Consider the following 576,716-nt stretch of genomic DNA (forward strand, 5'->3'; position numbering starts at 1 on the left):
TTTTATAATTTGAATTTATTTTTGTTTTTTAATATTAATTTTACTATTTTTTCAAAATTTTTTTCGTTAATTTTTTTTTTTATTTTTTTTTCCAGTTTTGCTAATGTTTTTTTCTGTGAGATAATTTTTTTAACCTTTTTTTTTTTAATATTTATTTTACTAGTTTTTTTAATTTATTTTTTGGTTAATTTTCTATTTTTTTTAAACTAGTTTGTTTTTAAAATTTTATTCCTAGTTTTTGCTAATGTTTTTTTTTTTTTAATTTCTCAATTTTTATCGACTTAATTTTATATATATATATATATATATATATATATATGTAATTTTGTTTTTTTTTTCCAAAGTGTTTTATGGTTTATAAGATAAATTTTTTGTAACACTTTTTTATTTTTTATTTTTGTCTTTTTTTATATATAATTTTATATTTGTTTTTTAGAGACAATTATTTCATTTGGATTGAAAATTTAATTAACGATGTATAAATATGTAAAATATGGAAAATGCAAAATATTGACCTTCTTTTTTAAATATGCAAATCAATAAAAACCTCACTACTAATAAAAATAAAAATAAAAACAAGAAAATATGAAGAAGCAGACCACTTTCAAAATTATTAAATTTACAAAATAATTATTTACATTACATACATTAGAAAAGTTAAAGTGAAAAAATAGGACTTTTAAAAAAAGGGTCTGATGCAGAATAACCACTTTTTAAAATCAGCATGAAAATCACTATCATTCTAAAACACAATGTACATAAAAAAAATTAAAAAAAAATAAAGTGCCAAAAACTATGCTCTAAAAAAAACATGTGTGTTCTGCATCACCCCTTTTCGAAATCGGGTCACTTTTTTGCTATCTCTACAAAACATGTGTATTCTGCATCACCCCTTTTCAAAATCGGGTCACTTTTTTGTTATCTCTACAAAATGGGTAACAGTATCAGTTCCCGTTTCAAGGTTTACATTGTTTGTATCAAAAACTCAACAAACACATCTATTCATCATCAACGTTTGCATATAAATATAGGATGTCTCTTCCTCATTTGGACACACACTTCTCATCCATCTCTCTCTCTCTCTTTTCTGCACAGAAAAGAGTCTCTCGCTCTCTCCTACGCAGATAGGTCTCTCTCTCACACGTGGGAAGGAAGGACGCAGTTTTCTAAGGGTTTACAAACTGCAGATTGGAACTTTGACTAGCGTTGACTAGCATTCTCTCTCTTGACTACACAATAGGTGACGCTGACTCTCCTTGGATATCCGCAATTTTTGGCACAAGAATAGAGGTGATCTGACCTCCAGTTTGGAAGATATTGATTGCCCTAGTTTAGGGTTGATGCCAATGATACTGATGATGCTGATGTCGATGATGTTGATGTCGCTGATGTCGATGATAATGATGTTGCTGACGCCGATGATGTTGATGCCACTGATACTGATGTCGCTGCCGTTATGTCGATGATGCTGTTTCTAATGTCATTGATCTAGGGTTTGCTGCTGCTAATATAAATCAGATTTTTGTACTATTTCTCTTTGTTGAATTATTGAAAATAAAAAAAGATTTGATCAAAGGGTTTCCCATACTGGGGTTTGTCCCTGGCTAGCCGCCACATCTTGTGTCTCTTGTCTTGGTTTGTTTTCTGTTGATCGTTTAATGTTCTATCTACACTTTATTTATATGTATGTGCTTACTAATCTATAGATAATAATAAAAAAGATAAGTAAACTGCTCTAAGCATAGAACATACCATAATTTAACAACTAGGGAAGCAATTTAATTACAATTTTTTATGCATATTTTTCCCTCTTTGGTAGTGGAAAGGAATGTAATTTATTTGCTTCATTTTCCCTGTGTGTGCTTAATAGAGTTATTATGGTGCATAAACATTAATTATATAAAGAATTACATGTCGATGTTCAACCATGTGTAATGATTTGCATTATATATGTAGTTAAAGTGTTTTTGAAAAAATACGCTCAAAGAAACATAATAGGTTAGAGTATACCCTGAAATTGCGATGTTTGTCTATTACAACCTTTGATTGTGGATTACATAGTTTGAAAATTCATTGATGGTCAGGCCATTTGTTCGGATGAGATTGACCTCCTCTCTGATTTGGTGGTGGATATTAAGGCCGGTTATAGAGAACTTTCTCCTTCACTTTTTTTTCAAAAGAAAACAAACACTAGATAATTCTATTATAGAAGAAATACTAGTACATATATCAAAATTTTCCAGAAGTTGCAGCATTGTGCAATATAGTTCAGATACTATAATGCTAAAGTAAGCACGAGAAGCAAAAGAAATGCAACTACATTCTTCATTTAATTATATGAAAAGAATGGGTAAAAAACATCCAACACAAAAACATTTTCTAGACCAACCATTGCAAGATGAGCATTGCGACATGCGTAGAACAAACTTAATACCGTAACAATATGTTCAACTTTGACCACACGACCTTCCACTTCCAATCATAGAGTACCTAGTACCAACGCCCATGACAAGGAAAAAATATCAATATTAAACTCTATATATATATATAATTAATGTAATTGTGTTTGTACCTAGTATCAATTCCCATGGCAGAGGCAGAAGAGATCAATATTAAACAAAATATATATATGTATATATAGAATGTAATGTACCAATGCTCATGGCAGAGGCAGAAAAGATCAATACTATAATTTGTTTTAACAATTTTACCTTGATAGATAACCTTACCGCATAATGTACATTGTCCATGATTGGACTTCTCTTTTTATATATATATATACTTGTCAAAAATCGAATATTTTATCGAATCCTATTTATTTGACTCTGGCATTTTTTACTCAAGTTATTCCTAGGTCGAATTGTACACAAGGTTTTAACGGTAGGAATATTGTACAAGAAAATTTGTGATGCATACCATGCTCACAAGCTCCTAGTAACTGTTGAATGTCTGAGTTGAATGGATAAAACTCCCTCAACTATATCCGTCCACCACGTCATACATTATCGCCATTTTCCCTCAGTGACTTCCGTCCACCATGTCATACAATATCACCATGTTCGACTGATACTAATCTGTTAAGGACGTTGCTTAACTGATTCTATTTGTATTACCAGGGCATCCTAACATCTGATGGATCGTTTTAAACCATACAAAGAAATGACCCTACACATGTATAAAGCAACATATTACTTAATTAATCAACCCAAAGGATGTTCAATCTAATGACGAATGAAAAAGGTGATACGATGTCTGAACATCTACAGTGTGTTCTGCACAAGGAAAACATCACAGCAATGTTGCCCGTGACAAACACAAGAGTTCCATTTTTCCCATTATGGAATTTTCATTACACAAAATTGTTCAGAAAATTGTACGCATCAGTCGACCAATCACACTAAATGTTCTTTCAGCAATCTTTCCAAGCTGAATGTTTGTAAGCTACTACTCTCTGCTTCTAAACAAGAAAATGGTAGTGTTCAAAGTAAGGGGTGTGGCAAAGACTTAAAAGAGTAAATATAATGGTATGCAGTGTTACAGACTTCTCACAGTAAATATTACCGTGTTCACTTTAAACGGTCCTGTAGAGCTTTCGCCACCTTTGGTCTTTATAAAGTAAGAATCTTGATCACAGTCTTCTGTTCATGACCTACACCATACAATTAAAAAGAAATATATTATAGCATGATACTGAACATTTACCCAACTAAATACCCGTGTAAAATAATAATCATCAACACGTCCAGCAACTAGAATTACATCCAATTTATGGTATAGTTTGTTCTAGGCATTCCAAAAAAATGTAGAAATAATGCATCTTCAATGGCTTAAATGGTTGACTTTACCTCTGTTACAAGAGGCATGACATGCTCTTCCCACTCACTGGCCCATTTTGCAGCTGATCCAGTTGCAAGAGCCCCTCTTCTTAGCGAACTCAGTAAATCACATGAGCTTGGAAACCCCTTAAATAATTCCTGCACAATGTCGAAAAAACCATATCTATTTTATGTGAGACACTATCTTGTCGAAATGGAAAGAATATCCCATTTTTCACCTGATAGAAAAAATCAACATAATTCTTATAACAAATCCATATGAAAAAGCCTATAACAAAAAGAATTGGCTAATAAAGAGGATTGGGTGCAAATTTCAGAATTAAATTCTTAAATTTTAAATGATGCCAAACCTGTAGTGTCTAGACCACCGTCCTACTAACCCTGCCATACATTTTGCCAACACAGATTCTTATCCATAGCACCTCAGTCCAAAGGTAAAAGGCCTCTTGATATGGCATGGGAATATTGTGTCCGGGTGGTTCCAGATGATGACTGTTGACCACAGTTTGTCAACAGTCCGAGAGAGAAGTGTACAAGTGGAGAAATTTTTTCAAAGATTAAATTCATCAGTTTGTAAACCCAATTTTTGAAAAGTCTATTGTAAATGATGTTAGTATGCCCATTTAATTATGTAACGACGCTTAGGTAATCCTACAAATTTTTGCAAAGTATTTCATCCTACGAATTTCTTTTACCTCTCCGAATTATGTGTTTGTAAATTCACATAATCGGCAGAGTTTTTCTTCCAGCTATAACCCCAAAGCTAGGGTGGGATTCTTTGGCAATGTCTTAGGTGAGTCCTAGTGTTGATCAAGTCTATTGTAAAAGTGTGTTTATGAATAATTTTAATGCATGATCCCTCATAATTAGAACACCATGGCTAAATTATTTTATTGTAAGCACACTTGGTTTCATGTTAGATCATATTGTGTCGCAGAATTGGATAATGCCTTGAGGGTTTGGTCTCAATGTGTATTTCCCCTTCTAAGGGTTGAATTAAATTGTAATATCTTGAAGTAAGAAATATTTTAGGTCCTTCGCAATGAGACACCATGTCTAAAATATTTGAGGGTGAAAAAATAATTAAATCCCTTTTAGAATCAATCAATTAATTTTTCTGGCGAAATTAATTAAAAACCCTTTGCCAACATACCAGAAACTATAGGTGGTTTATCACCCGGTTTCCCCAAGTGGGCGGGTTCTCTATACTTTCCTGATGTTATGTAATGTTCTATTTTCTATCGAGTAATAGAATGGGTTCTACCTTAGCTTACAAAAAAATAAAAAAACCCTATGCCAACAACTTAACTAATTTTGAGTCAAAATATAATTATAGAGAAATTAATTTCTCTCCAAGTGGAAAATAATAAAAAAATTCGTGAGGCAAAAAAGAATCAATTTTTGGAGGTCCACCACCAAGGGAAAAATGAATTTTTTTATTATTTTAAGAAAATTTGAGCCCTTGGACCTTAGTGGTTAAGTCAAACTCAATTTTTTGAGGAAATTAATCCAAAATATTAATTTTTAGATTAATGAAAAATGGTTTTTAAGATAAATTCGAATTTTTCCTCAAAAAATAAAACTAGAGCGTAGAGATTAAAAGAAGATCAAGTTATTTTCGACGGACAAGATTAACTTGACGAGGATCAAACCAACTAGTTGTTATTTTCCACTTGGAAGGGTTTTCTCTATATAAGGAAGCTATCTAGCTTCTATTTCCCATCTTTGGGTGGAACAATTTTCAATTGATGTACTGAATTTCTACTCTGCTGGAATTATTTTTCTCATAATAGAAAGACTTTGGGGTTTTAGTTCGTGGTGTTCTTCTATCTACTGATACGTGGTATGTACTAATTTATTTGTTTATACTCTATATTATACGAAATATTGCAATTGTTATTTCATTTGTCAGTGATAAGAAGAAACTGTTATTGAAACGCTTTTGTCTCCCAAGATGCTTCTTTTGGTAAGTCCTTCCACTTGATTAGGTGTTCTTTGATTACTCGTGATCGCAGCTTCTTTTCCCTGATGGAGATGATACCTTCTGGCTCTAGAATAACCCTTCCTTTGTCATTTAAAGTCGAAAGTGTTGTTTGCGCTGATTGATATTCACCAAGTGCACTTTTAAGGCAGGATACATGGAAAATGTCATGAACGTGACTTTTGTCGGGAAGGCTTAAACTGTATGCTACTTGGCTGATCTTTTTGTTGATCTGGTAGGGTCCATAAAACCTTGGTGCCAATTTTTTTCCCCTTTGTTTTAAGGAAAATTGCTTGTAAGGTTGGAGTTTAACAAATACCCAATCTCCAACTTCAAATTCCCTCTTGGTTCTATTTCGGTCAACTTGCTGCTTCATACGATTCCTTGCATTATTTAGATTTTCTTTTAGAGTTTGGACGACTTTTTGGGTTTCTTCTAACTGGTTTTTAACAGCTGCAAGCTTCATCTCGATGATAGAAAATTCCTTCCATTTCAGAGGTTCGTAACTGTACAAAGCTTGAAATGGAGTCATTTTTGCTGACGTGTGGTAAGTGGAATTATACCACCATTCAGCGAGTTGTAACCACTGAACCCACTTATTTTCTTTGTCAGTGGCACAACATAAGTAGGCTTCTAAACATTTATTGACAATCTTTGTTTGGCCATCCGTTTGAGGATGGTAAGCTGAACTCATGTTGAGGTAGGATCCTATATGCTTGAAGAATTCCTTCCAAAACTTACCCTTAATTGGCATCTCTATCACTCACAATGACCTTGCGAAATCCATGTAATTTGTAAACTTTTTTGCAAAATATCTCAGCGATTTTTTTTGCTCAGTGCGATTTCCTCATTGCAATAAAGTGAGCATACTTGGTGAGTCTGTCGACTACTACAAGAATTTTATCCTTACCATCAGACATAGGTAAACCTTCAATAAATTCCATTGATATTTCCTCCCATTTCTGATTCAGGATGTTTAAGGGATGATGTCGACAGAGTGTCCTAATATTTTCATTTTTATTCCTCTAGCATTTATCGCATTCTGCTACATATTTTTTAATATCATTACTCATTCCCTTCCAAAAGAATGATTGGCGTGCATTATAGTAGGTTTTAAAGAATCCTACATGTCCGGTTGACAATGAATCATGCAACTCTTTGAGAACCTTGGTTTTAAATTTGGAATTTGCATTCAGATAAATTCTTCCTTTGTACCATAGAATATCGTTTTTCCATTCAAATTTTGAATTCTGAACAAGATGATTGATTATAGCACTTGTTTTTGGATCTTTTGCATATTCACTTCGAATCTCATTAAGCCATTCAGGAACAACCACTGAAACTGCAAGTAACGATGGTTCTTCGTCTTTCCTTGACAAAGCATTAGCTACTACGTTATCTTTCCCTTTCTTGTGTAATATATCCATGTCAAAGGTAGCGATTTTTTCTATACATTTTTGTTGTTCTGTAGATAGTGTTTTCCACTGGAAGAGATGCTGAAGACTATTATGATCTGTTCGTATTAAGAACTTACTTCCCAAGAGATATTGTCTCCATTTGGCTAATGCATACATAATAGCAAGCATTTCCTTGTTGTATATAGACTTGAGACATTCTTGCTTATTGAGCTTCCTGCTTTCAAACGTGATTTAGTGACCATTTTGCATTAGTACTGCTCTTATGCCAAAACCTGAAGCATCACATTCAATTGCAAATGGTTTTGAGAAGTCTGTAGTTGCCAATACATGGGCATTATACATAACTTCTTTCAAGTCTTCAAAACATTTTCTACTTCATCATTCCATCAAAATGAGTTCTTCTTTAAAAGGTTCAATAGGGGTGTGATTATATGGGTATAGTTTTCAATAAATCTTCGACAATGCCCAGTCAATCCTAAAAATCCTCTTAGCTTGGAGATATTAACTGGACCATTCCCTTATAGCCTTGATCTTATTAGGATCTACTTCTTTCCTTGGATGTTATGTGTCCGAGATATTCTACTTCTTCCTTCTCAAAAGTGCATTTGGACTTCTTGGCATAGAACTGATGTTTTTCTAATACAGTAAGAACTTGTTCCAAATGTTGTAGGTGCTCCTTCCATGTTTTACTATAAATTAGAATGTCATCAAAGAATACTAACACAAACTTCCTTAGATATGGATGGAATAGCTCGTTCATAGTAGCTTGGAATGTTTTCAGTGCATTGGTTAAACCAAAAGGCATTACTTTAAACTTGTAATGACCCACATGTGTTCAGAACGCAACTTTTGCTACATCTTCCAAACCTTATTCTGATTTGGTAATACCCTGACCTTAAGTCCAATTTTGAGAAATATTTAGCCACACGTAGTTCACCCAACATTTCATCAAAACCATTACATTGTTCTTCTTGATATGTCCTTTTAATTTTAATGCTTGGGGCTGTGATATACTTGTCATAGCCGATAATGATGTGGAATGCTCTCATCATTTGGTTCTGGAGAAAACTGTGGGGAATCTTCGATTTCTTCTATGTCCGATTCATCATTGTCTGAATCATTAGTTGCTTCACATTTATACAAGTTTTGGGTCTCTTTTCCTTTATCACATCTGTGTTTCGGGTCCCATTTTTCTCCACAACGTCTGCAGTTACCTTCTTTCATTCTTTGCATTTCCAAATTAGTTTTGTCCCCTTCACGAAGATGTGGTGGAACATATTTTTTGTTATCCATGTTCGTAGCTTGAGAAAATCTTCGTCTCGAATATACTCCTTCAACCTTCGGCCACTACATTTTTTTGTGTTTCTTCTCAGCAGCTTTTGCCTTATGTCTGGCTACTTCTATAGAAGTGATGTCATGAAGCTCAAGCTCAGCCTAGAGATGGGATTTAAGTCCCGTGGTGTACAATTGAATGAGACGAGTTTATAATAATCCACATACTCGCATAGCTAAAGTTTCCCATTGTCGAGTGTATTCATCCACATCTCCTTTTTGTTGCAACCCAGTGAGTGTTGAGAAGAACTCTTCTTCCTTGACACCTTGGAACCTTTTAAAGAACACATTTTTGAATTTCCTTCAACTGATAGCAAGCGTCGTCCTTTTTTCACCACATATACCAATTATATGCTTCGCCTTCCATTTGCATGGAAGCATCCCTGATCTTTTCGTCATCATTGTCAATACTGTAAATCTCAAAACATTTTTCTGTTTTATTGGACCAAGCAATGCTACATTTTTCGTTACCGTCAAATTTAGATAGCTCAAGTTTTCCGCTTTGTTGATATGTAGTTATCGACGGAGCGAAGAAGGGGTATTTGATTTGATGGATTGCAGAGCTACCTATTTTGAAAATACGTGTTACTATTTTCTTGATTACGCGTGGAAGATGTCTTTGGAGACTCGAGCTTCTCATGTGAGTCTGACGAGTTTGATGAATATGGAGAATTGAAATGTTGAGTAGCTTCATTATTTTGGGGTATTTGATCGGGTGTAATCTTCATCCTGTCACAAATACAGGTCAACATCACCATTGCTTGATCCACCGTAACTGAAATATTTCTCTGATCATTTTTAAACTCATTCTTGTTTTGCTCAAGTTGACTCTCTATTCTCTTTGTTGTGTCCTGGAGCCATAGTTTTTAAAACCGGCCTAGCTAACAAGTTACCAGTCTAACCGGCCGATCAACAGGGCCACCAGTTGGAACTAGCTGAAAAACCTGGTTAAGGAGGCTATTTGGCGAGAATTTGGCCCTAACTGGTCCTAACCGGTCGGTTTAGGATGGAACCGGCCGGTTTGCCCTAACTATCCTAACCGGTCGGTTTAGGACGGAACTAGCCAGTTTGCGGTTCCATCCTAAATGGGTCGGTTACCTGCCATGCCCGCTTAGGACCCACAGAGCGGCTTTTCCAAGGTAGTTTAGGGGTTTTGGACGGGAAGTAAGGGTACTTTCCCTCCAAAAACACCCTCTCCAAGCCTTTGAGAGGCCCCTCTCCCTCTCATTTGTCTCACACATCTCATTTGGAGTGTTTGTGAGTTTGATTGGGAGCTTGGAGAGTGTTGAGATTTTGCTGGAGTAGTCATCTTGGAGTTGGAGTTTGAGCTATTTTGAAGATAGTTTGTAGCTGTCAGTGGAGTCGACATCTTCAAGAGGAGGCTAAGGAAGCTAGTTTGCATTTCCAGGTAAGGATTTCACTTGAAAAATCCTGATTTCACTGTTGTCCATGAATTAAATATTTTTATGTGTTATAAATTTATAAACTTCTCACTTCTATCATCTATGCTATCAAATCTTTAATTCTATGCTATCAAATTTTGTAGCCTACATGTGCATTTGTTTTCCTAAATTTAGCTTTGGTTTTCCATGTTGCTTAGCTACAATTTTTTTTTTTAAATGGCATATTTCTTTGCAAATTGTAATTATTTCAAACAAACATGGCTTCAAAAGGAAAGGACAATGCATGGGCTCATTGTGATGTAATTGATGGAAAAATGATATGCAAATTATGCCATAAATCTATTGGAGGTGGGGGAATTCTTAGATTGAAACAACACTTGGCTGGGATAAAAGGCCAAGTAACACCATGTCGTGCACCAAATGCAGTGTTAGGTCCTATTAGGGTAGAATACATTTCCAAGTTTGAAAAATTTCATGAGGATAAGGCTAGGGAGAAGGTCATCCAAGATGACATTACAAGAGGGAATTATTAGAAGCCATGAAAGAGAGTGGGTATGATGATTACGAGATTCAAGACTCAACTTCTATCCCTTCCACCAATGACCACTTTCACTATGTTCATCCTTCTTGTGGCCAACCATCAAAAGGAACAAAGAGAACAAACATCCAAATTTTTTTCTCATCCTCTGCCAACGTTGCCTCTTCTAATCCCAATTCCTCCCAGCCAAGTCATCAACCCACTTGGATCAACATTGGAAAAAACAATGCAAAGAAACTTCTCATCAATACATTGCTAGCTATGTAACTGGATTTGTCCAAACCCCCTGTCGAATCCGAATGTTGTGAATCGGATACGATTCAACAAGAATTCGAATCCCAAAATAGGACTTGACGTGTTCGAATCCCGATTCCGGGATTCGAATCCCAAGAATATGACTTTTGCGGGTTAAAAACAATGAATTTGTAATATAGGTCCATATGTAATATAGGTCACCTTAATATACACAAAAGGTAAAATATATAGGAACAAAAACAGAATGCTGAATCACATGATGATGAAGGCTATTAGTGAAGAAATGGGATGCTTTAGGTCTCATTTCAAAAGCTTAATATGCTATTGTCAACATGATCAAGGTATATGTGCCCAATACATGGATGTTTCACACCAGACTAACCTAGATCTGACCATAAGAAATTCAGTCAATTTACTAGCCAAATATTTGTTGGACCAAACATGCTAGCATTGGCATTATGTAACCATTTTAGTGGTTGTGTCATATAATGTTAGTGTTATCATATGTGACCAATAAGGAACACTAGTTAGTGACAAGTTCCACGTTGTTAAACTGCCATAACTTCCTAAAGTTGCCATAAATATGTAATATGAGATGGCATATGTGAGAATGTGGTGTGCCTGTGACTTTATTGCCCAATTCACAAACAATTCATTAACATGGGATAAACACCAAGTTTTCCCTCACTGGAAAGAATTTCAATGCCAGAAGCACAATCAGCAAGTTTAAGTATGCAAAATGAGTGCCAAAATTAGGTTTAATAAGGAAATAATTGCGCCACAGCAGAGTTTTTCCAATAAATTGTAAATAACTTGCCACTAAAAATAGTTTCCGACTCCTTGGACCCTATCCAATCACTTTTTGTTTGCTTCTCGTTGTGTTTTGGCTGCTTTGAAGTTTGTACTAAATGAAAATGTTTGTCCATCAATCTTTATGCATAAAATTTGATTTGACTACATTGTAATCTCCATTGCAGAGGCCATTGGTTACTAATATTCTGTTTCTAGAGTTTTACCACTCAATGAATTTGTATCATTAATTAGAATTTGTGTAAGAAATATCTAATTTTTAATATATATATAACGAATCCTACGTGTCCAGTTTCGAGGGGTCAACGTGTCAAAATCCGACACTCGAATCCCCGAATCCTACAAATCCCAAATCCTTGTGTCAGGTGACTTAGATTGCTAGATGGTGGTATGATTCAGATATCCCATTTAATGTTGCTCGCTCACCTTATTACCAAGCCATGTGGGACTCTATTATAGCTGCAAGAAAGGACTTCAAAGGCCCTAGTATGCATGACTTGAGGGGAGCTCTTTTGCAAAAAGAGATATCTTCTATTGATGAGTATTTGGTTGAGTTTAAAGATTCATGGCTCAAAACAGGTTGTTTCATCATGTCAGATGGATGGACTGATGGAAAGAACCACACTATCATTAATTTCCTTGTTTCTTGCCCTCAAGAAACCATGTTTTTTAGATCAGTTGATGCATCTGATAAGGTGAAGGATGCAACCCTCCTATCTGAGCTTTTGGATGACATTATTCAAGAAGTTGGGGAGCAGAATGTTGTGCAGGTCATCACCGATAATGCCTTAAACTATGTTCTTGCTGGTAAGATGCTAGAATCCAAATATAAGACCATATTTTGGACTCCGTGTGTTGCACATTGCATAGACCTCATGCTTGAGGACATAGGCAAAGTGGAGTGGGTAAAAAAAATTGTAGAGCATGCCAAGTCTATTACAAAATACATTTACAACCACTCATGGGTATTGAGCCTAATGAGGAAAAACATTGGGGGCAATGAGCTTGTTAGGCCTGCAATTACGAGATTTGCAACTCACTTCCTCACGTTGTAATGTCTGAATGGTCAACATAAAAGCATGCAGAAAATGTTTTCTTCTGAAGAATGGTCTGAATCTCGGTGAACTTGTAGACAATATGGAAAAGACACAAAAAAGAAAGTGTTTGACAATTACTTTTGGAAAAGGTTTGTAGAGCTTGTGAAAATTACCGAGCCCCTTGTTAAGGTGCTAAGGATGGTGGATGGGGAAAAATTGACCATGGGCTACTTTTATGATGATATGGATCAGGCAAAGGAGAAGATACGAGCAGCTTACAAGGACAGGTTAGCTAAATATAGCCGTATACGGGAGATCATTCATAACAGATGGAACAATCAACTCCATCGTCCTGTACATGCAGTTGGGTATTTTTTGAACACAAAGTATCATTATAAAGATTGGCTAGGAGATCTGCATGATGGGGAGGTTAGAGCTGGATTGATTGATTGCTTGGAGCACATGGTCCCTACCCATGCAAACCAGTTGGAAATACATAGACAACTTATTGTTTTCACTATGGCAGGTGGTACCTTTGGCAAAACCTTGGCAAAAATGGCAAGAGATGTCGATCAACCAGGTAAGCAATTCCAATTTCCAATTTGTTTTTCTTTTCAAGTTAAAATTGTTTACGTTCTTTACTATTCAAATTATAAACTAAGTTACTAATTAATGTCTTTTTCTTTGTAGTACATTGGTGGGAGTCATTTGGTGACCATTGTCCTCAATTGCAAAGGTTTTCAATTAGAGTTCTTAGCCAAACTTGCATTGCTTCAGGTTGTGAGCGCAATTGGTTTGATTTTGAGCGCATACACACGAAAAATAGACTCTGTTTGGAACAAAAACAGTTAAATGATCTTGTTTTCGTGCAATACAACCTTCAACTGAGGAGGAACCAAATGATGAACAAAACACCTGATCTAGATCTCGTTGTGTTAGACGATATTGATCCAACATCAAAATGGGTGGAGGTGACTGAAGATCCTGTGTTTGAGGCTGATTTTGATATCGACATGTCTTTAGCGGGGGATGAAGCAGATTTTGTGGCGGCATCAGAACCAGGATCAGTAGCGGCATCAAGGAAAGGTAAAGAACCAATGGAAGGCACTAGTCGTATAGGTCGACAAACTTGTGCCTCCATTAGGTCCACTTTATTGTTATTAGTGGCATTGCTACTGAGGTTGCAGATCAGGCTGAGGCATCCTCAGACTCTGAACTAGATGATGTCTATGTAGCTCCCGATTATGATCCCGTGGCTAGTAGTGGTGATGAACTTGATGATTGATCATGTGTACGCTCTAGACTTGTAGTAGGCCAATGGCCTCACAGCTTGCAGTATTGTTTTTGGACTTTATAGGCCATTTAGAGCATCATTGCTTATGTATTTTGCTATTTTGTCGATGATATGTATTGCACTCGGTGCCATTTTGATATATTCACGTTTACATGGTATATAAATGAGCAAACTTTGCATATTTTGTCTCTATTGGCTTGGAATCATGGTTTTAAATATTAAAAATAGTTTTGTTTCATTAAAAATTAATTATTTAATGTATTTTTCTAAAACTGGTTCATTTAGACCAAACCAGTGCCAATTAGACTGCTTCCGATTGGTAAACCGGTTCATTAGGTGGACTGGTCTGGTCACCGGTTCCAGTTTTAAAAACATTCCCTGGAGTGCTTTGATTTTTTTGCCATGTTCGATCACCTTAGCCTCAAGATCTATCAATTTTTTATTGAAATTGACCATCGACATTGATGAAGACACCAATTGGGTCTGAGGTGGAGTATATTTATCCAAATTAATTCATTTTCTTAACTTTATCCTAATTTTTTTTAAATTCATTGAGTTATATATAGTTATAAACTATATAATAATTAATTGAATTATGTATAGTTATAAACTATATAATAATTAATTAAAGTTTAATTAACTGAACTTTATAACTATAGTTATCCTTCTTATATATAATCGTACGAACCTATCGTTCGTGGGAGAGGGGCGTTGGAAGTCGAAGGTGGAGGGCACGATGGCGGAAGTCAGAGTGGAGAGGGACGATGGAAGTCAGGGCAGAGGTTGACGTCGGGAGTTAAGGCAGACAGGGACAGTTCCGAAGAGATGGGTGACAGAACAACGTCGAGGTGGAGGGTCGATGGACGGAACAATGTCGGGGTGGAGGGTCGAGTGTCAGCGAGGGGTTAGGGAACAAGGTATAAGGAATAGCGATGGTGAGGGTGTGAGGGTGACGGGGGAAAGGGGGACAGGAAGACGGGACGGAGCACAGTGAATTGACGTGGACAGGGTGTGGAAGCGTTGTACAAATAGCGGCAGCAACGCGATCGTGGCTCTGATACCAAATGAAGCAAATAGACTCAGCATTAGACAACAATTATATATATTTTATTAATAAACTTCAATGATGATTTACAATGTGGGAGACCCTGGCTTAAATACAGCCCTGGGTGCCTCATGCTGAATGGGCCTTATATATCAACTTTTACATAACAGATCTAACAGTTATTTCAAGATTGATTAGAGATTTATAGGTACTCTAGCCCTTGGGCTCCAAGTTCATAGCCTATGGAGAAGGGTTGACCTTGTTTGAGCCCTACGCTTTCATTATGACAAATTACTTTGCAGGAGGGTTTTGTCCATTTATATTTTTCGAAATTATTCATCCATAATATTATTCAAAAAATTCTCTAAATTTTTATTTTATCTTGGGCTACAAAGAATTAAATTGCTAATGAGAGCTAATAATTCTTATTTTGTAAATATTGTACATTTGTAAATAAATTTAACCCTTGTTTTAATTTTGTAGCACTTGGGGTTTTGGGATTTTTTATTTTTTGTATATATTGGGGTTTTGGGAATTCTTTCTATTCATTTGTGCAGGTGATTCTTCAAGCCCTCAAAGAGATCAAATTATTTTGTGGAGGAACTAGCCCTAAGGCTAGGGTTTGAAGGGTTTCTTCTTCCAAGCAAGACGTTTAGCCTTTTTGAGCAAATTCATTGGGGTTTTGAGGTAGATCTAGGCCTAGGAAGGCAAGATCTACCCTCTAGCTACCCTCCAAACTCAACGTTCATCCAAGAGAGGAAAACATTGCGCCTACAACATAATATTTGGCATTTTTGCAGTGTTCCACGGGGACGCGTCCCCCAGGGTTGGGTGCGCGCACCCCTTGCACCCCACACACCTGGGATGGGGGGACGTCTGGGGAAACGTTTCCCCACATCCCCCTTTTTGGGAGACATGGGGAGACGTAAGGGGGGACGTTTCCCCAGTGTGGGGGATGCGACTCCCCAAAAGGGGGGCGCCCCCTCAAAATGGGCTATGCGTCCCCCCTTAAATTTGCTTGTAAACAATGATTAATGATAGGGGAAACCTAGTATTTGATCATATTGCCTACTAATGCTATGCAATTCATGGTAATGTTAAATTCTTAAAGTAAAAGTGACATTCTCCTTTATCTTTCATTTTCATCCTTTTACTTAAATTTTTAACATTACCATGAAATGACTCAGGATGTTTGAGAGTGGTTCCGACCTTGTTGGATTTCATATGGAGAAAGTAGAATTTTAGATCTCACTCAAAATCCAGCAAACTTAACAATTTTTCAGGGATTCAGGATTCGATGGATTGCAATGTTTCCATTGCATTTTATCATGTACAAGGGTATGGAATTAGTATTTAATCAAGAGCACCAAGCCCTCTGTGTACTTTAGAGTGACTTTTAGACTCATCACTCCACTGTTTTTGAGTTTAGTTATATCAATTTACTATTCCAGTCTTTAGATTTCAGTATCTATTATAGTCTATTTTTCTTAGTACTAATTAGATTCTAGAATGATCAATGATCAATTTTAATTTTAAATCAATTTACAATCTAGAGTGGTGAATGATGAATTTAATTTTTAAATCAATGTAGATTCTAGAATGGTGAATAATGAATGACGAATATGTATTAGAGTATTTCATTATTGAATCTCATGGTGTACGGATGAATCATGTATGTATTAGTAAGGATGATGAGTATGGATCAATATATTTCATTACTTAATTCAATTGTGTATGTATCATTGTATTTATGCTTTCATTATTGAATATGAATTTGAAATATATATATATATTAAAAAAAATTATATACCTCGACGTCCCCACACAATACTCCCACATGTCCCCCTTGTGCGTCTCCCCGCACCCGCGTCTCCCCGTCCTGGAGTCTTGGTGGAACATTGCATTTTTGTGGTGATTTTTGGCATTTGTGGCTAATTTGTGGGTGTTTGCAAGGGTCTGAGTTCCTTCTAAGGCCTCTAAGGCCTAGCAGTGGGCCTAACTAGGCCATTTTCCCCTAGTTGTGGCCTCTTTCTCCTCTGCGTCAGCCTTATCTCCCTTGTTTGAGTGAGATGCAACCCTTTTTAGGGCCTCCATCCCTATTTGCAGCCCTCAAACCCTCACGAAAACCTCTAGGAGGCTCATATTTGGGTGTCGCATCACTCTAGGAAGCCTTTCCCCCTCTGCCGCAAGCCTTTAGGGCTTTGATGTCAACCCTAGAGGGCTCTTTCCCTCTGTTGCAGGCCTTTAAGCCTCTTTCCCTTGATTCGTAGGCCATTTTTGGCCTTCTTTCCTTGTGTCGTAGGCCTTGAAGGCCTTCTCTACCCTGGTCGTGACCTTATCTAAGCCTTCTAGCCCTCGTTGTTGCCCTTCTTCTAACCCTAGCCTATCCCTTTAGCCCTCATCTCTGTCATCTCTTGGTTTGCATTAGTGTTTTGGCACTAACATTCTGGTTTGTATAAATTATGGTGTATATTTGCAACTACTCATTAAATTTTAATCAAAATCACAAGACAAACCTACTTAATTGCTCTGCGGAATTCAATTCACAATTTAGAACATCAATCATAAACATGAAATGAGAAATAACACACATGCACACAATATTTTTTTCAGAGAAAGAAATCTGCTAAAAACCCCTTTGCTTGCTTGCATTAATCTGATGAATAGAGATGTATTACAATTGCTTTGCTCAACTGAGCACAACCTACAAGTGAATAACCTATCTCCCTATTCACTGAGAAACCATGACCCAAACTTAGTCAATTTTTGCCTCTGCTTGAGCCCCTATTTCCTTGCATAATTCCTTGAGAAATTAGGCCCCTATTCTTTAGGAATTTCTCCAAAATGGATTGCACAATTCCCAAGGTTGATTATCTAACTGCATGCAACACTTGTACACTCGAGACTAGTCTACATCTGATGTTACACTTGTTGATTTAGGGTAGCATCGAATCTGCTCTAGGCCTCAAATTTTGCAGGGAGGCTTGGGCACATGCATTCCAAAGAACCCAAAAACCGTTTTGGGAAATTCCACCTAGAGACGATTTCATTAAAATAATTAATATTTTTAATGAGGTTCCTAAGTCTAAACTTAGGAAAATTAAAATATTAATGGGCATTAATCTAATTATGGGTGAAACTTCTAGAAAAAGATGGAGATCAAGTCAAAACGCTCTGAGCCTTTGATTAGGAGTTAATCTAGGTCATTGGTTGTCCAACAGGAAGATATAAGAAGGGGCTTGAGGATCATTTGGAATACACACCGAGAGATCAAGAGATCGAATTTCTGAAGTGAGAAATTCTCAAGGGGAAATTTTGATCAAAGAGATCCTTTGCAGTAGAGCGGCAGGGACAGTGATTTGGAAGAAGATTTCCAGATCCGGAGAGGTGCACAAATTCGTGAGTGCAGGAATGCGCGAGTACAGGGGCGCGCGAGTGTAGGAACGCGCAGGTGTAGGCAACACGAGTGCCAGGGTTGCTTAGGGAATATCTCTGTTAGATTTTCTTGTTGTTTGGATTGCTAGTTGGGCATCCATAAATGTACTCAGATTTCATTGTTGCATAATAAAATAAAACCCTCACTGCTGCACCGGTTTTCCCGAGTTGGGTTTTTCCAAGGACGATTGTCCAAAAATAATTGTCATTGTGGTTGTATTTGTGCTAGTGTATTTCCTTACATTTACTTTCTGCAATGTTTTAATTGTGAAGGCTGCAGTAGAATATATTTCAATATTTATCGTAAGAATACTGTAGATAACTTATTTTTGAGGTAATAAGTAGAAGAAATAATATTAATCACTGCAGTAGGATTTCTATTTAGAAATTTTCACATGGTATCGGAGCTACGGGGAAGCAAAAGAGAGATGTTGAAGGACCCAACGTTGAAAGAAGGGAATTCGAAATTCCTGTAGGGGAAGAAATTCAAATCTCCCAGAGGATTACGCAACAAAAGATTCAGTGAGGAGGGTTGTCTCAGGTGGGACACAGTTTTTCCTGCAGGAGTTGCTGGGACAGGTTAGCGTCAGAAATTGGCACAATATTGATACTCAAAATGTCTCAGATTTATCTAACAAAGTAGATGAAGACTTCGCATGCCTAACAAATTCAGCATTAGCGGATGTTTGGTACATTGATAGCAAGGCTTCAGCTCATATGACTGGAGTACGAGAACATTTCTCGAGCTATCAAGAAGAACAATTGGACTTCCAAATAACTATGGGAAATAGAACGAAATGTATTCCAGTAGGGAGAGGCACCATAGCTTTTCAGACGGAAGTAGGAACCAACATCGAAGCCACCAATGTACTGCATGTGCCAGGATTAGGAATGCACTAATTTCAGTGTCCCAGTTACAAGACAAGGGATATGGGTATACGTCAAGCATCCATGTTGGAAGAAGAAAAGGCAAATTGGGGTTCGAAGCAACAAGTTGTATAGGTTGTAGCTCGAATCACCAAGGGCACTGATAGGCAACAACTGTAATGGTGAGCAAGAGCGAAATTAACTATGGCATAGGCAAATGGGGCACTTATCCCATGGAGTGCTGAGGATGCTCAGAGAGACTGTTATAGGGGTACCAGTCCTTAGTAGTGAACATGATGACTTGTGCAGAGGATTTGTGCTAAGAAAGTATGCAGAGGATTTGTGCTAAGAAAGTATGCTAAAGCAATTTTTTCTAGAAGTAACAATAGAGCAGAGTGTGTATTAGGATTAATACACTCAGATATCTGCGGTCCTATGTCCACAAGGGCTCTTAGTTGTGTTGAATACTCATCACTTTTATCGATGATCACTCTAGAAAAACCTGGATCTATTTCTTAAAGATCAAGGATGAGGTCTTTGATCGTTTCCGAGAGTTTGAGACTCTTGTTGAAAATATGACAGGGAAAAAGATAAAGGTATTGCATTCAAATAATGGTGGAGAATATACAGACAAAGACTTCACAGATTTTTTGCGCAAAGGAGTTAATCAAAAGAGAGTGGACATCTCCATATAATTCGGAGCAGAATGGAGTAGTAGAACGGAAGAACAAAACTATTGTTGGGGCAACCAAAGCTATGTTGTATGATCAGGATCTACCTAGGTATCTATGAGTAGAAGCTTGCAACACAACAGTATATATCCAAAATAGAACATCTCATAGAGCAGTGGGGAAGAGAATGCCCAAAAGAGTTTTCACAAGTAAAAAGCCAGAAGTCATTCATCTCAGGATATTCAGAAGCATGGCTTATTGTCACATTTCAGACGAGAAGCGTAGTAAACTAGATCAGACAGTAGAAAAAGGGTATCTCATAGGATATAGCGAGTCCTCAAAGGCATACAGAATCTACATTCCTGGCAGTAGGAAGACTATAGTAAGACGAGATGCAAAGTTCATGGAAGATAGAGCTTTCAAGAAATCTCATGAGATGCTTGCAGAAGATCAATTAGGAGATGTTTCGTTAGTCCAAGAGCAACAGGGGCAGCAAGAAGGACATGCACGAGGACCTACACCTGGATCGAGTATAGTGACCAGCACCAGTATCTCCTCAGAAGGAGGAAATACAAATGATTCTCAACAAACAGAACGACAAGATTTGGAGGAAGAGTTGGTTGAGCCTCCCACCACTAGTGATAGAACTAGCAGAGAAGTATGACAGACACTAAGGGATGCAGAGGAGTTTGTTGGAGCTCCTAGAACCGAGAAGAGGCAGCATAGACAACCAGACAGATACCAAGCATTGGTAGCTTAGGTTGAAGAACCCTCTAACTTTCAGGAAGTTGTTCAACACCAAGCATGGGTGGATGCCATGGTGGAAGAATACAACTCCGTCACGATGAATGATGTCAAGGAAGCAGTACCTAGACCAAAAGACAGATCAGTTGTAGGATCACAATGGATCTACAAGATCAAGTATGCTGCAAAGTGCAGCATAGAGAAGTACAAGTCAAGGTTCGTAGCAAAGGGGTATGCTCAAAAAGAAGGAATAGACTATGAAAATACCTTCGCCCCAGTTGCTCAATACACCTCTATCAGATCTGTTATATCCCTAGCAGCTCAAATGTGATGGGAGATTCACCAGATGGATGTCAAGACAACATTCTTGAACGGAGTGATAGAAGAGGAGGTGTATATAGAACAACCCGAAGGCTTCAAAACTCATGAGAAGAAAACTCATGTTTGCAGGTTAAAGAAAGCCCTGTACGGGCTCAAGTAGGCACCCAAAGCATGCTATATGTAGATGACCTGTTCCTAACCAGGTCATCCAAGCTCATCAAGGATTTGGGATTGATGCATTATTTTCTAGGGTTGGAAGTTTGGCAGAAGAATGGGGAGATCTTCCTTGGACAAGGAAGATATGCTATAGAAATTCTAAAGAGATTTAGAATGCAGGATTTCCGACCAATGGTTACTCCCATAATCACCAACTGGAAGAAAATAGATGCATCAGAAGACAAAGAAGTAGATCCCACCTCATACAAGTAGCTCATTGGGACGCTTATGTATCTAGTCAACACTAGGCCATACATTTGTTTTGCCGTCAACACTCTTAGTCAATTCATGGTGGAACCCAAAAGGGTGCATTGGGCAGCAACAAGACACATTCTTAGGTATGTACGTGGAATAGTCGAATATGGTTGAAGTACTCCAAAGGGGAGGACGTCAGTTTGGATGGGTTCACTAATGCAGATTGGGCAAGTAATTCAGTAGGCCGAAAAAGTACCTCAGGGTACTGCTTCAGTGTTGGATAACGAATGATATCTTGGTGAAGCAAGAAGCAGAAATCAGTAGCACTGAGTTCAGCAGAAGCTGAATATATGGCGGCCAACATAGCTACGTGCGAAGCCATATGGCTCTGAAAATTTATTGTGAGCTTATTCAGAAAAAGGATGGAAGCGAATAAGGTTTACTGCAATAATCAGAGTTGTATCAAACTCTCTAAGAATCCAGTTTTTCATGATCGGTCGAAACATATAGATATCCCTTGTCACTTTATTAGAGACTAGGTTTAGCGTGGGGCAGTACAACTACAGTATGTCCCCATAGGAGAGCAAGCGGTTGCTATACTCACAAAGGCTCTCGGAAGAGCTAAGTTCACTCAGTTCAGAGAGCAGATGGGTATGGTTGAAAATTCGTTTCAGTAGCAGTAGCAATTTGCAGTGCAGGGATAGTTGGCAGTGCCAATGGTAGCACAGATGCAAACATTCAGAGGGAGTTGTAGTACAGATGTAACATTGGCAGTGGCAATGTCAAAGGCAGTAGTACAGTTGCAACAGCAATGCAATAGTTGGTGCACAGCATGTCAGACATCAACAGCGCAGAGCATGATGCTTCAGAGTCAAGAGCAGTGTGCAACAGCAATATATTGCTAGAGCACATTCCTCACTAACAGGGAGTGTTGATTTGGGGTAGCAAAGGATGTGCTCTAGGCCTCAAATTTTGCAGGGAGGCTTGGGCCCATGCATTCCAAAGAACATAGAAACCGTTTTGGGAAATTCCACCCAGAGACAATCTGATTAAAATAATTAATATTTTTAATGAGGTTCTTAAGTCTAAACTTAGGAAAATTAAAATATTAATGGGCATTAATCTAATTGTGGGTGAAACTTCTAGAAAAAGACAGAGATCAAGTCAAAACGATCTGAGCCTTTGATTAGGAGTTAATCTAAGTCGTTGGTTGTCCAACAGGAAGATATAAGGAGCTTGAGGGTAATTTAGAATACACACCGAGAGATCAATAGATCGAATTTCTGAAGTGAAAAGTTCTCAGGAGGAAATTTTGATTGAAGAGATCCTTTGTAGTAGAGGGGCAAGGAAAGTGATCTGGAGAGGTAGTAGAAAGAGGTTGAGCTTTTCCCAATGCAGGAACTTGCGAGTGCAGAAACGCGCGAGTACAGGAACGCGTGGGTGCAAGAAATCGCAAATGCAGGAGCGCGCGGGTGCAGGAGCGTGCGACTACAGAAGTGCGCGAGTGCAAGAACGCACGAGTGCATGAACGCGCGAGTGCAGGAACGCGCAAGTGTAGAACGCGCAAATGCAAGAATGCGAGTGTAGGAACCATGAGTGTTAGGGTTGTGTTGAGTCTTGACCACTACTGGTCAACTACCCATGCAGTACACCCCCCTTTTCTTTGCAAAAAGGGGCAGCACCTGATCAGCGTTTCCGTGCCATCCTGCAGTCATCAGCAGCTTGATCATTTTGATTGTAAACCCAGTCTGCATGTATGAATTGTAAATAATCTTAGCAGACATGAGTCATGTATGTGTATTGCCTAGGTGGACCTAACTTTCTAGTGGTAATCTACGTCCCGGAAGGTTTTTCGTCTCACCGATCCATGGATCGGCAGAGTTTTCCTTCAAACCTGACCCCAAAGCCGGGATGGATTTTGTCATTAGAACTTTAGGAGAATCCTAGTGTGTTGATCTGCTAGATTATAGTTGTGTCGCAGAACTGGGTGTTTTGTGAGGGTCTGTATTAAGTGGGTTTGTCCCCTTGAGATGTAAATTGTAAAAAGTCATCATGAAATGTGTCTTGAGGGTTGAAAATGTTTTAAATCCCCTCGTGAGTCCTAAGTCCTAGGTCCTAGGTGATGTTTCCAAAGGCTTAGTTCGATGATCCATTTAAAAAATGAAATAAAATAATAAAATAAATAAAAAATTAAAATTTTAAAATTTTAAAAATAAAATAAAATAATAATATTTTAAGTGAATAAATCGACGGATGAGATCAAGAGATGTCTTGATCCTCATCAACGGTCGAGATCATTTCTACATGGATCATTCGAACTAGCCGTTGGGATCATTTCCTTTATATAGGGTCTTAGGTGGTCATTTCAGATAATTGGATCTGTGAGTCAGATACTGAAGAAGCTCTCTTGTAAATCTGTTTCTGGTTAATAAAAGAAGACTTTGGGGTCCATATCTTGCTGGTGTTACTCCCTTAAAATGCTGTGAGATTGTTTCATTTTCTGCATATGTTATTTTCAGCCGTTAATAATAGCTTTTTGTAGAGCATTGTGAGCACAGGTATCTTGTTCACTTGCTGGGGTTTGGGTGCTGTTAGGGTTTCTGAAGTAATGGCAGGTATCTCCATTACTTCCTGAGATCTAGCAGCATTTTTGCCCTCTTTATTGACAGTTGTTTTGAGCTGTGCAGAAAACATCATTGAAGGAAATTTTGTGGGCGTTCGGGGAAGTTCTCGGCTGAACCAACCAACTCCCGCACAGTGTTGCAGGAATCGCCCCCCCCCCGCCGGATCCAAACCCAGAATCGCGGATCGGAGCGAAGCGTCCCGGAATCCACACTGGAAGCGCGATTCCGTTTTTGAGGTGGCGCGATTCCGGGTTAAAAAAACGATTCCTGCCATTTGAGGTTGCGGCCCCCCGGAATCGCGCAACCTGGACGCAACCTGCACGCAACCTGCACGCAACCTGCACGCAACCTGGACGCAACCTGCACGCAACCTGCACGCAACCTGGACGCAACCTGGACGCAACCTGCACGCAACCTGGACGCAACCTGGACGCAACCTGGACGCAACCCACCAATATGACATCATTCTCATATAGGATTCCTAATACCATATAACTTGAGCATTGTAGCCTGAATATACGGTCTTACTGCTCTGAATACAATGTCAACTCAATGAATATACATTGAAAAAGGGCGGATTGCGTGGCTCAACCGGAAGCGCAGTCATCTACTGAACTGATGGATGCACTTCTATATATTCATATACTGCTGTAATTAGAACATAGCAATACCATACTCAAGCTATTTGAGCAGTGATATCCATACATAATGCTAAGTGCATATAAGAATGAAGAAGTCTCTGCTTATAGGTTTATACCCATCATTGCCAATATTGGGAAGCCATACCAATATTGATCTATACGAGAAACGATAACATATATATGACTGAAGCAAGTGACATGTCCATATTGAATTGATGTCATGAACAAATGTCATAATGCAAAGAATCATACTGAAGCATATGCCAATGATCATATGACACTATTGGTAAATCATACCAGGAGCAAGAGCATAGCCATATAACGAACGTCCAATTATTCCAGAGGTGCAGTATCAAATTATCAATACACTGTGAGAGTAGATCTGAGAGACTTCCTTGTAAAGTCTGCAATTCTTGCTAATGTAGTTTGTTGCCCTTACCTTGCTTCAAATCACTGTGATCTTATGTCCAACTATGCTTCCACCTATGCTGATCTACTAGGTATTCAATGTACTGCTGGTGGGGCTTAAGCCTTAAGGTTCCTCCTCAAGCCTCCTACAATTCACGGTTTTGCTACAGCAAGGTCTAGGTCTTCATATACGCGGGTTAATACTTTTTATAGTTTTATGTTTTATAATATGCTTAAAAATTTGATGTATGTTTGTAATAGCTAGAATATAGATGATTGTTGTACATACTAGTAACTACAATGGAATCATGGATGCCATATCTATCTTGATTTATGCAAAAATATGCATGTTTTCATGTCTTCTACAATTAATTTGGTATTTGGGATGTTTGTTTTGAGTATAAATGCAAAAAAATATATAAAAATATATATATATAGCAGACGCTTCCGCGGACGCTTCGCTCTCTAGATTTTTGGAAAATGACGCTTCCGCGCTTCCGCTTCGCGCTTCCGCTTCGCTCCCGCTTCGTGCAACATTGCTCCCGCAAGCATTTTCTGCTGAGCCCAGTCGGATTTGATCCTGGGTTTATCATTCGGTTTATTTTTCTAGTTTGCATGAGAGATTTTCTGAAGTTCTTCACAGTGAAAGCCTAAAATTTCTGTTTCTTTGAAATATTTTCGTGCTTATTGCTGAATCTGGCTGTTAAGGGGCCAAGTTTGTACATTAGTTAGTTGTTCTAGGGTTTCAAAATTTTCTGATCTAGGGTTTCAAATTTTTTTTTATATACAGATTTTTCATTAGGGTTTTGTTTTTCTTTTGCGTTTGCAGGTATAGGATCTTGTCTCTTTGTAATTGCAGGACTGCCGTCAAGGTTGATACGCTGACACACTGTGCACAAGCAGCAGATTTCAACACGAACACCAGTTTTCAGCGTGGACGACAAGGGAAAGTCCATCGATTCACAGTCTTGTACGCTGCTCCACGTTTCCAAGCTGCTCCATACACCGCAAACGCACAGCACGGGCCAGGTTAAAGCATTGTTAGTGGAATTTTTGTTTGGACCACCGACTCAGCGTTTTTGGGTCTTACAAATAAAAGAAAATCGTGACCCCTTCTCGCCGCCGTCATTCCTCCATCAAAATTCTGTGAATCCGCATATAATCATCTTAAGTTTCTCAAGTGTTGGCGAGGGAAGACGTCAGGAGTATCCACGCGTTTTGTCAATCACCGCTGGAGAAAGCAGCAGCAATAACCGTCAGCCTCACCGGTTTCACGCGATCAGGACGTTTCATGGCTTAATCCACAGTTACGCAGGTTTTACTTGTGAATCCGTCATCAATCATTCGCACAACAGCAATCCGTCGATTTCTGAACTGTATCCGAAGCAGGGTCATGAAAGTTCGCAGGTAAACGCTTCTCATTTGCAGTTCCAGGTAAGGTAAGCCAGTTTGAAATAACTTGCACACGCTTCGTTTTAGCTTCTACGCGGTTATGGTAAGTTTGAATCATCGAAATTTTTATCTTACTGCGTTCATACGTCCCTAACTTAAAATGCAATATGCGTGCGAATCAAATAAACAAAAAAAGGAAAGGCTTTTGATTCCGGTTACGATTATCGTTCTAGAAAATCAAAGTATATCATTAGACACGCATTTGATTTCCTTACTGACTTTCTCGTGGCTCAGTTTGTTGTATTTTTTTTGACATGAATTCTATATAGACTTCAATAAAATATGTATGAGCAGGCTTCGAAAATTGCAGGGTAAGCTGAAAGGGCCCGTCGACCGTATTATCATTTCTTTTGCCTGCGTTAAAATTTTCTGAGCCGGGTCACGATTTTTTTTGCAAATCTGTGGAAGGGATCTTCAATGGCCAGGTTCTGCGGTAAATTTTTTTTCCTTAGGTTTTGCGTTCACCTTTTTTTTATATATATATGATATGCGATTTTGACTTTAGGATTATAGTTAGATTTCATATAATTAAAAAATCATAAAAAATGTTTGTATTTTAGTTCTTTTATGTGTTAGTTTTTTTTAATATTTAGATTTTAGATTAGAAATTAGATTTTTACTATATAAAATTTAAAAAAAATAAAAAATAAAAAAGGATTTTAGGTTTTGTTTTATATTTTTTATATAGTTTAGTTTTATTTTAAATTTTTAGATTTTTAATTCTCATTTTTTATAATATTAAAAAAAAATATATATTTGAAAAAATATAAAAATTTTGTGGAAAATTATTTTTGCCAGTTTCAGTGGTTTTCATGCTGAATTTTCAAGTCGAGATACGAAATTGATATTTGGTTAATGATTTGCGATTCTCGTGGTGTTTTAAGGCATTTATCTCTTCAAAATTTTCAGCTGTCGGATATCGTTTTGGTCATGTGATTTAGCTGATACCTTTCGATGACAGATGATTGCTGTTCACGATTTACGTTTCTATATCATCCAACAAGTAATCATCTTAACTATAATCTCTTAAGGCACTGGTCTGCTAAATTAATCAAATCCATCGAGTGCTTTTTATATCGTATCTCGTGTCTCCCAACCAACTGGTCGACAGTTGGCCTCATCATCTCTCAGGGACTACCCCCCTTAGCCGCGGGAGATAGGCTTAAACGGAGGGATTGGGGATCAGAGTGACAGCCCCCGGTCTGAGCGTTGTCGTGTCAATCCGCGCGACAACAGGTTGCTTAGGGAATATCTCTGCCAGATTTTCTTATTGTTTGGATTGCCAATTGGGCATCCATAGATGTACTCAGATTTCACTGCTGCATAATAAAATAAAACCCTCACTGCTGCATAATAAAATAAAACTCTCAATGTTTTACCGGTTTTCCCAAGTTGGGTTTTTCCGGGGACGATTGTCCAAAAATAACTATCATTGTGGTTGTATTTGTGCCAATGTATTTCCTTACATTTACTTTCTGCAATGTGTTAATTGTGAAGGCTGCAGTAGAATATATTTTGATATTTGCCGTAAGAATACTATAGATAACTTATTTCTGAGGTAATAAGTAGAAGAAATAGTATTAATCACTGCAGTAGGATTTCTATTTAGAAATTTTCACAACACTGTCTTGGAATCTCCACCACAGCTAGGGAACTCGAATACTCTGCATGCACTAGATATTTTGGGTTGATTGATCAATTAACTGGATGATCACTGAGCTTGACTTTAGCCTGTTAAAATTGGCAACCAGGGCCAAACTCCATGTGTGTCACCTTATTTATGGCAGCTGATATTTTTCCTAGATTTCTCTTGTCGAGAGGTGTAGGATTGATCTAAAGATCATCCGATTCCGGCAAGTATTTATGGGGATATGAATTTATTTGTATTTACTTGACAAATTGTCAAGGTCGGCCAGCAACTAAATGTGTCGCACACATGCCCAACGAATCATATAAGTACAAGTGAGGTTGATTCATTATCAACTCACCTCATCTCAACTCATCTTCTCTCTCCTCATCTTATTGGGCAAGCAAGAAGGACGAATTAGGGCAGCTTCTCTCACACGTGCAAGAAGGACGAATTAGGGCAGTGTTGACTGAAATAGGGCAACATTTAGGGCAGTGTTGACTTTTTGGGCAACGTTGACATTTCAAGAGTTGTGTTGACCAAATTTTTGGTTGTTTTATGGAGTGTTGACCAAGGGAAGACCTGCGTTGACTTTGTAGGGGCCGTGTTGACTAGCGTTGCCTTGAACGATGACTAGCGTTGACTAGTTAGGACTGACCGCAGATTGCTGAACTTTTGGCTGTTGTTTTCACTGATTATTGTGGATTGTTTTGGGCTACTGAAGATAGTTGTTGAAGACCGAGTTCTTCAAATTGACTAGAAGTCAATCCAGGGTTGTTTTGACGAAGTTTGACTTTGCTGATATAGGGTTTGCTGCTACTGTTATACAATTACAGAATTTTGAATTGTATTATTTCTCTCTGTTGAACTATTGAAGATTAAAGAAGAATTGATCAAAGGGTTTCCCCGCATTGGGGTTCGTCCCTAGCTAGGTGCCACATCTTGTGTCTCTTGTCTTGGCTTGTTTTCTGTCGATCATCTAATGTTCTATTTGCACTTTACTTTATGTTTATGTGATTGCTAAACAGTGGCTAATAAAAAGATTTGAAGTAAACTTCTCTAAGCATAGAACATACCCTAATTTAACATCGTATCAGAGCTTAGGTGAAGACAAAGCCCAAGCAAGAGCAAGAGCTAAAGCAATCACTGAAGGTTGTTGAAGCAATCTTAAAGAAGTCATGGGGTCCTCAGCACACTTCCCTACTGAAGACAAACTCTGTGAGAAGTTTGACTATCATGGATGGAAGATGTCTCTTGATCTGACATTAGAAGAGCAGGATGTGTTGGACCATGTGAGAGGTAGAATTGTTGAGCCTCCATCAAATGCATCCACTGCTGCAAAGAACAAGTGGACCAGGGGAGAAGTCAAAGCAAAGAAGATCATTCGGGACTCTATCGACAAGCACTTGGTGGCCTCCGTTTTCGAGCTAACCACCTCCAAGGAAATCTACAATAGACTGGTGAGTTTATTCAAAGTTAATAATGCAAATCAAGTTGTATTCCTTAGAAATACGCTGAAGGAAATTAAGAAGGGCAAAAATGAGAGTATGCAAGCATATTTCTTAAAGATCACCGAGATCAAGAATGATTTCCTATCTATTGGGGAAGTAGTTCCTGATAGGGAAATGACTATCACAACTCTCGGAGGGCTGCCATCTAAATGGTATATATTCAAGACTATTCTTCTCAACAATAATGTAATTCCTGGATTTGAGGAATTGATGGCAAGATGCATTCAAGAAGAAACAAGGATGGAAGAGCAAGAAATGCTCGCACTTAAAGGCAATCCCTCTGCCTTTTCTTCTCATGCTAAAAGAAGAAACAATTCCGAGGCTAAATCCTAAGGAAAAGCCATACCAAAAGGTGGAAGAAAAGGGTGATGTTACAATTGCAAAAAAATGGGCCACTATGCGAGGGAATGCCCTGAACAAAGGGACTCACACCATGACGATGACCAAAATCACTCTCAAGGCAATCAAAGGAATGGCAAGTCCAATGATAGAGGTAAAAGGAATGCTGGAAATCAAGGAAGAGGTCAACCCTTCAAGAAGGCAAGAAACTCCAAGTATGAATCTAATGTTGTTAACAATAAGCAAGATGAATATTATCTACCAGCAGCCCTCTCTACTACTGCTCCCCCAGACTCGCTGGGAAATTGGCTTATTGATAGTGGTGCCTCAAGGCACTTCACTGGTAATAAAGAAGCTCTCTCTAATCTAATAGAGAAGAAGACCAACCTGGAAATTGTTCTTCGGGGCAACTCAAAATATCTCGTGAAAGGCGTAGGGAATGTCACTCTTCAATTCAATCAGGGAAATACAATTCATTTACAAGAAGTCCTATATGTACCTGATCTCAAAAAGAACCTGGTGTCCATTTCGGCAATGGAAGACAAAGGCTACAATGTGGCCTTCATCAATGGCAAGGTACGTGTATGGAAAAAGAACTGTAAAGATGCTTTCACTCTGTTGATTTGGGGTAGCATCGGATGAGCTCTAGACACGAAATTTGGTGGAGAGGTTGGGGCACATGAGATCTCCAATACCCAGAAAGGGTTTGGGCAGATTCTAAATAGATCAGGGGATATTAAAATAATTAATATTTTTAAAGGAGTAACTAAGTTTAAACTTAGGGAAAATAAAATATTAATGTGTATTAATATGAATCTGTGTTAGAATGGTCCAAAAAGACATGGATCAAGCCAGATCTAATCTTAGCCGTTGATTAGGGACTTAATTCCGGTCGTTGAGATGTCAACAAAAAAAGTATAAGAGGAGGCTTGAAGGGCACTTGGAGAACACACTGAGGGAGACCAGTCAGTTCAATTTCTGGAGCGGGGTTTGCTGAGAAATTGAACCAGTGGTCTAGAGCGCAGTCAGGAGGTAGCAAGTACGAAACAGAGAGACGGGAGATCAGCGCAGAAGAGGCAGACGTAGAGCCAAAGGAAGCCACGCAGAGGCAACAGAAATCGCGCAAAGCCAAAAGGGCCTGCGTCATCCACGTAGAGGCTGCAAGAGTGACACAGAAGCCCAGAGAGGCTGCGCTGAGCCTCAGTAGGCTAACGCACAGGGTTTCAAGTTGTAGCAGAGGTTAGTAGGGCCTACGCTGGGTTTAGGAAAGTGTTGGAAGTTTGTTTATCTGTGGGTAAGCCAGTTTGGCACCCTCTTGTACAAGAAAATTGCTGAATAATAAAATCCTCCCTCGCTGCACCAGTTTTTCCGGGGACATTAGTCCAAAATCACTGTGTCAATGTGTGCATATTTTTGTTTCTGTATTATGATGTGATATCTGCAGCAGTATTTATTTTAATGTTTGTTGAAGTAATTTCATGAATAACTTATGATGAAATAAGTAGGAAAAGTAAATCAGATGTTGCAGTGACAGAATTTTCACATGGTATCAGAGAAAGTAATCAAAGACAGAAAGGGAAAATCATTTATGGGTCGAGACCACGATGCATAGGCATCCACCTCAGGGGACTCACGCAGATTTTCAAAAGATTGCACAAGAGAGAGAGATTTCGATTTCTCTATGTTGGCTTCCAGGTTGGAAGAAGACGTGGCGTGCATGACTAGTGTTGCATCATCAAAGTATGGTATATAGACAGTGGAGCCTCGTGGCATATGACGGGAATCAGGGAGTGTTTCTCAGAATATCGAGAAGAGAAGATGAACTTTGAGATCACCATGGGGAACAAGGCAAAGTGTACTCCAGTAGGAAAGGATACCATAGTTTTTCAGACAAAATCGGGAGAGTGGTTTCGTGCCACAAATGTGTTGCATGTGCTAGGATTGGGGATGAACTTAATTTCTGTGTCACAACTACAAGGCAAGGGCTATGATGTCTACTTCATCAAGGAAAAGGTATATGTTAAACACCCGAGCTGGAAAAAGAAAGTGGAGATCGAGATCAAAAGTAATCGGTTGTACAAATTACAACTAGAATCTCCAATGGCACTAATAAGCAGTCATGGGGACAAAGACTTGAACGAACTATGGCACATAAGGATGGGTCACTTGCACCATGGAGCTCTGAGAATTCTCAAGAGCACTATAATAGGAGTCCCAGATCTGAGTACAGAACGAGATGATGTATGTAGGGGATGCACTCTAGGAAAGTATGCCAAGGCAACATTTCCTAGGAGCAACCACTGGGCCAAGAGTATACTAGGATTGATACACTTAGATATCTATGGACCTATGTCCGTCAAAGCTTTCAGCGGTGCCGATTATTTCCTTACTTTCATTGATGACCACTTGAGGAAAACTTAGAACTCTTTTTTGACAACCAAGGATGAGGTTTTCAGTCGATTCAAGGAGTTCAAGGCTCTAGTGGAGAATTTGACATGTAAGAAAATAAAAGTCTTGCGCTCAGATAATGGTGGAGAATATGTCGATAAGGACTTCACTAATTTTTGTGCTAAGGAGGGCATCAGAAGAGAGTGGACAGCTCCCTACAATCCGGAGCAGAATGGGCTGGCAAAAAGGAAAAACATGACTATTGTAGAAGCAGCTAGGGCCATGTTGTATGATCAGGATATGCCAAAATTCCTATGTGCAGAAGCATGCAACACAGCTGTCTACGTTCAGAACGGGACTCCTCATCGGGCATTGGGCAAGATTACTCCAGAGAAAGTCTTCACTGGGAAGACACCTAAAGTCAGTCATTTCAAGATATTTGGGAGTTTGGCATATTGTCGCATACCCAAAGAAAAGAGGAAGAAGCTGGATCAGAATGCAGAAAAGGGGTATCTGACAGAATATAGCAAGAACACTAAGGCATATAGAATCTATCTTCCAGTGAGAAAGAAGGTAGTAGTGCGACGAGATGTAAAGTTCATGGAGGACAAAGTATTTAGAAGATCTCGCGAAATGCCTTCCAAGGAGCAGTCGAAAGAGGATCCGTTGGAACGGAAGTAAAGAATCCTTCCTCAGATTAGGAAGATTTTCAAGATGAGGAGGAGGAGCAAACAAAAGCACTTCTTCAGATTCTGTGTGATGCAAAAAACTTCATTGGAGAGCTAAGGAACAGTAAAAGGGAGCGAAAACAGCCAGACAAGTATCAGGCGTTATTAGCTCAGGATGGAGAGCTTGCCAACTTCAAGGAGGCAGCTCAGCATCAAGTCTGGCTAGATGCGATGGTGGACGAGTATAACTCCATAATGGTAAACGATGTCTAGGAGGTGGTGTCAAGGCCTCAAGACAGATCTGTGGCAGGTTCAAGATGGATCTACAAGATCAAATATGCTGCAGACGGCAGTATTGAAATATACAAGGCCAGGTTTGTGGCTAAGGGGTATGCTCAAAAGGAAGGGATTGACTATGAGGAAACCTTCGCCCCAGTAGCAAGGTATACATCTATCAGGACCGTGATGGGATGGGAGATCCATCAAATGGATGTCAAGACGACATTTCTGAATGGGGTAATAGAAGAAGAAGTACATTGAACAACCAAAGGGCTTTGAAAATCATGAGAAAAAGTCTCATGTATGCGGGCTGAAGAAAGCCTTGTATCGGCTGAAGCAGGCACCAAGAGTGTGCTATGGTCGAATAGATGGCTACTTGCAAAAGATAGGGTTTGTGAAGAGTGACGCAGATCCGAATCTCTATTATCTGGTCATAGAGAGCGAGCCACTTATCTTAGTATTATATGTGGATGATCTCTTCCTGACAAGATCATCCAAACTCATTGAAGATTGCAAGAAGAATCTAGCCACAGAGTTTGATATGAAGGATCTGGGACGAATGCACTATTTTCTAGGGTTGGAAGTTTGGCAGCAGAAAGGAGAAATCTTCCTTGGGCAAGGAAGGTATGCTACAAAAATTCTGAAAAGGTTCAGGATGGGAGACTGTAGACCTATAGCTATGCCAATGATCACCAATTGGAAGAAGATTGATGCATCAGAAGACAAGGATGTCAATCCCACCCTATACAGACAGCTCATAGGGTCCCTGATGTATCTAGTCAATACCAGGCAAGATATTTGCTATGTTGTCAACACCCTCAGTTAGTTCATGGTGGAACCAAAGAGGGCTCACTGGGCAACAACCAAGCACATTCTTAGGTATTTACAGGGAACAGTTGATTATGGGCTCTTGTACAACAAGGGGAAGGATATCAAGTTGAGTGGATTTACTGATGCAGATTGGGCAGGAAGTTCAGTGGATCTGAAAAAGTACCTCTAGGCATTGTTTCAACATTGGATCAGGAATAACCTCCTGGGGCAGTAGGAAACAGAAGTTCGTGACTCTGCGCTCGTTTGAGGCAAAATATATGGCAGCGAGCACAACTTCGTGTGAGGCCATATGGCTTAGAAAACTGTTGGTAAACCTATTCAGAAGAAATATGGAGGCGACTAGGATCATGTGTGATAATCAGAGTTGCATCAAACTCTCTGAGAATCTAGTATTTCATGATAGGGCAAAGCATATTGATATCCGATGTCACTTTGTTAGAGATTGTGTCCAACGTGGAGCTGTACAGTTGAGCTACACTCCTATAGGGGAACAAGTGGCAGATATCCTCACCAAGTCCCTTGGAAAGTCAAAATTTGACTACTTCAGGGAAAAGATGGGGATGGTAAAGAACCCCTTCCAGAAGTAGTGTGTTAGCAACACGAATGAAGAGGGAGTTGCAGTGCAGATGCAATTTTTGGGAGAATGGACCAACAACAGCACAAATGCAGAGGGAGTTGCAGTGCAAATGCAGTGTTGGGAGAAAGGACCAACAGCAGCACAGATGCAGAGGGAGTTGTCGTACAGATGTAACAGTGGCAGTGGCAGAACCATGCGTAGCAGTACAAGATGCAACAGTGCAGAGGATGTTGGGTAGGGAGGCCTAGCATCAACACAGGTACCGATGCCGAATGATCAGAGTAATACTCAGTGAGGAGTATTGCTAGAGAACAGTCCTCGCTAAGAGGGAGTGTTGATTTGGAGTAGCACCGAATGTGCTCTAGCCACAAAATTTGGTGGAGAGGTTAGGGCACATGAGATCTCCAATACCCAGAAAGAGTTTGGACAGATTCTAAACAGATCAGGAGATATTAAAATTAATTAATATTTTTAATGGAGTCCCTAAGTCTAAACTTAGGGAAAATAAAATATTAATGTGTATTAATATGAATCTGTGTTAGAATGGTCCAAAAAGACATGGATCAAGCCAAATCTAATCTTAGCCGTTGATTAGGGACTTAATCTCGGCCGTTGAGATGTCAACAGAAAAAGTATAAAAGGAGGCTTGAGAGGCACTTGGAGAACACACTGAGGGAGACCAGTCAGTTCAATTTTTGGAGTGGGGTTTGCTAAGAAATTGAACCAGTGGTCTAGAGAGCAGTCAAGAGGCAGCAAGTACGGAATAGAGAGACAGGAGATCAGTGCAAAATAGGCAGACGCAGAGCCAGAGGAAGCCATGCAGAGGCAGCAGAGACTACGCAAAGCCAGAAGGGCCTGCGTCATCCACGCAAAGGTTGCAGGAGTAATGCAGAAGCCCAGCAAGGCTACGCAAAGCCTCAGTAGGCTGACGCAAAGGGTTTCAGGCTGTAGCAAAGGTTAGTAGGCCCTATGTTGGGTTTAGGAAAGTGTTGGAAGTTTGTCTATCTATGGGTAAGCCAGTTTGGCACCCTATTGCACAAGAAAATTGTTGAATAATAAAATCCTCCCTTGCTGCACCGGTTTTCCCACATTGGGTTTTTCCGAGGACATTAGTCCAAAATAATTGTGTCAATGTGTGCATATTTTTGTTTCTGTATTACGATGTGATATCTGCAGTAGTATTTATTTTAATGTTTGTTGAAGTAATTTCATGAATAACTTATGATGAAATAAGTAGGAAAAGTAAATCAGTTGCTGTAGTGATAGAATTTTCACACACTCTTGGGTTTCGAGTTGATTCATTATATCAGGTCAGAGGAAGTCCTATGGGTGTCATGTCTTGTGACACATCTCTTCAGTCCAAACTATGGCATCGGAGGTTTGCTCACCTTCATTATAAAGCTCTACCCGATGTGAGAAAAATGGTGATTGGGATGCCCGAGTTCAAATTAGAGCAAGAAGGTGTATGTCCGAGATGTGTCGAAGGAAAGCTCAAAAAGGGACCATTCCCCTCAAGCCAAAGAATGGTCCCTCTTTGGATCACCTCATTTATGGCTTCTGATATTTTTCCTAGATTCCTCTCATTGAGAGGTGTAGGATTGATCTAAAGATCATCCGATTCCGATAAGTATTTATGGAGATATGAATTTATTTTGATTATGGACAAATTGTCAAGGTCGGCCAGCAAACTTATGTAGGCTTAGAAGCCCAACAGTCATGTTTATTCAACCTCAACGTTTGCATATAAATACAAGGAGCATTCTCTTCATTTGGACAATTCAATTCACTCATCTTCTCTCTCTCTCTCCTATGCATAAAAGGAGCCTCTCTCTCACATGTGTGGTTGAAAGGAAGACGTCTTAGGGCAAGTAAGACGCAGAAAGAACGCTAGGGCAACAGGTCATCTCTTTGACCAGCGTTGACCTTCCAGAAGTGCGGATTGGGTGTGGTTGCCTCTCCTAGGTAGGCCGCAATTTTTGGCATGAAAATCAAGGTGATCTGACCTCTGGTTTGACTGGTGTTGATTGCCCTAGTTTAGGGCTGCACGTTGACTTCAAAAATCTACAAATTGACTGAATTTTTGGGGTTTTTCAAGGGATGTTGCTTCAGGTTGTTCAAGGACAAGTTGACTGGAAATTGACCAAGTATTTTAGAGGTCAATTTCAGCTAGTTTGACCAAGTTTGACTTTGCTGATCTAGGGTTTGCTGCTGCTGATATAAAATTACAAAATTCAGATTTTGTACTATTTCTATCTGTTGAACTATTGAAGATAAAAGAAGATATGATCAAAGGGTTTCCCCGCATTGGGGTTTGTCCCTGGATAGCCGCCACATCTTGTGTCTCTTGTTTTGGCTTGTTTTCTATTGGTCATTTAATGTGTTATCTGCACTTTACTTAATGTATATGTGATTGCTAATCTGTGGCTAATAAGAAGAAAAATAAGTAAACTGCTTTAAGCATGGAACATACCATAATTTAACACCTCGATATCCTGGATAAGCAGGAAGCAAAAGTCGATGGCTTTGAGCACCGCCGAGGCAGAGTACATTGCTGCTAGTATGGCCTCTTGTGAGGCAGTCTGGTTGCGGAAGCTCTTCAGTGAGCTATTTGGATTTACATTGGATACTACCGTGATCCTGTGCGACAACTAGAATGGGATTCGTTTATCAGAGAATCCCAAATTCCATGATCGCTCCAAGCATATCGATGTCAGGTACCACTATATCCGAGATTTGGTGCAACAGGGAGCAATAAGGCTCCAACATATCGGTACAGATGAACAGGTCACCGACATTTTGACGAAACCCCTATGAAAGGTCAAATTCTTGACTTTCCGAGAACAACTTGGTGTCATTGAGAGACCCTCTTATGAGGGTCGTGTATGATGCATACATTGAGCTCTAGGAGCTCCAGGGGGGCGCAGGGTACTTCTTGGAGCGACATGCGACCACAGGGTGATTCACCCTCCCCTGGTGGTGCACTAAGTACAGCGTGAAAGGTTCAACCTTCCCCTATGACACCCCGTGGCGACTATGGGACAGGATGATTAGTTCTCACGTGGGCAAGGATGATTAGTTCTCCTGTGGCGACTGTGAAACAGGATGATTCGTTCTGCTGTGGAAATGATGATTAGTTCTTCTGTCGAGGCATCCTACCCAATGTTGCACGAAGCGGGGACGTTTTTTGGAAGCAGGAACGCGGAAGCGTCATTTTCCAAAAATCTAGGAAGTGAAGCGTCTGCTATATATATATATATATATATATATTTGCATTTATACTCAAAACAAACATCCCAAATACCAAATTAGTTGTAGAAGACAATAAAACATGCATATTTTTGCATAAATCAAGATAGATATAACATCCATTGTACATTAATGATTAATTATTTGAGCATCAACCATCTAGAATCTAGATTCTTCTCTTCTTGTCTAGCCTTTGCCTCTACCTCGATTGTTTAGGGATATTAGTCAACATTGCCCAATTTTGATCCAACTACCTAATTCAAAACTTAAAATATGGTAAAAAAAGCTTAACATGCTTGATCGATGATTTTGACTTGATTGAAAGGTAATTTTTTGCTAAGGGCGTGCTGCGTGACAAAGGAGTTCAACAATTAACACCACCAACACTAGGGTACATATAGGGCTTGGTGCTCTTGATTAAATGCTAGTCGCATACCTTCACACTTTATATAATCTAATGAAATGCCACAATCCCATTGATCCTGAATTCCTGAAAACTGTTAAGTCTACTGAATTTTGAATATGATATGAAATTCTATTTTCTCCATATGAAGTCCAATGAGGCTGAAACCACTATCAAACATCCTGAGTCATTTCATGGTAATGTTAAAAATTTAAGTAAAAGGATGAAAATGAAAAATAAAGGAGAATGTCACTTTTACTTTAAGAATTTAACATTACCATGAGGGAGCATCTGCTATATTTATATTTTTTTTGCCTTCATTCGTCACCCTAACCCAAGGTGGACCCACCCCCAACAAGCAAACTCACCTAAAATTAAAAAAAAAAAATTGAAAAAAAAAACAATTTTCTAAACGCTTTTCCGGAAGCATACAGAAGCGTACGCTTCCTCCTTCGAAGCGCCACGCTTCCGACGCCTGAAGCGCCGTACAAAGTGCGCTTCGGTGCTTTCGTATTCCGAATTTCCAGGAAGCAGCAAAAAATTCGGAAGCGCGCTTCCGACCAAGCTTCCTAGGCACTTCCGTACGGGACACGCTTCAGGGCTTGGAACCGGGGGGGGCGCTTCGTGCAACATTGATCCTACCCATGCAGTCTGGGACTCATGGGAAGTACCTCTCATTTGATCAATGAGTAGGGAAATGGGGTTAGGGACCATTAGTAGTACTATCGATCGACGCATCGTTGTATCTACCATACCCCTTATGCTAGGATGACCTCCATTGATCTGGGATCAATGAGAGTGGTATGACACAGTCTGAGACTGACTTCGGGTCAGTGGAGGATGGTATGATACATCCTCGATCATTTCTTCTTCTTCATAGTTCAGCAGAGCAGAGAAGAGCAAAGCAGAGCAGAGCCAATCAATGCAAGGTAATGCATTTGATGGCAGGGATAGGACCGACGGTCAAACAGATTAGCAGATGGAGTTCTCCCTAGTTGAGAGGGAGTGTTAAAATTGACAATTAGGGCCAAACTCCATATGGGTCACTTTATTTATGGCAGCTGATATTTTTCCTAGATTCCTCTTGTCGAGAGGTGTCAGATTGATCTAAAGATAATCCGATTCCAACAAGTATTTATGGAGATATGAATTTATTTGTATTTACTTGACCAATTGTCAAGGTCGGTCAGCAGCTAAATGTGTGGCACACATGCCCAGTAAATCATATAAGTACAAGTGAGGTTGATTCATTATCAACTCATCTCATCTCTACTCATCTTCTCTCTCCTCATCTTATTGGGCAAGAAAGAAGGACGAATTAGGGCAGCTTCTCTCACACATGCAAGAAGAAGGACGAATTAGGGCAGCATTTAGGGCAGCATTGACGTTTTGGGCAACGTTGACATTTCTAGGGCTGCGTTGACCAAATGTTGGGCTGTTTTATGGAGTGTTGACCAAGGGAAGACCTGCGCTGACTTTTTAGGGGCTGCATTGACCAGCGTTGACCTTAAAGTTGACCAGCGTTGACTGGTTAGGGCTGACCGCAGATTGCTGAACTTTTGACTGCTATTTTGACTGTTGTTTTGGGCTGCTGAAGATAGCTGTTGAAGGCCGAGTTTTTCAAATTGACTAGAAGTCAATCCGGGGCTGTTTTGACCAAGTTTGACTTTGTTGATTTAGGGTTTGTTGCTACTGTTATAAAATTACAGAATTCTGAATTGTATTATTTCTCTTCGCTGAACTATTGAAGATTAAAGAAGAATTGATCAAAGGGTTTCCCCACATTGGGGTTTGTCCCTGGCTAGCTGCCACATCTTGTGTCTCTTGTCTTGGCTTGTTTTCTATCGATCGTTTAATGTTCTATTTGCACTTTACTTTATGTTTATGTGATTGCTAATCAGTGGCTAATAAAAAGATTTGAAGTAAACTGCTCCAAGCATAGAACATACCATAATTTAACATAGTCGCACTACACAACTGACCTTCCACTAGTTCTTCTAACAGTTAGAACTAATTTAACTAAAAACAACTTGAAATAACTGACCTTGATTGCTACAAATTAGCAATCACACATGCTTAACTGAACTCTAACACCTCCAACTCGAATTTACTCAGTGTACTAGTGATACAAGCCATGTCACACAAGTTAACTGCATCCAAGTTGACTGCTGATGTAGAAATTCAAATATTCTCAATTTAATCAAGGCAAAATCAAATTGAGAATTGCTGCATTTTTCAACATTGTTTTGCACTGGTTTTGGAGCTAACATTGTGGTTGCAGGTGAGCAAGTTCTTTGAAGGAGTCTCATTGTCTTAACAAGGTCATAAGGCCTAGTGGTTTGACCTCAGATCCCTCCTCTCATCATTGTTTCATGTATAATTCTTAAGCACATTGTGACAGTGGTATGTTCAAGGCCTAAATACACCTAAAAGCATTCCTAAACTCATTAATAATTCACGTAAGGCAATAAATATTGATCTTGTGGTTGTATTGGTTGCATATAAGTGAAATTTTGACTGTAGTTGAAGTTCAAAGTCTGATATATCACCTACAACCATCAAAAGTCACCCACAACAGTGACATAAATACATAACAGTGGCTTAATAAGTAGTTTACAGTCATCTCTCCTCATTGGCATATCATTTGCATTTATTGGGCTTTCATTACTTGGCATCTCCTGTCATTTCTTTTGGAGGACTCTTATGTTAGTTTGATGTCTGATATATCCTTCATAAGGTCTGATCATAAGCTTCATAGTGGTGTAAAAGGAGTTGACAAGCATCTCATCCCATTAGTGAATCTTTTGTATGGTTGGGTTTGCATATTTAGGACTGTTGTAACTATCTTCTTGGCTGACATCTATTGCATCTCGTTGCGTTTTGCATCCTCATCTAAATAACAAATATAAGTGCTCTCATTTCTCCTAATAAGAAGACAAGAAGATAATTGCTCTAAAAGCTAACTGATATTCTTGGTTGAATTGGCAATTATGGGATGAGATAAGCTTGTTGACCTCTTTAATTGTTATTGTTCTCTTATCATCAAGCTAGAAGCATATCATTAGTCTCTAAGTTGCCAAGTGTTCCAGTTGTAAGTACTTATACATATTGAAAAGCATTAATACATTGCTAGCATCTATTGTGACATTAGTTTCTAAAGGGATTTTTCACTTGTCATTGTTATCATTGCCAGAGGAATTGGTTATATTGCTTTTCAAAGTACTAGCATTGTGTTTTGCAAGTGAGCACCATTGCCTACCATATTGCGATAAGAGTAATTTTGGTATTCAAGTAATTGCTAATTATTATCATTATCTAATTGGCACTCTAATATTGTTAAGAAGAACATTGGATTTGTGCACTTTACATTTCATGAGCAATTGTCCATTGTGATATTGGCAATCTTGAATTACTTTTCTCTTCTTGTCATTGGATAATTGAATTTGTTCATTGAGCACTTCTTTGGTGAAGATTGTCTTTGCAAATTATTAAGTACTTTCCTTCATTGTTCTAAATTGAATATCATTATAATTTTTCTCTAAGTACTTAAACACTTAACAATCTCATCTAAAGTTAATCACTCATATTGTGCATTCTAGAACTAGCCTTGCATTAATTAACTTACCTCCAAGCATAAGCTTGGTTGAAAGACTCTAGGACCACCTTTTTTACCCGGTTTGCGAAATCTAGACCCTCTCTTGTGGTTAACATGGTGACCTTGCAATCGTCAGAGCCACAGTCTCTACAGCACCAGAGGCATCGGGTGGTTAGAATTCCAGGGGAGGTATCATTAATATAGTCTTCGCTATCCTTCCCTAGGCTTCTCTCCACAACCTACACTAGAGATTAGTTTCAAAACAATTGAGAGACAAGACTCACATAGGTAGGCATTTAACATAGATCTAGGTATTGCATCTCATATAGGATAGTGTGCATCCTAAGCAACAATTGTTCATCCAGTGACTTGGTAGAAAATTTATATCGAGCAAGTATCTTGACTCCATAAGGCATTGGTCTCTAAATATTTAATCTAATTGTGCTAATAATTAAACTTACTAAATCATCATTTATCAAGATGCTATGCCATTCAGTTGTGTCTCCCAGACTAGTCGATTCTCGACAAGTCTCTCATCCACACATTTCATAGGGACTACCCCTCATAGCTTGTTGTTGGGAGATGGCTAGAATGGAGAGGGTAGGGATAAGAGTGACAGCCCCTACCCTGAGTAGTCGTTGCATTCACCTGTACAATTTGGGCAACAACAATGACCATCAAGTAAAGTGAAAATATTGTCCCACTACTATGAACAATGTTCCATCAAGTTTATGGGATGAGGATATGCACAAAGGGGATGTATATAAGCAACCCCAAAATTGAGGGAAATTTCAGGGAAACGGAGGGACATCACAATCATAAAAATTATACAATTATTAAAAATTTAATATCTAAAATAAAAAATGAAATCCCAACAATATATCAGTAACTAAAATAGTAAATCTTAATAGTTATGAAATGTATATCTAAATATGATCATTTTGTATTAGATTTACTACGCATCAGAATTATCATTTGACATTATGCAATGTTCCATCTAAATTCATCATTTAGTAATGGACATTAATATTATGCAAGGTACATCTAAATTAAATTCATCATTTGACAATTGAAATTACACAATGCACATCAAAAAATAAATTCATCATATGACAGCGGCTCCAAGTCACAAAATGTAAAATGATAAATCGCAGCTCCAATCTGGTGGCCCCAAGTCACAAAATGAAAATTGCAGCTCCAATCTGGTGGCTCCAAGTTACAAAATGAAAATCGCAACTACAAATGTCTCATGCCACCAGTCAATGGTAAATCCAAATAGCAGCAAATTGCATATGGAAAATGTCAAGCAGTGACAACAGGAAAATGTTGGGTGGCAAGGTAAAATGTCAAGCAGCGGCAAAAGGAAAATAACAGGCGGAAAGGTAAAATCATAGGTTTTTTTTTTTTTTTTTTTTTTTTTTTTTTTTTTTTTTTGTGATTAACAAAAAATTGGGTCTCTCTTGTGCCCTCCTATCCCCCCCACAAAAGAGACGTGTTTTGTCACCAAGAAAATATCCCCCCACAGTGTCGCCAATAAAGGGGATGTGGGGAAACATATCCCTAAGAGTGTCCCCGTCCCAAGAGCATAAGGGAACAAGGAAGCACATCCCCCACCCTGGTGGACGCATCTCCATGGAACACTAACTATGAATAGGGGCATAAATAGGCTAAAACGCCACCTAGCTAGAGTTGTGTGCAAAAATGTGATGGTTTTGTTATAGAAGTCACTTCTGAAATGCAAGTTGCTTTGCAAGTTGTCAAAAACCAAAATACTAAGAGAATTGGGACAAAGTTTGAAGTTGGAGGGATGGGTAGATCTCAGATGGCACCTCCAGTTAGTTTCTCATCAAATGCTGGAGCAAGCCCTAGAATCTCCTCTCCTTTCTTCCTTCCTCACACAGCCTCGGGGTCTCAACCAATCTTAGTTATAATGGGAAAAAAAGGAGGATGATGCAGATATGGCAATCAGGAGTTTTGGTACCATGACAACTCTCATTTAACCTTGCACGGTCTCCTTTTTATTAGTCCATGGTGGATGCAATTGAAAATGCTAGCTCGGAAAAGAAAGCCCCCTCTTATGGTACACTGAGGGGAAAGATATGGATAAGTTTTAGTGTGTGCAAGAATAGTTGGAAGAAATTAAAAGCTTATGGAAGAGTCAAGTTGCACAATTTTGTTAGATGAGTGGGCAGATCAGAGGAATAGAATAATCATTGATTTTCTTGTGTCTTGCCCTAAAGGAACCATATTCCTAAAGAAAGAACCATATATTCATTGTTCGTAATGGAAGAAGTTGGGGTTAAAACTGTTGTCCAAGTAATCACGAACAACGCTACAAATTATGTGGCAGCTAGAAATTGCAATGTGCAAAATACCCTAATATTTTTTAGATCCCATTGGATGCCCATTGCATAGATCTAATTTTGGAGGACATAGGGAAGTTGGAGTGTGTGCAAGATGTTGTACATGAGTGCAAACGAATAACCAAGTACATTTATAACCATGTTTGGGCGTTGAACCTTATATGAGAGTTCACAGAGCACAAACTCAATTGCCCCATTGTCACACGTTTTGACACAAAATTTCTCTCCCTCCAAAGCCCTTTGAATGAGTATTGTTACCCACCAAAATGGGTAACCCTACAGGGGAACTTTTTCTCCTATCATGGACAACCAGCGAGCTAATAGCCCTACACATTACTCAGTGATGATGATATGCCACATTCCTCTGCCATTTGCACAGATCATTTAAATCTCCCCATCTGATATTCCTCTTGAATGAGGGTGGCTACCACTCGGCAAGACTTTAATCATTTCGCAATCAAGTTCTTTTACTTAATGTTTTGGCCCTTAGGCATTCTAGCATGGATAACGGGGTGATCTAGATGATTGACCAATCTGACTATAAACTTGTACTCTCACCTTACTAGCAGTGTTAGTCTTTATCCCTAGCTGAATGGGACCTCCTCTAAGGCCTTAGGGTTATGGGAGGGGCACTACTTGGAATACTTGGATTGAAGTAGCATGTCCATTACCATTCCATACATAAGACCTTCCATCATTCCCTTGATACCACATCCATCCTTTAGGTTAACTTTCATTGGTTCATTGGGATTTGGAACTCACTCATCTACATCCTTGAGTAGGGCCAAAAAACTTGGACTTGGAGATTGATGTAGTTACAAGAATGAAAAAGCATAAAATGGCCACAACAAAAGAAAAGGAAAAGTTAAAATGCAAATGAAAGTTGGGACAAAATTAGCACATGGGAAAAAAACTAGCATGAGCACTACCGCCCTCATTAGCTATTACTTGATTCCTAAGCATGTGGTGTTCCATATCATCATAAGGAACCCTTGCATGTCCCAACCCTGGTGAACAAGAAAATTTCTCATCTTAAGGGGTAAAATAAATGTTATATCACAAAGAGCAAGCTTTGATCCTTAATCTATATACCATATAAAAGCATTATCAAAAATAAGTAAAAGGCACATCCATCCTTCAAGCTAACTTTCATTGGTTCATTGGGATTTGGAACCCACTCATCCACATCCTTGAGTAGGGCCAAAAAACTTTTCCCTCGATATTGATACAATTACAAGAATGAAAAAGCATAAAATGGCCACAACAAAAGAAAAGAAAAAGTTAAAATGCAAATGAAAGCTGGGACAAAATTAGCGCATGGGCAAAAGCCTAGCATGAGCACTACCCCCCTCATTAGCTATCACTCGATTCCTAAGCATGTGGTGCTCCATATCATCATAAGAACCCTTGCATGTCCCAACCCTGGTGAACAAGAAACTGTCTCATCTCAAGGGGTAAAATAAATGTTATATCATAAAGAGCAAGCTTTGATCCTTAATCTATACACCATATAAAAGCATTATCAAAAATAAGTAAAACATGCACCAAAGGGGTAGAAAAAGTAGGTCGAGGAAAGGGGTAACTGATGCCTCCACAATTGCTCCTTCCATTACATCTATACACTTGGTATGTGGACCTCCATTAGTTGGTCCCTTGACCAAGGAACTTAGCCATGAAGTCATTCCCCTCCTTTGCCACCTATTCTCACTAACACCTATGGGCTAAAGGGTTAACCTTGGAGATGCTACCTCCCCTTACGGGTTGGAAGCACCTAAAAGGGTTGACTACCTAGCCACCCCTACAAAGGTAGGGAACACTTTTATGGGACTTAGTCTACTTAGATATTTGAAGGTGATCCCAGTTTGAAGTATTATTATGCCCTTAATAGTTAAGTATGGTCCACTTCAAATGCATCTATGGTTATAGTGTCTAATGAATGGTTGATTTCACTCAAGTTTAAGATGGTTTTGCCAGGTGGTTTTCCACAAAGCATTTGAGGCCTTGAGGGCATACTACTTCACTCTTACTCCACATGATGCCCAAGCCATACTACACTTTCGACGAGCATGATGACCTTGCAAATGCAGTGTTTCCCTTGTATAGTAGAGTGTTGGGCACTTTGATAATCTTGGCAGTGGATGAACACCCTAGAGAACCCTCAGATACTAGAACGTTGATCTCATCTTGCTTGGTATTGAGTATTTTTGATGATGTACTAATGGACCCAACATACCCCCAAGTTAGGCTTGACACTACTTGATGGGCATGCCTTGATCCAAAGCCCAGATTAGCATGATTATCCCTCAAATGATTGGGGAGGGCTTGTTGTACTTGATGGAGCCCCGATGCTAGAGAGAAGTACACCACATTGTCTAGATGGCACCCATCGAGATGACACAAGGCACCCTAAGTTGGCTTTCAAACACATGGTGATGTCTTGGAGGTTGATTTCAAGACCCTTCCTCAAATTGAGGTTGATTATGATGCTAAGAGACTCATCTAACCCTTCCATTACACTTTTGGAGTATTTTGAACCCTAAAAGAGCATGAAGTCATGATTATAGAGGGCTTATGGCTCACACATGTGAGCAAACATTGGCACATTTTATGTTGTTAAGCTATTGAGTTAGATTGTAACCCATTTACATTGTGTCTACTAAAAATTGAACTTGTTTAGGGACTTTTAGTTGAATTAATAGAAGTGATAGACCTCCTATAAAAGGAGGATCACTCCATTTACTTTTTCATCATCACTCTTGTGGATTTCTGCCTTTTCAGAAGAGCTTGACTTAGCCTCTTGTATTTCACTACTTGTAGAGATGTGATCTTGTGTGGAGTTTTTCTATTGAAGACTAGTTTGTGTATTCGAGACATCCTTTTCAGATTGAAAGAAGGCATTTTCTTGGAAAATTTGTGAGTATTTATTGCATATCTTTTATGGTTTTACATGTAATGGAATATTGCTAGGGTTTTCTATTGTTCCATGTCTAGATGAATTTTTTTATTGAAAAGTCTTACTGAATTATTGCATGTTTAACCTATTTTCCTTGAAATCCCTATAAGACCTCCTAGAGAGCTTTCCTTCTAGTTAATTTCTCCCCTCATAAAAGGATAGTTATGGTTTGGAAGTGTAAACTAGGGTTTATTCCCTGTTACACCATGCATGAATTTGATATCTCTATAGTTTAAATCTCTAAGACTCCACCACCCAAGTAGGGAAAGGTATTAGGATCTTAATGATGATCAAAATTCAACTAGGGCTTGAGCCAATGCAACATTGGAGCTGATTTGACTTGTTTTCACCTTGATTGACCTCAAAAACTCAAAATATAGCATATTTCATGGTGAAAAGTGACTCATTAGGACTGGCATATCGAACCTAGGCAATATAGTGCCTTAATAAACCCTATTTCTATGCAAGTCTTCAACTAAGGGCTTTTTGAAGGTTTATCATCTCCTATTGTTGATCATACCTTTGATAAGCATTTTCTTTGTGCTTGCATGCCTAGATATACTCTTGTTGAACTATATTTTGAAACCCAAAGCCTCAAGTAATCTTTCAAGGCTTAGTTTATGGTACTTTACTCTTTGACATAAAGAATTGTTCCCTAATACAACTACGAAGTACCTAGCTTAGTCATTCACGTACATCACCTTGAATAAATTGACTTATAACATCTTTCAGGTGATATATACTGGGAAGCCTCCCGTGTGGTGAAATGAGTAGGAGGTGGAGTGCTAAGGTGACAATGGAAACCACCTCATGGTTGTATCTTAATCTAGCTCTTTCATTGTGAGGCATCTAACAAGGCTAGATAGATTTTGAGGCAACATCTTTGGCATTGTGGCTAGGGAGGATTTGAGTCGACTTCCTCGTTATCTGAAGAATAGGCTTCATTAAAATTTTGGTGAGAATACCAAAAATGAATGACAACATAAATTCTCACTTAGTGTACCCAATATTATGGGGGAAGAAAACTCTAAATTGATCCTTAAATTTCAAAGAAGGACAAGTGATTCCCTTGGGATTCCTATTTTGGACAAGTTAAACCTGGAGGGAAAAATTAGACATTTGATCCATTACATTTTCTCTCCCTTCAACTTGGAAGGAATCCTAGGATACCCTCACCCCTTGTCCAAAAACCATAAATGGTTACCACTATTTCATGGAAATAACTTTGAGGATCCAAAGAAACCATTAACGGATTTTGAAATAGCATGCAGAGAAACAGAAGATGATGTGATTATGACCCTTTTTAATTTATCCTTTAGATATTATGCTATGGAACGGTGCCTATCCCTGCCTAATAGATCTATAGATTCATGGAGTGACCTCATCAAGGCTTTCTCATTTAGATGGATTGAAGAAAGGGATATCATGGATCTATATGAATCCAATCAAATGTTTCATAACCTAGTTGCTATGTTACCTATGAAATTAAAGCCCCTGATAAGTTGGTTCTCTCAACATAACTCCAAGCGTTTGTGGGGAAAATGTTGATTTTTGGTAGCATCGGATGTGCTCTAGCCATGAAAATTGGTGGAGAGGCTAAGGCAGATAAGATCTCCAAGACCCAGAAATGGTTTGGAAAAATTCCACCCGTTTGGAGAGATATTAAAATAATTAATATTTTGAATGGGGTTCCTAAGTCTAAACTTAGGAAAGTTAAAATATTAATGGGTATTAATATAAAACTGGGTGAGAATGTTCTTAGGGCCCCTCATATTGGCCCCTTACTCATTAAGCAATCTATGATTGTCCCAACCCTTGGTGAGCTATGCACTGCCCCACCTTAAGGGGGAATTCATTACTATATCTTACAGATCATGTTCTCATCCCCTAGAGCCCCAAGCAGTTACAAAGGAAAATCTATAAAAGGCAAAAGGCAAATGAAAAAGGGTGGAAAAATAATGGTCGGGGTAACTGATGTACCACAATTGCTCCCTCTTATATTCATATACCCGAGTATGGGCTTCCCTTATTTTAGCTACCCTTGTACTGTGGCATGTGATTTGGAGCCTTCCCCTAATGCCCCACTCCATTCCATCATTATTTCACATACCACTTTCCATTTGATGTATGTACCATGGATATGTCACCCCTTGAGAGGCTGAAATCATCTAATAGGGTCCTCGGTTAACCTTCTTGAAATTGGAGACACTTGTACGTTCTGAAGCCCATTATGGAAGGGCATGCCACTATGAAGTGTCCACCTAGTTTCATGATTTGTAAGCTCATTTACTCAATTTCACTAATGGTTGGTTGTACTGGAAGGTGAGGGGACGCATTGGATCTTATACAAGATTGCAGGTGAGTCTTTGTCTGGGGTTTGGTCTCCCTATACAGGGTCCAAGCCCTCCAAAGGATCATATTAGCATTTACAGGGTGAGCGTTGAGAGCCATGGGTCTCCACCATAGCAGAGAGCAAACTTCCACTTCATGGAATCCTTCAGTTCCACTTATTTCTTGCTCGTGTTCCACTTATTGGATGATGATGATCCACCTAGACCACCTTGCCTAGTCGGCTCCACTCTTGCACCATACACTTGGCAGCTGATCCAAGGCCCAGATTGCTGAGAAATCCATTAGGGTAGCAACTTAGGGTTTTCTTGAATTGATTTCTCTTATTATGACATTATCTTGTGATATTTACTTATTAGTTCTTTCAAATTATCTTGTTCTTATCATCAAGACTAATGCCAATCAATGAAGATCACAAATAAACGAGAACATAGGATGTAGGCACTTAGCTAGGGCAAAACCCGTAACAAGGGGAAAACCCAATGTAACTCTTCACTAGTAGACTTAAATCAAATTGAGACAACCGAGACCTTTTTTCCCATGACAGACCTTCCTCCATCGACCAAATCGAGCATGCAAGAAGACTAAATTCAATATGAATTCAACTTCAATATCCAAATAAAATGGAGTCTCCTTTCTGCCACTTCTAAAATCTTCGACCTGCGTTCTTATCTTTGCAACTTTGCACTTCTTACTTTAGTTTGTATTTCTCATTTAGGTAGAAACAAGACGATATAATGATCTTCTACTTCTTCGTTGTCCTTTATTCCTTGTATAGTGAGGTAGATCTCTTCTTCTAGATGTTTTCGCACTGCATCTTCCCTTGTAATTACAGATTGAATTCATCCTTAGATTGATACCATATAAGATCAAGCTTTTTGCTTATATATAGTCTTCTGGGTCGAATCATCTTCAATAGGACCAACTTGCTCAATGTTTGAGACTAACTTGAAATTCCTTGAAGCTGACTTGGTGGAGGAGTAATTACATAGTATAATTTTTCTTCTTTTAACATAATAAGCCCAAGAAGGGTCTAAAACAAAATGACAATGATAATGACTTAAAACACAAACCTAGAAGCCTACAATGGAGGCTTTGACCTATGGACCAATGACCCAAGCATGAAACCCATGCTTTAATAAGCCAATTTTTCCTTTACAATAAAAATTCCTTTTTCTTTCTTTTAACAAATACAATTATGAAGACTGACACTAGTTACATTTTTCAACACTCCCTCTTAATTAGAGAGGTATTCATAATTACATATATACAAAGGTACATTGAATATCTCAAAATGATATGCTCTACGAAGAGTCACAACACACGTAATGCTACAGATTAGATACTTGACCAAGGTATCTAATTGGTTGGGACTAAGGTGTGTTCCAAGCTTTAGCCACTATAGGTACCGTTAGAGGAAAATTCAGCCCAAAAGTGGCCTCTTAAGGAAAAATCAAGAAATTAATAAAAGAATGCCATGTAGACAATTTTTTAATATTATTTTGCTTTTATCTATGTTCCACAATATTTATTAGCACGAGCTTTAATAAAAGAAAATAATATACTTTTCTAATTTTTTACTTTTATCAAAATCCCTCAATACATGGCACTTTTATTAAAATAATTGTCTATATATATTTTATATTTAAATTTAATTGTTTATATTTATATTTTATATTTAACTGTTTATATATATTTTATATTTAACTATTTTCTTTGGTGTTTTTTTGATGACATTGTTTACTAAGGCCATAATTTTGCCCGAAATATATTTTTTGGCCAAAATCCGGTAATCTATCTTGTCTGGAATACATTTTTTAACTATTTAACTATTTTATATTTAACTAAAACTATATTTTATTTTCAACTTTTTCACTATTTTCTATCTTATATTTTATATTTAACTATTTAACAATTTTATATTTAATTATAACTATATTTTATTTTTAAACTATTTTATATTTTATATGTAACTATCTTTTAAGTACTTAACTATAACTGTCTATCTAGATTCTCTCTCTCTCTCTCTCTCTCTCTCTCTCTCTCTATATATATATATATATATAACTATTTTTTTGGTGGTTTTTTGAAGCATGGTTATTAATGTCACGTGGGCCCGCATTTTTAATTTATATTTTTCATTAGTATCAATATTTACATTGCATTAATAACTTTTTCGATATTCTAATTCATATGGGTAAGGTAGGTAAATAACATTATTAAAATATTTCACAAATAACCAAATTAATAACAAAATATTTCACTGATACCCAAATTAATAATATAATATTTCATGGATACCCAAATTAAACAATTTAAAATTATTTAGGACATGTACCTCTTTTTAAATTTAAAGGATTTTGACTGGCTTACACATTATGACATGGAAATTACATGAAAAATTCATGGCACTTTTAGGCTGAAATTTCCTCTAGTGCATCAAGTTCTAGCTCTAACACCAACCCAAGGATCTAGGTATCATATCCAAGGTTGGAGCTCCACAAGACCAACGATACTGAGGCATAAAAACTGATAGCTTAAAGGTTTGAATGTAAAAATACACAAGAGGTATTTAATAATAATAATTTATTATATATAAAATTGTACAAGTGATATGAACGTTACTATGAGGCCTGCTTGTATACCTAAGCAGGTGACCTTTCATGATTAGGCATGTCTTTTAGACATGCCTTTTCAGTTAACTAATGACTTCTTAACATAATCACTACTTGATTACTTAGTATTTATATTATTTATATTTATTTATTTTGTTATGAATTATATTCATAACATAGCCCTTTCCTTCGGAAGCTTTGTCCTCAAAGCTTTAATACTGTCGATTTTCTTCGCTTAGTGTCTGTCGTCTCAATGTATATAATCTGGGCATTGTTTCATCATGTAGCTCATCAATAATATTCCCTTGGAATTTTTATTTATTTACTTATTTTAATAAAAAAATTAATAATGAAAAAAAATTTACTAAATTTTTCTTTAATACTGATTTTTTTTAATATAATTTAATTAATTAAATTATTTTTTATATGATTAAATTTTATATATTAATTAATTAAATGATATAAATTAAATTATTAAATTAATTAATTTATATGAATTAATTAATAGATTTTACTTCAGTTATATTTAATTATACACTGTTATCCCAATCGATTATGATTATTTGCTTAATGGGATGGCTTAACCGTATACGCCCAAACCGAAATGACACCAACCGTTGACCTTCTGACTGGAGCACGTCGTTTGACACCTGTCTTTAATGATGTTGTGTGTTTTGTAGGAAACTATGATTGATAAATCGTGACTTATTTCCTTTGTAGGTCGCATCAATGAGCATTTTAGAATTCATATGCACTATATAGAAAATTGTGTCACCTTTTCCCTTCATCTTACATAGCCTTTCTCCACATGTTTTGTTATCGATTACTTCTCCAACATATTCTATCAAGAATTCTCCAGCCATAATATCTTCGTTGGCATTCACTCCCTAGCCACATTTCTCAATCTTTGGCAGTTTCAGGCTTTTAGGTTTTCGAAGCCGAAATGGCTTATTTATGTTGGATTTCCAACAATGACAGCTTGAGGAACAGATGACATTTGTCATTCTGCAATGACAATTTTCATAACAAACTCCTTCCAAACCAGAGGAAGATGGCCTACAAGAGCGCTCTGCAGCATCATCTTCTACACGCTTTTCCTTGGTCAAATAAACATTGCGCTTGATACAAGTATATTGTGGCACCTTCCTCTTCTCCAAGGAATCTGGATGTTGACAATCAGGTGGGGCCTCACGTACAGACAACTTTTCTTTGCCTTTTGTGCTCTCGGTCTCCTCGAATTTTTTTTTTCCATTATCAATTTTCACAGTTTCCCTTCCGTCCCAGTCACTAACTTCCTCCAATGAGGAATCTGGAATTCCTTGCTTTTCTTCTAACATAATGTTCCTGCAAGACACATTTTCATCATGCTTCTCCACATTACACTTACCAATTTCAGCCCCCATCAAATCTGATATTTGCTCTAGTTGTCCAATATTCTTTTGGTTAACTGTTTCAATATCAACATGACCCCCAATCTTACTATTTTTTGTACTCTGCAATGGATCTGGCATGTCTTGGATTTTGTCTGGCATATCAACCTCCATCGAAGTGTCTACAACATTTTTTTTAACAACTCCTAAGCTTGGGGTGTCATCTTTTCATCACTATCGTCTTCCTCTGCATAACCTTTGTTTCAACATGTTGTAATTTCTGCACATGATTTTTCTAATCGCTGAAATGCTTCTTGAATTTTACTAAATTGTTCAATGCATTCAAGATGTGAACGTAATGGCACATTGTTCTGTGAACAACGTTCAAGGACTCGCATCATTATATTGTGCGCCATGGCTCTGATACCACTGAAGCATAAAAACTAATAGCTTGAAGGTTTGAATGTAAAAATGAACCACACTTGTTGGTTCGAAACGTGTCGGCCAAAAAATTCTCTCATGTGATTTCTACCGAAAGACTTTGTTTAATTCATTATGGATCGCAGAAGCTTGAATTTAAAAAAAAATACACAAGATATTTAATAATAATAATTTATTATATATAAAATTGTACAGGTGATATGAATGTTACAATGAGGCCTGCTTTTATACCTAAGCAGGTGACCTTTCATGATTAGGCATGTCTTTTAGACATGCATTTTCAGTTAACTAATGAATTCTTAACATAATCACTACTTGATCACTTAGTATTTATATTATTTATATTTATTTATTTTGTCATGAATTATATTCATAACATAGCCTTTTCCTTTAGAAGCTTTATCCTCAAAGCTTTAATACTGTCGATTTTCTTCATTTAGTGTCTGTCGTCTTGATGTATATAATCTAGGCATTGTTTCATCATGTAGCTCATCAATAATATTCCCTTGGAATTTTTATTTATTTATTTATTTTTAATAAAAAAAAATTAATAATATAATTTTTTTAAATACTGAATTTTTTTAATATAACTTAGTTAATTAAATTATTTTTTATATGATTAAATTTTATATATCAATTAATTAAATGATATAAATTAGATTATTAAATTAATTAATTTATATGAATTAATTAATAGATTTTACTTAAGTTATATTTAATTATACGTTGCTATCCCAATCGATTATGATTATTTGCTTAATGGGATGGCTTAACCGTATACGCCCAAACCGAAATGACGCCAACCGTTGAGCTTCTGATTGGAGCACGTCGTTTGACACCTATCTTTAACGATGTTGTGTCTTTGGTAGGCAACTATGATTAATAAATCGTGACTTATTTCCTTTATAGGTCGCATCAATGAGCATTTTAGAATTCATCTGCACTAAATATAAATTTGTGTCACCTTTTCCCTTCATCTTACATAGCCTTTCTCCACATGTTTTGATATCGGTTACTTCTCCAACATATTCTATCAAGAATTCTCCGAACATAATATCTTCGCCGGCATTCACTCTCGAGCCACATTTCTCAGTCTTTGGCAATGTCAAGCTTTTAGATTTTCGGAGCCGAAATGGCTTATTTACACTGGATTTCCAACAATGACAGCTTGAGGAACAGATGACATTTGTCATTCTGCAATGACAATTTTCATAACAAACTCCTTCCAAACCAAAGGAAGATGGCCTACAAGAGCACTCTGCAGCATCATCTTCTACACGCTTTTCCTTGTTCGAATAAACATTGCGCTTGATACAAGTATATTGTGGCACCTTCCTCTTCTCCAAGGAATCTGGATGTTGACAATCAAGTGGGGCCTCACGTACAGACAACTTTTCTTTGCCTTTTGTGCTCTTGGTCTCCTCAAATTATTTTTTCCATTATCAATTTTCACAGTTTCCCTTCCGTCCCAATCACTCACTTCCTCCAATAAGGAATCTGGAATTCCTTGCTTTTCTTCTAACATAATGTTCTTGCAAGACACATTTTCATCATGCTTATCCACCTTACACTTACCAATTTCAGCCCTCATCAAATCTGATATTTGCTCTAGTTGTCCAATATTCTTTTGGTTAACTGTTTCAGTATCAACATGACCCCCAATCTGACTATTTTTTGTACTCTGCAATGGATCTGGCATGTCTTGGATTTTGTCTAGCATATCAACCTCCATCGAAGTGTCTGCAACATTTTCTTTAACAACTTCTCCTAAGCTTGGGGTGTCATCTTTATCATCACTATCGTCTTCCTCTGCATAACTTTTATTTCAACATGCTGTAACTTCTGCACATGATTTTTCTAATCGCTGAAATGCTTCTTGAATTTTACTAAATTGTTCAACACATTCAGGACATGAACGCAATGGCACATTGTGCTGTGAACAACGTTCAAGGACTTGCATCATTATATTGTGCACCATGGCTCTGATACCACTGAAGCATAAAAACCGATAGCCTGAATGTAAAAATGAACCACACTTGTTGGTTCGAAACGCGTCGGCCAAAAAATTTTCTCATGTGATTTCTACCGAAAGACTTTGTTTAATTCATTATCGATCACACAAGCTTGAATACAAAAAATACACAAAAGGTATTTAATAATAATAATTTATTATATATAAAATTGTACAGGTGATATGAATGTTACAATGAGGCCCTACTTTTATACCTAAGCAGGTGACCTTTCATGATTAGGCATGTCTTTTAGACATGCCTTTTCAGTTAACTAATGACTTCTTAACATAATCACTACTTGATTACTTAGTATTTATATTATTTATATTTATTTATTTTGTTATGAATTATATTCATAACAGATACCCTCCCTACTTCAGGATCTAGACATCATCACAGGCTCGCCAGATGTCCTCCCAGGCATCTTGTCGCCCCAAGATGCTTCATCTTTCCTTATCAACTAAATCAAATATATCCATCTATCCAAGCATGCCTCAAAATGTTAAACCTTCTTATGGAGAGATCCTGCACAATCACACTCCCAATTAATAATAGACTTTCAGTATCGATATATATATATATATATATATAGCACAAACCTTTGGGGCCCTCAACCATTTTGATGTTGCTTCGGTCATCACAATGTCCAAACTCACCTTTACAGAAGCTTCCTTATTCAGCTTAACAACAGCACCAAACTCATCCTCAGCACTTTATCCAAGTCTTGTTCATTGATCACGAATATCCTTCTATAGTGCTTTAGCTATTCTCAGATCTTAATTATTCTTATGATCTTTATATCAAATTATCAACTGGAGGAGATTAACTTTTTCAACCAAGCTCCCTCTCAAATATACATGTTTCCTTTATCCAAGTTTCTTCTTAACTAGGGAATAAGTTCATCAACAATTTTATTCTTCTAGCCACACAAATATTTTTCTTTTGCATCATCATTTCATCGGAGAACTTCAATTTACCAAAGCTTCATTCCCCTAGGAACAACATTATTTCTATGGCAACAAGATCATCTTTTAATGTCATCATTATTCTTACAACTCTCTCTTTCCATCATGCTTATTATTATTATAAAGTCATCTTTAATTATAGGTGAACGTCTTCAACATCTTAAAGATCATGTATCTGCAACTCTTCAACAACAAGTATAACCAAGTACAAATATATAGGAGCATGAAGTTAACTTTATCAAAATACGGTTAGCATGTCATTGTATTCAAAGCAATCAAGCTTTAAATATCTAAAACCTAATACTAGTTAGGTTTACAATCAACAAGAGTTACATCTTTTCATAATCTAGACTTCAACAATTTTGCGAGGGTTTTTGTCACAAACCCTAGATACCATCATCGAGACTTAAAGCCTTAGATATTAGTAATCCATTCATAGCATTATGTTCTAGAATTATATGTCAAATACTACTAGCGTTTTGTTACAAACCCTAGATTTCATCGAACTAAAACATGAATAATAATCAAGTTATCATTCTATCATCAAATATCTAGGGTTTCATTATTATTTCCTTATACTAATCTCTTACTAAAATTTTATTGTAAACCCTAGATTTAAACATCAAACTCCAACCATTTTGGCCAAATAGGGTTTCAATTATGCGGAAACTAATCCACCTAGGGTTTCATTCCCAGGATTTTATATTGAGTATAGTAAGGTTTTGTCATAAACCCTAATTCTAGGGTTTCATCAAGTAACCAAGATATCAACAACAAACCCTATTGGTGGAGAGGCTAAGGCACATTAGTTCTAAAGAACCCAAAAACTGTTTGGTGAAATTCCACCCAAATTGTATTTTATTAAAATAATTAATATTTTTAATGGAGTTCCTAAGTCTAAACTTAGAAAAATTAAAATATTAATGGGTATTAATCAAAATATGGGTCAGAATGATCTAGAAGGCGAATCAAGTCATGTTTTAATCTTGGCCATTGATTATAGACTTAATCTCGGTCATTGAAGACTAACAGGAAAAGTATAAAATGGAGGCTTGGGGTTCATTGGAAAAACACACGGAGAGAACGAATTGATCTAGAGTTCGATTTTTGGGGCTAAGAAGCTAAGAAATTCGAACTAAGTGATCATTCAACAGCAGAGGGGCAATGAGAATCCGGGAGAAGGACTTTTCAAAGAATACTAATAGAGAGGTGGAGAGAGCTTGCAGAGAGGCAATGCAGTAGCCGAGAGAGCTGACGTTGGGCCAGTCTGGGCCCACGCAGCCTGACGCAAAGCCAAAAGGGCCAACGCATAGGGGAAAGTTGCCTGTCACGCAGAACCCAGAACTGTCGGGAACTGTCGTGATAGCTTACGCAGAAGGTAGAAGAGGTGATGCAAGGCTGACACAGAGCCTAAAAGGTTGATGCAAGGCTAGTGCAGAAGTAGTCGGGGTTAGCCAATCTTGTTGCCGGATCAGCCAGAATTCTGCTAGGTGAAGTGAGGTAAAACTCACTAAGATTTTCCACCAATATTTTCTCTATAAAGGATTGCTAGATGATTATCCTAAATTTGTATTCAGATATTTCTCCTGCATAATAATAAACCCTCAGAATTGTTGCACCGATTTTCCTGCATTGGATTTTTCTGGGGACTATTGTGTCCAAAAATAAGTGTCCTATGTATCTTGTTCTTTGCTCTGTTTTCTGTTTCATGAGATCAAATATTTAATTAGTGTAGGCTATATAAGTAATTTTCTTCAATATTCAGAAGACTAACTTGATGAATGTAATTTAAAAACTCAAGGACGTGAAGTAGATTCAGATTTGCTGCAGTAGGGGTTCCTTCAAGTGTAGGAATCTTGACATGGTATCGGAGCGTTGATTTTGGAACAGGACGAGCAGATCCAGTGCTGAGTAGTGAGGCCGAAAATTGCACTTTGCAGCAATTCAAATCCCCTTGAAGGGATTGCGCAGTCCTAGCAGGGAAGCAGATCCAAGGAAATCTCTCTGAGTGAGACGACACAGAGGTACGATTTCCCGTTCGAGAGTTTGGAGAGACAAAGAGAGTGACGCAAAGCCTCAGTGCAATGCTTGAAGGGCACAGTTTCTGCCGGGGCAGAAATCCGCTAGAAAAGAACAAAAACACATAGAAGGGGAATGTTATCCTCAAAGAACTTTCCACTAGAAAGTTCGAATTTCTCACTTGCTAAGTAGTTAAGCAGTGCTAAGCAGTGACTAGAGGAGTCAGTTCGACAGTTGGGTGAAATGGCAATGCATGGGCTCAAAGATCAAGATAGGTTGGACAAAGCCTCCAACTATGCCATAAGGAAGACCAAAATCTTAGCTGTTCTGGAGGAATATGATCTCGAGGCCTACGTCAAAAGTGTTGTAGTTGTTCCTGCTGTCAACGATTAAAAGAAGTACAAGGCCGAGCAGGGGAAGGCAAAGAGGATCATTCTCGATGGAGTTGGAGATCATTTGGTCCCACACTTACAGGGCAAGGATATAGCCCAAGAGGTGTGGGAAGCCTTGTCATCATTGTATGAAGGCTCTTCCGAACAGCGGAAGATGTATTTAGAGCAGAAGTTGCAGCACACCTTGATGTAGAAAGGAGAAGGGGTGAACCTCTATCTTCAACGTCTTTAGGACACCAGAGACCAACTTGCTGCAGTGGGGTCCATTCCTCAGCCAACCGCGATGGTGAGGGTAGCCCTGAATGGAGTCTTGGATGAATGGCAGTTTTCGTCCAAAGGATACTGGGGAGGGAAAAACTACCTACATGGGAGGAGATGTGGGCGGCTCTTCAATAGGAGGAGTTAAGGAGAGACCTAGTGAAGGTCAACCTCAATGGCAACAGTGAGAGTGGCACAAAGACGAAGGAGGAGGATGAAAACGCAGCTCTAGCATTGAAGGGGCAGCAAAAGCCGAAGCAAAAGAAGGACATTTCGAAGGTGAAATGTTCAAATGTGGTGAGATGGGTCACTTTGCATCTCAGTGTCCTTTGAAGCAAAAGGATAAGGACGAGAAGCATGATCCAAAGGTTGCAACCGCGCAGATAGATGGGGAAGAGTATGCCATGAGTGCCCACACATCTCCAGGAGGGAGACAGGGCGATATGGAGCTGTAGTCAAGAGGACTACAAGTGGGCAGGATACTTGAGGAGTCCACCTCTTGGATCAATTCCTTACTATGAGAGCCCAAGGTTCAGCAGTAGCGAGATGGACTTAGTGTCAAATGATGCAGTGGAGTGTTTGGAGGACAAATATAGTGGCTTGGGACTAGAGACTGATCAGCGCAAAACAAGATTGGCAGCAGTGCAGAAGTCAGCAACAGTACAAAAGATTTAGAGGGTCAGCAGTAGTCAGACTCCAACATTCATTGTATTATGTTGGACACAATTAAGTTCAGCTAATTTTGGATGTTTTTCAGTTGCTTCTCTCAGCAACTGAGTTGCAGTAAGGATGCAGTGTTAGCAGTGGCAATGCTAGCAGCATCAGAGATGCAACGTTTGAGAGGGAGTTGTAGTACAGATGCAATAGTGGTAGTGGCAGTGTCATGGGTAGCAATACAGTAGCAGTAGTAGCACAGTGTTGGTGGCAACAACAATGTAGAAAGGAGGTGCTTCAGAAACAGAGCAGCATGCAGGTGGACATTGTTGATAGAGCACTTTCCTCGTTAAGAGGTAGTGTTAGTTTTTGGTAGCATCGGAAGTGCTCTAGCCTTGAAAATTGGTGGAGGGGCTAAGGCGCATGAGTTCTAAAGAACACAGAAACCGTTTGGTGAAATTCCACCCGGATTGTAGTTTATTAAAATAATTAATACTTTTAATGGAGTTCCTAAGTCTAAACTTAAAAAAAAAATATATATATATATATATATATATATATATATATATATATATATATATATATTAATGGGTATTAATCAAAATATGGATCAGAATGATCTAGAAGGCGGATTAAGCCATGTTTTAATCTTAGCCATTGATTGGAGACTTAATCTCGGTCATTGAAGACTCGACAGGAAAAGTATAAAATGGAGGCTTGGCGTTCATTTGGAAAAACACGCAGAGAGAACGAATTGATCTAGAGTTCGATTTCTGGGGCTAGGAAGCTGAGAAATTTGAACTAAGTGATCATTCAGCAGCAGAGGGGCAGTGAGAATTCGAGAGGACTTTATGGAGAATACTAACAGAGAGGCAACGCAGTAGCTGAGATAGTTGAGGCTGGGCCAGTCTGGGCCCACATAGCCTTGACGCAGAGCCAGAAGGGCCAGCGCGGAGGGGAAAGTCGTCTATCACGCAGAAGCTGAAATTGTCAGGAACTGCCAGAACAGCCGAGATAGCTGATGCAGAAGGCAGAAGAGGTGACGCAGGGCTAACGCAGAGCCTGAAAGGTTGATGCAGGGCCTATGCAAGGCCAATGCAGGAGTAGCTGGGGTTAACCAATCTTGTTGCTGGATCAGCCAGAATTTTGTAGGGTGAAGTGTTAGGATATTCCGACACATAGGAAATAGTTAAGTATAACTTGGTCTAGTATAGAGTTAGGTAAAGTGTGTTTCTTTACTATGTACATTTTGTAACTTACAATCCGACAGTCACGATATGTAGTGATCTGACGGTTCATTCTCTCCTCGGTATTATCGACACTTGATCCGTGGCTTAACACCCGATTGGTCCATGATCTCTATTTAAAGAGCATGGAGGGTCATTTGTAGGTTAACCATCTATGAAAGAAGCTTATGTAAATTTTCATTCTTTTATTAATAAATTCCCTGAAGAGGTCGCGTTGGCTCAGGCCGTGGACTGTTTCCCTCTTTGAGGGTTTTAACCACGTCAAAAGCACTGGTGTATTGATCTGTGATCTATTGTGAGCGGTGTCCTTTGGTGTTCTGTCTGAGGAACTTACCTTGTAAATTCCTACATGGTATCAGAGCTATTTGAGGGCCGCGTCCATTGGTGATCCAAATCTGAAGCCGGTAGAACTGCATCCGACTACTATTTCCCAGATCTTTCTACTGTTCCTGACTGCTTTCGGGCCGAGAGGACTGCTCTGTTGTGTTGGGAGCATCTGTTCCAGTGAGGAAACCCTTTCGTTTCACGCGAAAAGGTTTCTGGTAGCCCTAGCTGCATCATTTTTAAGATCTGGAGGTATACAGTATTTATTTGCAGTTTACAGTTATTTTCTCTCTATTTTTTCCGGTTTCGGTTTATTTAGCATTTTTTATTACCGGATCTATACCTTTCATTTCTGCATATGCTCTTTGCCCCGCGACTCTGTGCGATCTGGGCAAATCAGAAACAGAAAGGAAGGATTTTTCTCATGCATATGCTCTTTTCTGCTGCGACTTAGACTCGGAAAATCAGAAACATTGAGGAAAATATTTAGTTTCCGGCTAAAGCTAACTTCGAACCACAAGGTTCGTTTTTGAAAATATTTAGTTTCCGGCTAAAGCTAACTTCGAGCCGCAAGGTTCGTTTTTTTTGTATGTCTGTGTTGGGTTTTGTGTTTTTTGTTTTGTAGGGAAAAAGAGCTTTCTCAAAGCAAGCACGCAACCCAAAGCTTCAACCCCCCCTCTCTCTCTCTCAAACTTTTTGTATAGCTCACTTGGTTCAAAGCTAATTTATGAGAGTAGAGGTCTTGAGTTCAAGTCTCCTTTTTGTTGAAAGGGGGCGTTTTTTTTCATTTCCGCACATTCCCGCACTTCGTCGGCGACTTCATCAAATTTTCCTCAAAAAGCCATAACTTCTTCATTCGGACGCTGTTTTCAAAACCGTTTTTTTTTAAACAACCTAATTTTTCGAGATCTTTCCATTGGAACACTTAGTTTCAGCATCTATAGCTTCAGTTTCTATTAAAATGGAAAGTCCATGCCAAGTTATTCTTGACAGCACCAACTAATTCCAATGGTGGTCCTACATTGTGTATTTACTTAGAAGTAAAGGTCTCTACAGAATAGCCACAGGCCAAGAAACCAAACCGAAAGATGAAGATAAGGCAGCTAAATGGGAAAATAGGCAAGATCAAGCACGTGGGTTGATAGGGATGTCTATTTCTCCAGATCTTAGATTCCATATTGCAGAACTTGATGCTCCTGATGAAGCAATGAAACAGATTACTAAAGTCTTTGGAATTAAAAATGAACTTAGAGCCCATCAACTTGAAAATGAGTTGCTTACATTGGACCCCAATAATTTTTCTTGCATTGAAGATTTTTTGTCCAAGTTCAAGACCCTTAGACTTCTCTTGGAAGGTGTTAAGGTTAAGAAAGAAGATAGTAACCTCATATATTCCATTCTTACTAAGTTGGGACCAGCCTACTCTGTGTTTGTTTCCACCTTCCATTCTACAAGAGAAGCCTTCATTTCTCAAGGACAAGACTACAAGTCCCCTTCCTTTGATTCTTTTTGTGATTTTTTAATAAGATAACAAGAAAAACGCTTACACCTTGGTCTTCTTAATCTTGGAAGCTCTTCTAAGAAAGCGTTAGCCGCCCAGCAGCAACCAAATCCAAAGAATCCTAAGAAGTTGTATCCTAAAAAGAATGGTCCTAAACCAAACAAGGGTCCTAAGCAATTTCAGCCTCAAAATGAAAAATCACTTCAACAAAATGATAAGAAAAATAAAAACAAAGGGAAGAAGACTCATAGACATTGCAACTTTTGTAATCGAGATGGACACTTAGAATCCAAATGCTTTAAGAAGATGGAAGCCTTGGAAGCAGCAATGAAGAAGCATAACATCCATTTGGAGCACTCTTCAACTTCAACTTCATCTTCAGGAATGGCACTTTCTGCATGTGGTTGTCAAGCATCTCGGTCTAGCTATGCACTAAATGTATCTTCTTCTTCTCATTCTCATGAGTGGCTCATTGATTCTGGAGCTTCTTATCACATGGCCAAAAACAAAGCCATGTTTTCTTCTTTTAATGATTGTAACACCAAAAATATATATGTTGGCGATGATAGATCTCTTAGTGTTGTAGAGACTGGAACTGTTCATACAGACAATGGTCAGTTTAATGATGTATTATGTGTTCCAACCTTATCCTGCAACCTTCTATCTGTATATCAGATAACCCATTCGAGTGAAGGTAAAATCGTTGAATTTTCACCTCACGATGTTGTAATTAAGGACCTAAGAGATCCTAGACAGATTTTAGCTACTGGCATTGCTGATGATTCTACAAGGTTGTATAAGTTTCACAACTTTGGGTCATCAAATCTTCCCTCAGTATTTGTTGCTCGTAATGATGAAGTGAGCAAACTTTGGCATGAGCGATTTGGTCACTTAAACAATCGCTCTCTTCAGAATCTATATAAAGAAAATATGGTGACAGGTCTTCCAATGGTATCTTGCAGAGATGGTGTTTGTTCCGGATGTGTACTCGAAAAACATCATCGGGATAGTTTTGAAAAACGTGCCTCTTGGCACGCCTCAGCCCCTTTACAGCTTGTGCATAGTGATTTATGTGGTCCACTTCCAGTTGTTTCCTTCTCTGGCTACAAGTATTTCTTGACTTTCATTGATGATTTCTCCAGACGCACTTGGGTATACTTCTTAAAACACAAGAGTGAAGTATTTAACATGTTCTTGGCCTTTAAGGCCTTTGTTGAAAAACAATCTGGACATCAAATTCTTAAGCTAAGATCTGATAATGGTGAAGAATATGTTAAAAACAACTTCATCAACTTTTGCACTGAGCATGGAATTCAAATGCAACATACTGTTCCATATACTCCACAACAAAATGGTGTAGCTGAAAGGAAGAATCGCACCTTAAAGGAAATGGCTAATTGTATGCTTCAATCTAAAGGACTTAGTCTTAATTATTGGGCAGAAGCAATTAACTGTGCAAATTACATAATAAATCGCACTCCTACTAAGGTTTTAAAGAATATCACTCCAGAAGAAGCATGGAGCTCAATTAAACCAGATGTAAGTCACTTTCGTGTTTTTGGAAGTGAAGCATGGGCCCATATTCCAGATGAGAAACATAAAGCTTCAGAACCTAAGAGTGAAAAATGTATTTTTGTTGGATATTCTGAAGATGTCAAAGGATATACACTTATTCCACTTAAGTCCAAGAATGTTATCATTAGAAGAGATGTAAAGTTTGCTGAAAATATATCGGCCTACGAGCCTAGTTCGGCGGATGTGCCACCTCTTCCTATCTCTTCTACTTTTGAAAATATTTCTTCTTCAGATGATGAAAGCGAGGATGACAATCCTCCCCCACCTTCTCAGGATCCTCCTTCAGCTCCTCAGCTTCCAAAATGGGTCCGTGCTACTCGGGATGCAGCAGGTGATCTTGCCGGTGATCCTACAGATTAGCGACGTACACGTTCTCAGTTTGATAGAGCCTCTTCTTTACTGGCTCAAGCTTCAGTGAATTATGATCCTGACACCTTTGCAGAAGCTTCAGGCCATCCAGATTGGGAAGCAGCTATGAATGAAGAATATCATTCATTATTGGCAAATGATACATGGGATCTTGTTCCTCTACCAAAGGGACGAAAACTTGTTAGATGCAAATGGGTTTACAGAACCAAGTATGGACCAGATGGGAAAGTTGATAAACATAAAGCTCGTCTTGTTGCTAAGGGTTTTTCACAAATTGAAGGCATTGACTACACTGAAACCTTCTCCCCTGTTGCCAAAATGAACTCTATCCGCCTTGTTCTTTCCCTTGCTGCCTCTTTCAAATGGGAAGTCCATCAGATGGATGTTAAATCTGCCTTCTTACATGGGGACTTGCATGAAGAAATCTATATGGAACAGCCTATTAGCTTTATACAAACAGATTCTAGCCTTGTATGTCGGCTTAAGAAATCCCTTTATGGTCTCAAGCAAGCTCCTCAAGCTTGGTATGCCAAAATGGATAACTTTCTTTTAGAAAATGGCTTTTCTAGGTGTCATTCTGACAATACTGTCTACACCAAGAAAGTGGGAAAGTCCCTTATCATTCTTGTTCTTTATGTTGATGATCTTATCCTGACTGGTAGTGATCCCAACCTTATAAACCATGTGAAGTCTAGCCTTAAAAGGAAGTTTGAAATGATAGACTTAGGACACTTACATTATTTTCTTGGTCTTCAAGTCTTGCAATCCAAGGAAGGTATTTCCCTTTCCCAGTCCAAGTATGCCTATGATATTCTACGCCATTTTCACATGGAAGACTGTAAGCCAGGCCCTTCTCCCTTTCAGTCTGGAGTCAAACTTTCAATCACTTGTACTTCTCCTGAAGTTGATGCTACCTTATACCGTCAACTTGTAGGAAAACTTTTGTATCTAACCCATACTCGTCCTGACCTTTCCGTTGACGTTGGGCTTGTTGCTCGATTTATGCAAAACCCACGTGAAAGTCATTGGAAAGCAGCTAAAAGAATACTTCGTTATGTTCGAGGTACAGTTCAGTTTGGGATTCATTACAGTGCCGAAGCATCTCCTCTATTGGTTGGTTTCACTGATTCTGATTGGGCTGGTGACCCTGATGATCGAAAGTCTACTGCAGGTTATGTGTTCACTCTTGGTTCAGGACCTATTACATGGGCTTGCAAGAAACAAGGTGCCATTTCTCTTTCTTCCGCAGAAGCAAAGTATCATGGTGCCGTAGAAGTTAGTAAGGAAGCCTTGTGGCTTCGTCAGATCCTGTCAGAGTTTGGCTTTCAGCAGCAGCATCCGACTACACTTTGGTGTGATAATCAAAGTGCCATTCAACTATGCAAAGATCCAGTCCAACATCAGCGCAACAAACACATTGAACTGCACATGCACTTCATCAGAAAGCTCATCCACGACCATGTTCTTGAAGTGCAATATTGTTCAACAAATGATCAAGTTGTAGACATCTTTACAAAGGCTCTCACAGAGGCAAAGTTCACTAAACTTCGATTTATGGTTGGAGTTCAGGAAGTTGTCACTAAGGGGGGATAGGCTCTAGTGCCTCCTTCCTTCTCCTATTGTGTCATATTTGTAAATCCTTCAATCCTATCCCAAGTTGTTCTTAAGGGGGGATGTTAGAATATTCCGACACATAGGAAATAGTTAAGTATAACTTGGTCTAGTATAGAGTTAGGTAAAGTGTGTTTCTTTACTATGTACATTTTGTAACTTACAATCCGACGGTCACGATATGTAGTGATCCGACGGTTCATTCTCTCCTCGGTATTATCGACACTTGATCCGTGGCTTAACACCCGATTGGTCCATGATCTCTATTTAAAGAGCATGGAGGGTCATTTGTAGGTTAACCGTCTATGAGAGAAGCTTATGTAAATTTCCATTCTTTTATTAATAAATTGCGTGAAGAGGCCGCGTTGGCTCAGGCCATGGACTGTTTCCCTCTTTGAGGGTTTTAACCACGTCAAAAGTACTGGTGTATTGATCTGTGATCTGTTTGTGAGCGGTGTCCTTTGGTGTTCTGTCTGAGGAACTTACCCTGTAAATTCCTACATGAAGTGAGGTAAAACTCACTCAGATTCTCCGCCAGTATTTTCTCTGTAAAGGATTGCTAGTGTATTCAGATATTTCTCCTGCATAATAATAAACCTCAGAACTGCTACACCGGTTTTCCCGCATTGGGTTTTTTCGAGAACTATTGTGTCCAAAAATAAGTGTGTCCTATGTATCTTGTTCTTTGCTCTATTTTTCGTTTCATGAGATCAAATATTTAATTAGTGTAGGCTACAGATGTAATTTGCTTCATTATTTAGAAGAATAACTTGATGAATGTAATTTAAAAAATCAAGTAGGTGAAGTAGATTCATATTTGTTGCAGTAGGGGTTCCTTCAAGTGTAGGAATTTTCACATTCTAAACCCTAAGAAGACTAGGTTTTGAAAATTAACATACCCTAAGCACCAAAAGGCTAGGGTTTTGTACTAAATCCTAAAGATTAGGTTTTACTAAAGTAAACAAAAATCTAAAGATTAATCACCTTAAACAATATTCTCAATGATTCAAAACCCTAGACATAAGAAAGTTAGTAATATAAAGCAAATTTCAAAAAGATTGCACCTTTTAGTGAGGAAGACCTACTACAATTCTTGTACTGTTTATACATACCTTGAGTTGCTTCTTTTAAAAACCTTAAATGGCTCCCTCTTAATTATGACATCTTCATGGTCCATTTTTATGTGAGTCAACTTGTGCCCAGGAACCCAACTCAATTTAATAAGTCACCATTCTTAATATATACCTACAATATTTATTGACCATCACATCCAAAATATACGAGTACATTAGTGTAATGATTATCTAGGGTTTTCATTACCTTTTGGAGAATGGATTCCAAGGGATCTTAATGACAAACCCTTATTAGGTCTAATGAGCAATTTGTCAAGAAAACTAATCATTCAATTCTAGTTTTGCAAGGAATTGTCATAAACCTTGTATTGCTTACAAGCCCTAGGCATAGGGTTTCTAAACAAACAAATGAGCCTTTCATATATATATATATACACACTATCTAGGTTTTACAATTCTGGATATTCACAACCTTTAACACAATAAGAGCTTGCCAACCTAAGCAACTAAACATTAAATAAGCATACCATACATACCTCAAGATTACATACCTTTGACTTTGATGTTTCAATGAGCTTGTTTCTTTTCTGAAGACATAATGTTAGATGGCTAAAACATAAAAGTGATAGCAAAACTTACTTAAGTTTGATGAGATCTACAAAGCTTCCTTCAACGAGTTGGTGCAAGATGCTAGATGCTTCTTCTGTTATTGCTTGTGGATTAATTCTTCTCTTTGCTTGAAGATGAACTGTGTACAGAAAACTTCTTCCTGTATCATACTATTACATATTGGTCTCTTTAAACTAGGGCCTTCAATAGCTCTCTTTTAATGGATGCGGACTACAGTTTACTTCCAGGTGACACAATTTGTGAGATGAAGAGGTTGCCACAAGACTTGTCAAAACTGATATATGCCTCATTGTTAGGTCTTGACCTTGTACTAATCTCTTGTTACTACATACTATGGTAATAACTTAGAAGATACTTGGAGACACAATGTTGGACACCTAATCCTAAGTGGGTTAGTGTGGAAGTCGAATGGACAAAAGGAGTCCAAGAGACCTTGGGATCTGAAACCCAAGAGTCATATGTTGTACTATAAATGTATATCTCATGGTAATAAAAAATGTACTGAATGTTTTATCTTTCATATCTTTTGTGCTGTCCATGTGTGTTTAACATGGTATCAGAGCCGCTTGTTTTTCTGTGGCCTGTTATGTGCATGTCAGTCCTGCACCTCTGCCCATAATTCTGTGTCTGAGCTGCTCATACCTGAGCGCTGCCTCTGTCATGCGTTTCATTCTCTGCCCTGACACTGCGCCCTCTGCCCTGCTGAATGTGCAATACACCTGAGCGTTGATGAATGCATAGAAGCGTTGTTACTGGTGCGTTTTTTACTGCCTCTCTACGCATGAATACTGGTGCCTGACATGGTGACAGTGAATGGTATTAAACGCTGCCCTCTCTCACGCTGCTGACCTGATTCGAAACGCTCCTCTCTGCCATATGGTATTTTTAGTATGCTACCCCTATGCATATGCTGCTCTATCCTGTCAGATAACAGTTCACGCCTTTGAAACAGTCTCTAAACTCCCAGATTTGACATACATTGACAGAAGCGCGGTACCCCTGCAATAATATCTTCGTGAATCTTCCTGCCTGAGAGGCTACCACATGCATTAATAACAGAAATAAATACCAACTTGCCTAGCTGTATGCCTGCGCGTTGCATTTGATAATACAGCCTCAGCGCTTTATCGCAGAAGCCATTCTTTACATAATCTCTGATCGTGTATACCCATGACAAAGCATTGTGCTGTTGGTGTGTGTCGATTCGTTTGTATTGGCTGTAGTTGCCATATCCGTTAGCGCCTGCCGTAGAGTCTGTGTTTTCCTTCAGTTTATTCCTAACTGCTGCTGCAACAGCTGTTGGAGTGAAAGTCCGAGAAATCCCTTTGAATACAGAACGCACCTATGCTGGGAATGGCCTTTTAGAACTCCAGAAAGCATCTAGTTCCAGATTCATTCGTCCAGCAGAAGCTGCCTTGCAGATATCATACATCAGTCTAAGGTCAAAATCATACAAGAAGAGCTTCATTTCGGGCTTGAAAGGCTATGGTGCATTGAAGTTAGCGTTGATTTTGATGGTTGAGTGCATTCCATCGCATACATTCTCCACAAGGACATTGGCAGTGTTTATAGCCTTGGAATTGACATAAGGATCCAAGGTCGGGGGATTGTCATTAGGGATCAAAGGGCTACAAGGACAATTTACCTTAAATTCGTTGCTCTCAATGCTGGTTTTGCAGAATCCGGCATCACTTTTCTCTCGAATTCATCCAAGACCACAAGGATGTCTTTTCGAAGCCTCTGCTCATATTGATCGGTAAATTTCACCTGCTTCCCTCTTGTAGGAACAAGAGATTCATGTGGTAAATAATAAAGTAATGAAAATAACTAAAAAGAACTGTGTTGAAAATCAAAAGGCTGTTACAATCATTCCTCGAGATTTGAATCGAAATAGTCCTCTTCCCATGGTTGCCATATAATTGTTGAAGTTGGCTCTCGTTGGCTCGTTTAAGGGGTTGCACCACCAACGCCCATTGATTCTGGACCCAATACCCTGAAACTTGTTTCAAACTCATGAATTGAATGAAATCTTTTGGTAGCTAACCATGATTCGGATTATGTCTCCTGGTTTTCTTCTTTTATGGCTTCACTGGAATAGTATGGATATAACCATGATTCTGAATGCATGTTTGGGAGTTGGAAGGCGGCATAATGCGATGTAGATTTTCTACACGGTGATGGTTCACTCGAACAGTTTGAGTCTAAGGTGTCGGTGATTCATTGAAGTTGGAAGTTTATTACAAAATTATCATTGGCATTTGATTTTTGGGCATTTAAACATTCTCGCCCTCATCACAACAGCCTGACTGTGGTCCGTTGTTCTTTTTCTTCGCATTGGTATTGAAGTATGAAATTTCTGCGCAAATTTATTAAGAAATAGCTTTTGTCAAGCTACCAATAAACCAGATCTTCAGGCAGGAGAATGAGTATATACTGTTGGCATCTGTGTTTCTGTATGACATATTGTTTTTATGTAAGAAAATGTAACTTGTGAGGTAGAGGACTTGATACGATTCTGTGTAAATTCTTGAGGATTGTAAATGAGCGAGCCAGTTGTGTAGATTCTGCAAAGTGTGGGAGGGAAGGTCAGTGAAAACTTTTGTTGTAACGCAAATATTTGTGATAGATGGATCCATAGACCCACTGTATTGGAAGTTGGGATTATGATGATGGCGTCTTTCTTTGGGAACCGTAGAAGAAAATATTCTTTGATGTAAATAATGGTTTATTTATGGTTAACTGCATTTGCGCTGTTTTGAAGTGATATATATATACGGTGATATCTCGTTCCCTTTCATTACCAGCTCTCCGAACTGTAGGGAACAGAGTTGAGGCATATTTTTGGAGTGCATGAGATAGAACAAATCTGCCAGGCGTTTTAGTAGATTATTGTTCTCATTATTACTTCCGCCATTACCATAATATTGGAGTAACTTATTTCTGAAAGGAACGCAGAACTAAAGAACCTGAACAACACTTTTGAGGTAGTATGGTTATACAATGATATGTGAAACGTTTTAAATACTGAATGTGCGTTGTTTTGCGCGCTGTCCAGTGATATTTGAAACTATCATATGATCCTGCCATTAGTTTTTGCTTCTCGACTTTTGCACATTTGCCAAGCACTTGGGTGTGTATAAACTACATATCATTGTCAGCGTTGGTAGAGGAGGAAAAGTGATATTTACCCATGCCTTCCACAAGGATTCTGGAGAGACTACTTTACTTATAAATGAATAATATGCAGTGCGGCACACAGACTGGTTTTTGAGGACCCACAGAGTTTTTTGGATGCGTGGATCTATAATATCCTTGGAGGAGTATGCCAATTGTATTGTTTGATGCAAGGAGTGTTGTTGATTGTTTGCATTAAACAGAGATTTGATATGACAGTATTGACACATTATTCTTTGTAAATGCCTATGATAAAGCATCTATTGAGTTGGTATTGCTGACATTGTTGATCTATAGACATGTATTGATGAAGTGAAGTATGATTTCACATTCTAGGGTTTCAGAGAGCTTGATTGTAATATTTTATACTGCACACTGATCATTTGTTGACATTTATAAAGGATATTGTTGTGTACTGTGAGTAGATATTATTTTTCTGCATTAAGACAGATGGCCAGAATCAGTGAAGTATTAGAATTCATGAAAACTCTTATACAATCTACTGTTGATGACACATTACAAATCAGCAAAGGATCTCTCTCAGAAATTCAGACATGCTTATATAATGCACAGGAAAATATTGAGTTTTTGCAGCTTGAAACAAAGCTACAGCAAGAAGAATTACAGCAGTGGAGTCATCATTCTAAACCTGTTTCTGTTCAGAAGATTGAAACAGACTCCCATAAACAGCAAGACAATAATATTACAGTTCAATCAGATCCAGAATCCTATAAAGCAGCAGTTGTACATGCAGATGCAGAAACTCAGTCTGCATTTCCCAAGCCCATCATCAGACCTTGGGAACAGCTTGTCCACAACAAGCACAGAACTGGTCTTGGATATGACAAGGACTTGTCCTTTCATATTCCAGACTATGCCAAGCCCATTCAGTTTCAGAGTGCTGGATTCATTTATGACAGTTCACCTGCTCCTCATGACAGTTCAGCTTCAGCTGTTCCAGATTCTGCCCCTCTTCCACAGCAACAACAACAACAAAAACAACAGATAGTGAAATGCCAACACTGTGACCGAGTTGGCCATCTGAAAGATCACTGTTTTGATCTTCATCCATGTAAGCACTGTCATAAAACCAGCCATTCTTCACACAGATGCTTCAAAAACAAACATCCTGCAAGAACAAAGATTCATCTTGGATGGATCGCTTCTTGGCAATGGGCATCAACAGCCAAGAAGATATTCCAAACACATGTCAGAACTTGTTCCAGAGTATTGAACAGTCTTGCAGTTGAGTTTTCTCCATCTTCTCACCTTGTATCTGACAGGGGGGGAAATGATGGTCATCTACAAGCTTCAAAGTCACATCAAGCGAGCCTGAGCCACAACCTGCCACACCAGTTTCAGAGTTGCAGCCAGAGACAAAGATGCCCGTGAACAGATTGAGAACACTTCCTCTAGCAGAAGACACCAGCTTCTTGCCAGTTTTGGAAGAGTTCCAAGAATTGCATTAAGCATTCCAGAGTTGTTGGTCATCCTTAAACCATCACAGATTGAGAACACTTCCTCTAGCAGAAGACACCAGCATCTTGCCAGTTTTGGAAGAGTTCCAGGAATTGCATTAAGCATTCCAGAGTTGTTGGTCATCCTTAAACCATCACAGGTTGAGACTTCCCTTTTCAGGTTGAAGTTTTACCTTTTATGCGGGGTGAGACCTCCCTTTTATGGTTGAAGGTTTCCCTCTTTAAAACAATAGGATCACTTCCTCTAGCAGAAAACTTCAGTTTCTTGCCAGTTTTGGAAGAGTTCCGGGAACTGCACTAAGCGTTCCAGTGTTGGTGGTCATCCTTAAACCACTGCCCTTTATACCAACATTTCATAGAGCACATTCAGCCTAGTGCTGCCATGCATTTTTGCACATTTTGTATTACAGCTCTTTTCTTGGACTCATACATAACCCTTCGAATTAAGGGGGGGAATGTTGGACACCTAATCCTAAGTGGGTTAGTGTGGAAGTCGAATGGACAAAAGGAGTCCAAGAGACCTTGGGATCTGAAACCCAAGAGTCATATGTTGTACTATAAATGTATATCTCATGGTAATAAAAAATGTACTAAATGTTTTATCTTTCATATCTTTTGTGTTGTCCATGTGTGTTTAACACTCTTGAAGATGATCTCAGTCTTTAAGAATGCCCTTTGTTGGCTTTAAGGATTGTCTTTTAGTCTTCAAATTATATGATTCGGTCATCTAGATTTTACACAGAACCTAAGATAACTCACAGAACTCGAGCGGTGAAGAAATTAACTATTCTTTATTATTATTATATTTATATTTTATTCATAACACTTAATTTCACTCTCAGAACTTCGCCTATTCTCTTAAAGGGTTTTGGTCTTTGACTAGGCCTGTAGCCTAGCTCCTCGAATTCATCAAGAAGATGCTTTTGTTTTCTTTAACTTCTTCAATTCATTAACCCAGGTCTGCGGCCTTACTTACAGAGGTATATACTTATATTCCTACCTAGAAATTTTGATACTTCTTCCAGATACCTCATATTTTAGGACTATGGAACGAACAAAGTTCGTATACGCAACAAACTACTTCAGAAGATCTGAAATATATAAACATCCATGATAAGACAATAATATATTATAGAAGAATATTTGAATACAAGTGAGATAATCGATTTACAAATGAGGTTCTGCTTTATATACCTAGGCAGGTACCCTTTCATGAATGGTCATGTCCTTAGGGACATGCCTCTTGATTAACTAATTACTTTTTAATTAAATATTCCTTATTTTATTATTATTATTTATATTTTATTCATAACATTTCCTTCCTCTTCAAAATATTTGTCCTCAAAGCTTATTGTTGACAAGGCATATCATCTGTTTCTTTTTCTTTAAATCTTTTCGCATCTTTTGGAACTCTTCGAATTCTTGGAGTTGTCATCTTCGTTGATACAAGATGATAGGATCTTTTAATAGATAAACAAAATTGTCTCACTGAGAAGGGATTTGACCATCCTAAATCAATCTTGTGTGGAATCTTGTGGTTGCTGAAAGCTTGAGATAAATTTTTAGCACAAAATTGAATTATGGTGACATCAATGTTCTTGGGAACATAAGTCATTTGTTTATGGTTGAATAAACACTATTATAATTTGGATGGTGATAAGGAGCTCTTGTGATGTTATCTCTCAATTTGTTGGTGGTAATTTCGTGGTTTTATTGAAGGAGTCTGATTTCTTTCAGGTACAAAATTCGCTTGATTAATTGTGAAATCTTCACTTGAAATTTCCATTGCTTGACCTGCAACTTCTGAGTACATCTTCGCTTCAAGTGGTTTATCATTTTCTTGAATTGTGATATTGACTGGATCAGTGTTTGTTCCCTTATCTTCAACTTGGATTGATACCACTAGGAATTTCGACACTTCTTCTAGAGTAAGTTGTTCTAACTTGTCTTTTAGTGACTTTTTGTCACTTTAAGCTTCTTTATTTGCTTAAGAAACTTTTGATAATGATTCCTTAGACATGAAATTTATTCGTTTTTTGAATTGTTGACCTTAGACTTAATATCCTTCTCTTCATCTTTTAAACTTTTGATTTGTTCCAATAAATTTTTATTAAGATTCTTTAAACGTAAATTTTCCTCTTCTTGTTCAAATAGGTGCTTCATGAGTTCCTTCTTTGTGACTTCAGTCTTCTTGACTTGTGCAATTAATTTTTCAACGTGGTCCTTGAGACGCGAAATTTCTTCATCATTTTCCATTACTTCTTTGTAATGCATATCCACAAGAGCTTCATATTCCTGTTGTAACGATTTCTTGTTTTGCTGAAGTTCGGTTATTTTGTCTTTCTATTGATCTTCCAATTGCACTTTCTCGGTACACTGGATTACATCATTTTGCAGGAGTGATGATGAACGTTCCACTTGCAATTTGGAATCCATTTTCTTTGTTTCCTTATTAAAATCTGCATGTTGTCGCTTAAATATTTCCATTAGTTGTTCTATATCTCTTGCGATTGATTGTTTTTGTGCATCGCTTAGGGATTCGACTAAGGTAAAAGTTTTGTAACATTTTCTGCAAACCACATTTTGATTTTGGAATGATTCTTGACAATTAGAATATCTCTCTGAACAAAACAAACATTTTGAAAAAAAATCATTGTTCTTTGTGGAAATCATCTTTTTACTTATCTTTTTTTTTTTTGCCCCCTTCAGTGATTGACTTTATTTTTTGTCAAATGATACTTTTGACTATGAAGCTTATGTATCCCCTTTTTTCTTTAATTGGAACTTCCTTTTTTCCAACTTCTATGATTTTTATGACTTTTAAGATTATAAAGTATACCTTTTTTTAACTTTAGAAAAAAATTTAGTTCACAAGCAAACACTCCTTTTTCTTTCTATTTAATTTCCTTTTTATTATATTATATCTTTTTTTTTACTAGTATTTTTCCTTTTTTCTAATATAATAATATCTCCTTTTTTTATAAATAAAAGTAATGTTTCCTTTCTTTTGTAACTCTGGCACTTAGGAAACTTTTAATAAAGGTGAACTTTGCAAAGTATCCCTTTTATATATATAACTTTTATTTTCTCCGATAGAAAATTTTATGGTGAGTTTTTTTTTCTTTTTAAAGATTTTTAGGTTAGATGACAAAATGGGTATAATAATTGCACCAACCTGACCCTTTGAAAGGTTGTATCTCTCAAGCGTTGACCTTCAATATGTGGAACGAATAACGATGGTGAGTTATTTTTCCTGTACAGCAGTCGAATCATAGAATGATGGTTGGCATTGTATGACTATAATTACAATGAATCGTTCCACTGCTGGAAACAACATGGGGCAATTTAGCAGGTGACAAAGTACAGTGATGGTGGACAGGGGCGTAGAATATGCAGACAACAATGGGTGCAACGCAGCACACAGAGCGATTGTAACGGTGACGGAAGAACGACTACTATGGAAGGCAGAGTAGGATTTCCTGTGTTCTATATAGAGTGCAGCGGTGGTAGCAGTACAACTGGCTAGGGGCAACGTTGATGGCTGTAGTGCCCAAAACGACAGTGGTAGAATAGATTTTGAAATTGGGTGGCCATAAAACAAGTTGTTGAAGCAGATTATGAAAGGGAAGAAAGCGACTAGAAACACATGGATGGTGGCAGCAAGGGAGCAATCAGCATCTTCAACGCAACATGTTGTTGCTCCATTGGTTGTTGTTTGTGGTGTGGACGAGGAGCAAAGGCAGGTGAAGAAGGGTGCAATGCAGAACCAAAAAGCGCGTTGTCGTTGTTGGTGGCTACCTGTCGAGTGCAATCGAATGACGGCAGTGAACACTGGTCGAGAGTCGGGTTGCAATTTGATTGCAAGTAGCAGCAGATCCAACGGTCGACCAAGTAAGTTGTTTTTTTTTTATCTTTTTTATTCTTATTTTATTTTTTTAAATAATTTTTTTAATATATAGATTTCTTTTTTTCCAAAATTTTATTCCTTTCTTTATTTTATATATATTACTTTTATTTTTTCCATTTTCCCTTTTTACTTCCTTTTTTCTTTTAATTTTTTTTTATTCTTGTAATTTTAATGGCCAACGGCCTAGCGAAACAGAGAAACTCCAAATTTTGAGCGAAACGCTTCAATTATATGGCAACAAGGTTGACAGAATGTTTATGGCCAAAGGCCTAGATCAAAGAACACGACTCTGGGCAGCGACTGAACGGCCAGAGGATCAAACTGCTCTAAAACCAAATGGAACGAACAAAGTTCGTATACGCAGCAAACTACTTCAGAAGATCTGAAATATATAAACATCCATGATAGGACAATAATATATTATAGAAGAATATTTGAATACAAGTGAGATGATTGAGTTACAAATGAGGGTTTGCTTTATATACCTAGGCAGGTACCCTTTCATGAATGGTCATGTCCTTAGGGACATGCCTCTTGATTAACTAATTACTATTTAATTAATTATGCCCTATTATTATTATATTTATATTTTATGTTGATTTATGGTAGCATCGGATGTGATCTAGCCATGAAAATTGGTGGAGAGGCTAAGGCACATAAGATCTCCAAGACTGAAAAATCATTTGGGGAAATTCCATCCAGATGGAGAGATATTAAAATAATTAATATTTTTAATGGGGTTCCTAAGTCTAAACTTAGGAAAATTAAAATCTTTATGTGTATTAATACAAAATGGGTGAGAAAGTTCTAAATGACGAGGATCAAGCCAAATCTAATCTTAGCCATTGATTAGGGACTTAATCTCGGTCGTTGAATCGTCAACAGGAAAAGTATAAGAGGAGGCTAGAGGGTCAATTGGAGATACACCAAGTTGATCAAGAATTCAATTTTCTGGGGCAAGGTTTGCTGAGAAATCGAGTTAGTGATTTGTTGCAGCGAGGGGCAATTTGGCAGAAGGCCGAGAATACATATCAGAGAGGCAGATTAAGTGTCGGAGTAACAGCGCAGAGCCTTGGAAGGTTGACGCAGAGGTAGCCAGGACTGACGCAAAGGTTGAGTGGGCCAGTGTAGAAGACGCAGAGGGTCAAGAGGCTGAAGCAGAAGGCCAAGAGGCTAACGCAGAGGTAGTAGAGGCTACGCAGAGGCTAGCAGAGCTGACGTTGGGTTGAAGAGGCAACGCTGAGGGATTTTCGTGGGGCAGACTGGAAGCTGAGAGGCAGACACAGAGCAGAAAAGGGTGACGCAATCCCTAGAGGGGGACACAGTTCCAGAGAGAAGCTTGGATCATCTTTCATTGTCTAGCTAAGGAACTGTGGAAGTTGTTGTGGGATCAATCATCCGGTTGATGATCAGCTGGAATATCTATCTCGGAGGAGAGGTACTTCTACCAAGGAAATTCTTTGAAGGGTGAGATATTTTTGGCACCCTAGTTGTATTCAGAAACTGCATAATAATAAAAACCCTCATATCTGCTACACCAATTTTCCCGCATTGGGTTTTTCCGAGGATGTTTGTCCAAAAATACCAGTGTCCCTTTCGTGATTGTCTCAGTTATTTCAGTTGTTGATCTGTATATGTGCTAAGGTTGCATTTGTGTTTATTTCGGTATTTATATTTATAAATAACTTGTTAATGGAAATAACAAGTAGGAGATAATAAACCAGATAATGCAGTAGGGATTTCTAATGTGTCAGACTTAGAAATCTCAACATTTTATTCATAACAGACTAATTGCAAGTAATGCCTCTTTCTGTAAGAAAATTAGAAAGGCAGAAAGATTTTCTTATTCTTGATAATTACTTGTGATGTTCTTGATTTGTTATTACGTTTCTTTATATCTTCTTTATTTTAGTTCATCAAGCAATTCTTTTTTTAACCACATGGTGAATCGGTAACTGCCAGTCCTAATCTATGGGAGACCCAAGATCAATCCTTGTAGCTGCCACTATAACACCAAGAGTACATCCAACTACCTGCAAGTCGATATACTAAGATCCTATGGTTTTAGCAAAGCGAGACTCTTGTGCCACCAAGGCGGGGGTGGGGAATCTGCTTCTCGAGCATCCACCACAGCAGGCCAGTGTACTCAATGAGATTTGAACTACGGTCTCCTAGGCTTCGCCCAAGTAGACTTACCATCAAACCACACATCACTATACTTTAGTTCATCAAGCAATTACCAAAGCAATAGTACATAAAACAATGGACACCAAATGTAGGCTCACAGCTAGGGCAAAACCCCCCTCTAGGGGAAAACCCAGTCAGTGTCTCTTCCTTCAATAGTTATATGAAGATATTCCAAGACTCTTGAACTTGACACAAACTTTCCTCCACACCAAGTCAGCCTTCTTCCTTACTTGCAAATGATCCTTCTTGACCTAGCAACATCCACAACAACAGCAACACTTTCTTTGACCCAGCAACTTCGATCTTCACTGAAAGACTTTGATATTCATTCAAAACCTTCGATCTTGGCCCAATACAACTTCTTGAGGAGGCAGCGTCAAACGAAAACTAGCTATGGCATCAACACGGTGGCTCCCTACAACATCATACGACAACTGGCTACAACATCAACAAGATGTTGAAATTTGGTACCGGAGGATAGGTGGTTCCCTTAGGCTTTGATCTTTGGCCTAGGGAAAAGTGTCCAAAAGAATTTAATTTTTCTCCTAAAGTGACTTTATAATTTTATAAAGTTAAATCTAATTTAAAAGTGACTTTAAGTGATAAAGTTACTAAGTCTAATTTTAAAGTGACTTTTATAAAGTCAATTAAAAATTAAAAAGGAAAAGTGACTTTGGAAATAAATGACTAAGTGGGTCTTTATTAAAGTGAGGTGAATTAAAAAATAAAAAGTGAGATTTAAATGAGCATTTAATCTCAACCTTACATCTCAATCTATTTCAGCCATTGGATTTAAGGATCACCCATTGGATCACCCAAAAGTCACTTGGGGTTAGATTAAAGGAGGAAAAGGTCATTCATTCTTTCATGAGCAGATTGGGAGAAGGAGAGCAAGAGAGATTTCTGAGCAGGGAGGAGAAGCAGACAGAAGCTTGGCACGCATTCCAAGGCAGTCGTTGAGCGGATTTGTACAGCTGACTCAGCACACAGTGAAAGGCAGATTTTGGCACGATTTTCGAGGAGTGGTTTGCACAAATATCGAGGAGCAATTTGCTAGTTTTTCTGCATGCAAAACGAGGGCCATACAGAGTAGCATTTAATGTCGAAAGTGGACACGAAAATCGAGGAGGTCGTACAGCATTTATTGCTGTCCTGTTTGCTGTAATTTCCAGTTTGCTGTGAGGCATCGGAAAAGAGATAAGTTGTAAATTTGCTTGCTGATTTTTTGCTAAATATTTCTCACTGTAAAAAGGCAGTTTTCAGAAATCATGAAGAACTCTCAAACTGGTTTTCCCCAAAAGTTGTAGGGGGATTTTCCAAGGTCACATTGACCAAAAATCTCAGTGTTTAAATGTGTTTTAATGGCTTTTTATTACTGCTAATTTTTATTTCTGCAATTTTCAGCATTCTGTAAAATTTCCAAAATGTGTTTTCAGCAAATTTATTTTTTCCAGCTTGTTAAATGTATGGTTATGGGAAAGGGCATTTAACTATACGGGAGAAATAAGGAGAAACTGAAAATCGGGGTGGGAAATGATAAATTTCTACATGGTATCGGAGCTTGAGTGCTGAAGGACAGTTTGGGACAGCAAAAGGAAAAATTACAGCTGCTGATTTTTCACTCAGAAAATTCCAGCAAGCTGATTTTTTTCATAAATAACAGTTTTATCTTTACTACAGCAGTGTTATTTTTCAGTTTTAGGACAGCAGGATGTCATCGGGCAGCATGAAGAGCAGTTCACTAAGGAGTCCACTGATGGACAGTTCACACAGTACCTCAGCTTCTACAAGTTCAAGTGCAGGCAGGAGGACAACAGACAGACAGTCAGGAGTTCAGGCTCCTGATGATGAGGAGGAGGAGTTTCATTCTCTGCTGGGAGAAGTGCGCTCAGGGAAGAGGAAGCCCAAGTGGCTTCAGGACACCTTGAGAGATGCCACATCTGTTGCTGAGCCGAAGAGGCCGGTCAGAGAGAGTAGACCACCTGAGAGGTTTTGTAGCTATATGGCGATGGTTACCAGCATCCTTGACTCTGAGCCTTCTAGTTATGAGGAGGCAGCTAGCCAGCAGGTCTGGAGAGAGGCCATGCAGGAGGAGTATTCTTCTATCATGAAGAATGATGTTTGGGAGGTGGTGCTGAGGCCTGACGGCAAATCCGTGGTTACTTCCAGATGGCTTTGCAAGGTAAAGCATGCTGCAGATGGCAGCATTGAGAAATTCAAAGCAAGGTTTGTGGCTAGAGGGTTCTCCCAGGTAGAGGGAGTTGATTATGAGGAGACCTTCGCTCCCGTGGCTCGATATACTTCGATCCGCTCCATTATATCGATAACAGCAGAGATGGGTTGGAAGATCCACCAGATGGATGTGAAGACTGCATTTCTCAATGGCTTCATACAGGAGGAGATGTACATTGAGCAACCACAGGGCTTTGAGGTGCATGGGAAGGAGTCCCATGTGTGCAGACTGAAGAAGGCCCTTTATGGCCTGAAGCAAGCTCCCAGAGCTTGGTACTCCAGGATAGATACATATTTGCAGGGGATGGGTTTCACAAAGAGTGAGGCAGATCTGAACCTTTACTTTATTGTGATTGGTGAGGAGCCTCTCATTCTGGTGTTGTATGTGGATGACTTGGTCATTACAGGTGCAGAGAGACTCATAGAGCACTGCAAGAGAGATCTTGCGACGGAGTTTGAGATGAAGGACATCGGCTTGATGCATTACTTTTTGGTCTTGGAGGTGTGGCAGGAGGAGGGGCATTTCTTCCTGGGGCAGGGGAAGTATATTGTGGACATCCTTAGCAGATTCCACATGGAGGATTGTAGACCCATGTCGACACCGATAATCACCAACTGGAAGAAGCTTCATGCTTCGGATTCCGAGTTGGTGGATCCCACATTGTACAGGCAACTGATTGGTTCCTTGATGTATTTGGTCAACACTAGACCAGATATCTGTTTTGCAGTCAACACGATGAGTCAGTTTATGTGTGAGCCTAGGAAGGTTCACTAGGTGGCTGCAAAACACATTTTGCGGTACTTGCAGGGGACAGTGGATTATGGTCTGGACTACAGGCAGGGAGATGGAGTGAGATTGGCAGGATACACTGATTCTGATTGGGCAGGTTGTGCTTCTGATAGGAAGAGCACTTCAGGGTGTTTTTTGAGTTGGGTTCAGTAGTAGTGTCATGGTTCAGCCGGAAGAAGCAGTCAGTAGCACTGAGTTCAGCAGAAGCATAGTATATGGCAGCCAGTCTAGCTAGTTGTGAGGCTATCTGGCTTCGCAAGATGTTGTTTGGCTTATTTGGTCAGCCGTTGAGACCTTCAGTGATTTACTGTGATAATCAGAGTTGCATTAAACTCACGGAGAATCCAGTATTTCATGACAGGTCAAAGCATATCGGGATCAGATATCGTTTCATCAGAGACTATGTTCAAAAGGGAGCTGTGAAGCTTGAATATATTTCCACTGATGAGCAGGTTGCAAATATTCTTAACAAAGCCTTACCATGGGGCAAGCATGTCTACCTCAGAGACAAGATGGGTGTGGTGAGGAACACCTTCCTCGGTAAGAGGGAGTGTTGAAATTTGGTACCGGAGGACAGGTGGTTCCCTTAGGCTTTGATCTTTGGCCTAGGGAAAAGTGTCCAAAAGAATTTAATTTTTCTCCTAAAGTGACTTTATAATTTTATAAAGTTAAATCTAATTTAAAAGTGACTTTAAGTGATAAAGTTACTAAGTCTAATTTTAAAGTGACTTTTATAAAGTCAATTAAAAATTAGAAAGGAAAAGTGACTTTGGAAATAAATGACTAAGTGGGTCTTTATTAAAGTGAGGTGAATTAAAAAATAAAAAGTGAGATTTAAATGAGCATTTAATCTCAGCCTTAGATCTCAATCTATTTCAGCCATTGGATTTAGGGATCACCCAAAAGTCACTTGGATCACCCAAAAGTCACTTGGGGTTAGATTAAAGGAGGAAAAGGTCATTCATTCTTTCATGAGCAGATTGGGAGAAGGAGAGCAAGAGAGAAAGAGAGATTTTTGAGCAGGGAGGAGAAGGAGACAGCAGCTTGGCACCCATTCCAAGGCAGCAGTTGAGCAGATTTGTACAGCTGATTCAGCACACAGTGAAAGGCAGATTTTGGCACGATTTTCGAGGAGTGGTTGCACAAAAATCGAGAAGTTTGTTGGTTTTTCTGCACGCAAAACTAGGGTCGTACAGCAGCATTTAATGCTGAAAGTGGGCACGAAAATCGAGGAGGTCGTACAACATTTATTGTTGTCCTGTTTGTTGTAATTTCCAGTTTGCTGTGAAGCATGGGAAAAGAGATAAGTTGTAAATTTGCTTGCTGATTTTTTGCAGAATATTTCTCACTGTAAAAAGGCAATTTTCAAAAATAAAGAAGAGCTCTCAAACTGGTTTTCCCCAAGAGTTGTAGGGGGTTTTTCCAAGGTCACATTGACCAAAAATATCAGTGTTTAAATGTGTTTTAATGGATGTTTATTACTGCTAATTTTTATTTCTGCAATTTCCAGCATTCTGTAAAATTTCCAGAATTTGTATTTTCAGCATATTTATTTTTTCCATCTTGTTAAATGTATGGTTATGGGAAAGGGCATTTAACTATATGGGAGAAATAAGGAGAAACTGAAAACCGGGGTGGGAAATGATAAATTTCTACACAAGAGAACTTCGATCTTCCAAACTAGGGAACGTGAGAGAGAGATAGTTGCACCAAAGGTTCGATTTTCCCTTTCTCCTTCTAGACCAAACTCGCACTTCCTTCTCTTCCTTCTTCTATTTTGCACTTCTTCTGGCTTCAAGAGAGATTGAACTTGCTTGTGAGAGAGAGTGCTTCAAATGGAATTCGAATGGCTTCATTTATAGCCCTTTAGTGAGGTCGAATAGCCCTCTTGGAGGCCGACTTGATCATCTTAATGTCGACTTGGTGTGGAGACAACCTAATTCATATTTGACTCAATATTTAACCTTTTACATGATTCAAAAGCCTAAGAAGGGTCTCTTTAAAAGTACAATGACTCTATTGACTCAGAATAAATCCTAGAAGTCCTCAATGGGGACTTTGACCTAAAACATGGTGACCCAAGCATGAAACCCATGCTTTAATAAGTCACAATAATAATAGTAATAATTATTTTCTTTATTATTTTGATAAGTACATTACAAGATGACTCAAATACATTTAATGAAGACTGAACCTATTTACATTTTCCAACACTCCCTCTTAACTAGGAAGGTATTCATCATATACAAGTACAAGGAAGATCTCAACTATATGAACCATGAAGAACATTAGTCACCGCAATGCCATGGACTAGATTCCTGACCCGGGCAATTTATCCATTGGTCTCTCAACAATTTAGGCACCGCAATGCCACGGACTAGATTCATGACCAACGCAATCTATCCAAGTGGGAATAAGGTGGACTCAAGATTTTAGCCTCTCTAGGAACCATCAGGCTTATTTACTAACCACCAACCCAAAGATCCAGGTGTGTATCCAAAAACAAAGCTCTGTAATCAACACCACCTTTCCAACTTTGGGACCTAGACATCAACACAAAGTGTCGGCCAGATATTCTCCCAAGCAAAGCTTCACTCACAAAGCCTCTCCTTGATCCAGCAGATCAAGGACAACAAATCTCTCCCAATCAAACTGATCGATAACCAGCATGTTATCAAAACCTTCAAGAGATTTAAAGACAACCCTAATCACATATTCAAAAATAAACACAAACCTTTGGGGTTTTCCTAATGTTGCTTCACAACCCGATGGCCTATCAACCGAACCTTTGACAAAAGAGTCCTCAATCATACACTTTCCTTTCCTACTTCTCATGCAACAACATATCCTCTGAAAGTCATTACTCAAAACCAAGCTATGCCCTCCCTCTCAACCAGGGAGCATCTCTTTATCCAAACTCCCTCTTAATCTTAGAGAGATCAACTTCTTCTTTTCGTCATCGAAGAATCTTTCGTGGCTTCCAACCATTTCATCAAAGTTATCATCATCGCCATCATGTTTATCACATCAACGAACATCTTCACCATATTGAAGATTGTCTACATGCACAACTTAGATAGCAAGTACAACCAAATCTATAGAAGCATGAAGTTAGCCATATTAGAATTACGGAAGCATTTCAACCTTACATATATCAAATACCCAAACCTAAACAAGAGACATATACTCTTCAACATCTTGCTAGGGACTTTGTCATAAACCCTAGACTACTTCATAACAATTTTCATACCATCTAGGGTTTCAATGTTTCTTTCAAAGGTGTGACATACCCTACTACAACATATAGCAAACCCTAGAAACAATTCAAACAAATATAGATCTACAAGGCAACTAGGGATTCATACAAATCCTAGATTTCATACAAAAGAAACAATCAAAGCCAATCATAGCTTAGTCATTAACATGACCAACTTCCACTAAGGTTAGTTGCAAACCCTAGATTTTCAATCAAATATTAATCCCAACTAAAACTTAGATTTCAGCAATCTCACATAAATCTCAAATTCTCACATTGTCATCATATATCAGAGATTTTTACTTCTATTAAGTTTTAACTCCAAAACCCTAGAATCTCACAAATACTATCATCCTAGAAAGACAAACTTTGACTAGGGCTTAGTTCCAAACCCTAGAATCTCACAAATACTATCATCCTAGAAAGACAAACTTCGACTTTCATGCCCACCAACAAATAGGTCAACTCATATATCTAGGACTTCATCATCATACATAGGCATTTCATATCATGTGTTAGTCAAACCCAACTTCACAAAGATCAATAAGAGTTAGACATACAACAAACTTGATTAGACTAGGGTTTGATCAAACAAACACACACATACCAAGGAAATCATTTCTAAGGCATTATAAGGGTCTTGCTTACACATTCCACCAAACCCTAATGAGTTAGGGTTTCAACATAGGAACATAGCAAACCAAAGAAGAACAATATTCCAAAGGTTCAAGATTTTAGATTTTATCATTCAACCCTACCAAAATCCCAAACATGACATCATCAATAAAAACTTTCAAATAACATTTCTCAATAACCCTAAGTAGTTTAGGGTTTCACACATTACCATCACCATACCCGTAGGTTAGGGTTTTCCAAAGAACCTTTCTGGGGTTCTATAAAAGCAGTTAAGAATATGAGGGGGGTTGATTTATCAAATGATGAATCACCCAAAACAAGAATCAATGTGATTCAATATAGCTAGACACAACAATATTAGTAATAGATTGTCAAATGAATAAACATTTATTATAAAGAAATCAATGTTTTAAAGCGTACCTTTGCTCTTGGACAAACCTTGTCTTGGGAAGTCCTCTTCCATACTCCTTAAGAATACAGCAAATGTTTTCCTTATCAAGACAATAGGGGGAGAATGGTGATTAGTATTTAATATAATCAAAACTAAATGAGTACATGGAACCAAAAACTGAAAGGGAATGAGATACTTATCTTTGGGAGTTGTTGGGGCTCCCTCCAGAGCCTGAGGGATACCTACAAACTTATAAAACAAAAGAAAAAGTATTTTCCAAAAACATGTTAAAACCTAGAAATTCTAAAAATGAAAAATAGTATATCTAAAACTAAAAGCAAAGGACTTAGTAGTGTAAGTCCCTTATGTCAAATTCTTCAGGTTTGGCTTTCTTTAGGTCTTCTTCTTCAGCAATATGGGCTTCATCTCTTTCTCTCTTCTTGTTTCTTGGATTGTCGAGACAGTCACTCGTCTAGTGACCCTTCTTATGACATTGGTAGCATTCTACCTTGGACATGTCTACTTTCTTCCTTGGTCCTTTTGAATCCTTTCCCTTGTGTTGAGTAGTGTAGGCATTAGATACTTCTTCACAATTGGCAACTAAAGAGATCCTCAATTCTTCTTGACTGCAAGCAGTCCATAGTTCTTCAAAAGTAGGATCTTCCTTCCAACTATTAAGTCCTACAACAAATGCACCCCAAGTAGGTGGCAATCCTAATAGGGCAGTGATCATGAGTTCTTTGTCTAGAACAATTTCATCAATGGCCAAAAGATCATCTCTGATTCTTGCTATTTTCACAAAGGAGGAGGCCATTGTATCTTCTTTAGCCATCTTTGTGGTCCTTAGTTCATTCTTCAAGCTTGCCACTTGACCAATGTTCTTAATAGTGAATAACTTTGACAAGGCTTCATACATTTCCTAAGCATGATTGATGTTGGCTATAAATGGGACAAGATCATCCTTTATTCCTTCTACCATTAGAGTTATGGCCACCAATTCTAATTCTTTGAATTTTATTTTGTCAGCATCACTAGAGTCATTTGTAGGCTTCTTTACTTTTCCCTTGACCAAGTCTAGTGCCTTGTTCTTTTCAAGGATGAGGTCAATCCTCTTCTTCCAAGACCTATAGTTTGAGGCTCCTTCAAGTTTGTTCTCTCCCTTGATTGTGTTAGACATCTTCCTTGAATATAGTGGAATTCTTCCCTGAAATAATGTTTTTGAATGATTCCTTGATCAAGTGCTTGAGACTGCCTTTTCTTCTTTCTTCACCAAAGCTCTGATACCATGTTAGAAAATCAGAAAGCCAGAAAGATTTTCTTATTCTTGATAATTACTTGTGATGTTCTTGATTTGTTATTATGTTTCTTTATATCTTCTTTCTTTTAGTTCATCAAGCAATTACCAAAGCAATAGTACATAAAACAATGGACACCAGATGTAGGCTCACAGCCAGGGCAAAACCCCTCTCTAGGGGAAAACCCAGTCAGTAATTCTTCCTTCAATAGTTTTCCGAAGATATTCCAGGACTCTTCACCTTGACACAAACTTTCCTTCACACCAAGTTAGCCTTCTTCCTTGCAGAAGATCCTTCTTGACCTAGCAGCAGCCACGGTTGCGGCAACACTTTCTACGACCCAACAACTTTGACCATGCCTTAGAGACTTCGATCTTCACTTAAAGACTTCAATCTTCATTTAGAACCTTCGATCTTGGCCCAATACAGCTTCTTGAGGTGGCAACATCACACGACAACTGACTATCAACATGGCAACTGGCTACGACATCAACAAGAGAACTTTGATCTTCCAAACTAGGGCACGAAAGAGAGAGATAGTTGCACCAAAGGATAGATTTTCCCTTTCTCCTTCTTCTAGACCAAACTCGCACTTCCTTCTCCTCCTTATTCTATTTTGCACTTCTTCCGGCTTCAAGGAGATCGAACTTGCTTGAGAGAGAGAGTGCTTCAAATGGAATTTGAATGGTTTCATTTATAGGCCTTTGGTGAGGTTGAATAGCCCTCCTTGAGGCCGACTTAATCATCTTAAGGTCGACTTGGTGTGAAGACAACATAATTCATATTTGACTCAATATTTAACCTTTTTACATGATTCAAAAGCCCAAGAAGGGTCTCTTTAAAAGTATAATGACTCTATTGACTCAGAATAAATCCTAGAAGTCCTCAATGGGGACTTTGACCTAAAACATGGTGACCCATGCTTTAATGTGTCACAATAATAATAATAAAAATTATTTTCTTTATTCTTTTGACAAGAACATTACAAGATGACTCAAATACATTTATTGAAGACTGAACCTAGTTACATTTTCCAACACTATCTTCATGTGATCTTCATGTTGCCATCATACTTCTGACCTTAGCTCTGATACCATGTTGAGAAATCCATTAGGGCAACAACTTAGGGTTTTCTTGAATTGATTTCCTTATTACGACATTATCTTGTGATATTTACTTATTAGTTCTTCTTTCAAATTATCTTGTTCTTATCATTAAGACTAATGCCAATCAATGAAGATCACAAACAAAAGAGAACACAGGATGTAGGCACTCAACCAAGGAAAAACCCCTAACAAGGGGAAATCCCAGTCAAACACTTCACTAGTAGACTTAAATCAAATTGAGACAAACGAAACCTTTTTTGCCAAGACAAACTTTCCTCCATCCACGAAATCGGGCATTCAAGAAGTCTAAAGTCAATATGAATTCAACTTCAATATCCAAACCAAATGGAGTCTCCTTTCTGCCACCTCTGAAATCTTCAGCCTGCATAGTTATCTTTGCAACTTCGCACTTCTTACTTTAGTTCGTATTGCTCATTTAGGTAGAAACAAGATGAGATAATGATCTTCTACTTCTTCGTTGTCCTTTATTCCTATAATGAAGTAGATCTCTTCTTCTAGATGTTTTCGCACTACATCTTCCCTTGTAATTATAGATCGAGTTCATCTTTAGATTGATACCATAAAAGGTTGAGCTTTCTGCTTATATATAGTCTTCTAGGTCGAATCATCTTCAATAGGGCCCAGTTGCTAGATGTTTGAGACCAACTTGAAATTCCTTGAAGCCGACTTGGTGGAGTAATTACATAGTATAATTTCTCTTTCTTTTAACATAATAAGCCCAAGAAGGGTCTACAACAAAATGACAATGATAATGACTTAAGACACAAACCTAGAAGCCTACAATGGAAGCTTTGACCTATGGACCAATGACCCAAGCATGAAACCCATGCTTTAATAAGCCAATTTTTCTTTTACAATAAAAATTCCTTTTTCTTTCTTTTGACAAATACAATTATGAAGACCAACACTAGTTACATTCTTCAACATAAATGAGGATGTGTCTCGCCATGAGAGACAACGAGAGGGATTGCATCATTTTTCCAGCCCTTACAGATGGGATACAGGCTTGTTTGATCCATTTGGAGACCCACAAGGATGTTTTGTGCCCCCATAGCCGCTTGGGGGCACCACAGGTCATTTGCTTGGATATCAAGGGGCCAACCCCTTTATCACTATGTTTGGAGCTCATTCATTCAACTTGGCACACATTGCACTCCACTGGGTCATTCAATGGCCCTTCGATCAATTGTATCTATTAGTTTTCCCTCTTGGGGCATTTATTTTTGTATTATGGAGTTATCTTGGTGGGCTTGTCACCAAAGAATGTTATTTTGGCACATAATTTTATTAGTTGGGGCATTATTAGGCCTTATTAGGCAAATTGAACCCCTTAGGGAGGATATATATTGATGTGATGATCATTTCATTTGATCATCACTTGGATTTGGGTTGGTATCTATTCTTGAGAATTTTGCATTAGCTACTGAGGATGAATTGGAGATTCTTTGATGCATTTTGATGTTTGGATTGATGATATTCTATTTTGGAGCTTCTCTCTTGCAAATACAATGGATGGGTATACTTTTTGTGCCATGTAAGTTTCTTTTTCAAGCGAAATTTTAAATTTATGTTTAATGTATGGAATATTGCATCATGATGTTGCTTCTGCTCTAAATTTGTGTGAAAATCACGAATCACCTAGTAGTCTTGAACTATTGCATATGGTATTCATTGGGCATGAAAAGTGGATGTTCCTAGGGTCAACCATTGAAGGTTCAACCTCGAAACTCCATTAATTTGTCAAATTGAAGTATAAATCCTTGTTGTAGTTGGGTAGCTGCTTCATTAGGGCATGCAAAGTTGCAATTAGGCTCCTTGATAAAGAAAAAACCCTAAATCAATCTAATCCTTGACTCCATTTCTCCCAATAGGCTAGGAATTGCTTTAGTCCTCGGCGATCACAAAAACCAAGATCTTTTTCACCTCCTTTTCTCCTTTTTCTAAGCCCTAACCCTCGAGTCTCCTAGGGCATCACACAAAATTAATTGTAGCCATCAAAAATTAATGAAAATTGGTCTAGAAATGAGCTGTTGTGTCCTTGAGAGATCCTCCAATTTTGAAGCCATTCTGACAATTGAATCTCAAGTTTTTCCAAGCCCTAGCTCAAAGACCATTTCTCGCTAGGTTTCTGTTAAATTATGGTATGTTCTATGCTTAAGAGCAGTTTACTTCTTTTACTTTTATTAGCCACTGATTAGCAATCACAACATAAAGTAAAATGCAGATAGAACATTAAATGATCGATAGAAAACAAGCCAAGACAAGAGACACAAGATGTGGTGGCTAGCCAGGGACAAACCCCATTGCAAGAAAACCCTTTGATCAAATCTTCTTTTATCTTCAATAGTTCAGCAGAGAGAAATACTATAATGCAGAATTCTGAAATTTTATAACAGCAGCAGCAAAACCCTAACCAGCAAAGTCAAAGTTGGTCAAACAAGTCAGATTTGACCTTCAATTAGCTTGGTCAATATCCTAGTCAACTCGGCCTCCAACAACAAGAAGAGTCAACCCAAAACAATCTGAAATTACAGTCAAATTTCAGTTAACACTGGACAGATCTGCGGTCAATCTTTTGATAGTCAACGCTGGTCAAACCTAAGGTCAGATCACCTCGGTTTGCATGCCAAAATTTGCACCCTGCCAAGGAGAAGCAGCCACACCTAATCCGCAATCAAAGAGGAGTCCACGTTGGTCAACGCTGGTCAAAGTAACTTCCTGCAACCTTGGTCAAATTTGGTTAACGCATCCCTAATCAGAAATATGCATCTTCCTTCTTCAGCCACACGTGGGAGAGAGAGAAGTTCATCTAATGCGTAGGAGAGAGAGAAGATGAGTGATGAGATGAGTTGCAAATGACTCAACCTCTCTTCTATTTATATGAAACAATGGGCATGTGTGCCACACACTTAGTTGCTGGCCGACCTTGACAATTTGTCAAGTAATTAGAAATAAATTCATATCTCCATAAATACTTGTCGGAATCGGATGATCTTTAGATCAATCCTACACCTCTCGATGAGAGGAATCTAGGAAAAAAATCAGCAGCCATAAATAAGGTGACCCACATGGAATTTGGCCCTAGTTGCCAATTTTAACACTCCCTCTCAACTAAGGAGAAGTCCATCTGCAATCCGTCTAATCGTCGCTACTATCCCAACCATCAAATGCACTACCATGCACAGTTTGGCCCTGCTCTTCTCTGCTCTGCTCGAACAATGAAGAAGAAGAAATGATCAAGGATGTATCATACCATCCTCCACTGACCGGAAGTCAGTCTCAGAGTGTGTCATAACACTCTCACTCATCCCAGATCGGTATCATTGATCCTAGATCAATGGAGGTCATCCTAGCATAGGGAATACAGTAGATACAACGATGCGTCCATCGATAGTACTACTATGGTCCCTAACCTCATTTCCCTGCTCATTGATTAGATGAGAGGTAATTCCCATGAGTCCTAGATTGCATGGATAGGATGCCTCGACAGGAGAACTAATCATCCTGTCCACAGGAGAACGAATCATCCTGTCCAATAGATGCCACGGAGAACTGATCATCCTAGCCCATAGGAGAACTAATCATCCTATTCCATAGTCGCCACAGAGAATTAATCATCCTGGCCCACAGGAGAACTAATCATCGGATAGAAGGGTGCTCTCTCGAATTTGGTAGAGACAGAAACAACCATGGGATTATACTTGGAGTCGATGCCACCTATCCCAGAAAGGGTGTAGGGAATGTTACCCCTCAATTGAATGAGGGTAGCTCTATTCATTTACAAGAATCTCTTTTATGTACCTAATCGCAAGAAGAACTTGGTGTCCATCTCGGAAATGGAAGTCAAAGGTTTCAAGGTGGCATTCATCGATGGAAAGGTACGTGTTAAAAAATAGAATTTTCAAAGATGCTTTTTCTCATGGGTTCAGGGTTGGCAATTTGTATCAAGTTGTAGGATGGTCCATTGGGGATCATGTCAATTGACATATCGCATCTATAACGCTGGAGGTCTACCGATGGGGCTCTACATGATGTGAGTCAGATGGTGATGGGGATGCCTAAATTCAAGAAGAGCATGAAGGTACATGTATGAGAAGTACCGAAGGAAAGTCTTATAAGGGGACCATTCCCCTCATGTAGCAGGTCCACAAGTTTGAAACAACCTGAGGAGTTTGAGATTCATGATCGGGAATCTCATGTATATAGATGGAAGAAAGCCCTTTATGGCTTGAAGCAAAACACCCCGGGCATAGTATGAGAGTATTGATAGTTGTCTGATGAAGCTGAGATTCACTAGGAGTGAAATCGATCCAAACCATTACCCGAAGGTTGCGGATGATAGACCTCTCATACTGGCACCTTATGAGGATGACCTATTTATGACAGGTGCAGACCCTCTCATTTGCAGAAGTAAGAGGGAGTTGGATTTCGGATGTGGAATGATAAACTGCAAGCTTGTGACTATCTCGAGGATCTTAACTTTCAGAAGTTATATGGTAGTGATGTCGGACCAGATTTGGGAAATGCCTCTGAGTTTCATAAACTCATTCCCGTTGATGTTCTTGGTGAACTTCCGTCCGGACATATGTTTTGTAGTTAGCATGGTGAGCTCATATTTGGTTGAGCCTCACTCGATTGGTGCCAAGAATATTCTGAGATATCTTCAGGGCATAATCTCTCATGGATTGAGATACACTACCGGAAATATGAAATTGCATGATTATTCGAATGTTGACTTGGCAGGCAGTGTGGAGGATCACTAGAGCACTTCTTAGTGCTGGTTCTCTTTGGATTTTGCTTCGATATCATGGATGAGAAGGAAGCAGAAGTCGGTTGCTATAAGAACCGTCGAGACCGAATACATAGCTATGAGTATGATCTCGTGTGAAGTTGCATGGTTGCAAAAGCTCTTAAGTGAGCTATTTGTACACATGATGAATACCACTGTGATTCTCTATGACAACCAAAGGTGGGATTCGATTATTGAGGAATCCCGTATTCGACGATTGCTCCAGCAAATAGACATCAGATACTGCCTTATCTGGGATATCGTAAGTCGATGAGCGAGGAGGCTCCATCGCATTGAGACTAATGTACAGGTCGCAAACATTTTGTCAAAACCCCGAGAAAAGGTCAAATTTGTGACTTTCCCGAACGACTTGGAGTCGTTGAGAGACCTTCTTATAAGGGTCCTGCACGTTGCATGCATTGAGCTCCGGGAGCTCTGGGGTGCTTAGGGTACTTACTGGAGCAACATACGACCACAGGGTGACTCACTCTCCCCTGGTGGTGCGCTATGTACAAGATAACAGGTTCAACCTTCCCCTGTGATACCCCGTGGTGACTGTGGAATAGGATGATTAGTTCTCCTGTGGGCCGAGATGATTAGTTCTCCCGTGGCAACTGTGGAACAAGATGATTAGTTCTCCTGTGGACCGGGATGATTAGTTCTCCCGTGGCAACTGTGCAACAGGATGATTAGTTCTCCTGTGAGTCGGGATGATTAGTTCTCCCGTGGCGACTGTGGGACAGGATGATTTGTTCTCCTGTGGACAGGATGATTAGTTCTCCTGTCGAGGCATCCTACCCATGCAGTCTGGGACTCATGGGAAGTACCTCTCATCTGATTAATGAGCAGGGAAATGGGTTTAGGGACCATAGTAGTACTATCGATGGACGCATCGATGTGTCTACTGTACTCCTTATGCTAGGATGACCTCCATTGATATGGGATCAATGGAACTGATATGGGATCAGTATGAGTGGTTTGAGACACTCTCTTGTGATATTGATCTGGGATCAATAGAACTGACTTCGGGCCAGTAAGAATGATGTGACACACTCTCTTCAAATGAAACTGACTTCACATCAGTAGAGAATGGTATGAGACATTCTCGATCAATTCTTCTTCTTCATGGTTCAACATAGCAGAGCAGAGCAATGCAGGGCACTGATGGCAGAGATAGTACAGTCGTACATATGGATCAGCAGATGGAGTTCTCCCTAGTTGAGAGGGAGTGTTAAAATTGGCAACTAGGGCCAAACTCCATGTGGGTCATCTTATTAATGGAATCTGATATTTTGCTTGGATCCCTCTCATCGAGAGGTGTAGGATTGATCTAAAGATCATCCGATTCCGATAAGTATTCATGGATATATGAATTTATTTGTGTTATGGGACAATTCGTCAAGTTCGGCCAACAACCAAATAAATCCCACTTGTGCTCAACGTTTTAGTATAAATAGAGGTGGCCTTCAAGTCATTTCAACACACTTGGGATCTCTTCCTCTCTACTTGTCTTTAGGTTTTACTAGGAAGAGAGATCCTAAGGGATAATGCTACCCTAATCCAAAGGGCAGAAGCCAGAACTCTCGGGAACTGCGGGAACTGCCCGAAATAGGCGGAACTACCGAAACTGTCAGCAACTGCCCGGAAAAACCAGAATTTCCGGAACTGTCGGGAATAGCCGGAACTGCCGGGAATTGCCGGAACAGTCGGGAAAGTTGACGCAGAGGGCAGAAGCTGGAACTGTCGGGGACAACCAGAATTGCCGAAACTACCAGAACAGCCAGAGCATCTGTCTCCGAAGGAGAGCAACATGCAAAGGACAACTAACTAACATTGGGACAGTTGTATGGTACTTAGCAGCAAATACACCAAGCATGCAATGTTACAGCTAGCATGTAAGGGATAGCTAGCATGCAACAGCCAGCATGCTAAGGACAACAAGCATGCAAGATGTAGCCAACACATAGGTCAGTATGGCAACATGGTGCAGCAATGGCACATACTGCAATACAGTGATGGGTATAGTCATGATTAATGAAGCGTGATGAGATGCAGCATAGTGATGATGGGTGCAGCATGGTGCAGCGCGGTGAGGTGCAGCATGATGATGAAATGCAGCACAACGATAGGTGAAGGAGTCACCTTGGAGAATCAGTTGAAGCAGCGTGTCTTCAATTGATCTCATGTATCATCCTCTTAGAGATGATCTATGCTCTTATCTAGATAATTCAAAGTGTTGACTTCTGTTGTAAACATACTATCTCTCTCTCTGCTGAATTATTGAAGAACATATAAGAAGAATTGATCAAGGGTTTCCCCACATTGGGGTTTGTCCCTGGCTAGCACCACATCTTGTGTCCTCTTGTCTTGGCTTGTCTTCTACGATTTATGTTTATGTTCTATCTGCAGTTTACTTTAATGCTGATGTGATTTCTAATCTGGAAAAGATATTGAGCTAATTGTGAAAATTGAAATAAATTGCTCTAAGCATAGAACATACCTAAAATTAACAGAAAGACATCGGGAGGGTTTTGGACTATTTAGCTTTGATGATGCTATTAGTGGAAGGACCACTTTGATGCCACGTAAGTTATTAGAATTTAGAACTTCAGATTTTTAAATTCGCTTATGTCTTATTTGAAAGCTTAATTATGTTTCTCTATTTTCTATTTTCCAGTTTAATGAAATGTAATGCTTTCTTTCTTATTTGTTGTAGATGTTTGGTGGAAAAACTATGGTGCAAGGGCACCAAAGTTATAGAAATTTTCCATCACAATCCTCAGTAAAACATGTAGTGGTTTGGGATGTAATCGCAATTGGAAGGTATTTGAAAAAATACACTCAAAGAAACACAACAAGTTAGAACTTCAAACTTGAATAGAGGACTTACATTTATTGTAATTTATGACCCTCTAATATACTATGACCCTCAAGACTCATTATCTTTTTTGTGACCCTCTTACGGGCTGAAGTTCTCATCCCTCAATGACTTGGTGTATGTCCATTACAATCTTCGACTATGGATGAGGCAAATTGACAGAACATCGGATGTGGATGCCATTTCCTTAGATAATATTGATGTATTGTCTAAGTGGAGAGTGGAGTCCAAGCAGCCTATCATTGAGGAGGCACCTAGATGGTTAGAGGACGGACAAGCAGAACAGCAGGTGGAGGAGGAGGAGGAGGATATACCCACCAGTCACTATTCGACACTTGTTGCAGTGCCAGGGCTTTCTTTTGTGAGGGGAAGGTCTGGCAAACAGCCCATCATCTTTTCCCATAAAAGGAGAGGGCATTAGCTAGCTGCTAGTTTTTCTTTTGTTATCATTGTACATCCAACTCATTATGATGAGATACATTTATATGTCATGTCATTTTGTATTGGTTCTCTATTTTTGAGTCCTTGATTGGACAACTATCAGATTTTAGGATTCAGTATCGACTATGATGGATCATTTTTTATTTGGCATCCACTATATATATATATATATATATATATCAATGTTTTCTCCATGTTTATGTGGCAATGTGTTTATTTGATGTTGTTGTTGCTTTCTATGTTTAATACTTTCTTAAAAATGAATATATTATGTATTTTTTTATGTTTTCCATTTTTTCCGAATATTTTGCTGATTTTTCTGAAACAATGTTTTCTGGATCCTCGCTGATATTTTGCCAATTCCGATTTTTTCAGCACTGGTCCAGACTCTATCCAGCCACCTGAGCCTTTCTTGTCAAACTGCCCAGCAGAAAGCAGATAGAGGAAAGACAACTCATGCATGTAAGATAACTAGCATAAAGAAAAGGAAAGCAAGGCAGAATGAAAAGCAGGAAGAGATAGGAGGATACATCTTGCCTTACTACAAATCCCCAGATATGCATAAAATATCCACCAGATTTACTGTACTAGTTAAATGTTTTCATGCCCATTCGGTATTTTAATTTTCATGGTGACATCAAGAAAAAAATTAAATTGGAAAAAAGAACATATATATCTCTGCATTCACCCGATAAACTGGCCTTGCATGCAATAAAAGCTACTAAAGAACATGCCAGTATTTGTGCAGATTAACTCTAGAAGCAACTATTTCTGTCTCAATAAGTTTACAAATCCTCTAAAACAAGTGAGACAAACAAGCATCCTGTCAGGCATTCTTGAAGCTCAAAATCTGTCTTACCAATAGCTGATCAGCCAGCTCTGAAGAGGAAGCGAATAAAAGCCCATTTTCATCAACGTTGATGAGCTCCTTTATGCTTACCATGCATTGCAAAAATGAAACTAAAAATAAAAAACTTTTCAATATACATTAAATAAAAGCAGTGTTCTTAAATATGAAACTGAATTATCTGAATTATCATCTAATGTGATAACATCAGAATGTTGAATGAATAATAATTTATAAAAGATCTGCAAAAGAGAGAACCTACCATGAATATGAAACAGCACACACTGGTAACCCACATCCAAACATATCTACAACCTATGCCACATCAAACATCACTGTTACAAGTAAAACCATAAAATACTTCCTTGAAAATTTTCCTCACAAGGATATGCATATGGAACTTACACTGCAAGAACTATTTTTCAAGTTTCAGCAATTCAAAATGAAAAAAAATTAAACATTCTTAACATGAATGGTGAAACCTTCATAGGGAGATCTAATCCAGATGAAGATGTATGCAGACAAACACCTAGATCAGCTGATCCTGGAAATCACCATAATTAATCAAGATAAACATAGATTTCAAATTAACTATGAAATTTCAATAATAAAACTTCGAGTAACCAATATTTAAGATATCTTTTACCAAGCAATAAAGGATAATCAGCAGCAGATAACCACATTGTACGAAATGCTACACGTTTGAGATGCAACTTCCTTATTTTCTCCTCATATTTTTCTCTTTCTGGACCCTTTCCTTTCAGTGCACAACACTTCATTTGTCAATGATATACCTCATCTAACTCTATGCACTCTGATATAAGCTAATAAACCCAGTAAAGTAATAGGAATTATTCCAATACATTTCAATCCATGCTAAATTTGTACATCGTGCAAAATATTTTTAATGACTTCACAGGAGTGCATTCGAACCTGTAATAATAAAAAGCAATCTTGGAAATGAAAACTGCTTCCCCTTGGTAAAATCCTTCCAAAGACTTTCCTCTGATATAGAATCAAATTCATTTAAAATTGCAGCTACACGCCTATCATACATAATTGCTGCCTCCAAAAGAATGCTGAAATCTTCATCCGGAGTCCTACAAAATGGTTGTACAATTCACCAGTCAAATTGAGAGAAGCATGTTCAGACTCCATGCAGAATTAAGCAAACTTATATAGAACCATGCTTCAACATGGCCCAAGAAAGGTCAGGCCATTTTGAACCAAAATGAAATCTAACAGAATTCTTTCTGGGTGTCATTTTCTATCACGATATTGTCTGTTGACTATTTCTTCTAAAAAAAGGTACCCTACCATACTGGTTCTTGAAGTGTTTATGACTATAGATAAAATATACACAATAATTGTTAATTTTTGGTATGTTCTATGGAATGTTACTTGGGAGCGGGAGCAGAAGCGGGGAGCAGGAGCGGAAGCGGGAGCGGGAGCGACCATTTTCAGAAGCTCCCGGTTTGGGAGCGAATCCCGGAGCGATTTTTTAAAAATATATATATATTTTATATTTTTTAATTTTTGATACATATATGTCAACAAAAACATGTAGAATGATGAAATAGACATAAAAAACATAAAAAAACATAAATTGATCATTGAACCATATCACATCAATCATCTAGAAATTATAATCGTCATCAACCTTAGTAAAATTAAAATACATATTACAACTGCAACATATTGAGTCTTATAAATCATGATTCATCAAATTCAATATTAAAGTTTCAACTTCAAGCTTTCAGAATTGAAAATTCAATAACATTTATCATCATTGATCACCAAAGTAACAAGTTGTACTTGTAAGCCAAGTTTAACCATTACAAGAAGTAATATCGAAGATATTTCTAAGTCCTAACTTCTAACTGTTAACATGATATGAAATGTTAAAAATTTATAAAATGAAACATGAATAATGAGATGAAATGAAACAACTTTAGTCTTTCACAAAGCATCATATTCATAATTCACAATCATTACCAATGAGTTATAATTGCCAAGGCCCAACTTCAAACTTCAAATTTTCATTGTCACAGTGATATAATGTTTACAAAAAATATCATAATGTCATAATGATATGAAAGAGTCAAGAGTCAAGAGTCAAGGACTCAAAACTCAACACTGAACAGTTATGAAAACTAAAGTGACAAGTCTAATAGAAACTAAAAAAGACAAGTAAACTGTAAATCTACAAGTGGCCCTTGCCACGAGAGTCTCCAGGAGTATAAGTAGGTCGTGGTGGTCTTCTAGGAGTCTCCCGCCCAGACCGACGACCAGAACTAGAGCCTCCACGCGAGGGTGTCGATGGAGGTGGCGACAGCAATGGAACAAGACTCGGGCCCCGAGAACTGCTACTGGATGGTGGAGGTGGAGGTGGCATGGCTGCTGCAGCTGCTTCAACTTCATCCCGTACAAGCTCCTCTTCTAGTTCTTCCATATGTACAATGCCATCCTCCAAATTGTCGTCCTCAGGGTGATTGTCCCAAATTTTATATGTGGGATCTTCATTAGCCCGATCACAGTAATGGCTCAACAACCTCAAGTTGTAGTGCACATAAACCAAGCTTTCTGCTCGGTTTTCGTTGAGCCTGTTTCTTTTCACATTATGTATATAACTGTAAGTGCTCCAACACCTCTCTGCAGAAGAAGAATTTACAACCTGTGAAAGAACTTTTATTGCCAATTTTCGCAAAAGTCCGTGGCCGCCATATGTTTCCCACCATGTGAGAGAATCAAATTTATCTTTGTCATCCATTGCATGAAAGTTACCATACAAACCACTGCCAGTGAAGTATCTGCCTATTTCAAGGCGCACAGCTGCACATTCCTCCCTGTCAGGCACCAACTTTTCTAATGCTTCCAGATATCCTCTAGTTACCTCTCGATCTAAATGGGGTTTGGTCCTAACACCACCCCCTGCTGCAGGTTTGCCCAACCAAGAATCTGAGTAGTATTTTGGCGTAAGGATATACGCCAAGCAATGTAGTGGAAGGTTAAGCCTATTCCACCGTTCACACACACAATCGTGAATCAGTTTGTACAGGTCGGGATCTTTGTTATGAACAATGTCTTTTATTTCCCCCAACATGGTATCCATTTGCTCATACACCTCGCCAATCACTGGTTTGTCTGTATCTGCAAACCGAATCATGTTATAAATTGGCTTGGTGAAATCCAATACCTGTCTCACAGTTGTCCAAAACTGCCCATCAAGAGCGGCCTCCTCCACCGTTTCAAAACCTACAATGTCAGCTACATTTGTAGCCCTTTCCTTTAACACCTGCCAATGTGGACTTGATACCATGCTAGCTAATGCCTCTCTTACCTTCAAAAGGCGCCTGAAGGTGAGGTAATAGCTACCAAATCTAGTCCTCGCAATCTTCAGCAACTCCAATCTCGAGTGACTGCGGAAAAGGCCATGGGTATTGCTATGATTTGTAATAAATTTTATCATTTTTTTTCCTTTCTTGTACAAATCACCAATCCATTGGTATTGTTCATTTTTGTTTTTGACAATATCATGCAACAGAAGGTTCAATGTGTGAACCAAACATCCAGACCAAAATATGTTCGGGTATTTATCCTCAATAATTGCTCCCGCTGCCTTACAATTAGGAGCATTATCAGTGATGACTTGGATGACATTGTATGGGCCAATACGCTCAATTGTTTCAAGCAATGCTTCTGCAATGTTGATAGCGGTCTTGAACTTGTCTGAGTAATCATGTGCAGCTAGAAAGATGGGACCACTAACAGACACGGCAAGAACACTTATCAATGGCTTGCCTTTTACATTTGTCCATCCATCAGATACAATGGACACCCCATTGTCAGTCCAAGAACTTGTCATTTTATTCAAAGAATGTGATATTTTTGCTTTTTCATGATCAAGGCCAACAGTTCTTGCCTTGTCATACCCAGGGCTCTTGTATCCTTTAGGGGCATCATTTATGGCAGAAACCATTTCGTGCCAATAAGGTGAGCGTAGAACATTGAATGGTATCCCACATGCATAGAGGAACCTGTAAACTTTTGAATCCACATCATTCCTACACCCCTCATCAAGGAAATCTGATATGGTTCTACGGCGTAAAGATGATGACCCTGTGCCTCCATGTCCATATCCACTGCCTTGGGAGGATGCTGAAGGAGTTCTTTGTGAGCTTGGTTCAAAGAAACCCCTTGATCTTTTTGCTCTGTATTGGGCGTCCTCCTCTTCCTTTATGTATTTGGCTCTATCTGCTATTGACACCTTGTCACAAGTTTTGATTCCTATTTGTTTCTCTCCATCCCATGGCCTTTTCCCGCAGAGGTGTCTTCTAGCACGGGTGTATGAGCCTGTGTAGTCAGTGTTGCAATGGGGGCAATGAAATTTAGTGGTTCCACCCCCTCTCCCTGTTTCAGCCCTGTGAACATATTTCCACAATGGAGTTTGGTCTTGTTTAGTTTTTTGACCCTCATGTTCACCCTCCTCCACATCCTCCTCACTGGGGTTTTCACCCATTTGACTTCCTCCGGCTTCTTCATCCACCTCTTCAGTTTCAGGCCCCCTCCGTTTCCTACTCTCCACCACCATAATAACCAGAAAGGGGACCAGGAAGAGGAAAATGCCAATAAAATTCCTCAGGTCCATCGTGTTTGATGTTTGTAGGGTTTGAGTCTTGAATCTGCAAATTAATTTAGTTTATTGGGATTAATTCATTTAATTTATTAATTTAATTTAAATTAATGATCTTTAAACTCAAACAGGTAAATGAAACTAACCAAATTAACTACCTAACCAGCTAAACTAACTAAATGATTAAGTTACTTACCTCTGCAAGCTTCCTCCTCGCTCCTTGGCACTTGCTCCTCGCTCCTCAGCTCTGGCTCCTTGCTCCTCAGCTCTTGCTCCTTGCTCCTTTGCTCTTCCTCAGCTCTCAAGCTCAAGCTCAATCTCATTGAAATGATTTTTTTTTGGCCCATTGGGCTTATAAACCAAAAAAAATTAGTTAAATTTTTTTGTTTTTTCGGGTCCGGCGGAATTTTTTTCCGCCGAACCGCTCCCGGTTCTTTAAAATTCGCTCCCGGAGCGTTTTTTAATGCCCGGGAGCGATCAGGGAGCGATCGCTCCCGGGCATTAAAAAGCGCTCCGGGAGCGCGGGAGCGATCGCTCCCTGAAGCGCTCCCTCACAGACCAGGGAGCACAAATTTTTTTACGGGAGCGCGCTCCCGAAAATCGCTCCCGTCCGGGAGCGATTTGGGGAGCGCGCTCCCGACCCGCTCCCGAGCCGCTCCGGCCCGGAGCGCGCTTCGGGAGCGGGTTCGAGGGGGGGGGCGCTCCCCCGCAACACTGGTTCTATGCTTAAGAGAAATTTACTTCAATTTCTTTATTATCCCAATATCAATATCCAGTTTAGCAATCACATCAGCATGATAGTAAAATGCGGATAGAGAACATAAACATAAACAGTAGAAGACAAGCCAAGACAAGAGGACACAAGATGTGGCACCAGCGAGGGACAAACACCAATGTGGGGACACCCTTGATCAATTCTTCTTATATTCTTCAATAGTTCAGCAGAGAGAGTACAAATTTACAAATCTGATAATTTATGACAGCAGCAGAAAAGCCCTAACTAGAAAAGTCAACGCTGGTCAAACAGGGCAGAATTCTTCCTCTGAACAGCTCGGTCAAACCTAGTCAACTTCGGCCTTCAATAGCAAACCCAAACAGTCCAAAACAGTCCGAAAAATTCAATCAAAGTCTGGTCAACTTAAGTCAAACAGTAAACTGCAGCGAGCAACTAGGGCAGTCAAGGCTGGTCAAACTAGAGGCCAGATCACCTCGGTTTCAGTGCCCAGATCTGCGGCCAGCTAGGAGAAGCTGCCTCACCCAATCCGCAGTCAAAACAAGTCAACGTAAGTGGTCAATGCAGCCAAACAGTGTCCCTGCAGCTCGGTCAACGCTGGTCAACGCAGTCAACTCCTTCCTTCACACGTGTGAGAGATGGCTGCCCTAGTCTGCATACCCAATCAAGTGAGGAGAGAGAGATGAGTGAAGATGAGGTAATGAAATAATGACTTGAGGTCTCCTCCTTTTATATGCAATGTTGAGGATGAACTGGGGATAAAAATGCTTGTTTTGATTACTGGCCGACCTTGACAATTTGACAATAATACAAATAAATTCATATCTTCATTTTTACATGTCGGAATCAGATGATCTTTAGATCAACCTAACCCTCTTGGAGAGAGGAATCCAAGAAAAATATCAGCTGTCATAAATAAGATGACCCATGTGGAGTTTGGCCCTAGTTTCCAATTTTAACACTCCCTCTCAACTAGGGAGAACTCCATCTGCTAATCCATCTACCAGTCGGTATTATCTCTAACATCAATGCACTGCTCTGCTCTGTTGAACTATGAAGAAGAAGAAGTGATCGAGAATGTATCATACCATTCTCTACTGGCCCGAAGTCAATTCCAAAAGAGAGTGTCATACCACTCTTACTGACCGGAAGTCAGTTCCAATTGACCCCAGATCAATATTGGTCATCCTAGCATAGGGAGTACGGCAGTACACGATGCATCCATCGGTAGTACTATGGTCCCTATCCTCATTTCCCTACACATTGGCCAAATGAGAGGTACTTCCCATGAGTCCTAAACTACATGGGTAGGATGTCTCAATAGGAGACGGATGAACCACTCATCCTGCCTACATGTCGCAACGGGGGTATCACAGGGGAAGGCTCAACCACTCACCTTGTACACAGCAAACCACTAGGGGAAGGTTGAACCACTCACCCTATGGTTTCTCATCGCTCCAAGTAGTACCCCAAGCCCCCCGGAGCTCCCAAAGCTCAATGTCCATATCATACAGGACCCTCATAAGAGGGTCTCTCCACAACTCCAAGTCATTCTCAGAAGGTTAAGAACTTGACCTTCCCCAGGGGTTTTGTCAAAATATCAGTGACCTGCTCATTAGTCCCAATGTGATGGAGCCTTATTGCTCCTCGTTGTACCATATCTCAGATAAAGTGGTACCTGATATCTATGTGCTTGGAGCAATCATGAAATACGGGATTCTCTAATAATCGGATCCCACTCTGGTTGTCGTAGAGGATCATGGTGGTATCCAACACATGTCCAAACAACTCACTAAAGAGCTTCCTCAACCAGACAGCTTCACAGCAGGCCATACTCACAACTATGTATTCGGCCTTAGCGGTGCTCAAGGCAACCGACTTTTGCTTCCTTCTCATCCAGGATATCGAAGCAGAACCCAAAGAGAAACAACACCCAGAAGTGCTCTTGCGATCCACCACACTGTCAACCCAATCAACATCCGAATAAGCATGCAACCTCACATCTCCGGTAGTGTATCTCGGTCCATGAGTGATTGTGCCCCGAACATATCTCAGAAGATTCTTGGCACCAATCCAATGTATATGATGAGGCTCAACCAAATATTGGCTCAACGTATTAACTGCAAAACATATATCCGAACAGAAGTTCACCAAGAACATCAGTGCTCCTATGAGTTGACGATACTCAGAAGCATTTCCCAATTCAAGTTCGGCAGCACTACCACATAACTTCTTGAAGTTAAGTTCCATCGGGGTAGTCACAGGCTTGCAGTCTACCATCCCAAATCTTTCCAATATCTTCACAACATATTTTCCTTGAGATAGGAAAATTTCTCCTAGCTTTTGCCAGACCTCCAACCCTAGGAAGTAGTGCATCAATCCTAGGTCCTTCATCTCAAATTTAGAAGCCAACTCCCTCTTACATTTGTGAATGAGAGGGTCTGCACCTGTCAGAAAGAGGTCATCCACATAAAGTACCAGTATGAGAGGTTTATCATCTTCAACCTTAAAGTAAAGGTTCGGATCGGCTTCACTTCTAGTGAATCTCAGCTTCATCACATAGCTATCAATCCTCTCATACCAAGCCCGGGTGCTTGCTTCAAACCATATAGAGCCTTCTTCAACGTGCATACATGAGATTCCTGGTCATGAACCTCAAACCCCTCGAGTTGTTCCACATAGACTTCCTATTTAATCGAACCATGTGAAAAAGCGGTCTTGACATCCATCTGATCTAGGTTCCATCCTTGCGAGGCAGCAAGGGCTATGATCGAGCGGATGGTGGTGTATCAGGCAACAGGTGCAAATATCTCATCGTAATCTACACCTTCCTTTTGAGAGAAACCTCGAGCAACAAAGGGAGCCTTGAACTTTTTTGCGCTTCAATCAGCTCCATGCTTGATTTTGTAGAGCCACTTAGAGGTGACAAACAATTTGTCCAGGGGTCTAGAAACCACATCCTAGACATCATTCTTCATAATAGACTTGTATTCTTCATTCATAGCATCCTTCCACGCTTGTTGTTTCACGGCTTCTTCAAATGATGAAGGCTCATTTTGAATGATAGTGCTCATAACAGTAAAGTATTCTTGATACCTGTTCGGCTTCTTGCTTTCACGGAAAGTCCCCCTTGGTGCAATATGTCTCTCGGCATCTTCAAGAGTCTCCCTAAGCCATGAGGGTCTCCTCTTGGAGGAGGAGGGCTCTTGGGGAGGAGGATCAATAGGATCCATAGGTTCATCAACATCAGGCATCGTTTCGTCCTCTTTTTCATCCTGTTTTCCAGTGTCAGCTTCTTTGTCCTTCCTTGGAATAGGAAGGTTGTTGATCTTGTTGAGGGCCATATCTTCATCAAAGGTGGCATCATGACTTATCTCAACTTCCCTTTGACCAACTACATATATTCTATAGCCCTTAGAACTTTCACTATAGCCCATAAAGATTCCTTTCTTCCCTGATGCACCCAATTTGCTTCTCTTCTCTTTTGGCACATGAAAATATACAGGACTTCCAAAAATTCTAAAATGAGAGACATCGGGTTTCTTACCAGTGAACATTTCTTCGGGAGTCTTCGAGTCCAATGCTTGATGAGGGCATCGGTTTTGAACATACACGATAGTATTTGCAGGTTCGGCCCATAGAAACTTCGGAAGCCCTTGATCATGAAGCATGGCACGAACAGCTTCTACAATAGTACGATTCTTCCTTTCAACCACACCATTCTGCTCGAGAGTGTATGGTGTTGTGGTCTCCCTCTTAATGCCAACTTCTCTGCAATAATCATGGAATTCATTTGATTCATACTCAGTACCATTATCAGTCCTCAATATCTTGATTCTCTTCTCAGATTGGTTTTTGATCATGGATTTGAAGTGTCGAAACCAGGTGAACACTTCATCCTTCTTTTTCAAGAAGTAGATCCAAGTCTTGCGAGAATAGGCATCCATAAAGGTGAGATAATATAAGTATCCTCCCAAAGAGTTTATGGGCATCATACCAGATATGTTGGAGTGGATCAACTGCAATATATCGATGGTCTTGCTATTATTGGAGGGGAATGGTCCCCTTGTAAATTTTCCTTCGGCACATCCCGGACATACACCTTCATGCTCTACTTTGAACTTGGGCATACCTGTCACCATCTGTCTCACATTGGGTAGAGCCTTATAATGAAGATGGGCAAACCTCCGGTGCCATAGTTCAAATTGTAGAGATGTGTCGCAAGAGATGGCTCCCAATGGACTTCCTCCAACTTGATACAAAGTGTCAATCCTGAACCCAAGAGTAAAAGCATCTTTAAAATTCCTTTTCCAAACACGTAACTTCCATCGATGAATGCCACCTTGTATCCTTTGTCTTCCATTGCCGAAATGGAGACCAGGTTCTTCTTGAGATCAGGTACATATAGACTTCTTGTAAATGAATCGTGTTACCTTGATTCAATTGAAGGGTAACATTTTCTACTCCCTTCACGGGATAGGTGGCATCATCTCCAAGAATAATCTCCAAGTTTGTCTCCTTCTCTATCAGATTAGAGAGAGCTTCCTTGTATCTAATGAAGTGCCTTGAGGCACCACTATCAATTAGCCAATTCCCCAAAGTGTCTAGAGGAGAGGTAGTGGAGAGGATCGATATAAGATAGTACTCCTTTTGCTTATTGTTAACAACATTTGATTCTTCATACCTAGAGTTCCTTGCTCTCTTAGAGGGTTGACCATTTCCTTGATGTCCCACATTCCTTTTTCCTTTGCCATTGAACCTGCCATTCCTTTGATTGTTGTTGTTGAAGTTACTCAGGGAATGATTGTGATCATTGTCATGTGATGTGTCCCTTCTATTTGGACACTCCCTTGCATAGCGGCCAAACTTATTGCAAACAAAGCATCTGCCTTTCCTTCCACCCTTAGATCCATGCTTTCCTTGAAATGACTTTTAGACCCTGCATTATTTCTCCTTTTGGAATGAAAGGAGAAAGCAATGGGGTTGCTTCTATTAGAAGGCATCTCTTACTCCACCATTCTTGTTTCTTCTTGAATGCATCTCGTCATCAATTCTTCAAACCCTAGAATTCAATCATTATTGAGAATAGTGGTTCTAAATATATACCACTCAAGTGGGAGTCCTCCAACAGTAGTGATAGTAAGTTCCCTGTCAGGAGTGACCTCTCCAATCGAAAGTAGATCATTCTTGATCTTAGTGATCCTTAAGAAGTAGGATTTAATATCCTTATCCTTGCCCTTCTTAATATCCTTCAACTTATTTTTGAGAAATAAAATTTGATTTGCATCACTAACCTTGAACATGCTGACCAACCTGTCGTAGATCTCCTCAATAGTGTTCAAATCGGAGATGTAGGCCACTAGACGCTTGTCAATGGAATCTCTAATAATCTTCTTCCTTTTGACTTCAACCTTATTGTACTTGGACTTTGCAGCAGTCGGTGCATTTGAAGAAGGCTCAGGGATTTTCCCCTTCACATAATCCAACACTTCTTATTCTTCCAATGTCAGATCAAGAGACATCTTCCATCCATGATAGTCATACTTTTCACGGAGCTTGTCTCCAGCTGGGAAGTGGGATGAGGAACCCATTGAGCCTTTTGTCCTTGACCAACTGTCTCCGGTGATTGCTCTTTCACTCTTGCTTGGGCTTTGTCTTCACCTCAACTCCGATACCATGTTAATATTTGGTATGTTCTATGCTTAAGAGCAATTTACTTCAATTTCTTTATTAGCGCAATATCAATATCCAGTTTAGCAATCACATTAGCATGATAGTAAAATGCAGATAGAACATAAACATAAACAGTAGAAGGCAAGCCAAGACAAAAGGACACAAGATGTGGCACTAGCCAGGGACAAACCCCAATGTGTGGAAAAACTTGATCAATTCTTCTTATATTCTTCAATAGTTCAGCAGAGAGAGATAGTACAAATTTACAAATCTGATAATTTATAATAGCAGTAGAAAATCCCTAACCAGAAAAGTCAACGCTAGTCAAACATGGCAGAATTCTTCCTCTTAACAGCTCGGTCAAACCCAGTCAACTTCGGCCTTCAACAGCAAACCCAAACAGTCCGAAAAATTCAGTCAAAGTCTGGTCAACTTAAGTCAAACTGCAGCCATCAACTAGGGCAGTCAACGCTGGTCAAACTAGAGGTCAGATCACCTCGGTTTCAGTGCCCAGATCTGCGGCCAGCCAAGGAGAAGCTGCCTCACCCAATCTGCAGTCAAAATAGGTCAACGCAAGTGGTCAACACAGCCAAACAGTGTCCCTGCAGCTCAGTCAATGCTGGTCAACGCAGTCAACTCCTTCCTTCGCACGTGTGAGAGATGGATGCCCTAGTCTGCGTACCCAATCAAGTGAGGGGAGAGAGATGAGTGAAGATGAGATGATGAAATAATGACTTGAGGTCTCCTCCTTTTATATGCAACGTTGAGGATGAACTGGGGGTAAAAATCTCTATTTTGCTTGCTGGCCGACCTTGACAGTTTGACAATAATACAAATAAATTCATATCTTCACTTTATATGTCAGAATCGGATGATCTTTAGATCAATCCTACACCTCTCGGAGAGAGGAATCCAAGAAAAATATCAGCTGTCATAAATAAGATGACCCATGTGGAGTTTGGCCCTAGTTGCCAATTTTAACAATAACAAAATAATATTTGCAATTTCTTGATATGGTTTAATCTGATAACTATCAGTTCAATACTTATTATCAAGAGATATGAATGAATTCAAATTTTTGATGAATAAGATAGGCAGGTGCAGAAACTTCACACTATATGATTGAGTAATTAGTACTTACAAAGAGATCAAATAAAGAATTGCTGATTACTGAAGATCGTTAGATGCATTTACCAGCTAGTACTGCTCACAATAAGTGCTGGTCTGTTTTCATTCAATGAGATGCTCTCATCATCCTTGTGACCTTGATTGTCTCTTGCAACCACACGATTAGTAAATAGGGTGTACTCCACCCTCTCTGGAGTTGTTATCATCCCTTGTTTATTCCATGCATCACAAGTGATATCACAATCTGCTGCTCTGGAACATGAAGCACCAGCACCATCAGTCCTGGTGGCTAGACTTGTTGCATCTTCTGTTACTGAAACAATCTGCATTCCTTGATCTATGTCACCATCACTGCAACAATCATGGATGCCAAGTGGATTTGCAATATCCTTGTTCAATCTGCAAAATAACTGCAGAAAGCCAAGAACTAACAAGATTTTCAAAATGCAAATACTAGTCAAATATTAAATCTGAGTCTTTCACAAAGTGAATTTTACCTCATGCTTCTCCTTTAGTTGTGTAGGATGGAAAAATTCTGGAGATCGGTCATATACAACAGTTGCTCTGTAGATAAAGCATACAGAGACAAAAAATTCTCCATCAGGCTGGAGTACTTAAATTTCTGCCCTCTGGTCTGCAATTCTCAGAAACTTACTGAATCTCAACGACTGTAAACAAAAATTATATCCAAATGATAAAGTACTCATATGGAACAGTACTTCACTTTATGCCCCAGTTCTGAGCTAGTTCGTGCTGCATGGCTTTTGTAACACACAAGCATCCATCAGCCATTTTTCCATAACGCTTCTCACACCTGTGGCCATTGCAAAATTCAACATTTTATCAGTATAAAAAACTGATATGAACAGATTTACATTATATAAAAATTAGCTAACGGTACCAAAGTTCACAATTAAAAATAGATCAAAATAATACCAGTAGTATATTTTCACAAGTGGATGTAATTTCCCAAGAGTCAAGCCCAGAAGAGTATAACCAAAGTTGTGCCAATCAATGAGGAAAGCGGACTTTCTTATCCAGCATGCCCATCTTACAGCAATCAAAGTTGGGACGGAAGGAGGATTCTGCATAGAGAATGTGTCACAATACTGACCAGTAATGATAACAGACAAGATAGTAAGATCAGTTCATGAAGAAATGCATTGCATTTCCCCAAGCTGCCAGGCTCAACAAAACAAACAAGCTAGTTAGACCCAGACTTGAGTAAGATATTCCACCACTGCAAATCAACAACTTTGAAGCAGTTCCAAATTTAGAGGCATGCCAATTTGTATTCCTATTATGATAAAACTCCATAAAAAATGCATCACGATACTGACCAATAATAAACAGACAAAATAGTAAGACCAGTTCATGAAGTAATGCCTCACATTTCCTCAAGCTGCCAAACTCAACAAAACAAACAAGCTAGTTAGACCTACACTCAAACAAGATATTCCATAACTTTAAATCAACACCTTTGAAGAAGTTCCAAAGAGGAATGCCCATTTGTATTCCTACTAGGATAAAGTGTTGAGAAACCAACAGGCTAGCAAATTAGGGTTGAGTTCTCTTACTTGATAATTGCTTGCAAATATTTGTTGGCTTCATATTTCTTCTAATTTCTATTATATTCTCTTCATCAAGCAGTTACCAAAACATAAAACATGACGATCATAAAAGGCAATGAACACAAAGATGTAAGCTCCAAGCCAGGGCAAAACCCACAAGGGAGAAAACCCAACCAACTTCTCTTCTTATAGAATCAGATCAAAGTGGGAAATCCAAGACCCAAAACCCAAGATCAAGACTCCACACAAGCCCCAAGTCAGCCTTCCTGCAATCCTTCTTCAACCAAGTCAAATCCAAGAAAGTCAACGCTGGTCAACGCCTTCAAAATCTGTTCGAACTCTGAATTTTTCGGCCCTGCAGTAACCCTCAAATTTTCAGCCCTGCAACAGATCAGAAATCTCGCACATGTGGCAGAAATCAGGGCAGAACTCATAAAATTCTTTCTCCTTTGACCTTCACTCTCTCTACTTTGACTTTCGCTCTTCTTCCTTAGACTTTTGCTGTTTTTTTCTCCTTTCTCTTGCACAGAAATCAAGTCGGTGCTACAATGAGGTTGAACTGTTCTCTATATATTCACATCCAGGAGGTTGAATTGGTGCCTTTCTGGGCCAACTTGTCCAGGGAGGACCAACTTCGTCTTGTGGGTGACAAATTGAATCTTTTGACTCAAATAAAAGTCCAAAAGAGACTTGACTCAAGTACAATGGATTGACTCATGATAAATTGACTCAATACACCCTAGAAGCATGAAGAACATGCTTTAACTAGAAAAATAATAATAATAAATAAATTATTTTTTCTTTTGATTTTACATGAAATATATAATGACTCAAGTACAATGATAATTATGAAGACAGAACCTAGTTACATTTCCAACAAAAAGAAGGGTTTTCAAAAGTATAAAGGGTTACCAAAACAAAGGATGTTATCATTTCCATCTGTGAGAACAAACTCACCCTTATGTTTCATCCCATTTGTGTGGAGAGTTGACTTCCAAAACACCAATCCCTCACAAATCACGTCAACAAATGCCATACGAAGGCTAACTGACCTGTTACAAGTATTAGTCTTAACTTGAAGATTATAACCTTACCCAGGCTCTTATATCAATTTCCATGCACTGCCATGCTGTCAAACTCAACAAAAGAAAAATGATAACTAGACCCACTGCTGATAAAAACATTTTATAACATGAAGTTTGATCTACCTCTCTCGATATTCTCGAATGATTACCCCTTAACTAGGTCTACCCCTTCAATCATATTTGTAAATAAAGCTTTTTAATTTCCCCACAGAAAATGAAGGGTTTCAACTTTCAACAAAAATACAAATGAATTTCCCATGGGCCATATCAGAATAACATTGGATAGATAAGATAATTTTACTAACATCCAACAAATGACCACAAAAGTAGGTCAGTAGCACTTAAAAAACATCTAGTGAAAATACAATGTGGCAGTGCAAAAACACTCCAAGATCAACACTAAAAGTAGAAAAGACAAAGAACTAAAAGTCTAGCTAAAACCCCAGCCAAAAAGAAAATATAAAGGTGGAAACAAAAGAAACTACCAATGCTAAAGCAAAGGAGAGGATTTTGTGGCCTGCTAGAGCTAGAGATGAAGCTTGCAGCTGAGGATGTGTGGGGAGCACAATATAGGCACCTCATTGAAGTCATCAACAACTGTGGAGGAGTCAATTCTCTAGTGGATGATATCCTCCAGGGAGTGATTGGGATTGAGAGGACCTAGTTGTATGACCATAAGAATGATGGAGCCCAAAGTGACTGAAGCGAACAAAGTTCGTTCTTCAAGTTAAATACTCCAAAAGACTTGGAATATAAAGATCTCCATTGAGATACAAGAATATATATTAAAATGTATGAATAAGATGATATTATACAAATGAGAGTGCCCATGGGGCTTTGAATTGACGGTGAATAGGTGCACTGTTAAGTTACTCCTTGTGATAGGTCACTGGTTCAAATCCCCTGTGGGTGCTTACCTACCCAAAAAAAAAAAAAATTATACAAATGAGAGTGAGGGGGCTGCTTATATACTAGGCAATGTCTCTTCATGGAAGGCCATGTCCCTTTTAGACATGCCTCTTCAGTACTAAATAGTAAAATACTAATTAACTAATCATTATTACAATTATCCTCATTTTATATTTATATTATTTATAAATATTTTATTCGTAACATTGCCTTCCTCCTCAAAGCTTGTTGATGCAAAAGGCTTGATCTTTTTTTTTGGTTTCGAATGCTTTCTCGTCTCGGCACTGCCATCTTCGTTGATACAAGTTGATATGATCTTCTAAGTGACAAACAAAATTGTCGCACTAAGATGGGATCAGACCATCCTAGATTAATCTTCTGTGGAATATTCTGATCACTAGAAATTTGTAACGAACTGTCATCATAGGACTGGATTGAGGTTACATCAATATTCTTTGGAACATCAATTTGTTGTTTATGTTCCGAATGGTACAAATACGTAGCTTGATTGAGTTGTCTACTCTCGTGATTCGGATGTTGATAGGGAATTCTTCTGGTTTGACTTTCCCTTATTAGGTGTGTGGCAATTTTTTTATTTTCTTCTAGTGAGGATGTAGTTGAGTTGGTTACAGAATCTTCAATTTGATTTTTCATCATTTGAACGACAACATTTGAATATGTTTTTCCTTCAATTGGTTTGCTCTCTTTTTGAGTTGTGATATTGACTGGATCTGTATTCATTCCCTTATCTTCAATTTCGACAATTACTTCTGAAGATTTTGATAGACCTTTCATATTGACTTCTCCTATTTTGTTTTTCAACGTCTCTTGTCATTTTTAAGTTTCTTAATTTGCGTCAATAATTTCTCATTGTGGTCCTTGAGGCAAGTAACCTCTTTTTTGTTAGTGGTGATTTTATCAACTTCTCTTTGCATATTTCGTATCAACTTTTTACTTCCTTGAAGAATTACTTTTGAGATATCTTGTATGTCTTCTAACGTCACTGAATTTGGCTTCAAGGTAACGTGTTCTAGCGTTATTTTTTTACTTTTGTAAGAAAATGTCAAAAACTTCTTTTTCAAATTTAGGATGAAGGACCCTAGAGTTTCCATCCACGGTGAGTCCAAAACAATGTCATTATCGTCAAAAATAAGGTTTTCAAAGTGAATTGCGAGATAAAAGTATAATCCCTAATACTTAGTTGTATATTACTTATATAGTATTGTTTGTTACTTGTGTCAACGAAATTTGTTTCAATTATATTCGATTCAGGAATCACTAATTGGTTAGCACATTTAGGACTAACATAATTACTATCTTCAGTAGGACTAATAGAGATTATAATATCTCTTCCTGCGAGTGATCCTTTGACTTTAAATAGTGTACTAACACATTTACTAAATTTTTTAGGAAATCTTCTGTTGCTGGTGCCAATTTTTTTTTTTGAAGTACTACTTTTAATCTTTATAATTATCTCCTTTTCTTTTCTCTTTCTTCGAATTATATTTTTTTTATAATACTCTTTTCAAATCTATCTCCTTTACTTGCAAATTCTACTTTCTCCCTTTAAACTATATATATATATATATATATATATATATATATATATATATATATATATATATATATATATATATATATATATATATATATATATATATATATTCCACTTATAAAAATATATATTCCACTTATAAAAAAATGTAGATCCCCCTTTTAAATGCTTTTAATTTTTAATTTATGTGTTATAACCTTTTGGAATTTAACATATCTTATGAAATATTATCACAAATTAGGCTATTGTTCCTCTCAAATTGGGTAGATTAGCTCAAGGGTCACAATAATCTCCAGCAGTCATTGCTTTTTTCACTTATATTCAAAATTAATTATCGTTAGCAATTAACAAAGTGATTATGATTGGGGTGCTCGTACAGACGTGTCACTTTGGATTGGTATGGAAGGATAGATTTTGTGTGGTATTTTTTTTGCAAAATAATTTAACTGTTGAATGGATTTGTTGAGTATAACGATAGTGTGGTTGAGTGCAATGATGAACTGCAAGGTAGAAATAATTGACGATGATTCATGCAGTGTCTAGTCCGATTACCAGTATCAGGTGTAGCGGCAAAGGGATTGCGGTTGAAGATGCACAATGTCGAGCGGTACTGTCTCTTGCGGCATGATAATGAAGGTATTGTGTGTGGTAGGTGTTGTCGCACAGATTGTCACGACAACGCTCAGACCGAGGGCTATCACGTGATCCCCGATCTCTCCGTTTAAGCCGGTCTCCCGCGGCTAAGGGGGGTAGACCCTATAGGAAAATGGATGACCAACTGTGAATCAGTTGGGTTGGGAGACACGAAAAACAACCAACACTAAAGTGATTTTATTAATTTAATAGACCAGTGCCTTATAATTCTAGGTCCTATGTAAATTTAAATTCTTCTAAGGCAAAATTCCTTGGTCCTTAAAAAATTAAACTATAAGAGGTCCAGAGACTAAGGTAAATTAATCATTTTGCTAAATTTTAAGCCCTTGGTCCCTGGGGTTAAGTCAAAGTCAAAATTTTTGAGGAAATTAATTCAAAAATTTAATTTAAATTAATTAAAATACATTTAATTGAAAATTTCAAATTTCCTCAATAATTTAAAATTTCGATGGATGAGATTAAAAGAAATGTTGATCCTCATCAACAGTCGAGATTGCTTTGACGTGGATCACTCGAACTAGCCGTTGGAGGATTTATCTTTAAATATGAGGTCATTTTGTCAATCAGGATGATCTGATTTCTGGATCGTGTACTAAGCTCTCAAGCTCTCTTGTATACTTTTTTGAATTAATGCAAAAGTTTTTGGGGTTTCAACATGCTATAGTGTTCCTCTTCATGAATTTATGGTAACATTGTTTTAACTTCTTCTTAATATTATGTGAAAACTATCAATCAATAGCTCTCTTAGAATAATCTAAAAACAGGTACCTTGTTCAGTTTGTTGGATCTAGGGTAACATTTTTAATTTTGATTGAAGTAGCAGGTATCTCTATTTCTTCATAATTTTATTGTCGTTCTATTATCTACTTGATTTGATGGTTGATCTAGTGTTTGCAGAAGATCTCTCAGGTTCTCATTGAGCATTTGGGATAGTCTTCAGTTGAACCAGCCAACTCTCAACACATATTTTCTGAAGAGCCTACTTCATATAAGTCTCAGGATTTATCTAACGATAATCTTTTTTTCTGCAGGGTGTTTTTGGGCTAGTACCTCTCTAAAATTTCAAAATCTTTAAAATATTTTGTGAAATTTTTGATAGATCTGGCTATTAAGAGCCTCAGATTATCAGATCTGAGAACAGAGTTGGACTCATACTCCTCAAATCTGATAGATCTGTATATTATTTGTGTAGATCTGTAAATTATTTATATAGATCTATTATTTACTTGTATAGATCTGAAATTTTGTAACATAATTTTGAATTTTAACACTTGGGTTTTTGGGATTTTCACTATTTTTGTACATATTGGGTATTGGGTTTTTCTCTTTTCACTTGTGCAGAAATAGATCTGAGAAATCAGCCAAAAAAATCTTTAGATCTGAGCTAAATCTAGACCCCGGAGGGCAAGATCTAGGCTCAAAAATTGTTTGTAGGAATAGATCTGAGAAATCAGCCAAGTAAATCTTCAGATTTAAGCTAGATCTAGACCTTGGACTCTGGAGGGCAAGATCTGGGCTTAAAGATTGTTTGCGGGAATAGATCTGAAAAATCAGCCAAGTAAATCTTCAGATCTGAGATTTTTCAAGCAGATCTGGAAGTTTTGAGACAAATCTAGGCCCTGGAGAGCAAAATCTTATCCCAAATCTTTTTACAAGGCCAGCCATTAAAGATTTTGCAATAAATCTAAAGATCTGAAGCAAAATAATTTTTTTCAGAACAAGGGTTTCAAGTTTTGGGGCTCCTAAGCCCAGATCTGCCTTCTCCTAGCCCAAATGCTAGTTCTATTGGGCCTAGTGCTAGCTCTCATTGGCCCTAAATTCCCTTGCTCCATTCCTGATTTGAATATTTAATTTTTTGAAGCTAATCATTGATGGGTTTTTGTAGAAAATTTTGGTAAAAAATTGTGTTTCAAGTATTGAAATTTTTTTGGCAACTTGGGCAAGTGATTTTCAAAGCCTAGGGTCTAAGGGTTTGATCTCTAAACCATCTATTTCCTCACTGTTTGCTACAGCAATTGTATACATTTCTAATAATAGTGAAAAACACATATAAGTGGTTTGAAATTAACTAAAAAATTGTTAAATACATTAATAAGTCATTTAAGTTTGATGTGTATCAAGAATTTGGCCTAGATTTACATTTTGGGTCACTGTTATCTCTAAATAATTCTATTTCTGAAGTCTGAAATATAACAGTGGAAAAATTTCATATGGGTTAGGCTAAAATTAGTTCCTAAGTTGTCTAATACATTAAAGAATTAATTTCTTGAGTTGGGCGTTCATCATTAGGCTTATTTCATGTTTTAATTGTTGGTTGTAGTAAGTATATCAGATCTGATATAATTCTAGAAATCACATCATAACAGGCCGAAAATTTTTGATAATTCATGTGGGCAAGTTTGGAAAAATTTCAGTAAATTTTTGGCATAAAGATATTATTGATAGCTTACTGTTTTCATTGTCATATTGTTGTTGGCATAAAGTGTTTCTTACTGCTGTCTTAAAACTTAATTTTTGAAAATTAAGTACTTTGTCATGGAATTGTGATACAATGCATATCCTTTGTTTCATGAACTAAGTATTTTTTGAGCATCTGTTGATATTAATTACAAAGAAGTTTCTATTCTCTTTGATCTATAATTGTATCAGAAAGATTTGAAATAAGCTTGTGTTCTAATTGTAATATCTTCAGGTGTTTAATTTTGAGTCTTCATTTAATAAAGCGAACATTTCATTTGGGTATTGGAAGTTTCTGCGACATAAGCATATTTTCATCCCTGCATCTAACTTCATCTCATCTTCTCATCATCTGGTGCATTTTCATATAAGTTAGTTTTGCATAAATAAAATTTACTTCCAAGCATAAGCTTGGTCGATAGAGAGATAGGTATCCATCCATCTTTGCTTGAATAGCCTGCTTTTAATAGTACTTAAAACGGTGACCTTGCAGTCGTACACCGGGTATGTTAGATTTTCAGGAGAGGTATCGTTAATCACACTTTAGTCTGCTTCACCTTATCTTCTTTCTGCCAATTACTACGAAATCAGGCTCAATATAGAAAGGATCGAAGGGTTAAAACTTAGATAGACATTTAACTAAAATTAACCAAGATTCTTGCATCTCACATTAGTTTTAGGGTCTGCATTTCATATAAGATAGTCATACATCTAAGCAGCAGTTGCTATTCAATTACTTGGTTTTCATTTCCCTAGCAAGATTGTTGACTCCATAAGGCAAGAGTATCAATCGTTTAAAATCTAATCAAATCCTATAAGTCTTGCTAAATCTTAATCAAGTTCTTGATCGCTTCACCGTGTCTTCCAAACTGGTTGGTTCCCAACTAGTTCTTCTTCATTCCATTTTTCCATAGGGTCTACCCCCCTTAGCTTACTGTAGAGAGACAGCTTAAACGAAAAGATTGGGGATCAAGGTGACCGCCCCCGATCTGAGCCGTTGTCGCGGTGCCTAGACATTTTGTGTGACAATAGTGCCCATTGGGGTCTTCAATATATGACAATAACCCTTTTGACTTCTAGACCTCAGACAAACCTTAGAAGCACTCAATGGGTGCTTGACCTATATAATAAAAGAACTTGAGCATGAAACCCATGCTCCAATAATAGTAATAATAATTTCTTTCCATTTTATAATTTACAAAAGATACATTTCATACATATGAAGACCGAACCTAGTTACACATTTTTCAACACTCCCTCTTAACTAGGAACGTATTCATAAGAGGTACATGGTCATTCTCAATCTGAAGAGATCTCATAAAAAGAGTCGGATTGGTAACCCATCTATCTAACATAATGTTAAACAACATTGTTACATAGCAAGGCCTTGACTAACAGCTCTATCTCTCCACGAGATCAGAGCACAATGATGGTGAGACCAATGATTTATAGACACCACCATCATTGTCTCTCAAGGTACATACTCCACCCAGTTGTTCATCAAGTATGACCTTCTTTGAAATATTCTTTTCTTGGATACCCAATCCTCAAAGAATATCGGTCCACGAGTACTCATGTCTTAGATACCCTACCACATCGTCAAAGAGTATCGAATGCCAAATGGTTACCCAATCCTCCATTCTTTCTTCCCAAGTGAAGACAAGAATGCAGTGTCTATCTCTCCCTCTCAATTAGGGAGGATACATCAACCAAGCCAAGCTTGTCTCTCAAATACACAAGCTCCTTGTTCGGAAGAGATTTTGTCAATATATCAGCTACCTACTCATTAGTGGAGATATACTATAGTTGCAGCACACCATTTTGTACTAACTCTCGAATATAGTGATACTTTTTGTTTATATGCTCTGTCTTTCCATGAAATATTGGGTCTTCAAACAAACGTATACTACTTGTGTTATCACAAAGTATCACTGTAGGATTCATTGGTCCTTCAAATAGGTCGGATAGCAGCTTCCTCAACCAGACCGCTTCTCTGCTTACTTCACACACTACAACATATTCAACCTCAACACTACTCAATGCAATTGTGTCTTGTTTTCGGCTCATCCATGAGATCATGGAAGATCCTAAACTAAAACATCGTCCAGTAGTGGTTCTTCCATCTTGTTCACTACCTCCCCAATCAGAATTTGTATATCCTATCAAGTGGACATTATTTCTTCTGTCATACTTCAAGCAGTAATGAGTGGTTCCTCATAGATATCTTAGAATATGCTTTGCTGCTATCCAATGATCATGACTTGGCTCCACTTCAAATTGAATGAGAATATTTACTGTAAAACATATGTCTGGTCGAGTATTCACAAAGCACATCAGTGAGCCAATTAGTTGTCTATACTTGAAAGGATCCACAAGGCTTGATTCGGAACTCTTTAGTCTCTTCAAATTTGTGATCATAGAAGTAGTAATAGGTTTGCAGTCCATCATGTCAAACCTCTTCAACATCTTGATCACATACTTTCCTTGACCCAAATAAACTTCATTAGGTCCTTGGCAGACTTCTAGTCCCAAATAGTACTGCATCAGCCCTAGATCCTTCATGTCAAAATCTGCTACTAGTTGTTTCTAACATTCTTCAATTCGACCTTCTACACCTGTCAAGAGAAGATCATCTACATACAGAAGAATGATTACAGGTTCTCCATCTACAACCTTGATATAAAGGTTCAAATCAACAAAACTTTTCGTGAAGCCCATTCTTTGCAAGTATGCATCCATTCTAGCATACCATGCCCTTGGTGCTTGCTTGAGGCCATAAAATGCTTTCTTCAATCTGCAAGCATATGCCTTCCTGTCTTTAACTTCAAATCCCAAGGGTTGCTCTATATAGACATCTTCATCTATTGTGCCTGTTGTCACACAGATTGTCACGACAACGCTCAGACCGGGGGCTGTCACCTTGATCCCCAATCTCTCCGTTTAAGCCGTCTCCCGCGGCTAAGGGGGGTAGACCCTATGGGATAAAGGATGACCAACTGTGGACCAGTTGGGTTGGGAGACACAGCAAGGCAAATTAGCACTTGATTGATTTTAGAAGTTAATGTACCAGTGCCTTATGGAGTTAATGATTAAATAATTGTTTATCAAATGCTGCAAAAATATGAACTTTGTAATTCCACCATTAACAATCATTTATCATTAAATAACCCAAGCAAAATGCAAGATATTCAACAAAAGTACAACGCCTTAATAATGATCCAGCAATTAAAATTTCAAAAGATAAATGCTTTAAATAACCACGCAAATTTTAAATGCTAACCAGTTATCACTTTCATATAGCTAATCTTCAAATGAACATTTAAGCATGTTTAACCACATAAAAATGATAAATATTAATCCCACATCAAAAAATCTATTAGCCTTAGCGAAATACAACAAAATTTGGAGACATGACAAAATATGCTAGGACTAAATGCGACACAAAAATATTTCAAAAAGAAACAACTTTTTATGATATATATATATATATATATATATATTATAAAATTTTAAGATTAACACCAAACAAAGTCTAAATAAATAAAACTTGAATCTAAAATATCTAAACTATAAAAAGCCTAAGGATTACCCTTTTTTATGCTTTTTGGGATTTTTTATTTTTATTTTTTATATTTTTAAATACCGTTTTTTAAAATCAAAAATTTCAAACAACTAACTAAATCGAAAATCTAAAATCTAAATAAAACTAAAATCTAATCTAAACTAAAAGAAAAATTTTTATGCCTTTTATGATTTTTATTTTTATTTTTATATGATTTTCAAATAAAACCAAAACTGAACTAAGCACACCAAAAAAAAAAAAAAAATGAAAAACTGGAATCACAAAACTAAACTAAACTAAAGATAATTAAACCTAAACTAAAATTAATCAAAATCTAAAACTAAAGCAAAAATTTAATAAATCTAAAACTAGAACTAAAATTCAAAATCTAAATATTAAACTAATCTAAATCTAAGATTTAATTCTAAAACTAAATAAAAGAAAACTAAAAAAAAAACTTTTTTTATGCCCTTTTTTTCATTTTTTATTATGATATAAAGTTATAAACTTAAAATCAACATAGAACAACACTAAAATTAAAATTTAATCTAAACTATACCTAAAGCTAAAACCTAACCATATTACATAAATACAAATGAAGAAAATAAACAACGAATTTTGCTTTTTTGAGATTTTTTTTTTTAACTTTTAATTTTTCATGATTTATTAAAATAAGACAACAGAAAAACTAAAATATAACTAATACTAAACTAAAGCCTAAGTAAATAAAATTTAAATCTAAAATCTAAAACCCGAAAAAAACTAAGTTAAATGAAACTAAAGCTTAATTCCAAAAAATAACTATGTAACAAAAGAAAAATTTACACTCTAATCCTAACGTAAAAAAAAAGAAAAATCGTTTTTTTTTTTTTTTGCAATTGCAGATTTGAGGCGGGGTGCTCAATGCAGGCAGAGAGGGACGAGCACGCAGCGAGGAAGGAGCTGAGAGAGAGTTGAAGGGAGCCGACATAAAGGAAGCGAGGTTTCAACGTGTTTTGCAGATGGACGGATTAGGATTCGTTTGAAGGGAGTTGCGGGAAGATGAGGCTGAATACGCAGGGATTTGCAGGGTTCAGCAAAGGCATGAAACGTGGATAGCAGCAGATGAAATGAAAACGTTGCAGAAAGAATATTGAAGGAGCTATGGATCAGGTGATTAACTGAAATGGTACGCAGGGGCAGGATGAGTATGGAGAGAAATGTTAGATGATCCAAAAATACAATTTTATCATAGGTTATAAAATTAGAATAAAATAATTATTAATTTAAGATATTAAATTATTATTCTAGAATGTTTAATTATTTAATGGAGATTTTTAGAATTAGCATATTGTTGTAACTAGATATGACTCTCCAAATGTGTCGTATCTTAGGCTCTATTTTAGGAGATTTGTTAGCTATTTGGTTTTTATAGCATTTATTGTAAATGGACACTTGTTATTTAATAAGTGATCCATAATTAGAGGTAGTTAGGACATGGAGCTTATAAATAGCTCATTGCAAGAGTGTTTGTGTTGTTCGGGTGTAAACTCTTGCAAAATCATATAATGTAATTGTTTTTTCTGATTAATAAAATTATGTGTCTGAGGACACTTCTGCCATTATTGTGGTATCAGAGCTCCAGTAATGCTGCAGTGGATGTGAAGAGGAGATTCCAGCCCTACAAGTTTGTGCAAAACTCCATTGAATTTCTCAGCAAATAATTGGTATGAAATTTGTCAAAATTTTGTTCAAAAGAGAAGAAATTTTATTGATTTTAGATTTTTCAAATCTGAAAATCAATTTTTTTTTAGGCTATTGAAAACCAATTATTATAATTTCATTACATCTGAATAATCATTGAAAAACATATGTACATCTGATAATCGTTTCTACAACTACAATAGCTCTACCTCTTCCAACTTGGTGTGTCGGCAACATTTCCAGCTTTATGTAACAAGCCGGCTGCATCTTTCAAATAACTTTCATACTCTATCGAGTATGGCACAATCAAAAGATTGTGGGCATTGAAAGACTTGACATTGCAGAGCTGATTTACTGTTGATAACTCCATATGTGATGGCATACTAAAGAATGAGTCTTTTGGCCTTCGAATTACAGTGAAATAACCAACAGCGGAATCCTGCTGGTCCTTGGGTAAAGTGCTCTTCCATAAATCGAATTCTTGTCTGTCCATATCTGGAGGATAGAAGTTTGCACCCTGTGGCTTGGAGAGCCGGTGGTTTCTCTGACCCACACAATTTCCAATTGCAGGGCAATGATGATCAAATCGATCAACATACGCTTTACACTTTCTACAATATCTTGCTCGTACGAATAACCTGTTATCAGAGGTTGTCTCATCATTGCCAATTGTACCAGAAAAATGGTCCACAATGCCCAATTGATCAGTTTTAGTTTCTGAGAAGATAGTCTGATCGATGCTCTCTGCAAAAGTATTCTCATAACCAGGATCACTTAACAGCATCCTCCACAAACCAACTCCTGACTTGATTCCGCATTCATTATTCTGGTGTGTTTAAACAAAGACCATCGCGCTGCTGACTTGATTCCGCATTCATTATTCTGGTGTGTTTAAACAAAGACCATCGCGCTGCTGACTTGATTCCGCATTCATTATTCTGGTATCCGCATGATTGTGTTCATACCCGTTGCAATGTGTTCGTGGTTGCCTTTTGTGTCAACGTTTCAGACACGCCTTATGTTCAATCAAGCTTTTAGTCGTCGGTTAGAAATATCTCTTATTCTTGCAGGGAACAAGCCAAACTCAGAACTATGATTTCTCTGGTGTTTGTACTAGCTTTTGCACAGGCTCTACATTATCTGCTTTGTAGCATGTATTAGTTGTGAATATTTTTTAAATTTGGAGAGATAAGGTATATATTTTTTATGTAATGTTTTTTTTGGAGTAATAAGGATTTTGTAATATTTGTGGAGGAATAAGGTCATTTGTAATTTTTGGAGTAATAAGGAGATATTTTTTGTAATTTGTTTTTGGAGAGATAAGTATTGTAACTCAAAGTAATTTTACTTTGAGGGGGGGTAACTTTTTTTTTACCAGATTGTGCAAAAGCACCATTGTAAAAGTCAAATTTTGAAAGTTGCCTTGTAAAAATTTGAGAAATTGACTAGAGCCAAGTGCAAAGCTCAATCAATTTTCTCTTGTTTTTACGACTATTCGAGGGTCAAGGCCAAGCCCCGATAGATCGTGTTTTTTGCATGGTGTTTTGTGATAACTATTTTGTCATTTCTGTTCTGATTCTTGGTGCGACGCTTCAATGCTACAATGTCTAAGTTGATTAATTTGTTTTTTGATTCCGACAAACTTGAAGGCACCAAATCTTATAAAACATGGCATCGTCTCATCGAAAGCACACTCATTTACAATGAATTATGGCAGGGAATATGTGATGGAGATGTTAAGCCAAATAAACCCACAGATGCAGCTGCACTAGCAAAATGGGAAATCAAGAATGCTAAAGCCTTAGCTCTTATTAAATCTTTTGTGAATGATGAAATGTATGTCCATGTAGAAAATGCTACAGATGCATGGTCTGCTTTGAAAACTTTTAAAGACCTCTTTGATACTCAGCCTGAATCAAAGAAATTCGATCTACAATTAAAATTGTTGCAACAAAAATTAACTGAAGGCGGTGATGTTCTTGAATATATCTCAAGACTTAAGAATATTAGGCAAGAAATTATTAATGTTGGTTTTCCCGCAATTGATGATAGCTTTAAGGTCACAATTGTAATTGTTGGACTTCCTTCTTCCTACACGGATTTTTTGGAGACTCTACAAGTAACTGGGAAATTAGAGAAACTAAAGTTTGATGAACTCTGTGAAATGTTGACTCAACATGATAAAACTTTTGGGAAGAAGAAGAAAGTTGGTGAAGATGTTTTTCTCACAAAGGCCAGCAGTAGTAAATCATCAACAAACAGTTCTCGAGGCAGAGGTAGAGGGAATCAGAATCAAGCAACACATAATCGAGGTCGAAGCCAAAGTAGAGGAAACAATTTTAACAGAGGAGGAAGAAATAATTTTCAAGGTAGAGGAAACAACCAAGGAAGAGGCAATTTTCAAGGACAAGGATATAATAATCAAGGTAGAGGACAATCTCAAAATAGAAGTCAAAGCAGAGGCAGAGGACAATCTTCAGGAAGAGGAAGAGACTTAAGTCAAATTGTGTGTCGAAGATGTAACAAAGTTGGCCATTATGCTGAAGATTGTCGAACTTCACTTAATAAAATTCCCAAGTTTCAGCAGCATTCAGCGCAATTTGCCAATGATCAAGATGAAGATAACTCAGAATATGTTTTTACTTCCTCACCAGCATCACAACTTTCATCCCATCTTAGAAGTGACTATGAAGATGCATGGATCTTGGATTCTGGGGCAACTCAGCACATGACTTGTCGACGTGATTTTTTCTGGAATTTTCAAGATTGCCAACTTAATTCCATTTTTCTTGCTGATGATACAAAACATACTACTTATGGAAAAGGAGTAGTAAAAGGTTTTCTCCCTGGCATTGGAGAAAAAATGATTTCCAATGTATGGTATGTACCCAGTTTTAAGAAAAATTTGCTATCTTTAGTCACGATTCGACAAGCAGGACATCAGGTGATTATGGAAGATGGTTTAGTCAAGATTAATTCAGTCAAACAGAACTTGAAAACAGTCATGACAGGTTATGAAGATGGAAAACTGTTACAGATGAAAGGGACAGTTATTCCAAGGCATTCTGATTTTGCAGGGGCAGTGACTACAAGTATTTCACCTATAAGACTATGGCATGTAAGATATGGACATTTGAATTTTGAGAGTCTTTCTCAATTACAGAAACAAGGAATGGTTAAAGGACTTCCCACATTCAAAAGGGAAAATGCAAAATGTGAAGCTTGCATTTATGGCAAACAAAGTCTAGAAAGTTTTCCAACAAGTTCATGGCGTGAAAACAGGCGGCTACAACTAGTTCACAGTGGTGTTTGTGGACCACTACAAACTTCCTTTGGTGGATGCAAATATTTCTTACTATTCATTGATGATTTCAGCAGAATGACTTGGGTTTACTTTTTGAAGAACAAGTTAGAAGCATTTGATAAATTTAAAATTTTTCGCCAACTTGTTGAAAATGAAGTCAAAGAAAAGATAGGTACTCTCAGGACAGATAATGGGGGAGAATTCACTTCAAATGAATTCAAAACTTATTGCAGTGAAAATGGCATAAGACGACATCTTACTAATGTTTACACTCCACAGCAAAATGGAGTAGTCGAAAGAATGAATCGCACTTTGTTAGGAATGGCGAGATCCATGTTAACTTTCAAGAGGTTAAGTCCAACATATTGGGCGGAAGCAATACATACAGCTGTCTACTTAAGAAACAGATCTCCAACTACTTCTTTAGACGGAATCACACCTTATGAAGCTTGGTTTGGTTTCAAACCTCGAGTTAAACATCTTATAGTTTTTGGGTCAGTGTGTTATGCCTTAGTTTCGAAAGAAAAACGAACTAAGCTTGACTCAAGAAGTTTAAAATGCATAATGATTGGCTATTCTGATGAGAAGAAAGGGTATCGTCTTTTGACCAATGGAAAATTCATTGTGAGCAGGGATGTCATTTTTTATGAAACTGAGAGTAAGAGTGCTGAAGAAATTGAAAATCTTCTTCACAAGTTAGAAACTAAAGGAAGTAAAAGAAATGGAAAAATGCAAAGTCAACCAACTTCACCAAATTGGTATGAACTTGATTTTCCTTCCTCTGAAGATGAGTCATCCAGTCCATCTACATCAACAACATCATCTGGGTCTTCTAGCAGTTCATCCACATCTCCAAGCAGCAGCAGTTCTTCTGACAGTGATTCTCCACATTCTTCACCTGAACGACGAACATCAGTTTATATTAATCCTCTTTACAATGATGGAGACTTTACAGAAGCACAAACAAGTGAGCACCAACTTCCGAAATGGGCAGTTCAACTTTTGAAAGATGTAAAGCCTGATGAACAGAATAAAACAGGCACCAGAAGGGCACATAGAAGTGAAGGCAATTTTGCCTTGATAGCAAATGATTTTACTGAACCTTCCACATACAAAGAAGCAGTAAAACATAAAGAATGGCAACAGGGTATGGTTGAAGAATATCAAGCAGTAATTGATAACAACACTTGGAAACTTGTTGATTGTCCAGCAAATGTTAAACCCATAGGATGCAAATGGGTTTACAAAATTAAGTATAATCAAAAGGGAGAACTTGAAAAGTATAAAGCACGACTTGTCGCAAAAGGTTTTGCGCAGCAGGAAGGCATTGATTATGAGGAAACTTTTGCTCCTACAGCTAAATGGAACACCATCCGATTAACACTTGCATTGGCCGCTCAAAAAGGATGGAAAGTTCATCAAATGGATGTGAAAAGTGCTTTTCTCAACGGAGATTTACAGGAGGAAGTGTATATGACCCAACCGCCAGGTTTTGAAATTGAAGGACAAGAACATAAAGTCTGCAAATTGATTAAGGCTTTATATGGATTAAAACAAGCTCCCCGAGCTTGGTATGCAAAGATGGATGACTACCTTAAGAAAGTTGGTTTTCAACGAAGTGAATCTGATGATACTTTGTATGTGCGACAACAGGGAAAATATCTGGTAATTCTTGTTATGTATGTAGATGATTTGATCATTACTGGCAACCATGATGATCATATTGCACAAGTGAAAAAGGAGTTACATGCAAGTTTTAAGATGACAGATTTGGGATTACTTCACTACTATCTTGGAGTTGAAGTCTTCCAACGTCCACATCATATTTTCATTTCTCAGAGTAAGTATGCAGCAGAGGTTCTTCAGCGATTTGGCATGCAGGATTGCAAGCCCGTTCTTACCCCCATGGAGCAAAACTTGAAACTTTCAAAATTTGAAGGGGGGGAAAAGGTGGACAGTACAACTTACAGACAGTTGATTGGCAGCTTGATTTATTTGACAAATACTCGTCCTGATCTATCTTATGCAGTCAGTATTCTTTCACGTTTTATGCAGGAACCACGAGACAGCCACTGGAATGCAGCCAAAAGAGTTCTTCGATATATCCAAGGAACAAAAGACTTTGGTCTTTTTTACACAAAGACTAAAAATTTTGTACTCGGTGGATATTCTGATGCCGACTTTGCTGGGAGTATTGATGATCGAGCATCAACATCAGGTTATTTAATGAACATGGCGTCAGCAGCAGTATCTTGGAGTTGTAAGAAACAAGCTACAGTGGCCACTTCTTCAGCAGAAGCAGAGTACATTTCAGCATGGGAAGCAGCATGTGAAATTGTTTGGTTGCGCCGAATTTTGCAGGACTTGGGCATTTCTCAGGAAGAAGCTACATCATTATTCATTGACAGCCAGTTAGCCATCAAACTTGCCAAGAACCCAGTTTTTCATTCAAATACAAAGCATGTGGACACCAAGTATCATCATATCAGATCTCTCATTGCCAAAGATGTCCTCAAGCCAGTTTATTGTCCTTCCGAAGATCAGATCTCTGACATTTTCACGAAAACACTTGGCAGAATAAAATTTACAAAGTTCAGGGATGAACTTGGTATCTGTTGTAATGTATCTTTGGATCATAGGGGTGTTAGCGCTTGAAATTTCACCTCAGGCTGAGAAAGGTAAACCTCAAGGCAACATCAAACCACTTCGCCTCGTAGCTAGCCCTACGGGGTGGGAGAGGGCTCTCTCCGGTCTATCTCGGTGAGATCTTCAATGGATGAGATGACCAATAGGGTAACACTAATTTTAGGCTAGTAAATTGATCAAAAGGGTTGATTTGGGGTTTTTAGGGTTTTTGGTGGCAAATTGAGGGGATGGCAATTTTGGGTGCGGGGATTGGACACAGTTTCTGCAGGGGGTTCTTTGGGGCGAGGTAGGAGATAGTATTGATGCCTTTGATTGAGGTGGATGGTCAAGAATGACAGGTGAGGAGCTAAGGAGAGCAAACAATAACTTTGAATTCTCTTTAAACAGTAGAAAACATTGAAATTAAACAAACTTAAAAGCAGAGCATGACAGTCATGAATTCTTACTTTAACACTTCGTTTGCTTAATGTGCAGAAGGAAAAGAAAGGAAATGATTCACATAACACACTTACAAGTACATAGAGAAACACACCATCAATACATGTAACCACAAGAATCCCAAAAAGGACTGCAAAACCCTGGTCTTCCTTAGCCAAAAATTGCAGAGATACAGTGAATAATACAATGATAGTTTCTCCCTCAAGAGTCCAACCATGAAAATGAGCAAGAAAGTACATAATATAGATCATCTAACCTCTTTCCCTGCCTCCATGGGTCGAGCTCACTATCCTAGGAGTTGTTTCAACCACTTCTAAACTAAGCACTACAAACTAGGCAGTCAAAACAACTTGCCTCTATAAGCTAGGAAACCAATTCATTCATTTAATTTTCACCTTTTTCATGAATGAATCTTCTAGAAGAGGTACATAAGTGTAAAAGTGTCATAAAAGTACATTAATTACATCAAAGAGGATAATAATCCACCCCAAAAAGTCAAACAGGGTCAAACTGCGTTTTTCTGAGTTGTACTGAAATTTGGAGAAATTTGCCTGACGGGTCGCGCGCCTCTGCCTGACGGATCGCGCGCCTTTGGGACCACTTTTGGGGCACTTCCAGGTGTCCAAACTGAGCAAAAGTAGGCTTGTTTGAAAGGTCTGTGAGTCTACTTTCCAACCCAACTGGAATTTCTGAATTTGGTGGTCATTTGCCCCTCCAAAATTGCAATCTCCCAAGACTGCTTTCTGTGTCTCAAAAATGTGGCAGAAAGTCATTTTTTGCTTGTTTTTTGACTTTCTGAAGGCCCAAAACTTCATAAAATCTCTTGTCCATGGATGAGCATATGTAACTTCTCATGACAAATCTGGAAATGCTGAGTTTTTGCAAAATGGAGTTGCCAGGATGAAGGGTCGCGCGGGGGGGTGAGACCCGTTAATGGAGAAAACCTGTAATTGCCTGAAAAAACCAAAATTTACCCAAAATGCTCAAAATTTCTTGGGATTTGTGTTGTGGCTAGGCTATTTAGTGCCTTGGTCCTTCAGTGAAGCCTCGGCCAAGATATGGAGGGGATCGGGCCTCTTTCTCCTTTTTTGTGCCTTGGCCAACCGCCTTTGGAACATCTTCATCTTTGCCTTGCACACGTGCATTCTCGCCCAATAATGGTTCTTCATGTTTCTCAACAATTTTTTATCTTGGTTGGCCTTAACCAACAACCTCTCCAAGTGAGCATTGAGCCGGATAAGCATGGACTCTCGCTCAGCGGGCAACAGATCACCGGGTCTTCTTCTATTCAAGATGCGATCTCCACGAATCCTCCACAACTCATCAAGAGCTTGCTCATCCTCCAACTGCTTGTTGCGCTGCTCTAGGTATGAGATTGTCCATTGTGCCCCCTCTAATCTCCTCTGCAATGCATCATTTTCAGCTCTAAGGTGCTGAATGATCTCCTTTGACTCTCGGCTAGGAGAACTGACATCAAGATCAATAAGCTCTATATCCGGAACACCTGATGGTCCCTCATCAATCCTGGGCCGCTTACCCCTCCCTGGTACCTGTGCTGCTGAAGAAAGCGAGGCCCCTTCCACCTGATGTGGAGATAACACTCGCTGAGCCGATGAAGAAGGCGAGACCCCTTCCACATGCTGTGGAGAAAGTACTCGCCGAGCTGCTACAAATAAGGCCCTCTGGCCTCTCTGATAAGTAACCAAAGGTGAGGAGCTGACATGTCTAGTGACGGGGATGTCATGCTGCTGTGATGGTCCTCCCTCCTCGTGAATAACCTCAGGATGTGGCGGTGGTGGTGCTGTGAAAAGCTCACGAGAGATGAACTCCTCCCATGAGATGCCCTGCTGAGCCAACTGATGTAATACCACACGCTGAATCAAACCATAATGGTAAAGGCTCCTATACTGCTGTGTCGGGCTCTTCCTCTGCATCATGGACACCATCCTCTCAATGTTCTGATAGAAGAAAACAGGGATGTTCATCATCCGTACCCGTGTGAAGTGCATCAAGAGGCGAATATGGTACGAATATACCTGTGAAAATCTGCCCTCACAGGTAAAATAGAGCATGATGAGCCTCATCATGGGAGCATACTCACTCCTGATAAATCTGAAGGGAAACACTCCTGTCAAGTGTCTCATGAGTGCTGGTCTAACGAAAGGCTCAAAATGAACACTATCCAACACCTTGCGCTTATTCCATACCTCTCCGACATTAGGTATCCCTGTGGCCTGTGCAATCATCTCGGGTGTCAATGTAAAGTCCACCCCGGCAAGGTTGACATGTCCGTCATGCAAGTGTAAAACAAATAGGCGAGCCAACTCTCTGTGGTGCTAAATCTGAGAGATCCTCTCGCAAAACTCATAGCAAGACATGTACTGGAAACATGAGACTGCCATAGGACAAGCTTGTAAATCTGTCAAAGAGGTGGGCTCCTCTCGCCTATGATGACCACCCTTTCCACCCTTATGAGGCCTCCTCTGTATCTCAATCTCTGAAGCTGATGCCTGGTCATCACTCTGCTCATAGGTTTCGGTTTCTGACATTGTTTAAGGAGCAAAGTGGCCAAAATGTACTACTGTTTCTACCTTGTAAAATGCTGATTTATATGCTGTTTCAAGGGGACAAGGAGCACGAGGGGAATGTTAGGGGAGGGACACTTTTAAAGGGAAAATGGGAATAAATATATAAAACAGGGATTTAAGGGAAAAAACATTGCAAAAATCATTGCATATGCATCATTATATACATTGTTTACATGGGTATAATGAGAGGTAGGGTTAGGGCTTGATTTTTTATTTTTTAGGGAAGAGGGGTAGGGTTTAGGTTTTCTTTACAAATTTAAAAGGGAAATTTATATAGAAAGACAAGGAAAATAACATGGGAAATGGGAAAATGATTTACAAGGGAAAAACCTTAAAACAACATAAAACCCTAGGCATATTTTACAATTTTAAACCACAACCATATAGAGCTTTTTCTCTTGCACAATAAGATCTCTAAAACATGTAATCATGATGTCTTTAACCATAACAAGTAGCAATTTATAAGTTGGAGGGCCTACCTTAGGCAATTTAGCAATTTTGTTGGCTCCTTGGATGAATTTGCAGGTGATTTGGTAAGGAGGGCGCTGACGGGTCGCGCGCCTCACCCAACGGGTCGCGCGCCACTGACGGGTCACGCCCGTTAAAGAAATGCACTGTCGGAGGGCTGCTGACGGGTCGCGCGCCTGGTCTGACGGGTCGCGCGCCTGTCCAGCTCTCAATTTCGCTCAAACCCTCGCCCAATCTCTCTTGCAAGTGAGTTAGATGCACAATGAGGGTAAATGGAGGGAGATTGGGCTTTTATAACTTTGATTTGAAATAATTTCATGCCCAAACCCACTTTATAATGTTTTTCATTGACACTTTATAAAATTGACCATTTTGGTTTCCTTTGTCCTGAAATTGACTCATTTAATGCTTTGGCTCGATACTTTTTGCAGGGATATCATCTGAGGGATCTTGGCAAGGGAGCCAGGGTTACATGCTGTCCTTGGAAGCTTTTTGAAATTTCATCACTTTTTACAAAAATTTGAAAAATGACCTTGGCTTTAAAAACATGGTTTTTAAATCCAAGGTGAAAATTAACTGTACAAGATAGAAATTTGCGAAGAAACACCTTTAAAATCATCCCTCTGGCTTGCTGAGCACTTATTGACCTTCAGAGAAAGGACCTTGTAAACAAACTTGACCAAAACTCTAGTCCTAGGAATTTGACCTCAAGCCAAGACAAGACAAGCTTGAAAGTGACTAAGAACTGAAATGACTTGATCCAGCAATGTCAAGAGGGGGACAAAGACACCAGCTCCTCCATCAGGGTTATGGCATGCCTAATGGAATGCAAAAATTGACACTGATGAGACACCTACTTATGCAAATGCAAAGAGCTTTGATCGCTGATGGAGGGCTACAAGACCGACTCTAACATTGGCTCCAATGGGGATGGCAGCTGCCGCTTTTTGGAGGTTCCAAGAACCTTAGACCTCTGGGAGAGCAGGCCAGAGGTTTATCATCATTGGGCAATGGAGTCAATATTTACACATGTGACCCAAAGTTGGACAACTTTATTGACTTTGACAATTGACTGAAATTTGAACTAACTTTGACACAAACCAACTCACTTTATGCAGAAAAAAGACTGACTAAAACAACCTGAAAAACTCACACCAACTAATCACCATCTTCAGAAATATAGCCTTCACCGCGGGCCCCAGACTAAAGATGGAAGATCAGTTCACACTTGCTGCAGAATGAAAGTAAAATGGTAATTACAATGAGAGTGATTAGAGCAGAAGATGCTCAAGCATGATACCTTTTAAGCAGCCGGCCATTTACCGACCCACCGAGACAATCATCACCGTTCATTTCTTTGAGAAGAAAAGCATTTGGACCACGGTATGCTGCAATTTTGTAGGGACCTTTCCACAAGTTGTCGAACTTTCCATGTTTCCCTTTGTCTTCATTTCGGGCATCCCATCTCAAAACAACATCATCTATCTTAAAATCATCTGGTTTGGCCTTTTTGTCATAGATTTTCTTTATGCGCTCCTGCAACTTAAGGGAATTTTGATGAACCTCCTCTCGTGTCTGCTGTAAATGAATCATTTGACTAATCCGCCATTGCATAGGATTCTCCTCGCCACCAGCTTCTTGAAGCAACTTTGCTACCGGAATACTAAGAGAAGTAGGAAACACTGCATCTGTCCCGTAAACCAGTTCAAAGGGTGACATACCAATTGACTTCTTTTGACTTACCCGATCAGCCCATAATGCATTTACTAACTTTTTGTGCCAGCTCTTCTTATTGATTTCCAGCAATTTCTTTATGATGTTCACTAGGGATTTGTTCGAAGATTCAGCCAGCCCATTTCCTTGCGGATGGTAGGCAGTCGAATGCCCCAAGCTGATGTTATATTTGTAGCAAAAATCAACCATTTTCTTCGACTTAAAGGCTACTGCATTATCTGTAATCAACTTATGTGGACAGCCGAAACGTGACAATATGTTATTCTCAAGAAAAGAAATAATTACCGAGTTCGTGGCCTGCCGAGTGGGAATGGCTTCAATCCACTTCGTGAAGTAATCTGTGGTGGTTAAGATCCATCGATGCTACCCGGAAGATGCTGGGTGGATTTCACCAATAAAATCCAAGTCCCATTGCTGAAATGGTGCGCTGATCTCAATGGGCTTGAGAGGCAACGGCTGTAATTTATGCTTTCCTTGAAAAATTTGACATTCATGACAACTCTTAACTGCTTTATATACATCAGAAAATAAAGAAGGCCAATAGAAACCAGCTCTTAAGATCTTATTGGCCGTGGTCTTCCAAAACAAGTGACCCCCACAGTCACCTTTATGAAAATCCTCTACTGTTGTCTTAGCTTCTTCTTCGACTAAACAATTTAGCAATATGCCACCGGGGTCTTTCCAATAAAGTGCAGATTTAATGATGCAAAATTTTGCTGCCTTTAACTTCAATGTTCTAGCTTTGTTTCTAGGCATCCCGGGGGGTGAAGACACATTTTGAAGCACATATACAATATCAGCATACCAAGGAGAAGAAACAAAGATATCTGATACCTGTAGAGCTGAATTTTCTTCGTCTTCATCGGATAAGGCAGCAATCAAATTGATGTCTAAGACATGAAGATTTGTTTCAGCCATCAACTTAGCAAGTCCCTGACCTTTAATCAACTTGGTAGGCTTAATTTCCACATCATACTCTAATAGTGCAGCAATCCACTTACCCCTTCTTCCTTCCGGTTCCGTTTGTACTAAAACATCCTTAACAGCTGCATTGGGAACATATGCCAAAATATGAGAATTCAGTATGTATACCCGGAAATCTTTCAAAGCTTTTATCAGCGCCAATGCTTGCTTCTCAATGATATTATAATTCAGCGCTCCGTCCCTTATGATGCGGCTGAAAAAAGCTATGGGCCTCTCGACTCCATCTCTCTTTTGCATCAACACGGCTGCCAACGTATGCTCAGAAGCAAATGAAAACAAAATAAAATCTTGTGTATAATCTGGACTGATCAAAGTTGGGGCTGAAGATAAAATTAACTTTACCAAGTTGAAAGACTTTACCGCCTCTTCGGTCCATTTGAGCTCGCTGTCCTTTTTTAGCATGTTGGTTATCTCTCTAAGATGTTCAGCAAGATTGGGAATAAAGCGACGCAGAAAATTCAATTTGCCATTGAAAGACTGAATCTCCTTCTTGCTTCGGGGCTGCTCTAATTGCTGAATTGCTTCCACCCGTGCAGGATCGATACGAATGCCATCTTTAGAAATAATATGGCCCAGCAGCTTGCCTTTTCTCATAGCAAAAAGGCTCTTCTTCGGATTCAACGAGATACCATACTTTCTGCATTTTTGAAATACCTTAGTCAAATGAAACAAATGCTCTTCATCAGATTTATAAAACACAGTCAAATCATCAAGATAAACAACCAAAAAGACATCTTTCTCATTAGCAAAGGCCATGTCCATTGCCCGCTGAAATGTGGCGCCAGCGTTCTTCAATCCAAACGGCATCTTGGCATAATGAAATGTACCCCATGGAGTAGTAAATGCTATCTTGTCACGGTCATCTTCATGTACCAAAATCTGATTATACCCGGAATAACCATCAAGCAATGACATCCTTGATGCCCCCACTACCCGCTGCAATATATGATCCATTTTGGGTAGCGGATAATTGTCCTTTAGTGACACCTTGTTCAGATTTCTGAAGTCTATACACAAGCGAATCTCATCAGTCTTCTTTCTCACAGGCACCAAGTTGGAAATCCAATCAGAAAATCAGATTGGCACTATGATTCCAGACTTATATAACCTGTTGACTTCCTTCTCGATCAATGGCAGCAATTTAAGATTAATTCTTCTCAACTTTTGTCGGAAAGGCTTTTGATTTGGCTTTATGGGAATGTATGCTGAATGATACTTGTGTCGTACGTTTTCAAATCTGAATAGTCCCATGCAAAAACATTAGAAAACGAAGACAACAACCTGATATATTCTTTTTTTACCTTAGGCGACAATGCTTTTGATAGCTTCACCATCTTTGGATTCTCAGCTGTCCCGAGATTCACTTCTTCGACACCTTCTTCTGTTGGCCTCAAAGTTGGCTTGCGGGCCACATCATCTTGATCGAACAATTCTTCCAAAGGAATTAATCCTTTAGGAATGTAATTGTCCTTGAGCTGCAACACATCCATCTGATTTACTCCTTCAGCTTCCGTGTCTATTGAGATGTCTTCGAATTTACCCTCAATTTGCAAAAAATCTTTGATTTCTTCGTCATCTTGGAAAACTTGCCAACACCTTTGATTATCTGGAACTGTAGGACGATGCTTCACATATATCTCAAACTTATTGCTAGAATTCATGGGTATTTTCAGATTACTTGCTGCCTTAGCCAATGCATCCGCAACACCATTTTAAACCCGGGGTACACATGTCAAAGTATGTTCTGAAAACAGTTTTAAGATATCTAGGACAGCATTCCGATATGCTCGCATACGAGGATGTTTGGCCTGAAATTCACCTTTCACTTGCTTGATAACCAACTCGGAGTCGCCATATACCGCTATCTTCTTTGCCTTCAACTTCCGAAGGATTTTCAGACCAGCAATAAGAGCCTCGTATTCCGCCTCATTATTTGAACAATCAAATGCCAATTTATATGAACATACCCTTACCTTACTTGGAACTTGGTTTTGGACTGAAAATGGGCTTCGAATCCACACACCTATACCAGCACCATCGCTGCCCACCGCACCATCAAAATCCATGGTCCAAAGACCATCCTCATCGTCTTCTAAGTGCTGAAAATGTGATGTCGATGCATTCTCTGTTTGCTGCCCATTTATTTCAGCTGTTGGCTTTATGACAGCAGACCTTTCTTCACTTTCCTTTCTCAAAACTTCTCTAAAATTCTCTGTAATATCTGGTATATCTTCTGCTTGAACTAACTGACTATCTATCTCATTGAAATTATCCGCAAACAAAACAAAAGATTCTAAATCTGTTTGTACATAATTTACAGGATGATTGACGGGCTTTTCCTTACTAGTGATCATGTATTTCATCTTTTGTTCCCGATATAACTTCCTCATCTGACCAAAGACCGGAATTGTAGCATAGGAAAAATCAAGCTGAAGTGTACCTTTGAGCTTGGCTCCCCATGACCTCGAAAGCAACATGCCAAATCGCGGAGGAATATCCGTCACCACCACGTCCATCAAAACATTCTTTGCTGGGATTTGGTCTACACTCACCACCAAGTCCTTGATCAAACCAATACATTTCACCCGGCTGGAATCAAACAAATACAAATCATGATACTTCCTTGTGATGTCAAGTCCCAGCTTCTACATAATTGCTTTGGGCATCAAATTATGTGAAGCTCCCGAATCAAACATGGCATTGGGTAACACATACATGTAATCGCAAACTGATATAGAACGGAGGAACATCACTCTCGGGAGACTCACCATTTAAAGCAGGCCCAAAGATCAGCTCAGGCTTATCATCTTCTACATTCACCGTGTCTAGCATTGGATCGAAATTCAGCATCTTGGAGATTTGCCTCGGTAAGTGCTGTTCTTCATGATTTCCGTCAAGGGAATAGACACCTTCAACTTTGCAATCTCATTCTCCAAACTGAAAACTGAAATCTTCTCACCTTCTTTGGCCGGATTGTCTCTTTTTTCACCTCTATCTCTTGGTGCATTTGATGGCTGGTCTATTTTGCCTGCTGATAATGATTGGCCTGCTGGAGGATCGCTTATTTCTTTCCCTTTTTCTGTGGGACAGCAGAACCATTCTTTGCCGAAGCTTCTGTTCTCTTCTGGATGGGATTTATGGGAATCACTCGGTTTCTCAATTGCCTTTGCTGACCTTGCTGCGATGATAAAGCATGCAAATACCCTCTTTGATACTCTTCGGATTCTTCTTGAAGTGCTGCATCGTTTGACAAAATATAATGTTCATCTTGGGGAATGATGGAATTACTCACCAACTCTTCCTCTTCTGTAATATAAGTGGGCAGATCATCAGGAGTGAAGAAGTGATTTTCCTCTCCAACATTATCACCTTCATCCTCTGATTCTTGGCTAACAAAATTCTGCTGAAAAGGAGGTTTCATTTGCTGCTGAACTGCTGCCTCTTGTGCCTTTGTTTCATGCTGCTTGATTCTATATTGTTGCTGCTGTGCACCTCGGAAATTAGGATTACGGATCTGCGGTTCTGGCTTGTCAAGACGAACATTTTCAAATGCCCTCTTAAGCTGCTCAACCTCACGAAGAAGCTGATTTGAGGTAGATGCTTCCTCTTTGATTGTGACTCGCTTTTCGGCCTTCATTCTTGCCCTTTTATCATTTAAGTTTGCCTCAACACTGACAGCAATTTTCTGCATATCCTCCAAGGTAGGAGGATCTCTGTCTCTCAATGAGTAGGCCATCTCCAGATCAAAGCCATCCGGGAACTTAAGAAGTGCTGATTTTCTTGACGGCTTCAAATCATCGGGAATAGCATTATAAACTGTATTGAATCTGATTATGTAATCTTGAACGGACTCACCCGGATTACGCTTGAGGTTGTTGTATTCGGCATTAATCTGAAGCGGATCCTTTCTGATTTCCCACCGATCTAAAAACTGATTCTGAAGTGCTTCCAAGGTGGCAATGCTTCCGGCTGTCAACCCTCTGAACCACTTTCTAACCTCCCCTCCAAATGTTTGTACGAACAACCGCATAGTAACATCTTCTTCATCTATCTCATATAGATCGAAGAAAGTTGTCATTTTGTAAATATGTTGCTGAGCAGAAATACTTTGTGGAGTACCATCAAACATGGGGATTTTACTTCGATAGTCCGCTGGCATATCATGAAGATTTTGGGGAAGAGCAAGTGGGGCAAACCTGGCAGCCATTGCTTTAGGAGGGGGAGTAGGATGAGTATGAGGAGGAGCTGTGATAGCAGGGATTATAATAAGAGGAGCTGTAGTTTGTGGAGTTGGGGGAGTCGGAGGGGTAGGAGAAGTAGGAGGGGTATGGGGTGTAGAAGGAGAACCGACTGTGGATTCGGGATAGGTGATTATAGGCGAAACTGAAACATAAGGAGGATAAGATTCTTCGTGAGCCGTGATAGTGGATCCAATATGATCAGAGATATTCTCAACAAAATCAGCAAGGGTAGTAGCTTGAATATGTGTCTGGAGATGTCTCAAGATGAAATTTTCGACCAACTTGTTGTGTCTCTCAAATTCAATGACAGCTGCAAAATCAGGGTCAAGGACTAGAGAATCGAGCACACTTTCAGACTTGGCTTTAAACAGGGACAACTCAAAGCTTTCGTCAAAATCTAGATCTTCAAAATACTTAATAATAGCTGGAGATGAATGGGATTTGAAAATGGGTCTAGGATCAGTAGCCAGCTTGTTTTTCTCAAAAAGACTAGGAAAGAAAAACCATTCAGCCTGTGAAAACTCTCAACCTATCATCCACGGCTCAGAGTTAACAATTATACTGGGATAAAGTGCCAATGAAGCGCTATGTTCACAAGCTCACGGAGATTGACTGAAGCAGCGTTTATCTACTAACGCTGATGTAAAACAAGAGCGTTTTCGAAGGCTACCTGGCGTATCTTCAGGCTCCGTCTAAGACTTATGAAATAACACGTCAATGAGCAAACGATTAGTTTGTTCTCCCCAGTATGGTCGCCAGTATGTTAGCGCTTGAAATTTCACCTCAGGCTGAGAAAGGTAAACCTCAAGGCAACATCAAACCACTTCGCCTCGTAGCTAGCCCTACGGGGTGGGAGAGGGCTCTCTCCGGTCTATCTCGGTGAGATCTTCAATGGATGAGATGACCAATAGGGTAACACTGATTTTAGGCTAGTAAACTGATCAAAAGGGTTGATTTGGGGTTTTTAGGGTTTTTGGTGGCAAATTGAGGGGATGGCAATTTTGGGTGCGGGGATTGGACACAGTTTCTGCAGGGGGTTCTTTGGGGCGAGGTAGGAGACAGTATTGATGCCTTTGATTGAGGTGGATGGTCAGGAATGACAGGTGAGGAGCTAAGGAGAGCAAACAATAACTTTGAATTCTCCTTAAACAGTAGAAAACATTGAAATTAAACAAACTTAAAAGCAGAGCATGACAGTCATGAATTCTTACTTTAACACTTCGTTTGCTTAATGTGCAGAAGGAAAAGAAAGGAAATGATTCACATAACACACTTACAATTACATAGAGAAACACACCATCAATACATGTAACCACAAGAATCCCAAAAAGGACTGCAAAACCCTGGTCTTCCTTAGCCAAAAAATTGCAGAGATACAGTGAATAATACAATGATAGTTTCTCCCTCAAGAGTCCAACCATGAAAATGAGCAAGAAAGTACATAATATAGATCATCTAACCTCTTTCCCTGCCTCCATGGGTCGAGCTCACTATCCTAGGAGTTGTTTCAACCACTTCTAAACTAAGCACTACAAACTAGGCAGTCAAAACAACTTGCCTCTATAAGCTAGGAAACCAATTCATTTATTTAATTTTCACCTTTTTCATGAATGAATCTTCTAGAAGAGGTACATAAGTGTAAAAGTCTCATAAAAGTACATTAATTACATCAAACAGGATAATAATCCACCCCAAAAAGTCAAACAGGGTCAAACTGCGTTTTTCTGAGCTGTACACTGAAATTTGGAGAAATTTGCCTGACGGGTCGCACGCCTCTGCCTGACGGGTCGCGCGCCTTTGGGACCACTTTTGGGGCACTTCCAGGTGTCCAAATTGAGCAAGAGTAGGCTTGTTTGAAAGGTCTGTGAGTCTACTTTCCAACCCAACTGGAATTTCTGAATTTGGTGGTCATTTGCCCCTCCAAAATTGCAATCTCCCAATACTGCTTTCTGTGTCTCAAAAATGTGGCAGAAAGTCATTTTTTGCTTGTTTTTTGACTTTCTGGAGGCCCAAAACTTCATAAAATCTCTTGTCCATGGATGAGCATATGTAACTTCTCATGACAAATCTGGAAATGCTGAGTTTTTGCAAAATGGAGTTGCCAGGATGAAGGGTCGCGCGGGGGGTGAGACCCGTTAATGGAGAAAACCTGTAATTGCCTGAAAAAACCAAAATTTACCCAAAATGCTCAAAATTTCTTGGGATTTGTGCTGTGGCTAGGCTATTTAGTGCCTTGGTCCTTCAGTGAAGCCTCGGCCAAGATATGGAGGGGATCGGGCCTCTTTCTCCTTTTTTGTGCCTTGGCCAACCGCCTTTGGAACATCTTCATCTTTGCCTTGCACACGTGCATTCTCGCCCAATAATGGTTCTTCATGTTTCTCAACAATTTTTTATCTTGGTTGGCCTTAGCCAACAGCCTCTACAAGTGAGCATTGCGCCGCATAAGCATGGACTCTCGCTCAACGGGCAATAGATCACTGGGTCTTCTTCTATTCAAGATGCGATCTCCACGAATCCTCCACAACTCATCAAGAGCTTGCTCATCCTCCAACTGCTTGTTGCGCAGCTCTAGGTATGAGATTGTCCATTGTGCCCCCTCTTATCTCCTCTGCAATGCATCATTTTCAGCTCTAAGGTGCTGAATGATCTTCTTTGACTCTCGGCTAGGAGAACTGACATCAAGATCAATAAGCTCTATATCCAGAACACCTGATGGTCCCTCATCAATCCTGGGCTGCTTGCCCCTCCCTGGTACCTGTGCTGCTGAAGAAAGCGAGGCCCCTTCCACCTGATGTGGAGATAACACTCGCTGAGTCGATGAAGAATGCGAGACCCCTTCCACATGCTGTGGAGAAAGTACTCGCCGAGCTGCTGCAAATAAGGCCCTCTGGCCTCTCCGATAAGTAACCAAAGGTGAGGAGCTGACATGTCTAGTGACAGGGATGTCATGCTGCTGTGATGGTCCTCCCTCCTCGTGAATAACCTCAAGATGTGGCGGTGTTGGCGCTGTGAAAAGCTCACGAGAGATGAACTCCTCCAATGAGATGCCCTGCTGAGCCAACTGATGTAATACCACAAGCTGAATCAAACCATAATGGTAAAGGCTCCTATACTGCTGTGCCGGGCTCTTCCTCTGCATCATGGACACCATCCTCTCAATGTTCTGATAGAAGAAAACAGGGATGTTCATCATCCGTACCCGTGTGAAGTGCATCAAGAGGCGAATATGGTACGAATATACCTGTGAAAATCTTCCCTCACTGGTAAAATAGAGCATGATGAGCCTCATCATGGGAGCATACTCACTCCTGAGAAATCTGAAGGGAAACACTCCTGTCAAGTGTCTCATGAGTGTTGGTCTAACGAAAGGCTCAAAATGAACACTGTCCAACACCTTGCGCTTATTCCATACCTCTCCGACATTAGGTATCCCTGTGGCCTGTGCAATCATCTCGGGTGTCAATGTAAAGTCCACCCCGGCAAGGTTGACATGTCCGTCATGCAAGTGTAAAACAAATAGGCGAGCCAACTCTCTGTGGTGCTGAATCCGAGAGATCCTCTCGCAAAACTCATAGCAAGACATGTACTAGAAACATGAGACTGTCATAGGACAAGCTTGTAAATCTGTCAAAGAGGTGGGCTCCTCTCGCCTATGATGACCACCCTTTCCACCCTTATGAGGCTAGACAAGAGAAGAGGAATCTAGATTATAGATGGTTGATGCTAGAATAATTAACCATTGATGTACAATGGATGCCATATCTATCTTGATTTATATAAAAATATGCATGTTTTCATGTCTTCTACAACTAATTTGGTATTTTGGATTTTTTTAATATAAATGCAAAAAAATAAAAATATATATATATATAGTAGACGCTTCCGCGACGCTTCACTTCCTAGATTTTTGAAAATGGCGCTTCCGCATCCCCACTTCCAAAAAAACGTCCCTGTTTCGTCCCCAATTCGTGCAACATTGCCCTGCATACATCATCTCGTTCCGTACTCAGATCTGGAATTCCTGTTACGGTGCTCCTGAGAATTCTCGGAGCTCCATGGTGCAAGTGACCCATCCTTCTGTGCCATAGTTCGTTCAAGTCTTTGTCCCCATGACTGCCTATTAGTGCCATTGGAGATTCTAGTTGCAATCTATACAACCGATTACTTTTGATCCTGATCTGCACTTTCTTTTTCCAGCTCGGGTGTTTGACGTATACATTTTCCTTTATGAAGTAGACGTCAAAGCCCTTGCCTTGTAGTTGTGACACGGAAAGTAAGTTCATCCCCAATCCTGGTACATGCACCACATTTGTGGCACGGAACTGCTCCCAATTCTGTCTGAAAAACTATGGTACCCTTTCCTACTGGAGTACACTTTGCCTTGTTCCCCATGGTGATGTGAAAGTTCACCTTCTCTTCTCAATATTCTTAGAAACACTCCCTGATTCCCGTCATATGCCACTAGGCTCCACTATCTATATACCGTACTTTTGATGACGTAGCACTACTCATGCACTCCACTTCTTCTTCCAACCTGGAAGCGAACATAGAGAAATCAAAATCTCTCTCTCTTGTGCAATCTTCTGAACCCTGCGTGAGTCCCCTGAGGTGAATGCCTCTACATCGTGGTCTCGACCCATAATAGATTTTCCCTTTCTGTCTCTGATTACTTGCTCTGATACCATGTGAAAATTCTATCACTACAACAACTGATTTACTTTTCCTACTTATTTCATCATAAGTTATTCATGAAATTACTTCAATAAACAGTAAAATAAATACTATTGTAGATATCACACCGTAATACAGAGACAAACATATGCACACATTGACACAATTATTTTCGACTTATGTCCCCGGAAAAACACAATGTGGGAAAATTGGTGCACCAAGGGATGATTTTATTATTTAGCAACTTTCTAATACAATAGGGTGCCAAATTGGCTTACCCACAAATAGACAAATTTCCTACTGACCTTTGCGTCAGCCTGAAACCCTCTGCGTCAGCCTACTGAGGCTTTGCGCAACCTCTCTCGCCTTTGGCATCACTCCTGCAGCCTGTGTGTTGATGACGCAAGCCCTTCTAGCTCTGCGCAGCCTATGCTGCCTCCGCGTGGCTTCCTCTAGCTCTGTGTCTGCCTCTTCTACCTCTGTGTGCGCTGATCTCCCACCTCTTTGTTCTATACTTGCTTCCTCCTGACTACTCTCCAGACCACTGGTTCAATTTCTTAGTAAACCCTGCTCCAAAAATTGAACTGACTGGTCTCCCTTAGCGTGTTCTCCAAGTGACCCTCAAGCCTCCTCTTATACTTTCCTTGTTGACAAATCACGGGCCGAGATTAAGTCCCTAATCAACGGCTAAGATTAGATCTGGCTTGATCCATGTCTTTTGGACCATTCTAACACAGTTTCATATTAATACACATTTAATATTTTATTTTCCCTAAGTTTAGACATAGGGTCTCCATTAAAAATATTAATTATTTTAATATCTCCTGAACTGTTTAGAATCTGCGCAAATCCTTTCTGGGTATTGGAGATCTCATGTGCCCCAACCTCTCCACCAAATTTCGTCGCTAGAGCACATTCGATGCTACCCCAAATCAACAGGTACCACCGGCCCTGGAAAGTGCTCTGATACCACTTGTTATGCTCTTGACCTGCAAGAAATTCCAGAATACCAAATATGTGAAGAAATACAACCCAGAACACAAAACAAAATGAGAAAAACAACAAGTATTTTATTATTAAGGGATGAAAGCAATGTTCACTTGCCTCTTCAAGGGGGTAACCTCCAACAAAGCAAAGCTTGATTACAAAATAAGACTCGATATGTCTCAATGGGGAGTCTCTATCCTTTATATAGGATTCATACATACAATACCACGGGTCATTACCATGGTTCTCTCAATACCATCTATCTAATACCATGGCCCATTTGCAACTAACTGTGGTTCCTTTCTTAACTGCGGGTCACCCACTTACAATTATTAATACGGGCTTTATTGACTCTTTGACTAACTATAACTATGACTTGACCCTATTACATAAATAAAGGGGTTAGGGTTGGACCCTAACAGTAAATTACTGAAGGTCTCAATGCCTGACCAAATAGACCAAACAACATATTGCGAAGCCATATGGCCTCACAACTAGCCAAACTAGTAGCCATATACTCTGCGTCAACTGAGCTCAATGCAACTAACTGTTGTTTCCTGCTGATCCATGACACAACTGCCCAACCCAACCAAAAACAACACCCGGAAGTACTCTTCCTATCTGAAGCACAAGCTACCCAATCTGAATCTGTGTACCCTGCAGTCTCACTCCATCACCTTGTCTATAATCCAGACCAAAATCCACAGTCCCCTGCAAGTAACGAAGAATGTGTTTTGCAGCCACCCAGTGCACTCTCCTGGGCTCACACATGAACTGAATCATAGTGTTAACTGCAAAACATATATCTGGTCGAGTGTTGACCAAATACATCAATTTACCAATCAGTTGTCTGTATAGAGTAGGATCCACCAACTCAGAATCAGAAGCGTGAAGCTTCTTCCAGTTAGTGATCATAGGTGTAGACATGGGTTTGCAGTCCTCCATGTGAAATCTGCTAAGAATATCCACAATGTACTTCCCTTGTCCTAGGAAGAAATGCCCCTCCTCCTGCCACACCTCCAATCCCAGAAAATAATGCATCAAGCCGATATCCTTCATCTCAAACTCTGAAGAAAGATCTCTCTTGCAGCCCTCAATGAGTCTCTCTGCACCAGTGATGATCAAGTCATCAACATACAACACCAAAATGAGAGGCTCCTCACCCACTACAATGAAGTATAGGTTCGGATCAGCCTCACTCTTTGTGAAACCCAACTGCTACAAGTATGTATTAGTCCTCGAGTACCAAGCTCTAGGAGCTTGCTTCAGGCCATAGAGTGTCTTTTTCAATCTACATACATGGGACTCCTTCCCATGTGTTATCACAAAATCACTATTGAGGGCTGCAACCAAGCAAGATTTCATGTAACTCTTTCAACCAGACTTTAGATCAAAGATTAGCCTCTTTGATCAGAGAGGGCTCTCTCACAAATTCTTGATAAAAATCCTTCACTATAACAGATGGCTAACTCTTTACTCATTCATGAAAACAAAAGCTGGTTGGATACATATCAAACTGGTCCTCATTGGGCTATGGAGTCTCATACACTAAGTAAACAAGAAAAACATAGTCATTTCATGGAAGTCAAGGCTCTTTGCATTAAATGTTCAAACATACTCCATAAAAACCACAGCTTGCCAAACACACAGGAAGTCCGAGCATAAGATATGAATTCTGAGTGATTGTGCTATAACAAGGCTGCAAAAGAACATATAATATAAAACACCACCATTATATTTGAACACAATAATCCATCGAGAATCTTGAGAAGAAATCAACACTGTTTTACTATTACTGTAACAAGTCTTACAATGGCCCAAATAACTCTGTTTTTGTATAAAATGTCCAACCCTCATTACATCCTAATCTGATCCCTTTATAGGAATCTATTCCTTCCTCTCTAGAATGAGCTCGAAGGCCCTATTAACTACTCCTACATGCTATTAACTAATTCATTAATTACAAAGTGTTGAACATTAATTACACAAAATCCTAATCAAACTAAAACACTAATTCCTTTCTCCTCGTATGCTTGATTCTTCTTGGATACTTGACAGCTGTCCTCCTTCAGTTAGGCTGAGATGGCTGAGCTACAGATGCAAGGAACGCTGACTTTGGATGCTTGAAAGCGCTGATGGCTCATTAATTGACCAAAAGGTGTGCTCTATTTTAACGGTCTCTGCCTCCCAACATTCTCCGAAAGTGTAGCAGCATGTTCCCAAATCTTTTAATAACCCCAAGTATGGAATGCTGACATGTTTCTGATGTGCTGTAGGTGGTATTGATAGACAGGTGTTTCTCTTCCTCGACTTCTGCTCACAGTATCACAATAGCTGTTGTGCGTTTAAAATCACCATCTACAGCAGTTTCGTAACGCGCTACGAAACTGCTGTGTGATTTTTAAAAAACACAGTCTACCTCTCATTCAAACCAAACTTATCATTGTTTGCGTTGAAGCAGGTACATTTCCAGTGTGATTCTCACTAATGCAAGTAACAACAATGAGCCTGATATCTTTGTTTTGGTGCCTTAGAAGCTCTGGCTTTACCAACGCACTCAGGAATGGAATCACTGCATCCTGCATTATCTCAGAAAGTTACTGTTCCACCATAGATAACTGGTCCTCCACTTTCTGACTACTCCTCATTCCAACAAATGAACAACAATTTGCAAGTAATCCTGTTTAGCTGCCAGGCTTCAATGTCAATAGCTTTTCCTAAAAAACTCAAACAGCATGCCCGGATTCCTCTGCTTTCTGGAGATACTTTGGCTGGAACATAGTTTACTAGTTTAGCATTTAGTCCCAGCTCTCTTTCCTCAGTCTTCCAACTCGATCTGAAACACCTACAAGCAAATCATCAAAGTTTTCCAAAGAGGATGAGGATGAAACATTTGTAAATTCATTGTTTGCTATGTCTAGCTCCTGAAAGAGGAACAATAGAAAATCTTTCTAGGAATATAGTTTTTCTTGGGCAAACTTATATTCTGCTTCTTGAGATTTTGTTTTTTTTTTAGGCCATGAAGAGCTTGGTTAATTTTATTCTCAAATTTCAGAGCCGTGATATGAACCGGTGAATTAAGTAGACCCGAGGATCCATTTGTTTCTTCTGGAAGCAACCTCGATCTTCTCTGTAATATATCATGAACAAATGAACTTTCTTTCTGAGAAGTCACATCAGGTAGAGTATTTGCTGCTTGGAAGAAATCATAAGGTTGGGTACGAGTTGCAAATGAATCGCCAAATGGAGATTCACTTGTTTTGTTGTCTTGATCTCTAGGGTTTGCAAGAGATACAGGGTCAATATTTAGAGGCTCCACCTGATAGTTAACCTTTTGAATAGTATTGTCTTCATCAACTGTTATTGAATTTTGATGTGACTCTGCAATATCTGCCAGATTCATTCCAATGTGAAGCTTCTTTAGAGATAACTCTATATTATTCTGCAGGCTTCTCCCCACAATCTGCCTTGTACCCTGTATGATACGTAAAGCCAGACACAAATTCTTCTCTCGGCCTTTTCTTCTTTAATTGATCTGCCATATTTCGCAAGGGGTGGAAGCGTTTAATTGAGGATGAAGCTCTCTCTATCATGCCGCCTCCTAAAGCAACTTAAATAATACGAACACCTTTCCGGCAACCATAAGCAAATTTTGACCATGTGTCTCTGTCTTTCATCGGTGGCAGAGCTAATGAACGAACAGCTAATATCTTCGTTTGCCACATCTCTATCCCGGTGTCATTAATCATGGCGACCCTGTGGCAATCAAATTCTTATAAAAAACCACTTGACACTTGGCTTTAAATCACTGCATTCCATAAGAGAAACTTCTAATGCTGATATTGTCAAACAATTTATGCGCATTCTCCATGCTAGTTCATGGACATGGCAATATATAGCATCCATACGCGCCGCTTTTTACATCTCTCCATCTAACAACTGTACTTCTTAAAACATCTAAAACTTGTGGAGATACAACAACTCCCGGAGTTTTTAGTCTACCACGGACTGTCGTCACAGGTAGTTGCTGGCATTGGGATGCAGATTTGAAAATGAAACTCACCACAACAGCAAAGGGTTTGTCATTTGTATCTATCAGCAACTCCAGAACTTGAAACGGAATGTGTTCCTGGATACCATTCCCAATTTGTAGCTTACTTAACGCGGCATGAACAGGTAACCACAGCTCAAGCTCTGTATCTGGTTTTTGAAGTCGATCCAATAATGCTTAAGCAGCCAATGAATGTTCTGAAATGACTATCAACTTCGTCACCAAAGCAATAATATCTGGTTGCAAATGTTTTGGAGCCTTATCTAAAACAAGAGCAATTTTCTAAGTTGATTGTGGCCTCTGTCTCGGTTCTGGACCACCGTGGGGAACTACACCATCGAGTGCCTTGAGAGAATTGACAATCAACCCTAATAGCTCTTCAGATTGCTCTGGCCATTTTGTCTCTTGCTTTTGATTAGAATTGTTCACTCTCGAAGACTCTTGTGCAGTTGATTCTAGAGGTGATGAAACAGGCCAAACTGCAACCTTTCCCGCAGATACTGTTGCCAGTAAGTCAGTGCTTTGCACTGCTTGCTCCATCCATCCCAACATCAAGGCGTTGATCTACAGGATTATTTAGAGATTCCAGTGTTCCATTTTTCCCTCTTAACTCAACAACAGTTCTGTTAGTTGCAGTTCCATTATTATCCAAAATGCTTCTTGACCTTTCAGAAGCATCATTGCATTTTTTCCTTTCTGATGGCTGACAGCATTTCACCATTATATCTAATAGTAAATGGACAATTGCTTGTTGTAATACTTTAACACCTGTTTTGCAAAATCCATAGATCAGAGCATTGTATGCAACAACACCAGAGTTATATCCTTTAGTCAGCATTAGACCTTTAAGCACATCAACCTCATCCACAGCAGTTGTAGCCAGTGTACAATAGGCATGCTAGGATTTGGGCCTCCACTGAAAACTCGAGCAAATCCTCAATTTCGTAGCACGCTACGAAACCACTTAAACAGGTAGCGCTGCGAAACTGCTAAAAACGAATTCAGGCGCTGCGAAAACACCCAGTCTTTAAGCTAGGCTAAAAAAATTTTGGCAACAGCATTTTCAGTGATAACAGTGGCTCCACTTGGGATAGTGTGCCCTTGTGGTGCACTAAGAACCTGCAGCTCCAGTGCCTTATAGAATTTATTTGACAAACAGAAACTTGCTTGACCAGCATGACTGTAGGAGAAAGAAAGCTACATCTACTGAAAAAGAAAAATGCTCAGTTAACCTTGAGCTTATTTGCATTTACCTACCTACCTACCCTAACAATTCAAACTTCAAATGCTCAGTTAACCTTGAGCTTATTTGCATTTACCTACCTACCTACCCTAACAATTCAAACTTCCCTGAGCTCAATCAATATGAAACTTCCAATGCAGCCAATCATTTGTCTCATCTGATATTTGATTTCTTTGACTTTCCCGGAGTTCAGAGCCAATGTGATAGTGTGATGACCGCTGCCACTGAAATTGTCTCTGACTATATCCGATTTCAGAGCCAATGTGATAGTGTAATGATCGCTGCCACTGAAATTGTCTCTGATCTTCATAGGAAAACTGAAACATTGGAGAGTAAAACTCTTCCATGTAATCAGCTATAGGATCCCAGAACACATGATCAGCTTGTCCTTCCTTGAAACTTTCCAGCTGTGCAAACTGATCTTCAACCACAGTGTTCAGTTCCTCAATCGTGAAAGAGAAAGGAACCAGCATAGTCTCCTTGCGTTCAGCGATAAAAAATTTCTGAGAATAATAATCATGATCAGGAAAACGGTATGCCTGAATTTGTCCTTCTAAACCTTCAATTTCTTTCTCAATATCTTTGGCGAATTCATCAAAAAATTTCATCTTATCCTCTGACTTGCAGTCAAAGGATTTCAGATATGAGGATAAGGACAAAGAAAAAGATTCATTTGTTTCTTCTTTACTATGATCATTATTCCATTGTTTAAAACCTTCAACTGAGGGAGAGTCTGCCACCACCTCTGTCCTATCTGTCCATTCCTCCAAAAACATGAGCCAAAGGTCTTGAAATGACTTAATGGATTCGGCAGGCAAGCATTCAACCCACTGTTTGCATTTCCCTTGAAGTGAATCATAAAATAACATAATGCAAACATCTTCATGTTTAACTCTAAGAAGCTCAGCAAAATGACAAAAATCTGTTACATGCTTCAAGGTTAAACTCAAATCTTCTCCATTGAATTTGGGACCATTCCTTAGAAAATATGCATCCTTGGGAAAATGATTTGGGAAGCCATGAATTCCTGAGAAATCTATGCATGCATACCTTGAACTAAGAGTGGCAGCTTCTGGATCCTTCATAACTCCAGTGGAATCACCATGAATGTATGAACCTTGAATTCTTCAACAATGGAGTCGCCAAGGTAGTTTTGCAGCCTTGAAAATCATTTTGAACTCCTGCTACCTTCAGAAATCCAATCTTCAAATTTCGGGAGAGAGTAAGCTTCAGGCTCCCGGCAGACGCACCAAAATGTTATCACAAAATCACTACTGAGGGCTGCAACCAAGCAAGATTTCATGTAACTCTTTCAACCAGACTTTAGATCAAAGATTAGCCTCTTTGATCAGAGAGGGCTCTCTCACAAATTCTTAATAAAAATCCTTCACTATAACAGATGGCTAACTCTTTACTCATTCATGAAAACAAAAGCTGGTTGGATACATATCAAACTGGTCCTCATTGGGCTATGGAGTCTCATACACTAAGTAAACAAGAAAAACATAGTCATTTCATGGAAGTCAAGGCTCTTTGCATTAAATGTTCAAACATACTCCATAAAAACCACAGCTTGCCAAACACACAGGAAGTCAGAGCATAAGATATGAATTCTGAGTGATTGTGCTATAACAAGGCTGCAAAAGAACATATAATATAAAACACCACCATTATATTTGAACACAATAATCCATCGAGAATCTTGAGAAGAAATCAACACTGTTTTACTATTACTGTAACAAGTCTTACAATGGCCCAAATAACTCTGTTTTTGTATAAAATGTCCAACCCTTATTACATCCTAATCTGATCCCTTTATAGGAATCTATTCCTCCCTCTCTAGAATGGGCTCGAAGGCCCTATTAACTACTCCTACATGCTATTAACTAATTCATTAATTACAAAGTGTTGAACATTAATTACACAAAATCCTAATCAAACTAAAACACTAATTCCTTTCTCCTCGTATGCTTGATTCTTCTTGGATACTTGACAGCTGTCCTCCTTCAGTTAGGCTGAGATGGCTGAGCTACAGATGCAAGGAACGCTGACTTCGGATGCTTGAAAGCGCTGATGGCTCATTAATTGACCAAAAGATGTGCTCTATTTTAACGGTCTCTGCCTCCCAACATTCTCCGAAAGTGTAGCAGCATGTTCCCAAGTCTTTTAATAACCCCAGGTATGGAATGCTGACATGTTTCTGATGTGCTGTAGGTGGTATTGATAGACAGGTGTTTCTCTTCCTCAACTTCTGCTCACAGTATCACAATAGCTGCTGTGCGTTTAAAATCACCATCTACAGCAGTTTCGTAGCGCGCTACGAAACTGCTGTGTGATTTTTAAAAAACACAGTCTACCTCTCATTCAAACCAAACTTATCATTGTTTGCGTTGAAGCAGGTACATTTCCAGTGTGATTCTCACTAATGCAAGTAACAACAATGAGCCTGATATCTTTGTTTTGGTGCCTTAGAAGCTCTGGCTTTACCAACGCACTCAGGAATGGAATCACTGCATCCTGCATTATCTCAGAAAGTTACTGTTCCACCATAGATAACTGGTCCTCCACTTTCTGACTACTCCTCATTCCAACAAATGAACAACAATTTGCAAGTAATCCTGTTTAGCTGCCAGGCTTCAATGTCAATAGCTTTTCCTAAAAAACTCAAACAGCATGCCCAGATTCCTCTGCTTTCTGGAGATACTTTGGCTGGAACATAGTTTACTAGTTTAGCATTTAGTCCCAGCTCTCTTTCCTCAGTCTTCCAACTCGATCTGAGACACCTACAAGCAAATCATCAAAGTTTTCCAAAGAGGATGAGGATGAAACATTTGTAAATTCATTGTTTGCTATGTCTAGCTCCTGAAAGAGGAACAATAGAAAATCTTTCTAGGAATATAGTTTTTCTTGGGCAAACTTATATTCTGCTTCTTGAGATTTTGTTTTTTTTTTTAGGCCATGAAGAGCTTGGTTAATTTTATTCTCAAATTTCAGAGCCGTGATATGAACCGGTGAATTAAGTAGACCCGAGGATCCATTTGTTTCTTCTGGAAGCAACCTCGATCTTCTCTGTAATATATCATGAACAAATGAACTTTCTTTCTGAGAAGTCACATCAGGTAGAGTATTTGCTGCTTGGAAGAAATCATAAGGTTGGGTACGAGTTGCAAATGAATCGCCAAATGGAGATTCACTTGTTTTGTTGTCTTGATCTCTAGGGTTTGCAAGAGATACAGGGTCAATATTTAGAGGCTCCACCTGATAGTTAACCTTTTGAATAGTATTGTCTTCATCAACTATTATTGAATTTTGACGTGACTCTGCAATATCTGCCAGATTCATTCCAATGCGAAGCTTCTTTAGAGATAACTCTATATTATTCTGCAGGCTTCTCCCCACAATCTGCCTTGTACCCTGTATGATACGTAAAGCCAGACACAAATTCTTCTCTCGGCCTTTTCTTCTTTAATTGATCTGCCATATTTCGCAAGGGGTGGAAGCGTTTAATTGAGGATGAAGCTCTCTCTATCATGCCGCCTCCTAAAGCAACTTAAATAATACGAACACCTTTCCGGCAACCATAAGCAAATTTTGACCATGTGTCTCTGTCTTTCATCGGTGGCAGAGCTAATGAACGAACAGCTAATATCTTCGTTTGCCACATCTCTATCCCGGTGTCATTAATCATGGCGACCCTATGGCAATCAAATTCTTATAAAAAACCACTTGACACTTGGCTTTAAATCACTGCATTCCATAAGAGAAACTTCTAATGCTGATATTGTCAAACAATTTATGCGCATTCTCCATGCTAGTTCATGGACATGGCAATATATAGCATCCATACGCGCCGCTTTTTACATCTCTCCATCTAACAACTGTACTTCTTAAAACATCTAAAACTTGTGGAGATACAACAACTCTCGGAGTTTTTAGTCTACCACGGACTGTCGTCACAGGTAGTTGCTGGCATTGGGATGCAGATTTGAAAATGAAACTCACCACAACAGCAAAGGGTTTGTCATTTGTATCTATCAGCAACTCCAGAACTTGAAACGGAATGTGTTCCTGGATACCATTCCCAATTTGTAGCTTACTTAACGCGGCATGAACAGGTAACCACAGCTCAAGCTCTGTATCTGGTTTTTGAAGTCGATCCAATAATGCTTAAGCAGCCAATGAATGTTCTGAAATGACTATCAACTTCGTCACCAAAGCAATAATATCTGGTTGCAAATGTTTTGGAGCCTTATCTAAAACAAGAGCAATTTTCTGAGTTGATTGTGGCCTCTGTCTCGGTTCTGGACCACCGTGGGGAACTACACCATCGAGTGCCTTGAGAGAATTGACAATCAACCCTAATAGCTCTTCAGATTGCTCTGGCCATTTTGTCTCTTGCTTTTGATTAGAATTGTTCACTCTCGAAGACTCTTGTGCAGTTGATTCTAGAGGTGATGAAACAGGCCAAACTGCAACCTTTCCCGCAGATACTGTTGCCAGTAAGTCAGTGCTTTGCACTGCTTGCTCCATCCATCCCAACATCAAGGCGTTGATCTACAGGATTATTTAGAGATTCCAGTGTTCCATTTTTCCCTCTTAACTCAACAACAGTTCTGTTAGTTGCAGTTCCATTATTATCCAAAATGCTTCTTGACCTTTCAGAAGCATCATTGCATTTTTTCCTTTCTGATGGCTGACAACATTTCACCATTATATCTAATAGTAAATGGACAATTGCTTGTTGTAATACTTTAACACCTGTTTTGCAAAATCCATAGATCAAAGCATTGTATGCAACAACACCAGAGTTATATCCTTTAGTCAGCATTAGACCTTTAAGCACATCAACCTCATCCACAGCAGTTGTAGCCTGTGTACAATAGGCATGCTAGGATTTGGGCCTCCACTGAAAACTCGAGCAAATCCTCAATTTCGTAGCACGCTACGAAACCACTTAAACAGGTAGCGCTGCGAAACTGCTAAAAACGAATTCAGGCGCTGCGAAAACACCCAGTCTTTAAGCTAGGCTAAAAATTTTTTGGCAACAGCATTTTCAGTGATAACACCATGCACCTCAAAGCCTTGCGGCTACGCAATATAAACCTCCTCCTAAATGAAGCCATTGAGAAATGCGGTCTTTACATCCATCTAGTGGATCTTCTGACCCATCTTTGTTGCAATCTATATAATGGAGCGAATAGATCTATACCAAGCTACCGAAGCGAAGGTCTCCTAATAGTCAACTCCCTCTACCTGTGAGAACTCTCTTGCCACAAATCGAGCCTTGAACTTCTCGATGTTTCCATCTGCAGCATGCTTTATCTTGTAGAGCCATCTAGAAGTAACAACTGATTTACCTTCAGGCCTCGGCACTACCTCCCAAACATCGTTCTTCATAATAGAAGAATACTCCTCCATCATGGCCTCTCTCCAGACCTGCTGGTTGGATGCCTCCTCATAACTAGAAGGCTCGGAGTCAACAATGCTTGTTACCAATGCCATGTAACTACAGAATCGCTCAGGTGGTTTACTCTTTTTAACTTGTCTCTTTGGCCTAGCAACTGATGTGGCCTCGCACAAGGTATCTTGAAGCTACTTGGGCTTCCTCTTCCCTAAGCATACTTCTCCCACTAGAGTGAAATAATCCTCATCATCATCAGAAGCCTGAACTCTAAAAGGCCTGCCCACTGACCTCATACCCGAATCTGTGCCTGTAGATGTTGAAGTACCATGTGAACTGTCCATTAGTGGACTATCCTATGCACTGCTCTGCGCACTGCCCTGCACGCTGCTCGAAGAACCACCCACCTAACTCTGAGAGCCACTGCTCACTGATGGACCTGACACTGTAATCGATGTACCTCCTGATCCCTGACCACTGGATCCCTGTGACTGACTCAATTGCTCCTAAGGGTTTGGTTACTCTGAATACTCTAACTCTCGTGACCTCTTGAAAGCTCTCTCCTCCTCGAACTTCACATCCCGCTTGATAACCACTTTCCTCTGCGCAAGAATATAAATTCGATAAGCTTTCGAGGTCTCGCTATAACCCACAACGATGCCCTTGTCTGCAGTGGGCTCTAGCTTGGTCCTATTCTCCTTGGGGACATAGGAATATGTAAGGCACCCAAAGATACGAAAGTGCCCAACATCAGGCTTCTTCCCAGAAAAAGCCTCCTCCGGAGTCACATTCTCCAAGGCACAATGTGGACAATTGTTTTGCAAGTACACAGCAGTGTTGTAGGCCTCTGCCCACAAAAATAAAGGTAACCCCTAATCATGAAGCATGGCTTTGGCAGCCCCCACAATGGATTTGTTTTTCCTCTCCGCAACCCCATTCGGTTGGGGGTTGTAAGGAACTGTGAACTCCCTCCTAATGCCTGCCTCAATACAAAAATCAACAAACTCACCAAGGGTATACTCCCCTCCATTGTCCGACTTGAGAACCTTGATCTTCCTACCTGTCTGGGTCTCCACAAGAGCTTTGAACTCTTGAAACCACTTGAAGACCTCACTTTTGGTCTTCAAGAAATAAATCCAGGTCTTCCTGGAGTGGTCATCAATGAATAAAACATAGTACTCATAGCCACTCAAGGATACATGAGACATCCGACCACTCACATCGGTATGAATCAAGTCAAGGATCCCGGTCACTCTGTTGTCACTGCTAGAAAAAGGGGATCTGGCAAACTTCCCCATAACACATCCTCTGCATACATCAAGCCAATCAGAACTGAAATCTAGCACATCGGTGGTGATCTCCCGCAGTGTACTCAAGTCCCCATGATACACGTGCCCCATCCTGCGGTGCCAAAACTCACACAACTCTGAACTACTAGCTCTGTTGTTGGTCCTATCTCAGGTGCTGCTGCTCAATACCATCAGGCGTTGGAATGAGAACTTGTACACCTTGGCATGGCACACACCAATCACTCTAGCTGAAGAAGCTGGAGTTCCCCAAGGATATATAAGCACCTGCCCTCTGTTAAACAACACATCATACCCTCTATCCTCAAGTGTTGAGATGGATATCGGGTTCTTCATTCCAGGCACATATAGAACATCTAACACTTTCAAGGGAGGTTTGGGTCCCCTATCAAATGTCAATGTCCCCACACCGACTGCTCTAACCATGCTATCATCACCAAGTACTACCTCCATATTAGTATCATCCTCTGAAAGCTCTGAGAAGTACTCTCTGACTCCTGTCATGTGGTAGGAAGCGCCACTACCAACATACCAAATGCTAGAAGATGCTCAACTAGTAGCGGGGAGTGAACACTCCCACTGAACCTGTATGGCAGGTGATCCTGCACTAGTGGCCTCACAAGCTATGAACCCAAACTCCTGATCAAATCTCTGAGAAGCTCTCTATCTTTGCAGAAACTACCATGGGTTTGTCTCTCCCTTTCTTGTTCTTCTTCTCCGGACACACAATGGCATAGTGTCCCAACTTTTGACAATTCCGAAATTTGACTTTGGAATAGTCCTTCTCCTTGTTCTGTTGTTTGCCTTTACCTTTGCCTTTGCCTCCACTCGTGGAAGCTTGCTTCTTTGCTCTGCCCTTCTTGCATCTTGCTAACAATGTCACATGATTATCCTCCTCCACCTGTTTGGTTGCCCCAAGATGGTTCTTTCTGATCTCATTCTGAATGCAATCATCCCACAACCTCTGCCAATCAAGAAGGTTTTCTCGTGCAATAATGTCATCCACAAAATTCTCTCAAGCCTTGGGAAGACCATTCAAAGCAATTCTCACCAACTCAGTGGGTGCAATGATCTCACCTACGGCTGCCAACTCATCTCTCACTGAAGTGATCTTTGTGAGGTATGTTGTAGCACTGTCAATCTTAGCCATTTTAATGGCCTTCAGTTTCTCCTTTAGGACCATTTTCTGTTTTCATTTGAGCTCTGGTAAAGACTGGTCAAGTTTGTCCACATCTCATGTGCATAAGTCTTTCCTCTCACATGAGGAATGACATGATCTTTGATTCCTTCCAGAATCAATATTTTTGCCTTAGCATTCTTTTTTTCAAACTCCGACAACTGTACAGAGTCAGCAGGTACTACTACTGGGTTCTGTGTGGTATTTACCATAATGACCTAGACTTTTGCTTCCTCAAAGATGCTCTGGATTCTCTCCTTCCATACATTGTAGTTGTTTTTCCCATCCAACCTGTCTTCAACTCTCAAACCCAAAAACATGTTTCACTGTCCTACCAAACTGAAATTTTCAAATATGTGGTAAAGGTTTCTGTTTTATCTGTAATTTTCACTCTGCTGTCCCATACTGCACTTTTCAGCCAACCAAAATCTAATACCATGAAAAAATTTCAACCCCCATTCCAGTTATCAGTTTTCCTTATCACTCCATCTATTTAGTTTTAAATCCAAACATGATAAAAATTCTAAAATCTGGAAATGACAATATATTTCTGAAAACACAAATTTAGAGATTTCACATCTGCTGAAATTGCACAAATAAAACACAACAAAATTATGACAACCACACACTGAAAATAACACAGTGATTTTTTGTCAATGTGACCATGAAAAAACCCCCTACAACTCTTGGAGAAACCCAGTTTGAGAAGTCTCTTTATTTCTGAAAATGCTTTTACATAGAAACTGAAATACATAGTAAAAATTCCAGCAACCACAAATTACAACTTATCTCGATTTTTGTGCTTGAATTCCACCTCGAAAATCATGCCAATTAGCAAATAGCCAAAACAGAAATTTTCCAGCAATAAAACAGCATTAAATGTTGTACAGCATGCCTCGAACAATGTGAACAAAACTTGTATAGTTTGTACAGACCGTACAAATTTCAGCAATACAGCTGCCTCGAAAATCATGCCCAAATCTGCCTCGAAATTCGTGCCCTTGCTGTTGTCCCTCTTCCTTGATTTTTGTGCTTTTCTCCTGTTGTAAGGTTTTGCCTTGGGATGTGTGCCAATAATGATGCAGCCCAGATTTGTTGAAATGTCTTCTTGTTGCTCTCCTCCGCTTCCTCACTGCTCAGAAATTTTCTCCTTGCTCTCTCTTCTCTTTCTCTCAAATGCTCGTGAAATAATGAATTGATCTTTTTCTCTTCTCTTCGCCTTTTACTCTCTAAATGACCTTTTGGGTTACTCTAAGATCTAATGGCTAAGATTCATTTAGATCTAGAGATGAGAATAAATGTGCATTTAATTCTCACTTTCTATTTTTTTTAACTCACCTACTTAAATAAAGACCCACTTAGCTTTTTATTTCCATAGTCACTTTTTCACTTTCTAATTTTTCATTGACTTTAATAACGTCACCTTTAAATTAGAATGTAATTTTACCACTTATAATGTCACTTTTAAATTAGAATGTAACTTTACCACTTACAAAGTCACTTTTAAATTAAATTGACTTTACCACTTATAAAGTCACTTTAGGAGAAAAGTACAAATAAATTTGAACACTTTTCCCTAGACCAAAGATCAAAGCCTTAAGGAACCACTTGTCCTCTGGTACCCAAATTTTAACATTGGTTTTATGTATGCAAATCTTTGATTCATGTGTTGATGATTATATATTTCATTGCATATTGCTCATCATATTTGCTCATAATCTTAAAATTAATCCAATTCACTCTAACATCTACTAGAAACCTCACATCTTTTTTAACTTAGTTTTCCATTTAGGGACCACCCCCCTTAGTTGACCTAGGAGAGAAATTAAACGGAGAGAGTTGGGAATAGGTGACAGCGCCATCTCTTAAATTTGCCACCAACCACACCTTGTGGGGTTAAGGGATTTTTTCACTAACTTAGGTGTGTGTGACAGGTGACAAAGCATCAACAAGGACCATGCAGTTTTCACCAAAACAGAGTTAGAACAAGCAGAAACTTCAAGACAACAAGAAGATTCTTTGACTATGCTGCCAAAGATTAAATAAAGTAGCCAACAAGTTTTCCAAATTGCATAAAGTAAAAGGGTAAGTGCAAGTGTATACCCATAGGAACACGTGCCTTGTTGGAAAAAGTAACTATGTTCAATCTTCATTAATGTGCTTGAATCATCATGTAAAGTAAAAGGGTAAGTGCAAGTGTATACCCATAGGAACACGTGCCTTGTTGGAAAAAGTAACTATGTTCAATCTTCATTAATGTGCTTGAATCATCATGTAATGTACTTGTCAAAAGAATAAAGAAAATAATTTTTATTATTATTATTGTGACTTATTAAAACATGGGTTTCATGCTTGGGTCACCTTATTTTAGGTCCAAGTCCCCATTGAGGACTTCTAGGATTAATTCTGAGTCAATAGAGTCATTGTACTTTTAAAGAGACCCTTCTTGGGCTTTTGAATCATGTAAAAAGGTTAATGTCGACCTAGAAGAAGATCAAGTCGGCCTAAGGACCCTATTCAACCCCACATGGAGCCTATAAAAGCAAGCTCATCGAATTCATTTGGAGTATCATTCTCACACACAAGTTTGAATTCTATTGCAGTTGGGAAGAAGTGCGAAATTCTCTTGTAGTTGGGAAGATGTGAGAAATTATCTTGTAGCTAGGAAGAAGTGCAAAGTTCTCTTGTAGTTGGGAAAAGGTGCGAAGTTTGTTGCCGGGAAGAAGTGAATGTGAGTTTGGGGAAAACTGAGAGAAGGAAAATCGAAATTTTGGTGTTTCTCTTTCTCTATTTCAAGCTCTTGATTGGGATATCTAAGTCTTCCAAGTTTGTCTATTGTGGAAACTTCTAGTTGCCAGAAGTTATTGCCTAGTCGAAGTTACTGGAAAGAAGTCGAAATTCTGGAGGCTGACTTGATGTGGAGAGAAGGACTGGTCTCGGTCTAGGGTGAAAGTCTCAAAGAATACTATAGAAAAGAAGAATTATCTTGACTGGGTTTTCCCCTCGAGGGGGGTTTTGCCCTGGTGGGTGACTACATCTGGTGTTTATTGTTTTGTGTGATGTTGCTTTGGTAATTGGCTAATGAACTAAAAGAAAGAAGATATAAAGAATCGTAATAATAAGAAACATCACAAGTAATTATCAATAATAAGAAAATCTTTCTGCCTTTCTGATTTTCTAACATGGTTTCAGAGTTTTGGTGAAGAAGGAAGTAAAAGCCAGTCTCAAGCACTTGATCAAGGAACCATTCAAAGGGACTATCTCAGGGAAGGAGTCTACTATATTCAAGGAAAATGTCTAACACAATCAAGAGAGAGAACAAACTTGAAGGGGCCTCTAACTTTAGGTCATGGAAGAAGAGGATTGACCTAATCCTTGAAAAGAACAAGGTACTGGACTTGGTAAGAGGAAAAATAAAGAAGCCTACAGAGGATTCCAATGATGCTGACAAAGTGAAATACAGGGAATTAGAATAAGTGGCCATGACTCTGATGGTAGAAGGAATAAAGGACAACCTTGTCCCATCCATAGCTAACATCGATCATGCTTAGGAAATGTATGAATTCTTGTCAAAGCTATTTACTATTAAAACATTGGTCAAGTAGCTACTTTGAAGAATGAGTTTAGGACCATGAAGATGACTAAAGAAGACATTGTTGCAACCTTCTTTGCGAAGATAGCTAGACTCGAGGATGATCTCTTGGCCATTGATGAAATTGTTCCAAACAAAGAACTCGTGATAATTGCTCTATTAGGATTGCCACCATCTTGGGGTTCATTTGCTACAGGTCTCAACAGTTGGAAGGTAGCTCCCACCTTTGAAGAATTATGAAGCACCTGCAGTCAAGAAGAACTAAGGATCTCAATGGTTACCAATCCTGAAGGAGTATCAAATGTTTACGTTGCTCAACATAAAGGAAAGAGATCGAAAGGACCAAGGAAGAAAGTTGATATGTCCAAGATAGGGTGCTCTCAATGTCATAAGAAGAGTCACTGCAAGAGTGACTATCCCGACAATCCAAAGAATAAGAAGAGAGGAAGGGATCAAGCCAACTTTGTTGAAGAAGGAGACTCAAAGAAAGTCAAGCCGAAAGAATTCGACATTAGGGACTTACACTACTAAGTCCTTTGCTTGTAGCTTCATATATCTTGTTTTATATGTGAATTTATAGATTTTTGACATATTTTGGAAAAATCCATTTTTGTATTGTTTTTATAAGTTTGTAGGTACCCCTCAAGTTTTGGAGGGAGCTCCGAACAACTCCCAAAGATAAGTATCTCATTTCCTTTCAGTTTTGATTTCATGTATTCATTTAGTTTTGATTATATTAATACTAATCACCATTCTCCCTATGTTGTCTTGATTAGGAAAAACATATGCAAGGAGTATGAAAGAGGATCTCTCAAGACAAGGTTGGTCAAGGAACAAAGCTATGCTTTAAATATATTGATTGAAAGGATTATTCATTTGATAATCTAGTACTAACATTGTTATGTCTAGCTATATTGAATCATAGTGATTCTTGCTTTGGGTGATTCATCACTTGATAAATCTACCCACCCCCACTCATATTCTTAACTGATTTTGTAGAACCCTAGACAGGTTCTGGAAAACCCTAACCGAAGGGCATGCTAATGTGAATGTCTAAAACCCTAAGTTGCTTAGGGATATTGTGAAATGCTATTTGAAGTTCTTATTAATGATGTCATGTTTGGGATTTTGGTATGATCAGGAAAACCTAACTTGTTAGGGTTGAATGATAAGGTCTAAAATCCTGAACCTTTGAAGTTTTGGTAGTGTTGGTTTGCTATGTTTCTACAATGAAACCCTAGCCCATTAGGGTTTGGTGGAATGTATGAGCAATAACCTTATATTATCTTAGAAATTTTTTCCTTGATATGGGTATGTTTGTCTGATCAAATCCTAGTGTAATCAAGATTGTTGTGTGTCCAACTCTTATTGATATTTGTGAAGTTGGGTTTGACTAACACATGATATGAAATGTATTTGCATGATGTTGAAATCTAGGCATATATAGATATGTCCTTTTGATTGAAACCCTAGCTTGGTCTAGGTCAGATGTATTAATGTTGATGGACATATGGTATGCTTATGAATAATTATGAATTCCTAGATATGTGGGTTTACCTAGCTATTTATTGTCATAAGTCGTAGGATTTAATGGAAATCCTTGTCTGAGATTCTAGAATGATGATAACTAGAAATCTAGGGTTTGCAGCTAAATCCTAGTAGTAGTTAAATTGTCTTGTATGTGTGATATAACAATCTAAGATCTATTTATTTAATGATTGTTGAGATTGTGAAAATGGAATTCTAGGTTTTAGGAGTTGAACCTTAGTCGAAGTAAAATCTCTAATATATGATGACAATATGATAATTTGATATTTGTGTAAGATTGTTGAAAATTTGAGTTTTGGCTAGATTTGATGGTTGATCGGAAATGTAGGGTTTGCAACTAACCCTAGTGAACACTGGTCATGTTAATGACTAAGTTGTGATCGGCTTTGATTGATTTTGTTGTATGAAATCTAGGATTTGTATGAATCCCTAGTGAGAAGTCTAACTTATGAATCTTGAAAGGGTGTTGGATGTTTTCTATTTGTCTGAATTGTTTCTAGGGTTTGGCATATGTTGTAGTAAGGTACGTCATACCTTTGGAAGAAACATTGAAACCCTAGATGAAATGAAAGTTGTTATGAAGTAGTCTAGGGTTTATGACAAAGTCCCTAGCAAGATGTTCAAGATGTTGAAGAGTATATGTCTCTTGTTCGTAATTGAGTTTGGGTCTTTGATATATATAAAGTTGAAATGCTTCTATGGTTCTGATATGGATAACTTCATGCTTTTATAGATTTGGTTGTACTTGCTATCTAAGTTGTGCAGGTACACAATCTTCAACTTGGTGACGATGCTCGATATGACAAACATGATGAGGATGATAATAACTCTGATGAAATGGTTGGAAGCCACGAAAGATTCTCCGATGACGAAAAGAAGAAGTTGATCTCTCAGAGGAAGCCTGCATAGAAGAGATCTCCCTAAGATTAACAGGGAGTCTGAATGAAGAGGTGCTTCCTAGTTATGAGGGAGGGTATAGTTTGTGTTTTATTGAAGAATGAATTTCAAAGGATATGTTGTTGCATGAGAAGTAGGAAAGGACAACATATGATTGAGGAATCTTCTGTCAAAGATTCGGTTGATAGTCCTACTGAGTTAAGGAGCAACATCTAACGCAACCCCAGAGGTTTGTATTTGTTTATGTACATGTGAAAGTATATAATTGATTGGGGTTGTGTTTGTACAGGTGAATCTCTCGAAGGTGTTGATAGCATGTTGGTTACGAATCAATTTGATTGGGAGAGATTGGTCATTCTTGATATGCTAGATCAAGGGGTTTTGAGGCTTTGTGAGTGAAGCATTGCCTGGTAGGACATTTGGTCGGCACTTTGTGTTGATGTCTAGATCCCGAAGTTGGAAAGGTGGCGTTGGTCATTGAGCTCTGACACGCACCTGGATTTCTGGGTTGATGGTTAACAAGTAAGCTTGATGGTACCTAGAGGGGTTGAAAGCTTGAGTCCATCTTATTCTCACTTCGATAGATTGCCTTGGTTAGGAGTCTAGTCCATGGCATTGCAGTGCCTAAATTGTTAAGAGACCACTTGGATAAATTTCCCTAGTCAGGAATCTAGTCCATGGCATTGTGGTACCTAAAGTTCTTCATGGTTCATATAATTTGAGATGTTCCATTGTATTTGTTCACTATGAATACCTCCCTAGTTAAAAGGGAGTGTTGGAAAAAGTAACTATGTTCGGTCTTCATTAATGTACTTGAGTCATCATGTAATGTGCTTGTCAAAAGAATAAAGAAAATAATTTTTATTATTATTATTGTGACTTATTAAAGCATGGGTTTCATGCTTGGGTCACTTTGTTTTAGGTCAAAGTCCCCATTGAGGACTTTTAGGATTTATTCTGAGTCAATGGAGTCATTGTACTTTTAAAGAGACTCTTCTTGGGCTTTGAATCATGTAAAAAGGTTAAGTATTTTGTCAAATATGAATTACGTAACCTCCACACCACATCGGCCTAGAAGAAGATCAGCTCAACCGAAGGACCTTATTCGACCCCACATGGAGCCTATAAAAGCAAGCTCATCAAATTCATTTGGAGCATCATTCTCACACACAAGTTCGAATGTTCGAATTCTATTGTAGCTGGCAAGAAGTGCGAAATTCTCTTGTCGCTCGGAAGAAGTGTGAAATTCTCTTGTAGCTAGGAACAAGTGCGAAGTTCTCTTGCAGCTGGGAAAGTCTGTTGCTGAAAAGCTGAAGTGAACGTGAGTTTGGGGAAGTCTAAGGAGAGAAGGAAAATCGAAATTTTGGTGTTTTTCTTTCTCTATTTTGTGCTCTTGATTGGGAGATCGACGTCTTCCAAGTTTGTATGCTACCGGAAGTTGCTGCCTAGTCGGAGTTGCTGGAAAGAGGTTGAAATTCTGGGAGGCTGACTTGGTGTGGAGGGAAAGACTGGTCTTGGTCTAGGGTGAAGAGTCTCAAAGAATAATATTGATAGGAAGAATTATCTTGACTGGGTTTTCCCCTCGAGGGGATTTTTCCCTAGCATGTGCCTACATCTGGTGTCTATTGTTTTATGTACTGTTGTTTTGGTAATTGCTTGATGAACTAAAAGAAAGAAGATATAAAGAATCGTAATAATAAGAAACATCACAAATAATTATCAAGAATAAGAAAATGTTTCTGCCTCTCTGATTTTCTAAAAGACCCAACAAAATCCTAGCTCACCAGCCTAGTAGCAATATTTACAATTACACAAGGGGTCACATTGGGTGTGTTACATTAATGGGGCATCAAAAGTGAGATGTTTCTCCATTTCTGGTGCTGTAAGGTGGCATGGATAGCAAACCTGAATTGGCCATGGGAGGTGATGGTGATTTGGCTATAGGAGGTGATGGTCTGTCTCAACCCAGAGTGTATAAAGGTTAGACGATAAGGTTATCTTCATCTTGAGAAAGGGCTCTTCATGGAAGACAATCTTCATGCCAAGACCTTCCAAAGGCACAATCCATGTGACCTAGATGTCACTAAAATATATATAAATGTGATGTATTTTTCGAAAGAAAAAAGTTGTTCTGCTTTTACTTTTTGAGTCATTTTTTTATAAAATATGTGGAACTCTAAGTTGCAGGAAACGTGGGCAGAGGGTCTGTTTCCGTACGGAAATGAAACAAAAACGGGGAAACCCGTACAGTATGGCCCGGAAACTCGTTTCCGGCCGTACTAGCCCGTTTCTCGAGGAGGAAACGTGGCCAGTACGGCCGGAAACGAGTTTCCGGGCCGTACGACGGAGTTTCCCCACGCAGTTTGACATTTTCTTAATTTTGTTTTGTTTTGTTTCCTATTATTTAATTGGGTGACTAAAGTGGCTTCTAGTTGCTTCTAGATGCCTCTCTCAAGTTATAAAAGTGACCTTCGCCTCATTCTCTCATCACACAATTGAGCAAGTTGTTTCTCTTGGAGACTGACGATTTTAGCAAAGGAGAAAAGAGGAAGAGAGCAGTGGTTTTAGCTAGGGTGTTTTCAACAGTGAGCAAAGGAGATTTCAGCAGCAAGAGCAAGAGATTTCAACAGCAAGAGAAAGAGATTTTAGCAGCAGATTTGGAGTGTAGAGTTTCCGGCTACGCCATTCTTGGTTTTTTGGCTCAACTACAGCCATATTTCTTGTCTTTTCTGGCATTTTGGGGTAGCTTCAGCTACAGAAAATTAATTTGGGTAAGAAAAAATCATTTTCTTAGTTTTTCCTACTATTTCATCAATTTTTTGAGGGTTTATGCTCCCAAAAAATATGAAAAATGTTTTTTATTTACAGATTTGTTTTTTTAATTTATTTTTGTAGCAATGGCTTCCAACCAAAGTGCAGCTGCAAGTTCAAGCCCTAGGGCCAACCCAAGGGCTGAATATTATCCTCTTTGGAGGCATGTTCAGAGGCTTCAAAAATGTGGAGATGGTGGCTCATGGGAATGGCGATGTATTCTTTGCAATAACTCATACAAGGGCTCCTACCCAAGAGTGAAGGCACATCTTTTGCATAGAGGAGGACAAAGGGTTGTGGGTTCGACAAAAACAGCAAATCCATTAGCAAGGAGGGCATATCAAAGAGAGCAAGATGAGGCGGATGTTATTAAGAGAAGGCATGATGAGCTTACTCAAGCTACTCCTCAAGCTCCATCTAACATTGAGCCAAGGATTGTAGTTGAAGCAAGAAAGAGGAGAGTCGGTGCCACTCAACAACATGAACAACCAGCACCCAAAAGTACCAAAGGGGCATCCCCTTCAGTTTAGGATAGCAGAATTGCTAAATTGGTGAATGTGCAAGCGAGAGAAGAAATTGATTCCAGAGTGGCTAGGTGCATTTATGCATGTGGTATCCCATTCAATGTTGTTCGCTCTCCTTACTGGCAAGATATGATAAGGGCAATTAACAAAGCTCCTCAAGCGTACAAGGGGCCCAACTATGAGAAAGTCGGAACTCAGCTTCTCAAAAATGAGAAGGAGCTTGTGGAGGATATTGTATCACCAAGTCGTTCTTTCTGGAGTAGCTCTGGGGTTACCATAGTCTTAGATGGATGGACAGATACAAGGCGCAGACCATTGATAACCACTTCCCCCAAAGGAGCAATGTTTATCAAGGCGGAAGACTGCTCAAGAGAGGTAAAAGATGCATAGTTCATTGTTGATGTTATTATAAAAGCTATTGAACAAATAGGGCCTAACATGGTGGTGCAAGTTATCACGGATAATGCACCAGTTTGCAAAGCTGCAGGTTTAATTATTGAGGGGAGGTATGACCATATCTTTTGGACACCATGCATTGTCCATAATCTGAATTTGGTCTTAGAGGAGATCGACAACAAAGTTTCCTGAATAAAGGAAATCACAGGGGAAGCAAGGGAGATTGTCAAATTCATCACAAACCACCACCAATCTCAGGCCATATTTCGAGAGTACTCCAAATTGGAGTTGTTAAAAGTTGTTGAGAAAAGATATGCCTCAAACTTCCTGATGTTGCGCCGCCTTGTTGAGGTTAAGCATGCATTAGTTTCTATGGTGGTGAGTCAACTTTGGATTTAGTGGAGACAAGCAGATTCAGAGCGAGGATATATGGTGCGTAGATTGTGCCTTGATGAGGATTGGTAGAGCAAGGTAGATTTCTTGCTAAAGTTCACAACCCCTACATTTGAGCTTCTTCGGAGTGCTGACACTAACCAACCTTTCTTAGAAGAGGTATATGATGGCATGGATTCCATGGCTGAGAAAACTATGGAAATCATTTCGCAAAAGTCTCCACAACTTTTGTTTGTTGATGATCATTTGTCGGTTTAGTCAAGAAAATCATTGTTGATAGGTGGAACAATTTCAACACTCCATTGCACACTTTAGCACATGCCTTGAACCCCAAATTTTATGATGAGGAGCTTATTGCTCAAAGCAACGGGAAAAGGAAGACACCCCATAAGGATAGAGAGGTGGCTAATGGGGTGAAAAAAGCCCTTATGAGAATGTTTCCTTCTCATCTACACAAGGAGGTAAAGGAAGAATTTGTCAGTTTTGCTGCAGGAATAGATGATTATGCAGATATATCAGCTTTGGAGGAGAGAAGCACCGTGAATCCAGTTAGGTGATGGATTTGTCATGGAGCAAATGGTGTACATTTGCAAAAACGTGCCATTCGTATTCTTTCACAAGTGGCAAGCTCTTCATTAGCAGAAAGGAATTGGAGCACTTATGGTTTTCTTCATTCAATGAAGCACAATAGGTTGGGCTCACAGAAAGCAGAGGATCTTGTTTATGTGCACTCCAACCTTTGCCTTGCATCTCATAGGGGTCCAAAATACAATAGTGGTCCTTGTAAAGAATGGGATGTGGATGCAGAAAGTCTTGATTTGGATCTCTCTCTTGCTGCTCTGAATATTGAGGTCCAGACTGGAAGTGGAATTGGCCCATCATCTTCTTCAGCACCACCATCTACTGTTGAGCATTGTTCTGCTTCTATTGTTTATGAGGATTATGATGATGAGGATTAGTCTTTTGTCTCTACAGTTCTTGCAGCCTTATAGTCTTTATTGTACTTGCAGCCTCATATATTAATATATGATAAAGGCTGATTTTGAGATTTGGATATATAATAATGATTTCTTTTGGATATTCCAATATTTTTATTTTCATAATGTAATCATTCATGAGTAAATGTGACGTAAATTTAATCATAATGTTTAAATGTGATAAATTATAATGTATCATGTATGCTTTATGATTGCACATATATATCCATTTTTAAGATATATATATATTAGCATTTTCCCGTTTCAAAATTTGGGGAGGTCGCGTTTCGTACCCGTGCCCGTTTCAGAAACTCATACCTGTTTCCCCGTTTCGTGCAACTTAGGTGAAACTCAATTGGTCATGTTCTGCTTTTACTTTTTGAGTCATTTTTGTATAAAATATGTGGAACTCAATTGGTCATGTTCTGCTTTTACTTTGAGTCATTTTTGTATAAAATATATTGAACTCAATTGGTCACACAGTTATAGCAAAAATTTGTAGCATGTTCTAACAACATCATATGGCATAATTTATGGCTGGAAGAAATGCCCAGTTGTTGATCTTTCATGTAAAAATTGACACTTTCAGGCATAAAGCATATCACATTGTTTAGCAAGAAAAAAAATAATTTTAAGAAAAAAATAATTTCAATTAAAGATAAACAAGGAACGGAGGAAGAACTGTAGCTTTTCCATTTGTTCTTGTAAGTGTAAAGGTAAATTGGGTTAAGAGGAAAACAGACAAGGACAAAAGAAGGTTGAAATAAATATTTTCATTATATGCTTGTTAGTCCCAACCAAAATAAATTCACTAAGGAAAAATCAATACCAGAAGATCATATTCTTACCTGTACGAGGAAAAAATCTGGTGATGGTATCTTAATGCAAATGAACCAAAGTAGAATGGCAAATTGAATTATTGTCTTAAAAGGAAGTGCTAAAAGATAGAGAAATCGTGGCAGGCCAGGTGGAATAGGTTGTCGCTGCAAGAAAAGCTAAAAATCAGACTCAATTTCTCTGGCTTATCATCAAATAAAGCTTAATGAAATATCAGCTTGAATAAAGAAAACAGCCAAATTGCACTAGATTACCATCAAATGAAGATGAATAGATGGATGTTCCAAAACAGCAGCATGAGGTTCCGTTCCTGTCAAAACCACAGCATATTAGATGAAAAGGAAAATGAAAATTCAAAAGCAACATTAAAAAAAAAATTATATGTGCTACATTTTGTGGTATTGTTCATTTAAACAATAGCTTCCTTAATTGCATGCCCAGTCATGCCCGCAAGATGGAAAATGACCCTAATACCTATTAAAGTTCCCCCCTTAATTGGTGTCCACATATATTGTATACACAACTCAGCATACCATCTTGGACCACTATTGTGACAAATTGCAACAAAGGTTTGATGATGTTCATAGCTTGTCTCCTCGAATCCATTTGATCAAAGACTTGCAAAGGAATTAGAAAAAACAAAGAATAAAAATTGAGACAAGAATGTCGAATGATGACACAATGACAAGTACATCATGATAAAATCAATGATTCAGTGACCATGCATTTAAATTTGAATGAAATATTGAACATTGAACAATGTTACAATTCCAAATAAAACAACTGTCAAATCTGAATTCACTCAAATGAGTCATGATGACGTGTCAGAAAAAAACAAGCAACACGTCATATTGATATAACTAGTAAATAGTAAATGGAAAATGCCCAAGTAAATAGTACATAGTTCAAAACAACAAAATACCCAAAGAACAGATTGAAGCATATCATAAACTTGGATCTCCTGCCTCAAGGCTATCTATAGCATAAATTGAAGCATATTATAAACTTGGATCTCCTGCCTCAATGCTATCTATAGCATAAATGAATGAGCCTCACTAGATGCATCTTCATCATCGTCGTCATTAGGTCGATTCACAATGTCATCTAAGGGTGGTATGCAAACAAAACCTGTATGTGGGGTAAAGTACCCTCATCCTCATCAATCTGGGAATCATCCTATATACCCATACGCCACCATGTTACAGGTTGTTGTAAATACTTAGAAGCCTTCCTTGAATACAGGTGATGGTTGTTATGCACATAAACAAGTTTTGTCACTCTCTTATAGGTCACCTTGCTCCTCTTAAACTCTAAGCGGACTCGTTCCGATAACAATTCAGGCACTTACGACCCAAGATAGCAATCGCTCAACAGGCCAATGAAGCTTTGGGATTTTGTCCACATACATTATCCACCATCTAATGGGTTTCTTCTACGCATAAAACTTCCTGTCTTTGTTCATAGCAATGGAGAAAATGGGGCTACAAAATGTAGAAAATTAATAAATTGTTCTTGTAGCAAAATTACTTCACCATTGATATACTGTTAGTTATGTCATCCTTGAAGCCCTGCTTTACATCCTCATCATTTATGAGTGAATTTGGGTTTGGTTTCTCCATATCCCACTTAGGATTAAGTGCATATGCAGACATGTAAGGCATTCAATTTGTTCCCTCCAAAGAGGCACTCTCTAAAAAATAATGTGCTCTATCTTGTCCACCAGGTTATCTATACACTCCAATAGTGTCCTAAGTCTAGGGAAATCTGAAATTGCACACCCGATAAACTCCACAGTTGGAGATGTGAAAGAGAACATATTTGCATTCATCCCACCAGTAATCATTAAGAACCAATTGTTCTATTTCCGTCCCTTGCATTGACCTGGGTTTTTGAAATACAACTGACTAAGTAACAATAGCAGTGGATTTTAAGGCCACATGGATCACAATCACATAAAGAGGAATCAAATATGTGGCACACCTTGTGTGTGCAAGTTTCAAGAAAATATTTGTTTGTGTGCATTCTCTAAATTGCTAAAGACGCATGGTGGTTGCAAATAAAATTTGTTCCTCTCTTTCATCCAAAATGATCCATATAATCCAAGGTATTTTCCCTATGTATTTCAATATATTATTAAGAGCATGCAGACAAGGAATATAAAGATACATTTATAATGGCTTTGAACCATCAAACTTGCTACTCTACAAAAAAATGTTCTATCCGCAATGACATATACAACATTTAAAATACGAATCTCTTCAATTATGTCTTTCAACATCTCAATTGTAATGTTGCATCCATCATTTTTCCACTACAATCATTTGACCTTATAAAATATGTTGGAAATAGTACCAAGGAGAGGTGTTACTAGGCATTTATCCCTTTTACCCTAGTAGACACATTAATAACTTTTGTCTTGGCAATATTTATGAATTAAATTAATGTCATGGGTGGAAAAGGTACTTAAAAGTGTTGTACCATGTATTTTTTCTAATATTAAAATCACTTGTACTTTTTAAAGTGATTTTATGTGTAAAGTACAGTGTATTTTTCTAATCTTAAAGTGAGTTGAAAAATCACTTTATGAGAAAAATAGAAGGTAAACAACTTGAAAAAGGTACTAAGAGACTTTTAAGTAATGGGGCCTGTTGATTTTTGGTAGCATCGAATGGGATTTTTTGGCACATGAAATCTCCAAGACCCAGAAATCGTTTGAAGAAATTCCACCCCGATGAAAAGATATTAAAATAATTAATATTTTGAATGGGTCCCTAAGTCTAAACTTAGGAAAATAAAAACATTAATGTGTATTAATATAAAATGGGTGAGAAAGTTCTATGTAACGAGGATCAAGCCAATTCTAATCTTAGCCGTTGATTAGGAATTTAATCTCGGTCGTTGAATCGTCAACAAGAAAAGTATAAGAGGAGGCTTGAGGGTCGGTTGGAGACACACCAAGAGAGATCAAGAATTCGATTTTCTAGGGCGAGGTTTGCTAAGGAAATCGAGTTACTGATCAGTTGCAGCGAGGGGCAGTTCAGCAAGGGATTTTCATCCAAGGCTGAAGAATACATAGCAGAGAGGCAGTGAAGTGACGGAAGAGACAGCGTAGGCCCAAGAAGGGTTGACGTAGAGGCCGAAGGAGGCAGCGCAGAGGATGCAAAGGGTCGTAGAGGCTAATGCAGAAGTCGTAGAGGTTGATGTAGAGGACTCCAGACGCAATTCCAGAGCAGTGCTTGGAGCAGCTTTTGTTTTCCAGCATAAGAAACAATCAGAGTCACTATGGGGTTAATCATCCAATTGTTGATTTGCCAAAAAATCTATCTCCGGATAGAGGTACTACTGCCAAGGACATTCTCTGTTGGGTGAGCCAATTCTGGCACCCTAGTTGTATTCAAGAATCTGCTTAATAATAAAACCCTCATATCTGCTGAACCGGTTTTCCCGCATTGGGTTTTTCTAGGGACGATTGTCCAAAAATAACGGTGTCCCTTGTGTTATTGTTTTTGTTTACTTCAGTGAATGCATTTGTGTTTACTTCAATGTTTATGCAATTAAATAACTTGTTAATGTAAAGAACAAGTAGGAGATAGTAAACCAGAAATTGAAGTAGGGGTTTCTGATGTGTTAGATTCAAAAATTTTCACAGGGCCAATGTGTGATGTGGATCAATTGAGAGAGTTAATCGCAACCACACATCTTGAAATTTGGAAATTAAATCTCATCCATTGGATCCTAGGTTTAGGGATTCAATATTTTCTAAGAAGACAAAAGGGAAAAAGGGAGGCTCATTCTTCACTTCACACTTTGAGAGAAAGAGATGAGGAGAAGAGGAGAGGAAAACTTCATGGAGGAGGAGAGATTTTGCAGCTAGAGGAGAGCTCCAATTCCAAGGAGAAGGACACAGCTACAACAGCACAAAAATCGAGGAAGGCAGCCATAGGAGGGCACGAAATTTGAGGCAGAGGGACGAATTTCTAAGGCATGTTGCATGATTTTTTAGGAGATAGCAGCATGAATTTCGAGGGTTTCTAGCCACAAAATTCGAGGAGATTCAGCTGCTGATTGGCCCAAAATTTGAGGCTTGAATTTTGGGGCAACTGTTAGGGACAACGCAGAAATCAAGGCACTATCTAGCACAAATTTTGAGGCACAACAGTCACCTTCAGGCACAATTTTCGAGGCATCTTCAGCACAGAAATTGAGGCTGAGTTTTGCACAGAAATTTAGGTAGATTTGGCACTGATTTTGAGGCAGAAATTTCTGGGCATAAAAATTGTGGAAATATGAAAAAATTCAATGGGCACAAATTTCCATATTTGCATTTAATGCTTCAGTTGTTAAGGGAGATCAGCACTGTGATTATTTTATGTACTTAGACTAATTTTCTCAAGCAATAAAAACCACTTTGAAGACCGGTTTTCCCCAAGAGGCTGTGGGGTTTTTTCCGGGGTCACCTTAACCAAAAATAAGTGTCTCACATGTGTTAATGCTTTGCAAAAAATGTGTTAATTTTCAGCTGATAGGAAAGTGAAAAATAGAAGTATTCTTTGAATATTTGCAATAATGCATACTGAAATTTATATCAGCATGACAAAACATGTGGGTTGGGCCTAAACAACACATGCAAACTTGTAAATTGGGTTAAGAGTGCAGATCATGGTTTTTCTACATGGTATCGAAATGAATTTGAGGCTTAAATCTTCATTTCAGTCAGTTGATAAAGAGGGCAAAAAGCTACTAAAGTCTTCAAACAGTGAACCATACTTTTGAAACTTTGCCAGAAACCCAAAAACTTCAGCAGTTCAGAGGGAGTAAGATTCTAGCTTCTAGGTTTTCTTAATTTTGTTGGTTGTGGGGTCATGGCTACTGGGTTGAGAGTCGAGAACAGATTGATGGGGGCTGAAAAATTTGGCCCATGGAAGAAGAGGATTATGCTTTTACTAGAGGAGGTGGAAGTGTGGGATGTTGTTGAAGCAGTTGTGCAAGCACCTACTGATCCAGCTCAGTGGGTGGAGTTCAACAAGAAGAATGTTAAGGCAAAGAGGATCCTTCTAGATGTCATCAAGGACCATGTATACCCTCATGTTTCAGGGATGAGATATGCATATCAGATGTGAGAGTCCCTGGTCTCTTTGCACCAGAATTCTAATGAGAACAAAAAGATGGTGTTGAGACAAAAACTACGCAACACTAAGATGACCAAGACCGACAGTGTGACATATTTCCTCACCAAAGTCTCACAGGTGAAGGATGAGTTAGCTACCGTTGGGGAGGTGGTTCTAGAGGAGCAAATGGTTTGGATTGCCTCAAATGGGTTCACCGAGAAGTGGGATGGCTTTACCCATGGCTTGGTGGCCAAAGAGCACTTTCCTGGTTGGAGGAGGATGTGGGATGATTTCATCCAGGAGGAGATCAGGAGGAGTGCGAGAGGTGGCAGCAAGAGTGGTGGGGGAGGTGAAGAGGAGAATGTTGCTCTTGTTGCAAAGAGAAAAAAGGGAAAGAAGATCAAGAAGGGGTCTTCTAGTGGAGCAAAGCAGGAGAATGGGAAGCAGAATGCTATGGAGAAGGACATGAGCAAAGTGAAATGATTTGCTTGTGGGAAGATGGGTCACTATGTTGTTCAGTGTCCCAACAAGAAGGGTAAGAAGAAACAGGGAGTTGCAGCTTCAGCAGATGTGGATGATTTTGCGGCTATGTTTGATTCAGAGTGTGCTTTGGTGGTGAGTTTAGCCACTCATGTCACTTCTTCCCGTGCATGGTTCATAGACAGTGGAGCATCCTGCCATATGACCAGAATTAGAGAGCACTTCACGAGCCTTTTGGAGGATGACATTGATTTGGAGGTTCTTCTTGGCGACAACTCCAAAGTCAAGGCGGAAGGTATGGGGACAATTTCATTTCAGAGGAAGTCATCACCTCCTCTGAAAGTGACAGATGTTCTTTATGTTCTAAGGTTGAAGAAGAGTTTGATATCAGTCTCTAGCTTGGAGGACAGGGGGTATGAAGTATTGTTCCGAAAGGGACAAGTGTTGATATATCCCAGAGGATCCAGTATCTAGTTTGCTCGTGCAATTGGAGCTTGCAATGGGAGACTATATAGACTCATATTTCAGCCTCTTAGAGTTATGGTAGCACAAACCAGTAGTAGTGATTTACATGAGTTTTGGCATAGGAGGATGGCCCACTTCCACCATGGAGCATTCAGGATGTTGAGGGAGATGGTTACAAGGTTACCTGACTTCAGCACAGAGCATCATGATATGTGCAGGGGGTGTGCTTTGGGAAAGTACACCAAGTCACATTTCCAGAGCAGTGACAGCAGAGCTGCAGGTATCCTTGATTTGATTCATTCTGACGTATGTGGTCCTATGTCCCATGTGTCATTGAGTGGATACGAGTATTATGTGACATTCATTGATGACCACTCCTGGAGGACCTCGATTTACTTCTTGGAGACCAAGGATGAGGTCTTTCAGCGATTTCATGAGTTTAAGACTCTTGTGGAGAACTAGGCAAGGAGGCAAATCAGGATGTTGAGATCAAACAATGGGGGTGGGTACACTTTTGCGGAGATGAGGAATTTTTGTGGGAGTGTTGGCATCAAGAGGGAGCTCATTGTGCCTTATAACCCTCAGCAGAATAGGGTGGCAGAGAGGAAGAACAAGACCATTGTGGATGCAGTTAGAGCCATGTTGCACGATCAGAGTTTACCTTTCATCTTGTGGGTCAAGGCGTGTAACATTATTGTTTATTTGCATAACAGGAGCCCACATAGAGTCTTCGGGAGCAAGACTCCTAAGGAGATATATACCAGGAAAGAAGTCGGAAGTTGGGCGCACCAGGATATTTGTGTGCCTTACATAGTCACACATCCCTGAGGAGAAGAGGATGAAGTTGGAACCCACTGCAGAGAGGGGTATTCTAGAGGGCTACAGTGAGACCAGCAAAGCCTACTGCATATATCTTCCTATACAGAGGAAGATTGTCCTAAGGAGGAATGTGATATTTGAGGAGGAGAGGGCCTTGAGGAGGTCTCAGAAGGTTGATCACGTAGAGCAGCAAGCTCCTCAGCAAGGGGCCACACCACAAGTTTTAGGGGCATTAGGTGGTACATTAGGATCAAGAGGTTCACCTTCTTCGGGGGTGACAGGTTCACAGGGCACAGTTTCGCCTAGTACAGGCTCACCTGGTGCAGGTTCATCAGGCACAGTATCTCAAAGTTCAGGATCTCCTTAGTTATCTCAGAGCCTTCCTCGCTAGGAGGAGAGCCACCAGTTGAGGATTTTCCCATACCACCACAAGAGACTACTGCAGGGAAGAGGAAGCCAAGATGGCTTCGGGAGACCCTGAAGGAGGCTCAGAAGGCAATGGGGAGACCCAAGTGTTCAGTGAGGGAGAGTAGACCGCTAGAGAGGTTGGGTGGCTTTGTGGCAGATGTTATGGAGATAGAGCTAGCTAGTTTTAAGGAGGCCGCTAGATAGAAAATCTGAAGGGATGCCATGGTGGATGAGTATGCCTCTATCATGAAGAATGATGTCTGAGAAGTAGTGCCACGTTCTGATGGGAAGCCAATTGTGACTTCCAGGTGGCTCTACAAGGTCATGCATGTTCCAAATGGCAGCGTTGAGAAGTTCAAAGCTTGGTTTGTGGCACAGGGGTTCTCACAAGTAAAGGTAGTTGACTATGAGGAGACTTTTGCACTGGTTGCTCGTTATACTTCCATTAGAGCAATGATATATATAACAGTTGAGATGGGCTAGAGGATTCACCCGATGGATGTGAAGACTGCCTTTCAAGTTGGTGTTATATAGGAGGAAGTGTACATTGAGCAGCTTAAGGGATTTGAGTTGCATGGGAGGGAGTCTCATGTATGTAGGCTGAAGAAAGCCTTATATGGACTGAAGCAGGCACCAAGGGCATGGTACGAGAGGATAGATACCTACTTGCAGCATATGGGTTTCCAGAAGAGTGATGCAGATTCGAACCTATACTTTATCCTAGTAGGTGACGATCCACTCATTTTGATACTGTATGTGGATGACTTGTTTATTATAGGGGAGGACAGTCTCATCCAACACTGCAAGAGAGATCTTGCTTCTGAGTTTGATATGACTAATATGGAGTTGACGCATTACTTTTGGGGGTTGGAGATCTGGCAGGAGGATGGGCACATCTTTGTGGGCCAAGGCAGGTATGCAAGTGATATCTTGAGGAGATTTTGTATGGATGGTTGCAGTTCTATGGCTAATCCTATAATCACCAACAGGAATAAGCTTCATGATGTTGATTTTGAGTTGGTGGATTCCACCACTGTTTTAAAACTCCGACTCTGACTCTGACTCGGCCGAGGGTCGACTCCAACTTTGACTCGGTATCGACTCGGCCGGTTTGATTTCAATGACTTGGTCGTTGTAAAAAATACATTAAATATTTATTTTTTTTACAAAAAAAAAACACAATTTTAAAATTTTTCATTCATGTTTCCAAACACGAAGCTTTAGAATATAGATAGAAGACAACATATGATCAAAGTAGGCTCATGAATATATCCATTATATCAAAATAGCACCCAATGCACTGTCCAATACATACATGATGATGATATAGATATCAAAACAAAAACACATAACCAAGGAGGCTAGAAATGGCCTCTACAACAAAAGTAAATTGTGACCAGTACTACTGCCTGTTGATCTAAAGATGATCTGAGGTTGTCATTGATGTCAACCTAAGCAGCACCAAGGATGGCCCTGAATTTCCATGGCACATTGGGCATCATCATTCTTGGTTTCTTGTCTCATAACCATTATAAAAGAATGTTGAATGAATTAATTCACATGGAGCAAACAGCTCAATGATAATACAAAGATATTTACAAGAATAGAAACATCAGGTTTCTATGTAGAATATAGAACAAACAGTTTCATCTAAGAAACTGCTAAAAGAATAAAAATAGAAACATCTAAGAGACTGAGCATTACTAAATAGAGATATATTCTAATACCCTCCCTTAATGCTCAATCTATTTACAACACCAATAGACCCGCGAAATTTTACAAATTTATCAGGACCAAGAGGCTTGGTGAAAATATCGGCGGGCTGCTCTGTTGTGGGAACATAGTGCAACTGAACTGAGCCGTCTTCAACCAGCTGTCGAATGTAGTGGCAGTGAGTTTCCACATGCTTTGTTCGTTCATGAAAGACTGGATTCTTGGCAAGTTTGAGCACTCCCTGATTATCACAAAACAAAGAAGTAGGCTCTGTCTGAAAAACATGCATATCTGCAAGCATACGACGAAGCCAAACTGCCTCACAAGCTACCTTAACTGCTCCCCGATACTCTGCTTCTGTTGAGGAGAGAGCCACTACCTGTTGCTTCTTACTAGTCCAAGTAACAGCTCCAGATCCTAGACTAAACACATACCCAGCTGTAGATTTACGGTCATCAACCGAACCGGCCCAGTCAGAGTCAGTGTAGCCACTGAGAATAGGATTGGAGCTGCGAGTATATAAGAGGCCATAATCAGAAGTACCACGCACATATCGTAGCACCCGCTTTGCTGCTATCCAATGATCAGCTTTAGGAGCTGACATAAAGCGAGAAATGTAGCTTACTGCAAAACTGATGTCAGGTCTGGTAGCAGTAAGATAGATGAGACTGCCCACTAATTGCCTGAATAAAGTTTCATCCACAAGAGGAGAGGATGACTGTGCTGAAAATTTGAGCCCTGGTTCCATAGGAGTCGTGGCCGGTTTGCAATCCTGCATTCTGAACCTTTCCACAAGATTTTTGGCATACTTGGACTGAGAAAGAAAGATCTGATTTTCAGTCTGCCACACTTCAACCCCCAGACAATAATGAAGAAGTCCCAAGTCTGTCATCTCAAAAGTTCTGCATAGATCTTGTTTGATCCCATGGATCAAATGTGCAGAGCTGCCAGTAATGATAAGATCATCCACATAGACAACTACAAACAAGATATCATCACCAGTATGCTTGATATACAGGTTTGCATCAGATGGACTCCACTGAAAACCCTGATCTGTCAGATACTGATCAATTTTCATGTACCAAGCCCGAGGAGCTTGTTTCAATCCATAGATTGCTTTAACTAACCGACACACTTTCTGTTCTTGACCAGCAACCTTGAATCCTGGAGGCTGCGTCATGTAGACTTCTTCTTGGAGATCACCATTTAGGAAAGCACTTTTTACATCCATCTGATGAACTTTCCAATTGAACTGAGCTGCTAGGGCAAGAACAAGCCGTATGGTACTCATCTTGGCTGTAGGAGCAAAAGTCTCCTCATAGTCGATGCCTTCCTTCTGTGAAAATCCTCGAGCCACAAGCCGAGCTTTATACTTGTCTAAGGTTCCATCAGCTTTGTATTTGACTTTATACACCCATTTGCAGCCTATGGGTTTTTTGTCTGCAGGAAGATCAGAAAGTGTCCATGTGTGATTCTTCTGAAGACTCTGAAATTCTGCTTCCATAGCCTGTTCCCACTCAGATGTACCCTTAGCCTCTGAATATGTTTGAGGCTCAAAAGTACTGTGAAGGTTAGCCATAAGAGCAAAATTGACTGTAGACTGTTGTCTGTTCTTATGCCTAGAAGTTCTACCTTCAAGGAGCTCATCATCCCGGAGATCACCTATGGTTTTAGCCCACCATTTAGGCCGAAGAGAAGAAGAACCAATATCAGGATTAGAGGAACCAATATCAGGAGGAAGAGAAGCAGGCTCAAGAGCAATAGGAACAGCAAGAGGGGGATTAGCTTCTGGAGGAAGCTCAGATAGAGTAGTATCAAATCCTGATGCTACATCATCCCTCCCATCAGATGGACTGACTGGAAGAAGAACACTGTGAGGCGGATCCTCAGAGCGCTGCTCAGAAGAAGAAGACTGAAAAAATCCTCTGTCTTCATCAAATACTACATCTCGACTGAAGCTAAGTCGACCAGTGGCTATATCTATCAGCCTATAAGCCTTGTGATGATCACTGTAACCTGTCATCATGAGTTTCTGACTTTTGGAATCCAACTTAGATCGCTTAGCAGATGGAATCCAAACATATGCAACTGAGCCAAAAACTTTGAGATGACTGATCTTAGGCTTACGACCAGACCACACTTCTTCAGGAGTCTTCCCTTTAACAGCCTGAGTAGGGGATCTGTTAAGAAGGTAAACAGCAGTAAATACTGCTTCAGCCCAGAATTTGTTTGGAACACTCTGGTGTTGTAACATGGAACGAGCCATTTCAACAACCGTGCGGTTGCGACGCTCGACAACACTGTTCTGCTGGGGAGTGTAAGGTGTGGTTAATTGACGTTTGATGCCATGAATATCACAGAAGTTGGCAAAAGCTGAGGAACAAAATTCCCCCCCATTGTCGGTCCTAAGGGTCATGATATTACAACCAGATTCGTTTTCAACTAAAGTTTTAAACTTCTGAAAGGTACTAAGAGCATCAGATTTATTTTTTTAAAAATACACCCACATCTTTCGACTGAAGTCATCTACAATAAGTAAAAAGTATTTGCAAGCAGTGATAGAAGCTGTATTCATAGGACCACAAATATCAGCATGAAGTAACTGAAGTACCTGGGATGCGCGCCAAGATTCTCCATTTTGGAATGAAGACCGATGTTGCTTTCCTGCTTGACAGGCGCTGCATACCCCCAACTGCTGAGTCTGAATATCAGGTAATCCTGACACAAGTCCCTCCCGAGAGAGCTGAGAGAGATATTGCATATTGAGATGCCCATATCGCTGATGCCATAGAGTACTGATGGGAGAGACACGTGCTGCTAGAGCCACTTCTGGAAAGTCACCGGTGTCAAGAAGCCTGTATAGACCATGGTCCTCTAGGCCAGTAGCAACTGTTAGACTGGTCTCCCTGTCAATGATGGAACACTTGTGTGCACTGAACACAACATCAAGCTGAGGAGAATTCCTCATAATCTGACTGACAGAGAGCAGATTAATCTCCATACCATGAACATAGTATACATTGAGAAATATGAGCGTTCGTCCACCAGACTGAATTTGAACTGTACCCCTGCCAGCAACATTGTACTTTTCTCCTCCACCAAATACCACTGAATCACTGAAAGGTGAGAAGTCAATAAACCAGTCACGCCTGTGAGAGAAGTGGCGTGATGCACCAGAATCAATGTACCATGCAGAGGAAGGAACATGTTCTGAAGACCTTTTAGCCATAAAAGCGTAAAAGGCAGAATCTGTCTGCTCGGAATGTTCTGCAACATTTGCTGTCTGATGTGGCCCTCCCTGTTTCTTTTGTTCAGAAGCAATCCTCTGCCGGCAATCTTTCTTCATGTGACCGAACCTGTGACAGTAATTACACTGTACACTTTTCTTCCTGGCAGGATCAAAAGACTGAGATGAGCCTTTCTGCTGAAAAGACTGAGAAGACTGATATTTTGCAGCAAATGCATTTTCCGAGGATACTGATGAAGTACCACTACCAAACTGTTGTTTCCACCTATCTTGCTGCAGAAGTTTGGTACATAAATCTGGAAACTTCAGATCAACATTTGTGGTGGTAATGTTGAGAGTTTCGATGAAGTGTTCATACGATTTCGGTAGACTTTTCAGAGTAATGACTACCATATCTTCTTCCTCCATAGTCCGACCAATAGCTTCGAGCTGATCTCGAATGTCTTTAATTTTGTTGAGATGTTCCTGTAAAGACATATGGTCATCCATCATGATGGAGAACAACTGATTTTTGAGAAAAAATGCTCTGCTTTTGTCAGATGTCTCATGCAGTTCTTTCAACTGTTGCCAGATTTCGGCAGCGGTCTTGCCAGAAGGAATCTGTGGTAACTGATCATCAGCGACAGAGAGCTTGAGAAGCATAACAGCCTCTCGATTTCGATCATCAAATTTATCTTGATCGGTCCCAGCTGTACCGGGATGAAGCTCTTTGCCCAAAATGAGCTGATCAAGACGCCTGTATTCAAAAATGGTCAACATTCTTTGTTTCCAAATGTTATAGTTGCTGCCATTAAAGCGTTGATTTCCTTCTAACATCAGATTGGTGAGCGTGGCCATTTTCTTAAAGAAAATGCAGAAGACTGATACACAAAAAAACTGTAGCTGCCTGTTTATATTCTCCCTGTCTAAAAAAAACAATACAGCTGTAGCTGCACCCTTCTTTAGGCAAATACCACAAGACAGAACTTTAATGGATGTAACAGGTTCAAGTGTGAGATTCCAGTTCTGAGATTTGTCCTGAGGTAAGCACAAGTCTGACTGCTGCAATGTCCAGGCTATAAACAGATAGTTTTTCTTCAAATCTGAGTTGAAAATGGAGGCTGTCAGGATCACTATGGAAAAAATTTCGCTGACTGGAAAACAACTGCCGGCAGACAAGATTGTTTTTTAAATTAAATACATGGATTGAAACGGACCCACGTTCTCTTCACAGCTTCACGTCTTTCAGTTCTACGATATATCAGCAATGATTTTTAGGTTCTCACGGTTCACAAAACAACAAAACATATGGACCCACGTCTTCACGTCTCAGACCCACGTCTTCACGGTTTAATGTTTCACGGCTCTTAATCAAAATATGAACCCACGTCTGACAGACTCTGAGATTACGCAGCAGAGAGCATGTACTTAATACAAGAGCTATGGCAAAGGAGTTGTATTTCAACAAGGATGGCTCAGCGACAAAAAAAATTGCAGACGGGTGTGAAATATGTTCCCACGTCTTATGGCTTCTCGTCCACAGTGCCGCGGAATAAAAACTCGACAAGCGATTTGCTCTAAATCGAAGATCGAACAGCATATATATATGAAGTTTTATTCATCCACGCATTTTTTAAAATAGTTTGACCATGAAAACGGATGGGTTTTGAGCATACCAAGGTGAGAATTTAAGCACGCAGAGATAATAGCAGACGCTGTATCTACAGGTGTATAACCCGCAGATGTATCCACGACTGTGAAGAAGATAACCGGTTTTGAAGCACGCAGAGATAATATCAAACGCTGGATCCACAGATGTATAACCCGCAGGTGTATCCACAGGTTTCACGACTTTGAAGAAGATAACCGGATTCGTCAGCAAAAAACAAAATCCCGCTCCCACGAAGAGAATAACCGGATATGTGTGCGATTGTGACAGAAAAACGCTTTGAAGAAGATAACCAGATTCACCGTGAGAACTAGGGTTGAATACTGAGATTTCACGGGCCACAAAAAATAAACAAGACTTCAAAAACAGATAACCTGTTCAACCGATAAATCGACTGCTGCCCCCAGATTTCAAAATGCCGGATTTAATTTCAAGAAAATTTCACGATCCCGAGTACCTCCACAAAGTTAATTCCTCATAATAAAGATAATGCAGGAGAAGAATCCCTTTCTGTATCGAGATTGACGACTGTAAGCTTTTATCACAATGAGCAAAGCCGAAGCTAAGACTCAGTGAACGCTGCCTGGCTTACAGAGGGCTCGACCTTAGAAAGAAATGAAGAGGATAGCTGATCAAGAAATCTACAGACCTTGAGAGCAGTTTCGAAATGAACTCCTGAATTTTTCAGACTATGAAAAATTATTTCGAAAAAAATCCCTGTGCTCCGATACCATAAAAGAATGTTGAATGAATTAATTCACATGGAGCAAACAGCTCATTGATAATACAAAGATATTTACAAGAATAGAAACATCAGGTTTCTATGTAGAATATAGAACAAACAGTTTCATCTAAGAAACTGCTAAAAGAATAAAAATAGAAACATCTAAGAGACTGAGCATTACTAAATAGAGATATATTCTAATACATTATAGGAATACTCTACTCAAAAATATCTTTCTATCGATATATAGCTCTCCTCGTAATTCCTCACGGTTTGTGAGTTATTCAAGATTGAAGTTAGTAACCCCAATTAGTGGGCTAAAACCCCATGGGGTTGTGGCATGGCATTTATCATTGATTTTGGTCATTGAATAGACAATAATTAATAATTTTTTAAGCTGCTAAAATCCTTCCAACATTCTCTATAGAAGCCCCTCTCAACTCTATAAAAAGAAATCTCATATATCCTCCAAAAGTAGTGATCGTGGAATTTTCGCTATAACTTCATTTCTGCGAAGTCTTAGATGCTGAAATTAAAACCCATTTGAGCCGAAATCCTAATGAACGTCGTGAACAAATTTCAGATCTTGGTTCACTATATTTTCGAAGATATGATCTGTGTAAGTTAGGGTTTTTGCAGGCTCCCGAATTTCATCTCAAAGAGGTGACCTTGGGAAAATAGTCATAACTCTCTCTCTCTGAGAAGAAGATTGGAATTCTGTAAGAAGTGGCAAATAGTGCACAGATTATAGTTTTTTGTGTATCAATTTCAGAGCCAAAGGAGGAAACAATGACACGTGGCACGTCGTACAAGTTCGCTCTACTGAACTAGTCCATAATTAGGTCATTGTGAGAGATTGGGCATAACTTTGCCTTGAAGAATCCAAATCGGGTCAGACCTATGGCATTGGAAAGAAGACTCAGGGGACTACTACAAGACCGAAGATCACATATTGGGGATCTGAAATCACAGAGATACATCATATTCAATATCATGCTCCTAGAAGGCAAGATAAAAAAAAAAAAAAAAAACTAGATCAAGTGATGTCAAGGGGTGCAAAGGACCAAACTTTCTAGGGCAGCAAAGAGCAAGGTGCAGCAAAATGATGCAGCAGAGGTAAGCTCCAGGTAATTATCTTCTGTATATGCATGTTCATCTCTTAATTGCATTAGGTTCTTTGTATTCTAATTTGTTGTTTTTGTTTAGCACTGACATATGCTCTGCAGGATGAGGTAAGTTTTGCTATTATCATGTCATGGGTATTTCCTTGAAGACTTTTGCAGGTATTATATATTCATCAAGAGAAAACTCAATGCACAATCTAATGTTCTAAAGAATGAGAAAGGGTAGCATGACAAGAGCAGCAATCAAAGTGCAGAACAGCAGCAAGAAGTTCACCACACGAAGTCTTCAAGTGGGTAGCACTGCATACAGTCATTGTAAAAGTATCATTGTACAGAGTCATTGTACAAAGTCATAGTAAAAGCATCATTGTAAAAGTTATACAAGTGTTTATCTGCCAAGAGTTGAAGAGGCAGTGTCGGGAGGTCTAGGATCATCATTAGGAGGTTGTGGCATAGTTGGAGTTATGGTCTAGTGTGTCTTCTTCTTCTACATCATTCTATATCATTCTAAAGTGGATCATTTTCCCTGGTACGAGAGTCCATTCTTCTTTTATTCTTCTATAGGGTGGTAGGCTGGTGGTAGGCTGGTGCATGAAGTCACCAACAAGTTCAAGCCAGTGAAAACTTCAGGGTGGCAGGGCGTTGCTAGAGTGACTTGTAGCTCATTGGGTGTTAGGGCGTCCGTTCAATTGACTACTGAAGAATCTTGGGCGTTGGAGTGTCCATCCAGTGTGTGCTGGAGAAGAATGCTTTTCTAGATTCTAGGAAGTTGGAGCTTTCTTTTCAATTGGAGTTGAAGATTAAAGAATTATTAGAAAAGCATTCAGGTGGTTTTTCTCACGGAGGGGGCTTCCATCTTAAAAACTGTGTGCATTTGTATTCCTTTAGTTTACGGTTATCATTGTACAAACACTGATAATAATTGAAGATTAACTAATGCTCTGAAAGATTAATAATAATACTAATTGAAAGGAATACAGATTAACTAATGCTTTGAGAGATATTAAAATAATTAATATTTTTAATGGAGTTCCTAAGTCTAAACTTAAGAAAATTAAAATATTAATGGGTATTAATATAAAACTGGGTGAGAATGTTATAAATGACATGGATCAAGCCAAATCTAATCTTAGCCATTGATTAGGGACTTAATCTCGGCCGTTGAAGACTCAACAGAAAAAGTATAAGAGGAGGCTTGAGGGTCAATTGGAGATACACCAAGATTGATCAATCAATTCGATTTTCTGGAGCGGGGTTTGCTGAGAAAATTTGAACAAGTGATCGGTTGCAGCGAGGGGCAGTGAGTACATAGCAGAGAGGCAGAGATAGTGCACGCAGTGACTGAAGAGGCTGACGTAGAGGCAGCCAGAGCTATGCAGAGGCAGCAGGAGCCACGCAGAGGCAACTAGAGACTGCATAGAGGCTGAGGGGCCTGCGTGGGTGACACAGAAGACCATAGAGCTGATGCAGAGAGGTAGAAGGCTGACGCAGAGGGTTCAGGAGTGACATTGTGGCTAGCAAAGCTGACGCAGAGCGGAGAGGAAGCGCCAAAAGGGGTTTCGTGGGGCAGATTTTCTGAATATCTGCTTCCGAATAGAGAGGTATTACTGTCGGATTATTTTCTCTGTCAGGTGAGCCGGTTTGGCACCTAGTTGTACTCAGATAGACTACATAATAAATAACCCTCAATATTGTTGCACCAATTCTCCCAAGTTGGGTTTTTCCGGGGACGATTTGTTCAAAAATAACGGTGTCACTTGTGTGTTTGCTATTCCTTTCAGCTATTGATCTGTAAATGGTTGAGATTGTATTATGTTTATTTCTATATTTATATGTTTAAATAACTTGTTCATAATTAACAAGTAGGATAAATAAACCAGAGAATACAGATAAAATTTCTAACGAGTAATACTTAGAAATCTCAACGTGGTATCAGAGGGTTGCAGATCACAGGAGAGCTGAAGGCACCAACTGAAGTAGAGCATTTGCAGCAGAAACAACTGTCCTGAGTGACAGAAGTTGCTCCTTGAAAAAGTGGTAGAGAAGGGTTGATGCAAAGGGACTGCGTCATCAATTTGGGCCAAAGAGAGGCGAGCACAGAGGCTGAGGAGGGCAGAAAAAGGCTCACGAAGAGCCACTCAAAGACTAGGAGAGTTGACACAATTGGCTAGGAAAGCATTTCAACCAGTGTCGGGATTGCACAGAGCCTAGAAGCTTAGTCCTTCAGTTGCTAGGGCATAGGAAGTTGTGGGCAAATTGCAAGGAGTGAAGCTGGTGGGGTGTTGTTGCTGCCGAGATGGAACAGTGCCTAACGGGGCAAAACCAAGGTAGAGGGAGTCGCTACCAAGGCAGATTTCTAGCCAAGGAATCGAAATCAGTGTTGCAAGTGCATAAGAGATCGGAGAGGTGTGACTCGACGATTGGCAGGCGATTTCCAGGAGAGAAATTGAGACTCAGAGGGAGTCTAGCTAAGAATTTCCAGACAGAAAGTAGAGATTCAGAGGGAGACGAAGAGAGAACTTCCAAAGGGAAGTAGAGACTCGAAGGAGTCGAAAGGAAGAGTAGAGAGAAGGCCATGAATGAACTGAGGGATTAGGACAGGTTGGACAGGACGTCCAACTTTGTGGCCTAGAAGGCTAGGATCCTATCCATACTAGATAGACATTACATCAAGGCCTTCGCCTTGAGAACAGTGACTATCCCAATTGACCCTACTAACAATGAAAAGTACGAGGAAGCAATGGCCAAGGCAAAATGCATCATCCTTGATGGGTTCAAGGATCATGTGGTCCAACACATTGCCGAGAAGGCGATGGCAAAGGAAATGTGGGATGCCTTGAAGACGTTGTACTAGCATACTTCCGTGTAGAAGAAGATGTTATTAGAGAATCAGCCGCGGTCATACCAGATTCAGAAGGGGGAGCAGATAGATCACTTCCTCAACAGATTCAAGGAGATTCGTGACCGACTTCCATAGGGACCACACTAGATCAGGAGTTGATGGTGAGAACTACTCTAAATGCAATCTCCAAGGAGTGGGAGACATTCGTCTAGAGTATTCTGGGCAGGGCGAATCTTCTAGATTGGGAAGAATTGTGGGCAGCTCTTCGCCAAGAAGAGATCAGATGGTTGTCCAAGACAGGAAGTAGCAACAAAGGAGTCTGGATCAAGAAGGAAGAGGAAGAGGATGCAACTCTAGCATCTGCGGGGAAGCAAGAGAAGAGGAAGAAAAAGGACCTCTCCAAGATAAAGTGCTTCAACTGTGGGGAACTGGGGCATTATGCGAACCAATGTCTAAGGAAGAAGAATAAGGGAGAGGCGTCTGACTCCAAAGCAGCACCAACGAAGGCAGAAAAGGAGGTGGAGGAGGATGATGATTGTGCCACGAGTGCTCATGCACCTCTAGAGAACAGGTGGTGAGACATCGAGCTGAAGTCAGGAAGACTACAGAAGATGGGTGGCAGGATCCTTGAGGTACCCAAACTCTTGGAACATATTCAGCTACAAGAGCCCCAAATGACAGTAGCAGGATGACAGACGTTGGTAGAAGCAAGATGCGATGAAGCAACAAGGCAGTGCTAGAGTGTAGAGGTCTATAGCAGTGTAGTGGGGGTTGCAGCAGTGCGAGAGGCACAGAGGTGTTTGCAGCAGTGAGAGAGGCACCGAGGAGGTTGCAGTAGTGCGAGAGGCATAGAGGTGTTTGCAGCAGCGCAGAGGCAGCAAAGGGAGCACAGGGTAGCAGCAGAGGTAGCTTGAACATCATGGGGCTTCCAGACTGACAAGGATGTCAAGATTTGGGTAGATCAGTTACTTACTTCTCAGTAACTGAGTTGCAGTGCAACAGTTAGCAATGGTAGTGTTATGGCCAGCATGATGCAGCATGTTGAGAGGGAGCTGCAGTACAGATGTAGCAGTGGCAGTGGCAGAGCCATGGCCAGCAGTACAGGAGGCAGTAGTGCAGCGGGATGTTGGGCAACAGACCAAGCATCAGCATAGGTACCGGTGCGGAAGGATCAGTATGATGTTTAATGGTGGAACATTACTAGAGCACATTCCTCGCTAAGAGGGAGTGTTGATTTGTGGTAGCATCGGATGTGCTCTGGCCATGAAAATTGGTGGAGAGGCTAAAGCACATGACATCTCCAAGACCTAGAAATGGTTTAGGGAAATTCCACAAGGTTAGAGAGATATTAAAATAAATAATATTTTTAATGGAGTTCCTAAGTCCTGATCCGAATTGGATCCATGAAAACTATCAAAGTGCCATGACTGTATCAAATCAGGACAGATTTCGAATTTATGAACAAAGAGCTATCAGGAAGACCTCTGGACAGTGGCAGTTTGTAGCCAGCAAGGAACGACGAGGACCTCAGTCAAAGCACATTGACCGAGGCTCATGGAGACTGCGCAAGAGGCAAAATTGGCAGTTAGGAAGCCCAGATCGGGAAACAAAGGCCATTTCTAATCGCGATTCGCTGGGCAAAACCCCTCGAGAAGGAAAAGCCCCAAGCGCTCAGTCGCATGGGAAGCCGAGAAAACAGTAGGGAAAGCACTAAGGCGAAAGGCGGGTCCCACGCTCCAAAACCGACAGTATATCGGAGGCATATTGGGCGGTAAGCGGATTTGGGCAGAGAACAAGCGATTCCATTCATCGCATGACGCGTGTCCGACGGATGAGAGAGAAAATTGCCTCTCATCGCGGGCTAACGGTCGAGCAAGTCCACCGCCCGAAAAGAGCGAACACTGTAGAATCTGGGGGCTCCAGATCTGATAGCAGAGATTGCGCCTGATGGGAAACCGGATTTGACGGGGGAATTAAGCCGCAGCATATAAAAGTCTGAAGTTCGATTTGACCGCTGAGATGGCGGATGAGTCATTCCACAGTGTAGCTGAAATACCGAACCATTGAGGAAGAGCTGGTGCAGTTCGTGAGAGGACAAGTGGCCACCTCCCTGTGAGACATTGGCAATGACGCAGAGGCAGGGAACTCCAAGCGAACAGCAGCAGGCGACCCAAAGGGGCGGAAGTCGAAGCAAACAGTCAAGGACAAATTGGCTTTAAGCCATGAACAAATAGAGAACAGTATGAAGAAAACAAGGAAGAACTAGAGAATAAAAACAGTGACAGAAAAGGCGAAAGAGACAGTGAAGCAAGAAGCAGAAAACAGAGAGCCAAGCTGACCTAATGCAGCATCGAGCAAAAAGAACCAGGCTTGAGAGGTTCAATCCATCGCGTTGAGGATATCTGTCGGGAATTGAGCACCATTGGACGGTCGAGACTTGGTAAGGAAAGAGTCTGTGCACTCTAGTGGCTTGGGGAATGCAAGAACCACCCTACTAAGCATCCTCTATTTCAGGAGACTCAAGTGAGCTCCTCATTGTAAATCTCTGCTTTAAAGACACAATAAAAGAAGACCACCACTGAGAGCTAGACCGGAGACGTAGCCCTGGAGAATAGGGTGAACTCCTTATTAATGCGTTGTGTTCTTGTATTTGCTTACTGTGTTTCCCTTACTGTTTTCCATTTTCCAGTGTTTGTGTATTTTGCAATCTGATCAATCCGTTGCCTAAAATAACATAGACACACACAAGCACATGAGTCTGTAATACCTTCATTCATTAATTGTTTAACTGAGATCACTCACGAGTAATTTTCACATCAAGTCTAAACTTAGGAAAATTAAAATATTAATGGGTATTAATATAAAACTAGGTGAGAATGTTCTAAATGACATGGATCAAACCAAATCTAATCTTAGTTGTTGATTAGGGACTTAATCTCAGTCGTTGAAGACTCAACAGAAAAAGTATAAGAGGAGGCTTGAGGGTCAGTTGGAGATACACCAATATTGATCAGTTAGTTCGATTTTCTGGAGCAGGGTTTGCTGAGAAAATTCGAACAAGTGATCTGTTGCAGCAAGGTGCAGTGAGTACATAGCAGAGAGGCAAAGATAGTGCCAGAGGATCAGCACAGTGATTGAAGAGGCTAACGCAAAGGCAGCTAGGGCCACGCAGAGGCAGCTAGAGACTGCGCAGAGGCTGAGGGGCCTGCATGGGTGATGCAGAAGACCAGAGAGCTGACGAGAGAGGTAGAAGGTTGATGCAGAGGGTTCAGGAGTGACGTTGTGGCTAGCAAAGCTGACGCAGAGCGGAGAGGAAGCGTTGGAAGGGGTTTCGTGGGGCAGATTTTCTAAATATCTGCTTCCGAATAGAGAGGCATTACTATCCAATTATTTTCTCTATCGGGTGAGCCGGTTTGGCACCCAGTTGTACTCAGATAGACTGCATAATAAAATAACCCTCAATATTGCTGCATTGGTTTTCCCAAGTTGGGTTTTTCCGAGGACGAGTTGTCCAAAAAAAACTGTGTCACTTGTGTGTTTGCTATTTCTTTCAGCTATTGACCTGTAGATGGTTGGACTGTATTGTGTTTATTTCGATATTTAAATAACTTGTCCGTAACTAACAAGTAGGAGAAATAAACCAGAGAATACAGATAAAATTTCTAATGGGTAATACTTGGAAATTTCAACAGCAAAGAATATTATTATCAGTGGACTTATTGAATCTGCTTTTCATAAGGTGTTGGGTTGTAAAACCGCCAAAAATGTATGGGACAAGCTTGAGAATATATATGCAGATGACTCAAACGTCAAAGAAGCAAAGCTTCAAATCTACAGAGCAAAATTTGGGCAACTCAGAATGAAAGAAGATGACAACATTGATGCATACTTCCAACACGTTGATGAAATAACCAACACTCTAGAAGGATTGGGAGAGCCTGTTGATGAGAAGACTATTATACGAAAGATTCTTAGAACGTTACCAGGAAGATTCAACCCAAAGGTATCAGTCTTAGAATACATTGCAAATATGGCCAAACTCAACAAAGAGGAATTACATGGAGTTCTCATAGCATATGAAATGAGACTTGATGAAGAAGAGGGTACTTCACATCTAGAAACTGCGTTCGCTGCATCTAAGAAAACCAATAAGGACAAACAACCTTCAAAGGCAAAGACTTGCACCTGCAAGTGTGAAGAAAAGGAAGATGATGAAGAAGGTTTTTCAAATGGAGAATATGCTTACTTTACGAGAAAACTAAAAATTGGCAAGAAGAAAGGATTCAAAAGGAACTTTCTCTCTAAAGAAGATAGCTCATCATCCGATGAAGACAGTGACAGTGAAGAAGAAGCCAATGAGAGAGTATTGTTTATGGCCAAGCACAATAAACAAGAGGTATCAAACAACAAAGAAGAAGGGTTGACCATAGAAGAATTTTCTAAGGAGGCAATCAAGCTTATAAAAGAGCTCAAGGCTGAGAAGATTCGTTCCAATACTCTTGAAGAACAAGTTCAAGGTCTCAAAATTGAAGTTGAAGAACACAAATGTATTGAAGAGTCACTTCAAAAGAAGTTGGAAGAAAGCAATCGAGAAAGGGAAGCATTAGAAGCCGAAGTAGTCTTGCAGCGTAAGGAAGTGACGAAGGGAAACACTCTCCAAAACTATCCCAACAACTCAAGGGCATTGGAAGAACTCATCAACAATCAATGATCTTACAACAATAGAACTAGCCTCAGTTACAAAGATGAAGAAGCAAAAATGAAGGCAATTAAAGATGGTAAAGCTCTAGTTGATGAAGGTACAAGCTCCACATCTTCGCAGGATGATTCTAAGAAGGAAGTTGATCAAAGTGAAAAGCCAAAGAAGAATGTTGCAACTCTAGAGAACAAGACCAAAGCAATCAAGAACAAAGGACCACAACGAACTATAACACCGCCTCCAAAGAAGAATGAAAAATTTTCCAGATATGTTCGTTTATTTAATGATTATTGTTTTTCATGCGCTAACTATGGACATATGGCCAAGGATTGTAAAGTTATTGACAGGTACAACTATCAAGGACCATCGCATCCAAATGAACCATTCAGGTACGCACATTTATTTAATGGTTATTTCTTTTTATGTGCTAACTATGGACATATGGCTAGGGATTGTGAAGTTTTTGACAAGTACAATCATTATTTGCAAAACCCTAGAAGCAAGTTTGCAGGATCACGAGACAAGTTCCACAATGATTTTGTCAGAAGAGAATACGTGCTAAATGGGCCAAACATTGAATGTTTCAAATGCCATAGCTATGGCCATAGCGCTCGCGGTTGCAGATATCAGATGGAATCACCTATGGACAACATTGAATGCTTCAAGTGTCATAAATATGGGCACATGGCTCGAGATTGCAGGAGACACAGAAAGACCTGTTGTCGCGCAGATTGACACGACAACCCTCAGACCGGGGGCTGTCACTCTGATCCCTGATCCCTCCGTTTAAGCCTGTCTCCCGCGGCTAAGGGGGGTAGACCCTATGATATGAAGAAGACCAACTGTCGACCAGCTGGTTGGGGGACACGATATGATAAGCACTAGATGGATTTAGAAGTTAAAAAGACCAGTGCCTTGTGGAGTAAATATTTAATAGTCAAAATTGTCAGATGCTGCAACAATATAAACCATGCAGAGCAAGCATTTATCATGAAAGCTAGAACGACGCAAGATATCAATTGAAACAACGACGCTCTTAAAATGGGCAAAGCTCAATAACGGTATCCAGTAATTAAGAAAATTTTGATCAAAGCTTTAAACAACCACGCAAATGCAACAAATATTCATGATAAACATTTATTCCACATGATAATTTCCCGAAAAATAACTGGATCTGACAAAGAAAATTTCCACAATATTTTTATACCTTTTCAAAAAAAAAAAAATATTATTATTATTTTTTTTTTTTTTTAATTTTTTTAATCTTTATTTATTTTATAATTTTATTATTTTTATTTATTTTCTCAAATGGATCATCGAACTAAGCCTTCGGAAACATCACCTAGGACCTAGGACTTAGGACTCATGAGGGGATTTAAAACATTTTTCAACCCTCAAGACACATTACATCATGACTTTTACAATTTACATCTTAAGGGGACAAACCCACTTAATACAGACCCTCACAAAACACCCAGTTTCTGCGACACAACTATAATCTAGTAGATTAACACACTAGGATTCTCCTAAAATTCTAATGACAAAATCCATCCCGGCTTTGGGGTCAGGTTGAAGGAAAACTCTGCCGATCATGGATCGGTGAGACGAAAAACCTTCCGGGACATAGATTACCACTAGAAAGTTAGGTCCACCTAGGCAATTTACATACACGACTCATATCTGCTAAGATTATTTACAACTCATACATGCAGACTGGGTTTACAATCAAAATGATTAAGCTGTTGATGACTGCAGGATGGCACGGACATGTCGATCAGGTGCTACCCCTTTCTGCCAAGAAAAGGGGGTGTACTGCATGGGTAGTTGACCGATACTGGTCAACATCTGGCTCTACTTGGGGACACATTGCTGCTCTGTAGGAATGTGAGAATCCAGAATCTGCATCCATACAACACAAAAATCAGTAGCGTCCATCCAAAAATCATCATATACATTAAGCACAGGAAAGATAAAAGCTCTTCATTTATTAACTATCTAAAGCAGAAATAAAAATGCGGAAAAAACAAGGATTAGGGTTAGAAATACGATATAAAGGATGCCCCATGGCATCAGATGTGTTCAATATAGTGGATACTGAGCATTTGCCTGCTTTCAGACAAATCTGTCGGCTGCTTGTCGGATGTGCCATGTCCAATTTTGCATATGGTAGGACTTTTTCCTATCCGAAAATCAAGCTGCTCGTGACCGTCTGATGCATCAAATCTTCGTCTCATTCTCTTTCTCTTACGCTTTTTCTTTGTGGCAGGCTGTATTACTGATGACATGGAACTTTCTGTTTCAAAACTATCAGATGAAGTATGTAAGATATGCGTGATATGTCTTTCTTTATCCTGCATCTGATCTTTATCATTTTTAAGTATATCTGGATCACCTTCAATTAACCGTCTTTCAATCGAACCAATGACCTCCTCATAATAAGATGGAACTTGTTGCAACAAATGAGAAGGCCCCTGATCTGTTGATGTCCCCTGGTTTCTCTCATCCTCTGACCATTGTTGAAACTTTTGAACCTGTATTTTAATAGCATCCATCTGACTAGAGTGTTCAACCTTTATAGCACTGATTTGCCTGGCATGGTCTTCTTCCATATCTTTTATTACTTTATCGTTCTTTTCCTTTATATTCATCAAGCAATGCTGCATGGAGTTTATTTCTTCTCTATGATTTGCTTGCATGGTGGCCAACTGATTATTATGATCGAACGTCATGATATTCATTTCCTCATCCATAGTTAATAACTTGTTTTGCTTCGCTATCATGATCAACTTTCATGGTCACCATATTTTCCTCTAATCCTGACATTTTGCTTTGCATGATTCTAATTTATGTTTCACATTTAGTTTTTATGTCCTCAATTTCTCTAGCATGCTGATTTTGCACAATCTCCATCTCCTTATTACGTTTTTCCAGGTGGGTGCATAAAGTTTTGACATCATTGACATAATTAGCTTGATTGCTTTCCATATTTTTTACCAGCATCATTAGGTCTCGTATAATTTGCTTTTGTTCTTCTCTTTCATTATCATTTGTCCCTGCTTTTTCACTATCATGGTCTTGATCTGCAATAGTACTGGTGGATGACACATTCTGATTTTGAAATCTTTCTTCAACAGCTGGTCCTTTTATAAGATTACTTTCTTTCTTTTGCACAATTTTAGGGGCAGAAGGCAAGCTGTTTGGATAACCATATCTATCTTTAAAAGCATTGATAATGTCTTCTAAAGAAGTGAAAGAATCCTTAGGAAAATTGTTAAACCAATTCAAAGCATCATCTTCTAAAGAAAGGACAAATAGGCGCATCTTGATATCTTCATGATTAAACTGAGGGGATCTACAATATATGATCATTATGCGAGTAAACAAGCCTAGATGCCTTCTAACAGCGATTGAATCACCACCCGAGAAAATAGGTAATTTAGAAATGGCCTCCTCCGGAAAATCATGGAGACGCTCAGTAAAACGACATGGTTTAAATGAATAATCCATGATGAATAATAAGGGATTAAAAGGATGATAGAACGAGACCTCTGCTCAAGAAAATCAATAGATGAAAACAGTGGAGTCGCCACTTGAACAATGAATCTGATTCTAAGATCCAAAAAGGAATCACAAGCAGATATGAGGAAGGCTTCTTGTCTGGGAAAAATGAGAAAATGGAGTCGCCACCCAAACAAGAAACACACCGAAGAGATGCTGATGATATGACGAAAAATAAGGCAATGAAAGATCCAAATGATAACCCCAAAGGTCGAATCTGCCAGCTCAAATGAGAGATGAGAAAGATGAGAAGATGAATGATAAAAAGTCGTTGAAACACCGAGAATAAAGTGTCCCCGGCAACGGCGCCAAAAAATATTGGCGTTGCCGGGCCAGATGAAAAGATAAAAAATTAGAAGGATGATTGTCGTTGAAACGCCGAGAAAACAAATTCCCTGGCAACTGTGCCAAAAAACAACAGGACCTACAGGAAGGAGAGGCCATCCTACAGGAAACTCTGCTAAACCTACAAGAAACTCAGAAATTGGAAAAAGAAGGGATCATGCAACAAGAAAGAAAGAAGGAAGATCCAGAACTGAGGGAACTTAGTCCTCAACCCAACCTTGACTCCTAGTACAGGTTCATTGAAGGGGGTAGGGTCATTCCACAGAAATTTGCCATTCCCTTATTCTTTGAGCTTGAGAAAGAAAGGGTAAGAACACATAGGTGGATGAAAATCGCCAAATCTAAAAGAATGGAAGATATAGGCCACATGGAGGAGAAAGTAAAGGAGATGGGCAGAGAACTAAGCAGCCTGACGGACAGAGAAGCAATGATGAAAGTTCAGTTGGAAGCAGAGAATGCATGGCTAAGGGGACAGTTACAAGAAAGTGAAAGTCAATTGGCATCCATGGCCAGTGTTGATCTAAAGATAATTTGAGGTTGTCATTGATGTCAACCCAAGCAGCACCAAGCATGACACCGAACTTCCATGGCACATTGGGCATCATCATTCATGGTTTCTCGTCTCATAACCATTATAGGAATACTCTACTCAAAAATATCTTTCTATCATTATATAGATCTCCTTGGAATTCCTCATGGTTTGTAAGTTATTCAAGATTAAAATTAGTAACCCCATGGGGTTGTGGCATGGCATTTATCATTGATTTTGGTCATTGAATAGTCAATAATTAATAATTTTTTAAGCTCCTAAAATCCCTCCAACATTCTCTATAGAAGCCCCTCTCAACTCTATAAAAAGAAATCTCATATATCCTCCAAAAGTAGTGATCGTGGCATTTTCGCTATAACTTTATTTCTGCGAAGTCTTAGATGTTGAAATTAAAATCCATTTGAGCCAAAATCCTGATGAACGTCATGACCGAATTTCAGATCTTGGTTCGCTATATTTTCAAACATATGATCTGTGGAAGTTAAGGTTTTTGCAGGCTCCCAAATTTCATCTCAAAGAGGCGACCTTGGGAAAATCGTCATGACTCTCTTTCTGAGAAGCGGATTGGAATTCTATAAGAAGTGGCGGATAGTGCACAGGCTGTAGTTTTTTGTGTATCAATTTCAGAGCCGAAGGAGGAAACAATGACACGTGGCACGCCATACAAGTTCGCTCTACTAAACTAGTCCATAATTAGGTCATTGTGAGAGATTGGGCATAACTTTGCCTTGAAGAATCCAAATCGGGTCAGACCTGTGGCATTGGAAAGAAGACTCAGAGGGCTACTACAAGACCAAAGATCACATATTGGAGATCTGAAATCACAGAGATACATCATATTCAATATCATGCTCCTAAAAGGCAAGAAAAAAAAACTAGATCAAGCATTGTCAAGGGGTGCAAAGGACCAGACTTTCTAAGGCAGCAAAGAGCAAGGTGTAGCAATATGATGCAGCAGAGGTAAGCTCCAGGTAAGTATCTTCTGTATATGCATGTTCATCTCTTAATTGCATTAGGTTCTTTGTATTCTAATTTGTTGTTTTTGTTTAGCACTGACATATGCTCAACAGAATGAGGTAAGTTTTGCTATTATCATGTCATGGGTATTTCCTTCAAGACTTTTTGCAGATATTATATATTCATCAAGAGAAGACTCAATGCACAATCTAATGTTCTGAAGAATGAGAAAGGGCAGCATGACAAGAGCAGCAATCAAGGTGGAGAACAGCAGCAAGTTCACCACATGAAGCCTTCAAGTGGGCAGCACAGCATACAGTCATTGTAAAAGTATCATTATACAGAGTCATTGTAAAAGCATCATTGTAAAAGTTGTACAAGTGTTTATCTGCCAAGAGTTGAAGAGGCAGTGTCGGGAGGTCTAGGATCATCATTAGGTGGTTGTGTTGGGGTTATGGTCTAGTGTGTCTTCTTCTTCTACATCATTCTATATCATTGTAAAGTGGATCATTTTCCCTGGTACAGGAGTCCATTCTGCTTTTATTCTTCTATAGGGTGGTAGGTTGGTGCTAGGTTGGTGCATGAAGTCACCAACAGGTTCAAGTTGGTGAAAACTTCAGGGTGGCAGGCGGTGCTAGGGTGAGTTGTAGCTCATTAGGTGTTGGGGCATCCGTTCAGTTGACCACTGGAGAATCTCGGGTGTTGGAGCGTCCATCCAGTGGGAGCTGGAGAAGAATGATTTTCTAGATTCTAGGAAGTTGGAGCTTTCTTTTCAATTAGAGTTGAAGATTAAAGAATTATTAGAAAAGCGTTCAAGTGGTTTTTGTCTCGGAGGGGGTTTCCACCTTAAAGACTGTGTGCATTTGTGTTCCTTTTGTTTACTACTATCATTGTACAAACACTAATAATAATTGAAGATTAACTAATCCTCTTAAAGATTAATAATAATACTAATTGAAAGGAATACTGATTAATCGCCCCCCTCAGTATTTCAACCTACTACTAGCTACTGCTAGAGAAGCCAACATCATCTGGCTCAACCTCTGAATCAGAGTCAGACAGGGAAGCCCATGGCTCCTTTTCATCATCATCTCCAACTGCAACTGTAGAAGTGGTAGCACTATCAGGTTGTGCAGTTATTGGTTGCTGAGATAGACGAGATATGTGCTTCCGTCGTGGCTGAGCATAGGAAGCGCCTGCAACTGGAGGACTTGGGGCTGGCCCTGAGGCTGGTACAAGTGGATCTACATTCAACTGAACATTATGTTCAAGTGATGTCTCCGTCTGTAAATCAAAATCACGATCCTCATCAGAATCAAACTCTGCTGGATGACTCTCCACTACCCAATCTGATGTTGGATGAATATTTTTAAACACAATGGGATCTAAATCAGGTCTTTTGTTTAGCAATTGGTTGTGTCTAAGCTGGAGACTGTATTAGACATAGACTAGATCATTTAACCGTTTTTTATCCAAACGGTTTCTCTTCTTCATGTGAATCCTCTCAAACACAAACCAATTGCATTCACACCCAGTAGCACTGCAAGTTTGACTCAAAATACGAATTGCAAACTTCTGCAATTGAGGAAAATGGCTACCAAAAGCCTCCCACCATTGTGCTGCAAAAAACATAGGAGTGTAATGAGTTAGCTCAACAAAATTACAAATTATATCCAACTTTAAAATTATAAACGATTTAACAAAATAAGTATTAAGAATTTAAAAATTGAAAATTTTGTTTACCTGGCTCATCTGCTTCCCTTGCAATCTTCGCTAGGTTCTTCCCAAAAGTTCTTGTGGCTTTGTTGAAGGTTGTGACCTGTCGGTGTATCTCCAGCTGATCACACTCCAATGGGATCATGTGATCAATGCAGTCAATCAATTCATCTCTAACCTCCCCACACAAAGTTTCTGCTGCCAGAGCTTTATAATGATATTGTGGGTTCAAAAAATACCCAGCTGCATGTATAGGGTGATGGAGTTGATTGTTCCATCTTTCATCAATGATTGCGCAAATGGGCCGATATGCCCTCTTTATTTGCTCATTTGCTTGATCCATAGCCTCATAAATGAAGCCCATAGCCAATCTTTCCCCATCCACCAACAGCAACACCTTAACCAATGGCTCAGCAACCTTCACAATCTCTATTGCCTTTCTCCAAAATATTTCTTCATTAACTTTCTTTTTCAATTCTTTGCCTTCCTATTTGTGAGACCACTAGCTTTGATTCCATTCATCACTGGAAAATATCTTTTGCAAGTTTCTATGTTGTGAAAGCATAGATTGAAATGTCAAAAAATGAGTAGCAAATCTAGTGATGGCAGGCCTAATAATATCCTTGCCCCCTGTGTGTCTCCTCATAAGGCTCAAAATCCATGAATGATTGTAGATAAATTTTGTTATGCTTTTGGCATGATCTACAGTGTTTTTGACCCAATCTAATTTGCCAATATCCTCAAGCATGAGGTCTATGCAATGTGCAGCACATGGGGTCCAAAATATGGTTTTGTATTTTTCCTCTAACAATTTACCAGCAAGAACATAGTTAGAGGCATTACATGTGATGATTTGAACCACATTAGCCACCCCCACCTCCTCAACAACCTCATCCAATAGTTGAAACAACAATTGTCCATCTTTCACCCTATCATATGCATCAACTGATTTTATAAACATGGTTCCCTCTGGGTAGAAGATAAGAAAGTTTATGATGGTACGGTCCCTTTGATCAGTCCATCCATCTGACATGATGGTAAGTCCTGTTCTTGCCCATGAGTCCTTGAAATCTTTCAAATACTCATTAATGGAGGCAATTTCTTTCTGCAAAAGATACCCCCTTATCTCATGCATAGTAGGGCCTTTGAAGCCTTTTTCAGTAGCATGTATGGCATCAAACATAGGCTCATAATATGGTGAACGGGAAGCATTGAAGGGGATATCAGCATCATACCACCATCTACATATGTAATCACAAGTAGTCTCCCTCAATTCTTTCTTCCAATGGTCATCTAAAGTAGCTTGCAAAGTTCTACTAGCTTCATGACTATGTGCATCTGATGGAGAGGAGGGTGTGACAGTGAAATAACTTTTGATATTCATATCACCCTTCTTTTTCATTTTACCCTTACCCTTTTCTTGAATAGGCTCCAAAGAGGGAGAAATATATCGGAAGGGGTTGGATGCATCAGTACAAGGGATACAAGAAGAACCCTCAAAATCAAAATGGGCGTTGTTAGCCATCATTTTTTGTATACTCCTCTTCATCCCAATTTCAGCCTCTAATTCTTTTTGCCTAGCCTTTTCTTCTTTAAACTTCTCAAAGTTATTTAACAAATCCTTCATAATTTCCCCAATTTATGGTGATTCACATGGAGTAATTTGGCCTCTAATCCCTGCCAAGTGTTGTTTCAGCCTATTAATGCCCTCGGGACCATCCTTAATTTTTTTATGACAAAATTTGCAATGCATTTGACTATCAACCATTTCAACATATGCCCAAGCAGCATCTTTCACTCTAGGTGCCATTTTTTCACTTGGAAATCAACGGAAAAAATCTGAAAAATGAAAACAAAAAACATAGCATTGCTTCAATGTTCATTTCTTTCACAAAAATCACTCTTTTCAATTTCCAGATTTGCACAAAAAAAAATAAACAAAAAAAGACTTTTAGAAGTGAAAAAAAATACCTCTAGGCACAAATTGTCTCCTCAAAGTTGCTTCAACAAACCAACTCCTCAATGTTGCTCCAATGGCTACCCAAGACGCTCCTCACTATTGCTACAATGCTTGCCCAAGACTCCTCAGTGCTGCTCCAAAAACAAACTCCACAACTCCTCACAAACTCTCACTCAAATGCAATGAGATGGTTGTGAGGAAATGAGAGGCGTTGGGTGGGTTTTATAGGGTTTAGGAGAGGGAAATGGACCCCAAAGAACCCAAAGGTACATTAGAGTGGGCTTTAGGGTCCCAAAAAACCAATTTTAAGAAAAAAGTGTCACTGAAATCCGTTGACTGGCTGCTCTTACCAAGCCGGCCGAGTTGGCTCGGACTCGGCCAAGCCGGCCAGGTTGTTACCGAGTCGGCCGAGTCAGTATCCAACTCGACCGGCTCGGTAACAACCCGGTCGGCCGGTCCGATTCACTGCTCATTTTGACCTGGCCACCCTTTGACCCGGATTGACTCGATCGTTTCAGAGTCGATTCGGCCGGGTCTTAAAACAGTGGATCCCACTTTGTATCGTCAGTTGATCGGTTCATTGATGTATCTGGTCAACACTAGACCGAATATATGTTTTGTAGTCAACACATTGAGTCAGTTTATGATGGAGCCCAGGAGAGTACACTGGGTGGCTACAAAACATGTGTTGAGGTACTTACAGGGCACAATTGACTATGGTTTGGACTATGTCAAATGTGTTGGAGTCAAACTGATTGGTTGCACAGATTCAGATTGGGTTGGCAATGTCAATGACCAGAAGAGTACTTCTAGATGTTGTTTCTCTGAGAATCCAGTGTTTCATGATAAGTCAAAAGCATATAGAGTTCAGATACCACTTCATCAAAGACTGCGTACAGCGAGGAGCAATGAAGCTTGAGTATATATCCACTGATAAGCAGGTAGCAGACATTATCACCAAGTCTTTGCCAAGAGGCAAGCATGTTTTCTTCAGAGACAAAATGGGAGTGGTGAGCAACACCTTCCTCGGTAAGAGGGAGTGTTGGAAATAGTATCAAGGAGAGATGTTACTAGGCATTTATCCCTTTTAGCCTAGTACACACATTAATAACTTTTGCCTTTGTGACATTTATGAGTTAAATTAATGTCATGGGTGGAAAAGGTACTTAAAAGTGTTGTACCATGTACTTTTTTTAATATTAAAGTCACTTGTACTTTATAAAGTGACTTTATGTGTAAAGTACATAGTGCACTTTTCTAATATTAAAGTGAGTTGATAAATCATTATATGAGAAAAAAAAAAGTACACAAATTGAAAAAGATACTAAGAGAATTTTAAGTAATGGGGTCAATGTGTGAAGGGGGTCAATTAAGAGAGTTAATCTCAACCACACATCTTGAGATTTGGAGATTCAATTTCATCCATTGGATGTTAGGTTTAGGGATTCAATCTTTTCTAAGACAAAAGAGAAAAAGGGAGGTTATTTCTTCACTTCAAACTTTGAGAGAAAGAGATGAGGAGAAGAGGAGAGAAACTTCATGGAAGAGAGAGTTTGCAACTAGAAGAGGGCTCAAATTCCATGGAGGCAGCTACAGCAACACAAAAATCGAGGAAGGTAACCATAGGAGGCAGGAAATTCGAGGCAGAGAGGCATGAATTTTGCAGGCAAGCTGCACGATTTTTGAGGAGATAGCAGCATGAATTTCGAGGTTTTTTGGGCATGAAATTCGAGGAGATTCAGCTGCTTATTGGCCCAAAATTTGAGGCTCGAATTTCAGGGCAGCACAAAAATTGAGGCACTATCTGGCACAAATTTCGAGGCACCGCATTCACCTTAAGGCAAAGTTTTCAAGGCATTTGTTGACACCTAATCCTCATGATTGGGTGAATATAATGTAAATAGATAAATAAATAATATGAACAGTCATCGGGAGATGAAGTGAACAGTCTCCCCCTCATGTATATAATGAAGACCTACCTAAAGGAATAAACACGAATCAATTTTTTATTGAGGAGTTACTGCCTGGTCTAACATGGTATCAGAGCCAGCTCCCAAAATAGTTGTAACTCCCATCTGCCTACTGCTCTCTGTCCTCTGCCTACTACTCTCTGTCCACTGCCTACTGCTCTCTGTCCCCTCCATAGTAGCTGTTGTGTGTTGTACGCTGGTCCGTTGGCTAAACGTTGCTCATTACAAACGTTGGCCTGACATGCATTGAACTATCTTGATGAACTATCCGGCTCTCCATATCTAAAACCATTATGAACGCTGCTTGTTGATGCTACTTGTTGACCACTACGTGTCAACTTCCCATAGCAAGTACACCCTTTTTCTTCGCAAAAGGGATAGCGCTTGATTGACGTGTCTGTGCCATTCAACAGTCATCGTCGACTTGATCATATTATGTTGTAAACCCAGTCTGCATGTGTGAATTGTATATAATCTTAGCAGAGCTGGGTCATGTATGTAAAATTGCCTAGGTGGAACTAATTTTCTAGTGATAATCTACGTTCCAGAAGGTTTTTTGTCTCACCAATCCATGATCGACAGAGTTTTCCTTTAGCCTAACCCCAAAGCCGAAATGAATTTTGTCATTAGAATCTTAGGGGAATCCTAGTGCGTTGATCTGCTAGATTATATCTGTGTCACAAGACTGGGTGGTCTATGAGGGTCTATGTCAAATGGATTTTCGCCCCTTGAGATGTAAAATTGTAAAAGTCATGATGTAAAGTGTCTTGAGGGTTAGGGAATGTTTTAATCCCCTCATAAGTCATAAGTCCTAAGTCCTAGGTCCTAGGTGATTTTTCCAAAGGCTAAGTTCGAAGATCCATTTAAAAAAAATTAAAAAAATAAAAAAAAAATAAAATAAAAATTTTAAAAATAATAATAAGTCAAATTTTTTAGTAAATAAATACAGAATTTCAATTTTTTATATTAAAATGCATTTAAGAATTCAACGGATGAGATTAAAAGATATCTTGATCCTCATCAACAGTCGAGATCATTTTGACATGGATCACTCGAACTAGCCGTTGGGAATTTTTCCTTTAAATAGGGTGCTAAGGGTCATTTGAGATCATTCGATCTATGAGTCTTGTGCTGAAGAAAGCTCACTTGTAAGCTTTTTCTGGTGCAAATAAAGAAAGACTTTGGGGTTGAAATCTTGCTGGTGTTACTCTCCTGAAGTGCTGTGAGCTATTTTATTTTCTGCATAATTTTATTTTCAGCCATTAGCAATAGCTTGATGTAGAGTATTGTTGAACACACATATTGTGTTCACTTACTAGGGTTTGAATGGTAAATAAAATTTCTGAAATAATGGCAGGTATCTCCATTGCATCTGGAATATAATACTTTTTTTCCTCTTTATTGATGGTTGAAGTGAGTTGTGCAGGAATCTCTTATTGAGAAAATCAATGGGCGTTTGGGGAAGTTCTCGGCTGAACCAGCCAACTCCCGCAAAGCATTTTCTTGTAGAACCCAACCAGTTTCGATTCTGGGTCTGAAATTTAAAGATTATTTATTTATTGCATGATTTCTGAAGCATCTCATGGTAAATCTGATATTTTGAAAACATTATGGAGGGTTACTGACAAATCTGGTTGTTGCAGAGTCACAAAGCTATAAATTTTGTAGCTGGTTTTTAGGGTTTTATTTTTTGCATATACTCTGGGTGTTTTTCCTTTCCATTTATAGGTTGCAGGGTTTTCTAAAGACTTCCGAGGGTTTGATCAGCTCCCTGCTATTACTCAGGGTTTTGTCATGTTACAGGTTTAATTGTGTTACAGGGACATTTTGGAATTTTTTTGAGGCAAAGCTGCGTTCCAACCTCTCCATATATTGCTACTCTTTTAGCTTCTGCAATCAAATCGCTGCAATCCCTACGTTTCTACCACGCTTCTCCTTCAAACTTCGTTGATTTTCCTAGTTCTCTTCAAGCAGCACTACCTGTGCGTTTTCTCCCTCATCCATTTCCTGGCATCGAAATTGCCCATCTTCTGGCCTTCCTACGCTGCCCTCCTCCTCGCATTTCTTTTCTGCCACCAATCTACCTTACTCCATGCTGCTATTGAAATCCACAGCGACTGCAACACACTGTCGCGGCTCGATTCATCTCCACGCTCGTCCAAACCTGTAGCTGCAAACAAAATATATATATATATATATATATATATATATAAAGCCTGCAATCAAAACGTGCCCACTGCGAACTCCTGCAGCTTCATCACCCTGCCCGCGCGCGATTCCGCTATCATCTTTCCAGTAAACCTGCACACGCACAGCGTTAACCCCGTGAACCCATTCGGATCTCCTCTACGCCTGATCCACGACTCCACCACCCGCATTTTTTTTCCGCCGTCAAGCAAAACTGCGTTGGGTATTCTCCTTCCTGCGGCAAAACAAAAAAAATTTGAAATATTTTCTGAATACGGGCTTGGTTTCTGCGTTTTGGTTTTATTACATGCGTAGACAGGTTAATTTTTTTATGCGTTTAGTCTTATATCCATTACTGCTTGGATGTCCAGGTGACGACTCCACTTCATATATTATCTACAAGAGTGTATACTAGAAGACATCCAAGCAGTCTGTGCAATCCTACTCCTGATCCTGAAAGGGCCCTCAGGGTACGATTACACAAACTCTTTTCTCGTACACTTCTTGTTAACCTCGAACAAGAAGCCCTCTCTGATATCCATTTGCTTTTTACTAGTCAAGTTAGGCATGACATCATGGATATGTATGCCCCTTGCGATTTTTCTAACATTCCAGGGTATCCCAATAATCTTCCATCACTTGGGATAGATAAGTTGCCTAGCTTTCAGGGAGATAATGCAATTAGTGCTAATTCGCATCTAAGAGATTTTAGTATATGGAAGGTCCCCTGATTTCGATCATGAGGATGTTAGAATGACTCTTTTTATTTTAACCTTGGGGAGAGATGCTCATGAGTGGTTTACTGAAAAGCCTCGAAATTCATTTGATTCCTTACAATCGATCATTGATGCCTTTAAGGAAAAGTATGGAGATAAGAGAGAAGGAAGACACCTCGTAAAAGCTATTAGCATAATAAAAAAGAGAGAGAATGAAACTGTTGAAGAATTTAACAAAAGGTTTAATGGTATTGTTAGAGAATTACCGCAAGACTATAAACCTACAGACAAATCTCTTCGAGATTTTTACATTGATGCCATTAGTCCTGAGCCATCCTATGAATTAATGCGTCCTAGACTTAATGATTATAGGGATTGCCAAGCCTTAGCTATAGAGCTTGAAAAGGACAAGGCAGCATCTGGGAAGTCTGAGATCCCAGGTTTCGATAGGGCTACTACGAAACTAAAAGAACCTAAAGGAAAAGTAGTTCAAGAGCCTGAAAGCGAACTTGTTCTCAAATTGCTCCAAAAGACTGAAACCATGGAAATTAATCATAATAAGGAGATAGCAACTTTGCAGAATAGGTTGATCCAAATGGAAAGGGCACAAATGCAAAATTTCCAAACTCGAAATATTAATAACAGAAATAACAATTGGAAAAAGAAGGGTCAATCTAGTGAGCAGAGACCTCCTAATCCGCTTACTAATTTGGTTGATAATGCTCCTCCTTACTATTGGGTTTGTGATGCTCTTCATGAAGAGGCCACTTGTCCCATCGTTAGAAGAATTTTAGATAATGGAATGTTTGGGGCAGGTGATCAAATAAATGTAGTAGGTAGCAAGTTTCCTTTGTCTATGGATGATTGGATAGAGGTCAAGGAGAATAGTCGTGACGTTATGAATCCTTCATCAGCTTTTAGCATAAATAACCTTGAAAATGAAGATGACATTTTGGCTAGGTTATATGGTGAAAAACCCTCTCTAGAGCAAATCATGGAAATTGCTAGAGATAAATGTTTGACCTATCATAGAAGGGATAAAGATCAGAGCGGGAATCAAATTCTCCCTCGAACTTTCAACCCTGGTTTAAACTCTGGATTAGATGTCGATTTGGGAAGTTGGTTTAACAATGCGAAAATCTGGGTTCCTGTCTCCGAGATCGCTAAAATCCCTTCCCAAAGAGATAAGTTACTAAAAGCTATCCAAGGTCCTCAAGTAAATACTTCTCAACAGAAGACTCGGGAAATTGACTATCACAATGCTCCCATATATTTGCAAAGCTTAGATGCGGATAACAAAGATCACCAGCGTTTCTTTATCACCTTGCTAGTTAATGGATATAAATTGAATAATTGCATGTTGGATTCTGGTGCATCAGCTTGTGTAATGACTAAAAGGGTCATGGAACAGCGTAACTTAAGAGTTTCCAGACCCTACTATAACATATGTGCCATGGATTCTAAGAAAATTGAAGTGCACGGTTTGATCAAAGATTTTCAAATTCATCTATTAGTTTACCCAAACATCATGATTGTTATGGATATTGTTGTTATTGATGTGCCTGATGCCTGGGGTATGCTTTTATCCAAAAAGTGGGCCTCTAATCTAGGAGGAAGTATTCAAATGATTTGGTCATATGCTATGATTCCTTCTCCTAGGGGTGATGGTTTTGTAAGACTTAATAGAGAGCTCGAAAGAAAATTCCATGTTGAAGATCCTAAGAGACCTCACAACGAGATAATTAAAGAGCAATCTGACATTGGGAACTATGCCATCATGTCTAATTTCATAATTCCTCCCGATGATAAGATTAAGGATCTCAATGATAGAGTTTGGTACATGTACTTTGATGGTGCATCGTCTAGGCATGGTAAAGTTGTGGGAATGGTGCTTAAGTCTCCCCTTGATCACATTTTCAAGTTTGCCTATCGATTAGAATTTGAACCAACCAACAATGTCGTTGAATATGAGGCCTTATTGTTGGGTCTTGAATTGGCAAAGTCTTTGAAACTTAAGTTGCTTAGCATTAAGGGAGATTTTGATTTAATTATCATGCAGCTTAAAAATAAATTCACATGTAAAAATCAAAGACTAAGGAATTATCGAAATGTTGTATGGGATACTATGGAACATTTTGATGCCCTTGACCTCGAAGCTATCCCAAGAGAGCAAAATAGTTTGGCAGATGAACTTGTCGTAGCTGCTACTACTTTCCAGTTATCTGATGAGCTAATTAAGGATAAGATCAAAATGGAAGTAATATTTGGACCATCTGTTCTAGATAACTCAGAGCATTGGCATGTCTTTAATGATGAAAAACACGTCATTCGTTTTCTTAATAGTCTGGATGAGTTTGAAGATTTCCAGATAGATTCTGAGGAGGATGGATCTTTAAATCATGAGCATATCATAAATCCTCCTCCTAGGAATGTGGTTGCCTTGGAGCAACACTTTGATCGTCACGATGCCACGAAGTTGAGAGAAGAAAATAAAATGGACCTAGGCGAGTATCTCGAGATAAACATTGGTACTTCTGAAAACCCAAAGATTGTTAAAATTGGTAAAGGTACTAGTGTGGAGGAAATAAAAAAGTTAATTAACTTACTTCGCGAATATCGAGATGTCTTAGCTTTTTCTTATGATTAATTAAAGGGCTATAGGGAAGATGTCATGGAACATACTATCCCCTTAAAAGATGAAAATGCTAAACCCTTTCGCCAGAAACTTAGGCAAATTAATCCTAAGTTAGCCCCTTTTGTTCAGAAAGAGCTTGCGAAAATGCTTGCACCTGGAATTATCGCTCAAACAAGGCATTCAACGTGGTGTTCAAATCTTGTGATTGTGAGGAAAAAGAACGGTACGATAAGGCTCTGTGTCGATTTTCGAAATCTTAATCTAGCATGCAAGAAAGATAATTACCCTTTACCAAACATGGAGACTTTATTGCAAAGAGTAACCGGTTCTGGAATGATGTGATTGCTAGATGGCTTTTCTGGGTACAATTAGGTGTGGGTTAAAAAGGAAGATTGTCATAAAACCACATTCACGACACCATGGGGTACTTTTGAATACATTAGAATGCCGTTTGGATTAACCAATGCTGGAGCTACATTTCAGAGGGCTTTGGATTATGCCTTCAAGGGGTTGATCGGGAAATTTATTGAGATTTACCAAGATGATCTTACTGTATTTTCTAAAGATGGTATCAGTCATATAAACCATCTTAGGCAAGTTTTCGAGAGATGTAGAGAATACGGGATTTCTTTGAATCCAGTTAAGTTTGTTTTTGGAGTGACCGAAGAGAAATTACTTGGCCATATCATTTCTAAGGATGGAATCAAGATTGATCCTGAAAGAATTGAAGCAATCCAAAAGATTCCTCTTCCTCATAATCTTAAATCCCTTCAGTCTTTCCTTGGAAAGACAATCCAAATTACGCAGAAATAGCTAAGCCTATTCAAAATCTTCTAAAGAAAGATGCAAAATTTGTTTGGCAAGAAGACAACAAAAAGGCTTTTCAAGAAATCAAATGCGCTATTGCAAGAGCTCCTGTCTTAGTTAGTCTCGATTATTCCAAGGATTTCATGATTTTTTCTTTCGCTTCTGAAGATACCATTGTTGGTGTCTTGTTACAAAAGAATAAAGATGGTCACGAGCAGTCTATTGCTTTCATGAGTAGAGCGCTTCAAAATTCTGAATTGAAGTACAATACCATGGAAAAGCAAGCTTATGCCCTGGTCAAGTCTCTTAAGCACTTCAAAACTTATGTGGGTTATTCTAAAATCACTGCTTTTGTCCCACATTCTGCTGTTAAAGATATATTAACTCAAACTGATTACTTACGGACTCGCGCTAGGTGGGTTACTAGAATACAAGAATATGATTTAGAGATCAGACCCACCAAGCTAGTCAAAGGCCAAGGTTTGGCTCAAATGTTGACTAAAAGTAACGAAAAGACTCTTGGTTTGTTTTGTCTTGGTGATCTATCTTCATCGAAGTTGCAAAGACTAGGAGAACATGAGTGGTACAAGGACATAGTTTATTACTTGATGAATCTTGCGTGTCCTAACCATTTAGCTACTCATAAGAGAAGGGCTCTTAGACTAAAAGCCACTAAGTATTGCCTTATGAAGGATGGCCTTGGGTGGAGAAATCCCGAGGGCATAGTACTTAGGTGTGTTGATGAAATTGAGTCCAAGAAATTAATCTTTGAGTTTCATTCAGGATTTTGTGGTGGGCACTATGCTGCTAGAACTACTGCCCACAAAATTCTGAGAGCTGTTATTATTGGCCTTCAATGTTTTCTGATGTGCATAAGTTTATTAGAACTTGTCAAGCCTGTCAATTATTCACTGGGAAACAGAGGCTTGCTGCCCTGCCCCTACAACCTGTCATTGTAGAGGCACCTTTTCAGCATTGGTGTCTGGACTTCATAGGGAAATTCCATGAAAATTCTAGCAATGGCTACTCATGGATTTTGACTGCTACGGATTATTTCACTAAATGGGTTGAAGCCATTCCTGCTAAGAATGCCATTGAAAAGGTTGTTATGGATTTCATTGAAAATAATATCATTACTAGATTTAGTGTCCCTGCTAAGATCACTACTGACAATGCCAAAGCTTTTAGTTCCTCAGAGTTTTCATCTTTTTGTTTCAAGTATTGCATTGTCTTATCTCATTCGTCAAATTACTATTCTCAGGGTAATGGTCTGGCTGAATCAAGTAACAAGAATCTCATAACCATTATCAAGAAGATAGTAGGAGATAATAAGAGATCATGGGATAGCAAAATCAAGTATGCTTTATGGGCACATAGAATCACTAAGAAGAAAGCTACTGGTAAATCTCCCTTTGAATTAGTTTATGGCTTGGATGTATCCTTACCTGTGCACCTGAAATTGCCAGCTTATTAGCTCCTTCAGAATTTTCTACTAATAAAGATATTGTTCAGAATAGAATAGATTAGATTGTGGAGTTAGATGAAGCTCGTAGGACAGCTTTTGATGCTATATGTAAAAATCAATCTAACATTAAGAAAAGCTTTGATAAATTCTCTCGATCTAGATCTTTGCAGATGGGAGATATGGTACTTCTTTGGGATCGCAAGAATGAAAAACCAGGAAAACATAAGAAGTTCGACAGTTTGTGGCTGGGACCGTACATCATTTGAGATATAGCTAGACCAAACTCATACCACTTGAGCAGATTGGATAGCAAACCACTTGATCTACCTGCGAATGGCCAAATTCTCAAGTTGTTCTTCAAAGATGATATCTGATGCCATAGGGCATCCTTTGTATTGTATTTCTAACCCTACTCCTTGTTATTTCAGCGTTTTATTTCTGTTTTGGGATTAGATTTACATTCCTTGTTAATAAATGAAGAGCATATATCTTTCATGTGCTTAAATGTTATATGGTGATTTTTGGATGGACGCTACTTATTTCTGTTGTGTGTTACATGGATGCAGATTCTGGATTCTCACATTCCTATAGTGCAGCAATGTGTCCCCAAGTAGAGCCAAATGTTGACCACTACGTGTCAACTTCCCATAGCAAGTACACCCCTTTTCTTCGCAAAAGGGATAGCGCTTGATTGACGTGTCTGTGCCATTCGACAGTCATCGTTGACTTGATCATATTATATTGTAAACCCAATCTACATGTGTGAATTGTAAATAATCTTAGCAGAGCTGAGTCATGTATGTAAAATTGCCTAGGTGGACCTAATTTTCTAGTGATAATCTACGTTCCAGAAGGTTTTTTGTCTCACCGATCCATGATCGGTAGAGTTTTCCTTCAGCCTAACTCCAAAGTCGGAATGAATTTTGTCATTAGAATCTTAGGGGAATCCTAGTGCGTTGATCTGCTAGATTATATCTGTGTCGCAAGACTAGGTGGTCTATGAGGGTCTATGTCAAATGGATTTTCCCCCCTTGAGATTTAAAATTGTAAAATTCATGGTGTAAAGTGTCTTGAGGGCTAGGGAATGTTTTAATCCCCTCATAAGTCATAAGTCCTAAATCCTAGGTCCTAGGTGATTTTTCCAAAGGCTAAGTTCGAGGATCCATTTAAAAAAAATAAAATAAAATAAAATAAAAATAATAAAATAATAATAAGTCAAATTTTTTAGTAAATAAATGCAAAATTTCAATTTTTTATATTAAAACGCATTTAAAAATTCGATGGATGAGATTTAAAGATATCTTGATCCTCATCGACGGTCGAGATCATTTTGACATGGATCACTCGAACTAGCCGTTGGGAATTTTTCCTTTAAATAGGGTGTTAGGAGTCATTTGAGATCATTCGATCTGTGAGTCTTGTGCTGAAGAAAGCTCTCTTGTAAACTTTTTCTGATGAAAATAAAGAAAGACTTTGGGGTTGAAATCTTGTTGGTGTTACTCTCCTGAAGTGTTGTGAGTTGTTTTATTTTCTGCATAATTTCATTTTCATCCATTAGTAATAGCTTAATGTAGAGTATTTTTGAACACAGGTATCTTGTTCACTTACTAGGGTTTGAATGGTAATAAAATTTCTTAAATAATGGCGGGTATCTCCATTGCATCTGGAATTTAATACTTCTTTTTTTTCCTCTTTATTGATGGTTGAAGTGAGTTGTGCAGGAAACTCTTATTGAGAAAATCAGTGGGCGTTTGGGGAAGTTCTCAACTGAACCAGCCAACTCCCACAAAGCATTTTCTTGTAGAGCCTAGCCAGTTTCGATTCTGGGTCTAACATTTAAAGATTATTTATTTATTGCATGAGAGATTTCTGAAGCATCTCATAGTAAATCTGATATTTTGAAAACATTATGGAGGGTTACTGACAAATCTGGCTGTTGCAGAGTCACAAAGCTGTAAATTTTGTAGCTGGTTTTTAGGGTTTTATTTTTTGCATATACTCTGGGTGTTTTTCCTTTCCATTTACAAGTTGCGGGGTTTTCTGAAGACTTCCAAGGGTTTGATTAGCTCCCTGCTATTGCTCAGGGTTTTGTCATGTTACAGGTTTAATTGTGTTACAAGGACATTTTGGAATTTTTTGGGGCAAAGTTGCGTTCCAGCCTCTCCATATATTGCTACTCTTTCAGCTTCTGCAATCAAATCGCTGCAATCCCTATGTTTCTACCACGCTTCTCCTTCAAACTTCGTTGATTTTCCCATTTCTCTTCAAGCAGCACTACCCCTGCGTTTTCTCCCTCATCCATTTCCTGGCATCTAAATTGCCCATCTTCTGGCCGTCCTAAGCTGCCCTCCTCCTCGAATTTCTTTTCTACCACCCATCTACCTTACTCCTTGCTGCTATTGAAATCCACAGCGGCTGTAACACACTGTCGCGGCTCCATTCATCTCCACGCTCGTCCAAACCTGCAACTGTAAACAAAATATATATATATATATAAAGCCTGCAATCAAAACATGCCCACTGCGAACTCCTGCGGCTTCATCCCCCTGCCTGCGCGCGATTCCCCTATCATCTTTCCAGCAAACCTGCACACGCACAGCGTTAACCCCGTGAACCCATTCGGATCTCCTCTACGCTTGATCCACGACTCCACCACCCACATTTTTTTTCCACCGTCAAGCAAAAATGCGTCGGGTATTCTCCTTCCTGCGGCAAAACAAAAAAAAAATTGAAATATTTTCTGAATACGGGCTTGGTTTCTGTGTTTTGGTTTTATTACATGCGTAGACAGGTTAATTTTTTTATGCGTTTAGTCTTATATCCAATAAGTCTTATTTAGTATTGTTTTATTTTGAAGTTTTCCATTTCCATTTTAGCTTAGTTTTCATCCGCATGTTTTATGTAGTTTAGTTTAAATCCTAAATTTTTGTTTTAGATTATTGACTTAAATAAAAAATCCCATAAATATATATATATATATAAAGATTAAAAAAAAGTCCCTTTTAAGTTTTTTTTTTAAGTTTTAGATTTTTACTTTAGTTTTAGACTTAGATTTAGGATTTGAGTTATTAGTTTTTCATTTAACCCTTAAAAAAAAAGAAGAGTAATCTTTAGACTTTTTTTTATTATTTTGTCCTATAGTTTAGAATTTTCTTTAGATTTAAGTGTCATTTATTTAGATTTTATTTGGCTTAGTCTTGCTTTATTTAAAAAATACAAAAAGTTTGGAAATATCTTGCCAGATTCAGTCTTGACTCAAGGCTTTGTCAGGTTTGTGATAAATCTTTTCTGCTGAGGCTAAAATTTTGATGTGGGATTAATATTTATCATTTCTTTATGTGGTTAAACATGCTTAAATGTTCATTTGAAGATTAGCTATATGGATGTGATCTCTGGTTAGCATTTGAAGTTACGTGGTTATTTAAATCATTTAATCTTTCGAAATTTTAATTGTTGGAATATTGTTAAGCCATTGAGCATTTATTGATTATCTCACATTTGGTAAAAGTTAATCTTTGTTTGATTTATTTGATGGTAAACGATTGTTAATGAGTTCATATTTCTGCAGCATTTGATAAATAATTGTTTAATCATTTATTGCATAAGAGACTGGTCTATTAACTTAATAAAATCAATTAAGTGCTTGTTCCCCTCGTGTCTCCCAACCCAACTGGTCCACAATTGGTCATCCATTATCCCATAGGGTCTACCCCCTTAGCCGCAGGAGACAGGCTTAAACGGAGAGATCGGGGATCAGGGTGACAACCCCCAGTCTGGGGGTTGTCGTGACAATCTGTGCGACAACACTGCTCCATATCTAAAACCTTTTTGGCTCCTCCAGAGAAACCCTAGTCTCGTGGATTCTCGATCGAAATCTGCACGGCCTGTATACAGTCTTAGCACATTCACTGAGCTGCCATAGGTTTCTTGGAACTCTTTGTTCTGCGGCTCTTGCGAGTTTCACAGGTTTTTGTTTGATTGTATTTTGAGAGTTTTTCTTTGCTTCGAGGGTTTTGTTTTCCCGTTTTTGTCCCCTTATTCTTTCAAGACATCTCAGAATGATGCACAGCCCTCCGCGCTGCTGCTTGGATATCCACACACGCTATTTCGAACCAGAACCTTAATCTGGTGTAAACGTCGGTGTTTGTGATCTGCTACGTTGAATTTTTGGGTGGCGATTCTTCACACTGATAAGATTGTCTTTTCGCCCATCGATTAAGAGCAGAGTTGTGCAGGAACTGTCTAAGTTTTCAGATTGTTCCGGATAGATAAATAGCACTGTGGGTTATGAATTTGTGCTTGAACTTCCAGCCACATGTGCCACCCTTGGTCCACGCATCAATGTCAGCGCCACGCTCATCACCACGCTGAATGTCCACCAGCACAGCAGAGGAGTGGCTCCACGAAAATTCGGGCCCAACGCTGATGCATCCAGCTACTTTATAGATAGTGTTTTTTCTCAAACTATCGACTCTCCCTATATTTTTTTGCAATATGTTTTAATACATATTAGAAAAGCTGTTAGTGTATGCTGATATTGTGCAAAAGTCGAAGATTACAAGATTGGTGTCAGATATGCGAAACCCATGTGCATTTGATTTGATGTAATATTAGGTTCATAAGCTACGGCGCAGTTAATGTGACGACATCAGGACTAGAATGGCTTCCACGCACTAGCATCATCTACCCCTCAAATATTTGGGAATCGGGTTATATAAATTTAAGTGTAATTATCTATTTTTTGGTACACTGACTGTGAAAGAGATTTGAAATCTTTTGAGAATGCCTAGCTGATCTATGTTTTATATTTTCATTAAAGACAGAGACAATACATGGAGAGAATGCCCTTTTGAAATGTACTTTAAAAAAAAAATTACCACCAAAAGTACAATTTTACTGTATATTGGCAGAAGTATTTTTCTATCAGCAGAAGTAATTTTTTTTACAGAATGCATTCAATCATATCCATGGTGGGAATAGTTCTCACTGGCAAGGAGAACAATCCTGAATGGTGCCGGATGATAAAACGCACCCTCATTTTCAATGAGTTGTGGAAAGGAGTGTGTGTCGGAGACAGAGACAATGAACCAATACAGCCTACCTCAGACAAAGAACTCGTCATTTGGGAAACAAGAACAGCAAAGCTTATGCATTAATCGCAGCAACTGTAAATGAAGAGGTGAGTCGCCATATTTCATCATTTTCAACTGCCTTTGAAACCATTCAAAAGCTGAAAGAACTCTATGACTCACATTCTGCACTTGAAGTTGTTCAACTTATGATTAAACTCTTCACTCTTGAACTGCAAAATAATGATCCTCATGCTCTTGCATCTGAAGTAAAGTCTATAATGCATGATATCAAATCCATTAAGGTTGAATTGGATATTCCTCTTATCGCTTTTCTCAAGGCACTTTATCCTACTTACTCCAATTATCTTGAGTCATTGCAAGCAAATGGAAATCTCAAAGATATCACCTTTGACTCTCTTGTGAAAAAGTTTGCTGAAAGAGAGAAAGCTTTTGGAAAGAAGACATCCCCTGAATCTTCTGAAGAGGCTGTGTGCCTTGCTCATAAAGAAAAGCATCCTACTCAAGATTCTTCAAGAGGAAGAGGTGGTCGAAGAGGAAGAGGAAGATATTTCAGAGGCAGGGGGCGCAGACATTCTCAAGGAGAAAAGGCAGATTTTCACTGCATTTGCTGCAAAAGAAATGGATCACATGATTCCTCTACATGCAAGCTACCATGGGACAAAATTGAGCAGAAAAAAAACCAACAGAAAGGTAAAACTGATGATACAGACAAAGGTAAAGCACCTGAATCCGCTCACTATGTTGTAGCACAATATAACATTGGAGTAAATGAAAATTTATTTAATGCTTCACTTGCTTTTTGGAAAAATGATTGATTGCTTGATTCAGGAGCAACTTGCCACATGACTCATAGAAAAGATTTTTTTGAAGATTTCATTGACAATGTTGATGGAGCAGTATACTTTGCAGACCAATCAAAAATCAAGCCATCAGGGCTTGGCACAATCAGGCTTAAACTACCTGGTCTTCCAGAGTTTCTTCTACATTATGTTCTATATCTCCCACAGCTCAAGAGAAACTTGTTGTCCTTGGTCCACATCCGCCAGCAAGGTCACTCCATTCATATGTTTGATGGCAAGCTTGAGGTAAGAAAAGCATCTGACCACTCACTTGTCATGAGCAGAACAGAAGAAGAAAGGCTTCTCAAGCTACAAGGAACCTCTGCTCGTGCACAACATTTCTCATACAACTCTCACCATGAAGAAGGTACACTTCCATCAAGTTTATTATGGCATTCTAGATTTGGACATTTGAACTATGACGGCCTCCGCTTGTTGAAGAAAAATGGTGTCGTTGGTTTGCCTACAATTCCTAGGAAATTTAAGCAATGTGATGCTTGTATTCTAGGAAAGCATAGCAAACAGGCTTTTCATGATTCGCATTCAAGAGCACATAGAAAACTGGAACTCATTCATTCAGATTTATGTGGTCCAATGCTTGTTCCTTTTGCAAATGGAAATAAATATATGATGACATTTATTGATGACTACACCATGTTGAAATTTGGTACCGGAGGACAGATGGTTCCCTTAGGCTTTGATCTTTGGCCTAGGGAAAAGTGTCCAAAAGAATTTAATTTTTCTCCTAAAGTAACTTTATAATTTTTATAAAGTTAAATCTAATTTAAAAGTGACTTTAAGTGATAAAGTTACTAAGTCTAATTTTAAAGTGACTTTTATAAAGTCAATGAAAAATTAGAAAGGAAAAGTACTTTGGAAATAAATGACTAAGTGGGTCTTTATTAAAGTGGGGTGAATTAAAAAATAGAAAGTGAGATTTAAATGAGCATTTAATCTCAGCCATTGATCTAAATCTATTTCAGTGATTGGATTTAGGGATCACCCAAAAGTCACTTAGGGTTGGGTTAAGGGAGGAAAAGGAGGAAAAGATCATTCATTCTTTCATGAGCAGATTGAGAGAGAGAGAGCAAGAGAGCAAAGGAGATTTTTGGACAAGGAGGAGAAGGAGGCAGCAGCTTGGCACACATACCAAGGCAGCATTTAAGCAAATCCTTACAGCTGAATGTGCAAGCAGTAAAAGGCAGATTTTTGCGGAGCAAACAGTAAAAGGCAGATTTGTTTTTGCACAGAAATCGAGGCAGCTGATTTTCTGCACAAAAATCGAGGTCCGTACAGTCTATCCATACCGTCTGTACAGCTTGTCCGTACAGTCCGTACAGTCTATCCATACCGTCTGTACAGCTTGTCCGTACAGTCCGTACAGCCGTCTGTACTGTTCGTACAGTGGCCGTACAGCATTGTGTTGCTGTTTGGAAATTTCTGGTGGGCTGTGAGGCTCAGAAATCGAGATAAGTTGTAAATTTGCTTGCTGATTTTTGCTGAAAATTTCACACTGTAAAAAGGCATTTTCAGAAATGAAGAAGAGCTCTCGAACTGGTTTTCCCCAAGAGTTGTAGGGGGTTTTTCCAGGGTCAAGTTGACCAAAAATCTCAGTGTTTAAATGTGTTTTAAAGGCTGTTTATTACTGCTGATTTTTATTTCTGCAATTTCCAGCATTCTGTAAAATTTCCAGAATTTGTGTTTTCAGCAATATTTATTTTTTCAGCTTGTTAAATGTATGGTTATGGGAAAGGGCATTTAACTACATGGGAGAAATAAGGTGAAACTGAAAACCGGGGTGGGAAAACAGAAATTTCTACATGGTATCGGAGCTTGAGTGCTGAAGGGCAGTTTGGGACAGCAAAAGGAAAAATTACAGCTGCTGATTTTTCACTCAGAATTCCAGCAAGCTGATTTTTCATAAACAGCGGTTTTATCTTTACCACAGCAGTGCTATTTTTCAGTTTTAGGACAGCAAGATGTCATTGGGATTGAGGGTAGAGGATACGCTGGATGGGCATACAAATAACAGCGTTTGGAAGGAGAGAATGCAGAGTATCTTTGAGGAGGCAGAAGTCTGGGATATCATGGTGCATACCACACAGAACCCTGTTGTTGTGCCTACTGATGCTACTCAGTTGACCGCTTATAATAAAAAGAACAACAAGGGTAAGAGGCTGATTCTAGACGAAATCAAAGACCATTGCATTCCTCGTGTGAGAGGAAAGAGCAATGCCCATGAGATGTGGACAGCATTGTCCAATCTCTACCAGAGTACCAATGAGAACCGAAAAATGGTCCTGAAAGAGAAGCTAAAGAACATTGAGATGGGTAATGATAGTGCAGCTGGATATCTCACAAAGATTACTAATGTGAAAGATGAGTTGGCAACGATTAGAGAGGCCATTCCACCCACTGAGTTGGTGCGGATTGCAGTGAATGGCCTCCCCCGTTCATGGTTGAACTTTGCTGATGGGGTTTGTGCACGTGAGACCCTTCCCACATGGGAGAGGTTTTGGGATGATTGCATTCAGACAGAGATCAGGAAAGGACAGCTTGGGGCAACCAAGCCAGTTGAGCAGGATGAGGACGTAGCACTGGTGGCAAGAGGCAAGAAAGGCAAAGGGAAGAAGCAGGCTTCTACAAGCGGTGGTGGGGGCAAAGGCAAAGGTAAAGGTAAACAGGGGAACACACAGAAGGACTATTCCAAGGTGAAGTGTTGGAATTGTCAGAAGATGGGACACTATGCAGTTGTGTGTCCGGAGAAGAAGAAGAAGAAGGGGAAGAACCAGGACGTGGCAGCTTCAGCAGAGATTGAGGACTTTGCAGGTCGTTTTGACCGGGAGTTTGCGTTCACTACATGTGAGTCCTCTAGTGCAGGATCACCTGCCACACAGGTTCAGAGGGAGCATGCTTTTCCCTCGATTAGCGGAGCATCTTCAGGTATCTGGTATGTGGACAGTGGGGCTTCACGTCATATGACAGGAGTCCGTGAGTACTTCTCAGAGCTTTCAGAGAGTGGCACTGATATAGAGGTAGTACTCGGTGATGACAGAGTTGTTAGAGCAGTCGGGGTGGGGACACTGACATTTCAGAGGGAGTCCAAACCTCTCTTGAAAGTGTCAGATGTTCTTTATGTGCCAGGGATGAGGAAGAACCTCATATCCGTCTCAGCTTTGGAGGACAGAGGATATGAGGTATTGTTCAGGCGAGGACAGGTGTTGATGTATCCCAGAGGCGCTCCAGCTGATTCAGCTAGAGTGATAGGTGTACGCCATGCAAAGGTGTACAAGTTTGCATTCCAGCCCCTGTTGGCATTGAGCAGTAGTACCGACATCAGAGCTAGCAGTTATGAGCTGTGTGAGATTTGGCACCGCAGGATGGGACACATGTATCATGGAGCCTTGAGGACATTGCGGGAGATCACTACAGGTGTGCCAGATTTCAGTACTGATCACTTTGATACTTGCAGAGGTTGTGCGATGGGCAAGTTTGCCAAATCCTCTTTTCCCAGCAGTGATAGCAGAGCGACTGGGATACTTGATTTGATTCATTCCGATGTGAGCGGTCGGATGTCTCATGTTTCCTTGAGTGGATATGAGTACTATGTTTTATTCATTGATGATCACTCCAGGAGGACCTGGATTTATTTCTTGAAGACCAAGAGTGAGGTCTTCAAGCGGTTTCAGGAGTTTAGAGCTCTTGTGGAGACACAGACAGGTCGGAAGATCAAGTCCCTGAGGTCGGACAATGGAGGAGAGTACACCCTTGGAGAGTTTGTTGACTATTGTGCGGAGGCAGGCATTAGGAGGGAGTTCACTATTCCTTACAACCCCCAGTAGAACGGGGTTGCGGAGAGGAAGAACAGATCCATCATAGGGGCTGCCAAAGCCATGTTACATGATCAGGGGTTGCCATTGTTCTTGTGGGCAGAGGCCTGCAACACAGCTGTTTACTTGCAGAACAGGAGTCCGCATCGTGCCTTGGGGCACATGACTCCGGAGGAGGCTTTCTCTGGGAAGAAGCCTGATATTGGTCATCTTCATATCTTTGGATGCATTACATACTCCTATATACCCAAGGAGAAGAGGACCAAACTAGAGCCCACCGCAGAAAAGGGTATCTTTTTGGGCTACAGTGAGACCTCATAGGCCTTTCGGATTTACATTCCTGCACAGAGGAGAGTTGTTGTCAGACGGGATGTGAAGTTCGAGGAGGACAAGGCCTTTAGGAGGTCACGGGAGTTAGAGTATCTGGATCAGCCAGACCCTCAGCAGCAGTTGAGTCAGTCGCAGGGATCCAGTGGGCAGGGATCAGGAGGATCAGGAGGTACATCTATGAGGATGTCAGGTCCATCAGTGAGCAGTGGCTCGCCGAGCCAGAGGGGTGGTGCTCCGGGCAGCATGCAGAGCAGTTCACTAGGGAGTCCACTGATGGACAGTTCACACGGTACCTCAGCTTCTACAGGTTCAGGTGCAGGCAGGAGGACAGTAGACAGACAGTCAGGAGTTCAGGCTACTGATGGTGATGAGGAGGAGGAGTTTCATTCTCCTATGGGAGAAGCATGCTTAGGGAAGAGGAAGCCCAAGTGGCTTCAGGACACCTTGAGAGATGCCACATATGTTGCTGAGCCGAAGAGGCCGGTCAGAGAGAGTAGACCACCTGAGAGGTTTTGTAGTTATATGGCGATGGTTACCAGCATCCTTGACTTTGAGCCTTCTAGCTATGAGGAGGCAACTAGCCAGCAGGTCTGGAGAGAGGCCATGCAGGAGGAGTATTCTTCTATCATGAAGAATGATGTTTGGGAGGTGGTGCCGAGGCCTGAGGGCAAATCCGTGGTTACTTCCAGATAGCTTTACAAGGTAAAGCATGCTGCAGATGGCAGCATTGAGAAATTCAAAGCAAGGTTTGTGGCTAGAGGGTTCTCCCAGGTAGAGGGAGTTGATTATGAGTAGACCTTCGCTCCCATGGCTCGATATACTTCGATATGCTCCATTATATCGATAGCAGCAGAGATGGGTTGGAAGATCCACCAGATGGATGTGAAGACCGCATTTCTCAATGGCTTCATACAGGAGGAGGTGTACATTGAGCAGCCACAGGGCTTTGAGGTGCATGGGAAGGAGTCCCATGTGTGCAGACTGAAGAAGGCCCTTTATGGCCTGAAGCAAGCTCCCAGAGCTTGGTACTCCAGGATAGATACATATTTGCAGGGGATGGGTTTCACAAAGAGTGAGGCAGATCCGAACCTTCACTTTATTGTGATTGGTGAGGAGCCTCTCATTCTGGTGTTGTATGTGGATGACTTGGTCATTACAGGTGCAGAGAGACTCATATAGCACTGCAAGAGAGATCTTGCGGTGGAGTTTGAGATGAAGGACATCGGCTTGATGCATTACTTTTTGGGTTTGGAGGTCTGGCAGGAGGAGGGGCATTTCTTCCTGGGGCAGGGGAAATATATTGTGGACATCCTTAGCAGATTCCACATGGAGGATTGTAGACCCATGTCGACACCGATGATCACCAACTGGAAGAAGCTTCATGCTTCGGATTCCGAGTTGGTGGATCCCACATTGTACAGGCAGCTGATTGGTTCCTTGATGTATTTGGTCAACACTAGACCAGATATCTGTTTTGCAGTCAACACGATGAGTCAGTTTATGTGTGAGCCTAGGAAGGTTCACTGGGTGGCTGCAAAACACACTTTGTGGTACTTGCAGGGGACAGTGGATTATGGTCTGGACTACAGGCAGGGAGATGGAGTGAGATTGGCAGGATACACTGATTCTGATTGGGCAGGTTGTGCTTCTGATAGGAAGAGCACTTCAGGGTGTTGTTTTGGGTTGGATTCAGCAGTAGTGTCATGGTTCAGCCAAAAGCAGCAGTCAGTAGCACTGAGTTCAGCGGAAGCAGAGTATATGACAGCCAGTCTAGCTAGTTGCGAGACCATCTGGCTTCGCAAGATGTTGTTTGGCTTATTTGGTCAGCCGTTGAGACCTTCAGTGATTTACTGTGATAATCAGAGTTGCATTAAACTCACGGAGAATCCAGTATTTCATGACAGGTCAAAGCATATCGGGATCAGATATCATTTCATCAGAGACTATGTTCAGAAGGGAGCTGTGAAGCTTGAGTATATTTCCACTGATGAGCAGGTTGCAGATATTCTTACCAAAGCCTTACCACGGGGCAACATGTCTACTTCAGAGACAAGATGGGTGTGGTGAGGAACACCTTCCTCTGTAAGAGGGAGTGTTGAAATTTGGTACCGGAGGACAGGTGGTTCCCTTAGGCTTTGATCTTTGGCCTAGGGAAAAGTGTCCAAAAGAATTTAATTTTTCTCCTAAAGTAACTTTATAATTTTTATAAAGTTAAATCTAATTTAAAAGTGACTTTAAGTGATAAAATTACTAAGTCTAATTTTAAAGTGACTTTTATAAAGTCAATAAAAAATTAGAAAGGAAAAGTGACTTTGGAAATAAATGACTAAGTGGGTCTTTATTAAAGTGGGGTGAATTAAAAAATAGAAAGTGAGATTTAAATGAGCATTTAATCTCAGCATTGATCTAAATCTATTTCAGCCATTGGATTTAGGGATCACCCAAAAGTCACTTAGGGTTGGGTTAAGGGAGGAAAAGGAGGAAAAGATCATTCATTCTTTCATGAGCAGATTGAGAGAGAGAGAGCAAGAGAGCAAGGGAGATTTCTGGACAAGGAGGAGAAGGAGGCAGCAGCTTGGCACACATACCAAGGCAACATTTAAGCAATTCCTTACAGCTGAATGTGCAAGCAGTAAAAGGCAGATTTTTGATGAGCAAACAATAAAAGGCAGATTTGTTTTTGCACAGAAATCGAGGCAATTGATTTTCTACACAAAAATCGAGGTCCGTACAGTCTGTCTGTACCGTCCGTACAGTCTGTCCGTACAGCCGTCCGTACCGTCCGTACAGCGGTCCGTACAGTGGTCGTACAGCATTGTGTTGCTGTTTGGAAATTTCTGGTGGGCTGTGAGGCTCAGAAATCGAGATAAGTTGTAAATTTGCTTGCTGATTTTTGCTGAAAATTTCACACTGTAAAAAGGCATTTTCAAAAATGAAGAAGAGCTCTCGAACTGGTTTTCCCCAAGAGTTGTAGGGGGTTTTTCCAGGATCAAGTTGACCAAAAATCTCATTGTTTAAATGTGTTTTAAAGGCTATTTATTACTGCTGATTTTTATTTCTACAATTTCCAGCATTCTGTAAAATTTCCAGAATTTGTGTTTTCAGCAATATTTATTTTTTCAGCTTGTTAAATGTATGGTTATGGGAAAGGGCATTTAACTACATGGAAAAAATAAGGTGAAACTGAAAACCGGGGTGGAAAAACAGAAATTTCTACACACCAGAATGTGTTGGGTTTATTTATTGAAGAACAAATCTGATGCTTTTCAAACATTCAAGAATTTTCATAAATGGATTGAAAATGATGTACAATCTCATATTGGGTCTATTCACACTGATAATGGAAAAGAGTACACATCAAATGAATTTGAAAACTATCTTCGCCAACATGGGATCAAACATCAAACAATTGTGCCTTATAATCCCCAACATAATGGTGTAGCTAAAAGAATGAATAGGACAATTTTAAATATGGTACGATCGATGCTCTTCTTCAAAAATGTAAAGATAATATTTTGGGCTGATGCAGTTCTATGTGCTGCATATATAAAGAATAGATGTCCATCTAATGCTATTAGAAACAAGACTCCTTATGAAATGTGGTATGGACATGTTCCTTCGGTAAAGCATCTCAGGGTCTTTGGTTCCACCTGTTATGCCTTGATACCAAAGGTACATGGAAACAAACTTGGTGCTAGAAGTCGTAAGTGTATCCTCTTGGGATATTCAAACACCTCCAAAGCATACCGTCTCTATGATGAAGTCAATAAAAAGTTTGTTGTATCTAGAGATGTAATTTTTCTTGAATCATCCAAAACTGACAATGTTGTTGAGCGGCAACTTGATCGCTTGGATAGATTCGCAAAAGCAAAGTCATTTCAAGAATTTGATAATCAGATTCCACATCTTGAAGGGGGGATTCCTATACTAGATCAACATGTGGAGTCTTCTTCTGAAGAACACTCTCCCTTGCATGAAACTCTAACAACAGATGATGCTTTAAGTGATGTGATTGATATAATTGGGAGACTCAATCTTGATTCAGTCCCAACTCAATCAACGGAGCAGCCTGGACCATCTAAGAAAGGTCCCCCAAAGTGGCTGACAAAGACACTTGAAAGTGTTCATCCTGATGAGGTTGGAAAGACAAGAACTAGAAATTCAAACCGGCAAAATGGAGGTGAGGTGGATGACTCTAATTCACCTATTGATATGGATGTTTCTTATGATTGTGAATTGAACTTGTCTACAGATTTTGAACCAACTTACTTCAAAGAAGTTGTTTTTCATGATGAATGGAAAGAAGTGATGCAAAAGGAGTATGATGCCCTCATAAAGAACGGCACTTGGAAGCTGTTGATCCTCCATTAGGAACCAAACCAATTGGCTGCAAGTGGGTCTACAAGAACAAGTATAAAGCTGATGGCTCACTTGACAAGCACAAAGCTAGACTTGTGGCAAAAGGTTTTGCACAGAAGGAAGGAGTCGATTATGAGGAGACTTTTGCCCCGATAGCAAAATGGGCTACCATCCGGACACTCTTTGCACTAGCAGCTCAAAAAGGTTGGAAAGTCCTTCAAATGGATGTAAAAATTGCTTTCTTAATTAGAGATCTAAAAGAGAATGTTTTTATGTCTCAGCCTGAAGGATTTTCTGTGAAAAGACATAAACATAAAGTATGCAAACTTGTGAAATCCTTGTATGGCCTCAAACAAGCACCGCGAGCCTGGTATGAAAAACTGACTGAGCATCTTCTGAAACTCAATTTCAAACATTATGATCTTGATGATGCAACTTTATTTGTCAAGAAAGTTGGCAAAACAGTTGTATATCTTGTGGTATATGTAGATGATCTTTTGATGACAGGGAACAATGAAAGCTACATTGCATCCATAAAGAAGGAATTGGGGAAAAGTTTTGAAATGACTAATTTGGGCTATGTTCATTACTATCTTGGCATTGAAGTAACCCAACATCCGAAGTCCATATTTCTTTCTCAAAAGAAATACATTGGAGATCTGTTGAACAGGTTTGGCATGACAAAATGCAATCCTCTTACTACTCCAATGGAACAAAACTTAAAACTCACATCTATTGAAGGAAAAGAATTTGAGGATGCAACAAAGTATAGACAGCTTGTAGGAAGTCTCAACTACCTAACTACTACTAGACCAGACATTTCGTTTGCTGTTGGAATCCTCTCCATATTTATGCAAAAGTCTTGTGAGGGACACTGGTCTGCTGCAAAAAGAGTTCTAAGATACTTGAAGGGAACTCAAGACTTTGGAATCAAGTATACACAAGTGGACGACTTCAGCGTGATTGGATACTCTGATTCAGACTTCGATGGAGACAAAGAAACTAGGGTATCTACTTCAGGATATGCTATGTGTCTTGGATCAGGGGCTGTCTCCTAGAGATCACGCAAACAATCAGTTCCAGCAAATTCCACAACAGAAGCAGAATATGTGGCAGCAGCTGAAGCAACAAAAGAAATTGTGTGGCTCAGGAATATTCTTGAAGATTTGCAGGTAAAACAAGTACAATCAACTCCACTCATGATTGACAATACCTCTGTTATAAAGTTGGCCAAGAACCCAAAGTTCCATGATCAAACGAAGCACATCAATACCAAATATCATCTGATTCGACATCATTTTGAGGCCAAAACAATCCATCTCCGTCATTGTTCCACTAATGAGCAAATTGCAGACATCTTCACAAAAGTGCTTGGAAGATAAAAGCTTGAATGATTCAGAATGATGCTTGGACTCACCAACATCCCTTCAGATTAAGGGGGGGAATGTTGACACCTAATCCTCATGATTCGGTGAATATAATGTAAATAGATAAATAAATAATATGAACAGTGATCGGGAGATGAAGTGAACAGTCTCTCCCTCATGTATATAATGAAGACCTACCTGAAGGAATAAACACGAATCAATTTTTGTTTGAGGAGTTACTGTCTGGTCTAACAGCATCTTCAGCACAAAAATCGAGGTTGTGTTTTGCATAGAAATCGAAGCAGATTTGGCACTGATTTCGATGCAGAAATTCCTGGGCATAAAAATTGTGGAAAGCTGAAAAAATTCAGTGCACAAAAAATTTTAGAATTGCATTTAATGCTTCAGCTGCTAAGGGAGATAAGTACTGTGATTATTTTATGTATTTAGACTAATTTTCTCAAGCAATAAAATCCTCCTTTGAAGACTGGTTTTCCCCAAGAGGCTGTGGGATTTTCTCTGGGGTCACCTTGACCAAAAATAAGTGTCTCACATGTGTAAATGCTTACAAAAATTATGTCTCACATGTGTAAATGCTTACAAAAATTATGTGTTAATTTTCAGCTCATAGGAAAGTGAAAAAATAGTAGTACTCTTTGAATGTTTAAAATTAATGCATACTGAAATTTATATCAGCATGATAAAACATGTGGGTTGACCCTAAACAACACATGCAAACTTGTTAACTGGGTTAAGGGTGCAGATCATAATTTTTCTAGAAAATTGGACCATTTTGGAAATGTGAAAATAATGTTAGACAAGTGTCTTTGTTGGATATTTGTCCAATTGTCTATAACTATTGAACACACTGAAACAAGCCAAGGATGCTTGACATCTTCCATTAACCTTTTCATTCTTGTCACCCCATTATCTAACAATGTTGCTCTCATCTTGTTATAACCTAGTGGTACATATCTTGATCACACACCTAAATTTTTCTTCATCGTTTATTTGTAGAAAGGAGAACTGGTGGCATTAAATGTTAATCCTGAAACTGATCAATTTAGCAAGGTTGCTAAGGTTTGTGCAACCTGCTATGATTGTCATGCACAAGATGAGGATCCATTGTCACTTCAACCTGTATCCACACTTTAAATCCAATCAAATGAAGACTAGTGACTTAAAAGAGGCCTATGGATGAGACAGAAAAGTTCATTGTTTGTTGTCCCACTGGTTTCTATGTAAAAATATGCAGAAAATACTTACAACCAGCAACATATAACACTCAAATGCACAAGATATATCACTGTGAATAGTCAAAATGTCTGTACTAAAAATATACTAACCAAAACTAAAGCTATTTCCATGATTGGAGCTTTCGTTAAAGGGGTTCTACTGTTATTCTGCTTGCTGTCATATGCCTACAGACTGTAAATTTGTAGAAAAAATAGGTACAGCAACAACTCCCCTTGAAAATGGCCACCCAAATAGTGCCTTCGTACTCTAGATCAAAGACCTAGAAGGCTAAAAGATGATAGGTGGACCCTTTAGGATCACTCCAAAGCCTTTTACCAGCTACAAAATGCAATTTCCAGAAAGATCAAAATTGAATTGTTGAGTTCAAAGCATCAAATCCCATTACTCAAAATGAAAGATAAGCAAGCATGTTTAATATACAGCCCACCTACAAAGTTCGAAAGTAAAATACTTACTTGTGATGCCCTAGGAACCTTGAAAACCCTACAGATCACTTATGTTAGAGCAAAAAAATAACACAAATTTGCTATGTTAGAGCAAGAAAATAACACGTGGGACAAAAACCTCAATATACCATGAAACATGTGTGGAATAAAAACTCAAAACTTGGTATATTGACCCTTGGCTAAGATCTAACTATATTGCTTGCAATTCCAAGGTGTAAAACTCCGTGTTGCCAACATCGCGATACTATCGCAAAAGTATCAGTGCATCATGACTTTTTCAAGTTGGCGATATTAACAGCCAATAGTATCGGCGATTTCTTGCACTCTGAAAACATCATGATATTATTGTAAAAATTGTGGTGATATTATGACACGATCCAAAAAATTGGCTGTCCACACCCGAGTTCATTTGTAAACTAAGCTTTTTTGTCCCTCATTTTGCAAACAGAGGCTAGGGATTAGAGAGCAGAGGAGAGGGAAAACAAATTTCCTAGGTGTAAGGAGAAAAAAAAGATGATTTTTAGGAGCCATCTCAAAAAAATTGCATTGTGGACCAACTTTCCTCAACAGGTTGCGCACTTGCAGGTATGGACATCAATTTCAGCCCCTTTTTTTGTTCTCTTAGTTTTGCCTTGGGTTTTCATTCAACCATTTATTTTTCATGATTTTGCTAGGGGCAGGGAGTGTATTTTTTTGTCATTATTGTTTCATTGAGTGGAGAGGGTTTATTGATTGTAAAAATGCTTATTTTATTTTTAAAATTCTTCTTGTGCCCTAGGTTCAATCTTACATTGAAGAATAAGCATGCCAAGACATTTGGACCTTATGTGGGAATGTTGTGAACCCAAGGAGGGGAGTTTAATAGACAAAATTTGAGTTCCAAGTTGTGTGGGAAGCATATGACAAGTGGAATATCCTGATTGACATAACACCTTGGACAAATTCCAGGACATGACGTAGAACTGTACCTAGATGCATCTCCAAAAATTATCCATATTGCCATCAAATCATTAGAAGATAAAGATTTTGCTAAAAGTAACAAGGAAGCTATGAAAAATCAAATTGCAAGGAAAGGAGTAGGGGCAAACAAGAATGGTTCTTCAACGTCACCTTCAATAATGGCCAACCCCACATCTACCTCATTGTTTTTTGTTCCTAGAACCACCTGGTGCATAACCTTCTATCAAGTCAATGCTTAAAAGAAAGGAGAAGGAAGAAGCTAGCAAGCTTGTGGGTAGGTATTTTCTATGGAGTGGAATTCCCTTCAACATTGCGAAGAACAACCCATTTTTCCTTGCTATGTTTGATGTTATTGCTATTGTTGGCCTGGGGTACAAAGCTCATTCCTATGATGACTTTAGAGGACCTATTCTATACAAAGCCCCTTCCTGTTCTTTAAGGACTAGGAATCCAAGATAAGAATAGTCCTAGTGGAACATACTCTGAGAGAACTATTAGGATATTCCGACACATAGGAAATAATTAAGTACAACTTGGTCTAGTGTATAGTTAGGTAAATTATTTATTTAATATGTACTTTTTAAACTTACAATCCGACGGTCACGATATGTTCTAGACATGAATTGATCTGACGATTCATTCTCTCCTCGGTATTACCGACACTTGATCCGTGGCTTAACACCCAATTGGTCCATGATCTCTATTTAAAGAGCATGGATGGTCATTTGTTAGGTGACCATTCATGAGAGAAGCTTATGTAAATTTTCTTTCATTTACATTAATAAATTGTCTGAAATGGTCGAGTTAGCTCAAGCCGTGGACTGTTTCCCTCTTTGAGGGTTTTAACCACGTTAAGAATAATGGTGTATTGATCTGTGATCTGTTTGTGAGCGATGTCCTTTGGTGTTCTATCTAAGGAAATTCCCTGTAAATTCCTACATGGTATCAAAGCTATTTGAGGGCCCCATCCATTGTTGATCCAAATCCAAAGCCAATACAACTGCATCCGACTGTCGTTTCCTAGATCTACTGTTTTTGACCGCTTTCGGGCCAAGAGGACTGCTCTATTGTGTTAGAGCGTTTGTTCCAGTGAAGAACCCCTTTCGTTTCACGCGAAAAGGTTTCTTGTAGCCCTAGCTACGTTATTTTTAAGATCTAGATGTTTACAGTCTTTATTTGCAGTTATAGTTATTTATCTCTCTGTTTATTTCGATTTACAGTCCTCTATAATTTTTTTTATTTACCAGATCTATACCTTTCATTTCTATGTATGTTCTTGCCCCGCAACTCTTTGCGATCTGGGCAAACCAAAAACACAAAGAAAGGATTTTTCTCATGCGTATGCTCTTTTCCCCCGCGCCTTAGTGTGATCTCGGAAAATCAGAAACATTGAGAAAAATATTTAGTTTTCGGTCATATCTAACTTAAAGTCGTAAGGCCTGGATTACTTTTGTTTGTTCGTTTTGGGTTGTGTGGGTTTTTGTTTTGTAGGCAAAAAAGGGGTTTTTCAAATAAGCACGCACTCCAAAGCTTCAGTGAAGAAAAAAAATCTTCCTCCTTTCCAAAAATTACTAACTTTTTAAACTAGCTCACTTGGTCCAAAGTTACTTTATGAGAATAGAGGTCTTGGGTTCAAGTCTTTCTTTTTGTTGAGTTATTTTTTCAAAAAGCACATGTAACTTATGTTTTAAAGTTACTTTATATAAAAGTGTTTTCACCCGTTAGAAAAAGTAAGCCACTTATAATTCTAAAGTCTCTTTATCTTTTATTTAAGTTACAATTTAGCGGGTAGCTCATAAAATACCATTGTAAAAGTGACTTTCACTTATTTATAAAAGTGAGTCACATAAAGTAATCTTTTATTAAGTGGGTTAACTAGATTAAGTTTGAAAAGGCGGGAATTTTTTTTAAATGTAACATTATAATTCACTTCCCAACATTCATGTAGTTCGTCGGCATCTTCAACAACTTTTCTTCAAAAAGCCATAACTTCTTCATCCGGAAGTCGTTTTCAAAGTCGTTTTTTTTAATCGGCCTAATTTTTCCAGATCTTTCTATTGGAACACTTAGTTTCAGCATCTACAACTTCAGTTTCTTTTAAAATGGAAAAGTCATGCCTAGTTATTCTTGACAGCACCAACTACTTCCAATAGCTATCCTACATTGTGGCTTTACTTAGAAGTAAAGGTCTTTATAGAATAGCCTCACGCTAAGAGTCTAAACCTAATGATGAAGATAACCAAGCCAAACGGGAAAATAAGCAAGATCAGGCATGTGGGTTGATAGGGATGTCTATTTCTCCAAAGCTTAGATTCCATATCATAGAAATTGAAAACCCCGATGAAGCAATGAAACAGTTCAATAAAGTTTTTGGAATTAAAAATGAAATTATAGCACATCAACTTGAAAATGAGTTGCTTACGTTGGACCCCAGTAATTTTTCTTCCAGTGACGATTTTTTGTACAAGTTCAAGACCCTTAGACTTCTCTTGGAAGGTGTTAAGGTTAAGAAAGAAGATGGTAGTCTTATCTATTCCATTCTTACTAAGTTAGGAACAACCTACTCTGTGTTTGTTTCCACCTTCCATTCTACTGGAAAAGCCTTTATTTCTCGAGGACAAGACTACAAGTCCCCCTCTTTTGATGCCTTTTGTGATTCTTTGATAAAAGAACAAGAAAAACTCTTACATCTTGGTCTTCTTAATACTGGAAATTCTTCTAAAAAAGCCTTAGCAGCCTAGCAGCAACCAAATTCAAAGAATCCTAAGAAGCAGCATCCTAAAAAGAATGGTCCTAAACCAAACAAGGGTCCTAAGCAATTTCAGTCTGAAAATGAAAAATCAATTCAACAAAATGATAAGGCAAATAAAAACAAAGGGAAGAAAATTGATAGACATTGCAACTTTTGTAATCATGATGGCCACTTAGAATCCAAATGCTTTAAGAAGATGGAAGCCTTGGAAGCAGCCATGAAGAAGCATAACATCCATTTGGAGCACTCTTCAACTTCAACTTCATTTTTAGGAATAGCACTTTATGCATGTGGTTGTCAAGCATCTCGGTCTGGTTATGCACTAAATGTATCTTCTTCTTCTCATTTTCATGAGTGGCTTATTGATTCTAGAGCTTCTTATCACATGGCCAAAAACAAAGCCATGTTTTACTCTTTAAATGATTGTAACACCAAAAATATTTATGTTGGTGATGATAGATCTCTTAGTGTTGTAGGGACTAGAACTATTCATCTAGACAATGGTCAATTTAATGATGTATTATGTGTTCCTACCTTATCCTACAACCTTCTATCTGTATATCAGATAACTCATTCAGATGTAGGTAAAATCGTTGATTTTCACCTCATTATGTTTTAATTAAGGACCTAAGAGATCCTAAATAGATTTTAGCTACTGGCATTGCTGATGATTCTACAAGGTTGTATAAGTTTAACAACTTTGGGTCATCAACTCTTCCCTCGGTATTTGTTGCTCATAATGATGAAGTGAGCAAACTTTGGCATGAGCAATTTGGTCACTTAAACTACCGCTGCCTTCAAAATCTATGTAAAGAAAATATGGTGACACGTCTTCCTATGGTATCTTGCAGAGATGGTATGTGTTTCGAATGTGTACTTGGAAAACATCATCAGGATAGTTTTGAAAAGCGTGCCTCTTGGCTTGCCTCAGCCCCTTTACAGCTTGTGAATAGTGATTTATGTGGTCCACTTCTAGTTGTTTCATTCTCTAGCTACAAGTATTTCTTAACTTTCATTGATGATTTCTCCAGACGCACTTGGGTATAATTCTTCGAACTCAAGAGTGAAGTCTTCAACATGTTCTTGGCCTTTAAGGCCTTTGTTGAGAAACAATCTGGACATCAAATTCTTAAGCTAAGATCTGATAATGGCGGAGAATATGTTAACAACAAATTCATCAACTTTTGCACTGAGCATGGAATTCAATTGCAACATAATGTTCCATATACTCCAAACAAAATGGTGTAGTTGAAAGGAAGAATCGCACCTTAAAGGAAATGGCTAATTGTATGCTTCAATCTAAAGGACTTACTCTTAATTTTTTAGCAGAAGTGATAACTATGCAAATTACATAGTAAAGGTTTTAAAAAATATCACTCCAGAAGAAGCATGGACCTCAATTAAACCAGATGTAAGTCACTTTCATGTTTTTGGAAGTCAAGCATGGGCCCATATTCTAGATGAGAAACATAAAGCCTTAGAACCTAAGAGTGAAAATTGTATTTTTGTTCGATATTCTGAAGATTTCAAAGGATATAGACTTCTTCAACCTAAATCCAAAAATGTTATCATTAGAAGAGATGTAAAGTTTGTTGAAATTATATTGGCCTGTGAGCCTAGTTCGGTGGATGTGCCACCTCCCTCTATCCCTTCTACTTCTGAAAATATTCCTTCTTCAGATGATGACAACGAGGATGACAATCCTCCCCCACCTTCCCAGGATCCTCCTTTAGCTCCTCAGCTTCCAAAATGGGTCTATGCTACTCGGGATGCAGCAGGTGCTCTTGCAGGTGATCCTACAGATTAGCGTTGTACACATTTTCAGTTCGATAGAGCCTCTTCTTTACTGGCTCAAGCTTCGGCGAATTATGATCCTGACACCTTTGCAGAAGCTTCAGGCCATCCGGATTGGGACGCAGCTATGAATCAAGAATATCGTTCATTATTGGCAAATGATACATGGGACCTTGTTCCTCTTCCAAAGGGACAAAAACTTGTTAGATGCAAATGGGTTTACAGAACCAAGTTTGGACTAGATGGAACAGTTGATAAACAAAAATCTCGTCTTGTTGCTAAGGGTTTTTCACAAGTTGAAGGCATTGACTGTACTGAAACCTTCTCCCCCGTTGCCAAAATGAACTCTATCCGCCTTCTTCTTTCCCTTGATGCCTCTTTCAAATGGGAAGTCCATCATATGGATGTTAAATCCCCCTTCTTACATGGGGATTTGCATGAAGAAATATATATGGAACAACCTCCTGGCTTTACACAAATAGACTTCATCCTCATATGTTGACTTAAGAAATCCCTTTATGGTCTCAATCAAGCCCCTCGAGTTTGGTATGCCAAACTGGATAGTTTTCTTTTAGATACTGCCTTTTCTAGGTGTCATTCTGACAATAATATCTACACCAAGAAAGTGGGTAAGTCTCTTATCATTCTTGTTCTTTATGTTGATGATCTTATCCTTACGAGTAGTGATCCCAACCTTATAAACCATGTAAAGTCTAGCCTTAAACAGCAGTTTGAAATGATAGACTTAGGACACTTGCATTATTTTCTTGGTCTTCAAGTCTTGCAATCCAAAGAAGGTATTTCCCTTTCCCAGTCCAAGTATGCTTGCGATCTTCTACGCCACTCTCACATGGAAGACTGTAAGCCAACCCCTTCTCCCTTTCAGTCTAAAGCCAAATTTTCAGTCACTTGTACTTCCCCTGAAGCTGATGCTACCTTATACCGTCAGCTTGTTGGAAAACTTTTGTATTTGACCCATACCCATCCTGACCTTACCTTTGTCGTTGGCCTTATTGCTTGGTTTATGCAAAACCCACATGAAAGTCATTGGAAAGAAACTAAAAGAATACTTTGTTATGTTCGAGGTACAGTTCTGATTGCGATTCATTACGTTGCAGAAGCATCTCCTCTATTAGTTGGTTTCATTTATTCTGATTGGATTGGTGACCCTAATGATCAGAAGTCTACTGCAGGTTATGTCTTCACTCTTGGTTCTGGACCTATTACATGGGCTTGCAAGAAACAAAGTGCCATTTCTCTTTCTTCAACAGAAGCAAAGTATCGTGGCATCATTGAAGCTAGTAAGGAAGCCTTGTGGCTTCATCAAATCTTGTCAGAGTTTGGTTTTCAGCAACAGCATCCGACTACACTTTGGTGTGATAATCAAAGTGCCATTCAACTATGCAAAGATCCAATCCAACATTAGCACAACAAACACATTGAACTACACATGCACTTCATCAAAAAGCTCATTCATGACCATGTTCTTGAAGTGGAATATTGTTCAACTGATGATCAAGTTACAGACATCTTTACAAAGGCTCTCACAAAGGCGAAGTTTACTAAACTTCGATTTATGGTTGGGGTTCAGGAAGTTGTCACTAAGGGGGGATAGGCTCTAATGCCTCCTTCCTTCTCCTATTGTGTCATCTTTGTACATCCTTCAATCATATCCCAAGTTATTCTCGAGGAGGGATGTTAGGATATTCCAACACATAGGAAATAATTAAGTACAACTTGGTCTAGTGTATAGTTAGCTAAAATGTGTTTCTTTAATATGTACTTTTTGTAACTTACAATCCGATAGTCACGATATGTTCTAGACATGAAGTGATCTGACGGCTCATTCTCTCCTCGATATTACCAACACTTGATCCGTGGCTTAACACCCGATTGGTCCATGATCTCTATTTAAAGAGCATGGATGGTTATTTGTTAGGTGATCGTTCATGAAAGAAGCTTATGTAAATTTTCTTTCTTTTACATTAATAAATTACCTGAAGTGGCTGCGTTGGCTCAAGTTGTGGATTGTTTTCCTATTTGAGGGTTTTAACCATGTCAAGAATACTAGTGTACTAATTTGTGATATGTTTGTGAGCGATGTCCTTTGGTGTTCTATCTAAGGAACTTACCTTGTAAATTCCTACAAGAACCTGTGTGGGGTATGTTCCGAGAGAGACAATTATGAGGGTATCTATAAATCATTGGTCTCACCAACATTGTGCTCTAATCTTGTGGAGAGATGGAGTTGTTAGTCAAGGCCTTGCTATGTGACAATGTTGTATGATATGATGCTATACAGATCAGTTACCAATCTTACTCTTCTTATGAGAATTCTTCAGATTGAGAATGTCCAAGTACTTTGTATGGATTATGAATACCTCCCTAGTTAAGAGGGACTGTTGAAAAATGTAACTAGGTTCGGTCTTCATAATAACATGTATAATCATGATTTTATGTAAATGACGTAAAGAAGAAAAATAAAATAAAAAATTGTAATGCTTAAGTCATGGGTTTCATGCCCAAGGAATTTTATAGATGAAGCTCCCATTGTGAGCTATTAGGTTTGGTCATCAAGTCATAAATTCTAACGAGGCAATGTCATGAAGGCCCATTCGGGCATGTTACATATTGTAAAAAGAGAATTTGTTTGAGTCATTAACTCTCCAAGACCTTGTCACATGTACTCCTTCATCTCAGCCCTCTAAAAGAGATGGAGATCATTCTAGAAGAGCATGTCGGCGTACTCGCACAAGTCAGCTTGTTTCATGGGCAGATCACTATATATAGTGAGGACTCGGCCTCACTTGAGATACCACTCAATCAAGCATCTAAAATACAACAAGAAGTGAGAGAATAGGGTTAATAGGAACCTCTCATCCAGGGAATAAAGAAGAAGAAGAAACTGAAGTGTTTTTGGCACTGTTTTTGGGTTATTGTCCTGGCACATGTGACAAGGATTAGGGTTTCTACAGTAGGGTTACACCAGCCATTGAAGAAGCCTAATAGAAGGTCACTAAACCAACATTCTTGCTAGTCGAGGTCACAAGGAGAAGCCCTCAAGTCAAGTGAAGAAGGAAAATACCATCAAGCTCCATCAATCGGCCCACATGTGTGAAATTGCAGAAGTTTCAGGCAGGCCGAGAATTGCAGGATTGTGGAAGAGGACTGAAATTTTAGAGTAACCGTAATTAGCAATGCTAGAAGTAAGTTTGACCAGTGTTGACTTGGTAAGAAGGAGAAGCAGTGAAGAAAGGTCTTATGACTTGGTCTTGGAGAAGTTGATAAGTCAAGGGTCTTGGTCTTGGAAATTGTCACGTGAAGTTTCTATAAGAAGAAGAATTTGTTTGGGTTTTCCTCTCAAGTTGGAGAGGTTTTGGCTCTCGTTGATCTCCTACATTTTGTGTCTCTTGTCTCATGTTTATTTATGATTTGGTAGTTGTTTGATGATAGAAAACATTAACATTATCAAGAGAAAGAAAGAAGCTAATAAAATATTAAGAACAATTGCATCACAAGTAGCTATCATTCAAGAGAAATCACCTCATCTCTATGCCCTAGATTTCTCAATAGACCTTGCAAAATCAGGAAGGAAATTCACCACGCAGAAAGACAAGACCACAAGGGTCAAGCATAGAAAACAAGTTTCTCCATGAATTCTCACACAATTCTCCATGAAATTAGTAGTGCTAGAAGTCAGTTTGACCGATGTTGACTTGGGTAAGAAGGAGAAGCAGTGAAGAAAGGTCTTGTGACTTGGTCTTGGAGAAGTTGATAAGTCAAGGGTCTTGATCTTGGAATTCGTCACTTGAAGTTTCTATAAGAAGAAGAATTCGTTTGGGTTTTCCTCTCAAGTTGTAGAGGTTTTGGCCCTAGCTGATCACCTACATTTTGTGTCTCTTGTCTCATGTTTATTTATGATTTGGTACTTGTTGGATGATTGAAAACATTAACATAATCAAGAGAAAGAAAGAAGCTAATAAAAGACAAAGAAAAGTTGCATCACAAGCAATTATCATTTAAGAGAAATCACCTCATCTCTATGCCCTAGATTTCTCAACAGACCTTGCAGAATCAAGAAGGAAATTCACCAGGCAAAAAGAAAAGACCACCAGGATTCTCACACAGTTGATAGATGCAAAAATATAGGGACAGTTTGTAGGAGAGCATATTGTTAGGGAGAGAAATAGGACAGGAGTCGATGATGTTACTAGATGCAGCAAGAAAGCATGTTGACAAGGGGAGTCTGTCAGGGGAGTTGGATCACAGCTCCACAAGATCAGGCAGATTGTCAGGGGGAGTCGCCCTTTACCATTAATGTCAAAGGGGAAGAGAAACTTGGAGGGATCAACGGAGAGAGAGAGATGCAGGATGCAACATATCTTGTCTGACTAGGTGTGTTGATATCAATGACAAAGGGGGATATTATTGAGTACGTTGTCAATGACGTCAAAGCAAGAGCAAGTGCAATAGCTACAAGTTGGTGCAGGACACAGAGTGAGTGAAGATATCGTCATTGATGTCAGCATTTGGAGGTCATTGATGTGATGGGTTCATAGGATGATGCAGGTTGACCATGAAATCCTAATTGCTTGGTTGAAAAGTGTGGAGGTTGATGAACACATCGAACTCAGTGGCACAAAAAACACAAGTGAGAAGAACGTTAGCTCTAATACCAGATGGAGGGAACTCGCTCAGTATTTGACAGAAGAATTATATATTTTATTAATTGAATGAAAAATTATGATTACAATGAAGGAGGGTCCTAACTTTAAATACAACCCGGGAGCCATTACATGAGGGGGAATGATCTTTGATCGTGGCCCTTAGTTTAGAAATTATTTTAAATAAATTTATACAAAAATTACATACATAACATGAGGATTTTAATGCCACCAATCACAGATAATGCCTTGGAGACTCTTGTCATTAGATTATGTTCTTCTCATTAATTTTGCTGGTATGTGGAGCGTTCCGCGGGCCTTCAAGGTTTCAGAGAAACTCTTGGTCAAAGTGGTAGACTCAATTTGTGGTCCAAAAGCCCAAAGGGTTGTTGGTGTACTAGCATTCAATTGATTGTTACGAACAAAGTTCATATATGTAGCAGAGTAATCTTCAAAAGACTTGGAAGATGTAAGCATCCATAGTAGGACAAGTAATTGCATATTGAACATTATAAAAGAATTGATGTGATGATTACAATGAGGGTGAGGACTTGCTTATATACCCTAGGCAGGTAACTCTTGACCATTGGTTATGTCCTTAGGGACATACCTTTTCATTAACTAGTTACTAATTAATCATTATTTATTATTATTATTGTTTTACATTATTTGTATTATTTTATATATATTTTTATTCATAACATTGTTGGTGCACTTAAACATGTATGCAAGCATGAATTCGTATATGTAGACTTGTATTGTAGTAAGTAGTTGTTGTATTATTAAAAAAAAATATGAATGGTGTTTACAAATCTTCATGGCGGTGTGCCTATATAGGCATTGATTGGCCACGAAGATAGAATGACACAAATTTTGACCCATATCTCTTCACAACTAATGAGACATTTAACTAATTTAATTAATTTATTATATTAATATTTGCTATTTTAATATTTATTATTTAATTGATGTTTATGAATATTTGTATTCATAACATTGGCACCCCCTTTAGAGATGCGTTGTCCTCAAGGCACAATCAGAAGGGTTTTCTCTAGTTGAACATTGTTGCAATGGAATGGAATCTTTTCGTTGATTGGGGCATTCTTTACGAGTACTTGAACCTTCCTTGGAGTTGGGAGTGCTAACACCATTTAATTTATAATGTCGTCATTTCCAGTTAAACTCCATGCTTCAAGGATTGTAGTATAGCTCCCTAGTTGTATTAACAATTCTGCACCTAGAACAACATCCATTTCTTTGAGTGGTAGGGCAAATAAATTTGTTTGTAGCTTCAGTTCTTGTATTTGGACTGAAACTTTTTGACATTCTCCTATTTCTTTGATTTTCTTTCCGGTAGTGACAGATATGGTCAAGTCCTTGATTGGGCATATACAAAGACCAGTTGTTTAGCAAGATCAATGTTTATACAATTGTGAGTACTACCAAAATCTATAAGTATATTGACATTTCTGTCTTTTATAAGTCCTTTGAGCCTTAGGGTTTTAGGACATAGACTCTTCCTCGTGTTCGTTGATGGAGTAGTAAGTTTAATGTTCCTTTTTGGGAATTGGCTACTCTTCGGAAGATGTGGTGGAACGAATTTTGTAGTTGCTTGTTGTTCTTGATCTCCAAAGAGTTACTATTTTCATCAAGGTTTTCCAATCACATGAGATTGCAGCTAATGATGGTCCCTCAAAATATGAATCTTCACTGTGAGTGACAACGATTCCTTCATCATGTTCTTGTACTTCAATTTGCTTCCCATCTACTATTTTGTAGTAGCGCAGAGATGTGTCTTCACATTTATGGCCTCGCGTCCAATTTTCTCCACATTTGCGACAACTAGTTTTCTTTTTTATCCTTTTTTATGGCTCATTACTTGAATTGTTTGATTCTTTTTTTCCCGTGTGTTGTTGTTGGTCTTCGTTTTCCCTTAATGATGACAACCTGAGCTTATATTATTGTTGCATGTCTAGCATCTTCAGTGGTTTGGGGTTTATATAATTTTAATTCTTCCCAAATATAATCCTTAACGCCACAACAATAGATTTTTAACATCTCTTTGTCTGAGAATCCTCTTTGCCTTGCAACTAATACTTCCCATTCGTGAGTGTATTTGCAACTGATCCTTTCTATTTGAGGTGAACGAATCTTTCGTAAACATCATCCTCTTCTTCATCATGAAACCTTTTTAGCATAGCGTTTTTAAAAGTTTTCCAATCGAAAGAGCGAGTTGAACATTCGTTAGACCACCATAGGAACCAATCATACGCTTTTGCTTCCAGATAGTTGGATGTAGTAATGACATTCTCTTGCTCCCCTATTGGCGGGTTTGCTCCAAAAATGGCGTCCATTTTATTTACCCATACAATGGCACCTTTATGGTCCTTACCATCCTATTTAGGTAATTCTCTTTTAATTTTAAAGTAGCCTTTGTTAGGAAATTTTGTATGGTACCAACTTCCTTTGAACTGTATATGCGGTATTCGTGGCTTTTCGTGCATTAACGGAAATTCATGACTTGGAAAAGTTTTGCCTTCCCGAGTCTTGGGACTTTGCGTAGCCGAAGGGTTAAAAGGTGGATTGGCTCCTCCCATAAACTGGCTCATCTTTCTCTTTATTGCTATGATATCCTCTACCATTTGGTCTTGACTTTTCCCGAAATCATCTTGCTTCCTCTCAATAGCGTCAAGGCGCTTGCGCATTCTATCGAGTTATATGTGGTATTCGTGGCTTTTTGTGCATTAACAGAAATTCATGACTTGGAAAAGTTTCACCTTCCAGAGTCTTGGGACTTTGCGTAGCCGAAGGGTTAAAACGTGGATTGGCTCCTCCCATAAACTAGCTCATCTTTCTTTTATTGCTATGATATCCTTTACCATTTGGTCTTGACTTTTCCCGAAATCATCTTGCTTCCTCTCGATATCGTCAAGGCGCTTGCGCATTCTATCAAGTTCTTCTTGAAATTTTTTTGAATTGTCGTCATTATTACTGCTCCCCATTTTGTTTTTCTTCTTCCCTGTCGACCCAATTTTTTTTAAATAATAATGATTATAATATTATTATTATAAATATTTTATATTTCTTTTGTTAAATAAATATATTAATATTATATAATATAGTTTTAGATTTAATAAGTTTATATTTTATGAAACTATATTTAATCAATCGAATTTTTTTAACTAAAATATGGACTGATTTATGAAATGGGTTACGGGTTTTATTTATGAAAAGGTATGTTTTCAACCATACCACTGTTGATACCCCAAGGACCACATAAAACGGCGGAGAGGGATACGCATATGGTACAAGTGGAAGGTTGGTCGAGGAGACCGGTTGACAGGCAGGGTGTGACAGACGCCAAACAGGTCAGCTTGTCGGTTGTGTGACGACAGGGTGTGACAGACGGTCAACGGAAATGTAAAAATGGCAGAGAGGGACAGATGGGACGGTAGAAATGGTGGGGTGATGGACAGAGTATTCGACGACAGACAGCAAAAAGTGGAACGCAGTGCACGCGGGGAGGTGCCAGACGTGACGGAGGGCCGACGCAGGTGTAGGTGATCACAGCGAAATGTGGGGTAGATGTTGAATGGGAAGGTGGTCACAGCAGACGTGGAGCACTGTGTGGATTGTGGCAAGGAATTGGCATGAAGGGAACGAGGGGTACAGTGCGGTGGGAGGGTGTTGAGCGTGTGAGGGAGGAGTGGGATGGATGAATAAATTAACACAGGCAGGAGGATTTGACGCTCTAATACCACTGGTGCACTTAAACATGTATGCAAGCATGAATTCGTATATGTAGACTAGTATTGTAGTAAGTAGTTGTTGTATTATTAAAAAATTATGAATGGTGTTTACAAATCTTCGTGGCGATGTGCCTATATAGGCACTGACTGGCCACAAAGATAGAATGACACAACTTTTGACCCATGTCTCTTCACAACTAATGAGACATTTAACTAATTTAAATAATTTATTATTATTAATATTTATTATTTAATTGATGTTTATGAATATTTTTATTCATAACATCTTCCTCTTCAAAAAGCTTTGTCCTCAAAGTTTATTGATGAAGGGCTTGATCTCTTTTCCCATTTCGAATATCTCCTCGTCTCTGAACTTTCATCTTTGTTGATACAAGATGATATGATGCTCTGAGTGATAAACAAAATTGTCGGACTAAGAATGGATCGGACCATCCTAGATTAACCTTTTGTGGAATCTTCCAATCACTGGAATTTTGTAATGAATTGTTATCATAGGATTGGATTCTGCAAATTTCAGTATTCCTTGGAACATAAATATGTTGCTTCTGTTCTAAATGGTTCAAAAATGTAAACTAACTTTAATTATCTGCTCTTGTGATTTGGATGTCGATAAAGAGTTCTTATGGTTGGGCTTTCCCTTATCTTGTGAGTGGCAGTTCCCTGTTTTACTTCAGGTACTGATGTTGTTGAATTGGTTACAAAATCTTCACTTGGAATTCCCATTGTCTGTACTGCAACATTTGAATATGTTTTTCCTTCAACTGGTTTGTCATTTTCTTGAGTTGTGATATTCATTGGATTGGTGTATGAATCTTTTTCTTCAACATGGACTGAAGACTTCGACACTTCTTTCATGATAAATTATTCTTATATGTTGTTCAATGATTTCTTATCATTTTTAAGTTTCTTAACTTGAATGAGTAGACTCTAGTTATGATTTTTGAGACGTAATAGTTCCTCATTTCCCAAGTCAACTTTACTTTGGCATTCAAACTTCTCATCTTTTAAACACTTAATTTGTTCTAATAATTTTTTATTAAGGTTATTTAAACATAAATTTTCCTCTTCTTTCTTTGATACCAATGTTACGAACAAAGTTCGTATACGTAGCGTGTTGGAAAATCAGAAAGGCTGTAAAGATTTTTTTGATCTTGATAATTACTTGTGATGTTTCTTATTAATATGATTCCTTATATCTTCTTTCTTTAGTTCATCAAGCAATTACCAAAAGCAACAGCACATAAAATAATGGACACAAGATGTAGACACATGCCAGAGCAAACCCCCCTCAAGGGGGAAACCTAGTCAAAGTAATTCTTCCTTTCAATAGTATTCTTTGAGACTCTTCACCCTAAACCAAGACTAGAACTTCCCTCCACACCAAGTCAACCTCCAGAAGATTGGCCTCTTCCCAACAACTTCGACCATGCAACAACTTGTAGCAGCTATCTAACAACTTTTGGTAGCAGTTCAACTTGGAAGACTTCGATCTCCCAATCCAAAGCATGAAACAGAGAGAGACCACCACCAAAATTTTGATTTTCCTTGACTCCTTAGACTCACACAAACTTGCATTCACTTCGGCTTTCCGGCAACAGACCTTCCTAGCTACCCACTTCACACTTCTGCCCACCAACGAGACTTTCGCACATCTACCTAGTAGAGAGAATTGTAACTTGATGAGAAGTGATGCTCCAAATGAATTCGATGTCCTTCCTTTTATAGGCTTCTTGTGGGGTCGAATAGAGTCATAGGCCGACTTGATCTTCCCTTAGGCCAACATGTTGTGGAGGCTCCATAATTCATATTTGACTCAATACTCCATAATTCATATTTGACTCAATACTAAACCTTTTTACATGATTCAAAAGCCCAGGAAGGGTCTCTTTAAATGTACAATAATTCTATAGACTCAAAATAAATCCTATAAGTCCAAAATGGGGACTTTGACCTAAAACATGGTGACCCAAGCATGAAACCCATGCTTTAATAAGTCACAATAATAATAATAATAATAATAATTCTTTTCATTATTCTTTTGACAAGTACATTACATGATGACTCAAGTACATTATTGAAGATAGAACATAGTTACTTTTTCCAACACTCCATCTTAACTAGGGAGGTATTCATAATGTAGATATACAATGGAAGATCTCAAACTATATGAACCATGAAGAACTTTTAGGCACTGCAATGCCATGGACTAGATTCTTGACCAGGGCAATCTATCCAACCAGTCACTCAACACTTTAGGCACCACAATGCCATGGACTAGATTCCTAACCAGGGCAATCTATCCAAGTGGGACTAAGGTGGACTCAAGCTTTCAGCCCCTTTAGGTACCATCAGGCTTACTTGCTAACCACCAACCAAAAAATCCAGGTGTGTATCCAAACAGAGCTCTTTGATCAACATCACCTTTCCAACTTCTAGACATCAACACAATGTGTCAGCTAGATGTCCTCGAAGGCAATGCTTCACTCACAAAGCCTCAACACCCCTTGATCCAACAGATCAAGAATAATGAATCTCTCCCAATCAAACTGATTGGTAACAAGCATGTTATCAGAACATTCGAGAGATTCACCTGTACAAACACAACCCTACTTTCACATGTACATAATCAAATACAAACCTCCGGGGTCTTACAGAAAACAAATGTTGCTTCTCAACTTTCCATATTAAGACAATCAACCGAATCTTAGAAGATTCCTCAATCATATGTTTTCCTTCCTACTTTTCATGCAGCAACCTATTCTTCAATCGGATCCTACTTTCCTTCTTTCAACAACACTTCAAAATGCATTCTCCAATTTTATTTTCCTATTCATGGCCTTCACTCAGACTTACGGCTATTAGTCTTGGTCTAGTGCATGACACATGAAGCAGAGAACCATATACATCACTCCCTTTCAACCAAGAAGCACCTCTTTATCCGGACTCCCTCTTAATCTTAGGGAGATCTCTTCTAATAATGCTTCCTCCGGGAGATCAGCTTCTTCTTTTCGACATCGGAGAATCTTTCGTGGCTTCCAACTATTTCATCAAAGTTATCATTATCATCATCATGCTTATCACATCAACAAGCATCTCCATCAAGTTGGAGATTGTGTACCTGCACAACTTAAATAGCAAGTACAACCAAATCTATAGAAGCATGATGTTATCCATATCAAAAACACATAAGCATTTCATTTTTATACATATCAGATACCCAAACTCAAGTACAAACAAGAGACATATACTCTTCAACATCTTGCTAGGGACTTTGATATACACCCTAGACTACTTCATACAACCTTTTATTCCATCTCAGGTTTCAATATGTCTTCCAAAGGTATGACATACCTTACTACAACATATAGTAAACCCTAGAGACACATAGATCTATAAAATATCTAACAACCTTTCAAAATATATATGTTAGACTTCTCACTAGGGATTCATACAAATCCTAGATTTCATACAAAAGAATCAATCAAAGTCAATCACAGCTTAGTCATTAACCTGACCAACTTCCACTAGGGTTAGTTCCAAGCCCCTAGATTTTTCAATCAACCATCAATCAGTCACTGTCTAGGGTTGCAAACCCTAGATTTTCGATTAATCATCAAACTCAACCAAAAAAACCAATTTCAACAATCTCTTCACAAATATCAAATCATCATATATTAGAGATTTCTATTTCGACTAAGGTTCAACTCCAAACCCTAGAATTCAACAATCTTATGCAAATCTCAAACCATCATATTTCAGAGATTTTACTTTGACTAAGGTTTAATTCCAAAACTTTAGAATTCCATTTCCACAATCTCAACAATCATTACATGTATAGTTCTCAGATTGTTGCATTTCATACTAGACAATTAACTTCACTAGGGTTTAGCTACAACACCCTAGATTCCAGATATCATCATCCCAGAATGTCAGACAAGGACTTCCATTAAATCCAAAAACTCATGACCATCAATGACTAGGTCAACACATATCTAGGAATCCATAACCATACATAAGCATACCATATGTCCAACAACATTAATACATCTTGACCAGACCAACCTAGGATTTCAACCGAAAGGATATATCTATATATGCCTAGATTTTATCATGATGCAAATATACTTCATATCATCTGTTAGTCAAACCCAACTTTACAACAATATCAAATAAGAGTTAGACACACAATCATTTTGATTATACTAGGGTTTGATCAGTCAACACACACATACCAAGTAAATCAATTCTAAGACAATGTAAGGGTCTTGCTCACAGGTTCAACCAACCCTCATAAGCTAGGGTTCCAATATAGAATCGCACATTCCACCAATCCCCAATGAGCTAGGGTTCCAATGTAGAAAGATAGCAAACCCAACATTACCAAGACTTCAAAGGTTTCGGATTTTAGACGTCATCATTCAACCCTAACAAGTTAGGATTTCCAGATCACTTCAAAATTCCAAACAAGACATCATCAATAAAAATTCAACTAGCATTTCACAATTACCCTAAGCAGCTTAGGATTTCAAGCATTCACATTAGCATACCCTTCGGTTAGGGTTTTCCTGAACCTGTCTAGGGTTCTACATAATCAATCAAGAATATGAGTGGGGTGGGTAGATTTATCAAGAGATGAATCACCCAAACAAGAATCACTAAGATTCAATACAACTAGTCATAACATAGTTAGTAATGGATCATCAAATGAATAATCCTTTCAATCAATGTATTCAAAGCATGCATTTGTTTCTTGACTAACCTTGTCTTGAGAGATCCTCCTTCTTGTAGATGTTTTCCCTAACCAAGACAATAGAGGGAGAAAGGTGATTAGTATTTAATATAATCAAAACTAAATGAATACATGAACCCAAAACTGAAAAGACATGAGATACTTATCTTTGAGAATTGTTGGGGGCTTCCTCCAACTGTTGAGACCTGCAGCAAAAGAACCCCACAAGGGTGGCAATCCTAATAGAGCAGTGATCACAAGTTCTTTGTATGGAACAATCTCATCGATGGCCAAGAGATCATCCCTAAGTCTAGCTCTCTTCACAAAGAAGGTTGCCACAGTATCTTCTTTAGTCATTTTTAAAGTCCTCAGCTCATCTTCAAACTTGCTACTTGACCAATGTTCTTAATAGTGAACAACTTCGACAAGGCTTCATACATCCCTTGAGCATGATCGATGTTAGCTATGAATGGGACAATATTGTCTTTTATCCCTTCTACCATTAGAGTCATAGCCACCAATTCTAGATCCCTGAATTTCGCTTTGTCGGCATCACTGGCTTCTTCAGTAGGCTTCTTTACATTTCCTTTTACCAAGTCCAGCACCTTGTTCTTCTCGAGGATTAGGTCAATCCTCTTCTTCCAGGATCTGAAATTAGATGCTCCTTCAAGCTTGTTCTCACCCTTGATAGAGTTAGACATCCTATTCAAATATAGTAGACTCCTTCCCTAAGACACTGCCTATGAATGGATCTGCCTTTTTCTTCTTTCTTCACCAAAGCTTTGACACCATGTTGACAAATCAAAAAGGTAGTAAAGATTTTCTTGATTTTGATAATTACTTGTGATGTTTCTTATTGTTACGATTCTTTATATCTTCTTTCTTTAGTTCATCAAGAAATTACCAAAAGAAACAGCACATAAAACAATGGACACAAGATGTAGGCACATGCCAGGGCAAAACCCCCCTCGAGGGGAAACCCAGTCAAAGTAATTCTTCCTTTCAATAGTATTCTTTGAGACTCTTCACCCTAGACCAAGACCAAACCTTCCCTCCACACCAAGTTAGACTCCAAAAGATTGGCCTCTTCCCAGCAACTTCGACTATGCAGCAGCTAACAGCGTCCGACAACAGTTCAACTTGGAAGACTTCGATCTCCCAATCCAAAGCACGAAACAGAGAGAGACCACCACCAAAATTTCGATTTTCCTTGACTTCTTAGACTCACCCAAACATGCATTCACTTTGGCTTCCCGGCAACAAACTTTCCCAACTACCCACGTCGCACTTCTACCCTATAGAGAGAATTCTAACTTGATGAGAAGTGACGCTACAAATGAATTCGATGTCTTTCCTTTTATAGTCTTGTGGGGTCGAATAGGGCCTTAGGCCGACTTGATTTTCCTTTAGGCTGACATGGTGTGGAGGTTCATAATTCATATTTGACTCAATAATAAACCTTTTTACATGATTCAAAAGCCCAAGAAGGGTCTCTTTAAATGTACAATAATTCTATAGACTCAGAATAAATCCTGGAAGTCCTCAATGGGGACTTTGACCTAAAACATGGTGACCCAAGCATGAAACCCATGTTGAAGTTTCTAAGTTTACTTAGTTTAGAAACCCTTCATGCACTTTTTCTGATTTATTCCTATCTACTTGTTATTTTTCTTTAACAAGTTATTTACAAAGTAAATACTGAAAATAAACACTAGTGCATGTTCAACATATTACAGATCAACAACTAAAAGAAACAAGAACTAACACACCACATGACACCATTATTTTTGCACCAATGTCCACAGAAAAACCCAATGCGGGAAAATCGGTGCAGCTATCTGAGAGTTTTCTTATTAAGCAATATCATAGTACAATCTGGGTGTCAAAACTGGCCTAACCAACAAAGAATTTCCTTAGCAGCTATACCTCACAGTTTGAGGGAAATCTCCTGGCTAAATCCCCGAAAAACCCTTCCGGCAACTCCTTAGCACAAAACTGCTCTGCAACCCCAGTGTCTGCCCAAACTGGATTGTGTCAACCCCTCTTTGTCTCACATTGGCCCGACGTCAGCCTTTCTAGGCCTGCATCAGCCCCAAGAGGCCCTGCATCAGCTCTGGGAGCCTCTACGTCAGCTACGCTGGCCCCTCTGGTGCTCTGCGCAGCACTTGGCTACCTCTGTGTGGCCTTGCATGAGTCCTTGCTGGCTCTGTGTCACCCTCTTTGGCTGTTATGCTGCTCTCCCGGCACAATCTCTGCCTTCTCTGTACTCAATGCCCCTCAACTGCTCTCCCAATCACTGATTCTATCTCTCTTAGCAAACCTCGCTCTAGAGAATAGAATGACTGGTCCTCTAGAGTACTCTCCAAGTGACCCTAGAGCCTCCTCTTATACTTTGCCTGTTGACATCTCAATGGCCGAGATTAAGTCCCTAATCAATGGCTAAGATTATATCTGGCTTGATCCATTTCTTTTGGACCACTCTAACACAGATTCATATTAACACACATTAATGTTTTATTTTCCCTAAGTTTAGACTTAGGGACTCCATTAAAAATATTAATTATCTTAATATCTCATGATCTGTTAAGAATCTGCCCAAACCCTTTCTGGGTATTGGAGATCTCATGTGCCCCAACCTCGCCACCAAATTTCGTGGCTAGAGCACATTCGATGCTACCCCAAATCAACACTCCCTATTAGCAAGGACTGTGCTCTAGCAATACTCCTCACTGAGTATCACTCTGATCATCCGGCATCAGTTCCTGTGCTGATGCTAGGCCTTCCTGCCCACCAGCCTCTGCACTGCTGCCTCCTGTACTGTTGCCCATCATTCTGTACGACAGCTCCCTCTACATTCGTGTTGCTGCTGGTCCTTTCTCCCAACACTGCACCCCTCTCATCATGTTGCATTTTGTTGCCCACTGCTGCACTGCAACTCAGTTACTGAGAAGTCAGTAACTGATCTCACAATCTAACCTCCCTGTTGGGCTAGAAACACCCACTAATGTTGAAGCTCCCTCTGTCATTGACAAGTGCTCCCTCTCTGACCTTTGCGCTGCTGCAACAACTCCCTGCATCTCGCACCGTTGCACACCTCTCTGTGCCTTCCTGCACTAGTGCAACACTCTTGTGCCTCTCGCACTGCTGCAGCCTGCTAGCTCTGCGTTGTCTTGGGACTCCTGCACTATAGCTCTCTCTGTCGCTCCATCCGCATCCGTCTCTACCCACTCAGCCAATCCTGCTACTCGTCGGGGCTCCCGTAGCAAGGTCTAATCCAAGAGGTTGGGTACCTCAAGGATCCTGCCCCTCATCACCTGTAGTCCGCCTGACTACAGCTCGATGTCTCCCCACTTCCGCTCAAGTGGCGCGTGTGCACTCATGGCATAATCATCGTCTGTCAAAACTTCCTTCTCTGCCCATGTTGGCGCTGCCTTAGTCTCGGAAGACTCTCCCTTACTCTTCTTCCTCGGGCACTGGGTCGCATAATGACCCATCTCCCCACAATGGAAGCACTTGATCTTGGAGAGATCTTCCTTCTTCCGCTTCTCCTGCTTTCCCTCAGATGCTAGGGCCACATCCTCCTCCTCCTACTTGACCTTGATCCCTTTGTTGTTGCTACCTGTCTTCAACTGCCGTCTGATCTCTTCCTGGTGAAGAGCTGCCCACATCTCGTCCCAAGGTAGGAGAGTCCCTCTACCCAGGATAAACACTTCCCAATCTTCTGAGACAGCATTCAGGGTTGTCCTCACCATAAGCTCCTGATCTGGTGTCGCTCCTATAGCAGTCAACTAGTCTAGGATCTCATTCAGTCCTCCAAGGAAGGTGTCAATCGATTGACCCTTCTTCATCTAATACGACCTCATCTGGTTCTCGAGCAGCATTCGTCTCTGCACAAAAGTATGTTGGTTCAGGTTCTTGAGAGCCTCCCACATCTCAAATGCCGTTTCCTTCTCAACTATATGTGGTACCACATGATCCTTGACCCCGTCAAGGATAATGCACTTGGCCCTCGCCATCGCATCTTTGTACCTTTCATTTTCATTGGGGTCGACTAGGACAGCTATTACCTTCAAGGCGAAGTTCTTGACACGATTCTTGTCAAGCACTGATAAGATTCTGGCCTTCCAAACTATGAAGTTCGATGCTCCGTCCAGCCTATCCTGGTCTCTTACCCCGTGTAGTGCCATGACGCTCCTCTACTTCCCTCCTGGAAGTTCTATGTTCGACTCCTCTGAGTCTCTACTTCCCGTTTGGAAGTTCTCTTCTGGACTCCCTCTGAGTCCTGATTTCCCTCCTGGAAATACTTCTACCGCTTATCGAGATGTCCCCTACTCTGATCGTCTTGTGCAACTGCACTGTTGATCCAGGTTCCTCGCCTAGAAATCCTCGGTAACAACTCCTCTGGCCTTGCTCTGTCAGGTACTATTCTGACTACAATACCTCACCAGCTCCACTCTGCAATACTTCTGCAACCTTCTAGACTCTAGCAACTACCTCTCTGTGAATTGCGTCAGCCCCTCTCTGCCCCAAGTTGGCTCTGCGTCAGCCCTCTGGGTCAGCAACGCTAGCCTCTCTGAGGCTCTGCGCAGTTCCCGGCTTCCTCTGCGTGGCATTGGTTGGCTTTGCATCACACTTCCTTGGCTTCTATGCTACTAAAAACAGCGTTTGTCACCTCGTGAAAATTGTTTTCTGTTGCTATTGCTTCGCTTGGTTGATGTCTTTTAGTCCTCCTGTGATCTGCAACCTCGCTCTGATACCATGTTGAAGTTTCTAAGTTTACTTAGTTTAGAAACCCTTCATGCACTTTTTCTGATTTATTCCTACCTACTTGTTATTTTTCTTTAACAAGTTATTTACAAAGTAAATACTGAAAATAAACACCAGTGCATGTTCAACATATTACAGATTAGCAACTAAAAGAAACAAGAATAAACACACCACATGACACCATTATTTTTGGACCAATGTCCTCGGAAAAACCCAATGCGGGAAAATCGGTGCAGCTATCTGAGGGTTTTCTTATAAAGCAATATCAAAGTACAATCTGGGTGCCGAAACTGGCCTACCCAACAAAGAATTTTCTTAGCAGCTATACCTAACAGTTTGAGAGAAATCTCCTAGCTGAAACCCCGGAAAACCCTTCCAGCAGCTCCTCAGCACAAAATTGCTCTGCAACCCCAGCGTCTGCCCAAACTGGACTGTGTCAACCCCTCTGTCTCACGCTAGCCCTACGTCAGCCTTTCTAGGCATGCGTCAACCCCAGGAGGCCCTGCGTCAGCTCTAGGAGCCTCTACGTCAATTGTGCTGGCCCCTCTGGTGCTCTGCGCAACACTTCGTTGTCTTTGCGCGGCCCTGCTTGAGCCCTTGTTGGCTCTGCATCACCCTCTTTGGTTGTTGCGCTGCTCTCCCGACACAATCTCTGCCTTCTCTGTTTCTATGTACTCAATGCCCCTCAACTGCTCTCCTGATCACTGATTCTATCTCTCTTAGCAAACCCCGCTCTAGAGAATAGAATCATTGATCCTCTGGCATACTCTCCAAGTGACCCTTAAGCCTCCTCTTATACTTTTCCTGTTGACATCTCAACGGCCGAGATTAAGTCCCTAATCTACGACTAAGATTAGATCTGGCTTGATCCACGTCTTTTGGACCACTCTAACACAGATTCATATTAATACACATTAATATTTTAGCTTCCCTAAGTTTAGACTTAGGGACTCCATTAAAAATATTAATTACTTTAATATCTCCTGATTTGTTTAGAATCTGCCCAAACCCTTTCTAGTTATTGGAGATCTTGTGTGCCCCAACCTCTCCACCAAATTCCGTGCCTAGAGCACATCCGATGCTACCCCAAATCAACAACCCATGCTTTAATAAGTCACAATAATAATAATAATAATAATTCTTTTCTTTATTCTTTTGACAAGTACATTATATGATGACTCAAGTACATTATTGAAGACCGAACATAGTTACTTTTTCCAACACAGCGGAGTAATCTTCAAAAGACTTGGAAGATGTAAACATCCATAGTAGGACAAGTAAATGTATATTGAATATTATAAAAGAATTGATGTGATGATTACAATGAGAGTGAGGGTTTGCTTATATACCCTTGGCCCTCTTCACCAACTGTTATGTCCTTGGAGACATTCCTTTTCATTAACTAGTTACTAATTAATCATTATTTATCATTATTATTGTTTTACATTATGTGTATTATTATTATATATATATATATATAACATTGATTGTGTGATGATGTGGCACCAAGAGTGATGACGTGGCAATGGCTAAGTAAAGATGGGGTTTTTGTCATTAATTAAATTAAATGATGTTATATAGGGTGTTTATAAAAGGTGTCAAGTTGTCAACCTTTATGATGAATGATAAAAGGATTTATCAATTCATGGTCCTAAACTCAAAATTAAAAGAAAAGGGTATAAAGATTAGATTAATCTTATGAACATGGGTCCTAAGCATTGGCTCAATTATTCTAAAATTATATTCCCCTCCTATTCAAAGTGGGCCCAAATATTTGGCACTTTTTTTAAATTTAGTTTCAAATTGAGGATCGACTATTTTGAGGGTCGGCTAGAATGAGTCGATCCTTATGATTGACTTAAATCGTAATATTAATTTTACTTTTTGGTGGGTCTCCCTCTAAACCCTAACTCGACTGGGCTCTCATACCCATTGTTTTAAAAAACGGCAGAGTCAACTCTGACTCGACCGAGTCAAACCAAGCCAATGCCTGGTCGGGTTGGCTCAGTGGCCGAAACGGAACGGCTAGTTGAGTTGTTACCGAGCTAGTCATTGACTCAGTTGACTCAGTAACAACTCGGCCGACTCGGTAATGACTCAGTCGGCTCGGTAACAACTCAGCCGGCTCAACTCTTTGACAAAACCCCTGAAGCACATTGGTCAAAAGTTGTTCCACCTCCTACATATCAATGGTTGGGTTGTTGTTTATTGCATATTTATAGCCCTAAAGCAATCTATCGCTGTGAGAAAGTTTTGAAAATTACAAGGCCGAAGTATGGTTATCCTAGTGGCATGAATTAGAAAACTGAAACAATGCATTGAGCCATACAATGTTTTTAAAAAGGCAAACGTTCTAGCAATGGACTAATAAATACATATTTACCTCTAATTGTTTTGGAGATTGACCAGAATTAAATCAAGGATTTTGAGACTTCATTAGGGGCAAAGAATTGGTATTATTGTTGTTGTAGTCTAGTGATTGTCCTTAGGCTGAGGCAGAAAAGAATCCTAGCGTTGGTGGCTAATTATGAACTTTGTATTGCACAGTGCACTAAGTGCCAATTTGATATACTGGATATATTCATGAGCCTACTTTGATCATATGTTGTCTTTTCTCTATATTCTAAAGCTTTGTGTTTGGAAAGATGAATGAAAATCTTTAAATTTATGTTTTTTATAAAACAATAAATATTAATATATTTTTTACAACGACTAAGTCATTTAAATCAAACAGGCTGAGTTGATACCGAGTTGGAGTCGGAATCAGAGCCGACCCTCGGCCGTTTCCGAACCGAAGTCGGAGTTTTAAAACATTGCTCATACCTCTCTCCACGACTATATAAACACGTTATTTTCAAAATGTGATTGTGTGCTGAGAAATATTTCTCTAAGCATCTGCAGTTTTTTGAATTGGGTATGGATCTTCTGATGTCTCTGTGGCCTTGTAATTGGGTTGTTGTTTATTGCATATTTATAGCCCTAAAGCAATCTATCGCTGTGAGAAAGTTTTGAAAATTACAAGGCCGAAGTATGGTTATCCTAGTGGCATGAATTAGAAAACTGAAACAATGCATTGAGCCATACAATGTTTTTAAAAAGGCAAACGTTCTAGCAATGGACTAATAAATACATATTTACCTCTAATTGTTTTGGAGCTTGACCAGAATTAAATCAAGGATTTTGAGACTTCATTAGGGGCAAAGAATTGGTATTATTGTTGTTGTAGTCTAGTGATTGTCCTTAGGCTGAGGCAGAAAAGAATCCTAGCATTGGTGGCTAATTATGAACTTTGTATTGCACAGTGCACTAAGTGCCAATTTGATATACTGGATATATTCATGAGCCTACTTTGATCATATGTTGTCTTTTCTCTATATTCTAAAGCTTTGTGTTTGGAAAGATGAATGAAAATCTTTAAATTTATGTTTTTTATAAAACAATAAATATTAATATATTTTTTACAACGACTAAGTCATTTAAATCAAACAGGCTGAGTTGATACCGAGTTGGAGTCGGAATCAGAGCCGACCCTCGGCCGTTTCCGAACCGAAGTCGGAGTTTTAAACATTGCTCATACCTCTCTCCACGACTATATAAACACGTTATTTTCAAAATGTGATTGTGTGCTGAGAAATATTTCTCTAAGCATCTGCAGTTTTTTGAATTGGGTATGGATCTTCTGATGTCTCTGTGGCCTGTGATATCTCTGCAACCCATTCAAGTTCTGGAGCGAAGCTTTTGGAAATTTCTTTTTGAGTTTATTTTTTTGGGGTTACGGTGATTCATCGGCCATTTTCCTTCTTTCGCAGGTAACATTGAAGGAGACTGATCTTTTAACCCTGCCAACCCTGTGAAAGATTAAGACACACACCCAGAAAGCTTAAGTTGCACTTTTGGACTGATCTGTTCACTTAGTCTCTGAGCATTACACTGTTTAGGGCAAAGCTCTGTTCTTCGGTCCTCATTAGGGCATCAATTTCAGGGCCAGTGAAGGACATCAAAGAACCTACATCTCTGCGGCTTGATTATCTATGGCTTTTATGTGGATTCTTGATGAGATTTAAGTCTAGCCAAAAGGAGAAGCTTTGCCTACAGTGGACACACATAAATACTTGTGAAAACCTTTCTCCCTTGTGGATCTAAAGCTTCTGCAGAATTTTTTTTGGTTTCAATCCTGCGGTATGTAAGGCAAGCGAGGGTGTGTTTTCCATTGAAATAACTCATTGGCCTTTTTAGCATAGAAACTTATGACAAAATTAAGAAGTACTCCTACTCAGATCAGCAAAGAGTTCTGAATTCTGGGTATGAACTATTGACAATTCTTTTCAGGTCTGCAAGACAAGGATTTTGATACTATCCATACACAGTCACACTCACAGGCATAATTGAAGCCGGCCTCTATTTGTTGTAGCACAAGAAGTTCAAATTAAAGCTCTATTCCTGGAAGAAAGCCACAGTACTCCTTTGGTAGAAGGCAGAATTGAAGGTTCATCACAATGACTAAATATCTATCCTTGATACAACCCTTACAATGAAGGAACTTAACTAGTAGTGTTTCATTGCAATATCTATTATAGCCTACATCTTTGAGCAGTGAAAAGCACATGATTAAAGACAGATGGCAAAGGCAAATTGTTGTTGTTAAAGTCTAAAGTTTGAGAGGTCGAATCCTGGAAATGTTCTAAGGCATGTCTTTTATGGTCACGACTAAGGAGGATTCTGTCTGAAACAGTTCCACGACAGAAATTGAAGCACATGATCTTCTGCATATGTGATCTGAATTTAACAACGCACATAAGGCACAGTTCAATCTTTATCGATAATGTAATTGCGTGATTAAGTTGTGAGAATGTGTACGTGATGGGTTGCAAGCTTGGAGAGCAATCAGATACGCATGAAGTACAGTCTGAGTCTGCCAAATATCTTAAAGACAGTGTGCTTTTGATACAGTGTGTGTCCACAAGCAGAGAAGTAATCTAGGTGTTTTGTATACCTGTGCATTCTTGCAGAAGTTACATGTTTTGATGTCATGTTCCTTTTCAGGTTTCCCTTATGGCATGGTCGGGATGAACTTCCATGGTTGGAAGCAGCTGGGTCATAGGAGCATGTTTACTCCATCAGCGGGTCCCGGAGCTTCTAGAGGGCTTTATGGGGTTTGAGGAGTTTCTTTGGGATCTGATGGCATTCTTTTGCCATATTCCATCATCTGCACAACTTGTCTTTGTTTTGTTGCATTCCGACAACTTTCGGAAAACAGGGTTATTATGGAGCCTAACTCAATTAATTACGCTTAAGGTGGCATTACGGAAGGAATACTTGACGGAACACCTTAGTGTAACTTGTTGGAACCAGAATGAAAAGATTTATAGGATGAGATGGTGGGAAGTGACTTTCGGTGCCCTGAGGAGGAATGGTGGCTGATTTACCATTTTCCCGAATTAAGAAGGTATTTTAATTAAAATAAAAAGAGGTAAAAGGTACGAGTGATTAAACTAATAATAAATTAAAGGCTTCTAGAGGGGTCCATCATATCTATAAAAAAGAGGAGGAGGAAACCATTTGAGGACATCTTGGATTGTTGATATTTTCTATTGTCGAGGTTTGGAGAACCTAGTTCTCAACTTCTCTAGCGCCAGGACAATAACCCTCGGGTATGCTATTGAGTGTTGGACAAAAACCCAACTCTCTTTGAGGAGACTTCATCCAAGAGTTTCATAAAGCTTCAGGGATATTAGAGTGAGGATCATTCAGGTCCTCAATTTGTGCTTCATCGTCTTTTAGTTGATTCAGTGGCAGCTGTTGTTGGAGGGAGAGTGCAGTTGTTGTGGAGTTTTGAGGGATCAGGATCAGCATAGCGGCAGAATATTTGGAGGTCCACTCAGCTATCATCTTTCCTATTTTTGTCTCAGATATTTCCAGTTGTGCTCTGCATGATGTATTATAATAAATGAAGTTGAGTCATTCCTTGTGCTGCATTTCCTGATGTTATTTGTGTTTCTGGTTTACTTCTGCAAATTGTCAATGTCTTTGCTGTGCTTGTATAATTTCTGGGTTCTTATTTACTGGTGCATTTTGGTATAATCTCATTGGTTTTCGGCAAAAAATATCGGCATAAAATTTTATAAAGAAAATTCTCAGAAAAATACCACAAAATTCCCGAAAGGGACATTACATTTGCATAACAAATCAAATCTTGTAGCCTGTTGTCATGACATGAGAAGCTGAGCGTAAACACAAGTGAAGAATTCTATAACTGTAACCCAGTGACTTAAATGCAGATATGACAACAATATTGACCTTAATTGCATCTCTGACGTAATTTGGTTATGGCAAGAAGTCTGATCTGGAAACAGAATTGTTGACAGCATATTGATTAAGATAATATAGTTTTTAAAGTGAACCTATTGAATCTAGATGTGATCCAGTAAAAGCCTGATGATATTTCATTGACACTCAACAGTACAGCACTCATTACTGTACTCTCACAGAGTTGTATGAGTTGACAGATTCTATGGACTCATCTAAATTAAATTGACTCGTTGATCATTTAAAGACAGTGACTTGCAGTAATCTTGTTTCACACTGATAAATATTGACCCTTGAAGAACAGAGTAGACTATGAGCAGCAGATGGCATTGGAGTATCACTTCAGTGAACTGTTTATTCTGCAAAGACTATGTAGATGATAGCAGCAGCGACTGGACTCTTGAGCAGTGTGTGTATCAAGTTGAACAGAGGTAGTGATGAAGAGGACTTGCACAGCTGATGCAGCACCAGTGTGAGTGATTTGTGATGATTTTGATGATGCATGACAATTGGAGCAATTGAGGAGCAGAGGAAGCAGTAAAGCAGCAAAGAGGATTTGGGCAGTTGCAGCAACAGTGTTTTGATGATGGCAGAATTGATAGTTGCAGTATGATGGCGGTGAAAGCTGCAGAAGTGACATTGGTTGGAACTTGGATATTGTACTGGAGAGTCGAGACTGAAGACTCCAGCAGATTTTGTTTGCAAATCTCTTCAGACATTGGAAGCATTAACTTCTCTGGGAGTCTTGCACTTCCTTCCAGGTTTAACTGGTAAATGTACATCGTACATAATACAGTGCTTTGTGAAGATAAATCTTGTGTACTATCTTTGATGTGATGTTAGTTTTTGTTTTGTTATAATGCTCTAGATTTTTAAGTAAGAAAATAACTTATTGCAAGTGAAATACTGATTCACCCCCCTCTCAGTATTTCCAACATTTCCTAGTTAGGGTTCGGAGAGGTTGACTTGTACCAACTTTGTAGTATTTACTTCATCTTTTATATATATATATACACGCACACACACACACACATATATATAGTTAGAGTTTCGAGCACTTGACTTGTACCAACTTTGTGGTATTTACTTCATCTTTCATTTATATATATATATATGAAGTTTTCAAGTGCCCAAATATTGTTACCTGCGGAGTTAATTTTTTGGTAATGTTATATTTTTGATTGATTAGATTTCAGCCTTGTTCATGTTGATTTGACATAACATATAACTAAATGTTGATTTTTTAATAGATCTTCTATACTGATAATTGTTTCTAATAATTTACTTCTTTTCTCAATCGTGTCCATCATTTCATTATTAAACAATTACAAAGAAGACATCAACCAATTAGCATCTATAACCATAGGATCGTGAAGAGACAGCCACACAAAGAAACACAATAGTTTACCATAGGAAAACCCACATGGGAAAAACCCAGCAACCTTTTTCAATAGAGAAATTCTTCATATCAACAAAGATATATCTTTGTCAATAACTAGGTCAAACCTGGTCCATCCTGCTAATCAAGTCAATTGGCTCCGATCTGCTTCAGCAACGACATAAATTCAGCCTCTAAGCAAGTTTGGTTCTTCTCCCTTCAACAGACATTACTTCCTCAGAAATTTTGGCCCATCCACAGAATAACACTTCAGGAATTTGATCAACCAACACAGAGATTTGACCTTCAACAGACAGCTATCACAGAGATCAAATTCACCCTTCAGTCTCCTTAGATTCTTCTTGTATTCTTGCCTCATATTCGACCCTGTTTCTGCCTCAGAAGCCCTTGAACAAAACGATCCGAATCGTGTGTCAAAGACTCAAAGGTGAGGAAGACAAGTTCTATATATAGCCTTTTGCCTTAACGAATGGGTGCGTCTTTACATTAGGGCCGATTTGATCTCATGGAGCTGACTTGAACTAGGAGGAGGGACGATTTTACCAAATTCAATTCTAAAAATTCAAATTTTCTTCCTTTTTTCAACCGACATGAAGAACGTCTACAAATATTTTATTTTTGTATCTAGCATGAAGAACATGCTTACAAATATATTAATGACTCAAATATACATTATGAAGACCCACCATAGTTACAAAAATCAAAACTGAATTGGTTCTGTGATTTAACACATCAGATTTCCTGCTGTTATAATCTGTTGTGATAGGACATTTCAGATCTGTTATATGGCTTGAAAAGTTCTCATGGATTAGTTGTAGGAAACCTCAAGCAAATGAGATGAAATTTCATAATTGCGTCAATTGCCTGATTGTGAAGGTATTACAAATTGTTTGTTTCATATATGTTAAATGCATTAAAAATTTGCAAAAGCACTGAGAAGGAATACAAATCTAAGAGTTTGGAGCCTACCTAAGAACTCATCATGCATTTGCAAACAAATTTTGAAATGATATGAGCAAAGAATAGTAGAAAAATGAAACACAGGTAAAAATTAAACATGTTTTGCAAGATTCCTGTCAGTATCAGAAGTGCTCTGATTTTATTATGTAGATGACCAAGCTTTTCCATAACTTTGAAAGTATGTACAATGAAAATCTTGAGTCTTGACATAGTGAAAGAAAACTTTGGGATATATCTTCTATTCAGATACATGGATCTCTTTCCATATATAGTCATACAATAACATGTAATTCTGATATGTTTATGATCTAAATAACTGCGCTTAGCACCCCCGCTCATTGAATGGAACCTTTACAAAAGAAGCAACCTCAAACCAAAATTTCTCTAAAGCATAAAAACAGAGAAATAAAGGTTATTATTTGTCCCTTGGTTAAAAGTATACCTGCATATGCAACAATATCAACCTCAAAGCAAGCCTGCAGTCAGAGAAAGTTTTCCATTTCAGTAATAATGTATTTTACACCATAGCCACTTAAGCATAAACACAAAGTGAAGAATTTACAGATATAAGTTGATGGTGATTGGCAATGCAGATATATGCTTCAATCAAGGACAAGATTGTTTGCCCAAGCATGGTATGTTAACAGATCACATTTCCCAACATGGAAGCAACCCAAATGCAGTTACAATGCTCTCTGGCCTAATCAGCCAATTGTACCATACTTAAAAAATGCATGCGTTAATGTAGAGAGTCCTCCATATCAAAAGAAATCAAAAGTAAGCTACACACACAAGAGGTCTATACACTGTACACAGTGGTCCTATCACCATGACATTCCTTGTTCTGTGCAGTTTCTTACCTACTATCATTTTCAGATTGAATATTGTTTCAAAAAAATAGTTTTTTATCTTGCAATCTGATCTAGGTTTCTCATTCGTTTGAATGACTAACTAGGTAGATTTACTAAATCTGCACAATTAGTTAATTCAGATAAACAAGCTTCCAGTCTAACAAAATTTCAGAAATGCAAACAAAAAATAAGTGTTTTCATTAAAATTTGCACAATAATAAAATAAATAAATATTACACCAAAATAATAAAAAAGAATAAATATTTGCACAATTATCTTTAAGTCAATAAAATGATGCTCATGACCACATTATACCTTGTAGTGAGCCCTAGAAGGCCTCTTTCAATTGCAGCAGCCCTAGTTGAGCCTCCTCTAGCAGTTGCAGGCCATTTTAGGCCTTTTTCCCAGGTGTCGCAGGCCTAAAGGCCTTCCTCCTCCTCCCAACAGCCCTTCTCCTCTTTGCGGCAGCCTCTAAGGGGCTAATTCGGGTGTCGCAGGCCATTATAGGCCTTCCTCCCTCTGCCGCAAGCCTTTTAGGCCTTGACGTCAGCCCTAGAGGGATTTTTCCCTTTCCCACAAGCTATTTTTGGCCTTGATTTCTTGTGTCGTGGGCCTATTGGCCTCTTTCCTAGCCACCATAAGCCTTCTAGGCCTTATAGCCTAAGCCGATTCCCTCTCCCAGCTCCTAACCCTCATCACTGTCCTTTCTAGCCCTCATTCAGTCCTATCTTGAGTTAGCAGTGATTTTTGGGCACTAACGTTTTGTTTTGCAGTGGTTTTGGAGCTAACATTTGTGGTTGCAGGTAGACAAGCCCATTGGAGGCATCCTAGAAAGTCAACTAGACACTCACAAGGCCATCAAGGCCTAGCGGTTTGACTCCTTAACCCTTTCTCCTCATCTCTGATTTATAACAGCCTCATAACACTCATAACAGTGGCATAAGAACAAGTGACAGTCATCTTATCTCATTGATAGAACACTTGCATTGTTGTGTTTTCTCATCACTTGGCATCTCTTGCAAATTTTGGAGGACTGTTATGTTAATTGGAAGTCTGATATATGCATCATAAATTCTGATCATAAGCATGACAGCGGTATAAAAAGTAGTTAGCAGTCATCCTACTTCATTGGGCATTCACTCTTTGCATCTTGGGTGAGTGTTTTCTTGTTTCATTGGGTTGCTTCTCTTACTGTTGTTATCATTCCTTGGCTGCCTCATCTTGCATTTCATTGTCATCTGAAGCGTATACTTCTTGATGAACAGAAATATATGTATAAATATTTTATTAAAAGTTGAATAGACAAATGATGAGTGTTTACAAAATGGGGTTCCTGGGTTATATACCGCCATGGACACCCTTTGGGGAAAGGGCATGATCTTATGATCGTGCCCTTTCGTCTAATTTATCTGAAAATTAAATAATAGATCTAAACTAACTAATTTTTACATAACATTGCCTTCCTCTCGAAACAATGCTTTGTCCTCAAAGCTTACATAACGACTGATGTTGATGACAAAATGCTTCATTCTCCCAAGAAGCATCTTCTTCGGTACGTTCTTCCACTTGATCGAATATTCCAAGAGGATCAAGGTCCCACACTTTAAAAGGTCTTGGATTAATCTCTCAATTCGTTTTTTGGTGATGTGAATATCGGTATGGCTTGATGTTGACGGGGTCTGATCTTGCCTTGACTTCTATTGTATGCTCAATTTCCCTATTAGGCGGCATCTTCATAGGTAGGTCTTGAAATACTTTTTCATGCTTCTGAATAAGATCTTGTATCTTTGGTGACTCTTCTCTGGTCATATTTGCAGATAACATTTCTAATTGGTGACATTGTACTACATAAGCAGGTGCTCCTTTTCGACTCAGCTTCATCATCTGAGATGATGATACAACTTTGATTTTTTTTGTGCTTGGAATCCTTGTAGTTTGTACTTTTGACCTCCCCATTTGAATTTTATAAATTGTACTTGATGGTTGGCGGCATAAGTACTTAAAGTTCATAGCCATTGGATACCTAAGACTACATCTACTACTCCTAACAGTACCGTGAAGAACGGAGACTCTAGATTAAAGTCTTGAATCTGCAAATTGACCTTATGGCATTTCCCCACCTTTTCAATCTTCTTACCGTTAGCTACCATCACTTTCATGTTTGGCAAGGGAAATGAAAAGATATTGAGTCTCTTTGCCACGGTTGCATCTAAAAAATTGTGCGCTTCCAGAGTCGATGAGAACCACTACGTTGTTCTTCTTTATGTGTCCTTTCAACTTTAAGGTCTGAGGTTGTGATATACCTGTCATGGCTGATAATGACACTTGCGGAATACTCCCATCATTTAATTCTGGTGAGAATTCTGGGGCATCTTCTATTTCTTCTATGTCAGAGCCTTCACTATTTGAATCATTGGTTGCTTCACAATTATATAGGTTCTTTAGTTCTTTTCCTTTAGCACATCTATGTTTGTGGTCCCACTTCTCACCACAGCGTTTACATTTACCCTCTTTTATCCTTTGCATTTCCACATTAGATTTTTCATCTTCACGACGATGTGGTGGAACATATCTTGTATTATTTGAGTCCACATACTAGGGTATCCTTCGTCTTACATATGTTTTTTCCGCTTTTGACCAAAATATTGGTTCGAATTTCTTTTCGGTTTTTTTGCTTTTCGTCTTGCTACTTCTATTGAAGTTCTGCTTCTAAATGGGTTTTGAGTCCCGAGACGTATGACTGAATTAGACGAGATTCTGATAACCCAGGTATTCGTGTTACTAAGGTCTCCCATTATTGAGTGTATTCGTCCACACTTCCTTTTTGTCGTAATTTGATGAGTTTTAAAAAGAACTCTTCTTCCTTTACACCTTGGAATCTTTTAAAAAATGCATCCTTAAATTTTCTCCAACTAATGACGTGTGTTGTCTTTTTCCACCAATTATATGCTTCTCCTTCCATTTTCATGGATGCGTGCCGGAGCTTTTCGTCATCGTCATTGATGTCATATATCTCAAAGTATTCTTCTACTTTATTTATCCATGCAACATTGTTTTTTTTGTTTCCATCGAATTTAGCCATCTCGACTTTTGCCCTTCGCTGATATGTTGCTAATGGTTGAGCGAAAAAGGGGTGTTGATTGGTAAAGGTATCCCAGAGTTGCTTGTTTGTAAGGGTTGTGTTACTCACTTCTTGGTGGGGTGTCGTTGATTTTTTTGGGGATACAACTTTGTCATGAGAGTCTGTTGACTTTGTTGAATCTGATGAGATGTGTTCTTGATTCTCTTCATTTTCTTTTAGTAGTTGTTCGGGTGTACAATTCGCCTTTTTACACAGAATTTTCAGCATTGTTAAGACCTCTCTGATGCCTACTTCTGTTTGGGCATGTTGGTTTTCCATCTTTATTTCTATTCGATTTGTCGTATCTTGAAGATTTTTTATTTTGTCAGCCTGATTTTTGATATCGTTAGCCTGCCTCTCAAGCTTGATATGGAATTCATCTAATCTTCTACTGACCTCATCATGGTTGCTATTTATCTTATGCTCCACATTCAACAATTTTTTTTGGAAATCCGCCATTGTCATTGTCGACATTGAGTGGGTTTGCGGGGGCGTGTATTTACTTGCTAGCTAAAATATTTTTCCTCTCTTTTTTTTTAATTAGCTAAAATAAATTTTATACATATAACTTTTAATTAATTAAATTAACTTATATATATATATAACCTTTTAATTAATTAAATTAACTTATCTATATATATATATATATATATATATATATATATATAGATATATATATATATATATATATAACTTATAACTAAATTAAAGTTATATATTAAATAACTTATAATTAAATTATAGTATATATTATATAACTTATATATATCATATATATATATTGTATATGTATGTTATACGGAGAGTCACGTACACCAGAAGGTCACGTCCGTTGCTCCTATCATGACCCATATCTGCACAGAAATATCGTGGTCATGGGCAGATTATACCAGCGAATTAACAACAGCTAGCCGCCAGTTAACAGAACGAGCGTTTGCAGTGCAGCTATTCTTGTCTGCTGATTACCCACACCCACGCAGATGCTGGCTTACACCTACGCAGATAAAACCTATCCACGCAGATAGAACCTGCCAACAATCTTGGGCCGGCTATGCCCGAGTTGAGCCACGCTCACAACGGCCTTCCTTGGTGGCCCGCTGCCCCACGCACAGGCTACCTACGTCCAGAAAATTGTGTGAAGACTGCTACGAATCCGACTTTGGTATAAATAGATTTTTTTCTTTTTTCCACTGCCGCTGGGGGAAACGCACGTCTATTCCATCAATACCGTTGTGCACAGCGAGATGCCGCTGGACTGAGCGGACAGCGGAGTCAGCGGATGGACAGGCTAAGAACCGAACCGCTTTGATACCAATGAAGCGTATACTTCTTGATGAACAGAAATATATGTATAAATATTTTATCAAAAATTGAATAGATAGATGATGAGTGTTTACAAAATGGGGTTCCTGGCTTATATACCGCCATGGACACCCTTTGGGGAAAGGGCATGATCTTATGATCGTGCCCTTTCGTCTAATTTAACTGAAAATTAAATAATAAACCTAAACTAACTAATTTTTACATAACATCATCTCTTGCATCCATTGCACTCTTGCATACATAAGGTAATTCACTATTGACAACCTCATCTCATTGGCAAAGTAAGTGCTCTCATTACGTCAATTTTCTTAATAAGTAGATAAGAACATAAGTGCTGGTATATTTGGACTAAATTGGCATTCTTTACATGATATAAGCGTTCTGCCCTCATAAGTCTGCTCTCTCTTTTAATGTCATTAACATAAATCTAAAGAGTAACGTTGCTGATTAGTTCATCGGTTATCAAGTTTAGTTATCCCACTTTCATTAACTTTGATAAGCTTTGATACATTTTGTTGCCTAAAGGACCGCTAACATTTTTATGATATTATTTCTAAAGGAATACTTTCGCTTGTCAATGCTATTGATGCAGGAGCATGAGGCTTGAAGACAAAAGACTTCGAATTTTATTCCAAAAATACAAAAAAAGTTTATAGGCAAAGGAGTGGGATCCTTTAGCTGTCACTTTACAAAGCTTTCTAGATAGGATTTGAGCTAGAATTCAGGGATTTGGATTATCTTGTAATTAATTCAAGTAGTTAGGCTTAGTTGAGATTCTCGAAGAGAATATCATGCAAATTAGATAGGATTAGGCAGTTTCGATCCATTGATTTAGGATCTGGTTGTTGTACATACAGGTATTTATGTAAGTTTTGAACTAGTGTAATGAAGAAGGGACGAGATTTGACGGATATCGCTCTGGAATATGCACGCGGGTTAACTTAAATTTCGGACCCGAGAAGGCAATGAACTACAATTGTATTTCCTTTCAGTTCTGTGGGAAAGGTGAAGGTTTGCCATATATTGAGTAAATTTAATAGTTCTGCTACTTTTAGCAGAATAGTTAAAACTGGAGGTTGATGACTGATTCTCCAAAGGAAACCCGAGAAGAAGTTCCACCTGAGCTTGAGGAGATTGTTTCTAGTTTTGAACGATTATCCTTAGCACCTGCAACCAGCCCACCAGCTATCATTGAAATTGGCTATTGGATAAGTAGTTACATTGCTTTTCATTGTCAGAGTGAAATTAGAATTTCTTGTGAGTTTACTTTTGTAACAAGTGTACTAATAATCTTACAATAGTATAATTCACTCTTAAAAGCACTTAATTGATTTCCAAATTGTGATAAGGAGCAATCTAAGAATTGCCAATTGAAGTGCTATTTTGTTGAGAGATTGGTATTGTCTAATTGGCACATTTACATTGTTAAGAGAAGCATTGGACTTATGGACTTTATGTTTATTGTCATTTCATAAGTAATTGTCCATTGCGAGATTGTCTAATCTTGAATTGCTTTACATTCCACTTGTCATTAGATAATCTAATTTGTTCATTAAGCACTGCTTTTGGCGGAGATTTCCCTATAATTGTTAAGTACTTTCCTTCATTGCAATAATAAAGACTTTGGGGTTCATATGTGGTGTTCTTCTTCCATGGATATAGTATGATCTTTCTAATTATGTGCTTATTGTTCTATTGGTAAATATTTTATTGTTATTTCCATTTGTTCTTGTAGATTTGCTAGTGTCTAGTTATCTTGCACTAGTATTTGGGTTGGAGAAGTATTCTAGATTGGGATGCTTTAATAATTTTCGGTTAAATTTCTAGAGTTTCCTACTTCATTGTATTATCTAACCCCAATGGATCTAATAATTTATCTTGAAGTTGTGTAGAAATTTGTTTGAATCAGATCTCAAGCGTGAGGGGACATTCTCGATTGAATTAGCCCACTCTTGAGCATAGAAGTGGAGGAACCTACATATCGATTTTCCAAGTCTTATCATTCGAATTTGTTGTGCAAGGATTCCCTAAACCTTGACTCTTGACAAAATCTGCTTCAAAATTACTTTCCTCAATTTTTTGTGCTTCTATTGATACAAATCAGCTAGCGTAGAGCATATTATTGGCTAGTCAAGGAAATGAGTCATACTCCCCATCCTTTATCTAGTTCTTATAGACTACTTGTAAATGTTGAAATATTTTCTCACTATCATCCCTAATCGTTGAAGCCTGTTTTGTAGAGATACAACAGCTCATTCAAGAGATTTTTTCTACATAACGTTGGCAGGAATTCAAAGAGCTCAAGACTAGAAATTATTCACAGAGTTTTGGTAGGCTGCCATATACCTTTGTCGTAACAGTGAAAAGGTGGCTGCTCCTTACCTCTGTTATAAAAGTGAACAAACAGTCCCATTTTCTCTCTTTTTGGGAATATTTCATCACCCTAAAAGTTGGAGTTGTTTCGAGCAAAAACCTTTTGGAAATTTCAGACTTGTATTGAGGAGGTTCTCTTATGCCTCATTTCCATAGATTTTGTAAAATTTTCCTCACTGTTTTCTTAAGGAAGGATCTTTCTTCTTTCAAAGTTTAAACATCGTTGTAAAACCTTCCTTAGAGATTTGAGGTCTTCTCACTGTCAAAAGATTCTCCTATTGTAACACCATAATAATAAAGTGACATTTTTCTTTGGAGCTTGGACAGCCACCCCCTTGGCATCCATCCCCTTCTCTCTTTTTAAGAGGAGGACTCTTTCTTGCTTTGTGTTTGATTAGCTTTCCATTTTCTTCTTTGAAGTTAGTTTTAGTTTGTTAATACTCTCTTTTCATTGTCAAGCTAATTTTCATGGTCACATATTGATCGTTCATTCAACAAGTTTTCCATTTTACATCATTTGGCTTTCATTTCGTTTTAATGTGATTTACAATCTAGTTGCAATTTCATGTTAACATAGTTATCTTCTACGTTATTTACCTCAAGTTTCATGCTCAACTCATTTGCAAGTTGTTTTATTTGGAAAGTATATTTTGAGTAAATATCTACACTTGGAACAAATTTTGCATGACTTTATTTATTCACAATCTAGTTTTAACAATCTAATTGTCTACTTTTTGGGTTCATTTACTCAACTTACATTCCATTTATAAATTTGAGCAACTCATTAGCCTATATATTTTCCTGTGCTTTATGAAACAACTTCCACTTGGTTGTATTGCCATAGCATTATAAGCGAAGATACATTTTTATAGAGCACTATCATTCCAAGGCAATTGAGTTAGTATTTCAAACTATTGATCTCATTTTCTTCTATTAGCAATGTTTTCCTTGAGTAATTGGTATATGCTTCATTGATCATTGTGACAAGTTTATGTCATATTGTGCTTAAAAGTAATCTTGATCACAATTTTATTTGCTATCTCTTTATTTGAAGCATGTTGTTATCATTATATCTCTTTGAAGGCATTTCATTAACATTTAGGAATCTCATTTGCATATAAAATTTAGACTTGCACGTTTAAATCTACCTCCAAGCATGAGCTTGGTTGAATAGAAACTTTAGGACAAATCTTTCTAATTTTCTTTTATTTGATATGGAGTAAGGTTAAAACATGTGAACTCGCAGTTCTCTTGTGGTCGAGCCCTTGTAGGAACGAAGGCGCGTGGATTGTAACTTGTAAGGGGGCTAGGAAGGGTATCATTAGCGAAGGACTTGTGCCACCTTAGCCTATCTCTCATGCAAATCACCCCAATCTTTACCTAGTTGTAAGAAATTGAAGGGAGTTTCTCACCATAGATTAGGCATTTAAATTAAAATCAACCAATATCCTTGCATTTCACATAGTTTAAGTTTTGCATTCATCTATCAAACATCATATCATTTGGCATATTATTGATTTGTGAGTATTATATCTTGCTTGCACATTGATTTGAACTTATCTTGTATTTGTTATATAAATTACTTGCCCATTGTCCCTTGATATTGTCCCATTTCATTTGAGCAACTCTTGAAGTAGAAGCACAAGTTTCAATCATCTTGAAAGATCTATTTTGTTACTCATATTTCAATTTATGTTATCATCTTGTACTAACACTCGTTTTGCGGCATTGCTATCCTTGTAACTTGAAGTGCTATTTCCATTTTGCAAGTGTATAATATCTACTTGAGTATTGTTTATAAGGCATTGGTTTATCATTTTTACTTTTGTTGAATGCCATATTGATCTTTAATCAAATTTATCTTGTACATTGCTCACAAACTCTTGTACTTGCTAATTTTAAATCAAGTTGCTTTGAGAAGTGAGTGTCTTGCCCTTAATCTCTTAGAACTTGTTGTTTTCAACAAGTCTTTCCTTTAGAAAACCATCCTTAGGGTCCACCCCCCTTGGCTTTAGCTAGGACTCAAGAGAGAGCCTAGACGGAGAGAGTTGGGATTAGGTGACAGCCTCTTCTCTGAGTTTTTCCACCAGGGCCACACCTAGTGAGGTTGAGGATTTTTCCCACATTAACTTAGGTGTGTAAGCGTGCCAGCAACACACACCATCCAAAATTATGCAACTCGTTTTCATATCCTTCGCCCTGTGTAGTCACTAAATCCAAAAAAACCATTTGAATTCAAAATCTAAGTAAGTTGCTCCTTCTAGGGGTTGAAATTTGATACCTCGTCCAACCCATCTTCATATCTCAAATTGAACAATGATACCATCTCCACAAATCAACCGAAGCCACAAAACCCAACAACAAAATTTAATGAAATAATTATGTGGCTGCAAAAAGTAAAACTCATTGCTACAAACCCTCGTGACCTCATATCTCTCTTTCAAAGTTTTAAAGATTGCTTTGATACCATGCTAAATTTATAATACCAACCAAATTTATTATCTCACGAAAAAATAATTTATTGTGGAATTTAGGCTTTTGTGATCCATATCAAGTTTATTGAGAAGAGTTTTCAGTGAAAATCACATCATAATTCATTTGTCGACGCGTTTCGAACCAACGAGTGTGGTTCATCGTCAAGACAAGTTGAAGAACCAGATCATGTCTGCATGATAAATAAAGAGAGCAGATCATCCAACGGCTATATTTGATTGGGCAACTAGACTGGACCAACGGCTATATTGGACTAGGAAACAACTAAATTTGATTGGCCAACTAGACTGGACCAAGGGATAGGGACAGAGAAAAAATAATTAGTTAATTAATTTGTAAGTTAGTTTTGTTATATTTATTACCATATTTGAATAAAGGTAATGTTTGTATTTAATTATCAAGAGTATGAATCAATTAGCTATTAATAGGCCTTTTTCCTAATTAAAATTATATAAATAAATAGTTAGTTAATTAATTTGTAAGTTAGTTTTGTTATATTTATTACCATAAAAAGTAATTGTTTGTATTAACTACCAAGATCAATAACCTATTAATAGATCTATTTATTATTATTAAAACTATCTAAATAAATAAAAACTTAAATCATTAATATTATATGAAATAATAATAAGAAAAATTTCATAAAAGTTTATTAAATGGATAACCTATTAAGTTAGTTAAATAATTGACCTAATACTAAATTTAAGGAATCTAACAGTATTGAATATGTAGCAAAATTATCCTAATTAAAACAACATGGAAATTAAATTAAAATCATTGAAGAACTAATGAGAAAGAATATAGATTTTTCTAATTGGTTAGTTAGTTCATTATTAATTTTATTTAATTATATCTAAAGGGTTGGTAAGATAAATAGTGCACATCTTTTAAATTCCTTCATCAATGTTTAGGTACAGAAAATTTTTATTTCATTTATTTATACAATAATGTTAATTAAAAGGATTTTTATAGCTTATTCAAACATTTTGTTCTAATATTTAATCTAGAAGGAGTGAAAGAGAACTAGTAAAATTAAAATAAAATACTAAAAATCAAAGAGACAAGAAGGAAAAACGGAAACCAACAATCTAGAAGACGAGGGGGAAAAAACAAAGAACACCTCACAGAAAAGAACAACACAAGGGGCGGGGGTGGGGGGAAAGGGTGGCCAGGAAGAAAGGGCAGGGATCCAACAGCTGCTAATTTTCCAGCCGTCATCCCTATTGAGATTCCTTGGCCTTTTTTCAATTTCTATGGCCTCCCTAAACTTCCGGTGATTTAAAGGAGCAATCTTGGCAATAACCTGGGCCTCCTCAATGCATATGTGATGCTTAGTCTTTTCCGCGTGCTCTGCCAAGGCGGAAGACTGGGTCCTCCCATGTTTAATGTCAGTTGAGTGTTCATGAATCCTTTGATTAATAGAACGCCCCGTCTCACCAACATAGGGGGTCCCACAGGAGCAAGGAATAACATAGACACCTTTCATGTCCTTGGGGTCAATAGGGTCTTTTACAGATCTAAGGGAGCTATGGATGGTGTTAAGGGGTCTAAAGGTAGAGGGAACATTATGCCTTCTGAGGATCCTCGCAATCTTATCAGTGGTCCCCTAGATGAAAGGGAGATGAACCCCTGAGACTCGATCCTTAGGGTCTCTCTTAACCTTGGGACCTTTGTTGGCTTTAAGGAAAGCTTTCAGACCCTGGTGCCTACTATAACCATTATTAACAAAAACATTAAGGAGATGGGCTTTCTCTCTATCGAGGTTCTTTTCATCGGAGATTCTCAGCACACGAGTCGCAAGCGTGTTGAGGACACCCAACTTTTGAGCAGGGAAATGATGGGAGCTGGCATGAAGATATTGCTCAGTATGAGTTTTCTTCCTAAACACTTGGTGGGAGAAAGAACCGTCATCATTCTTTGAAATGAGAACATCAAGGAAAGGCAAACACCCATCGACTTCTTGCTCCATAGTGAACTTTATGGATGGGGATTGATTGTTGAGATGTTGGAAAAATAGATCCAACTCTTCCTGGCCATGAGACCAGATGACACCAGTAAATCTCTTCCAGAGCTTGGGCAAGAGACGTGTTGAGGCCAAAGCTTTGGATTCAAAGTCTTCCATGAAAAGATTAGCAACAACCGGGGACAGGGGGGAGCCCATGGCAACCCCGCAAGTTTGTTCATAGAATTCACCTTCAAAGCTAAAAAAGGTGGACGTGAGACAAATTTCAACCAAATGAGCGGTCAGGATCGGTTAGGCAGTTGATGACCTCAATGGCCTCCCTTATAGGAATGCAAGTATAAAGGGAGACCACATCAAAACTCAGAAGAATGTCCCTAGGGTCGAATTTTATGCCTTTAAGCTCATTGAAAAATGACGAAGAGTCTTTGACGAACGACTTTGTGAGGCCAACAAGGGGTCTAAGCTTCAAGGCAAGGTATTTAGCAAGGAGGTAGGTTGGACCACCTATGGTATTAACAATGGGCCTTAGGGGAGCCCCCTCTTTGTGAATCTTTGGAAGCCCATAGATCCATAGAGTGATGGGGCTACTCTCAATAAGTTTGTGGCAAAAGGAACCCACATTGTTGCTAGATTTTATAGCTATATCAATTGTTCTAGAGATCTTTTTCAGGGGATTCTTGCTAAGCTTTTTATTGCTGCCATTGTTACAAAGATGATCCAACATTTTCTGGCGATAATCCTCCTTATTAAGGATGACAGCAACCCCTCCTTTGTCGGCTTTAAGAACCACAATGTCCTTGTTGTAGTTCAAGGATTTGAGGGCCTCAAACTCAACCTTACTAATATTGCTTTTCGCGGGCTTTTCCTTCCTGAAGACAATAGCGCAGTCTTGCCTTATAGTGTCCTTAATATTATATAGGAGCTTGCCCGATAATATTAAGGACACTATAAGACAAGACTGCGTTGTTGTCCTCAAGAAGGCAAAGCCCCCTAAAAGCAATATTAGTAAGGTTGAGTATGAGGCCCTCAAATCCTTGAACCACAAGAAGGACATTGTGGTTCTCAAAGCTGTCAAAGGAGGGGCTGTTGTCATCCTTGATAAGGAGGATTATCGCCAAAAGATGTTGGATCATCTTTGTAACAGTGGCAGCTATAAAAAGCATAGCAAGAATCCCCTGAAAAGATCTCTAGAACAGTTGCTCTAGCTATAAAATCTAGCAACAATGTGGCTTCCTTTTGCCACAAACTTATTGAGAGTAGCCCCATCACTTCGTGGATCTATGGGCTTCCAAAGATTCACAAAGAGGGGGCTCCCCTAAGGCCCATTGTCAATTCCATAGGTGGTCCAACCTATCTCTTTGCTAAATAACTTGCCTTGAAGCTTAGACCCCTTGTTGGCCTCACAGAGTCGTTCATCAAAGACTCTTCGTCATTTGTCAATGAGCTTAAAGGCATAAAATTCGACCCTGGGGACATTCTTGTGAGTTTCGATGTGATCTCCCTTTATACTTGCATTCCTATAATGGAGGCCATTGAGGTCATCAACCGCCTAACCGATCCTGATACTGCTCATTTGGTTGAAATTTATCTCACGTCCACCTTTTTTAGCTTTGAAGGTGAATTCTATGAACAGGCCTGCGAGGTTGCCATGGGCCCCCCCCTGTCCCCAGTTGTTGCTAATCTTTTCATGGAAGACTTTGAATCCAAAGCTTTGGCCTCAACACGTCTCTTGTACAAGCTCTGGAAGAGATTTACTAGTGTCATCTGGTCTCATGGCCAGGAAGAGTTGGATCTATTTTTCCAACATCTCAACAATCAGTCCCCATCCATAAAGTTCACTATAGAGCAAGAAGTCGATGGGTGTTTGTCTTCCTTGATATTCTCATTTCAAAGAATGATGATGGTTCTTTCTCCCACCAAGTGTTTAGGAAGAAAACTCATACTAAGCAATATCTTCATGCCAACCCCCATCATTTCCCTGCTCAAAAGTTGGGTGTCCTCAACACGCTTGCGACTCGTGTTGAGAATCTCCGATGAAAAGAACCTCGATAGAGAGAAAGCCCATCTCCTTAACGTTTTTGTTAATAATGGTTATAGTAGGCACCAGGATCTGAAAGCTTTCCTTAAAGCCAGCAAAGGTCCCAAGGTTAAGAAAGACCTTAAGGATCGAGTCTCAGGGGTTCATCTCCCTTTCATCCAGGGGAACACTGATAAGATTGTGACAATCCTCAAAAGGCATAATGTTCCCTCTACCTTTAGACCCCTTAACACCATCCGTGGCTCCCTTAGATCAGTAAAAGACCCTACTGACCCCAAGGACATGAAAGGTGTTGAAGTTTCAAAGTCTAACACTTAGAAACCGTCCATGTACTTTCTAATTTATTCCTTCCTACTTGTTCTGATTAATTAACAAGTTATTTACCATGTAAATACTGAAAATAAACACAAGTACATGCTCAACACATTACAGATCATTAATTGAAGAAAACAGAAACAAGCACACAAATGACACCGTTATTTTTAGACTAATGTCCCCAGAAAAACCCAATGCAGGAAAACCGGTGCAGCTATCTTAGGGTTTGATTTATTAAGCAGTTTCGGAATACAATCTAGGCGCCAAATCTGGCTCACCCAACAGAGAAAAATCTCTACAGTTCCAGCTTCTGCCCTCTGCATCAGCTTTCCCAATTATTCTGGCAGTTCCGGCTTCTGCCCTCTGTGTCAGCTTTCCCAACTGTTTCGACAGTTCCAATTGTTCCTAGCAGTTCCAGCTTCAGCCCTCTGCGTCAGCTTTCCCGACTGTTCGGATAGTTCCTGGTAGTTCCGGTTGTTCCCGGCAGTTCCGACTTCTGCCCTCTGTGTCATCTTTCCCAAATGTTCCGGCAGTTCCCGACAGTTCTAGCTTCTGCCCTCTGCGTCAACTTTCCCGGCTGTTCCTAGCAGTTCCGGCTTTTGCCCTCTACGTCAGCTTTCCCGACTGTTCCAACAGTTTTGGCTATTCCTGGTAGTTCCGGCTTCTGCCTTCTCTGCTTTTATATTTACTGCCCCTCAGTTGCAACTCCTGATCACTCTCTCAACTTTCTCAGCAAACCCAGCCCCAGAAATTCGAAATCTTGATCTCTTGGTGTGTTCTCCAAGTGACCCTTAAGCCTTCTCTTATACTTTTCTCGTTGACAGATCAACGGTCGAGATTAAGTCCCTAATCAACGAATAAGATTAGATCTGGCTTGATCCATGACTTTTGCACCATTCTAAGACAATTTTATATTAATTCACATTAATATTTTAATTTCCCTAAGTTTAGACTCCGGGACTCCATTAAAAATATTAATTATTTTAATATCTCCCAAACTATTTAAATCTACCCAAACCCTTTCTGGGTATTGGAAATCTCATGTGCCTTAGCCCCTCCACCAAATTTCATGACTAGAGCACATCCGACGCTATACCCCAAATCAACACTCCCTCTTAGCGAGGATTATGCTCTAGCAATACTCTTCACTGAGTATTACTTTGATCATCTGGCATCGGTCCCTAATGCTAGGCCTGTTGCCCATCATTTGTACTGCTGCATCCCGTACTGCCACCCATGGCTCTGCCACTGCTACATCTGTATGACAGCTCCCTCTGCATCCATGTTGTTACCCATGGCCCTGCCACTGCCACTGTTGCATCTGCATTGCATCCCCTCTCATCATGCTGCATCGTGCTGCCCATAGCACCACCATTGCTAACTATTGCACTGCAACTCAGTTACTGAGAAGTAAGCAATTGATCTCCCAACTCTGACATCTCTGTCAGGCTAGAGACACCCTCGATGTTGATCTCCCTCTGTCGCTGACAAGTGCTCCCTCTCTGACCTCTGTGCTGCTGCAACAACTCCCTGTATCTCGCACCGTTGCACACCTCTCTGTGCAATCTTGCACTTGTGCAACACTCTCGTGCCTCTCGCACTGTTGCAGCCTACTAGCCTCGTGTTGTCCTGGAAATCCTGCACTGTAGCTCTCTTTGTCGCTCCATCCTCATCTGTCTCTACCGACATCCGCTAGTCCTGTTACTCTTCTTTGGGGCTCCCGTAGCCAGGTATAATCCAAGAGGTTGGGTACCTCGAGGATCCTGCCCCTCATCTCCTGTAGTCCACCTGACTACAGCTCGATGTCTCCCCTCTTTCGCTCAAGTGGTGTGTGTGCACTCATGGCACGGTCATCGTTTGTCTCCACCTCCTTCTCCGCCCTTGCTGGCGCTGCCTTGGTCTCAAAAGCCTCTCCCTTGCTCTTCTTCCTCGGACACTGGGTCACATAGTGACCCAGCACCCTACAATGGAAGCATTTGACCTTGGAGAGGTCCTTCTTCTTCCGCTTTTCTTGCTTAACCTCAAATGCTAGGGCAAAAACCACCTCCTCCTCCTCCTCCTTGATTCTGATCCCCTTGTTGCTGCTTCCCGTCTTGGTCACCCTCCTGATCTCTTCTTGGCGAAGGGCCACCCACATTTCCTCCCAATCTGGAAGGGTCGCCCTGCCCAGTATGCTCTGGACAAACACCTCCCAGTCTTCTGAGACTGCATTCAGGGTTGTTCTCACCAATGTGGAAAAAGTCGAAGTCGGGATTAAATCGGCAAGGGTCCAAAAGTTGAAAAAGTCGTTAAAGTCGGGAGTTTTTCAAAAAAGTCGGCAAAAAGTCGGCAAAATTAAAAAAAATACAAAAATATTCATTTTTTAAAAAATCCGGACTTTTTCAATAAAATCCCGATTTTTTCAATAAAATCCCGATTTTTTCAAACAAAAAAAAAAATCATTAAAAAAATAACACGATTTTTTGGAAAAAGTCACGATTTAATCCCGACTTTTTCGATTTAATCCCGATTTTTTCGACTGGGAAAAAATCGGCAAAAAATCGGCCGATTTAATCGGCCAGCCAAAAAAATCGAAAAATCGGGATTTAATCCCGATTTTTTCCCGACTTTTTCCACACTGGTTCTCACCATCAACTTTGGATCTGGTGTGGCCCCTATGGAAGTCAGTCGATCTCGGATCTCCTTCAATCGACCAAGGAAGGTGTCGATCTATTCTCCCTTCTGCATCTGGTATGACCGCAACTGATTTTCTAGGGGCATCTTCCTCTGCACAGAAGTATGTTGATACAACTTGGTCAGGGCCTCCTACATCTCCCGTGTCGTATTCTTCTCGGCAATATGTGGTACTATATGATCCTTGACCCCATCAAGAATGATACTCTTGGCCCTCGCCATTGCTTCCTCATACCTGTCATTGCCAGCTAGGTCAACTGGGACCGCTATCGTCTTCAAGGCGAAGTGCTTGACATTATTTCTGTCAAGTATGGATAATATTTTGGCCTTCCAAACTACGAAGTTTGAGACTCCGTCCAGTCTGTCCTGGTCTCTTACTCCTTGTAGTGCCATCTGCTACTCTTCTACTTCCCTCCTGGAAGTTCTTGATGTGACTCCCTCTGAGCCTCAATTTCCCTCCTGGAAACCCTTCTGTCGACGTCGAGACGCCCCCTACTCTAATCGTCTGTGTCGCTGCACCAATGATCCAGATTTCCTGACTAGAAACCCTCGATGGCAACTCCCTCCTCCTTACTCTTGCCCTGTTAGGTATTGTTCTGACTACAGTACCCCACCAGCTCCACTCTGCAACTTACCCATAGCCTCCTAGACCCCAGCAACCTGAAGGTGAGAGCTCCTAGGCTCTGCGCAGTCCCAGCACTGGCAAACTAGCTTCCTCAGCCAACTGCGTCAACCCCCCTGGCCTCTGCGTGGCTCTATGTGAGCCTGTCTTTGCCTCCCTCAGCCTTTGTGCAGCCTCTTCTTGGCTCGAACTTGACGACGCAGGCACTACGTCACCCCTCCCTTGCTGCTTTGTTGTTAGGAACAACTTCTGTCACTCGAGACAGCTGTTTTCTGCTGTTGCTGCTCTGCTCTGTTGATGTCCTCAGTTCTCCTGTGATCTGCAACCACGCTCTGTCGAAGTTTCTACGTCTAACAGTTAGAAACCCTCCATGTACTTTCTGATTTATTCCTTCCTACTTGTTCTGATTAATTAACAAGTTATTTACCATGTAAATACTTAAAATAAACACAAGTACATGCTCGACACATTACAGATCATCAACAGAAGGAAACGGAAACAAGCACACAAATGAAACCATTATTTTAGGACTAATGTCCCCGAAAAAACCTAATGCGGGAAAACCGGTGCAGCGATATGAGGGTTTTGATATATTAAGCAGTTTCAAAATACAATCTGGATGCCAAATCCGGCTCACCCAACAGCGAAAAATCTCGGCAGTTCTGGCATCTGCCCTCTGCATCAGCTTTCCCAGTTGTTCCAACAGTTCCAGTTGTTCCCGGCAGTTCCGACTTCTACCCTCTACGTCAGCTTTCCCGATTGTTCCGGCAGTTCAAGCTGTTCCCAGCAGTTTCGGCTTCTGCCCTCTCCGTTAGCTTTCCCGGTTGTTCCGGCAGTTCCGGCTGTTCCCAGCAGTTCCCGGCTTCTGCCCTCTACGTCAGCTTTCCCGACTGTTCCAACAGTTCCCGGCAGTTCCGACTATTCCCGGCAATTCCGACTTCTGCCCTCTGTGTCATCTTTCCCGACAGTTCCGACTATTCCCGGCTCTTCTAGCAGTTCCCAGCAGTTCCGGCTTCTGCCCTCTTTACTTCTGTATTCACTGCCCCTGAGCTACAACTCCTGATCACTTTCTCAACTTTCTCAGCAAACCCAGCCCCAGAAAGTCGAAATCTTGATCTCTTAGTGTGTTCTCCAAGTGACCCTCAAGCCTCCTCTTATACTTTTCTCGTTGACAGATCAACGGTCGAGATTAAGTCCCTAACCAACAACTAAGATTAGATCTGGCTTGATCCATGACTTTTGGACCATACTAACATGGTTTTATATTAATTCACATTAATATTTAATTTCCCTAAGTTTAGACTTAGGGACTCCATCAAAAATATTAATTATTTTAATATCTCCCAAATTGTTTAGAATCTTCCCAAACACTTTCTGAGTATTGGAAACCTCATGTGCCTTAGCCCCTCCACCAAATTTCGTGGCTAGAGCACATCCGATGCTACCCCAAATCAACAAAAGGTTTCTATGTTATTCCTTGCTCCTGTGGGACCCCTTATGTTGGTGAGACGGGGCGTTCTATTAATCAAAGGATTCATGAGCATTCAACTGACATTAAACATGGGAGGACCCGGTCTTCCGCCTTGGCAGAGCACGCAGAAAAGACTAAGCATCACATATGCATTGAGGAGGCCCGGGTTATTGCCAAGATTGCTCCTTTTCATCACCGGAAGTTTAGGGAGGCCATAGAAATTGAAAAAAGGCCAAGGAATCTCAATAGGGATGACGGCTAGAAAATTAGTAGCTGTTGGATCCCTTCCCTTTCTTCCTAGCCGCCCTTCCCCCCCTCTGCCCCCGCCCCTTGTGTTGTTCTTTTCTGTGAGGTCTTCATTGTTTTTCCCCCTCATCTTCTGGATCATTGGTTTTCGTTTTTCCTTCTTGTCTCTTTGATTTTTAGTATTTTATTTTAGAATAAGTTATAAAAGTCCTTTTAATTAACATAATTATATAAATAAATGAAATAAAAATTTTCTGTACCTAAACATTGATGAAGGAATTTCAAAGATGTGAACTATTTATCTTACCAACCCTTTAGATATAATTAAATAAAATTAATAATGAACTAACTAACCAATTAGAAAAAGCTATATTCTTTCTCATTAGTTCTTCAATGATTTTACTTTAATTTCCATGTTGTTTTAATTAGGAGAAATTTGCAAAATATTCAATACTGTTAGATTCCTTAAATTTAGTATTAGGTCAATTATTTAACTAACTTAATAGGTTATCCATTTAATAAACTTTTATTAATTTTTTCTTATTATTATTTCATATAATATTAATGATTTAAGTTTTTATTTATTTAGATAGTTTTAATAATAATAAATAGATCTATTAATAGGTTATTGATCTTGGTATTTAATACAAACAATTACTTTTTATGGTAATAAATATAACAAAACTAACTTACAAATTAATTAACTAATTATTTATTTATATAATTTTAATTAGGAAAAAGTCCTATTAATAGCTAATTGATTCATACTCTTGATAATTAAATACAAACATTACCTTTATTCAAATATGGTAATAAATATAACAAAACTAACTTACAAATTAATTAACTAATTATTTTTTCTCTGTCCCTATCCCTTGGTCTAGTCTAGTTGGCCATTCAGATTTAGCCGTTTCCTAGTCAAATATAGTCATTGGTCCAGTCTAGTTGCCTAGTCAAATATAGCCATTTCCTAGTCAAATATAGTTGTTGGATGATCTGCTCTCTCTATTTGTCATACAACCATGATCTAGTTCTTGAACTTGTCCTGACGATGAACCACACTCATTGGTTCGAAACACGTCGACAAATGAATAATGATGTGATTTTCGCTAAAAAACACTTCTCAATAAATTAATTTATCCCCAACAGTTTATTTATTTACCCATATAAACATTGATTTACCGAAAAGTAAAATCACTAGCATTTTTAACTTCTAGAACTAAAAATATGCAATAGAAATAAAAGAAAGAGATGAATCACACATTGCAAAATTAATTAACCCACAACAATTCTTCGTCATTTCATTATCTAAAAAATCTGGATTTTTCAGCCCACAAAAATACAAGGAAAAATACAATCTAGAACCAACAACTCAGTTCCCTCAAAATGAGTTCGGCCCAGGGAAAACAGCCTCAAGGAAATCTACCTTCGGATGAGATTGACCTAAAGAACTCGACCTCCAGCAACACGATCTGTGCCCTCCGACAACTAGATTTGCACCCTGCCACTAATGCGCACTAGAAAAACCCTAGCACTCTAACAAATCAACTTCCTCCAGATAAATACAATCTCTCTCTGCCAACTCAGCGTTGCGATCTCCTCCTACTCAACCTCCTTGCACTCGCACTTCTCCTTCTCTGCGCACTAGTCCACTGAGCCACTCACACTACAGAGAAAATAGCTCTCTCTTCATGATGACTCGTTCACACAACTTGTGCTCTTCTTCTTGTGTCTTCACCTCCTCGCTAGGCTCCCTTTATAATCTTCATTGAGTCCAAACCCCTAATCCCAATCTCCCTTCTAGAACCATCTTGGAGAACAACAATTGAGATTATTTCTAATTCACTTAAATAATTAAATTAGTTATCCTTAGAAAATAACTCGATAGTCCACAATAATTGATTTACTTTAATTATTGTACTTTTCCTAAGTTAGACTTGGGAAAGAAGACATAAATCACTAGAAGAAGCAAATAATGTCTTCCACATGCTAAGGCACCAAGCCGATGTAGAAGACCTTTTGAAGCTACTCACTTCAACAATGGGCCCATCTAGCAAGGTTGCCGGGGCCTTAACATCCATGCTAAAAAGATCAATAACAAGTCCATTTGCACAAGCACATAGTCCCATGAGGAGCGAACATGTTGTTGGAAGGATTTGAACCTTCGTGGGGTTTGCACAAGCACATAGACCTATGAGGGGTGAACATGTTGGGAGGATTTGAACCTCGATGGGGTGGTTATCACCACGCCCACTTTCCCAACCAACCAAGCTTCATGACTAGAATGGGTTATCTCAAAATCATTCACACTAATATCCTTCCCATACTTAGTTGCACTACACTAGCACCACAACTTATCGATTTTGGAGCCAATATAATGCACCATTTATCTCCCAAAAAAGACATGCATCAAACAACAGCTAAATCATCAACCATGAGGTATCTGTATTGAAGGATCAAAATATCTCAGGGTGTGCAATAAAAGTTAAAAGTTGCTCTTCCTCACAACTTATGATTATACCTTATCCTCTCCAATGACACAACATCAAAGCTTTAGCTAGATGCTGTTGTACAACAGCAATAATTGCAACACAATATCATGCCTAATGTCATGAAAACGCTTCGAAAATTTATAAGCAAACATTAACGAGTCCTTGCTGTATATTAACTTAATGTGAGAATGCATGTTTATTTGTTATGTAAAAGTCCCTTCGTTTCCATCCATGAGAAGATTTCTCTCTTTAATTTGTTAAGTCAAATTATGGAGGTCTTTGCATTCAAAGTACTTCATCAGGAATGTTCCTGGGGGGTTTTATGGAGAATATTCTCTTGCCAAGGTTATCTTTTTTGTTTTGCTCCAAAACAAATGAATGTTCAGCTTTTCAGTTATATCCTTCTCTCATGATACAGATATTCTTCTCTCTTTTGTTTTTTCAATTTGTATTGGTCAGATTCAAGGCTTAAGTGCAGCACTGCAATTATTAGGTTTCCAAATTTTCTCCATGGCTTGAAAATTTTGCATCAGCTGTTGTTTAACAAGGCATGGACCCAGCAAGCTGGGCATAAATAGCCTCCACTGCAAACATGTGGACTGTAAAAACCCATTGTTATTTTCCACTTGCAATGTGTCAAGTTCCATGAAAACTGAATGCAAACCACCAGCAGGAAATTAAATAAGTTGCACATACGAATCACAAGTCAGGTCTAGGACGAAAATGATCTGTCCATACTATGGTATGGAGGAAAGGTAGATAGTATTTGTGACATTTCAAAACAACTTTCCATATAATAGAATTGACCAAGTTTAGATTCATAAACCTAATTCAAGAAAAAGCTAATTTCCACAAACTTGCTTAATGTATATTATTTTCATAGAATTACATTAGAAAATCAGCACCTGAACATCTCAAGTAATATGAAGTTGATAAGTTAGGCTCAAGGAAACACGGGATAATGTGAAGAACAGCTTCAGACAGTGACATCACTACCACTTGCCTATTGTGACTACCATGTTAATAAAAAACAACATGATACGTTTCAAGAGCACAAAGAATTATGGATACAAGACCACACACCTGCCGTGCAAAAGAAAGAGCATGATATTGCATACAAGGACTACATGCTAAGTCACTGAGCACAACTACTGCTGCTTTGGCCCTCTTTTCCATTTTAACCACTTTGTACGTACTGTAGTATGGGGGAAAGGTAGATAGTGCTTGCTGGAATTTCAAAACAAATTTCCAGATAACATAATTGACCAATTTCAGACTTGGAAACCTAGTTCAAGAAAAAGCATATTTCCACTAACTTTCCCGCATGTTTTTCTTCTCATAAAAATACATTAAAAATATCAAAATCACATCTTAAGTACTATTAAGTTAATAATTTAAGTTTGCCAAAAAATAAAGGATGATATGAAGAACAGCTTCAGACTCTGGCATCATTACCACTTTCCATTTTAACCAGTTTGTACCTACTGTAGGATGGGGGCAAGGTAGATAGTGTTTACTGGAATTTCAAAACAACTTTCCAGATAACAGAATTGACCAATTTCAGACTTGTAAACTTAGTTCAAGAAAAAGAATATTTCCACTAACTTTCCCACGTGTTTTTCTTCTCATAAAAGTACATTAAAAATATCAAAATCACATCTTAAGTACTGTTAAGTTAATAATTTAAGTTTAACGAAAAAAAGGATGATATGAAGAACAGCTTCAGACTCTGGCATAAAGCAACATGAAAAGCTTTGAGAGCACAAACAATTATGGATACAATATCACATACCTGCCGTGCAAAAGAAAGAGCATGATATTGCATACGAGGACTACGTCCTAAGTCACCAAGCACCACTACTGCTGCTCTGCCCCTCTTTTCCATTTTCATCAGTTTGCACAGCAACTAGTTCATGGTTGAATAATCTTTTATCCGTGTTTTTTCTTCAAACAGACACAAATGAAGTTATAAAGTGAAGTACCACTTAACATTTGCAGATCAGTGCTTGCTTCTATCTCACCATTTTATGTCAGATGAAATAGTCAAATTGGAACAAACACAACATGATAAAGTAATTTTTAAATACTCCAACTTTCTCATACACAAAAATATCAGCGCTTAAGATCTGAAAAAAAACTTATGATGGGGCCTAGAATCTGAAAAAGAAATTATAATTGGGTGGATGGAAGCACAACCCATATACAAAGACCCAAAGGCCTCAAATATAGTTTACAGGTCTGGCATCAGAATTACAAGCAATATCTGCAAAGTCTAACCAACAATTCATAAAGAGCAATAAAAGGAGATACAGATGCTACGTATAACCATGTAAGAAAACAACAAATTTACCAAAGACCATATGAATATCCAAATAAATTACAATATTGAGGAATTTGTTCCATTAGAGCAGAACTCTAAATTTACTACACACAAAAAGCAGATGGAACTCAAATTTGGGAACTGAAAGTGCAAAGCAATTGCAGTCCCAAATTTGGTGTTGCATAGGCAAATCTGTCATTACAGGTCTGACTTCATAAAGCTCAGTTTAGGTATTGTATTCAGAATGTTCTCCCTTCACATAGCCGCACTTCAGAAATATGATTTCAGGTCTGCACCAGCATAGACAGAAGGACCGAAAATCTAAGATGGGTTCAGATCAGTCCTCAGTGCCAGTGAAGGGCAGTTTCATGTTTGTCAAAGAAAGCCGCAGTAGTAAGGAGGGTTTTTGGGCAGCCCCATCCAGACCCTAGTTGACTTTTGTTTGGATCTTCAGATTGGCAAGTCTTTCTGACTCTAAATCATTGTACTCTCTCTCTCTGTGCTGAACATTCGATGATAATAATAAGATGGATTGCTCAAGGGTTTTCCCCAACTTGGGGTTTTTCCCTGGCTTGTGCCAATTACTGTGTTCTCTTATCTTGGCTTGTCTTCTGCATTTATGTTGAATATTCTTTCATCAGTTACTGTCATAAGTTAATGGTTAATGCTAATGAATAAATGGAGTCAATTATGTGCTAATGAAGTATCTGATCTAAGCAAAGAACAGGTTATCTCAAAATTAACATGGTATCGAAGCTAGGAGAGGACAAGCCCAAGAGTAATGAGAAATCTCAAAAGGACTATTGACAATTCTCTATGGCATCATACACTGATGAACCAATTCCGAGGCAAATTGAACCCTCGATTCCCCACTGATTCTCCATACCGACTAATTTATCTCATTCAGGCCGACTTCTGAAAATTCTGAGCTACCTAGGGTTTTTTTTAATCGGTTTGTTGGAATTTAAAGGGTTTCAAATCTGGGGTTTATTCTCGGCTCTCAAGGATGTGAGGTACCATTGATAAATTCATTCATCTCATAAAATTGATGGTTTTCCGGTATATAATTCTGAAAGATTTAAACTCTCCTAGAGAGAAAGCCAGAAGAAACTATTATATTCATTCGCGAAGGGTTAGTATTGCGCGTTGGGTTAATTGTGTGGCCCGAGTTCAATTCCTTTGGAGCAGCGTCAACAGTTTACATAACTGAATTATGTTCCAAACTGGACTCGCTTATCTATGACTACAGTCTTACTCTCATTAACGTCACGCATCGATGGTCGTTGGATTCACTCAGTTACAGTCACGTATTGGTTTTGCTATTCATGCATTGAGAGTTACAGGATTTGTTTATCTCACGCCTAATCCCTCACATCTATCTATAATGAGGTTGAGTGTGAAAATGTCCAATTACAGTCACGTATTGGTTTTGCTATTCATGCATTGAGAGTTACAGGATTTGTTTATCTCACGCCTAATCCCTGTGAGTGTGAAAATGTCCAAATGATGTATGTGCGTGGTCACGCTATCTCAAGTCTGCTGCCTTAAATAAATAAATTATTCAGCCCCAAGCACTGAAGGCTGGAGAAGAGAATCGATCTGATTTCGTATAATATGGACCACTGAGGTGTAATCGCAATCTTCGCAAGCAAGTATTTCGTCTCTCTGAAATTTGTTTGCAGCTCTAAGGAAAGGAGCTCACTCTATCTATTATATCTACGACTACGCGTAGGTTATTTCTCTCTAAGGTTTTCGATGGCTTTGCTTGAAGAAGATTGAAGGTCTGAGAGGGTTGTGGTTTTCCTTTTATTTTTGGGATTAGAGTTTGGCTTGTGATGTATCTTGCAGGTGTTTCTTTGGCATGTCATAAGTCTCTGTAGCCACTACAGCGCCAACACAGGAATAATTTTTGTAATGAGTCTGAAATTTTTTTGAGCCTGTCATTTTCGCCTTCACTTGATGATCGAAATTGTCAAAAGGAACTCACATTAATCTTATCTCTGAAGCAGAAGTTGACTGGATGGCATTTCCAGAAGTTTCATTCACCTAAAGCAATGATTATCTATGTTTTTGAGCGAGAAAATTCATACCCTATGCAATCTGGTTGTATTACTAATATTTGGCAACAGACTTATGTCAAGTGCACAACTCTTGGATATAGCGTGTATTAAAATTGGCAACTAGGGCCAAACTCAATGTGGGTCATCTTATTTATGGTAGCTGATATTTTTCCTTGATTCCTCTCGTCGAGAGGTGTAGGATTGATCTAACGATCATCCGACTCCGACAAATATTTATGGAGATATGAATTTATTTGTATTTACTTGACAAATTGTCAAGGTCAGTGATGAGCCCCAAATTTGGTAACGTTTTGGGCTCATTTGGCCTAAGTACCCTTGTTCAATCCTTCATTTTTCATAACTTATGCATTATTTTCTAGTATGTTTATGTCATTTGTACGAATAAGGGTAGTCACTATTCCTAGGTGGCTAACACGTGCTCATTTCAGGATTTTTTGACACATGTTGAAGCAAAACCGAGCAGACATGGGCTAGGAGACTGCCAAGCTTGGGTTGAGGATTCATAGGGGGTTTGTCTATGGCATTAAATAACCTCCCTCGGGATCTTCACCCCCAACTCCGAGCTCCAAAGGCCACCAAGACCGGATCTAGAAGGCAGCCAAGCAGATTTCGTGGAAGGAGCTGTTCACTCACAGTTTGGGCAACCAAGTCCCATAAACTTAGCAATGTGGAAAAATTCGAAGTCGGGATTAATTCGGCAAGGGTCCAAAAGTTGAAAAACTCGTCAAAGTCAGGAGTTTTTTGAAAAAGTCGGCAAAAAGTCGGCAAAATTAAAAAAACACAAAATTATTCATTTTTTTTTAACATCTAGAGTATCCACAACATCAAATAAATGCATTTCCACATAAACATGTAAAGAAAGCTAATATATAATATGTATATGAAGTCTAATGCTCCATCACATATCAAAATAGTGAATCAACTCCTGAATTTTGGGTCCTGTCTGAGTCTCAACTCTCAAGAGTCAAAATATCAACAAAAAATATAATAAATGTATATCATGAGTCATCTAAAAGTCATCAAGTAATCAATCACTGAGATCCTCACCCCCTTTTAATTTTTGTTTCCGCTAATTGTATTAAGAAATAAGTCATGCATTTATTCAGTAGATTGTAATCTGCTTGGGTAATAAAGTGTCAGGTGGTAGGTCCAATGAAAATTAACAGTGAGTATCACAGTAGATGTGAAAATTAACGCTTGGTGACTCCAAGCTGCTTATTTTCTGAGAAAACAATAGATGTCATATTACTAACCTAGTCTTGGCATCTATTATTCAAAAACTCTTGGAGGTAAAATCCACTTCTGATACATAACCTTTGCCCACATTTACAGGGAGTTCACCACTAAAGAAGATTCCCTTTCAAAACGTGCTCTCATTGCAGGAAGGATCTTTGTTGTCACAAGATTTCACAGGTACTTTGTTCCTGTCTGAAAAATGGGTTCGTTTTTGAGGCACTGGTTTTGTTTTTTTTGGACAGGTTGTTGCTATTTGATCTTCATGACCTCCTCTTTCTTGTTTCTTCTGGAAGCATTCAACAACTGTAACAATGTTTTTGATGGTGTGGGGTTCTTTCTACGGAAGATTGTTGTATGCCTGTCCTTTTGGTACTTTTGTAATCTTTTGAAGGGGCAATGGCTGTTAGAGTTTGGATCACTAAAAGCCTGGAGGCTTAGCCAATGTATATTTTGCTTTCGAACAAGAAATATGAAGTATAAAGATTTGTTTTTCCTTGGAAAACAAAAACATATCTTAACCTCAAAACTAACAGATTACAAATGAGACTGCTATGCTCGCAAGAAGTATGACAAACAATACAATGCAATAACTTGAAAATGCATGGATGGAAGCTTCAATTTACAGTTTTTTCACCTTTTTGGCCTCTTTATCCGCGGCCTGGGAAGGGAGGCAGACTTTTTGGGTCGACTCCGGATTAAATCGGGAGTATAAGGAAAAAATCGGGATTTTTTCCTCTGTGAAAAAGTCGCCAAAAAATCAGGGGATTAAATCGTTTAGTTCAAAAAATCGTGTTTTTAGGATTAAATCGAGATTTTTTCCAGACTTTTTCCACACTGAAACTTAGGAGGCCAGCTAGGGCCTCATAGTGTATAAATGATAAGGTTTCAGCCTTCGAAAAGGACTTTTGGAAAAATTCTTGCACATTCTGCACTATGTGCTGCTAGCTCTGTTTTGTTCTTTTGTAGCCATTATTGGCATAACTCTTGACTTATGAATATTTTTTGATAATGGGAAGCAGTCAGATATGATATCAGCTCTGAGGTTTTTATAGGAGCCATAGCTCTCGGGGTTGGGCCCAACCTGAGAGCCTAGGGCCTCCTTATTTGTATTGTTATCTTTTCTTTCAGCACTGTGATTTTCCTTTTATGCATCTGAAAGAAGTTTGTTGAGCTAAAATTTAGTTGTGTTGGTTAAGTAGGATACTGTTGATGAACAGAATTACTTTGGACGTATAGAATAGATTGATGAGACAAAGATTGATAAAAGCTCCATAAAAGGGTTGTCTGCACTCTCAGTTTCACCTCTCCCTTATTGGATCAGGGGCTGGAATTGTGAAGCCAGTGCTGCTCAACAAAAACACTAGTTTGCTTGGCCATGCAATCATTGGTGTAATGTTTTCCATTTGTAGAAATTAGTCATGTGTTTAGACCTTTTTAGATGTTCCTTTGATTAAGTGTTGTACATGGTTTTCTTTGGGAATAAAGCTGTTGTTCATTCGTTTCATTGATAGTTCGAATAAATTAGCTAAGATTTCAGTTGTATGCAGGATTTGGTGATTCAGATAAGTGCATACAGTGCAGGTCTTATCCATCTTCCTCTCATCCACCTAAGCTTCGTCCAGGCCAGCTGCTCCATCTCCTAGTCAGTTTCCTCGTCTCACCACTCCTCTTCTGTCCACATAACCCTACCTTCTTGCTCTTCCATTGCCTTGGTCTTCCTTAAGACAAGTTAGCTCTCCACACCCTCTCATCACTTCATCCATTAGTCGTTGGGTCATCTCAGACCCCTACCCTACCTCCCTATCCATTCATGCATCCTCTTTCACTCACCCATCCTCCAAAATCCAATATCAGAATATCCTGTAGAAATTTCTGAAAATCCTGTAGAAACTCCTGAAACATCCTATAGAACCCCTGCAGACTTCCTGTAGAAGCTCACAAACAAGGTTTTTTGGCAACCAAACTTTGTGAAACTCTCTAGGAGAGTGTTAGGGACTCCTTAAACCCTCTCTGAACCTTCCCAACCTTTTTCAAGCATTCTTCCTCATTGATCCGCCCCTGCACAGTGAAAAGCCAGTTAAAAGCACATGCATGATAATTCTAATAACTTAGTCAAAAATACAAAAAGATGTTTTCTTCAAATAGAGGTAGTCTAGACACATGCATTTTAACTTCATAGAAGTAATGGCATCTTCTTCAATAGTTTGCCTCCTTTCCTTTGCATCAGTAGGACTAGCTGGTAGAATTAGGGTTTGCTAGGGTTATGTTACTCTTTGATTTTCAGTTTCTTTCTGCAAGTAGATCAGCTTCCTTTGAGTTAGCTTCCATCCATCAGGTATAAAGCTTCTTCTAAAAGCTCATAGAAGTTGGCTTCAGCCCCTAGCGGACTTGTGCCAGCTGACCAAGTGAGAGCTGCGGCAAGAGCTAGTACTTGTGCATACAGCACCGTCGCTTCCAAGTTTGTTACGAACTACCGGGTTGATAAAACTAAAGAAGGGAGTTCCAAGAGTTGTAGCATTATTGCTACAATACCGGGGCCCACCAGTCGGCCAACAGCGAAATGTGTGGCACACATGTCCAGCATATCATATAAATACAATTGAGGTTGAGGCATAATTCACTCATCTCATCTCTCATACATTCTTCTCTCCTTAGCTGATTGGGTTTACACACAAGGAAGAGAAGCTCACACGTGGGAAGGAGGATGTAAAAGGGCAAGGACGCAAGACGCAAGAAGACAGACGCTGGAGCAAGATGTTTTGAACAGCGTTGACCAAGCGTTGACTTTTCAGGAGTGCGGTTTTGGTGTGGTTCTCTCCTAGGCAGGCCGCAGATTTTGGCACGCAAACCGAGGCAATCTGACCTCTGGTTTGACCAGCGTTGACTGCCCTAGTTTGTGGCAGTAGGTTGACTGCAGTTTGACTGTGTTTTTCGGACTGTTTATGGGCTGCCTCTTCTTGTTGTTGGAGGCCTAGATGATTGGCAAATTGACCAAGCATATTGGAGGTCAATTTCATCTTGTTTGACCAGATTTGACTTTGTTGGTTAGGGTTTGCTATTGCTGTCATATAATTACAGATTTATGTATTTGTATTATTTCTCTTTGCTGAACTATTGAAAATTAAAGAAGAATTGATCAAAGGGTTTCCCCAGATTGGGGTTTGTACCTGGCTAGCCGCCACATCTGGTGTCTCTTGCCTTGGCTTTTTTCTGTCGATCTATTAATGTTCTATCTGCATTTTACTTTATGTTTATGTGATTGCTAAACAGTGGCTAATAGGAAGAAATTGAAGTAAACTGCACTAAGCATAGAACATACCATAAATTAACATGGTATCAGAGATGAAGTGAAGACAAGCCCAAGCAAGAGCACGAGCACGAGCAATCACCGAAGGTTGTTGAAGCAATCCTCTAGACTTCATGGGGTCCTCACCACACTTCCCCGCCGAAGACAAGCTTCGTGAGAAGTCCGACTATCATGGATGGAAGATTTCTCTCAATCTAACATTGGAAGAGCAGGAAGTGTTGGACCATGTGAGAGGCAAGATCATTGAGCCTCCATCAAATGCATCTGTTGTTGCAAGGAACAAGTGGACCAGAGGAGAAGTCAAAGCAAAGAAGACCACTCGAGATTCTATCAACAAGTGCCTTGTGGCCTATGTTTCCGAGCTGACCACCTCCAAGGAAATCTATGATAGACTGGTAAGCTTATTTAAAGTAGCAAATCAAGTTTTGTTCCTTAAGAATAAGCTAAAGGAAATTAAGAAGGGCAAAGATGAGAGTATGCAAGCCTACTTCTTAAGGATCACCGAGATCAAGAATGATCTCCTATCAATTGGGGAAGTCATTCCTGACAGGAAACTGACCATCACTACTCTCGGAGGGCTCCCATCTGAATGGTGTATATTCAGAACCACTCTTCTCAACAATAATGTAATCCTAGGATTTGAGGAATTGATGGTGAGATGCATTCAAGAAGAAACAAGGATGGAAGAGCAGGAAATGCCTGCACTTAGAGGCAATCCCACTGCATTCTCCTCTCATGCTAAAAGGAGAAATAATTCCAGGGCAAAATCTAAGGGAAAGGCCGGACGAAAGGTGGAAGGAAAGGTAGATGTTACATTTGCAACAAAATTGGCCACTATGCGAGGGAGTGCCCTGATAGAAAGGACACATCTCATGACGATGATCAAAATCACTCCCGAGGCAATTCCAACAACAATCAAAGGAAGGGCAGGTTCAATGGCAAAGGAAAGAGGAATGTCGGAAATCAAGGAAGTGGTCAACCCTCCAAGAAGGCAAGAAACTCCAGGTATGAATTTAACGTTGTTAACAATAAGCAAGATTAATATTATCTACCAGCGCCCCTCTCTACTACTTCTCCCCCAGACTCGCTAGGAAATTGGCTTATTGATAGTGGTGCCTCAAGGAACTTCATTGGTTACAAAGAAGCTCTCTCTAATCTGATAGAGAAGGAGACCAACCTGGAAATTGTTCTTGGGGACAACTCCAAATATCCCGTGAAAGGCGTAGGGAATGTCTCTCTTCAATTGAATCAGGGTAATACAATTCACTTGCAACAAATCTTGTATGTACCTGATCTCAAAAAGAACCTGGTATCCCTTTCGGCAATGGAAGACAAAGGCTACAAGGTGGCCTTCATCGATGGCAAGGTACGTGTGTGGAAAAAGAATTTCAAAGATGCTTTCACTCTTGGGTTTTGGGTTGACTCTTCATATCATGTCGGAGGAAGTCCGTTGGGTGTCATGAATTGTGACACATCTCTTCAGTCCGAACTATGGCACCGAAGGTTTGCCCACCTTCATTATAAAGCTCTACCCGACGTGAGACAAATGGTGATCGGGATGCCCGAGTTCAAATTAGAGCAAGAAGGTGTACGTCCAAGATGTGTCAAAGGAAAGCTCAAAAGGGGACCATTCCCCTCAAGCCATAGCAAGACCTTCGATATATTGCAGTTGGTTCACTCCGACATATCTGGTATGATTCCTATGAATTCTTTGGGAGGATATTTATATTACCTCACTTTTATAGATGATTATTCTCGCAAGACTTGGATATACTTCTTGAAAAAGAAGGATGAAGTGTTCTCCTGGTTTCGTCACTTCAAAGCCTTGATCGAGAATCAAACCGAAAAGAAGATCAAGATCTTAAGGACTGATAATGGGACTAAGTATGAATCCAATGAGTTCCATGAATTTTGCAAAGAGGATGGCATTAAGAGGAAGACTACAACACCATATACTCCTGAGCAGAATGGTGTGGCAGAAAGGAAGAATCGTACGATTGTGGAAGTTGTCCGTGCTATGCTCCATGATCAAAGGCTTCTGAAGTTTCTATGGGCCGAAACTGCAAATACCGCCGTATATGTTCAAAACTGATGCCCTCATCAAGCATTGGGTTCCAAGACTCCCGAAGAAATGTTCACTGGTAAGAAACCTGACGTATCTCATTTTAGAATTTTTGGAAGTCCTGTATATTTTCATGTGCCGAAAGAGAAAAGGAATAAATTGGGTGCATTTGGAAAGAAAGGAATCTTCGTGGGCTATAGAGAAAATACTAAGGGCTATAGAATCTATGTGGTTGGTCAAAGAAAAGCCGAGCTTAGCCATGATGTCACCTTTGACGAAGATATGGCTCTTAGCAAAGTTGACAATCTTCCTATACTAAGGAAATCTGGAGAAGCTGACACCAGGAAACCAAAGGAAAAGGAAGATGAGACAATGCCCGATGTAGAAGAACCTATGGATCCTATTGATCCCCCTCCGCAAGAGCCTTCCTCTTCTAGGAAGAGGCCTTCATGGCTTAGGGGGACACTTGATGATGCCGAAGGACACATTGCACCTAGAGGGACTTTCCGAGAAAGTAAGAAGCCGGCCAGGTATTAAGGATACTTGACCATCATGAGCACAATCATTCAAAATAAGCCTTCATCGTTCGCAGAAGTTGTCAAGCATCAAGTATGGAAGGATGCTATGACTGAGGAATATGAGTCCATCATGAAGAACGATGTCTGGGTTGTGGTCCACAGAGCCCAAGACAAAACAGTTGTCACTTCAAAATGGCTTTACAAGATAAAGCATGGAGTTGATGGAAGTGCTAAAAAGTATAAGGCTCGTTTTGTCGCTCGTGGCTTCTCTCAGAAGGAAGGTACAAACTATGACAAGATATTTGCACCTGTTTCCCAATACACCACCATCTGCTCGATCATAGCCCTTGCTGCTTTGTAGGGATGGAACCTACATCAGATGGATGTCAAGACCACGTTCTTGCATGGTTCGATCAAAGAGGAAGTTTATGTGGAACAACCCGAAGGATTTGAGATTCATGATCAGGAATCTCATGTGTGCAGGTTGAAGAAAGCCCTCTATGGGCTGAAGCAAGCACCCCAAGGTTGATATGAGAGGATCGACAACTACTTGATGAATCTGGGATTCACTAGGAGTGAAGTCGACCCTAACCTTTACTTTAAGGTGAAGATGACAAACCTCTCATACTCGTGTTGTACGTTGACGACCTCTTTCTGATAGGTGCAAACCCTCTCATTCACAAATGTAAGAGGGAGTTGGATTCTGAGTTTGAGATGAAGGACTTGGGATGATGCACTATTTCCTAGGACTATAAGTCTGGCAGAAGCCAGGGGAGATTTTCCTATCTCAAGGAAAATATGTGGTGAAGGTATTGGAAAGATTTGGTATGGTGGACTGCAACACTATGACTACCCTAATGGAGCTTGATTTCAAGAAGTCAAGCGGTAGTGCTACCGAACCTGTTTTTCAAAATGCTACCGAGTATCGTCAACTCATCAGAGCATTGATGTTCTTGGTGAACTCTCGTCCGAATATATGTGTTGTAGTCAACACGTTGAGTCAACATATGGTTGAGCCTCACCATACACATTGGATCGGTGCCAAGAATCTGTTGAGATACCTTCGTGGCACAATCACTTATGGGTTGAGATACACTGTCGGAGATGTGAGACTATATGGATATACCGATGTTGATTGGGTAGGCAGTGTGGTGGACCAAAAGAGCCCTTCCGGGTGTTGTTTCTCTTTGGGATCTGCATCGATATCCTGGATGAGCAGGAAGAAAAAGTCGATGGCTTTGAGCACCGCTGAGGCAGAGTACATTGCTGCGAGTATGGCCTCTTGTGAGGCTGTTTAGTCGCGGAAGCTCTTTAGTGAGCTGTTTGGATTTACATTGGATATTACCATGATACTGTGTGACAACCAGAGCGAGATTCGTTTATCAGAGAATCCTGTATTTCATGATCGCTCCAAGAATATCTATATTAGGTACCACTATATTCGGGATATGGTGTAGCGGGGAGCAATAAGGCTCCAACATATTGATACAGATGAGCAGGTCGTCGACATTTTGATGAAGCCCCTGGGAAAGGTCAAATTCTTGACTTTCCGAGAACGATTTGGTGTCGTTGAGAGACCCTCTTATGAGGGTCGTGTATGATGCATACATTGAGCTCTGGGAGCTCTGGCGGGCTTGGGGTACTTCTTGGAGCGGCATGCGACCATAGGGCGATTCACCCTCCCCTAGTGGTGCGCTATGTACAGGGTGAAAGGTTCAACCTTCCCCTATGATACCTCGTGCCGACTTATGGACAGGATGATTAGTTCTCCTGTCGAGGCATCCTAACCATGCAGTCTGGGACTCATGGGAAGTACCTCTCATCTGATCAATGAGTAGGGAAATGGGGTTAGGGACCATAGTAGTACTATCGATGGACACATCGTTGTATCTACTATACTCCCTATGCTAAGATGACCTCCATTGATCTGGGATCAGTGAGAGTGGTACGGCACACTCTCTAGGACTGACTTCGGGTCAATGGGGGATGGTATGATACATCCTCGTCATTTCTTCTTCTTCATAGCTCGGCAAAGCAAAGCAGAGCAGAGCAGAGCCGAGCAATGCAGGGCAGTGCATTTGATGGCAAAGATAGTACCGACAGTCAAACGGATCCGCAGATGGAGTTCTCCCTAGTTGAGAGGGAGTGTTAAAATTGGCAACTAGGGCCAAACCCCATGTGGGTCATCTTACTTATGGCAGCTGATATTTTTCCTTGATTCCTCTCGTAGAGAGGTGTAGGATTGATCTAAAGATCATCTGATTCTTACAAATATTTATGGAGATATGACTTTATTTGTATTTATTTGACAAATCGTCAGGATCGGCCAGCAGCTAAATGTGTGGCACACATGCCCAGCATATCATATAAATACAAGTGAGGTTGAGGCATTATTCACTCATCTCATCTCTCACACATTCTTCTCTCCTTAGTTGATTGGGTTTACACACAAGGAAGAGAAGCTCACACGTGGGAAGAAGAAGGACGCAGAAGGGCAAGGAAGGAAGACGCAGGAAGACACAGAAGCTGCAACAAGACGTTTTGACTAGCGTTGACCTTTCAGAAGTGCGGTTTTGGTGTGGTTGTCTCTCCTAAGCAAGCTGCATATTTTGGCATGCAAACCGAGGCAATCTGACCTCTGGTTTGACCAGCGTTGACTGCCTTAGTTTGTGGCAGCGGGTTGACTTCAGTCGACTACAGCTTGACTGTGTTTTTCGGACTGTTTATGGGTTGCCTCTTCTTGTTGTTGGAGGCCTAGATGACTAGGAAATTGACCAAGCATATTGGAGGTCAATTTCATCTTGTTTGACCAGATTTGACTTTGTTGGTTAGGGTTTGCTGCTGCTGTCATAAAATTACATATTTATGTATTAGTACTATTTCGATCTACTAAACTATTGAAGATTAAAGAAGAATATATCAAAGGGTTTCCCCACATTGGGGTTTGTCCCTGGCTAGCCGCCACATCTGGTGTCCCTTGTCTTGGCTCATTTTCTGTCAATCTATTAATGTTCTATCTGCATTTTACTTTATGTTTATGTGATTGCTAAACAGTGGCTAATAAGAAGAAATTGAAGTAAACTGCACTTAGCATAGAATATACCATAAATTAACAGTGTGGCATTGTTTAGGTTGTGGAAAAGTTTCGACTCGTTGGCAATTTCGGTTCTAAGGAATAATGATGAGGAGATATGACTATTGGTGTCAAGATATGAAACTTTGAGCCTCATTTAAAATAGTGACAACATTAAAAGCCTCAGCCTGTGTTATAAGTCCAGATAAAATGACCCATTTGTTGCCATTTGAATCTAATGTCTTCACAGTTCCATTATCGTCTTCATTCTGAAGGAAGTTTCTGAAGCATGTTCTCAAAACATTCAATCCTTGACTTATTGTCCAGTTGTCTTATATTCAGTTGGCCCTTACAATATTGCTCAAGGGTTGATATATATTTACAGAACTACAATCTTGTTAGTGACCCTGGTTAAAGAAATGTCTCCTTCTGGAGCTTTATCAAGCGAAGACTACAATAGACATTTGTGACAACATTTCAGGGCAGATACATGTGCATAGAAGCAATAAAATTTGCATTGAAGGGAACATACTGTATACAATCATACATAAGATTGATTCACATGACAATAAACATGAAAAAAACTGTAACGACCACAGGTCGTATACGCAACGGAAATATTAAAATACTTTGTAGACAAATACATCCATTATAGGGCAGTAAGTGTAAATTGTATATTATATAAAGAATTGATGTAGGATGATTACAAATGAGAATGAGGGTCTTGTATATATAGACAGGTAAGTACCCTTTTAAGAACAGGCATGTCTCTAAGATATGCCTTTTCATTATTAACTAACTAACCATTAGTTAATTTACTAATTATTTATTATTATATTTATATTATTATGATTATTATTTATTATCTGTTCTTATTTATTTTTACATAATTTATGTTCATAACATTGCCTTCCTCTTCAAAAAGCTTTGTCCTCAAATCTTGTTGATGAAAGGACTTGAACTCTTATCTGTTGCGAATGTCTTCTCTTCTCGGAACGGTCATCTTTGTTGATACAAGTTGATATGATCCCTGGAGTGATATATAAAATTTTCGTACTAAGAACGGATCAGACCATCCTAGATTGATCTTCTGCGGAATCAACTTTTGTGATGAATCGTTATCGTGGGACTGGATTCTACAAACTTCAGAATTCCTGGAAACATAAACTTGTCATTTATTTTCTAAGTGATACTGGTACGTAGATTGATGGGAAATTCTGCTCTTGTGATTCGGATGTTGGTACATAGTTCTTTTGGTTGGACTTCCCCTTATCATGTTAGTGGTTGATTCCTGATTTTCTTCAAGCGCTGTTGTGGTTGAGTTGGCCACTGAATCATCACTTGGAATGTTCATCGTTTGAACGGAATGAGTATGCCTTTACTTCAGTAGGATTGGATTTGCCTGAACTGTGAGATTAGTGGGATCAATGTTTGTTTCTTCTTCCCCAATTTGGACTACTACATCTAGAGATTTTGATGCTTCATTTGCGACAATTTCTTCGAACCTATTCATCAATGATTTCTTACCGTCCTTAAGTATTTTAATCTGTTTGAGTAGATTTTGGTTATGATTTTTGAGACGTAAGCATTCCTAATTTTCTAAGTCAACTTTATTTTGGCCTTTAAGCTTCTCATCTTTTAAACACTTGATTTGTTCTAATAATTTTTTGTTAAGGTCTTTTAACCATAAATTCTCCTCTTCTTTCTTTGATAGAATTTCGTTGAATTTTTTGTCATAACTTTCTTTTTCTTGTTCTAACTTGTGCTTCTTAGCTTTACATTTTCTCACTTGCGTAAGTAGTTTTTGATTATGCTCCTTCAAACACAAATTTGTTGGATATGACTTCTTCAAGTTCTTTTTGCTTCCTTGATACTGTTTTTGGAATCTCTTGAAACATTGGTTTCAAAATATCCTTAAGATCTTTTGATGAAGGCATTATCATTTCTGATTTCGTTGTCATGTCTTGGAACGTCACCATCTTCCTCTTGTAAGGGAACATCAAGAATTTTTTTTTGTGTGTTTAGAATCAACGTACCTAATTCCTTGAACCAAGGTCGACTGATAGTTTTATGTCAACCTCTTTGTTAAGCATAGTTACGACACAGAATTCAGATATGTACTCATAATAATCAATTGTCACTTGTAAATCATTAATTTCATATTCTTTTCCGCCAAAAAACCTTCTCGTTCGCCTATATTTGGCTCTAGAATTAATAGTTGATTTGTCAAATTAATATTAATGTAATTATCCTCGATATTTGGATTAACAACGATACTAATCTCTTTCCTTTGGATACACCCTTGTAATGTAATTAATCTAAAATCTACAATTGGAATACCTTTATAGAAGAATCTTCCTTCTTTTATTTTCAAATTAACCTCCATTTGCCTTTTTCGAGATGAAATTAGGGTTTTTGAAGATAACCCCTTCTTAATCTCTATAATAAAATATTATTATTTTCTTTGTATAACCTTTTATATCCCTTATAAAACTATCCTTCTTGATTTTATATATATATATATATATGTTCCCACTTTAAAAAAATCTAATACAACTCGACTATTTAAATAAACTGCTCCTTATATTATTATAATGCTTTTAAAAAGCATTTTTCATTTTTTATAACTTGTTATCCTTATGTCTCTTTATAGCTCTAGATTTAACCCTTTATATACTTTAATATATGGATCTTTTAAGTAACCTTCTATAATAATACCCACTTTGTACTTGTATATATTTTCAATAATTTTTTAACTTGAACTTTTCTTAAAATACCCCTTTATAATATAAAACTTCTCTTTATATATCTTATATTTATAATCTTTTTGAAAAGTTACAACTCTAGTGAAACGTGGCTATTCATCTCTTTGGGGTATAATATAAAATATATGTCCACTTATGTGCCTTTGACTCGGTTAATTTTATCCACGTAAAAATAAAACTTACCATTCACATAAAGATTTTGCGTTCTTTCTTTTACCTTAAAAATACCATGGGCAATTACCATGGGTTGCTAATACCAAGAGCTTGTAACCCACTCAATAAAGAATCAAGATAATCGTATCTACTCTTCCTTCTCTTACGTATAGTTTTAAAAATATTTGGAAAGATTCCCTATTAACTTTATCATGCACTTTTTATCAATAATGTAGAACCGTTTTATATATATGAATGTTTTCCTTCAAAATTTACATCGGACTAATTTTTTTTTAATCTTTATATGTACTTTATTTTTCTTTGACGATCTTATTTTTTTCTTCCTTTTTTTTGTTTAATGGCCAAAGCCATGAATGATGAAACAGAGAAACTCCAACTTTGTGTAGCAAAATGCTTCAATTGTGATGACAAAGGATTAATGGCCAAAGGCCAGATCAGACTGGAAAACATTGATTTTTTGCAGCTTGAATCTCAGCTACAGCGAGCAGAATTACAACAATGGAGTCATCATTCTGAACCTGTTTCTATTCAGAACAATGAAACAAACTCCCATAAACAGCAAGTCAATAATGTTACAGTTCATTTAGATTTAGTACCCAATGAAGCAGCAGTTGTACATGCAAATGCAGAAATTCAGTCTGCACTTCCCAAGTCGATCATCAGACCTTGGGAAGAGCTTGTCCACAACAAGCACAGAACTGGTCTTGGATATGACAAGGACATGTCCTTTCATATTCCAGACTACTCCAAACCAATCCAATTTCAAAGTGTTGGATTCCTTCATGACAGTTCATCTTCAGTTGTTTCAGATTCTGCTCCTCTTCCACAATAACAGCAACAGATTGTGAAATGCCAACATTGTGACCGAGTTGGCCATATGAAATATCAGTGTTTTGATCTTCATCCATGTGAGCATTGTCATAAAACCACCCATTCTTCACACAGATGCTTCAGAAACAAGCCTACTACAAGAACAAAGATTCATCTTGGATGGATCGCTTCTTGTCAATGGGCATCAACAGCCAAGAAGATATTTGATATGTCCGAACTTGTTCTAGAGTATTGAACAGTCTTGCAGTTGAGAAATTTTCTCCATCATCTCACCTTGTATCTTACAGGTGAGAAATGATGGTCATCTACAAGCTTCAAAGCCACATCAAACGAGCATGAGCCACAACCTGCCATACCAGATTCAGAGTTGTAGCCAGAGACAAAGATTCCCTTGAACATGCCTTTAGTCAGTGATGCCTCTTCAAAGAATTGGGGACACTTCCTCTAGCAGAAGACTTCAGCTTCTTGCCAGTTTTGGAAGAGTTCCAAGAATTGCATTAAGCATTTCAGAGTTGTTGGTCATCCTTAAACCATCACAGGATGAGACCTCCCTTTTCAAGTTGAGGTTCTCCCTTTTATGCGGGGTGAGACCTCCCATTCATAGTTGAAGGTTTCCCTTTTCAAAACATCAAGAGCACTTCCTCTAGCAGAAGACTTGAGCTTCATGCCAGACTTGGAAGCGTTCTGGGAACTGCACTAAGCGTTCCAGTGTTGGCAGTGATCCTTAAACCACCGCCCTTATACCAACATTTCAGAGAGCACATTCAGCCTAGTGCTGCCATGCATGTTTTGCACATTTTGTATTACAGCGCTCTTCTTGGACTCATACATAACCCTTCGGATTAAGGGGGGGAATGTTGGACACCTAATCCTCTCTAAGGGTTGATGTGGAACCAAAAGGAGTCCAAGAAACCACTTGGAATATGAATCCAAGGGTCACACCATGTACTATAAATGTATATCATTTGTTAATAATAAGTGCACTCTCCCGCTTATCTTTAATATTCTGTTGCTGCCATGTGTGTGTTTAACAGAAGATATGAAGCTATAAATCTCACTATTGTTTATGGCTCCAGGTTCGCTATACTCTATGAATGGCAGCTCAACATCTCTTATGGTCTGTTCAACATTATGCAAACCATGTATATCGATAACAGTGTTACAGTCTTGTTCACAGTCAAAGTTGTGAACAAGACAGATGTAAATCACAGATTCCTTAGCTTTGAAGCAGCTACAGTGGATCTAGGCATCATCTGATCAGTGAGCTAATGTTATGACTCGTTGTGAAGTATTCAACTCTTAAGATTCAGTCCTGATTTGACGCTCCAGTAGTAATGACTGTAACAGCTATAATTACATCAGGGTCTGCCTGGCAGTAAGAATATTTATCTTGCATAATTGAATGTGTGTCAACACCTGCTTTATCATCATTACCCACTAATCAAAAGTATAGTAGCACTCCTTTTTGCAAGGAAGAAGGTCGCAGTTGTTGTGTGGAATGACATCAAAGGTATTGATTCAGAATTAACTTCATCATCTCATTATTCTGGCAGACTACAGCAGCAGTTATCAGTAAGAGCGGTTTTACAATTTCACCTCCATTAGTATTCATAAAGTCTTGTTGGCACATCAGAAATAATGAAGTGCAGATTGAAGAAGGCTTGATGATCTCATAAAGCAAGGACTCAGAGGGAGCTGTAATGCTTTGATGATGTCGGACCATCAGATGATTTTAAGATGTAAAATTTAGCTTTGTTTCTAAGCATTTAAAGTCTGGTAAAATACAGCAACTGTTGTAGACTACGCATGAGGGCATTGGGGTATATCTTGATACATGGTCAAGCCGTATATATTGCATAAACTGCTCATTAAAATTATCTAAAGGACATTGTTGATCTATGAAAAGAGCACATCTAAGTGCTACATAAATGTTGAGGACCACCTTTACTTCCTAAATAAATTAATGTTTGAAGTTTGTTACACTAAAGAATTATTAAAGTTGTATAAATTTAAGGAAACTCTTTAGCAGACATTTATGCACATATTGTTGTATATTCTGAGATTCCAGTGCTTCTCATGTTAACACCATATACCACTTTATTTGGTACAGCAAAGGACATTCATGTTTTATGGCATGTTTGAATGGATAGATCTCATGATGAACAGGTTGCCTGATGGACACTTTGCAAAGACAAGCTTAGGCTTGTGATCTCCCTAAGTAAGAGGGAGTAAGATCAGTCAAATATTTTCTTCATCTAGAAACAGCAGGATCAAAGGATTGCAAAGTATTATTAAGATCTCTGCTGCTAGAATGGCTAATTGTAAGTTAACTATGTGCCTTCATATATATATATATATATATATATATATATATATATATATATACTGCAAGATGGAGCAACAAGATTCCCATTGACAAACCGGTCAGAAATAGCCCCGGTTTTCAGAGAGCAACCTGGCACTATTCCCTTTACGAAAGGATCTTTGGTTAAGATGAAACATTGAGCTCTAGGAGCTCCTAAAGACTTGGGGTACTTATTGAGCTATGAGCGACCATAGGGTGAGTGGTTCACCTTCCCCTATAGGTGCACGGTGTACAGGGTGAGTCATTCACCTTCCCTTGTGACAGTTGACGTGTGTAGGGTGAGTGGTTAACCTTCCCCTACGATTGATGACACGTGTAAGGTGAGTGGTTTGTTGAAATTTGATGACTAAAAAAAAGTTTCCAACAACACCAACCTGGTTTTAATTTCACCTTATCACTCCCATTCAATTAAATGCCCTTTCCCATAAACATACATTCAACATATAGAATTCTGGAAATGAAATTTTCAGATTAAAACACATGGGACTGTCAACACAAGATAAAAATAAATATGGACATAACTAGACCAGCAACACACATAAAAATACACAGATTTTTTATCAACTTAGACCCAGGCAAAACCCCTTCAACTATATATAGTAAAAAAACCCATAAATTCCAATTCAAGATTTTAAAAGAGTTATATTTAAAAGGGGTTTGTAGGAATAACTTTAGAAGGCTTATGCTTATAAAAAAAGGAGGGAAATTAATATAAAAATAAATAAATTAGGAAGTGGATATTTGAAGAGAATTATAAAGGTAGTAAAAATAGAATATATGTGTATATTCTCAAACTTCATATAAAAAAAATAAAGCAATCAAGATGAGTTCCACACAACAATCATTATTATGGACTGAATGTTCTTTTTATAAAACAGAAATTGGGTATCAATGGATTCAAAAAAATTGCAAATTATGTTGTCAAACATGTAGGAAATTATTTAGTACAGAAGAAAGTCAAGATAATGAGTAGAGGCAAATGAAAAGATTAAAGGAAGAACTCGCAGAACTACAACAAAAGAAAGGAGCATCTGAAAAGAAATATAAAGAGCTCAAAGATCAGTTTTATTAAGAATCAACAGAAAGTAATGAAAAATTTGGCGTTTAAGGGACCATAATAAAAAATTACTTGAGAAGGTCAAGAAGTCCAAAGATATAAGAAAAAAATTAAAAAAAGAAAATGAATGTCTCGAGAATAAATTCAACAAGAATCTATTAGAAAAGGAAGAAGAAAATTTGCGCTTAAGAGACTTGAATCAAAGGTTATTAGAACAAATCAATAGTACCAAAGATAAAAAAAAATGATACTAAGGACAAAGTCAACGATTCAGAAAATGACGAACCTTTACGTCTAAGGAATCATAACCAAAACCTCCTTACACAAATAAAGAAGCTTAAAAGTGACAAGAAGTCACCAAATGAAAAGTTAGAATAACTTCAAGAAGTATTGAGTCTCCAGTATTTTCAGTCCAAGTTGAAGATAAAGGAATAAATATCGATCCAGTCAATATCACAACTCAAGAAGAAGAGAAATCTATAAGTTAAAACCAATTCAAATATTGCAGTTCAACAATGGAAATTCCAAGTGATGATTCAGTAACCAACTCAACAACAACAATACCTGAAGTAGATCGAGAAATCACCAAAAACAGATTAAGGCAAGATCAATATAGCACGACTCTTATAAGACCCGCGGGTACCTGCAAGTCTTGACGGGTTTTATAGCGAGACGGGTCACTCGCATAGAACCTGCGGTTTCTACTCGTACCTACCAAAACCCACATAAAACTCGACTACCCGCATTGAACCCGTGAAGAACTGCATAAGACCCTCAAAATTCGATTTTTTTTTTCTTTTGGAGATCATGTGGAGGGAAAGGGAAAATAGAGGGAAATTTTTGCCAAGTCTTATACAGATCGTTCCCAAGTCTTATACAGGTTGTTGAGTCAATGGCAAGGCGAGTCTTATACGAGTACAAGTCGTGCAACATTGGGCAAGATCAAACTAAAAGAGCTCCTTATCAACATCCAAATCACAAGAGCAGAGAACTAAGTCAGTGTACATATTTGAATTATTCCGAACAAAATCAACAGATTTATGTTCCAAGGAATATTGAAGTTTGTAGAATCTAGTCCAATGTTTTAAGACTCCGACTCCGACTCCGACTCGGCCGAGGATCGACTCCGACTCCGACTCCGAAACGGTAATGACTCGGCCGGCTCGATTTCAATGACTCGGTCGTTGTAAAAAATACATTAAATATTTATTTTTTTTATAAAAAAACATAATTTTAAATATTTTAAACATAATTTTAAAGATTTTCATTCATGTTTCCAAACACACAGCATTATAATATAGATGGAAGACAACATATGATCAAAGTAGGCTCATGAACCAATCCATTATATCAAAATGGTACCCAATGGCAATACATAGTCAACTTTCATACATGATCAAAGACTCAAAACAAAATACAAATAACCAAGGAGGCTAGAAATGGCCTCTACAACAAAAGTAAACTGTGATGGTGACCAGACTCCAATACTAGTACTACTGGCTAGTAGCTACTGCCAGAGGAGCCAAGATCATCTCGACCAATCTCTGGATCATCATCATCAGAGTCAGACAAGGGGCCCCATGGCTCCTCCTCATCATCATCGTCTCCAACTGCAACTGTAGAAGTGGTGCCAGTACCACTAGCAGGCTGTGCAGCAGATGCAAGCTGAGATAGAGTAGATATGCGGCTGCGCTTCTGTCGTGGCTGAGCAGAGGAAGCACCTACAACTGGAGTCCTACTCCTTGCTGGCTGTGAGACTGAGGCTGGTGGATTGGGATCTGCATTCAACTGAACAGGCTGAAGTGGATGTTCAAGTTCATCAAGATCCTCATCAGGATCAAACTCTGGTGGACGACTCTCCACTACCCAATCTGATGTTGGATCAATGTCTTCCAACACAATGGGATCTGAATCAGGTCTTTTGTTCAGCAATTGGTTTCGTCTGAGCCGAAGGTTGTATTGGACAAAAACTAGATCATTCAACCGTTTTTTATCCAAACGGTTTCTCTTCTTTGTGTGAATCCTCTCAAAGACAGACCAATTGCGCTCACACCCAGATGCACTGCAAGTTTGACTCAAAATACGAATTGCAAACCTTTGCAATTGAGGGCACTGGCCACCAAAGGCCTCCCACCATTGTGCTGCAAAAAACATAGGAGAGTAATGAATTATGAGTTAGATGAAGGCTGAAGCTCAACAAAATTACAAATTATATCTAACTTTCAAATTATAAATGATTTAACAAACTTTAATAAAAAAAGTAAAACTGTAAAACCATTAAGAAATTGAAAATTGAAATTTTTGTTTACCTGGCTCATCTGCTTCTCTTGCAATCTTTGCTAGGTTCTTCCCAAAGGTACCTGTTGCATTGCTGAAGGATGTGACCTGTTGATGTATCTCCAGCTGATCAGACTCCAATGGGATCATGCGTTCAATGCAATCAACCAGTCCATCTCTGACCTCCCCCCTCAAAGCTCCTGACTCCTTAACTTTATAATGATACCGTGGGTTCAAAAAATACCCAGCTGCATGTATAGGGCGATGGAGTTGATTGTTCCATCTTTCATCAATGATTGCCCAAATGGGCCCATACTTTGCCACTCTATCCTTGTATGCTATCTTTATTTGCTCCTTTGCTTGATCCATAGCCTCATAAATGAAGCCCATAGCCAACCTTTCCCCATCCACCAACCGCAACACCTTAACTAGTGGCTCAGCAAGCTTCACAATCTCTGCTGCCTTTCTCCAAAAAGTTTCTTCATGGACTTTCCTTTTCAATTCTTTGCCTTCTGGTTTGTTAGACCAATTGCTTTGATTCCATTCATCACTGGAAAACATCTTTTGCAAGTTTCTATGTTGGGAAAGCATAGATTGCAATGTCAAAAAATGTGTAGCAAATCTAGTGATGGCAGGCCTAATAATATCCTTGCCTCCAGTGTGTTTCCTCATGAGACTCAAAACCAGTGTATGATTGTAGATAAATTTTGTTATGCTTTTGGCATTATCTACAGTGTTTCTGACCCAATCTAATTTTCCAATATCCTCAAGCATGAGGTCTATGCAATGTGCAGCGCATGGGGTCCAAAAGATGGTCTTGTGTTTTTCCTCTAACAGTTTACCAGCAAGAACATAGTTAGAGGCATTGTCTGTGATGATTTGAACAACATTAGCCACCCCCACCTCCTCAATAACCTCATCCAATAGCTGAAACAACAAGTGGCCATATTTTACCTTATCAGATGCATCAACTGATTTTAAAAACATGGTTCCCTGTGGGCAGAAGACAAGAAAGTTTATGATGGTACGGTTTCTTTGATCAGTCCATCCATCTGACATGATGGTACACCCTGTTCTTGCCCATGAGTCCTTGAACTCTTGCAAATACTCATTAATGGATTGAATTTCTTTCTGCAAACGAAACCCCCTTAGCTCTTGCATAGTAGGGCCTTTGAAGCCTTTTCCAACAGCATGTATGGCATCAAACATAGGCTCATAATATGGTGAACGAGCAGCATTAAAGGGGATATCAGCATCATACCACCATCTAGCTATGTAGTCACAAGCAGTCTCCCTCAATTCTTTCTTCCAATGGTCATCTAAAGTGGGCTGAATTTGACCTTTACTAACTTCAGGACCATGTGCATCTGATGGAGAGGAGGGAGTGAAATAACTTTTAATAGTCACATCACCCTTTGTCAAATTCATTCTACCCTTTCCCTTATCTTGAACAGAACCAAAAGAGGGAGGAACATAACGGAAAGGGTTGGATGCCTCAGTTTGAGGGATAGAGGAAGAACCCTCAAAATCATAGTGGGGGTTGGTAGCCATCATTTTTTGTATCTCCCTCTTCCTCCCAATTTCAGCCTGTATCTCTTTTTGCCTAGCCTTATCTTCTTTAAATTTCTCAAAGCTGGCCAACAAATTCTTTCTAATCTCCTCAATTTCTGATGAGGTACATGGGGTAATTTGGCCTCTAATCCCTGCCAAGTGTTGTTTCAGCCTATTAATGCCCCCAGGACCTTCCTTAATTTTCCTATGGCAAAATTTGCAATGCATCTGACTATCAACCATTTCAACATATGCCCAAGCAAGATCTTTTGCTCTAGGTGCCATTTTTTGACTAGGAAAACAATCTGAAAATGAAAAAAAAAAAAAAAAAATTGATTCAATGTTCATTTATTTGACAAAAAACACTCTAAGCTTTCTTGATATGCACCTAAAATTTACTAAGCAAAAACAGATTTATAGAGGTGGAAAAAAATACCTCTAGGCACAAACTGCCTCCTCAAGCTTGCTCCAAGAATCAGCTCCTCAATGCTGCTCCAAATGGCTGCCCAAGAAGCTCCTCACTCCAGCTACAATGCTCCTCCAAGACTCCTCACTGCTGCTCCAAAACAAGCTCAAGAACCGCTCACTAATTCTCAAAGAAGACTCTCACTCAAATGCATAAGACTGCTGTGAGTGAATGAGAGCATTTGGCTGTCTTAAATAGGGTTTGGGAGGGGGAAATGGACCCCAAAAGCATTTAACAATTTACTATTACCCTTTGGAATCCATAAACTGCATTTAACTTTATCAAAAATTACAAAAAAAGTGAAATTTTTCTAACTGTTACGCTGCCCAGCCGTCCCAACATTGACTCGGCCGAGTCATAACGGACCCGGTCGGGTTGACCGAGTCATATGTGACTCGGTCAACCGAACCGAGTAGACCACCGTTTCATTGCCCAGGCCATCGACTCGGTTCGACTCAGCCGAGTCGGAGTCGATTCGGCCGTTTTGTAAAACAATGATCTAGTCCTATGATAACAATTCATTACAAAATTTCAATGATCGAAAGATTCCACAAAAGGTTAATCTAGGATGGTCTGACAATTTTGTCTATCACTCAGAGCATCATATCGTCTTGTATCAACAAAGATGAAAGTTCAGAAATGAGAAGATACTCGAAATGGGGTTAAGAGATCAAGCCCTTTCTCTAGTAAGCTTTGAGGACAAATCTTTTTGAAGGGGAAAGCAATGTTATAAATAAAAATACATATAAAATAATACTAAGAATGTAAAACAATAATGATAATAAATAATGATTAATTAGTAACTATTTAATGAAAAGGTATGTCCCTAAGGACATAACCATTGGTGAAGAGGTACCTGCCTAGGGTATATAAGCAGGCCTTCACCCTCATTGTAATCATCTCATCAATTCTTTTACATATACATTATTTGTCCTACAATGGATGCCTTTGTCTTCGAAGTTTTCTAGAGATTATTGTTGCATACACGAACTTTGTTTGTTACATAGGTATTAGGGCATTCCTCTAAGTATACGAAACTTGTTTCGTTACAGTCTTCATCCTTAGAATTAGTAGATTGAGAATCTATATTGGAATTCTGACTTGATTCCCCACGCCCTGAAGGTGGAGGTGGGTCCAAGTCCATCCAAGAAAAACGTTCACTATCAAATGTGTGTTCTTGGGTCTCCACAACCCACTCTGATGATGGATAAAATTCATCCAACGTTATGTTGCTTGATTCATGTGTCTTGATCAACAACTAGTTTCTCCCCAACTTGAGGTTGTAAACTGTTGTCTAAACATAAACCATGTCCTTCACTTCTTTTTGCTCCAAACAATTCATCTTCTTGATGTGTATATGCTCAAAAATACTCCAATTCCATTCATACCCTGAAGTACTTTAAGAGAGGTCCAAGTTTCCTTTTTTGTGAGCTAGCTAAGAAAGAAAAAAAATGAGTTTGAGGCCCCTTGAGCTATGTAATACATTATTGTACGAAACTAGATGATTCAAGTGAAAATGGTTGGTTTGGAATCAAACTGGCCATTTCCAGTCTGGTTCACCAGTCCTAAACGGTTTTGGCCTCCAACCAGTTGAACCGATTGGTTATGACGATCCACTAATCCATTTTTTATAACATTATTTGGCTATACTTCATAGAATTAGAAATGGAATATCCTAGTGATTTTGAAAGGATTGGCAGTGATGTGCATACACTGAGTCGATGGTGGCTTATTGGAGTAGAGCACTTCCCTTGCATGATATTCTTTCACATATATGGAGTCATGGTGATCTTACATTACACGGTATTCTAGGTTGTTCCACCTTGACACACATGGTAGGGCCATTAGTTGAATACACTTGTCCTCATTAAGGAAACGCCCAAGCACTTTTGGTTCTACTTGGTATTAGATTGACATCATGATACTATGGACTTAATATTTTAGTCCAGCACTCCTCATGTATGTCCTCTTCTATGTTGACTCAATCCTCCAAACAGTTATATTTTGGTCTGGGTTGACATGGTTTGAGCCTTGGAATGTGAATCCACCTACTTGTATGGAGACACTTGGCACTTGGCTCAAGGCTCGACATGGTTGACTAGTATCTTTAGTAGAATGCTCCCTTGAGTCTCTCAAGCTCATACATCTTTTGAGGCCCAACAACTTCACAGTTCAAATCTTAAGAAAGTTGTTCCCCAACATTTGGGATCTAGAGCTTGTTTGGTGACCTAGCACATGGATACATAAATGCATCTTGAAGAGTTGACCCCCCCCTTTATGGATCTATGAGTTGGCACTTGTTTTGAGGTTGGTTACATTTTGGAGATCAAGATAGTGAGCATTTTTATTAAACATCCTAAACTTATTTTGACTTTTCTTGGTATGTGTTTTCTATTTATGAGTTCCAACTTCCTCTTCTAAGGGCATTCCATGGCTTGAGGTAATGTTGCAAACATTTTCAGGGCATCTAGTGGAGCAAAACATTGGAGAGCTTATGTGGACCTCTAGAACATTATACATGGTCAAACCCTATCATCATGATAGAGTGCTCCCTTGTTTAAGGTTTTGATGGCACATATGTTGATGCATGGTCACATGGTATTACTTGTTTGATGGGCATGTCCCATTGCTTCATGGAGATGGTGGATTTCTTTGATGACATGGCACACTTGTATGCTAGTGTATGGTGGATTAACTCCTTGGCACTTCATTGGAAGGGTTTCTAGCACATTGGGGAGTGAGTTTGGTAGCCTTGGAGAAAGCAACCCAAGGAATTGTTGGAAATAGTGAAAGGGGGGATGAATCAATATTTCTTTCAATTGTTATTTTATGCCAATTAAGATTTTTATCACAAAATAAACCAGAACACAAGAGATAAAACAAAAATAATTTTATTGATCAAAATAGTGAGGACTCCAATCCTTTGTACAACAAATCAAGCTCCAACCTGTACAACAAAATCTTTGACTTTTTCAAGGCTCCAACCTTGAACAAATCCAAGCTCCTACTTGGTTAAAATGAGGACTCCAATCCTCTCAACAACTTCCAAGCTCCAACTTGGTTAAAAATAAGGACTCCAATCCTTTCAACAACTCCAAGCTCCAACTTGGTCAAAAATGAGGACTACAATCTTCTCAACAACTCCAAGCTCCAACTTGGTCAAATCAAAACATTACAAGAGATACTTACTTCAAAAATTCTCCAAAATGTCTTCAATAATGCTCCAAGATTGCCTTCAATAATGCTTCAACAAGGTTGCTCCAAAGGATGTCTTCAATAAGCTTTAACAATGCTTCAACAAGGTTGCTCCAAAGATGTCTTCAATAAGCTTCAACAATGCTTCAACAAGGTTGCTTCAAAGATGTCTTCAATAATCTTCAACAATGCTTCAACACATCTCCAAAGGATCAATTTCAAGAACCAATTCCAATCTCTAAAATATGCAAAGGTACTGCCCTCAAAAGTTTGCTCCAAAAGTGTCTCAGGTCTCCTCCATAAGTGGTTGATTAAGTCTGCTCCAAGACAGAGAGTCACTTTTCTGCGAGCTACAATCACCTTTTTTCTGAGGTTTGGGAGCTACAGAAAGCCATCTTTCTCTAAGGTCTGTGCGTTACAGAAAGTCATCTTTTTGCGGTCTACAAGTTACAAAAAGTCGCTTTTCTCTAAGGTTTGTGAGCTATAGAAAGCCCCCTTTCTCTGAAGTCTGTGAGCTACAAAAAGTCGCCTTTTTATGATCTACAAGCTACGGAAAGTCACTTTTCTGCGAGGTTAGCACTTCGTTCAAGGGAGGGCAACGAATCAGGCATAAGATGATCTTAGACAAATAGAGATTCACCAAAAACCAAAAGCACAAAACCAGATCTATAATTGAATTTTTTCTTCTTGATTCCCACCAAGTTCATGAGCTATGTAGTATGAACTTCACCTTAGATTGTGTTGTCACCTAAAATGTACACCTAAATAGGGAAAAGTTTCCAGCCCCACAAGGTATAATTTTTATGGCACAATGCTCAGAGTAGGGGTTGTCAACTATTCCCTACTCACTTTATTTAAGCTCTCTCCTAGATAAGCTAAGGGAGATAATCCCTAAAGATGGTTGGAAAAGGAAAACTTGTTAGATCAAGAAGTTCTAGGAGACTAAGGGCAAGGCAATTACTTATCTAAGTGACTTGATTTAAGGATTATTAGCAAGTGTGATTATTAGATGAGAAAAGTAAAGGATATATTCAATTAAGATCAATGAAGCATTCAACAAGATATAAAGATTATAGACCAGTGCCTTAACAATGCTCAAATGGAATTATAATACTTGCAGAATAGAATGGTTTTTCAAGCCACAAGACAAGCAATGTTGCAAGACAAGGTTAGTACAAGAGATGGCACAATATTAAAATATGAGCAGTAAGATGTAATTTGCAAAAATTAAAGAAACTTGTACTTTACTTCAAAGAGATGCTCCAATAAAATATGATAATATCAAAGGATAATGAGCAAGGAAATTAAATGACAAGTACAAGAGTAGTATTGTAATATTGCAAGTACGATAAAAATGCTAACAATTCAACAATATGCCAAATGAGAAAAGTTAGATAGATGAATGCAAGACTAGATTAGGTGTAACACAAGGATCCTAGTAAATTTTAATTAAAATGCCTAATCTAAGGTGAAGGCCTTCTCCTCAATTGTCAGAAACTAGTCTTAAACAAGGTTGTAGAAAGAAGTGTTGGGGAAGGAGGCTACGGCCTTATTAACAATAGCCACCTAGGAATTCTAACGACCCAAGTGCCTCCGTTACTACAAGGGACCTGGCCATAAGAAAACTGCAAGGTCACCTGTTTTAACTGTTTAGTAAGGGTCTAGCTCTTAAATCGAATGGTGGAGAAGGTGGTCCTAACTTTCTATTCAACCAAGCTTATGCTTGGAGGTAGATTTTAAGAATGCAAAACTAAAATCTAAGATGCAAGATGATGTAAATGATGATGCAATGCTCCAATGAGATACAATTATATCAGGATGCTTCAAAGGAATATGCTAATTCGCAAGATAATGGTAAGCACTAAGAAATAAGATTAGCTTATAACAGTGATTAATGAAACATGAAAAGTTGCTCAATAAAACAAGGTTTTAGAGAAGAATGCCAATAAGAGAGAATTGCTCAATATGATCACAATACCATAAAGTGAAATTATCTCAGGATTTGCCAATATAGTAACACCAATTTCATTTATTAAATCAGTGAGCAATGGAATAAAACAAGAGAGAATTAATGACAATCACAGGTGAAAATAAGTTCTTCAACAATGTCAATTAGATCAAAAACTAGGTAATCCGATGAGAAAAGACTGTTTAGATCAAAAATTTAGAATTGCTTTCAAATGTCATGATCAGATTTTGCAAGATTATGATTTCTGTGGTTAGAAGATAAGTCTACCTAATGCATAAATGAAAAGGGTTAGTAATCAAAATCAAACACACAAGATGCTCCTCCAAAGAGGAGATAGGGATACCGAGGAGTGTAACCCCAAGCTCCCTCAAAACAAAAGGATCTGCTTTATTATCCGTTGTTACAGTAGAATCCCTCCTGGACAGTAAGATAGGGAGGGAGGCTTTACAATACATGACCTTAAGCACCAATGCCTTTCCTCAATTACAAGTGAAAATTACGGAGCTTCTAAGGTATTACAATGAATATTAATCCCTGAAACTTTGAAGGAACTCCTCTGCAATCGTCAATGAATGTCCAAGAAAAAATTACGCACTTCTAAAGAAAGATATGTGCTTCTCCTGCTCTCAGTCCTGGAGAAAAATAATCCCAAAAATTCCTGCAATGGAACCTCCAAATTAGATGCTAAGTCTCCTTCAAAATCTCTGCAAAATGACAGTGCTAGAAGGAACCTTGCACTAGCCAAGGACAGGCCTATATAGGCTCTAGGAGATTAACAACCCCAACAATACACTTAAAACTCCCAAAATTCAAAATAATGAAAAAGTACAAAACCATCAAATGTAACCTGAATTTCTTGTTTGTGTAACCTCAGAGCTTCGCACTAGCAACCAATTTCCCAACCTAAGGGAGAAGGAGCCTCAAACAATGTAACTTTAGAGCCCAAAATTTTAATGGTGAATCCTTGATAAGCAAGGCTCAAAAGGCTTTTAAAGTTGTTTTGATTTTCTGCTTATAAATGGCTTGTGATGTTGCCAAAATTATAAGTTCAAATGATAAATTTCCTTCGTAGAAATTCTAATAATAACCTCTTAAAAATTCAATGAATTTCTCTTCAGATGGGATAGATCTCCTGCATAAAACGTTGTGTCAAAGGAAATTTTCAGCCAAGATAGAGAAGGCCTAAAAAAATTTGCAGCCTCCTTAGATGAGCTCCAAAAAATTGTGCAACTAAGATCAGAACATTAGGATAGTAATCAAACAAATTTTCTTAAATTTAATGATTTGAATCCCTCAATAATTTTTTTTATTTTCTCCGCAAGTTTCAAATCTGAAAGGATTTCCGCATAAGATGAAGGAGGAGACCCCGCCACCCCCCTTCTCCCCCTCCCCCCTCCCGCAAAGGCTCTCTCAGCTTCAAGGAAAAGGCCTCAAATATGCTTGCAGTTTTAGAAAGAGACTAGGATAGGTTTGCAGCCCTCAAAAATTCCCAAAAAAAATTGATAACCCAAGCCACAAAGAAGGAGGAGGGCTTGGCCTTTAAAAAATTAATTTGTTTCTCTTCTTAAGAGGCCAGATCCACCTGCAAAAACTTTTTTAAGAGATATATGCTTTAGCCTTTAGATCTACAAGCAAACAATGAAGTAAAACCCCAAAATATATTCACAAAATAAATAAATAAATATATACAAGGGTTATATACGAAATATTTAAAAAAAAATTACAAGGCTAATCTAAGGGTATGAGGACACCTCCGCCCTTAGATCAATTAATAAGCTCTTCAAATAGCAGATATTCAATAAGAGTACTTGAAAATAAATGAGATAAATTTGTAAATAGATGATCTTGGTAGAATAAAAGGCAAGAAACTCCCTTCAAAGATGTCTTAATGATAAGTCTTTGAGAAATCCCACTATGGGTTCTTAGCTACTATGTGTCAAGCAATTGAATGATTCAAACAAGAATTTCTCCAAATGCCTGACTCGAGGAGATGGATGATTCAAACAAGAATTACTCCAAATGCCCGAAATCTGATTACATAAGATATTTTCTACATAGTCTCGAAAAATTTGTTAGTTTCATAGGGATTGGATGGCACAGCGAGAAGGAAGTCCAGTGGTTCAAGCAAGAATCCACCAGATCCACCCAATCAAATGTGTTTCCCCAATCCAAATAAAGGTGCAAACAAGCAACAATAAATCCGATAGGCTAATGAAAATAACAATTTAAAACATTAGTAGAAAATTTAAGCACCATTAATCAAAATAATGTTACCATAACAAGCTGAAGACATACACCATAGCTTTGCCCCAAAGACTTTTGCTTTTATTGATCAGAAAAATATTACAGTATAGAGCTTCCAGAGCCAATTACACCATCCAAAGATGTTACAATGAGGAGCCTTAGGCTCAATTTATAGAAAAATGAGAGATCTAGATCCCTCTCCAAGTGGAAAACAGCTAGGTCCAACGAAGTGCACAAATTTGACTTGATCCCAAAGAATAACAGCTAGTTGAAGCTTGATCCATGCCAAAATTTAATCCTAACCCTTGATCTAGAAGAAAAAAATTCGAATTTGTTGAAGAAGGCTTTGATCCCAGTCCAAAAAATAAATTTTTCAAAATTTTCTCCTCAAAAAATCCCCATTCACTTAACTACTTTGGTCTAGTAATTTGATTTTCCTCGAAAAAAACATTTTTTTTCTCTTGATGGAGGACCACAAAGTATTTTTCTAATTTTCTTTTCTTGAAATTCCCTCATTCAATTTAACCAATTGGACCAAAAAAAATCGATTTCCCCTAGGAAATTAATTTCCCTTGGTCCAACGAAAATTTTTGTGGGATTTTTCCCCTTGGGAATGAATCCTTCACATTTAATATTCCTCGTGAAAGTCCACTTTCTCCAAAAAATTGTTTTTCCACTTGGAGATAATTTTTTATTCTCTCCATTTAATTTTTTGACTTATTTCTAGCTAATTTTTTGCCAGAAAATAAAAATAATGACTCTAGAGGGGTTTAAACTTTCAACGCATTTTCCGCCCTCAATGTGTGCCTAAATAGAAAGTTTAGGCGATGAGGTCTAGTTATGATTACTCATACTACCTATAACTTCTAGACAACACATTTTTACATCTTTTACATCAAATATAACATAAAAATCCCATTTAGAAAGGGATTTTTGACAATTAAAAAAAAAGACCTCTAGACACAACCAAATTCTGCGAAACTTTAGACATGATCTAGTATGATGTTTTACATTGACTCTATACACTAGGATTTACCTAAGACTTCACCATTGAGTCCCAACTCTAGCTTTGGGTACGTTGAGAGAAAAACTCTGCTAATTATTTGATGTTTAGGAAAAACACAAATAATTAGTTGAGGTTAAAAAACTCCCTAGAGTGGAACTCTTTGCTGAAAATTCTTAAGCTTACCTAGGTGTGTTACATGGCTTTATAAACATACTAGAATCATTTTTACATATGGCCCACAGGGCTGCAGAATTTGGGTTTACAATCTTGACAAAAATGTTGAATAATAATGATGATTTTTGGATGTCTGACTACTCGAACATGATGGAATGCTTTGAAAAAATGTGCACTGTTATAGGGTAGTTGACACAGAGTGGTCAACAGAACAGACTCCTTGTCTTCTTGTTTTGGCTGAGTTGGATAGATGAAATGGAAGAGCATAGCTTCAAGTTATACGTGTTCGACCTTGCTTTGAAGTTTGAATATAAGTGTCTCTTGGAGAGGGCCAACTTGAGTTCATGTAGGCTAACTTGATGAGAGACAGGAATATGGGTTTCTCAACTTAAAAAATGCATATATCATCAACGAGTAGGAGTTAGAAGGCAACTAAGTGCTCATTGGAAAGGGCATGAAGTCCTCTACACTCTTATGCAATTAACTCCTTGAGTTGGTGTCTCATTTGACATCAATAACAAGAATCTTGCCAGTTTGAGCTTGCTCTTAGTCTCCTAATGTACTTAACTCCCCAAAGAAGGAAAGCATTCCAATCTTGGAAATTTTATTGCACACATTCACATACCCATCTTGATTGATGGGATATTTCACATGGAGAGGCCACATATTCCACTTGGAGAAGTTTCACATGTTTCATATCCTAGATGAGGAAGACATCCACCTTGAGGATGAGACATTTGTGGCATAAACACCACCCACTTCCTATTTATTATTCATTGTTTGACTTGTCATTAGTAGGTAGTTATGAGATGATAGTATTTTATCATTTTCCTCGAAGAAAACACAGACCTAGATATTTTATTATTATCCATTGGGAAGATTAGTGGATTTAGAAACCACCAATACTATTTTATTATAAAAGAACTTGAACAAGAGCTCTATAAAAGGATGGAGATTTCCCCCCTTCGAAATTCGTTGAATATCTTTAAGTTAATGAAACTTAAGGGTTCTTCTTCTTGTGGCATATGTTCTTGGATTTAAACTGAAGACTAATGTTCGAAATTGCTTGCACCAAATGTGTCATGAAGGGCTGAATCAGTTAATTATTACAGCAAAATATTTCACTTCTTGAGACAAAGTCCAAAAATATCATGTGCAAAACCCACCGCACCTCAGAGGAGGCCATTACTACATCAACAACCCTCTTCTCGCTCCTAGCCAGCTCTCCTCTAGCATAAAGCGGGTTTTACCTAGCATAGGATTACTAGGGTTAGGTAATTCCAAGATTTGAGTTTTAAGGGAAGCTCCACAAACACACACAATCAAGGGATCATTGAATGATATTGGAGAGAAAACCCTAGCATTATGATTTAAAGGAATTTTGTAAATACTAAAATGATGGGAGGATGGAAGATCAATGCCTTATCTTGCTAACATATTTTTGGGGTTATAATGTACCAAAGCTAAAATAACCCAGCAAACATTTAAAAAATTATTTAATGCATTTTGTCAAACAGTTTGTGAACAAGCACTTCGTCAATCATCTTGAAACAAGATAATGAACATCAAAAATAGAAGTAAACTTTAGGGGCAATATCAAATATTATTAATTTTGATCAAAGGTTATACAATCAAATCATGAACCCGGAACATCCTCAGCAACATTCCCCTTGAGTACTATTGATTGGCCAGCAATATAAAGTTTCTGCTACAACAACTTTGTCCGTCAAAATCTGCCTTGAAGACTAAAGTAGACCTCTAAATATCAGTGGATTTCGACCTCCTTTTTTACAGTGAATTGGCTTCTTTGAATTCTGGAAGGTTCAACCCTTAAAGAAAATGAAACTCGACCCTCTTGGCAAGGGACTTCTGAAGAATATTCAGTATTTGAAACTTGTCCTCTAGCAATGGATAATTTGTAACCCTCCTCTGAAATTACAAGGAGATTATGTCCAACAGAAATTAGCCTACACTTCTGCAATATGGATCAGCTACAGCAAGAATAGATTCGGCCCTCTTGGAACATGGATTTAACTTCAGCAAGTGGACAAACTCGATCTTCAGTGTTAATGCAACCTTCAATAATTGATGATCTCCAGATCTTGGCTAATAAGTTTCGGCCTCCTTCTATATTATATTATCCGGCCCTCCTTATGACACCAATTCGATCTCTAAAGAAACTAGAAGATACAAGCAAACTCAACCTCCCAAATAGCTGAACTTCATTTCCCCAAGAGAGATAAACTCGGCCTTTTCAAGGAGTTGAAGTCAGCCTGCCAAAAGAGAGGGATCTCGTCCTCCAAGAAAAGGCAATTCGGCCTTCCCTAAGATAAATTAAGTTCGACCTCTTGAAGATAAAATTGACCCCCAACAGTAGCAACTTTACCTCCTGCAAATAAGTATCCAATTCGGCAATTTGGACTCGACTCCACTCTGTGGTTGAACTCAGCCCCAATAAGTAACTAATCTTAGCCCAATAGATTAGTTGATCTTGGCCTACAAATTAACTGATCTTGACCTCTAATGTAATAAGCTTTTGACCTCCAAGATGAATGTGAGATTTGGCCCGATGAAAAGAATAGGAACTCGACCTTCAATAGATCATCTGCAAGCAACTCGGCCTCTCAATAATAACAACTAGATCACTTGCAGATTAGCACAATGGAAAGATTTGAATGACCTTCCCCACAAGCCAACTAGGGGGGCACTCAAACTCCACCAAAATCAATTGAGAACCAGTTAGGGTGACACTTGAAATTCATCGAAACCAGTTAGAGAGCTCAATCTGAAACCCTCATGTAGACTCACTTGAGCCCAATCAATCATCAAGAGAATAATCACCAATCAAGATGAATGAGAAATCATCTTCTCTCCCTTTTTATAACATTGTCGGATCTTATCCAATCTTCTAGAAACCTCTTTTTTATTATTTTATTGATAACCCACTTATTTTCTCCAAATCACTTTTCAGTTTCACCCCTTTTCATCCAATAATATTTTGCCCCTTTTTATTCAATAAAATTTGCCCCTTCTTTATTTAATAATAATAATAATATATACCAAAATAAAGTTGGGCAAAAATCCCTTGTCCCCTTGGCACTTTTCCTTCTTACTAGCCTAACGGAGACAGTTAGGCAGTGGGAATGGTATTGCTCAAACAACTGGGGACATTATAGGGGCATATGGGGTTAAGGATCAACAAACTTGAAGAGATTGACGTAGATACAAGACTTGAAAAGACTAGGGTAAGATATCCTACTTATCCTAAGGTTTGAATCAAGGTTCTCAATTTCCAAAAATTGATTAAGGGAAGGAGCTAACATGCTACTTCCTCAAAGGCATGGAAGAAGGGTTAGTTTAAGAAGGATCTTGAAACAGATACCAAGCTAACATGCTTGATACATGATCCATTCATGCAATAAAACATAAAATAAAGATAAAAGAAGTTAGCCTACTGGATTTTTCATGCATTCATCCAAGATTCACCATAACCATTCAAGAAAAAAAAAAATCTACATCAACAAAGTCCCCAAGAAAGTTGTTCAACTCATCCATCCATAGACAAATTACAGAAGAGAAAATTGCATAAATTTCAAACTTGCTAAGGGATTTCTCCCCCATCCAACCATGACAAAATGGAAGTGCAACTCTATTTATGGAAGTGCAACTCTATTTGTAGAACAATGTTTGAACCACCAAAGCATAATGCTTGATTTGTGGTACCTCTCAAATACCTGAGAATCCACTTCACCGCCATCCAATGTTCTTTTCCTGGATTATTCATGTACCTGCTTACAACTCCCACTGCATGTGCAATATCAAGCCTTGTGCAAACCATCGCATACATTAAACTTCCAAATGCTAATGCATATGGAACTTTAGACATATGAGCCATTTCTTCCTGAGTCTTGAGACACTCCTTACTTAATTTGAAATGGCTATCCTCCTTACTTAATTTGAAATGGCTAGCCAAAGGTATACTAACTGGTTTTGCATTCTGCATATTAAACCTTTTCAAATCCTTTTCTATGTACTCACTTTGAGACAATGTTAATTTGCGATTCTTCATGCCTCTAGTTATTCTCATACCAAGGATTTGTTTTGCAGCACCCAAATCCTTCATCGCAAATGAGTTTCCCAATTTTCTTTTGAGCGCATTTATTTCCTGCATGTTAGAACCTGCAACAAGCATGTCATCTACATACAAATAACAATATAATGCTTTAACCTCTACAGGAGAAGATATGGCATTGTGGCATCATAGGCTCGGGCACATGAGTGAGAAGGGGATTCAAATTTTTCACTCAAGAAATTTGTTGCTAGGTTTGAGCATGTTGATTTAAAATTCTGTGAGAATTGTGTTTATGGAAAACAGAAGAGACTCAGATTCCTTAGAGTTGTGAAAGAAAAGAAGAACGAAAAATTAGAGCTTGTGCATACAGATGTATGGGGACCTGCTCATGTATCATCTCTTGATGGCTCTCGTTATTATGTTACTTTTATTGATGATGCAACCAGAAAAACCTGAATTTATTGTATTCAAAATAAATCTGATGTATTTGATACTTTCAAGAAATGGAAAGCTTTGGTCGAAAATGAGACAGAAAAAGGTTGAAGTGTCTCAGATCAAACAATGGAGGTGAATATTGCAGCAAAGAATTTGATAGGTACTGTTCAGAAAATGAAATTTGTAGAGATAAGACAGTTCCAAGAGCACCACAAGAAAATGGTGTTTGAAAAAGGATGAACAGGACAATCATGGAACGTGCAAGGTGCATGAGATTGCATGCAGGATTGCCTTTACAATTTTGGGCAGATGCTATAGATACTGTTGTTTATCTAATAAACAGAGGGCCTTCCAGTTCCTTGGATGGTGGTATTCCAAAGGAGGCATGGACAAGTAAAAAGGTAAACTACTCTTTTTTAAAGACTTTTGGTTGTGAAGCCTTTGTCCACATTAATAAAGAAAATAAAACAAAGCTTGAGGCAAAATCAAACAAATGTACCTTTATTGGACATGGTATTAATGATTTTGGTTATCGCTTTTATGTTTATGAAAAATGCAAAATCATTAAGAGCACAGATGTCATATTCAATGAAAAGGTTTTGTATAAGAATCAGCTGCAGGAAAAAAGCCACGAAAAAGAAAACAAAGAATATACAGTGCTTGACGAGATCACAGGAAAAGTGATGGTGCCTAAAAGTCATAATGATCAATAGCCAGAACAACAATCACAATAGCAACAAGCACCTCAAACACCTAAAAGTGGTGTTAGAAGATTTACCAGGATAAATAGACCCCCTGAACGATACTCTCCTTCATTATATTATGTATTGTTGACTGATTCTGGTGAACCAGAATGTTATGAAAAAGCAGTGCAGGTAGAAACCAGAAAGAAGTGGGAGCAAGCCATGAAAGAAGAGATGGACTCCTTCGCACATAACCAGACTTGGGACTTAGTCAGGTTGGCTGCAAGTAAAACAACATTGCAGAATAAATGGGTTTATAAGTTGAAGGAAAAAGATGGAGGTAGAAAAATGTATAAAGCTAGACTTGTGCTAAAAGGGTTTGCCCAGAAAAGGGGTATAGACTTTGATGAGATATTTTCTCCTGTTGTTAAAATGATTTCAATCAGAACTATTTTAAGTCTAGTAGCAGCTGAAGATTTGCATCTTGAGCAATTAGATGTAAAGACAGTTTTTCTCCATGGGGATTTGGAGGAAGAGATATATATGCAGCAGCCACAAGAATATGACGTAAAAGGGAAGGATAAACTAATGTGCAGGTTGAAGAAAAGCTTGTGTGGCTTAAAACAGGTTCCAAGGCAGTGGTATCTAAAATTTGACAGCTTTATGTTTGAACAAGGTTATATTAGATGTCACTCTGATCATTGTGTTTATCTCAAAAGGAAAAATGATGGCAGCTATATTATATTGTTATTGTATGTAGATGACATGCTTGTTGTAGGTTCTAACATGCAGGAAATAAATGCGCTCAAAGAAAATTGGCAAACTCATTTGAAATGAAGTATTTGGGTGTTGCAAAACAAATCCTTGGTATGAGAATAACTAAAGACAAGAAGAATCACAAATTAACATTGTCTCAAAGTGAGTACATAGAAAAGGTGTTGAAAAGGTTTAATATGCAGAATGAAAAACCAGTTAATATACCTTTGGCTAGCCATTTCAAATTAAGTAAGGAGTGTCCCAAGACTCGGGAAGAAATGGCTCATATGTCTAAAGTTCCATACGCATCAGTAGTTGGCAGCTTAATGTATGCAATGGTCTGCACAAGGCCTGATATTGCACATGCAATGGGAGTTGTAAGCAGGTACATGAACAATCCAGGAAAAGAACATTGGATGACGGTGAAGTGAATTCTCAGGTATTTGAGAGGTACCACAAATCAAGCATTATGCTTTGGTGGTTCAAACATTGCTCTACAAGGATATGTTGATGCAGAAATGGCGGGTGATAGAGATAACAGGAAAAGCACAACAGGGTATGTGTTCACTGTAGGTGGAACAGTTGTCAATTGGGTCTCAAAACTGCAAAGTGTTGTTGCACTTTCAACAACAGAAGCAGAGTATGTTGCTGCTACAGAGGCGAGTAAAGAAATGATTTGGTTACAAAGGTTTCTGGATGAATTGGCTAAGAAGCAGGAGTTGGGCAAGTTATACAGTGACAGATAGAGTGCCATACATCTTACAAAGAACTCTGCATTTCATTCCAAGACTAATCATATACAGCTCAAGTACCATTTCATACGGTCAGCGTTGGAAGATGGACAGTTGCAGCTGGAAAAGATACACACTAGCCAGAATCTTACAGATATGTTAACAAAAGTTGTAACCAGGGAGAAACTGAGAATTTGCTCAATTTCAATTGGTCTTCAAGTATGATGAAGAAGATGAGAAACAGTCAGGTCCAAAGTGGAGTCATTGTCCAGCAAATGAAGCAGCGGTGGAGTTGCTATAATCAGTCTCCAAGTGGGAGATTGTTGGGTGTGGAGCTTGATTATCTTTTGTATTCAAAGGTATCGCTGTATTGGACCCCAATTCGTAATGGGGCGACAACTCCGCCCATAAAATATTCATTGCGGGGGGTCTGGGGGGCGGCTGCAACCTTTGGGAGCCCCCCCCCCACCCCAAGCAGCGCCCCCGAAGCTAAGAATAGATGTAAAATTGTATTGTAAAATGTTGTAATTTCATAGTCAATCTGGGCCATTCATTAGGCGGAGATCTGACAGTAGAAATTATGTTTAATTTAGGGTTTTTGCCCTAGAAGTTGGAAGCAAGAGAGAGTTATATATTATAGAGCAATGGAACACAAATATTGCAGAAACATAAACACAGAAAACGCATAAAACAAGAAACATAGATATACGTGGTTCACCCATTTTCGGCTACGTCCACAGAGAAACAGCAGTCCTTTTTATATTATCTAGCAAACTGAATAGATACAACCTACAGCAGATCCGATGTAATTCCCTTTTCGCTCTCAATCTCCTCTCTCTTCCTCACGTAGAATACAGATATACATAGACGCAATACAATTCTCTCATATATAGTGAGGGGTTGCCTTCTAGGGCAAAAAACCTTAAATTAAACATAACTTCTACCATCAGATCTCTGCCTAATTAACGATCCAAATTCACTACGAAATTACAACATTTTACAAGGCAATTTTACATCTATTCTTAGCTTCGGGAGCGCTGCCCCCCATCCCCCCGCTAAGGGGCGGCTCCCAAAGGTCACAGCCGCCCCCCTTGACCCCCCTTGCAGCGAATATTTTATGAATGGCGTTGCCACCCCATTACGAACTGGGGTCCAATGCGGCGATACCTTTGAATACAAAAGATAAATCAGGCTCCACACCCAACAATCTCCCATTTGGAGACTAATTATAGCAACTCCACCGCTGCTTCATTTGTTGGACAATGATTCCACTTTGGACCTAACTGCTTTTCATCTTCTTCATCATACTTGAAGACCAATTGAAACTGAGCAAATTCTCGGTTTCTCCCTAGTTACAACTTTTGTTAACATATCTGCAGGATTTTGGTTAGTGTGTATCTTTTCCAGCGTCAATTGTCCATCTTCCAACGCTGACCGTATGAAATGGTACTTGAGTTGTATATGTTTAAACTTGGAATGAAATGCAGTGTTCTTTGCAAGATGTATGGCACTCTAGTTGTCACTATATAACTTGCCCAACTCCTGCTTCTTACCCAATTCATCCAGAAACTTTTGTAACCAAATCATTTCTTTACTAGTCTCTATAGCAGCAACATACTCTGCTACTGTTGTTGAGAGTACAGCAACACTTTGCAGTTTTGAGACCCAACTGACAGTTGTTCCACCTACAATAAACACATACCCTGTTGTGCTTCTCCTATTATCTCAATCACCCGCCATATTTGCATTAGCATATCCCTGTAGAACAATGTTTGAACCACCAAAGCATAATGCTTGATTTATGGTACCTCCCAAATACCTGAAACTTCACCACCATCCAATGCTCTTTTCCCGGATTGTTCATGTCCCTGCTTACAACTCCCACTGCATGTGCAATATCATGCCTTATGCAGACCATTGCATACATTAAGCTTCCAACTGTTGATGCATATGGAACTTTAGACATATGAGCCATTTCTTCTTGAGTCTTGGGACACTCCTCCTTACTTAATTTGAAATGGCTAGTCAAAAGTATACTAACTGGTTTTGCATTTTGCATATTAAACCCTTTCAACACCTTTTCCATGTACTCACTTTGAGACAATGTTAATTTGCGATACTTCTTTTCTCTAGTTATTCTCATACCAAGGATTTGTTTTGCAGCACCTAAATCCTTCATTGCAAATGAGTTTGCCAATTTTCTTTTGAGTGCATTTATTTCCTGCATGTTAGAACCTACAACAAGCATGTCATCTACATACAATAACAATATAATATAGCTGCCATCATTTAGCCTTTTGAGATAAACACAATGATCAGAGTGACATCTAATATAACCTTGTTCAGACAAACCCGTCAAATTTTAGATACCACTGCCTTGGAGCCTATTTTAAGCCATACAAACTCTTTTTCAACCTGCACACTAGTTTCTCCTTCCCTTTTACCTTATATCCTTGTGGTTGCTGCATATATATCTCTTCCTTCAAATCCCCATGGAGAAACATTGTCTTTACATCTAACTGCTCAAGATGCAAATCTTCAGCTGCTACTAGACTCAAAATAGTTCTGATTGAAGTCATTTTAACAACAGGAGAAAATATCTCATCAAAGTCTATACCATTTTTCTGTGCAAACCCTTTCACCACAAGTCTAGCTTTATACATTTTTCTACCTCGATCTTCTTCCTTCAACTTGTAAACCCATTTATTCTGCAATGTTGTTTTACCTGCAGACAACTTGACTAAGTCCCAAGTCTAGTTATGTGCTAAGGAGTCCATCTCTTCTTTCATGGTTTGCTCCCACTTCTTCCTAGTTTCTACCTGCACTATTTCTTCATAACATTTTGGTTCACTAGAACCAGTCAACAATATATAATATAATGAAGAAGAGTATCATTCAGGGGGTCTACTTATCCTGGTAGATCTTCTAACACCACTTTCAGGTGTTTGAGGTGCTTGTTGCTGTTGTGGTTGTTGTTCTGGTTGTTGATCATTATGATTTTCAAGCACCATCACTTTTCCTGTGATCTCGTCAAGCACTGTGTATTCTCTGTTTTCTTTTTCCTGTTTCTTTTTCTGCAGCTGGTCCTTATACAAAACCTTTTCATTGAATATGACATCTCTGCTCCTAAAGATTTTGAGTTTTTCATAATCATAAAAGCGATAACCAAAATCATTAACATCATATCCAATAAACGTACATTTCTTTGATTTTGCCTCAAGATTTGTTCTATTTTCTTTATTAATGTGGACAAAAGCTTCACAACCAAAAGTCTTTAAAAAAGAGTAGTTTTCCTTTTTACTTGTCCATGCCTCCTCTAGAATACCACCATCCAAGGAACTTGAAGACCCTCTGTTTATTAGATAAACAGCAGTATCTACAACATCTGCCCAAATTGTAAAGGCAATCCTGCATGTAATCTCATGCACCTTGCACGCTCCATGATTGTCCTGTTCATCCTTTCTCACACACCATTTTCTTGTGGTGTTCCTGGAACTGTCTTCTCTCTACGAATTCCATTCTCTGAACAGTACCTGTCAAATTCTTTGTTGCAATATCCACCTCCATTGTCTGATTTGAGACACTTCAACCTTTTTCCTGTCTCATTTTCAACCAAAACTTTCCATTTCTTGAAAGTATCAAATACATCAGATTTATTTTGAATACAATAAATCCAGGTTTTTCTGGTTGCATCATCAATAAAAGTAACATAATAACGAGAGCCACCAAAAGATGATACCTGAGCAGGTCCCCATACATCTGTATGCACAAGCTCTAATTTTTCGCTCTTATTTTCTTTCCCAAACTCTAAGGAATCTAAGTCTCTTCTGTTTCCATAAACACAATTCTCACAGAATTTTAAATCAACATGCTTCAAACCTGGCAACAAATTTCTTGAGTGAAGAATCTGCATCCCCTTTTCACTCATGTGCCCAAGCCTATGATGCCACAATGTCATATCTTCTCTTATAGAGGTTAAAGCATTAACAGAATTAGAAATACCATTGCATAAATACAATGTACCAACATTTCCTCCTTTCGCTATTACTAGGGATCCTTTAGTGACCTTCCAGGTTTTATCTGTGAAAGTAGTTACACAACATTCACCTCCCAACTGCTCTGTTGAAATCAGATTTTTCTTCAGATCTGGAACATGCCTTACCTCCTTCAATAGCCACTGATTTCCATTTTGTTGTTTTATGAAAACTGTACCCATTCTAATGATTTTACAGCGTTTATCATCACCCAATCAAACCTGTCCAAAATCTCCTTGAACATAATCATAAAAATGTTCCCTATCAGGTCTGGCATGGAATGAGGCCCCTAAATCTACCACCCATGCATCAATAATATTTTCTAATGAAAGAATGAAAGCATCTTGCAACACATCACCTGTTACATTCGCTTCAGGATTATTTTCTTGCTGCGCATCTCCTTCTTTTCCCTTTCAAGACTTGTAGTCTTTCTTTAGATGTCCTTTCTTCTCGCATTTCTAGCACACTATCCCCGATCTGGACTTGGATCTGCCTTTTCTTGACTTACTTCGATATCCAGGGCTCTTTACTCTTTCCATTTTTCTTCCCCTAGTCTTTGCAGTCAAAGCATTACCTGATGTCTCACTGGAGTTTTTCCATCGCATTTCCTCGCTAAAAATTGCACCAACAACATCATTAAACTTTAAAATACTAGATCCAGAGACAGAGTTACTAATGGCCATAACTAAACCATTCCAACTTTCTGGCAATGAGCACAGAAATAACAGAGCCCTAACTTCATCATCAAAAGTTACCCCTACAAAACTTAACTGACTGGTAACTATATTAAACTCATTTAAATGATCAGCAATAGATCCACCTTCTAATATCTTCATATTAAATAAACGTTTCATAAGAAATACCTTATCAGAGCCGAAAGTTTTTTTGGTTGATAAACTCGCGGGAGAAGGGTTCCTGGTTCAAGTGGGAGCAATGGCGAAAGATGGTAGGTTTAGGGTCGAAGAATTTAACGGCCAAAACTACCAGTTGTGGAAGATGCAGATGAAAGATTATTTGTACCAGAGAGATTTGTACCAACCTTTGAGCGGAAAGACAAAGAAGCCGATGAGTATGACAAACACAGAATGGGATATTCTCAACAGAAAAGCACTTGGAACATTACGGTTGTGCCTAGCGGCATCGGTAGCGTTTATATTTCAAAGGAAACGACAACAGAGGGTTTAATGTCAATATTGGCCAAACTATATGAAAAACCCTCAGCCTCAAATAAGGTATTTCTTATGAAGCGTTTATTTAATATGAAGATGTCAAAAGGTAGATCTATTGTTGATCATTTAAATGAGTTTAATACAGTTACCAGTCAGTTAAGTTCTGTAGGGGTAACTTTTGATGATGAAATTAGGGCTCTGTTATTTTTGTGCTCATTGCCAGAAAGTTGAAATGGTTTAGTTATGGCCATTAGTAACTCTGTCTTTGGATTTAGTACTTTAAAGTTTGATGATGTTGTCGATGCAATCCTTAGCGAGGAAATGCGACGGAAAAGCTCTGGTGAAACATCAAGTAATGCTTTGATTGCAAAGACTAGGGGAAGAAAAATGGAAAGAAGAAAGAGCCCTAGATATCGCAGTAAGTCAAGAAAAGGCAGATCCAAGTCCAGATCAGGAATAGTGTGCTGGAAATGCAGGAAGAAAGGACACCTGGAGAAAGACTACAAGTCTCGAAAGGGAAAAGAAAGAGACGCGCAGCAAGAAAATAATCATGAAGCGAATGTAACAGGTGATGTGTTGCAAGATGTTGTTATTCTTTCATTAGAAAATATTATTGATGCCTGGGTGGTAGATTCAGGGGCCTCATTCCATGCCACACCTGATATGTTTATGTTCAAGGAGATTTTGAATCGGTTTGATTGGGTGATGATAAACCCTGTAAAATCATTGGAATAGGTACAGTTTTCATAAAACAACAAAATGGAAATCAGTGGCTATTGAAGGAGGTAAGGCATGTTCCAGATCTGAAGAAAAATCTGATTTCAACAGGGCAGTTGGGAGGTGAAGGTTGTGTAACTACTTTCACAGATAAAACCTGGAAGGTCACTAAAGGATCCCTAGTAATAGCGAAAGGAGAGAAGGTTGGTACATTGTATTTATGCAATAGTATTTCTAATTTTGTTAATGCTTTAACTTTTACAGGAGAAGATACAGCATTGTGGCATTATAGGCTCGGGCACATGAGTGAGAAGGGGATGCAGATTCTTCACTCAAGAAATTTGTTGCCAGATTTGAAGCATGTTGATTTAAAATTCTGTGACAATTGTGTTTACGGAAAACATAAGAGACTCAAATTCCTTAGAGTTGGGAAAGAAAAGAAGAGCGAAAAATTAGAGCTTGTGCATACAAATGTATGGGGACCTGCTTAGGTATCATATCTTGGTGGCTCTCGTTATTATGTTACTTTTATTGATGATGCAACCACAAAAAATGAATTTATTGTATTCAAAATAAATCTGGTGTATTTGATACTTTCAAAAAATGGAAAGCCTTGGTTGAAAATGAGACAGGAAAAAGGTTGAAGTGTCTCAAATCATACAATGGAGGTGAATATTGCAGCAAAGAGTTTGATAGGTATTGTTCAGAGAATGGAATTCGTAGAGAGAAAATAGTTCTAGGAACACCACAAGAAAATGGTGTGTGAGAAAGGATGAACAAGACAATCATGGAGCGTGCAAGGTACATGAGATTGCATGCAGGATTTCCTTTACAATTTTGGGCAGATGCTATATATATTGTTGTTTATCGAATAAACAGAGGGCCTTCAAGTTCCTTGGATGGTGGTAATCCAGAGGAGGCATGGACAAGTAAAAAGGTAAACTACTCTTTTTTAAAGACTTTTGGTTGTGAAGCCTTTGTCCACATTAATAAAGAAGATAGAACAAAGCTTAAGGCAAAATCAAAGAAATGTACCTTTATTGGATATGGTGTTAATGATTTTGGTTATCGCTTTTATGATTATGAAAAACACAAAATCCTTAGGAGCAGAGATGTCTGAAATGGTATCAAAGCTGAAAGTCTTTTTGGTTGATAAACTCGCAGGAGAGAAGGGTTCCTTGTTCGAGTGGAAGCAATGGCGGAAGATGGTAGGTTTAGGGTCGAAAAATTTAACGGCCAAAACTACCAGTTGTGAAAGATGCAGATGGAAGATTATTTGTACCAGAGAGATCTGTACCAACCATTGAGCGGAAAGACAAAGAAGTCGATGAGTATGACAGACACAGAATGGGATATTCTCGACAGAAAAGCACTTGGAACAATATGGCTATGCCTAGCGGCGTCGGTAGCGTTTAATATTTCAAAGGAAATGACAACAGAGGGTTTAATGTCGACATTGGCCAAACTATATGAAAAACCCTCTGCCTCAAATAAGGTATTTCTTATCAAGAATTTATTTAATATGAAGATGTCAGAAGGTGGATGTGTTGCTGGTCATTTAAATGAGTTTAATACAGTTACCATTCAGTTAAGTTCTGTAGGGGTAACTTTTGATGATGAAGTTAGGGCTCTGTTATTTCTGTGCTCATTGCCAGAAAGTTGGAATGGTTTAGTTATGGCCATTAGTAACTCTGTCTCTCGATGTAGTACTTTAAATTTTGATGATGTTTTCGGTGCAATCCTTAGTAAGGAAATGCGACGGAAAAGCTCCGGTGAAACATCAGATAATGCTTTGACTGCAGATACTAGGGAAAGAAAAATGGAAAGAGGAAAGAGCCCTGGATATCGCAGTAAGTCAAGAAAAGGCAGATCCAAGTACAGATCGGGGATAGTGTGTTGGAAATGCAGGAAGAAAGGACACCTGAAGAAAGACTACAAGTCTCGAAAGGGAAAAGAAGAAGACGCGCAGCAAAAAAATAATCATGAAGCGAATGTAACAGGTGATGTGTTGCAAGATGCTTTGATTCTTTCATTAGAAAATATTATTGATGCATGGGTGGTAGACTTAGGGGCCTCATTCCATGCCACACCTGATAGGGAACATTTTTAAGATTGTGTTCAAGGAGATTTTGGACAGGTTCGATTGGGTGATGATAAACCCTGTAAAATCATTGGAATGGGTACAGTTTTCATAAAACAACAAAATGGAAATCAATGGCTATTGAAAGAGGTAAGGCATGTTCCAAATCTAAAGAAAAATTTGATTTCAATAGGGCAGTTGGGAGGTGAAGGTTGTGTAACTACTTTCATAGAGAAACAGTCAGTTCTTTTTATATTATCCAGCAAACTGAAGAGATACAACCTATAACAAATCCATTGTAATTCCCTCTTCACTCTCAATCTCCTCTCTCTTCCTCATTCAGAATACAGATATACATAAATGCACTACAATTCCCTCATATATAGCGAGGGGTTGCCTTCTAGGGCAAAAAACCAGTGTTGTTAAAATCGCGATTTTATCGTTTACGATTTTTTCATGAAAATGAGAATATCGTGAGTAAAACTCGCGTTTTTTTATACGCAATTTTTTCGGAATTTATCGTGGAGGGTCGGGGCAGCGCGGTTTTATAAGCAAAAACACGAATTTGTTTTATTTCATTTGGACAGCAGAGCATGCAAAGGGCTGTGGAGACTTGGAGAGTTGGAGAGGCTTGGAGATTTTGCCGTTTTGGAACTAAATCAACTGCGTGGAGGAGAAAATCAAAGAGTGTGCTAAAGAGGAGACCAATTATCTCCATAAAAATGGTATGGGCACCAATTTTTTTTTGTTTTCATTGTTTTGAAACTTTGTTTTTGTTTTTTTCAATGTTTTTGGTTGGGTTTGGAATGGGATTTTGACATTTGTCCAATGTAATTTTTTTTAATTTTTTTTGTTGGGTTTGGAATGGGGTTTTTGACATTTGTCCAATGTATTGTTTTTTAGTTTTTTTGGTTGGGTTTGGAATGGGGTTTCTTAAATTGTATGTAATTTTTTTTAGTTTTTGTACAATGTAAAAATTAAAATACTAAATTGTAAGTTTGTAATTTGTAAATACTAAACTGTAATCCTTATTTTCCCATAGGTTCACAACTTCACCGAAACACCATTCAAGTTTTCAACTTCAAAGTTCAAAAACAAACATGTCAAGGAAATTGGATCCTTTCTGGGAATACGGTGAACCTAATGGTCCAAATGATAGACTAAACTTGACTTGCAAGTTGTGTGGGCACCATATGTCCAGGGGGGTGTATAGATTGAAGTATCACCTTGCAAAAATACCTGGATTTGATGTAGGGCCTTGCAAAATACAAATTCTGAACTCATCCAAAGAGCCATGGAAGCATTGGAAGTTTTAGTCCAGAATAGAGAGGCGAAAGAAAAAGTGAAGAGGCAACTAAAAAAGTCAGCTGAAGCAAGTGGCACTGGTTCTACTGCAGCATCAACCAATCTGGTAGCTGCCACATCATTTTTTGTTTCTCGAACCACACCTAGTTTACAGCCATCTATCAGTTCAATGCTAAAAAAAACTAAGAAAGAACAAGCTGACAAGTTGATAGCAAAATTTCTCCTTTGGAGTGATATTCCTTTCAACATTGTAAGGAATAATCCATTTTTCCAACCTGCTATTGATGTTATTGCAACTGTTGGCCCAGGGTACAAAATCCCTTCTTATGATGATTTCAGAGGCCAGATTCTTCAAAATGAAAAGCTTGACTACACCCAAAGATTGGAGGATTTTAGGGCATCATGGGCACAAACAGGATGCACTGTTATGTCAGATAGTTGGACAGACCAAAAGGGGAGAACCCTTATAAACTTCTTGGTTAGTTGTCCCAAGGGGACTATGTTTATCAAATCTGTTGATACATCTGCACAAATCAAAGATGCAAAAACTTTATGTGATTTGCTAGATGTGTTTATTTTGGAGGTGGGTGCAGAAAATGTTGTCCAAGTCATAACGGGCAATGCTGCAAATTATGTTGCTGCTGGCAGGATGCTTATGGACAGGCATCCTACTTTATTTTGGACACCTTGTGTTGCACATTGTATTGATTTGATGTTGGAGGACATAGGGAAAATTCCCTTTGTCAAAGATATTGTTGAGTCATTCAAAAGCATTACAAAATTTATATATAACCATACAACTGTGCTTAGCTTGATGAGAAGATTCACCCACAACAAAGAGTTAGTGCGCCCCGCCATTACACGGTTTGCCACCAGTTTCATATCTCTTCAATCCCTCTTGAATTCTATGTGAGATGTGAAGAGAATGTTTCTTTCAGAGGAGTGGCGTGCTTTGCCAATGAGCCGCAAACCAGAGGAAGAGGCCACATGCAGACTAATTTCATACCAGGGAGACTTTTGGGCGGGAGTGCAGGTGTGTGTCATTACTGAACCTTTGGTAAAGGTTCTTCGGCTAGTAGATGGTGAGAAGCCCGCAATGGGCTATTTGTATGAGGCCATGGACAGAGCCAAAGAAGCCATTCAGGCCTACTATGATGATAAGGGAGATGATGGGTTTCAGAGACAACTCCTCCTATGGAGAGTGATTGATGAGCGATGGAACAACACACTCCATCGTCTCATTCATGCTACTGGACTTTTCCTGAACCCCACATTTTCTTACGCATGTGGGTTTGTATTTGATGCTGAGATCATGGATGGATTCTTATCCTGTGTCCAGAAGATGGTGCGATCTCCAGCAAAACGTATAGAGATCTCTAAAGAAATTGAGACATATAGGATGGCAGGTGGCACATTTGGCTTTGACATGGCTTTCACTAATAGGACGATTAAAATGCCAGGTATTTTTTAATTTGTAACTTTGTTTCAAATTTCATTGTCTCTTCAAATTCCATTTTTTTCTTATGTTTATTTAAAATTTTATTTGTAATTTTGTTGTAGATGCATGGTGGAGAATGTATGGTGGCAGGGTACCCCTTCTGCAAAAGCTTGCCATTCGCATCCTCAGCCAAACATGTAGCTCCTCAGGATGTGAGCGCAACTGGAGTGTATTTGAAAAAATACACAACAAGAAGCGCAATAGGTTAACACTTAAACATTTAAAATATTGCAAATTTCCAAATAAATTTTTGAATTCATTAAACAATATTTTTTTTATAATTATTAATTATTATTTCATGATCTTTGTACAGGTTGGAGTCCCAACGACTTAATGACATGGTCTACGTCTACTATAATCTTCGATTGTGGGTGAGGCAACTTGAGAGGACACCTGATATGGAGGCCATTTCATTGGATGGGATTGACACCACTGCTGCAAGGAGGGTTGAAGCCGAAAGGCCTCTCATGGAGTCTGCTGATGATTGGTTAATGGAGGATGTAGTGGAGGGGGAGGAGGAGAAGGAACAAGAGGGGGAGGTGACACCACCTGCCCGGGCTACCCCTGCCACTAGTAGAGGATGTGGTCTACCTCCTATAGCTCCTACTTCTAGTTCTTCAGCTTCTAGAGCATAGCAGACTCCACTGCCAACTCCACCAGCACCAGCATCTACATCTAGAGGGAAAGGGAAAGCTGTGGCATTTTCTCGCAAGAGGGGCAGAGGAAATCAATAGTATTAGACTTTAGTTATTTTGTTCATTTTATTGTATATGACATTATGACTCATGAGATACATTATTATATTTTTTGTTGATATTTTGAGGCTGAGTTGGGACTCAAGAGTCAGGACTTACTATTCAGGACATGATTCACTGTTATGTGTGATTTTAGCACTAGAAATGATATTAAACATCTTTTATATTAGTTCTTTTATCATATTTATGTGTTAATGTATTTATTTTATGTTGTAGATGGTTTAGATATTAGAAAAATTGAAAAAAAAATGGGAAAAAATGAATTTTTTGTGCCAAACGATTTTTTCCCGATTTTTTCCTCACGCCGATATTATCCCGATAACAATTAATGCAACATTGCAAAAAACCCTAAATTAAACATAACTTCTACCATCAGATATTCACCTAATAAACGGCCTAGATTGACTACGAAATTACAACATTTTACAAGGCAATTTTACATCTATTCTTAGCTTCGGGGGCGCTACCCCGGCTCCCAAAGGTCGCAGTCGCCCCCCCTATACCCCCCACGCAACGAATATTTTACAGGCATTTTATAGGCGGCAACTAGGGTCCAATGCAGCGATACCTTTGAATACAGAAGATAATCAGGCTCCACACTCAACAATCTCCCACTTGGAGACTGGTTATAACAACTCCACCGCTACTTCATTCGCTGGACAATGACTCTACTTTGGACCTGGTTGTTTCTCATCTTCTTCATCATGCTTGAAGACCAACTGAAACTGACCAAATTCTCAGTTTCTCCCTGGTTACAGCTTTTGTTAATATATTCGTAGGATTCTGGCTAGTGTGTATCTTTTCCAGCTTCAGTTGTCCATCTTCCAACGTTGACCGTATGAAATGGTACTTGAGCTGTATATGTTTAGTCTTGGAATAAAATGCAGAGTTCTTTGCAAGATATATGGCACTCTGGTTGTCACTGTATAACTTGCCCAACTCCTGCTTCTTACCCAATTCATCCAGAAAGCTTTGTAACCAAATCATTTCTATACTAGCCTCTGTAGCAGCAGCATACTCTGCTTCTGTTGTTAAGAGTGCAACAACACTTTGTAGTTTTGAGACCCAACTGACAGATGTTCCACCTACAGTAAACACATACCTTGTTGTGTTTCTCTTGTTATCTCAATCACCCGCCATATCTACATCAACATATCCCTGTAGAACAATGTTTGAACCACCAAAGCATAATGCTTGATTTGTGGTACCTCTCAAATACCTGAGAATCCACTTCACCGCCATCCAATGTTCTTTTCCTGCATTGTTCATGTACCTGCTTACAACTCTCATTGCATGTGCAATATCAGGCCTTGTGCAAACCATTGCATACATTAAGCTTCCAATTGCTTATGCATATGGAACTTTAGACATATGAGCCATTTCTCCCCGAGTCTTGAGACACTCCTTAATTTGAAATAGCTAGCCAAATGTATACTAACTGGTTTTGCATTCTGCATATTAAACCTTTTCAACACCTTTTCTATGTACTCACTTTGAGACAACGTTAATTTGTGATTCTTCGTGTTTCTAGTTATTCTCATACCAAGGATTTGTTTTGCAGCACCCAAATCCTTCATTGCAAATGAGTTTGCCAATTTTTTTTTGAGCGCATTTATTTCCTACATGTTAGAACCTGCAACAAGTATGTCATCTACATACAATAACATTTTAATATAGCTGCCATCATTTTGCCTTTTGAGATAAACACAATGATCAGAGTGACATCTAGTATAACCTTGTTCAGACAAAAACCTATCAAATTTTAGATACCACTACCTTGGAGCTTGTTTTAAGCCATACAAGCTCTTCTTCAACCTGCACACTAGTTTATCCTTCCCTTTTACCTCATATCCTTGTGGCTGCTGCATATATATCTCTTCCTCCAAATCCCCATGGAGAAACATTGTCTTTACATCTAACTGCTCAAGATGCAAATCTTCAGCTGCTACTAGACTTAAATTAGTTCTAATTGAAGTCATTTTAACAACAGGAGAAAATATCTCATCAAAGTCTATACCCCTTTTCTGTGCAAACCCTTTCACCATAAATCTAGTTTTATACCTTTTTCTACCTCCATCTTCTTCCTTCAACTTGTAAACCCATTTATTCTGCAATGCTATTTTACATGCAAGCAACCTGACTAAGTCCTAAGTCTGGTTATGTGTTAAGGAGTCCATCTCATGGCTTGCTCCCACTTCTTCCTAGTTTCTACCTGCACTACTTCTTCATAACATTCTGGTTCACTAGAATCATTCAACAATACATAATATAATGAAGGAGAGTATCGTTCAGGAGGTCTACTTATCCTGATAGATCTTCTAACACCACTTTCACGTGTTTGAGGTGCTTGATGTTGTTGTGGTTGTTGTTCTGGTTGTTGATCATTATGATTTTCAGGCACCATCACTTTTCCTGTAATCTCATCAAGCACTATGTATTCTCTATTTTCTTTTTCGTGTTTCTTTTCCTGCAGCTGATCCTTATACAAAACCTTTTCATTGAATATGACAACTGTGCTCCTAATAATTTTGTGTTTTTCATAATCATAAAAGCGATAACCAAAATCATTAACACCATATCCAATAAAGGTACATTTCTTTGATTTTGCCTCAAGCTTTGTTCTATTTTCTTTATTAATGTGGACAAAGGCTTCACAACCAAAAGTCTTTAAAAAAAATAGTTTACCTTTTTACCTGTCCATGTCTCCTCTGGAATACCACCATCCAAGGAACTTGAAGGCCCTCTGTTTATTAGATAAACAGCAATATCTACAGCGTCATCCCAGAATTGTAAAGGCAATCCTGTATGCAATCTCATGTACCTTGCACGCTCCATGATTGTCTTGTTCATCCTTTCTGACACACCATTTTCTTGTGGTGTTCCTGGATCTGTCTTCTCTCTATGCATTCCATTCTCTGAACAGTGCCTATCAAAATCTTTGCTGCAATATTCACCTCCATTCGCTGATATGAGACACTTAACCTTTTTCCTATTTCATTTTCAACCAAAGCTTTCCATTTCTTGAAAGTATCAAATACATCGGATTTATTTCGAATACAATAAATCCAAGTTTTTCTGGTTGCATCATCAATAAAAATAACATAATAACGAGAGCCAGCGAGAGATGATACCTAAGGAGGTCCCCATACATCTGTATGCACAAGCTCTAATTTTTCGCTCTTCTTTTCTTTCACAACTCTAAGAAATCTGACTCTCTTTTGTTTTCCATAAACACAATTCTCACAGAATTTTAAATCAACATGCTTCAAACCTGGCAACAAATTTCTTGAGTGAAGAATCTGCATCCTCTTCTCACTCATGTGCCTGAGCTTATGATGCCACAATGTCGTATTTTCTCCTGTAGAGGTTAAAGCATTAACAAAATTAGAAATACCATTGCATAAATACAATGTACCAACCTTTCCTCCTTTCGATATTACCAGGGATCCTTTAGTGACCTTCCAGGTTTTATCTGTGAAAGTAGTTACGCAACCATCACCTCCCAACTGCCCTGTTGAAATCAATTTTTTCTTCAGATCTGGAACATGTCTTACCTCCTTCAATAGCCACTGATTTCCATTTTGTTGTTTTATGAAAATTGTACCCATTCCAATGATTTTACAGGGTTTATCATCACTCATTTGAACCTGTCCAAAATTTCCTTGAACATAATCAAAAAAATGTTTCCTATCAAGTGTTGCATGGAATGAGGCCCCTGAATCTACCACCCATCCATCAATAATATTCTCTAATGAAAGAATAAAAGCATCTTGTAACACATCTCCTGTTACATTCGCTTCATGATTATTTTCTTGTTGCGCGTCTCCTTTTCCCTTTCGAGACTTGCAGTCTTTCTTCAGGTGTCCTTTCTTCCCGCATTTCCAGCACACTATCCCCGATCTGGACTTGGATCTACCTTTTCTTGACTTACTGCGATATCCAAGGCTCTTTCTTCTTTCCATTTTTCTTCCCCTAGTCTCTGCAGTCAAAGCATTACCTGATGTCTCACTGGAGCTTTTCCATCGCATTTACTCGCTAAGGATTGCATTGTTGGGTTGTGTTATATTCTTTCCATGACTAGCCCACGTAGTTAACCGGGGGTTAGATGGGGGGCGGAGCCCCCCTTTGTTGCGCCGATTGTGTAGCGGGGGGGTCACAGGGGGTTTGAGTTGTACCTGTAACCCCACTTTATGGGGTCCGGGGCAGCGCCCCGGAAAATTTTGGTTTTGGACCCTATGTTAAGTTGGGCGAACCCACCTATGGTTTTGTGCATGATTTTCGCACATGTTTCTTGGACGCGATGGTTTTCGGTCCATGGTATTGGATGCTTCGGCATGTATAAATATGTATTGTAACATTGAAAGGAACATAATGAAAAATCAAGTTGGTAGTCCCGGTTTTGGGATCCAAGGGAAAATCTCTGTGTGTATGTGTTTTATGTGTTATGCTCTCGCATTGTTTATTTTCTGTGTTTTAGAATTCGTATGCAGGTCATTTATGTATGGGGTTAAAACCTACATTTGGTATCAGAGCAGTTTTGGCTTCAATGGGACGCCTTTGTTGCTGAGGGGCTTCGCTCGGGCCTGTGGTAGACCCTATTCAGTGGGAGATTTGCGAGATCAATTCTGGTGGTGAAAGAAGATGGCGAACAGTGAAAAAATAGAGATCGAAAAATTTAATGGTCAGAGTTTTGAGTTGTGGAAACTCAAGATGGAAGATCTGTTGGTGGATAAAGATCAGTGGATCGCGGTAGATCCAAGTACTAAACCAACGGGAGTGTCCGATGAAGAATGGAAGAAGTTGGATCGAAAGGCAAAGAGCACAATACCACTGTGTGTCTCAGATTCAGTATTGTTGAATGTATCAAGGGAAGCTACGGCGAAGGCTTTGTGGGACAAGTTAGGGACTTTGTACCAATCTAAGTCTCTGGTGAATAAACTGTTCTTGGAGAAAAAGCTTTATAACCTGAGGATGAAAGATGGAGACTCAGTGACAGAGCATCGGAACGCATTTAATATTGTGGTAAGTCAGTTAGCATTTGTTGATATTAAAATTTCAGATGAAGATAAGTGCATCAGTTTATTGTGTTTTCTACTAGATTCGTGGGATAGTCTGTGAAATAGTCTCATCCTTGCTGACGAAGGAGATGAGACGGAAAAATATAGAGAGACAGAATGGCGATGCCTTGTCTGTACGAGGACGGTCCTAGAACATAAACAAAAATAAGTCATCGAGTGGGAGATCTAAATCTAGAGGGAGATCTAAATTTCCAGGAAAACTTGTAAAGGTGGTGCGCTGGAAATGCGGAAAGGAAGGCCACTTCAAAAGGGACTGTAAATCTAAAGCTCCTGACAAAAGAAAGGGATCTGATGAGGCTCCTTCTTCAAGGGCAAAAACCACCTTAGATGAAGGTGGGGATGTGTACTTGGCTTCTTCAAGTACACATGTAAATCATGAGGCATGGTTGATTGACTCAGGTGCATCCTTCCACTTCATTCCCGATAGAGAGGTGCTACGAGTATGATAAATACAATGGTGGTGATGTCTTCTTAGCGGATGATAGAAAGGCTAGAATCATTCGTCGCGGAAAGTAAAGTTGAAGTTGCAAGGGTTAGAACACTTTCGGGTGTTCTACATATTCCTACATTGGCCAAAAATCTAATTTCTGTAAGCAAACTGGATGATGCAGGTATAAAAACATTATTGGAAAAGGATACCTACAAAATGGTTCGGGGAGCACTAGTATTGATGCGGGGAGTTCGAATTGGAACACTATACAAGCTGCAAAGTAGCACTGTTATTGATGGGTGCAACAGTTCTGTGGTTCTTGAAAGTGAAGCAGAAAATCTAGTGGTCTCTGGAGAGAAGACCATGTTGTGGCATCAAAGGCTTGGACATATTGGAGAGAAGGGCCTTCGAATACTTCATGGTAAATGTATGGTAGAAGGTATGAGTAACAGCTCTCTGGATTTTGATTTCTGTGAAAATTGTGTATATGGGAAGCAGAATTGGGTGAGTTTCCCCTCTGGTAGTAAGAGGGCGAAACAGATATTGAAACTTGTGCACAGTGATGTGTTTGGACCTGTGAAGGTTCCATCACTGGGTAAGTTGTGTACCATGTATCATTTATAAATGACTTCTCAAGGAATACATGGATATATTTCCTTAAGAAGAAATCAGAAGCCTTTGACAGGTTTAAAGAATTTAAGGCTCTCGTGGAAAATCAGACAGAGAAGAAGATAAAGGTGCTAAGGACAGATAATGGTGGAGAGTTTTGTAGCAAGGAATTTGAAGAATTCTGTAAGAAGTGTGGTATAACACGACATAAGACTACTCCATATACACCTCAGCAAAATGGAATTGCAGAAAGAATGAATAAGACGTTGATGGAAAAGGCAAGAAGCATGCTCAATGGTGTCGGGTTAGGACAGAAACTCTGGGTAGAGGCGGTGGATACTGCATGTTACCTGGTCAACAGGTCACCTTCATCAGCGTTAAAGGATAACCCTCTCTTTCACATTTGAGGGTATTTGGATGTGATGCATATGTACATGTTCCAAAGGAGAAACGAACCAAGTTGGATAGTAAATCTGAAAAGTGCATCTTTATTGGGTATAAAGATTGTTTAAAGGGTTATAAGTTTTGGAACCCAATCACATGGAAGGTTGTGTACAACCAAGATGTGGTGTTCAGAGAAATAAAAAATGTTATTAAACATGAAGTCCAACCAAAGGAACCTGAGAAGATAGAGTTTGAGCTTAAGGAGGAAGAATCAGACTCTACAGCAGAGGAGGAATCAGAAGATGAAGAGCCACAAACTCCTGGTGTGAGAAGATCAGTTCGAGAAAGAAGGCAGCCAAAAATGTATAGTCCATCTGCATTCTGTTCAAATTTTGCTTTATTTATTGCTGATCCCAGAACTATGAAGGAAGCAGTAGATTCAGAGGATGGCAAACTCTGGAAAGAGGCCATGGTTGATGAAATGGCATCTTTGCACAAAAATGAGGCTTGGGATCTGGTGGAGTTGTCAGCTGGAAGGAAACCCATTAGCAGCAAATGGGTGTTCAAGAAGAAGACAAATGCAGAAGAAAAGGTGGAGAAATACAAAGCTCGGTTGGTAGCAAAAGGTTATTCCTAGGTGCCGGAATTGATTTTGGTGATTTTTTTCTCCTGTTGCCAAAGTAACTTCTATTAGATTAGTTTTAACTGTTGCTGCTGCTTTTGATTTTGAGGTAGAACAAATGGATGTGAAGACAACATTTCTTCACGGAGATCTGGAAGAGGAAATATACATGAAGCAACCTGAAGGCTTTGCGGTGAAGGGTAAGAAAGAACTGGTATGCAAGTTAAAAAAGTCTTTGTATGGGTTAAAACAGTCACCAAGGATGTGGTATCAGAAATTTGATACATTTATACGGGGACTTAGCTTCACCAAAAACAAAGCAGATCACTGTGTGTATTTTAAATTAATTGGTGACCATGTTATTTATCTGGTCTTGTATGTGGATGATATGTTTTTGGTTTGAAATGACAAAGAAATTATCCAGGATTTGAAGACCCAATTGTCTTCCAAATTCGATATGAAAGATCTTAGTGTTGCAAACTATATTTTAGGCATGGAAATTAAAAGAGATCGGGCAAAGACGAAGCTCTGGTTAAACCAGAGAAAGTATGTCGAGACAATACTACAAAGGTTTAATATGCAGGATAGTAAACCGGTGAAGGTTCCTATTCCTATAGGTGTGAGGTTATCTACTTAATAGTGTCCCAAGACACAAGAAGAAGAAGAGGACATGCCCGTGTTCCATATGCAAGTGCAGTCGGTAGCTTGATGTATGCAATGGTCTGTACTAGACCAGACATTGCACATGCAATGAGAGTATTGAGAAGGTTTATTTCAAAACCGAGGAAGGAGCACTGGACAGCAGTGATACAGGTTTTCAGGTATTTGCGTGGCACTAGTGATTATGGTTTGTGCTACCAAGGAAGATCAGGATTTGACAGAATGTTGGATATTCGTGGCTTTGTTGATGCAAACTGGGTTGGAGATCTGGATCAGAGAAGATCTACAAGTGGATATGTGTTTAACCTATTTGGAGGTGTAGTCAGTTGGATTAGTAAGAGACAATCTGTAGTGGCACTATCAACTACAGAGGCCGAATACATGGCAGCCATTCATGCAAGCAAGGAAACAGTTTGGTTGTAGAGATTGTGTTCAAGTATGGGGTTAATAGAGGGAGCTATAAGGACAGACTGTGACAGCCAAAGTGAAATTTTCTTGGCAAAGAACCCTGCATATCATTCAAAGACAAAGCACATTAATGTTCAGTATCACTTTGTGAGGGATATGATAGAAGACAAAAAGGTGTTGTTGGTAAAGATGGACACTTTGAAGAATACTGCAGATGCATTGACAAAATTTGTGAGCTCTGAGAAGTTCTCTTGGTGTAGAGAGACAATGGGCGTTTGGAAATATGACTAAGCTCTCTTGTGGCCCCCTGTGGAAAGAAAACAAAAAGTGGGAGAATGTTGAGTTGTGTTATATTCTTTCCACGACTAGCCCACATAGTTAACCAGAGAGGTTAGAGGGGGTGCGGAGCTCCCCTTCGTTGTGCCGATTGTGTAGCGGAGGGGGGTCACAGGGGGTTTGAGTTGTACCCGTAACCCCACTTTATGGGGTCCGGGGCAGCGCCCTGGAAAATTTTGGTTTTGGACCCTATGTTAGGTTGGGCAAACCCACCTATGGTTTTGTGCATGATTTTCATACATGTTTTTTGGACGTGATGGTTTTCGGTCCATGGTATTGGACGCGATGGTTTTCGGTCCATGGTATTGGATACTTCGACATGTATAAATATGTATTATAACATTGAAAGGAATATAATGAAAAATCAAGCTGGTAGTCCCAGTTTTGTGATCTAGGGGAAATCTCTATGTATATGTGTTTTATGTGTTATGCTCTCGCATTGTTTATTTTTTGTGTTTTAGAATTTGTATGCAGGTAATTTTTGTACGGGGTTAAAACCTACATGCACCGACAACATCATCAAACTTTAAAGTACTAGATCCAGAGACAGAGTTACTAATGGCCATAACTAAACCATTCCAACTTTCTGGCAATGAGCACAGAAATAACAGAGCCCTAACTTCATCATCAAAAGTTGCCCCTACAAAACTTAACTGACTCGTGACTGTATTAAACTCATTTAAATGATCAGCAACAGATCCACCTTCTGACATCTTCATATTAAATAAACGCTTCATAAGAAATACCTTATTTGAGGCCGAGGCTTTTCATATAGTTTGGCCAATGTCGACATTAAATCCTTTGTTGTCGTTTCCTTTGAAATATTAAACGCTACTGATGCCACTAGGCACAGCCATATTGTTCCAAGTGCTTTTCTGTCGAGAATATCCCATTCTGTGTCTGTCATACTCATCGGCTTCTTTGTCTTTCCGCTCAATGGTTGGTACAGATCTCTCTGGTACAAATAATCTTCCATCTGCATCTTCCACAGCTAGTAGTTTTGGCCATTAAATTTTTTGACCCTAAACCTACCATCTTCCGCCATTGCTCCCACTCGAACCAGGAACCCTTCTCTCCTGCGAGTTTATCAGTAAAAAAGACCTTCGGCTCTGATGGGGAAACCCTTAATCAAATCTTCCTTTAGTCTTCAATAGTTCAGCAGAGAGAGATAGAACAATTTACAAATCTGATAATTTATAACAGCAACAAAAGAGCTCTAACCAGAAAAGTCAACGTTGGTCAACAAGGTATATTTGACCCTCAGCAAATCGGTCAATTTAGTCAACTTCAGCCTCCAAACAGCAAGATAAAGCAGCTCTCAAAACAATCAAATTCAACCCAGTCAAAGTCTGGTCAAACAGCCCACCTACGGTGAGCCCAGCTGGAGTCAACATTTAGCCTCAATTTTTGTGCCCAGAAATGCAGCCTGCCCAAATAGAGATAACCCTCACAAAAACAAAGTCAAAGGAGGTCAACACATGTTGGTCAACGTTTGGTCAAACTGTCCAAAAATTCAGTCTCCTGAAATTTCGGCCTCCTAAAATTTCGCTCTCCTAAAATTTCAAACGTGTGGAAAGAGAGAGGCCTAGAAATCCGTACCCAATCAATGAGGAGAGAGACAGAGAAGCGTGAAGATGAGTGCATCCAAATGAGGCTAAGTCGCCTTCTATTTATATGCAACGTTCAGGATGAATAGACGTGATTGTTGGGCTTCTGAGCCTACATAAGTTTGTTGGCCTACCTTGACAATTTGACCATAATCAAAGTAAATTCATAACTTCATTTGTACATGTCAGAATCAGATGATCTTTAAATCAATCCTACACCTCTCGAATGATCTTTAGATCGATCCTACACCTCTCGAAGAGAGGAATCCAAAAAAAAGATCAGCTATCATAAATAAGATGACCCATGTGGAGTTTGGCCCTAGTTTCCAATTTTAACTCTTATTCACTACAATCTTCGCTTCTACCTTGTTGATCATTCACTAATTACAAAAGAATTTGTGCCAAGAAATTATTGAATAGGCTTTAAAGTTTTAATTGCTATTGGAAGGACAGTCATCTTTCTTGCTTTTTCTAGATATGTTATTGAGGCCTTTCCCTATCTGGACATGGTTGTTTTTGACAATAAGAGAATTCTTTATCATACCAAATTGATAATCATGTTCACCTGCCAGTCTGAAGATTCTACAAAGAACAACATTAGAGTAAGCATCAAAGTTGGCTTGATATAACAAGGCATAACTTCAATTAAATTTATATAACTAATATTAATGTCAATTTCATTAGTTTCAACCTCGTCCGTATGTATAGCTGTAATTATTAACGAACAAATTCACAACATAGAGAAAAGATGTGAGATATATGATTTTATTATACTGGAGTCTCGACTCATCCAATAGATTGGCATGGATTTCTTATATATGTCATGTAGTAAAAGTTAATAACCACCTTAGACCTAATGTGTTAAGTAATGTGAATTACAGCACACGTTACAAGACTCTATTTGATAATATTTTACAGTATAAGAACTCCTAACACTTTGAGTTATATTATAATGTTACTTTCCAAACCCCACATTTGATAAGACTTTACATTGTAGGAATTCCTCGCATTCTGAGTTATATTGTAGTGCTATTCTCCAACACCCCCTCTCGACGCTATAATATCAAAACTTAACTGGCAACAAAACATAAAAGAAAACACTTCTTAAACAGCTTCTCTCCTCCTCGAGCACCCCTCTTAACTCTACAATATCAAAACTTGACTGACAATAAAACATAAAAAGAAATCATTCTCATGCAGCTTCTCTCCTCCATAGAATCCTGCATGTACTCCATCGAGTTGTCAAATTCCCCTCTTAATGGTGAAATTCCCAAGATCCCAGAGTCTCTTGAGTGAGCTTCCGAAATCTCGAACTCCCAGATTACTAAAATTTTCATAGTCCCGAATTTCTAGACAACTATTCATGCTGAGTTAAACCTACTTTGATTTCCCCGTCTTCTAAATTCATTGACCATTCAAAATACTATCTATAGTTCTTTCTCATCATTCTTTCCTTCATTTTTGGCACATTACTGGGGGGATTCCAATACTCGTGTACTTATTTTTAACACATGGTTTAAGCTTTCTGTGATCATTGATTTGATATGATGTATGTATAAGATTCGGTTGAAGTTGATTTGATATTTCAATGTCAAAACTATTTGTTCTGTATTTTTCCGTCTTTCATTTTCTTTTAATGAAACAATTCAGAGCAAACGAATCCATTCAGTTCTCTGAGACATTACTAAAATTTCAGATTCCTAAACTACACAGTACTCTATAAAGAAGTACCTCTTTCAGGTGCTGGGACAAACTCTGGAATCTTCTCTCACTATTTGCGAGAGAAGTTTTCTGCATAAAACTCTTCCGGTAGGGGATCCCCAAAATCTCTATATGCGCAAATTCTGTCTGAAACTAGGGTGTCTCTTTTCTAGACTTCGCCGCTGCGTTCTGGTAGAAACACGTGCTAGGGCTGTTTTAGGGCTTATGTGCGACTTTCATAAATGCCTTAGATTCTTTCCAGAATACTTGCGAAGTTCATGGAATATAGATCGCATTCTCCTCCTTGTAGTTGGAACATCTGACACTGCCCATATTCGTTGTTGTCGTCGATGATTTATACACAAGACAACGTAATATTCTTCATCTAATTTGTTTCCTCTGTGTTTCCACTGTATCTCTAGTATAACAGCTTGTCTGCCATTACTCCTTTTGGTGTATCATGTGAGAATTTACAATTGTTCTCTGCCATTGCTCCTTTTGGTGTATCATGTGAGAATTTACAACCGGGTCGATGTAGAACCTAGGTTAAATCACAGTGCCCTTGAGTTATCGGACTGAACGACCATTGGATCAATTTACTATAGGGACCGTTAATAGGATATTTAATTAGCCATTGCATCATTTAGTAACGAATAATAGGGATTTTTTTTATTTTTATTTTTTTGGGTAATCCAAGGTGAATCCTTAATATTTTAGACTAATATAGGGGTGTTTAGTATCAATACAAATTCAAAGCTCTTCATATTACAGAAAGTGGAGAATAGAATTAAGAAGCTAAAAATAGGAAAGGCAAAGGATTTGGTTGAATGAATGCTCTTGCACCGCACATCATGGAAATATTCAACAACGTCATTCAGCAGGATTCCCAATAGACTCGACAACTAGCCTAGCAATACCCCTTTTTAAAAGTGGAGACATTAATAATCCATCCAACTATAGAACAACTATGATCAATCCTTTGTTTGCAAAGCTTTTCGGCAGCATGGTAGAAGACAAATTAGTAAGTGGGTCGAAGTAAAAGAAAAGAGGGGAGGAGGACAAGCAAGTTTTAGGCCAAAACATTATACAGTGGATCATGGTATCACGTTGAAACATGTTGCTGAAAAGGTTTGGGAGGACAAAGAAGAAGTATTTCGATGCTTTGTTGACTTCAAAAAAGCATTTGACACACTCCCAGGGGATAAGTTGTGGCGTAGGATGAAAGAACTTGAAATTCCTATGGATTATAGAGTCGTTGTCCATAGACTTTATGAAGAAGTGAAAGTCAAAATTAGAACCTCAATAGGTACTTCAGAAAGCTTTAGAAGTGACATTGGAATCAAGAAAGTTGCCCTCTATCCCCTACTCTTTTTGGTCTATATATTGATAAATTGGAAGAGTGGTTAAATCTACAAGGTGGAGATCGTGTTCAATTGGGGGAGTTTGTGATAAAGCTTCTTTTACATGTTGATGATATTTTATTGATTTCTAAATCGGCCCATGGATTGCAAATGCACTTATATGCCCTTGAGCATTTTTGTAGGGTAGTGGGGATGTAATTCAATACTAGCAAGACCAAAATAATGATTTTTTCTAATAGAAGAAATCAAAGCCGGCATACTTTCTTCTTTGAAGGCAACATTGTTGAAGAAGTAAATGAGTACCAGTACTTTGGGATTGATTTCAACAACAAACTCAAGTGGGAAGACTGCAGAAAGAAGAGAATTTTAGGAGGGTGGAAAGCATTATATGCTCTTCAAAACAGATGTAGAGAGGCAGAGTTATGGGGTTGGAAAACGATTAAAGTGCTTTTTGGACTCCTAGTTTATCCAGTGATGCTATATGGGTGTGAATTGTGGGCTAGCAGCACTCCTGTGTCAAAATGGAAACAAATTGAGAAAATCCAAAAACACTTGATCATGAGCAAGTTCAAAATAAAAAGTTCAGTACCTTATGAGATAATGTTGAGTGAAACAGGAGCAACTCCCATTGAAGTAATTGCTATGGTGCGGCTCATAAGATATCTAAAAAGAATTGAGCAAATGAGAGTAGGTAGATGGTCTAATGTTATCTTCAATGAAAGCATAAGTGAAAGAAAGAAAACATGGATGAAACAAAACTACACATGGATGCAAAAAAGGAATAATTACCTCAATGCCTATCCCACAAATAGCAATGAGCTAAAGGATTTTGTTATGGAGAAGTTTCGTAAAAAGGTATGGGGAAAAGAGTTGGGTAGAAAAAATAAATATTACATTGACGAATTCAACCCTATGTGTGATCTACAACAAAAAGAGTTCATTGGAGCTAGCATTTCGTGGAGGGCAAAGTTTCTTATTACTCAATTAAGGACCTGTTATCACCCCAAAAAACTCTCCTACGTTGTATATCAGAGATGCTCGGGAACATTACAAACTCAACATAAAATGTTGGAAAATGGTGGATGAATGAAAGAAATGTTGCATATTCAAGCCCGATAACCACTTCTACTATGCTTAACCCCAGACATGGGTGAACACCCCCAGACTACAAGGCTTTAGACCACCAATTACTCACAGTTTTAAAGAAAATGTGATACTGGAGAACACTGATCACACCAGCAGATGCACAGGATCCTGTGATGGCGAGCTGCAACCAATAAAGAGGTCTATAAATTTGTTTCCTAATACACAGACAGGATAACAGCTCTCTGGCATTAAAATAACAGAAACCTGCATACAAATTCAATGATACATGCTAGATTCAAACACAGAGGTGGGATGACAGCCCCTCTAATGCTAAGCATCTATAGCACATGAATAAATGCATAACAGGCACAACCTGGAACAAAGAAGAAGAAGTGGAAAGTGAGCAATTAACAGCAAAAGAAGCTTGCATTAGCTGAAAATGAAGACCAGATGTTGCAGATATCACAGTAGTTACAGTCTCAAGAAGTTGAACCTTACATCAAAATAACATTCATCAACCTATTACATTCTCGTTTCTGGGTATATATCGAGTTTGTTTACAAAATTGCTCTGTTGTTCAAAGCGTGGAGGGGTCATAATGGACCACCAACCACATTTACAATTTGAAATAGGGCTTTGCTATGATTTGACTGCTTTTATGGACAAAATCGGCCTTTCTGGATATTTTTCTGTCCTTCGGAGGTACACTGTGTTGAATGCGATAGTTGAGGGTTTTATGTGCAGAGTACTGCATTATGGTTTCTTTCCTTCTTCGTGTGCACGGGACAGGTCAAACACACGGAAGATGCATGGCAAACTGGCGAGAGGCAATGGAGGACACAGAGGCGTAGCAGGGATCAATAGCAGCCGTTGGATTAAACAAACGAGCGACGGAGATCAATCTACAAAGGATATAGGAAGACAACGGGATGGAGACACATAGGTCGTCGGATCGTTGTTGAGCAGATCCGACGGCTATCGGGCGGCGGAGGTGATCGACAGTTAACGAGCGGGAGACAGGTGGTTTCGGGGCGGGCGGTATTCCCCGCACCGCCCACAGAGCAACGGTGGTTTTCGTATGAGGGTGTGCGATCAAATAACAATACGACGCGTGGCGAACTAAAACCGCCGCCCCCGCGGGTTAACGCGTGTGCAAGTCGCGCGATCAGGGCTTACGACTACCATCCGATCGTGCGACGGACAGGCATATGGCGAGAAAAGTGCGCGATGTTTAATTGCACGAGAAAAAGTGTTGTGACCGTTGGATCGCGAAGATTAATGGCTGCGGCTGCGAATGCGACAGAGGCTAATGTGGGCGCGGTTTCATGAGTTAAATTCCCAGGGAGAAAGAAAAGCAAGTTTAAGAAGGATTCACACTGAGTTTGGAAAGAAAACAGGGAAAACGGGGAAAGAAGCGGCTTTGAGAGGAAAAACAAAGACAACATGTGAAGGAGGAGGGAAGAAAGGGCCGCTGCAAGCTCTTTTCCGGCATGAACCCACCACCAGACCTGAATTTGGTCCTTTAAACACTGAAATTTTGTAGCAGAGCTAACACTGGCTCCTTCTGGGGATGAGATCCTCCCTGTGAGGTCTCAAGAACCTGCAGACCAATGCCTTCTTGCAAAACTCAGCTTTAAATACATTTGCCTAGTATCCATTGGGCATGGAGTCAAACTAGGTCTACACTAAAACCTGTAAAAGAAAATGCTTACAATAAACACAATTACTCAAAAATTGGCCAACTGATAAGCCCTCAAAATTATTTCTCCTACTCTCGGCCCCTTCATCATAGAGCTGCAAAACAGGATTTATTTGATCCTCTACCTCAAAGAGTTTAGGAGATTTGACCTTGATGGGTAGATAGGGATCAAATTTCATTCCCCTTCTGTGTGCTCTCCTCCTTGGATGTTCTTCATGGGAGCCTTTGTACACCTGCTGAATAATCATGACTATTGTGTCGTTGTCTGTGTCTTTTGTAGTCTGCACAACTAATATGAAAGATGCACCACTGTATTCTTGTGCAGGGGACACAGGGACATTATCTACTCCTTCATTTTTCTTGAAACAGTCCACATCCAAGTAGGAGTTCCAAGACTGAGCATCCTCTTCCTCTGTTATCTGATAAGCTTCCCTTTCAGTCTGTGTAGAGGCCACTTGAGCAGGCTTCAGAAAATCAAAACTGAGGTGATCAGTCTCAGCCTTGAGCATTGAGCTATTTCCTGCCTCAGTGTTCAAGGGGCAACTTTGAGGGATTGTTATTTGAGCAGACAAAGAAACAAGAGATGATGGGGAGCTTTCCTCTCCCTTTTTAATCACTAGACTGGGGACCAAAGCAGGCTGGAAAATTGGCAGATCTACATAGCCATGTGAAGATGAGCTAGCTTCAGGCACAAATTCTTCGAGGATGAAGGGATCTGCTGCTGGCTGCCACTGTTGGTCAACTTGTTGTTCTGCAGCTACAACAAATTGTCGAGTACTGCCTATGGATAATGCTTTTTCATAAGCAGCCCTTATTAGGAAAGGAGCACCTTCCCAAACATGGACATCCTCCTCTTCATCAGGATGCTCTTCTTCCATGACTATATTCTGTAAAAGGGTCTTCACCCCTTTATCTTCATTTTTAACTTTATTTCTTTGCAAAATCTGCAAATGCTCATTTGCTCCTCTATGTGGATTTGGAGCTGGAAGAGAAAAGGAACAATGAGCTCCTGCTTCATCAAGATGTTGCTCGGCCTTTAGTTTGGAAACTTCATAGGCCAAGAACTCAATCATCCTAGCTAATTCATCAATCTCAGGCTCTGAGGATGATGAGGATTCACCTCCCTGACTTCTCCTCTCGGCATCAGCTTCAAGTCTCTCTACAGCAATGATGTTTGATTCTACTTCAAAGGCTGCAGTTTGCACATCAGCCAAAGAAGTACATCTTCTTTCTCTTAACAGCAGGCAAAACTGAGAATCAAAGGCATTAGCATATGTGAGCATGGCAGAAGCAGGGGTAGGTCTTACTTTAGCTGGCATTCTGTTGTACATGAGATTGAATCTGATGTTGAAATCAGACAGCAGCTCACCATCTTCTCTCTGCAAGTTCCCAAATTCAGTATGATAATAGAGCAGATCTTTATTATTTCCCCAGTGCTTTAAAAATACATCATCTAAAGCATCAATGTCTGCAATAGACCTAGGGGGTAACTCTCTAAACCATTTTCTAGCTTCCCCATATAGGCTTTGGACAAAAACCCTCATCCAGACATCCTCTTCATCAATATCTAGGTTATCAACATAACTATAAAAAGATTCGAGGTGCTCTTCAGCTGATATTACTTCTGCACCAGTAAAGTTTGGCATAAATTCTTCATAATCACCTACAGGCATGGCATTCAAAGGGACAGGCAAGACCAGAGGTCCATACCTAGCAGCAACTATTCTTTCTATCTTCGTGAGGGCTTACTGGCCTGCCATGACTGAGGTATACGAAAGGGATATTGGTGGATTGAGTGGAATAAATCAATGAAAACAATGATAGAAACAGAGGAATATGATGGACAACATGGATGCTTCTTTCAACTAAGGTCTGAAAGGGAAATGAATGACTAAGGAGTTGTATGAATCTCTGAAGGTATTTCTACACTAGTAGAGATACATAAAAATTCCAAGGCTTACCTGATCTTGATGCTCCTTACTGCGATATTTTCTTCTGCTGAATGATCTTCTGAGGATCAGGCACTGGTTCAGTTGATGGTTTCTAAGTATTTCTCCAAACATGCCTCACCAACTGCACCAGAACTTCAATGTGGAGTCGCCAAAGGATGGTCTTCCTCCTGTGGAGTCGACAAATAGATGATTACAACCAGGAACTGTGTTCAATCCTTGTCTATCATCAAAGCTTGAAGTTGTGTCGTTCTCCCAGGGAAGCAGAGCTTCAATCTCCTCTCCCCGACAACGGCACCAATTAATGTTATCACCCCAAGAAACTCTCCTAGGTTGTATATCAGAGATGCTCAGGAACATTACAAACTCAACATAAAATGTTAGAAAATGGTGGATGAATGAAAGAAATGTTGCATATTCAAGCCCGATAACCACTTCTACTATGCTTAACCCCATACATGGGTGAACACCCACAGACTACAAGGCTTTAGACCACCAATTACTCACAGTTTTAAAGAAAATGCGATGATGGAGAATACTGATCACACCAGCAGATGCACAGGACCCTGTGATGGCCAGCTGCAACCAGTAAAGAGGTTTGTAAATCTGTTTCCTAATACACAGATAGGATGACAGCTCTCTGGCATTAAAATAACAAAAACCTGCATACAAATTCAATGATACATGCTAGATTCAAACACAGAGGTGGGATGACAACCCCTCTAATGCTAAACATCTACAGCACATGAATAAATGCATAACAGGCACAACCTGGAACAAAGAAGAAGAAGTGGAAAGTGAGCAATTAACAGCAAAAGAAGCTTGCATTAGCTGAAAATGAAGACCAGACGCTGTAGGTATCATAGTAGTTACAGTCTCAAGAAGTTGAACCTTACATCAAAATAACATTCATCAACCTATTACATTCTCGTTTCTGGGTATATATCGAGTTTTTTTACAAAATTGATCTGTTGTTCAAAGCGTGGAGGGATCATAATGGACCATCAACCACATTTACAATCTGAAATGGGGCTCTGCTATGGTCTGACTGCTTTTATGGACAGAATCGACCTTTCTGGATATTCTGTTGTCCTTCGGAGGTACACTGTGTTGAATGCGGTAGCTAAGGGTTTTATGTGCAGAGTACCGCATTATGGTTTCTTTCCTTCTTCGCGTGCCCGGGACAGTTCAAACACATGGAAGATGCATGGAAAACTAGCGAGAGGCGATGGAGAACACAGAGGCGTAGTAGGGATCAATAGCAGTCGTTGGATTAAACAAACGAGTGACGGAGATCAATCTACGGAGGATATAGGAAGACAACGGGATGGAGACACGTGGGCCGTCGAATCGCTGTCGAGTAGATCTGACGGCGAAGGTGATTGACAGTTAACGAGCTAGACACAGGCAGTTTCGGGGCAGGCGGTATTCCCCGCACCGCCCACGGAGCAACGGTGGTTTCCGTATGAGGGTGTGCGATCAAATAACAATACGACGCGTGGCGAACTAAAACCGCCGCCCCCGCGGGTTAACGCACGCGCAAGTCGCGCGATTGGGGCTTGCGACTACCGTCCGATCGTGCGACGGACGGTCAGATGGAAAGAAAAGTGCGCGATGTTTAATTGCGCGGGAAAAAGAGCTGTGACCGTTGGATCGCGAAGATCAACGGTTGTGGCTGCGAATGCGGCAGAGACTAATGTGGGCGCAGTTTCATGAGTTAAACACCTGGGGAGAAAGATAAGCAGGTTTAAGAGGAAAAATGATTCACAATGAGTTTGGAAAGAAAACAGGGAAAGAAGTGGCTTTGAGAGGAAAAACAGAGACAACATGCGAAGGAGGAGGGTAGAAAGGGCTGCTGCAAGCTCTTTTCCGGCATGAACCCACCACCAAACCTGAATTTGGCCCTTTAAACACTGAAATTTTATAGCAGAGCTAACAGGACCAACTCAAATCAACTTCGGTGTGAAACGAGGTGGTGGAAAAGGCCTAAAGAAGCTTGGGAAGAACGGGTTTGTACATTTTACATGTCTAGGGCTGAGAACATGTTAGCATCAATTTCTTGGCATTGTCTTTTTAGCAAGGGGATTGTTGGAAGGTTGGGCCAGCGCATCATCAATTTGAATCGGAAAAGGATTGAATTGCAAAAAGCGAAAAATAGAGAACTAATGGTCTCATATACTATTTTTAGTCTCGTGGACCTTAAAAGATCATTTCATTTCAACTCTCATGGCTACCTTATAACTCCAGGAGTATATTTAGCAACCGACAAGCCAGATATACCAGATTTTATGATTTAGCAAGCACCGAGACTCTCGGAAATGGGGAGTCTAATCCTTGAGTCGAGATCATATCAGGGCATATACTCAATGGGATTTGAATCATGGTCTCGTTGGTTTCACCCAATGAAAATTACCATTAAACCCCATATCATTGTATAATCATTAATTTGATATTTAATCGGTATTCCTTGAATATGTGGAAAGTTGATATGTGTAGAGAACAATGACCTTAGACTATTATATGTTTTATTGTCATAAAATAATATTTGTGGAGAGTGTGTGTTTTGTTTCCAAGTTTCTCTTTGTAACAACCTCAAGTTAAAAGTTCATGTAATAAAGTTAATAAAGGTTGCCTTAAGAGCAAGGTCATGAGAAACTTATTCCAAGCTGCATGTTGGGTTAAACATCCTAGTTGGGTTCATTTGGTTTATTATGGTGAAAGGAAATTGGGAAAGCCAATGGCAAAGGCAAGAGGCATTAATTGGCATTTTATTTATGAAAATAAAAGAAATTAGGAGAAAAGGAAGGTGAAAGGTCACAGGTTGCATGTGAGGAGGAAATTGAAAGAAAATAATGGAAAAATGAAGAATATAGAGGTCTTATTAATAAAAAGGCTTCTCAAGATGAGTTTACAACTTTTGTCACTTTAACATTTTGTTAGTTCAATTTTGGAGCTCTCCCTCTATTCTCTCTACTCTCTCATACTCTTGCACACTTAGAGCATTCTCTGAGCAATCTAGCATTAGAGAAAGGAAGGCAAAGGAAGGATAAGGAGGCAAAGATCAAGCAAGCAAGAGTTGGAATGAAGCAGCTACAGTGGCATTACTTGTAGGTATCAAGTTGCATGTATGATTTCCTTGCTACTTTTGGCATGCATGTGTGTATTTGGTTATCTTGTTGTTATTGGCATGGGTTTTTCCAGGTGTGAAAGTGGTTTCAGCCTTGCCTTGCCATTTCCTGATAACCATGTGTGATGGGGTTCTTTCACTTGGTTGAGTTGGATTGTCGGATGGTTTAGAAATTGAGTGGGGTGGTCTCAGGAAAATTCCCAAATGCCTAGGAATCCCTTGACCAGTAATGGTGGGATACAAAGTAAATCCTGAGGGTGGAGACAAAAAAAATTCCTCGTGGTTTAGGTGGAGATATCTAGAGGCATCCATGCTTGTTTAGGGCCTAGTGACCCCTTGACTGTTATATGACGGGATTGTGGTAAAGCATGTAGTGTATGTTTCTTTGTTTGGGCCCAGGAATCCCTTGACTAATAATGGCAAGATACACAATAAAGCCTAGCGATATAGATGAGGGTTTTGGGCCTAGGAATCCCTTGACCGGTAATGGCAGGATAAGCAGTAAAGCCTGAGAAGCCTTGGTTGGTTTTGTTGTGAGTCCCACATTCATGTTTGGAATATGGCACGAGGTTGATTGACTGAAAGAAAGATTTGGTTTAGCCCAATCTATGGTCGGGTGGTATGTGGAAGTCCCTGACTTGGTTGGCTTTTGCATATGTTAATAAGAGTTATTTTTCCTTGTTTTTTCATGACTAAATGTACTTTTTATTATATGGCTTTGATGGCTACTTTATCATTGTTATTATTCTGGTTATATATTGGTTATAAGCATGGTTTTATGACAAAATTTGGTTATGACTCTCATCATGTTTTGATTAGTAAATGAAATGTAAATGAATGCATGACCTAATAGATGATAATGTCATTATTGTGAGAGGGAATCAAACTTTCTTGATGAATCTCAGATAAGCATGAGGCCCTTATGTTCAAATGTGTATTTATGACCTGTACATTACATGTTCATGATATGTTTGACAAAATGTCATTCATGGTTAGGATGGGTCGGACTAGGTTCTTGTTCAATTCTTGCATTAGAGGCCTTGTTTCCTTGTTATTTATCACTTATGAGTGTTTCATTAAGTTTTGGGTAGAGGCCTAGGTCCTAGCAAACAAAAGAGTGGCTTAAATTTTGCTATCGCTGGCACAGATCTGTTTGGAAAAGACTGCAGTCACTCGGAAGCAGGCCTGTGGGAGCGACTAGGGGGTTTCAGTCGCATGGAGGCCTTGTCGTGGGAGCGACTGGGGGTTTAGTTCAATAAAAAAGTTAACTCAAAGGTTGGGCACCTAGAGTGGTTGGTTAGCTCTTGGGGGTCCTGTAGCACCTAAGGGAGGTTTGTAAAATGTTGGTATGTTGGTCCCACTCCCTTAAGGTGATCTAGGTGGTCAAATCATATCATATTAAATCTTTGTCCCATATTTATCCCAATGGACCGGTAAGCTTGGGTAAGTGTAGGAGGAGGATGTTATAGATTGGTATTAGAGCATGGTTCACCCCTTAGATAAGATGGACGAAATGTGTTTGTCATGCATGCATGTAGGTTGTATATGTGTTTGATGTGTATGCATGGTGATGGTCGTTGTTGTAGTTGTATTGTCATGTAGAAGTTGAAGGTGTTGTTGTTAGGATGTGTTTGTCATAAATGCATGTCAGTTGTATATGCATTTATTATGCATGTCAGTGTTTATATGTTGTTATTCATGCATTATGTCTAGTTGGTGTTATAGTTGTGGCATCATTCATGGTAACTGGGATAATGATTGAGATGACATCCATATATTGCTATGATTATGATTATACATGTATTGTGTTAATATGGATTTATCTTGCAGACAAAATAGCCTCCCTTGAACTTCACTGAGGTACGTTTGATTATGTTTATGTTTGGTTTATCTGACATTGTATGTTTGTAGGAAGAAGATCAAAGATGACTAGCAATATGGTAGACTAAAGTTCACCAGACTCTCCCAGTAGATCACATGAGCAACATGGTGATGAGTACTCCCCTCACATAGCAGACACTCTGAGAACTTTGAAGGCATAAATAAGAAGTTGCAAAGTAGATAATGATAGGATCATTCAGTCACAAGAGAGACTTGCCAAGGCACAAGAGAAACAAGCAGAGGCCAATGCAGTTATTCTCCAGAGTTTGTCAGACATGTAGATATAAGGACCGCTTAGGATCAGTTAGGGACAGGACTAATGGAGCTTATGGTAGTAGTCTCATGATGGACATAGGTTGGACAAAGATGATATTGTCAAGGATGGCAGATTCTTGGACACTCCTGATAGGAGAGGCAATGGACATGGGCTTTATTTTAGTTTTGGTTCGTACAGGTACCATGGTCATCATCGTTATCATCCGTACATGAGTAGTGACAGGGTATATTTTTTCGGATGAGTTCAAGAAAGGCAAGCCACCTACATTTGATGGAGAAATGAAGAAGCCACAAGATGCAGAAGCTTGTTTCTTGGGATGAATAAGTTCTTCAGATTGCATTACTAGCCAGAGAACACGAAAGTTAAGATAGCTACCTTCAACCTTAAAGGTAAAGCAAACATTCGGTGGGAAGAAGTGAAGAATGTCAGAAGCATTCTGGAAGAGAAGTTGACTTGGAGGAAGTTTGAAAGGCTTTTCAAGAAGAAGTATCTACCTAAGAGATATTATGATGACAGGGCGAAGGATTTCTATGAATTGAAGATGGGGTTTATGACCGATGATGAGTATACTAGAATATTCTTGGAGTTGTTAAGGCATGTGCCTTATATTTGTTGGGTTGTGTTATATTCTTTCCACGACTAGCCCACGTAGTTAACTGGGGGGTTAGAGGGGGGGTCACAAGGGGTTTGAGGGGTACCCGTAACCCCACTTTATGGGGTCTGGGGCAGCGCCCTGGAAAATTTTGGTTTTGGACCCTATGTTAGGATGGGTGGACCGACCTATAGTTTTGTGCATGATTTTCACACATGTTTTTTGGACGCGATGGTTTTTCGTCCATGGTATTGGACGCGATGGTTTTCGATCCATGGTATTGGATGCTTCGACATGTATAAATATGTATTATAACATTGAAAGGAACATAATGAAAAATCAAGTTGGTAGTCTCGATTTTGGGATCCAGGGGAAAATCTTTGTGTATGTGTGATTTACGTGTTATGCTCTCGCATTGTTTATTTTCTGTGTCTTAGAATTTGTATGCAGGTAATTTATATACGAGGTTAAAACCTACATTTGATATTAGAGCAGTTTTGGGTTCAAGGGGATGCCTTTGATGCTGAGGAGTTTCACTCGGGCCTGTGGTAGACCTTGTTCAGTGGGAGATCTGCGAGGTCGATTCTGTTGGTGAAAGAAGATGGCAAGGAGTGGAAAGATAGAGATCAAGAAATTTAATGGTAAAAGTTTTGAGTTGTGGAAACTCAAGATGGAGGATCTGTTGGTGGATAAAGATCAGTGGATCGCGGTAGATCCGGGTACTAAACCAACGGGAGTGTCCGATGAAGAATGGAAGAAGTTGCATTGGAAGGCAAAGAGCACAATACGATTGTTTGTCTCAGATTCAGTATTTCTGAATGTATCAGGGGAAGCTACGATGAAGGCTTTGTGGGACAAGTTAGGGACTTTGTACCAATCTAAGTCTCTGGTGAATAAACTGTTCCTGCGAAAAAAGATCTATAACCTGAGGATGAAAGATGGAGACTCGATGACAGAGCATCTGAATGCATTTAATACTATGGTAAGTCAGTTAGCATCTGTTGATATTAAAATTTCAGATGAAGATAAGTGCATTAGTTTGTTGTGTTCTCTACCAGATTCGCGGGATAGTCTGGTTATTGCAATAGGTAGCAATGCAATTGCCTTGTAGTTTGATGAAATAGTCTCAGCCTTGCTAACGGAGGAAATGAGACAGAAAAATATGGAGAGCCATAATAGTGATGCCTTGTCTGTACGAGGACAGTCCCAGAACAAAAACAAAAATAAGTCATCGAGTGGGAGATCTAAATCTAGAGGGAGATCTAAATCTCCAGGAAAACCTGTAAAGGTGGTGTGTTGGAAATGCAGAAAGGAAGGGCACTACAAAATGGATTGTAAATCTAAAGCTCCTAACAAAGGAAAGGGATCTGATGATGCTCCTTCTGCAGAGGCGAAAACGACCTCAGATGAAGGTGGGGATGTGTACTTGGCTTCTTCAAGTACACATGTAGATCATGAGGCATGGTTGATTGACTCAGGTGCATCCTTTCACTTCACTCCGCATAGAGAGTGGTTCTGCGAGTATGAGAAATATGATGGTGGTGATATCTTCTTAGGGGATGATAGGAAGGCTAGAATCATTGGTCGTGGAAAAGTAAACTTGAAGTTGCAAGGTGGAAGGGTTAGAACAGTTCTGGGTGTTTTGCATATTCTTGCATTGGCCAGAAATCTAATTTCTGTAAGCAAGCTGGAAGATGCAGGTGTAAAAATAATGTTCGAGAAGGATACCTGCAAGATGGTTCGGGGAGCACTGGTATTGATGTGAGGAGTTCAGATTGGAACTCTGTACAAGCTGCAAGGTAGCACTGTTATTGATGGGTGCAATAGTTTTGTGGTTCCTGAAAGTGGAGCAGAAAATCTAGTGGTCTCTGGAGAAAAGACCATGCTGTGGCATCAAAGGCTTGGACATATTGGAGAGAAGGGCCTTTGAATACTTCATGGTAAAGGTATGGTAGGTATGAGTAATAGCTCTCTGGATTTTGATTTTTGTGAAAATTGTGTATATGGGAAGCAGATTCGGGTGAATTTCCCCTCTGGTAGTAAGAGGGCGAAACATATATTAGAACTTGTGCACAGTGATGTGTTTAGACCTGTGAAGGTTCCATCACTGGGTAAGTCTGTGTACTATGTATCATTTATAGATGACTTCTCAAGGAATACATGGATATATTTCCTTAAGAATAAATTTGAAGTCTTTGACAGGTTTAAAGAATTTAAGGCTCTCGTGGAAAATCAGATAGAGAAGAAGATAAAGGTGTTGAGGATAGATAATGGTGGAGAGTTTTGCAGCAAGGAATTTCAAGAATTCTATAAGAAGTGTGGTATAGCACGACAGAAGACTACTCCATATACACCTCAGCAAAATGGAGTTGCAGAAAGAATGAACAAGACGTTGATGGAAAGGGCAAGAAGCATGCTCAGTGGTGTTGGGTTAGGACAAGAATTCTGGGCAGAGGCGGTGGATACTGCATGTTACTTGGCCAACAGGTCACCTTCATCAGCATTGGAGGATAAGATTCCACAAGAGGTATGGACTGGTAAGAAACCATCTCTTTCACATCTGAGGGTATTTGGATGTGATGCATATGTACATGTTCCAAAGGATAAATGAACCAAGTTGGATGGTAAATCTGAAAAGTGCATCTTTATTGGGTATAAGGATGGTTTAAAGGGTTATAAGCTTTGGAACCCAGTCACACAGTGTTAGGGTCCCACCCTAACCCCCTTATTTATGTCATGGGATCACGTCATATTCAAGAGTCAATAAAGCCCATATTAATATTTGTAAGTGGTTAACTCGCAATTAATGACGGGACCACAGTTAGTTGCAAATGGGCAGTAGTATTAGATAGATGGTATTAATAAAACCCACGGTATTGGCCCGTGGTATTGCATGTATGAGTCATATATAAAGGATAGAGATTCCCTGAGAGGAGTATCGTGTCTTATTTTGTAATCGAGCTCTGCTCTATTGGAGGTTGCCCCCTCGAAGAGGCATGTGAACATTGCTCTTTGAATAATAAAATCTTTGCATATTCTGTGTTCTGGGTATCTTTTCTTCGCATATTCTGTGTTTGGGTATTACTTTGCAGGTTAAGAGCATAACAAGTGGTATCAAAGCACTTTCCAGGGCTCGGTGGGATCTCCAATTTTTAGCAATTTTTTTTTTTGGCTAGAGACGTGTTCCGGCATCTTTAAACCACGGGATCTGTCGTTAAGCGCATAAACCTGCGGATTTGGGGAGGCATGCACGCAGGAAATACAAGAGGTGGTCACGTCTGTTTGACTCCCTTTTAACCCCCGTGGGTACCCCTTCGGGTAGTAGCACATTAGACAGAACCGCGCACGGACTGTCTTCCACGTACCCTCTGGGTATATAGGAAGCCCCCTAGGCTCCCTTGAAACCTCGCCATAGATAAACCTTCGGCTGTCTTGTGGCTACAGTACACCGAGAACAACACTCGAAGAGATTACTCGCCCGTACGATAGGGTAGTCGGGTTGTACGGCTAAGGGTACGGTCGATCCTCCTTAGTTAGAGCCCTGAAACATTGGGCCGAGTACTACTGTCAGACCCTTATGTATATTGCGATCTGTAGCACCTGACACTCCTCAAGACCATAGTTCCCTTTCTATCGGGGGATCACACATCATCTATTCCAGATGCGTGGGTGCAAAGAAGTGTAGCAGCAGCAGACATCAGTCCGGCAGCTCCATCAAATCAACAACAACAGTTGTTCCACCATTCAGATCTCTCAGATCCACCAGATCGGAGTAGTTGTGAAGGGTTCCTGTACCTGGATATACTTTTCGCAGGACTTTTGGCGGCATTGAAATTTTGAGGATTTGGCGACTGCAGTATTGATCAGGAAGGAGTAAAACTCCGTTAGGAGTTTTCCAAAAAAAAAAAAAAAACGAGTCTGAGATCTTCCGGGGCGCTTATTGGTGACCTAGCCCATCAGAATCAGGACGACGAGCTGAGCAAGGTGGTACCATTCAATTTCTTAGTAAAAAAATTTTAGGCGGTCCCAATTTTTCATCAGGTTGGTGTATGGTAGAAACTCGCGCTCAAGCGATGGCCAATGAAAGGATGGACAAAATTGAAGACCAGGTGAACTCCATCCAATTTTCGGTGAACGAAATACAACATGAGATTAAAGGAATAAGTATCCAGATACAGAATGCACTCTCGAAGGGCAAGGAGCCAGCCCACGAGGAGGCGAATAATCGCCATGAATACCATGAGGGTGAGTCTAGCCACTCTCCCCACATCTGGCACACCCATCCACCACCCAGTCAGCGACCTCCCAAGTTGGATATGCATAAATTTGACAGTTCTCACACGTCCGCATGGCTAGCACAAATGGAGCAGTATTTCCAATTGAATCATATCATAGATGAGGGGACTAAGCTTATGGTGGGCACCATGTACTTGGACAACGAACGATGGCAATGGGGGGAATGGCATCAGCGTTGTAATGGACATTTTCAAAATTGGGCCCAATTTGCCAAAGCTCTTCGAAATCGCTTTGAACAGGAAGACTCTTTTTTGGGGCGTCTCACTAAGCTCCGACAGACGGGTACAGTGGATGAATATATTACCACTTTTGAAGCCTTAGCCTTCCGCACTAAGGGTCTCACAGATGAGTTCTACATGTAATGCTTTATCAGCGGTCTGAAAGAAGCCATCAAAGCTCAAGTTCTACTCCACCACCCTCCCACGTGGACAGAGGCTTGCCAGGTAGCTCGTAAGGTGGAACGTGCATTAACAGCCCAATCCAACCGCCTCAACTTCCCCGCTAAAGGTCGTCCCCCACAGGCTCCCAACACGACTCAGACACTTAAGATTCAAAAGGTGTCACCTGCGGAAATGGCCGAAAGAAGGAAGCAAGGACTATGTTACTACTGTGATGAAAAATATTCCCCTGGTCATAAATGCAAGGAGCCCAAGTTTTTTCAAATAGATGCCACTGACTACAGCTCCACCGAGGAAGATCCACCACTCGAGGAACCGGAGGTGATCAAAGAAGGTAACCAAAAGGAGACTATATCTGACGAACCAATTATTTCGCTAAATGCATTGGCAGGAATTTCTTCCCCTCAAACTCTCAAAATCAGGGGTTTTCTTAAACATCGCCCAGTATTAGTCTTGATTGATAGTGGAAGTACTCATAATTTCATCCATCAAAAGATCGCTGAAGCAGCGCATTGTTTTGTCCGGGCAATTTCTAACTTCCAAGTCCAAATTGCAGTTGGGGGCACAATGAAATGTGAAGGCCGTTGTGAAAATGTCAAACTTCAAATGGGGGATTATCAGTTGAAAACCCACATGTTTGCAATACACATGGGGGGTTGCGACATTGTCCTAGGCGCGGAATGGCTCCGCACTCTGGGGCCAATCACAATGGATTTCCAGGAGTTATATATGAGTTTTAAGCAGAACAACTCCACACATACCCTCCGTGGACTACAGGCGGGAGCTCCCTCTATCATCATCTCGCATAGAATGGAAAAATTGTTAAAAAAGGGCCATCATGGAGTGGTAGCTCAATTTAATGCCATCCAGGTAGTCGAAACCATGTCTCTGCCAATTCATCCTGAGATGCAACATATTTTAAATAAACATCGGACGGTCTTTGATAAGCCTCATGAGCTTCCACCCTCGTGAGGGGAACATGATCATAGCATCACATTGGTTCCAGGGGCCCAACCCCCAAATGTGCGGCCATACAGATATCCGTCCACCCAAAAGAATGAAATAGAAAAAATCATCAAGGAATTGTTGGAAGCAGGTGTCATTCGTCCCAGCATTAGTCCTTATTCATCCCCAGTGGTCATGGTCCTCAAGAAAGATGGGGAGTGGCGGATGTGTCCCAACTTCAGGGCCCTCAATAAGTTGACAGTCAAAGATAAATTTCCCATCCCGGTGGTTGACGATTTGCTGGACGAACTCAATGGGGCTCAATTCTTCACTAAGTTGGATCTTCGCTCAGGCTACCACCAAATTCGCATGAAGGAAGTCGACATTCCCAAGACGACTTTCAGAACTCATGAAGGCCATTATGAGTTCCTGGTCATGCCATTTGGTCTCTGTAATGCCCCCTCTACTTTCCAGAGCCTTATGAATCACCTCCTCAAACCATATCTCAGAAAATTTGTCCTTGTCTTCTTCGATGACATCCTCATCTATAGTGGCACTTGGGCGGCACATCTTCAGCATGTAGATCTACTCTTGCAACTGCTTCGCCAGCATAAATTATTTGTCAAGATGTCTAAGTGTTCGTTTGGCATGGAAGAAGTTGAGTATTTGGGCCACATTGTGGGGCGTGAAGGTGTCAAGGTGGACCCCAAAAAGATCCAGGCAATGCAGGAATGGCCTCAACCTAAGACCTTGAAGAGCTTGAGAGGATTTTTGGGTCTAACAGGCTATTATCGTAAATTTGTCCGCAACTATGGCCGCATAGCAAAGCCCCTCACTCAACTCCTAAAGAAAAATTCCTTCTTCTGGAATGAGGAAGCACAACAGGCATTTACCACTCTCAAAAACGCCATGTGTTCCACTCCCGTCTTAGCACTACATGACTTCACCAAATCCTTTGTCATTGAATGTGATGCTTCGGGTACAGGTATTGGAGCGGTCTTAATGCAGGAAGGGCGACCATTGGCCTTCACCAGCCAACAACTCAGTGGGAGGAATCTGGGCCAATCTACCTACGAGAAGGAAATGATGGCCATCTTACATGCAGTCGAGACCTGGCGACCTTACTTATTGGGGCGACGTTTCCAAATCCGCACAGATCATCACAGTCTTAAATATTTTTTGGAGCAACGCCTATCCTCCCCACAACAAAATAAATGGTTAGCCAAAATGCTGGGATATGATTATGAGATCATTTACAAGAAAGGGAAAGACAACAGTGTAGCAGATGCATTGTCGCACCAATTTGAGGAGGAAAGTACTCTGCTCGCAATTTCCCTTCCCATTCCAGACTGGATTGAAGAGGCTCGCAAGGAATGGTTTTCACACCCCGGGCTCTCCCAACTCATTTCTCAATTGCAGGTAGATCCTAATTCCAGCAAGGGCTACTCGTGGCAGAATGATATTCTTCGCTACAAGGACAGAGTCGTAATATCACCAACATCCACCCTCAAAAGTCGCATTTTGGCAGGATTGCACTCATCTCCCATTGCAGGACATTTGGGCTTTCAGAAGACGTATGCTCGCACCAGAAGATCATTTTTTTGGACCGGCATGAAAAAGGACATCCTTACTTTCGTAGCAGAATGTGATGTCTGTCAACGCCACAAAGGGGAGACCATCAACACACCAGGCACATTACAACCATTGCCCATTCCGGCATCAATTTGGACGGAGGTTTCCATGGATTTCATTACAGGTCTTCCAAAGTCTGGGAACAAGTCAGTCATCATGGTGGTTGTGGACCGACTGTCGAAGTATGCTCATTTCTGCGCCCTACCCCAACTGTTTACACCAACTTTGGTTGCTCAAACTTTCATGGATCAGATCTTCAAATTGCATGGCATGCCCACTTCTATTGTGTCCGACCGCGACCCGATCTTCACCAGTAATTTTTGGCAGGAACTCTTCAGAATACAAGGCACTCAACTCAAACTCAGTACTTCATATCATCCGCAAACAGATGGTCAAACCGAAGCCGTCAACAAATGTGTAGAAACCTACCTTAGGTGTTTCACTTCAGAAAAGCAACACCTTTGGGTACAGTGGTTACCTCTGGCTGAATGGTGGTATAACACCAACTATCATGCCACCACCAAAATGACTCCCTATGAAGCGGTCTATGGTCAACTTCCGCCTTCCCCTACTTCTTATCTCACGGGGTGCTCCAAAGTACAAGCCGTGGATCAACTCCTACAACACCGCGCAACCATGCTCGCCCATCTTCGCAAGAATCTTCATCAAGCTCAGAATCGCATGAAGCAACAGGCCAACCAACATCGCTCAGAGCGCCAATTTCAAGAAGGGGATCAGGTCTTTTTGAGGTTGCAACCATATAAGCAAACATCACTCAAAGACAAGGGTTGTCAAAAGCTCTCTCCAAAATTCTACGGACCATACCAAGTACTTCAGCGCATTGGAGAAGTGGCTTACAAGTTGGCTTTGCCACCTACAGCAAAAATCCACCCAGTTTTCCATGTATCGTGCCTCAAGAAAGTGATTGGGAACGATTGCCGAGTTCAAACCAGTCTACCTGAATTGGACGAAGAAGGGTCAATCTAGCTTCAACCCGAACAGGTTCTAGACACAAGGGACAAGCACCTGCGCGGTCGCATGATTAAGGAAGTCCTCGTCAAATGGAAAGACACCTCTCCGGAAGATGCAACTTGGGAACCAGCCACGATTCTTCAGCAGTTTCCGCAGCTTCAGCCTTGAGGACAAGGCTAGTCTTAAGGGGGAGGGCATGTTAGGGTCCCACCCTAACCCCCTTATTTATGTCATGGGATCACGTCATACTCAAGAGTCAATAAATCCCATATTAATATTTGTAAGTGGTTAACCCGCAATTATTGACGGGACCACAGTTAGTTGCAAATGGGCAGTAGTATTAGGTAGATGGTATTAATAAAACCCACGGTATTGGCCCGTGGTATTGCATGTATGAGTCATATATAAAGGATAGAGACTCCCTGCGAGGAGTATTGTGTCTTATTTTGTAATCGAGCTCTGCTCTATTGGAGGTTGCCCCCTCGAAGAGGCATGTGAACATTGCTCTTTGAATAATAAAATCTTCGCATATTCTGTGTTCTGGGTATCTTTTCTTCGCATATTCTATGTTTGGGTATTACTTTGCAGGTTAAGAGCATAACACACGGAAGGTTGTGTATAGCTGAGATGTGGTGTTCAGAGAGGTAAAAGATGTTATTAAACATGAAGTCCAACCAAAGGAACCTGAGAAGATAGAGTTTGATTTCAAGGAGGAAGAATCAGACTCTATAGCAGAGGAGGAATGAAAAGATGAAGAGCCACAAACTCCGGGTGTGAGAAGATCAATTCGAGAAAGAAGGCAGCCAAAAAGGTATAGTCCATTTTCTTTCTATTCAAATTTTACTTTATCTATTACTAACAATGATCCCAGAACTATGAAGGAAGCAGTAGATTCAGAGGATGGAAAACTCTGGAAAGAGGCCATGGTTGATGAAATGGCATCTTTGCACAAAAATGAGGCTTGGGATCTGGTGGAGATGCCAACAAGAAGGAAACCCATTGGAAGCAAATGGGTGTTCAAGAAGAAGACAAATGCAGAAGGAAAGGGGGAGAAATACAAAGCTCGGTTGGTAGCAAAAGGTTATTCCCAGGTGCCGGGAATTGATTTTGGTGTATTTTTTCTCTTATTTCCAAGGTAACTTCTATTAGATTACTTTTGATTTTGAGGTACAACAACTGGATGTGAAGACAACATTTCTTCATGGGGATCTAGAAGAGGAAATATACATGAAGCACCCTGAAGGCTTTGCGGTGAAGGGTAAGAAAGAACGGGTATGCAAGTTAAAGAAGTATTTGTATGGGTTAAAACATACACCAAGGATGTGGTATCAGAAATTTGATACATTTATACGGGGACTTGGCTTCAGCAGAAGCAAAGCAGATCACTGTGTGTATTTTAAATTAATTGGTGACCATGTTATTTATTTGGTCTTGTATGTGGATGATATGTTGCTGGTTGGAAATGACAAAGAAATTATCCAAGATTTGAAGACCCAATTGTCCTCCAAATTCGACATGAAATATCTTGGTGCTGAAAACTATATTTTGGGCATGGAAATTAAAAGAGATTGGGCAAAGAGGAAGCTCTGTTTAAACCAGAGGAAGTATGTCGAGACAATATTGTAGAAGTTTAATATGCAGGATAGTAAACCAGTGAAGGTTCCTATTCCTGTAGGTGTGAGGTTATCTGCTGAACAGTGTCCCAAGACACAAGAAGAGGAAGAGGACATATCCCGTGTTCCATATGCAAGTGCAGTTGGTAGCCTGATGCATGCAATGGTCTGTACTAGACCAGAAATTGCACATGCAGTAGGAGTATTAAGAAGGTTTATGTCAAAACTAGGGAAGGAGCACTGGACAACAGTGAAGCGGGTTTTCAGGTATTTGCGTGGCACTAGTGATTATGGTTCGTGCTACCAAGGAAGACCAGGATTGGACAAAATGTTGGATATTTGTGGCTTTGTTGATGCAGACTGGGCTGGAGATATGGATCAGAGAAGATCTACAAGTGGGTATGTGTTTAACCTATTTGGAGATGCAGTCAGTTGGATGAGTAAGAAACAATATGTAGTGGCACTATCAACTACAGATGTAGAATACATGGCAGCCACTCATGCACGCAAGGAAGCAGTTTGGTTGCAGAGATTGTGTTCAAGTATGGGGTTAGTACAGGGAGCTATAAGGATAGACTGTGACAGCCAAAGTGCAATTTTCTTGGCAAAGCAACCCACATATCATTCAAAGAGAAAGCACATTGATGTTTAGTATCACTTTGTGAGGGATATGATAGAGGACAAAAAGGTGTTGCTGGTAAAGGTGGACAATTTGAAGAATACTGCAGATGCATTGACAAAATTTGTGAGCTCTGAGAAGTTCTCTTGGTGTAGAGAAACAATGGGTGTTTCAGGGTTGGAAAAATGACTAAGCTCTCTTATGGCCCCTTGTGGAAAGAAAAAAACCAGTGGGAGAATGTTGGGTTGTTGTCAACCGGGGGGTTAGAAGGGGGGTCATAGGGGGTTTGAGGGGTACCCGTAACTCACTTTATGGGGTCTGGGGCAGCGCCCCAAAAAATTTTGGTTTTGGACCCTATGTTAGGATGGGTTGACCCACCTATGGTTTTGTGCATGATTTTCGTACATGTTTTTTGGATGCGATGGTTTTCGGTTCATGGTATTGGACGCGATGGTTTTTGGTCCATGGTATTGGATGCTTCGGCATGTATAAATATGTATTATAACATTGAAAGGAACATAATGAAAAATCAAGCTAGTAGTCTCAATTTTGGGATCCAGGGGAAAATCTCTGTGTATATGTGTTTTATGTGTTATGCTCTTGCATTGTTTATTTTCTGTGTTTTAAAATTCGTATGCAGGTAATTTCTGTACGAGGTTAAAACCTACAATATTAAGGAGGAGGAGAAAGCAAAGATTCAGAGATTCATCAGTTGGTTGTTGGTGGCATTCAAAGACCGGATCGAGTTTGATAAGCCTAGATCATTGGAGGAAGCCATAAGGAGGTTGAAACATTATTATGAGCAATCAAAGCATAAGGCAGAGTCTCAACGAGGTTTGAAAGAGAAAGAAAAAGCTAAGGGAAGTTGGCCACTAAAGTGAACAAGACCTCAAGATGTAGGTGAGAAAGAGAATGTGGTTCCTTACAAGAAGTTTAATGTAGTTGGGCAGGGACATGGGTCACAACCTGGAGGGAAGCAAAATAAAGGTGAGGGTAAGGGACAGTTGTAGTGTTGGATATGTGGCAAAGAGCATCTCAATAAGGATTCCCCATCGTATCAGGGTGGTAGGCATCAAATCTACAATGCACAACAGGCGCAAATAGTTGGGGATGTTGAGTAGAGAATTCCTTGGATCTATGCAACATTGGATACAGGTATGTGGATCACCATACATCTATTATGGAGATGGACGGTAAGCTTTGTGATCAAGTTGTTTCTATGTTGATTGACGCTAGATCTAATTATAGTTATGTTGATTCTGACATAGTGAATAAGTGTGGTTTGAATAAAGAAGTACATGCAAAATCTAGGTTAGTGCAGTTGGTTATAGGTATAAAGAAAAGGGTTTATCATTGTGTAAGAGCTTATGCATTTGAGTTGAATGGTATGCTTACATCAGCGCATCTTAATGTACTTCCATTTGGATCATATAATATGTTTTTGGGTACGGATTGGTTGTACCTTCATAGACCAAAGTAGATTGTTATGACAAGGCTATTGAGTGCTTGGATAACAATGGAGAACAAAGAATCTTATAGGGTAAGAAGAAGGCGACATCAGTTAGAATGGTTACAACCATGCAGGAAAAGTGTAGTCATAGGAAGGGATGTGTGTTATTTGCAGTACATACGTCCAGTGATAAAGGTAAGGACGTTAAGGATGTGGAATTTTTGAAGAGGTACTCGATCTTACAATAGTTTCAGGATGCGTTCCCAGTAGATATTTCAGATTTTCCACCTCACAGGGAAGTGGACTTTTCTATTGAGTTGGTACTAGGGGCAACACAAGCATCAAATGCACCATACAAGATGAGCACTCCAAATTTAGTGGAATTGAAGTTGTAGTTGAAGGAAATGCTTGACAAAGGATACATTAGACCAAGTGTATCGTCTTGGGGTGCACATGTATTGTTTGTTAAGAAGAATTACGGTACTCTTATATTGTGCATTGATTACATACAATGATATAATGATATATTCTAAGAATTAGGAAGAGCATGTCAAACACTTTGCAGTAGTATTGAGATTGGTAAGAGAGCATCAGTTGTATGCCAAGCTTAGTAAATGTAGTTTCTTTCAGACATAGGTACATTACTTGAGGCATGTGGTTTCCAAGGAAGGCATAGCAGTGGATCCAAAAAAGATAAGAGTTATCATGGACTGAGCAAATCCTAGGAATGTGGATGAGGTCAGATCATTCATGGCGTTGGCAGGTTACTACAGGAGGTTCATTAGGAACTTCTCACAGATTGTCTATCCTATCACCTCATTGCATAGGAAAGGAAAGAAATTTGAATGGACAGAGGAATGTGCGGCAAGTTTTGAGCAATTGAAGCAGTTGTTGACAAATACTCTAGTTCTTAAGATTATGGACCCAGATAAAGAATTTTTTATGTGTACAGATGCTTGGAAGAGAGGAATTGGTGGAGTCTTGATGCAAGAGGGACGGGTGATATGTTATGAATCGAGGAAATTGAATGAGCATGAGTGGAATTATGTGACGCATGATCTTGAGTTGGCAATGATCGTCCATGCTTTGAAGATGTGGAGACACTACCTTCTTGGAAAGAGGTTCGTCTTGATGAGTGATCACAGTGGATTGAGATACCTATTTGACCAACCGAATATGAATGTCGGACAAGCTAGATGGTTGGTGACGATCAGTGAGTCTGACTTCGAGACCAAGTACATTAAAGGAAAATAAAACAAGCTTGTAGATGCTCCTAGCAAGAGAGTACAAGTGAATCATATAACAACTATGAGTTCATATGGGACGGATTTACAAGATCAAATTTTACAGGCATGACAACAAGATGGAAAGTATAGGGAGCTTAGGCACATGTTACAACAACAGGGTACAGGTGATCAGGATGTGGACTATCGTCTCATGGCGAATGGTTTGGCCAAATTTAGGGACAAGATCTATGTGTCGGACAACGGTGAGCTCAAAAGTTTATATTGAGAGAATTTCATGTTAAGTCATATTCAGGTCATCTGGGATATCAAAAGACATTGACAGTGGTGAAGAAGTTCTACTATTGGTTGAATCTGAAGAAGGAAATCGCAGAGTTTATGGCTAGATGTTTGGATTGTCAACAACTAAAAACAGAGTGTAAGCATCCAAGTGGTCTACTACAGCTGATTTTGATTCCAGAGCGGAAATGGGAGGTCATTTCCATGGACGTCATTACAGTTTTATCGAGGATGTCTAGACAACATGATTCTATTATGGTTGTGGTTGACAAAGGTGTTGTAGGGAAAAGTATCCGACTCGGATGACCCTATCCCACTCTAAGGGTGATAGTACCTCAGCAACAACTGTAAAGAAAACTACTTAAGGTTTACTTCTTTATGAAAGCAAGAGAGAGTGGAGAAATGCACTAACCGTTGCCTTGCGCTTAATGTCGAATCCAGACTCTTCTCCTTGCTGCTTGCTCCCAGCTCCTTGCTCTTTTGCTGGCCCAGCTACAATGAGATCCTGCAAAATAACAAAGAAGGAAACTACAAGAAGCATGCAATCATAACTGATTCACAGATTAGCATAAATCAAATATACAATTATCACAACACATCATTGAAACAAGTGCATATAGAAGAACCTCAATAGCTTTTATTAATGAATAAGTAAAGGTTCTGAGAGTGTTACAACCGTTGAAGGCCCCAATCCAGCAACACCTCCCAGCAGAAAGAATTTCTCCTCTTCACCTACCTCAAGCAATCACCCAATAGTTCTATAGTGAAACCAACAGCATATCATTACTTTGCACAAAATTCCAGCCTCCTGAGCTCATAGGAGAGAGCTCAATATATAGATGAATTGAGAAAGGATGAGTCAGCTTGCAACTGATGTGTAGCTGCCTTGTGTCCTCTCTCTCTTCAGTTGATCTTCAGTTCTTGAGTCCACTTGGAGAACCTTGCTTCCACTTGGAGAAACAGAGCCTCTGACTCATCACAAGGCGAAATCCCTGATCCAAGTGTCATTTTTGGAAGATTCCAGAGCAATGACTCAGTGTGCCACTTGTCCCATCTCGCTCAGTGCAGGTGGCCTCTGTTCTACCTGCTTTGCAACGCAGGTACACCATGGAGGAGTTGAGTTTCAGCGCAGAAGCCTAGTGGAGCACCTGCTTTGATTTCAGGATTGCTTGTTTTTGAGTGTTTTCAGGTGGAGAACTGATCTGAGAGCTGTTGGTTTGCTGACCTTGTTCCTCTAGGGGTAGGAACATCATGTTTAGGGACTTTGGATCCCTTGGATTATTGACAATTCATGCCTGATGCTGCAAGGCACAAAATTGTCTATAACAGATGCCCCCTAAAGTATGAGGTCGTTTATCGGGTGAAATGCTTTATTAGGAGGATCCGAAGTTCATTCAATCTGCTGAGAAGTGTCCTGTAATAAGATACATTACAATACATTATTTTTCATTCTTTTTCATGATCTAGCTGAGGCGGGCATTCCCATGCTCAGCTTTATAAATTCATTTTGGTACATAGCACAGACGATCGTCTGATGATAGACTGATAATTCTTTGCTTAAATTATCATCCTTTGAGAAGGATGATCATCTGCTGCAATGATGTACATATCAAATGTCTTTATATCCTGAATATATATCGCAGCCCGGATGGATGAAACTAGATCTGGGGTCTTCAATCTCTTCCGATCTTCACTCGATGCACAAGTCGATCCATGTGAGAATTTCTTGAAGTCGAACATGGAAAGACATCGCTTGATTACCGGTCAATGATGTAAACCGTTAACAAGCGCAAGAGGAATCACCGATAAGGATGATGACCCTCAAGGTACGGCAGTACAATTCACATGGTGGGAATAAAGGACTTGGCGTCGACCACCATGCAAAATCTTCTGGTCGAAGGTCATTGATGTATACCTGTCGCCGGAAGTGAGAAACTTGCCATTGAGGCATGCAAGCTTCAAAGTACTGAAGGGGTTGTTCCTAGATCAACTCCTTGGATAATGAGCTGATGTTGACAAGGAGCGATCCGTCAAAGGAGGGCCTTAATGAATCCCACATCAGTGACACGGAACGGAGCTAGTGATTGTGATGAGGTGAAAACAAACTGTGATGTATGATTCAGGGTGGCGGTCATGAAATGGATGAAGGATAATGTATGGCAGTGGATGGGACACGGTTGACTCTTTGCAGAACAACATCTCTTGAACATATAACGACACTGATGTGATGGATCGGTAGCATTACCCCAAATGTGGATGGTGTGGCGAGGACCATGGTGATGAGACCGGTGAATGAAACAACCCAACCCGATGTGATACGGAGGACAAAGTGTCATGTTCAAGAGCGACTTGCTACCATTAAAGCTGTGAGGTACTCCCAATTTTTCCCCAGTCATTGCTGACCAGTACCTCTTTATTTTTATCAAGCTTGAGGAGGATAACATATGCTTGTTCTATAACCTGCCCTTCGGGCAAGCCCATCGCTATGTTTTAACGAGCCTAGCGATAGGGAAACTCGTTCTCGTCTAAAGACAAGTTTGTCGCTATTTAATGAATTTAGCGAGTCTAACGACAAGGATAACTCGGTCCTTTTCATTTTTAGAGAGTCTGAAAAGGTACATAAAGTCAACTCCAGAATTCCTTTTTCGTCATCTAATCCCTTAAGTCCGAAAAAGTATAAAACAATACAGAAGGGATGAATTTTCGATTGCTTTAACGAGCCGAACAAAACAAGCGCTCGATCTTTTTGTGCAATAATCCCTCAGGTCCAAAAAGATTAAAATCTAGAGGAGGGATATCTCTTCTGGTCGTTTAACGAGCTGGAAGGCCAAAACTCGGCAAACTTTTCATATTTTACGAGTCAGTGAAAAGAGCTCAAAGAAGACTCGTCTTTTGAGGAACGAGTGATAAACAGGGATAGCAGCAGATTCCAGGTACAGGTTGGAATTTTCCAATCACGGCAGTGTCACAAGGATGGCTAAGTGAAATCACTCTTCGCAATTGTTCCTCAAAATGGGTAAACAAACATATGGAGATGAACGATTGGCCAAATGAACGGATGGAGGTGAGACTGCAAGAACACGACCAAGGGCTTTAATATGGCTTTCAAAGGTTACATTTACCAAGGTTATTTACCGGTTCATTTTTTCTGGGTGAGCTTGAACTCTAGGGGAAGATTGCTCACAACTTATGTTTATTTTTTAACGAGCATGAACTATGTGCTAAAACTGCTCGGAGATAAGTTTGCATGCCCCCAGTATAATAATGCAAATCGAGGTGCATGCCCCCCAAGCTTCATTGCATCCAACTCGGTGGTTGGAATGAAGGTTTACCTCGGGGATTTGTTTCATTTTTTAATGAGGTTGATACAAGATAGGAACTATCCTCGACTCCTTGTTTCATTTTTTAACGAGGTTGACACAAGATAAGAACCGTCCTCGGAGCCCACTGTATTTACAGTATTTCTATTAGGGCGATGATCCATGCCGACAAAATATTTAGGAATCTTCCAAATCCAACCAGAAGATTGGATTAGATTTCATTTTGTAGGTTTCCACCGTGGCCACTCTTGCCAGATTATTTGGAGGCGGTAGGGCGAAAGTACCCATTAAGGCAGGGTCTTTTAGGAGGCCTACTTTGATATTTTGGAGCGAATGATTCCTTCCATGGATCATTGGAATGCTTCCCGTAACTTGTGGACTGCCGGGGAGAAAAGTTTGTTGGTCGACGATTGTAATTCCTCCTTGGAAGGGAAATGCAATCTTCCTGAAGTAGGTCGACACAACTGCGGCCATGGCATAGATCCATGGTCTTCCAAGTAGGATGTTGTAATCGAGGTTTCCATCAATTACTTAAACATCAATTCCTACTGTTTTGCCCCCTAGTTCAACTTGCAAGTTACTTAAAATCCCGTATGGAGTATATGATCGTCCATCAAATGCTTTTAACTTCGTTGACGATTTTGACAAGGGTGGTGAGCCTAAATCTTTCCAGCAACTCATCGACATAAGGCATGTAGATGCCCCCTCATCAATAATTGTTCGATGAACAGTTTTGTTGAGGGCTTTCACTTGAATAAGGAAAGCTAGTTGAGCTGGTAACTGAGGGTCATATCCTTTATGATCAAAGGCCACAAGATTGGAATCCATTGGGCCAATCCCACCTATTGCTGATGATAAAGCTTGCTCTTGGGAGGGGCAATTTTGTGGTACCTCAAGTGTCGACATAGTGGACGGCGATTGGGCCAGGTCCTTTACTATATTATAATTTTGTGCTCCTTTGGCATGAGGATTAAATGTCGATTTGTGTACTACTCCCTTTGGCGACTTTATCATTGGCTCAGGAATGATGGGTGGCACAACTTCGGTCAAAGTTGTTGTTGAACTACTAGGTCGTTCATTAACCTTGTTGTTCGACAGCTTTGGATTCCCGTAATCTTTACTCCTTGTCAAAGCATTATTCTGTTGCTTTGAGGTAGACAACATAAGCACTTGGGATCCGGAAGCATTTTGATTAGCAACCAGATTTTGACTTGGATTAGGAAACGGATCAGTCAATACTGCTGGGGTTTCTGAACTCTTGAAGAGTTTCTTAACTTCAGCTATATGTGGACAATATTTCATCCAATGATCCTGATCGCATATATGACACCCTGCCGGGGGTTTCCTTTTTCTCCCTGTCTTTTTCTTCTTGCCCCCTGGTTGCTTCAGTTTTTTGCCCTTGTCGGTCGACATGGCATTTACTTTCGAGGCAAGAAGTTCTTCATTTTCATTTTGACTAGAAATTTTGTGCTTTCCAATCACGCCATTACCGGCGCAAGTGTCATTGTTTGATTTAGGAGGAGGAATAGAGAATTCCGGTCTAGGGGCGTCAGGTATTTTGTCGTAGAGCGTGCCAGACTGAGTATAGACCAAGTCTAGATATTGCGCACGAGCGATAACTTGCTCTTCCGTTACGACTCCTCCCTTTGCCACGTCTTCCGTTATAGCGGGAAGTAACGACTTGATAAACCATTCAGCTAATAGCTGATCAAGAACGTACGTTTTTACCATCCTACCACGACGTCGCCACTCATGTATATGATCAGATATGTGGGTGGCAGTCGTCTCTTTGAAATTGGTAAGGAGTTCTGTTCCCGTTTCATACCTTATCGGTAATTGAAAATGGGTTAAAAAGGTTGTGGCTAAGGTACTGAAGTTGTCGAACGAAGCTCCAGGCAATTCAATGTACCATTTTGCCGCTGGACCTGTTAACGTCCTCTGAAAGAGGCGAAGTCTTATCGAATCATCATTTAGGGTGTTCGATGAACACCATAGATGGAATGTCATCACATGATTTGACGGATCTTCACCCGGATTTCCATTAAATTTAGGAATGTCTGATGGAAGTTTATGCGGAATCGCTGGCCACCAAGGGGCATAAGCAATTGGATCATTCGTCAGCCGGTTTAGATCTGGTAATTCTAGAGTTGCTACAAAGGGCAACTGTTGATTCAGGTTAGGCGAAGCATATCCAGGATAAGATGGAATCGCCTGAGCAGTGGGTCTTTGCATACCAGCATAATGTTGGCAACTTTGACAAGGTTGATGGGCATAACCATTATAGTATGGTTGCCCATTACTTACAAAGACTTGTTGCTCAGGTCCTTGACATGATTGCTGGAATGGCGGTTGTTGAGTTTGAACCAGCTCTGGTTGTTGGACCATTTGCTGATGCCCAATACTAGATGATTGACCAAGATGAGGAGTCACAGTACTTGTTTGATCCTGAGTCGCTCCGGATAAGGAGGCACTGACCTGAGGTTGCGATTGAGATGTCGAGACAAGAGGCTGTTGTATGGCAACCTGAGAAACTTGGGGTTGACATACAGTAGGCAGCACTTGTACTTGCGACGCAATCACCATACCAGGTATAGTGGCAACATTCGACACAGGGTGGACTGGTTGCATTGAATATGCAACCCTTGGTTGCTGAGGCAGTATTGGTACCCAACCGCTGGATGTAATTCCAGTTTGACCTGAATTTTGTTGTAAACTCCCATATGGTTGTTCTCTAGGGGGGAACAATGAAAAGGCATACTGTCCTCCATATGGTGGCAATCCAGTACTTAAAGGGTAGATTGGCCTTTGAAGACACGTTGGATTGATTTGTTGAGTTTCAACATAAGAAATACCAGATGATAATCCGGACGAAGAAATAGGAACTAACCATGTCATCGTCCCTGATGGGACTCTGGCTTGTTGTTGACAATTTGCCGGGACAGATGGTATACCAGCGAACATCGTTGGAGTAGCAGCAGGAGGCTCTGCTGCCGCTGTGTCGGACGACACAGTCCTAGATGTCGACGGTTGTTCAGACATATCTAGTCTATCCAAAATATTTCTTAGCGATTCTACAGGAACTTCCACTTGTGGTGGACTAACTTCGAAGATCAACGAGGGAAGGGTGATGATTATTCCGCTTAAAATAAATTTTATAACGACGCTTTAGACACAACTTGCTTTTTCAGTTTTAAAGAGTCGAGAAAAAGCTAAAGATGACTCTAGTCTCCTTCGATGTTTTAACGAGCCCGAAGTGACAAATGCTCGGATGGACTTTTTCAGTTATAGAGTTTGAAAAAGGCCAAAAGAAACTGCTCTGGAGATCTAGGCAGAGGGTGTGCCAAACCTTTCGCAAAACCACAGAATACGTTTTACGGTACGGGTGGTCGATCTTTGTGAATGCTGTGTTCACTGCATTACGATCAGTAGGGCGGCCGACACGGCTTCCTATGGATAAAAGATATATGCCAATAGGGGTCTCCCAATATATACGCGACGGTACGTGGGAGCACAAGTCCGTATTAGTGCCACCGACTCTCAGGAGGAATCACCCACCTTCGTCGAGATCGACAGTCACTATGTTTAACGACGCCGGAACACGTCTCTAACTTAGACCTCTATGTGTTTGCATTATGTTTCAAAGCGTTGTTAGGTTCATTCAATATATTTTAAGTTGATCTTTTTTAAAGTTTGCCTTTCAAGGTTCACCACGAGATGTTTGATACAAATTCCTAAATGCAGTCTAAGATGAGAAGCAAGCTTTTTCAAATCTTTTTGACTGATGAAAATCTTAACTACTGAGGGAGAAGAAAGGCATATCTTTTCACACAGTTCATACAGCACAAACTAATGCACTTTCTCCTAAATCATCATGCAAACTTTTTCAAATGCAAAATGCACAATGCATGTATTTTCTTTTCCCTTTCTTAATGTTGATGTATTACAAAAAGAAAGTTGTTATTTAACTTTGATTTCGATTTAAAGCGAAAACAAACAAGCTTGTTCAAAATCAAAAGACACCTTAAGATTTACTTGTTTAATCACTGGAAATACATGAAATCAAACCATAATGACGAAAGTAAAAAGACTAATCAGCTATGGACAACAAACAAGCTAACTATTTAGACCAGCAAAATGCTTAACACAGGTTCAGATCTAAGAGGCCAAAGCAAGACTAGTTCACTTTCGTTATGGGAAATTGTAAATGATGTAAGAAATACAAAAGAACAAGTACAATTTCGTTATATAACAGAGGCAGAATGATGACAAGTAAGGTTGGTTTCAGAACAGGTACAAGACTGGTAACTGGCTGCAAAATCTATAGTGAAAACATGCAAGAAAAAGGGAGGAAACCTCAAATGCACAAGGCAAAATTGGGCCAACGCAGGTGCTGGACAGCCAGTCTGGTTCTCAGCGCAGGTAGCCCCTTCGGGACCTGCGTTGCAAAGCAGGTAGCCTGTGTACTACCTGCTTTGGAAAACGAAAGTTGCGTTTTCTCAGTTTCCGGGTCACAATTTTCTCAAAAATTCATAGTTTTTGCTCAAATCAGAAGCTATCAGTCAAGCACACACTAAGGGATGACAAGGAAGATGAAAAGCTATCACTAAGAGCTTACAAGGATCCTGGTAGATCAGCTCTTCAAATCATGAACATGCTCAGAAATGAGCTAGAGTAGTTGCCCTCTATTTCACTTTTGATATAGTCAAAAGCTTTTCGATTTGGTACTCTTGTGTTCAGGAAATGAATAGCAAAATACTACAAACAATCAAACAGATACGATCCCCAGTGGAGTCGCCAGTTTGTTGTAGGGAAAAGTATCCGACTCGGATGACCCTATCCCACTCTAAGGGTGATAGTACCTCAGCAACAACTGTAAAGAAAACTACTTAAGGTTTACCTCTTTATGAAAGCAAGAGAGAGTGGAGAAATGCACTAACCGTTGCCTTGCGCTTAATGTCGAATCCAGACTCTTCTCCTTGCTACTTGCTCCTAGCTCCTTGCTCTTTTGCTGGCCCAGCTACAATGAGATCCTGCAAAATAACAAAGAAGGAAACTACAAGAAGCATGCAATCATAACTGATTCACGGATTAGCATAAATCAAATATACAATTATCACAACACATCATTGAAACAAGTGCATATAGAAGAACCTCAATAGCTTTTATTAATGAATAAGTAAAGGTTCTGAGAGTGTTACAACCGTTGAAGGCCCCAATCCAGCAACACCTCCCAGTAGAAAGAATTTCTCCTCTTCACCTCCCTCAAGCAATCACCCAATAGTTCTATAGTGAAACCAACAACATATCATTACTTTGCACAAAATTCCAGCCTCCTGAGCTCATAGGAGAGAGCTCAATATATAGATGAATTGAGAAAGGATGAGTCAGCTTGCAACTGATGTGTAGCTGCCTTGTGTCCTCTCTCTCTTCAGTTGATCTTCAGTTCTTGAGTCCACTTGGAGAACCTTGCTTCCACTTGGAGAAACAGAGCCTCTGACTCATCACAAGGCGAAATCCCTGATCCAAGTGTCATTTTTGGAAGATTCCAGAGCAATGACTCAGTGTGCCACTTGTCCCATCTCGCTCAGCGCAGGTGGCCTCTGTTCTACCTGCTTTGCAACGCAGGTACACCATGGAGGAGTTGAGTTTCAGCGCAGAAGCCTAGTGGAGCACCTGCTTTGATTTCAGGATTGCTTGTTTTTGAGTGTTTTCAGGTGGAGAACTGATCTGAGAGCTGTTGGTTTGCTGACCTTGTTCCTCTAGGGGTAGGAACATCATGTTTAGGGACTTTGGATCCCTTGGATTATTGACAATTCATGCCTGATGCTGCAAGGCACAAAATTGTCTATAACAAAAGGTAGCACATTTCATTCCAGTGAAGTCTACTTATTTAGCTAGTGATGTAGCACAATTATTCATCAGGGAGATAATGAGGTTGCATGGTGCTTCGAAGAAGATTATGTCAAACATAGATATTAAGTTCACTTCGAGGTTTTGGAAGGAGTTATTTGCAGGTTTGGGTACAAAGTTGGCCTTCAACACAACTTATCATCCCTCGATAGATGGACAAGTAGAGAGGGTCAACAGGATTTTGGAGGACATGTTTGAGGATGTATGTCATGCATCAATAACGGAAGTGGGAAGACTATCTACCATTAGTTGTGTTTGCTTACAACAATGGGTATTAGGAGTCAATGAGGATGATTTTGTTTGAGGCATTGTATGGGAAAAATTTTAATACTCCTGTCAGTTGGAGTGATACAGTGAACAAAGTATTGATAGGATCAGACATGTTGGCACACATGGAACAAGAAATGCATGTTATCAAGAAGAATCTAAAGGTAGCACAGGATAGACAAAAAAATTATGCATATCAGCATAGGACATTTAAGGAGTTTCAGGTTGGGGATCATGTGTACTTTCACATCAAGCCCAAGAAGAGCTCCTTGAGGATTGGGTCATGTGCAAAGTTGGCACCTTAGCGTTGCGGTCCTTTCGAGATCCTTGAGAGGATTAGACTAGTGGCCTACAAACTTTCACTACCTCTGGCAATGAAAGTCCATGATGTTTTTCATGTTTCATTGCTTAAAAGATATGTAAAGGATGTTGATCATGTTATTGATTGGTTTGTATTGCAGGTGGAACTAGAAGGAAAATTCCAGTCGGAACCTCAGTGCATTTTGCAGAGAAATATGCTCATGCTCCCGAACCAAGCAATAGAGCACGTTAAAGTGCAGTGGAAGCACTTTGGGCCTCATGAAGCTACATGGGAGATGGATGATTAGATGCAGACTATGTATCCTTCATTGTTTGTTGATTGAGGCAAAGAAGTTTTAGTATGTATATATGTATATGGATGTAAATACCGAATGAGTTGTGTTATAAAGTTCCAAAAAGCGGTATGGGTGTCATGTTGGTTAGATTTTCAGTAGGTTGATCCATTGTAAACAATGCATCGAGCTAAGTTATAAAGCTCCATGTGCAGTATGTTTTCTTTTCAATGGTCTTGCTGGTTGTAGGTGTCATTGAACACCGAGGACGGTGTTCCCCTAAGGGGTAGGACTCTGTAACAAACCCAAATTAAAAGTTCATGTAATAAAGTTAATAAAGGGAAAATAAGACCAAGAATATGGGACACTTAGTCCAAGATGAATGTTGGGAAAAAGATCCTAGTGGGTGTTCATTTGGTTTATTATGGCCAAGGGAAATTGCCAAAGGAAATGACAAAGGCTTCAGAAAGGAAAGAGTTATTAAATGGAATTTTATTTATGAAAATAAAGGTAAAAGGTCACAAATTGCATGTGAGGAAGAATTTGAAGGAAAATAAGGAAAAATTGAAGAAAATAGAGACTTCATTAATAAAAAGGCTTATGAAGATAATTTCTTAACTTTTGTCAGTTTGACCTTTTGCCAATTCAATTTTGGAGCTCTCTCTCTATTCTCTCATACTCTTGCACACTTAGAGCATTCTTGGAGCACTCTAGCATTGGATAAAGGAAGGGCAAAAGAATGACAAGGAGGCAAAGAGAAGCAAAGATTGAGCAAGGAAGAGTTGGAATCGAACTAATACATGTTAGGATATTCTAACACATAGGAAATAGTTAATTATAACTTGGTCTAGTGTAGAGTTAGGTAAAGTGTGTTTCTTTACTATGTACTTTTGTAACTTACAATCTGACGGTCACGATATGTAGTGATCCGATGGTTCATTCTCTCCTCGGTATTACTGACACTTGATTTGTGGCTTAACACCCGATTGGTCCATGATCTCTATTTAAAGAGCATGGAGATTCATTTGTAGGCTAACCGTTCATGGGAGAATCTTATGTAAATTTTCATTCTTTTATTAATAAATTTCTTGAAGTGGTTGCGTTAGCTCAGGCCGTGGATTGTTTCCCTCTTTGAGGGTTTTAACCACGTCAACAATACTGGTGTATTGATCTGTGATCTGTTTGTGAGCGGTGTCCTTTGGTGTTATTTCTGAGGAACTTACCCTGTAAATTCCTACATGGTATCAGAGCTATTTGATGGTCGCATCCGTTGGTGATCCAAATTTGAAGCCGGTAGAACTGCATCCGACTGCCGTTTCCTAGATCTACTATTTCTAACTGCTTTCGGACCGAGAGGGCTACTTTACTGTGTTAGGAGCATCTGTTCTAGTGAGGAACCTCTTTTGTTTCATGCAAAAAGGTTTCCGGTAGCCCTAGCTACGTCATTTTTAAGATCTGGAGGTATACAGGGTCTATTTGCAGTTTCTAGTTTTTTTTTTTCTGTATGTTTATTTCAGTTTATTTGTCTCTTTGTTTTTTATTACCGGATCTACACCTTTCATTTATGTGTATGCTCTTTGCCTCGCGACTCTGTGTGATTTGGGCAAATCAGAAACAGAAAGGAAGTTTTGTTTTTCTCATGCATATGCTCTTTTCCGCCGTGCCTTAGTGTGATCTCGGAAAATCAGAAACATTGAGGAAAATTGTTAATTTCTGGGTAAAGCTAACTTCAAACCATAAGGTTTGTTTTTTTTTGTATGTCCGTTTTGGGTTTTTTGGTTTTTGTTTTGCAGGCTAAAAGAGCTTTCTCAAGTAAGCACGCACCCCAAAGCTTTGGTGACTAAAAAAACAAAACAAAAAAACCCCAATTCCTCTTTTCCAAAAATTACTAACCTTTTAAACTGGCTCACTTGGTCCAAAGTTACTTTATGAGAATAGAGGTCTTGAGTTCAAGTCTTTCTCTTTGTTGAGCTAATTAGATTAAGTTTAGAAAGGGTGCGATTTTTTTTTAAATATAACATTATCATTCATTTCCGCACATTCCCTCACTTTGTCGACATCTTCAACAACTTTTCTTCAAAAAGCCATAACTTCTTCATCTGGAAGCTGTTTTCAGAGCCATTTTTTTTTAATCAGCCTAATTTTTCGAGATCTTTCCACTAGAAAACTTAGTTTCAGCATATATAACTTCAGTTTCCGTTAAAATGGAAATTCCATGCCAAGTTATTCTTGATAGCGCCAACTACTTCCAATGGTGGTCCTACATTGTGGATTTACTTAGAAGTAAAGGCCTTTATAGAATAGCCTCAGGCCAAGAAACCAAACCAAAAGATGAAGATAAGGCAGCCAAATGGGAAAATAAGAAATATAAAGCATGTGGGTTGATAGGGATGTCTATTTCTCCAAACCTTAGATTCCATATCACAGAACTTGATACTCCTAATGAAGCAATGAAACAAATCACTAAAGTTTTTGGAATTAAAAATGAACTTAGAGCCCATCAACTCGAAAATGAGTTTCTTACATTAGACCCCAATAATTTTTCTTCCATTGAAGATTTTTTGTTCAAGTTCAAGACCCTTAGACTTCTCTTGGAAGTTGTTAAGGTTAAGAAAGAAGATGGTAACCTTATCTATTCCATTATTACTAAGTTGGGACCATCCTACTTTGTGTTTGTTTCCACCTTCCATTCTACATGAGAAGCCTTCATTTCTCAAGGACAAGACTACAAGTCCCCTTCCTTTGATTCCTTTTGTGATTCTTTAATAAGAGAACAAGAAAAACTCTTACACCTTGGTCTTCTTAATCTTGGAAACTCTTCTAAGAAAGCCTTAGCCACCCAACAACAACCAAATTTAAAGAATCCTAAGAAGTCGTATCCTAAAAAGAATGGTCCTAAACCAAACAAGGGTACTAAGAAATTTTAGCCTCAAAGTGAAAAATCATTTCAACAAAATGATAAGGCAAATAAAAACAAAGGGAAGAAGACTGATAAACATTGCCATTTTTGTAATCAAGATGGCCACTTAGAATCCAAATGCTTTAAGAAGATGGAAGCCTTGGAATCAACAATGAAGAAGCATAACATCCATTTGGAGCACTCTTCAACTTCAACTTCATCTTCAGGAATAACACTTTCTGCATGTGGTTGTCAAACATCTCGGCCTGGATATGCACTAAATGTATCTTCTTATTCTAATTCTCATGAGTGGCTCATTAATTCTGGAGCTTCTTATCACATGGACAAAAACAAAGCCATGTTTTCTTATTAAATGATTGAAACAACAAAAATATATATGTTGGTGATGATAGATCTCTTAGTGTTATAGGGACTGGAACTGTTCATATAGACAATGGTCAATTTAATGATGTATTATGTGTTCCAACCTTATCCTTGCAACCTTCTATTTGTATATCAAATAACTCATTCACGTGAAGGTAAAATTGTTGAATTTTCACCTCACGATGTTGTAATTAAGGACCTAAGATATCCTAGAGAGATTTTAGCTATTGGCATTGTCGATGATTCTACAAGGTTGTATAAGTTTAAAACTTTGGGTCATCAAATCTTCCTTCGGTATTTGTTTCTCATAATGATGAAGTGAGCAAACTTTGGCATGAGCAAATTGGTCACTTAAACTATTGCTCCCTTTAGAGTCTATGTAAAGAAAATATGGTAACAGGTCTTCTCATGGTATCTTGCAGAGATGGTGTTTGTTCCAGATTTGTACTCGGAAAACATCATCGGGATAGCTTTGAAAAACGTGCCTCTTGGCACACCTCAGCCCCTTTACAACTTGTGCATAGTGATTTATGTGGTCCACTTCCAGTTGTTTCATTCTCTAGCTACAAGTATTTCTTAACTTTCATTGATGATTTTTTCAGACGCACTTGGGTATACTTCTTAAAACTCAAGAGTGAAGTATTTAACATGTTCTTGGCCTTTAAGGCCTTTGTTGAAAAACAATTTGGACATCAAATTCTTAAGCTAAGATCTGATAATGACAGAGAATATGTCAACAACAAATTCATCAACTTTTGCACTGAGAATGGAATTCAAATGCAACATACTCTTCCATATACTCCATAACAAAATGGTGTAGCTGAAAGGAAGAATCACACCTTAAAGGAAATGGCTAATTGTATGCTTCAATCTAAAGGACTTAGTCTTAATTTTTGGGTAGAAGCAATTAACTATGCAAATTACATAATAAATCGCACTCCTACAAAGGTTTTAAAGAATATCACTTTAGAAGAAGCATGGAGCTCAATTAAACTAGACGTAAGTCACTTTCGTGTTTTTGGAAGTGATGCATGGGCCCATATTCCATATGAGAAACATAAAGATTTAGAACCTAAGAGTGAAAAATGTATTTTTGTTGGATATTATGAACATGTCAAAGGATATAGACTTATTCCACTTAAGTCCAAAAAGGTTATCATTAGATGAGATGTAAATTTTTCTGAAAATATATCGGCCTACGAGCCTAGTTCAGCGAATGTGCCACCTCTCTTTATCCCTTCTACTTCTGAAAATATTTCTTCTTCAGATGATGACAGTGAGGATGACAATCCTCCCCCACCTTCTTAGGATCCTCCTTCGGCTCCTTCGCTTTCAAAATGAATCCGTGCTACTCGGGATGTAGCAGGTGCTCTTGCCGATGATCCTACAGATCAGCGACATACATGTTCTCAGTTTGATAGAGCCTCTTCTTTACTGGCTGAAGCTTCAGCTAATTATGATCCTGACACCTTTGCAGAAGCTTCAGGCCATCCAGATTGGGACGCAGTTATGAATGAAGAATATCGTTCATTGTTGGAAAATGATACATGGGATCTTGTTCGTCTTCCAAAGGGACGAAAACTTGTTAGATGCAATTGGATTTACAGAAACAAGTATGGACCAGATGGAAAAGTTGATAAACATAAAGCTCGTCTTGTTGCTAAGGGTTTTTCACAAGTAGAAGGCATTGACTATATTGAAACCTTCTCCCCTGTTGCCAAAATGAACTCTATTTGCCTTGTTCTTTCCCTTGCAGCCTCTTTCAAATGGGAAGTCCATCAGATGGATGTTAAATCTGCCTTCTTGTATGAGGACTTGCATGAAGAAATCTATATGGAACAACCTACTGGCTTTATACAAACAAACTCCAGCCTTGTATGTCAGCTTAAGAAATCCCTTTATGGTCTTAAGCAAGCCCCTCAAGCTTGGTATGCCAAAATGGATAGCTTTCTTTTAGAAACTGGCTTTTCTAGGTGTCATTCTGATAATACTGTCTACACCAAGAAAGTGGGCAAGTCCCTTATCATTCTTGTTCTTTATGTTGATGATCTTATACTTACTGGTAGTGATCCCAACCTTATAAACCATGTGAAGTCTAGCCTTAAAAAGAAGTTTGAAATGACAGACTTAGGACACTTGCATTATTTTCTTGGTCTTCAAGTCTTTCAATCCAAGGAAGGTATTTCCCTTTCCTAGTCCAAGTATGCCTGTGATCTTCCATGCCATTTTCACATGGAAGACTGTAAGCCAACCCCTTCTCCCTTTTAGTCTAGAGCCAAACTTTTAGTCACTTCTACTTCACCTGAAGTTGATGCTACCTTATACCGTCAACTTGCAGGAAAACTTTCGTATCTGACCCATACTCATCCTGATCTTTCCTTTGTTGTTGGCCTTATTGCTCGATTTATGCAAAACCAACATGAAACTCATTGGAAAGCAGCTAAAATAATACTTCGTTATGTTCAAGGTACAGTTCAGTTTGGGATTCATTACAGTGCTGAAGCATCTCCTCTATTGGTTGGTTTCACTGATTTCGATTAGGCTGGTGACCCTGATGATCAGAAGTCTACTACAGGTTATGTGTTCACTCTTGGTTCAGGACCTATTACATGGGCTTGCAAGAAACAAAGTTCCATTTCTCTTTCTTCAGCAGAAGCATAGTATCGTGGTGTTGTAGAAGCTAGTAAGGAAGCCCTGTGGCTTCACCAGATCCTATCAGAATTTGGATTTCAGCAACAACATCTGACTACACTTTGGTGTGATAATTAAAGTTCCATTCAACTATGCAAAGATCCAATCCAACATCAGTGTAGCAAACACATTGAACTGCACATGCACTTCATCAGAAAGCTCATTCATGACCATGTTCTTGAAGTGCAATATTGTTCAACAAATGATCAAGTTGCAGACATATTTACAAAGGCTCTCACAGAGGTGAAGTTTACTAAACTTCGATTTATGGTTGGAGTTCAGAAGCTGTCACTAAGGGGGGATAGGCTCTAATGCCTCCTTCCTCATCTTATTGTGTCATATTTGTACATCCTTCAATCCTATCCCAAGTTGTTCTTAAGGGGGGATGTTAGGATATTCCGACACATAGGAAATAGTTAAGTATAACTTGGTCTAGTGTAGAGTTAGGTAAAGTGTGTTTCTTTACTATGTACTTTTGTAACTTACAATCCGACAGTCACGATATGTAGTGATCCGACGGTTCATTCTCTCCTCAGTATTACCGACACTTGATCCGTGGCTTAACACCCAATTGGTCCATGATCTCTATTTAAAGAGCATGGAGGGTCATTTGTAGGGTAATCGTTCATGAGAGAAGCTTAAGTAAATTTTCATTCTTTTATTAATAAGTTGCCTGAAGTGGCCGTGTTGGCTCAGACCGTGGATTGTTTCCCTCTTTGAGAGTTTTAACCACGTCAACAATACTGGTGTATTGATCTGTGATCTGTTTGTGAGTAGTGTCCTTTGGTGTTTTGTCTGAGGAACTTACCCTATAAATTCCTACCATACAATGGGATTAGTTGCAGGTATCGAGTTGCATGTATGATTTCCTTGCTATTTTTGGCATGCATGTGTGTATTTGGTTATCTTGTTGTCATTGGCATGGGTTTTGCAGGTGTGACAATGGTTTTTGCCTTACCTTGCCATTTCCAGATAGCCATGGTGCGATGGGGTTCTTTTACTTTGTTGAGTTGGATTTTTGGATGGTTTCGAAACTGAGTGGGGTGTTCTCAGGAAAATTCCCAAATGCCTAGGAATCCCATGATCGGTAATGGTAGAATACATGGTAAAGACTAAGGGTGGAGATAGGAAAACTCCTCACAGTTTAGGTGGAGATATCTGAACGCATCCATGCTTGTTTAGCTCCTAGTGATCCCTTGACCAATATATGGCGAGATTGAGGTAAAGCTTATCATGTATGTTTCTTTGTTTGGGACTAAGAATCCCTTGACTAGTAATGGTGGGATAAACAATAAAGCTTGGTGGTATAGATGAGGGTTTCACACCTGGGAATCCCTTGACCAATAGTGGCGGGATACATGGTAAAGCTTGAGAAGCCCTGGTTGGTTTTGTTGTGAGTCCCACCTTCATGCTTAGAATATGGCATGGGGGTGATTCATTGAAAGAAATATTTGGTTCAACCCAATATATGGTCGGGTGGTACGTGGAAGTCCCTAACTTGGTTGGCTTTTACATATGTTAATAAGGGCTATTTTTCCTTGTATTTCATGAGTAAATGTACTTTTTATTATGTGTCTTTGATGGCTGCTCTATCATTGTTATTATTTTGCTTATATGTTGGTTATAAGCATATTTTATGACAGACTTTGGTTATGGTTCTCATCATGTTTTGATTAGTAAATGAAATGTAAATGAATGTATAACCTAATATATGATAATGCAACTATTTTGAGAGGGAATCAGACCTTCTTGACGAATCCCAGATAAGTATGATGCCCTTATATTCATATTTTCATTTATGACCCGTACATTACATGTTCATGATGTGTTTGAAAAAATTTCTGTCATGGTTATGATGGGTCAGGCTAGGTCATTGTTCAAGTCTTACATTAGAGGCCTTGTTTCCTTGTTATTTGTTACATATGATTGTTTCATTAAGTTATGGGCAGAGGCTTGGTTCCTAGCCTTGAAAAGTGGCTTAAATTTCGTGGTCGCTGAACAAAATTGTTTGGAAAAGATAACAGTCGCTAGGAAGCAGGCCTGTGGGAGAAATTGGAGGGTTTCAATCACATGGAGGTCTTTTCATGGGAGCGACTAGAGGTTTAGTTAAGTAAAAAGCTAAGTTAAGTCAGGGGTTGGGCACCTAGAGTGGTTGGTTAGCCCCTGAGGGTCCTATAGCACCTGAGGGAGGTCTGTAAAGTGTTGGTTCGTTGTTGGTTCCATTTCCTTAAGGTGATTTAGGTGGTCGAATCATATCATAATAAATCTTCGTCGCATATTTACCTTGATGGACCGGCAAGCTTGGGTAAGTGTGGGAGGAGGGTGTTGAACTCTTCTCTTTTTTTGTTGCTTAAAAAAATACAGGTTTAAAATCATAACGGGTAGAGTTTATACAATTAACATTGGCTCGATGTGATGACGCTTAAAGGATGAGCATCTCTGGTGTGTTCCCTAAAGGGAGTGTGTGGACATATTTTACCTTTCCCTGTGACAAGTTCGTATTAATATTGGATTGTGGGTTGCAAGTATTAGATTCACCAAATTTCAATAGTTAAAAAAACATTTAAAAAAACAATATATATTATTGATGTAGGAATTTACAGGGTAAGTTCCTCAGATAGAACACCAAATGACACCGCTTGCAAACAGATCGCATATAAGTACACCAATATTCTTAACGTGGTTAAAACCCTCAAAGAAGGAAACAATCCATGGCCTAAGCCAACGCGGCCACTTTAGACAATTTTAATAAAAGAAAGAAAATTTACATAAACTTCTCATGAACGGTCACCTTACAAATGACCCTCCATGCTCTTTAAATAGGGATCATGGACCAATCGGGTGTTAAACCACAGATCAAGTGTCGGTAATACCGAGGAGAGAATGAACCGTCAGATCACTTCATGTCTAGAACATATCGTGACCTTCATATTGTAAGTTACAAAAGTACATAGTAAAGAAACACACTTTACCTAACTCTATACTAGACCAATTTATACTTAACTATTTCCTATATGTCGAAATATCCTAACATCCCCCCTTAAGAACAACTTGGGAAAGGATTGAAGGATGTACAAATATGACACAATAGGAGAAGGAAGGAGGCATTAGAGCCTATCCCCCTTTAGTGACAACTTCATGAACTCCAACCATAAATCGAAGTTTAGTAAAATTCGCCTCTGTGAGAGCCTTTGTAAAGATGTCTGCAACTTGATCATCGATTGAACAATATTGCACTTCAAGAACATGGTCATGAATGAGCTTTTCGATGAAGTGCATGTGTAGTTCAATGTGTTTGCTGCGCTAATGTTGGAATGGATCTTTGCATAGTTGAATGGCACTTTGATTATCACGCCAAAGTGTAGTCAGATGTTGCTGTTGAAAGCCAAACTCTGACAAGATCTGACAAAGCCACATGACTTCCTTACTAGCTTCTACAATGCCACGATACTCTGCTTCTGGTGAAGAAAGAGAAATGGCACTCTGTTTCTTGCAAGCCATGTAATAGGTCTAGAACCAAGAGTGAAGACATAACCTGCACTAGACTTCCGATCATCAGGGTCACTAGCCCAATTGGAATCAGTGAAACCAACCAATAGAGGAGATGCTTCTGCACTGTAATGAATCCCAAACGAATTGTACCTCGAACATAACAAAGTATTCTTTTAGCTGCTCTCTAATGACTTTCATGTGGGTTTTGCATAAAACAAGCAATAAGGCCAACAACAAAGGAAAGGTTAGGACGAGTATGGGTCAAATACAAAAGTTTTCCTACAAGTTGACGGTATAAGGTAGCATCAACTTCAGGGGAAGTACAAGTGATTGAAAGTTTGGCTCCAGACTGAAAGGGAGAAGGGGTTGGCTTACAGTCTTCCATGTGAAGGTGGCGTAGAAGATCACAGGCATACTTGGACTGGGAAAGGGAAATACCTTCCTTGGATTGTAAGACTTGAAGACCAAGAAAATAATGCAAGTGTCCTAAGTCTGTCATTTCAAACTGCTTTTTAAGGTTGGAATTCACATGATTTATAAGGTTGGGATCACTACCAGTAAGGATAAGATCATCAACATAAAGAAAAAGAATGATAAGAGACTTACCCACTTTCTTGGTGTAGATAGTATTGCCAGAATGACAGCTAGAAAAGCCAGTATCTAAAAGAAAGTTATCCATTTCGGCATAGCAAGCTCGAGGGGCTTGCTTGAGACCATAAAGGGATTTCTTAAGCCTACATACAAGGTTGGAGTCTGTTTGTATAAAGCTAGGAGGTTGTTCCACATAGATTTCTTCATGTAAGAAGGCAGATTTAACATCCATCTGATGGACTTCCCATTTGAAAGAGGCAGCAAGGGAAAGAACAAGGCAGATAGAGTTCATTTTGGCAACAGGGGAGAAGGTTTTATTATAGTCAATGCCTTCAACTTGTGAAAATCTCTTCGCAACAAGACGATTTTTATGTTTATCAACTTTTCCATTTAGTCCAAACTTGGTTCTGTAAACCCATTTACATCTAACAAGTTTTCTTCCCTTTGGAATAGGAACAAGATCCCATGTATCATTTGCCAATAATGAACGATATTCTTCATTCATAATTACGTCCCGATCTGGATGACCTGAAGCTTCTGCAAAGGTGTCAGGATCATAATTCGTTGAAGATTGAGCTAGTAAAGAAGAGGCTCTATCGAACTAAGAACGTGTACGTCGCTAATCTGCAGGATCACCTGCTGCATCCTGAGTAGCATAGACCCATTTTGGAAGTTGGGGAGGTGACGAATGATCCTAAGAAGGTGGGGGAGAATTGTCATCCTCGCTGTCATCATCTAAAGAAGAAATATTTTTAGAAGTAGAAGGGATAGAGAGAGGTGGCACATTCGCCGAACTAGGCTTGTAGGTCGATATATTTTCAGCAAACTTTACATCTCTTCTAATGATAACTTTTTTGGACTTAGGTGAAAGAAGTCTATATCCTTTGACATCTTCAGAATATCCAACAAAAATACATTTTTCACTCTTAGGTTCTAAGGATTTATGTTTCTCATCGGGAATATGGGCCCATGCTTCACTTCCAAAAACACAAAAGTGACTTACATCTGGTTTAATTGAGCTCCATGCTTCTTCTGGAGTGATATTATTTAAAACCTTAGTAGGAGTGCGATTTACTATGTAATTTGCACAATTAATTGCTTCTGCCCAAAAATTAAGACTAAGTCCTTTAGGTTGAAGCATATAATTAGCCATTTCCTTTAAGGTGTGATTTTTCCTTTCAGCTACACCATTTTGTTGTGGAGTATATGGAACAATATATTGCATTTGAATTTCCATGCTTAATGCAAAAGTTGATGAATTTGTTGTTAACATATTCTCTGCCATTATCAGATCTTAGCTTAAGAATTTGATGTCCAGATTGTTTCTCAACAAAGGCCTTGAAAGCCAAGAACATGTTAAATACTTCACTCTTAAGTTTTAAGAAGTATACCCAAGTGCATCTGGAGAATTCATCAATGAAAGTTAAGAAATACTTGTAGTCAGAGAATGAAACAACTGGAAGTGGACCACATAAATCACTATGCACAAGCTATAAAGGGCCTGAGACGTGCCAAGAGGCACGTTTTTCAAAACTATCCCGATGATGTTTTATGAGTACACATCTGGAACAAACACCATCTTTGCAAGATACCATAGGAAGACCTGTCACCATATTTTCTTTACATAGATTTTGAAGGGAGCGATAGTTTAAGTGACCAAAGCGCTCATGCCAAAGTTTGCTCACTTCATCATTATGAGCAACAAATACCGAGGGAAGAGTTGATGAACCAAAGTTGTTAAAACTTATATAGCCTTGTAGAATCATCAACAATGCTAGTAGCTAAAATCAGTCTAGGATCTCTGAGGTCCTTAATTACAACATCATGAGGTGAAAATTCAATGGTTTTACCTTTACTTGAATGAGTTATCTGATATACAGATAAAAGGTTGCAGGATAAGGTAGGAACACAAAATACATCATTAAATTGACCATTGTCTACATCAATTGTTCGAGTCCCTACAACACCAAGAGATCTATCATCACCAACATATATAGTTTTGGTGTTACAATCATTTGAAGAAGAAAACATGGCTTTGTTTTGGGCCATGTGATAAGAAGCTCCAAATCTAATGAGCCACTCATGAGGGTGAGAAAAAGAAAATAAATTTAATGCATAACCAGACCAAGATGCTTGACAACCACCTGCAAAAAGTTCTATCCCTAAAGATGAAGTTGAAGTTGAAGAGTTCTCCAAATGGATGTTATGCTTCTTCATCACTGCTTCCAAGGCATCCATCTTCTTAAAACATTTGGAATCTAAGTGGCCGTCTCGATTACAAAAGTTCCAATGTCTATCTGTAGTATAACTAGGGGGGATAGTATGGGGTACAGAGGGAGGTACCTAGTAATAAATAAAGTGGTTAACCCGTATCATGTAAGAGACCACAAGCAGTTAGCAATAATGTAATAAGCCCATTGTATTAGATATATGGTATTGAGGGAACCATGGTAATGACCCATGGTATTGTATGTATGAGGCCTATATAAAGGCTAGAGACTCCCCATTGAGATATGTCAAGGAATATTGTATGAACAAACATATGGCTTGTGGAGTGTTCTCTTTCCTTGAGGAGTGAATGTATGGTGTGGCCCTACCTTAAGGGTTTGAACAATAAAGAGAAGAATTTCTATATTCAGATCTTGTTATTTCTTGGGTATATTTGTATTTTCATATATTTATGATACCACTTGTAATAGATTTGACCCGTAAATATATGAAAATAAAAATATACCCAAGAAATAACAAGATCTGAATATAAAAATGCTTCTCTTTATTGATCAAACCCTTAAGGTAGGGCAACACCATACATTCACTCCTTAAGGAAGGAGAACACCCCACAAGCCATATGCTTGTTCATACAATATTCCTTGACATCTCTCAATGGGGAGTCTCTAGCTTTTATATAGGCCTCATACATACAATACCATGGGTCATTACCATGGTTCTCTCAATACCATCTATCTAATACAATGGGCTTATTACATTATTGCTAACTGCTTGTGGTCCCTTACATGATACGTGTTAACCACTTTATTTATTACTATGGCCCATCCCATTATTACCTTATTCCCTTGGGTACCTCCCTCTGTACCCCATATAATCCCCCCTAGGTATACTACATTTAACCCCCCTTAAACATGTTTTGTCCCTGAAACATAAGAAGAACACAAATAATAAGATTTACTCAAAAGAGTAGTCCACTGGTACCATGCATGTGCACCTAGCCATCCCAGAGAAAGGTGAATCCTCTATCTCACTGGTGCCTCGCTTGCTTGAGATGGAAGTTGACCCTAGTGGCTCTTTTGTGTTGATGTGTAGTAGGTGGATCGTCGCTCCTCTCTATTTGTCATGCGGGGGTTGTTGTCCTTGTGGCTAATTTGTTGCCATCTTGTAGGTTGTTTTCTTGCGGGGTGATGTGGGTGGTAATATTCTGAAGTTTTAACCAACGATGTATCTTTATTTAATTCACCACCTAATGGAGCCTGATTGATATCTGGTACATGTTGTGGCGTCTGTTGTTGTTGCTTATCTTCCAATATTATGTTGGGTCCCTATAATACTAGTGATTACCCCATTACTATTGTAGTTATACCCCCTATTTATATTGTTGTGCCCCTATTACCCCTATATTGTTATTTCTGTGCCCCATAGAATCCCTCTATTGTTATTTTTGTGGCTTTATATTATTATTGTTAGGTCGGCTGGATTATATTGTGACTCCTTAGACTCCTATATATAGAAAGGAGGTTTTGTCATTTTTATCATCCAAGAATTGTTCATTTATGTAATGTAAAGGAGGTTGCCCCTCGAAGAGGCTGAATTCTAAGGCGTGGATCTCTCTTTTCTATCTTTTTGTGAGCTGGTTTCATAACATTTGGTATCAGAGCTTTGGATTCTAGGGTTTCGCTGCTCCAAACAGGTCATCGTGGCATTTTCGCTATAACTTTTTTTTCTGTGACGTTTCAGAAGTCGCAAAAAAAACCCATTTGAGAAGAAATCGCGCTGAACCTTGGGTCCGAATTTCAGAGCTTTTTGCGCGATATTTGCGGAGATATGATCTGAGGAAGTTGGTCTTTTTGCAGACTCCTGAATTACATTCAAAACAGGTGACCTGGGGAAAATCGTCATAACTTTCTCTCTGGGGATCGGATTGAAATTTCGTAAGAAGGTACAGAAAGAGGACGGACTGTAGTTTCTTGTGGGTTTTTTTCAGATCCAAAGGTCGAAACAGTGACTCGTGGCATGTCGTACAAGTTCGCTCTACTGAACTAGTCTATAATCAAGTCACTGTGGGAGATTTCGCATAACTCTTTCTTGGAGAATCCAATTTGGGTCAGACTTGTGGCATTGGAAAGAGGACACAGAGGGCTACTACAGGTCAGAAATTCAGAACTAGATGATTAGAAAGTACAGAGATACATCAGAGGCAATATCGAGCTCCTACAAAGTGAAAAAAGGTGTGTAGATTTTCTTAAATTTTTGCTTAAGCTTGGTTTGAAAATTTATTTTGAAGGAATTCAAAGGGCATAGTAGAGCATTATTATCGGTAACTGATGCCCCGAGGAAAGAAAATGCAAACACCTAGTAAGGAACCTGAAAGCTCTAGCATGACTCATGAAGAAGAGGAAGAAATGCTACATGATATATCAAAATTACAAGACCAAGTGCAACAAATGTCCCTTACACAAAAAGGAACAGAATTTAAGATGGATGGTTTAAAGAAAGGTGTAGAAGCTAAGATGGATGTTTAAAGAAAGGCGTAGAAGCTAAGATGATTGAAGTGGAAGCTAAGATGGATGATTTGAAGATAGATTTGAAGACAGACATGGAAGAATTGAAGAAGTTGCTACAAGAAAGGGTCACTAATGGTGAAAAGGTAGTAAAGGAAACTCATGATGAGAACAAAAGAAATGTTAATCATGATTCCATAGACTCTAATGTTGGATCGAAGACTCACCATGTTCCAAAAATCGATATGAGGAAGTTTGATGGCAAGGATCCCGCCACATGGATATTACAGATGGAGCAATTCTTCGATCTCAATAATGTGCAAAACACACAAAAGGTACGTATGGCAACTTTATATTTGGAACCAAATCAGTTTGTATGGTATCAATGGCTTTGTTCTCGTAAACAATTTATCACTTGGGCAATTTTTACGGAAGAATTGATAGCACATTATGAGGATACAAAAAGCAACACTTTTTTTAGCCAATTGATAAGTCTCAAACAAAAGGGTTCAATAATGGAGCACATTGAGGAGTTCCAAAAATTGAACATAAGGGTAAAAGATATTCCAGAGGAGCATAGGATTGATGTGTTCATAGGGTCTTTAAAGGATAATATCCAACATGATGTGCGCCTTTGGGAACCTGATTCATTAGAGAAGGCATTCAGGTTAGCAAGAAAAATGGAAAGCAAAATTATGGCAACTAGGAAGCATACCATTCACAACTATAAAGACGGAAGTGTTGTTGCCCATAGTCTTCCACAACCTACAAGGTTGACACCACAACAATTGGAAGAAAAAAGAGCAAAAGGGCTTTGTTACAATTGTGATAGCAAATACACAAAAGGTCATAAGTGTGCTGAGAAGAAATTATTCTACATAGATTGTGAAGAGGAAGAAGAAAAGGAGCAAGAAAGGTCAAAAGAAGAGGATATATTCCAGGAACAAAGCCTAGATGAAGAACAAATAAATCCGACCATATCTTGTAATGCATTGGCGGGAATTACCACTCCTCAAACCATCAAGATAGAAGGACAAATCAAGAAGAAAAAGGTAATAGTGTTGATTGATTCAGGAAGCACCCACAATTTTATTCATTGTAGGGTAGCAAAAGAATTGAATTGCTTCCTATATCCAGCACCAGAGTGTCAAGTGATGATTGCAAATGGAGGAACAATAAATTGTTCTGGAAAGTGCCATAATATCAAGCTATCCATGGGAGAATATGTATTGACTAGCCCAATGCTTTCCATTCCAATGGGAGGTGCTGATGTTGTACTAGGAGTCCAATGGCTACAATCCTTGGGTACAATAGCTTTTAATTTTCAAGAACTTTTCATGAAATTTTCTGTGGAAGGAAAGGAAGTTGAATTAAGGGGTATTGCAGGGAAACCAGGAAAGATAATCAGCTCTAATGGCATGACAAAGCTTCTAAAAAAGGAGCAAAGAGGTGTAATTGCACAATTATGTTCGCTAGATGTTTCCACATTGGAATCATCTATTTCTCCAGATCTCCAAAAAGTCCTGGACAATCATTCCAAGGTATTTGAGACTCCCAAAGGTCTCCCACCTATGCGTGATCATGATCATGCTATTCATCTGATTCCAGGAAGTGTTCCTCCAAACATCAGGCCGTACAGATATCCCTATGTCCAAAAAAGTGAAATTGAACGTATGGTTGCAGAAATGCTAGAGGCTGGTATAATTCAACCGAGTCAAAGTTCTTTCTCAGCTCCAGTAGTATTGGTGCACAAGAAGGATGGATCATGGCGCATGTGTCCAGATTATAGGGAGCTCAACAAGCTCACTATTAAAGATAAGTTCCCCATTCCTGTCATTGATGAATTACTGGATGAATTGCATGGATCAATTTACTTCACCAAGTTGGATCTTCGTTCGGGATATCATCAAATCAGAATGAAGATTGAAGACATTCCGAAAACGGCATTTAGAACTCATGAGGGTCATTATGAATTTTTGGTCATGCCTTTTGGCCTTACCAATGCACCTTCAACATTTCAAGGTTTGATGAATTCAATTTTCAAACCATTCCTTAGAAAATTTGTGTTAGTATTTTTTGATGATATACTAATCTACAGCAAGTCTTGGAAGGATCATGTTGAACATGTTGACAGGGTGCTACAACTATTGGAGGAGAAACAATTATATGCAAAAAGATCCAAATGTTTCTTTGGAGTCCAGGAGGTGGAATATTTGGGTCATATTGTATCTCATGAAGGAGTTAAGGTAGACCCTAGCAAAATTAAAGCCATTAAGGAATGGAAAATCCCCACATCCATAAAGCATCTGCGAGGATTTCTTGGGTTGACAGGGTATTATCGCAAGTTTGTTAAGAATTATGGGAGAATAGCAGCACCTCTAACAACATTATTGAAGAAAGATTCATTTTCATGGACTCCGGAAGCAACAAAGGCCTTTGAACATCTTAAAGAGGCAATGTGCCAAGCACCGGTCTTAGCTACACCGGACTTCACAAAAACCTTTATTGTGGAATGTGATGCTTCAGGAAATGGAATTGGTGCTGTTCTAATGCAAGATGAAAGACCCATTGCTTTTGAAAGTCGTCCAATCAAGGGAAAGTTTTTAAGCAAAGCTATTTATGAGAAGGAAATGTTGGCAATACTCCATGCACTTAAGAAATGGCGACCCTACCTAATGGGAAGACACTTCAAGGTAAAAACGGATCATGATAGCCTTAAATACTTTTTAGAACAAAGATTATCCTCTGAAGAGCAACAAAAGTGGGTCACAAAGATGTTGGGTTATGACTTTGAAATCATCTACAAAAAAGGGAAGCAAAATGTGGTGGCAGATGCACTCTCAAGAAAGGATGAGGATGTGGAAGCATTGTTGTGTGCCATTTCTATTATCCAACCAGATTGGATAAACGAAGCAAGGGAGGAATGGAAGAATGACGAAGAAGTGTGGGCACTTATTCGAAAGCTACAACAAGATTCCAGTACTTCTGATACATTTAGCTGGAAAAATGATTCGTTATGGTACAAAGATCGCTTATACCTCTGTAAGAATTCCCAGCTAAAACAAAAGATTCTTATGGAATTGCACACTTCTCCCTTAGGAGGGCACTCAGGATTTTTAAAAACTTACCACAGGGTTAAGAAGGAATTTTTTTGGGATGGCCTTAAATCAGATATTCAAAAGTTTGTGGCGGAATGTTTGGTTTGCCACAAAATAAAGTTGAAACAATTAAGACACCGGGTCTATTACAACCTTTATCCATTCCAAGCCAACGTTGGGAGGAGGTTTCAATGGATTTTATCACAGGTTTACCCAAGTCTGAGGGAAAGAGTGTCATCATGGTGGTAGTTGACAGACTTACCAAGTATGCACACTTTTGTGCATTATCACATCCATTTAAAGCCAGTACAGTTTCTACTGCATTTATGGAAACAGTTCAAAAGCTACATGGAAACCCAAAGATTATTGTAAGTGACAGAGATCCCATTTTCACTGGAAATTTTTGGACAGAATTATTTTCTTGTCTTGGTACTCAGTTAGCTCATAGCTCATCTTATCATCCTCAATCTGATGGGCAAACTGAGATAGTAAACAAATGTTTGGAAGGATATCTTCGTTGCTTTGTATCTGATAAACAGACACAATGGGTCAAATGGTTGCCTCTGGCTGAATGGTGGTATAACACTTCCTTCCATACAGCAACAAAAATGACCCCATTTATGGCACTTTATGGGTATCAACCACCATCCATCACATCATATTTAAGAGAAAATTCTAAGGTTCAGGCAGTGGAACATCACATCGAACATCAACAACAAGTCCTCCAACTCTTAAAGGATAACCTCGTGTTGGCACAAAATAGAATGAAACAACAGGCAGATCAACATCGCAGTGAAAGAAGTTTTGATGTAGGTGATTGGGTATTCCTACGGCTACAACCATATAAGCAAATGTCCCTAAAGCAAGCTAAGAAGGATAATAAATTATCACCAAAGTATTATGGTCCGTACAAGGTGTTGCAAAAGATTGGTACTATGGCATACAAATTGGAGCTTCCTGCAGCTTCTCGATTGCACCCAGTTTTCCATGTTTCATGTTTAAAGAAGGTTATAGGTGACAAGCTCCCAATTCAAACAATATTGCCAGAACTTGACGAGGAAGGAAAAATTATATTGGAACCGGAAGCAGTCACAGAAACAAGAACTCGACAGCTACGAAATCGATCAATTTCAGAGTATCTTATCAAGTGGAAGAACTTATCCGCTGAAGATTCCACATGGGAGGATGAGAATTTTATGCAGAAGTATCCAGAACTACTCAAGCGTTGAGGACAACACTTTTTTGAAGGAGAGGGGCATGTTGGGTCCCTATAATACTAGTGATTACCCCATTACTATTGTAGTTATACCCCTTATTTATATTGTTGTGCCCCTATTACCCCCATATTGTTATTTCTGTGCCCCATAGAATCCCTCTATTGTTATTTTTGTGGCTTTATATTATTATTGTTAGGTCGGCTGGATTATATTGTGACTCCTTAGACTCCTATATATAGAAAGGAGGTTTTGTCATTTTAATCATCCAAGAATTGTTCATTTATGTAATGTAAAGGAGGTTTCCCCCTCGAAGAGGCTGAATTCTAAGGCGTGGATCTCTCTTTTCTATCTTTTTGTGAGCTGGTTTCATAACATATTACTTCAAACGCGAATTTCGTATCTGTAACATTTTCTGCTTCAGCCTCCTTGGACTCTACTTGTTTTTCTCGTACCTGGTTTGATGTTTGTGTTTGGTTGTCGACGATCAAGGGCTCATCATCTGATGTGTCAGTCCCTGGAACATCTTCTCCTTCAACCTCCTTGGACTCTACCTGTTTATTGATGGAAATATCCTATAATGTAATTTTCTTCTTTTTATACGAGAGCTTGAAGAATTTCTTCTGCGCATTAATATTGATAGTACCCACAGATTCCATCCAAGGGTATCCCAAAACAACATCTACATTAGCCATATTTGAAGCATAAAAATCAGAATGCAATACATACTTGTCCATAGAAATCTTCAAATCTTTATAAACTTGCACCTTCTCATTATTAACCTGTGTGTGCTCCATTTATTTTGTTGAAACTTGCAATTTTTTTGCCAAATTGAAATTTATAAGATTTTTCTCGCAACTAGGATTTATACACACAATGATCTTCTCCTTCTGAATACATCCATGAACCTACAATAAGGAGATACCAGTAGAAAATAACCCCTTACATGTCTCATTCTCATGTTTTCTAGCATGAGACCATTTGTTTAAAAGGACTTTTTCAAATTCTTCATCTGAAAGGTTGGACAACTTCTTTCTATCAAGGGAGCTCCACCATATGGCAACTTCATCTCTCAAACGAGGCCATATGAAATTTTTCCACCGTTTTGCCCATAACGACTCTTGTTTTTTCTATGAATTATTCAATAGTAGGATCATTATCTTTTCCTGTAAAATATAGAACTGCCATGAAGAGGGTTTTGAAAATAATTCACTTGCTTGGAAAAAATTTGAAATGGCCACAATTCAATCAATATTGCTCAGAATCCCTATTATATCATCCCATCCCTTTTCAAAGTGTGACTCGTCATTGCATCATTTGGAGCATTCATCAGCAACAAGGAGTTTTAGATATTTCACCATTGCAGATATTTTGATCATTGACATGCATACCTACTATTATCATATTATGTTGCTAAGTTTACCAAGTTGCATAGACACTTGCATTGCTTCTATAATCTTGTGAATTCACTTGTTTTCATAATGAAGTATGTCTTAGCTTGTTGAGACATGTACATGTGGATTTTCTAAGTTACCTGTTGTTGATTAGTGTATTCTTAATATGCTTCTAGAATTTTGTCAGTGAAGAGTATTGTGTAAGCAAAGAGAGATGTGTATATGATGTTGTTGTTGAGTAGTTCTAGGGTTTTATAGTATAGTAGAGATCATAATGGTTACTGATTTTTAGTGAGATGTTGAGTAGAAACTGCTAAGAATGATTGAAATAGGGTTTGTTGTTGATATTCATAGGTTGGTGTGGTGATGTGTTGAGGATGACGAAGTTTTTCATATGGATGATGAGATCATGATGCTAGGTCTTAATACTATTAGGGAGAGATTATTTTGCATATGTTGTTAGAGGAATGACAGTAAGAAGATTTATGTTGTAGTGAGATTATTTATTTACTTTAATTTTATTATTATTGAGCAGAGAAGAGACAAGTGAATCCAGTTTGAAAATTGTGAAATGTGGTATGCTTGCTAAGTAGGGTGCCATGGTGGTGCAAGGAAAGAGATTGGAGTCTCCTTCAGGTTAGAGCCTGAGAACACTTTAGTGTGGTAGGGTGGTGCTAGGGCAGGTTGGAGCCTGTGCAGGCTATTGGAGCATCCTTTCAGTCGAAGTTGATAAAACCAGGTTGTTGGATTGTCTTTCTAGTTGGAGCTAGTAAACCACCGTGTTGAAGCGTCCTTACAGTTTGAACTGGTAAATCAGGGCGTTGGGCGTCCTTTAGGTTGGAGCCTATAAACTAGGTGGTTGGAGCCTCCTTTAGTTGATGGTGGAAATATTGGAAGTTAGATCTTCCTATTGATGTAAATTTTGAAGACTTATATTAAGAAGCGTCCAATGGTTTTTCTCCCGAAATGGTTTCCTCCTAAAAATCTATTGCCTATTGTCTTGGATGTTCTACATTGTTGAATGGTGTTTGTATTTGTTCATGTTTTGTGATGCTAACTTATGTTTTTAATATAATGTTAATGACAATAAATTCTTTGTGGAGTTAACATTAATTGATTAAACTGAAATATTGATTCACCCCCTCTTAGTATTTCCAACAAAATTTCCCTATCTCGGTTAAAATGTTCTACTAGAGGAAGAGATACAACCCTTTATGCCATTAAACATGACAATGAAAAACTTGTACTAAGGTGTGGAATGGAATATTGGTGAACAATACGAAAAATGGATGGGGTAATGTACCATGGAGGAAGCACAATTCTGAGAGAAAGTAAGAATATATGTAAGACGTGCTAAGATAATACACTAATGGTGACTAAACTAAATGACAATAATTCGTGAAGGTAGAAAAGCACCATGGAAGGAGATAAGTGATGAAATAAACAATGAACCATAATTAAAGGAGTTAGAGAAGCTAAGAAAACGAGGAGAGAAGGATATCTAATTATTAATATAAAGGGGAATATTGGTGGAGGAAGACCCCATATAGTGATGTAAGAGTGTAGGGTGGTCCACACAATTCAATGGAAAAATTAAAGGTGCCTTGAGTGGACATAATGATGTAGACATATGGGTTAAAGACATTATGACATGGGGGTGTGCTTAAATAAAAGTTTTTTGTTGTAATCTAATTGAAAATATATATTAAGAAATATGTGCCGAGGAGTGCAACATTACACCAGAGATAATAATAAAAAAAATTAGGATATGAACTTCTAGTTGTTCAAAATCCTGATATTATAACATGATTTTAACAACAAGACTTCCATATTATAGATCATAGTAGTGTAAATTCTCCAATACAAGCTTGATATCAAACAAAATTTAACTTTCATACAATGCTAAGTTTGAGTATTTTAGTATTCTTCTATAGATTCATTGACTCCATTGAAGGGGCTATCCAAATATCCATAAATATCAATTCCCCAACTAACATGTCAACTCCAATACCCATTTCCATGTGTCATGATATTATAAAATTGGTAGTGAATCACCCTCTCATTTACAAGAAGGGTGCCAATTTCTAAGGATGTTGCCTTGTTTTCTAATTGGTCCACTATAGAGTTATTATGTTGTAAAACATGGACCATTGTGAAATCATTCAAAATTTTGAAATAGGATCAAACCATTTTAAAATCGATGTTAAGCTTGAAATATGTTAGAGAGGATCCAAGATGAAGGTGTTGAACATCTTAAAGTCCCATAATATGGTAGAATTTTCAATATTAAGCAAAATGGATTACAACAACCCCTAAAATAAAGTGTAAAACTTCATCTGGTTATTATTGGCCTACATGAGGCTCCATGAGAAGGATAGTTCAACTTGTATATCAGGGAACATTAGCACCCCCTTCACTTTCCACCTCTAGGTTGTGCTTAGAGGCCCCATCAAAGGAAAGTACATACTCTTTTTGATATTTTATCCAAACATTGAATTCCTCTTGAGGTATCCACAATTACCAACTGCTGCTTTGAGAGGCAGACTAAGAAGGGGGAGCATGAAAATTGAATTTGGAGAACCACAATTCTTTCATCCAATCAAGTTACCAATGAGAGGGGAGCTTTATATATTTAGTTTTTAAATGCTCATCCAACAGTGAAACAATGATGTATACTACTATGTGAGGCTAAGTATGACATTCTTGGAAAATTTCAAGATTTTGAGCTATCCATATTTTCCAACAAATATATTTTAGAAATGCTAGCCAAATCCATTTTAACACTGATTATATATAAAAGAAGTCCAGGTATAATTTATCCCGTGAGTAAAAAAATTGAGGGAGATGGCTCGGGTAGAGAATTTTGGGAGCTTCATGAAGATTCAAACCCACATAGATTTAGTAAATTTACATTCCACAAATAAATGTGTAGTTGATTCACAGCTTACTAGACATAAGTAACAACTCGAGGAGCCCTGAATTCCTCTCTTGCCTATATTATTTGTAGTGAGGATTTCATTATGAATTAATATCCAACAAAAATATTAATCTTCAAAAGACCATCAGAATTACATATTCTTACCCAAATCCTCAACTTAGGAGGTAGACTTTTAGGAAAGAGGATGAAGTTATATGATTTTTTCACCATGTAATCCAGAAACACCCATCCATGTAAATATTCCTCGGAATAATGACTCAGTTCACGTTATGAATGAAGAACCTTTAGATCCATCACCAATGGCAACAAATGAGGGGGCATTAATCCCAAATTCCACTCTTTCCAAGATCCATATGGTTTCCATTGAGAAATATCAATGAGAGAGGATTTCCCTATTCTGTCATGTTATTCTTAGAGAGGAAGAAGAGAAAGTAAACTAATGATTAGAACCTAACCCATTAGGTTATTTTTCCATAGATTTATCTCCTACCAATTACCTAGAATCTAGGTCAATTGTGTTTTGATTAGAGGAATCCTTACTGAAAGGAGTCTCCAAATCTTAGATCCTCCTTTGGAGACGGGGGATTTTCCAAACATGTTTTCCTCTCACCTTCAAAATATTTCATATGGATTACTTACTTCCACTGATCATTTTGTTTATTAATTGGTCACCACAAAATCTTTGCCTTGATTGCTTGATTCATTGGGGTAGGATATTTAATTCCTATCCCCCATGACTCTTTAGGGTTCTAAAAACCTACCAATTCAGTAAATGAAATATTTTGGTATTAGATTTATCACCTTGCCATAATAATTTTCTAATTTGTTGAGACATTGTTAATTATACACAAGCCAAAGTGAACAAGGTTGAGTACTAAAAGAGAGGAAAAGCTAAAATAATTGATTTTATTAAAATCAATTGCCCTATTGGATTTAGCCATTGGGATCCCCATGAGAAAAATTGACCTTAAACTTAGAGAAGAGAGGAAACTATAAGGGATGAGGGAAATATTTGACAATAAAAGATATGCAGAAGTATTTTAACTCCATCCAAGCTTCATGAGTTGGAAACCAAAGAGTTTGAAGCAACATATCCAGGACTATATAACTGGTATTCCATGAATACAATTTACTTTTCTTAGTGTTTATCAAACATCTTGAGGCAGTAACAAAATTACCTAAGACCATTTTTAATATAGAAGAAATAATAGCCAAATCACCCCCAAAAGCAATATATCGTTGACAAATTGATAATGTCTTATGATTTTTTATCCCTTTCATATACCAAATACCTAGGAGATGTTCCATTCTTATTTAATATTTCAATTTCCCACTCAAGGATTCTACCATGATGATATATAAAATGGGCAGAGAGAGGATAACCTTGTCTTAAACCCATAGAGGCTTTAAGATTCCTCGTTTATCACCCATTAACTAAGGGGGAAATACATGTACCATCTATGCATGAAACTATCTATTTTATAACCCTTTCTCTAACCTAAACTTTTGGAGGATAATAAAGAGAAAGGAATGTCTTAACATGTCAAAGGCATTAGCCATATCTAATTTGATTATTAGTCTTCTCTCACCCCCCTGCCCCCAAATTCTACTGGAATATGTATCCTATTCAACAATAATTACATTGTCCACTATTTTCCATTTTCCAACAAAACGCACTTGGTTGTCAGAGATCAATTTTGGGAGTAGAAGCTTTAAACGAGTTGATATAATTTTTGAATTTTTTTCATAGGAGACATTACATAATGAAATAGTTTGAAATATTTCAAAGCAAGATGGGTTTACTCCCTTATCAACCATTGCAAAGAATGCAAATTTGATTTGTCCTCCTATTTTGTCAAATGATGCAAATAATATATCATCTTGCAAAGGTGGAATTTGATTATATGCCAACACTTCCTACAATGTACAAAATAATGTACAAAATGTGTTCAAGAAATATGTCTTCAACCTCTCCTTGCATTGATCCACATTTTGATTAAAGATCCCCAAAGTGAAGGAGACCTACCTCTTTTATTTATTCATATGAATGATAATTTTCCCCATTGACTAAGATTGATTTAAAACTACTCTGCCATAGTCTCATTTTGGTTAGATTATGAAATAACTTGGTATTGCAATCCCTAGCTCCATGACACAAACATCAAGATTTAAATTTCCAAAGCTCCTCTTTTTCCCTAAGGGTTTTGTGAAGTAGGTTGAACTCCATTTTTTCCAGCAATAATTCTTGAGTGGCTATTTCTTGTTCCATATTTTGCTTAATCGCTTCCAATTTAAATTTATTCACCATTATATATCAGCCTTTGGTATGATATCTTTCCTTGGCCCATGGTTTGAGTGCTAAATTTGTTACCTTAATTTTATATTTCCAAATGAACATTGGAGATCCAATCACCCATTGACACCATGTTTGGGGGACTAGATAAAAAAATTCCAAGGCATGGGTCCATTACATATTGTACTTGAAAGGAAGAGGTCTATAATATTCTTTAGGATACAAAGATAAGAGTATCAGTCTATGATACAATCCACTCTAGGCTAGGGATTGTGGTGAGAAGGAATTTTATTTTTTGCAAAAAGCAATTATTGACCAAGAACTGCCTTGATGCAATATGCCTAATTCCCACTCTTTGATTACTCCATGTAAATTTGCCTTTAGTTGGCTTGATATCTATTAAGTATAGTAAGGAGATGAAGTCCTCCATATTCTCTTTTTATGTATATGTTGAAGCCCCGGAAATTGGGTCTACAACAAGGGGGATACCCGCCCGGTCCGGACCTTGGTTGGCAACTCCTTATCCGTTTGGTATAGCGGGTCCGACTGGGGATATGGGACTAGTTTCCCAATCTATGAGTGCGTGTGTGTAGAATTTGATGTTCCTGATCTAACAGTTCCTAATTAAGATATTCTAATTTTAACTTTAATCTAATGCTATGCTATTGTAATCTAATAAGCAGCAACATCTAAGTCTATACTAACCCGGGGTATAATTCTTCTATTATGCGATCTAAAAAGATTTCAAATAACCACTGGTAATAAAGATCATTCAACTATTATGAGAAAAGAAATCAATAAGGATAAACCACCTCACATAAAAAGTTAGACAAAACAGTTGCGAAAAACATATCGCATAATGAGCTATTCATACATTAAGCATAAATAAATAGCTATCACCGTACAAAAGTGCCAAATGATAACTCAGGCATTCATGCAATAATACATAAACAACTAAAAACTGTATATCACTTTAACACATAAGCAGAAATGGTCAAGAGATAAAAGTACCATTTATGACTAGTCCTACTCATGAGCTTCAAGCGACAATGGTTTATCTCTCTTTGCTCTAACATCCACTAAGAGTACAAAAGTGGAACATCAGTAGCAGATATCAAATGCAAACATCAACAAATCCTGTTCCATTCATTCACCAAAACCTCCTCTGAGGGTACAAAAGTGCATGTTCTGAGGACAAGTTTTTGATAAATTTCTGGACCCTTCTCTAAATGCATGAGAAGGGTTTAAATACTACTAACTAAATAACTTAATTACACAGATTCAGGATACGGTTTAAATGACCGCCCTTTTTCTAAGCAAAAATAAAACAAAAATATTTCTAAAAATTAAATCTAATATCTAACTATTTCTGCATTTGCTCCTTAATGTTGCAAGCATTCAGTATTTGCCTGAGTAGAGTCGGCTGACTGTCTTCCGCTTTTGGTTGAGCTAAGCAAACAGAATTGGTAAGAGCTGGCACCATCTTCTCAGCAAAATCGATGATATACTCGAGAGTCATCCTCTGACTATGTGGCTTTACCGCATATGCCCAGTAATAATCTCAGTTCAACTTGGTTAACCCTTTGGATTGCTTCTGCCTTTTCTTTAGCTTTCTGTTTCCAGTTTGTTTTTTACCATTGCTTTCTTGCATTTTTCGGGCTTACAGGTGACTGATCAGTTAGAGGCTTTCCTTCTCGAGCAATTTTCTCAGCGATGCGTTTTCTTTGATCCGGGCTTCTCTGATGCGTTTTTCGCCTTTTGCGCCTCTTCATATTTATCGGGTAAAAGCTTCAAAATTTGTAAAAATAATGGCCTCATGAGTTCTTGACCCTGAGCATTAAACTGCCTGTTGGTATCAGCATTGCTTAATACCCATTCAACCATGGCTGTATAAGAAAGATTTGTAATGGATGGCTCAACAGCATTCTGTGAATCTGCGGCTCTGTTGCATGCGGTATCTGTTTATGAGGGTGTCTTTTCTCTGTCTTTGAACATTGGAGCTCTACCCTTTTTCCTCGTAGCTTTCTGCACATTGCTTTGTGTAAATTTTGTTTTTCGTTCCTGTAGTTCACAAGTGAGGAGAGAGTAATGATAATAAATAATGACAGGAAAGCTTTAAATGCTACGGATATGCAAAAACACGCCACCTTATGTGAACTGGCTCTTCGAACAACACAAAACCATATTTTATTAACAACTGGCATATAAATCATTAATTATCATTAAAGCGTGTATCCAGTTCTTGGTTCATGGAAAACTTTTTCTTGAATATTGATCCAGGAAAATTTGCGATGGAATGTTACTGCGATCTGCATTGCAGTGTCGCATTTCGCTGTATCGCATTATCGCAATTTCATCGTGTTGTTCTATCGCAAGGTTGCTTGATTGCAATATCGCAAGGATCTTTGATCGCGCTATCACAAGGATCGCAGATCGCAGTATCGCAAGATCGTAAATCGCTTAATCGTTTAATCGTTATGTGTCCTCCACGCAATTTTGCAAGATGCGATATGCGATATCGCATATCGGCGATTTTTAAGGTTTTCCAACGTGAGTGTTTCTTAATGCATGTGATGTGATGGAGTTCGCATCGAAATCTCGCATTTTATCATTTTGACTCATAAGAAAATGCCCTATCATTCTTTGCACGATGCAATATTTCTTAAGGAGTGACATATATGAACACTAATTGATTTTTTTGAATTTTTTGACTAAGGGTCCCCACTTACATAGTGTTATTGCTAATACTAAATAAGGAGGGGGGTTGTTGGTGGCCACAACAGAATCTTGAACAAGTCTTCACCATTTTTTCCCATGGATGCATGGTATGAAAGTCTCCCCCAAAAATACAACCTAATTGTTAACCATGCAATCCCTTCTATGGATAGAAGTGATCCCTCTAGCCCAATGTGTGGGTCTAGTAACAATCATGACAAAACAAGCAAACTTCCCTAACCTAGATCATAATGAAAAGTGAGAAAGGGAGATGGCTTGCCTCTCTCCTATGCTCTCGAACTTTGATGATGATCCCAATCCCTTAGCTCCCAAGCTCGCTACTCATTATTCCTTGCGTCTGAATACCAGCAAGAAATATCAAAAGACAACAACAAGAGAGATCATAGCATATTATGCATTCCACTGTAAGTTATACAACAGATCAAGGGGTATTTTACTAAGAAAACTATCACAGACAAGCTTATGGGAAGTAAAACATGCTTTGTATTAATGATTAAAATCAAAGAGGGAAGCATACAATTGGTGCCTTGATGTTGAAGGCCTCCTTTAGGATGGTTCCAAGTCCAAGCCAAACTTAACAAGCTCTCCTTTACTCTCTCACCAAAATGGTAGCATCTACGCACAATTGAGCAGAATAATGTCAACAAGCAATGACCTACCCATTGAGGAATGTGAAGAATGGATTTATAGTGAGGGAGAGGGAGTTAGAGATCCACCAAAGGGGGAATAAGGTCCTTATCCCAAAGGTAATTCCCTAAATGTAGGGTCAAGGGATCTAAATGGGATTACTTGACCATATCTTCATCCAACAACTACTAGATCGTTGTTCTTGAGGCTTCTAGTAAGAGAATCTTCTACTCCATTTTAAAGAAACAGCCAGAACAGGATCAACGAATATTTTCCAATCAAAATTCGCGCTGCCAGCATTAGTCACTAGCTAGGAAAAATGTTACCAACATAGATTTGCCTACTAAAAGTAGCGATGGTCTTGCAAATTAGGGGTTTTCACAAGTTTTTCCAGAATTAGTTCAAGAAATTAGTTCTCCATCTCTTTAGGGATATGTTGAGCATATAATCATGGTGAATGAGTTTACACAACTTTGTCGCTTTACGACATTTACGATGATAGTGGCACCAAAGGATGACACTTCATGTATACAGTTGGGAATGTGACAAAATATTGTGTAATAGATGCCCCCTAAAGCATGAAAGCACAACAAGAAGTGATGGTTGAAGTGATTTATCATTTAAGGCAAGGAGTTTGGAAGACCATTGTCAGGAGACTTGCAAATCAAACATGATACAATATATGACATCTATGATATATACATATGCTTGATAATACATCTCAATAGGCATCAAAATATAATACATGAATCCATTGTATGGACGCAACCATCTGTCAAAAAAGTATCATGTCTATGGATCCACGACATGGATGTAGCCATCCGTATGAAAAGGATCATGTATACAATCATGAATACTCAATAACTCATTGCAACCTGGATTTTAACAGATGAGATATAGGGTCTTCATCTCTATCCCGATCAAAGTATGAATCTAACCATGTGAATAGATGTGTTGATGTCGAACATGGTAGAAACCACCTAATTACTGTTCAATAATGTAAACCATTAACATGCGCAAGAGAAACCGCCAATAATGATGATGGCCCTCCAGGTGCACCAATACAATCTACAAGTGTGAATATGTGAGTTGAAGTCAAACATTTTCCGAATCATTTGATCGAATGCCAATGATGTAAGTCTGTCGTCGAACATGAAGAAATTTCCATTGAGGCATGCAAGCTCCAAGGTATTGAAAGGGTGTTTCTAAATCAACTTCCTAAATAATGAGCGGAAGCCGACAGGAAGTGATCTGTCAAAGGAGGGACATAATGTTTCCCACATCATCGACACAAAACATAGGATATCTCAAAAATATAGGAGTGATTTAGGATTTTTGCAGAGAGGGTCACATAGGTATAAGAGGTTTGAATTTTGTAGATAGGACTTCTCTTGAACATATCGATGACACGACTCTAGAGTTCAGAAACACTTGACTCAAAATGGAATCGGAGGTCATGATGACAATAGGGGTGATCAAATCAAAGGAAAATGGATTTCCCAAACCCAGGAAGGCAAGTGGCGAAGAGAGGATATCCCAAACCCGACACGAGATGCAGATGAGTGTCATGTTCAAGAGCAACATGTTGCCTTTACACAAAATACAGGACATGTTTACTTCCAATTTTCCCCACTATCGCTAGCGATTAACTATTTACTTTTAATCACAAGATTGAAGAGGATACCATATGCTTGTCATATAAGTTCATCCTTCAGATGAATCCATCCTAGTAAGTTTAATGATCCCTAGGAAGGAGTAACTCGGTCTCGTCATGGTGACAAGTCCTGTGTCATTTAACTTTTATGAGTCCGATGAAGGGATAACTTGACATATTTTTCATGTTTAGGGAGTTTGAAAAAGAAGCAAAAAGGAAACTCCAAAGGTCCCTTTTCGTAAATAGTCTCCTGATTCTGAAAAGGTATAAAATGATATCCACGAGAATCTCTTAGCCATGTGTAACTAAGGTATTCCTTTTTCGTACAATAGCCTATCTTGGTCCCAAAAAGGGTTAAACTTATATTGAGTAGATGTCTTTTCATTTGCTTTTATGAGTTTGAAAAGACGAGTACTCGGAAATATTTTCATATTTTTGGAGTCTGAAAAGAGCTGAAAGATGACTCCACCTGGAGGAACGAGTGGTATAAAAGGATTGCAACTGGTTTCGATCATGATGGAACTGCTTAAAACATGTAAAGGTTAAGAGGCTAGATAATAAGACCACTCATTGCAGATGTTCCTCAGGCAGGGGTAAAATAATCGAGTGAAAGCGTATGATTGGCCAAAGAGATCATGATGATGGAATGAAAAAAACCAAGGCTCACCTAACAAAAATACGCTGAAAAAAATGGAAATCATGAGAGGTAAAGTGGGAATGGTTTTATTTTTACACAAGCTTGAAAGATGGGAAACTATGCTTGAGTATACTTTAAGATGGTTTCATTTTTTCACAAGCTTGAAACATGAGAAAAATCTATGATTGCATTTGGTTTCATTTTACACAAGCTTAAAACGAAAACAAACTATGCTTGAGAATGGTTTCATTTTTTACGCAAGCTTGAAACGGAAACAAACTATGCTTGAGATTGGTTTCATTTTTACACAAGCTTGAAACAAAGATAAACTATGCTTGAGATGAGTTTGCATTCCCCCAACATAATGACTCAATTTGAGATACATGCCCCCCAAGCTTCATTTCATTTACCTAAGAAGATTATTGATTACTAACGGTGGATGGATTGAAGGTTCATTTACGAGATAAGTGAAAGACTCGACTGGGAATTCACAAGATCTAATCAAAGACTCAAATTGGAAGGGTATCTATTTCATTTTTTAATGAGCTTGAAATAGGAAAAGAACCATGCTCATGACACCTTGTTTCATTTTTTACCGAGCTTGACACAAGTAAATAAACTCTACTATGACACCTTGTTTCATTTTTTTAACGAGGTTGACATAGTAAAAGAACCATCCTCATGGGAACCTATTTCATTTTTTAATGAGGTTTAAATAGTAAAAGAACTATCCTCATGACACGTATTTCATTTTTTTAACGAGATTGACATAGTAAAAGAACTACCCTCGTGGGAACCTATTTCATTTTTTAACTAGGTTGACATAGTAAAAGAAATGTCCTCATGCAGACCTATTTCATTTTTTAATGAGGTCGACATAGTAAAAGAACTATCCTCATGGGGACTTATTTCATTTTTCAACGAGGTTGACATAGTAAAAGAACTATCCTCATGGTGACCTATTTCATTTTTTTAATGAGGTTGACATAGTAAAATAACTATCCTCATGGGGACCTTGATCACAGCCTATAAGAGGTCATAGATTCCAAGAGGTTCTCATCAGATGGGAGAACAACACTCCGGAAGGTATACATGTCAAGGGATCTAATGGAAATATCATGCTCTGATGCCCCTAGTGCATGATGCACTATAGCGCTGACTAGATCATCAGTAGATGCAGGAAATGTACAAGTGGCCACGTAATTAACCTGTGGCGGGGAATATACCACTTGCGTGTAAGGACCATTTAGGGAATACGGTTGATTGGGAGCTGAATTAGGACCAATGAATGACAACAGATTAATGGTCACAATTCTTCCTTCATGCGGGAAACATAACACGCAAAAGAGAGAAGAGATAAGAGCTCCCATGACATAAACATAATCATGGCCAAGTAGTAAATTAAAAACCAAAGGGCCTTGGAAAAACATCATGTTGAGGTAGACAATTTTTTCTCAGAAAGTAATAGGAAACTTAGGAAGGATCCCTAATGGTTGAGTGGTTATTCTGTTAAAAGCTAACAGAATCTAGCTAATGGGCACAAGTTGCGGAGAACCTAAAGCTTGCTAAGCAGTGGATGATAGAATACTAGCAGACGTGTCTTCATCTATAATTGTGCTAGGTACATCCATATTATAAGTCTGCACTGTGATCTAGAAGGGCACATAAGAAGGAAGATAATATCCTGTCATTCAACCCCAATCAAAGGAAACAACCATACTACTTGGAGGGGGTGCCATGGGAATGGGAGAAATTCCCCCTTGTGTTATGGGAATAGGACGATCACCCCCCATACCACGGGAATAGGAGGATCGCCCCCCCGTACCGTGGGAATAGGAGGATTTCCCCCTAATTCTTTGGAATCTAAAGAAATTGGAAGAAATTGAGCGGTATGAACTTCACTCTCTAGAGGATGGATATGATCGACTGAAAGCGGAATTGGTTCAACCATTTTCTCGACCAATGGTTGGTCGAGAAAAAACTCATGGGATTTAGCTTCAGAGAGAGTGTGATTCACTAGAGATGAGTTTTGATTAGTCAATTGTTCAACTAATGGAGGGTCTAGGGAAAGATTCTGATAGACAATCGAAAGATGAGGTTGAGAAGTGACAAGGTTATCCAACACTTTAGAGGATTCATCCATATAAGGAAAAAGTTGAAGAGGATGATTCCCTTCACATAACCTATAGGAAAGTTTAACTTTTCCGTTTTTCCCATGGGTTTTATTGTCACTATTTGAAGGTTTATCACCAACATGATCTCCAGAGGTTAATGACAAAGGTTGATGTGAACTTGTAGACCACACTTCCAATATATTGGGAATACCAGGACATTCTTGAAGAAGGTGGTCACCCTTGCAAAACTTGCAAGGAAATTTCACTTTATGAGGGTGATTGGAAGGTTTCTCAACACCAACTGCATTGGTAGCAATGGCTTCTTGGTTGGCCCCTTGCTTATTTTTCTTCTTCTTAATCTTACTTTTCTTCTTCTTCTTATCCACCTGGTTACTAACTTGCAGGCTTTCACCAGATGAAAAGGAATAAGAGGAAGAAGACTGAACAGGTGAAGAAAGCAAAGAGTCAACTTTAGGATCAACTAGAGGTTGATATGTTTCAGGGGGAGGGGAGCTCATTTGAGGAGTATTTTGGACATTCGAAACTATAGGGGTCGAAAACAACCAAATCGGCAGCATGTTTTGAAAGACAGGGTTTTCAGTACGAGGAAATTTTAGGAAAAAAAAGAAAGACTAAGAAAGAAACTCTAGACATGATACCTTGAGACACTAGTAATTTAGAGTACAGACTGGAAATCAATCCAAAGACAAGGTCTTTTGACAGTTGGCCAAACTTAACAAGAAGGAAAAAATGAAAGGAGGATGAAAAGGGTGTAGGCTTCCCCAACGAAGTCGCTAATTTTTTAACCAGGTAATCCCTTCTACGGATAGAAGTGATCCCTCTACCCTAATGTGTGGGTCTAATAACAATTGTGACAAAACAAAAAAACTCCCCTAATCTAGATCAGAATAACAAGTGAGAAAGGGAGATGGGCTACCTCTCTCCTATGTGCTCAACCTTTGATGATGATCCTAATCCCTTAGCTCCCAGGCTCGCTCCTCGTTATTCCTTGTGTCTGAATACCTGCAAGAGAGATCAAAATACAACAAGAAGAGATATCATAGCATAAGCATTCCAATCTAAGTTATACAACAGATCAAGGAGTATTGTACTAAGCAAACTATCATAGACAAGCTTATGAGAAGTAAAACATGTTTTGTATTAATGATTAAATCAAAGAGGGAAGCATACAACTGATGCCTTGATGTTGAAGGCCTCCTTCAAGATGGTCCCAAGTCCAAGCCAAACTTAACAAGCTATCCTTTCCTCTCTCACCAAAATGGAAATTTATAAGCACATTTGAGCATGATAATGGTAACCAACAATGACCAACCCATTGATGAAAGTGAAGAACAAATTTATAGTGAGGGAGAGGGAGTCAGAGATCCACCAAAGGGGGAAGAAGGTCCTTATCCAAAAGGTAAGATCCCTAAAGGTAATATCAAGGGCTATAAATGGGAGTACTCGACCATATCTTCATCCAACAACTACCAGCTCATCGTTCTTGAGGATTCTAGTAAGAGGAGCTTCTACTCCATTTTTGGAGAAACTACTTAAAGAGGATTGGCGTGGATTTTCCTATCAAAAGTTGCACTTCCAGTGCTAGTCACTAGTTATACTAAAGGTTACAGGCATGGATTTTCCTACTAAAAGTAGTGTTGGTCTTGCAAATTAGGGGTTTTCGCAAGTTTTTCCAGAATTACTTCAAGACATTAGTTCTCCATCTCTTCAGGGATGTGTTGAGCATATAATTAACGGTGAATGATTTTACACAACTTTTTTCGGTTTACGACATTTGTAACGACAATGGCACAAAGGATGAAACTTCAGGTATAGAGTTGGGAATGTGACAAAATACTATGTAACACTAACCTAAACTTGGAATCTTACAAAATGAAAAGAGTGGAACAACATGTTAACATTTCTTGATAATCTAGAGGCGTATAAACATTGGCATTACATAGCTTATTTGTAGGTATATGTATTAAGCGGACTGAGTTTTTTGTACAAGAATCAACTTAAATAATAAGGAGGGTAAAATGGTACATAATCCACTAAATCCAATGCAAAGGAATTATTTCGCTACCATATATTGCTACCCTTTGGAGAACTTCTTCTTCCCTCAATTTTGTCTCGTGGAGAAGAAGGACTTAGGGTTTTTCTTCCTTTACTGGGTTGTGTACTACAAAATTTTTCCATTCACTTCTGTTGCACCTCAAGAGATAGTTCCTGGCTATGGGGGAACAAGTGCTTGAGATTTATGAAACCAGCTCACAAGAAGATAGAAAAGATAGTTGGACGCCTTAGAATTCAGCCTCTTCGAGGGGGCAACCTCCTTTACATTACACAAATGGACAATTATTGGATGATACAAATGACAGAACCTCCTTTCTATATATAGGAGTCTAAGGCGTCACAATATAACCCAAGCTGACCTAACCATAATAATATAAGGCCACATAAATAACGATAGTGGGCTTTTGGGGTGCACAATAATAACAATATGGGGACAATAGTGTCACAACAATGACAATAAGGAATACAATGACAAAAGTAATGGAGTAATCACTAGTATTATAGGGACCTAACATGCCCCTCTCCTTCAAAAAAGTGTTGTCCTCAACGCTTGAGTAGTTCTGGATGCTTCTGTAAAAAATTCTCATCCTCCCATGTGAAATCTTCAATGGTAAGTTCTTCCACTTGATGAGATACTCTGAAATTGATCGATTTCGTAGTTGTCGAGTTCTTGTTTCTTTAATTGCTTTAGGTTCCAATACGATCTTTCCTTCCTTGTCAAGTTCTAGCAATATTGTTTGAACTGGGAGCTTGTCACCTATAACCTTATTTAAGCATGAAACATGGAAAATTTGGTGCACCCAGGAAGTTGCAGGAAGATCCAAATTGTATGCCATTGTACCTATCTTTTGCAACACTTTGTATGGACCATAATACTTTGGTGATAATTTGTTATCCTTCTTAGCTTGCTTGAGGGACATTTGTTTATATGGTTGTAGCCATAGGAATACCCAATCACCTACATCAAAACTTCTTTCGCTGCAATGTTGATTTGCCTGCTGTTTCATTCTATTCTGCGCCAAGGTGAGGTTATCCTTTAAGTGTTGGAGAACTTCTTATTGATTCTCATCGTGATATTCCACTGCTTGAACCTTAGAACTTTCTCTTAAATATGATGTGATGGATGGTGGGTGATATCCATAAAGTGCCATAAATGGGGTCATTTTTGTTGAAGTATGGAAGGAAGTGTTATACCACCATTCAACGAGAGGCATCCATTTGACCCAATGTGTCTGTTTATCAAATACAAAGCAACGAAGATATCCTTCCAAAAATTTGTTTACTATCTCAGTTTGCCCATCAGATTGAGGATGATAAGATGAACTATGAGCTAACTGAGTACCAAGACAAGAAAATAATTCTGTCCAAAAATTTCCAGCGAAGATGGGATCTTTGTTGCTTACAATAATCTTTGGGTTTCCATGTAGCTTTTAAATTGTTTCCATAAATGCAGTAGAAACTGTACTGGATTTAAATGGATGAGATAATGCACAAAAGTGTGCATACTTGGTAAGTCTGTCAACTACCACCATGATGACACTCTTCCCTTCGTATTTGGGTAAACCTATGATAAAATCCATTGAAACCTCCTCCCAACATTGACTTGAAATGGATAAAGGTTGTAGTAGACACAGGGTCTTAATTGTTTCAACTTTATTTTGTTGGCAAACCAAACATTCCGCCACAAACTTTTGAATATCATATTTAAGGCCATCCCAAAAAAATTCCTTCTTAACCCTATGGTAAGTCTTTAAAAATCCTGAGTGCCCTCCTAAGGGAGAGGCATGCAATTTCATAAGAATCTCTTTTTTGAGTTGGGAATTCTTACATAGGTATAAATGATCTTTGTACCATAATGAATCATTTTTCCAGCTAAATGTATCAGATGCACTGGGATCTTGTTGTAACTTTTGAATTTACAGGGTAAGTTCCTCAGACAGAACACCAAAGGAGACCGCTCACAAACAGATCACAGATCAATACAATAGTATCGTTGACGTGGTTAAAACCCTTTAAGAGGGAAACAGTCCACGACCTGAGCCAATGCGGCCACTTCAGGCAATTTATTAATAAAAGAATGAAAATTTACATAAGCTTCTCTCATGAACGGTTACCCTACAAATGACCCTCCATGCTCTTTAAATAGAGATCATGGACCAATCGGGTGTTAAGCCACGGATTAAGTGTTGGTAATACCGAGGAGAGAATGAACCGTCGAATCACTACATATCGTGACCGTCGAATTGTCAGTTTCAAAAGTAGATAGTAAAGAAACACACTTTACCTAACTCTACACTATACCAAGTTATACTTAACTATTTCCTATGTGTCGGAATATCCTAACATCCCCCCTTAAGAACAACTTGGGATAGGATTGAAGGATGTAAAAATATGACAAAATAAGATAAGGAAGGAGGCATTAGAGCCTATCCCCCCTTAGTGATAACTTCTTGAACTCCAACCAAAAATCGAAGTTTAGTAAACTTCGCCTCTGTGAGAGCCTTTGTAAAGATGTCTTCAACTTGATCATCCGTTGAACAATATTTCACTTCAAGAAGATGGTCGTGAATGAGCTTTCTGATGAACTGCATGTGAATTTCAATGTGTTTGTTGCACTGATGTCAGACTGGATCTTTGCATAGTTGAATGGCACTTTGATTATCACACCAAAATGTAGTCGGATGCTACTGCTGAAAGCCAAACTCGGACAGGATCTCACGAAGCCACAAGGCTTCCTTACTAGCTTCTATGGCACCACGATACTCTGCTTCTGCTGAAGAAAGAAAAATGGCACTTTGTTTCTTGCAAGCCCATGTAATAGGTCCTGAACCAAGAGTGAACACATAACCTGCAGTAGACTTCCAATCATCAAGGTCACCAGCCCAATCAGAATCAGTGAAACCAACCAATAGAGGAGATGCTTATGCACTGTAATGAATCCCAAACTAGACTGTACCTCGAACATAATGAAGTATTATTTTAGCTGCTTTCCGATGACTTTCATGTGGGCTTTGCATAAACCCTGCAATAAGGCCAACAACAAAGGAAAGGTTAGGACAAGTATGGGTCAGATACAAAAGTTTCCTACAAGTTGACGGTATAAGGTAGCATCAACTTTAGGGGAAGTACAAGTGATTGAAAGTTTGGCTCCAGACTGAAAGGGAGAAGGGGCTAGCTTATAGTCTTCCATGTGAAAATGGCATAGAAGATCACAAGCATACTTGGACTGGGAAAGGCAAATACCTTCCTTGGATTGCAAGGCTTGAAGACCAAGAAAATAATGCAAGTGTCCTAAGTCTGTCATTTCAAACTTATTTTTAAGGCTGGACTTCACATGGTTGATAAGGTTGGGATCACTACCAGTGAGGATAAGATCATCAACCTAAAGAACAAGAATGATAAGATACTTGCCCACTTTCTTGGTGGAGACAGTATTGTCAGAATGACACCTAGAAAAGCTAGATTCTAAAAGAAAGCTATCCATTTTGGCATACCAAACCTGAGGAGCTTTCTTGAGACCATAAAGGAATTTCTTAAGCCGACATACGAGGCTGGAGTTTGTTTGTATAAATCCAATAGGTTGTTCCATATAGATTTCTTCATGCATGTCCCCATGCAAGAAGGCAGATTTAACATCCATCTGATGAACTTCCCATTTGAAAGAGGTAGCGAGGGAAAGAACAAGGCGGATAGAGTTCATTTTGGCAACAGGGGAGAAGGTTTCAGTATAGTCAATGCCTTCAACTTGTGAAAAACCCTTAGCAACAAGACGAGCTTTATGTTTATCAACTTTCCCATCTGGTCCATACTTGGTTCTGTAAACCCATTTGCATCTCACAAGTTTTCATCCCTTTGGTAGAGGAACAAGATCCCATGTATCATTTGCTAATAATGAATGATATTCTTCATTCATAGCTACGTCCCATCTGGATGGCCTGAAGCTTCTACAAAGGTGTCAGGATCATAATTCGCTGAAGCTTGAGCCAGTAGAGAAGAAGCTCTATCGAACTGAGAACATGTACGTCGCTGATCTATAGGATCACCGACAAGATCACTTGCTGCATCCCGAGTAGCACGGACCCATTTTGGAAGCTGAGGATATGAAGGAGGATCTTGAGAAGGTGGGGGAGGATTGTCATCCTCGCTTTCATCTTCTAAAGAAGAAATATTTTCAAAAGTAGAAGAGATAGAGTGAGGTGGCACATCCGCCGAACTAGGCTCATAGGCTGATATATTTTCAGCAAACTTTACATCTCTTCTAATGATAACATTTTTGGACTTAAGTGGAATAAGTCTATATCCTTTGACATCTTCAGAATATCCAACAAAAATACATTTTTCACTCTTAGGTTCTAAAACTTTATGTTTCTCATCTGGAATATGGGCCCATGCTTCACTTCCAAAAACACGGAAGTGACTTACATCTGGTTTAATTTAGCTCCATGCTTCTTCTTGAGTGATATTCTTTAAAACCTTAGTAGGAGTGTGATTTATTATGTAATTTGCTCAATTAATTGCTTCTGCCCAAAAATTAAGACTAAGTCCTTTAGATTGAAGCATACAATTAACCATTTCCTTTAAGGTGCGATTCTTCCTTTTAGCTACACCATTTTGTTGTGGAGTACATGGAACAATATGTTGCATTTGAATTCCATTCTCAGTGCAAAAGTTGATGAATTTGTTGTTAACATATTCTCCGCCATTATCAGATCTTAGCTTAAGAATTTGATGTCCAGATTGTTTTTCAACAAAGGCCTTAAAGGCCGAAAACATGTTAAATACTTCACTCTTGAGTTTTAAGAAGTATACCCAAGTGCGTCTGGAGAAATCATTAATGAAAGTTAAGAAATACTTGTAGCCAGAGAATGAAACAGCTGGAAGTGGACCACATAAATCACTATGCTCAAGCTGTAAAGGGGTTGAGGCATGCCAAGAGGCACTTTTTTCAAAATTATCTCGTTGATGTTTTCCGAGTACACATTCGGAACAAACACCATCTCTGCAAGATACCATGGGAAGATCGGTCACCATATTTTATTTACATAGATTCTGAAGGGAGCGATAGTTTAAGTGACCAAATCACTCATTCCAAAGTTTGATCACTTCACCATTATGAGCAACAAATACCGAGGGAATATTTGATGACCCAAATTTGTTAAAATTATACAACCTTGTAGAATCATTAGCAATACCAGTAGCTAAAATCTGTCTAGGATCTCTTAGGTCCTTAATTACAACATCGTAGGTGAAAATTCAACGATTTTACGTTCACCTGAATGAGTTATCTGATATACAGATAAAAGGTTGCAAGATAAGGTTGGAACACATAATACATCATTAAATTGACCATTGTCTATATGAACAGTTCCAGTCCCTACAACACTAAGAGATCTATCATCACCAACAAATATGTTTTTGGTGTTACAATCATTTAAAGAAGAAAACATGGCTTTGCTTTTGGCCATGTGATAAGAAGCTCCAGAATCAATGAGCCACTCATGAGAATGAGAAGAAGAAGATACATTTAGTGCATAGACAGACTGAGATGCTTGACAACCACATGCAGAAAGTGCTATTCCTGAAGATGAAGTTGAAGTTGAAGAGTGCTGCAAATGGATGTTATGCTTCTTCATTGCTGCTTCTAAGGCTTCCATCTTCTTAAAGCATTTTGATTCTAAGTGGCCATCTCGATTACAAAAGTGGAAATATCTATCAGTCTTCTTCCCTTTGTTTTTATTTGCCTTATCATTTTGTTGAAATGATTTTTCATTTTGAGACTGGAATTGCTTAGGACCCTTGTTTGGTTTAGGACCATTCCTTTTAGGATACGACTTCTTAGGATTCTTTGAATTTGGTTGCTGCTGAGCGGCTAAGGCTTTCTTAGAAGAGTTTCCAAGATTAAGAAGACCAAGACGTAAGAGTTTTTCTTGTTCTCTTATTAAAGGATAACAAAAGGAATCAAAGGAAGGGGACTTGTAGGCTTGTCCTTGAGAAATTAAGGCTTCTCTTGTAGAATAGAAGGTGGAAACAAACACAGAGTAGGTTAGTCCCAACTTAGTAAGAATGGAATAGATAAGGTTGCTATCTTCTTTCTTAACCTTAACACCTTCCAAGAGAAGTCTAAGGGTCTTGAACGTGGACAAAAAATCTTCAATGGAAGAAAAATTATTGGGGTCTAATGTAAGCAACTCATTTTCGAGTTGATGGACCCTAAGTTCATTTTTAATTCCAAAAACTTTAGTGATACGTTTCATTGCTTCATCAGGAGTATCAAGTTCTGCAATATGGAATCTAATATATGGAGAAATAGACATCCCTATCAACCCACGTGCTTGATCTTGCATATTTTCCCATATAGTTGCCTTATCTTCATCTTTCCGTTAGTTTCTTGGCCCGAGGCTATTCTGTAAAGACCTTTACTTCTAAGTAAATCCACAATGTAGGACCACCATTAGAAGTAGTTGGTGCTGTCAAGAATAACTTGGCATGGGCTTTCCATTTTAACAGAAACTGAAGCTATAGATGCTGAAACTAAGTGTTCCAATGGAAAGATCTCGAAAAATTAGGCTGATTAAAAAAAAACTTTGAAAACGGCTTTCGGATGAAGAAGTTATGGCTTTTTGAAGAAAATTTGTTGAAGATGCCGACGAAGTGTGGGAATGTACGGAAATGAATGATAATGTTATATTAAAAAAAATTTTCCCCCTTTCCAAACTTAATCTAATAAAATAGCTTTGGACCAAGAAGGATTTGAACTCAAGGCCTCTATGCTCATAAAGTAGCTTTGGACCAAGTGAGCTAGATTAAAATGTTAGTAATTTTTGGAAAAGAGAAAGGGGGTTTTTTGTTTTTTTAGTCACTAAAGCTTTGGGTTGCGTGCTTACTTGAGAAAGCTCTTTTTCCCTACAAAACAAAAAAAACAAAACCCAACACGGACATACAAAAAAAAACAAACCTTACAGCTTGACGCACAGAGTCGTGGGGCAAAGAGCACACGCAGAAATGAAAGGTATAGATTCGGTAATTAAAAAAACAAAGAGCTAAATAAACAGAAATAAACAAAGAGAAAATAACTAGAAACTACAAATAAACATTATATACCTCCAGATCTTAAAAATGACATAGCTAGGGCTACCAGAAACCTTTTCGCATGAAATGAAAGAGGTTCCTCACTGGAACAGATGCTCCTAACACAATAGAGCAATCCTCTCGGCCCGAAAGCAGTCAGAAACAGTAGATCTAGGAAACGGTAGTCGAATGCAGTTCTACTGGCTTCAGATTTAGATCACCAACAGATACGACCCTCAAATAGCTCTGACACCATGTAGGAATTTACAAGGTAAGTTTCTCAGACAGAACACCAAAGGACACTGCTCACAAACAGATCACAGATCAATACACCAGTATTGTTGACGCGGTTAAAACCCTCTAAGAGGGAAACAATCCACGACCTGAGCCAACGCGGCCACTTCAGGCAATTTATTAATGAAAGAATGAAAATTTACATAAGCTTCTCTCATGAACGGTTACCCTACAAATGACCCTCCATGCTCTTTAAATAGAGATCATAGACCAATCGGGTGTTAAGCCACGGATCAAGTGTCGGCAATACCGAGGAGAGAATGAACCATCGAATCACTACATATTGTGACTGTCAGATTGTAAGTTACAAAAGTACATAGTAAAGAAACACACTTTACCTAACTCTACACTAGACCAAGTTATACTTAACTATTTCCTATGTGTCGGAATATCCTAACAAGTGCCCTCCTAAGGGAGAGGCATGCAATTCCATAAGAATCTTTTTTTTGAGTTGGGAATTCTTACATAGGTATAAACGATATTTGTACCATAATGAATCATTTTTCCAGCTAAATGTATTAGATGCACTGGGATCTTGTTGTAACTTTTGAATGAGTGTGTTGAAAATGCAACAAGATGATGGAGCTTAGTGAAAAGAAGTCGCCTTCACTAAGTGGGCCCGCAGGCTATTTTTGGCGCAAAGTCTATTTTTAGACATGTGGATCATGGTCTATGAGTTGCAGGATGCTATTTATGGATGATTGGTCATGTTGGTAAAAATAGATGGACTTCTATTTTTAGACATATGGGCAGAGTCTATTTTTAGACTGCCAGTCTAAAAATAGAACAGTCGAATATTATTAGCTGTTAATAATATTTGGACTATAAACATTATCTTATCCTCTTGCAGCACTTCAGTTCGAGCTATGGATGTGGCACATTCAACTGCCAGAAGGAAATACACTTTTCCTATGGGTTAGTTGAGCTATTGCATGATGGACTTCAGTTAGAACTCAAGTGATTGAGTTTGGTGGAGTTGATTGAGGAGTTGGAGTTGTGTTCAGTTTGACTTAGTTGAACTAGTTGTATTTAGTCTAACTGCCAAATACACTAGTGATGAGTGATGTGAATTAATTATTAATTAATCCACTAATTATTAATTCATAAATCAACTAAAGAATACATCAGTTAACTCAGTGCATGGACAGTTCAGTGGTGACAAGTGTTAGAGGTAGGTGAAAGGGTGAGACTACTATCAGTTGTGACTATAGCTGTGCATGAGATTTGCACAATCATTGATTGAGATTGCCAATGAGGATTGCACAGTACAAGCCAAGGGAACTTGAGCTTGGATCAGACCTATTCTCAACTTGGATTGCGCAGTAGAGGCAGGCAAACAGTGGAGGAGATTTGAACCCGTGACTTGTTAAGATCTGAGCTAGTTTGTGTGTAGCAGGTGGAGATAGTACTGAGTACTTGTGAGGAGTATTGTACTATGTATTGTTACATGTTCTCTATCATTATAATATACAGATAGTTGGGGGTTTTTAGCTGTATGCTTTCCCCATTACATACTGCGTTGATATGTGTGATTGATGTTTCAATGTGCGCATGTGATTGTTTTTAATTCCGCAAATTGATGATCGACGTAGAGGAGGTTATGTATTATGCATGCATTCCGCAAATAGTGTATAATCAGGATAATATTTGTGAATAAGTGTTATATTATTCAAAATTTCTACATGGTATCAGAGCAAAGTTGATCATCAGATCTATTATTTAGAAAGTGATTACATTTTATTTCTTCAAGCAGAGTTTGTAATCAAGCCAGGTAGCCTCTGGATTCATCCTTCTTTTGGAAGGTGAGATATCCAGTAAATGCCCATACAGTCAAGCTCTATACGAGAAATACTTTGTTCTCACGAATTTTAGATCAGAAGCGGTTGAGTTTTGAGCTGGTAGAATTCGAATTTGCAGCAGTGTTTTGTCGAAGTTGAAATGTCTTTCAACAGATTGCGATTGGAGTATGCCCTTGAAGGCAGCTTGAATTATATTGCATGGAAAGACAAGATGGAGGCGGTGTTAGATGACAATGGGTTGAAGGAGTTCATAGATGCTGAGGTCCCAAAGCCTACTAATGCTGCTCAAGTTGAGGATTGGCAAAAGAAGACAGCAAAGTGTCAAAGGATTCTGTTGGAGGGCGTGAAGGATCACATTGTATCCAGCCTACATGGAAAGGCTTCTCCATACTTGATGTGGAAAGCATTGACAGATTTATTCCAAAGCAAGAGCGACTAGAGGAAGTTGGCACTCAAGGATAAACTCAGAAACATTAAGTGTGAGAAAGGAGACAGTATGCCCAAGTATCTCACGAAGTTCACCCAATGCCGGGATGAGCTGGGAAGTGTGGGGGCGACTGTTGATGATGAGGGCTTAGCGAGCTTGGCTCTCCTTGGTCTTCTAAAGAGTTTTCATTCCTATTAGGACTCTGTCAATGGTCGGGAGAAATTGCCAGGATGGGAGAGACTTTGGTCTGATCTTGTGCAAGAGGAGATCAGGCAGAATACCAGGGACGGATCTTCATCAAAGGCATCTGATGAAGAAAATTGCGCTTTGGCTGCCAAAGAAAAGAAGGGGAAGAACAAGAAAGCTTCTCATTCCGGTGCAAAAGGCAAGAAGCAGGACATTTCCAAGGTGAAGTGCTTTCATTGTCACCAGCACAGACATTATGCCACAAATTGTCCGCAGAAGAAGAAAAATAAACAAGCTGCTGGATCTGTAGCGAGAGAGGCCTTAGCCTCGCAGTTTGAGCTGGATTTTTCGCTGATCACATGCTTGGTATCAAGTGTGATGGGATCAGTATGGTTCTTGGATAGTGGTGCGTCTTTTCACATGACAAGAGATCGATATTTGTTTTCTGATCTGGATGAGAAAGATCTTGGAGTGCACATCGAGATGGACGATGATGGTAGATACAGTGCGACCGGTATCGGTACCATTTCCTTTGAGAGGGAGTCTGGTAAACCCTTCGTATTAAAAGAAGTGATGCATGTTCCAGGATTGAAGAAGAATCTTATCTCTGTGGCGATGTTAGAAGACAAGGGATATGATGTTGTCTTCAGCGAGGGAAAGACTTTCCTGCGTAGTAAGACAACTGGAGAAACGCGGAAGATAGGGGTTCAAGTCAAGAACCTTTATCAATTGCATGTAGATGGATGTGTAGCAATGGCATGCAAGGTAGAAGGATTGGTGAGTCGGGATGATGGCGAGCTGTGGCACCGGAGATTGGGCCACCTTCACCATGGAGCCTTGAAGATACTGCAGCAGATTTCTAATGGGCTTCCTAAAGGCACTCTTGCGCAGTCAGATTAGTGCAAGGGGTGTACTTTGGGAAAATTTGTGAAAGCCACCTTTCACGAGAAGGATAGTCGCGCCACGACGATCCTTGAGAGAATTCACACAGACGTGTGTGGACCTTTCTCAGTAGCTTCGACAACAAAGCACAAGTACTATGTGATCTTTGTTGATGATTTCTCTCGAAAGCACTGGATCTTCTTCATGCAAAAGAAGAGCGAGACATACTCAAAGTTCTGTGAGTTCAAAGCACTGGTCGAGAAGGAATCAGGGAAGAAGGTGAAGGCTCTTAGGAGTGACAATGGTGGTGAATTCATCTTTGGCGAGTTCAAGGACTTCTACAACGTAGAAGGGATTCGAAGAGAGCTCATAGCTCCCCATAACCCACAGCAGAACGGGGTTGCTGAGCGGAAGAACAGAACGATCGTGGGTGTTGCACGGGCGATGTTGCATGATCAAGGCCTACCCCTTCACTTGTGGGTGGAGGCATGCAATATTGCAGTATATGTGCAGAACCGTTGTCCTCACAAGATACTTGGCATGAGTACACCCGAGGAGGCTTATTCTGGTAAGAGGCCTGATATTTCCCTTTTGAGGATTTTTGGTTCTCCTGTTTACATGCATGCGATGAAGGATGCCAGGAAGAAGCTGGAGACGACCGCAGAGGTTGGGATATTTGTGGGGTACACTGATACACCCCACAACTATCATGTGTATTTTCCAGACAGTCGCAAGACTGTTGTGCGACGGGATATCAAATTTCAGGAGGAGAAAGCCATGAAGTGTTCGCTTGAGAGGGAGCCACACTTGCATGTAGATGAGGAGCTATTAGTTCCTAAGGATGAGGTTCAGGATGTGATCAACCACAAGATGAAGTTCATGGAGTGGAAGAGACCACTCATGCAGTGCCAACCATCAGGGGGCGAAAGTGCACTACAGAAGCTGAGCGACTGGCTCAAGATGTAGAGAAGGTTGTAGGACCACCTACAGCACAACATAGAAAGAGACAGTCACCTAATCGGTACACTGGATACATGGCTCTTGTGAGAAAATGTGTCGTGACTGAGCCATCCTCTTTCGAGGAAGTTGTGGAGGATCCCGCATGGGTAGATGCCATGGTGGAAGAGTATGATTCGATTGTCAGAAACAGTGCATGGGAGATTGTCCCAAGACCGGAGGGGAAATCAGTGGTGGGTTCGAGATGGACCTACAAAGTGAAGCAGGCAGCTGACGAGAGTGTGGAGAAGTACAAGGCAAGATTTGTTTCCCGAGGCTTCTCACAGATAGAGGGGATTGATTATGAGGAGACCTTTGCACCTGTCACAAGGTATTCTTCCATACGGACGATTCTTGCTCTCTCAGCGCAGATGGGGTGGCACATCCATCAGATGGATGTGAAAACTGCATTCCTGAACAGAGTCATTGAGGAGGAGGTGTACATGGAGCAGCCTGAAGGTTTCGAGATCTTCAACAGCGAGTCGCATGTGTGCAGGCTCAAGAGCGTGCTGTATGGGTTGAAACAAGCACCTCGTGCTTGGTACACATGGATAGACAATTATTTCACTGGACTTGGATTCTCCAAGAGTGAGGCGGATCCTAACCTATACCAGATTTTGGTGGAGGGTAAGTTTCTGATCATTTTACTTTATGTAGATGATTTGATTTTGACGGGAGATGAGTTGTTGATACTTTCATGCAAGGAGGATCTTGCTAGAGAGTTTGAGATGAAGGACTCGGGCCTCCTTCATTATTTTCTGGGATTGGAAATTTGGCAGCGCAGTGATGGACTATTTGTTTCTTAGGGTAAGTATGCCCGGGAGATACTGGAGAAGTTCAACATGCATGGTTGCAAGCATGTATTGCGTTATCTCAGAGGCACATCGGGATATGGATTGTGGTACAGACAGGAGGATGAGGTGAAGCCATGTGGCTTCACGGATGCAGATTGGGCAGGGAGCCCAACGGATAGAAAGAGCACATTTGGAGGGATATTCAGTATCGGGTCGACAACAGTTTCTTGGTACAATAGGAAGTAGAGATCAGTGGCACTCAGTTCAGCAGAGACCGAGTATATGGCAAAAAGTTTGGCTGCATGCGAGGCTATATGGATGAGGAAGATCCTGGTTGGGTTGTTCGGGTCACACTTGGAGCCTACTATGATTTATTGTGATAACCAGAGTTGCATTAAACTCTCGGCTAATCCAGTATTTCATGATATATCCAAGCACATCGACATCAGGTACCATCATATCAGAGATTGTGTGCAGCGAAGAATCATGTTACTTTCATACATTCCCACGGAGGATCAGGATGCTGATATCTTGTGAAGGTGCTCACCAGGAGAAAATTCGAATACCACAGAGGCAGGATAGGGGTTGCAGATAATCCATCTTGTTGAGAGGGAGTGTTGAAAATGCAACAAGATGATGGAGCTTAGTGAAAAGAAGTCGCCTTCACTAAGTGGGCCCGCAGGCTATTTTTGGCGCAAAGTCTATTTTTATACATATGGATCATGGTCTAAGAGTTGCAGGATGTTATTTATGGATGATTGGTCATGTTGGTAAAAATAGATGGACTTATATTTTTAGACATATGGGCGGAGTTTATTTTTAGACTGCCAGTCTAAAAATAGAACAGTCGAATATTATTAGCTCTTAATAATATTTGGACTATAAACATTATCTTATCCTCTTGCAACACTTCAGTTCGAGCTACGGATGTGGCACATGCAATTGCCAGAAGGAAATATGCTTTTCCTATGGGTTAGTTGAGCTATTGCATGATGGACTTCGGTTAGAACTCAAGTGATTGAGTTTGGTGGAGTTGATTGAGGAGTTAATGGAGTTGTGTTCAGTTTGACTTAGTTGAACTAGTTGTATTTAGTCTAACTGCCAAATACACTAGTGATGAGTGATGTGAATTAATTATTAATTAATTCAATAATTATTAACTCATAAATCAACTAAAGAATACATAAGTTAACTCAGTGCATGGACAGTTCAGTGGAGACAAGTGTTAGAGGTGGGTGAAAGGGTGAGACTACTATCAGTTGTGACTATAGCTGTGCATGAGATTTGCACAATCATTGATTGAGATTGCCAATGAAGATTGCGCAATATAAGCCAAGGGAATTTGAGCTTGGATCAGACCTATTCTCAACTTGGATTACGCAATAGAGGCAGACAAACAGTGGAGGAGATTTGATCCCGTGACGTGTTCAGATCTGAGCTAGTTTGTGTGTAGCAGTGGAGATAGTACTGAGTACTTGTGAGGAGTATTGTACTATGTATTTTTACATGTTCTCTATCATTATAATATACAGATAGTTGGGGGTTTTCAGCTGTATGCTTTCCCCATTACATACTGTGTTGATATGTGTGATTGATGTTTCAATGTGCGCATGCGATTGTTTTTAATTCCACAAATTGATGATCAACGTAGAGGAGGTTATGTCTTATGCATGCATTTCACAAATAGTGTATAATCAGGATAATCTCTATGAATAAGTGTTATATTATTCAAAATTTCTACAGAGTGTCCCCACTTCTTCGTCATTCTTCCATTCATCCCTTGCCTCATTTATCCAATCTGGTTGGATAATAGATATGGCACAAAGCAATGCTTCCACATCCTCATCCTTTCTTGACAGTGCATTTGCCACAACATTTTGCTTCCCTTTTTTGTAGATGATTTCAAAGTCATAACCCAACATCTTTGTGACCCATTTTTGCTGCTCTTCTGAAGATAATCGTTGTTCTAAAAAGTATTTAAGACTATCATGATCCATTTTTACCTTGAAGTGTCTTCGCATTAGGTATGGTCGCCATTTCTTAAGTCCATGTAGTATTGCCAACATTTCCTTTTCGTAAAAAGCTTTGTGTAAATACTTTCCTTTGATTGGACGACTTTCGAAAGAAATGGGTCTTTCTTCTTGCATTAAAATAGCACCAATTCCATTTCGTGAGGCATCACATTCCACAATAAAGGTTTTTTTGAAGTCTGGCGTAGCTAAGACCAGTGCTTGGCACATTGCCTCTTTAAGATGTTCAAAGGCCTTCGTTGCTTTTGGAGTCCATAAAAATGAATATTTCTTCAATAATATTGTTAGAGGTGCTGCTATTCTCCCATATTTCTTAACAAACTTGCGGTAATACCTTGTCAACCCGAGAAATCCTCGCAGATGCTTTATGGATGTGGGGATTTTCCATTCCTTAAGGGCTTTAATTTTTCTAGGGTCTACCTTAACACCTTCATGAGATACAATATGACCCGGATATTCCACCTCTTGTACTCCAAAGAAACATTTGGAACATTTTGCATATAATTGTTTCTCCTTCAACAGGTTGAGCACCCTGTGAACGTGTTGAACATGATCCTTCCAAGACTTGCTATAGATTAGTATATCATCAAAAAGTACTAACACAAATTTTCTAAGGGTGGGTTTGAAAATGGAATTCATCAAACCTTGAAATGTAGAAGGTGCATTGGTAAGGCCAAAAGGCATGACCAAAAATTCATAATGACCCTCATGAGTTCTAAATGTTGTTTTCAAAATGTCTTCAATCTTCATTATGATTTGATGATATCCTGAACGAAGATCCAACTTGGTGAAGTAAATCAATCCATGCAATTCATCCAATAGTTCATCAATGATAGGAATGGGAAATTTATCTTTAATAGCGAGTTTGTTGAGCTCCCTATAATTCGGACACATGTTCCATGATCCATCCTTCTTGTGCACCAATACTACTGGAGCAGAGAAAGAACTTTGACTAGGTTGAATTATACCAGCCTCTAGGATTTCTGCAACCATATGTTCAATTTCACTTTTTTGGGCATAGGAATATCTGTAAGGCCTGATGTTCGGAGGAACACTTCCTGGAATCAAATGAATAGCATGATCCTGATCACGAATAGGTGGGAGACCTTTGGGAGTCTCAAATACCTTGGAATGATTGTCCAAGACGTTTTTTTGATGTGGGAACCTCTGGCAAATATAATTGTGCAATTACGTCCCATTGTTCTTTCCTCAGAAGCTTTGTCATTCCATTAGAGCTTATTATCTTTTTTGGTTCCCCTGTGATACTTCAATTCAACTTCCTTTCCTTCCGAAGAAAATTTCATGAAAAGTTCTTGAAAATTAAAAGCTATTGTACCCAAGGATTGTAGCCATTGGACTCCTAGTACAACATCAGCACCACTCATTGGAATGGAAAGCATTGGGCTATTCAATACACATTCTCCCATGGATAGCTTGATATTATGGCACTTTCTAGAGCAATTTATGGTTCCTCCATTTGCAACCATCACTTGACACTCTGGTGTTGGATATAAGAAGCAATTCAATTCCTTGGTTATCTTACAATGAATAAAATTATGGGTACTTCCCGAATCAAGCAACACTATTACCTTTTTCTTCTTGATATGTCCTCCTATCTTGATAATTTGAGGAGTGGTAATTCCAGCCAATGCATTACAAGATATGGTTGGATTCATTTCTTCTTTCTCTAGGGTTTGGACTTGGTGTATATCCTATTCTTTTGGTGTTTCTTGTTCCTTTTCTTCCTCCTCTTCACAATCTATGTAAAATAATTTCTTCTCAGCACACTTATGACCTTTAGTGTATTTGCTATCACAATTATAACAAAGCCCTTTTTTTTTTTCTTCCAATTTTTGGGGTGTCAACCTTGTAGGTTGTGAATGGCTGGGGGAAACAATGCTTACATCCTTATAGTTGTGATTGGTAGGCTTCCTTGTTGCCATAATTTTGCTTTCCATTTTTCTTGCCAACCTGAATGCCTTCTCCAATTAGTCAGGTTCCCAAAGGTGAACCTCTTTTTGGACGTTATCCTTTAAAGTCCCTATGAACATATCAATCCTATGCTCCTATGGAATATTTGTTACCCTTATATTCAATTTTTGGAAGTCCTCAATGTGCTCCCTCATTGAACCCTTTTGTTTGAGGTTTATCAATTGGCTTAAAAAAATGTTGTTTTTCATATCCTCATAATGTGCTATCATTTCTTCCGTAAAAATTGTCCAAGTCACAATTTGTTTACGAGAGGAAAGCCATTGATACCATACAAACTGGTTTGGTTCCAAATATAAAGTTGCAATGCGTATCTTTTGTGTGTTTTGCACATTATGGAGATCGAGAAATTGCTCCATCTGTAGTATCCATGTTACGGGATTCTTGTCATCAAAATTCCTCATATCGATCTTTGGAACATGGTGGGCCTTTGTTCCAATGTTAGAGTCTATGAAATCATGATTAACATTTATTTTGTTCTCATCATGAGTTTCCTCTACAACATTTTCACCATTAAGAAGCCTTGCTTGTAGTAACTTTGTCAAACCTTCCTTCAATCCTTCAATATCTTTCTTTAAATCTTCCATGTTGTCATTCTTCAAGTCATGATTAACATTCCTTTTGTTCTCATTATGAGTTTCCTCTCCTACGTTTTTTCCATTAGGAAGCCTTTCTAGTAACAATGTTTTCATACCATCCATCTTAGCTTCCATGCCGTACATCTTAGCTTCCATGCCGTCCATATTAGTTTCCACGCCATTCATCTTAGCTTCCATGCCATTTATTTTAGATTCCATGCCATTTATCTTAGATTTTTTTAGCTTTCGTGAGAAGTGACATTTGTTGCACTTGGTCTTGTAATTTTGATATATCATGTAGCATTTCTTCCTCTTCTTCATGAGTCATGCTAGAGCTTTCAGGTTGTTTACTAGGTGTTTCCATTTTCTTTCTTCGGGGCATTAATTAATGATAATAATGCTTCACTATGCCTTTTGAATTCCTTCAAACTAATTTTTCAAACCAAGCGTATGCAAATATTTAAAAAAATTACACACCTTTTTTCACTTTGTAGGCACTCGATATTGAATTTGATGTATCTTTATAATTTCGGATCTTCCAATTCTGAAATTGCGACCTATAGTAGCCCTCTATGTCCTCTTTCCAATGCCACCAGTCTAATCGAATTTAGATTCTCCAAGAAAGAGTTATGCACAATCTCCCAAGATGACCTAATTATATACCTTTTCAGAAGAGCGAACTTTTATGAAGTGCCACGTGTCACTGTTTTGACCTTATGATCTGAAGAATATACACAGGAAACCACAGTCCATCCTCTTTTTGTAACTTCTTACTAAATTTCAATCTGATGCTCAAAACAAAAGTTATGACTATTTTCCCCCTGTCACCTGTTTCAAATGTAATTCGGGAGTCTGCAAAAATGCCAACTTCCTCAGATCATATCTTTGCAAATATAACGCGAAAATATCTAACATTTGGACCCAAGGTTTAGAATGATTTCGACCCAAATGGGTTTTTTTTAGCGTCTAAAACAACGCAGAAAAAAATTATAGAGAAAATTCCACGATGACCTGTTTGGAGCAGCGAAACCATAGAATCCATAGCTCTGATACCAAAGGTTATGAAACCAGCTCACAAGAAGATAGAAAAGATAGTTGAATGCCTTAGAATTCAACCTCTTCGAGGGGGCAACCTCCTTTACATTACACAAATGAACAATTCTTGGATGATACAAATGACAAAACCTCCTTTCCTATATATAGGACTCTAAGGGGTCATAATATAACCCAAGCCGACCTAACCATAATAATATAAGGCCACATAAATAACAATAGTGGGCTTCTCAGGTGCACAATAATAACAATATGGGGACAATAGGGTCACAACAATGACAATAAGGAATACAATGACAAAAGTAATGGGGTAATCACTAGTATTATAGGGACCTAACACTAAGACATTTTGAGATTGGATAAAAGATTGAAATTAATGGATGGAAGTACAAGTCATGAAGGCTTGTAACCAAAAGTTCTAGTTTTAAAACCCTAACCTTCAAAAGCAGAATGGCCGGAAACTATGAGAGTTGTAGGGTGGAGATGTAAAGCAAAAAATGAAGGAGACAGAGTTTTGGCACATGAAATTAAGAATCTATGCTTCAACTTTGTAGAAAGAATGATGGATGAAGAAGAAGAATATGAATGAGATTTCTGGATGTGGGGCACTTCATTAAGGGCTTTAAGGTTAATTTTAAATGATTACAATGAAATTTTGATGCGTACAATGAAGTAAATTCATTAAAAACATAAACTAAGGCGCCAGTTGCATCTTACACTGTCCAACAGAGGAAAAACATATATGAATGTTGGGACACATGAGAAAAACAATCATTGCAACACCAATGTTGGAATCAATCTAGCATATATTATTCAGGCTTCGAGAAGATTTTGGTTTACAATACTCTATCCTAAAGACTGGACTTCAAACTCCTAAAAAATCTCATTTCTGACCTCTTATTCTTTGATCAGGTGTGAAGTATTTAGCTTAAAATTCATAGTTCTCATATTGACTCAAGAACCGTATGGTTGCGTCCGTCTCATCAAGACGATCGCAACACAATTTTTTTTGTCGAAAACAAAGTTCAGATGAAGGAGAAAAGGCCTGCTGTTTGTTTTCCTAAAGAGCTAAAAAAATTACAGAATGGGACAAAATGATGACATGGCAGTCTAGTCAGCAAGGGAAATCTTCTTTAGTTTTTGCCCAATGGGGCTGTGACAAGTGTTACCTCCGGATTCGCTAGTGTGGTTGTGTGAAAGGGAAATTTCCTAGTTGGCTCCAGGGTGGAATTCGAATTTCTTTTTATTTAAATATTATTATTTATTATATATCAATTATTAAATCCACATATATAAACCTTACAAATTCCAACGTATTTCCAAACGCGCGTTGTTATGTTAAGAACTATACAAAGGTATCAAAATATATTTAAATGGAAAAATAATGTGATGGGGAGAGGGTAGGTTTGAACCCATTACCTCCCCCTCCTAATTCCCATATATTACCATTAAACCATAGGCGCATACATTGAAAAGGGAGGCCCACACTTTATAGTTAATGTGTCATGGATTTGCCGACGGTGGTGTGGTGGTAGCCAGCCCTACGGGTCAGCCCCCACCCCATGCAACCTCAACCACGTGTCCAAGGGCTAGCCAGCGGAAGCGTTTAGCGCTAATCTCATTTTCATTAAAATAAATCTGTTTAAAGCATTAATTAAGCATGCTTAAAATTCAGATTTAGTTGGCTACGGATTTGGCAGCACACCAAATTAGGCAGAAACTGTCAGTTTTAGCGAACTTAAGTGGAGTCTCTCGAGATTTAGCAGAGGTTTCCTAGGAAAAAATGGATGAAGCATAACTTGCTCAATTTTCGACCAAATTGAGATCAGATTGAAGTGTTCTTAGCTAATTTGGATCTTCTGAACACATTGGTGCAGGCGTTAGGATCCATAGAGCTTTTTAAACAACATTTTTTTTTCCATATTGACTTAATACAGAGGCCTAAGCCATGGAAGCTGGACCAAGGAGATGTGGCCCAGGAGGGGTGAATTTCTTCATCAAAACACTGTGTTAATGTGTCTCTTTGATGGTGTGCTGCATTGTACATGTTTTTGTTCAGTATTCACTTTTGAAGTTATTTTGCTCATGAATGTCTTGTTTAACTTAAGTAAATTTACCTGTTTGTAAGCACCAACAACTAAGGAAACCTCGGCACAAAAAGCAAGAAGCAAGCGCACATGTTTATAAACCTATAATTTTATTAGCACAAAAAAACTAATCATACAAAAACAGATCAAGTTGGTATTAGAGCTCAAGGTTGAAGTGCTTGATTGCTGGAGTTTGTGTAATTAGGATTTTAATAGTTGCAAAATTGTGATGCTAACAAGGTTAAAGTTGCAGAGAGGAGAAGGGAAGATATTGGTTGCAACTCTTGAGGTAATGCCTAGAATAAGGAGAACCACAAGGCCACAATCTCCACCACCCAAAGTTCCAATTCCAACTGCACTTGAAACCCTTCAAGTTTTGCCTTCAACTGAGATTGAAGAGGTACAATCAATACAAAATTCTAACCCTGAACCCATAGCCATTATGTCTGGAGAAAGAGACCCTGAAGGTCCCTCTTCAGAAGAGGAAGAATTCAAGAAAACTTTCTACACTTTGACTGAGATGGTTAAAGTCCTCTATGAAGAGAGGGACATTAGAATGGTTTGAGAGAGTTCTAAACCTCCACATGGAGAAGGAAGCTCAAAGGACAAAAAAGATGAGAAGAAGGATTCCAAAGGGAATGTTGGAAAGCCACCTCCATCCCCACCATCCTCATCATCTTCCTCATCATCTTCACCATCTCACATGGAATCATCTTCCACTACCACCACTGCAACTACCCATACTCATTCCAAAACCCCAAAAGGAAATACTCCATTACTGAAATTGGACATAAAATTCAAACTTCCCATGTACAATGGAGAATGTAAATGAAAAAAAGTTGGACAATTGGATTCGACAGTTGGAGGTATACTGTAGAATTCAAAACCGTTAAGAAGACGACATAAAGATCCAGTTATCTTCACTGAGGCTAGAAGGAGCTGCACTAGTTTGGTGGGAAGCAAAGACTCAAGAGGAAATGAGAATCCATGGTAAGATATCTATCACTTGGGTTGAATTTGTTTCTGCAATTAAAAGACAGTTTTATCCTTTAGCCTATATGCAAAAATTAATTATGAGTTGGCAGAATTGTAGGTAGCTTAAAGGCCAAATAGTCCAAGATTATACACATGAGTTTAGGAAAAGGGCTTTGTTATTAGGGGTGAATTTGAATTCTCAAGATACACTAATGAAATATATTGGGGGTTTACATTCCTATCTTAAACACACTATTATTATGTTCAATCCAACTAATTTAGATGAAGTATGTGTGTAAGCCACACACCTTGAATCTGGAGGAAATAACATTCAGGAAGAGGATAGTGATTAAAAGCCACCTAAGGGTAAGGAGAAATAGAAAGGAGGAAAATGGAAGGGAAATAAGAATGCAAGTGTGAAGAAAGAAGGGGAGAAAATCACACACAAACATTATTCCAAAGAGGGGCATGATGAAGCCCACTGTTGGAAATTGCATCCAGAAATGAGACCAAATAAGTTCAACAATAAAGGGAAACAAAAAACCACTGCTATCACTCAAGAAGATTTAGGTTATGAATCAGGTGATGAAAATAAAATCATTGTCATGGGAATCAAAGGAAAACAAGATATTGCAAGCACTAGTTCACAAAACTATAACGCTACTACTACTCCAGATGAAAAGAGATGAATTGAGTTATTTCATGTTAGGGTCATATCTAAACAAACCAAGATTGAAACACTCTTCGATAGTGGGTCACAAGTGAATATAGTCTCTAAAGACTTAGTCAACAGATTGAATATTGAAATTGTACCTCACCATAAACCATACCCTTTGGGATGGATAAGAAGAGACACAAGTTTACAGGTTACAAGAAAATGTTTGTTTAAGTTTGCAATCACTGCAAATTTTGTTGACAAAGTAGAGTTAGATGTGGTGCCGCTTGATATTTCAAGTGTGGTGTTGGGTAGTCCATATTTGTATGACTGGAAATCAGTGTTTTACTTCCGTGAAAACAAGTATCACTTGTTCAAGGACGGTGTGGAGTATATAGTGAGAGCCCATCGCAAAAAACTGAACATTTCTTTGGTTAATGCAGGGGAGGCAAAAAGTCTATTGAATTCAAGTAAAAGTTTAGTACTTCTCATATTCAAGCCAAATGATGATATTGTTTATGAAAATGTTGTTGCATGTAATACAAGTTTCAATTCTGATTTGGTTGGTTCAGTTCATCAGAGTGATAAAGTATTTCAGGTTATGAAAGAATTGTCCTTCAAGGAGAAAGAAACTTCACATGAAATATCTTTACAGTAAGAAGTTTCTCTTTGTGATGTTAGCATGCAAGGGTTGACAAAATTGCAAAGTGTAGAGACACCAATGCGATGCAAAAGTTTTTTGAACAATGGGCTCATTCAATCATCCCTTACATTATGTTGTGCAGCGATGGTTATGGTGTCAAAGAGGAATGGTAAGTATTTCAAGAAAGAGGGAAAAAATGGTAGTTTTTTCCAAAGCAAAGTTGTAAAAAGAGGTTAGTGTAAGAATATACATAACACCAAACAAGAATGGTTTGTATGGATTTTAATGTTGTATGTTTTTTGTAGCACTTCTACTACATACATGTATTTGAATTATGGCAAAAAAGAGTCATTTATTGAAGAAATTGTCCACTTGGGTGATATAAACATGTTTAGAAAGTTTTCTTATGCACATGTCATCTATGAAGGAAAATTGTTTGATGTTTTGAAGATATCAAAGTACAAGTTAGGTTTTACTTCTTTGATGCATTTGGGCCATGATATTGGAGGAGGTAAGTTGAAGGAAAGCCTCTCCAAGTTGGATGCCATTGTTGATTGATCAACGCCCAAGATCGTCATTTTGATAAGAGGTTTATTAGGAGTAGCCCAATGTTGGAGGAGAGTTGTAGTTAACGTTTCTTCTTTCAAAGCTCCTTGGCATGCATTGTCATGTGTGTGCAAAGTCTTCTAGTGGGGAAGCAAACAACAAGAGGCATATGTTGCTTCAAACCAAAAGATCAGTTCAATTATTTTTTATGTTCTTTCAAACTTGAAAGGTTCATTTGAGTTTCAGGTTTATGCAAGTAACTTCACCGTCTTATTTCATTCAAATTATTTCCTTCGTGCAAATATTAAGTTGCAGCAATCCATGCACTTTCGTTGGATGGATACTTGTCAAAAATTTCACTTGGTTTGAAGGTACAAAAGAGGTATAAACAACAAGTTCATTGTTATGCCTTTTAGGCTTATTGGCTAGATAACTGTTGTATTCAAGCATCATTATGTTTTACATGAAATTTATGTTCAAAAAATTTCATATTTTCAAGATGTACAAACGGGTGTGAATCATGTAAACCAAGTAGTGAAATTTGTCATCCATTTGCATTATATTTTGTTATGTTGATATGGTAAGAAGGATATTGCTTTTGATGGCGACATGGACAAAACCATGAGTTTCTATGAACAACTGAAAATGGTGCAACAAATAGTGCAAGATCAACTTGAAAAGGGCAAAGACAAGTACAGGTATAGAACGGGGTCCTCAAGGCAAGTGAATGTTGATTTCCTTAGAGAGGAGCTCAAGGAAACAAATTCATCAAAATCCAATTAGATCGAGCTTGGAAAGGTGAGGGGGTTGTACCCTCATCTACTTGTCAGATAATAGTATCTTTTGGGGTCCAAAAGGCTTCTAGTGGGGAGGAATGATCAGGTGCTCAGTATTTAGCTCAAAATTAAAAGTTCTCAGATTGGCTCGAAAACTATATGGCTGCGTCCGTCTCGTCAAGACGATCGCAACACAATTTGTTTCATCGAAAACAGAGTCCAGATGAAGGAGAAAAGACATGTTGTTCATTTTCTTAAACAACTAAAAAAAATTGCAAAATGGGACAGAATGATGACATGGAAGTCCAGTCAGCAAGGGGAATCTTCTTCAGTTTTTGTCCAATGAGATTGTGACAAGTGTCACTTTTGGATTTGCCAGTGTGGTTGTGTTAAAGGGAAATTGCCTAGTTAACTCCAAGGTGGAATTTGAATATATATATATATATATATATATATATATATCTATATATATATTAAATCCCCATATATAAACCTTACAAATTCCAACGTATTTCCAAACGTGCATTTTTATGTGAAGAACTATATAAAAGTATCAAAATATATTTAAATGACAAAATAATGTGATGGAGGGCAAGTTCGAACCTGTGACCTCCCCCTCCTAATTCCCATGTATTCCCATTAAACCACACAAGCACATACATGTAAAAGGGAGGCCCACACTTTACAGTTAATGTGACACGGATTTGCCGATGGCGGGGTGGTGGGAGCCACCCCTGCAGGCTAGCCCCCACCCCATGCGACCTCAACCACACGTCCAAGGGCCAGCCAGCAGAAGCGCTTAGCGCTAATCTCGTTTTCATTAAACTAAATCTGTTTAAAGCATTAATTAAGCATGCTTAAAATTCGGGTTAAGTTGGTGGTAGATTTGGCGGGCGCCAAATTAGGCGGAAACTGCCAGTTTTGGTGAACTTAACTGGAGTCTCTCCAAATTTAGCAGAAATTTTCTAGGAAAAATTGAATAAAGCATAACTTGCTCAATTTTCGATCAAATTGAAATAAAAAAGAAGTTTTCTTAGCTAATTTGGACCTTCTAAACACATTGGTATAGGTATTAGGAGCCATAGAGCTTTGTAAACATCAATTTTTCCACATTAAGCTAATATAAAGGCCCAAGCCATAGAAGTTGGACCAAGGAGCAGCAAATGAAATTGAAACTGAAAAGGAGAAGCAAATGCTTCCACACTGCTCCTAGTGTTTGTTGATGCAACCAGTATTCTTAATCCAAGCGCTCCCAGGGATACTCTTACAAAGATCTAGGATTCATCAAGTCTGTATAACTTTCTTTACAGAATAAAATCGTAGTTTTTTTTTTCAGAGAGAAAAAGCAGTATAGATTATATTAAGGATATATAAAGATCAAATATACATAGGAGTTCAAAAGCCTCATTAAGCAAAATCATTATGAATGGGGAAAAAACACATAATTCCCCAAAAGATTTCTGAAGAAACCATCCAGAATGTAGCATATAGATATTACATAAGGAACACATTGTGGGGCCCCCGGAGGGGCCGCAAAGGAGGCTAAGAAACCACATGTTCTGTATAGCTGGATCATAAACAGATAGATTGAAAAGGAGACAAAATAGCTTTGAGAGGGCCCGCTTAGTCCAGAGAAGGCATGGACCCATACGCTTCATCGAGATTGAAGCAACTTATGGCCTTATTTAATCTCGGGATTATTCGAGGACATGGGAACGATGACATCTTCATCCAATCATTATTTTATTTATCTTGTAAGCATCCATGAAATATCGATTGAGCAACAATCACAGTATTATGCCTCAGGACTGATAGTTATTATCAAAACGTTAGAGCACTTATACGACTGTTGGTGGAATCCTCTCTTGATGCTCTCTATGCACATTGACTTGGTGTTGGAAATCGATAAACTATGTCCTTCAATTATAACTTAAAATTTGAAGGCCAGATTCATCAATTTGAATGATTCTTGAACAACGAATTTTGTTTTATGAATTCCAAGTCTCATCCGAGAATGAAATTTTCCTTATGCACATTGAATTCTAGCACAATAAATCATTCCCCAATTTGCAGGATGTTTTTCTTCAAAAAAATACTTTTTAAAGAGCTAGAAAAATCTCTGATACCAGTTCGAATTTTTGGAAAATTCTCACGTTGAAATTAATTGGGTGTATTATGCACAAAAACCAGATCATGGATTTTCAAAATTCAACACGATTTGTGCTAAACTTGAAGCCCGAAATTCATGCCATGTAGATGCCTGCGTTTTAAAATGATTTCTATTCTCTCCTGTTACCATGTCTCTCTACCTTTCTATCATAATGTTTCCAAGAATCATCATGTTCCTCGTGAAGGTTTCCCATACTGCACACTTCGAAGATTCCATGTTGTGCATCAACAACATTATCCTCATTGGCCTCTCCAATGCTCTTGCAGTCCAAAAGATGCACCAATGCGGAATTTCTTTACTCCTATTACTTTAAATTCCATATTCAACTTCTGCCATTGGTTTCTCCAGAGATGACCAAACTATATTGCTCAGAAAAACAACCAAACTGCCTCCTATGAATAAAGAGATTTGAAGAGACTTGTGAAGGTTATCATACCCTTGTGGTCTTTACTTTTGAAACACATGAAATGGAGCATGTTCACTCGTCCCAGTTTTAATTTTTTAGGAATAATTATTAAAATCTATTTCATTTCCCTAACATTTGTTTCATAAAATAGTAGGAAACTTTGCAAATTAGTTGTGCAAAACTCAGTTATAACATCTGGCTCTAGCTGGGGACATCACTTTGCGTGCAAAGCGCTGAGAAATGTAAATCAGTAGCATCTATTGGCCATGGAGTCATCAATTCCAAAAACCCTGAAATTTGAAAAACTGAAACTTGACATTCTTGAAATATGAAACCTCTGCAAACTTACTTCCAACTAGGACAATGACCCTTATTTAGCAACTAAAAACTGAACTGCAAACTACAACTGAAAATAAATGCTCACTGGCAGAGCTTATTTATGTACAAATCTCTACCTATTTACAAAACTGATTTTGCTAAAGGATAGCCAGTTTTCCAATGATACAACTCCAGCGTTTGAGTATTGGATCTCATACCACTTTGTCCTTGTACTTTGAAAATGATAACAAACATGAGAAACAAAAATTGTTCAAAAGAAAAATGTGATACATACCCCACACGGATATCTGTTGTTGATCAAAGAAAACTACCATGTAATCTACTAGAGGATCACAAAATCATTGGTGAACAACTCCAAAATCTTGCTTTGATTCAATAGAAATTTGTTGACATATATTAGAATAACTTTGCCCATTAGGGGTGCATTTTTCTCTACCATTATAGTGATTTAGGGAATTTATACCATCCCTATTCTTAAATTCTTCAACTCTGAGCTCTTCATGAAAAGATTGTTGTGTAATTTTGATAACATTTTCAAATGACAGTCCCATTTTTCCTCTTAAAATAATATACTTACTTATCATTAAATTCTTTTGGAACCTCCGGTTGATCATCTCTTTCCCATTTGCTCGCAAACAAATTTTTGTGGGAACTAGTATCCAAGCTTTCCTCAGAACCATATGAATCATAAATAGGGGTTTTTTTAAAATTGACAAATAAGTTTTATTTGAAATTGTTGACACCTAATCCTCAACGGATGGGTGAATTGGAACGTGAACAGTCATCAAGAAGATGAACTGTTCCGTCTCCTTTTTGTATATAAATATTAGTTCTCTAATGAAATAAAATATCAGTTCTTTCTTCCGCTCATTCTGGAGTTACCCTGGCCTGACATGGTATCAGAGCGCAGGTCCCAGGTTCTTAAAATAGCCGTAACTCCTTCATTTCTGCTGTTGTCCTCTGTCGTTCTGCCACTGCCTCTGCCTGAATCGTTTGCCTGGCTATAACGCCTCTGTCTGCCTGAAACGTTAGTCTCTGCGCATCATCGATTGTCTGCGCCTCTGTCCTGCGTCTCAATGATGATTCTATGCGCTCTCTGACTGCCAGAGACTGCGCATTGTTTTTATGAACGTTTGCCTGAACGCCTGCGTTATTTGATATTCTTCTGTCCCATTTTTTTTGTAAAACTATACAGAGATTTGCGCATTGTTTTATGAACGTTTGACTGGCATTCCACTTCTTGATTTCGAATCTCTTATTGTTGGTGGAGCCCTCTCCTGTAGACTTACATCCTCGTCTCTGCATCTTTTGATGCCATCACGCCCCACGAGAGAGATTATTGCAGAGTTTTATGTTGAATCGGACGCAGCATCTTCGAACGGATCCTCCTCAAGGTCTTGTGTGTCAAGTGCTGCTCTCCATACACTGCCGTCATACCATACAACAACATCTATTACTGAGCCCTTGTCTTCATAGCAATCCGCTTGTTTCTAAAGATAATCAACTCTGTTTTGAAGATCTTCACGCTCTTTTTTAATGTGCTACTGCCCGGTTTAGGGTGTTTCTGATCAAATACCGCGAGCTTACTTAAAGCCTCCAGTGTGGCTTCCACATTTTTTTCTTTCGTTCTTTCTAAAAGATCATATACCCCTCTCCCATCATAAGTAGGGTGTGTCTCGAGAAATTTCTGTGCACCGATCTCCTGCTTCGGCATCAAGCTGGCAATGAAGGTGGACTTGCTCATTTTAAATGTGGGTAGAGCTCCATTATCAGAGGCTATTGTGCTAGCACAAGGCATGGTCCTCCTGATGTATTGAAGTCGCTCTGTAATCTGTGAGAATGTCGATATATGACAATTTTAACTTTAGTATGGCGGCCATCATCACAATCCACAAGTGCTATGCGTAAATCGAGGGCAACAGAATAGTAATATCTGTTTGATTGTATTGCTCAGTCTTGTTTTTGTGGAGGTGAATAGTAATATTGCACAGTTCTTTATCATTTGAATGATAATGTTGTAGTATTGGGCCATCTATATAAACAGTTTTTCAAAGCATTGCGCTGTTTTTTTTCAAAGTGTTCATATATATCATTCAAGATAGTTTTCAAAGCATTCAAGTTATATCAGTCAGGGTGTTTTATATATCAAAACATTTGTAGTGTTGCATAATATATGGATTATTGAAGGGATATATTGATGAAGTGAAGTGATCCCTTGCGCATTTGCATAATATATTGAGATATTGAAGTGATATATTATAGAATGAAGTGATATATTGAAGTGATCCATTGCGCATTTTTTCAAAACATAGTAATATTGTAGTGATATAATAAATGCTGATGCTTCTATCAAACGTTAGAAGAAAATAAAGTGCATAAGGCTGTGGCATAAGAATTTTTTCAGCAGAAGTTTTTATCAACATAAGTTTTTTTTAGCAGAGACATTCTTTTACAGAATGCATTCAATCATCTCTATGGTCGGAATAGTTCTCACTGGCAAGGAGAACTATTCTGAATGGTCTCGGATGGTAAAACACACCCTCATCTACAATGAGTTGTGGAAAGGAGTGTGTGTCGGAGAAGAAGACAAAGACCCTGTGCAGCCTACATCAGATAAAGAACTTGTCATTTGGGAAAACAAGAACATAAAAGCCTATGCATTGATCGCAACATCTGTAAATGAAGAAGTAAGTCGTCATATTTCATCCTATTCCACTACCTTTGAAGCTTTACAAAAGCTGAAAGAACTCTATGATTCTCATTCTGCACTTGAATTTGTTCAGCTCATGATAAAACTCTTCACTCTTGAACTGAAAAATAATGATCCCCTTGCTCTTGCATCTGAAATAAAGTCTATAATGCATGATATTAAATCCACTAAGGTTGAGCTGGATATCTCTCTTATTGCCTTTCTCAAAGCACTCTATCCTACCTACTCCAATTATCTTGAGTCTTTACAAGCAAATGGAAATCTTAAAGACATAACCTTTGAGTCTCTTGTGAAAAAGTTTGCTGAAAGAGAGAAAGCCTTTGGAAAGAAAACAGTCCCTGATTCTTCTGAAGAGACTGTTTGCCTTGCTCATAAAGAAAAGCATCTTGCTCAAGATTCTACAAGAAGAAGAGGTGGACGAAGAGGAAGAGGAAGATACTTCAGAGGCAGGGGGGGCAGACATTCTCAAGCAGAAAAAGCAGATATGCATTGCATTCGCTGCAAACGAAATGGATCACATGATGCTTCTACATGCAAGCTACCATGGGACAAAATTGAGCAGAGAAGAAACCAACAGAAAGGTAAAACTGATGACACAGACAAAGGTAAAGCACCTGAATCCGCTCACTATATTGAGGCACAATGTAACATTGGAGTAAATGAAGATTTGTTTAATGCTTCACTTGCTTCTTCGAAAAATGACTGGTTGCTTGATTCAGGAGCAACCTGTCATATGACTCATAGGAAAGATTTTTTTGAAGATTTCACTGATAATGTTGATGGAGCAGTATACTTTGCAGATCAGTCAAAAATCAAGCCATCAGGGCTTGGCACAATCAGGCTTAAACTGCCTGGTCTTCCAGAGTTTCTTCTGGATCATGTTCTATATCTACCACAGCTCAAGAGAAACTTGTTGTCCCTGGTCCACATCTGCCAGCAAGGTCACTCCATTCACATGTTTGATGGAAAGCTTGAGGTAAGAAAGGCATCTGACCACTCACTTGTCATGAGGGGTATAGAAGAAGAAAGACTTCTTAAACTGCAAGGAACCTCTGCTCATGCACAACATTTCTCATATATTTCTCATCATGAAGAAGGTACACTTCCATCAAGTTTATTATGGCATGCTAGATTTGGACATTTAAACTATGATAGTCTCCGCTTGTTGAAGAAAAATGGTGTTGCTGGTTTGCCTACAATTCCTAGAAAACATAAGCAATGTGATGCTTGCATTCTAGGAAAGCATAGCAAACAGTCTTTTCATGATTCACATTCAAGAGCACATAGGAAGCTTGAACTCATTCATTCAGATTTATGTGGTCCAATGCCTGTTCCTTCTGCAAATGGAAATAAATATATCATGACATTTATTGATGATTACACCAGAATGTGTTGGGTTTATTTATTGAAGAACAAATCTAATGCTTTTCAAACATTCAATAATTTTCATAAATGGATTGAAAATGATGCACAATCTCATATTGGGTCTATTCGCACTGATAATGGAAAAGAATATACATCAAATGAATTTGAACACTATCTTCGCCAACATGGGATTAAACATCAAACAACTGTACCTTATAATCCCCAACAGAATGGTGTAGCAGAAAGAATGAATAGAACAATCTTGAATATGGTACGATCCATGCTTTTCTTCAAAAATGTAAAGACAATGTTTTAGGCTGATGCTGTTCTATGTGCTGCATATATAAAGAATAGATGTCCATATAGTGCTATAAGAAACAAGACTCCTTATGAATTTTGGAATGGACATGTTCCTTCGGTAAAACATCTCAGGATTTTTGGTTCCACCTGTTATGCTTTAATACCAAAGGTACATAGAAACAAACTTGGTGCTAGAAGTCGTAAGTGTATCTTCCTGGGGTATTCAAACACCTCTAAAGCATACCGTCTCTATGATGAAGTAAATAAAAAGTTTGTTATATCTAGAGATGTCATTTTTCTTGAATCATCCAAATCTGACAGTGTTGTTGAGCGGCAACTTGATCGCTTGGATAGATTCACAAAACCAAAATCATTTCAAGAGTTTGATAATCAGATTCCACATCTTGAAGGGGGGATTCCTATACTAGATCAACATGTGGAATCTTCTGCTGAAGAACAATCTCCCCTGCATGACACTCCAACAACGGATGATGCTTTAAGTGATGTAATTGATAGAATTGGGAGACTTAATCTTGATTCAGTCCCAACTCAATCAACAGAGCAGCCTGGACCATCTCAGAAAGGTCCCCCAAAGTGGCTGACAAAGACACTTGAAAGTGTTCATCCTGATGAAATTGGAAAAACAGGAACCAGAAATACAAACCGACAAGATGGAGGTGATGTAGATAACTCTAATTCACCGGTTGATATGGATGTTACTTATGATTGTGAATTGAACTTGTCTACAGATTTTGAACCAACTTCCTTCAAAGAAGCTGCTTCTCATGATGAATGGAAAGAAGCGATGCAGAAGGAGTATGATGCCCTCATAAAGAATGGCACTTGGAAGCTGGTTGATCCTCCATTTGGAACCAAACCAATTGGCTGCAAGTGGGTCTACAAGAACAAGTACAAAGCTGATGGCTCACTTGACAAGCACAAAGCTAGGCTTGTGGCAAAAGGTTTTGCACAGAAGGAAGGGGTCGATTATGAGGAAACTTTTGCCCCCACAGCAAAATGGGCCACCATCCGGACACTCTTTGCACTAGCTGCTCAGAACGGTTGGAAAGTCCATCAAATGGATGTAAAAACTGCATTCTTGAATGGAGATTTAAAAGAGAATGTTTTTATGTCCCAGCCCGAAGGATTTGTTGTGAAAGGACATGAACACAAAGTATGCAAACTTGTGAAGTCCTTGTATGGCCTCAAACAAGCACCACGAGCCTGGTATGAAAAACTAACTGAGCATCTTTTGAAACTCAACTTCAAACATTTTGATCTTGATGATGCAACTTTATTTGTCAAGAAAGTTGCCAAAACAGTTGTATATCTTGTGGTATATGTAGATGATCTTTTAATGACAGGGAACAATGAAAGCTATATTGCATTCATAAAGAAAGAATTAGGAAAAAGTTTTGAAATGACTGATTTGGGCTATGTTCATTACTATCTTGGCATTGAAGTAACCCAACATCCAAAATCCATATTTCTTTCTCAAAAGAAATACATTGGAGATTTGTTAAACAGATTTGGCATGACAAAGTGCAATCCTCTTTCTACTCCAATGGAACAAAACTTGAAGCTCACATCTATTGAAGGAAAGGAATTTGAGGATGCAACAAAGTATAGACAACTTGTAGGAAGTCTCATCTACCTCACTACTACCAGACCAGACATTTCATTTGCTGTTGGAATCCTCTCCAGGTTTATGCAAAAGCCTTGTGAGGGACATTGGTCTGCTGCAAAAAGAGTTCTAAGGTACTTGAAGGGAACTCAAGACCTTGGAATCAAGTATACACAGGTGGACGACTTCAACTTGATTGGATACTCTGATTCATACTTCAATGGAGACAAAGAAACTGGGGTATCTACTTCAGGATATGCTATGAGTCTTGGATCAGGAGCTGTCTCCTGGAGATCACGCAAACAATCAGTACCAGTAGATTCCACAACAGAAGCAGAATACGTGGCAGCAGCTGAAGCAACGAAAGAAATTGTGTGGCTCAGGAAAATTCTTGAATATTTGCAGGTAAAACAAATACAATCAACTCCAGTCATGATTGATAACACCTCTGCAATAAAGTTGGCCAAGAACCCAAAGTTTCATGATCGTATTAAGCACATCAATACTAAATATCATCTGATTCGACATCATGTTGAGGCCAAAACAATCCATCTCCGTCATTGTTCCACAAATGAGAAAATCGCAGACATCTTCACCAAAGCGCTTGGAAGAGAAAAACTTGAAAGATTCAGAACGATGCTTGGACTCACCAACATCCCTTCAAATTAAGGGGGGGAATGTTGACACCTAATCCTCAACGGATGGGTGAACCGGAATGTGAACAGTCATCAAGAAGATGAACTGTTCTGTCTCCTTTTTGTATATAAATATTAGTTCTCTAATGAAATAAAATATCAGTTCTTTCTTTCGCTCATTCTGGAGTTACCCTGGCTTGACAGAAATAACCTGCAACTGAATACTTTCTTGAGTGACAAAGCCATGTAAGTCATGAGATTTGCAATAGTCTTCAAATAATTGAAAGTGTAGATCTATGAGCTCTTTTGAAGAGAAAATCATGCAATTAGAACTGAGGAGAAAATCCATATTTCTACTTGCATCAAAACCGTCATCTTTGTCAATAAATTATTTTTCAGTCAACTCTTTAATCTGGAAAGAATCAAATAAAGTTTGCTTTTAAAGACACTTACACTATGCTTCATGACATATTTTTGAACAACGATTTCTTTACTACCACCTTCTTTACATATGACAATTCATGACTTGGGTTGTAGTTGTTCAAAAATACCCTCTGTTTTCTCATTACATTTGTTCGTAGGCAAAGATACTAGAGGACATGCATTTAATTCTTCCTCTGAATCGTGTCTGTCATAAATAAGAGCATGCTTGAAATTGAAATAAGACTTGGAAGGATTAATTTGAAGTTGAATTTCTTCTTCTTGAATAGGGCTACACAAGTTATGAAAGTAGTAAATGTCTTCGAGAGACTGATCCGGACATTGGCCATATTCCCAGGCATCTTCTTGAATAATAATATTTTCATTTTCTTGTTCTTTGTGTAAGTCTGAAATTTTTTCATGTTTAGTGCTCCCTTGATTAGCTTTAGGCACGATCAACGGATATTTTGCTTGTGGAGTTGTTAAAGAACAATTTTCTTTTAATTGTTCAACATCTTTTTTAGAAGAGGATTGCTTCTTACATTCAAAAACCTCTTCACAAATAAATCTGCTATGGTCTCCTTGAATGCTTGATACATTATCAACATTCACCATAAATTCTTGAAGTTCTTTCTCATCAATTTCTTCAACAGGATCATCATAACCTTTAAATTTTTTTTGAAAATCGTAATACTCACAACAATCTTCAAAAGGAAATTGTTCTGAATATAAAGTTCTTCAAAATGAATTAAATGCTGCATGGAAAACATTCAAAGAATAAATACTTGAACGAGATAAAAAACCCTTGCTCCGTGGTCCAAAGAAAACATGAACAAATTCATCTTCACATCTTCATGAACGATACTATGTTGCTCCATGCATTCATGAAACTCTCGGAGGTGTTGTGCCAGATCTTCATATTAATTTCTACTAAATCTTGGAAGATACTCATTCCACTCATGAAATGTAGGCATATGATGAGAATAACCTTGGGATCCCAGTAAAATCTAGTGGGACAAACTTATTGGCTAAGAACGCAGGGATAGTCATTAAAGCCCCAAAAAATAAATGCTCAAAGGTAAAAACACAAGGTGAAAATTTTACATCCAACTGCTGAAACTTGTCACCTTGTCACCCTCAAGAATCAGCGTCAAACTCTATAAACCTAAAGAAAAATAACTTCGTGTCTCTATTCCCCACCCAGCGACAACACCAAAAAATGGTGAACTAGTGCCTGAGACATTTTGAGATTGGATAAAAGATTGAAATTAATTGCTGGAAATACAGGTCATGAAGGCTTGTAACCAAAAGCTCTGGTTTTGAAACCCTAGCCTTCAAACGCAGAATGGCTAGAAACTAAGAGAGTTGCAGCTAGGAGAGTTGCAGGGTGGAGATGTAAAGCAGAAAATGAAGGAGACAAAGTTTTGGCATAGGCAATTAAGAATCTATGCTTCAACTTTGTAGAAAGAATGATGGATGAAGAAGAAGAATATGAATGAGATTTCCAGATGTAAAGCGCTTCATTAAAGGCTCTAAGATTTATTTTAAATGATTACAACGAAATTTTAACGGTATACAGAAGTAAATTCATTAAAAACAAAAACTAAAGCACCCTTTGCATCTTACACTGTCCAAGAGAAAAAACATATATAAAATATTGTCCGACATAATAATAGATGCAAATGACACATGGGTTCCATTGTCACGTCGAAAAAGCCACATACAACTTTTGAAAACCACAAACTGCTTACAGAAGCACATGTAGAGGTTTCTGAAAAGGAGAGGAGTGTACCGTAACGAATAATAATCGTCGATCTTACTATGGGTGGTTTTAAAAAACTGTTTTTTGGGACCACATTTCGGTATAAACCCCGTGCAATTTGTGCAACCGGACTCCGTTGATTTAGAGCACTGTTATCATGAACCATTGATCATCTCATTGTGTGAGGAAAAATGTAAGTTATTGTCACACTGGATATGGTGGCGATGATTATGTAACCAATTTCTGCGATCGAAACTGTATGTTGTCCTTCATAAATACCTCCTTGCGGCATCTCTCATTGTATGCTGTAATCTCATCCAAAGGCCTTTCTTTCAGTCCCATTAATTTCAGTGATTGAGATTTCATGCATCCTCTGTCTCCGCTGAAATTGGAACTGGAACGATGACATCCTCATCCAATCACTGTTGTATTTATCTTGTAAGCATCCATGAAATATTGATTAAGCAACAATCACAAGATTATGCCACAAGACTGATAGTTTTTTTGGAGCACGAAAAAAAGCTGTATATTTTTATTATATTCAAATATAGACATACATACTCGGTTAATATTGCCATTAGTTTAAGTTGTCATGTGGATCACACCACATCTCGAGTATTTTATTATATTTAAATATAGACATACATACTCGGTTAATATTGCCATTAGTTTAAGTTGTCATGTGGATCACACCACATCTCTAGTATTAGCAAAAGCATTTGAAGATGTCTTTTATATACAGCGTAATGTTTGAGTAGATTTAGATATTATGATTTATAGGGAAGCAAAAAGATTACCATGGCAGTAAGATTATATATGGGTATCTTTGTTTATGAGATAGCCATTGTATAAGCATGTGTAGGAAAATAGATTAGAAACTTTTCCATAGCTTAAAAATTATATATCCGGAAGACAAAAGTCTTGTATTTAGAAGCAGTTGTTGTCCATTTTGATCTGTATCCTCCAAACGCCTTGGGAAGAAGTTAGGCCCATTTTGGATAATGCATCTGCTTTTTTGTTTTTGTCCCTGTCAATGTGTGAAATCTTATAGGCCTTCTTATTATTCCATATAGCTGCAATTTTATCTAGCCATCCAACAAGATGAATATTTTTTATATTGTGTTTTGACAAAACATGATTAATTATTATCACAACCTTAGATAGAATTTATATGGTTGCTGGTGGAATCATCTCTTGATGCTCTTTGTGCGTGCTGACTTGGTGTTAGAAATCGATAAACTATGTCTTTCATTTATAACTCAATCATAACTTAAAATTTGAAGGCCAAATTCATCCATTTAAATGATTTTTGAACAACGACTTTTGTTTTATGAACTCCAAGTTTCATCGAGAACGAAATTTTCCTTATGCACATCGAATTCCAGCACAACAAGGAGCCACTGCCGTGGCGGTAGTCCCTGCGGGTCTGCAAAGACAACACAAATGGATTGTATACTATCCGATTTAAAATGGGATTTGAAATGGAACTGAAATAGTTCACCTAGAGCTGTCAAATCAATGGTGATGTGCGAAATTTGATATGCAATTGGGTTTTATTCGAAACCTGTGGATTTTGTTTTAGTTAGACCTACTGATTAGCTGAAACAGATTTCAATATTTATTGACATATTTTGAATATTATGAAAGGGTTATTTTAACCCAAGCTCAATGTATATAATTGGATTTTATGGTGAGAAAATTTTGATGTCTTATCCTTTAGTGCATATGTATTAGTCACACATATGTGTATTTTTAATATTTTTCCCAAACGTATAAATATATATTTAAAATAAAATAAAATTATATAATAAAAGCATATAAAATTATATAATAAAAGCTTTATATATCAAGCTTAGTGCATTGGGAGATCTCTTCCATGGTTTTATTGGAATGCTAGGGAAAAGTTTCCTACTTTTTAGGCACAATGAAAAATAATGGTTTTGTTTTTGTTTTTGTTTTTTTTTAATAAAAGTTTATATATATTTATGTGAACAAAATATTTTGTTTAATTTTCTTTTATCTTTATTAAGATTAAATAATATAATGGTTAAAATGGATATATAATTTTATTTTATCTTTATTAACATTAAATAATATAATAGTTAAAATAGATGCATGCTACTACACATAAAAATATAAATATTTTTAAGACTTAATTCAGATTTAAAAACTAGCAAAGATGTTCACCACCTAAACTATAAGACATTTTTCATTATTCATAATGCAGTGCAGTGTTTTGAAGAAAAGAGTAGTGTTTTTATTGATTTTGCAATTATGTAATTGATCTGGATATTTTTAACTTGGGAATTCTTAAATCTTTTACAATATTTTTAAGTTAGAAATTCTTAAATTTTTTACATTATTTGTACAAGTTTTTGATATTAAATATTAATTCTTTACATCATCCATTTTTTAGGAAACAACATATTACAATTTATTATGTTCAAACTTCAATAAAACCAATAACATCATAAAATATAAAAGATTTTACACTAAAAAAATTATATATACTTAATCTTTCAATGAATTTCAATATATTTGACTATATTATATGTAACACAAAAAAATGTATAATTATGCATTTCATTTTTACTAAATAAGTTAAGTTATATATATATATATATATATATATATATATATATAATATTTGATTTAAATTACTTTAATTTTTAATGTAAAGAAAATTTCAAAATAATTATATAATTATATATATAATTTAAAAGAAAAAAAACTATAATAATTAACCAACTGTAATTAGAATCCAATACCCTCCAATTTCCCTAATAAAACAAAAAAAAATAACAATAATAAAAATATTTAAAAATTCACGAAATCATAAAAATAATATTTTATATTGAAAAATATATATTTTTATAAGTAATCCCAATGCACTGTGCGATTACATTAACCAATGGGGAATCCCAAGGACATTGGTCCTCTACTTATTAGTATATTTCTACCATTCATGAACAATGCGTTCACGGCATGAGGATGAATTGATATAATCACGTCACTTGTTTTCAGTATTTACTAAGATACTTTGAATATTATGAGAGGGTTATTTTAATATAAAATCAATGTATATAAATGAATTTTATAAAAATGTTCCAAGTCAGCATTGATTTTTGAATTCTTGAACTTATTGGAATGGTCTATTAAATGGAGCCACTATCTTGGATTATAACCCCCCAACATATCACACCACGGATATCTTGTTATTTAACGGAAAAAGTATGGATTGACACATGGGCATCCATGCAAAGCACCATTGAAACAGGTGGACAGCGATGCAAACCACTGTTGGCTCGAACATCATGAAAGAAAAACATAAATAACCAAATCATTTTTGTGCCATAGCTACTGCATCATCAGCCATAGCAACTGCCTAATCAACCAACTGCTCTGTTGATGCCCCTTTAGATATAGTAATCGAGCAGGTATAAATAGAAGTGCGAAAAAAGGAAATGGAAAAAAAAGGCATTTGTTACAGGTTGGACAAAAGGAAATGGCAGGTATAAATAGAAGTTTGAAAAAAAGGAAATGGAAAAAAAATGTACATAAAAGGTTAGAAAAAAGGAAATGTATAAAAAGGAAGAAACAAATGTGCAGAAGACACCTGAAGTACCTGGATCATATGAAGGAAGTTTTAGACCTGAAGGAGAGGCTAGGCGTAAACTGAAACAGGTTTTTCAAGAGTGTTATTTTTTGAGTTGCGATTGTAAATTGAAACTGGTTTTTCAAGAGTGTTAATTTTTGAGTTACAATTGTTGTTTTAGGGGGCCAAATTAAATTTATTTTCATTTAAATCAGAGTGAATTCAACTTTGTAAATATGATTGATTTAGTTGAGTTTCGGCTAACACGTTTTATTAAGGATATTGAAGTTAAAATTCTTTTCATTTAAATCACAGTGCATGCAGCGTTGTGAATATGCTTGAGTCGAGTTTTGTATAATATTTTTTATTAAAGATTTTGAAGTTGTGGCTTTTGAGTTTACATGTATATCAATTGTTTTAAGCCTAATCCTGGAATTATAAGAAGAATATTATAATTAAGCAAAGAATTAAATGAAAAATGTTTGTATTTCAACAAATTATTTAATAAAATTCTGAAGCCAAACATGAGTTAATTTTAGAGAAACATAGACATAATTTAATACTCCAATATTCTTGGAAATTTGAATCCTCCCATATTCTTGAAAATTCCAAAATTCAAAAGAAAACGTGAATAAATTTTAGACCAAACATAGACAGTAAAGCAAAGAATCCTCCCATATTCTTGAAAATTCCAAAATTCAAAAGAAAACGTGAATGAATTTTAGACCAAACATAGACAGTAAAGCAAATATCAATCAATTTTAGACAGTAAAGCAAATATGAATAAATTTTAGACTAAACTTAGACAGAACTTTGAAAATTAAACACTAAAAATTCAAGAGAAAACATAAGTAAATTTTAAATCAAACATAAACAGACTTCAGTATTAATTTATAATGCATCAATATTCATGAAAATTCAAAAGAAAATATTGGAAGTTCAAGAACAGACAAACCAACTCTTATTTTGCCCTTTCTAGAGAGTGTTCTATTATGAGTTTGTTCTATTCAACCTTGGATACTGGTTCAACTTGGTAAATGGGTTATGGAATGCTTTGACCTCTGCTACTTTACTTCTCGGTGCTTCCCCTCGAGAAAATGAAACTATTGGTAGTGCTGCTAAAACTGTTACTCTATCTACATCCTCACTTCTCCTCGAGTAAATGCAATTGCTGGTAGTGCTGCTAAAACTGTTACTCTATCTGCATCTGCACTGGAAAGAGCGTAAAAACCACACCGAAGAACAAGGTTATTTGATGTTCAAAACCAGCGGAAATTACAGAAATTGTCTTCTGGAAGCTACTATGACTAATTAATTGGGGTTATCTGCATCACAAAGAAAAAACTGCACTTGAAGATCGAGTACTAGACCCAACTCTGTTCATCCCCATCCAAAAGCGAAGAATTGTTGTGGGAAGACCCAACCCCAAAAGCGAAGGGAGGAGCCACAAATTGTTGTTTTAGCAGTTGTGGGAAGCTTCATAGATGACAAAGCCTCTTATTCAAATTTTATTATTATTAATATAACTTCGTTATTTCACCTTACATTCGTAGCTCATACACTTGTAAATTTTATCTAACGCCCAATAATATTTATTTTCAATTAATATAATAATATAAAAATTATTTTATGCAAATGCATTTTTTACGGTGTCCTTAGTCATACAGCCAGATCAAATAATTGAGATACGAAAGATTTTAAAGTAAACATTTATGTAAATTGAAAATATCAAATAGATCAAATAATTAAGATAGGGAAAGATTTTAAAGTTCATAGTTCATTTGCATCGGGGCACGTGAAGCGTGCAATAAGACCTCCAATTCACAACTTTGGTTATAAATTTCTTACACCAATATTTGCAGAGATAAACTTTGATAGTGGATAATTTTTTTTGGTCAAAAGACTGGTTAATGTATGGTCAACGATGGATCCATCGCTATTAGTCCCAGGCAAGGACTAATAAGTCATTTCCTAATTTGCTGGACGTTTTTATTCAAAAATTGGATTTTAAAGAACTAGCAAAATGTCTAAAACCGCTTCGAATTTTTGGAAAATTCTCTCAATGACATTAATTGGGTGTATTCTACACAAAACCCAAATCCCAGATTTTCAAAATTCACACGGTTTGTGCAAAACATGAGCGCGGAATTCATGTCTTATAGATACCTACTTTTTAAAATGATTTCTATTCTCTCCTCTCTTTGCCTTTCTATCGTAATGTTTTCAAAAATCATTATGTTCCTCGTGAAGGTTTACTGCACACTTGGAAGATGCCAGGTTTTGCATCAACAACATTATCCTCACTGGCCTATCCAGTGCTCTTGCAGTCCAAAAGATGCACCAATGTGGGACTTCATTACTCCTATTACTTTATATTCTATATTGAGCTTCTGCCATTTCCTTCTCAAGATATGACCAAACTATATTGCTAAAAAAACAACAAAAATTGCCTCCTATGAATAAAGAGCTTTGAAGAGACTTGTGAAGGCTAGCATACCCTTGTGGTCTTTACTTTTGAAACACATGAAAGGGAGCATGTTCACTCATTCTCAGCTTTAATTTTTAAGAATAATTATTAAAATCCATTTCATTTCCCTCGCATTTGTTTCATAAAATAGTAGTAAACCTTGGAAATTAGTTGTGCAAAACTCGGCTACAACAACAACTTCCTAGACCTCTGAGAACAAGCTAACCCACTTTAATTCCTAATGATTATTTAGCCTTTGTTTAATATACCTTTAGTAATAGCTCAAGTTACCAATTCTTTATCCCTATTCACTTGCTTGTTCCAAATGTCCCAATTAGTTTTCCTACATGTTTTTTTTTTTTTAAAAAGCTTGTTTCCTTCTCAATTTCACTCTCTGATTTTTCTTCAATATGCCTTAGAAAGAGGGTCCCTAAAGGGTATTTGTAGCTATAGGGGAAAGGTATACCTCCTTGTCTTCTAATTTGAGTACCTTTTAATCCTACTTTGGGATATGCACATCCTCTAAAGGGGGCATTGTTGGTGGTGGAGATTGATTATCTTCCTTATTCATAGATCTTGTTTTCTAACTACGATTGGACCACAGTTCGTAATGGGGGCTATAGGGGATATTTATCCCTTACTATTTTCAGTAGGGGGTCTAATGGGTGCTGATAGCTCTTTGTATTCCCCCCTAGCAAGGGTTTGAAGACAACACCCTTGAAGTGAAATTATTTTAAATAATTTCCATGTAGAAAATTTTAATTTCATAGTTAATCTAAACCATTCATCATCAAGGCATATATCTAACAATAGAAGTCAGGCTAGGGTCTTTTCCCTAGAAGACAACCCTCTTTCAATTAGGGGAGTATATTTTGGCTATGCATTATTGAGAGTAAGGAGACCGTGAGAGAATGAAGAGGAGGTTGCAATGAATGTGTTGTAGGTTATATCCCTTCATTTTGAAAGAAGGAACAAAAGGAAGGATTGATTGTTTCTTCATGGATGTAACCCAAATTAGTTGAACCATGTATATTGGTGTCTTCTTTCTATTTTTTAGTCTATGATTTATTTCTGCATTCATTTTGATTTTATCACTCCAATATATTATTGCTAACAGATATTCCTTTCGATGGTCCCATTTATTTTATAATTTCATTCAAAATCATAGGATCCCCCACCTTTTCCAAAGTCTAAGGATCCTCAAAATTCTTTAATTAATCTAAGATGTCATATTTATTGCGACAAGGGTCTTTCTCTTTAGCTTTAATACTAAGGAAATAATATTCCTTAGGGTGTACTTCAAGGGAGAAGAGTCTTGTGGAACTGCAAGGTTTGGCCTAGGGACCTTTGGAGGAGTAACGGTTATCTATTTGATGTCATATGATGTTTAGCTTGTTTCCACTACTCTCCTTCCTCTAGTTTTCATTGTTTCTCTTCTACCTTAGAACAATTCCAAGAAAAACATCCAGATTTATGCATTTAAAATGGATCTAATCATAGTCAATAGGTTGGAGAAAGATCTATTTATCCAGTGCGATTTGCACTACCTAAGGAGACCTTTTTCTAGATCCACCTCAACATAGATCCTCGTGCAGGAAAAAATTCCATTGTGTGATTCAACTTCATCTATACACTTTCCTAGAGCATTACCAGTTGTTAGTGTCAGTCTTTTCATACTTCCATCAGGGATCAAAATTTGCTCTTTTGCATTTTCATAGTAGGAGTCCCATACTGTAAATTTTGCATCATCCCATTAGGTCATGATATATGGATCCACTGATGGTTGTTTTCTCTTCAGCTCTTCCCTCATAGACTATACTTGCTGATCCTCCTTCATATTGTTTTCAGTCATGGTTCATAAACAATCTGCAGTCCATTTCATTAAGTTTTAGGGTTTCACCAAGGTCAAAAGTCTGATGCTGAAATGAAAATAATGGTCAGCAAGGATATGAGGATGATAAATAAGTCAGACATGATGGCTTGTAGGTTACAACTACTATTTCAATTATCTTTTTAACATAATGTAATTTTCACTTCAAAAACATGGTTTTGAGGTGAAAACAGAGTATTTTTAATTTATTTGTATTTCTTATGTAATTTTAAGTTTCTATATGTAATAATGGATCCCAGCTGCACCTAAGCACCTCTCCTTGCTGCATGACAAAGAAACACTACAAAAGAAATCGAGTTAGATTGAGCATTTATCCACCTACAAAGACACAACAAGAAAGGCATTAAAAACAGGGTTTTGAAGAAAGACAAGAAACATTAGAAAGAGGGTTTTTCAAAGTGAAAAATCAAAATGTACTACTATTTAAGCTCTCATATTTCATTTTCAAAAATCATTATGTTCATTTAGCAAGCAAGGAGTCCAAAAGTAAGAAGAAGAGGCGAATTTGAGTGAATTTGGGCGAAGGAATCTTGGCGTTGCGCGTTGGCTGAGTGGCGCTGAGCTTCTAGGAAAAACAGGTCAGCACTATGCATTGAAGACTTGGCGCTATGCGTAGAACCCGTCACTGCGTGTTTGGAAGAATTCTCTAGTTTAATTTTACATGGGCCTGCGCGTTTGGGCAAAGGCACTGCGCGTGGAGGAGAAAGGTTCCAAAACCCTCAAAACCTCAAAAAATCTTCAAATTGCTTTCTCTTTCCCTCTTTCCAAGTATGTTCCCTTTGTTTCTTCCCATCACTTATCATCAGAACTCAAAACCCCTCTCTACATCACTACATATCTCCTATCCTCTCATCCTAAAACCCCCCTCCCTCACTCTCATAATTCACATCTTACCCTTCATTGTCTAGTCTACCCTAATACATCCCTTCACTCCTAAAAGACTCCCACTCATTCCCTTTATCCCTTTCTAGGAGTGTGCAACCAAAAAACCTTGCAAACATGGACAGGAGGAAGACCGTGATGATGAGGAGGAAAGAAACTTTGATCTGGCAGAGTATGATGAGCTTGAGTAGCATGACACTCAAACCATTGATTTAGAGGCTCAGGATGAAGAAACAATCAAAGACATCATCATTCGGGAAAAGGAGGGCCAAGTACAGGCTCTAATGGACAACTTAGAGAGGGCCAAGTATGTCATCACATACTTAGAGTAGGAAAACAAATAGTTGAGTGACAAACAAGTCCTCATGGAGCTGGAAGTGCTCAAGGCAAAACGACGAAGTGGCAAAGAAACACAAGTCACTTTGACCCCTATTGAGCAGGAGATAGAAGAGGATAGAGAAACTTGGCTTGAGAGAGTCAACCTACACCTTGAGAAGTTGCTACAGAAGGCCAACAGAGATAATCAGATGCTCAGACACATGGCCTATCATTATAGGACTTGCAATAGGATTTGCAACATAAGAATCAAGAAGATGAAAGCTAGGTTAAGGCAGGTCTTGAAGGGAAAGAAAGAGGAGGATAGTCTTGGAATGTTGGTTGAGGCTTCCTGGACTCATCAGAGCATATGATGTTGAGGCTTCACACAAATTTTGGGGAAATTTTGAGCAAATGTTAACATTTTAAATTTTTGGAAATTTAACACACAGAAAAATGGCCTAGAGCGCTTTTCCTAGGGGCACCCAATGGACAAATGGCTTGCACTTTTAGATTCAAGGCAATGAGGACATGCACCCTAGCAGGTTTCAAAGTTTTTGGAGCAGAATTGGGTCACCAAAAGGTAAAAAAACACCCTAAAAATGACCTTTCTACCACTTTTTGGACACACAGAAGCAGTCTTGGGAGAATCAAGTTTTGAGGGGTCACATGAGCTCCAGATGCAGAAATTCCAGGTGTTTTAGAAAGTAGACTTGAAGACCTTTCCAATGAGATATCATGGGCTCAATTTGGATGTTGGGAAGGCCTTCAAAAGTGACCTGAAAGTGGCGTTGCACGTAGAGCAAATTTTGCTCAGGATGCCTATTTTTCCAGTTTTTGACTATGATTATGGATTCTCTCTCATGGTGGATGATTTACTATTTTAAATGATTTCATGGCTTGTAAATATTATGTTTAAAAAGTTGTAGAGGTCGGATTCATTGCTTTAGGAGTTAGTTTGAAGTCAAATGAATCAGTTTTTCACTTTTAGAGGCAAGTTGTTGATGATGCCTATATTCCTATTCTTTGTTTAGTATCAGTTATATCAGCTCCTCATCTTAGGGATTCGACCCATGAAGATGGGAGGAGGTTGAATTCTTGTCCATATCTTCTTCTTCTTTCTCTTTGTGAGAGGTTGGACTCAGTTGGATGCTCAGAGCTTGATTGTACATCATTGTAAGCAGTTTGGCAAGGAGATTAATAAGATTTGCAACTATTTTTATGGGATCCCTGTGGTATGGAGTTTTAGTACAGTTTATTCTTTTGTGATCATTTGTCTACATGTTTTATGTATGTCATCATTCATTTCATTGCTTCTAGTTGAATGTTTTCAAGTTTGATAGGTAGAATCTATTGTATCAGTGCTTTGCCTTGGGAAATCAGTCAACATTTCATGTTTTCTGTTGTTTAAGAAGAATCCATGATTGTCACATACCCTTCTTAGCTCTTCACTAGTCTTAAACACCTCACATCGTCAAGCTTAAAGTGCTAAAGCCTATGCGTACCTTACCCCATAGAACACCTTGCATTTCTGACCTAATTTCCTAGACCTAAACTGCCCAGCTCCTCTTGATCCGGCAAAACACCAACAAAATTCAATCAAAACCTTCGAGCTACTATACCTAGCCTAAAATCCTTTACCTCATCCAGTCATCTTGACTGAGATCCTTACGGAGAGAGCCCTCTCCTAGCCTAGTAGGGCTAGCTACTTGGCTAAGCGTGGTTTGTGGTTACCCTGCCTTGCCTTTTTTCAGCCTAAGGTTCAATCCAGGTGATAACATATTGGCGACCATACTGGGGACGTAGTTTTATGTTCCTCAGAAAAATGTATCAAGTTCAGATCTGATTGTTGATGGTGGACAACGATCAGAGACCAAAGGCTGAAATCATTCACCTGGTGACTCTAAATCAGTTTCGAGATCAGATCCAAGGGCTCCACTGGAGGATGAACTTGACTAGCAGAAACATGAAAGGACAATATGGAAAGATTAGGTATTCAAGTTGGAATTTCATCCAAGACATTATGTTCTTTGTTATAAATTATTTCTTCTCTTTTCTCAAGAATGTCAAGAAGGTTTTACAAAGTATATTGTATTTGAGAAAATATCCTAGACCTGCATTTGATTCTTTCCCTTTGAAGATTGCGAATACAAAATATTCAAATGCCTTTGATCTTGATCAAGACTCTTCTTCTGAATCTTATGATGATCGTCTTCAAACTGATGAGCCTAAAGAGACCAAGAATAATTCTACAACTTTTATATATACTCCTATACCTTGTAAAATTCTGGATAGATACAAGCCTCTGATTTTACCTCCTATATCCCATGCTTTCCCTAAAAATAATTACCTATATCTACCAAGATTTAATGGTGAATGTGACAACATCACTGCTGAGAGACATGTACTGAATTTTGAGTCTTTTCTTGACCTTTTTGAAGTTGATGAAGAGGATGTCAGTATTAGGCTTTTTTCTCTTTCTTTGCAAGGCAAAGTCAAGAGTTGGTTCAAAACCCTGCCTCATGCGAGCATCTTAGATTTCCAGCAGTTCGTCAAAGTTTTCCTCGACAAGTGGGTGGTCAGACATAACCCTTTCTTAATTCTAGAAGAGTATAACTAGCTGAAAAGATAGCCAGGGGAGACAGTACAACAGTTTTTTGCTAGGTTTAACCAAGTCTATTTTTCGATGCAACCTAATATAAGGCCTCCTCCTGGATACGCTCTCTTACACTACCTGGAAGCCTTTGATCCAGAAATGGAGTTTCAGCTGAGAGAAAGGAACCTTGCAACACTTGAAGAGATGAAAAACAGTGCAATAGATGTAGAGGCTAATCTGTTGATCAGAAGGGCAAAGTTGAAGGAAGAAGAGATGAAGAATATAGATCCAAAGGAATCGATGCCTTTAGAGGTAAAGCTCGACATTTTGGTAAGTGCATTCGAAGAGATCATGCAGAAGATCACCACAAGGAATGGCCATGGCTCGTTGATTGAAGAAGAACAAGTGTTGATCCAAAACATTTTCTTTCTTATCCTAGTTGTCATAGATCTGATAATGATTGTTTTATAGATCAACTTGCAGAAGAGAGATTTGTTGATCTGACATGTATGCTTGATGAATCATGTGTTTTATACCGATGATTTCCCTAAGTTTGATCAGTATGATGATGATTATGTTCTCCAAACAGAAGCTTATCTTGCAAACAAATCAGCAGCTTGTTTGTGGAAGGAGAAAGATCACTTTCAACAGCTCAAATACAGTGATCAGTCATTGCATATCAACTATGGAAGTGAGCAGGAAAGTGCAGAAAATTTTGAAGTAAGTGAAGGATATTTGCCTCTTTGTTTTACTTCGTTTTAGTTCATCATAGACAACTTTCGCACAATAAGAAATCAACCGTCGATAAGTTTTTCTCTTAACCATCTAGAGGGAAATGAAATACTTCAAAATTTCTCATATCTAGATTTGCAGCCCCGAATGCCATTGAATGTCAGGTTGCAGATGAAGACTTGGAAGTTGGAACATATGATCAAATGATGCAAGATGATTCCATACCATTATGTTTTGAATCATTTCAGTTTTTGAAGGGAATTTTGCATAGGATATCTTCAAATGAGCAGCTTGTCGAAATCATGCAATCTCATTGGAACCAATAGAAAATGGGTTGCAATAGACTTTTCAAGTTTTCCACAATCCAATAGCTGATGTGTTGGATGACGTCTGCAGTCAAAGTCCTTCTCCATTAGCTAACTATGAGTTTGAAAAAAGTATTGATACAAACTCGATCTAGCAGCTGATTTCTTTGTCATTTTCAGTTGGAGTCTCATCACAAAGCTCAGATGAAAGTTTGCATTCATGGTATGAGGAGAAGAAAATTAATCCATTGGATGAGCTAAGTCCCAGTGCACATGAATTTCAAGATCCTTATGTAGTATTTTTGAAGTCAGATAGAGAATCCATATTATTCAATCTAGGAAAATTTGGATCTGTTTACAAGTTTTCATGGGAGTTGCATTTCAGTAGTTCTCTCTTCTTGCTCATAAACAAGCACTTGCAGAGAATTCAAACAGTAGCTAGAATGCTTACTTGGTTGCATTGGTTGTTTCATTTCACTTGATCAGGTGATGAATGGAATAGTTAGAGTAGGATTTATTGAATAAACTCCATTTTGTGCATTTTTTCCAGTTTGTCAGTCGTGTTTTAGTATTGAGTCAGTTTTTAGTTGAGTAAAAGTCAGTTTGTGTCTTTGAGTCATCAGTATTCAGTCATGTATTTTAGATTGAGTTTTTCTTACTCCATGCCCAATGGATAAGGCTACTAGGTCTACGGTGTTCTTGGCACCTCCAAGGAGCTACCATCCCCATTAGAGCCAATGCTAGTGTCAGTCTTTTCATACTTCCATCAGGGATCAAAATTTGCTCTTTTGCATTTTCATAGTAGGAGTCCCATACTGTAAATTCTTAAACATCCCATTAGGTCATGATGTATGGATCCACTAATGGTTGTTTTCTCTTTAGCTCTTCCCTCATGGACTATACTGTTAGGTAAACTTGACTCAAGATAGAGTCAAAGTTGACCAGGTTAAACAGTGATGGTTTTGGGGCGCATGGTATTGTGCACCCATAGTATTCTGCCTGTGGTATTATATGTAATGGAGCTTATAAAAGGCTGGAAGGACTTCATTGTAATGCAAGACCTGGAGGTGAGCGTTGAAGGCTCACTTGGTCAGATTGGCCAGGGTTTTGGCCAATGCTAATGAGATCTTATTAGGTTGGGTTTTTCCCTAGATTTGGGGTTTTCTCGGATAAACATTTGTGTTTATGGTTGTCACTGGTTATTTTTTATATTTATTCCTCTTAGTAATCATTTATGTTATGCAGTAAATTTCTTAACAACTGGTATCACAGCTATATATTGGTTTCAAAGGGATTCTTTGATGCCAGGGGTTTATAGTGCTTGATGAGATCAACGTAGTCGTTTTTACAGATCTGAGTCTGGAAAATAATGGTGAAACAATTGCATTGTGCACCCATAGTATTCTGCCCATGGTATTATATGTAATGGAGCTTATAAAAGGCTAGAACGACTTCATTGTAATGCAAGACCTGGAGGTGAGCATTTAAGGCTCACTTGGTCGGATTGGCCAGGGTTTTGGCCAATGCTAATGAGATCTTATTAGGTTGGGTTTTTCCCCGGATTTGGGGTTTTCCCGGATAAACATTTGTGTTTTTGTGTTTATGGTTGTTGTTGGTTATTTTATATTTGTTTCTCTCAGTAATTCTCCGTAATTAATTAGTGTTCTCGGGTAAATTTCTTAACAACTGGTATTGGAGCTAGATATTGATTTCAAAGGGATTCTTTGATGCCAAGGGTTTATAGTGCTTGATGAGATCAACGTAGTATTTTTTACAGATATGAGTCTGGAAAATAATGGTGAAATAATTGTATAGGGAAGAACCTCGAGGAGAATGTGCGGAAGATAGTGCTGTAATTGCCAGGGATCTTTTAAAGGAGTGCATTTGCAATATTTACCAGTTTGGAACATGCTGACGAATTGTTTGGGATTCATGCGCCTATTTAAAGAAGGTCAGCAGCGGCTTCGAAAATTGTTCACTTTCTGCTACGTGAGGCCACTGGTGCTGGAATATACGAGGTTCTCATCGGGCTCGTAGTTGGTCGAGCTCGCAGTTGGAGTGGTTTGATAGAAGTTTTTGAGCAAATCAAATTGAGAGAGGATGGATCAGAATCGCAGCAGCAATAAACAAAAATAAAATAAAATTAATGAAGTCAAAATTATTGCATGTAAATGGGCATACTACTGTAAGACCTGGTAAGGCATGTGTACCCCTCAGTGATCACTGGTAAAGTTTGTGTTATACCTAGGTGATAGGGGGGATATCGGGTTAACAATACCCCAGGTAAAAACTCTGAGGGGGGTAAGAGCTGGAGTGAGCGGGATTGTCTCACTTAGTAGGTTTGGCTGGAGTTAGTCAAGGAACCCCAAGTCAAGTTTAGGGGGGGAATTGTTAGGTAAAATTGACTCAGGATAGAGTCAAAGTTGACCAGGTTAAACAGTGATGGTTTTGGGGCACATGGTACTGTGCACCCATAGTATTCTGCTCGTGGTATTATATGTAATGGAGCTTATAAAAGGTTGGAAGAACTTCATTGTAATGCAAGACCTGCAGGTGAGCGTTGAAGGCTCACTTGGTCAGATTGGCCAGGGTTTTGGCCAATGCTAATGAGATATTATTAGGTTGGGCTTTTCCCCGGATTTGGGGTTTTCCCAAATAAACATTTGTGTTTATGTGTTTATGGTTGTTGTTGGTTATTTTTATATTTTTTTCTCTCAGTAATTCTTCGTAATTAATTTGTGTTCTCGAGTAAATTTCTTAACATATACTTGCTGATCCTCCTTCATATTGTCTTCAGTCATGGTTCATAAACAATCTATAGCCCATTTCATTAGGTTTTAGGGTTTCACCAAGGTCAAAAGTTTGATGTTGAAATGCAAATAATGGTTAGCAAGGATATGAGGATAGTAAATAAGTCAAACATGGTGGCTTGTAGGTTACAACTACTATTTCAATTATATTTTTAACCTAATGTAATTTTCATTTCAAAAACATGGTTTTGAGGTGAAAACAGAGTATTTTGAATTTATTTGTATTTCTTCTGTAACTTTAAGTTTCTATATGTAATAATGGATCCCAGCTACACCTACGCACCTCTCCTTGCTGCATGACAAAGAAACACTGCAAAAGAAATCGACTTAGATTGAGCATTTATCCACATACAAAGACACAACAAGAAAGGCATTAAAAACAAGGTTTTGAAGAAAGACAAGAAACATTAGAAAGTGGGTTTTTCAAAGTGAAAAATCAAAATGTACTCCTATTTAAGCTCTCATATTTCATTTTCAAAAATCATTATGTTCATTTAGCAATCAAGGAGTCCAAAAGTAAGAAGAAGAGGCGAATTTGAGTGAGTTTGGGCGAAGGAAGCTTGTCGTTGCGTGTTGGCTGAGTGGCGCTGCGCTTCTGGGAAAAACAAGTCGGCGTTGCGCGTTGAGGACTTGGCGCTGACGTCTGGAAGAATTCTCCAGTGTAATTTTACATGGGCGCTGTGTGTTGGGACCGACGCTGCGCGTATGGGAAAAGGCATTGTGTGTGGAGGAGAAAGGCTCCAAAACCCTCAAAACCTCAAAAAATCTTCAAATTGCTTTCTCTTTCCCTCTTTCCAAGTATGTTACCCTCCTCTCCTTCATTTTTTGTTTGCATATGAAAGTCATAAGTGCCATTCTTCATGATTAAAATCAAACCCTAGTTTTACTCTATTCATCCTAAAAAACCCTAAACCCCTTTGTTTCTTCTCATCACTTATCATTAGAACTCAAAACCCCTCTCTACATCACTACATATCCCCTCATTATATCCTCTCATCCTAAAACCCCCCTCCCTCACTCTCATAATTCACATATTACCCTTCATTGTCTAGTCTACCCTCATGGAGCTGGAAGTGCTCAAGGCAAAACGACAAAGTGGCAAAGAAACACAAGTCACTTTGACCCCTATTGAGCAGGAGATAGAAGAGGATAGAGAAACTTGACTTGAGAAAGTCAACCTACACCTTGAGAAGCTACTACGGAAGGCCAACAGAGATAATCAGATGATCAGACACATGGCCTAGCATTACAGGACTCGCAATAGGATTTGCAACATAAGAATCAAGAAGATGAAAGCTAGGTTAAGGCGGGCCTTGAAGGGCAAAAAAGAGGAGGATAGACTTTGAATTTTGGTTGAGGCTTCCTAGACTCATCAGAGCATATGATGGTGAGGCTTCACACAAATTTTGGGGAAATTTTGAGTAAATTTTAACATTTGCAATTTTTGGAAATTTGACACATAGAAAAATGGCCTAGACGCGCAGCGCCACTGATGCTGCTCTTTTCCTAGGGGTACCCAATGGACAAATGGCTTGCATTTTTAGATTCAGGGCAGTGAGGACATGCACCCTAGCAAGTTTCAAAGTTTTTGGAGCAGAAATGGGCCACCAAAAGGTCAAAAAACACCCTAAAAATGACCTTTCTGCCACTTTTTGGACACACAGAAGCAGTCTTGGGAGAATCAAGTTTTGAGGGGACAAATGAGCTCCAAATGCAGAAATTCTAGGTGTTCTGGAAAGTAGACTTGAATACCTTTCCAATGAGCTATCATGGGCTCAATTTGGATGCCGGGAAGGCCTTCAAAAGGGACCTGAAAGTGGCACTGTGTGTTGAGCCAGTGGCGCTGTGCATAGAGCAAATTTTGCTCAGGATGCCTATTTTTCCAGTTTTTGACTATGATCATGGATTCTCTCTCATGGTGGATGATTTAATATTGTAAATTATGTCATGGCTTGTAAATATGATGGTTAAAAAGTTGTAGAGGGTAGATTCATTGCTTTAGGAGTTAGTTTGAAGTCAAATGAATCAGTTTTTCACTTTTAGAGGCAAGTTGTTGATGATGCCTATATTCCTATTCCTTGTTTAGTATCAGTTAGATCAGCTCCTCATCTTAGGGATTCGACCCCTAAAGATGGGAGGAGGTTGAATGCTTGTCTATATCTTCTTCTTCTTTCTCTTTGTGAGAGGTTGGACTCAGTTGGATGCTCAGAGCTTGATTGTACATCATTGTAAGCAGTTTGGCAAGGAGATTAATAAGATTTGCAGCTATTTTTATGGGATCCCTTGGCATGGAGTTTTAGTACAATTTCTTCTTTTGTGATCATTTTTCTACATGTTTTATGTATGTCATCATTCATTTCATTGCTTCTAGTTGAATGTTTTCAAGTTCGATAGGTAGAATCCATTGTATCAGTGCTTTGCCTTGGGAAATCAGTCAGCATTTCAAGTTTTCTACTGTTTAAGAAGGATCCATTATTGTGACATGACCTTCTTAGCTCCTCACCAATCTTAAACACCTCACATCATCAAGCTTAAAGTGCTAAAGCCTATGCCTACCTTGCCCCATAGAACACCCTGCATTTCTAACCTAATTTCCCAGACCTAAACTGCCCAGATCCTCCTAATCCAACGAAACACCAACAAAATTCAATCAAAACCTTCGAGCTACTATACCTAGCCTAAAGTCCTTTACCTGATCCATTCATCTTGACTGAGATCCTTACGGAGAGAGCCCTCTCCTGACCTAGTAGGGCTAGCTACTTGGCTAAGCGTGGTTTATGGTTACCCTGGCTTGCCTTCCTTCAGCCTGAGGTTCAATCTAGGTGATAGCACCAATGTTCTTGATACCTTACTCATTCCAACGATGCAAGGTAAGTTGAGGTGGTTTAACCCAAATAGGAATTGTTGATGGTATATCATTTTCTAGATTAAAATTTAAATTCCATCTATTGAGATATAGCCCCTGGCTCCCATGAAATATGAACCACTTCTAAATATCATATCCTAGTCAAATTTATTCTCAAACAAAAATGTGAAAAACCTTTTTTCAAAAAAATGTAGTGAAAGCTTCCCCTTAATTAGTGGGTGTCAGTTCTTTTCAATATAGGTATTAGATATCTTGGGGAGGGCCATATCCCTATGAACTATCTAATCATCCTACAAACTACAAATCAAAGTGCCATTGAGCAAGACTAGTTTGCATGAACTTGGAATTTCGGAATATCATCTAATTTTTTAATAAATCGAGTACGGTGAAATTTCTAAGTAGAAGGGCATCCAAACATGTTCATATTGAAAACATATATGTCAAGGAAGAGGAGGAGTAGGCCCTCCTAAGCTTGACACCATGGACGACTAATAAGAATCAATGGCTAGGGTTTCTGAAGCAATATAGTGCTAAAGAAAATTTGGAAGAACTAGAAAATGCAAGTTTGGATATGGAATTATAACTAAAATATGTGTGCTTGGATGTGTAGAAATTGAGGAAGAGACATAACACACAAACCTGGTACCCTAAGGAGGTAGTGGATCCAAAACGATTCCCACACCACCCCTTACACATTTTGGATCTTAGTGAGGTAATTTTTTCGAATCGTATTAATCCAATTTTAATGACACAACATTGTATTCAAATATATTCAGGAAATACTATAGGCATATATGGCAGTTAGGTTGTGGTAAGAATATGACTACCAATAATAGTATTTTTTTTTTTGACTAGAAGTATAAACCTAGTAATTATGCTAGGAGAGAAACAATTTACATTTAGTTGTATTCCAAAAAAAAACCTGGAATGCAAGTTGGATCCAAATTTTGCATACTTGAGTTGTCAGGAAATTCTAATGGCCATGAGAAGCAAGCTTAGTTCTTATCTAAGGATATGGAGTGTGTAGGAATTTACAGGGTAAGTTCCTCAGACAGAACACCAAAAGGACACCGCTCACAACCAGATCGCAGATCAATACACCAGTATTTTGACGTGGTTAAAACCCTCAAAGAGGGAAATAGTCCACGGCCTGAGCCAACGCGGCCACTTCAGGCAATTTATTAATAAAAGAATGAAAATTTACATATGTTTCTCTCAAGCACGGATTACCCTACAAATGACCCTCCATGCGCTTTAAATAGAATTCATGGACCAATCGGGTTTCAAGCCACGAATCAAGTGTCGGTAATACCGAGGAGAGAATGAACCGTCGGATCACTACATATCGTGACCGTCGGATTGTAAGTTACAAAATGTACAACGGTAAAGAAACACACTTTACCTAACTCTATACAAGACCAAGTTGTACTTAACTATTTCCTATGTGTCGGAATATCCTAACATCCCCCCTTAAGAACAACTTGGGATAGGATTGAAGGATTTACAAATATGACACAATAGGAGAAGGAAGGAGGCACTAGAGCCTATCCCCCCTTAGTGACAACTTCCTGAACTCCAATCATAAATCGAAGTTTAGTGAACTTCGCCTCTGTGAGAGCCTTTGTGAAGATGTCTACAACTTGATCATCTGTTGAACAATATTGCACTTCAAGAACATGGTCGTGAATGAGCTTTCTGATGAAGTGCATGTGCAGTTCAATGTGTTTGTTGGGCTGATGTTGGACTGGATCTTTGCATAGCTGAATGGCACTTTGATTATCACACCAAAGTGTAGTCGGATGCTGCTGCTCAAAGCCAAACTCTGATAGGATCTGACAAAGCCACAAGGCTTCCTTACTAGCTTCTACGGCACCACGATACTCTACTTCTGCTGATCAAAGAGAAATGGCACCTTGTTTCTTGCAAGCCCATGTAATAGGTCCTGAACCAAGAGTGAACACATAACCGACAGTAGACTTCCGATCATCAGGGTCACCATCCCAATCGGAATCAGTGAAACCAACCAATAGAGGAGATGCTTCGGCACTATAATGAATCCCAAACTGAACTGTACCTCGAACATAACGAAGTATTGTTTTAGCTGCTTTCCAATGACTTTCACGGGGGTTTTGCATGAACCGAGCAACAAGGCCAACAGCAAAGGAAAGGTCAGGACAAGTATGGGTTAGATACAAAAGTTTTCCTACAAGTTGACGGTATAAGGTAGCATCAACTTCAGGAGAAGTACAAGTGACTGAAAGTTTGACTCCAGACTGAAAGGGAGAAGGGGCTGGCTTACAGTCTTCCATGTGAAAATGACGCAGAATATCACAAGCATACTTGGACTGGGAAAGGGAAATACCCTCCTTGGATTGCAAGACTTGAAGACCGAGAAAATAGTGTAAGTGTCCTAAGTCTGTCATTTCAAATTTCCTTTTCAGGCTAGACTTCACATGGTTTATAAGGTTGGGATCACTACCAGTAAGGATAAGATCATCAACATAAAGAACAAGGATGATAAGAGAGTTTCCCACTTTCTTGGTGTAGACAGTATTGTCAGAATGACACCTAGAAAACCCAGATTCTAAAAGAAAGCTATCCATTTTGGCATACCAAGCCCGAGGAGCTTGCTTGAGACCATAAAGGGATTTCTTAAGTCGACATACAAGGCTGGAGTCTGTTTGTATGAAGCCAATGGGTTGTTCCATATAGATTTATTCATGCAAGTCTCCATGCAAGAAGGCATATTTAACATCCATCTGATGGACTTCCCATTTGAAAGAGGCAGCAAGGGAAAGAACAAGGCGGATAGAGTTCATTTTGGCATCAGGGGAGAAGGTTTCAGTGTATTCAATGCCTTCAACCTGTGAAAAACCTTTAGCAACAAGACGAGATTTATGTTTATCAACTTTCCCATCTGGTCCATACTTGGTTCTGTAAACCCATTTGCATCTGACAAGTTTTCGTCCCTTTGGTAGAGGAACAAGATCCCATGTATCATTTGCCAATAATGAATGATATTCTTCATTCATAGCTGCTTCCCAATCTGGATGGCCTGAAGCTTCTGCAAAGGTGTCAGGATCATAATTTACTGGAGCTTGAGCCAGTAAAGAAGAGGCTCTCTCGAACTGAGAACGTGTGCGTCGCTGATCTGTAGGATCACCGGCAAGATCACCTGCTGCATCTCGAGTAGCACGAACCCATTTTGGAAGCTCAGGAGCTGAAGGAGGATCCTGAGATGGTGGGGGAGGATTGTCATCCTCACTTTCATCATCTGAAGAAGAAATGTTTTCAAAGGTAGAAGAGATAGGGAGAGGTGGCACATCCGCCGAACTAGGCTCGCAGGCCGATATATTTTCATCAAATTTTACATCTCTTCTAATGATAACATTTTTGGAGTTAAATGGAATAAGTCTATAGCCTTTGACATCTTCAGAGTATCCAACAAAAGTACATTTTTCACTCTTAGGTTCTAAAGCTTTATGCTTTTCATCTGGAATATGGGCCCACGCTTCACTTCCAAAAACACAAAAGTGACTTACATCTGGTTTGATTGAGCTCCATGCTTCTTCTGGAGTGATATTCTTTAAAGCCTTAGTAGGAGTGCGATTTATTATGTAATTTTCACAGTTAATTGCTTCTGCCCAAAAACTAAGACCAAGTCCTTTAGATTGTAGCATACAATTAGCCATTTCCTTTAAGGTGCGATTCTTCCTTTCAGCTACACCATTTTGTTGTGGAGTATATGGAACAGTATGTTGCATTTGAATTCCATTCTCAGTGCAATAGTTGATGAATGTGTTTTTAACATATTCTCCGCCATTATCAGATCTTAACTTAAGAATTTGATGTCCAGATTGTTTTTCAACAAAGGCCTTGAAGGCCAAAAAAGTTTTAAATACTTCACTCTTGAGTTTTAAGAAGTATACCCAAGTGCGTCTGGAGAAATCATCAATGAAAGTTAAGAAATACTTGCAGCCAGAGAATGACACAAGTGGGAGTGGACCACATAAATCACTATGCACAAGCTGTAAAGGGGTTGAGGCGTGCCAAGAGGCACGTTTTTCAAAACTGTCCCGATGATGTTTTCCGAGTACACATCCGGAAAAAACACCATCTCTGCAAGATACCATAGGAAGACCTGTCACCATATTTTCTTTACATAGATGCTGAAGGGAGCGATAGTTTAAGTGACCAAATCGCTCATGCCAAAGTTTGCTCACTTCATCGTTATGAGCAACAAATACTGAGGGAAGATTTGATGACCCAAAGTTGTGAAACTTATACAACCTTGTAGAATCATCAGCAATGCCAGTAGCCAAAATCTGTTTAGGATCTCTTAAGTCCTTGATTACAACATCATGAGGTGAAAATTCAACGATTTTACCTTCACCTGAATGAGTTATCTGATATACAGATAGAAGGTTGCAGGATAAGGTTGGAACACATAATACATCATTAAACTGACCATTGTCTAGATGAACAGTTCCAGTCCCTACAACATTAAGAGATCTATCATCACCAACATATATATTTTTGGTGTTACAATCATTTAAAGAAGAAAACATGGCTTTGTTTTTGGCCATGTGATAAGAAGCTCCAGAATCAATGAGCCACTCATGAGAATGAGAAGAAGAAGATACATTTAATGCATAGCCAGATCGAGATGCTTGACAACCACATGCAGAAAGTGCCATTCCTGAAGATGAAGTTGAATTTGAAGATTGCCCCAAATGGATGTTATGCTTCTTCATTGCTGCTTCCAAGGCTTCGATCTTCTTAAAGCATTTTGATTCTAAGTGGCCATCTCGATTACAAAAATTGCAATGTCTATCAGTCTTCTTCCCTTTGTTTTTATTTGTCTTATCATTTTGTTGAAATGATTTTTCATTTTGGGGCTGAAATTGCTTAGGACCCTTGTTTGGTTTAGGACCATTCTTTTTAGGATATGACTTCTTAGGATTCTTTGAATTTGGTTGCTGCTAGGCGGCTAACGCTTTCTTGGAAGAGTTTCCAAGATTAAGAAGACCAAGGTGTAAGAGTTTTTCTTGTTCTCTTATTAAAGAATCACAAAAAGAGTCAAAGGAAGGGGACTTGTAGTCTGTTCCTTGAGAAATGAAGGCTTCTCTTGTAGAATGGAAGGTGGAAACAAACACAGAGTAGGCTGGTCCCAACTTTGTAAGAATGGAATAGATAAGGTTACTATCTTCTTTCTTAACTTTAACACCTTCCAAAAGATATCTAAGGGTCTTGAACTTGGACAAGAAATCTTCAATGCAAGAAAAATTATTAGGGTCCAATGTAAGCAACTCATTTTCAAGTTGATGGGCTCTAATTTCATTTTTAACCCCAAAAACTTTATTGATTTGTTTCATTGCTTCATCAGGAGAATCAATTTCTGCAATATGGAATCTAAGATCTGGAGAAATAGACATCCCTATCAATCCACGTGCTTGATCTTGCCTATTTCCCATTTAGCAGCCTTATCTTCATCCTTCGGTTTCTTTTCTTGTCCTGAGGCTATTCTGTAGAGACCTTTACTTCTAAGTAAATCCTCAATGTAAGCCAACCATTGGAAGTAGTTGGTGCTGTCAAGGGTAACTTGGTATTGACTTTCCAATGGAAAATGAAGCTAAATATGCTGAAAATAAGTGTTCCAATGGATAGATCTCGAAAAATTAGGCTGGTTTAAAAAAAACGGCTCTGAAAACGGCTTCCGGATGAAGAAGTTATGGCTTTTTGAAAAAAAGTTGTTGAAGTTGCCGACGAAGTGCGGGAATGTGCGGAAATGAAAAAGTCCACCCCCACAAAATGGAGACTTGAACCCAAGACCTCTACTCTCTTAAAATAGCTTTGAACCAATTGATCTATACAAAAAATTTGAGAGAGAGAGAGAGAGAGGGGGGGGGTGCTTTGGGTTGTGTGCTTGCTTTGAGAAAGCGCTTTTTCCCTACAAAATAAAAAACACAAAACCCAACACGGACATGCAAAGACAACGAACCTTATGGCTCGAAGTTAGCTTTACCCGAAAAACTAAATATTTTCAAAAATGAACCTTGCGGCTCAAAGTTAGCTTTGGCCGGAAACTAAATATTTTCCTCAATGTTTCTGATTTTCCGAGATCACCCTAAGGCGCAGGGAAAAGAGCATACGCATGAGAAAAATACTTCCTTTCTGTTTCTGATTTGCCCAGATCGCACAGAGTCGCAGGGCAAAGAGCATACGCAGAAATGAAAGGTATAGATCTGGTAATAAAGAGGCTAAATAAACCGAAACCGAAATAAACAGAGAGAAAATAACAGTAAACTGCAAATAAACACTGTATACCTCCAGATCTTAAAAATGACGCAGCTAGGGCTACCGGAAACCTTTTCGCGTGAAACGAAAGGGGTTCCTCACTGGAACAGATGCTCCCAATACAACAAAGCAGTCCTCTCGGCCCGAAAGCAGTCAGAAACAACAGATCTAGGAAACGGCAGTCGGATGCAGTTCTACCGGCTTCAGATTTGGATCACCAACGGACGCGGCCCTCAAATAGCTCTGATACCATGTAGGAATTTACAGGGTAAGTTCCTCAGACAGAACACCAAAAGGACATCGCTCACAACCAGATCCCAGATCAATACACCAGTATTTTGACGTGGTTAAAACCCTCAACGAGGGAAACAGTCCACGGCCTGAGCCAACGCGGCCACTTCAGGCAATTTATTAATAAAAGAATGAAAATTTACATATGTTTCTCTCATGCACGGATTACCCTACAAATGACCCTCCATGCGCTTTAAATAGAATTCATGGACCAATCGGGTGTCAAGCCACGGATCAAGTGTCGGTAATACCGAGGAGAGAATGAACCGTTGAATCACTACATATCGTGACCGTCGGATTGTAAGTTACAAAATGTACAACGGTAAAGAAACACACTTTACCTAACTCTATACTAGACCAAGTTGTACTTAACTATTTCCTATGTGTCAGAATATCCTAACAGAGTGTTAAAAGCATTAAAATTATCAAAACTAAGTTAGTTTAGCGTTAAATGAAAATGAGAGGTTATGCCTTGCAATGGCACTTGAAATAAATGTAGAGCACTCCCCTAGGCACAACTAGAATACTATATGAGGTGAAGTGGGTCTTAGAAAAAGGTTTCAAAAGCCAAATATAGAGTAGAAAAGATGCACAAAATTAAAGGTAATCAAGAAAATCATAAGATAAAGTGGTTGGAACTACAATAAAATGTTTTGAGACTTAATGAGTAAAATAACTAACAAAGCACATGGAACGGAATGTTTCACTGGGGGAAGGCTTGACCCCAACCAATATGTTGCTCATGTACTAAATGTGGGAATTTGGATCCCAGTTCTTAATGGGGGGCTATAGGGGGCTTTCTCCCTTACTATTATCACAAGGGGGTCCAAGAGAAAGTTCTTTGGATCCCTCGCTAATTAGAGTTCAAGGGAAACACCCTTGAAGCGAAATTATTTGAAAGAATTACCATGTGGAATATTTTCATTTCATAGTTACTCTAGACCATTTATCATCAAGTGGTATATCTGATAGTAGAATTTATGTTAGGGTTTTTTTTCCTAGAAGACAACCCTCTTTTTATGAGGGGAATGTATTGTGGTTATGTATTATTGAGTGTTGTAATTAAGAGTGAGGAGATTGTGAGAGGGCTAGGGGGAGGTTGCAGTGAATGTGTTGCATGTTGTAACCTTTCATTTTGTTGGATGGAATTAAAGGAAAGGTTGGGTGTTTCTCCATGGATGTAGCCCAAATTAGGTGAACCATGAATATTGGCATCTCCTTTGTATTTTTCAATCTATGTTTTATTTCCGCACTCATTTTGATTTTATCACTCCAATATTTTATTCCTAATAGATATTTATTTCGATGGTCCAATTTATTTCATAATTTCCTTCAAAATCATAGGATTCCCCATCTTTTCTGAATTATGAGGATCCTCCAAATTCTCTAAATAAGCCAAAATGTCATATTTGTTTCCATAAGGGTCTTTCTCTTTATCTTTAATACTAAGAAAATACTATGCCTTAAGGTGAGCTTCGGGGGAGAAGGGTCCCATGGAACTGCATGGTTTGTCCCAAGCACCTTTGGAGGAGTTGGTTTCCTATTTGAAGCCATATGATGTTTATGTTTTTTTCATTACTCTCCTTCCTTCAGTTTTCATTGTTTCTCATCTACGTTAGAACACTTATGAGAAAAACATCCATATTCATCACACATTTTTCTTTTAAAACAGATCTAAGCATAGTCAACATCTTGGAGAAAGATCTACTTGTCTAGTGAGAGTTGCACTACCTGAGGGATACATTTTCTATATCCACCTCAAAATGGATCCCAATGTAGGAAAACACTCCATCATGTGGTTCAGATTTATCTATATACTTTTCTAGATAGTTACCAATGTTCTTGAGACGTTACTTATTCCAACAATGCAAGGGAAGGTGAGGGAGTTTAACCAATAGGAATTGTTGGTGATATATCATTTTATAGATTAAAATTTGGATTCCATCTATTCATATATAGCCTCTAGGATCCCGTGAAACATGAACCACTTCTAAAGATCATATCCTACTCAGATTTCTCCTCAAACAAAAATGTGAAAAAACCCTTTTCCAAAAAAAGATAGTGCAAGCTTCCCCTTAATTAGTGGGTGTCAGTTCTTTTTAATCTAGGTATTTAGAGATCTCTAAGAGGGCCATATCCCCGTGAACTATTTTATCAACCCACAATCTACAAATCAAAGTGCCATTGAGAGGGACTAGTTCATAGGAACTTGGACATTGGGAATATCATCTAGTTTTTAAACAAACCTATTGTGGCGGGATTTCTAAGTCAAGGCATCCAAAGATGACTGCATTGAAATCATATATGTTAGGGGAAGATGAGGAGTAAGCCCTCATGATCTTGACATCGTGGAATAATGATAGGAAGTGATGGCTAGAATTTTTTGAAGACATATCATGCTTAAAGGAAAGTTTGAAGAATTATAAAATGCAAGTTTGAATATAGAGTTATAACCAAAAGATGTGCTCATGGATTCATAGTTTTTCTTTGATAAGGAAGAGAAATAACTCACAAAATTGGTACCCCTAGGAGGTTGTGAAGCCAACACAATTCCCACACCACCCCTTACTCATTATGGATCTTATTAAGGTAATCTTTGGGAATCATATTAAGCCAAATTTAGCGACACAAAATTGTAGTCAAAGATAGTGTTGATAGTGCTGGAAATTCGGTAACCAAGGGGGTCTCCATGATGTGAGGGGCCCAATTAGACCTCACAATGTTTGGAGTAGGAGCCCCATCCAGAGTGTCGGCCTGGCCACCATAATTCAAAGGTTTTCCTCAGCTGTAATGAATAACATAAGAGATTATGCACATAAACTTTGAAATCAACAAGTTGACACCATGAAACACCAATTCCAATCGATAAAAGGATACTTTCACGAGAGGGAAGTAAGAGTGAGTATCTAGAAGGAAATTAATAGTACTATCCTAGGAGAGCCACACGAGAGCAAGGAAAGATTCATTGGTTATCTAGAGAAATAGTTCACATAGACACAACGAACATTAAATAAAATATAACACAAATTCAACAAGATAAGTACCAAATCCAATGAAGTAGTTCAATTTCCTTAGTACATATGAACAAGACATATACCACGAAAATTTAAGGAATACTCTTACAACATTCACTATACATGCATGAAAATGTTTTGGCTCAGTGAGCTTCTGATTATTATGTGAAAAAATCCAAGTACACAGTTACAATGGTGAGACACTAGCTCCAATAATGGAACATTAAGTCACTTCTTGCTTCTCCAAAGGATGATCTTCTCTCCTATGCCTATCTATAGAAGCCAAGGATATATATCCAAGGTCTATGGCTCCAAAATCCCTTTGCTTGAGTTATGAGGGTGCATTTATTACAATAGGAATGACCTTTCATATCCCCATGACTCTTGAGCTTCCTTCATGACCCTTGGGCTTCCAAGTGAGTCTTGAACTTCTACAATACTCTTGGACTTTTCCTAATGAATATTTACTTTACATGTAATTTTTAATATTCCACATGCGACTCTTGGATTTCCATACATTTACATTTTGTCATTTTTGGATATACATAATTACACTCCACATCATGTGGCAAGACTCATTGACACATATGACACTTGTACAAGCTATGAAATTGCAATGATGGGATGGAACTTCATGATGATGTGGCATTTCCAAGCTACTCTTCTTGTTGCTTTCTTTGTATCTTCATAATAGATGTTGCATATTCTTCCTTTTTCTACTCCAAAAGGCTTGAAGACCTGGCGTCTTTTATGTGATTTGGATCTAAGAAATTTTGCCGCAATCTAGTGACCCTTCATCTTCTTGTTCAGTGACCATATTGTCTTCATAGATTCCCAAGTGTATTCTAACATAGACTCCTTCTCCTCCTCTATGATCAATAATCTTTTCATGTCAAGATATAGTGCCTACAAGTGAAATCCACTCATGACAACATGACATCAGTCCAGAAATATCCTAGTCTAACTCTCTTCATGAAATCCATCAATTGACCTAGAAATGGGTATTGGACAGAGATGAAGGCTCAGGGATTTCGTAGTGCACAATTCTAGAGGACAAGGATGAGGAACTAATGATTGCAACTATGCAATATGTAGCAACTAGAGGCTTGAGAAGCAAGGTTGTGCAATTGAGGGTCGCAATGAGGCAGGCTTTCCCACTGTAACTGCGCAATGTTCAGTTTAGGTGAGAAAGAGATCAATAGATTGTGTAGTTACACAGTTTAGTGATACAAATCATTGCTTGCAATCACGCAATGCACAAAAAGAGGTTGACTAAGAGGAAATTTTTTACAGTTCTAGGGAGCAAGAGGCAACCTTTGAGCATTGTGATTTGTACAATGTGTAGTCCCTTGAGGAAGTGACTACAAATTGCACAATTCTTGAGGGCAGGATAGGATTTTTGTGGCCTAAGACTCCATAATTCACAATTTAGGGAGTCAATTTGGGAGGAGGTTGACTAGAGAAGGATTAGTTGCAGGAAATGACCAAGTGTGGGATCGAAGAGGTGAGAGATGGAGCCAGAACATGACTTGAGCATGATCATACACTTATAGATGATAAACCACTCGAAATGGAAGAATTTACCACCCACAATTAACATGTTCATGTTGAAACAACAACAATACAATACTTTCCTCCAAATGTGACACTTAAGATATATTTTGTGACACAATTGACGACACTAGTGAAACAATTCTCAATACTTGGGGAATGTGTCTAATTCATGTTTGTATAATGTATAGAACATAGTAGTGTAGGAGAATGCATGAAAACTACCCTTCAAGAATGTACAAATGACTCCCTTTAACTAGATGTGACACTTTCTTAACCACAAGACGACACTTGTGAAAGTAAGAGAAAAGTGAAAATGGCACTTGCAAAGGCTTAAATAAAGTGAAAGAAACACATGCTAGAGTGAAGATAACATGAAATGACACTTATTAAAATGAATGCAAGAAAAAATGGCAGCTGTGAATGTGAAAGTGACATTTGCGAAAACAAAGATGTGTTAGAGTGAAATGTGAGAAAACTCACCAAAATAGAAGTACAATTGCAATCGAAGTGAGGAAGACTGTTAAGGGAGAGCGCACACTAACTGTTGAAATGTGTTGCGTAGTACAGTGTTCTTATGGATTTCTATATCATTTTCACTAGTGATTATGTAAGCCTTACCTTCAAGAGTTGTGTAATGTCTATCTAAGCTTGGACAGAAAGATGTGTGTTTATGAATTCATCGAAGACAGAGCATGTGTGAGAAAGTGACTTTGAAACTTAGAATAAGACTTAACTCTTTCAAATCATTAGATGACTACGAAGTAACCATGGAACGACAGGTCGTAAGATCCTCAGTAGGCTCCAAAATTCAAGTGTAGGCAAAATTTTGGAGGGTGTTTGTCACAACGAAAACACTTGGTGACATACTGAAAAAACTCCATCTTCTTTTTTTAGGTTTCACCTTTAAGGGAAAGGTCTCAATATTTTAGGAAGTATTGATTCACCATGTAAATTATCCTGGCTTTGCCACTTATCCCGATTAAATATATAGTCTCTTCATTTCCTCTCTAAGCTTCAAACACATCAACATAAGACTAGTCTAACCTCAATTGTTTCAATAAGGGAGAAGGATAATAAGTGTACCAAGATTTCTATAAGCACATTCCCATGTGTTTCTCTACTACCAGTGAGCATGTTTAGTACCCTGGTGGAGTCACCTAAAGGAATCACAAGCATTGCTTCATTGCTAGTATGCTTGTTCAATACCCCGACAAAGTTGCTTGCTTCACCTCTCTACCAAAGACTCCTTTCTCTTCTTCACCTATTTTTTTAGTTACTAATAGAATGTGTAAAGGCACTTATTTATTTTGATGGTGGAATATGGATCCCGACTTATTTGATTGCAAGAGAGGTTGGTTCATTGTTTAAGGGATTTGAATGATAACTAAAGTTAATATGTTCATTTAAATTTTTTCTCCTTCCCTTTCTTTCCTCGATTGAGTTTATAGGTCAAAACATCATTCAATACAAGGTCGAGTCAGGAATGAAGATCATAATAAATATACGGGTTTCATAGTTTGACCAAAGGATTTATTTATGAAATAAATCATATTTTCCATTCAGACATCATAGACTTTAAATATATATAAACCCAAAATAAAGAAGAGGATGACAGATTAGCCAAGCATTGTTCGTCTTCACAATTGTCATTTTCAAGTTTCACCACATTGTGTTTTGAGCCAAAAGGAACACTTTCATGTGGAGTCTTATTAAACAAACATGAAAGAAAAGAGATGACAAAGAACTAGTAAGAAACATGCGAGACAAATATAATAAAATAAAACAAATGCATAGATTAGATGGAGAGCAAGTGAAAAATGAGTATGCAAGGGAAACACCATTCCTAACCTAATTAGCTAGAAGTTCGGGGCTAAGTGTAGTGGAATTTCCAATGTAAACAATGTAAATTCTCCTGACCTGCAATCACAAAGATACAAGTGATTAAAATTGATATAAAGCAACGTTCAATAGAAAAGATAAGAGCTTGAATAACTTGCACAACAAATTGAAGGTATTTGTTGTCAGCAGAAATATGTGCCATAGCAACCACCTCTAACCAACTTGCAATCTTATGTTTTTGATGAAAACCATAATCAAACAAATCTTGAAAGATTCTTGTGAATGCACCTTGATCTGTGTTTCCCTTCTTAGCAAGCATCAAGAAATATCAGGGGTTGTTATTAGAAAAAGGGCTTGCTAAGTATAATGCTTCCAATTGATCATATATTGGATCATGAAATTCAAAACAATCCTCTTGAAAACATTGAAATCCTTGAAAATGTGATTTTTCAATTAAAGGCGTGGGATCAACAACTTTGAATTTTACCAAGAATTCTGGAAATACCCATGAAGTCGGGAACACCCAAAAAACTTTTAACATAGGAATTCCTTGCAAAACCAAGGTTTATTGGATACTTTGGTTGGAAATTCTTATGTTAGGAGCTAACCATTGTTTTGTCCCCCATGGCCATTATTTGACGAATATCAGGCTATCAGAGAGTCGGGGCATACACCTACAGGTATATTGTTTAGCACCTAGGTGCTAATGGCAGTGAGCATCTAGAACCATGAGTTGAGACCAAGTGCCTTCCATATCGAGTTCCTGGGTTGTCACTCAAACACTCTTTCATAAACATTACTCTGGAATTTTGGGGATCGGGGGGCACTAATCCCTTATCCACTACACATTAGCCTCTAAATACTAGACCTTGTAGCTATGGACTAAACATTATCAATCAATCGAGAGTTATTTTGAAACACGCCATCCTAGTATTTCAAGGCTTTGGGGGCACAATGGCTCCAAAAATTTTGTTGGTTTTTGTGATTTATTTCATCTCTCGGACTTTTCAATTGATGGACCTCAAGTTATTGAGAGATCTAATAGAAAAACCCACTCCATGATTCTGGGGCTCTAGGTACAACTTAACCTACCAAATCATTCTTCCAATAGCCAATCATAGTCTGACTCGTGGCCAAAGCTAATGTGTCCTTTGCCATGTGACTCTGCTGACACTTGGCATGTGTCACTCTCATTGACCTAATTGTAGGTCCAAAAACCAAATCCAGGTGACACATATCACCCACAACCATGTCACCTACTCCTCCTAACATGCCACATCACTTCTTTGTCACCTACATAGCTGGCACATCCCAAGTATTAGGCTATTGGGTAAATCTTACAACTTTTATATACCTAATGTTCTAAGGGGCCCATGGAACTTATAGCTTGTAGATACTAAATCCTAGCACTCTGCACCCAAGAGCTTGACCAAGGGCCAATCTTATTAGATATCAAAGAAATTTGTTGACATCCAATTCTTTAGGGGCCATATAGCTCTTAGCTCCTAGGTGCTAATGCTTAAGCGCTTTACGACCAAAGGATTGACCAAGGGCCAACCATATTGGGTATCAGACAAATCTCTTGACATTTGAGCATCTAATGTTTTGGGGGCCCAAGGGATATTAACACTTAGGTGTTAAACCCTTAGCACTCTATGACTGGAGGCTTGGCCAGGGGCTATGTATGTTATATTAAGAAAATAAGTGACCTTTTGTACTGACAAGCTTTCCTACACACCCAAAGGTCTAAGGCCGCATAGCACTTGGGTGTCAATCCTTAAACATCTTGTCACTGGGGAATTGACTAGAAGCTTAATCATATCGGGTAATCAGGAAATCTACTAACATTTGTGTTTAATAAACATATGATGCTGAGGTGTTTGATAGACATACCAACTCTTAACAACAACCTTTCCATCCGTTGACTAATAGCGGACCTGTCACATCAGCCAAACTGATTTTTTAACACATTAAGTGGTTTTAAGGGGGGTGGTGAAGGTCATTGGTGGTTTCAGCAAGAAAAGGAGGGGGGGGGGGGTGAATCCATTCAACAGATTCCACATAGCTTTGCCAGTTTGACTATATAACTTCATTTCAGACCCCTCTGTAGTTAAGCATCAAGTAGGTTGGATCCCCCCAAAATCAATAAGGGCCATTGATCTCATCCATGCTACATTGAGCTTCGATGTATTGATGTATGTTATTTTGCACTCTACTTTCTTGCCTTTGATCACACATTTTTTTCTCTTCTATTATGTGACCTCACTCTTCTACTACTTCTTGTGTGACATCAATAATAACACATTGTGTGCACTCCTCCTGAAATTGACATCTAAGATATTTTGTGTTGATCTAACTGCTCTCCTCTTGGCAAGTTAACATCAGTGACAACACATTTTCCAACACTTTCTCCCTTGTTAGGGATTATTGTTTGACATCATCTTTGATTTCTCTAAATACTACATCTCAGCTACAAAACCTTCTTAGTTTATGGGTTCCAAAGCTTACAACCTTTTAGACCATATTTATATATAATAAAGATATACTTTTCAGTTTTATTATCTAACTTACCCTTATTTTCATTTGGAATGTGTGCATAAACATCACAACCAAATACCTTGACATGTTTAAGAGAAATTTTCCTACCAGTACATACCTGATGTGGAGTTTTAGTATCCAATGCTAATGAGGGTGGTCTATTTACCAGGTAACATGCAGTATGCATTGTTGCTACCCAATTTTTTTGTTCTAACTCGCCATCGCTGAGCATGCTCCTTGATTTCTCCATCAACGTCTTCTTCATCATTTTTTCACCTCCATTCTTCTGAGTGTGGAGTAGTTTTCTACCTTGCTACACCACACTTCTTACAGAAAGCTTCAAATTCATTCCAATAATTCTCCACCATCATATGTCCTCAACACCTTAATTTTCTTATCTTTCTAATTTTCCACAAAAGCCTTAAACTCTTTGAATTTGGTAGAGAATTCACATTTCTTTCTAAGAAAATAAATCCATGTATTCCTTAAGAAGTCATTTATAACTGAAATATAGTACACAAATTTACTCATGGAACTAACACAAGTCCAAACTTTTTACTATACATCAATTATAATAGTCTCTTTCCCCTTCATATAAACAATGTTCATAAAATTCAAAATCCAAAGAGAAATTAGACATACCTTCTACCATACCATTAACATGTTGTACTCAAAGTCCCTTCTCTTTGATCTATCTTAATCTTTGATTCCACAACATTGTGTTTTCCCCAAACTATAGGAAGTTGTCCTTCTTCAACTCCACTATTAGGAACAATGGGACTGTTACACCCATCATTAATAATGCTTCCAATCAGCTTATATATCATTCCAATCTGAACTCCCTTTAGCAATACCATTTATCCTCAAACCATCCTACAAGTATCTTTTTGAAACATTTTTTTACACCTACATTGCTCATGTTTCTTACAAAAGTCAATTTTTGGCCAATCCTAGGATGTGCAAAATGCCAGGGAGTGTTCTAATCCTTTCACCTATGAGCTCCAACTTTACTCTTCCTCACCCTATGATTCTATTTATTGAGTTATCTCCTTGGAAAATACCACCAACATCATATCTCTCATACTCAAAAAGCCACTCCCTCTGAGCAATCGAATGAAATGATACCCTTAATTTGACCAACCATGCTTCATGATCTACATGTGTACTTGAAGAAACCAAGTACACAACACCCTTTTCATAAGAGGAGATTTTTTCTTTTGTAGCAATAGTATCATCAAATCTCTTCTTGTACACAATTTTGAATTTATAGCCTTTCTTATAATGCCCTTCTTTTCCACATCATCCAACATACTTTTGCAAATTTTCTTAGAGATTTATATCTTCCTCTATATTTAATTCTCCCACTTAAGGAATTATTTTTATTTCTATTCTAGAAGTGTCCTCTTATCTTACAATGGATTTGTCTTATGAGTTTCCATGTTTTTCCATCTCATCTCCTCTGATAACAAGGATGATATTATATCATAAAAACTTGCATTACTACCTATGACAACAACCAAAGAAAAGGAGCATATCCATTGAGAGACTAGCAAACCAACAATGGACATATCGAGAGGAAGCAATGGAGACAATGGCAATGGCCTCCAAGGAGCAATGTGCAAAGGACACCACTCCATTCATAGTGGAATCAATCAAGCTCTAAACTTCATGAAGCAGTGAAACCAATTAAAAAATGGCCTCAACACAAAAAGGTCAAGCTACAAACTTAGCTTCTACAACACACATTAGAGAACAATCCTCTTTGCAAGGAATGATGTGATTGAGAAAGAGAACTTGAACCCACTCCATCCTATCCTCTCTGCATCTAACAAGCTTGATTTCCAGGCATCAAAATCATACAAAACTATGGGCCTAACAATGTTATCCAAAAGCTCCATCTTGGACAAAATGTTCCCCAAGTGATGCCAAACACATTGTCACCTCAGAAGGGCTAAGGAACCATATCCCCTATTGATTTGATGCTTAAGAACCAATGTCAAACTAAACCTGAACCTAGAAAACTAAACACCCTCACCTTGAAATTAGAAATTAAAGTTTGATAAGGCACTCTTCAAACTAAACCTGAACCTAGAAAACTAAACACCCTCACCTTGAAATTAGAAATTAAAGTTTGATAAGGCACTCTTCAAACCATTCAAGATCTTAACCTTGGTTTTCCTCACTATCAATTTTAAAAGATCACAAAGCCTACATAAGATACATGGTTGTCTCTTTGTGGGCTTGAAAGACCGCATAATCAACAAAGGGTATAATGGAGATCAAGACATGATGGACAGACAACCATTCTTAGGTTGGATATGGTTTTGCAAAGGATTTTAATTCATCTATGTAGAACACAAAACAAAGGTAGTATGAAGGAGGGCACCCTCACATCATCCAAATGACACTTCTAATAAACTATAACAATCCATGCATTATGTGAAGGCAACCCAAAACAAAGTCAAAACACATAATAGCACTAAAAAGAGTCTCTGTAATGCCAACACCTTTGAATCTTTGGAACAAGACCTCCATTAGATCATAGTGACTTGGGTGTGGCCTGGAGCACTAATGAAATGTAACCTTCGCTCTCGTTTAGAAAACAAATAGAGGTGAAATAGTTATTATGAAAGGCAAATCTGTTGAAGATTTTTCACTTCCCCACCATCGATAAAATTTCAAGCACAACAAAGCTAAAAACTCTTTGTCCCCTCTTGAATAGCTTCATCCCTTCATGAATAGTTACAGAAGCTTGTTGCCTGAAGAGTAACGTTTAGATAGGATCAACTAACTAGCCTTGGATTTTTGTAGGGTATTTTAAACCATAAATCATTCCGAAAGAAGGTTTCTACCAAGTCCACAATTAAATTTTTTATGATATTCATAAAAATAAATTAAAAATGAAGCAAACAAAGTTCCTTCTTCAAATTAAATACTCTAGAAGACTTGGAATATAAATATATCCATGAGGATACAAATTTTATATTTTAAATGTGTGTAAGAATGATAATACAATGAAAGTGAGAGGCTTGCTTATATACTAAGCAGGTGTCTCTTCATGGAGAGTCATGTCTCATTTAGACATGACTCTTCAACCTAATTACTAATTAACTAATCATTATTTATGTTTATTATCATTTACATGATTTCCTATATATGTATTCATAACAGTGCCTTCCTCTTCAAAAAGTTTTGTACTCAAAGCTTGTCGATGAAAAAAGTTTGATCTCTTTTTCAATTTCGAATGTCTTCTCGTCTCAGAACAGTGATCTTTGTCGATACAAGTTGATATGATCTTCTAAGGTAAAACAAAATTGTCACACTGAGAAGGGATCAGACCATCCTAGATTAATCCTCTGTGGTATATTTTGATCACTGGAATTTTGTGATGACTTGTCATCGTAGGACTGAATTGAGATTACATCATTATTCTCTAGAATATCAGTTTGTTGTTTCTGGTCCTGATACGTAGCTTGGTTGAGTTGTCTACTCTCATGATTCGGATGTCGATAGGGAAGCTTTTTGGTTTGACTTCCCCTTATTAGGTGTGTGGAATTATTATTTTTTTCCTTCCGGTACTATGGTTTTTGAGTTAGGTACATAATATTCGTTTGGAATTTTCATCATTTAGATTGTAACATGTGAATGAGTTTTTTCTTCCGCTGATTGATCCTCTTCTTGAGTTCTGCTATTGACTAAATTAATATTAATTGTTTTATCTTCAACCTAGATTGTTATGTCTAGAGACTTCGATACTTCTTGATTAAGTTGCTCTAACTTGTCTGTTAATGACTTTTTGTCTTTTTTAAGCTTCTTAATTTGTATTAGTAATTTTTTCACTATAATCCTTAAGTCGCAAGACTTCTTCATTGTCTTTTTTAAGCTTCTTAATTTGTGTTAGTAATTTTTCACTACGATCCTTAAGTTGCAAGACTTCTTCATTGTCTTTTTTAAGCTTCTTAATTTGTGTTAGTAATTTTTCACTATGATCCTTAAGTTCCAAGACTTCTTCATTTCTATCAGCAGTGATTTTGTCAATTTCATTTTGCATATTTTGTAATACTTTTTTACCTCGCATTACTAAATTTGGCTTCAGTGTAACATCTTGGAATGTTATTTTCTTCTTCTTGTAAGAAAATATTAAAAACTTTTTCTTTGTATTTAAGATGACATATCCTATTGTTTCAATCCAGGGTGATCCCAAAATAATGTCACCTTGATTATTCCATAGGATTTGAACTGAAAATTGTGATACAAATGTATAATCTTCAACGTTTAACTGTAAATTGTCTATGTCAGATTTTTTATTGCCAAGAAAGTCCAAATTTGCGGTTATATTTGACTCCGTGATCACCAATTGGCTTGTGATTTTAGATATTACATAATTTTTATCTTCTGTGGAAAAATAGAAATAATAACATATTTCCTGCAAGAGTTCCCTTAATGCTAAATAACACTAAAGTTTTTAGGAATCTTCTGGCCTTCATTTCCTTATTAGACTACATTATTTTTCTTTTCACTAGCTGAGTTTAATTGCTTTGCTTTTAAGGTTTAATCATAATGCCTCTCTCGTCTTGAACTGAGTTATTTATTTATTTATCTTCACTTCTTTTGCTTCCGTGACTTTTTTTATATTAATTTTTTTTATTGATATAATAATATATCAACTTGAACCTTATCAACCTTAAATATAATATATCAACTTGAACATTTGTTTTCTCAACTTTTGAGTGATATAATAATATATCAACTTATAATAATAAATGAACTTGAACCTCAAAAAGTATCTCTTATATATAAAATCTTGGAATGTCGTTCACTTAATATTAATTGAATTCCTTCTCTATTCTTTAAAAAAAAAGTTGATTTATCAAGGGTTGGATGCTCCAACTAATAAAGTTCGATGAATAAGAAAACGAGAAAAGAGAATATAATGAGAGACATGCCAGTGGTCACAAGAGTTGTGTCAGAGGAATAACACGGGCGGATCGATGGTAATGACAGCGGCAGTGGAAACTATTATCGTTGTGGATGCAGTGGGGTAGAGTCGGGCGACGACGGTTGATTGCTCAACGCACAGAGTAGGGTGGCGCAGGTGTGGGGGAGGTTGATCTCCAAGAGTAAAGAGATGAGTTGCGCTCAGAGTAGGGTGGCGCAGGCGTGCGGAAGGTTGATCTGCAAGAGTACAGAGATGAGTTGCGTGAGTATCGCAACGGCAACGGAGGAATTTGCAGTAATGACTCGTGATTGTGGTAGTTGTCGTGGCCGTTGGGCGGTGTCGGGCATGCTCTCTAAGTCGATAGTCTTGGAGAATGTCACAACGGTGTGGGAATGGCCCGAGGCTACTGTTGGGTTGTTAGTTGTGTGGGTGGTACTATTCTTTATTTTTATTTATTTTTTTTAATTAATTTTCTCCTTTATTTTTAAAAACTTTTTATATACTCTCTTTTAATTTATATATATATTCAATTTTTTTTCAAATAATTTTTTTAAATATTATTATTTTAGTTTTTTTTATATATATTTCTTTTTTTTCTAATATTATTTTTTTTAAATGGCAAAGGGCCTCTAACGAATCAGTGACAGAGAAACTTCAATCTTGTGTAGCAAAGTGCTTCAATTGTGACGACAACAATGTTAACGCAAAGTTGATGGCCAAAAACCTAGATCGACGAGCGTCGCTCTATGCAACAGTGAAGCGGCTAGAAGATCGAACTTCTCTGAAATCAAATGAAGCGAACAAAGTCCCTTATTCAGATTAATTACTCCATAAAATTTCTAATATAAAGATATTCATGAAGATACAAATATTATATATTAAATGTGTAAATAAAAATGATGATACAATCAAAGTGACAGCCTCGTTTATATATCAAGTCTCTTCATGGAGAGTCATGTCTCATTTAAACATAACTCGTCAACCTAATTACTATTTAACTAATTATTATTTATGATTATTATCATTTACATGATTCCTTATCTATTTATTCATAACATTTTGGATAGCAAGAAACTCTGAAAAATACAAAAACTAAGAAAAAATACTATGTATATTAAAACCCCCACACAACCACAGCGAAGTAATGCCCCCGGTCTGCGGAGAGATTTTTGTTGATAGCAATCAAACTTCAAATTTACCCTTAAAAGAAAGATTGGAAGATCATCTTTACTACCATTTATAATTAATAACAAAACAAAAAAAATTGTTGAAATTGGAATTTGCCATTACAAGGTATTTTTGCAAAGAAGGTGCATTTTACATCGTAATGAAATATATGTCGCATCTGTCATTAACATTAATGTGAATTGGACAGTGACGAAGGATGGATAAGGGACGCGCAAGTGAATACGGTTAGGGTCTCGTGTCTGCAGTACAGGCCACTGTCGCTAATAGCAGACAGAAGGAACACATGGAGGACCTTCGACAGTGATGGGCGCCCAGCCTTACCCTTCGTTTTGGCTACCATTATAAATGTTTTATTGAATTTATTGTGTCGTAACCCTACCTCTCCCATGCTCGGTGTATAGGCCTTCATTTCTACTATTACCCGGTGTAATCATTGCTTCTTCGACGGTTACCCTCAGGCCGCTGGTGATCTATGCTTACCGACAGCAATGGACCTCGATCTCGTTGACTACTCGAAAGAACCATTGATGGAAGGCTCTATTTGGTCGACCCCGCATGTTACTGCGAATGGCATGACCCCGTTCAGCTGCATGTTAACATAAACCATTGCCGGTTTACCTCCGTTTTCGGGCCCTTTGAATTCTTCGGCGATACTGCCGGACGACTCCCTAACCTAGTCGGCCCCTTCCACCCCCCGTCATCACCATCCTCACTAGGGTTTGCCTTGTGTTGCATTAACCCTAACCCTGTGGATAATAGTTCTGCCCTACCCTCTCACCCATTGTCCTCCGACATCATCAACTCTTTACCCAGCTCTTCTATTGCCGCCGTCTATGAACCCCTGATCACGCCGCACTCATCGGCCCCCCCATCTGGCAGCTTTTCGAACATCCCACCTTTATCGGACATCCTCCCTTCCGACGCTCCCCCTCCCCCTAAGGCTCCACTCGTTTTTGGGGATAACTTTGACCGTCGAGGTGATACAGCAGTTGAAACGCAGCCTCGCAAAAAATCCAGATGCTATAGATCAAACGCTGAAGACATCATTCTCAGGCTCGGGGAGGACATACAGGTAGGGGAGACCATGGATTTTGCGGACAGAGCACTGGTTGGAAGAATCTGAGGTCGGAACTACTCTGCGGCCCGTTTAAAGTCATGGGCTTTTGAGATATGGGGACACCACCTAGCCGACATACCTACTATGCGAACCTTTGTGAGGGGTTGGTTCACATTAAGGTTCGCCAGATCTGATCACACGAATTGGGTATTATCTTCATACTAGCACTTTAAGCATGCGCTTATCCTTCTAAAGAGATGGACTCCACCGTTTGACCCTGAAACAGAGCAGATAGGGGTTGACCCAATATGGATTAGATTGTCGGGTTCCCGCTACAGTTTTGGTATAAAGACATCTTCCGTCGCATTGGGAATTCTTTACGCATATATATGGAGTATGACAAGTCTTATCAATCCACGAGTATGATGGTCTATGCCAGGGCATTGGTGCACATGGATACCAGAGGGGGTTTACAGGAACACATCACCATACAATGGAGGTCTTATTCTCGGAAACAGCTTCTGGATTACGAATGAGTACCTTATAGATATCGAAGATGCCATAAGGTTGGCCATATATTCAAGGATTGTCCCCTGAACAATAACGCAGGTCAGAAGTTAAATGAAAAGGAAATGGGCACACCAAACCCTCAGACTCAGCAACAGTCTGCAATTGAAGCAAAAGAGCAGCCACAACAGGCATCAGCAGAAGCAAGCAACGTTCACGGGAAAGAGACAAAGAAGAAGCGTGGGAAAGCACCACTCCAGCCACCCTCTCCACCTCTGACGAGAGCTCAAGCGGCTATAGGGGATGCATTTTCCACAGGTATTGCAACTCATATACTCTCCATTGCTTTTATTTCATCTGCATCTCCTAGTAATTCTTCTTCACATTGTCCTGCGTAATCCCATGTTCTTACTTCGGATGCTTCTCATTCCACTGCTCGAGCATCTGGCTCTCATTAGCCCCCTGGCTTAAACCAGATATCCTCTATCAATCAGCATTGTCCTATCAAGTCCCCCCTCCTGTGTACACTTCCTCCCAGCCATACATCCCGGAGGCCCCTTTGCATCCTCGCCTTGATCCTTCTATGAGCACCGAACCTCGATACCCCCTGCGCTCGAGGATCCGCTCACAAAGTCTTGATGCCATATGATTTGGCATTGACACGACCCCCTTACTTCCCAAACCACCTCAGGGTCGCCCCTCCTCACTCTCCAAAGCTAAACCTCTGGCAGGGGAGGAGATTGCCACTAGAAAACAAAAAACTATAGAATGAGTTCTTAGAGCAAAGCAAACCCTTGACCTCCCCCCTCCATGAAGATGCTCTCATTTCACTGTCGAGGGTTGGCTAGCCCAGGGAAAAAATTAGACATGAGATGATTGATTGCCTCAAAAGTTGTAGATATTTTTTTCTCCAAGAAACCCTAGGCCCTGCTAGCACTATTACCCCTTTACTCAAAACATGGTTACCAGGATGGTCATTTCATTCGCTGGATGCCACGGGTAGATCAAGAGGGGTAGCTTTGGGCATAAACAACCGATCTATCACGCTAAAGGCGGTTATGGTTTCCTGGGAGCTAATATATACTCATCCACTCTTGAAGTTGATTATAGAATTATCAATGTATATGGCCCTTGTCACGATAGGGTTGATTTTTGGAGGAAATTGCTAAATTCATCCATACTCCAGCGAGACAACATAACTCTGGGGGGGCCTTGAATTTTTCCATAGGGTTTGTCGAGTCTTGAGGCCATCACGCACAGGTGGACATGCTGTCAGCGTTTTTTGAAAATCCCCTGGAAGACCACAACCTTATCGACATTCCCTCTGCAAAAATCCAGCCCACGTGGAGGAATAACAGAACTGGTGAAGCAAGCCTTGCAAGAAGGCTTGATAGATTCCTAATCAAAGAACCTTTGGTTAATAGAGGCACTCGTATCAGACAATGGGTAGGATCTGGGGGACTATCTGATCACAAACCTATATATTTGGAAATGCAAGGTACTATTGATAAGCCAAAGGCCCCATTTAAATTTAACTCAACCTGGCTGAGGGATGCAGATTATATGAAGATGGTGGCCGACTACTATAAGGCTCACCCACCAGGTGTTGACGGGAACATTGTGGATGACTTTTCCCACAACCTGAAGGAGCTGAAATCCCTATCCAAAACCTAGGCTCACAGGAAAAGAACACTAGAAGACCATTTGCTCAGGACAGCTGAGGAGGAAATCTACATTTTCAAGAACATTAGGGGGATATTTCCCTCCCAAGAACTCAAAGATAAGATAGCCTCTCTGATGCACAAGAGGACACAAATCCTTAAGGACAAAGAAGAGAGTTGGAGGTTACCTAGTCGGGCGATTTGGCTTAAGGATGGGGACGACAATACCAAATTCTATCACAAATTTGTCAACGGGAGGAAGGCGATCAATACAACATGGGAGTTAAAAAATGAGCATGGACAAGTTGGACAAACCTTTCGAGCGTTGGCAGCACTGGCTAACTCACATTTGAAGGACATTTATAAGGATCCCCCCATCGCCACCCTGGCAGAAGTGATGCACACTACCCAACTCTTCCCCAGATTTGTAGATCAGGAGGCAGAACTGGAACTTACAAGAGAAGTCACTGTAGATGAGCTTGAAGGAACCTTAAAATGGCTCAAGAAGGACAAGAGCCCGGGGCCGGACGGCTGGACAGTGGAATTTTACATTGCATTTTTTGACATCATAGGGGCAAACCTGTTAAGGATCATAGAAGGTTGTCGAAGGCACGAGAAGATCTCTGAAGCCCTTAACTCCACCTTCATAGCTCTCATCCCTAAAGCTGATAAACCCTCTACCTTTGACGATTTCAGGCCTATACCTTTGTGTAATTGCATTTACAAAATCAATGCCAAGATCATCGCTAACTGTGTAAGGCCAACCCTGTCCTCGCACATCTCCCAAAAACAATTTGCCTTTCTACAGAACAAACAGATTCACGAGGTGGTCGGCACAGCTCAAGAACTACTTCACATTGTACAGTGCAAAAAGTTGAAAGGCATGATAATGAAGGTAGACTTATCAAAAACATTTGACAGAGTTAGTTGGCTCTATAACCGAATTCTGTTAACACACTTGGGATTCCCCTATACCTTCATTAAATGGATTATGTGATGTATAACCAAAGTTACATATAGCATACTTATCAATGGATTGGCATCCCCCTTTTTTCATGCGGAACGAGGGCTCAGGCAGGGATGCCCACTATCCCCTCTTATTCCTCCTCGTCATGGAGGGTCTCAGCAAACTTATTGGAGAAGATCACAGGCAAGGTCGGATTGTAGGAATAAAGATCAGTGACACTTGTATATTGACACACCTGCTCTTTGTTGATAATGTACTTATCTTCCTCAATGGAGGCATTGGCGAATTAACATCACTGCAAAATGCTTTCGGAATATTTCAAAAAGCCACGGGGATGGTTCTGAATGAAGCAAAGTCCACTGTCACAACGACAAGATGTTCTCAACATGAAACACAGTATGCACTTCGGAGATTTTCTTTCACTCTCCTTCCCCTAGAAGAGGCTCTGATGTACCTTGGCTATCCACTAAAGCCTCACGGATATAAAATCGCTGATTGGACCTGGCTAATCACCAAAGGTAGAAAAACACCTCAATGTTAGGTACCATAAATACTTATCAAGAGCAGGCAGACTGGTCTTGATCAAGGTTATTCTGGAAGCAACACCTATATAATGGATAACGTCGGCCTGGATCCCTAGAGGGATACTAGCGAGATTACAAAACATTTGTTGTCGGTTCTTATGGAAGGGGAAACAACTTGGGAGAATTTTTGCATGGGCCAGATGGGAGACCCTTGCTCTGCCCAAACAGTGGGGAGGATGGGGGATCAAAACACTGAATGTCTTCTCCAAAGCATTGGCAGCAAAGCTAGGATGGCCACTGCTCAATAATCGTAGCCTATGGACAAAGGTTGCAGTCTCCAAATATATTGCCCCTATCAACACTTTTGATTGGATCAGACAAGCACAAAGGAACACCTTAAATATATCCATCATTTGGAACACTGTAACAAACGCAATGAGTCTTATTCGGAATGGTCTGACTTGGAGAATTCGATCCGAATCACTAATTCGCATTGGGGAAGACCCCTGAGTTGGCTGTGGCAATGCACATAGGATTCCCACAGAATTGAAAACACTCCTCGTTGATCAACGCATCACCCACATCTGCATATAACCAACAATGCTTGCTCTACCATGACACAACATGCCGAGTAATCAAGGAACTCTTTAAATATTCCACTGCACTGGCACGACTATACCACTGCATTAACAGAGGACCATATCAAGATCATAGAAGGGGACGATGAACTTATATGGGCATATGCCAAACACAACTCGTATTCACCCAAAAAAGGATATCTAGCATTGATGGAACCATATAAACCCCAAACCACTCAGCCCTAGTGAAACCTAATGTGTAAGCTCAAAGTGGCTCCTAGAACTAGGCTACTAATGTGGTCAGTTATGTTCAACAAAACCCCAGTTAGTGCAAATTTGATGAAACGATCTTATCTAGGACCTTTTTGGTGCCACCTCTGTAGAAATCGCAGTGAAGACAATAATCACCTTTTCCTGGATTGCCCTATCACACAAGAGCTATGGAACAATTTACATACATCGTTTCCCTCCTTATGTCGGGAGCATGGTGAAATTATAAAAGAAGCCTGGAATAATTGATGGAAGGACACCATAGGAAAGGAGAGGAACTTGTCATTACTTACATGTTGGGCTGTATGGATAGCTAGGAACTATATCAAATTCCAACAGAAGGCTCCTCACTGGCCCTCTATTCTGTCAAGAATACTCACTGACTATCACTGCATTCCCGAAGAGACCACTCAACAGCACAACAGAAACATCAGCCCAGAAATCATAAAGACTTCTATACCTTGGGCATACTTTGATGGATCGGCCCAGCGGATAGGCTATGGGGGGCGAGCCATTCTACATATATCGGAAACCCATACCTTTAAAATCCAAATGGGTCTACATAGAGGCACTAATAATTATGCAAAGCTCATAACAGCGAAATTTCTCATCCATTTTTTTCTGAACAAACAGTGCACGAATCTCCAACTCTTCTGGGACTCAAAATTAGTATGTAATTGGATAAATAAAAAATCTAAATACAATGCATACACATCGAGGCATATCTTGGATGATATTCACAGACTCATCTTGAAATTTGACACTTTTGTTTGCCATCACATTTTCAGGGAGCACAACACAACTACCGATCACCTATCCAAAGAGGCAACGCATAGGCATGATGGCACTTGGATGATCCATGAGGAGGATAGTGTTACCCATCAATGCTATCATAGACCATTCATAGACCTAGAGGCATAACTGGGTGGCTCAATATGAGTTAAGAAGTTTTTGATTATATGTAAATATTTATGGTTTTCTTCATGTCACTTAGTTTAAAGAACTACGCTGAACTATACTCTCTCTGCGTAGAGACTTTAACTTTTTGGTTTTTGAACAGTTCGCTCCTTATGTGGAGCATCTCTATCACCATTAACTTATATTGGACAAGCAATGCCTTGTATACTGCATATGCTTCGCATCTACAAAATGTAAATTTCTCTTACTGATGAAAATTATGACTTTTTCCATGGAAAGAAGAAACACTAATGTGAATTGTAAAGAAGCAAAGAAATACTTTTAACAAAACAACAATAAATATATACAGCAAACATATTTTTATCAACTAGCTTATTTCGATCTTAGACCCCAATTTATGAAGCGTAAAAACAAATCAAGCCCCAAGATGTAAACATTTTCTCAAGTTGATTTTTCTCAAGACACTTGATAGGTACAAGCTAGTTTCTTCAATAGAAGACCACTTTTGAGGCTTCTAAAAATCAGAGTAGGACAAAGAGGATAATTTTAGGTAACATGGTTCCCTCAAAACCATATTTATAAAACATCAAAAAAATCAAATCTCTGGAAGTACATTTTTTCTCAAACTTTGGAACACAGATGATTTTCTTCGAAAACAAATTCCTTGAAGATAAAACTGAAATGGTTCACTCCGACCACATTTTAAAAGATTACATGGAACAATCAAATCAAATAACAACAACCTTCAAAGTAATTTGCCTAAAAGGGCCTTTCTGCTCAAGGTGTGCTCTAATGCCATAGGTTTGCCAAATTGGACCGTCTTACTAACCCATAAGTTTCGCCAAATTGACTGTCTTGCTAACCCATGCATATGCCAAATTGGATTGTTACACTACTAACTCAATAAAATATTATACAGATGTAATAAAATACAATACAATTATACTCGTTAACAAACGCATTTATAAGCACTTCTTTGAAACTAAACAGACTTATCACTTTTCTAATTACAGTTAAATATAACACAATTATCAAACCCATTTACATTTCAAATCGATGACTATATTCAGAATGACTACCGATGATTTCTATGTCTTTGAAGGAATTCCGGCAATGGAAAAATTCAGTAGTTCTTTGTTATCATGTTCTAGACCTGATGCTCGAAATTGGAAACATTTGAGAAAAACTTTATTAAAGAAAAATAACTATGAAACATGGGCAATTTGACTATATTACAAGAAAGACAGCACCTATCATATTGTAAACATTATTTTGATGCATTCAGGTTTTGACTCTTACGAGAATGGGTGGAAACTTATTCCTTTGCATTTGTTTTAATTGCAATTTTACCTTATGACGATACCTTTTTACCAGTGACGAAACTCTCGTATTCAATTGCAATTTCAACATAATTGTTCTATAACAGGGGCAAATGATAAAAATAATGTGAAATTTTAATCTTTGGACACATACAAAAGCACACCAGCACACAAACTCACGCATGTAGATCAGGAATAATGTCAGACCAAATATTTCAAAGAAAAAAGAATAGTTATTTATACTCGTACAACAACTGCCATTAGTTGTTTATACTCAAGTTAGTGAAACAGCTTTATAGAGTTTTGACCTATCCTCTCATTTATTACCTCTCGTCTTGTTAAGGACGCCTTGATTTCCAAAATTGTTATTATATATCTTCTCAACTGAAGGGAAGTAATCTAGAACAAAACAATACCTCGGATACAACTCTGAATTCAAATCACTGTTACAATAAAGCCTTCCAACATCCAAGTTAAATCTTTGAACATAGCTTTCATTACAATAGAACAAGCGGACTCCAATTTTCAAGTTGCCCAAAAGATTCCTAATATTAACTATCATCTAATCTTTAAGATTTGTAATGGCATGAATCACCTATTACAATCTCTCTAACATGCATATCAAATATCTGAACTGTATTTGGATTTCAGGTGTTACATCTTCACACAGTCCAGCTATTTCAAGTCCCACAATGTCTCAAACCTTCAATATTGTATGCTCTTTGCATCTATTATAGAATGATGCATACTCGATTCATGCACTCGCAGTGTGAGCCTTGACGAAAAATCATCACATCTTCAAAAAATTCAATTGCCTATGCCCCTGTCACACAATCACTACACTCAGCAGGACATTTTTTGAGATGACATATACTCCATAATAAATTCCTAGACTTCAAGTTACCTGCAGGCCTTGCTTTCCACATCCAATCTTGTGTTGTAGGCAAGCTCTGCTGCCAACAAAAACAAAGGGAGAAAATCTTGGCATAAGATTGGTAGCAACCTTTTTAGAAGGTACTCAAAAGAGATCATCAGCTAAAATACATTATAACAAATCTGCAAACAATTTCTTAAACAAGAAGACTGATTATTGATCATAGAGAATTTAATTGATATTTGAAACTGTTTATGGTTATAACAGAATCATAAGAGTCGATTGTTGACAACATAAACTTGAATCCCAAACACATTTCCAAAATGTGTGGCCCATAATGTACAATTTGGGCAAATACAACCCTGTTTTGTGTGTGTGTGTAACATATAGAGTTTTCTCTTAGTAAATGCGATACAATATTCATAGTGCATCCATAAATAAGGCAAAAACAAGACAACAAAATAACATATACAAATTCCACAAATATTATGTTTCTAAAGAATACAAACAGATAGCCAAATTGGTCATTAACAGTGATATGCTAAATTCTTCATTCTATCCAACAACCACAAGAGTGGCTCTATCTAAAGGAAGCAATTCCTAAATTCATTTAAGAATGAATTCCTAAATTCATTTAAAAAGCAATTTCTGAATTCTTGCAATAAGTAATGATAATGAGTCAACGTACAATGTTCTGATTAACTGAACTCATTGAGTTTTGGGACATTATTACCCTAGTTCTGAAATGTCCAAGTTTTGAAAAATTATTGGGGAGAAGCATTTTGAAGAACTTAAGTCATAGATGCAAAGGTTTGGTTTTAATTTTCCTGAACTGCTGCAACAATTTGATAAAAAATGATACCCAAAATATAACTCACAGTTGGCAATGTCGACTGTGCAATTTGTGGCTGCTGTTGCTGCAGTTGAGGCTGAGGCTGTTGCTGTAGTTGAGGCTGCTGCTGTTGCTGTAGTTGAGGGTGTTGCTGTTGATGTAATTGATGATGCTGTGCTTGAGGTTGCTGCTGTTGATTTAAGTGAGGCTGCTGCTGGTGGTGTAGTTGAGGATGTTGCAATTGAGTTTGCTGCTGTGGCTGAGGCTGCAACTGTGGCTGAGGCTGAGGCTGCAAACGTGGCTGTTGTAGTTGTTTTTGCTGTTGCTCAAATACTGTCAGCTCATCAGGTTTCTCCCACTAAAAACCAAAATAGAACAACTATAAGAAAGGACCATGAAAGTTATTAAGCATAGTCTATGGGCATACAAGACATCAAAATGAGAGATCCATAAACTGGTGAATAAATGCTGCTGTTTTTGCTGTTGCTCAAATACTGTCAGCTCATCGGGTTTCTCCCACTAAAAGCCAAAATAGAACAACTATAAGAAAGGACCGTGAAAGTTATTAAGTGATGGGCATAAACGTCATCAAAATGAGAGATCACATAAACTGGTGTATAAATGCTGCAATCTAAACAGCAGCCCAGATCTACTTTGCCCACACTGCCATTGTTAAAAACAAGATCAAATCAACATAACTTATAGGAAAAAGAACACCACATTACACAGGTTGCTTTACCTTGCTTTCTCCTGTAACACTATTGTAATAGTATTTGTATCCCTCTGGAGATGTATGCTCAGTCCAGACACAAGTTGCTGGAGCAGGGGCCTGAACACTAACAGATGCAACAGTTGGAGCAGTTACAGGCTCAGTTGCCGTAGAAGCTGGGCCCATAGAGCTAGTACTTGCTACTGCTACTGTTTGTGGCTGTGCTGCAAATGTCCAGGGCTACACAAGCAGCCAAAAACAAACTCAATACCACACCATATGCCAATCCTGGTCTTACTACTAAGAACAACTTTAATTAAATATTTACATCAAGCCTGAATAAAGAAGAAGAATTGGATCTATCCTAAATTAATTGTAGATGCATCATAAATTCTATAACACCAACTTGTTGCTGTGCAGTTTGCTGAGCCGGAGCCACTTGATAATACGCCTGAACAATCAATAACATGAATAAATGATGTCAAGACCATGAATGTGCAAACTGCTGACTGAAATCTTTAAATCCAACAAAAGGGTCTAATTCAAACCTGTTGGGGCTGAGACTGCATTGGCACTGCTTGCTGCTGCGGTTGTATTGCCACTGCTTGCTGCTGTGATTGTGTTGCTGCTTGTGCTGCAGGTAGCTGGAGCTGTTGTGCAAATGAAGGATGCTGTTGTGACTGGAAATTTGGCTGCATAGTAGGTTGTTGTTGGTGTACTAACTGAAGAGCAGGTTGCTGTTGCTGGGGCTGTGCTTGCTGTTGATGATGAGGCTGCATAGATTGTGCTGGCATACTCAGTGGAACAACCTGCTGGAGAGTTGGAGCAGCATGTTGCTGCACTTGGGATTGGGAGACAGGCAATTGCCCATATTGAGATAATGACTGCTGTGACACTGGTAGCTGACCAAATTGGGGCTGCTGAGCAAGTGGTTGTGAGGCCTGCATCTGTTGACCATATTGCAAGGATTGCTGAGCAGGCTGCAATTGTGAATGAGATTGTTGTGGTTGTGAATGCTGATGTTGAAATGGAGTTTGCATCTGTTGCTGCATCTGGCGTGGCTGCTGCACTGGTGGTATCCAACCTTGAGGTTGAGACTGCCGCTGCGCAGGAGGTGAATTAAAACCCTGTTGGCATCATAGGATTCAGCACATATAAAACTGCAGGAAGCAAGAATTCCTCCAGACTAGGGCAACTTGGACAACCATTTAAAGATACACTCGAGTGCAGCCAAAAATAACAAGATGATAAAAATAATTCTAAGCCACTCATTTGCAATTCCATACGGAAAACAGGTCAAATAACCAAGAATTACCTGCAGCTGAGGAGGGGCAGTCATCCTTGCAGGACCACCTATCGTGGAAGAGGTGTGAACAGATCCCTGAATCGGACCATTCATTGACATTTGTGAAACACTCGTTGGGCCCACCTGAAAATTTGCATAACAAATAGCAATCCAGTTTCAATTACAATAGGCAGATTTATACTCGTTAAGCAATAGCAGAGATCATGCCTGTGTATCCCAGGAAAATTCTTTAGAAAGTGGGCTTCCCATCATCGTACCATTGGTGAGTGTCCTCCAACAGATCCTGATCTACCACTAGCAGTTGAAGGGGCAACATAAGGATGGGAACCAACTTGTGGAGATGGGTTTCTCACACTTGCGACACCAGCAGGACGCCAGTTTGAAGGCATGCCACGTCCTCCCATGTGCCCTCCACCACCAAAAGATGGCCTTAAATTAAACACACATAAGGTGTCAAATGAATAGAAACACGTAACACTTCAAATCACCAACTTGTCTAATTCAAAGCTTCTCAAGCTCACCTTGATCCAAATGGCCTCTGCAATTCTGTTCCGTAACCTGGACCTCCAAATGCAGGCACATTTCTGGATATTAACCACATCAAAATAAATCATCAAACTCAAGCAGGACTACAGAAACACTAACAAATATAATATGTTGAAGAAGGCAATGGGATCACATGACCAAACCTCATGTCTCCAGATTTAGCTCTCTTGGGCTCAGCAAATCGCACAGCCAAAGGTTGACTGCAACCCTAAAAGAAATTAAAAATTAAATGCATTAATGCACTTACATGTACTTCACACTGGTCAGATATACCGAAATGTTAATACCAAAAATTACCAATTTCAGAGTAATATACTTACTCTCATCACATGAATTCCATTCAATCCACTAATGGCTGCTTCTGCCATATCTCTGGATGGGTACTTCACAAATGCACACCCTGTATACATGGTATAAACAGTGTGCTGCTCACTGTCAAACTAATATCCAACCACATCAAACTGTTAAAAATGCAAAAGTAGACTACATACCTCTGCTCTGCTTCTGTTCATCTCTCATGATATATATGTCATCAACATGACCAAACCTAGCAAAAATCTGTTAATCCAAACACGTTATTCTATAACTCTGAACTGTTCATCTCAAAGAAATTATATATAAAACAAATTCAACTCTCCACATCAGTCAATGATCAGTGCACTTAGGCACAATAGATAAACTCAAATTAGTAAAGCTAGTGTTGCACCACCAAAAGCACTTTCACAGTAATAACTGGCATATTCACTAAATTCAATAAAGATATGAGAGAATATTTCAAATTCATGTGATAGACAATTAAATGGTTGTAAATATATATTTAACTGAACTTCAATCTAAAGTGCCACAAATCTCCCATTATTTAAAAATTACGTCTCCAACTAGATATTTGTTCCTAATCACTAATTGAAATTTGAAACAGTTCAATACTGTGCACAAAACAATCACCTCTTCAATTTCATCTTCTGATGCTTGTTTATTTAAGCAACCAACAAATAATTTGTGCTCCACTGTACCTAACATAAACATAATCGACATGAGGATTACAGACATTTCTCAGATACCCTGATATCATAGCAGAGATTGTATTGCAAAAGGACAAACATCAAAACATGCCAAAGATGGTTTTAGAAAGGTCTTCACAAAGAACTGATTGACAAAGTACAGAAGCATTAAAGAAAATGGTGTTAGCAAACTGAAACAATTACAATATAATCCACATTTTCCCATAAATAGTTCTCCTTCAAGCAGAAAATTTAAAAAAAGAGAAGGGCAGAATTCTCTCAATGTTCACAGGAGCTTTTGATTAGGTAGACAACAGAAACCTACCCAGCTGCTCCCGCTCTCCATCAGCAAATCTAACTTGTAAAGGACTGATCCCCTACAAAATGGAAACATATAGTGAAAAAGAATCGTAATTATCCAAAGGTGCTGTCCCACACAAATTTCCAACTGCAATTTTTGAAAATTAAAAACTCACCCCTGGTAATGTATGTTTATTGTGAAGAGCTTTAATGGCTCTCTCAGCTTCCTCAATAGTTGCATATTTGATAAAATAGCAGCCTGTAGCATAAAATATTTGACACTCGAAATACTTGTCATTTATGATTATAAAACACTTTCAAAAAAATGCTGGAAAGTATAGAAACTGATTTACATCAAACAAATGTTAAAACATAGAAAACCCAATTTTATATTACGATATAACGTAATCAACAGGGAAGTATAAATCAAATGTGTTGTCATCCCCCCCCCAAAGGAAGTATAAATAAAATGTGTTGTCATCGCAGCCCCCCGCCCTCCCCAAGGGATAGCTCAATTGGTTCCACTATATTTCCAAGGTGCAGTCACAATGTAAGCTCATGGGATACATTTTCAACAAGTCCTTTGGGTTCTCAGATGCCGTTCATGCACATTAGCAGTTAATAGCATTTTTCTAAGTTGTTTCTTCAAGAAAAATGTGTTCTGTCCTGAAAACCTAATAAGTTTGGATAATTACTTACAATAGACTGAATCATTTAGAAATATCAATGTATCCTGCAAAAATTAAGTGTCAAAATATACAAATTATTATTACACTGCTTCAATTAAAAATACATATTTATCTTAGGAAGATTATGAAAAAGGAATTCCTTTTTACTGTCCAGACGTGTGGTACACAATATCCTCAATATGCACAAATTTCTCTGTCCTTTTCAGCTCGAAATCCATGGTAAGAAAGGGAGAAATGTTATTGGTGTCCACTGAAGACCAATATAGGTCAATAGGGCACTGCAAATAAAAATAGCGAAAGAGCAATGCCTAGGGCATGTCCTCCTTAATGTTTACAAATTAAATAAAAAGCATAGCAGTAGTTGTAATATATAGTAAACAATCAGTAACTTATATGTAATCAAACCCATGTATCAAAATCAATGTGTACTCTAAGAAATATATCAGAGTAACTTATATAATAAAGCACTGGTAAAGATGGTTAGGATGCTGTCTATCTCATAGGAATGAATTATTGTTCCTATGTTGGTAACTAAAAAATCAGGCAAAATGTAGAAAAATGCATGATACTTATTTAAGGATTCGGATTCATGACATCCAGTAGAAATGTTTAACTACAGGCCCTCACAAGTGAGAATCATGTGAAACTTTGACAAAAATGATAGAACAAAGCTGTAAGGAATCAAGTAGTGAGAACACAGCCTGGGATCAGAAAAGTTTACGAGTACGACTCACTACAAAAGCTTCAAGACTAGAAATGAAAGGCGCCCTACCTGGCACCTTCTCATTAATCCAACCACCACTCCTCTGACTTTCTGTGATATGTATGTTGTCCATTTGGTTAGTCACCAAATCAAATCAAGTAGTAGCCTAATGTATATGCCGGACCGAGCACAGCAACATTGAACGTTGGGGGACCTTGCCGGACTTTAATCTGTTACATCATTTGAGTGAGCTTAGACCCCCTCAATTATATTTGGTAAAAAATTCTGATCCATACAAGACAAGCAGATCATTGCCCATTATTTCCATACAGCATATGTATACATGCCATCACATTTCTCATGTGCATTATCATGGAAATAAAAACTGCAAGTCTGTTGCAGGCATCTAAGCTTTCCATAAATACCAGTAATGACATTACTCGATCCATTCCAACTTCGTCTTTCATATTGCCAACATAATTCCAACACAAGACATCTATTCTCTGGTTAGAAATACCTCAAGTAAATATACAAGGCCTGGTTGGGTTCAACCAACCAGCCTATCAAGAGGAACAGAATTAAGTTCTACAATATTTTACTCATAGTTCTCCACCATTTCTATATCCTCAATATAAGAAATAAAAGAAACCATCCCAAATATCCAACAAGAAGAATGACTCCAGTTGGTATGATCAGCCTTTTCAGCTTTGCAGTGAACAGAACTTGCAATCCTACTACCATTCAAAACAGTCGAAAGAAAGAATTAACAATTTATTCCAAACATTCAATGAAACAGCAATCACTATTTGTTAATCTTATAATCAATAAAAAAGAGGTGTGAACTAGAATGTAGAAATGTATGGAACAATGATACATGGTTTTTCGAGCTCGAGATCTGAACATAACATAATTTGAGAGAAATAAAAGACAGCTAAAACTCACCACACTATCAAGATGCATCTAACCTAGAAGAACACATAAAATCTGCCTGTAAAAAGAGCAGAAATATATGTATACATATATAACCCATATAATTTGCCTGTAGAACTCCATAAATATATATGTATGAACTTCAAAGTGTGTGTCTGTGGCCACTATCACGGAGATATTTTCTCAACTAGAAGAACACACATAAAATCTGCCTGTAAAAAGAGCAGAAATATATGTATACATATATAACCCATATAATTTGCCTGTAGAACTCCATAAATATATATGTATGCACTTCGAAGTGTGTCTGTGGCCACTATCACGGAGATATTTTCTCACCAAAACTGGTGCAAAGACAAAGTACTGTCGAAATATCTTCTAACTGAAAACATCATGGTACAATCACTATATAAGCAAATTCAAAGTAAGCAAGCTCACTGTTCTGATAGTGCATTCTTATTGCAGTGCTTTGCTATGTATTAATCAATATATGTTTATTATAGTGTAATCACTAACAGTCAAGCAATGTTCCTTGACATCCATGTGCTTCATCACAATGGCAATTCAGACAAATAGGCCCAGTAAAGCCACTACCATTGAAGGTACATATCTAAATCCTTGCAAACAAGGAATAATAGCATAGATCCATCTTAACCCTATATCTACTAAACTTCAACAAGGATCAGAAGTAATTGAGGGCAATGTTATCAGAGCCGGCAGACTGGTAAACCCCATGAACAGGGAACTGATCAGAACTGGACCAGAACCAGTATAAAAGACAGATAAAAAAAAAGTGAATCAACCAAAGAATACATAAAATATTCAAATTTATACACACATGAAGCCATGCATATGAATCCAAACCATTTATACACAAATATGCAAAAGGTTTCATTTATAAAATTAAATAGCAACCAAAAGTGCATATAACCAGAATAGAACTTAGTGCAATACATCTCTGAACCAAAAATATATCAACGGAGGGGATGGCCTTTGGAGTCCAAAGAAATAAACAAAGAAAGAATTAAAATAAACAAAAAAACAAAAACAAAAAACATCTTGCTACAACAAAATACCCACATTACATCAAAATCATTGTCTATGTTGGGATCCTCATTATCAATATCATCACCCTCTCAGCATTAAAATAAGATAGAAAAAAGTTAACATGTCAAATAGAGGTTTTGTTTGAGTAATGAGTACATTTTTACTAGGGTCATGATAGAGGAGTTCAACAATCAATGCCACTAACATCAAGGTACATACTTGATTAAATGTTAGTTTCATACTCTCATAGAGAACACAATCCAATGGAAACATTGCAAACATCCTGAAACAATCAATGGTAATGTTAAAAATGTAAGTTAAAGGCCATTTTCATCCTTCTACTTCAAAAATTTAACATTACTATTAGTTACATAGCATTAGTAAGGGAACCTAGAATTGAACATTAAGCTGACCCACTCATTGATTATAGTTTTCCTCAAAGTCCATGGGGTCTTGGATAGACGGTGATCGGGTGCTCTGTTAAGGCACTGCATCATATGAAGTCACTGGTTCAATTCTTTGCCCCAATCAGGGTGATATATTGGACATGATGAAGATGTAGTCCCACCAAGCTTACCAAAACAAAACAAAAAAAATAGTTTTTCCTTCAAAAAAAAATTACATTTGGAGGGTCCTTGGTTACATTGTACAGAACCAGCCAATTCCGTATGCTAATTTAGTAATGAACCAGCCTTTTCCGATTCCCAGACCAGCATGGGGGTCAAACCAGTCAGACTGACTGGTTCCACAGGTTCCAATACTGTTCAAATGACTTCTCTTTTTATCCCACTTAACAATAATAGATCAAAGATTAAGATGGATCTATGTTAATATATTTATATCTTTGATTTGGAATTCAACTTCTGGATCCATCACATAGAAATTTTTCCTATTGACGTTTTGAACCATCAAATGTGATTCATCTTCAAGACAAATTATGAAGAAAATACTATGTTGCACGAGTTTCCGGTACGCGGGTACTTTTGGTATAGGGGAACAAGTATTCGGCACAGCTAAAAGCTTTGCCCAAATTTACAGGAAACGTCAAGTTGAGAGCGGAAATAATATAATATATTAAAAATAAAAATAGAATTATTTATTTATTTCCATCCAAAACTTGTCAATCAAATTCCATCTAGCAGATTCCATCTTGTAATGAAATATATAAAATATTGAAATTTGAAATACTGCCAGAAAAAATCAAAATATTAATCCATCAACAATTTGCCAATCAAATTCCTTGCCAGCAAAGAAACATGTCGAACTCCCAAATATGAATATATTATCAATATTAGCAATCTTAGAGGCAAGAGCCAGAATCCAGTTTTTGCTAATCCTCCAACCATCATCCCTGTTTAGATTGTCAGCCCATTTCGGCTAACTCTATGCGGTGAAAGTAATCAATTTTAGCAAAGGACCCAAGAATCTTCAACACAGATGTGATAGTTGGCTTTTTCAGAGTGTTCAGCTAGGGCTGAGGAGCAAGAACTTATGTTTGATATCGGCAGAATGCTCTTGAATTCTAAGCTTAATGGAATGACCAGTTTCACCCACATAAGGCTTTCCACAAGAACCAGGAATCACGTAAACACCTCTCATGTTTAAGGGGCCAATGGGTTCTTTGACAGACTTGATGGAGGATAGAATGGTGTTGAGAGGTTTGAAGGCAGCAGAGATGTTACTTTTTTTAAAGATGCGAGCAGCTTGTCAATTGTTCCTTGAATGAAAGGAAGTTGACCCCTTCATTCAACTTCAAATGGTATGCACATAATAGCTAACATAAGTTCACTATCAACAATGTAGGGGAGAAAAAGGAAAACTAAGTTATATACAGATGTAATGGGGATAAAAATGAATGATATAGCTATGTGACAGTGAACAGATAAAGTGAAAGACAGAAAATGAATTAGAGAAAATTGACATTGTCGTAGTTTCTTAGGAATGAGAAGTTGCCTTATTAAGGAAAATGTCGAACAATTAGGTGCTCTTGAATGGGTAATAAATCCATGCTACAAAAGATCATGAAAAAAAATGTCTCAACCACTTAATGTGCACCATACCTCATCATGGTTGATGACTAAGTTACCCCTTTCAACATCAGATTTAAGAGTATTAGAAATAGACCCAAGTAGCATGCATTTAGCAGTGCAGAGCCTTCGTCCTTTTACTTCTTCACATCATTCCAACCTCCATTTATCCAATCACAACTTATCCTCAAAACCTCAGTGTAATAGAGTATGTTGCACTCTTTCTGTTTGGCCACTCTCAAGAACTTTGGTAAATAGCAAATAAGTACACAAAGGAGTTCAAAACTGATTTTGTGTCACATGAAGTCTCTCTATGACTACTCACTAGTACCTATTTCACCTGAATCCAAATTAAAGAATAGGGAACTATATAACTTCTAAGGAAATGAATGCTCTAATAAGTCATAAATGGAAGAGTCGAAAAGAAACAATTCTGCTGCCAATTTCATTGACCTCAATTCATTCACAATCAAAAATTGAATCTCCTTACTTCCGCATTTTTTAAGACCAGGTGAGTTAATTATTATACAAATATTCTAAAGCCGCTCTACAATGTCAGCATGCTCCTTAGAATAGATTATGGACAGATTTAATTTTAAAAATTCAATATTTGATTTCAAGTTTTTGATCATTGATTTCAAGTCGGTAATAGATAATCAGGAGAAATATGCACAACATAGTGAATACAGATTGAAGAATGGACCTAAAATATAGAATTTGCTCTAATAGGTCATAAATGGCAGAATCAAAAAGAAACATCTCCGCTGACAATTTCATTGACCTCAATTTATTGACAATCAAGAATTTCATCTTTTTTCTCCCTCATTCTTTGAAGACCAGGTGACTTAATCAATATACAAATATTATAAAATCAGTTTACAATGTCAGAATCCTCCTTGAAATAGATTATGGACAACTTTAATTTTAAAAATTAAATATTTGATTTCATGTTTTTGAATCTTGATCATTGATTTCAAAACAGCGATAGATAATCAGGAGAAACCTGCAAATGGTGAACTTTACTCACCATCGGCTTCAACATTATTGAGTTTATTGATCCATCTTGAATCACTACCAAGCATTGTTTTAAAAAACCGCCGTTTCGATACAGAAACGGCCGAGTTGATCCGAGCCGATACCCTCAGCCATGACTCGGCCTTTGAAACGGTACGTTTGGCCGAGTCAGCCATGACTCGGCCTTTGAAACGGTACGTTTGGCCGAGTTAGCCATGACTCGCCCGAGTCATTCAATGACTCGCCCGAGTCATTCAATGACTCGCCCGAGTCATTCAATGACTCGGCCGAGTCATGGCTGACTCGGCGAACTCGGCCATTTCTGTTATGACTCGGTCGAGTCACAAAAAGCCGGCCCAGAACACGTTATATCGCCGAGATATCGGCGATATTCGGAAATATCGCGATATTGTCGGCGAGCCGAAATATCGCCGACCAAATATCGCGATATTTTCGAGTTTTGAAAATCGCGCGAGATTTACGATATTTCGGCGATATATTGGAAAATATCGCGCGACGACCTAAAATATCGCCGACGACCCTGAAAACATTCTGCGCGGACTATATAATTCGATTTTTGGTTTTTTTAAGTCGTTTTGGTTTTTTCTGAGCGCTAGAAGTCCAATGTGGTTGCTGCCAAGGAGGGTTTGAAGCCAATACGCCATCAACAACGAAGATTTCTAAGCTGCAAGTGCCAAGAACTATAAGACAAACTCGATTTTCATTCTTCCGGTTCCCTACAATCATTTGCTTGGTTTTTGATTTGATTTCAAACTGCAAGGGTTTGCATTGAACCACAAACATGAACCACTTCCACCGGACAGGAGCAATCAACAGACAAGTTTGAAGTCACAAAAATACGCTGCCATTACCATATAATATATATGCACAGCGTGACAGCATAGAGGATTCTGATTTACAGATGGCAGCTGTGTAATAATTAATTAATAAATTATGTAATATGCTAGGCTGCAGAAAGTTGAAACAATCAAGCATCTAATCATAATGTGCGGCTACAAAATATTTTCAGTGTTCAAACTTCACAATTACCCATTCTGCAAAGTTCAAACAACATTCAATATACAGTTTCTCATGATCTTAAGTTTTAACTTGATGTCCTCATGTGACATGTCAATTTTTGGAAAGAATGTAACAGTAGAAGTATGAATGGGATAAATGAGCATATATTCCTCCTCTTCTACAGCATTTATGCCCAAAAGATGTAGGGAATCATCACCTACAGCAGGTCTAGACTCTAAATTTTAAAGTTATAAATATAAAGTTTAAAGTTTTAAACCATTTGCAAACTACATATGTCATAAACCATCAGTAATGTGATGTCAAGTTTATGAATGGAATTCTTATAGGTGTCTATAAGATCATCAAGACTTTCTTATATGTAACATGGGGCAGATTTCAAAGAACCTTTAAAACTTAAGATCCTTCCCTCTCAATTTTACTTCTGCCCCCAAGATGGTCGAATCTAGAATCTATCTCAAGAGCTTGATGTTGTGTTTCCTTAGAATCCAAATATCACAGAATCTATACTCCATTAATTATATAAAGAGGTTGATAGTAATAGGGTTCCTATAAACACACATCTACGTACATTTCCATCGATTTCGATTGGATTCAAACAACCACATTTCACATCATTAATGTAACTAATTTCAGGCCTATACACTTTAATAGAATGCCCACAATTATCTAAGTTCTTGACTTCTTCTATTTTCAACATACTTCAAGAATGTCCATTGTCTACCTGATGGATCTTAGAACTTTAGAAGCCAATGATAACGCTTACAAAAACTCAAATGAAGAGAAGGATGATGATATTCTCAAAGATCCGAACCTTTTCAACTGCTAAAAACATGTTGTCATGGATAAGTATCAAAGTTTGAAGAAGTACTGTTGGAATTTGGAAACCTCATCTTTTCTCTCCCATATCTATGCAATCATCAAAATCCTCCCTCCATCAGCTCAAAAGGTGTTGCCTTCTTCTTCAAAGATTGCACCCTGCCTTGCTGGTTAAAGATGTAACTTTCTTTGTGCTCACTGCTATGAACTTATGAAGTCTAATAATGCATTATGCACCTACAGCAGTGGTATAAGTTATAAGTTATAACAGTTATATATTTTTCCCATGCTTGGCATAACTCTGAAAGAAATTGTTCTCATTCCGTGCCAATTTGCTATGTGTTTCATTTGCCATTTGGATACCTCACGTTACAACATGTTCATACTCTTTTGTTCAAGAGTATTCAACAGTCAACTTGTATTACACTTCTATTCAACAGTCAACTTGTATTACACTTCTATTCAACAGTCAAGTTAAAATTGTTTTGTAAAATGATGTGGTTATTTGTAATTTGAAAATTTCGTATTACTTATTAAGTTACTAATTCCAATTTTTTTTTGGTGCTCTAGGTTTCCGTTTGAGTTAGCCCACTACAAAATACAAATATGCCAAAAGCCTTGGACCCATTTTGGGAGTATGGGAGCCCTGATGGTGGGACAAATCGTGCATATCTTACATGCAAATTGTGTGGGGACAAGATGACAGGTGGGATTACACGACTGAAATACCATCTTGCTAGACTCAGTGGACATGATGTTGGGCTTTGTACAGTTTCTAGTCCGGAGCTTATACAAAAAGCTCTTGAGGCAATTGAAGAAAAGGACAGAAAGAAGGAAGAGGCGGAAAGAAACAAAGCTGAACGTGCAGGTAGATCTTTCGGGATATCTTCTCCTGATTTTGGTGTTGAGGGTAGTGGGCCTAGTGGGAGGGGCTCCACAACTGGCACACCATCACATGCTACTGCTAGTGTGAGTGCGAGGTCATCATTTTTTGTTCCATTAACAGGCGCTGGAGCACAACCTGGCATAAAATCGCTTGTTAAAAAAAAGGAGAAGCAAGAAGCAGATAGAGTCATGGGGAGGTGTATTTTTTGGAGCGACTTACCTCTCAGCATCATATTTTGGCAGCCAATGTGTGATGCTATTGCTGTTGTGGGCCCAAGGTACAAAAGGGCCACATCTGCGGAGTTGCGGGGGCCAATTCTTCAAGCAGAAAAACAGGACATCAACTCTAGATTGGCGGAGTTGAAAAAGACATGGGAAGTCACTGGATGCACAGTGATGTCTGATGGTTGGACAGATAGGAAGGGTAGGACCCTTCTAAATTTCTTGGTACATTGTCCTAAAGGTACCATGTTTATTAAATCGTTGGATGCATCAGAACATATCAAAGATGTAGCAACGGTATGTGAGTTGTTAGATGGGTTCATTCGAGAGATTGGTGTGCAGAATGTGGTGCAAGTCATAACAGACAATGCAGCTAATTATGTGTCTGCCGGCAGAATGCTTATGGAGAGGCATCCCACATTGTTCTGGACTCCATGTGCAGCGCATTGTCTTGATTTGTTGCTTGAGGATATGGGGAAACTCTCCTTCATCAAGGAGGCAGTTGATATGGCTAGGAGCATCCCCAAGTTTATTTATAACCATGCTTTTGTTCTTAGCCTTATGAGGAGGTTCACTAGAAACAAGGATTTGCGACGTCCTGCCATCACACGTTTTGCCACAACCTTTATTACTCTACAGTCTTTGCTTCGATGTCAGTTCGAGTTGAAGCAAATGTTTGTGTCTGATGATTGGCGTAATTGTAGATACAACAGGAGACCTGATGGGAAAGCCATTGCAAAAATGGTGTACTCTGCGACATTTTGGCGTGGAGTAGAAGAAGCATGTGCAGTTAGCGAACCTATAGTAAAGGTTCTTAGATTGGTAGATGGAGAGAAGCCTGCAATGCCTTATTTGTATGAGGGCATGGATAGGGCCAAGGAGGCCATTCGTTCCTATTATGCAAACAAGGGTTCTATTGGCCTTGATAGGCAGATGATGTTATGGGATGTGATCGATAGTCGGTGGACAGGGATGCTTCATCGACCCATTCATGCAGCAGCACTCTTCCTCAACCCCGCATTTTCATACAAATGCAACTTTGATTTTGATGGCGAGGTGATGGAAGGGCTCCATTCCTGTATTCAGAGGATGGTACCTGATCTTGAGCTTCGTAGCAAAATTAATCGCAAGGTACAGTGTCATCAGGATTGTGTTGGCCTATTTGGCTTTGATGATGCCATTAGGGAAAGGGCCCTCTTCATGCCACGTAAGTGACAAGTCATCACTCATTAGAAATTAGAAATTTGAATTTAATTATGTTTTAACTTTTAACTTTTAAGTTTTTGAATTTTTTATTTCATTATTTTGTTGTAGATATTTGGTGGCGAAGCTATGGTGCAAGGGCACCAAATTTGCAAAAATTGGCTATACGAATCTTGAGTCAAACATGTAGCTCTTCAGGGTGTGAGCGCAATTGGAGTGTATTTGAGAAAATACACGCCAAAAAGCGCAACAGGTATAACTTTGAACTCAAGCCTTCAGTTGAGCAATTACACTTATTGTAATTTTTAATTTTTAATTTATGACCTTTAACTTCAAGTGTCAAGAGTCAAGAGTCAAAACTCATTACTTTTTTTGACACTCTTACAGGTTGGAGTTCGCATGCCTCAACGATTTGGTGTATGTGCATTACAACATCCGACTTCGAGTGAGGCAAATAGAATCGCCAATGGATCCAGATGCCATTTCCTTAGACAATATTGATGTATTGTCTCCGTGGAGGGTGGAGTCTGAGGAGCCCATATTGGAGGAGTCACCTTCATGGTTAGAGCCAATGGCAGATGATCCATTAGAGCAGGGGCAGCAAGAGGAGGACTCGGAGTCAGAGGAGCAGCAGCACTTAGAGGAGGAGCAGGAGGAGGAGGACACTGCGGGAGCATCAGCATCAACACCATCTGCTATAGATATAGGAGAGCATAGCTCCATGCCTAGCACTCATTATTTGACATTAGGTGCAGAGGCAGGATCAGGGCCTTCTACTACTAGGGGCAGGCCTGGCAAACAGCCCATCATGTTTTCCCGTAAAAGGGGAGAGGGCAGTAGATAGATAGTTGCTAGTTTTATTTGTTATGCTACATGTAACTCATGATGATGAGATACTTTTATATATGTGATGTTATTTTGTATTGGTTCTCCACATTTGAGTCCTTGAATGGACAATTATCAGGGATCGGCAGGATTTGGTATCGCCTTTGATATATCATTTCTATTTGACATCATATATATCAGTGTTTTCTTCATATTTATGTGCCAATGTGTTTATTTCATGTTGATATTGCTTTATATGTTTAAAAATCTGAAGAAAAAAAAAAAAGAATATATTATGCATTTTTTTATGCTTGCCGATATTTGTCGATATTTTCGCCAATATTGCCGATAAGATATTTTTTGGACCCTCGCCGATATTTTCCCGATACCGATATTATCAACACTGCGTTAAACATCAATTTAATATTTTTTTAATGGATTTTTAAGGTGATTTCTAATTGGTTTGGACTCCAAGGTGTTATATGAATTTGCTAAATGTCATTTGGGGTCCATTCCCCCTCCCAAACCCTATTTAACACACTCAAATGCTCTCTACTATTGATATGCTATTCAAATTTCATGGTAATGTTAAATTCTTAAAGTAAAAGTGACATTCTCCTTAATCTTCATTTTCATCCTTTTACTTAAATTTTTAACATTACCATGAAATGACTCAGGATGTTTGAGAGTGGTTTCGGCCTCATTGGATTTCATATGGAGAAAGTAGAATTTTAGATTTCATTCAAAATCCAGCAGACTTATCAGTTTTTCAGGATTTCAGGATTGGAGGATTGCAATGTTTCCATTGAATTTTGTCGTGTATTAGGGTATGGAACTCGTATTTAATCAAGAGCACCAATCACTCTATGTACCTTGATGTTAGTGACATTGGTTGTCGAACTCCTCTGGGATTCGCTCCCAAACCAAGAGCTTCTGAAAATGTCGCTCCCGCTCCCACTTTCGCTCCTGCTCCCAAGTAACACAAAGAAGAGAAAACATTTGGATCAAAAACGATTAAATGATCTAGTTTATGTCCAATACAACCTCCGGCTCAGACGAAACCATTTGCTGAACAAAAGACCTGATTCAGATCCCATTGTGTTGGAAGACATTGATCCAACATCAGATTGGGTAGTGGAGAGTCGTCCAACAGAGTTTGATCTTGATGAGGATCTTGATTTAGATTTAGATATCAAGACATCAATTGAACTTGAACATGCTGTTCAGTTGAATGCAGATCCCAATCCACCATCCTCAGTCTCATAGCCAGCAAGGACTCCAGTTGTAGGTGCTTCCTCTGCTCAGCCACGACAGAAGCGCAGCCGCATATCTACTCTATCTCAGCTTGCATCTGCTGCAGTTGCACAGCCTGCTAGTGGTACCACTTCTACAGCTGCAGTTGGAGATGATGATGAGGAGGAGGAGCCATGGACCCCCTGTCTGACTCTAATGATAATCCAGAGATTGATCGACATGATCTTGGCTCCTCTGGCAGTAGCTACTAGCCAGTAGCTGTAGTACTAGTACTGGAGTCTGGTCACAGTTTACTTTTTTTGTAGAGGCCATTTCTAGCCTCCTTGGTTATGTGTTTTTTGTTTTGAGTCTTTGATCATGTATGACAGTTGACTATGTATTGCCATTGGGTACCATTTTGATATAATGGATTGGTTCATGAGCCTACTTTGATCATATGTTGTCATCCATCTATATTATAATGCTGTGTGTTTGGAAACATGAATGAAAATCTCTAAAATTATGTTTAAAATCTTTAAAATTATGTTTTTTTATACAAAAATAAATATTTAATGTACTTTTTACAACGACCGAGTCATTGAAATCGAGTCGGCCGAGTCATTACCGTTTCGGAGTCGGAGTCGGAGTCGATCCTCGGCCGAGTCAGAGTCGGAGTCGGAGTCGGAGTTTTAAAACTATGGTATCAAGAGTAGACTCATTCTCCTCTTAACAAAACTATATATATAATTCAGCAACTTGTGTGAAGGACAGGCAGTAGCAAAGAAGTCTAACATGGCAATCAATGTGAAAATGTGCTATTATTCTTCCACGAAACTACTAACTGTTTACAAAGTAAGTTAGTAACATTATAGCATGCATAGTATATACATAATTCAGATACATGTCACATAAATCATGATTCATAAATGAAAGACAACTTACAAGATAGTAAGATAAAGACACTGACAGCTATAGTTTTCTCATTAAGTCATCAAAATCAAAATGTGTTACATAGGTCGTGCAATGCCAATGGAAAATAGAATAGAAAATATAAAACAACTACAGGTATACAAGCCTCAAGGCAATAGGTAGCCCATGACTCATGAGTCATCAATCCTCATAGTCAGCATCAGAATCAGCATCAATGTCCTCATCATCATGGTCACCACTGCTCCCCTCTGCATCCTCCTCCTCCACTGTATCCATAGTTGCCTCTACAACCGTTGGTGTGGAGGATGACCCCTCTAAAATATCACCGTCATCAAATCTAACAAGCTCTAGCACTGGATCATTAAGATCCATGTTGGCCAATGCCAACTCAACATTGTTGTCCAGACCCATATCATCAGGAAAGACATCCCACATCTTTGTCTTTCCCCTCAACCACTCTTCCCTCTGCCTATAAATAAGACAAAGGTTGGTGTGCACACACACCATTGTCTCTGCCCTGGACTGCTCAAGCCTACTCTCCTTCACACTATACAAATTCCCATATGTGCTCCAATTCCTCTTGCAACAAGAGGATGAAGTCACCTGAGAGAGGAGCCTCATGGCTAACTGCTGAAGAGGAAGGCTTGTTGCCCCATTATTTGCCCACCAAGAATAGGGCTTCTTAGCCCCCCTATCTTTAATTACATCATATCCTGCAAATCGATTAGTGCCAGAGGAAAACTCTGCAAAGGCATCCTCCACCTCATCGAGCAATGCTCTATCCTGGAAAACCCGCCTGAATGCATCTTTCCTCCCCTGTGAGATTTCACAATCCATGTGAAGAGGGAATTTGCGGGAAGGTCCACCATTCAGCCACTCATGGTTGTAGTATTTTGGGTTCAAGGAGTGACCCAAATAATGTAAAGGTGTGCAATTCTTGTCCCATCTGCTGACAAGAATATCCTGTATAGTACCACAGAAGGCCTCTGGTGATGTCTCAAACTCGGGGCACTCACTCTATAGAATAATGCTCCTCACAGACTCAATCATGGAATCCCATTCCTCATAAACCTCTCCTAGGATTGGTTTGTCTGTCTCTGCATAAACCCTCACAGACCTCATAAACCCTCCCCCTCATAAACCTCATAAACCCTCACTTTTTTCGAATCCCAAAATCAGGACACAATGCGTCCTAACGGGACACGACCGGGATACGATCGTGTCCTGTTAGGACATGTCGTGTCCCATTTTTGGATTCGAATTCCCATCGAAATGTGTCAAATTCGTGGGATTCGGACACATGCCCTCTTTTGGACGAACCCAGTTTTAGAGGTGATTAAGCGGAGATGAAATATGAGAAATCCTTTCCTTGGAAATATGGACAAATGACATGTTAACTCCTAAGGAGACACTTCACAAAGCTTCTTGAAATTTGATCGATTTATTTATTCCTTTTCTGAATGAAGAGAAACAGAACATTGATAAAATGAACAAAAAAGGGTCTAATATGCCTCACTTCATCATTACATGTCAAAACTAAATAAGAGCTAAATAATTTGACCCCTAAGGAAGGTTCCATCCTCCTTTCATTTATAAGGATAACTCTGGTGGTTAGGAGGAAATGATTGTTACCCTCCCCACCAAGGTTCAATTCTCACAAGTAACATATTGAGCTCTTATTGAATAAATTGTTGTAATGATCTAAAGCCCTATGTTGATAAAGCCTTGAACTTCTACAGAATCTGATTTACATTGCATCCTCAAAATGAGAAGAAGTGCCCGCCGCCCAGTAGGCTTCTCACAGATATGCATTTCCCTTTAAAAAAATATGGATACTTCCCTGAGCAAGGTTTCACCCTCCTTTCATGTATAAGTAAGGATAACTCCGTAGTTAGGAGGAAATGATTGTTATCCTCCCCACCCAAGTACAATTCCCACGAGTAACATGTTGAGCTCTTAATGAATATATTGTTGTAATAATCTAAAGCCCTATGTTGATAAAGCCTTGAACTTCTGCAAAATCCAATTTACACTGTATCCTCAGAATGAGACGAAGCGCCCAGCAGGTTTCTCACAAATATGCATTTCTCTTTTAAAAAATATGGATACTTCCATCATTTTTTTACAATTAAGCAATCATCATCTTTTGCAAAATTATTGTAATAGAATCCAAGTGTGCAAGCACATTTAGTTATATTTGTTGTGCATGTAAATAATTCTATACTAGAAATTGATTTGATATTATATGGTATATCTGTTAAAAGTTGATTTCATTTTAATTTGGGTGTTTTGGAATTCCCATAAGTGACATTAACCTTATAAATAATATATTGTTGTAATAGCTTTGATCCATGTTACTGACCTAGCCTTGTGCCCTAAATAATCTAGGGTTTACCTTTTGTACCATCCTTGGAATGAGGGGAAGTGCCCAGGGGATTTCCCCAAAATATATTATTTAGAAAAAGAAAAAAGAGCAGAAAGGCAAAGAAAAAATTGGAATTCATAAACCAATACCAAGTTTTATTCTCGTAAGTGAAATGTTGGGCTCATAAATAATATATCGATGTAATAGCTTTGAGCCCTATTGTCGACCTGGCCTTGTGCCCTAAAGAATCTAAAGTTTACTTTGTGTACCATTCTCTAAATGAGGGGAAGTACCCAGTGGTTTTCCCCACAATATATTATGTGCAAAATGAAAAAACTCATGGAAGATAAAAAAAAAAAAACCAAAATAACAACTAAAAAAAAAATCATAAATCAATACCGACCCCAAACACTTATAGGGCAAAGCATCCTAAGGATAAAGAAAGCACAACATCTAACTAAAATTAAGTGGACTAGATCCATCTTAAACCCGGATCTATCATGCACCGAGGGTTAAAAATTCTTAATATGTGTTCTTTTAATCATCCAATTCGATGTCATCTATTACTTCTATCATAATAAATGATTAAAAAAAATACACATCAAGAAATCTGATCCCTCCATGTGTTAGACATATTCAAGTTTAATATGGATCTAGGTCGGTTTAATTTTTAGATATTGTTACATACATGTCCAAGTTTAATATGGATCTAGGTTGTCGAGTCCTCTTATTTAAAGCACATTTGTTGTTGAGAGGTCATGTGTTTAATTCTCTCAACCACCTCGGGGTTATGTTTCATGGTTGAGCCGATAGGAAGTGATCCCTTCAAGTGGATCTGTCTGGTACAAATATTCAATGGATGTAGCAGTCACCAATCTCCAGGGTCCGTGAATTTTTTATTTAATTTATTTTTGTAATGTTATGTTATGTTAATTCATGCAATATGGGCCTAAATCCCATTTGTAATATTATATACAATGCCATGTAAGGCTAGAATATAAAGGCCCAAGTAGACAAGGGTAACTAATAGTGAATAATAAAAAGCTTATAATTAATTGGACCTTATAATTACTCGTAAAAAAACCTATAATTACTAATAAAAAGCTTATAATTACTTCGGCCTTACATCATCACATGTATAATCATTCAATCGTCATCTTTCATCAAGTCAATGTATTGCAAGCTTTCCAAAATAAACCCTCTAACTCTTGGATTACGAAAGCACTCAAACCAGGTAGGTGCAGGTGCATTTTACGCCCATAAAAAAAATGACATCACTTTTACAATTAGACTATTTTGCATAAGGTCCTAAATCCTATCTTTGTAATATTATATGTAAAGTCATGTAAGGCCAAAATATAAAGGCTTAAGTAAACCATAGGATAACTAATAATGACTAATAACATAAATAAAGAGCTTATGAAGTCCCAACTAAGGGCTGCACCTAGAACTCATATCTCGTACATAAATAAATATATTCTCCTCACATTTATATAATCGATCATCTTCTTTCATCAATTCAATATTAGACAACCTTCAAAACAAATCCACCAACTCTCAGATTACAACCGCATTTAAACCTCAGAGGTGCAGATGCCCCCATTTGTATTTTGCATTATTACCTATAAATAATTTGGTCATGGAGATAGCTTCTACCAGCTGGTTGCAACTTGCATGTTATGTTATGATTCAGTTGAATTCCAACTTTTTGCAATTTTGTGCCCTAACTACTAATAAAACAACAGAACAACAACAGTCGATGAGATAGGATATTTTTATTAATGTTCAACAAGATGACCACAAATAGGTCAAAGGGACTGCTAAGTATGGTAGTGTGGAATATAAAGTGCAAGTACAAAGATTGCTCCTATAAAATATATAAAAGCAGAACTATGCTAGAATAGGTCAGATTTGTAGTCTAGTATAATGGAATGAGAGAGCAAAACAGCGATGCACGAACATGCAAGTACTACTGAGCAGTGAGAACCCAAGAACATAAGACAGTATTAAACTGGTCAATGACAGTATCATTGAATGGGCAAGGATGAGTTGCTAACAATCATTGGCTTCAAGAGAGGATTTGTCAAAAATAGTAAAAACTACATAGTATCATATAGTTTTTTTAACTATAACTCAACAATTAAATCAGAGTAGAATAAATTATTGCTAAGGTAAGAATTGAATTCAATGATGTCAAACTCTTTAGGGATAGCAAGGGCACTCTTGGCCATATATGCAAGTATAATTTTGCGAGTGAAAAATAAATAGTTCTACAGTGTATTTTCACCCGCACTTGGTTGAGCGGATTGTAGGCAATATTCTATTGTTATGCAATAATTAATTTCTCAAGATCTTTGTATAGCCAATACTGTGTAGTTGAATATGTACTTTCCATTTAGATCCATTGTACTTTTGAGATAGTCATTTAAAACGTATCACAAAAAATCAAGGAACAAAAATTTTTCAACGATTCCTTGGTTAAGAAACACATGATTACAAATGGGAAATGAGAATAGTTCGAATTACTTGGCATATTAACATTTAACGCAGCTGCAAAGAAATAAAATACAGAACTAAAGGTTATCATTATAGGAAAACGAAACACACACCATGTTGTTGGCCAATTCTTTTCTCTCTCACCATATTAACTTCAAGTACATGGCCGTGTTCTGCAAATAATTGTCGTATCTGGCCATAAGAGCGTAGAAAATTACTTCCACATTTTTAGAAAATAGAAGATACAAAAATAATTACCTTTTAAGCTAAAAGAGCATGGCCAACAATGTAATATTGGTACAACTATAATTACAAGCAATGTTGCAAATAACTTGCATTGACGGTCTTACATTATTAACAATTAACTCATTATCAAAAATAAACTACTGCAGAGAGAACAAAATACAACTCTGAATTAATAATGGCAGATACCACAAATATGATAAACATTTGACAAATGGTTCTGCAATATGATCTAGAAGCTAGCGATGAGGGTCTGAGTTTTGATTATTGAGTACGCGCAAGTCCAAAAATAAAAATAAACAACAAGATGACAAATGTCTTTCTAGAACGTTTCTTCAAATGTTTGGCACTATAAATAAGCACTGTTTCCAGCTTACATCATCTTCTGTAACAGTCCTGGGTACATGCCCCACAAAAAGTTTGACGAAGTTCCCACCATCAACAGAAGCTGCAAAAATAGTACCAAGTAAGAATTTTATTGTTTAAAAATTAAAAATAAATAGCATGTACTGATATAATTTTTTTGTGTATCCTGCAACAATGTAAAAGAAGATAACGATAAGCTGCAATTTCAGACAAGTATTATAATCTTCCTTTCTTATGGGTGTGCTGCATATGAGGAAACTCCAAGAACATCTTATAAGAACAAAAGAAAAATACTCCATTATCTGTTGAAAAGCTGTAAATACATAGTCATATAACAAAGATGTTCACTCTATACTTACACCAAACTTAAAGGGACTGCAGGGAGGAAGGCAGGTAAGACTAGAAGAGTGGCTATTTAAAATGATAGTAGAAGTTTCATCTCACATTATGTGTCAGCAATTAGTCTAAAAACCTTGCAACTGTGTGTTAAAGAAAAATAAATCATTGGTGCAATAAGCAGCTATTTAGGGGTGGCAACTTAGTTCTTGTAAAACCAGTTTTGAAAGCAATCTCTGTCCACTGGCATACAGTAGCCTGCATTCCAAAAGTTATTATAGACAGATTCAGAATGGCAAGCTTCATAATCTTATGGTCAGGCAGCAAGAAAAAACATAAAATAGCCCTGATCTTAATAGCATAGATCCATCTTAACTCCGGATCTATGAAGCACTGAGAGGGATCAAATCTTTCAATATTCAAACCTCTTTCTCAGTGCAAAACTTGAGGAAAGGTTTGCACCTAGAGAGATTTGATTCCCCTCTCGGATCTTGATAGATCAAGAGTTAAAACAGATCTCTGTTGGTTTTGATCAACACACTAATAAAATTTTCTAACTACCAGTATAGATCCATCTTGACCATGAATCTATTATGCGCAGAGAGGGTTCAAATCTCCTGCTATGCAAACCTCTTTTAAAATGCAAAACTTGAAAAAAAGTTTGCACCTCAAGAGATTTAATCCTTCTTTTGGTTAAGATGAATATAAACTTGAATCCCGAATACATTTCCATTATGTAAGTGTCTCTGGAGATTAATTTCAAAGGATGGCATATGGAATAAAATTTGAGTCCAAAAATCTATTACACCAAAATAGAAGATTGGATCAGATGTCCATCCAAATGCACCAGTGTAGAACCATCTTAATCACCAAAAGTGATACAAAAAATAATGCTTAAAAGATCCTGAGTTAAAATGGATTTACACTAATATATATCATGCAACTTACCTTTAGTACTGCGGGTTGATCAAAAAACAGTCATGAATGGTATCAAACAGAATTGTAAGAAGACAGCCATGAATTGTGTCAATCAGGATTGTAAAAAGACAGCCATGAATTGTGCCAATCAGGATTGTAAAAAGACAGCCATGAAAGGAGTCAAACAGACTGGCCTTCGATTCCCCTTTTTTCTCATAGTTGATATGATTTCATTTTTATAGTGTTATGTTCAAATATACGAAGATCTCTGGATGATTCTTATTTAACTCAATTTAGATTTACTATTACTATATTTTTAAATTTCTATAACATTTTATCTTAGGCTGACAGCCTGACACACGCTCACATCAGCATTATGGATGACAGATGTCACAATCTTTCCATTTCTCTTGGTACAATTAAAAATGTAACTATCATCTGGAAAGCAATGGTGCGAGCCTTTCCTTTTGGTAGAAAACTGGCTACTCTGAAAGGTAGGGAAAGGTGACAAAGAATGAGTCAGAATAGATCTCCGGGTGGATATTGGTTAAGACAGCAACCCGTCAGAAGCCATGATCAATGCACTACACAGAGAAGGAATCTACACTTCAGCTCAAGCAGTCTCATCAGATACCACATCTATTTGGCATTGAGATTAGAAGAAAGCAGATTAGCTTGGACTGGGAGGTAATGAACAGCATGAGTGAGAAACTTACACTGCTGAGATTTAAATCAGTCATGAGAATGAAAGATTCAGAAAATGAGCTGGCATGTTCTAAGAGCGCAGTGCTGGGAATCTATACCTTCTAACTAGGCTATAAGGATATGTTTACCTCTGGAAGCCAAAGAAGATACTCAGTGATGATAGAAGGATATAAGGAAGATTAGAGCTCCATTGAAGACACCAAATCATGACTAGCTACCAAAATCAAGATTCTCACCTGATAAATTCTCCAGAAGAAGAACAGAGAAGGTCCTAGCAGATCTGTTCTTTGCAAAAACAATGGAAAAAATATATCACATCTTCTCATCTCATTATGTGTCCCTATTCCAGAAAAGTATGAACTGAGATTGGCTCCTTAACAGGTAAGGACAACTGTCAGGGGACCTCTGTAGAATAACATCTTAGGTAATCGACTCAGAATCCAGCCTTCACGGAATTAAAAGCCGTTCCATTAATCATCACCTGGGGAATATGGTTAGCACATAATGCAGGGATATTTGAGAATAAATACATTCTCCCAAAATCGATGTGCCACTCAAGCCAACATTATCTGTTCTAGTTCCAAATCTGTATCAAATACCTAAGTACCTAAACGTCTGGCTCACACTTACATAGACAGATTCAGTGCCTGGGTGTACTTTGATGGGGCTATTCAAGGTAACCTTAAAAATAGTGGAACAGGAGGCTTCATGCCAGTGATACACATCATCAACTTCAAAGATGGACTAGGGCATGGACACAACAATTTCATATAACCCCATGCTTTAAAAGTTAAAACTTCTCCTAAAACTAGCAGCACAACAGGAAATTCAAAATTTCCAGACATTTGGGAGTTCTTAGATTGTTATAAACTGGACAAATAGAAAAATCAGAGGCAAATTTGTTCCTCTCCAATCTTTGATGATGTTAAATATTCCAACTGCTTTTAACTGAGTCTCCTTTGAAAATGTATACAGAAAACTTAACAGGGAAAGCAGATTCAAAATCAAATGAAGGAATTTAGATGGCTACAGGTTCAGGGTTATTAGCTCAAAGTCAAGGATCGTGATCCTATTCAGAAGCATCTCTACATCATCATCTAATTCATCCCCCTTAGCTGCTCACGTGGTGAAGAACAGTTTTATCCCCTGAAGAAGTTATATGATCATCCAAGTGGACTGCTTTTTGTCCTTTGTTACTTTTCTCCTATAGTATAGTGAAAGCATTCTCAGTGTCAAAGGATTCCTTGTACTGGTTTTTCTTCCAAGAATGATTATTGGTTTTTTCTCATATGTATATCCTTTTTCAAGACTTTGAAGCATACAGAGAGAGCCTGCAGGGCAAATCAGTTCTATCTGTACTCTTTTTGCAGTAAAATCTGTTCCACAGCCTTAATTGATAGAAGGAATGAAAACTGATTTCTCTGAAGTTATTTATGTAGAAAGCTGTGTACCTCTTCTTATTTTACAATTCTCAGACTCATATATATGTATGGGAAGTCCTGGATCCTCTACTTTGACATATATGGACCCCGGTGATCTATGGATAGCTACTTTGGTGATCAGGCAATGTCACAACATCTACAGTATATTTCTTTTTCATCTCGAATAAAAATATCAATTTTTTTCCCAGAAAACACAAAAAGTTGAAAGAAAAACCACAATATACAGCTTTGAATATAAAGGACTACTAAAAATGTACAAAACGAATGTAACAATCAGTAGAATAAAAACACTGGCACTAAAAACAGTGAAAAATCCAATTACAAGTACTCAAAAATGATTTCACGAAAAAACAGAATATAGGAGAAACAAAAAATACATCCAAGGCAGAAAAAACACTTAAGAATTATCCAAAAGCAATTTGAAAACTAAGCATGCCCAAGGACGGCTGCCCACAGAGGCTATAGATTCAGAAGAACATCCTTTTTTGGTAGAAAGAAATAATTCCGTACACTATTATCCAAAATAGCAATATAGTGAAGAACCGCATAATATGCACTAGATCATCTCTCAACTCCCAGGGTTTCTGAAATTTATCTTCACACTCATTAAGTAGTTTTGAATCTTCTCCCACAAACAAGATGAAGAAGCTCACTTCCAAAAACCACAGACAAGTTTTCAAATCCTCTAGGGGTTAATCCAGATAAAGAATAAATTGTGTGGACCTTATACTACCCTGTGGTATAAGCATGCTTAGGATAAATGGATGACTCAGGACTATTTCACACTGGTCGTAACAATAGATTATTGGGAGGAAGGGATATCCGATAAGATGTGTTTAGGTACAATTCCCAAAGTAGCCCAGGTGCTAGATGGATTGACGAAGTGAAAACGCTCCACCGAGGTTTCCTTAAGGTACATTATTGGAGCGACAAAAAGCCTGATGAGCTTGTCTTCCAAAAGGCAGCGCGGGAGCTATATTAATAGAATGCATTATTTCCAACGAGGATCGATTCACTGGTGAGATCAACAGAATGCAAAGCCCTCCACCAAGAATTTATTCAAAAGGCGGTTTGGTCCACCAGACAATTTTGGGAGAATGCACACCCTTTAAACCTAACACTGCACGCAAAGGTAGAACAACTGCTCTTTGCAGTACAACCCCAGGGGACATGTTTCTAGAATTACTTCAGAATAGAAATAATTATAATAAAGAAAAAAGAACAGCAAAACGTCTGCTCCACTGGTTTGACCTGTTTTAGCAGTTCTACGAACGCCTCTAAAAACGCGTTTTAAAGAGCTTTATAAGTTGCTTCTTTTAAAAATAGTCAGTTTGCCACAATTTTCTAGCCACAGATATGCGCGGTCTATTTTCCAAACGAAAGTCTGTGCTTGCCTCTAAAAAATAAAATGAAAATGAAAACCCTAACACCGTAAATCATAGATCGAACCTGGAGAACTGCCGCGCCCAACATCGAAACCGCTGCTATCCCTTTTGTGGCCTGAAATAGCAGATGGACTGTACGCAGGCCGCGGCATAGCGTGACTGTGACCTCCAGCTCCATAGTGCTTAACATTGATGTTGTTAGTGTTATTACTATTATTGCTCTGTATTTCAGAGCCGAACTGTTGTTGTTGCTTTACAGGACCCCGGCTCATGGAATATCTGTTATTGATGAGGTCCGGGGCCTCCATTGAACCCCTCTTTGCCACAGTTAAAGCAGACTGCACTCTGGTTGACGTACCTGCTGTACTGAAAAAATTAACTCTACTTTTTCGAAACCCTTGTCACTCAATGCCCAGACCGGATAGATCACTAAATTCGATAATCTGAGATGGGTTGATAGATGAGAATGAGCTGAAGAAGGCAGAGTTGATGACAATGGAGGCTGTGGCTCCAGAGCTGCCGAACCCTCGAATGAGAAGGGTTTTGGATTCTTATCTCGCGTATGAGATTAGATGGCGACGAATATTTATTTAAATGGACAAAACCGAAAGCACGGTGAATTTTATAACAATTGTTTTGTTTGTTAACTAAATTTTATGATTATTTGCTTCCAAGAGAAGCAAGGCATTTACCATGAGAGGGCAGTCCAGGTGGAGGAGACTATGGTTTTTAACAATTTATTTACTTTTTCAAGTAAAGGTTTATTATGAATAAAATTACATGAGGGACTCCAGGTGGACCTTTCTTTAAGGGATGATGGACTAATGGGTTTTTGTAGTTTATTAAAATAATATTATTGTGAGTTTTAAAGTTAATAGGTTTGGGCACACAAATGTTTTTTAATTAATTTAGTTACAAACAAATGTTACTTTTATTTGTTTAGTCAATTATATGGCAAATTTTGTAAGAGTGGAAAATAGGAAAGAGAATGTGGAAAAAAAGATTGAGGATTCTTAATTTCAAAACATAATAAGTGATGATAGAGGTTATATATTTGTAATAGTATTTTTAGTAAAAATTACATAAAATAAAATTTATCTTTAGGACAAGATGAGGAACAAAGGCTTGTGAATGGATGGTTGGAGTATTAGCAAGTGTTGGATCCTTGTTTTTTTTTTCTAGATTTTTCTTGTTTTCTTAGTTATCTTCCTAATTTTTACTTTTTCTTTTTTTTTCCAATAATAATAAAGTTAAAATTAGTTAATTAATTAAATAATTATTATTATCTCAAAATTCTTATTGAAATTGATATTACTTAATATTAAAATAAAATTATTTTATTGATCATGTTTATTTCTTAATTCAAAAATAATATTAGTTATTAAATTAAAATTGTGATAGATTTTTTTTATTTTATTTTTTTTTGGTAAATCAACGGTTGTATATTATATCATAAAATTACATAGGATACAAAAAGTCTGTATGCACAGACAGAGAAAGCACTTCCATCTAGTTTGCCCAGAATGTCTGTTATCACCTAATCCTGCATCTTTAGACCCTGAGACTAACCACGCAGGGCTGCCTAACAAGGGACACAAATGAGAAGAGCCAACCATCCAGGGTTGCTTGACAGAAGACAAAAACGAAAGAAGGCCTGGAGGACCTCAAAACTACGACAGAGACAAACATAAAGAAAGAAAACCAAGAAAACAAGAAGCCATTACAGCTTCAAAATCACATAGTCTTTACTGGTTGCACTTGGGCCGGCCATTGCAGTCTCGATAACAGGCTACGGAATCCTTTGAGGCGTGGGGCGCTTCACCATGCTGATGTCAGTTTCCTCCGCCGGGACGTCCACAGTAACATTAGTTCCCTGTCGGATGGAGAGCTTAAGGAGATTGATGAGGACTCCCAGCTTGTGCGACAGGATTCTGACTTCCTGAGTTAACGCACTGATGTTGAACTCCATCATATCTAACTTTGCTAAATTCTCGGTCGAAATTAGCGAAATGGCCTGGCGCGCTTTCTTGATTTCTTCTACCTGCATGCTGAGCACTTTGCCCAGCATGGTCTTCATACGCCACATTTCACTCTGAGTTCTAACGTACTGCGTGGCTCTGGTGGTCGTTGTGCCTGGGTCCAATACCCAGCCCATTTCCTTCTCTAGAGCATGACTATCCATTTGTTCTTCTTCCTTAATGACCGCAGCTTCAAGCTCTTCGATTTTCCGTTTTTCTTTCTTGGAGACCCGGGTCTCGTAAGCCTCACAGGCTTTTTCCAAGTCCTGGTTAGCAGACGCATTACAACTGGCCTCACGAGCCATAGTGTTATTGCAGGTGTTGGCATGGATGGAGGAGATAGTGAACTTCCTAACAGCACTAAGATTGTCAAGAATCGAGCAAGGAGAATGTGATGGCTTGATTTCCTGGTTGATTACCTTAGTTATAGCTGAAGGTCGAATGTTCTGGATTGAAATCTCCCACTTCACCTTCTGAGATCCACAGTTCCTGCCATAATAACTCCCATTTAGATTTCCCAGCTCCTTCTCATGATGTCGATCTAGAGCCATTACTCTGCCACGCTTGAGGCTGCTGGTTGAAAGCCAAGTGTCCTCATCTGCTTCTTTTTTATTGTGCCGATCATACTTTTTGTTGATTGTCCACCCCATCCGATAAACTTTGTCCTTGTGGATGATTTTCCACCCTTCCCCAAGTACTCCATGGGCCTGTCACCTGTTGTACCTCCGTTTGGCGTTAAGTATATTGTTAATTCGCATAGGTTACTAATGAGCCGTATCCTGCAGCCCGTCTTCCGCTCTTGATTCTCCTGTAATGTCTTGCCTCGAGATGAGAGTGCATCGATTCCTAAGCTCATCTTCTGTGACGTTTTTCCAACAAGTGTCAATAATCTCCATCGAATGATCAACCACGTGGTTGGCAAGGCAGTCCACTAAGACATTTGCTTTCCGCCTAACTGCCTGTGGAACAATGTTGCTGAGGGAGGAGAGATGTTTCGCAATGAGCATTGTAACCATAGCTAATCTCCAATGCTTTGTAAATTTCTCCGGTCGAGTCCCATTTTGTATTCTCCTCGCCACATTGATGGCCAAGAGGGAATCTCCTTCCACTATTATAGAGCCTTTACCCAGACGGATGAGGATTTGCAGCCCCTATTCCAGGGCTGCGAATTCCGCTTCATTGTTGGTGGCCTCTGCAAGCGCTTTGCAGAAAATGTGGAGGATTTCACCTTTGTCATTACGGATGATGCCTCCAAGCCCTGCAGGACCAAGGTTACCTCTAGAGGCCCCGTCGAAATTTAATTTGCAGAACCCCGGGGTGGGGGGCAGCCAAGCCGAAGGAACAGGAGTTGGTCGGGTGACTCATCAAACCATTCATGCCAAAAAAACAGCAGGATGCGAGAGTCATTGGGAGTGAGCGTCTTGTCCTGCTCCGCTCTGCAGATGGTAAGGGCAGTCTCTTTTAAGTTGTGCATAATGACTGTTTTGATGGTATCCAGCTGCTTGGCTTCTTTTTGAAAAATTCATCTGTTCCTCTCTTTCCAAGTGTTCCAGACTATAAAGTCGGGGCAAAGCCTCCAAAGGGCGTTAACTGTGTTACAACTGGAATACTTTGTGCGCCAATTTGCAATGGAGTCTTGAATAGAATCTCTATGTCTGTCTGTTTGTTTGAATATTCCTTTCATCCATTCCCACAGATTATTGGTCCAGTCACAGTCATTAAGGAGATGGTTCATCGTTTCCTCATCCTTTTCACAGAGGGGGCATCTGGAAGGCCCAATAAAACCTCTTTTCACTAAATTCTCCCAGGTAAGGATTTTGCGATGCATGAGAAGCCAAAGAAAAGATTTTATCTTTGGCCAGAGTGCATTGTCCCAGACATTTGGGTACCAAGCTACTTTGTCTTCGAGGTCCTGGTGCTCGAGATACCTTCTGGCCTCCTTGAGGTTGAAAGTTCCCCCGTCGAGTTTTCCCCACCTGAGTTGGTCCTCCTCCTGAGTGGATCGGATCATTCTCTTATTCAAAGTAGAGTTTAAGGTGTTGAGGAGGTCTATCATGTCGTCCTCTGGGGGAGAGGCTCTAAGTTCCGTTTTCTCCAGTGCTAGTTCTCGTTGCTGCCAGACCAATATTGATGGGCTTTTATCTTACATGTTGCCTGAAACCATCTTTGTATGGCAAGATGATTGGGGTTTTCTAGTTTAGGTAGTTGCTGCCATGCATCCTCCCAAAATAAAGCATTGTTGCCATTTCGAATTTCCTAAAAGCAATGGTCCTGAATGAGGTGGCTGTTAGCTCTAGAAAAATTCCAAATAGGGTAACCTTCAGGAGCATCTGTCATTCTAATCAGATCTCAGTTCTCCAAGTTTCAGCATATTTGGCCTTCCATAATTTTGCCCAAAGTGTATGGGGTTCTTGATCCAACGCTACCAAAGCTTGGCTCCACAAGCTTTGTTGATAATGTTCGAATCTTGCAACCCTAAACACCCCAGGTTTTTGGGTTTGCATAATTTAGTCCAGGCTACAAGTGCCCATTTATGTTTATCTGCTTTGCTCGACCAAAGAAAGGCTCTTTGAATATTCCTAATTTTATGTATAACCATTTTTGGAGCTAGAAGGATAGAAAGCATATAGAGAGGAATGGCTTGCAGAACCACCTTAGTCATTACAAGTCTTCCTGCAAAATTCAAAACTCTATTGGTCCAGTGATTTCCCCTGTCCTCTAGCCTGGAGAGCAAATGCTCCCAGTGGAGTTTCTACCAAGGCTTGCCAGTGAGAGGAATGCCAAGATATTTAGATGGGAGGCTGCGTCTTTTGAAACCAAGGATGTTAGTGAGGTGCTTTTGGACCGCCAAGTGCGTATGGAAGAAAAAAACAAAGGATTTATCCAAGTTAAGATCCATACTAGATGCTTGGTTGAACAGGTTCAAAATGGTTTTGAAACCTTGGGCTTCCTTAACCGTAGGGGTGCCATGTAGCATGGTATCATCCACGAATTGTTGATGGGTAGTTGCAGGAGAGTGATTCAGGGGCTAAAGACCTTTGATGATATTCCTATCCTTAGTCGATTTAATGATGCGACTCAGTCCTTCCATTAAGATAACAAAAAGGAAAGGGGAGATAGGATCACCCTGACGAATGCCTTTGGAAGGGAAGAAGCGGTCTGAAGGGGCGCCATTGACTAGAATGGAAAAGCTAGGAGATTTGACCATGGCCAAAATCCATCTGATCCAACACTGGGCAAAACCAAAAGCTTTCAAAATAGCTTCAAGATAATTCCAACTGACCTTATCATATGCTTTTGAGAGGTCTAGTTGAATGATCATTCCAGCCTTTTTCTGAGACTGAAGGGTATGGATCATTTCCTGTGCCAATAAAACATTGTCCATGATTTTCCTGCCTTCCACATAACCCGACTGCTCTTCTGAGATGATCAAAGGGAGAATAGGCTTTAACCTGTTGGCCATGACTTTGGAGATGACCTTGTACAGCACATTGCAAAGAGCTATAGGTCGAAATTTAGAAGGTGTGTAGGCAGCCTCTTCCTTGGGGATGAGGGCAATAAAAGTGGAGTTTATGGATTTGAGTATGGAGGAGGATCTTCTAGAGTCCTCGACTACCGCCCATATGTCCTGCTTCACTATGTCCCAACAAGCTTTGAAGAAGTCAATGGTGAATCCATCTGGTCCTGGGGCTTTGCCATTAGCCATGTTTTTTACTGCCGCTTCAAACTCCAGAAGGGTGATCGGGCGGTCTAAGGACCTGTTCTGTTCCTCTGTGATTAGCTTGGGAATAGAGGTAATGACTGCATTGATAGCCTCCTGTCTGTTGATGTTTGGTTTTGTAGCAATAAGATTGAAGTGATACCTGAGGATGGAGGTAATCTCCTGATGAGATTGAAAGGAGGTCCCTTGTTCATCCTTAAGCTTGGTTATTTTATTAGTGCCTCTGTAATCCATGGTTGATCGATGGAAAAATTTGGTGTTTTTCTCCCCTTCGTTTAGCCAATGAATCCGGGACTTTTGTCTCCATAAAGTCTCTTCCTGATTACATCTCTCATTCCATTTTTGCAGGAGCTCATACTCTGTGTTGATGGAGTTTTAAGATATGTCCCCCTTGATCCAGTTGTTATGTATTAGAGTCATTTGATTCTCCAGGGCTTGCTTGTCCTCAAAGATATTTCCAAAGACCTCTTGGTTCCAAGTTCGTAGCTTTGCCTTTACGTGCCTCAATCTAGCTTGGAGCCGAAACATTTTGGTCCCTCTAGTGTCCAAATGCTCGTTCCACCATAGTTTGATGTTGGTGGTGAAAGTCGGATGACTAAGCCAAAATTTTTCAAAGCGAAAAGGTCTGTTTTTTGGAGTTCTAAGAATGGTTGCCTGTAAAGAGATGGGCCAATGATCCGATCCTCCAGATGGAATAATTTCAGATTCCACTGTGACTCCCTCAAGGAGAATGGTGTCCGAGATCAGAAACCAATCAAGCCTAGATGCGATGAGCCTGTCCCCTCCTCTCTTATTATTCCAAGTGAAAATGCCATTTTTGGGTTGTATGTCCACCAGGTTAGTTGTTCTTATGAAAGAAATGAAGGCCTCGACATCTTTGTTTAGGGTTCGAAGTCCACCCTTCTTTTCCCCTAGAGAGGTAATCATGTTGAAATCGCCGCCATAGATGGCCTTAGCATTAGAGTGTCTTTGTTGCATATTGGATAGGTTGTCCAATAGTTGTAGCTTATCCTCCAGCCTTTGGGGGCTGTAAACATTAGTGAATAAGTATGTGCTAGCTTCTCCCAGGATCTGCATTTCAAGGGAAATGAAAGATCTGGAGGCCTCAGCGTTAAGGAGTAGGGAGTGGGGGTTCCAGAAGATGGCTAAGCCCCCTTCCAGACCATTACCTTCTACCTCCAAGTGCTCCATTCTCTTTCCCAGGCTTCTGCCTATTCCTTCCAGCTTTAGCCTAGAGCATTTGGTTTCCTACAGGAAAACAATGTCTAGATTTTCCTGTGTGACTTTCTTTTTCAATAATCTTTGTTTGGTTTGGCTGTTGAGCCCTCTTGCATTCCATGAGAGTATCTTCATAGTTAAACAATAGTTATGAGGAGAGAGGGAAAAACTCAAGGGCTTTCATCTTGCCCGAGTTGATGAGCATTTGGCCGAGCTCATGGAGTGCTTCATTGTTTGTTCTTCTACCCCTTTTCTTTCTGTGCTTTGCAATAGAATGAGTTTGGTGTAGGTTTTGTGCTTTGATGCCTAGTCCCTTTGTAGCGCCCAAACCCCTTTTATGCCCTCTCAGGGCTGCATCCTGCCTTGATAGAAAGAGGAAGTTGACTCTGTCAATCTCTTCCTCTGGAATGTGCTCCACTCCTTTTTGTTTCCATTGCTCAACTATGGTATTAAGGTCCATTCCTTCTTGTTCTAGAGTTTCATTTAGGTCATGATCCTCAGTGCCCACTTCACTTAATGTCATTTCCTTGTCCCCTTCTGCGTCTTTCCTCAATCTTGGATCTCGGAGAAAATCATCAATCGAGATTGGAGTTGGCATCTGGGTGTTCTGATTGTTCGTTTCCGGGATTTCCTACTCAGATGCCGGTGTTTGGGTGTCCTCATCTGCCCTAGTTTCCTCTCCAAGCACCTCAAAGGCGTTCATAGTCCTTTTGTTGATGTTTTTTGTCTTCAGTTGGTTTCTTCTGTTGGTTCGGTGTCTGCCTGTAGGTTGTACGAAACCATCCTGATTTTTGCTTGGGAGATCCTTAGCCTTCTCTACGGGCTTGTGCATGGGACATTCCCAGATCAGATGGCCATGTTCATGGCATTTTCTACATCTGAAGGGTATTTGTTCGTAGTCTATGGCTTGGAAAAAGACCTCATCTCTATATTCCAACCATAGACCTTCATGGAGAGCACCTGAAACGTCCATTTCAACACAGATTCTAGCGCAAGATGTGTACCTTTTTTGGAGGGTTGCTTCCGACGCTTGAATGAAGGTGCCCAGTTTATTGCCAATTTGTTCCAAAGCCGCCGGTCTCCAATAGTCGATAGGGAGGGAAAACAGGCGAATCCAAACAGGAACATGCATGAATTTTTCCTGTTCTGGTGCGAAATCTGGTTTCCAGAGTCTCATGTAGAGGCCTGCCCAGGTCTCTATCTTCAAGTTTTGCAAAGACCATCATAAAAAATCCTTTGGACCCCAGGTGGAGTTTAACATCTCCTTTCGGCTTCCAAGTTTGCTTGATCCATTGGCATAAGGCTTTTTCAGTGGGCCAAAAGCCCATGAACTTTTAGATCACTACATGAATAGCCATGTGATCCCTGTAAGCTTGCAGTTCGGGGTCGATGATGATAACCCTTAAGCTTTCTGTAGTTTTTGGCTTACAACGTCCCTGGTCTCTTTCTTATTTATTTTTTGTGGCCACTCCTTCTGGATCTAGGCCTTTCAAGGGGGAGGTTTCAGCAACCTCCGCTTATTTGGTATTCTTTCCCGCTCCTTGAGTGGGATCTGATTTGTCTTTTCCTTCCAAAATTTTTATGCCTTTTGTCTGGTTTGGAAACCGAGTTTCCTTCGTGTTGCCATCCAATTTTGTCTTCTTGCTAAGCTCATTTTTCCCTGCGGTGTTTGAATCTGTGATCTGCACTCCTTCCAAAGGGCTTTTACCTTTGTCCATCATTATTTGTTTGTAAGAAGGGGCCTTATTGGCCCCCGCTTGCTTCATCCGTTGGGCTAGGGCAAGCCCCCGCTGTCTTAGATCAGTGAACAGGACACTGCCCCCTGCTAGAGTGGGTAACAATGCACAGACTGCGATCCAAAACCCTAGGTCAGACAGTTGCAGAGCCAAAAAACCTTCTTCTTCCTCCTATCCCAATTAGAACCTTTACAAAAAACTTAAAGTTGTGATAGATTAATAATAATAATAATAATAGTTAGTTAATTAATTAATAATTATTATTATTATAGTTTTTGTATCTATTTTTTTTTATTGATGTTGTATCTCTAATATAATTTAATAATACTAATATTATTTAATATCAGATGAAATTATTTTATTTATTTCTTAATTCAAAAATAATATTAATTATTAAATTAAAATTCCTTTTAATTCTGGGTCAAAGGCTTAATTAATCATTTCAATTTTTTAGTCAAACTAGTTGTTATTTCTAACGGCTAGTTAGCTACTCTCATCATCTATTTACTCCATTTCCTAGATCTGACTCCTCATCTTGTCCTGAAGATGAACCACACTGATTGGTTCGAAACACGTCGACGGGATTTTATTTTATGTGATTTTTACCGAAAATGCTGTTACAAAAAATATGGATCACAGAAGTCTAAATTTTACAAGGGTTATATAGTCGTTGGTCTCTGCAGTTTATTGTAAACATAGTTAAATTAGAGTAGAAAGCCATAAAAATATAAAGATTCAAAATTTAAAAATGTTATAATTAGATTAATTTTAAATTGTAATTAAATGCATTATTAAATTTTGTAAATTAATATTATTTGTATTGCAACATAGAAATAATTATTAAAAGTTTACATTTGTGTATTCAAGCTTCTCTGATCCATAATGAATTAAACAAAGTCTTTACAATAGAAATCCAATGAGAGAATTTTTTGGCCGACGCGTTTCGAACCAATAAGTGTGGTTCATCATCAGGACCAGATGAAGAGGCAAACCATGGCAAAGACTTAAATAGAGAGCAATGTAGAGACATAATTTCAAGTAACGGCTATATTCGAACAATAATTTTTAAATTATAATATTAATTTATTAATAAGGGAAAAGTCTTTACATCGTTTTAGAAAAGCCAGATCTGTCTTCAAGTTGGAAACCCTTACGCGAAACCGTTCAAAGTAATGAACTTTAATAGCAGTGGCACTTCCGTATAGGGTAGTAATTTCTGTATTCAAGCTTCTGTGATCCACAATGAATTAAACAAAGTCTTTCGGTAGAAATCACATGAGAGAATTTTTTTGGTCGACGAGAACCAACAAGTGTGGTTCATCATCAGGACTGGATGAAGAGGCAGATTGTTATGAAACCAGCTCAAGAAAAGATAGAAAAGATAGATCAACGCCTTAGAATTCAGCCTCTTCGAGGGGGCAACCTCCTTTACATTACATAAATGAGCAATTCTTGGATGATACAAATGACAAAACCTCCTTTCTATATATAGGAGTCTAAGGAGTCACAATATAATCCAGCCGACCTAACAATAATAATATAAAGCCACAAAAATAACAATAGAGGGATTCTATGGGGCACAGAAATAACAATATGGGGGTAATAGGGGCACAACAATATAAATAAGGGGTATAACTACAATAGTAATGGGGTAATCACTAGTATTATAGGGACCCAACATGCCCCTCTCCTTCAAAAAAGTGTTGTCCTCAACGCTTGAGTAGTTCTGGATACTTCTGCATAAAATTCTCATCCTCCCATGTGGAATCTTCAGCGGATAAGTTCTTCCACTTGATAAGATACTCTGAAATTGATCGATTTCGTAGCTGTCGAGTTCTTGTTTCTGTGACTGCTTCCGGTTCCAATATAATTTTTCCTTCCTCGTCAAGTTCTGGCAATATTGTTTGAATTGGGAGCTTGTCACCTATAACCTTCTTTAAACATGAAACATGGAAAACTGGGTGCAATCGAGAAGCTGCAGGAAGCTCCAATTTGTATGCCATAGTACCAATCTTTTGCAACACCTTGTACGGACCATAATACTTTGGTGATAATTTATTATCCTTCTTAGCTTGCTTTAGGGACATTTGCTTATATGGTTGTAGCCGTAGGAATACCCAATCACCTACATCAAAACTTCTTTCACTGCGATGTTGATCTGCCTGTTGTTTCATTCTATTTTGTGCCAACACGAGGTTATCCTTTAAGAGTTGGAGGACTTGTTGTTGATGTTCGATGTGATGTTCCACTGCCTGAACCTTAGAATTTTCTCTTAAATATGATGTGATGGATGGTGGTTGATACCCATAAAGTGCCATAAATGGGGTCATTTTTGTTGCTGTATGGAAGGAAGTGTTATACCACCATTCAGCCAGAGGCAACCATTTGACCCATTGTGTCTGTTTATCAGATACAAAGCAACGAAGATATCCTTCCAAACATTTGTTTACTATCTCAGTTTGCCCATCAGATTGAGGATGATAAGATGAGCTATGAGCTAACTGAGTACCAAGACAAGAAAATAATTCTGTCCAAAAATTTCCAGTGAAAATGGGATCTCTGTCACTTACAATAATCTTTGGGTTTCCATGTAGCTTTTGAACTGTTTCCATAAATGCAGTAGAAACTGTACTGGCTTTAAATGGATGTGATAATGCACAAAAGTGTGCATACTTGGTAAGTCTGTCAACTACCACCATGATGACACTCTTTCCCTCAGACTTGGGTAAACCTGTGATAAAATCCATTGAAACCTCCTCCCAACGTTGGCTTGGAATGGATAAAGGTTGTAATAGACCCGGTGTCTTAATTGTTTCAACTTTATTTTGTTGGCAAACCAAACATTCCGCCACAAACTTTTGAATATCTGATTTAAGGCCATCCCAAAAAAATTCCTTCTTAACCCTGTGGTAAGTTTTTAAAAATCCTGAGTGCCCTCCTAAGGGAGAAGTGTGCAATTCCATAAGAATCTTTTGTTTTAGCTGGGAATTCTTACAGAGGTATAAGCGATCTTTGTACCATAACGAATCATTTTGCCAGCTAAATGTATCAGAAGTACTGGAATCTTGTTGTAGCTTTCGAATAAGTGCCCACACTTCTTCGTCATTCTTCCATTCCTCCCTTGCTTCGTTTATCCAATCTGGTTGGATAATAGAAATGGCACACAACAATGCTTCCACATCCTCATCCTTTCTTGAGAGTGCATCTGCCACCACATTTTGCTTCCCTTTTTTGTAGATGATTTCAAAGTCATAACCCAACATCTTTGTGACCCACTTTTGTTGCTCTTCAGAGGATAATCTTTGTTCTAAAAAGTATTTAAGGCTATCATGATCCGTTTTTACCTTGAAGTGTCTTCCCATTAGGTAGGGTCGCCATTTCTTAAGTGCATGGAGTATTGCCAACATTTCCTTCTCATAAATAGCTTTGCTTAAAAACTTTCCCTTGATTGGACGACTTTCAAAAGCAATGGGTCTTTCATCTTGCATTAGAACAGCACCAATTCCATTTCCTGAAGCATCACATTCCACAATAAAGGTTTTTGTGAAGTCCGGTGTAGCTAAGACCGGTGCTTGGCACATTGCCTCTTTAAGATGTTCAAAGGCCTTTGTTGCTTCCGGAGTCCATGAAAATGAATCTTTCTTCAATAATGTTGTTAGAGGTGCTGCTATTCTCCCATAATTCTTAACAAACTTGCGATAATACCCTGTCAACCCAAGAAATCCTCGCAGATGCTTTATGGATGTGGGGATTTTCCATTCCTTAATGGCTTTAATTTTGCTAGGGTCTACCTTAACTCCTTCATGAGATACAATATGACCCAAATATTCCACCTCCTGGACTCCAAAGAAACATTTGGATCTTTTTGCATATAATTGTTTCTCCTCCAATAGTTGTAGCACCCTGTCAACATGTTCAACATGATCCTTCCAAGACTTGCTGTAGATTAGTATATCATCAAAAAATACTAACACAAATTTTCTAAGGAATGGTTTGAAAATTGAATTCATCAAACCTTGAAATGTTGAAGGTGCATTGGTAAGGCCAAAAGGCATGACCAAAAATTCATAATGACCCTCATGAGTTCTAAATGCCGTTTTTGGAATGTCTTCAATCTTCATTCTGATTTGATGATATCCCGAACGAAGATCCAACTTGGTGAAGTAAATTGATCCATGCAATTCATCCAGTAATTCATCAATAACAGGAATGGGGAACTTATCTTTAATAGTGAGCTTGTTGAGCTCCCTATAATCTGGACACATGCGCCATGATCCATCCTTCTTGTGCACCAATACTACTGGAGCTGAGAAAGAACTTTGACTCGGTTGAATTATACCAGCCTCTAGCATTTCTGCAACCATACGTTCAATTTCACTTTTTTGGACATAGGGATATCTGTACGGCCTGATGTTTGGAGGAACACTTCCTGGAATCAGATGAATAGCATGATCATGATCACGCATAGGTGGGAGACCCTTGGGAGTCTCAAATACCTTGGAATGATTGTCCAAGACTTTTTGGAGATCTGGAGAAATAGATGATTCCAATGTGGAAACATCTAGCGAACATAATTGTGCAATTACACCTCTTTGCTCCTTTTTTAGAAGCTTTGTCATACCATTAGAGCTGATTATCTTTCCTGGTTTCCCTGCAATACCCCTTAATTCAACTTCCTTTCCTTCCGTAGAAAATTTGATGAAAAGTTCTTGAAAATTAAAAGCTATTGTACCCAAGGATTGTAGCCATTGGACTCCTAGTACAACATCAGCACCTCCCATTGGAATGGAAAGCATTGGGCTAGTCAATACATATTCTCCCATGGATAGCTTGATATTATGGCACTTTCCAGAGCAATTTATTGTTCCTCCATTTGCAATCATCACTTGACACTCTGGTGCTGGATATAGGAAGCAATTCAATTCTTTTGCTACCCTACAATGAATAAAATTGTGGGTGCTTCCTGAATCAATCAACACTATTACCTTTTTCTTCTTGATTTGTCCTTCTATCTTGATGGTTTGAGGAGTGGTAATTCCCGCCAATGCATTACAAGATATGGTCGGATTTATTTGTTCTTCATCTAGGCTTTGTTCCTGGAGTATATCTTCTTCTTTTGACCTTTCTTGCTCCTTTTCTTCTTCCTCTTCACAATCTATGTAGAATAATTTCTTCTCAGCACACTTATGACCTTTAGTGTATTTGCTATCACAACTGTAACAAAGCCCTTTTGCTCTTTTTTCTTCCAATTGTTGTGGTGTCAACCTTATAGGTTGTGGAAGACTAGGGGCAACAACACTTCCGTCTTTATAGTTGTGAATGGTATGCTTCCTGGTTGCCATAATTTTGCTTTCCATTTTTCTTGCTAACCTGAATGCCTTCTCTAATGAATCAGGTTCCCAAAGGCGAACATCATGTTGGATATTATCCTTTAAAGACCCTATGAACACATCAATCCTATGCTCCTCTGGAATATCTTTTACCCTTATGTTCAATTTTTGGAACTCCTCAATGTGCTCCATTACTGAACCCTTTTGTTTGAGACTTATCAATTGGCTAAAAAAAGTGTTGCTTTTTGTATCTTCATAATGTGCTATCAATTCTTCCGTAAAAATTGCCCAAGTGATAAATTGTTTACGAGAGCAAAGCCATTGATACCATACAAACTGATTTGGTTCCAAATATACAATTGCCATACGTACCTTTTGTGCGTTTTGCACATTATTGAGATCGAAGAATTGCTCCATCTGTAATATCCATGTGGCGGGATCCTTGCCATCAAACTTCCTCATATCGATTTTTGGAATATGGTGATTCTTCGATCCAACATTAGCGTCTATGGAATCATGATTAACATTTCTTTTGTTCTCATCATGAGTTTCCTTTACTACCTTTTCACCATTAGTGACCCTTTCTTGTAGCAACTTCTTCAATTCTTCCATATCTGTCTTCAAATCTATCTTCATATCTGCCATGTCTCTCTTCAAATCTGTCTTTGAATCATCCATTTTAGCTTCCATGCCCTTTATCTTAGATTCCACGCCACTTATCTTAGCTTCTGTTAGCTTTTGTGAGTGTGACATTTGTTGCACTTGTTCTTGTAATTTTGATATATCATGTAGCATTTCTTCTTCTTCTTCATGAGTCATGCTAGAGCTTTCAGGTTCCTTACTAGGTGTTTGCATTTTCTTTCCTCGGGGCATCAGTTACCGATAATAATGCTTTACTATGCCCTTTGAATTCCGTTAAACCAAGCTTACACAAAAATTTAAAAAAAAACTACACACCTTTTTTCACTTTATAGAAGCCTGATATTGAATCTGATGTATCTCTGTAATTTCGGATCATCCAGTTCTGAAATTGCTACCTGTAGTAGCCTTCTGCGTCCTCTTTCCAATGCCACAAGTCTGAGCCAAATTGGATTCTCCAAGGAAGAGTTATGTGAAATCTCCCACAGTGACTTGCTTTTAGACTGGTTCAGTAGAGCGAACTTGTACGACGTGCCACGAGTCACTGTTTCAACCTTTGAATCTGAAACACACACACAAGAAACTACAGTCCGTCCTCTTTCTGTACCTTTTTACGAAATTTCAATCCGATCCTCAGAGAGAGAGTTATGATGATTTTCCCCAGGTCACCTGTTTTGAATGTAATTCAGGAGTCTGTAAAAAGGCCAACTTCCTCAGATCATATCTCCGAAAATATCGCGCGAAAAGCTCTGAAATTCGGACCCAAGGTTCAGCGCCAATTCTTCTCAAATGGGTTTTTTTTGCGACTTTGAAACGTCACAAAAAAAAAGTTATAGCGAAAATGCCACGATGACCTGTTTGGAGCAGCGAAACCCTAGAATCCAAAGCTCTGATACCAAATGTTATGAAACCAGCTCAAGAAAAGATAGAAAAGATAGATCAACGCCTTAGAATTCAGCCTCTTCGAGGGGGCAACCTCCTTTACATTACATAAATGAACAATTCTTGGATGATACAAATGACAAAACCTCCTTTCTATATATAGGAGTCTAAGAAGTCACAATATAATCCAGCCGACCTAACAATAATAATATAAAGCCACAAAAATAACAATAGAGGGATTCTATGGGGCACAGAAATAACAATATGGGGGTAATAGGGGCACAACAATATAAATAAGGGGTATAACTACAATAGTAATGGAGTAATCACTAGTATTATAGGGACCCAACACAGACCATGGCAAAGACTTAAATAGAGAGCGATGTAGAGACATAATTTCAAGTAACAGTTATATTTGACAAGTAACAGCTATAATGTTTAATATAGTCATTTATTATAATTTAAACATTATTGTTCAAATATAGTCGTTACTTGAAATTATGTCTCTACATCGCTCTCTATTTAAGTCTTTGCCATGGTCTGCCTTTTCATTTGTCTGATGATGAACCACACTTGTTGGTTTGAAACGCGTCGACCAAAAAATTCTATCATGTGATTTCTACCGAAAGACTTTGTTTAGTTTACATTTGGTTTTTTATTGTTTGTGGATATGGTCTTATGAAAATCTTATTATTAGACCTACGTATAGAGGTCCTATCATAAATTTCTGTTTTACTTTGGTTTGTGAATATGAGAAATTTTATATTTATTCGTATTAGAAACATCTTATTATTTTGAATATCATTCATTAATAGTGTAAAATCTATCATATGCAGTTAAGTTCACACAAAAACCTAAGTGACCTCTACCCGTTAAAAATATAATGTAAAAATAAAAATATATCTCTCACATACCATTAATAAAAAAATTTAAATTACATGTGTGATTTTAAATAATCATTTTAAATTATATATGTAATTTTAAATAATATATTTTTTATTAGATTATATTAATCATTAGCCATTTTCATGAATATGAATATAAACTTATTATAGTTGATAGCAATAATTTAATCACTTTCTGAGAACAAATTGTATCATAAATGTCCACCTCAAGCTTTTATGTGCTCTATGTACTTTGGTTAATTAATAGAGGTAATGGGCACATTAATAGAGGCAAAAGGCAATAACATGTTCAATTTGATAGTCAATCAAATTGAACATAAATAAATTAAATTATTTTTAAAAAATCATATATTTCAAAGTATAATGTTATACTATAGAATTTTTTGCAATTTTTTTTTGTCAAACCCCAACTAATATAGTTTCACCAAAAACCTATTACAATATTGCGGCAAGAATAATAATGCGTTGTGGTCATTGTAATTAAAATAACTTAGGTGACTATTGGTATGTTCCAAAGTTCAATCTTTATAGTTAATTTACCATTATAGTTATTTAACAATTAAAGTGCATGAGAGGTTAATACTTGAAATTAAATATAAAATTGTTTTCTCTGAAACTTTGTTTTTTCAATTTACTTATGATTGAATGTTGGAGAAGGGGATTTGGATTTATGTTTTGATATGGAAATCAAAACATCTTTACTTTAGTTAAATTTTTTAAATAAAATGAAATATACTTACTTAAATGTGTTTATATTATTTGTATATTTTATCATGATTTTATAATTTAAATATTTATATATCCAATTTAGTTATAGCTCATGGGTTGTATAATTAGTATATTTTTGGATGAATATTTTGTTACAAATTTTAAATTTATGATATAAATTAGAATTGTCACTAAAGAACAAGTAGGATGAAGGGTTGTGGACCATGGTGGCATTAGGTTTAACAATTAAAAATTCTCGACACTTTCGCTACCACACCTCTCTCCACGAAATTTGTTTGCATTCTTTGAGTTGTTTTTGTAATGATATGTAAGTATTCGGTTGCTTGAATTCACCATTTTTAACCTCCATAGCATGATGTGCAGAGGGTGCTTTAGAGAGTGTCACGCGTCACTGAGACAACTATGGACAAAATTGTAATAGTTAGACTACGGTGATGAAAAAATTATAAGCAAATTAGGCAAACATTCCAAGCCATACAAACGTTTAGTAAGCATAAAGACGAGATTGTTGGCACTAGCTTTTCTAGCTTGAAATCAAAATCATATACAACAATAATAGATCCAAGCCACCCTCATCCTTTACTCATTCCTACTAAAATATTGGTCATTGACCTTCGGAGTAACAATGGGGAGTGAGGAGTTTCACACCTTTAGTCAAGTTTATAATCTCATAAGCTCCACTCAATACCTTGAGGTAGTCTTAAGGAAACCTATGAGTAAGCATTGAATTTATGGCAACAGGGGGTGATGACTTATGTGTATATAACATCAATCCATCCTTGAGGCCACATTCTCCTTAAGGTGGGATACCATTGACAGAGCTCTATTCCTAATAACTTGAAGTAGTTATGGGGATAATTGGGGGTAAGGATTGAAATTAGGGCATTGGGAAGACATGACTTGCATGTACAAATTATGGACCCAAACCCTCTACATCTATGTTGTACTCGAGGCATGTGTTGGGCGTTAACACCCTTTGTTTGGAAAATATTTCTCATTCATATTAAACAATATAAAGCATTGGAGGTCAACATTATAATGCTCCTTTTCCTCCTGGCATGTAAAAGTCACTATATCTTAATGTCATTGTGAATCACAGCATAAATGTTTTGTTAATAAATTATAAAAGATGTAAATATGTTGTGTTTATTAATGAAAATTATGTCAAATAGTTGATTGAAGTGTAATCTGAATTGGATCATTATATTGTTTGTCATCCATCTTAGTGCTCTTATAGTGAAAAAAGTGGAGGAATCGGCTCACATGAACATTTTTACAAGCAAGTCCTAGTTTGGCAAACTGGGGTATGAAACCTTCTGAAAGTGGTTTGAGGCATTAAAGGGCGCCTTTTGGGGGTAAAACTTGGTTGATTAAGTGTGCACCTTTTTGCACTATTCTACACACAAGTGCCTTTCCAATGATGCAAGAATCACCTCAACCAAAATACGTATGCAAAAGTTATGCCACTTAGAAGTTGACCTTGTTGTTTTGACCACCATAATTCGAAAGGATACCTAGCTAGTCTCGATTACTCATGGAAAAGGGGTTAGTCACGATGAAAAAGCCTCTAGAAGAGCCCATATTGTAACTCTAGTTAAGAGTTGAAGGAGCCAAACTTAACCACTAATAGGTTATCAAGCTATGTTATAACCATGCCACCAGGAGGAAAAGGGTTTCCATTCTATTCAAGTGCATTATTGTTCCATAAATGAACATGGTAGCAAGGAGAGAGCAAATAAAGAGGGTTTGTGCATTGTAACATCCCATTGGCCATGTACTTGCATCCATTTTCCATTTAGAGAAAGAGAGCAAAGCAACCTCACCTTCCAACTAGGTTTTCTCCCAAACGGGTTTCCCAGGTTATATCTTGTGTTAATTTGTGGTTTGTGACTTTTCTTTCGTTGTTCTCTATTTTCTACATAATTATAATTTTCATGCATATGCAATAAACAATTATTTACATATCTAAATTTTTGAGAAATAAACATTCACAATGTAGACTTTGGGTTTTCGGATATATTTTAGTAGATTTGTTGGGATAAATTGTCAAGTGGAATATCCACAGTAGTTTACATATCATATTAATGTCAAAGCAAGTTTCGTTAGGTATATTGTGGGGATTTGCATGGGATTGATATTTGTTAAGTTAAAAGCCATAAAGCCCCAGCGGTGGTTGACAAATCTATTAATAACCCTCAAAATCTCTCAAATGAGAGGTTTATGTAGATGGAAGCACAAGTCATGGATATAAACAATAATGTGAGCCTCCTCATGGCGAACCTGACCAATAAGCTTGGGCTATTCATGGAATATGGAGGTTCCAACATGAAGGTTGAATCGAAATGGAAATCAGTAGATCAGGATAAACCGTAGAGGGAATCTTGTTAATTTCTTTAAACACGGTTACAAATCTATTGTCTCAACAAATAATCACAAATCTGAAATAAATAATGTTTTCTAATATGATTTGTGACAATAAATATTATTGGTTTTTATCCAAAAAAATAGCAAAAGCAAAAATACTCAAAACCAATCACATGCAATAGAGAATAACAGAGATATACCCTGGAAACTCCAGTGTGGGGAAAACTAGCAAATGTTGGACTTCTTATTCAACTTCAAGAGAATTTTTTTTTTACAACAATCATACAAGAATTTGCTCCATAAAATACACAACAAAACATATGGGCCTTCTCTCTCACTCGGCCCTTATTTGACCCACACGTGCGGCCTAGTAGAAGAACTTATGCACACAAGGAAAGCTGAACCTCACAGCCCAATAGAAAACTTGGCCTACTCAATCTAAGATAACTTAGCCTCTTTGTTGATCTTGTTTACTGTGATCTCACTCTAGTTGGCTCAATCTAGCCTTTTCTCGCTCTCGCTACCAAATATTGCGCTCCATCGAATTATAATTCTTGTGAATCTATCTTCTCTCTCCTTTAGCTCGAACCTGTTATTGAAAAGAACAAACCCAATCTCAAGTGAAATCCTAATCTCAACGGTTGAGATTAGATCTTGACTCACTGAGATCAACGTCAATGACTTAATTTGTTGTTGCATTTGCCTTTTTAGTAAAAAGGAAACCAATAATTCAATTAAATTGTCAACTAAAGCCTTAACTTAGGAAATTCATTAATTAGTTGGTGTAGGAGATAATAAAGGTGTCTTGTTGCATGTCATGGCACCTAATCCATGCATAATCACCTTTCAAGCTACAACCTCAACAAATCTAAGAAAGAACCTAAATAGGAACAACCCAATCCATGTGTCGTGAACCATTCAATGTCCTTATTCAAAATGGAAGTGAAGGTTCGAATTGAGTCATATCAAGGTGAGATTGGCACTCTGAAATTTAATCATTAGTTGCATCAATTAGAAGTTTATTTTAGTGTCCATAATATAGAAGAAGAACAAACGATTTCATTTACTAGAATAAAATTAGAGGGTCATGCCCTGACCTAGTGGGAAAACCACACAGAGACCTTGAGGTTGGAGGGAGATACTATAGTAACGAAGTGGGAGGATTTTGAAAGCCTCATAAAAGTCACAATTTTACACTATTGGGTATGTAGGGGACTAGTGGATCCAGTGGCATTACTTGAGGCAGAAGCATGGCAGAGTGTATAAAAGTAAACCATAGAATTTAGAAAGATGGTCATAATGTTGGGTATCTCCCCAAAGAACCCAAACACAACTCTCAAGTATATGGGGGTTCTACGCAGGCATCTGCGAAAGAAAGTGATGTTGTTCCAGCCTGGATAGGTGGACGAGGCTTGTTTACAAGCACCATACCTGTAGAATGTAGGTCAAAAGAAAGGGAAATCAAGTGGGACCAAGCAGAAAGAACACCAAGAATCTTACAAGTACAAGAAAAAGAAGTGGAAAGGCAGGGGAGGACTAACAGTCATAACCACAACACACCAATGCAAAGATCCCAACAACCATTACAACCACTATAACATTGACAGTCATACAAAGGAGAAGTATTGGAAGTTGCATCCAGAGCTCAACTTGAAGAACAAGAAGAAAGATACTAAGAAGAAGAACCTCATGGCCATTTATTTGAGCAACCAAGTTGAAAGTAACTCATATGTGGTTAAGAATATCATCTACATATTAGTGCAGCAAGAGATGAATCTGAGTAGCCTTAAACAACATGAAGAGAACAAAAAGACCAAACTCTTCGATGCAAGATATCGACTGCCCTAGTTTGAAGCCGAAAACTGCTGAAACTGAAGTTGCAACTATAGAAGTAAAGATTGACTTGTGTGGCCTAGAAGATCTCCTCATCTGAACTGCATTGTAGGTTCATCTGAACCTCCTACGGAAGCCGAAACTTTTGGTGGCGGAATGAAGTCAATCCGACGGTCGGTTTGTGAGATATGGTCTGCCCTAGTTTGATAATGAAGCCGCTAATGCTGATGCTGCTGATCTAGGGTTTGCTACTGCTGATATGAATCAAATTTATTGTACTATTTCTTTTTGTTGAATTATTGAAGATAAAAGAAGATTTGATCAAAGGGTTTCCCCACACATTGTGGGGTTTGTCCCTGGCTAGCCGCCACATCTTGTGTCTCTTGTCTTGGCTTGTTTTCTGTCAATCATTTAATGTTTTATCTGCACTTTACTTTATGTACGTGTGATTGCTAATCTTTGGAATATAATAAGGAAAAGAAGTAAACTGTTATAAGCATAGAACATACCATAACTTAACATAATGTCAAACGCTACAATCCTTGCACTACTTGTTCTCTTAATGAACAATTACCAACTCATTTTTCTAGGGCACGCTCCCAATGTTCTTCTGATTCCATCTGACAATGCTAATGAACAAAACAAATCCATTTCCCCGACCTTCCCTTCTTTGTTATACAGTCCCTCAAGAAATTCAGTCACCCACTTTATGCAGTCACCCACCTTCCAAGTTCCACTATCATCCCCTTCTCTGCTACATAGTCCCTCGAGCGATCCATCCCTTAGCAAGGTTCCCTCACATTGCAAGTCCAAAACCCAAGGCACATCCTTGCCTCAAAACCATCATATTGGTCATATCATGCTCATGGAAATCAATGGACACTATTGGGTACTAGTGTCCCACAATGCCCCTGCTCCTGAATGCTTTACCATCATATTGTTGCATGTTCCAATTCCTTTTTGTTGTTGCTACTAACATTCTCTGACATCCAATTCCAACCACCCAAACCAAGTGTTTCCACACTTTCCTGTACCAAGCACATATTTGTCATTAGATCTAAAAGAAATTGAAATAAATTCGAATCATACCTCATTGGTGGCCCGTCAATAAGGTACACTCACAATTTTGTTTACTTCCTGTCACAACAAATCAAACTAGCTCTTTGATCAAATTATCATGTATAAACATATCACATCCGGCTAGCTCAAAATGCAACCATCATAAATCAAAAGCATAGATCACATGCGACCATCTTAAATTAAAATCATAGACTATATGCATAATTAAAAACTAAAATAAAATACTTATACTGATCTTTTAAATGGTTCTTTGATTTTTCCTTTATTCTTTGTCCTTTCCATACACACACTAAATTGGTTGCTACACCCGACAAGCACGTAGTACCTTCTCTTCTCTTCAATCACATACACATACACACATACACCGACACATGGTGTGCCACACAATACATGCACCTACACCTGACGTACAACACAACACACACACTTACACTTGGTGTACAACACAATACATACCCCCATAGATAGTGTACAACACAATTCATACACCTACACCTGATGTGCAACACAATACATACACCTACACCTAGTGTACAACACAATTAATACACATGTCACGATACAACAACTACATAATACATGTAACACAGTGCCACATGTACACAACATGTACACAACACCACATGTACAACATGTACACAACACCACCTACACAGCATGTACACATCACCACATGTACACAGCACCACCTGCACAACATGTAAAAAGCACCACATGTACAAGATGTACACAACACCACCTGCACAACATGTACACAACACCACTTGCACCACATGTACAACATATACAAAACACCACATGTACATAGCGCCACATGTACAACATGTACACAACAATAATATTGTACATCCAAAGACCACAATGTATCTACCAAGCAACCTTGCTTATAGTGTATTTCCCACACCCTATTGTATGCATCCACAATCCATATTTCTTTCCCCTATCCATGCTTGTCCCAACACGCTACAAATCACATTGCTTTCATTCTACTGAAGTATCCTTTAGCATTACCTTCCATAACATAACATAGGCATAGTATAAACTCATAATGTCAATTCATATCCACATGGTACTAACCTCATAGATCTGTCAGGACTACTTTTCCCACTTGATTCATCATAAAACTAGGAACCTTTTCATGTCATTCACTTGCATAAACAATCATTCCTCCACAAGCATGATCCTTAATGATCCTATCATATAATGACATACATACATACATATAAACATTAGCATAAAACAATCATGATCCCTGACGACCATGTCAGAAAATGGCATGTATATATATATATATATATATATATATATATATATATATATATATATATATATATATATATATATATATATATATATATATATATATAGTCACAACATAATTACCAATGTTCATAAGATTAAGGTTAGCAGAACTCCCTTTATCTTTGCATCGGATGCACAACATCGAGAACAACAATTCCCAACTTAACCAAGGCTTTTGTTACCTCAATCCCATTCACTTTACCTTTCCTATTACCTTTATCATGATTGTCTAGCCACCATCCATTTACCCCAATGGACCTAACTAATCCAATTGGTTATCACATTCTTGCCTTCAATTGTCCTTATACATGCATCAGGCTTCATCTGGGTCTTACATTACCTACTGGGTTTCATTCAACTCTCCCCAAACTCCATTAACTTTCCTTTTTCCCCAACCAATTCCCAAGACCCTTAAAACATAAAAGGCAAGAACAAGAAACAAACAAGAAGAAAACCATTAAAACCAATAACAACACAACACCATAAACAAAGTGGCATAGCCATGCACTAGACATAATCAAAACTACAAATAAAGAACAAACAATTCACAAAGCACCCAAAGATCAAAACTTTCAACATACACCATGACTCAATCCCCATGGGTTCCCAATGCTTCCAAGGGAAAGCTTAATCTGATCCTTCTTCAAGATTTCGTAACAGTCACTTTTTGCATGCAATTCACCGCATCATACTGCCATAAACATAATTGTTAATGCATAAATAAACATGGCAATATATCAGTTACCTTACCTTCTTGTACCCATTAAGCTGACTTATAATTGAACACGTACATATATCATCTCTCAAGGGAATCCAATTCCTTTACGAATCCATCCATAATTGAAAACCAATTGTTATACATGTTCATGAATATAACACATATCCACATAATGTCAGACAAATAAAGGTTAAGAAGACTTCATGTATTCATGCAAAGCACTCATTCATTTGGAATTGTGGTTTTCAAACATAGCCAAAGGAATTCTCACCCAATTCCTTTCTTATGTTTTTTCCTTGTTGCAATTGAGTCTTATTATGTGTTATCACATCACCCAACAATTAATTATATAAACAAATCAATTGTTACCTTATCATGCTAATATCAAGCATATTGTTTTGTGTCACGACCCCACAATGGTCGCATCGCCATGGGCATGTGGCACCAGTAAGGTTCATCGTAGTGTTAAGAACAACTTACAACTACTTGACTTTCGAACTACACCTACACTCACTATTATCTCAATTATAACTTCTTCATTATATTTGTTAAGTGTTATGTGCGGAAACCATAAATTCAACGTAAACATGCCATAATGCGATATCAATAATAAAGAAACCAAAACATGTGCCAACAGATTTCAAGGAGATTCTATTTTATTATTTTATGAAATATTATACGTCAATGAGAGGTTGGTCAAATTGGTCGCAACACTCTGTTTTTATAGTGCAGAAAAACCAAGTTCTTTACAACCAACGCTTGCTCGCCCAAGGTGGGTGCATCACCCATGTGCGTTGCTATCCACTACTTCTTGCATGTTCGCTGCCTCAAAACCACCTTGCGATATTGCAGACTCACGCACGTTCCAATATCGCAAACTCATCCTTCTCTGCGATATCACAGACTTGCCTCTGTGACTTATTTTGTGATCTACTTGGATACCTCCTTAGTTGAATTCCTTCTTTCCAATATATATGCATTCAACCTTTGCCTTGTTCAGGGTCCGCCACCCATTCAAACATTTGTGTCGACCTTTCAAGTTTTGTGGATGCCCCTCGCTATGTGGGCACACCCGTTGGGTCAACCTACCTGTGGGCGTGCAGACGTTCCTTCGTTGGGCGAGCGTGCCCATTCCCGGCGCTCTTCCTATCGTACATATTTCATGTCACAGTCACACTTACTTTCCTTGCTCACTACGTCTTTCCCATCACAGATCTCGGGAACTCCACCTTGGTGCGGGCACACCCATGGGCACAGGTCCACTGATTCATGTGCACCCCTTTCCGAGTTAAATGTGCGCCCTTCGCTATAGAGTGTTTGTTCCCCCACCCCGTCACCCTCATGCGACTTGGGTGCATGGGGTCCCAACTCATTAAGAACTTTCATGGGCGCCCATCGCTCCATTCGCTTTGGGGTGATAATGCCAACTCGAAGTCCTGACATCCTCCCACACCTCGAATCATTGTCATCCTAGACAATCTTGTTGTTTGAGCTAACTCTCTGTCAAACTCAAAAATCTCATTTTTCCATCTCCACAATGAATTCTATGTTTCCCAACCACTTCCTCTAACACATTCTTCCATCGCATGAAGTACTCCCTCTTCAGGTCACTCCCTAAACCAGTAGTTTTGAGGTCCAATATCTTGTCCAAAACTAAGTCTGGTCAGTCTACAATCAAGGTTGTTCCTCTCTGTGGCGCTGCTCCCTCTGGATCATCTACATCAAGTCCACCCTTGTTTAGCTAACTCACATGGAACACAGGATGTTTGGAACGCATACAGTTCAGTAGCTCGAGCTCATAAGCAACCTCTCCAATCCTTCACTTCACTCTAAATGGTCCTTCGTACTTCCTTTTCAAAGAATTTTTTCCCCTTTTGTGGTGGAAAATGATCTCTCGACATCTTCAAAAAAACCATATCTCCAACTTCAAAGTGTGCATCACTTCTATCCTTATTTTCCCATCTCTTCATTTTGTCTGCTGCATTTATCAAATGCACCTGCACTAACTCCAAGGATTCTTCCCATGTTGTCAAGGACCTCTTCCCATGCAGACTCTTCACATATCCCCTCGATAACATTATGTGTGGTGTGATTGGCATCTATCCATTGACCAACTCAAATGAACTATACCCTATCATTGAACTCTTCTGTAAATTATAGTTGAATTTCTCTTTTTCCAACAACTCAAGCCAATTCTTTCGATCAACCCTCACATAATGTCTCAAGCAGTCCTCCAACAATGAGTTGATGCATTCAATTTTCCCACCAATCTGCAACTGGTAACTTGAACTATGCAACAACTCTGTTTTGACCAACTTGAACAACGTGGTCCAAAACTTGCTTTTGAACCTCGTATCTCTCTCAAACACTATACTCAACGACATTCCCAAATACTTCACAACATTCTTAAAGAAAAATTCAGTTGTCTTCTCTGCTCCACACAACATCTTGATCAGAATGAAGATGACATACTTATAAAAATGATCAACAATGACCATAATCCCATTATATCCCTGTACTTATGGCAACTGAGTGATGAAGTCCATTGAAACACTCATCCAAGTTCTCGTCAAAAATAGTAAAGGCTACAACAACCCTCCTTGTCTCCCGGTGTTCAATTTTTCTCGCTGACAAATGATGCAAGTCTACACATACTCCTCTACATCCTTCTCATCTTCTCCCAAATGTACCCACTCTCCAACAATGCCAAAGTGTGATGTTTCCCTAGGTGGTTAGACCAAGGAGAATCGTGACACTCCTTCAAGAGGTGCCTCCTAATTACTTATGATTTCGAAACGTAAATACAGTCATCATAGAACAAGAGTCCATCTAACAAAAAGAACTTCCGTGTCTTTCCTTCCTTCACTTACTTCACAATACTTTTCACTTGAGTATCTGTCTCTAGATTCCATGAAGTCTACTCTGCAACTCCTCACTCATACGAACTTTTTTCTTACTTGGTTCAACACAGTCTTCTTCCTCCTAAATCATAGCCAACTATGCCTTCCTGTTAAGGGCATATGTTACAATTTTGAGTCTACATGTCTTGTACTTAATATTCATGTCAAATTTTACCAAGAATTCTTGCCAACAAGCGTGCTTTGTACTTCGGTTGGGATGCAACGTAACTCACTGCAAAGTTGTCAATTTTGACAACAAATGGCTTCCCAATCAAGTAGTGTTTCCATACCTACAAATAATGGATGATCACGGTTCTCATGAACAGAATATCGTTTCTATCTATCCTACAACTTTCGACTCTCATATGCCATCAGATGTCCATCTCGAATGAGCTTTCCCCCAATCGCAAAATCATAAGCATCTGTGTGCACCTTAAATGGTCGCTCAAAGTTAGGAAGCTTAAGTATCGGTGTTGTAACCATCTTTTTCTTCAAGTCTTCAAATGCTTCATGACATATTTCAGTCTAATTCCATCTCTTGTCCTTCTTCAACAAGTCTATCAGCGACGCAGTTACCTTGGGATAACCCTTTACAAACTTTTGTTGGTAGTTCACCATCCCCAAGAAAACTTTTATCTCATGGACATTCTTCAGTTCCTCCCAATCCTCTATCGCGTGAACCTTACCAGGCTCCATCTGTATGTATCCCTGACCTATCAAGTGCCCAAGGAACAAAATCTCAGATTGAGTGAACATGCACTTTAACTTCTTCAAGAATAATTGATTCTTCCTCAGTGCCTCGAATACCAATGCCAAGTGCCTCTTATGATCCTCCATGTTATTGCTCTAAACTATGATATCATCCAGGTACACCACAATAAACAAATCCAAGTATGGACGCAAGACATCGTTCATCAAAGTACAAAATGTCACATGAGCGTTACACAACCCAAACAGCATGACAAGGAACTCAAAACTTCCATACCTCGTCACTATCATTGTTTTCTTCTCATCGCCCTCTACTATTCGAACCTAATAATATCCATGACTCAATTCAAGCTTCGAAAACACTCATGCCTTTGCAATATTTTCAAAGCAATCTGCTGCAAGTGGAAGTGGATATTTGTTATTAACTATTTTCTTATTCATAGCACCATAGTCACAACACATCTGCAATTCACTTATGTCATTCTTCTTTTGGAACAATACTAGAGTGCCATATAGGGACCCTGACAAATGTATGAAGCCTGCATCAGCCAACTCCTTCAACTAGTGCTTTAACTCCTCTAACCCTGGCCCAAAAAAACGATAAGGGGCTTTTGCTGGTGGTTGCTTCCTCGGCTCTAGCTCAATGTGATGGTCCACTGCACGCCTTGGTGGAAGAACTTTTGGCAATTATTGAGGCATCAGATATGCATATTTGTCCAATACATCGTAAATATCATTTATAATAAGCATCCCCATCTCATCATCTTCCCCAATACCTCTAATTATGGTCGTATATGTCTCAACATCTAATCTTCAGATTGCCCTACTCATACTTAGTGCAGAAACATGTTTCACCTCTACCTCCCTTCACTAATGATGGGTAGGCAAAGTCCAAGATCACGAGCCATTAATCAACATAATCTCATTGCAAAACGACATCACAATTTCTTTGTTGCCCTTCAAAAAATATTGCCCCAATATCACGTGAAATTCGTTCATCTCCATCACTATGAAGTCTAAACAACCCTACCAACCTGCAATTCGAACTGACACATCGCTTGTCGATCCCGACACTATAACCTTCAAGTTCACTGCCTTGACCTCCACTCACTTGGGGGTGATATGAAACCAAACTTCCTTCGCCAGAACTATCTTAATAAAATTGTACATGGCCCCTGTGCCCACCAATGCTTGAACAACCCTGCCATGAGTCTCCAAGTCTTCGAACCCAAACTATGCAACCAACCCTTCTTTCCATCAAGAACACTAGTTTGCATACATACCTGGTCTATGTTGCACTTCATCGCACTTGCATCTTCATGGGATCTGATACCATCTGTCACAACCCCACGATGGTCGAATCGTTGTGAGCATGCGACACCAGTAAGGTTCATCATAGTGTTAAGAACAAATTATGACTAATTCACTTATGTACTACACCTACACTCACTATTATCTTAATTACAAATTCTTCATTATATTTATTAAGGGTTATGTGTGAAAACCATAACTTCAATATAAACATGCCACAATGTGATATCAACAATAAAGATACCAAAACATGTACTTAGATTTCAAGAAAGTTCTCTTTTATTATTTTCTAAAATATTGTACATAAATGAGAGGTTGCCTGAATTGGTCGTAACTCTCTATTTTTATAATGTAGAAAAACCAAGTTCTTTATAGCCAAGACTTGCCCACCCAAGGCAAGTGCATTACCCACGTGTTCCCCCTGTCTGCTACTTTTTTCTCGCTCGTTGCCTAAGAAATTCCTTGTGATATCACAAATTCATGCACCTTGCGATATCACAAACTTGCCCTATTCTACGATATCGTAAACTTGCCTTTGCGACTTGTTCTATGATCTTCTTCGATGCCTCCTTGGTCGAATGCCTTCTCTCCAATATATATGTGTTCAACCTTTGCCTTTCTCATGGGTCGACACCTTTTCAAACATTTGAGTTGGCCTTTCAAGTTTTGTTGGCTCCCCTCGTTGTGTGGGCGTGCCCTGCCTATGGGTGTGTCGATGCTCCTTCGTTGGGCGGGCGTGCCCTTTCCCGGTGCTCTGCCTGTCGTGAACTCTATATTATCAATCGTTGGTCATTGCCTTGTCTCTTACGTCGTGTCGCACTGCCCCTCACTCACTACGTCTTGCCCGTAATGGTCGCACTTACTTGCATTACCTGCTATATCTTGCTCGTCGCGGTGCCCGACCGCTCTACCTTGGTGCGGGCGCGCCCATGGGCATGGGTCCACTGAATCATGCATGCCCCTTGTCAAGTTAAGTGTGTTCCCTTCACTATAGAGCACCCATGCCCCCACGGCCGTCACCCTCGTGCAACTTGGGCGCATGTGGTCCCAACTCATCAAGAAATCTCATGGGCACCCGGTTGGGCGCTCAACTCGCCTTGGGGCGACGATACTAACTCGAGGTCCTGACACCCTACAATTGTTCACACATGTCAGTCACGTGTTCCAAATATCAAGGCATTGTGTCTATTAATTTGAAATCAACCTTTACCAAGACTAACAACCATGTCATAATCTACAATCAACTTACAGTCATTAGTCACAATACTAAAACTAGCACCCACTTGCACTAAGTGCATATTAATTATCTCAGCACTTATTGTGTTGGTACAATTGTCTTATAACAAGATCATTCCTTCGTGTAATATTACAGACACATACTCATATCATGCAATTAATCAAACATTCAGACAACCTGTAAACATACCCCCTTATTGTCTGTGGTCCAAACTAAGGTCAAAGGAGGCAACTACTACAATGGCCCGATCTCCAATTGAATCTCCAAAGATCTACTAAATTTAACCACACTTGCCAAAACTTGATTTTTCATTTCTCATGAATTTTTTACCTGAAAACATGCCACATAATCATGCCACTTTTCCATTCCGTAGATTTCACGTCATGCCTATAAGGGCAGTCATGTGAACCGTAGTTCACTACTCTATTCTTCATCCATGATCTTTTATTTCATGCAAGCATACCATGTTAGACAAACCAAATAGATGACATAATCAAACTCATACCTCGATGTATCTGAAGGGAAGTTATCACATCTGCACAAGTCGATTTATATCAGTATGACACAATATCACAAGTATGACTCATACCTGAATATCATAACCATAACCATCTGCACAAGCCAACCTAGATTAGTACAATACATATAACATCAAGATCTTAAATTCAATGACCATAATTATCATTTGTATGACCACAATACATATATTAACAAGTAAACTACTATGCATGACTAATCATTGCATGTTGCAGTGCATATGACCACACTCATCAACTAGCATCCATCATGCATGTAACTACAACAACAATAGAATGACAGTCATGTATATAACCATAAAGCATATACAACCATTAACCATCATGCCTGCATGCCCAACATACAAAATTGTATGATGATATGCTCCTACCCGAGGTCCAGTGCTACAACCTCACTCTGATAATTTACATCTCCTGCTCCATCTCAATCAACATATCAACATCATAACATACAAACAACATCGTGATGACACAAACTGTATAATGACCACAACGATGCATGCATAACCATATACATGTATCCCATTAAATCCAAGTGTTTGAACCTGGAAGCTCTCATACCACCCTATGGTATCATATATCACCCAAAGAGAATGAAAACTAGATTTGATACCACCTTGTCGTATAAGATATCATGCAAAGAGAACAGAAACCCACTCTGATACCACACTGTAATGTACCCCTCCCACATTTACCCAATTTCACCAACACGCTAGGGTAAACATGAGAAAAAGAGTCACTATGACATGAACCAACCTCCAAGCTCCAGTTATGGAAGTCTGGCCAACAAATTGACCACTCACAACATCCCTTAGGGCTACAGGACACTTAGGGGCCAAAGGACCACCAAAGATGTCCAAACCCTGAACTGGGGCTCTTTTTTGACAACCCTAAGCCCACAAGTGCATGCATGACAAGCCCTGGGTGCGGTTATAGGCCTCCAACGACATGCCCAACACTGCCTCCATTCAGTTATAGCCCAAAATCTTTAGTTCAAAGGGTGCGGTCTTGAGATCTGAGCCACTTTTCTAGGACAACCTCCAAACCACTGCCCAAAACTACCTATATTTCTCATAATGATAAATGACATAATGACGAAGCCTTTCATACAAAACTTGAAAAAGTACTGGCCCAGGACATGCTTAGTCCATAAGACATGTTGTCAAACACATGGCAAAGATGTAAGGTACAAGTCATGAATGCATATCTGATCATATTGGTCTGAGATTCATCTGAGAATCACCAAGAAGGCTCTATGCCCTATGCACATAGTTGCAACAACACTTATTAGTCCATACATTCATCAACCAATCTATAGTTAAAAAATTCATGACAAGATCCATAAATAATACACATTGTATAACTAGCACATAGCTAGAAAATAACCAGCATAGGAACAATGGAAACTCAACCATAGTATCACCAATATAATCACTACAAGTATACATGAATCACAATAGAATAATAACTCTTAATAATATATGAAAATAACAACCAAGTAAGGGACTTCCCTATACCACTTGACCATAGGTTGAGCTTAACCAAGTCTCTCTTTTAGCCAATCACCCATGTGCCATATTCCAAGCATGAATGTAGGATCTCATGGAATAACCAAAAACAAACCATCTGGCGCTTCTAGAGGCCAAACCACCTAACCCTCAACCATAGTGATTCCACCTCTATAGTCAAACATCACTAACACCAACTAGCTCAGTCTTTACCCAAGATTTCCAGGGCTCCATGAACTAGTAACTCAACCCACAACCTTCCAGGGCTCCAGAGCATTTTTCAAACCCAGCTCCAAGGACTAGTAACTCAACCCACCAAGGGCTTCTCATCATTTGTCCCAAACTAGTCTCTAGTACTAGTAACTGAACCCAAGTTGTTACAGGGGTTCCAGAGCATTTGGTCCAACCCACAACCATAAAGAACTTGAGCACCAATCAGAAAACAACAAGCGGAAAAACCCATAACTCGATGGTTATCCAGGAAATGGAAAGGCAAGGCTAAAACCACTGTTACTCTAGGAAAATATCCATGCCAATGACAATACATAATGATAGAATCACATGCATATATCATGCATCCAAAAATCAACAAAGAAATCACACATGCAACTTGTTATCTGCAAAGCAATCCAATTGTAGGTGTTGATCCAACTATTCCCTTGCGTATTACTGCTTTCCTTTGTCTTCCTTATCCAAATCCAAGTGAATGCTAAAGTGCTCCAAGCATGCTCTAAGTGTCCAAGAGTATGAGAGAATGAGAGGATGAAATGAGAGCTCCAAAATTGAATTGACAAAAGCTCAACTGAAAAAGGCTATGAACTAATCCTCATAAGACTTTTTATCATTGAGGCCTTTATTTTATTTGATTTCCTCTAATTTCCCTTGCATGAAAATTTGTGCCTCTTCACCTTCATTTTCTTCTATTTTCCTATATTTTCATAAATAAATGTTAATTATTGTGCCTTTGCCTTTGCATTTGCCTTTGCCTTTGTCAATTTCCATACTCATTAATTAACCAAAAGTGATCCCCACTATAATATTTTCCCACCATTCAACTTGGAATATGTGCCCCATGACCTTGGTCTTATATTTTTTACATGAAAAAATAAGCGAGGGGCTACTACAACTTCCCCTCGGCCTATACCTAAACCATTCGAAGAAACAATATCCCAAAGATTTACCTCCTCCCAAAAGTCTTGCATAGTTCTACGAGATTACTCAAGAGGAGTTGAAAGCTCTTAGACCATTCACCTGAAAGCACACGAAAAATCTTGGAATACTTCTTGTCTCTAGTCTTTTACTTCATAAGCATACAAGTAGGAGGCAAACAACCACTTGTGGTGTACTAGTTGATTTACTTGAATATTTTGTCAATGCTTCATTGGTTGATTTGGCAGAATATTTTGAAATACCACATTTGTTTGGACCTTCTAACGAAGAAGACGAAAATTCCTCCAATTGGTGAACATCTAGATGGCGGAGACGATTATACCAAATTTGATAGTGAAGAAGATCTAAATGATAATATGGTTATAGTCAGTTGGCATGGATGGCCCAAGGGGTTTTGAACCTTCTAGGTATCTTACATGACTTACCTTGACATCTAGAAAAGTTACTCCTAATATTTGACTCAGAGAAGTCCACCTCTGCAAAAGATCTTATTAACAATTTCTACTTGTCATTAAGACCGATGAATTTTCAAAATGAGGATGTGTCCTGTAGACTATTTCCTTATACTTTTGAGAATAAATTAGCAACCTGGTATAAGAGTCTTCTGACAAGTTCCGTTACAAATTGGGAGCAATTTAAGCTGGCCTTTATGGATAAAATTTCTGAAGAGAAAACTTTGGCCACACTGTTAGGGAGCTAAGTTTGTTGAAAATGGAGAAGAACACAGTAACCAACCAAACGAGAATTTAACCGATTTCTCAATTTTTTAGAGGTAGCAAAAAACCATCTGATTTTGAAAAGTTTTGATTCAAAATACACATTTTTTTGGGGAGCATATTTTTGATACTTTAAATTTTCTTTGCACATATTTTTATAAATGTTAGTGACTCTCATGCCAATTTTGAAAAGCGTTGATGTACATCAAACCCCTTTTTTTGAGCTTATTTTTTACACTTATTTTCTTATATAATAAGTATGGATATTTTTTTAAATGTTGTTGATTTTCACGTGGATTTTGAAAAGCATCAACCTTTTTTTTCACGACATATTTTTAACACTCTAATTTTTTAATTTTAATTTTTAATTTTTATGTCTTAAGTATGTACGATTTTTTAAATGTTTGTTAGTTAGCCATTATATATATATATATATATATATATATATATATATATATATATATATATATATATATATATATATATATATATATATATAACACATTAAAAAATAATAAATAAAATCAGCCTGCCACCCCGCCCAGTGGCCAAGGGGTCATGGGCTAGGGTGCACGCAATTCCCAGAATCACCCTCTATCCCCTAGCACGGTGGAGGATGATTATGGGAATTACCCATGATGTCCTCTCGTCACCAGCATGGTGAAGGGTGATTCCGGTAATCAACCCGAGCCCCAACACGATAGAGGGTGATTTTGGGGATCACCCTCTAGCCTCCAACACTATGGAGGATGATTATGAGAGTCCCCCACGGTGTTCTCTCACCATCAGCATGGCGAAGGGTGATTCCCAAAATCACCCTATGGTCCCGACACAATGGAGGGTGATTTTGGGAATCACCCTCTAACCCCAACATGGTGGAGGGTGATTCTTGGAATCACCCTCTAGCCCCTAGCATGGCCGAGAATCACTCACTCACCCCCAACACGGCGAAGGGTGATTCTAGGAGTAACCCTCTAACCCCGACACAACAAAATCACCCTCTAGCCCCCATCATAGTGGAGGGCGTTTTTGGGAATCACCCACGGTTCCCTCTCGCCACCAAAATGGCAAAGGGTGATTCCCAGAATCACCCTCTGGCCCCCAGCACAACGGAGGGTGATTGCTAGAATCACCCTCTAGACCCAACACGTCAAAGGGTGATACTTAGAATCACCCTCTAACCCCCAGCATGGTTGAGGGTGATTCCTGGAATCACCCACGATGCCCTCTCACCCCGACATGACGAAGGGTGATTATGGGAATCACCCTCTAGACCCCAACACGACAGAGGGTGATTCTAGGAATCACCCTCTGACCCCCAGTGCAACAAAGGGTGATTTTGGGAATTGGTTTGCCATCCCCACTGTCAATCCCACGAGTTGAGGTGAGCGCGCTCACATTCAATGACCGCTCGTATTGACCGACTTGGGCAATGTGCAATGGTGGGAAGACTTTCAGTTAAAGGTGACCGAGTTAAGTCGGGCATGCCCATGAGCGATGAACACCCATACTACATGAGTTGGGTAGATGTGCGATGAAGGCGCATCTATTAAAAGTGACAGGCGAGCTCCCACTAAGACGTTCGGAGGTCATGCGATAGTGGAGGGCGACATGGGCGACCTGTGCAACCCACAACCCAAATGTGCAACGTGTTGGTCGAAGTGTGACGTAGGCTGAGTTTATAGACCGGTTGGGTGCGCGACGATGGGTAGACCAACGTGTTAGAATGGTCAGGACGACTTGAATATTTATGTTGAGGCCGACCCACACATGGGTGAAGGGTCGTGACCCTTGGGTGAGTTGGACGAGTTGGCACATGTATAAGTAAGATGTGTGTGTGAGGACTTGAAGGCAAGAAAGCATCAATGCATTTAAGCATTGAGCTAGGAACAAGAGGAAGAGGATGTAAGGCAACAAGTAGACGAGCAAAAGCGAGGGATGAAGTTAGCTGAGTTGGAAGATTTCTGGGTTTCCTGGGTAGGACCGATGAAAGGGTGAGTTAGCAGACTGGAGGGCGAGTAGGAGTTGCAAACTGATGGCGGGCAGACATAGAATGATGGAAGATAGGACTGCGGGCGAACTACGACGTGAAGACCCGACCTGGTTGGCGACCTGACCCGAGGGCATTGCAGGGCACGCAAACCCAACCCATTGGGTGACTTGACCTAGTAGGAGACCCGACCCGGTGGGCGACTTGACCCGGTAGAAAACCCGACCTGGTGGGTGACCCGAAGTGCAGAGCAAGCGGAAGTGAAGTGTGACCTGGGTTGCAGCAGTGTGCGGATAGGGAATCGAAATATGAAGTGTTGGGCAGGGGGAAGTGCCAGAAGGTCGTGCAATAGTGTGGTAAAGGGCAGGGTGTGGGTAGATTTTTATGACGAGTAGAGGCACGGAAGTGCCAGGTAGGCTAAAGTTGGGTGGGCCGTGCAAGAAATGATTGGTAAAACTGCAGACGCTTGTAAATTGAAGGGTGTTGGTCATGTTGGCAGCATGACTGTTGTAAAATTATTGTAAATTGAATTTGTATTATATTTGGGAAGATTTCAGCATAAGGAGTTGCCCCTCCCATTGAATGTTATGTAATTTATCCGTTGTGCATATATGTTGATGAAACGATGAAGTTTAAATGGATGTTTTATTTCCGTTGTGATATAACACTTGAATAATTGAAAAATATAACACTTGAATAATTGAAAAATTGACTAAGTGTTGAGAGTTAGGTATAGTCCGTACATTCAAGTATTGGTGAAAAGAAAGGGTGTAGCGGTGCCGCACCCGCCTATGTGTGGTTGAAAGACTACCACCAGGATAGGGGCGTGACAGTTGGTATAAGAGCCCACTTTTGCAGGGCTTTGATTTGCAGAAGGAGGCTTGATTCAGGGCAAGTTAATCTTGATGAAGATTGAAGGTGAAGAAAGTAGTGAAGACTTGAACTTGTTGAACGGATGAAGATGGTAGAAAAATATTTTCAAAATCTTGGAGACATGACAGGTTATTGGAAGGACAAGAAGCAAAAACACTATGAGGCTCTTATGCAAGAGTGGGAACTCTTGGGGCACATTGGAGATGAGATAGTGGGCATGCGGAAGGCCTTGGGTAATCTTCATGGGAGGACTATTGAACTTGATAAAAAGATACAACAAGGTGACCGAAGACTCCAAGAACTCCTTGATGAATGAGTTCGACTCAGGGAGAGAAGTATCGTGTTGCAGGCTAAAGTCAAGGGACTTGAGGATGATATCAAGGACTTTCTTAATCGTAAACCCGTTGTTATAGAAGAAGTTGCACTTGATTACATTAACAGAATTGGAGCTTATTACCAAGCCATGGAGGATATTCAGATGGTTGGGTCACTTCGAGTGGAGGAAGTCAATGTGTGCCAAGTGTGTGCACTTGAGCAAGATGTGATGAAGGAGAAGCTTGATAGGACTCAAGCTAGACCAAAATCAAGTTCCTTAGATGAACCGAAAGGGAAGATTGCATACCTTAAGAGGATATTCAGGTCAAAGCATATGTCGAAATATCCCTATGAGGTTGAATTGTTGAAGAAGGTAACTGAGATAAGATGCAAGATAAAGTCTACAGGGGATGGGGATGCCTTGAGGTTTAGTTTTGTGCAGGTAACTGTACATGGAAAGAAGTTTGTTGCATTGATTAAAATGGGAGCTACACATAGTTTCCTTAGTAGGAAGGCAACAACATCTTTTAGGAAGAAAGCTTAAATGGAAAGAGATTTGAGTGCTTTCAAAGTTATAAACTCTACCATGAAAGTTATGTCACGTGTTTTGAAGAACACACAAGTGAGAGTTGGTTCATGGTTTGGCAGCTTGGATTTGAGAGTGATTTATATGGATGATCATGCTTTGGTGTTGGGGCAGGACTTCTTGATAGTTGCACAAGGCGTACCGATGGTGGACCATGACATACTCTTGATTACAGCTAGAGTGCAGACCATGATTGTTCCGAGGAACAGGAAGAGTCGCTTAGGATATCAACCAAGGATTGCTTCGATGACTTTGTATCCAAAGGATCCTGATGTGAAGCATGATTATGTGGAGCAAAGGGAACTTGGATGTATGAATCAAGCAACGAAGGAGAAGAGGATGATTGATTTTGTTGTGAGAGCTAGGAAGAAAGATGGAGGTGGAAAGGCGGTTCCACACATCTTGAGTAGTATGACAGGTGCACCTTCTACGAAGGAAATTCGCCATGGAGTTGTTGATGAGAGGGGGAGTCTGAGTACTTCTTCTAAAGTAGTGGTTGGGTAAGGTTATACAGGTAGAGATCCACCTAGCATTGTGGACTTTTGTAGGTATGCCATGGGCATATATGACTTTCAGTTGATGAAGGACAAGCATGGGTGTACACATGAGGAGACCGTTGTTGTGCATGAGTACTTGAAGACGTAGTATCAGTCAGATACATGGGTGGATGAGAGTCAGGGAAGCAACTTCCTGGCCCTTCTCACGAGATAGACCTTTGGAGGTGGATGAGTGCAGTGCCTTGATGATGAGGAGGGTTGCACCGCCCTCACAAAGGGGCCTTTGGGGATGAGGCCTCTCTTGGAAAAATTATGATGGTGCATGGATGGATGTGACTATTCTAACAACACATTGACATTAGCATCATAGACAACATGTCACAAAAGGAATGATGGATTATCTCATGGACCTGAGCATGGCTTATTCTACACTTGGGATGGATTCTTGATCGAGTTGATATTGTGACAGGATGCTGAAAGAAACAACTGACAGTGGCATGAGGAGGAGAATTCTCTTGGTTTGGGAGTAACAGTTGGATTAGCTACCCAACTAGTTCAAGTCATGTGGGAATGCAATGCACCGAATTTTGTGAGAGATATGTCTTGGTTATGGTTGAGATGTGTTGTGTTAGATAGAGTATCATGGCATGAGTTCACATGATGAGTCAACACAATGTATGTTGCAGTGGTGACATGTAGCTTGATCTGTGGGGTAGCATCCTTTTCACGGTGGAGTAGCATGGAGTTTGCAACAGATGTGGTTGATGTTCATGGATTAAGGAGACTTTCCCGATTTTTGAGACATAGACCTTGATGGAGGTTTGTGCGATAACGGTAGAACAGAGTTGGGAAGCATGGACAGTGGATGTAGTAGCTAGAAACACTTTGCGATGATGTGATGGTGTTGTCGAGGACAAAAACATTTTTTAGAGTGGTGGAGGATGTCAGGCCCATGATTTGAGGCATGCGCCCTCACATGCGATGAGCACCCATATTGACCGACTCGGGCGATGTGCGACAATGGGAAGACTTTTAGTTAAAGGTGACTGAGTAAAATCGGGCATGCCCATGTGCGATGGACACCCGTACTACATGACTTGGGCAAATGTGCGATGAGAGCACGTTGGTTAAAGGCGACGGGCAAGAACGCGCCCATAGCAGCAGGTGAGACCAGCGAGCACCCTGTAAGACGTGTGGATGTTATGCGATAGTGGAGGGTGACACAGGCAACCCATGCGACCCACAACCCGAACGTGCGACGGAGGCCAAACTTATAGACTGATTGGGCACGCGACGATGGGTAGATCGACGTGTTAGAATGGTTGGGTCGACTTGAGTATTTACATTGAGGCCAACCCACACATGGGTGAAGGGTCGTGACACTTGGGTGAGTGGGCACACGTATAAGTAAGAGGTGCATGTGAGCACTTGAAGGCAAGAAAGCATCAACGCATTCAAGCATTGAGTGAAGAACAAGAGGAAGAGGACAGAAGGAAACATGCGAACGAGCAGAAGCGAGGGTCGAAGTTAGCTAAGTTGGAAGTTTATGGGGTTTCTTGGGCAGGACTGGCAGAAGGGTGAGTTAGCAGACCGATGGGCGAGCAAGAGTTGCGAATCGGTGGGTGAGCGAACATAGACCGACGAGCGGCAGGATTGCGGGCAAACTGCGATGTGTAGACCCGACCCGACAGGGCGATCCAACTTGACGACATTACAAGGCGCGCAAATCCGACCTAGTGGGCGACCCGACCCAGCAGGCGACACGAAGTGCAAAACGGGCATGGGTGAAGTGTGACCCGATTGCCACAGTGTGCGGACAGGGAGTCGAAATGTAAGTGTTGGGCACAGGGAAGTGCCGAAAGGGCGTACAACAGTGTGGTAAAGTGCAGGACGTGGGTAAACTGTTACGACGAGCAAAGGCATGACAGTGTCGGGTAGGCCGAAGTTGGGTGGACCGTGCACGACACGATTGGTAAAATTACAGACACTTGTAAATTGAAGTGTGTTGGTCGTGTTGGCAGCACGACTGTTGTAAAATTATTGTAAATTGAATTTTTATATTATTTGGGCAAACTTCAATATTGGGTGTTGCCCCTCCCATTGAATGTTGTGCATATATATTGATGAAATGATGAAGTATAAATGAATGTTTTATTTCCGCTGTGATATAACACTTGAATAATTGAAAAATTGACTAAGTGTTGAGAGTTAGGCGTAGTCTCTACATTCAAGTATTAGTGAAAAGAATGGTGTAGCGGTATTGCACCTGCCTATGTGTGGTTCAAAGACTACCATCGGGATAGGGGCGCGACACCCACCCAGCCACCAGGGGTCCACGAGCCAAGGCTGGAACCCTCGCCCAGCCTTAGCCCGTGTGACAAGCCTATATATATATATATATATATATATATATATATATATATTTTTTTTTTTTTATTTTTTTTTCTTTTATTTTTAATTTTATTTTTTTTACATTTGTTTAGGTGTTTTTAATATTTTTAGTTTTTTCTTATTTTTTTATATTTAAATTTTAATCTTTTATGGGTTATTTTTCGTTGTTTAAAAAAATATATATATATTATGTTTGTTTTTTTATACAATTTTTTTTTGTCATTTTTTCCTTTTTAAATGTTTTAATTTTATCTTATTTTATTTTTTGTGTATTATTATTCTAATTTTTTTCCTTTTGATTAATTGATTTTTTTGTAGGGGTTGTGTCGATGTTCAACTAGCAACCCGACCCCAACATGTGTCAGTTTGATAGTTGATTTTTCAGTTTTAATTATAATGAATCAAGTTCACATCCACTATGTGTTAATTTGATGGTTGATATTTAAGTTTCAATGGCAATGGGTCAAGCACGCCTCCACTATGTGTCAATTTGATAGTTGATTTTTAAATTTTCATTGCAATGTGCCAAGTTGTCTTAGGATAAAATTTTAAAAATAACTATATTTTTAGCATTTGGTATAATGATTTTTTTTTTAGGTATTTGTTTTTAGGGTTTAATTTAGTCATGATATTTGATCTCAAACTATGTTGAAAATCTAAGGTTTGTTATAGTCATGATATTTGTTTTTAATTCCATGGTTGAAAATTGTTCAAATTTTAAGGTTTTTTTGGAGTTGTGGTATTTTATCTTTAACGCCATGGTTGAAAAATGTCAAAATTATAACATTTTTCATAATCATAACACCATGATTGAAAATTGTTGGAAATTTTAGGTTTTTTCGGAGTCAGGATATTTTATATTCAACGTATTGTTGAAAACTATTGGAATTTTAATGATTTTTTGAGTCATGATATTTAATTTTTAATGTCATTGCTAAAAAATGTTGGAATTTTAGCGGAGAAAAAAAGAAAGAAAGTTTATGCTAGCATCAACACTTCATGATTTCTTGGTATTTTTTGCGCAAAATAAAATTGGTTTTTACTGTCATCTTAAAAAAATGTTGAAAATTTTCCCAAAAAAACATTGTTCCAACATACACACTTTTTGTTTTTGGGTTTTTTTTGGCTAGTGTTCTCGTTTTGAGGTTACAATTCTTGTTTGGTCGGTTACTTTGTTGAAGGAGAAAGTTAATGATTTCAACCAACATTTCACTACCATTTTGAATAAGTTTCATGCTGATGTACCTCCTTATGATTCGATAGCTATTGAATATTATACATCAACCCTACATTCTAACATTACAATGTTTATGAAAAGGGCCGACGTGGCTATATTAGCAGAAAACTTCATTGAAGCCCGGGCAGCCGAAAATGGCATGATTTTTATTGGTGTACATAAAACTCAAGAATATTTCAAAAGCCAGTGTGAAGAAGCCTCAGACAACAACGAATAAACATGTTGAGAAAGAGGCAAATAATCTAGAGAATATGGTTAAAACGATGAAGAAAATGACCAACAAAGTTCTAGATTTAAAGAGTAGCATTCGAGAAAGTTCCTCAAGTAATAAATCTTTCAAAACATTTTTTAAGCGTAACAACAATCCCCCAACCAAGTTTGCTAAGAGTTCTAATGTGAATCTAAATGTTGAAGAGCTCAGAATGGATAAATTTTGCTCATGCCATCAAGAAAACCATTCAGAGAAGACTTGCTCGTAAGGGATCAACTCTATGAACTTAGTGATTACTAAGCTACTAGATGTTTATCAACAAAATATCAACATGAACAAAAAAATGAAGAAGAAGTCACCCTGACAGATGATGATTCCAATACGAGGTCAACAATTTTATTGTGGGATGCGATGGTGGACAGAGATACTCAAATTGTTGGAGAAGTTTTAGTTAGAGAATACTAACTAGCCAAGGTCCCAAAATCTTACAACCTACAAAGTAAAGGACCAATAGCTTAATCTAATCCTTATGAGACGGGTAATGCTTTATTGAGATGAATACTTCTTCCAAAGACCAATAATTAGAGTCTAACTTCTCTATCCATGAGTAATCAACCAAACAAAGGTGTATCATGAAATACTAAAGCAAATCCTAAAGAACTTGAAGCATATAAT

At 38.8% G+C, this 576,716-nt stretch overlaps 2 protein-coding genes across 9 annotated transcripts; both read right to left on the minus strand.

Moving 5' to 3' along the window:
• Positions 1-3,284: 3,284 nt before the first annotated feature.
• LOC149173237 (UDP-glycosyltransferase TURAN-like) lies at positions 3,285-350,072 on the minus strand. Of its 5 annotated transcripts, XM_089424537.1 has the most exons (18): positions 349,512-350,070; positions 286,533-286,684; positions 285,824-285,967; positions 263,202-263,235; positions 171,528-171,611; positions 171,249-171,304; positions 171,006-171,140; positions 111,240-111,388; positions 111,028-111,117; positions 110,801-110,867; positions 110,370-110,713; positions 99,070-99,236; positions 98,783-98,893; positions 98,619-98,680; positions 98,399-98,451; positions 98,149-98,224; positions 3,846-3,974; positions 3,285-3,649 (listed from the first exon to the last, which is right to left on the minus strand). In XM_089424537.1, exons 2-18 carry the CDS (start codon positions 286,629-286,631, stop codon positions 3,629-3,631), a joined length of 1,821 nt encoding a protein of 606 aa, XP_089280663.1. In that variant the 5' UTR covers positions 286,632-286,684; positions 349,512-350,070; the 3' UTR covers positions 3,285-3,628. The 5 variants fall into 5 exon arrangements, with proteins under 5 accessions (XP_089280663.1, XP_089280665.1, XP_089280666.1 ...); XM_089424539.1 differs by lacking the exon at positions 98,783-98,893 and having other exon boundaries at positions 349,512-350,072; XM_089424540.1 differs by lacking the exon at positions 285,824-285,967 and having other exon boundaries at positions 349,512-350,069.
• Positions 350,073-504,344: 154,272 nt separating this feature from the next.
• Positions 504,345-533,977, minus strand: LOC149173238 (flowering time control protein FCA-like). Of its 4 annotated transcripts, none has more exons than XM_089424544.1 (18): positions 533,445-533,977; positions 528,606-528,676; positions 528,099-528,177; positions 509,736-509,818; positions 509,585-509,636; positions 509,204-509,265; positions 508,750-508,816; positions 508,579-508,658; positions 508,402-508,466; positions 508,234-508,296; positions 507,970-508,141; positions 507,722-507,835; positions 506,955-507,533; positions 506,813-506,857; positions 506,437-506,646; positions 505,744-506,055; positions 504,896-504,944; positions 504,345-504,814 (listed from the first exon to the last, which is right to left on the minus strand). In XM_089424544.1, exons 1-18 carry the CDS (start codon positions 533,686-533,688, stop codon positions 504,807-504,809), a joined length of 2,355 nt encoding a protein of 784 aa, XP_089280670.1. In that variant the 5' UTR covers positions 533,689-533,977; the 3' UTR covers positions 504,345-504,806. The 4 variants fall into 4 exon arrangements, with proteins under 4 accessions (XP_089280670.1, XP_089280669.1, XP_089280668.1 ...); XM_089424543.1 differs by having other exon boundaries at positions 504,896-504,941; positions 509,204-509,271; XM_089424542.1 differs by having other exon boundaries at positions 509,204-509,271.
• Positions 533,978-576,716: the final 42,739 nt, after the last annotated feature.

This window comes from Pinus tabuliformis, chromosome 4_2 (genome assembly GCF_031772625.1).
Source record: "Pinus tabuliformis cultivar Carrire ecotype Pingquan chromosome 4_2, CPIR1, whole genome shotgun sequence".
NCBI classification, from domain to species: domain Eukaryota; kingdom Viridiplantae; phylum Streptophyta; class Pinopsida; order Pinales; family Pinaceae; genus Pinus; species Pinus tabuliformis.

Excerpts from the sequence above, each read along its gene's own strand:
- LOC149173238 (XM_089424542.1), bottom strand. The coding sequence starts at position 533,688 with ATGGAGGCCCCGGACCTCATCAATAACAGATATTCCATGAGCCGGGGT. Across the intron at positions 528,677-533,444 it reads TGGGCGCGGCAGTTCTCCAG|CTTCTGTTGATGGTGGGAAC; the intron begins GTTCGATCTATG and ends CTATTTTTGCAG. Across the intron at positions 506,647-506,812 it reads AGCAAACTGCACAGCAACAA|CCCTGGACATTTGCAGCACA; the intron begins GTTGGTGTTATA and ends CTGCTTGTGTAG.
- LOC149173237 (XM_089424537.1), bottom strand. The coding sequence starts at position 286,631 with ATGAAAATGGAAAAGAGGGGCAGAGCAGCAGTAGTGGTGCTTGGTGAC. Across the intron at positions 99,237-110,369 it reads ATTGTGAGCAGTACTAGCTG|GACTCCGGATGAAGATTTCA; the intron begins GTAAATGCATCT and ends ACCATTTTGTAG. Across the intron at positions 3,650-3,845 it reads TCATGCCTCTTGTAACAGAG|GTCATGAACAGAAGACTGTG; the intron begins GTAAAGTCAACC and ends TGTATGGTGTAG.